This window comes from Chrysemys picta, chromosome 9 (assembly GCF_011386835.1).
Source record: "Chrysemys picta bellii isolate R12L10 chromosome 9, ASM1138683v2, whole genome shotgun sequence".
Classification (NCBI taxonomy): Eukaryota; Metazoa; Chordata; order Testudines; family Emydidae; genus Chrysemys; species Chrysemys picta.
The window spans coordinates 14,972,491-15,461,391 of NC_088799.1; the positions used below are offsets into that span (position 1 = coordinate 14,972,491).

Sequence of the window (488,901 nt, forward strand, 5' to 3'; positions counted from 1 at the left end):
TGAAATGTTAAGATTTCAAACTTTTTTCATTTTTCAAAAGCAAAAATTTAAGAATGAAACAAATTTTCATGTTGTTTCAAAACTCCCATAGAAGAATTTAACAAAATAGAACATTTTCCTGCAAAAGCATATTGTTTTTGACAAAACCCCAGTTTTCACTAGGAACATTTTGATGAGCTCTATGTTTACGCTCCCACCTTAGTGATCAGTTTGCACGGGTTAAATTTTCATAACTTTTCACAAGGAAAGGGGCTGGAACATACATTTGAAAAAAAAAAAAAAGAAGTGGCAATTCACCTTTGCATTTGTTAGCTCCCCAAAGTAGGGCTCGGGGGACATGAGTTTTGCTGGGCTGAGATGGCTGTCTACACCACATTATATTAGTGAACCATGGAAGATGACAAGTCATAGAAAGATCTCCTCAGAAACAATTAACTGAAGCTTCCTCACCATCCACATGGGTACCATAGGGATGTTATCTTGTGATAGCAACAGTAGCCCAGGCTGTATTGGCATAACCACGCTGTCTGTTTAGGTTTGATCACTGCAGCCAAATCTTGTGCCCCCCATTATGTCTTTATGTTGTGAGTGTATTGCATCAAAATCCCTATTTAGGGTCATGTCAAGCAAATCTGGGATCCCTGGCAAAGCCATTCAATTAGGGTCTGAACCAAAGCCAGCTGATGTCAATGGAGTCTTTCTATTCAGGTCAATGGGTTTTGGATTGGGGTCCTAGTGGCCACAAGACTTGTGGTGCAGAATGTAACCCTACTTGGAAGTGGATGAAACTTTTCAATGGATGGACTAGGAACCTGCAATGTGCCTCCGATCAGCCTTAAAAAAGAGAAGGAGATGACATTGAGTCCTGTAGGTGTGCAAGACCTAAGCCATGCTCTGGTGGAGGCGCCCCTTCTATTTACCCAGCCACACAAGAGGCTACAGCAGTCAGTGATTATTTTATCCTGTGACCAGACCATTTCAGCAGATAGGGTAATGTCCCAGTAGACTGCTCATTCAGGAAGGTGCAACTCTTCTGTTGGGAAGAGCAGTGTCTGGGATAGAAAAGGGGATGGAACTTTGGTTAAAAAAACAACCACCACCAAACACCAGGAGTTTGGCCAGTTTGCTCATCCCTAGTTTAGTGAGACTTAATTTTCAAGGCAGTATTTAGTGACCTTGTGGGACTACAGCATCCATTAGGAAAGCTATAGAAAATTAATGGACTTTGACAAGCACTTACAAAGCATTCTCTTTATAGTCTGAAAAGATGGTCCCAATATAATGACAAAGACAGATAATCACGCTGAACAGGAAAAGGAAACATAAACCCTTTAAAAAATCTTTAAGATTCCAACTTAGCAACATACTGGGCTTGATTCATAGCTATTTCTCCAGTTTTAGGCTGCTGTGACTCCACTGGCAGGATACAGACTAATACCTATAAGGATGTAAAGGACAAAGTACTCAGTTAAAAATAACCATGGTTAATATCAGAAAGAATTAAAACATTTATTGGGCATAAATATATTACATATACACTACAGATACAGTTAAGTCTTACATACATAGCGTAGTATCTGCAAAATCTATACATTAAAATAGATATGGCAGTTTTAATACAATGCATATGAAATAGTCTAAAATTTACAATACAAGAAAACATGATTATTTTTCTCTTAAAGTTGAAAAGCTTGGAATGTATGTTCCTGTAGTGAGGTAAAAACATTTTTATTTTTTTTTCAATTTAAAGAATTGTGCAAGGATAATGGTCATACACATTCAGTTAGGGCACTTTTCAATTGTGACATTGAATACTGAACTACTGTAGCCAACAAAACAGGATTAGAAAACTACAACATTTCAAGTTCATAAAGAAAAAGGCAGATAATATAAAAATGTTTCTTTCCATTTTTAATATATTTTAAATATTTATTTTTTCCTTTTTTTATTTTAATTTATTTTTACAATTTCTTGGAGCGCACAGGGTTTTTGGGTTTGGTTCACATGACTGATATTTATTGGGCCAGGGAAAGGATATAAAGACATACAGGGAACTACAAAGCATCAGTAAATTGTTGTAATCATTGATAACAGAAGTAGAAACGGGAATGGTTTAAAATCTGTAACACTTTATGGTTACATTAAAATGGATTATAATGGTATTACTAGGATTATAATGAATTATAATGGCAGTATATACAAAGTAAATACTGATGTCAAATTAACGTAATATGGGCCTGATCCAACTTGCATAGAAGACTTTTTCAATTAACTTCAATAGGAGTTGGATTGGGCTCTTTGATTAGTGTGATTATAATGGATACCAAATGAATTAGAAAGGCTTAAAGTGTTACAGATTTTTGTTCTCCACACCTTTGCTCACTGCTTTTAAAACTGCTCCATACTTTCAAACTTGCAGAAGAGAACAAATTATCTAAAGCAAGTTTTATTTATTACAGTATTTTTAAAAAAACACACCAGGCTTAGATTTTGTAGCAGCACTGCGAAAACAGTATTCCAAAAATTCAAAAAGGGAATCTATTCAAATCTGTGGGTTTTCAAACTACAGATGATTTTTCATCGTTTTAAAAAATATATCTTCCCCCCCATTGAAGACAGCTGTGTATGCTTTGCTCACAAAATAGATGCAAGATCACAAAGTTTCATATCACAAATAAATTTAAATAAAATGTAAATAAATTTGACAAGCCATGACTTTGGCAAAAACAAAAACTTATATTTAGCTCAATGCCATCCGTTTGCAAGGCTAAATTAAACTAATTATAGTCAATAACAAAATACAGAACATTTGTAATATTTGCTACATCTAGAGAGGCACATGGAATAATTCATTAATCTTAGCACTTTCTTTCAAGAGATGATTATGTTTTTTGGATACATGTAAACGTTTCAATCACTGATAACCTTTTTGTTTTTTGGCATTTTAATGCACTAGATGCTCCCATCTTTAAAAACACATGAAAATGTAAGAAGGTTAATAATAATACTAGGAATGCTGCCAGGTAAAAAGTTGACCTAAAGTACAACAGTATAAAACAGACAAAACATAACATGCTACAAGGGAGAAAAAAAAATTAGTACATAAGTACACTTCTTTATTTTTTTTATTTTTTTTTTACAATAAATAAAAGATTGCACTGTAATTGGCATTTAAAGTACTGGATGCAGTATATTGTATAAATAAACCTAAAACAAAAATAATGTTGGCTTCCCCATTACTTTGGTTAAGGGAATATTATGCTAATATAGGACACTGCATCTTAGACAACGTAGAGAGAGCACAAAACAGCTATGACAAAAGCAAAACCAAGTAGCAAAAATATACAAAAACAAGAGGAAGGGATATACATTGTGTATCTGTTGCACCCTTTTGGAATTGATTTGCACCTCCAGCTTGTTACTGTCCCTGAGGTACTCGCACGTTGTTGACTTCAATATAAATAATCCAATGATTCGGGAGTTAAAAAAATCTAGTATTTTGATGGATTAACACACGTATGTGTGGGCCACTGCTGTAAGAAGAGAAATGATACATTCAGATAACTACTCTGGCTTTTGCAACGTATCAAATATTTTGATTGACTCTGTGATAAGAATAATGTAGGCATCAATTGAAGGTACTTAAATTAACTGACCTCATTTTTGATACCCCCCAAGACAGGTCTATAAAATGGATCTTCCTCCAAATGTGACTGATTGACTGTAAAGTTGTTTACATTGAGTGTAAATCTTACATAATCAGTAGAGGCAGTAAGCTGTCACCAGCTCTAATCTTATAAATCAGGCTGAACAAAATAGAATATAATAAATCTATTGATTAAAAGTAGTTATATATACACACACACACAACAACAACAAACAAAGGTAAAGCAGCTTTCCAACAGCTGAACATGGGAATAACTAACTATTGCACAATGCCCTCTTACTTAAAGTTACTGCTACGAATCAAAATGCTTAAAAAAAATCTATAATGCTTCATAATTTATATGCAGTTTGATTATCTGATTTCTTATACAGGCAGTTCATAGTGTTGTAACCATAGAAATAACAGATAATTAAAAAAGTTTTAGATGGCAGTACATTGTTTTGATTTAAATGCACTAAGCAGTTAAAATAATTGAGTGTACATTTTATCTTGGAAAAAATATGGGACAAATGTATTGTAGTGAATAAATCATAGGTAACATTGGTAATACTGGTCGGTGAAAGACTGGTACTGTTGACTAACACTGCATTCTAGACTTATTACTATACACACTTGTGATTAATGTTTACAGATACAGAAGAGACAAAATAAGTGACTGAGGATTATAATTTACTAAATTGTAACATATATGAAAGACTATAAGGACTTCAGTGGGGGAAAAAAAAAAAATCAAAACCAAACCAACCAAACAAAAAACATAAAGGCAAATTGATTGCAATTCCGAAACTTTGAAGGAAAAAAATCTTGCTTTTGGTATCTGGGTTGCTTATTTCTCCAGTTTGACCTCTTCCTAGTTTTGAATTTCAAAAAGGTGCACCAAAACACGGATTTATCTTTTTCCTAGCTAGAACTGTAAAAATAAGAGAAGTATATAAAGTGTATGGTAGAACAAAAAGATTTCAAGGAATATCTGAATAAATGTGTGGATTATAATGCGTAGCATTAGTTAAATTTATACCTCAAACTTTCACTGGATTCTCTACTTCATAAAGAAGTATTGTAATATAAAGGCAAATAAAATTGACAAAGTTGCAAAGCCAATAACAATGAGGGCTGCAAACTGTTCATCAGTAGGCATCATGCTCTTTATCTTAGGATCATCTATGCGTCCCAATTCCCCTGTAAGCATGATCTCCCTTCGTTGGAGCATAAAGGCAACAGATGGGCTGAAAGGTCCACTAAGTTCCTGTGAGATATCCAAGCATCGGCGACATACGCAGACACGGAATCGGTAGTCTGTGTTGGTCTGAAGGCCTGAGATTTGGAATGTTGTCTCATCTCCCTTGTATACCTGCAAAACAAATTAAAATTCACAATCAAATTTAAAAATCAATGGACAGTCATGTGCCAAAGATTTTTTTTCTTATCAACACCATTCATAAATAGCATTATGCTATCCTTGACAGAACATCATTTGTGAGAGATTTAGATTTTAAATACTCAATTTACTACTTCATAATCTAAATAGTGGTATGGGCATTTTATGAAACCAACTGCCTGATCCTGCATTACATACATAGCTACAAGTTCCAATGAAGTGCTGGAGAGTTTTGGTTTGCAAGGATTTGGCATCAGACCTTTAAAGCAAACGATTAAATCTGAGTCCTTTCAGGAAACATCCAAACTAATTTTAGGGAAAGATCTTAGTATGTCACAAGCAGTCAAAGAATCCAGAATGTGGAGTCGAGAGGATTGTATAATAGATGGTCAAATATGGCAATTCTCCATATTCAGTACTAGTGAACATACAGTGAACACACAGAGAAAGACAAAAACAAAGGCAGGAAAGACTTCAAGCAATTAGTCCATCTCAGGAGGCAAAACTTTCTGGACATTTTGGTGGTTCAGTAAATAATATAAACAACATTAACGTTATGCTTTATCAGCAAAACAATATAATTACAGACTTGGGGCCAAATTCTGCCATATGATGCATTCCTCTCACAGGTCTGAGGGCAATATTTGGCCAACAAATGGAAAAAAACCTGCAAAATCATGTTACTGGAAGGCAATTTTAGAATAATCCAAAATCAGTTACATGTTTTGTTTTGATGCAACTTATTTTTCAATTGCTTTCTTCATATTTCCCTTAAGACCTATGGCCTATAATTTTACAATTTTACAGTAGTAGCTGTAGTCCATAAATGGCTCTAGCCTTTTATATACATATAAAAAGGATAAGATGTTTATTAGAACAGCATACACAAAGTGTTGGGAGTTTATGGATTGCTCAAAGCTAACAGTTACTTTTCGACAGAGAGATTCATTTCCTCTTTAATGATAGTCACCAAACACTAGCATATGTGAGCAAAATATATTGGTTTTTATAGATGACAGGTGAAATCACTCTTCCAAGATTACCTACAGTATGAGTCATGGTCAGAAATAAAATCTTACGATCTCCAAAAAAGAAACAAAGGGCCAGAAAGAAAACTGTTTCTTGAAATATGTATGACATCCTGAGAGTGGGAAAACAAAGTATACAAAGCATGTGTATTACTATAGTTGATATACTATACTTAGAAGTTCAGAAAGATCACACACGAAAGCAAAAGTAAGCAGTCATGGGATAAGATGGAAGGTCCTCTTATGGATGAGTAACAGGTTAAAAGATAGTAAACAAAGGGTAGGAATAAATGGTCAGTTTTCACAATGGAAAGAAATAACTAGCAGGTACCAGGACCTCGGCTGTTCAACATATTCATTAATGTTCTGGAAAAGGGGACAAACAATGAGGTAGATGATACTAAATTACTCAAAATAGTTAAATCCAAAGCTGACTGATAAAGACTTTCTCACAAAAACTGGTTTGCTCAGTAACAAAATGGCAGATGAAATTCAACGTTGATAAGTGCAAAGTAATGCACACTGGAAAATATAATCCCAACTATACATATAAAATGATGGTCTAAATTAGGTGTTACCACTCATGAAAGAGATCTTGGAGTCATTGTGGAGAGTTCTTTGCAAACATCTGCTCAGTGTGCAGTGGCAGTCAAAAAAGCTAACAGAATGTTAGGAACCAGTAGGAAAGGGATAGATAATAAGACAGAAAATATCATAATGCCACTAAATAAATCCATGGTGCCTTTATGACTGTGTGAAGTTCTGGTTGCCCCATCTCAAAAAAGATATATTAGAATTGGAAAGAGTACAGATAAGGGCAACAAAAAATGATTAAGGTATGGAACAGCTTCTATATGAGGAGAGATTAAAAAAGATTTGGACTGGTCATCTTAGAAAAGACACGACTAAGGGGAGATATGATAGAATGATATGAATGGTGTGGAGAAAAAGTGTTACTTATTCCTTCACATAATACAAGACCAGAGGTCACTCAATGAAATTAATAGGGGTTAAAACAAACATACGGAAGTATTTTTTCACACAACACACAGTCAACCTATGGAACTCATTGCCAGGGGATGTTGCAAATACCGAAAGTATAACTGGGTTAAAAAAAGAATTAAATATGTTCACAGAGGATAGGTCCATCAATAGCCATTAACCAAGATGCTCCAGGGACGCAACCCCATGCTCCAGGTGTCCCTAAACCTCCCACTGCCAGAAGCTGGGATTGGACAACATGGGGTGGCTGTTTTGTTCACTCCTTCTGAAGCATCTGGCACTAGGCACTATAGGAAGATAGATGCTGGGCTAGATGGACCATTGGTCTTACACAGTACGACGATTCTTATGTAAAGTTCCTCTTGGTTGCATTTTATCCAATGTTTAATGTATCCAAAACTTAACCTATTAATGGTAATAACATTTAGAGAATTTATGATTCAGTGAGTCTGAATCAGAGTAAATGGGAGAAAATATGAATCTGAATAAATAACTGGGAGTGCATGTTGAGATTTAAGTGGAAAAAGTGAAATGGAGTTAATGTTAATCCTGCAAACACATAACCATTGACAAAAATTTATGTAGCAAAGGATTCTTAAGGTTGGTATTTTATTGAACATTGAAATGCAAAACAATGTGTTGAATGCCACAAAAGCCTCCTGTGCAAAAACTAGACTGCCTCCATCTCTTCAGGGGTTGAAGATCTTCTCTTGCATTTTGGTGTTTAATCAGTTTTTAATTTTCCCACAGCAGGAATGGAAGACTGAAGAGAGGCTCCATTCACTTGAATGGGAGAGTTCTGGTTTATAAATGGGAAACAAAAAGAGAAATTAAAACTGAGCTGACAGAAAATTTCTTATATGTAGATCTAGAAAACGAAATACAACATCGCACATCCAAATATAAGGAATAGCTCAAATGAATAGCAATTGAACACACAGATAACTCTGTGCCTTCTTTTCTGTTAAGCTGGGTGCCTTTACAAAGCTTAAATTGAAATAGACATTCAAGCCCTCAATAATGGACCAATCATCATGTTCTCCCATGCATTTTACACCTCAGCCAGGAAATCAGTATTTCATTACTTGTGAAGGCCTGGGTCAAGACGTGCGATGGATTTTTAATGTCTCTAAGCCAGCTACAATCTCTCCATATACACTATTGATGAGGTTCATTTTGAAGAGCAATACTACTTGGCTCCAAAAGATAAATAAAAAATAAAACATGTCAACTAAGACTCATATTCTCCCCCTATTTCATGTGTTCAACATTCATGGAGAGTTTGGCATCAAAGCAATAGGTAGAATATAATCCTTAACACACGTAAAACTATCAAATTCCAGCACTATATAACATATTTTCTTACCATAAATCTCCATGATTCACCACATCTGTCTTCTCTTGTCATACTGGTGATCTTTCCTTGTCTTCCCACGCCCAAAGAAGAACTTAGCCATTAGGGTCAATGTGCTATGCAACAGAAGGTGCCAACACGTGCAAACGTAACTGTCTGTAGAAATAACCTGATGACTGAAATTCCTATATGCAAGTGCATGTCACTCTTTTTAGGTGTCTTCCCTTTTTATATTAACTAGTCATTGCTCCATATGGTCAAATAACCATCCTGTTACTAATGGCAGGTGGGCCGAAGTACCTGCCTGCTTACCTCTCCATGCCATATGATTTGGGTAGTTAGTGCTTCAACCTACACACAAATACAAGCTGTCAAACAATGAAAAAGAAATAGAAATCTGAAGAGGAAACGTAGCTTAAATGAGTAGTTAAAGGAGATTAACTTGCTTAGGAAATCCCACCCTTAGAATGTATCTATCCATGTATCGATCTTAGATACACCTCTACTCCGATATGACACGACCCGATATAACATGAATTCGGATATAATGTGGTAAAGCAGTGCTCCGGGGGGGGGGGGGGGCACCTGCGCACTCAGGCTGATCAAAGCAAGTTCGATATAGCGTGGTTTCACCTATAATGCGGTAAGATTTTTTGGCTCCCAAGGACAGCGTTATATCGGGGTAAAGGTGTACTTACATCCCTTGTCCCCCTTAACGTAGTATCTGAGAACCTCACAATTTTTAATATACTGATACTTACTAAACCTCTTTGAATAATGTATGCCATCAGGACTGCCATTTTATTTATTTATTTCCATTTTAAGAAACATAAACAATGCCCCTCCCAGGTCTCTAGCCGCCCTTGCCATAAATTAACTCTCTTGCTGTCACAACAAGCACTCCTAAAACAAAATGAAAACCTAGAAAAACCCAAATAAGAAATCTACTTAAACAGGAAGCTTACATTTAAATAATGTTAGGACGGGGATATATACAAACAATCCTCATAGTGTTCAAAAAGTTAGTTGGGTAAATTGATGATGTTACCTATTTTCCTGTAAGGATGTTACAATCTAAGATAACTGGGAAGTTAAATACAGTTAAATCACAGCTAGAGAAAGATTTAGATCTTCATTACGGGGTAATAAATATAGATGACCAAGAAAGTTCAATTAAGCTGTCTAAATGATGACACTTCTTAGAATCAGACCAGAGACTCAGAAGTGAGACAAGAGTGATTTTAAAGAAGGATTAAAAACAGTTTGAAACTCAGCGCTGACCAAGAGTGATGAAGACAAATAGCTACAACTCTCTTTCATTAGAGACAGCAGGTCAGTCCTCAGCTCATGTAAACTGGCATGGATCCAATGTTTTCAATGGTAGGTGAGTTCAATGAAGCTATGCTGATTGGCATCCGCTGAGGATCTGGCCCAGTAAGGACAATAACAGGGGGAAATGGCAACTTTGGTCATTGAACAAGAAAAGGAAATAGGCAGCTTGTTAAAGAAGTTTAGTTAAAATCTAACGGAACCAGCAATTATAAATTGTGGTGTATAATGCAAATGCTAATGAGCAAGTTTACCAGCTTAACAATCAACATCTTAGAGCATGTGGGAAAACGGAAAATAAAAACTGCACTAAAATAAATTTAAGAAATGTTTTGGTTAATATTTCTCTCTCATACTCTTCTAAGAGAGGAAGGAAGCCCCCTAACTGAGGTTCAGTTCCTTGCTCTGCCACACACTTCTTGTGCGACCTCACACACATCACTCTTTGTGCTTCCATTCCCTATCTGTAAAATGGGGCTACTAGCACTGCTCTACCTCACTGGGGGTGTTGTGAGGATAAATATATTAAACATTGTGAAGCACTACAGTTATGGGGGCCATGTAAGCACCTAAGACTTACTGTAGACCCTTCATATGTGGTTGTACAGCACCTAGCACAAGGAAGCCCCAATCTTCGGGATCCTAGGTACCACCACAATATACGTATTTAATAATAATAATAAATAATAATAATACAAATCTGAGTAGGTACTCATATGATCCTCATCACTGTAGCATCTTCTGGGTCCTGTGTTGATTCTAGCTATACATGAGCTGCCTATCAAAACATGCATGCTTTGTATCCTCTCTCAGCAATGGGTAGGCAATTATTATTGTGTACACCATTCATACCTGGCTGCAGCAGCTGCTTCATTCACACCTGGCTGCAGGGGCAACCCTTGAGTCATTACAGACAAATATCCCACTGATGTCAATGGAAGTTCATCTTCATTACAGCTCCAGGACCGGGCAAGGTCAATACAGGGTTTCACTGTTCTAAATCAGGGGTTCTCAAACTTCAGTGCACCATGACCCCCTTCTGACAACAAAAATTACCACACGACCCCAGGAGGAGGGACTGAAACCTGACCCCCGCTGCCCTGGGCTGGAGGGCCAAAGCTGAAGCCCAAAGGCTTCAGCCCCAGGCAGGGGGCCTATAACCTGAGCCGGCCACCAGGGCTGAAACCATCGGGCTTTGGCTTCAGCTCTAGGTGGTAGGGCTCAGGCTTCAGCTTTGGCCCTAGGCCCCAGCAAGTCTAACGCCAGCACTGGCGACCCCATTAAAACAGGGTCCCAACCCACAGTTTGAGACTTGCTGCTCTAAGCAGAGAAGAAATCATTTTGTTTGACAGTTCTCTGGGCTGGGGCATCTCTCTCTGGAACAGGCTAAAGGATCACTGAATTGACGTTTATTTTATATAGAAGCAGAGGTGGATTAAGGTTTCTTGGGGCCCTGGGCTGGAGCAAGTGGGGAGCCCCCCACCCTTTCTGACTGTGGTCCTATCCCTATTCTGCCCTTCCTGCCTGTGGCCCTGCCCCATTCTGCTCCTTCTCCTGCCCCGTTCCACACATGGTCAGCCCCATTCTCCCCCCCTCCCCCACTGTGGCCCCGCAATGTTCACTGGCTCTCTCCCCCGCCCACAGTGGTACCTGTGCTGCCGGTGGCGGTAGGGACAGGACTGCTCTGGTGTTGCTGCAATTGTCTCCCTGCTGGGGCTGCTGCTGCCCAGGGAACGCCACATGCTGGGCTCCTGTTTCCCCCTGCCCATTCCCGTATCCCTTTCTCCTCCCCGTCCTCTTCCTTTCTCCTCACTGACCCCTTGCCCTGCCCCCACCCCCACGGTTGTAGAGGAAAAAGGTGGGCACTAGGACCCAGGAAGCAGAAGGCGGGGGAAAAACTGCTCAGTCTGCTCCCCACTAGCTGAAACATGCCAGGGGAGGGGCCTTCGCAGAAATAGGGGGGAGTGGTAGGTGACACCCCTCCCCTCATCCCTCACCCCCAGCCTCACCTTTGTTTGGGAGGGAAATGCCCTCCCTGCAACCTCCCAAACTACACCTATATGCCTGGGGCTGCAGCTAGGGTCAGGCGCTGGAGCTTTTCCCGCCACCCGGCGCTCCTGCCGACGAGCAGGGTCGGGTGCAGGGGTGCCCATTTTTATGGGGCCACTGGGCATGGGCCCTGTCGGCCCAGTGGCAAATCCGCCACTGTATAGAAGCAGGAGTTGCTATTTGGGAGCTTGGGAACATAATACAAGTGTGCTGAGCTCTTCTGCTGGACCCCTCTCTGAAGCTAGCACCACAGCAAGTTGTTGTTATTATTTGTATTACAGTAGCACCTAGAAGCCCTAGTCATGGTGCAGGACCCCACTGTGCTAGGTGCTGTACAAACATGGAACAAAAAATCCCTGCCCCATGAGACTTATAATCTATGTACATCATACACATGCTGCTGGATCCTTCCGTGACATTTGATACTACTGATCAGCAGCAATCAGACTGAACTCAAAGGGTTTGCGGGCAACTGTTTCCCCACCTCGACAGCCCCTACCAGGAAAGTTCAATCCTGGTCATATAATAAAACGAGTCCCCCTGTTCTCCTATGAAGGAACAGGTTGTTAAGTACTGGGCACTAATGCTGCCAAATTGAAATGCGCCTGATATAAGTGTATGAGAAGCACAACGTGGCCTTAGTGAGAATGAGGCTTATTGTGAATACTAGGCGTGATTCTCATTATTACTAAAGCCACTTTACACTGACAGAGAGATGTGAATGATACCCAATATTTCCAATACTTTCATGTCTCCTTCCAAGCCAGTGCAATGCCCTTACTGTGGAATCTCCCACTGAAATGAACAGTTTTGAAGGATCCATCAAGTAATGTATTAAAATAAGAAAAAAATATTTTATGCTGCTCATCAAGTTATTTTCTTTTGTGTATATGTCTGTTTTTTTCTTTCTTGGTAATATTTAATTACTCTGATCCTCCGCGAAGAAAACAGAGATACAGAATGCTATCCTGGTGATTGGAAAGCAGGCTAAGGCATCACATTAGCTAGTTAGGTTCTCTCCTTAGCGTTCTTATTTCCACCAGCAGAGGGACTGAATCCCTCCAGATGGCATCTTCACATCCGTCTCCTGTTGGGAATGCTTCCAGATTTTTGAAGACGCTTGGAGGTTTTGGATTTTTTTCATACATAGATTTGCCCCAGGGAGTAATCTCTATGCATGAGGCAAACCTGCGAAGTAGTAGTGGGAGCCCTCCACTTTATCTTCCTGCACAGCTGAACTACTCCTGAGCCCAGTTTCCTGTGCATTGCATGTTTTATACTTGTAGTGAACATTTACCCATATCAATGCACTGGAAATGAAGGGGAACGTAATGAATATGTCGATCGCAAATGATTCTGATTAGAACAACAAAATTTGCCTGTAATTTACTAGCTATGCCACTTGTAACAATTTAAATATTTTACTTTTATTTACAGTATATTTAATTAACTTAGATGCCATTATATAAAAGACTTTCGACAGCACTGACAAGAGAGCTTTAGGCAGGGTAAATTTTATTTAGGTGGTAGTACGCAAAGGTGCATTTGAGAGAATATACTGTGTATTTTCTATTCTTATTAAAATAATACAGAGTGAGTGGTGGAGCGGCACAGAACTGTCAATCTTCCCAAACTCTCACCAACACTTTTTATGCTTAAACTTTTTCATCTCTCTTCTAAAGAAAAACAATTTAATACTCTTAAAACGTTTGTTTTTTAATCAAACACCAAATTCACTTCAAATAGTTCTATATAGGTTTTTATGTATCTATAAAAGATACACACACACACACACACACACACACACACACACACACACTCACTCTCTCTCTCTCTCTCTCTGCACTTAATATTTAGATCCTGATACGGGCTACTTTAAAGACAGTCTCTCAGATGCCATAATGATGGCATGGTATGAGAACACAGAAAAATAGGAAAGACTCCCATTGGGAACACTAAGCCAGTCAAGAGTATTTTAGTGTTAAAATACAATATAGGCAGATAACATATACGTATACACAACACATACACCATGCACAGGGAATCTTATTAACATTGCAAAATCAAGCATCCGGAAGTTAGGAAATACCACTATTAAGGGTGGCCATTTAACCTTAATTTGGCCCTTTTATTCATATGCATGATACATGCTATTTTTTCCCTACATGACCCCTGCCTGCCTCATTTAGCGCACAATGGATGGTGCTCACTGAATGGAGGAAGGTAGTATAGTGGATTAGGGAGTTATCTGTAGGATCTCAGAGCCTGTGAGAAATGCTAATGTGAGATACCAGAGCAGTGCACACACAACACTACAGAATGTTGAGGGGTTTTAGCATGCTGCCAAAAGCAAGCTGTAGCTTGCAAACTATTGATGAGAAATGGCAACGGTCAGATCTGAACAGAGTTTCATGAGGCCAGAAAATAGTACCTTTATCAGATAGTACCTTGGTTCTTGAAAACTGTAAGAATTTTTTATAATGGAAATTCTAAAGGTAACCTTAACATTGGGGTTGTTGCTACTCCCCCACAATTATGACAAGTATATTTAATTAGCAAAAAAATGCTCAGAAGAGGAGAATCTGACTTAGAATCCTTATATAGAAAACATTCCTGTAAGAAAGGCTTAATTTCTTCTAAAAGAACTGAAAGACTTCTCTTTATGAAACTAGGTTTAGGATTATTATTATTTTATTCAGTCTCTTAATCAGTCTCAGTGACTCCACTGCAGAGATAGTCTTAACAGTTTTGTAGAGAACCTTGTCTCCTAACAAACCATTTAACAGATAACTGAGAATAGTCAGGTGGCAAGTTGTACTGTAAAAATGTCTAATAAAAATAAATTATTTTTCTGTCTCATTACACAAAGCTATGGGGAAGGAAGAAAACACTCGGAGTGAGCTGTATTGATGGTAAGACTCTAGTGAATATTGTGCCGTTACATTTTCTGTTGACGTGCAAAGTAATCCAGGGTCAATTAAGTGTATTCACTTGCTATTTGAAATGAAGAAAGAAAAATGCATTTCTGTTAATTAGAATTTTATGTAAATTAAATGTATCCTGAATACAAAATTAGATATTCACATTTTTATCTAAATAAATATGAAACCTAGATGTAACAACAGAAATTAGAGATTGGTAAAATCAATTGGGTTCTCTCAACCATTCACCTACCAGTGCAGGACTGTTCCATCCAGTACGTCTTTAATGCAGTTTTAAAAAATCAAAGTGATAGGACTTCTTACTTCCTTTGAGAGACTATTACACAGTCTAATGAATCTATAACCATATATTTTCTCTCTCAAAATATATTGTAGGGTTACAAATATTATTAGGCACCTAAATTAGTGGTCTGATTTTCAGAAGTGCTGAACATCCAGCAGCTATTCAAAAGAGTCAGCTGCTCAATAATTTTGAGCAAACTAAATAAGGAGTAAGAGCCTAACTTTAGGCTACTAATTTTGAAAACCTTGGCCCAAGTTTTTATTACCGCTAGCACTACAGAGTCAATGCAGCTCTTCTGTTTTGCACACTATCAACACAATTGTCAGCTGAATTCTAACCGCAGAAGCTCTATCACAGGTGAAAACGCAAGATGCAGAAAGAACAAATTTTGACCGCTGACTCTCAGGTTGAGTTCGCAGCAGGTTCACTTGTTGACTCATAAACAAAGCAAATTTGATATGGAAAGTCACAGCGAGAGAATAAAGACAGAGCCCTGTGGTGTCATTTGCAGACAGTCACTTTTCAGAGTATGGCTATCCTTTAAATATAATGAAAAGGAACATTCCATTATCATCTTGAAATGGGAAAAGTAAATGTTTCTTTTTTATAGCATGGTTTTCAGGCACCAAGAGGAGACATAATAAATTAAATCTTTGGATAAAATTCTAACTGGAGAAGTATATAAATAAGTAGTGCCCATGGACCTGCCAGGGAGGGGAGGACAGATAAACCAGTTGGTCACATAGGTCCTTATCATATCCTCTACCTCTCTGGGCAAAGAGGACAAGAATATAGAATACCCAGGAGTGCTGGACTGAAGGAGGAAGTGCTATTTCCATGGTAGCTTTCTCCCTTCCTTTAGACCTACTCTGAGTAGAAACTCAATTTCCTGTTCCATATGAAGGAGAAGCACATGCAGGGGACGGGAGGGCTCAGAGCCATTAGAAACTGGGGCTCCCAGATTAGTAAACTGGTCATTTTTAGTAGTTTGAATGTAATTAACTAACACAACTCCAACAGGAATGTTTATTTTATCTGATTTTAATGCATTCTTTCAATCTGACAGAGAGGAACGACTACTTGACACACAAGGCGCCTCAGGAGTAAAGCGAACATTTCCCCTTCCTGGGCATACATCCTGAAATGCCTGTTCCTGGAGAGATCTTTTATTTAATATGCAGCAATAGATCACCATTAATGCTAATACTGTCTGTAAGTGGTAAAACTCACTTGGAGCTACAACTTGCCTAAGGGAATTACTCTCTCCTGCTAATATCTCCTACTGATATTTTGCTCCCCAGCCCATGTGTTAGATAGATTCTTGATGCAACACACACTGGGTAGGAGTTGTGATACCCTTATTCACTGAGTACCTTATTCCACAAATGGTCCCAATGAAGTCAGTGGGATTATTCACAGAATAAGGAAATGCTGAGCATGAGTAAGGGAGGCAGAATCTGGTCCATGTTATTTCTAATTTGTACTCTTTGTCCCTATTAATTTGTAGCAAAACAGAGAGTAAGTTGAAACAGATGGCTCTATGCTCAGTAGCCACACAAACTGTCCATGTTGTTTTGCTGTTTAATGAAAAATATCACCACTGAGGCAGTAGCTTGCATGTTGCATCCTCAACTGGCTTCCTGGTACTGAAGGGCCAAGATCTGTACCAAATGTATTTTCCAACTATGGCACTTGATTCTGTGACCCTTAAGTACTCTGAGGGCAGGTCTACACTTAAAATGCTGCATTGGGCAGCTGCACCGATGCAGCTGCGCCACTTTGGTGCTTAAGTGAAGATGCTCCTGCACTGATGGGAGAACTTGGCCCATTGGTTTAGTTAAACTCCTCCCTGAGAGGTGGTAGCTATGTCAACGGGAGAAGCTCTGCAATCGCCGTAGCACTGCCTACACAGGGGATTAGGTCGGTATAACTGCATTGCTCAGGGTAGGGTTACCATACGTCCGGTTTTTCCCAGACATGTCCGGCTTTTTGGTAATCAAACCCCCGTCCGGGGGGAATTTCCAAAAAGCCGAACATGTCTGGGAAAAACACTCCCAGCTTTGCCGGCATCCCTGGCTTACCTTAGAGCGGGCTCCAGCGGCGGCTGCTGCTCCCTGACTCCTCAGCTCTGTAAGAGCCGAGGTGCCCAAGTGCTACCAGCTTCGGGCAGCCCCCATACCTCTGGACCCTGCGCCCCCCGCCGGGCACTTCCCCTCCCGGGCTCTGGCGGCAGCTGCTACTCCCTGACTCCTCAGCTCTGTAAGAGCCGAGCTGCCCAAGTGCTACTGGCTTCGGGCAGCCCCCATGCCTCCGGACCCTGCGCCCCTGGAGCCCGGGAGGGGAAGTGCCCGGCTGGGGGTGCAGGGTCCGGAGTCATGGGGGCTGCCCGGCAAACTGTGAAGCTGGTAGCGCTCGGGCAGCTGTTTCGCTTGGTTGGGAGAGAGGAGGGGGAATGCGGAGCGCTCAGGGGAGGGGGCGGAGTTGGGGTGGGGCCGGGGAAGGGGCGGGGCCAGGGCCCCATGGAGTGTCCTCTTTTTTAAAATTTTTAAATATGGTAACCCTAACTCAGGGGTGTGGAATTTTCACACCCCTGAGCGACGTAGTGATCTACGCTGATCTAGCTCTGTAGTGTAGACCTAGTATAGGTCTACAATCTGAGCATTTCAACTGAGTTCAAGGAGACTCCATGTGGAATAAGGTACCACACAGTGTAAGCAAAGGTGCCAGAAAGAGGCCCAGAATAGTCACGCGGTGCGGAACAGGGAAACTTACTTAATATCAACAATTTTCTTTGAACATACCAGAAAAGGATATTACCTGACTTGGGTGCTGCCGACAGGAAGGCTTTTTTTAAAATAAACAACAACATCACCACCTTTTTTGAGTTTTAAATGATGCAAAACTAAGATGACAAAAAATACTCTTACTTGTAAAACCAATCAGGGCAGTTTAAAACTTCTAACTCAAAATGAACGCTGAATCCTGTATCATATAGAGCTTACCGCCGTCTTTATAACATGCATTTATATTAACAGTAATATTATTGTTAGAGAAGCATGTCAAATCTTAAACATTCCTCCCATTCATTATACAAGAAAAGTGATTCTCTTACAAATGCTATGAGCACAATGCTTTTACTGTGAGGACAGTCCCACTGAAGTTAATAGGTAGCAAGGTTGAAATCAAAGGGAGTTAGACACATAAATAACACTGAGGCTCTAAGTGTTTTGCAGATCAATCCTTTATGTTGGTTAGTTCTGTTCCAAAGAAAGGTGTTTCTGTGTAACTCACACGCATACTCTTTTTCTCTACTTTCGTCATCACAAGTAAGTGCTTTAGCTTAAAGTTAAATGAGCAAAGATGTTCCGGTTACCAGCTAGCTACACTCATCTGAAATAAATCAATTGGCAGCAATCAGAGAGATGCTGTCCCATGGACTTGTAACACGCTTTCCCAATTAAGATGTTCAGCCCTAGTCTTAAATAGCTGCCCACATATTGCTGCAAATTGAGTGATCTCCTGACAATTGACAGTTACTGACGGATATATCACAGGGGAACAGTTTTTGCTTTAGCTGGTTGAACTGACTTCAATCTGTTTATTACTGTTAAAAAATCTGTTTTTATAATGTGTATGTCTGTTTTGAAGGAAATCTTAAAAGTGGATTTCTACTATAACTTTATCTATTATATGAAACCTGAATATTACTGTAATTTATGACCTTCACCTGTAGGATTTTTCTTTAAAGGTGAACAAATAGGAGCCACAATCAAGGATCAGGACCCCACTGTGGGCTCTGCAGACTTGCTTGTCACTTTTCCCTGTGGAAGGGGAAAGGTGTAGTCAGGCTGCACCTGGAGCAGAGTTTTACTTCTCCGCTGCTCAAAGGGGAAAGTAAGCTACTCCAGGCCTTTCCCAGGCACAGATTAATTCCACTTCTGCACTAGTTTAGCTGCACTGGCCAGTATGTTGGGGGCGGGCGGGGAGGGAGGCAGGCTTTGGCCACTCCTTTCCTGCCTGTGCATGAGGGGAAGTAGCAGCCTGTCTAAACGGGTAACAACAAAAACATTCCCTTTGCCAGAGATATTAAAATAACTACACAGAGTCTGGGAGGGAAAATGAGAATCTTTGCTATCTGCCCCAGCCACACGTAATTCAGTTTTATGAACCATGCAGACTCACGGCCTTGACTACAATGAGGTTTCTAGGGATATCTACCACAGATGCAACTCCAACGCCACTATCAATGGTGAGAAACAGTGTGTGGACTGCCCGCTGGCATTTTTATGACTGTATCGTCTACTGAGGCCAAAATAGCTTAGTGCCTAAACAATTCTGAAATTTTAACCCAAGTGCTAAGAGAGCTGGAACCTTAATGATGTTCCTTTCCTTTGTGAGTCACCAACTGTATTTCAAGATCTGTTTCTCTAAACAAGTAGCATGGAATACATAAAATCCCCCAACAATTCACATAGACAATTCACAAAACAAACTCAAAATTTCTCTTTGAAATTTCTAAAGTGATATTTAACTGTGTACCCTGGAACACGGCTATGTATGGTAGCGGAGTATTTGATAGTCATCATTATGTCATTCATCAACAATTCTTCTCAGTAACAAGCACTTCCACGGGGAAAGACCTGTCGGCTTCTGTTGCATCTCCGCACTTGATCAGATCTCAGGTTTTTTCCCCCTTAAGTAACCAAATGCCATGGGCAGGGGCGGCTCTATGTTTTTTGCTGCCCCAAGCACGGCAGTCAGGCAGCCTTCGGCAGCACGCCTGCGGGCAGTCCGCTGGTCACGCGGATTCGGCGGTGTTTCTGCGGGTGATCTGCCAGTCCCGCTCCTTCGGCGTACCCGCCGCCGAATTGCCGCCAAAGCCGCAGGACCAGTGGACCTCCCACAGGCAAGCCGCCGAAGGCTGCCTGACTGCCACCCTCACGGCGACCGGCACGCCGCCCCCACAGCTTGCCACCCCAAGCATGCATTTGCTGCGCTGGTGCGTGGAGCCACCCCGTCCATGGGTCAGAATCAGGCAACACAAAGGGCCCAGAAAGCAGTCAGATCTCGCCATCTGGGGATTCCCCAGAATGGGATAGTCCCAGCAGGCCTACAGGTAGCTTAGCCAGTTCCTACACCAAACTCTTGCAGTCCCCAGCATAGGAGGCACGTGGAGAGTGTGCTCTATTCTGACAATCTCTGCCTGGAAGAATGTCCCTTATGGGCCATAACCTGTTGGCATAAATTAGAGCCCTGAAACTGGTCTCATCTATGCTGGAGCTGGTATAAAATAAGGCCCAGAATCAGAAAACTGCAACGAGCTCCATTGTGCTTTCACCCCCCACTCATCTGCATCCCATGGAATTTGGGCACAGTGAGAATCTGTGGCTATGTATTTGGAGCCCTGCAAAGTGTAGAGCTGGCTTCAATAACTATCTGTAACATAAAAAGAGTAAGATAAGCAGAAATAACTGTGGTTTGTTGCATTTATTACCCTATCAACGAGCTATACGTCCATTTAATAAAGGTTACTGATCTCCCTCCGGACTCCTACATTATTCAAAGTTCTTGGAAAATGCATTGGGGACTGTACACAAACACCTGATCATTCAGACATATATCCTTTTTGTGGATGTAATTTGCAGCCTGCACTTCTATCAAATCTTTCATCTGTGTTTCTTCAAAGCTTTTCTTTATAGTATTGCTCTGGAATCAGATGCATTCACACATATCGGTTTATTGCACTTATCAGAGTGTATAAAACAGATTACTAAGGTAAATGGCACACAGCATTTGTCATGAGAATAAACTGTTTTGAACAGTGAGGGGTTTTTTCTGAGTCATTAAGAGTGTGGATTCCACCCTCTTATTCACTGCTCTCAGCCACTTTCCATTACTGAATTCAAAGTCTGAAAATGTCAGTTTTGGAACAGTGCCAGGAGCTTTTTCTAGTGTGTCAGTTGTGAGCAAAACAGCTAAACATTTCAGAGCATCAAGAGCTTTTGATTTTATGTTTGTTATATTAATGAGAAATGAAAACCTTAAACATAAGATCCTACCTGTTTATATTCAGATTCTCTTCCAACCACTACCTGCACCACATAACTGATAGGGTCTCCTTTCATGGGTGGGACCATTTCCCATGTGATTTCACAGGCATTTCCATCCAACTGTGTCACTCGAGGAGCTGTAATAAAATTTGTGCATATTAGACACTAATGTAAACAATGACATTGCAATAAATGATATAGAGGCTTGGAATGATTAGAGTTTTATCACTAAATGTCGATTTCACTGTACACACACAAACTGATGAAAAAATATTTCCATCAATCATAATCAAAATTTACAGATAAGCAAAGTAAGAAAAATGCTGCTTGAGGACTCATTAATTAGAGTTTGATTTAGGGATATTTACTTTGTATATTTGACATATGAGGTTGACAATTTGTGTTTTAACAGTTATAAAGCTTTAGCTTTTTGAATCTCAAGGTCTACTGTCATTAAATAATTATTGTCTGACCCTGCCATAATCTACTGTATCTGTGAAAATTTAAATAAATAAAAATAAAAAATTCTTAAAAGTAAACACTTATATTATCCAAAAAATTATACAAAAATAAAAATCTAATTCTGCCAAGGCTAATTATATACCTTCTCTATACAAAAATCACAGAACACTTTAAAGAGAGAATTGCAGGACTTCACAAGTCTGTTAAGAGAAACTGGAATATGTTTATGTAACTAAAATATTAAAAATACCCCCATACACTAGCTCTTTTGTAAATTTTGGACTAGATCCAGTAACCAGGCAAAACTCCTATTTACTTCAAAAGTAGTTTTGCTGGAGTAAGGTGCAAGATGGGGCCTTTAGTCTGAATCAAAGTAAAATCAGAATTGGTTTCTGACTCTGAAGGTCAACACAAGATCTAAATGAGACAAAATATCTCATTCCGCCTCCCTCCCCCCAAAACATATGCACACACACAATAAACTACAGAAGTGTAGTATGTGAGTGTAGCAAAAGCCTTGGAATTTAATAATTCAACTGTAATGGTATCCAGTGCATTTTTCAAGTAGAAAGCAATGAGATGACTAGTGACTGCAAGATGACTTTCCATGAAATTCTGTAACACCAGTGAGCTACATCTGTACTACGGGAGCCATCTCTAAGAACATAAGAATGGCCATTCTGGGTCAGACCAATGGTCCATCTAGCCCAGTATCCTGTCTTCCAATAGAAGCCAATGCCAGCTGCTTCAAAAAGTATGAAAAGAACAGAGCAAATATCGAGTAAGCCATCCCTTATCGTCTAGTCCCAGCTTCTGCGATCTCTGTATCATCACTGTAGCATGGTCCACTTGTGAGGGCACTGGGATGTGGGCAGCAGATACTTGTTGTTGGAGCTTCGTTACTACTACCTCATCAATTATTTTGATTAGGAAGGCAAGGTTGGAGATAGACTGGGAGTAGGGGGAAGATAAATTTGAAAGATTTTCTGCAATAGAAAATTCTATAGTCAATCAGAGTTTTGCGATTGACTTCTGTAGAGCCAGGATCGCACCTCAGGAGTTGTTTTTTTTTGGGGTGGGGGTGGGGGGTTGGATTCAACCTAGAACCAAAATCATATGAATAGGTTCAAATACAGGGATTCATATATAAACCTTGCCCTGATCCTGGAAATTTCAGGGATTAGATTTGAAGTTTTGGTTCAGCGCATATGCTAGAATCTAGGAAAGCATGATTTATCAGCAGCTGAAACGCTGTCTTCCTCACAAAATGATCTCTTATCAACTAAAAGCCATCAGATATCACTCTGTGCCCACCAGCAACTGCAAGCTGGCGGGTCAACAGACCACAGAGCTTTGAATGATGGCAATATGTTCACATGTACACCTGAGCATCTGTCCTCTGCTGATTTCAAAACAACTGCAGCAGCATCCAGATTATAACAACCTTGCTGTTTGTCGGACAGAGGGAGCATACGGCTGAAAAGTGAAACCGTGAGGCTGGAGAGAATGACACGTGCTGCAATACACTTCAGGAAGCCATTAGCACATGCACATGCAAGAACATGTGCGCATTAAAAGCAATACATTTCCCAGCCCTGTGAAAATACAGTAATATGAGAAGCCATCAAAGAAACTGGTGCTGCTACTGCTGCTGTATAAATTACATCAACCCTAAACTAATCCATTATCACTCAAAAGGGCTTGTGCATTATATTCAGATCCAAATATAAATATAAATTTGCTTTTCATACCAACACCTGCCTACTTGGAGAGATGGAGAATGGAAACGTTCATCTGAGCTAGTACACCTCTCACCCTCACACACTCTTTTAGGTTTTTGTCTGCCAATTGCAGAACAAAACATGGCATCATATACATTTCTTTGTCAAAATCAAGAAAACAATGTATCCCCTTTCTTAAATGAGTCTGGACATTGGAGGGAATCAAAAATGGCCAGTTTTGTTGCCTGACTCGACAGGACTCATCTCTTTTCCATTCAGTATCACTTTCCAGTTGCAGTGTCTGCGGCTACAGTGTTTGCCGTATTGTGGGGTCTACCACTGACAGTATCCTGACATTTAATTATGTCCCTGACACTCCCATCCCACCCCAATATTTGTGGAATATCATAGCTACTTCACATTCAGTTCAGAATGTGAACCATGCCCAAACTAGGACTGAATACTTAGGCAGAAAGGTACTCTTCCATTTAGATGAAAAATGGAGTTCTGATCCAATTATATTTTGGATATGGGACAGCAGAATGGACAAGGAGTGCTCTCAAGTGAACAAATATAATTTACATCTTAACTTTCTGTCACACAAGTACAGCTTCAAAACAAAACACTAGTAGATTCCAAAAACAATGGGGAAATCCCTGTAAAAATATTACATACACCCAGGTTATCAGTAAAGATATAAGCTGTTTGGAGATGCAGTACTAAAGCATTACGTTGCTCCTGTTGGAATTCCCTGTAGGTGTATAGTAGTTTGTTTCCATGTTCACTAATTTAATATGGGTGGTTGCAGTATCTTCCCTCTAAATTCCCTTATGATGGTGCCAACATCATCACTAAAGAAATTTACTTCAAATATATTGGAGCAGATTGACTACACATGGTAAAGAGCAAAGCAGCATATTCACATGGTTATGATGTAGCCATGGTGGCACGCAGAATGGACTTCCCTCTTGAACAGTCCCTTGCAAGTCGTCTTCCTTTGGTAAGAATCAATATGGGAGGACTTAGGATTCTTAAATCCCTCACAATTGCATCTTCCAATCTCATTCGTGGCTGGCCTTGCACTCTCTTTCCGTTGACCTCACCCCTATAAAATTTCTGAAAAAGAATACCTTGTTCTGCATGTTGGATGTGTCCCAACCACTGCAGTCATCTTGTTCTCATATAATGCAAGATTGCAACTTGCCAGGAATGTGTGTCTCCTCATTTGTGAAAAAAATCAAACCAATGGATATTAAAAAAAACACCGTAACTTGAGACACGGGAAACTGATTAGTTTCCTCGCCTCAGCTGTTTTTAACGGCCAAGTTTCTGCTTCATATAACAGGGTTGTAATCACTACTGTGCTGCACATTCATATCATAGTTGTCACAGACATCCTGCCATCCAAATAGAGGCCTTTTAAGATGCTGAAATGCCACTGACACAAGACAGATCCGATATGTGACTTCTTTGGTTATAGAATCTCCTGCTGTCAACCAACTATCCAGATAGATAAAACTATTCACTCATTCAATGTCATTGCCATCTACATGCAGCATTTGGCATAACATTAGTTTTACAGGAGGCATGCATAGCTTTGGTTTTATCACCACTGAGCTTAAGTCCCATCAATTCTGAAGTTTTTCACAGCTTTTCCAGCATTAACTGTAGTTGGTCAGTAATCTTTCCAAGTAAGAAAACATCACCTGCATACTCAAGATCCTAGAAAGATGAATCTTCAAATTTCACACCTCTTAACTTTTGCCTCAGTCAGCTTCGTCAACGGTCTATTAGAATACTAAATAATGTACGTAAGAAAACACAGTCCTGGTGTAACTCTGATTCTACTAAAAATAGTCTGTAATACAACCACAGACCCTCACACAGCTAATGTACAGTGGTACAGTTCCTCCGCTAGGCACTCCATACTGGCATAGCAGTACCCATCGTGCTGACTGATGCACTGAGTCTAAAGCAGCTGCAAAGTCTATGAACACGATGTTAACTTTCTTCTGTCGCTCTAGTCATTCTTCAATAACATTTCCCAGAGTGTGGACACCACACTGGTTGCCTCTCATTTTTGGGTTGAAACAATATTTCAATTGGTTCAGAAGTATGATCATAAACACCTCCCCTGGGAGTGGCAGCAGCATTATTCTACTATAATTTGAGCAAGCTAATCGCTCTCTCTCTCTCTTTTTTTTTAATGGGTGATTCAGCCTCTTTTCCAATCTTCTGGAATATGAACAGTTTCCCAAACTTTTAAGACCGCTCTGTGTAGCCAGTGAACTAAATCCGGGTCTCCACTATTTAGCAGTTTTGATGAAATAAAGACCAAGTGCTTCATCATTTTGTAACTATTTGATGGCAAGCATCACTTTCTCTAATGTCACCAGCCTTTTTCTGATGGGTTCATTTTGGGATTAAGTTGTAGTAGGAATTGCATTATGGTGGGAATCTATTAATTAATTCACAAAAATACTCATGCCAATGCTTAAGCTGTGCGTCAATATCCTGGCAGTATTTTCCATTTTTGTCCTTCAATAGTGGAAGCCATGAGAATGGACATTCAATTAGGACCTTCAAGCTCTCAAATACAGTCTCTAGCTTCAACACGTGGAAAAAAAGGACATAAAGTGCTGGCAGTTTCATATATGTTTTATCTGTTTCAGCAGTTTCATCTGCCACTCACAACGGAACCAAGCTTCAGGATTCATCTAAATCTTCTACTAGAGGAAGAGTCATCAGACCATATGACGATGGCTCTTCCATAAACCAGAGATGGGGAAAGATCCCAATATAAAGATGGTATATCCACTTCTGCAGCAATGTCAGTATCTGAGGATGAGATTGTAGAATGTTCGATCATTCAGAGCCCCATCAGAAGAGTGACCTTTCCTGGCTGGAAGCAATTGGAAGAATTGGCTGACATATGTGAAGTGCAGTAGACGTGGCGGAGTTTGAACACCGAGAGCACAGCTATGACTCATAGATGTCAGACCTTTTGATTGTTGAATGCCTACGGTACATCTGATGGCACACTTGTGTTACTCTAGTTTTGTTCCTGAGGGTGTAATCTGCACTACTGGCTTCGCAGGTTTTTTCTCTATGCCTGATAATGGCCATTTTCAGTTTGAAGGTAGGACATCTAGTAGTTATTAATGCACATGCTCCACATGATGCCAGGTATGATGCTGAAAAAGATGTTTTTTATGCCATGTTAGATGACACTGTATCTAGTACATCACCCCACCTTCATATTGTCATCTTAGTAGATATGAATGTGAGAATTGGCTATGATGGAACTGGATCTGAACTGGCACTGGAACCACACGACCAACCAGAATACAGATCAGATAATGGTGTGGGTCTACTAGAATTTGCTTCTACACATGGACTATATTTAATGGATACTTGGTTTCAGCACAAGAATTGCCATAAGTATACATTTTGGAATCCACTGGGCAACAATGCAACCTTGTATTCCCATTCTAGTTTGGAAACGCCTGATTAAGTTCATGTAGGATGTACATGTATTTAGGAGTGCTGATCTTGCTCCGGAATTTGATTGACTCCTAATAGCAACAATGATGTTCCATTTAATAGAGTTCCAGAGACAGGTATCTACTGCATTGAAACACTTCAGTGTTGATAAGCATTATTATGAAGCAATTGCTAATAGTTACATGGTAGAATTTCCAATAAATATTCTATATTGGATGACCAGCTGTCTACCGCGGAGGAAGAGTGAACTTTATTTCGAGTTTCGATCACAGAGATTGCTGGAAAACAACTAATGAGAATGAAAGAGCAACACTGCAATACAGATGATACCAACAAATTATGGGAGAGGAAAAAAGGTGTACTGTAGAATGGATACACTGGACGGTCAAAGTCGAATCAGCAAAGAGGAGGAAATGGGCAACAGAGAAAAAGAAATGTCTTGAATAAGCCATCAAGACAGCCTGTAGGAATTATCATAAACAGGGTAAAACACACTAAAATGGTCAGTCTGTGGTCTGAATTCAACTCAGTTCATCTAATGTAAAATTATCTGTGGCTCCTGTATCTTCTTGGTAATGCAACTTCCTTGAAAGGTGCTGAAAAGTGTGATCATTTTATATAGCGTAAAAGGGCTTTAATTATCGAATTTAGTTTGAATACACTCTGCTTATTTCCTATGGAAAACAAACTTAAATGAGGCTATGCAGATGGGGATAATCTCCCTTCTTGTGCACATAAAATGTCAATGGGAGTTTTATACATTAAAGGAAAACTAAACTCTGGAGTGTTAAATGCATTTTCATAGTTGAACAACATGTAATGTCATTAGTTTTCAAGCCCCATACGCATACCTACATATACATCCTATCAGTTATGCCCCTCATTAAAATATTTCACGGTAATGGTCCCACATCCTGTAACTTTTGTTAGTAACAGTATTTTTGACCATCTCTGTAAAGTAATTAATCTAGTAAGGTTTATTTTTTGTAAATTTTTTCAAATTTTCTTTGGTGAGAATTGAGTTTCCTATCATAAGTTATTAGAAAGTTATTTAACTAGTCAACAACCATGCCTTCCCTCTCCCTCCCCTCCTCCCGCCCCTACAGAGCATGCATCAGATCCTATTGTTAATCCATACCTTTGATGGCAGGTGGGACAGATTTGGTTGTGCAGAAGGTACATATTTCTGAGAACGGCCCTTCCCCAGCATCATTTACTGCCTGTATTCTAAATGTGTAGCAAGTAGATTCTGTCAGCCTTTGTACCTTGTAGGTGTGACTTGGTCCCCTATAAATCGGAATAAACCTAGAAACCAGCAATTAGAGAACGAAATTAGTTGCACTTGGGGTGGCAATAGCTTTTCTGAATGTTATATGCATATAGGTTTTTTATACCCAAACATCCATACTCTGAAGAACTGTAGCTCATATCATGGAAATTACCAAATATAATTACAAAGATTAGTATATAAACAAGCATCTAATAATAGATTTATTATATATATTAGGAAAACCAACAGTTTAACGTATCTTCTGCAAATAATCCTCTATATTGCAAAATAATTATATCTGGAAAACATCTATCTATATGTTGCCTACTAGCGACTTAATCAAAATGGATTACGTTTACTTTACCATATACCTTCATTACAATATAGTAGAACCTCAGAGTTAAGAACACCAGAGTTACTAACTGACAACATTTGGAACCAGAGGTACACAATCAGGCACCAGCAGAGACCAAAAACAAAAAACAAAAAAAACCAAACCAACCCCCCCACAACAACAAAAGCAAATACAGTACAGTGCTGTGTTAAACATAAACTACTAAAAAAAATAAAAGGAAAGCAGCATTTTTCTTCTGCATAGTAAAGTTTCAAAGCTGTATTAAGGTAATGTTTAGTTATAAACTTTTGAAAGAACAACCATAACGTTTTGTTCAGAGTTATGAAAATTTCAGAGTTACGAACAACCTCCATTCTCGAGGTGTTTGTAACTCTGTACACTGATGTAGTGCTGGTAATTTACAGCATTTCACAAACACAGGGCCCATTCCTGCAAACCCTAGCTCATTTGACTAGTCCTTACTCACACAAGTAGCCCCCCCACCCTCCAAGGCTCGATCCTGCTCTCATTTACATCAGTTTAAACCCAGCGTAACTCCATTTAAATCAACATGTCAGGATTTTCAGAACTGATCATAGACCGGACACATTTCTCTGTCTTGAAGAGTTTACAAACTGAAATAAAACAAGACAAACATACAAGGCAACAGCTCAAAAGAGAGCATGTTGCAAGATGATCAATATCGGGGGTGAGGGGGGAAGCTTGAAGAGGTAGGTTTTAAAGAGTGATTTGTGGGAACGAGAGAGGCTGTCTAGTGAATGAGATCAGGAAGATTGTTTTAGATGTAGAGAGCAGCTTGGGGGAAGACAAGAACTCTAAAAGGAGACAGTGTTTAGGCACTAACTTCCAAAACACTGGTTCTGGCTGGGCCAAACACAAAGAAAGAAAACTCACCTGTATAATACAGTACCATACATAAAGTACAAGATGCTAACCAGAGAGAACCTGAATTCCAATTTACATTGCAGTCTCCACTAGAGAACATGTCAGTAATGTCAATAATAGTCATACATCAGACAGTGATTTCTAGTTCTTTATGCACTCTGTAAGGGGATGCAGAATGGGAACTGAAGGTACATAGCACATCACAGGACATGCTCAGTCTCTTGCAGCAAATGATCCTTAATTCTCAGTTGGAGAACACAGCTGGTTACTTTTTTGCATGGACCCTGAATTTATGGGACTATAAAATTCACCACTGTGAATCATGTGGTCTTCTGATGGTTAATACATGCATTCAAGTATCCTAACTATTTTAGATGATTTGGAACAACTGGGAAAAAGACAAAATGATTCCTTTTGACTTCCCCTCCCCCCAAATCTAGAGTTCTATTCTGAATAATAAATCCTGGCCCTTTAGGCTTTTTACAATCTTTAGAGAATAATCAATTCAGGGGTTTCACAACAAAAGGGCTTGTGCCATTAGCTCTTAGGGGACGGAAACCAATTCACGTTAAATTATGGTACAAATTCATAGAAGTACAAAGCACAAACAGAAGTCAAGAATCATCTGTAATAAAAAGAATTGTTCAGGGAGGTCAAAATTGCTGAATTGTACTTTGAGGACTAATTAGGTTTAATACTGCCATAAAGATTTAATGACCCCTCACTTTGATTGTAAATTCTAGATCCATCCTCAAAATTTATGAAGAGTTTAGGAGAGATCAGATTAAATACTTCTCTTTCAGCCACTTTCTGATTTAATATGAAATTTCTGAAGAGGAAGTAGTACTTCTATTCAACTTTAGACACTGACGTTTTCAGGTCGGATTGTCTTTGCTATCCCACACTTCTGATAGTAATATAAGCATCAATGGAAAGTTTCAAATGGCCAGGAAAGAGCCTGTTATCGCAGGATAAGTCTTTTTGAAAGTAGTTTTATATTAAATGCTCAAAATGGATATAGTGTAACAGGCTGGAAATTTAGGCCTAGTCTGTGTATGTGTGTACACACATAAGCAGCATTCCCCTCACCCTGCACATCCCAACCTAAAGACTAACTCAAAAGTAGTTTCAGCACTCAGGGAAGTGAGAGGATTCTTCCCTCCCACTAATCCAGGGCATGTGGATGGCAAGATGGAGGCCAGTTGCTGTCATTGCAGTGATGATTAGAACTGGTTGGGTGTACCAAGGGAAGCAGATTGAACCAACTAAAGGGATGATGTAGAATGTACTCTCCTCCAGGCTGGGGAGTTGTGGGTAGGTGTTGTGCTTGCTGGAGCACAATGCCTTCTGGAGATGCCCATGCCACAGGATGGCCTTGCATCACCCCCAAGGCAAGATAGATTATTTGAAAGATCAGATTGTGAATTACACAAACGCAAGGAATCCAAAAGTGAAGGTTTTGTAGAGGCATTAAGAAGTGATCCAGTAAAGCACTTATGTTTGTGCTTAAATTTAAGTCAGTGGGACAACTCTGTTTGACTGGGGAACTACTCTGCTTTACAGAGGACTAGCTTACCGATGCTACACTTTAATCCCTCCCTCCCCAGGAGGGCAGAGGCCCTCAGCATTTGCATGCACAATTTTTGTTTGTGAAAAGAGAAGATGTTGCAAATACCCATGCAAAGGTGTATTTGCCCTAGTTTTCATGGCACAAGTCAAGTCCTCCCGCAGTTTAAAAGTTTTTCAGTCAGCCATCCAGGGAGCAGAAAGAATACCATGTGACTTTGGTCACCTAACACTGATTGTGAATGGTGAATGCACAGAGCAATGACTATGGGAATGTCACTGGTTACGTTTTGAGTTGGAGTTTCCAGATTTTTGCTCCATAAATTTCTGTTTTTAATTTCCTAGACCGATTCTTATTCAGCCCTCTCTGACATTTGGAAATAGGCATAATTATTCCAATTACTCTCTCCCTCATCCCCTTTTCTTTATCTCAAGAAACATCCGTCAGTGAAAGCAAAATGCATTCCAGGAAGAACCTGTATCCTCACTGCAATACACAACACTGTAATGGTAGCCGATTAAAACCTTTAAAATGTTGCCATCCCTTCTAAGATGACTTAGAGGAAAACAGGATGCTTTATTAAGTCAATCAGATTCAATTAAAGTTAGAGTCTGCAATAACAATAATGGATCTTAATTATGTCAGAAGATGCATATTGTGATTTAAGAAATGAAAACATTTCATCTTGATTACAAACATTTAAACTTCAAAACACAGCTGACTTTTTGATAATCATGTAGAATTCTATTAAAGCCTGCAGTGGGCACTTTGTATTCCTTGAGAAGTGATCTTCATTACATTTAAAATCAGTGTATTTTCCATTTGGCACTGAAGCTTTCAATATCTGTGAGACATGTTTTGCAGTCCCTACTCAAGCAGAACTCCTAGGGGAACGCTTATGGGAATATTCCCTGGGTAAGGATTGCACATGTTTGGAATCATACTACATCATGCATTGTAAGCTATTCTATGCATCTACAAAGCACACACTGTTTTGTCAGACACCACAGATTGTATGTTCCTGTGGTGTACAGCCAGTTAATGATTATTAAAGATAAGATTAACTTGTTTTCATTCTGACCGTTGCTGGTGAATGCTTTTAAAATCTATAGCAAGTTTTAAATAATATTAAGCTTCTTGAGCTCTATGTAACTCTGCCCCTCCCAGCTTGTCCTCCTTGATGAACTTCACATTGCACTGTCCCCTTTACTCCTGACATTTCAACCCTTGTTGTATGCTCATTTCTCTGCTTCTTGCACAATCCCTTCCATGCCTTCTTCCACACAGCCCCCTATGCATGAGACAATAGTCCCGAGCCCATCTGCCAGGCCCCCATCTTGTCTGCATTTGAGACCCTCTTAAAGACTCCCTAGCAAGAATGGGTGTGATTTGGATATTAAAAAGGCTTCTCTGTTCTTCCCCTTCTTCTAACCTCTACCCATTTATCTGCCTGTCCTTGGACAGAGAGCAGCTTTGAGCAGTGAATCTCCCTTCGTGGATGACTCCAGGGTATATTATGAGCACCAACATAAACTGATCATCATCATCAACAGGTGCCGACAAATACCCTGGCTTTTCCTTTTGTATGAACATTTCTCATTTAAGCAAAAGCGATTAAAATGCAATTTGGCTTCTGAAAACATACTTAATAAAGAAAAGAGATATCTAAAAAAATTATGCTATCTGACGACTTCGTCATGAGAGATGGGAAACTCATACGAGCACTGAATGCACAATCCAGAGACTGATTTTAACCAGTTTCCCCTGCATGACTACATGTACTTGCCCAGGAGAATTACAAGTTTGTTTCCACTGGTTCCCCAAAACCCCACCAAACCTGCTTGCTGAGGCAGGGATAAAGGTAGAGAGAAGTCTCAGCCAAGGTGGGCTCATTATCTTATTGGACAAACTGGATTGCTTGATAGATCAACAAAATTAGCAGTTGAAGGGAATGCAAGGGAAGGGTAAGTTATTTTGGATGTTAGTGAAGCATGTTTCTCTGAAAGCCTTGGACATTAACTCAGATTGGCTTAATTATGAACATTGCCCCATGTGGGTTATAAATTGGCAGAAAGAATGTAAATGCTGTAACCCACCCTTGAATAATAGACGCGGGTTAAAATTAGAGAGGAAAAAATGGCTCAAACATTCAGTTGGATGGACCATCTATGTGAACCCAAAAATTAGTCTGTGGAGTTTGAGAAACCTCTGGTTCTATGAGGCTTATTCCCCCCTCAGCCTGAGACTTTGAAGGCTGCAAACTATGAAGCTTAAAGTCAGGCTTTGTTCTCTGATGTGGGGTGGGGGTCAACTTTGCTGGCATTTTGTTCAACAGTTCAGTAAACATTGTGTTTACTGTGGGAAGATCACACCATGCAAGAATGGACCATTAGTATTAAGACTACATTTTAACTTGAGGTAATATGCCCTCCCACTCAATAAGTACCAAAACTTGAAAACAAAAGTGACTTTGTCTAGTGAAGGAGACATTCCCCAGATATTTCCCCCATCTTCTTACCTTAGTAGCCTGAATGATTCTCCCTGACATTCTGTCAAACACAGAAATCATTTATTTATTTTCACAGATGAAAAGAGAGAACAGGGTGTCCTAGAAAAATTGTTTGGGAGAGGTCATGGCTCTGATTTTCTCATCAATACTCTTTTCTTCTCAATAAAGATCTTTCTGGGAAATGGTATGTATGTCACAGCTGTTTTATTACCCCCACTTCAAGCCCTTCCAATCAAACAGAGGATTATGAATGTGCCTCATTCTGTCTTCATTCACAAGGCCTCAACTCAGTTTAATCAGCTGGTTCCTCTTTGGGTTTTGCTTAGATTTTGGAAACACATTTTAACACCCCAACAACTTAATTTAAAAGAAAAATCCAGTGCACTGCACTGAATAAGAGAGCATTCTCGAGCAAAGTGCAATAGCATAAACAGAAGCCTGATGCTTTACTGTCTTGCTGCAAAATATGGTGATCTGCAATATCAATGGGCTGAAGAGAAATTTAACCTGGCAACCTGAGGCTTTTTTCTCCACAACACCGGCAACTGCCTAATTTAAAACCAAGGTTCATGCATTTCATGAATCAACAGCGGTTAATGGCTTAATAAAGCAGGATTATCACAACAGTAAAAATGTCCCTGTTTTCTGCACAATTACCACCCTCGCCTCCCACTTAGTTTTTTTTTTTTTTAAATAGATGGCGCCTCTACTCTGTTTACAGAGCACATCAAACCTCATCTGATTATGTGATTTGCTTTTCCCACCAGCAGTTCCACACACTGTGAGGTGGCACCTAGGAAAGTAGAAGCTGCAAAATAGGAACACAATTCACCGGAGGAGTAAGAGAACATCAAGTTCTTTGCAGGGCTTGAATTGGAAAAACAGAGGCCAGATTCTCAGCTGATCAAAATGGGTGCTGCTCCACTGAAGTCAAAGTGCTGATAGGCCCCCACCTCTAGACTTCCATCAGCATGAAGTCCTTCCTCACTCACACCCCTGCATCATGACGGACATCCAAATCCTGCCTATTTCCAGCCACAATTGGTCTGGAGATTTACCCCCTTCCAGTCTCCAACTGAACGTCTCTCCCAATGATGTGAGAAAGTGTCATTTTGTCTCTCCTGAAACAGTGGGGGGCTGATGCACCAGAGGTATGAGGGCAGGTATTATTTTAAACACCTTCCTAGCAAGGGTTTCAGAAAGATAGAGCAGATTTAAATTTGCAGCCTGGGCTCCATAGGAGCCCCATGAGCTGGGAATAGCTGGGAAATGTGTTGCATCATTATATCCCCTGGCACCCTAGTCATAGCCCTCTCCCCGGCCAGAACGACCCATAATCAATCAATACATAGACAGACAGAATTCATGTATACATGATGTGTATATGCACATGCACACATATCATCCTAAGCACTGAGTTGACCAACTATCTGGAAAATGCCAAAGATTTAAGAGCAGAAGTGAACAGAGTATATAAATATTGTTTTGTTTTGGCTGTTTTGTCAAAGTTTACTGTCTGAGTGGTACCATATTTTTTAAAACCTAGAGAAATCACTGAAGTCAACAGCAGATTAACTGTAAATACATTTTTTGAACTTAATTTGTGCTGGTTTCATCAGTGTTATATACTGTTATTGGAGAAAATAGTTCTTATCTGACCCCAATGAGTCTAGCACAACTCTTAATTCTGTTAGCACTGGCACAGCAATTCAGTAACCTAAACAAATGTTTTCTTCCATGCAACCTAAATGAAAGAGCAAGTGGACAGTATTACAGTTTTCAAGTGTGCTCAAAAACAAAACCCCTCACTGGTTTTTCTAAATAGCATTTTTTTAAACTGATCCATATAAACAAGTATGAGATATTTACAACCATACCATTCTGTCCAGCTAATATAATCAAGTGCTTCTTCCTTCAGAGTACAAAGACAAAGATAAATCAAAAGAGAAAGAAAGATAAAAAGAGAAATAGGAAAAAATATTTCCTTTCTTCTGCTTAGTCACTGACTGTACTTTACAAACCAAGTGATCTGCAGGAGATCCATGTCGATAGGCTCTGCAGAGTAAATCCATGTTGTCAAAAGATTTGGATCTAACTTGCATTCTGTGGGTCAGCCTTTCATATACAGTAGCACCTGACAACATTGTAACCCATACTTATGGCTACGTGCCACTCTTCTAATGACTTGGACTCATTGGGTGAAAGACGTATGTAAACTATAAGAGCTTGCACTAGAAGGCCTCTGCATCCCAGGGAAGAATTTCTCCTGTGGAGTGACAGCCAGCCGTACCAACATCCTTCCATGCAGTTTATACCGTTTGGGAGAGCTCTGGTTTATGTTTGGTGCTTTATAAGAGTCCTGTAGGCAGAGATGCACTGAGTCAAGGCATCATCCAACTGCCTCAGGTACACTGCTCTGCCAGATAGTGCTTTTATTGGCTGCCTGACAGAGGGAAGGTTGCAATTGTTTTCTTACACTGCCCCGGTGCTGAGGCCCTGCATAATCATTTATGCTCTTGGAAATCGCCATAGGGCGTGGGTGGGTTTGCATACAGAACACAGGCCAGTATTTAGGGACCATTTGCAGTGGGAGAGGTCTGGGCAGAAGTGATAGGACCTGTTATGAAAAATCTCTCTAGCTACTCACTCTCCAGACTCCCTGGGTAATATGGTTTATTCTTACAAAGACAAGGTGGGTGAAGTAATCTTTTATTAGAACAACTTCCGTTATTTCTCCTGTGTATAATCAGATTTAGAGCAAGTTAAAGGTTTATCATCTTATTACCTTCAGGGCTAGGTGAAGGCAAACAGAAGAAGCTTTTTTGAAGTAAGTTTCTTTATATTCCACTTCATCATACGTGGCTGCAGATAATGGGCTCCTGCCAAGTGTCACTGTGCTGTGAAGCTGCTGTTTTATCACTCATTATTTCAAGTGGGAATTTATATTCATTGAATGCCTCTTGTTGTTTATTTAGCACAGCATCAACTGTGCTGCCATAAAGAGAGTAGATCTGGAAGGTGAGTCTGAGAACCAGACACTCCAATGGGAAAACAGTGGGTCTGAACTCCCTAAAATAAGCAGTTGAATCAACTGGTTGTAGACAATGTTATTGTCTATAAATATGTCAAACAAGGTCTTTTATAAAAGCTTGTAATGTCCTGCACTTGATGGTTATTAGGAGCTATGTATACAGGTTATAGTTATGAACGTATGCATGGATATATATGTAAAACATTGTAATTTTAACTTTTACTCCTGACAAAATTCTGTGCCCGCATATTTCTGTGCCCCCCTGCGCAGAAAAATACAAAAGAAATTTGCAGGGGGACACACGCCTCTTCCCTGGCAGCGCAGGCAGTGCATCTGTTCCAGCGTGCCTGGAGCAGCCTCAGAGACGCAAATCACTGCGGGGGGGAGAGGGTCTGGGCATGCATGCCTGCGGGGGAGATGTTGATCACCATCAGGGAATGGGGCTGGGCGTGTGCCTGCCAACAAGCAAGAGAGACTCTGTCCCTCTTGCTTGCTACTGCGGCTGGCTGGGGGCTTGGAGGGGTAGGTCTTGTTATTATGCACGAGGAAGGCTCTTTCCCTGACGCAGAAATGTAGCAGCCTGCCTGCTTGTTAATTGATCTGATTCTCTGAGGCAGAAATGTAGCAGCCTGCCTGCGTAGTAACATTGTTAATGTTCCTGTTGTTAGTTAACTGTTCCCACTGTCAGTCAACTCCCCCAGGAGCATAAAACCTGTAAAAGTTTTAAGGCCCCTACATTGCCAGAGTGATATAAAGCCTTATAAATGACAGTAAGGGAATCAGCTAGGAAGATCTATGTGCTTTCTCAATTTTTTCCTGTGCCAAAGTGGCACAATGGGGTTAGATTACAGCTCAGGATTTATTTTACTTACTCGTTTAAAAAAAAAAAGACTTTATGGACAAATAAAACATTTACCAAGCAGTCAATAAAATTGTCAGGACAATCAGAAGCAAGCACTTCCCAAAGAATCCAGGTCCAGGACAATGAGACTTTTATAAGTGAAAGTCTGAGCTATTTAAAATCACATTTTTCCTTTTTTGTTTTTTTTTTTGGGCTGTTTGGTGTTCTGTAATATAATTTAAATGAAAATCCAGGATAATAAGTGGAATGCAAAGTATTAGTTACCAAGTGTTTGTAACTTAACTTTCATGCCTTTAGAACATGCTGAATAGTTATTGAAACTGGTGTTATTATACCGCATTATTCTGACAAATAAAATAAGCAGAATTTTGCAGAATTTTTAATTTTTTGGTGCAAAATCCCCCCCGGAAGTAATCTTTAGTGAAACTACAGCATCACTTCACAGCAATGTGATGAGGCAATCAGGCAGAGCAAGCATCTTCCAGACCAGGTGTTTACGTGACACTGGCGACAAGCACATAGCATTGTCCAGTCAGGAAGAGACAATGGTGGACCATTAAAGTTAATGGGAAAACACTGAAACAACTTAAAATGGAAAAGAAAACCCCAGTCTGGAATCCCCGCCCTGCTCTGCATAACCATGAATTACCATAGACTGAGAAAAAGGGGAAAAAATGCAAACACTTTTAAAAGGGAAGGGGTTTTTTAAGTAAAGGCTATCCAGAAACTGAGGGCCAGGCATCTAAGTGGGGTGCTGTCCATGAAGCACTGGATCCCTTCTAGGAGAGAGGGCCTGCTGGGAAACTCTACAGAGGCAATTGGTAACTTGTTTTAGAAAAGGGAATTTAGCTAATATAGAAGTGTAAAGCCTGAGATTGTGTCTTTATGTTTATTTTCTGTGTAAACTATGTTTGCTTTTCTATTGTATTTCATCATTGCATCTATGAATTTTCTATTAATACATTTTTGTTTATTTTTAGCTCAAGCAGGTATCTGTTGTGCAAACTGTGTGGAGTGTGTGTGTGTGTGTGTGTGTGTGCTAAAAGTGAACTAATAATTGAGGGCAGATTTCACGCCTTCAGGAGTGATGAACCAGAGGGGAAAAGTCTGGTAGTTAAGAACTCAGGGAGATGGATTTTGGGGGGGATTTGGGACCACAAGAGATTGCTGAGGTCACCCTGCAATAAGAAACTAAGCTGGTGGAAGCTAGGGTGAGACCTTATGCTTGTAGGCTGACCATTGGTGTCAGAGCGCTGAACCAGAACAGCGTAGCATTAAGACATCCAAAGTTGAAAGGCAGGCGGTACAGAACCCCTTATTGGTCTGGGTGAGCCCCAAAATGGCACAGAGGGTGGGCACTTTCATGGTGGTTTTATTACTTACAATTTGAGCTTCTGGACAAGTTCTTCAGTGGGCAAAAATCAACATAGCTCATTGAAGTTAATGGAGTGTGCCAATTTACATCAGCTAAGGATCAGGACCTCTGTGTGAAGCTGTACAAGGATTATCTTCTTGAGATGTCAGTTATTTTTCTGATTAAACTGGTTGAGGGCCAGATGTACCTAGCTGTGACCAATCTGCATGTTGTTATATTTATTCATTAAAGAGAGCCCACTATTATAGTACACTTGTGTGTTGTCTTTCCCCTCACCCTCTCTTATATCTTTCCACCACTGCAGCACCCACTTTACACGTTCCATTCGTCAGGAAAAGTTGCTTGTGAAGCACATACTGTATAAGGCCTGATTCTGCATTTCTTGCATATCCAAAGCTTCAAAGAGATTTTTGTAAGCAAAAAATACTGGATGAGGTCCGTGCATTCTTACTTTGCAAACAATGTGCAATTACCAACCCGATACATTTATATTATAGTATTTATATTATTTTTCTAGTGTCCTATCTTGTCATTCACATACTTGTAGTCCTTGTGACTTGTTTCTTAATTGCCATTTCAGTATAATGCAAATGCCACTTTTGGAGCAATATCACATTACTTTCTGCATTGTATGATATATCCCCAGAGAAGAGAACAAATTAGATATAATTGTGAAACACTTGGGCTGGTTTTCATAGGGAGAAAAAAAAATCAGAATATTTGCTAAATATGGACTGTAAAATACTTTTGCAGTTCAACTGTTTTATGACACCAGTGTAACAGGTGAGATCACAGATTTATATACAGGTTAAACTACATGTACAGAACTTAAATTATTGAATCCACATTAAAACAACAATTTTCACATGCCTGTAGGTATAAGATAATAAGAAAAACAGCAAAATTCCTTATTGTGATTCATTCACATAAATACCTTATGATGATTCATTCGTTTGTCATGAACATTTAAGAACAGAAACATGCACCTCTTACCTTTTGTTTTTGTCCTCTAGCTGCAAGATATAAACCATGTCATCGATAGCATGCAGTTTGGAGCTGCTGTCTCCCCATTTCAACTTTAGGCTCTGAGGGCCTGCTGCAGCACACTCTAACCGAGGAGGTAAGGGTGGTAAGGGCCTGGTTTTTGCTGTAATGAAGTGGCTAAATGGTCCAGCTCCAATTTCATTGACAGCCTGGATCCTGATCCTAAAATAAACAACAAAAATAAAGCAGGTTTAAGTAATGTGCTTTCAGAAGGCACTTTATCTAAAAAGCCCCAAAGGACAAAGCTGTTCTTGGCCTTTAGAGTGAAATCTGGTATAGCATCAATTCAATTGCTCATATGTCCACTCCCAATAGTCTATATCTTGTCTTGGCAAAGTGAAGGGCTCTTTAACCTACCCACTCTTTCCTGCTCTATCACGATCTTCTTTACATCACAGCAGCAGCAGACAATGAGCAATGAACAAAAAGGCTAGATGTGCTATACTCTCCAGCTTAATTTCAGGGCCTTAGGGCCACATTGCAATACCCTTACTCACACAGAACAGTACCTACGCAATGAGCTGTCCAACTATAGTCAATGGGACTGCATGAACAGTAAGGCACTTCTCACCGTGAATAAGAGCATCCCAATCTACTTAGATATTCATTTTTGTTACCAATTTAGGGTCATCCTTACTCATGGTGAGTAGTGTGTCACTACGCTAATAGTAACATTTCTTCAGTGGGCTCCTTGCAAAGAGAGAGACTATTCAGTGTGGCAGAATCTGGTACATGGTGATTCTGAAACATGCAACATTGAGACTGAGGTCCTCTTTTTAGTCACAAACACAAACAGCCTGGAGAATTGTTGGGAAGGTTACTGCAAATCTATCATCAGATGGTAACACCTTTTTGTCAATACAGGCCGTGGCCAGATTTGAACCACCAGCTAAGTGGTGAGTGGCTCGACACTCTGGTCCCAAGACACTGTATTATTCTAATGGATATAGCTCTTCCCACAAAGGGAGTTTTGAAAACTGGTATAATCATATCAGAGACCCCAGAATCTGTTTCTCATACTCTGAAAACTACTAAGATTAAGATTTTTCAAACTAAGTGCCAAGAAAAATGTTAGTAGTACGTAGACAGATTATGGGTGTAACTTCCAATATTACATCCCCCTTTGAATTTTATATGCTTAAATATTCATGGTTAAAGATTTATTTAAGAACCAGTCAAGAACCTGGCTCATGGTCTCATTTACCAACAGGGCCGCCCAGAGGATTCAGGGGCAAAGCAATTTTGGGGGCCCCTTCAATAAAAAAAAGTTGCAATACTATAGAATACTATATTCTCGTGGGGGCCCCTGCGGGGCCCAGGGCCTGGGGCAAATTGCCCCCCTGGCTTCCCCCTGTGGGCAGCCCTGTTTACCAATGGACAAAAGCTTACTGAGCCATCTGAATCAAAATAAGTGACACTTGGGAGTAAGAGGAAGACAAATCAGCTATATAGTCGTACGGTTTTCTTCTGGGAATGTTCTAGTGATTGGGTTAGGCTTCTGAACCCTATTGTTCCACCAGAGTAATGGCTCCTGGCTTCTATTACCATTTCAATCATTTGCTTCTCTGTGCCTTGGTTTAATAATTTGTGCAATGGGGATAAAACTTTCTCCTTCGATTGCAATATGTGAAAGTTCATGTTTGGAAATCCTTGAACTATATAAGCAGTAATACTGGCACAGACAAGCCAGATGTTTGCTTCAAAAATCTGTTAACGTCAAAGAGGAAAGGAGAAAAATCTATGGGGCAAACAAAATAATTATGATTTTACTAAGAATGTCCTAGTTTGGATGGCTGGACAGATGCCACCTGCTTTGGAAATGCTATGCACAGCAGTCTAATCTTCTCATGGGAAAAGATTCTTGACAGGAGATGTTGCTTCTTCTGAGAACTACAAGCCACCAAGAATCCAGTAACTACCAGCAGAAAAACAGTCATTCACAACATTGCCCGTGCCTACTATAAGGGAAGAAGCAGCTATATGGGATCTTTCCACTTGACACAGCCACATACTTAGATTAAGAGGACATGGAAAAAATGTAGTAGTCAAACTTCCAAGGATTTCTTTGCCTTAGAAGGTTTATTTTCTCTCGCATTATAAAATGCAAGAGGGAAATCATATTCAATAAATGTAGGGAAAAAATCATTAACAAATACATCAGTAAAGAGAAAGTCTTGTCTGCAGAGCATGCCGATGCAATACCTCCACACACGTAACATATTGCATTAATGCAGTGATTTATACAAGGGGCAGAGCATTGCTGTACAGCCCTTGAGAAGCCTGAGAGGGAGTGTATGATTTAGGGAGTCATGCTCTCTCTCCTACTCTGCCTACTATTCCAGGGAGGAAGTAAACTGTGAAAGAATACCCATCTCAGCGTATGTTCCCCAGCACACTAGTGTCCCAGGGCGCACTGGTGACTCCAGCCATCTCCTCTCCTGTTACTGCCCACCACTGTGAGACGCAGATGAAGTGGCTCTGCAGAGTTCACTTGCCCCTGTGCACAGGAAACAGTAGATTAAGGGGGCACCTTATGCCTCCTCTACTACCTATCATGCAGGAAGGGCCCTGCTCAAGTTCAAAATACTTTTGCTTTGGAAAAACCTCCCACACAAATCCTCACAATGCTCCCTTAGGCAAGTATTAACATCTCCATTTTACAGAGGGCAATTCAGACACAAAAGGGTAAATGACTTGACAAAGGTCATGAGGTCACAAAAGGAGCCAAAGCAGAGCTAGGATTAGAACTCAGTACTTCCTGGCTCTCTGAGCTGTGCTTTATCCACTGTCTCTTCCTTGACAGTCTTGTGCTTTTCCATAAACACTTTGGTTCCAATATTCTAATTCTGTACTTGGAAGAAAAGCCTACTGAGCAGCTAGCTTTGGCTGGAAGAATTTATTTCAAATATTTATTCCTACTAAAGAATTAATAGTCTGTCCCTCTTTCCATATACCCACATAACGTGCACTGACTTCAGTAGAAGTTATGCACATTCTTAAGGGTAGCATAGACTTTTTAAATGAATATTATAAAGCAGGGGTCGGCAACCTATGGCACGTGAGCCGATTTTTAATGGCACGCTGGAGCCTGCCGGGACTCCAGCATGCCATTAAAAATCCTGCCCAGCCCGGGCCGCTCTCCTCTACCCTCCGCTCCCCCCCGCGGGGGCAGGGAGCAGCAGCATAGCCGTGCGCACGAGGTGGGCAAATGACCCAACTATCCCAGCATGGCAAGCCGCGGGGTCTGCGCTCGTGGGCCGGAGCGCTGCAAGCTGCCGGCCCCTCCCCTGGAGCTCTGCCGTCGTGCGCGCAGCGCTCTGGGGGTAGGGGCTGTGCGCTCTCGCAGGGCAGTGTTTGGCTCCACAGGGAAGGAAAGACGCTCCCCGCTCACCCAGAGCCCTGCCGCCGCACGCAGAGCTCTGGGGGCTGAGGTTGCGCGCTCCCGCAGGGCAGCTTATCAGGCTCTGCGTGGAGCCTCATGGTAAGGAGTCCGGGGCCGGGGGGACTGGATAAGGGATGGGCGTGGGGGCAGTCAGGGGACAGGGTGGGTTGGATGGGGGGGGTCTCTGGAGGGGGCAGTCAGGGAGCAGGCGGGGTTGGATGGGGCATGGGAGTCCCGGGGTCTGTCAGGGGGTGGATAGGGGGCAGGACAGTCAGGGGGCAGGGAGCAAGGAGGGTCCTGGGGGGGGCAGTTAGGGTGGGGGGTCTCTGGCGGGGGGGTCAGGGGACAAGGAGCTGGGGGGTTGGGAGTTCTTAAAAGGGCAGTCACCCAGCCCTCTCCCCTGAGCCCTGACCCCCCCCACACACACCCTGCCCTCTGCCCTGAGCCCCACACACACCCCAGACCCCTGCCCTGAGCCCTGTACCTCCCTCATACACACCCAGCCCTCTGCTTGACTCCTTCATCCCACCCCCACAACTCTAGCCCTGACTCTGGCACCCCCATACATCCCCAGCCCCCCCTCTACCCTGACACCTGCACCGCCCCATATCCCCAGCCCCCCCACACCCCATGCACCCGCCACATCCCCACCCCCACCCGGAGCACCAAACGGGAGCTCTGCACACCCCCCCCCACATTCCCATCTGCACCCTTTGCATCAAATGGGAGCTGCCCAGGTAAGTGCCCCACACCCAAACCTCCTGCCCCAACCCTGAGCCCCCTTCCTCATTTTAGCTCCTGGCCCGACCCTTCACCCCCAGCCCTGTGCTCAGTGCACTGCCACCCTCAGCTCAGTGCAGAGAGAGGAAGAGAATGGCCAGAACCAGGGAGAAGGTAGGTACTCACTGTATGTGGGGAGGGCCGGGACCCCAGACTGGCAGCGGGCTGTGTGGATCCGGCAGTCAGGATCCTGGCTGGCAGGAGCCGGCGGATGGAACCCCTGAGCGGCAGTGAGCTGAGCCGCTTAGTCCACTGCCGGTCTGGGGTCCTGGCCGCTGGCCCCACACAGCCCGCTGCTGGTCTGGGGTTCTGGCTGCTGGACCCTTGCCAGCCGGGGCCCTGGCCGCAGGCCCCACTCAGCCCGCTGCCGGCCTAGGTGAACAGAACCCCAGACCAGCAGCGGGCTAAGCGGGCCGGTGGCGTAAGATCAACATTTTTAATTTCATTTTAAATGAAGCTTCTTAAACATTTTGAAAACCTTATTTATTTTACAATACAACACTAGTTTAGTTATATAATATATAGACTTGTAGAGAGAGACCTTCTAAAAAACATTAAAATGTATTACCGGCACGCGAAACCTTAAATTAGAGTGAATAAATGAAGACTCGGCACACCGCTTCTGAAAGGTTGCTGACCCCTGTTATAAAGTATACTGAAAATGTTGAAATGCACCATTCTCCCATGCGGCATTGAAAGTAGAATTACTCAGATAAAAATAACATCTTTGACTGTAAAAAGAAATCACTTTCTGCCCTCAGAACGCTGGAATGCTCATTGGCCTCATCCAGATTTGTGTGTGTTCTGTACAGGTCAGGCCTCAGAGCCTTTTCCTATACAGTACAATATTTCTTGGAGGTGGCAATGTGTTTAGAGATCAAGTATTTGGAATTCACTTTCATCTTTATTGCCTCTCACTTGATTGTTCTAAATTAGAACTAACTGTTGCATGCTCTTTATTTCACTGTCTTCCTTTCCTGTTTTTAACTCTGTCCTGTGCTGAAATAAATGTTCCATTTTGTAAACCTTTAAGGGGAGGTCAAGAGAGAAGCCAGGAAGATGTACCAGAAGAATGTTGGTTTCCAAATCACGTTTGTCATTCACTGCTTTAAAAATGCGTGGTTTCTGATTATGTTGCTTTTTAAGATGCATTTCTTTAAAAGTCGCTTTTTTGAATGCTCTAATTTCAACTTAAGACAATTTAGTATTAGGAAGTGAAAAAGTGTAGATGTCATTTTATTTCCATTTCTTTCCACCCTATTTTCTAGACTACAGTTTAAATTAAGAGGCCACATACTGTATACTAGGTCTTTACATTTAAAGTCCTATATCACAGAAACAGCATGATTTATTGAATGGACTGAACATTGAACTAAGAACCAGGAATTCATAATACTATTTCCAGTTCTGTCACTAATTTGCCTTTGAGTTATTTTACCTCTCAGCATTTAGTTGCTCTGCAAAATGGGTATGATACTACTTACCTACCATACAACAGTGTTTTGAGGATTAGTCAGATAACGTTAGTTTTCAATGTGCTAAGTAGTAGCATTATAGTGATCGTCAAGATTTCTTACAGACTAGGGTTACCATACGTCCTCTTTTTCCCGGACATGTCCGGCTTTTCGGCAGTCAAACCCCCGTCTGGGGGGAATTGCCAAAAAGCCGAACATGTCCGGGAAAATGGCGTCTCTGCTCCTCCCCGACTCTTCGGCTCTGTTTAAGAGCCGGGCTGCCCGAGCACTACCGGCTTTGGGCAGCCCTCGTGCCTCGGGACCCTGCCCCGCCGGAGCCCGGGCGGGGGGCGCAGGGTCCGGAGGCCTAGGGGCTGCCCAAAGCCCGAGCGCTACCGGTTTCACGGTTTGCCGGGCAGCCTCCAGACCCTGCGCCCCCGGCTGGGCGCTTTCCCTCCCGGGCTCCAGCTGCGCTGGGGAAGCGCCGGCTGGGGGCGCAGGGTCTGGGGGCTGCCCGGCAAACCCTGAAGCCGGTAGCACTGGGGCAGCCCTTTCCCCCTGGCTGGGAGTGGGAGGGGGCGGAGTTAGGGTGGGGAAGGGGCGGAGTTGGGGTGGGGCTATGGGTGGGGAAATGGGCGGGGCCATGGCCCATGGAGGGTCCTCTTTTTTTATTTATGAGATATGGGAACCCTATTACAGACCAAACCAGTGCAAGTAAGGAGTGTTTCTTTATTTCTTAAGATTCTGATCTCTGTTACACGAGTGTAAATCAGAAATAACTCTACTGAAGAGAATGGAATTACACTAATTTAAAACCTTTGAGATCAGAACCAGGCCTTAAAACTCAATTTCATTTTCGCAAGCTACTTTCATAGATTCACAAATAAGTGTTCTGCATTTGATGATGCAATGGAGGTAACTAACAAATACAAAAACTATGGTATGATTAAGACAAAGCAGGTCAAAAAAGCTAAAGAAAAAAGAAGCATAGACATTGAAACAGACTGACTACTTTACTGGTATTATGAGAGGCATAATTAATGCAGACTTTTTTCTTACTTCACATTGTACGCTCATTATTTCAGCTTCAAAAGTCATGTATTAACACGTAATGGCTCTCCAAGGTGAAAATAGGTGGAAATAATTTTCAATTTTCAATAGGAAACTGAGAATTCATCATCTAGTAATGACATATGGACAGTGATACGTGACTAAATTAAGAAATATCAGCTTTTTGCAGGGAGTTTAAAGCAATGAATTAATAAACAGAGGTTCCATTACTTTTACATTTTGCAGTAAATAAACCAAACCTCACCCAAAACAAACCACCTGTCCCCAAATCATTTAAGCTTCAACTATTTCTCCATGACAGTATCACATTTTGAAGAAAGAATTATGAGATTAGCAATTTCATTTAAATGTCATCTTGTATTTCTTAAACCTATTTTTAAAGGATGGAGGTGTGTGCATGTATGTACACAGATATATATACTCCTGAACCAGGAAAATTAGAAGGCTGGTGAAAACTGCAGTCAGCCTTAAATCAAAATAAAAGGCATCTTCCCAAACGTATGCCTCGGAAAAGCAACAACTGGTGGGTTGTTTGAGTCTACCAAATTACAACTTGCCAGGCAAGTCCTCACTGACGCTATCACTTGTAAGTCTTCGCCAAGTTGCTACTGTCAGTGTAATGCTGGGCATATGGGGCTGTGTGTATATCCATCTGTTAATACAGCTGTATATGATGGGCCAGACTGCACTGGCCTTCATGTGGGTGCATATGAGGAAGTGAGACTCAAGGAATATTTACACCAGGGTGACCAGATGTCCTGATTTTATAGGGACAGTCCTGATATTTGGGGAGTTTTCTTATATAGGTGCCTATTACCCCCCCCCTCCCCCCCCCACACACAGTCCCGATTTTTCATACTTGCTATCTGGTCACCCTAATTTACACTCCCTCTCTTTTTCTCTGTGGTACTGTTATTTATTATTTGTATTAAGGTAGCGCCTAGAGGCTAAGACCACATTGTGGAAGACACTGTACAAGCACTTAACTACCGTAAGCAAATAACTCATTTTTCAGTTTGGTGGCCGAACTGAAAAATCCCACACCAATTTGGTTAGTTTTGGTTTTTTCCTTGATAAAAAAACAAATAGAAAAACATTTACTCAGGTCAAACGAAAGGGCTAAAATGTCGACATTTTAAAAACATTTCATTTAGAAACAGTTCATTTAAAAAAAATGTAAAAACAATGTTTTAACATTTCTCCTTTTTTTTCCTGCTGAAACTATTTGCTAAATTAGAACCAAATTTGTGAATAGTTTCGGAGTCCTGAAAAATGCATTTTTTCTGTAAAATTTCTATTTACTGAAAAAAATTCGCCCAGCTCTACATATAACAAAGCTGGCCCAAACAGTTTTCACTCTAAGTATAAGACTACAGGCAACAGATACATAAGACAGATAGGGGAGAACAAGGAAACAGTGAAACAATCATTATAAACATCTATGTATGCACACAATTTATTTTTATTTAAGACTTTATATTGAAATACTTGTGTTAAAAAACATTCATAAAGTCACTCTGACCCAGCCTTCAATAGTGATTTGTAAGGTAAGCTTAAAAATGCTGAAACAATGGAGGGTTTTTAAGGGCTACTTTCAAATGAATCAAGCATAATTTTAAAACAAATACTTGGAAAATGGAAATAGTAAATTTGGGGGGACAGTACCTAATGCTTCTAGTCTTGGCATCAGACCTCTCTATCACTTGTATCCATTTTTGTATTTTTCCACTGGCTCTTTTAAACATTAGATTCAGAAAACATCATTTTTCAAACCAGGCAAATTTAGAAACTCTTATAGGACCTTCAATAACCGATCATATTTTAAAATGTTCTTGATCCCGGAAAATAAACACTCTGAAAAGGATGCTATTTTTGGTTTGGTAATGGAATAATTTGTACAGTATTCCATTTGCAAGCTGAAAAATCACTTCTGAAGCATTCTTAAGCAGCCTGACATGAGAAGAGTTTGATATACAAGTTCTCATAAAATTAATGCAATTTACTCATTCTTGTGAAAAGCAATGTCTAATAGCTAGGACAGCAAATATAAACTAGAAAGGAGAAAGATCAGCATGAAAAATAGGACTGATTAATACTATAGCCTAGATTAAGCTGAATTAAATATTTTGTGATAGAATCAGTAGCGTAGCTAGGGGGGTTCAGGGGAAGCAGCCGCTTCCCCTCAGTAAATTTTTCAAAAGTGGCGCCTGCCGGACCGTCACTGGGGTCCTGCAGGCAAGTGGAGGGGGGGGGGGGGCAGCACGGCCGGACTCCGGAGGAGCCATTGGGGGGGCGGGGGCGGGCACGGCCAGAGGAGCCAAGGGGCCGCCGCCTCAGCCATTGCGCCCCATGTGGCCCCAACATCGCAGCCGCCTCCTGCGGCGGCTCAGGGCTCAGCGGCCGAGCACTCTGCAGTTGGCGGGCAGCTTCCTTCTCCCCAGCAGCTTCCTGCTTCCGGGCCGAGGGAAGCAGGAAGCTGCCGGGGAGAGGGGATCTGCCCGCCAGCTGCCCCTCACTCGCCGCGAGCTCCTCCTCTGCAGCACTGCCCGCCGCGGGGCTGGGGCTCTCGCGGGGCTCTGCCCTGCACACGCCTAGCACCCCCGGGGCTGCTCCTGCCTCCCTGGGCTGGCCCCAGATCCCCTCTCCCGGAGGGCTGGGGTCCTGCTGCAGCTTGCGCCCCTCTGCCTCCTCCGCGGGGCAGGCAGCCCCAGAGGGTTGAGGCTGTGCCACCCCTTCCCCAGCTTCCCCCTCCAGGCTCCAGCAGCCCCCACACTGCCCTGCCGGGCCTGTTCAGCCCTCGGCCCCAGCAGGGGGCTAACCTGGGATGGGGTTCGCGCCTGGTGTGCTCTGTGCTTGGGGCAAGGCGGAGATGGAGGAGCGGGCATTCAGCAGCCCCGCTGGCCAGACTACCAGCTCCATGGAGCCGCTGCCGCCTCCTCGAGGCCAAGCGAGGCTGCGGAGACCCAGTGGGACCCCGCGCCCTCCCAGTCAGGGAAGAGACTGAGAGTCCCTCCCCTTCGGCCCGGACGGGAAGGTGAGTGACTGAGCGCGCGTTGGGCACTGGGCCCAAGGCCCAGTGCCCCATCCCCCTGCCCGATGCCCCCCGCAACACATCCCGCCAGGTGCCCCCCAGGACCCGCCAGGCGGATGGCACCAGGTCCTGCCCTCATGCAACCCGCCCCTACTGTGCAGGTGAAGGGGGCGGCCCGGCCCGGGGGGAGCCGCAGCAAAGCCCCGCCTGGAGCTGGTGCAGGAGACCAGCGGGGCTCTTATCCCAGGCTCTGGCATCAGCCTGCAGCGGGGAGTGGAGCCACCCCCCCACCGGCTCGGCTCAGCCCAGCCCCACTCTTAAAGAGACGCGGACTCCACCGCGGCTTGGCCCGGCCCGGGGAGGTGTCAGGCTGTGTGCAGGGGGCTCCCGGGTGCCTGTAGGGCCCTAACAATGGATGGGTCTGGAGGAGCCAGCCAAAGGGGGGGGGGGGGGGGCGTGCGCAGAGCGGCCGGAGGAGGAGCCAAGGGGGGAGACGCCTTTTTTATGTTTGCTCCCCCTGCTCTTAAAACCTGGCTACGCCACTGGATAGAATAAGACATTATTTCTAGTTTGACAGTGGTACCTGTCAGCTCTGTGATCTTGGGGAACCAGGGCACAGTACCCAGCCTGTTGACTCACAAAAGACTTCCCCCTCCACCCCCAGTCTCTGCTTGAACCAAAACTGATCAAAAGAAAGACTTACAAAAAGCAATGAAAAGGCAGTGGGAGACACACCTAAACCCCTGGGATAAGGATGATAGTATTTAGGAAACTCCCCTAGCCTCATTTGCATCGAAGATGGGACAAGGAGGCATCTCCATTAGCATACAGAACAGAGATTCCAAGGCAAGAACCACAGGGAACTCTAGGACCAGGAAAGCAGGGAAGCACTGCATGATGGGGGAATCTCTGTTCCAGATGTTAATGAATCCACACCTGCACACACCCACCTGAGTAGTTATCAGACCAATTCTAGTAATAAATCCTTTATTGTGAGCTCCCTCCAAGGAAAACTGCCCAAAGCCAGGAATGATCAGCTCCCATTGTCTAGTCTGAACAAAACAACTTTGGTACACATAAACAAATCTAATGTTCTCCCTTTAACCATTGTTGTTTCGCTACAAAAACCCCTACCCATGCTCAAGTAAGTGTTCTGATGCCTGGATCCAAAATCTGCATCAGTTCCATTGCGACTTCATTTTCTCCTGACTGATCGTGCTGGGAGCTTTGCCTTTCTCCAGCACTCTGGACCCTCAGCTACCACCACTGCCTGGAAACCCCAATCTATTCAAGCTTCATGGAGTGGTGAGAACCCAGCTCTCTCTCTCTCTAGATATAGCCTTCTGACCCTGACTTGTGTGATCAGTTATAGTTTTGTAAACCCGACTTTTATAATCAAATTTAAGTTAGATTTAATATTATAAGTGTTTTGTTTGTTTGGCTCCCCTATGGTTATTACTTGGCAATAAATAACTTTCATGATTAAACTAGTTGCTTCTCTCTCTCTCTCTCTCTCTCCCCTTCATGGATTTTTTTTTTTTTTGGTTTCCTCATTCGCTCTGCAGCAAGGCTCCTCTGACCTAAGCTAAAAGATCCCTGCAATGCCCCAAAATCCTGTGGGGTTTGCTCATCAAGTGGGTTACTACCAGAATAATTGTAACGTGAAAGTGGAGATAGAGACATGCTGAACCTGGGACATATGCGAGTGGCAGATTGAAAGTGCTGCTTGACCCAGCCTGCTCAGGCGTGCTCTATTCCGGTGCGGGGCCCATGGCATATGAGGGTGACAGCTTGGAGATGCTGCTCGACCCAGCCTACTTGAGTCCAGGGACATATAAGGGGTCAGCTTGGGAGCGCTGATTAACCCGGTTCTCTCAGAGGCGCTCTGTTAATGTGTGTTTGTTCGTCTGATTCTGGGGCTGGAAGAACCCAGCCCTGAGGAACTTAGGTCCTGCAGGTTAGCTCCATTGGGAGGGAACTTGCAGCAGGGAGAAGTACTGCTCCTTATGAGAACACAAGTGACACAAGCAGTACATTGATACAAGTACAGAAACCCTCCCGCCCCCCGGAAGAGTAACACTAATAAATGAGCATATCCCAAAGTAATGGGCAATGCTGGTAACAATAGTGACTAACCTGATCCTTCAGTCCTTAAGAAGGCAAAACTGCATTATTAGACTCAAAATTCTACTTTATCTAAGGTATTAATATGGCCCCCATTGCCTTAGTATCTAAGCACAACACCATATTTAATGCGTTTATCCTCACAACATTCCTGTAAGGCCCCTTATTCCCATTTTACAGCTGGGAAACTGAGGCCAGGATGATTAAGTGACTTTGACAAGGTGACAGAGGAAAGTCTGTAATGGAGGTGTACTTGAACCCAGATCTCCCAAGCTAACACCGGACCATCATTCCCCCCTACGAGCCTGCTTTGGAGCACTGAAATGAATGGGGAGGCTTTATAATTATTTTAGCTGGCGTAGCATGAGGTCTGCAGTCCTTCTTACTCAGGCAAAACTCCATCGTCTTAAAAAGGAAGAAAGAAGCATAATCTATTCAGGACTTTTAGTGGTTAAATACACACACAAAAATTTATAAACATTTGTGAGCTCTGGAATGGAACATTGAGCCCAATTTTACAGGTCCTTATTGGGTAAAACTTCTATTGGTAGTTCAAGGTCAGCTGGACTGAGCCCTTTGCTTCAAAACACACAAATCTCAATCCTCAGAGATATTTTCATATGCATTTCTGTTTTCATTCAGAAAGGTCTTTCCCGTGACATGGTTTACAAATCGCAACTGCTATGTTTTTTTTATATAGATGCTAATAAGTCAAATTTAAAATAAGTTATCCTATTAAAAGAAATACTCAGTAAACAAGTCTGCTAAATTGCTTGGGGGTGTGAAGGGGACAGGAGGGAGGGAGGAATCACAACAGTACAGCATGGTTAATGAGGAAAAATAGAAAGACAAAATATAGGAACAAAGTGTACCTAACAGAAAAATAAAAGATACTTTTAATTATTTTTGGGGAGAAAGTTTTTCACAATTTTCAACTGGAATACCATGGGCTATTTATTCACTTACAGTCTTATCAAATCACACAAAAAACAATTAAAGGAAGTTGACAGAAATTACATCTTTATTTGATAAAAATACTGTTGCAATATGTAATCTCAATTTCTGTAATTGTACTTCAAAAATATACAAGGAGCTGTACTGCAGTAAACGCTCAGAGAAAGTCTAGTAAAGAAACCAAACCATTGGACTTGATGCAGAAATTATGGGTGGAATTCTATGGCCTATGTTATACAAGAGGTCAGAACAGAAGAGTTTAACAACTTTCACTTAATAAAAAGTAAGAGTCCCCTTCTGCAAACCTTTACGTGCTCACGTACTTTGTATCTCCTCTGCAGTCAATGAGATTATTCGTGCATAGTATAAATTAACTGTGTGAGTAAAGATATGCAGGATCAGGCCCTAAATTTGAGGATGAAGATATTTACTTTTTTATTATTACTGTGAATATACATATACACACAAACACACACACACATATACACAGTGATATACACATACACACACAAAGTTGGGAGTATTGAATAGGAATAAGGAACGGATACATTCCCTGTACACAGCATTGGAGAAACCAACACTGGAATACTGTGTCCAGTTCTGATGTCCACACTTCAAAAAGGATGCTGAAAATTGGAAAGGGTTCAGAAGAGAGCTACAAGTATAATTCGAAGAGTGAGAAACCTTTTTGCTGAGAGACTTAAATAGTTCAGTCTCCGTAGCTTATCAAAGACAATATAAAGAGGTAACTTGATTGTGATCTATTCTGTAAGTATCTACGCTGGGAGATTTCAAAATAGGTTTCTTTAATAGCACACAGCCACATAAAATCTAATGACTGGAAGTTGAAGCTAGACAAATTCAAATGGGAAATAAGATGCAACTGAGGGTAATTAATCACTCATGTACCAAGGAATGTGTGTGGTGTATTTTCCATCATTTGAAATCGTTAAATCAAGATTGGATGTCTCTTTCTAAAAGATATGACCTAGCTCAACGAGAAGTTATGGGCTTGATGCAGAAATTACTGGGTGAATTTCTATAGCCTGTGTTATTCAGGAGGTCTGACTGTATAATCATAACAGTCCCTTCTGGAATGAATATATATAAGTCTAAGCAACAAAGGCAAGATCTCAATAACACATAATAGAGAATTAAAAAAAATGCCACTTCTTCTTTAGGTTCAGGGCCTAATTTTGAGAGATAAGGACTATTTCCTTTGAGGTATTGCATGTTCTCAACACTTTGCAGGATCAAACTTGATTGGAAGACAATGTGTTCAACTCTACAATCAATCCCATTTCCTTTTTTAAAATGAAAGCTTAGATACTGGAAAACAACAATATTGAGAGAAAAACTATTTTCAAAGAATCCACAATTTTTTTTGTGCCTACAGATTTAGGGTTTTCTTTGTTAAACCTTAACCAGGCTTTTATTTTTGCTTATGTCAGCAATTATTTCTATTTATCATTTATATCACTTTGAAGTCCAAGTTCCTGATTGCCCTCATTAAATGGCTTAAATATGAGTGCAAAAATGATCAAGGCAATTATTTGTGCCTGCAAAAATGAAGGTCAGCACATGAAATTTTGCTCTAACACTTTAGTACTAATTAACTGAAATGACTGTTTCCATTTTTGTTACAGAAAAGCAGATCCTGGGAGTTGCATTTTGATATTACATATTTTTCCTCTCTAAAGAGCACAAAAATAAGCACATAATATACAACAAGAGCATCTGAAGCATTCCATTGTATGCCCTTGTTTCAGTGACAATGTCAAATTGTGTCATGTTAATTTTAAACAGTCCATTAGTGTGCAGAGTAATCTTGAAATGCACATAGTTGACCATGGGCTTATATAATAAGCCAACAGCATGAACCCTTTCAACAAGTCCATAAACTGGTCCGGAGCCTTGTGACAAACAATTTCCCTTAGTTACAAAGAGCTGCACTGAAGAAGAACACTTCAGCATGTATGGATTTTGCTAGCTACAAGTGAACTCAGAAGCAGTTGAAGCAGACATTAGTATTAAAAAGATGGTGGGCAAATCATTTTGCTAGATCAGTACAATCTTTGTACCAGACAAAGCTGAACCTCCCAAAGTTCTCTGGGGCAGATAGGTAGAGTTAAAGTGCAGCTAGTCACCTGACCAATTTGACTACCAAACATATCCAAAGCATCTAAATTTTGGGACATATTTACAGATCTTTAAGTGGAAGAATCTGTCACACATCCTATCAGATGATCTTCATGCTGTTTACAGTGAAGTGATTTGCATATCTAAGGGTTTTATTTTATTTAAACTATTTTTATACCATCAGCTCAGTGTGCAGACTTACTTGGTAAACTACTGCTGTGCAAAATACGCATTTTTCCAATTTTGGTTCTCGTTAACTAGAGGTTTGCTTTGAGATTCTGGCTTCAAACAAATCCCTGGGTTTAGCAGGCCAATACTCAAACCACTGAGCTATCCCTTCCCCTTTATTCCTGCCACAAATTTCACACAGCTTTACTATAGCCCTATATATCATAAAATAATAATACTTCCAATTCAGAGCAGCTCAAAGGGATTTGTAAATAGCAATTAATTAAACCTAACAACCTTCTTATGTTATGCATAGGTAATATGATGATTGGTGACCTAAAAATATCATAGACAGACTGGATATACACAGATAGTGTGTGAGCGCGCGCGTCTGAGAACATAGATGACAAAAACAAAGAAGGAAAGGGTTAAAAAAAATCCACTAACAATTATTTTAAAATTTTCTTTCTTCAGAGCTATTTTTATTAGCACAATACTACAAACTATGGTCAATGCTGTATGAGCTGCTCCTGCAACTTCGCTTTGGCCCTTTGCTTTCCAAGACAGCTGAGGTATGGTATTTTCTGAAAAGTACAAGATGCCCTGCCATGTATTTCTGCTTCCTGACTCAACACTTACTTCTTGTTGTTCTCATCGTACCATTTTTAGAAGCTTGATCCCACAGCAATCATTGTGACCAGTTAAATAGTTAATGTTTATGGTTTCACTTTTTCATTCAGATCAGAGACAGACTCCTCGGCTAAAATCACATAATTTAATATGGCGCTTTATGAAAAGTAAAGAAGTTAGAATGTAAACTAAGATTCAGGGCATAAATCATAGCACGACCTCAATATAATAATCCTGCTCAGAGGGAGCCAGAACAAGACTTTCAGAGAAAGAACTCCTGTATGATTAGTGAAGACAAACCTAAAGTTTATCTCAACTTTTAGTTCTGATCTCTTTTTCCAGGCTTTGGAGATCAGGACACCTACCTAACAGCAGCTATAGAAGAACAAAACATGAGCTAAAAAAAAGAATCAGAATTTTTAGATGCCCCATTTTCTGTGACCCTGTTATTAAAATTAATGAAAAGTGCTGGCTGATTGTATCGAGTCACTTGGTGCTGATCAAAGCCTTTTATTTGGTTTTAGTTGCTCCTGCATCTGATCTCACATATAATAAGGAGAAAACAAGATGTTTCAGACCAACTAAGGGCAGCACTTAAAAAAATTGAGTAGCAGCTCACAAGACGAACAAAGGTTATATGTGATAATACTGCCTTGAGTGCAGGGGACTGGACTAAAAGAATTCTTGAGATCCCTTCCAGTCCTATGATTCTATGAAGAGGAGAAAGAGCTAAATTTGATTTTTTTTTCCTTTTGATGGCTCCTCTTTTAAAATTTCTAAAGTGAATGTAGTGCCCAGACAACAGAAGCCTCCTCACGCTGTCCTGCTTCTTCTAGGACCACTGGTAGGGGGGAAGAGTAGTTCTGTCTCATGCCTAGTCAATCCTTTAAGACTGCCAAGAAGGTCATAGTTCTGATGAAGAATTTTGTCGGGTTGACATTTGTCCAGCTGGATCTGGACTAAAACTTCCAGCTCATTTGATATAAGCCACTGACGGGTTTTTAAATACTAATAACATTTGGTCATTATCAGTGTTGGCTGGATTTGAACCTGAAAGCGAAAGGTTCCATATCCCAGTAGCAATCCTTGAGCCATCCAGTTGCAGTTTATATTCATGTTTTACATTTCCACAGCCTGGTAGAAATCTAGATGCCACTATACTATTCTCAGTGCTATTGTGTTAAAATTTGAAAAAAAGAGTGGTGCATTCTAGCTAGGCTACACAATGCTTGCATGATTATTCATGAAAAATGACAGTCTGTACTGTGTCTAATTTCTTCAACTGTACAATTACATATCTATTAGAATAACTGTTTTTTTTTAAAAAGAGCTTCCTTGACATGATCAATTCCACTGTGTATTACTATTCGTCTGCTCGTCACTATTTAAGATAATTTAAATTCTAGCAGCAATTAGAAAGACATCATGAAAAGCATGAAAACCAGATTAGTTCAAAGAATGAATACACACTTGGAGAAGCCATTTTAGAATAAAATTTAGAATTTGAGTTGAGCCAATCACTTTTAATCCCAAATTTCATCCTCTTTAGTTATTGTTTTCATATTAAAGAGATGGCAAATATATCTACTCAAAAGAACATACATTAAATCACCATTTTAAACAGTATGCAACTTATTCACCATATAAGAAAATTACTATAGTTAATACCTATAACCACTTAACAGAATATTATTGATTAGAATCTGAAAAATGATACATTGCAATGAACACAGCACTATGTTAGTTAGAAGCGTTGATCATTTCCGATTTCTGGAATGTACATTTGTCAACTGCTCTTGGGACAGTCTCTTTAGAGGACTGAGCTTTCCCCTAACTGGTCTCCCCTCTACTCATCTCAAATTAGCCCAGTCCATCAATTTAGACTCCTTTTAGATTATCAGCCCTTAAATTCCAGGGCTTGTAGTCTTCCTTTGTCTCCCTGTCAGTTTCTTAGAGGCAGGCTGCCACAGGGCACTTGCCCTTCCACTAGCCCAGACCTTTCTGCCTCCCCATCTCTCTGTTTTTCCTTTATTGCTACACGTTTTCCTTATTGGTCCCAGCTGAGGGTGGATGCCTCCATGACTGGACGTTCTGGCAGCTGTGCTAGGGGCTGGTGAGCCTGGTTGCCTGTAAGCCAGGAAGACCCTCCTCTCCCTTCTGCCTGTGTTCAGTATGGGGTTTGTAAACCTCATTAGATTATTATGAATTTTATCTGTCTTGGTCTTGCTATTTGCTTCATAGATTAACTAATATGGTTTCCAAACACATAAGACAAAAACAAGGACAAAGCACATAGAGAAAATAAAGAAGATAAATGGGGGCGGGAAATGGAGACAAAGGAAGATAAAAAAAGTGAACAAAGAGAACATGTCTTCAAACCTGAACTACTCCAATTCACTCCATAAAGACATCATTACACTTTCGCTAGATGTTTAAGGATAGTGACTTTTTTCTTCATGATATATTCTATAAAGATTCCCTATATCGAGTTAATCTGTGTGATATCAACATGAGTTTTCATTACTGTACTGAGAAATGGAAGGATGATGACACTCACCGGTATGAGGTTTCTGGAAGCAGATCATCAATAACATAACTTGTAACGTTACTAACTGGAATGCTAATGTCGCCAAGGTCAATGTTGTAAGAAGTAATCTCAGACCCATTATTGCACGGTTCTTCCCAGTTTAAAACAAGGCACACAGAGGGTGATATCTGATAGGCATCCATATGCTCATCCTCCAATACAGAGAGGGTACAGACTGCATCAGGTACTGATGCTGGAGTCCTGCAGGTTACTAGATCGCTGTAGGGTCCAGCTCCTGCCTGGTTTATAGCCTGTGGAACAAAATAATGTTTTTAGAGCAACACACATTTCATTTCACAAGGCAATCAAATAAACTTAGACCAATGTACCTTGCAGTCTGCATCACCTTAATAATGCATCACTTAATAATTTATGCCATTTATCTACATGAGAACAATTAGTATCTTTCTCTATTACTCAGGTGTCACTCATATAGTCTGAAGTATCTTTAAAGAATATATATAATTTCCCTGCATAACCATAATCATTTTAATCAAATTTAACAGTAACCAATTCATCAGTAGGAATCTTTTTGTGAGAGAAAATGTCACACATGTATCATGTTGTCAGTTATGACCATTCTTGTCTAACAAATAGGCTACTCTTGTCTTTTAGAACCACAGAATCATAGAAATGCAGGGCTGGAAGGGACCTCGAGAGGTCATCAAGTCAAGCCCTTTGCAATGATGGAGGACCAAGTAAACCTAGACCATCCCTGACAGGTGTCTGTCTACCCTATTCTTAAAAACTGCCAATAGGCTGGTGTTAGACTTGCTGTGGCTTAGGGCCAAAGCCCAAGCCCGAGGACTTCAGCCATTGGTGGCATGGGCTCAGGGTTACAGGCCCCCTGCCTAGGGTGACCAGATGTCCCGATTTTATAGGGACAGTCCCAATTTTTGGGTCTTTTTCTTATATAGGCTCCTATTACCCCCCCACCCCGTCCCAATTTTTCACACTTGCTGTCTGCTCACCCTACCCCAGCCTAGGGCTGAAACCCTTGGGCTATGGCTTTGGCCCCCCCTAACTGGGGTGGTAGGGCGTGAGCTTTGGCTCTGGCCCCCCTGACCATGGCAGTTTCAGGCTTCAGTCCCTGCTCCTGGGCTCATGTAGTCATTTTTGTTGTCAGAAAGGGGTAGTGGTGCAATGAAGTTTGAGAACCTTATTACCCTTTAGGTGCTTACAAACTGATTATTTAATATTTTGTTCCAGTATTTTTAAGATATCAAAGTTAAAGCGGACTGGTCTACAATTCCCCAGGTACTCTTTGTTTCCCTTTTTAAAGGCAGGTACTATATTTGTGCCATTATATTCACCTGTCCTCCATGATCTTTTGAAGATAATTGCTAATGGTTCCGAGATTGCTTCAGCTAGTTCCTGAAGTGCCCTAGAATGAATTTGAAACTGCCGACTTGAATACACCTAACTTATCTAAATATTCTTTAACCCGTTCTTTCCTTATTTCAGCTTGTGTTCCTTCCCCCTTTCTGTTAATATTAATTGTGTTGAATTGTAACCATTAACCTTTTTTAAGATCAGCCCTTCTAAACCTTTGCTATCAAAATCCCCATTACTCTATGGTTACATCTGCAGGGTCAGATGTTCTGTTTACTTAGGTAGATCTCTCTTCGACTTCAGTGTGCATTTGGCCTGCTTAAGAGCTGCTACAGTGGGTCCTAATTTAGAAAGTTAATTTGCAAATTTCATACTAAAATAATTCTCATGAAAATAAAACATTACCTTAGCATGGTCTATGCTTTTTTCTAAGATCACACATATAAACAACAACTAAAGCACACACACAGCTGTTAATTTTTTCCATGAGAAAATAGAGCAACCGCTATATCTAACTCCTTGGCCAAATTCAGTGACACCAGTGGAAATCTGGAACTTCAAAATATGGCCCAATGTTTCTATCTTTGAAGTACCATCCATTAATCATCTGCCTTTGTTATTTCAACATTTCCATTTGTATACTGTATCACTTATACCGTTACAAAATATTCTAGTAAAATTGATAAAAACAGATTAATAAAACTGTGGTACTTCATTACTATGGCAATGAATTAGCTAGGGTTCATATGTATTATTGCGCTCTACTGATTGAAATCAGAACTGTTACGTGTTACAGTGCAAAGAATCCAGACAGGAAATTTGTGATAGCACAGGTCATGAAGGAGTCTTTCTACCAAAAATCTGTGCAGAGGCATAGTCTTTGAACAGATGGCTTTGAGTCTCCATGACAACTCTCACCAAACACCTTGCTTTGTCTATGGTAGAGTGGGGCAAGCAAACCCCACCTTCTCCAACAGAAGAGTAAAGATCTGCAGATTTGGGCTTTGCAGTGTCTTAAGTGGGAGTAACATGGGCAAAGGACCAACAGAAATGTGTTTTCTCCCCTACATTTTGCTGTATCTGAATAATGTTGTTTACTATGCATGGGATAAATAGAAAACTTCATTCTGTTTTTCTATTAGATGTTTTGTTCAGCTGGTGTACTGAAGGAAGAGACGCATTTGTTAGCCTTTAAAAGCCCTTAAAAACAAATCCTGCTCCAGGGACATCTTTTATCTAGTGAAGCGCTCCTATAGCTGCTAAAGCGAGCCTCATTTTGTGGTCTGTCAATGATATTATGTGTCTCGCCTGTAAACCAATGTTTGGCAATCTGTATCTTGCTCCAAGCAATTTGTTTTAGTGGTGCTTATAACTGTTTTATTGGACAACCTCATCAAAGTAATTGATGGGTATTTAATTCTCGTTTGCTTACCAGATGTTTCCTCCTCCTTCCCCCGCCCCCGCTCCCCCAGTAAATGGCACAATGTATCCCTGGGTGGAGGGCATGAGTGTTTTGGGGAATTTTCACTAATGCTACTAATTTTTGTGTGTGTGTGTTTTTTTTTTTTTTTTTTTTAAATTTAACCAAAAGACAAACTGGCCTCCCTCCAGTCATTTATACCTGATTCTCTTCATTATTAGATTTGTATGGATTGAGATAATGATGTGTGTTTGTTAGAAGAAAGAGTAACACGGGTTAGACAAAATTCTTTATATATTAGAGTGAAAAATTAAGTTTTCCTGTTAATGTCTCTAATAGTCACACAGGAAAGAATGGTTTGTATTTTTGCCCTTTATACTTTTATTTATTATTTTAAAACACATATCCAAAGCAAATCTCCATTAATTATTTAACACTTCTCGTTTGCCCGTATCTCATAATTCTACTCTCAACCCTGTTACTGTTTAATGCTCTAATGCATTTTGAAATACACTTTGTAAGACAGATACTACACTCTACAGTACAGTACTACAGTAAGGGCCAGCTTGGCAGGCTGAGGCCCTCTAGAATTCTATTGCATGGATTCCTGGTAGGCTTTAATAATAAAATGTATCTGTGTTATTATATATTTTTCTTATCTTCTGACTATGGATTAAACTGTGCTTGAGGTGTTAAAATCTATGTTAGACATTAATGTGGTGGAACATCTGGTGGATAATTTAAAATAAATGTACACTTCCCATCCAAAAATACCATGCAGTTGGCGTTTTCCATTTTTTAACACTAAAAAAATGTTAGAGTTCCCCATTCACCATGAAACTGGTATCACAGTGTCCTCCAAGCTCAATGAAGTCTAAATGCCAATTTAGAAGACAGAAAACAAAAAGCTTTCCTTCTCGGGCATATGGGATGTGCTTTCTGGCTTCCAGTTCCACTCCTCTCACATAGGTTCTTTCAAATAGTTTCCCAAACTAATGACCATACAAGGTGTAGGTCCTGTGACAATGAAGTCAGAAGAATACAACAGACCATGAGTGAGGATGGGCTGTGGGGCTCTATTTGAGGCTCTTTGGCTTTGAATCAGCTGCTGAAGAATTAGAGAGAATCTTACGGGACACTTGACTTGAAAGAGTTCAAAAAGAAAAGAAAAGGAATGCTTGACTGAGGGCTTGTGGCCTTCGATCAAAGAGATGAACCCTGGGTGGTCCAACCTAAAAGATTTTCCAGGGAAACAGTTTTCCACCCTTTGCCAGCTGGGTTGGTATCTGAATTCTTGGTTGGATTTACTGCCGGTGTTCTGCCTTTGCACATAAATAAACCTTGTGGAGGAGTTCCGGAGCTGTGCAGGCTTGTGTACAGAATTTTGCCTCACTCTTTTTTGCTAAATCTCTTCTATTTTTTTTTCAGGGGACTTGAGAGGAGAAGAATCCAGTTTCATCATAGGATTTATATTTTAATTCGGTTGCTTTTTATTGAAAATAATGGGAGAAGTGTAAATATCAAAGAGAAGAAGATCAATACAGACAAGGTTCAATGATATAAATTCAAGAGATGAGGTGGTGAAGATGGCGAGTATATTATATTGCCAGCTGCAACCTCCCATGTGCATAGGAATCTTATCAGCTACTCAAACGGTTTGCTTAACTTAATAAATGAAACAGATGTTGGAGATTACTATATAAGATACGGGAATCTTTAACATCCATTTGGGAGGTAATGTCGTTTACATACCATTTGCAAGCTTGAGCCAACTCAAAATTTGGGATTTTTTTTTTTTTTAAAGTTTAAAACATGATATTTCTGTTTTAGTGCAAGAGCGTCATACCTGAGCCTGCTGTTTGTCAACAGTATTATTCATTGAAATTAAAGCATGTGATGAACAGGAGCAATTTTCCAAGTCTAAACGTTCTATTAACTCCCTCTGTTCATCAATTTGAGTTGTTTAGAATCTAAATCGTTTGATTATGCAGCTACACAATTGAGGAGAAAGGTATATTTCTTCTGATTGATGAAGTACCTCATTTTAAAGCAATTAATGATGACAATAAAAATCCAGTAGAAGTAAATTGTGCTTACATTTTAGATTATGATCTATACCAAATATAATAAGCTTCTGTACCTGTAATCTACAGCAATAATGTGCTGCTGCTGACAATTCACTAATTTCAAAACAGGTATCTGTGCCATTATACACGAGTTCCAGAGATTCCTCATCTTCTCCCCACTCTAATCTGTATTCAGAGATGTCAGCACCAGAGCATTCAGGACTCTGCAAAACAAATCTTTGTATTTAGTAGTTCAGTTTAAAGCTGGAGGCCTATCATATCACGTTTGACTGGTTAAGGAGAAGAATGCATAAAGAGGAGTTCATAATGAGAAACCACGATCACTGCAAATGGACACATTCTGAATTAATGCCCTAGAATAGGTTACCAAAATGCGGCCAGTTTAACAGAACTGTGCCAACTCTATCTGCTTGAAAGAAACTAAGATCTGGTAGACACTGGGAACTTACATCAGCATAGCTATGTCTCTCAGGCTTGGTCCACACTGGGGCGGGGGAATCGATCTAGGAAACGCAACTTCAGCTACGAGAATAGCGTAGCTGAAGTCGACGTTTCCTAGATCGAACTAAGTTTACTTACTGCGGATCCACGCGGCGCAGGCAAGCTCCCCCGTCAACAGCACTTCCTCCTCTCGGTGAGCAGGAGTTCTGCAGTCGACGGGGGAGCGCTTCTGGGATCGATTTATCGCGTCCAGATGAGACACAATAAATTGATCCCAGAAGATCGATCTCTACCCGCCGAATCAGGCGGGTAATGTGGACCTAGCCTCAGGGGCGTGAGATGTAACTAAGCCTTTCTCACACCAGTGTAGACAGCGGTAAGTTGATGGAAGAATTTTTCCAAGAGCCTAGCTACTGCCTCTTGGGGAGATGGATTACCTACACCGACGGGAGAACATCTCCTGTCAGCGTTGGTAGTGTCTAGACTACACTGAAGTGCTATAGTGGTGCAGCTGCAGCTGTGCCCTTGTAGCGTTTTAAGTGTAGACAAGTCCTAATTCACAGAAGTGAGGACATTTACACAGCAGGCACTGTAGGATTTAATTTCCATCAGGACTTTCACAATAAAAACTTCTCCCCACTCGGCTGACTAGGTAGCAGCACAGCCTTGAACCATACAGAAAAGTTTGCTTCTAGACCGGGATTAGTGGTCTCAATAAACCTGGGGGAGAATCATGCCTAAATGATGTACTCAAGTCATTAAGAAATGAACAATTATATTTCCCAGAAAAATCACACGAACCAGAAACTACTGTTTCCAGTATGGAAAGAGGCCTGCAGCACTAGGTGCCCAGTGAAAGCCAGCCATCAAGCTGATAGGCCAAGTACAGGACAGTAGAATCAGAGAAGCTAACACAGCTAAGGATGAAGGTGAAGTTTAAGTAGTGCAGCCCTTGATGTGACACACACTTCAGTATCACAATATTATAAAAGATGTTTTGCCTTTCATGAGTCCAAGTGAGCAGCAGGCTCTCTTCCTTGGGGACCCTCAGGACAACCTGATTACACACTAGAATCTATATATGTCGGAAAGAGTCCCCAGTTACTGGGGCGGAGGGGGAGGGGAGAAGAGGGGGAAAGATATGAAAAAAACCATGTAACTCACAGAGGAAGTTGATAGAGTTGGGAAATGAACTCACATCTCCTGAGTCCCAAACTAGTGCCTTATTCACAAGATCATCTTTCATCTCTTGTCCTAATGGTTTAATGTGGTTTTGATATGAAACCAGGTGACACCTGACTATTTTGGGAGAGTTGCTTTGACATAGCAAATCTCTCAGAGTTTGTTTGATATCAAGGGACTCTAGCCTCACATAAAATGTAGCTGAATAGTTGACTTCATGATTCCAATTCAGAAGCCAGTCAGTGTATTGGATTCAACATGCTAAAATCCTGGAGAGATCATTCTTTACCGACCTATGACCTATATTGAGATGAAGTGATAGGAGATTCCCCGTGTCTCCATTCTCAAGCCCCTAATAAACCTGGATGACTCAAGATCAGCTCTAAAAAAGAAAAGCAGGGAAGATTATTGTCTGTATGTACAAGAGTATTTTTGAGTGGGCTGAGATTGTGAACTACTCTTGAATTAGCTTTCAAGTACTGATGATCACATTAGTTTAGACAAGCAAGATAGAAATCACACATACAAAGAGTGTTTGTCTTACCTCCCAGCTTACAAGTACACACGTGTCAGACACAAAGGAAAGGAAAGGTGCTTGGCACTGGCCGGGTGGTCCTGCTGCCGTGGTGACTTCTGTAGCTTCAGAATATGGCCCATACTAGGAAGGGGTGGAAAAAAAATATTACACACATGCACGCGCAAAGCGGTTTCATAGGCTATACATAGAAATATCCTTAATGTAACAAATGTTCTTGAAGACAGATTAGGCCTCTAATGTACCCCTTGCCAATGTACAGCTTATCTTGACATGCTTCAGTTCACCTCACTGGTGTGTTTAGAAGTAGCCTTGCTTAATGAGAATATATGGTTTGCCTAAAACACCGTCAGTCCAAAGCTATTTCATGGGAAATGGCTCTCTCTTAGCTTTTATGTCAGTCAGAACAGTTAGCAAATCAGACTTTGATATATACACACAATTAATTAATACATAAGAAAGAAATTGATATCTTATCAATTTGCAGGTACTGTTTATTTTTCAAATACCTAAACTAATTTTGGTAGTTTTCCCCCCCATGATCTGCATTATTTAAAAGCTTTACGTTATTAAGAGCTGAGTAACTGTCAGCAGGGACCCTGCTGTTGAAGCATACAAATCTTTAGAAGCCTAATAGATTTCTTGGGAGCAATCTGATAGCAGATTAAGCAATGCATTAGACTGCTTGTTCCCACTGAGGATACATTTTCAAAATGCTGGGAACAATGCTCTGACAAAAGAAGACAGGGCCCAATCCAACATTGAAGTCAACTGGAATTCTTCTGTTGATTTCAGTGGACATAGGATCAGGCTTTTAATTCCTAATGGGATTAGGTAAGTAGGTTTTACGAGGAATCTGAAAAAAATATACGTACCCTATGTTAAATTAAAGCACATTAAAAACTATTAATGAACAAAACAAGTTTTCCCTACTTGTCCAAAGACCTACTTGAAATTACTCAATCATAGGGTTATCAGATAGCAACTGTGAAAAAATGGGACAAGGGGTGGGGGGGTAATAGGCGCCTATATAAGAAAAAGTCCCCAAAAATGGGACTGTCCCTTTAAAAACGGGACATCTGGTCACCCTACTCAAGTATCATTTGCCTCTATAAAGATAAATATCTTTTCTGCTGTTGTTAAAGATGTGTGGGCCAATATATCTCTTCAGTACGGTTCTAACACACTTTAAATGGTAGACCAGTTTAGCTGAACCTATGTTTAAACAGAAATGCCATTCTCAACTTTGGTTTAAAGGGCCACTCTGGATGGGGCCACTCTGGATGGGGCCCTCTGAGTCTCAATGCACTGCCTTCTCCCTGAGTTTCTCCAACTCTTTCATTTCATTCTCCACTTTTCTCCTTTCCCAGATACCTTCTTTTCTCTCAACTTTTTTCCTTTCCCACATTCCCCTTTCCCTTTCATCTTTCCGCTCACCAGCTATAGCTGAGCTAGTGTATGCACTGCCAGGAGAACTGCTCTCCCATATACATGTTAAGAAGCGTTTTGAGAAAAAAAACAAACAAAAACACCCTCTTCTGGCATCCTTCTTCAGACACTGCTGTTCATGCTGCACAGAACATTAAACCTTACCCCTCCATCATTCAAAGCTCTCACTCTGAACCGATATGTTGTTCCAGGAAGAAGGTTGCTGACCGTGCACTCTAGATCAGGGCCATGATACACCTCAGAAATAACCTCTTCTGCTTCTGTCATTTCCACACTGTACTCTGAGACTTGACAACCACTTTCTGACATAGGGACATCTAGAAAGAATCAGTATAATTTATTTATTGTTGATATAAAGTCACAGGTGTACATGATGATTATCATACATTGATTCACCTTGTACCACAAATACGTACCACCTCTAATGATATTGCCTCTTTGATAAGTGTTCCACACCCAGACATATGTAAGTGGGATCACTCACGTGCATCAAGCTATTCATGTCTTAAACTATTTTTAAATAAAAATGCACCTAATATTTTCAATGTGTTCTGGCTCCGTATAAATTATTGTGTGAAATTCTGAGTGAAACAGAACGTTGTGGCTAGGACCGCAGTGAAATAAAATGGATTTCAAGTGATGTGATATTTTTGTAATGAAAGGCCAATGGTCAGAAACTGTTACAGGCCCTGATCGTATAGTACTGACATAGGCATAACTCCCCATTGACTTCAGTGGGAGCAGACTGCAGTATCAGACCCAAAGGAAAAAATAAAGACAACTAATTTCCAAGAGCCTGATACAAAGCACACTGAAGTCAATGAAAAGTCTCTCACTGACTTAACTGGACTTTGAATCATGACCTAAAATGTATTGTTTCATCTACTGCAATTTGACACAAACCAAGTAATAAAAATCAGAATGCGAAATCTTAGATGTATTTTAATTTTATAGCAACTTAGTCTTTAGATCTTGAGAGTTAATTTATTCTTTAAATGGTGGCTGAAGTTTTGGTCCAGATAAATAGTTTCAAACCAGGTTTCTGCCTGAAAACTAGAATGGCTGCAAGGACTAATCACTTACCCCACTGTAGCTGAACTTCTTTGTGTTTTGGTTTTCCCAACATTCTTGGTGGCCGACAGTGACCCGGTGCAACACTAAGCGTACGGACGGGTAAACTTTCAGAACACTGGAAAAGAATATAACCTAAGATTAGTAATTCTGCTGAAAACACATCTACGAACCGGGAACAACGATGTGAGTCATGATCTTCACAACAAAGACATTTCTAAAAAAATACTATTTTGCCAGACAAAAAAGAAACAGTAAGAGAAAATGTAGGCTCAGAGACTATCAAGTGGTTAGTTAATATTTCACTAATATGAGCATTGACACATTTTTATTAGCATCATTCATATACTGTTTTCACTAGTATTCGTGAATATTTTAGTAAAGGATTTTTTACTTTTTTACTGTATTTCCCATGACTCAAGAATACTGTGTACAAATGAACTCTCAAGAATACCAGGTTCTAAAAGGCTCTTTAATAGAGCAGAGGAAGGCATAAGAAGAACCAATAATTGGAAGCTGAAGTTAGACAAATTCAAATGAGAAATCAGGCTTTTTTTTTTTTTCTTCAACTGATGGTGATTAACTGTTGCAACAAACTATCAAGTGAAGAGGTGCATTTTCCCTCTCTTGATGTCTTCAAATCAAGACTGGATGTCTTTCTGAAAGATATACTTTAGCCTAATACAACTTATGCTTTAGTCAAGCATAAAAGAGAGTAATTGTGGGAACAATTAATGGCCTGTGATATACAGAAGGACAGATTAGATGATCTAATAGACCCTTCTGGCCTTAAAATTAAAATATGATTTTTTCATGGTAGGACAATGTCAGTAACAGCCGCGAGAACTTCTTTTTGATAACATTCAGTTCAAAAATGTTATTTTCCTTTTCGCCCTACACTTCCCATGGTTGATCCCTGAAAAAGCACTTCTTCTTAGGTATACTATGCACCCCGATGGTGTCCTCAAACCTAAGGGCAATACTTTTAAAAGTGCCTTGGGAGCCTAAGTTCCAGTGGGAGCCTATGGCACAACAGCTACTAAGGTTTGGATCCTTCATATGCATCCTTGAGGAGAGTCAGTTGCATTCACTAGTTTGTGCAGCCCTCTACTGTAGTAACAATATTACCTCAAGCTTTCAAATACTTAACCAGATGCTTAACTTTATGCAAGTGAGTAAACCCATTGAAGTCAAAGGGAGTTTTCAGTAAGTAAAGTCTGCAGGATCAGGATCTTTGTTAGCGTTATGATGTAGAGAAATAAACACAGTGCAATAGTACACTACATTCCAGAGCATCTGAGTCCACGTGGATCCAGTCAGTCACAAACACACATGCAAGATCCAAACAGCAGCCAGTCAAACTGAGAAATCCAGAATGCTTTTCATTTATACTTTTGCTAAATATATTTAATAAAACAATAAACTGAAATAGGGAGATGCCTGAACACAATGGCAAACTATAAACAACTACACAGAAAGCATAAAAATATAATAGCTGTATGTACAAATTACTGGGTGAAATTATATGGCCCGTGTTATGCAGGAGGCCAGAGTAGATTATCATAAAGGCCCTTTCTGGCCTTAATAATATATGAATATTTAGGATTTTTTCAATATGAAGTAGAACTAGGGTTACCATATGTCTGGCTTTTGGGTCTTTAAATAGCCGTCTGGGGGGAAATCCCGGACATTTTTAGCTTTTTACAAATTCCCCCCAGACGGCTATTTAAAGACCCAGAAGTGGCTGACAGGGCAGCCACGCTGGGGGGAACCGCGGCAAGCCGGCGCCGCCACTCACTTTTCCTCCCTAGGCCCTGGGGCAGCGCGCAGCTGAGAGCTCCTGGCGCTGCGGTGTCAGCCCACGGGGCCTCCCGCCCAGCCGGCAGAAGCCTGCAGAGCGCAGCCCTGCCCCTGCCCCGGCACACAGAGAGGCAGTGAGGAGGTCTCGCTCCCCTGCGTGCTGCAGCAGGGCGGGGCTTGTAGACTCTGGCAGAGAGACCCCCGCCCCTGCCCCCCTCCCCTCGACCCGACCCTAGGAAGGAGCCAGAGGGACTGGGAGGGACCTGCCTGCTGGATGCTTCCTGGGAGCCGCTCCAGGTAAGCACTGCTGGGCTCACCTGGCCCCCTGGCAGGTCCCTCTGGGGGGGCTCCCCTCAGACCCACTGCCCTCAACCCCCACCCTGACCATGTTCCCTCAGCCTCCCCCGCAGTGTCCCCCCACCATCAATCCACTGCCCTCAGCCCCCACCCTGACCCTGTTCCCTCAGCCTCCCCCGCAGTCTCTCCCCTTCCCCCATCATCTCACCCGACCCACTGCCCTCAGCCCCCACCCTGACCCTGTTCCCTCAGCCTCTCCCCTGTGTCCCCTACCCTCAATCCACTGCCCTCAGCCCCCGACCCTGTTCCCTCTCCCCCCACCCCCCGATCATCTCACCCTGCATGGATGTGGAAATCTATCCCGGATTCCAGGCTGTCGTTAGCCCCTTGGGCAAAAGATTTGCAGCCTTTGCTCAGACCCAAACATTTTCACTTAAAATTTTTTTTTTATATATATATACCCAAACCCATCCTGACACCCATCTGCTCTGTCCAGATTTGCTGTTATCCCTGTTGAGGCCAAAGTGGTTTGAAAAATTAAAAATCCATGACACCATTATGTTGCTTCCCCCTGTGTTGCTCGTTAATCTGATGGACCTGCCGATAATGAATAATGATGAACCCTGGGAGCAATGTGTCAGGCAGACAGTTTGTCAAGTAGGAAAGTGAATGCTGAAGCCCTCAAAAAATGCAGAGGCTTTTCTTAACCTGAGAACTGAAAAAAAGCCAGATACCCTGCATGGGTTTGAAGTGACAAGAGCCTAGCAGCTGACCAGAGTAGCATCAGGTTTGAAGTGACGAGGAGGGTCTGTGTCATGAAGTCTGCATTTCCACTGAGGACTCTTCCATCACCAGGGTAGCGCTGGTGCAGGTCTGCCGCCCGGCACAGCAATGCTGAGAGGTGCCAGTGTAGACCCGACCCACTGCCCTAAGCTCCCACCCTGATCCTGTTCCCTCAGCCTCCCCCGCAGTCCCCCCTGTACCTCCCATCCCAAACCCACTGCCCTCAGTCCCTGCCCCCGTTCCAACTGCCTCCCCCACAGTCTCCCTGCTACCCCCAACCCACTGCCCTCAGCCTTGCCCTACCCCAAATCTCTTCTTCAGCCTCCCGTCGTCCCACCCCTATCGCTCCCACTGCTGTCCCACCCCCTCAACTTCCCCCCATTCCAGTCCTGCTCCCCTCTGTCTCATCCCCTCCAAACCCTGTCCCTCTCCCCAACCCCACGACCCTCCCCCGCCCCACTCTACACAGCTCTCTCTACCCTGTCCCATTCATGCTCCCCTCAGCCCTACCCTATTCTATCCCCCTCAGCCCCCCCCAGTCCCAGTCCTCTCCCCCTCAGTTCCTCCACCCTGCATCCCCTGGTCCATCCCCACACACCAACCGACTCCCTCGACCTCCCTCCCCCCAATCCCACTGCCTGGACCCACCCTCCTCCCACTCAGGACATGCATGAAAGAAGCAATGGGCTTAAATTGTAGCTAGGGAGAATTAGGTTAGACATTAGGAAAAAACTTCCTAACTATAAAGTAGTTAAGCACTGGACAAATTACCTAGAGAGGTTATGGAATAGCAGTCATTGGAGTTTTTTAAGAGGTTAGACAAACACCTGTCAAGGATGGTCTAGTTGTTATTACTCAGTCCTGCCTCAGTGCAGGGGTTTGACTAGATGACCTGTTGATGTCCCTTCCAGTCCTACATTTCTGTGATTCACACTGAATTGCCTTGTGCCACTGTCTAGTAGTAGTGGCATACAGTTCTCTGACATGCAGGTTTATAAAACTGTAGTTAATATACAGTTTAGAGCATAGCAATTTTAAAGCTCTGCATGTTCAGACCAACTGACTTGAAAATTGTGATCTTGTATTCAAAACTATTAAGATGTGGGCTGAAATAAAATCAGCATAAATTGCTCAACAATATCAATGGAACCAGCATTGCGCTGCTATATATTGTAAAACATTACAGTGAAATCTTGCAAGTATTACATAGCAAGCTGCCTTGCCCAAGTGGTAACTAAGCACAACATCTTCCTGTTTCAACATTCTTAACTTGTATCCCTCCTAGAAGTTGTTTTTTTTCCAAAGACTGAATGCTGCTAAGTTATGAGTTTTAGCAGGTTTTTTTTCTTTTAAACCACAGCACTGAATGTTATTCTAAAATTGTTTTCCAAATATTCTTAAACTCCCAGTTTATCCCCCGCTGATGTTCATTGTGAAAAGTATTGCAGGTCTAATAATAATATCTGGCACTTTTGTAATTCACTGTCCAACATGTGTTTTGTGCCCTCCTCTGGTGGATTTTTAGAGGATAACTATATAGCTACCAGCTAAGGGAGTTATATCTTGAAATCAAGTAGTAGAAGCTCATGCTTTTAAGTCTGGATGGCTCGAGTTCAATCTTTGGTGACTAGCTATGATGGAGGTTGCTACACTTATAATCCCTTTAACCAGAAGTTCTGAATATGCTTTGTTGTAAGCAGAGCTAGCCTATAGTTAAGCAACCGAAAATTTAGAATGGGAAGTGCTGAAATGTTGGGAAGCTGTAAACGACCGGACTCACCCCTGCGGTGCCTCCTGCTGGTCGTCCAGGGAATTAGCTCACCAGCCTCTGGAGCGCCCTCTGCAGGCTGGTGATCCGCCTTGTCCTCTGCACTGGCTCCCGTGTCCCTCCCAGGACCCCGGTGCCCCTATTACTGGGATGCTGCCCCCCGGCAGTACCCCACAGATCTGGGTCTCCCCTCCCTGGGGAACCTCCACCCACTATCCCCACCTTGCCTCAGCACTAGGCCACTGCCATTCACCAACTAGCCCCCGCTCCCTGGGGCAGACTGCAGTATAGGCCACGCATCATTGGCAAGGGGGGTTTGGACCTGCTGCCTTGGACTAGCCTTGGGCTGCCCTCTGCAACCCCCAGTACTCCTTGGCCTAGTACTAGGCCGCAACCTGGGGCTTTCCAGGCTGGAGCTCCCCAGCTCCGCTCCACTCAGGTACGTTATCTCTAGCTTGCTACAGCCAGGCCCTTCTTTTTCTGCACTCAGAGAGAGACTCTTAAGCTCCTGGCTCCCAGCCTCTTTATACAGGCCATCTGGGCTCTGATTAGGGTGTGGCCCAGCTGCAGCCACTTCCCCAATCAGCCAGGGTTTTACCTTGCCCCACCCCAGCCCTCTGCAGGGCTTTTCCAACCCCTCAGGGCAGGAGCGGGTGTCCACCTCGCTACACAAGCCTTATAATTTTGCCAATCTGGAATGAACATCCCATCTGAGGGATGGGGGCGGGGAGAGAGGAGAGTGAGACAGGACCAGGAAAGTGGGACAAGGAATCCAGAGCAGTAGTGGGGGGCAGTTGAAATCAGATGAGGAGCTGGGGCAGGTTAGACAGCAATAGGATAGACATAGACTGGAGGGGACGGGGAAGAAGGGTCTTTGACTACTAGAGAACACTCCGTTCTCCGAACATTTGATTCGCGGGAAGCAGGGGAGGGGGAGGAGCAGGGGGGTGGAGTGTTCAGGGGAGGGGGTGGAGTCAGGGTGGGGACTTTGGGGAAGGGGCGTAGTTGGAGCAGGGCCGGGGGCGGGGCCCGGGACCCCTTGGAGTGTCCTCTTTTTCCAGGACTGCAATATGGTAACCCTAGAAGAACCTCGTTAATTTGCAAAACTACAAGGCCCAGATTTTGCATGCCCAAAGATAGCAGCACCTTTCAAAATGAAGTAACTTACACAGGGGCATTAATGGAAATCAGTGACGTTTTTACTGTATCAATAATACTACAATTTTAGCCAAGTACATCTATTATTTAAAGCAGAAATACTAGCAAACTAAATGTAAAAACTAAGCAAAACTAAAATGTAGAGCTAGGTGAAGCTCTGGAAAATACAAAAATGATAGTTCTCCGTGTTAAACTATTCTTACCTGACTGTGTCCACCAGTGCTGATACAGCATGCCCGGAGTTTATACAAAGTGCCTGGTTTCAAGTGAGTACAGGTATATTCTGTAGCAGATCCACTATACGCCACTTCCCACTGATTTGCTGTAAAATTAAATGAATTCATTCAAGTTTGCTTTTGAAAACAACGCACACTCTCTCTCTTTCTCTGTACATGGCTACTATTCCTCAGGGGAGTTATAGACGAGAAAGGAAATCTTTAACAGGATTTTATACAAATACTTGAATCCTTTTTTTGTGAAAATAAAATGTTCAGACACTATTAATGACTATATTATTATTTCTTAAAGAAATCTTTTAAAAAGAAAACTAACTATAGTCCTGGAACCTTAAATTCCACTGTCCTACAGAAAGGGACAGGGACACGTAAAAACATGAACAACTCCAAAACAAACTAAAACAACCTAGGTACTCAGTGTCAGCATAATCCAACCTACAGTCCAGGACAAGTGGCACTTTAAGGCTGCAGATCAGCAACTGTGGCTGGCTCTTACATGGGATGCAAAGAGGAGCAAGGGCCACTTGCTTCTTCCTTCATATCTTCCCCTCAGCACTTATGTAAGGAGCAGCCACACTCTGGTCCTACTTAAAGATCACTTTATTTTCCATTAAAAAGGGGCCACAGTCAAAGTACTCCAGTCACTGGATTGTGGGGTAGCCTCCGATAAGTCACTTTACCTCTGTTGTCTAGTTTTCCTGTCAATAAAATTGGTATAATACCACCTACTTCACATAGATGTTTGCAGTGCTTAAAATGGTCTGAGAAAAGTGTGTGTGTGGGGGGGGAAGGGGGATCCTATCACAATCTGGGAGCAGCAGCTTTAGTAAGACAGTTGTTAATGTGCATCCTTCAGCAACCCGGCTTGATTTTTACCTTGTTTTCCAGGTCTGCAACCCCTTGCACCTGCCTGCACCCCACATCCCGCCCACTTTAAGTGGTGGGTGCTTAATTCATTAAGGTTTGAAGTCTTAGGAAAATACAATGTAATAATAATGATATTATATTAGTAGTAATAATATTCTACAAATTGATAACATTTTAACCAGACACAAATGGCACACGCATAACTTAGATAGCCTAGGAATCCATGATAATTAACGATAGCAAACGTTAAACAGTTTAATAACATTTTAACTCAGGCCGTGTCTACACTAGGAACACTTTACTGGTACAGGAATACCAGTATGCTATACCAGCAAAGTGCTCCCAGCATGGAAGTAGCTATACTGGCAAAGCTGTGTTTGTACTGGTATAGTGAAACCAGGCCCCACGAGTAAAACAAGCTTTACTGGTAAAAGCACAGCTCTTTGCCTGTATTATTGCGTCTACATTAGGGATGTCTGCTGCCACACCTGTGTCAGTCAGAGATCACACCTCTTTGCACCTCTGACTGACATAGCCAAGCAGGCAGAAGTCTATAGTGCAGATATAGCCTAGGCCAGAGATTTTTTTTTTCAATTTACGTTTTAATGTAAAAGTTGGTTTTATATTTAATGTTTGATAAAATTAATAAAGGGTACAGAACAGATGCCAGACTAAACTGTTTATCTAATAATACCATCTATGATATTTGATACAATTGTTTCTTGTATTATTATTACATTATTAATTTAAAAAATATTAATAGCTGAAAAAGCCAGGTTTTTTAACTGTAGAACACGTATAGCCACAATGTATTGGAATAGATAGATTCTTGTCAAATTTACCTTCAGAATTTCCTTCAGAAATCTCCAATAGGTATTTTAGGATTTCTGAACCACCATTATCTTGTGGAGGATCTGAAAAATGAGCAACACCTTTATTAATAAATTAGATTTGAAAAATGGAATCTACAAGAAAATAAAGAATACAGGGACAGATTTCGATCCTACAAAAATCACACATATATCTAATAAGGAAAGCACTTGTCAGATGTACTAATTACAGCATAAAGACCTAATGCTGTATAGTGCAAAGGGCTCTCTGGTCAGCACCTTGCAGATTTTATTCTAATGAACTATCCGTACTGTAACAGATTCATTAGGGCACAAATAACCCAAAACAGGGTTGATGGAGGATATTTACTGCAAATAGCTGCTCTCTGACTGAATCAACAAGACTAAAGCTGATGATAAAAATAATTAGATGCTGACAAATGGGGCATTCATAATTCTAAAGATGATGATTTTAGGATCCACTCTTAATCTACAGATCATTTCCAGACAACTTGAAATCTTAGAATACACTGTTGATTTGTTAACCATACCGCATACACCTCTACCCCGCTATAATGTGACGTGATATAACACGGGTTCGCATATAGCGCGGTAGCAGCAGGGCTCTGGCGGCGCTTTAAAGGGTCCGGGGCTCCGGCTGCTGCGGGGAGCCCTGGGCCCTTTAAATCACCGCTGGAGCCCTGCTGTTGCTACCCTGATATAACGGCGTTTCACCTATAACGCAGTAGGGATTTTTGGCTCCCCACGACCGCATTATATTGGGGTACAGGTGTACTTTGACTCAAACATTCTGCTCTTGCTACTTGAGTGGAATCAGGAACTTTAATAGGTTATTGGAATGTATTTTTAATGTTTACGCAAAGCTGTGATTCCAGAGTGTCTGGTTTTCAAAACTGATGTCTGGAATCCTTTATCATCATCATCATTGGCTGCTCATAAACATGTTACATAGTCACCTCACGGAAGACATGGTTCCTGTCTCAAAGAGCTTACATTCTATGTGCAACATGACATACCCACAAAGGATCATGAACAGACAAATTGAGGTGTGGGGGAAGTTGGGAGGGAGAACAATGGTGACATTAAGAAGACTGCTGAGGCGTGGATGTGCTTAGGCTGTTGCATTACATTATTTGTTTAACCTTTCTTGTCCATTTCACTTCTCATAGGCAAGACAGCAGAAGTAAGTTTTTAGGAGGGATCTGATGTAAGAAGCTTGGTAGGCAGGAAAGCACTAAGGGAGCACGGAAGAAGACAAAGAGATATTTGTGAGGGGTATCGAGACTAACATCATTGGTAGAGCAGATAGGTTGGGATGTGGGCAGGATATACATGATACAGGACCTTGAAAGCAAGGACAGGAAGCCTGAACTTGACATACAGTACAATGGAGAATCAGTGAATTGTCTCAAAGGATTGTGTGTGTGTGAGAGTTGGGGGGAGACAAGATAGCTGAACCACTGTACTTTCACTTTATAAATGCCTTTACAAATATTTTTGAGCTCTCTGATTATGAAAAAGTCATAGCTTTTCACCATAGGCTCAGGCATCTCTCAGAATGATCAAATGCTTATCTAACTTTCTGAACAGATTCTTCTCTGGGCTAAGAAGCAGCATGCGAAATCTGAGCCTAATGTGCCATTCGCATCGGTTTTGTTTACACTTAATTTATGTTATGCCATGAGAAAATTGTGTTACAGCAAACTGAATGGGTTAGCTTACCCCATTTAACGCCGAAGCCATGAGATGTTATTGACCCTTTAATAACAGGTCTGGTAGGAGGTCCCGGCCTGTCTGGGCTTGTTGTACAGACCAAAATTTCACTTGGACAACTCTTTCCTTCCACATTAGAAGCAATCAGCTGAAACAAAAACACAACTGATGTAACTATTCAGTTCTCTTTTCTGGCAGTTTTGCATGAATTAATCTAATATAGTCCATACAAATATTGATTATTAAAATAGACAGGACTATCAAGTCACAGCAAATTGTGTATGATTCTAACAATAGGTAATTGATCATAAAATTGTTTCATTAGTAAGTACCATCTGAGTTTTTCTCTGGCCCCACCAGTACTTTGTTGCAGTAAATTAAGATAAGAAAATTCTTAATGTCTTTTTTTAAAGCAAGTGTCACATGGCCATCCATTGTTATTTATCCACAGAGAAGGTAAATAATGGTCGTTTCAGAATGTATTACTGTTATTTGTACAGTATTACCATAGTGCTTAGGAGCCCAAGTTATGGACCAGGACCCCATGTTAGGGTGACCAGATGTCCCAATTTTATAGGGACAGTCCCGATATTTGGGGCTTTTTCTTATATAGGCTCCTATTACCCCCCAGCCCCGTCCCGATTTTTCACACTTGCTATCTGTGTGCTGTACAAACAAAGAACACAGAGCAACAAAACATGAGGAGAGTTACAGGCACACCTAACATATGCTAATCTGCACTTATTGAAGCACAAAAGATGCATCTGAAGTATATGCTCTATAGGCCAAATATTGAAGTCTTTACTCAGGAAAAACTCCGAGTGATGTCAGTGGGAATTTTGCTAGACTGAGTAAAGACTTCAGGATTCGGCTCTAAATATGTTGCACAGGAATTGAATATTGAATCAACTATTACAAATACTAATTATAAATACAAACTAGCAAGTTTTTCTACCTGGGAGCCTCAGCTAATCCCCTGGTAACTCCCCTTTCAATCATCTCTTCCATCAAAGGCCTCAAATTACAAAGATCCTGTCTGCTGAGGGTAAAAAGTTGGATGGGTCTCCCTCCATAGCCAGTTAATGTTACTCCCTGCAGTCAGATGGCAAAGAGGGAGCGTGTGTGTTACTAGAAACCAATATAAGTTCTTGGAACAACTAGACTTGAAACCCACAGGAGGAGAGGATATTTTTGATTTAGCTCTAAGTGGAGCACAGGATTTGGTCCAAGAGGTAGATATAGCTGAACTACTTGGTAATACAGTAACTCCTCACTTAAGTCATCCCGCTTAATGTTGTTTCATTGTTACGTTGCTGATCAATTAGAGAACATGCTCATTTAAAGTTGTGCAATGCTCCCTAATACCGTTGTTTGGCAGCTGCCTGCTTTGTTCACTGCTTGCAGAAAGAGCAGCCCGTGAGAACTAGCTGGTGGGGGCTTGGAACCAGGGTGGACCAGAAGCCCCCCATCAGTTCCCCTAAGTTCCCTGTGAGGCAGCCGCCCAGCAAGCTATCAATTGCCGGGCAGTTCAGCTGTCCCTCCCCCCACTGCCGTGCGCTGCTCCTGCCTCTGCCTTGGAGCTCCGAAGCCTCCTGCTTGCTGTGCAATGGGGGGAAAAGAGGGGTGCTAATGTCAGGGTGTCCCCCTCACTCCTGTACCTCATCTCCACAGAGCGGGGGAAGGGGGGGAACGACATGACAAGGCTCAGGATGGAGGGAGCTTGCTGGCAGCAGCTGCTATCTCAACTTGCTGATCTATTTAAAAAGGCAGTGTACTTAGAGTAGGATCAGCGTACTTAAAGAGGCAATGCGCATGTCTCTCTCTCACATGGTGTGTCTCTCTGTCTCTCTCTGCTATGCGGTCTCCCCTCCCTCCATTCGTGCTGCCTTGTAGAGTGTGAGGCTACATTAACAACGTGTTAACCCTTGAGGGCTCAGCCAAGTGCTAGTTCATCATTTAGCAGTAAGGCATTCCCTGGAAATATCCCACCCTCTGACTTCATCACCTCAACCAAGTTTCACAATCATCACTTCTGTGTACAGTATTAAATTGTTTGTTTAAAACTTAGACTGTGTGTGTATGTGTGTATATATAAAATATAGTCTTTTGTCTGGCGAAAAAAATTTCCCTGGAACCTAACTCCCCTATTTATATTAATTCTTATGGGGAAATTAGATTCACTTAACATTGTTTTGTTTAAAGTAGCATTTTTCAGGAACATAACTGCAACGTTAAGTGAAGAGTTACTGTAGTGACCATAATATAATACAATTTAACAGCCTTGTGGGGAGGAAAACACCAAAGAAGCCCATCACAACAGCATTTAACTTCAGAAAGGGGAACTACACAAAAATAAGGAAGCTAGTTACTGGAAATTAAAAGGTGCAGTTCCAAAAGTGAAATGCTGCAAGCTACATGGAAACTATTTAAAAACACTAGAGAGCCTCAAACTAAATGTATACCCCAAATTAAAAAACATAGTAAGAAGACCAAAAAGGGGCCATCACTGCTAAATAACCGAATAAAACAGACAGCTAGAGGCAAAAAGGCATCCTTTAAAAACTGGAAGTCAAATGCTACCAAGAAAAATAGAAAGGAGCATAAACTCTGGAAAGTCGAGTATAAAAGTACAATTAGGCAGACCAAAAAAGTATTTGAAGAGCAACTAGCCAAAGATGCAAAAACTAACAGCAACATTTTTTTTAAGTACATCAGAAGCAGGAAGACTGCTAAACAATCACTGGGGCTGCTGGATGACAGAGGTACTAAAGGAGCACTCAAGGACGATAAGGCCATAGCGGAGAAACTAAATGATTCTTTGCATTGGTCTTCATTGCAGAGGATGTGAGGGAGATTCCCAAACCTGAGCCATTCTTTTTAGGTGACAAATCTGAGGAAGTTGAGGTACCATGAGAGGACATTTTGAAACAAATTGATAAATTAAACAGTAATAAGTTCCCAGGACCAGATGGTATTTACCCAAGAGTTCTGATGGAACTCAGATGCGAAATTGCAGAACTACTAACTGTGATGTGTAACCTATCATTTAAATCAGCTTCTGTACCAGATGACTGGAGGATAGCTAATGTGACGCCAATTTTTTAAAAAAAGGGTCCAGAGGTGATCCTGGCAATTACAGGCCAGTAAGCCTAACTTAAGTACCAGGCAAATTGGTTGAAACAACAGTAAAGAACAGAATTATGAGACACACAGATGAACACAATTTGTTGGGGAAGAGTCAACATGGTTTTTGTAAAGGGAAATCATGCCTCACCAATCTATTAGAATTCTTTGAGGGGGTCAACAAATATGTGGACAAGGGTGATCCAGTGGATATAGTGTACTTAGACTTTCAGAAAGCCTTTGACTAGATCCTTCACCAAAGGTTCTTAGGCAAAATAGCTTCATCTTTGACCCACTGACATTGTAGTGCATGTTCTTGAGATGAAAGAAATTTTACCCTCTTGAGTTTACAATATTCATACAAAAATTAAACAAAGCTGTTTTCAGATATTTACTCTGTAAAATAATGGTTATGTGCTGGAAGCCCAGTGAATATGAACTTTAGAGGTAATAGCCTCTTTCCACACAATATGTAGTACTTGCAATAAAAAGTGCATGGAGTGATGCCACCTTGTGGAGAAATGATAAATTTACAGGCATGGGCTTTTCAAAGGCCTGACAGCCTGGACTGTTATGTTAGCAAGCAGATATTTAGCACTCCTCTTGCATAAAATCAGACATAGTAATCTTGGGCATTTTTATTAGTAAATAACACTCAGCACCTGTATTGTGCTTGACATCTTCAAAGTTCTGTATTAATGAGAAAGACTTCTGAATTTTGTTATAAGTTAAAAGATAGATTTTTATGAGTTATAAAAACGTATCTTAGCTAGCGCTATCACTAGAAGAAGAAAACATAGGACATTAAATATAAACTTGCTTGACAATCAGAAATTCACATGTAATAGATGGGAAAGTTTCATTTGCCATATGTTGGGTGAACCTGTCTCCCTGAGTGCTGGGAATGTCCCTGTTTTCAGGGCCTGTTTCAGTGTTTCATCTGTTTTCCAAGAACAGTGTTTCTCTGTCCCGGTTTCTGTAACCAGTGCAGACTGGCCACCTGAGGGAGTTACACCACAAGGACCACTGGAGCCCTAAGTCATGCTGTTACATGTTGGCACCTTGTCCTCCCAGGATGCCTTCCAGCAGCACCCCTGCTGCACAAGCCCTTAACCTAGCACCTCCTCCATGTGCAGAGAGTGAAATCTACAGGCCAAGCCCTTCACGATTACACTCTGTGGAACAAAGGACTGTATCCTCCTCAAAAAGTCTAAGAAATTAACATGTTCTGATGTAAAACATTTTAACTATAACATTATCATCATTGGAAAAGAGGCCTGTCAAAGGAGGAGAGATTTTTTCCACACCTATGAGGTTTTAATCAGAGGAAGGATTTGTGTTTGATAGCTCAGTTTTTCAGTGTTATGGGGTTCTCGTCGTGCAGATCTTTTCAAAATGTGCTGCAACAGAAAAAGGAAAGAAACAAACAAACTTACCCTAAATTTGTATTGTGTGCTTCTTCTGAGATTTTTCACAGTACAGGTTAGCTCTTCTCCAGTGTACTTTGGGTGAAACACGCTATCCTAAAATTTTAATCAAGAACAAACCAAGTTTCTATATATTATCATCAGCATGTATAGATGACATTTGTATCATACAACACAGCTACAATTCATCGTGTCAGTACTGATTCCAAAAGTTTCTCTTTTTCTGTAATCTACCATTGTCATGGTAATTATTTTCTAAAAAGGTGGAGTGACTAATTGAGCTGAATCATGTGCCATTTTTCTATAATGTAAGAAAGCAATTTAGTTAACAGTTTAATAGAAACGCAAGTGACGGTCTATTCCAGAAAGCAAGTATCGTACATAGACGTAGGCAGAATGTGGCAGACTGAATTGTTTTAAGGATGAATTACTCCAAATCCTATGACTTTTTCCTTGTGGATTTCTAAGTGGGATTCTGCACGACTCTGCATTACAGACTTGTACCTGACTTTGCTAAGTCTATGAGGTCTCCGTTCTGGTGCGAAGCAGAACGTTATCATCTTAGTGTGTGACTCAGGCGTAAACAGCCAGGTAAGTCATACAGCTCAATCTTGCAAAATGTTGAGCACTCCGCGAGATGTGGAGTGCCCCCTATCTCCACCTGACTACAATCAGAGTTGAAGGCATTTAGCACTTCACAGGAGGGCTCAGGTCTTTTCAGGATCACACCCTTACTCAATGATAAACTGTTTATAGTGAGTCACCAATGTAACAGAAAGCCGTTTTTTCAAACAGACTGGGAACACAGAATTTATTTGGATAAAGAAAGGTTGAAAGAAAAAGAGGAGCTTCTCGTTTTGGTGATGCACCCCAGGAAATATCCCCTAAATTCAGACACTGGCCCTTTTTTTTTTTTTTTTTTAATACAAAGCATTCTCCTAAACTCATCCTTCATTTGAGGAGACTTCAGTGAGATCTTGTACAGTAACTATGTAAATATCAGAACAGAAATGTTCTCAATAATACAGGGCATAGTCTCTTCGATAGGGTTGCACCTAAACAAGTGGGAAGAGAATTTGATCCATGCTATCCACTTTATAATACTACTAACACAGAACTTACATTATCTTCCTCCTGAATTTCCAGGGTGTAAGAAATCACTTCTTCTGGTGTACATCCTTCTGCCTTATTCCACTGCAATGTGATCCACGTGACACCTGCTCGAACCAATCTTGGTGCAGAAGGGGTCTGAGGAATATTACCTGATGTGTAGCACACCACTTCCTGGCTGTACCCGCTGTACAGGAACCGAGAGAAAGAAGATATCACAATTTTTTTTTCCAAACTGCATTGTTTGCATATATTGGTATAGAAATATATTGTTAGAATATATAGGCATATAAACGATCTATAAGCGCACACAAAAATATTACAGTAAAAAGACATTCAGATTGCAAATCAAGCACTCAAAAGTTAGGGAGTGCCAGAATTAAGAATGCCTGTGCAACCTTAATTCAGACCCCTTGTCCACATGCATTATAACACAATCTTTAAGGACATGTTTGCATGCATTTATTTCTACAGGACCTCTGTCTCATTCAGTGCACACAGGAAGGATGGTGCTCTCTGAGTGAGCAGTTAGTCAATATTTGTTTTCTCCTCATTGTCCAGTGTGTTGCCCCTATGCCTTACTTACTGCACTCCATCCAAACCCCATACCAACCAGTGAATTATTAACTTCCTCATGGATATTTTTATGGATCTCATCACCATCAGAGTGCTTCAAAAACATAAATTAATTTATCTCCCCTGTGAGGTAGGAAGATATTATTAACCCCATTTTAAAAATGGGAACTGAAGCACAAGAATGAATAAAGCTAAAAGTGTCCATTGATTTTGGGTTCAAAGCACAGCTCCTATGTACTTCAGTTGGAGTTGCTCAGCACTTCCACAAATCTGGCACCAGGTGACTCAATCTAGGGTCACAGAAAACCAGGAACACACAATTATTAGCCACCTATGAAATTCTGGTTTAAATGACTTACTTAGCATCACATAGAAACTCTCTGGCAAAAGGCAGAGAGAGAATCCAATTCTCCAGAACAACATTTAACTGCCTTAATCATGAGACCAGGGTTCTCTTCCCGCTTCCCCATGCTGAATTTGCTACACATCTTCGAACTTCTGCAACAAATGAGGCAGGGATCCTGCAGACAAAAGCCTCATTCACTACACAACCCTGATTCATCCCCAGGATATGGTCCATCCTGTGCATTGACTAAGGCAGGCAATGTATGGAAAATACAATGTGAGATCACGTAATTAAAGACAGTCTCATAAGGCACATGCTCAGGCAACCTTAACTCTAGCATTTCCTAACTTTTGTGTGCTTGATATTGCAATCTTAAGGTTTTCTATTTTTCTGTGTAATTTTCTCAGGTTTTTAAAAAAGCAAATAGGAAAAAAAAAATCAGAAATTTCTTTATGCGGTGCCATATTGACATGGTTCCTTAGCAGGGTTTGAACCTTTTGATTTAAAGCAGACTTCTGCCACTTGAGCTAACAGAGTAACTGTGAGTAGTAGAAGTCTGTTAACCTCTGTGTGGGCCAGCCATTAGAAGAGGATGAGAGACACACTGGGCGAGTAGGTTTCAGAGATATTTGCTGAGAACAGAGGAATGTTAGTACTTAGGAAATGAGGATTCCATTCCTGGTCTGGAGGGAAGTATGTTCTAGTAAATACAGACCCTTCTGCTCCTGTCCCCTCTCATATATCCTTGACAAATCTGTCCCCTTATGTTCCTGTCCCTCCGGCTTCTATTTTCCTCTGCTCTTGTCCCACTCCCCTTCTGCTCTTGTCCCCACCAGCTTCTGTTCCGTGGGTCTGTCCTCTGCTAGCCTGTTCCTCTCCAACCCCTTCCGTTCCTCACCGAGGTCTATGCTACAGACCTGTATCGGTATAACTACATTGCTCAGGGGTGTGAAAAATCTACACCTCCAGAGTGATGCAGTTATATTGACCTAACCCCCCATATACACAGTGCCACATCGACAGGAGAGCTTCTCCCATCAACATAGCTGCCACCTCTTGGGGAGGGGGATTAACGACACCGACGGGAGAAGCTCTCTTGTTGGCTTAGGAGTGTTGTCATTAAAGCACTACAGCTGTGCTGCTGTAGCCCTGTATGTAAAGATAATCCCTGAGTCAGGTTGCTTCCTTTTCCTCTATACTACCTGGGTTCCAGCAGGGGGATCAGTTAGAGCATGGGAGAGACCGTCTATCTGCTCTCAGTTCCACAGCAGGCTCATGCTAAAGAGCAACTGGAGGAACAGTCCTGCTTAGCCCCAGAATAGAGCATGCTCAGTAGGCTCTCAAGGGTGGAACAGAGTTCTGTGGGGGTAGAACATGCTCAATGGAGATGGAATGTTTGGAGTATTTTGCAATTAGCCTCTAACAAACCCCTATTGAGTAAGTGCAAATAGCTACTTTTAGACAACTACCAGTCAAATTTTGGTGGATTTTCACTGGGACAGCAAATGGCAATTCTCTGACCCTAGCACTCTCCCTGCTAATTTTCAAGTCCTTATTCCAGAGTATGAAGGCATTAGAGCTTCTCCACTAAGGCCTTGGCTACACTCGCGGATTCACAGCGCTGCTGAGGGGGAATAGCGTGCAGCGCTGCGAGCGAGCGTGCAGCGCTGCAGGCGCTGATTACACTGGCACTTTACAGCGCTGCACTCGCTGCGCTCGGGGTGTGTGTGTGTGTTTTTTCACACCCCTGAGCGCAGCAAGTGCAGCGCTGTGCATTGCCAGTGTAGCCAAGGCCTAAGAGAGTTATAATATGAAAGGACTGACCAAGAATATAACTACCCCAACCCTCAGCTCACTCCCACCTCAATAATGTGAGAAAAATTGGGGTTTGGAACATGTCCAGAAGATTAACAAAACTGGGATTTGGCAAACCAGGGATGGGGAGGACATGTTCCAAAACTAAGGACCCTTCACAGACAATGCTCTGTCAGCAGTCCCCTCTCATTTATATTACACCTCTGCTGTCAAGAGAGACGGTGTTTCACAGAGAAAGATGATCTCTCGGGGTATGTGGATAAGGGAATCCATGTGCAAACTCTTGAGAAATAAAGGCCAATGATATCTAGAGGAAGAAGACAGACATTAACAGAGTTGCTTTATTAAACCATATATGGCTAGGAACTGCCTTTTCAGGACTTTTAAAATGGCAGAATTTCCCCTCAGAAAAACACATATGTATCTCTCTGGGTATCTGTACTTTTTACTTCATTCTTTTATTTCCCTCCTCAGCTAAACATTCCAAGTCACGAAACAATGAAAAGGGACTAATAATTTTAAAAATACATATTTTTGTAAGTTTCAAAAATTATTTTAGCTTCTTCAGTGTATGTCCCCCTTCCTCCAATGAGTTTGTATGCGGGCAAACTCTGCGCCAGCTAAAATCCCCACACAGGGAAACTATTGTGTATACTCTGGCGCTCTAGCTGTTGTAACATCTTCTGTCCAGTGGTTTCTAGCAGCACCCTGATCTTGCAAAACCCATTAGCCAGAGCTCCCACCGATTCCCACCAATTTCCACTGGCCTGAACTGGCCAGGTGCGAGGGAATGGAGAATCAGGACCCACACCTTGCTAAAACCCCCTTAAGCAGTGTTAGTCCACTCTTGCCCCTATCTGCTATTTCATTTGTTTTACTCTCCTGCTGGCTGAGCCACCTAAGGCTTGCCAAAGGAGGAAGTGAGTACAAACTTTGCTGTAGTGCTGAAAGAAGATAAAGGAACATCACTTAAAAAAAAAAAGCAGGATTATTTTCAAAACCTGTAACAACTTCTACAGGCTTGTTGTTTTTTTTGGTTCCCAAAGATCCCTAGTGGGAACTTTACATAACAGATGTGTGTTCTTTTGGTATTAGAAACAGGCCAGAAAACATCATTTAACACCTCCAAAGGGGACCATCCTCTTAGATCCATTTCATCATTCTGAAAACTTCAAGTCAGTTCCCTGTGAGGTGAGTGAAAGTTCTCAGAGGATCTATTCTAAGAGCACTATTTGTAGAGCAATAAAACTTCAGCCATTTAATAGAGAGCCCAAAGGGAAAAAATCTAGCAGCCTCTCAGTACAGATATTGTCATTTAGAGTTAAGCCTTTTGAATGCCTTTGCCATGGCAGAGATAACATTGATAAGAAATAACTTACCTAGTGCCTATGTCATTCTGAGCTGCTAATCTGAAGGTGTAGCCCACAGCTGGACAAAGCTTAGTCAATTTGCAATGCTTTTGGCTTCCGAAGTAACATTCTCTGAAACCATTGTTTCTTTTTCCCTAGAAAGAAAATGAGCCATTATTGTTTCTTCTCTTGACATACCTAATGAAATAAATCCAGACATATTTTATTGATCATTTTATTGCTTACTTTCTTAGTTATTAAAATGACCAATTATTGACATTAGAGTTAAACACTTTTGCACAAATTAGCACAAGCAATATTAAAGAGGTCTAAAAAATTTAAGCCATGGCAGCTTCATTTTAAATAGGTTTCGGTGTGTGTCGTATTCAGTCTGTAATCAGATTGCCCATAGGGCTTCAATCTTATGCTCATGACACAGTTCTTCCAGTTCTGTAGCATCACTTATAGCGAATCCACCTACTTCAATAACTCTTCAATTTATCCTATTTATGAATCAAAATCTGTATGAGTACAAACCCAATTAAAGATGAGATTTTCCCACAAGTCAGTGCCACCTTTCAGCTTGGCCAAAAAACTACACAGAGCCTGCAGCTACTAGTCCTTGTAGATCAGGGGTAGTCAACCTATGGCACGCGTGCCAAAGGCGGCACGCAAGCTGATTTTCAGTGGCACTCACACGGCCCAGGTCCTGGCCACCGGTCCGGGGGGGCTCTGCATTTTAATTTAATTTTAAATGAAGCTTCTTAAACATTTTAAAAACCTTATTTACTTTACATACAACAATAGTTTAGTTATATATTATAGACTTATAGAAAGAGACCTTCTAAAAACATTAAAATGTATTATTGGCACGCGAAACCTTAAATTACACTGAATAAACGAAGACTCGGCACACCACTTCTGAAAGGTTGCCGACCCCTGTTGTAGATGCTATCTTCTGACCTGAACTACAATTTTAATCCCCATTCTAGCTCCTAATTTTTCCCCCACAAGAGGGCTCTCACTCCTCATGGTCTAGAAGGTGCAACATACCAGCAATGGTCTACAGAGAACAGCAGGGGTCCAACATTTGGCTCAGCAGCACAAAGCACTCTTTACTGCCGCCCTAAAGGGGCAGCTAAGGCTTCTTTCATCAGAGAGGAATATTTGGGTGGTGGAAAGCTGATATAGCCAGTTCCCTTTAGAATAAGCAGCATGCCATGGATAGGAAGGGTGTTTATTAGGGATGGGAGAGGTGACGCAGGGCAGACAGCATACTCAGCTGCTGGAGGCATAATTTAGAGCACCTTTGAAGCTGCTCTAAGTAATGCTGGGAGTCAGTTCAGGCCCCGACCTACCCAGGTTTGGAGGAACAGCAATGGGGCATAAGAGACACCTTTCCCCCCCGCATCTTCTCTCAGCTGCATCAAGAGTAAACTGAGTGCAACTAAGAACTGAGTCTATGGTTTCCAGAAGCCCTTCCCTCCCCCATCCCCTTTTTAATGAATAATTCCCAATCCAATCCCACTCTTAAATATTTCATTCAGTGAAAGAACTGAGCTCAGCTTTACACAAATATATTTCCTCCATATTCTGGACTTTCCTGTTGTAAGCAACTTTGTTTTCACATCTGGTAACAATCTTCTTGGAAATCATTTAGGTTCTGAATTTAAAGTGGACCTGAAAAAGAGACTGCTTAACCTCAAGTACTGTGATTGGTCTGTAGTGCAGTAGCTTTGAGAGGGCTTTTAGCTCTTCAGTCTACGAAATATTCATGTAAAATTCATTGAGAATAATGTTCTGAAGCAACAGGACATGAGAGCAGAGCACAGTCCCCTCTTCCAGGGAGGGAATAGTCATGCTATTGCCCTAAAATTGACCCACAAGCAAACGTAATCCTAGTCTCTGCAATCTCTGCAAATGTGGAAGTCCCACTATACAGCTAGTTATCTTTGTCACCCTTCTCTGGGCCTTTTTAACTTTGTCTTCTATCTGGGTAAAATTCACACTGTGCAGAGGGCCAATACAAGACCTGTGTGTTTCATGTACTGAATGCTGGGTAATAACATGAGAGGCCGCCACGTTTCGAAAACTAAACTGGCTTTTTATTAAATAGAACTATTTACAGTCATGCTGCAACTGCACCAAGCATGCAAGCCACCTGCAAACAGACTGACCTCCCGGTGCTTCCTCCAAACTCTTCCTTCCTGCAACCTGTGCTCCCCTCCCTCCAAGTGCCATACAGGTTGCACCACTTAATCCTAGTTTGAGGGTTTCAATGACACCTAAGTGGTGAATAAATCCTGTGCTGGCCCCTCTGCACAGGGGAGAATTTCACTTTTTTTCTTTAGACTGCAACATGGAGAAAAAAGCACAAGAGACGGAAAGGACCGGAAACGAAATTTCTTCCCCAGGTACCAAGCCTGAATAGACGAGTTTGGTGCAGGGGCTTCTTATGAAATCCTCCCACAGCAAGCCAAAGCAGTAGAAGGTGCGAATGGCTGCTGTCTCTAGCTGCAGGTTCATTAGCCCTTCCCCCATTCCTTCCCTGGCCCAAGATTCAATCACTGGAGTCAGGTTTCAGAGTAGCAGCTCTGTTAGTCTGTATCAGCAAAAAGAACGAGGAGTACTTGTGGCACCTTAGAGACTAAGGGTAGGTCTACACTTACCCGGTAGTTCGGCGGTGAGCGATCGAACTTCCGGGTTCGACTTATCGCGTCTTGTCTGGACGTGGTAAGTCGAACCCGGAAGTGCTCGCCGTCGACTGCGGTACTCCAGCTAGACAAGAGGAGTACCGCGGAGTCGACGGGGGAGCCTGCCTGCCGCGTGTGGACCAAGGTAAGTTCGAACTAAGGTACTTCGAACTTCAGCTACGTTATTCACGTAGCTGAAGTTGCGTACCTTAGTTCGAATTAGGGGGTTAGTGTAGACCTGGCCTAACAAATTTATTTGAGCATAAGCTTTTGTGGGCTACAGCCCACTTCATTAGATGCACACAGTGGAAAATACAGTAGGAAGATATATATAGATATAGATATATACACACACAGAGAACATGAAAAAATGGGTGTTGCCATACCAACTCTAATGAGACTAATTGATTAAGGTGGGCTATTTACGAAAGCTTATGCTCAAATAAATGTTAGTCTCTAAGGTGCCACAAGTACTCCTCGTTCTTTTTGTCAGTCATTGGAGTGTAGCCCATGCAGGGTGCTCACATCAGTGTATTGGTGGAGCTTAAGTCTCTGGTACACTGGTGAGTCATACATAGAGTTCCCCAAATTGTGCCTCCCTCCCCCACACAATGAAATTCCAACAGATTAATTATGGTCTTGTCTACACTGTCTGCGTAGTAAAGCAGCTTTTTGCACTCAAACTGCAGATGTGTACACACTGCCAAGCCACTTTGTGCGCAGAAACTGCTCAGTTGCAGCGCTGCAATAAAACTACCTCAACGAGAGTCGTAAGGCTCAGAGGCTACAGCGAAGACACTTGATTGCTTTCTGCACTGTAACTGGCCTCCGGAGCTGTCCCATAATGCCTCAAGGGACTGCTTGTTTTGAATTTGGCTGCCCTGGAGACATGCGCCCCTCCCCTTTCAAAGCACCTTTTCTGACAGCCTTTGCGCCCTGTGCTGAACTACTCTGGGACTCAAAACCATTGATGTGGAATGCTTGTGCTGTTGAACACAGAGGGGTGTGTGTGTGTGTGTGTGATTGCTGTGCAGAAAGCCCAAGAAGGGAGGCGGGGGCTGATGTCGGGGTTTGTCCGTCCCCCAGGACAGGTTGCTTCCTGTTGGTGTCCAAACTTACAAGACAGCATGCTGTAACACTCTCTTCCCCCCTCCATAAACACATACACACTCCCTGTGACACACTCTCCCCCTCCCCCTTCAAAAGCAGCTGGCAATGTAGTAGGATGCCCATGGAACAATGGGATTGGGAAACCTGTATCATGTGATGCTGTGCCTGCAACATGAGGCATTGCAAACCTTTCCCAAAGCACCCTGCAGCCAGTTGTACAGTGAGATAGCTACCACAATGCACTGCTGTCTTTGCTAATGTGGATGTGCTCCAGCGTCACAAGCAGCACAGTGCGGACACGCAACCGCGGTTTAATTCCAGCATTTTAATAAAAGTGGTATAACTTGTGGTGCAGAAACTTGCCAGTGTAGACATACCCTATGTCTAGAGGCCTCTGCAGTTGTGGAAGAAGGGCCAGGATCTTTCCCTGAAGGCAGTGGGGCCTGTAATTTTGTTAGCATCAAAGTGTCCTTTCCAAGGATTCTAACACTTCTGTAACTATTGAACCAAACTACCTCAGTGTAATTGGCACGGATCCTGCAAGGATCATTAACATACTGTAGTCACCTGAAAGAAATGAAATGGCTGCACATAGTAACCGTGCACAATACGTTAAATGCAACCAGTTTATTCCCAGAAAGATGTTAGCAGACCTCAAATTGGCATAATCACAGAAGGATGATTCCAGGAGAATCTTTCATATGTTTTAGTGTCAAATCTAGGTGACTGCATTTCCATAGCAAAAATAGTGGACCCAATTCTCCACTCCTTGCTCCTGCACAACGTGGCAGTCAAACGCTTCTATTTTGAACTGGTAGCACTTTGCACTCATCCGGCACATATGTGAATGAGTATACACAGTGCAGTGCACTGGAAAAATCAGGCTCTGTTTTGTCACAGCTACGGAAGCACATGAAAGGGCCTATGTCACAACTCTGAACTTCAAGTTCCTGAGAACGCCCCAAGGAGAGTGTAGCACATCTAGAAAGTGTGTGTACAAAAGCTCAGAACAATCATGCAGACCTCCTGTGATGCACAGAACTTGGAGTCACATGAGGGATATTCAACACATTGACAAATAGCCCTATCTTACTTTTATCTATATGGTACCATTTTCTCAAGAACTCAGTTTAGTGCACAATCTATTTAGATGTTCCCCAGCTGCCCTGGTTGTAATTCTGCTACACAGCTCAGCTAAATTATGGGGAAAACACTTTAGGATTCAGTGACTCTTATCTAAACTGATGCTTATTTAAAAGATACTGATAAGCTAGAATCACATTAAATCCTTTGACAAACACAGCTATTGGATAGAAAACATCCTGGAGAAAGCATGGTAGGTGACCCTTCGCAGTTCAGGGGAAGCATGTCTCAATATCTAGGATATACAAAATCTATGCACCACACCCACTATATTAAAAAAGGGCAAGTTAGAAAGTGCAGGGTTATTCAGAGAAGGTCTTTCTTCTTTTTAAGAAACACTCTTCTTCAGACTCAGATGATTTTAATGATGATTTTTTTCTACAACCCTTTAAAAACTGTCCTGATTCTATTACGTTTGATGCGTTTGCAGCAGTGGTTTTTGTTCCTCTTTTTTGTTTGAACCTCAAGTTTATTTGATCATTTTTCTTTGATTATTGACTATTTATCTGGCAGACAAATACGGACCTGAATGAAAATACTGCCTTTTGCTCCCCTCACCAAAAAACCCTCTTGTGGATTGGAGTGAGCAATTGATGAGTGGATTGATTAAGGCATACAATAAGGGGAGTCCTAGCTGAAAATGAAGCAGTCCTGGGAGGTTCTGACAAAGCAGTATAAATGCTAATTTCTGAATTAGGAGCCAAGGGCCATCTCCAAAGAATTCCAACATATTTTTAAATTAATGGAGATGTCCTATCTCCTAGAACTGGAAAGGACCTTGAAAGGTCATTGAGTCCAGCCCCCTGCCTTCACTAGCAGGTCCAAGTACTGATTTTGCTCCAGATTTTTAAGTGGCCCCCTCAAGGATTTAACTCACAACCCTGGGTTTAGCAGGCCAATGCTCAAACCACTGAGCTATCCCTCCCCCCTATATCATGCAACTATAACTTTCATAAAGTTTGGTCAAATCTTTGCAATTTTGCAATCTGTTCCCTAACTTCCCCACCCCAAAAAGCCCTCAGCATACAGTAGATGACAATGTTCAACTTTATAATAATATAAATCTGTTAATGTATACATTTGCTGGCAGAGCTGGTATTGCACATTATGCTGATCTAGTCCGCATTCATTGGTATTTCCAATTACTCAGACTGGCTGGTATTTCAGATTCTATTGGCACTAATTGGAGAGGCTGGCTGATATTTCTAATGATCCTGGCATTAATAGCCTGGAAATAGTCCTTTTTTGAGATTTATGAAAGCTTTAATGCTGGCATAATTTTGGAGAAGAACGGACAAGCTGGCACTGGCTGCTGCCCAGGAGTTGTACAATCTTCCCAGAACCCCCCTCTTTATCCTTCAAATATTCAGCTTCCAAGTTTCATAAATTGCTTTCAACACACCTCACCATTTCCTCAAACACATAGCACAGAGGGAGGAAAGACATGGACAGCAGCCTGTGACATGCTCACTACTGCTTCTTTCTCCAGTCCTAAATTCCAAAATGCTCAATTCCACTCCTGATCTTTCCAATGGCAAGTATCTGCTGCAGTGAGTCAGGGCCTGCTCCATGAAACTGGAACAATGCAGCTCCACCAGTCTGGTAGAAGTTGCAAATTAATTATAATAGAGAGTAACTGCAACCAGCTGAGTGGATTCCAGAAGGAAATTAAAAGTTTTTGTCCATCGATATTGGAAAGGACTTTTTATTAAAAAACAAACAAAACAAAACAAAACAAAACAAACAGGAATGCCTTTGTCTCCTATATTATTAATCTCAGCCCAATCATCGTTTAACATAGGTTTAGTCCAGGGGTGGGCAAACTTTTTGGCCCGAGGGCCACATCTGGGTATGGAAATTGTATGGCGGGCCATGAATGCTCATGAAATTGGGGTTGGGGTTTGGGAGAGGGTGAGGGCTCTGACTGGGGGTGCAGGCTCCAGGATGGGTCCAGAAATGAGGAGTTCAGGGTGCGGGAGGGGATTCCAGGCTGGGGCGGTGGGGTTCAGGGGGGTTGGGTGAGGGCTCCAGCTGGGGGTGCAGGCTCTGGGGATGAGGGGTTTCAGGTGTAAGAGGCTGCTCCGGACTTGGATCAAGGGGTTCGGAGGGCGGAAGGGAGATCAGAGTTGGGGCAGGGGGTTGGGGCATGGGGGAGGGTGAGGGTGAGGGCTCCAGCTGGGGGTGCAGGCTCTGGGGATGAGGGGTTTGGGGTGCAGGAAGGTACTTGTGACGATGTATCCCATAATGCTTTATGGGAATATGATATAACTGGAGTGTGTTTTATGCTACATGTGCCATGTAACATATCTCTGTCAAGGTTATGGTTTACTGAATCTATTCATTCTATTTGTACACATATATCATTTTTGTACTTGAAGTTATGAATATTGGCTGTATACTTGCTTGATTTCTATATAAGCTTTGTAAGGCATTTGGTCAGCTTCTTTAGAAAGGAATTCGCAAAGTTAAGTGGCCAATCAAGAAGCACTTGAGGAACAATGCATCTTGGAATGCTCCAATCCACATAAGAAGTCATCCTGGAGACACACAAAATACCATGTGGGCAATGGCTTCTGCCTGTAAAAATTGTGAGTCATGCATGGACATGTGACTTGCCCAGGTAACTCCAGAACTCCATCGACTTTGCATAGGAGAGAGAACGGGGTCTCCACCCACAAGAGAAAGTCTATTTAAGCCTTTGGGAGACCCCTCCATTGGTCTTCACCTGGCTAAAAAGAGAGCCTTCTCCACCCCAAGGATATCTGAAAGAAACTGGAACAAAGGGCAATAACCACAGGGGGGTGAGTGATTGCTGGACCCAGACTAGAAGGAGACTAGTCTGTAAAAAGAAGTTTACTGGTGAGATTTTTATCTGTACGCGGTTGTATTACTGTATTAGGCTTAGATTTGTGTGTTTTATTTCATTTTACTTGATAATTCACTTTGTTCTATCTGTTACTACTTGGAATCACTTAAATCCTACTTTCTGTATTTAATAAAATCACTTTTTACTTGCTAATTAACCCAGAGTATGTATTAATACCGGGGGGAGAGGGAGAGGGGCAAAACAGCTGTGCATATCTATCAGTGTTATAGAGGGCGAACAATTTATGAGTTTACCCTGTATAAGTGTTATACAGGATAAAATGGATTTATTTGGGTTTAGACCCCACTGGGAGATGGGCATCTGAGTGTTAAAGCTAAGAACACTTCTGTAAGCTGCTTTCAGTCAAGCCTACAGCTGTTGGGGGACGCGGGCAGAAGTAGTCTTGGTACATCAGTTGGCAGCTCCCAAGGGGGTTTCTGTGATCAAACCCATCACAGTACTCTGGGCTGGGACCAAGAGGTTTGGAGGGTGGGAGGGGGAATCAGGACTGGGGCAGGGGTGCAGGGGAGGGGTACAGGCTCTGGGCAGAGTTTATCTCAAGTGGCTCCTGGAAGCAGCGGCATGTCCCCACTCGGGCTCCTATGCGGAGGCGCGGCCAGGCGGCTCTGCTGCATGCTGCCCCATCTGAGGTGCCTCCCCTGCAGCTCCCATTGGCTGTGGTTCCCAGCCAATGGGAGCTGTGAGGCCAGTGCTTGGGGTGGGAGCAGTGTGTGGACTGGAGCCCCCTGGCTGTCCCTACATGTCAGAGTCAGAGGGGGGACATGCCGCTACTTCTGGGAGCTGCGCAGAGCAACCACCAACCCTGCTCCCTGGCTAGAGCGCCAGACCAGGGCAAGCCCCAGACCCCGATCCCCAGCAGGATTAAAACGGCTGGTGGGCCGTAGTTTGCCCACCCCTGGTTTAGTCAGTGTCTGTTCAAAACGGGGATAAAGGAAAATCTGAGCCATAAGGAGGAGTTTTCACGAATGGCTAGTTCACTGCCATGCTTATTATAGCTGACCCCATATCACAGGGAGCCCAGCTAGAGTTCAGAAGTTCTCTGGAATCCCATCTGAATTCCAAAAGAGTTGAAAAGAGGGCCCAGTTCTCTCCTTTGAGAGGATCTATTAAGCAGGCCTGGGTATATAGCAGTAAGCATTAAGTTGGAGCAGTACTTCGTAAGATGCACAGATTTTATTGTTACAGACCAGTCACTATTAAACCTTCAGCTATTTTAGGGAAACCATTTTTACTAGTCAAATTCTGAAACCTTTATGGGTCTAGGAGCTCAGTAGGAAAAAGAAAATAAAGGTGCCACTCTAATCTTTGTCATTCTTTACAATTTTCAAATTCTACTAAACAAACAAGCAAACCAACAAACATTAAAGCCAGCCTAATCCAAATAGGAAAAAAGAAAAAAAAATCCTAATATGGATTGCAGTGTTGTTGTGTTGTGTTGATGTTCTTAGTCTTCAGTTTCTTCTTGTCATATTGGTAGCAGACCCTGCAGCTGAGGAAATCCTTCAAATCCCTCATTTGGGGAAAAGAAGAAGAAAGCAGGATAAAACTGGCATATAGAAATATTGAGGAAAGTAATAACGCTCCTGCTATATGAATAGGATGGGCCATCCCTTGACTTCACTACCTGAGAGCACAACTCAGTGAGTCTCACCACCTTTCCAGCAAGAAAGCAATATCTGCAATTCCACTAAAGTAACAAATGCCAATTTATTTGTGCTGTGATCTAAAACTGGTGATCCCAAAGGGTTAGTGAGGATTTTGGAAATCCCCACAAGAAGATGCAGGAAACCAGATAATAAAAAACATACCCCTCTAGGTCAATTCAAGTCTCTTCATCTAATAAAACCTGTTTCCCTTGAGAAGAAACAGTTTTAGAAGAGAATATTGACCCTATCTCTCTTACGCAGGCTCTCAGGTACCACTGTCATGTGCCTGGTACAGATAAAAACTGTTCAGAATCCAAGCTGGATCCTAGTCCCAAATCGCCCACTTATGTGAAGCATTAGGCTGCACGACTGGGCCTTCTGGATAGTAACTGCCACATTTATTCTCTGTCCTACTGAGAAAATAAAATGATAATGCACAGTAGATGTAATGATCTGCTCTTTTTGGGAGACAAGAAAATCTGACTGAATGTTCTTTGGATAGCTACTTGAGTCACTTCAGAAAAGCCTTGGGAATGTGGTATGGACACCCCATACCAGGGCAGTTCTGTAGTCCAGCAGAATGCACTGTTTGTGTGCTATGTCCTGATGAAGTGCTAATGAGACCAGCTGAAATCTTTAAATAAACACAAGCCTGGAAGTTTCAGTGACTGTGCACATCAATGGATTTAAAGTGCAGTCCTCTTGCTGCATTTTAGGGTACTGCCTAGTCCCCTGACTGGCCAGTATTATATCCCTCCTGCAGCAACAGTTTATTTTTAAAGTTGAAAATGGTGCTATCTGCATTCCTGGAAGCATTTTAAATGCTCACAATCTAACCGAAGACAGCCTGTAAAACAATAAGGTTTTGCTTCAGCCAGAGTTTAACATTAGACACACCCCAAGGTTTGAAACATACCACAGAATGATAGCACCTGTTACTGGTTGCTGCTATGAAGTGATAATAGGCTGCTAAAAAAACCATCACTAGTGTGAATAGATTGCATGCTTTGTTCAGAGGTGGTTCTGTGGCAGTCCCATGCTTTTTCCAGGGGGAATGTGCCAGTTTGCATGACTTTTGGCCCTGTGCCTTCCCTTGATCAGTTTTATTGCTCTCTGGTTCTCACAATGCCAATTTTGTTTCTATAGCGTGAGGCTTTACTCTTCTAGGAGTAGGTCTGATAATCTGTATTGCAGTTCCCATGTTCAGAGGGCTTTTCACAGGGAACTCTCACGCCATCCCTCATTATGAAGGGGCGTAATTTTTTGAAGGCAGATTATCAAATAAATACAATTAGAAAGCCACCCTGAGAATGGTAGATTTCTCATTCTCCATTCATGCAAAGTTCCTTCTGCTTTACAGACACAATTTAATTTCCTTCTCATCACTGATTTTCCTGTGTTTATATTTTATTCTGTGCCCTGTAGCTAATGAATATTGCTCTAGCTGAGATCTGGCTAAGCCTTTGCTGTTTCCTGGCAAGTCTTCTCCTCTTCCTCTATTTATTTGTCTCTTGATTTCACTGAGATACAGTACAGCATTGTAACAGAAAGTCTGTGCTTTCCCCTACATGCATTTGGCGTAACTATGTGAGAGGGTATAGAATACTGAGTGTGCACTCTGCTATGTACCTGGATGCCATAACTTGTGTAGTGAAATATGAACGTAAGTATACAGAGACATCAGTGAAATATCAAACGAAGGAGTCAATGCCTTGCCTTCCGGAATATATTTCTTTCAGATGGAAAAACAAGATCCTGCAGAGACAACTGTCCTCTTGCACATCACCTCCTGTACTTTGGACCATAATCTACTTTCAGGTCACACATCAATTCAGCCGTCCATTTCTGTCTGCTAATATTGTTTTTTTCTACCAAAATACTTCCGTGTATACATTGCTATCTGACAACTACAGTACTGCAACAGCCATCTTGTTTGCTCCCCACTTCCAGCAGCTCTATATTTTAACCCACTCAGAGTCATGTCAAACTATTATGAGGCATGCCAACTTACTGTGTCCATTATTCTCTCTCATCTTCACTGGCTGAGGATCCACTCATGGATCCAACTTCAATGTTATTACTAGGGAAGAAATGTTATCTAGTAGCTAGACCAAAGCTCAGCTGAAACAGTGGTGCCCGGGGCAAGTTACTTGAGACTCTCTGTACCTTAACGTACACGTCTGCAGAAGAGTAGTAGTATTACACCTCTTTAAAAGATAAAAATGCTATTTAAATGCAAAGTATTATTATTATTCTTGGTTAAAACCCTTTCTATGTTGTTATTTAAGAGCTCTGTAACAGTGAGAATGTTTCCATTGTCTTCTGTGGGCTCTGGATCAGGCCTAAGGCAGATGATAGAAATTTACACCCTAACCAGGTATTCACATTCTATTATTGGTATGCTATCGGTTTCCGCTCTCTTTCATTCTCTTTTTGCATTTTAGAAATATCCCATATTTTCACACCTCACCCTGGTTTGGTGATATGCTCCCGTTGAAATGAAGAGGAGTTTTGCATGAGAAAGGACGGTAGTATTTGGATCTGGTTGCAGAAGGTATGATGTCTTGCAGGACTTATGTCTTTGATTATCCTGGCCTAGATCTTTTTGGTTCTCCTGACTCGTTTTCTGCTTTATTCTCAGTTTCGTTTTCTGCTTTGCCTTCCCTGGGTTATGGTGCATGAATTTGTGTATGATGCTGAACAAGTAATAGATGAGAATAATAAATGAAAGGATTTTTTCCCCCCACTGAACTCTTCTCCAGCTTGCCCTTTTTTTTTTTTTAAATGGTCGCTAACCTTTCCTTACATTGTGCACTGTGGGCAGCGAGCCATTCTGCAGCTATTGTTTAATTTCTTTAGTTCAGTGGGTTTCTCTTCATGCAAGGACACTTGCTGTGATACTGCATAGAATGAATGTTTGCACAGTGTGTGCTTCCAGATGTCAGACGTAGTATAATGATCTGGGAATATGTCAGTAGCACAGCAGTTGAAGACTGCTCACAAAATAATATCCTTATATAAGGCAGGTAGATGTGTTTCACACAGCATAACTAAACACCTCCTTCCAGATCGCCCATTCCTGATTTTGGCACCTTATTTCATGCTGGTCCCAAGCCTGGAAGCCCCTCTGTGACCCCCACTATGATTCTGTCTTCATGTCTGTAAAGTCTCCTTTCAATACACACTTCTTCCATGAAGATTATATTCCCTAGACCTCCCCTTGGAAAAGTGGTGCCAAAATAGTACTGGCATAATGGAAGAAACCAAGAGGCATGTTCAACAATTCTGCTCCATCACCTGCTTTTTTCACTTCCCGCCGCCCCAAGGATATATTGTCTACTTAGAATGTAAGCTCTTTGGGGCACAGACCTCATCTTTTTTTATAGTCTCTGTAAAGCAACCAATAGTGTGGCCACTATATAAATGACACTATTAATTTGAAGTAAATAGGAATTTTCTATGAGAAAGGACTGCAGGATCAGATCCTAAGCTCTTTGGGGCAGGGACCGTATTTTTTGTGTGTGTCTGAACATCGCCTAGCAGAGCGCGGTCCTGGTCCATGACGGGGGCTCCTAGATACTACTGTATTGTAAATAAATTAATTAATAAACGAATTGCACCAAACACCTGATCAGGAAATAAATGAATGTATAAGGTGCAAAATCAAAATGCTATACATAAGAACACGTACGGAAAACCAACTTCCCCATCTTTCCTCTCTATTGAATGCCATCAGGAGTTCATTTTCCTACGGTTTGGTTCTCCAGAGTTTGATTCTTTTTCTTTACCCAGCACATCCATCAAATCAGAAAGTCATTTCATTTTTTAATATTTCTGTAACTAGTTACCACTTACCTCATCCCACTCTAACAGGTAGCTGGTGATTTTTGAACCGTTGTCAATGGGTGCCTATAAACAAAACAAACCAACAAAAATGAGATCTTGGAAAGAAGTTTACAAACACATTTCCTTCCCCCAGCCAAATGGCTACATTTTAAAATGAAACCAGAGCTCTTGTTTTGCAAACAGCTTGGCAAACATTTTAGTGTGTAATAAGAAGAGGATGAAAGTAATTAAATACATTTTTAAAAGTCAGTCATTTTAGTGTTTGTGAAAGGTACTACATTGAGACACCGCAAATATGATGTCTTAAAAAAACCAAAAAACAAACTTGCAGCATGGGCAACACTAATGCAAGTGGTCATATTATCTGGCCATTATCTGGAGGGACCAGATCTCGGGGTTTGAGGGCTGTCCAGACGCCACATTCTATGTAATCATTGAGAATGCCAACAGAGCGCTCAATAGTGCCACCTGTCTACCAGGAAGTGAACTGACATTGGCAAAATTATGGGTAGGCTTTGAAGGATTAGATTTTTATTGCTAAAAGTTGGCAAACGCCGATTTCACTCTACACACACAAACTGACAAAAGTATTTCCATGGAAAATAATCAAAATATACAGATCAGCAAAGTAAGAAAAATGGCTGCTTGAGAACTTATTAGACTTTGATTTAAGGATATTTAAATTGTATATTTTGACGTGATGTTGACAATTTGTATTTTAACAATTATATAGTTTTCACTTTTTGAATCTCAATATGTACTGTCATTAAATAATTATTGTCTGGTCCTGCCCCCTTTCCCCTCCAATATCCTTCAACTGTGAACACTTAAAACAATAAAAATAAAAAATGTTTTAAAATAAACATTGATAATGTTCATCAAAATTATAAAAAAAAAGGAAAATTGAATTCTGCCAACCCTAATTATAGGTCATCAAACAGTCATGATATGGTAACAAAATTCCATCACTAGTCAACAAAGTTTGGATTTAAAACTGGTAAAAGGTTTCAAATCTTATTTCCAAGTCTTTAATACATGCAGTTCCCCAATATATATAATTTTTTAATATTATTTTACGATATCTCAAACAATGCAATGAAATATTTTAAAACACATCATAATTCCCCCAGTGGAAACTAACAGTATCACAGCACTAAATAATTTAAAATGGTTACGCTGATTATAGGTAACTGTATTTCACTTTTGTTTTTCTAGGTTTCAGACACTTTATGTTACTTACCTTCCATTGTAAGGTTAGTGAACTTTTGGTCCTGTGTGAGGATTTGGGTGGAAAAGGACATTCTGGAGCACAGCTGTGAGTGGTGAAGCTAATTGGCTCTGAACAGGATCCCTTTACTGAATTGTACACTGCATAGACCCTGAAAATGAACATGTATGAATTTATGAATTTGCAGACAATTAAAAAAGGAGCTTTTCCTTTTTATCAACCACAGCATTTTACTAGCAAAGCAGTCATACTGCCAAATGCTCATGATTTTTCACATCCCAGCTCTCCCTTGTATATTTTATTCGGTATGAATGTTCAAAATAATTCACATCAGAAGTTACGTATTATAGTGCTAGTTTAACTACTTCCACAAACTAATCATTTCCTTCCATTGGTGGAAGTTTCTGCCACTACTTTTCTTCACTACTGCAAATGTTTGGCCCACTATGCTAGAATCTTCTTGCGGAAATAGCAAGAGATGGGTCAGAAACATGGGGTGAACTTTATTAACCCATTCGCTGTGAACTAGCATTCAACTCTCATTCAGCAGTGTTAATTTAAGTGCAGCATCCATATGAAATGTGCAGTTTGCTTCATATAGCTGGTTGTCAGTCGAGTTTGTAGAACCTGGACTAATATGCATAGAGCCTGGGTTCAAGATTTGCTGTGTTTTGTGTACTTGGGAGGAGGAAGTTTATACAGTGGTCAAATAAATTTCCTTCAAACAAGCTACAGTTGAACATCAGCTTAACTTCAGTACTTGGAAAGATAATGGAGCAAATAATCAAGCAACCAATTTGCAAACACCTAGAAGATAATAAGGTGATAAGTAACACTCAACATGGATTTGTTAAGAACAAATTGTGTTAAATCAACCTAATAGCTTTCTTTGACAGAGTAATAAGCCTAGTGGATGGGGGGGGAGTGGTAGATGTGGTAAATCTTGACTTTAGTAAGGCTTTTGATACTGTCTCGTATGACCTTCTCATAAACAAACTAGGGAAATACAACCAAGATGCTGCTACTATAAGGTGGGTGCATAACTGGCTGGAAGACCATAGCAATTATCAGTGGTTCTCAGTCAAGCTGGAAGGGCATAACGAGTAGCGTCCTGCAGGGATCAGTTCTGGGTCCGGTTCCGGTCAATATCTTCATCAATGATTTATATAATGGCATAGAGAGCACACTTATAAAGTTTGTGGGCGATCCCAATCTCAGAGGGGTTGAAGTGATTTGGAGGATAGGATTAAAATTAAAAATGATCTGAACAAACTGGAGAAATGGCCTGAGGTAAATAGGATGAAATTGAATAAAAACAAATGGAAAGTACTCCACTTAGGAACAATCAATCAGTTGCACACATACAAAATGGTAAATGATTGCCCAGGAAGGAGTGTTGCACAAAGGGATCTGGGGGTTATAGTGAATCACAAACTAAATATGAGTCAACAGTGTAACACTGTTGCAAAAAAAGCAAACATCATTCTGGGATGTATTAGCAGGAGTGTTGTAAGCAAGACACGAGAAGTAATTTTTCCACTCTAGTTCATGATAAGGCCTGAGCTGGGGCACTGTGTCCAGTTGTGGACGCCACATTTTAGAAAGATACCAATTTTTCAAAGAGATTCCAGAGGAGAGTAACAAAAATGATCAAAGGTCTAGAAAACATGACCTATGAGGAAAGATTGAAGAAACTGTGTTTGTTTAGTCTGGAGAAGAGAAGACTGATGGGGGACATAACAGATTTCAAGTACATAAAAAGTTATTACAAGGAGGAGAGTGAAAAATTGTTCTTTTTAACCTCTGAGGATAGGATAAGAATCCTGGCCTTAAACTGCAGCAAGGGAGGGTTAGGTTGGACATTTGGAAAAACTTCCTGTCAGGATAGTTAAGCACTGGAACAATGCCTAGCGAGGTTATGAAGTCTCCATCATTGGAGGTTTTTAAGAACAGGTTAGACAAACCTGTCAGGAATAGTCTAGTAATTACTTAGTTTGGCCTTCAATGCAAGGGACTGGACTAAGTGACCTATTGAAGCCACTCCAGTCCTACACTTCTATGATCATTAGCCCAGACATTCCTCTAACCACAGTTGGCATCGCTTCCTTTTCAACACCAACCCAGAGGAATCCCCTCACTCCCAACTTGTCTTTCCCTTCTTCAGGTAGAAAAAAAGTGAACTGTGTGCTAGTAACTCTCTCATTTCTCCTGGACCTTCGAGGGTGTCACAGGTGCCTGCTCACTTCATCTTTTGCCTTTGTGGATCCACCAGGCAGGATCACTGCCCACCGCAATCCCAAGAGTCTTCTAGAAGTATCAGAGTGTAACCTGACCCCCCATAAAAGTGAGACTAGATAACCTTTTCTCTCTTACTGCAGGTGTCTAGGAGTCCTCTGAAGGTTCCCTAGCTATTTTGCTAGATTTAGTTGTGCATTACTTTCCTCACAGGTTTACTAGTGCCGAGCTTGAGGGGCTTCCTAGTTTCTGTAGACGGCGTGTATATGTGTGTGCCCACAAACAGATGGGATTGGGGCATACCTCAATAAAACTAGGATCCAAACTTAAAACTTACAACTCCAAAAAAAGAAGATGGGGCACTGCTAGCTTACACTTCCCAAAGTCCCCAGAGACTGTCACCAGGCCTCAGCTGAAGACAGTCACTAGAGGTTGCTGGATCGATACATAAGGTGGGATAGTCCTTTGGAAGCATGCAGTTATTGAAAACAAAAACCTCCCAGCCGACCTGAAGGGGCTGATTCTTAGACAATCCCTTGTGGACTGAAATGAAGGGCTATTTTGTGGAACCAAATGCTACAGGTTTGCATACCTGCCCCCGCACTCAACAGGTTGAAGATTTGTCAAAATTTTTATTTAAATTTAAGAGTTTTATTTTCCCATGTAGAACTTCTGTACAGCAGAGCAAATCAGTCAGTTGCACAGCTTTCTGCTCAGAAACCGTTCAAACTGAGTCCAGACAGTGACTTCTGGGTTGGCTTTAGCCACTGTGTATTTGAATGTGGAGTTTATACACGGGCAATTACCAAATTTGTTTTGGGTAGATAAGAGTAATTCAACCTCTGGGGGGCAACAAACAAGAGCTACTTGCACTCATGAGAAATGCTTTGTAGAATTGCCTCTGGTATCTTCCAATGAGCAGCTAGGAGTCAGAACAAATGTAATTGAGTCCCCACCAGGTGGCTTGATTCATTGCGTGTTTGTCTCCTGTGCATCACTGTCAAACTAACATCAACTGTAGGCAGCAATTCAAACTAGGTGAGTCCAAAGGGAGACTCTTTTTAGCCAAGACAGCAAGAGCTGCATTGTGGTTTCTCCCAGTTAGAAGTTGTTCTTTGCATATTGACACTCAGGGCACGTCTTCACTCACTCAAACTGCTATAATGGCACAGCTACAGCACTGTAGCACTTCAGTGTAGACGGGGGCGGGCAAACTTTTTAGCCTGAGGGTTTCCAAAATTGTATGGAGGGCTGGTTAGGGGAGGCTGTGTCTCCCCAAACAGCCAGGCATGGCCTGGTCCCCGCCTCCTATCCGACCCCCCCGCTTCTCGCTCCTTGACGGTTCCCCCGGGACTCCTGCTCCATCCAACCCTCCTGTCCCCTGTCGACCCCCCAGGACTCCTGCCCCATCCACCACCTCCTGCTCCCTGTCCCCTGACCACCCCCGGGACTCCTACCTTGTCACCGCCCCCGTTCCCTGTCGGCCCCCCGGTACTCCTGCCCCATCCACCACCCCCTGCTCCCTGTCCCCTGACCACCCCCGGATCCCCCAACCCTGACTGCCCCCTGCCACCCCATCCAACCCACCCTCACTCCTGACTGCCCTCCCCAGGGACCCATGCCCCATCCAACCCCCTGTTCCCCGCCCTCTGACCACCCCGACCCCTATCCACACCCCCCGCCCCCTGACCGCCCCCCGAACACCCCTGCTGTCCATCCAAGCCCCCCTGCTCCCTGCCCCCTTACTGCGCAGCACAGAGCACCGGTGGCTGGAGGCATTACAGCCGCGCCACCCAAAGCACTGGGTCAGGCCGCGGCTCTGCAACTGTGCTGCCCGGCTGCCCAGAGCATTGCGCCGGTGGCGCGGCATGCTGAGACTGCGGGGGTGGGGGAACATAAGGGGAGGGGCCCGCGGTACCCTTCCTACTCATGCCGACAAGAGGGCTTCTCTTATAGGCATAGATAATCCACCTCCCTGAGAGGCGGAAGCGAGATCAACGGAAGAATTCTTCCGTCGACCTAGAGCTGTCTATACCACAGATTAGGTAGTCATAGCTACATCTCTCAGGTATGTGGATTTTTCACGGTCCTGACAGATGTAGCTATGCTGATGTAAGTTCCCAGTGTAGACCAGACTTTACTCCTTGGTGATTTCATGCCTGAAAGGCTACTGCCTCCATAGTGTCTAATGTTAGATTTGCAAGATCAGAGAAAGTCATGAGGAAAATCTATCTGAACCTTCACATTAGTGTTAGGGAAGTGACTCTAAATTCCAAGTGACCTGTGTTTTTGGAGTTGTAAGGTAGAACGCACCTTAAAAAAGACGTAAGTGCCTTAAAAAGTCCAGACTTCCCTATCACCCATAAGTACTATATGATGTACACATGGAATCTCATCAAAAATGAGAGGGGTTGTATTTGAAATAGCTGCAATAAAATATATTTCTTGAAGAAAAGTAAGATGTAGGTTCATAGTGAAACTATGTAAGCCTGCAGTTTTTTTGTGCCTAATACATCAGAAAATTTTTTCAAGAACTGTGTGGGAAAACGTAAAGCCTTAGAAATCCGGTCAAGGTCACTGAGACCTAGGATGATCTCCATATTAAGTGCTGGTCATGCATGTTTATTTATGGACTTTACACATTTACTAGGGCTGGCCTGAAAACAAGAAATCTGTTTTGTAAAATTTTTTAAGGTTTTTACATTTGTTTTCATCAGAATGAAATGGAGACACTTCCAAATTTCTGATGAAAAAAGAGTGAGACCCCACATCAGAATAGCCAATATCCCTGGGGTGGGGTGGGGTGGGGTGGGGTGGGGTGGGGTGGAAAGAGTTAGAGCATTTACCTGGGATGTGGGAGACCCAGGTTCAAGTACCTGATTCAGAGCAGAATCTCCCACTTCTCCGGTGAGTACCCTCACCACTGGGCTATTGGCTATTCTGGTGTCAATCCATCTCCCTCTCCACACCTCCAACTCTGCCCCCACCCCTCAGATTGGATTTGAAAGAGTTTCCACACAAAAATTTGGTTTTAACAAATCAGCATTTTCCAGCTAAAAAAATATTCCTGACCAGCTGATATTTACTACTTGCAATGCATTAATACACAATCCCAACCTCACCAAAAAAAACACATAGAAGAAAACACATTAATTGGTTTTGTAATGCTAGTTTCCTTCTCCTACTACTTTCTGTGCTGCCACTTTGGGGCCTGCCTTTCATATCTCACAGTCCTGTATTCTTCCTCAAACACAATCACTGCAAACTGTTCACCTCTGATTTGTGATTTGACAAACTTGCAGGAGAAGCGCAGGGGAAATTTAGTTAGGCAGAACATAAATTACCTGCACTGAAACTACCTGAAAATTGGCCCGGACACTGGTGTAAACACTCCTAATGCTGTGAAAAATGGCACGGTATGTCAATACTACTCTATTATTCTTATTACTACTACACTAGGTGAAGCTTGCTTTAGAAATTATACTTAACAGCCTGCAGCAGGAAGCTTTGCAGTGTGCTATAACTTTCTTCTTGCTATTACTGCGACACGGGCTCCTTCGCAAAGGGTCCTCTCACCTCAGATCTGACAAACTCACTAGACTAAACACATGCCTTCCAGGATATTTATCAATAAAGAGCAGTGTCAGGTATCTACAGAAAGTGTGTAACTTGTCAAGATTCATAATCATTGAGAGATGTAAGTATGGGAAATATTTACGGAATGATGTAATTATATTGTAAGTATGCTTTATGGACTTGGAGTAAAAGTTAGTCACCGGGGGCCATTATGTCTTGGTGATGGCCCTTTCAAGCATGGCAAAACATCAAAGACAACTGCAAATAATCGAAATCACGTGGAGATAAAAAAAAAGGGACTTTACAATAAACACAGGTTTGCCCTGTCTGTGAATAAAGACAAGAAACTGCTATATGAGAGGGGGAAGAGAGACCCTCTGCATCCTTTCACTGAGGAGACATCTTGGGGAGCAGGGATGTTCTCATGAAAAACTGGATCCTAAGTTACTTTATTAGATAGGAAAAGTAACTATTAATAAAGTGTAGACATGGGTTCGCATTTTATGATTTTGTTTTTTATTGTAACCATTTGTTTCCACCTCTCTCTCTCTTGTTTCTAGTTAACACTCCATTCTATCTTGAATAAATCTCCTTTGATTTCATTACAAGTGCTCTGTGTATTACAGGGGCGAAGATTTAAAGTAAAACTGGTAAGCTGGAGTACTCTGCTCCTTTGAGAGCAAGGATCTGAGATTTCTGTGAGTAGCCAGTGTCGGAAATGGATATCACAGGGGAACACTTCAAAGGGACTTGAGAACTGGGGTGCACCTCTTGTTAACTTGCAAGGTGAAGGCAGGGCTGACACCCAGTCACCATGGGCAAAGACTCCCACTCGCTAGAGACACGGTAACAAATTGACTTACAGTCCTGGGTACCCTGAGAACTATCACAATTCTCTGCTAGTTACTATGGCTGGGACACTTGTTTGGGACCCAAAAGCATGCTTGTTCCATAGATCTGGAAGGATTTATTTACCCTCTTGCTCTTCCATTTGAAAAATAATTTATAAGATATTCCTGGAACTCAGCAGTCATGTATTTGTTTTTAAAAAGTTCTAACACCAGCAGATTGACATATGTTTGATATTTTAAATTCAGAAGCAATCTTCTGTTTATTAGGTTAAGCCATTACACAGAGTAGCAGCATTGAAAGGAAAAAGGGTGCCAGACTCTGCCTTTGTCTAGAAAACAGAAGGAAACAATAGACAGAAGGAGTGAAAGGAAATTTTGTTCAGGATATTGAACATAAATGAACAGGATGTGAATTTGAGGCCTGGGTTCATTAGTAAAGTCTTAAAGAAAGCCATAAAAACACGGATAATAAAACTTGGTGTCAAAATATCAGTGTGTGAAACTGAAACACGTGTTAACAATGAAACATAACTGTGCAACCAACATGTAGCTCTATAATCTAAGGAGAAACACCATCTAGAAATGAATGCCTTCTGTTGGGTGTTAATTTGTCAGTTTTAAAGAGGCATATAAACATGCAGTAAAGCTTTTAAAGAATCAAGTCAGCTTTATAAAATATACAGACTAATTCTGATATTATCCTTATAGTTTGAATACTGATAACTGTCATGTATGAAGAGTATATCCTTCGATCATTCTGCATATAGGATCTTCCATTACAGACGATTCTAGTTCTGCAAAAAAACTGATCTGGCAATATGAATAGACAGCTTCAACAGAGTTTGCATTTGTCATGGGGTCTCAGCTTAAATTCTTAAATGCAATTTCAGTGCAATTTTGTGCACCAATATTTTTGTGCTCATAATTTCCCCATACCCTCACAGACCTTTAGCACAAACTGCTCTTTTTCACAGACAAGTTTTGCATAGACAATATCTGCAATATTAGAATGTACTTTTCATATGATTCTCAGTGTAAAGTTAAAATCTAGGCAGCTCATAATCACAGAGCTGACCTAAAATATCCAGATGCTGGAAAAATGGTCAAATCAGTTTTTTTAGAGACCAGTAAAAGTCAAAATTAATAAAGGGTAGGATAGGTAATGGATGTAACCTACTGGGCAGCCAGTACTACTTATGCAAAAAAATTCGAACACTTTGGTTTTATTTTTCTAACAAACAAACATGATGACACGTTGGACAGATGTCAGTTGCTTTATTCAGTCACTTTGGCAAGCCTGAGATATACTTTCATACATAGACACTTTAAGGCCTGTTATATACTCTCTAGCCAGTTGATACAGCTATACATCTTTCTTTCACTTTAGTGATGACAACACTATGATAGACAATGCATTGTTTGAAAATCTCTCTCATAATTTACTACTTGAGAGATGGAAAGCTACTGCTGAATACTTAAGGGCTGTTGAGAAAGTACTGTGAAATTCTTGAGCTATATCATGCAGAAGTCAAAAGGCTCCATTTTCTTTTTTAGATATAATTGAACAGATTATATTTAAGAGATTTTCAGATTTATAACAACTCACCTGACATGATAATCTGTTGCTGGCCTAAGGTCTTTCAGGTTATATTCTAATTCTTCTCCACTGCAGAAAGAAATCATCCATATAGCATGAAAAACAGTACCTCAGTTAGTACAGCTATTGTATTTCTGACATCTAGGGGCTCTTACAAATGATGCATTGAAAAAATAAATAATTTTCAGGGTAGGAAAATAAAAGTAAATAATGTAGGACCAACTTGTCAACAGACTGGAAATCTTTACAAGTTTCCATATTAAAGGAAAGAGAAGTAGTTATGTTTTCCATTTATAAAGTAACCCTATCATATGGATTTATTTATACACTGTCTTTATCCATACACACCTATGTCAATTTAACTTACTAGGCCTTTCAACTCTCCCTGAGTTATGCTGAAAATGTGCCTCAATCATACCCCAGTTCCATGATGATTTACTTGTATTATTGTGAAGTACCTGTTTCAGAAATGCTGAATCATCAAACTGGGTTGGTGAATATAATATCAAAAGATTCTAACATGGCTTGAACTTCAGCATCTTGCATTAATGCTTCACTTGGGGCCCTCATTTTGAGGTCTTGTCCAATATTATATGCTATATTTGGGCTCAGCAGGGAAGTACATAATCTCCATTACTAACAACCACAGCCTGTGCCCATTCAAGTCAATGGCAAAACCAGTGGTACAGAATTGAACTTTAGATATTGAATGGTTAGTTAACTACAGGATTTTTTTTAAACTAACATCCAGGCTACCCATAAATCCTTCCAGTTTATGGGGCCTCAAATTGTAACAGCTATAGGAGAAGAATCTGGCCATGTATTGTCCTCTCTTCCAGGCCATCTGCTGGAGATGGAAAGTTAGAATGACTCACAAATTGCTGAATCTGTGGAGGTTTTGTCTATTATGGGACTCTAAGCAGCCTCTTGGATTATTAGGGTTAAAGGTTAACTCTAAGTATACCAGTAACTGTGGAGCATCCCTGTAACATCAGTACTTGGTTTTGTCCCACTTTTATTAAAACAAAGAAAAAATATAATCTCATTTATTTATATATACATACATATATAATATAAATACATTTATTACAGAGTCAAGTGAGATCTCATGGAGATGTGATACAAGACTAGAAAGTGTTTTGAAAACAAGGAAGTGTCCTTTCAGGTATGAGCATGTGCTTTCTGCATTGACAGAGGTTAGAGATGGGCAAGGCAGTCCAATTCCCTGAAAATTCAGGATGGTTCCCTATGACACACTGGCACACGAGTTAGTGCAGCCTGACCTCTTGGGCAGATAAGATGGTCGATACTTCGCAAGATTTTCTCTTGATTACAACAGTTACCCTAGCTGCTTATAATGGAGTGGATATATATAATCTATCCACATTATAACTGTGTGTTAAGTTACAGGACATCCTGAGAACGGAGATGAACTTGGCCACAAAAGGTAATTATTATGCTACCTGGATTCCCTTTAGTGAAATTCATAATAGCCAATCTGGCATCTCAGCACTTTTTCCATATTGGTGGTCACTGGGTGAAGAATATATGGAATTACACTACACATACTTGATCATAAAATGAACTCACAGGATCATAGAATTTAGAAACGGAAAAGTCTCAATAGAATTATAACTTATGTCACAGTTGGGTCTGGTGATAGTAAAGTGTACAGAGGATGATTTTGTTGGGGAGCCTATGTAATCCACTGATGAGTGTGTATTACAGGTCCCCCTGTGTGCTGATCTGCAGAGAGTATGAGCTGTTACAATCCCCAACTACAGAGACATGGCTGTTAAACTCACGCTGTAGCAGCTGGTGGTTTTAGCTCTGGCAGGTGTCTGTCACATCAGGAAAGTACATGTGAGAAAGTTTTGATAACTTGAGGGACAGGAAATGGTAGTTCTATTCTTTGGAGAGGGACAAGGCAGAAAGTGACAACATGTGCCAGCTCTGCTGGGGGGTGGCCCCTCCCACACACATGGTCTCAATCAATTTGCAGGAAGCTTTTTCAGGTGGGGCTAGAATTACAAAAAATGGGACAAAATACTTTTTTGTGAAATTGGTAGGATACAAGGAACCAGGATAGCTCATTTTAAACTAAAATATAAACATAGAACAACACATGAAAAAAGTACATAATTACCTGTAAATTATCTTGTACTTTCCATCCCTCCCTTTGTCTGATAAGGCAACCTCGTAAGTACAAGTGTAAGGCAAGCCATTATTGTGTCTATCCACACTTAAAAGGCCAGTTGGAGGACACCATGTAAGTAAAACTGTTCTTGCTTGAATATTTGAAACCTATAAAAGAAATGTTAGTCGGTGTGAATTCCAAGTACTGTGTTCTCTTATAAGTATATGAAATATATTTACTCTTTACCAAGTAATTGCTTATAAATACCTCCCCTAAGAGTTATTAAGGAAACTAAGTAGTCATTGGTGAGAGATGAAGAACTGTAATGAACTAGAAACTGGCTGAGAGACAGGAAACAAAGACCTAGGCTTCGCTGTGGACAGTTCAATGATAATCACGTCTCAGGATGCAACACTGATCCAAAAATATCCACAGTGCTATACATAGACAGGAAAAACAAAACAATTTAGGACCGCTTCGGGTCATAAGCCAATCTCTAACTGACAATTGCTAAGAAGAAATTTCCCCTGCTGCAGGCTAGTTATTCCATCCATAATTGTCCATTTAGGGATTCCTTGAACCTTCTTCTGAAGCATAAACTGCTGGCCACCATTGGAGACAGCATACTGGACTAAATGCAGTATGAGGTGCACTTGTTAGGAATTATGATGGTCCTCTCTGACCTTAAAGTCTATGAGTCTATATGTCCAAATAATCTTAGAGCAGTCAGAGCCTAAAACTAGTACAGCCTTTTTTTGCTCTGCTACATTCCTTAACAGGACAATCCTGTTACAAAAACAGGCATAATGCCAGAAGCATCATGTTCATCATAGGCCTGTACAGTACAGTAGCTTCCATTTGAACAGACTTCTGATACCATGCTGAGAGAGGAAAAAACGTTAATGCTTCTAAAAATCAATGTTTACAGTGGCTATCCTGGAAAGAAAGTACTGTACTTCTAAGTAACTCTTTTGAAGAAAACACTGAGAAATCATTTTGTAGCCCTGAGCACTCTGCCACATAATCACTTGAGTTTAGATAATGAAAATGACTAATCTCTTAAAATTGCAATGCCAAATGTAACAGTGAAAAAAAAAAAAGCCTACGTGAGGAGGAGCTGAAGTTACATTCCAGCGCACAAGGTTTTATGTTTCTTATTAATTTCTGCTACATGTCAACTTTTACAAGTTTTATCATTCTAGCAGATTCCTCCAAAAAACATATAGAGCAAAAATCTCTGTTATTTCAGAACGTGTAAGAAGCTGAATGATTTAGAGACTCAGTTATAAATTTTCTATACTTTTCCACATAAATCTGGCACTCCTCTCCCATTAATGATAACAGTACTTGCAAAACTAATGTGCTGTGCAACTGTACTTGGAATTTACTCTTTGAGGTCCAACATAGCTTTCTAAAATGTAGTTTCATTGGGAATGTGGTTGGAATATCCAAGTTTAAAGATGTACTTTCCTGCAAGAAAGAGCTCTGGAAATCTCTAATGTCCATAATGAAGATCATTTAACATCTCATCTGAAAAATACATTGCCTCTAGCTGAAAAGCACCCAAGCTATTGTTCCTGATCTTGATATATTAAGCAGATGCCATCTAAACCAAGTCCTAAATCTGAGATTTTTTAACATACTGAGAAGGGGGTGAAACCATAAAATGTTTCATCTTAAAATAAACACTGCTCTCAAAGTTACCAACAACATTTTAGTTTAATGTCAGTAAACTTAGTTAACCATGCCCAAAATAAAATATCTCTGCAACATAAGTTGAAGTTGTAGAATATGAATGTTAAGTAGTATCAAAACATTTTCTCAAGAACCATTTACAGATTAGTCTTACACCAATTTTCTTATTTCTTGTTCTCCTACTGTTGTCCTAGAGGTAATACAATAACTGTTTGATTCAAACAACTCAGCTGGTTAAAAATTGCACTGGATTAGCCAGACATCTATAAGAAAAGCTCAAAGTCTCAAGGCAGACAAAGCAATTGAAAACTCTTAGGTATCCTAAAAGAATGAAATCATAGCCAAAACTAAATATATTTACAGTTAAAAAACTACATTTGATATCAATTAAATATTTTACAGGCCAAAGAGAATTTAGCAGTAAAAAGATCCAAACGGTAATTTTTTTTGGACATACATTACTACCAGATGACCTACTGTGAGATTTCTTCTGTTATTATGGACATATGCTTGCATAATTGTTTTTCATACATTCAGACAGGGATTTGGAACTTGATACATAATATCCAGCCAATGTTCTATTGAAAAAATTTTTTATGACTACTAGCTAGGACACACGTATATATGCGCTCTATTTGGTAAAAAGCCTTGTCCTTTAATGAACTTCAGTAATTTGAAGAAAGTCAAGTTTCTCTTAATGTGAGAGAAATAGTAAATCTTACAGGCTACCCACAAGAAAATACTGGTACACATTTAATACTCTGAAGTCAACGTGGCTCTGCACAGGCTGGTTCACATAAGGATAAAAGCTTACTACGGCTACCAGCTAAGGGAGTTGTTCCATTAGCTGAAGTGCTACAGGTTTAAGCTCTTGGTGCTGAATATCCAGGTTTCAGTTCTTCTACTGACTTGTGACGGTGGTGATGGTGAACGCACAGCAATTGCTGATATCACAAACTGAGTTTTAAAATAAACAGGTAACCAACAATTAAATAATTCCTAAGTGAACCCTGAAAGTGCCAAACAGGTTTTCTGACACCCTCGCAAAGCCTGCATGGCATGCACTAAAGGTTATTTATACATAAATGGCATTAATTGTTAGATGAAGTGACAAACTGAAATTCGGAGTCCACATTTTTAGCATGGCAAACCACAATAGTACTATCCTCAGGAGATAGAATGCTTTTATTCTATTAAACACTGAACTTGCAGTACTGGTATAAAATATTTAAGTGTGGTATTAATTCTAAACAGGAAATGATTCTGCATAGGATTTGTTCATTTTTAATGCTGTCTTAATTCTACCCTACTAAAATATTAAAAACTGGAAGATTTCTTTATCATTTGGGGAGATGATTTCCCTTTGTGTACTGTCTTTACGCAGATAAGGTCCATGCTGTCAGAAGTACTTTTTCCAGTTGGGTAACATGAGCCATTTTGTCCTACAAGCTATTGTATTTGATTTTTACAGATTTTTTTAAGGTTGAGAAGTAGCTACACATTCTTTGTCATGGGAGTTTTCTGTGTCTAGTAAAAAGCACAGCTAATTAGTTCCCGCAAGCTTCTCAGCTTATATAGTAAACGTCTGCTTTATAAGCTACCGAAAAGGTGGTGGAGTAAATAAATAATCCCAACCCTTGCATTACTTTATTAAAGTTACGAGACTGATAAATATCAGTTCTTCCAGTCATTCAGGTCATGAGCAAGGGCCAACGTTTCCGTACAAGTTTACTTTGAGATTTTGGGCTACTGTTCACAGGCCTTTTGTGACTGTGGGGGGGGGGGGGGGAGGGGGAGGGGGAGGGGGGGGTTATTGTAAGTGTGCGAACTACACTGAATGAAGAATTCCTTTGCTCTCCAGAGGGCAATATTTGAAAGACTTGTGGGTCAAATGAGCTCATGGCTTTTACGAGGTCAAGTTTTCAAATCATGGTCTGACACTGCAGTCCTTAATCAGGCAAAAATCCCAATGACTTGAAAGGACAGCAGGAACAGGCTCTTTATTACAAAGCCAATCTTCATTTGAACTCAGACCCAGCATACCTGTATTGCTTCTTTACCTCCTTCCCCCGCCATCCCCCACACTGCAGTTGTCAGCATTTGCTGAAAGGATGCTATAACCTTTTAAGCATCTCTGTAGCCACTTAGATCTGTTTCATTGTAGTTGAACACAACAGCGGCACTCAGCCATTTTTGAAGCTTGGCCTCGGGTTTCTCCTCTCTTAGGAAGATGGCTGCTTCAGAGAATGAGTACCTTGTCTGTGACATTAGGAACTAGAAACTCACTAGGATTTCAGGTTAAACAAACAATCCTGGGGAAAATCTAATCCTTTAAAGAGCTGCCTTATAAAAGAGAAAATTTGGTATGATCTACGTGATATTTCCCGAAATAGGTGGCAACATTAGATATTGTACAATGTACTCATTGCTTGAATTTCAGTCCACTTCCAATTGATTCACTGATGCCTCATTACTTCATTTGTTTTACATACACGGTATTTCTTTTATTAAACAATTTTATTTTTCTCTTTTATAAATGTTATGCTTGGGCTACAAATATTTTACTACTATTGAAGCAATGGCACTACATACCATTTTTCTCACTAAAACTACATGTACACATTATATACACGTAGAGTGTATATGTTATATACATGTACATACACACAACAAATGATGGTAGCCTATGTTATTGTTACGAGCTGAGTGAAGACTTGTTATGGGTTGAGTTAAAACACCATAAAGATTGATAGGTGTGAACTCACCCTTCAATTAATATAACTATAAGCATATGTACCACTTAAGATAAAAGTAGTCTGCACCACTCAGGAGCTTTTGTCTGAGTATTGTTTCGGATAGGTGTGTGTAGGAAAAAAGATCACACAAACTCAGGACAGACAAGAACAGACAGAGAGAGACAAAGAGACAGCCTGAAGGGGCAGCTGAAAATATGGAAGAAACCTGAGAAAAGGTTTTTGGGCCTGGGTGCAGGATAAGAGTGTGCTTTAGTATTGTGAGCAAAAGAAGCTGTTTTCTGCTCTTGATTCTCAATAGATTCAAAGTCATAAGAACATAAGAATGGCCGTACTGGGTCAGACCAAAGGTCCATCTAGTCCAGTATCCTGTCTACCAACAGTGGCCAATGCCAGGTGCCCCAGAGGGAGTGAACCTAACAGGTAATGATCAAGTGATCTCTCTCCTGCCATCCATCTCCACCCTCTGACAAACAGAGGCTAGGGACACCATTCCTTACCCATCCTGGCTAACAGCCATTAATGGATTTAACCTCCATGAATTTATCCAGTTCTCTTTTAAACACTGTTATAGTCCTAGCCTTCACAACCTCCTCAGGTAAGGAGTTCCACAAGTTGACTGTGCGCTGTGTGAAGAAGAACTTCCTTGTATTTGTTTTAAACCTGCTGCCTATTAATTTCATTTGGTGACCCCTAGTTCTTGTATTAGGGGAATAAGTAAATAACTTTTCCTTATCTACTTTCTCCACATCATTCGTGATTTTATATACCCCACTTAGTCTCCTCTTTTCCAAGCTGAAAAGTCCTAGCCTCTTTAATCTCTCCTCATATGGGACCCTTCCAAACCCCTAATCGTTTTAGTTGCCCTTCTCTGAACCTTTTCTAGTGCCAGTATATCTTTTTTGAGATGAGGAGACCACATCTGCCACAGGATTTTATTCGCTCTTTGAAAATAAACAAAACTGCACCAAACAAATACCTGACTATCAGAAATTTCTACTCCTATCTGGAACGCCCACAGGGCCCCAAACTTTGATTAGCCACTCAGGTGAAAAAAGGGAAACAATATAAATTTATTATTAGCATGAGGTTGGGACAGCCTTGTTACTTATGAGTGTTAAAGTTATAGGGAAGTACGCGGGTCATCCCAAACATGTACCAATACAAGGGTTACACCACACCATCACGTAATCAGCACGTGCCACATATATCACACACACACACACAACCAACTATAAAAGCTATTTTAGGAATGTTCTAGAGAGTTTAAAATGTTAATGGTACTATTGTTTTATCCCTCTGCTTGTAAAGCTAAGTTTCTTAGCCTTTGTCTACACTGGATTTTCGTCAGCAAAACTTTTGTCATTCAGCTGAATGACAAAAGTTTTCTCAACGAAAAGCGCCAGTGTGAACAGCGCTGTGTCAGCGCGTGAGCTTGCTACGCTGCGTGCCTTTTAGTGGCATGGCTGTGGTGGCACAGCTGTGTCGCTAAAAGATACGTAGTGTAGACATAGCCGTAGTTGTCATGAGTCCAATTATACAGGATTCATAGGTAACCATAAAAACTTCTAAAATAGCTTCTCTCTATAAAAAATACTCAAACATTTAACATCAGAATTTTCAGGATCTTCCAAGGTTAGATATTTCTCCTGTTTAATGGTATCAGTCTCCTGTATCTAGCTCTGGAATATTCCTTTCCCAGGTCTGAAGAAGAGCTCTGTGTAGCTCAATAGCTTGTCTCTATTACCAATAGAAGTTGGTCCAATAAAAGATATTATCTCACCCACCTTGTCTCTCTAAGCAGACATTAAAACAGTCATTGATGACATTTTGAATATTGCCCACCCTTCCCTGGATCTGAGAAAGCCCCACTCCTTTAGAGTCCCTCTGGGGAGTCTCTCTCTGTGTTAGCTTTGCTCCCTGAATAGCTGCTGACAAGTGACACACACATACCTTCCTCTCCTGAGAAGAGCTTTTTAACTGTTTAGTGTTCTTTTGATCTCTGGGCTTGCTGCCTGGCAATACAAAGCTTGCATCTTCATTGGCGACAGGATATAGGATCCTCAAAGCTAACAGTTTCCTCCATTGTCTTGTCACTGCCCCCCAACCATTTGTTTGGAGATTCTTACCAGGATCCACTGGGTTGCTTCCCTGCTTGTTTTTCCCACAGCCCCCTATTAAGCTAGAACAATATATTCATACTGGAAAGTCTTACAACCCAACATACAATAACAGCACCTCACTAACCAGGTCACAGATAGTGTTTATAAATTATTACGTCTCAATATTCTTAGAGTATATTACATAGCAATTCCACGGCAGTCACAACAGTGAACTAGTTTTCCTCTGCAGAACTATCCACTACTTATGAATAGACACCAAGGGCATGTTAATTGCAATAGTACAGTACAGAGGAGTTAGCCAAAAACTATGAGGTCAATCACATTTTTCATGACACAGATTTTTGTAGGGAAAAAATTAAATTTTGGGGGGAGGCGGGGGAAGGCTGCATAAACCATTGCAACTTCAAGTCAGCAGGGATTTAGAGTCCTCATTTATTCCTTTATTGCGTAAGGCCCCGATCCTGCAAATAGATGCATTGGTGCAGACTTGAAAGTGTATGGAATCCAGACTATTTTTGTTCATATAATGTCTGCACTGGCACATCTGTCTGCAGGACTAGGATCTAATTTGCAACAGAAACATATTTTCCACACTTTTCAATGTTATTAAATAATACAATTTGATTTTTTCTTGTCAGAGTTTTGGTTTTTAATTCCTAATTTATTATTTCAAATTAAAGTTTTTTGGGACGAGGGGATAGGAGAATTGATATCAAATAACTAAGTATTTTTATTATTTATGTCCTTATATGTGCATTACCTTATACAACACATTAATTAAATTAGTAAAATTAATAAATTCATCCAAGGATTTCAAAGTGCTCTACAAATAGCCATTAATTAAGCTCCAGTATATGCTATAAGACACCTAGAAATTATGCCCACTGTATGGACTGGGAGTTTTGCCTCAGTGTGTACTTTGGACTGCAAAACTGTGATCCATAAAAATGTTCTTGGATGAAAACACATTTATACAACATTCTAGCATATAATAATTCAGATGCTACCCCGTATTTCACCAGCATTATACCATGGACAAAAAAAATACACTTGGCATATGTGTGAAGTCATCTTTTTTTGTAAATCTGGAACACATACCTGTGGTTTCTCTATTCCAGAAAGAATGTCTTGAACTCTTTTGGTTTCTGAGTCATATTCTGTAAAACAGACGGGAAAAGAGTAAATTACCACCATTAGATGGCAATAATGTCACCAAACTCTATATTCCTCCATTGTGAAGTTTTTACTAGGAAAGAGACAGAGAACAGTAGGACTGGTTCATCAGAAACAATTTCTTGTGGCGCAGTTTGCTCTTATGTAACAATGGCAGAAGAAATACAATGTATGGTTCCTTATACATGAATATGAAAAATATGGTATAAGAATGAATGGCCAACGACATTTTCAAGCCTTAATCACTGCAGCTACAGAGCTGACATCCGCAGACTTCCTAAACCTCTTAACGTTTGGTTTCATGTGGCCAACCCCCGGCTCCTCTCCCCCAAACACACACAAAAAACTTAGTTCCACAAATATACTGCAAAAAGACACAGGATATTCTATAACTCAATTAATGTTAAGATTAATCTGGCTTATTAACCAAAAATATCTTTATTCTGTCATCCATGGAGCTCCACTGCAAGGAGAGTCCTCACTTTCTTACTTAGAGCCCACTCTGCTGGAAAATGAATAGCCTTTTTATTTTAATGGAAGTGTGCTGGCCAAACATATTACCTTTCATAAAAAAATAAAGCAAAGTAATTTTACCACAAACAAACAAGTAAAAACAAAATGAGCAGGATCCTTGATATAGCAGAATAAAATTCTGCCACAGGGAACGTAGAAACTCATGAAGAAAAAAACGGCAGGTTTAAATTAAAACCTCCAGAAACGGCTACTCCCCAAAAGGCTGACCTATTTCTTGAAGCTCAAGAATTTGCCCATTTTTGTCAAAAACCCGCTTGGAAAAAAAATACCACCACCATTTTAAAAAGTTCCATGCACTAGCATGCCAAAAAATTAAAACTGGTTGAGTACTGACAGGCAAAACTCCAATGTAAATGCTCATCTCCTCCTGAAAGAATGTGCCTTAGCGTGTAGCGGGAATGACAGCCGGACTGCCTCCTATGATCTAGAGTGCTTTTCCGTCTCAGCCACTTGACAAAAATTAACCTACGCTAATTCTGAATAAGAGGAAGATAGCAAGGGCATTTTTTTCCACAGTCTTAACACACTTTACCAGTTGTCCGAAGCGTATAAATTAGCATGCTTCAGTACGGATAAGACAAATCTGACTTGACAACTATACAGATGGGCATTACCCCGCTGAGAGGAGACCCAGATGTTGATCCAAATACAAAGTTAGTCAATGATTAGGGACTTTGGGGATACAGTGTTCCCTTTAGTCCTATTGCAGAAGCAGCCCCGAGCTACGAAATTTGGATCCAGATCTGAAAATTCTGAAGGGGTTCAGAACCAGTGCTGTGGGCCCATCTCTAAAGAATGTCAGTATGAAACTGCTTCTACGCCTACAGTGGGTAAGAGAATGTTGTTACTATGCCACTGAAAGTTTATTTTATGGTCATTACATCACCCTCAATTATAGCCCCAGAAGCTAAGTTTGAATCTTTCTTGACCTTAAATCCTGAACATGTGGGCTGAATTTTCTCTCCTCAGTCTGCTTTCTAGCAAGGGTTCTATCTGTGGCACCCTAACTAAGAGATGAAAATCAACCCTAAAGCTCAATGAAATTTCACTTCCCTCTCCTTGTGAAAAATGATAGCTTTGTACAGTAACTAAGCCCTTCTTGATGCCTTGCAGACAAAGGGCTGCAGGCGTAAGCCATTCCAAGTCCTGGAGCTGAATAACGAGACCTAAGAGAGTAGGGTATCCCCAGCAATGACAAAAATGTAAAGGCATCAGCTTTCTAACCAAAGTTAACATATCCCTGATCCTAGGGAAGCTTTTGATTCCAGTTCACTAAGTACATAGTCTGCACACGTGCACACGTCTGCTACCTCAGCCACCCACACTCTTCCAGGCTCAGAACGGCTTGATGCCAGATGCACAATGCCTGTCATCATGATTGTCCACATGCGGTAGAGGTCAGTTTAGAGCTGGAAGCAAGTAAAAGAAACTTCTTCAGAGAACTCAGGCAAGTAAAAAGACCAATGTCGATGTAACTCAGGAGAGATGAGAAGTGGCAAGGTGACTCACCTATGAATGAATTTAATCCACATGACCAAACAGCTAGCTCTTTAAAGGACCACTGATGCTCAGCACTGGGTATGGAAGGTTCTGATGGCAAGATGTTTTTCCCACCCTGAGAGTACTCACACAACATTTAAAAATTAATTTATTTAATCACAAAAGTAGCGCTGACTGGCTATCGGCAGTTTCTCCTCCCTTGGTGTTCACACCTCAACTGCTAGCAGAGCACCTCACCCTGCCTGATTGAACTAACCTCGTTATCTCCACACTGATTTATACCTGCCTCTGGAGATTTCCATTACTTGCATCTGAAGAAGTGAGGTTCTTACCCACGAAAGCTTATGCTCCCAATACTTCTGTTAGTCTTAAAGGTGCCACAGGACCCTCTGCTGCTTTTTACAGATTCAGACTAACACGGCTACCCCTCTGATACTAGAGAGATCATGGATCCTTCCTGTGACATTGTGCAGTCTATAAGGTTTTATAAAAACATGATAAGTGAATATAATGTAACCGGGATAGTTGTAGAAAAATATGGTAAAAAGTGAATATAACGTAACTAGGATATGCTTCATGCAAAAGGTCTCTTGTAAGGTATCATTACAAAGCTTATAATCTACTGAGTGTGATCATCCGATTTGTATAAGTGTACCACTCTTGTATCTAAAACTAGAAATATAAAATATAACTCTGAGGGCCTATTGTAATTATGTAAAGTGTGGGCCATTAATGATGGTTTGGAATCTTGATGACTCCCATTGTCTACAGATGGCTGTGTTTACCTGTGAGTCTTCCTGTATATGTGTGTGCTGGCAAGTGAGTAATGAAGTCTTGCAGTGACGTGATCATGTCACCTGAACTGGAATCCATCTTTAACCTGGTGCTTTTCCAGTGAGGGGGGGTGAAACCCAGAGGGACAAAGGGTTCCCGCCTTATGCAAAAGATATATAAAGGGGTGGAAGAGAACAAAGGGGAGAGAGGAGCCATCATGAAGAATCCCCTAGCTATTACCTGAGCTGGAACAAGAGCTGTACCAGGGGAAAGAATTGTGCCCAGGCCTGGAAGGTGTCCAGTTGGAGAAAAAACTTACTGAAACATCTCTGAGGGTGAGATTATCTGTATTTAGTTTGATTAGACATAGATTTGCGCATTTAATTTTATTTTGCTTGGTGACTCACTTTGTTCTGTCTGTTACTGCTTGGAACCACTTAAATCCTATTTTCTGTATTTAATAAGATCACTTTTTATTTAGTAATTTACTCAGAGTATGTATTAATACCAGGGGGAGCAAACAACTGTGCATATCTCTCTATCAGTGTTATAGAGGGCGAACAATTTATGAGTTTGCCCTGCATAAGCTTTATGTAGGGTAAAACGGATTTATCTGGGTTTAGACCCTATTGGGAGTTGGACATCTGAGTGCTAAAGACAAGCACACTTCTGTGAGCTGTTTTCAGGTAAACTTGCAGCTTTGGGACAAGTGATTCAGACCCTGGGTCTGTGTTGGAGCAGACTGGAGTGTCTGACTCAGCAAGACAGGGTGCTGGAGTCCTGAGCTGGCAGGGAAAACAGGATCAGGGGTAGTCTTTGCACATCGGGTAGCAGCTCCCAAGGGGGTTTCTGTGATCCAACCAGTCACACTTCCCTCAGCAGGATGCTGGTCCTGTTTGTCACCAGATGGAGCTAGTCTCTTTGCTAACAACATACTCAAGTATCAAACTTGAGCTCTTTCTCCTGGGCCAACAAGGAACCTTGGGAGCCCTTTGGAGACAGCACATGATGGGGAGAAAAAGAGGATCTTGCATGATTCTAAGTGATTCCCTCTGGCTAGCTGCAGAACTGCATTGCCAGTCTCTGGAAGGGGCTGCATTCAGCCCCCATTAACAGAAGGCCTTAGGAAGAATAATGACACTGGATAGTACATAGGGTTACCATACGTCCTCTTTTTCCCAGACATGTCCGGCTTTTCGGCAGTCAAACCCCCGTCCGGGGGGAATTGCCAAAAAGCCGAACATGTCCGGGAAAATGGCGGCTCTGCTCCTCCCCGACTCTTCGGCTCTGTTTAAGAGCCAGGCTGCCTGAACGCTATCGGCTTCGGGCAGCCCCGTGCCTCCAGACCCTGCGCCGCCGGAGCCTGGGAGGGGAAGTGCCCGGCTGGGGGCGCAGGGTCTGGAGGCAGGGGGGCTGCCCGAAGCCGGTAGCGCTCGGGCAGCCCGGCTCTTAAACAGAGCCGAAGAGTCGGGGAGGAGCAGAGCCGCGGGGGCTGGAGCCTCCAGCCGCCGGGGCTCTGTGTAACTGACACAGTGTCAGTTACACACAGCCCCAGCCGCTGGAGGCTCTGTTTAAGAGCCGGGCTGCCCGAGAGCTACCGGCTTCGGGCAGCCCCGTGCCTCGAGACCCTGCGCCGCCGGAGCCCGGGAGGGGAAGTGCCGGGCTGGGGGCGCAGGGTCTGGAGGCACCAGGGCTGCCCGAAGCCGGTAGCGCTTGGGCAGCCCGGCTCTTAAACAGAGCCGCGGCGGCTGGAGCCTCCAGCCCCCGGGGCTCTGTGTAACTGACACAGTGTCAGTTACACAGAGCCCCAGCCGCTGGAGGCTCTGTTTAAGAACCGGGCTGCCCGAGAGCTACCGGCTTCGGGCAGCCCCCTTGCCTCCGGACCCTGCGCCCCCAGCCGGGCACTTCCCCTCCCGGGCTCCGGCGGCGCAGGGTCCGGAGGCACGGGGGCTGCCCGAAGCCGGTAGCGCTGGGGCAGCCCGGCTCTTAAACAGAGCCTAAGAGGAGCAGAGCCTCCAGCTGCGGGGGCTGTGCTCCTCTTCGGCTCTGTGTAACTTATACAGTGTAAGTTACGCAGAGCCGCCGGAGCCCCGGAGGGGAAGTGCCCGGCTGGGGGCACAGGGTCCGGAGGCATAGGGGCTGCCCAAAGCCCGAGCGCTACCAGCTTCACGGTTTGCTGGGCAGCCTCCAGACCCTGCGCCCCCGGCTGGGTGCTTCCCCTCCTGGGCTCCAGCTGCGCTGGGGAAGCGCCGGCTGGGGGCGCAGGGTCTGGGGGCTGCCCGGGAAATCGTGAAGCTGGTAGCACTGGGGCAGCCCTTTCCCCCTGGCTGGGAGTGGGAGGGAGGAGGGGGCGAAGTTAGGGTGGGGAAGGGGCGGAGTTGGGGTGGGGCTAGGGTGGGGAAATGGGCGGGGCCATGGCCCGTGGAGGGTCCTCTTTTTTTATTTATGAGCTATGGTAACCCTATAGTACAGAGCACATCAAAAATGAGTTCTCAACCCAGAGGCCACAATCTCCAGCTCATGCAGGTGTAAAACACCTAACCATGGCTGTGCTGTGCTGTGCTAGTAGAGTAGCTTCCGCCCTTTAGGCTGAGGAGTACAAGTATCATGCAATGACTGCAAGTATGGTAGGGAAGGGGGATCACAAACCCTGCTTCTAATGGCTAGCAAATTTTTAAGACAAAAATATTACCCGTGATTGCTTGAGAAATTGGGAGTATGCCCATTTGTTTAAGGGAATCCAATGGCCAGTTTTGTTTGTTTTTAATCTCTGACCTCTTTCTCACTCTTCCTGGCCTGTCTGAAGTCAGCAAATGAAAGCTGTACGTGTCAATCTCTCCACGTTAATGCTAGAAACTACAGGGCCAAGTAGCTGGCATATTCTGCTCTCCTTGTTTGACATCAGCAACAGAAGGTCAGGGAAGAGCTCACTCCAACACTTTGGATCATTGTCTTTTTAAAAGCTTTTCTACTTCTCATCTGTTTCCTACATCTGTCATGGCAAAACTGTCCATCATAGCAGGAAGTTGAAGGATTCCGTGAGTGCTCAGTGGAACCCTCCAGAGGACAATATAAAATCCTCAGTTATCATTTATGAAAAGGGGATAATTCTGAATGCCTATGAGATGCTATGGATAGTCCCAAACTACAAAATTTGATTCCGAATCCAGATCCTGAATTACTCCCAAGTTCTGGGTTGTTTGGATTTGGAGTTTTGGTTTGACCTTTTATAGTAAAGGGACCAGCTGTAAAATCTGAATCTAGGCTCACATTCTGTTCCCCCGGCCTCCAAAGTTTGGGGTTTTGATTCTGACCCACCCAAACTCACCAAGAGTGAATTTCCCCCAAGAATATAGGGAGGTGATTATTAATGCTGGAAGCTAGTTCTTGCTGAACTGAAGCCTACAGATTTCTGTTAGCACAAATCCCTGCTTCTTCCTGCATGTACAGTACAAATAATTCTTCTGCCATTCCAACAGTGCTTTATAAAGAAAGGCAAGTTTAAAAAAATACTGAAAAATATATATCACAGATTAAACTTTCCACAAATACTGGCTTTCACATTTGCTCAAATAGCAGCTGTTTATGCACAATGTTTGAAATAGCTACAAGCCCTAAACTAATTAAAATTTCTCACCATAAAGACAGTTTACTGATTTTAGGTTTGTTCTGCATTTTTTCGTTTACAGAAAAAGAAGAGGTCCAGTGGATACTTAGCTGCTGGCTATAGAAAGTATTTACTGTTTCAACAGCCCCTCCATGCCAATGCAATGACATCAGCATGAATGCCTTGCAAACCTTATGTCTCGTTTTCAAGCACAGCACCACGCTTGCAGATACGCCAGTCATAACACAATATGCTTTCTCAGAATTTGTTCCAGATTTACTGGGGCTGTGAGTGGCTCAAATACTAGTAACGATCTTTTATCAGTCACTTAAAGTGCAAGCTACAATTTGAAAGACACAAAACTCCCCAATATACCATATGCCTCCTTGAGAATTTTCTAACTACTATTAATTAAGCCCTTTTTGATATCAAAGCAAGAGACTCACAGGAAATTAACACACAGAGATGGCTGTTTTATAATCTTTGAGATGTTTAGAACCGAATGAGCAAACAATTATTCACACATGAGAACAGAACACAGAAAAAATAGTAACGATATTGCAATTATTAAATTACAGTTACATTCTGGCTGCCATAGGTGCACACATGAGCCAGAAACTTAGTAGGCAATTTTCCTCTCCAGTCTGGCTCCAATCTATAGAGAGAACACACACAACAGGAGTCACAAGAGTGCAATCTATGGCATGGCAGGACAGGGCCAAGGGATCATAGGGAACAGTCAGCATCTGTAGGTATACACCTCTTAACCTGGTGATAGGAATGATATCCCCAAACCATGAGAAGTATGCCGCAGCTAGCAGAAATAATCACTAAGAGTGGGGCCCGTTGTCATAACATGGCCAGGGTAATACTGCTTTTGTTGTGCTATTGTGCACTTTCATTGGAGCCATTTTCAAAACCAGCCAGAATTAGGGCCCATTATAATTATATGCTTATTAAGGAAACACTCAGAAACCTTTTCTTCAAAACAGCTGTGCCGGTCTAAATATAAGCAGAGTTAACCTCCAAATTGGACCCAAAATAACCCAAATATTTCCATATTGGGGTCTTGGAGACCCCTTTGCACATCAAAATTGGGGGGAAACTCCACTTAAAACTGACTTTATTAACCAGTGAACTATAAAACTATGAACAAGTTAAAACTTTCCTAGATTCAGAAGCACACTACACAGTACTTGTGCTGGGGTCTAACCGACCCCATGATCAAACACATTTTTAAAAAACTACACACTATTCAGAGTTAGTAAGACAACTCCCACCTGTTTATGCTCTCTGTATGTATGTATATATATCTCCTCAATATTTATTCCACTCTGTATGCATCCGAAGAAGTGGGCTGTAGTCCACGAAAGCTTATGCTCTAATAAATTTGTTAGTCTCTAAGGTGCCACAAGTACTCCTGTTCTTTTTGCGGATACAGACTAACACGGCTGCTACTCTGAAACCTATATAGGTGTTGGGATCTAACTGGCTTCATGTTTCGACTTTGAAAACAGATAGCAACAGCAACAATATAAAAGGCACACAGTAAAGTGGCAGTAAATGGCTTACTACTTTGAACAAATGGAGCAAACAGATAATATGTTCTGAACGCACAAAGTTCTTACACGTTTCATGTTTTTGATGTGTTTTTCTGTCTTGTTCTTTGGACAGCTGTAACATTTTTTCCTTTTCTTAGGCTCTGGATCAGTACCCAGCACACTAGTCTTTGCGCCTACAACTGCATCTGTCAAGTGTGGGCTTGCTAGAAAAATGTATCTGATGGGTATCTTTGCCAGAAACTCCCTAGCAAGTGTAGGCTTCCCAGAAAATCTGGGAATGACAATGTTATCTTCAAAGAAACTCAATTTGCTGCACAATTGTGATGATACACGAGGCAAATGTTATCTGCAGTCTCAGAGACAGACCCCCCTCTTCCCGCAGACCCTTTTGGTGCATTGCTTTTGAAAAACAAAAACCACTGAAATTATGATGATAAAAACTATGCTGAAAGATTAATGTAATCATATCCTAGCTGCTGCCTCAAAATAAAAACTGTCAGAGGTGACACATGGGGAGGACACGCAGGGTCACTTGCCCCTCCTCTCCCAGAATTCCGCCAGGGTTTGCCAGCCGAGCCGCTCCCTAGGTGGCAGCTCGTGAAACTGGTGAGCTGCAAGATGCAGCTGCAAGGAAAGGTAGCAGCAAACAGCTGGGAGCTGCAGGGAGGGCCCGCTAAGGGTAAGAGGAGGGGCGTGACTCAAGCTGTTGGGGTGGGGGGGAAACCTTTACATTGTCCGTCTCCCCCGCTATCAGCAGGTACCAGTCATCTCTGCTGATGCTGGAATACCTGAGTAATTAATTTGCAGTTTAACTAACCCCAATACCTTTTAAGTGACTTTTTTCGCTAAACTAAAATCACCACAGGTATGCAGACAAAACCAATGCTAATAGGTTGTCCTCATCATCGCTCGCGAATAATTAAAGAAAGAAGAGGCAGTGGTTTGTCTCATGTTTTATTTAAGTTTTTGTACGTGTTTGGGGTCCAAGAGAACACCAAAGACCTTAGCAGTGTAGTACTTCCATTCTCCCCATTGACTAACATTAAGGCATCTACCTGACCTTCTTACCCTTTCAGTGGTTTTTTTTTTTTTGCTACACAAAAAATACAATAGGTAGGATGATAAAACCAGTGTGGAAAGACTGACTTTGCCCTAGTTTGAGAATAATTAATGTATCAAGAGAGACTGGTTCAGCACAAACAGTTTTGTTTACACTTTTGTATGCATTGGGATCAGTTAGATCCCAAAACAGTACGGGGATTAAGCCATGGTCAGGGATTATTGCCAACTATTTCAATAGATGCTTGTGTTTGCGTTTTCAATTCTAAATATTAAACATTTCTGAGCTCTGCAATGATACAGAAGCTAATATACATCTTATGAAACACAATGACAATAGATATAATTTTCAAATTTGAGAGCTCAAAGTTAAGCATCTCAGTTTGGGCACTGAAATAAGTGGTCTGATTGACAAGGGTGATCAGCACCAACATCTTCCGCTGTCTTCAGTGGGAGCTGGGATTCCTCAGAACTTATGAAAATCAGGCGACTTCTACTTAGGTGCCTCAAAATGGCTCTAGGAGTCTAACTGTAGGCACTCTGGTTTGAAAACCATGACCTATGCCGATGATGTCCTAAATAAGGACATTCCTTAAATGCTTGAAGACAGCAAGAAACAAACGTTAAAAGTGCAAGCATACGTTTTCCAGAACTCAACACAGCCTTCCTATTCGGGACAGCACTTATACACATGCCTAGCTCCAATTGAACACAATGGGGCTTAAGCACCCGCTTAAGAGTTGGACACTTAAGTGCTGTCCTGAATGGGGATGGAATTACGGATGCGCTTCAGAGCTTTCCGGTTACTCAAGGTATGTCTGCACAACAAAAAAAGAAAAAGAAAAGACAACCACTGCAACAAGCCTCAGAGCCCAGGTCAACTGACTCAGGCTCACAGGGCTCACGCTATTGGGGCTGTGCAGACGTACCCTCAGTGCTCCTCCACTTACCACACTCAATATTTTGCCATTCAGTGGAAACAGGATCAGGCCCGAAAGGATAAAGCGATTCTTATTTTAATTCACTTTATGCAGCTCTGCCCAGTGCTTAATGAAACTAAAAGTATTCTACAATATGGGCAAGTACCAGGCTTGCGAGCAAGCTGATGTGCAGGGAATTCAAACAAGCACAATGAGAGATACGCCTGTTAGGGCTATTTTTGATCAAATTAAAGTGGATATAATTAAAAAAAAATATCTTCAGTTTTGATATTTTTCGTAAATTAGAAAAGTGCAAAGAAGGCTATTGGTTGCCTCTGCAAGTGGAATGAAATGCTGGATGCAAGGGTCAAATGGAGTGTGTAAGTGGTTTTGTTCTTTTCCACCTATTCGTTGCTACTGCCGGAACACAGCAATAACAACCTCCTACTTTACTGGCTAAAAAACGGAGTCAATTCCTGCTCTGAACATGCAGTTGGTCCATCAGAAGGCAAAACGGGGCTTTCTTTGTAAAATGCAAGTACAAAGTCTATATTGCATCAGTTTTACATCTCAAGGAAGTGCTTTGTGTCTTACAAAGACAGTAACAGATGCAGAGTATCACACATGGCTGCAGCTGGTTGTTTTTGAAGAAACACCAAATTAAACAGTGACATAACCCACAAAAATGGATAAAGTACAAGTTAGATCTGCTTGTATGGCAGACAACTTATGCCCCAGTCCTTTTCTCCCACTATAATGAATAGCTACATGTTTGACCCTTTTAGCTAGTTTTCTGTGTCAGAAATAGTCTTCTATTTTTGGACAGCTTCTACTACACTATTATACAACAGAAGTCTGCAAGATCTTTGGGCGTATAAAGTAAAGGTTGATACTTGCATTAAGGAAATAAGGGCTCGCTAAACATGGGTTCATGAACTGTGTGTGTAAAGATTTATGAATGTGGCCACTCATATCTTTTTCTTTTTGTAATGTGGATATATCTGTCACACTAAAGTAATCTACAAATAAACAGTGTTTAGAGGCCCGTGTCAGTCAACATATTTAAGTGTGTGTAGTTTCTCAGGGCTACATTTTCAAAGGACCCTTTTAAATTGTGTTGGCAACCTGTTTGAGTAGGCAGACTACATGCAGGGTATATAAAGGTATAGATCTCTCTTTGCACATTCCCATGTGTGGATATGTTACAGTGGCCATCAGGGTTTGAACTGGGGATCTTCAGAATCACAGAATATCAGGGTTGGAAGGGACCTCAGGAGGTCATATAGTCCAACTCGCTGCTCAAAGCAGGACCAATCCCCAGACAGATTTTTGCCCCAGATCCCTAAATGGCCCCCTCAAGGATTGAATTCACAACCCTGAGTTTAGCAGGCCAATGCTCAAACCACTGAGCTATCCCTTCCCCCTTCAGAACCAAAAAGAACCAACCTACAGCTGACGATATAACAGACTCATCCTTTGTGGATTGGTCAAAGAGGGAACATTCAGCACACGCTGACCAATGGGTTAAACATTCAGATTTTCCAAGAATAAAATAGGAAGAGATTTTAAAATGAAATTACTCTATTGTGTTGTTTCTAGTATATGAGCATTATATACAGTGCTATGCTGCATGTCATTACACTTTACAGAGTATAGCTTCAGCTTAGAATGCAGTATGTGACCATAAAAATCATGAACAAAAATCTTCCCTGATATAACTCCACTGCCTTCAATAAAAGGATGATTTTTGTCATTCCTTCTAATTGTGAAATACCAGGCTGCAAAAGCAAAAGCAATGGCTTTTCCTGCATGCTGCCTTGTTTAATTCCAAGAGTTGTCTCCCCAGTCACGCATTAAGGCTGGTGAGCACAGAACTAAAGAATAAATGTGAAAGTCTGTTGTTTTGACAAGCATTACCTCTGTTCTTACAATTCTTGCTCCTGGGACTTTTTCTTTTCTTTACCTCTTCTGATTGGGACATATTTTTAATATTTGTGTGTATATATATATGGTAGATCACTACAAACTCTCCCCTGCCTATCCTTTTCTGGATTTATAACTTCTCTGACTGGAGTTGCCTTCATGGTACTTAGTACTTATCAAACACCAAGGGACAGCACTTTCTGATTAGAGAAAGACAAACAGAGACTGGGAAGTCCTTTTAAATCTCTTACCTATGGGAACGCAGGTACAGATACAGCATTTGAAAATAACATTTGTGTGAGCTGTCAAGAAGAAGAATTGCAAGTTATTTTTAACTCCGTCCCCAAGCTCCAACAGTTACTGCTATAATGCAACGTCCTCAACACTCTGTGATGAATAATAATGACAGTACCACCACAACCTAATGGTATCATTTATTTATTTCTTTTAATTGCTATATTGCATAGTGCTTTTATAGTGGGTTACTATTATTCCCTTATTACAATCTGGACAATGGAAAGACAGAGCTTAAGTGAATCACCCAAGGTCACAGAGTGAGACAGTGGCACAGCCAAGAACTCTCAACTCCCACTTCTCTGTGGGATTCTCTTTTGTGCTGTTTCAGATACAAACTTGGACAAAATAAAGTAACCATTTCTAGGAGAAAAGAGGGTCTTAGATTCTTATTTTCTTTCTCTTGGTTCTCCTAATTTATTTTCTGTCACTTGAATCTGTACTTGTCTCTCTCTCTCCCCCCTTCATCAGTATTCAGGAGCGATGGCACACTCTGGCAAGGAGTCAGAAGCAACCCTGCCAGTCTGATGAACTGAGGAGTCATTCAGAGAAGGTACCTTCTGAAAAGATCACTAAGTTACTACTACTACTACTACTACCACCAGTTGCCACAAACACCACATGGGTTAGAAAATCCCAGGGGTTACCCCAGTCCTAGCCAAGATATGCAGAGCAGCTGGGTGGGAAGTTAGGATACTGAGCTTTCTTAAAAAATAACAGTGACCCATGAGAAATCCTCATTGGTGCCAGTTGTGAAGTAAAGTGATCTGGAATTTGCTGGTGCAAGTTTTCTCCTCTGAGATAAAAGGTTCCCTTAAATCATGGCAACTGGCTTCTCTGATGCTAGGAGGAGTAAGAGGCTAAAACCCAACACAGTTAACAAAAGGAAGTATGAATTTATTTTTCCCCCTTAAGTGAATTCAGTGTTAATGAAAAGTGACAGGCTGACAGCACTACAAATTGAAGCCCTCTCTTCAACCACAGACAGCTTCTCCTGCTACGTGCCTCAGTGCCGGCTCTAGAAAATCCAGAGAGGGAAAGAGCATTTGTGTCTTTCTATCCTTCAGACTCTGGTTTACCTGTGAGGCAGCTAACAGGAATGCCAATTGTTGGGGTGGTCTCTGTATCCTCTGGGAATTGAATAAAGACTAATAATTCACATAAGCTACAGACTGTTACAACTTTCAACTGTTACTGGCATAGTTGGGATTCAAACCTGTGATCTAGAGGTGAAAGGCTCTGTATCCCATTACTGATGCCCTATGCCAGCTAGGAAATATTTTCCTCTGAAATAGGGTTCCAAGGAAGGGAAAGGCACAAGGGTGTCTATACTGAACCTGAAAGACTTATTCTTTCTTAACCTTCAGAAACAAACATAAATGGCCAAAAAAGCCTTTGATAATCCACTCTATTATACACAATAACAGCTATTTTATGACCAAACAACAAAAAATAGCAAAATAATCTGCAAATCTGCATATTTGCACAGGAAAAAAAAAATCAGACTGCACAGTCAAAATGAACTTCATAGGAGCCCAAAACTTGGTCTGGATTAAAAAGAGCTCTGCAGCCAAAACTAACAATCTGCTTGGCAAGGAACCTTGTAAAGCCTTTGAGTTTGCTAAAACAACATGAAAGGCAGTAAAGCACTATACAAATGCAGAGGTAAGAGGCTGCCCATAATAGTCTGAAAACCTTTAAGATATTACCTGGGGCCAATTCTGCCCCTAGTTATAAGTACACAGCCTCACCTGAGGGCAGGTCTAAACTACAGCAGCGATCGACGGTCTGAGATCGATTCACCGGCGGTCAATTGAGCGGGTCTAGTAAAGACCCACCAAATTGACTGCAGATCGCTCTTCAGTCGACCTCTGTACTCTACCCCCGACAATAAGAGTAAGGTAAGTCGACTGGAGATTTTCTCCCATCAACCCCCCGCAGTGTAGACCCCGCGGTAACTCGACCTAAGGTATGTTGACTCCAGCTATGTTATTCACGTAGCTGGAGTTGCATAGTGTAGGTGGACTTACCGCAGTAGCTTAGAGATAGCATCAGAGAAGTAATTAAGGGAGGAATTTCCCTTTGGATTTTACTCTGAGGCAGCTAAAGGGGATGGTAGATGTCAATGTTTTAGCAGTACTTTCTCTCTCTCTCAACTATTTATGGATGGTTGATCATTTGATAGCAGAATCTAAGCACCCCACTCAGAAGAGGGATGCAGACTGATGCTGAGGTACACATTAGAAACGTAGATAGCTGGGTTTGTGATGACCGGGAGAACCGCATGGTGACTTGTCTGCCTGGTGCGAAGGTTGCGGATCTCTCGAGGCATCTTTACAGACTTAAGTGTAGTGCTGGGGAGGAGCCGGTGGTCGTGGTACATGTTGGTACCAATGACATAGGGAAGGGTAGGAGAGACGTCCTGGAGGCCAAATTTAGGCTGCTAGGGAAGAGACTGAAATCCAGGACCTCTATGGTGGCATTCTCAGAAATGCTCCCAGTTCCACGCGCAGGGCCAGGTAGGCAGGCAGAGCTTCAGAGTCTCAATGCGTGAATGAGACGATGGTGTAGAGAGGAGGGGTTTACATTCATTAGGAACTGGGGAAACTTTTGGGATGGGAGGAGCCTATACAGGAGAGATGGGCTCCACCTAAACCAAAGTGGAACCAGACTGCTGGCACTAAACATTAAAAAGGTTGTAGAGCAGTTTTTAAACTAGGAGATGGGGGAAAGCCGACTGCTGCAGAGGGGCATGTGGATCGGACAGAGACTTCTCTTAGGAGAGAGTTTAATGATAGAGAATCTCCAGGTTATAGTCAGGAGCAGAGGATGGAGGAGGATAATGTAAGGGCCAGATCAGGTGATAAACATTCACATAAAAAAGAATCTAACACATCAGAAAAGGGCACACAAACAAACAGTGACAAGTTTTTTAAGTGCTTGTACACAAATGCTAGAAGTCTAAATAATAAGATGGGTGAACTAGAGTGCCTCGTGATAAAGGAGGATATTGATATAATAAAAAGAACAGGAGTACTTGTGGCACCTTAGAGACTAACAAATTTATTAGAGCATAAGCTTTCGTGGACTACAGCCCACTTCTTTGGATGCATCCGAAGAAGTGGGCTGTAGTCCACGAAAGCTTATGCTCTAATAAATTTGTTAGTCCGAAAGCTTATGCTCTAATAAATTTGTTAGTCTCTAAGGTGCCACAAGTACTCCTGTTCTTTTTGCGGATACAGACTAACACGGCTGCTACTCTGAAACCTGTCATTGATATAATAGGCATCACAGAAATCTGGTGGACTGAGAGCAATCAATGGGACACAATCACTCCGGGGTACAAAATATATCGGAAGGACAGAACAGGTCGTGCAGGGGGAGGGGGGAGTGGCACTATATGTGAAAGAAAATGTACAATCAAATGAAGTAAAAATCTTAAGTGAATCCACATGTTCCATAGAATCTCTATGGCTAGAAATTTCATGCTCTAATAAGAATATAACATTAGGGATCTATTATAGACCACCTGACCAGGACAGTGATAGTGATGATGAAATGCTAAGGGAAATTAGAGCGGCCATCAAAATTAAGAACCCAATAATAGTGGGGGATTTCAATTATCCCCATATTGACTGGGAACATTTCACTTCAGGACGAAATGCAGAGATAAAATTTCTCGATACTTTAAATGACTGCTTCATGGAGCAGCTGGTACAGGAACCCATAAGGGGAGAGGCAACTCTAGATTTAGTCCTGAGTGGAGCACAGGAGCTGGTCCAAGAGGTAACTATAACAGGACCGCTTGGAAATAGTGACCATAATACAATAGCATTCAACATCCCTGTGGTGGGAAGAACATCTCAACAGCCCAACACTGTGGCATTTAATTTTAAAAGGGGGAACTATGCAAAAATGAGGGGGTTAGTTAAACAGAAGTTAAAAAGTACAGTGACTAAAGTGAAATCCCTGCAAGCTGCATGGGCGCTTTTTAAAGTCACCATAATGGAAGCCCAACTTCAATGTATACCCCAAATTAAGAAACACAGTAAAAGAACTGAAAAAGAGCCACCTTGGCTTAACAACCATGTAAAAGAAGCAGTGAGAGATAAAGAGACTTCCTTTAAAAAGTGGAAGTCATATCCTAGTGAGGCAAATAGAAAGGAGCATAAATGCTGCCAAATTAAGTGCAAGAATGTAATAAGAAAAGCCAAAGAGGAGTTTGAAGAACGGCTAGCCAAAAACTCCAAGGGTAATAACAAAATGTTTTTAAAGTATATCTGAAGCAGGAAGCCTGCCAAACAACCAGTGGGGCCCCTTGATGATCGAGATACAAAAGGAGTGCTTAAAGATGATAAAGTCATTGCGGAGAAACTAAATGGATTCTTTGCTTCAGTCTTCACGGCTGAGGATGTTAGGGAGATTCCCAAACCTGAGCAAGCTTTTGTAGGTGACAAATCTGAGGAACTGTCACAGATTGAAGTGTCACTAGAGGTGGTTTTGGAATTAATTGATAAACTTAACATTAACAAGTCACCAGGACCAGATGGCATTCACCCAAGAGTTCTGAAAGAACTCAAATGTGAAGTTGCGGAACTATTAACTAATATTTGTAACCTGTCCTTTAAATCGGCTTCTGTACCCAATGACTGGAAGTTAGCTAATGTAACGCCAATATTTTAAAAGGGCTCTAGAGGTGATCCCGGCAATTACAGACCGGTAAGTCTAACGTCAGTACCGGGCAAATTAGTCGAAACAATAGTTAAGAATAAAATTGTCAGACACATAGAAAAACAAACTGTTGAGCAATAGTCAACATGGTTTCTGTAAAGGGAAATCATGTCTTACTAATCTATTAGAGTTCTTTGAAGGGGTCAACAAACATGTGGACAAGGGGGATCCAGTGGACATAGTGTACTTAGATTTCCAGAAAGCCTTTGACAAGGTCCCTCACCAAAGGCTCTTAAGTAAAGTAAGTTGTCATGGGATAAAAGGGAAGGTCCTTTCATGGATTGAGAACTGGTTAAAAGACCGGGAACAAAGGGTAGGAATTAATGGTAAATTCTCAGAATGGAGAGGGGTAACTAGTGGTATTCCCCAAGGGTCAGTCCTCGGACCAATCCTATTCAACTTATTTATAAATGATCTGGAGAAAGGGGTAAACAGTGAGGTGGCAAAGTTTGCAGATGATACTAAACTGCTCAAAATAGTTAAGACCAAAGCAGACTGTGATGAACTTCAAAAAGATCTCACAAAACTAAGTGATTGGGCAACAAAATGGCAAATGAAATTTAATGTGGATAAATGTAAAGTAATGCACATTGGAAAAAATAACTCCAACTATACATACAATATGATGGGGGCTAATTTAGCTACAACAAGTCAGGAAAAAGATCTTGGAGTCATCGTGGATAGTTCTCTGAAGATGTCCGCGCAGTGTGCAGAGGCGGTCAAAAAAGCAAACACGATGTTAGGGATCATTAAAAAGGGGATAGAGAATAAGACTGAGAATATATTATTGCCCTTATGTAAATCGATGGTATGCCCACATCTTGAATACTGCGTACAGATGTGGTCTCCTCATCTAAAAAAAGATATACTGGCACTAGAAAAGGTTCAGAAAAGGGCAACTAAAATGATTAGGGGTTTGGAACGGGTCCCATATGAGGAGAGATTAAAGAGGCTAGGACTCTTCAGCTTGGAAAAGAGGAGACTAAGTGGGGATATGATAGAGGTATATAAAATCATGAGTGATGTGGAGAAAGTGAATAAGGAAAAGTTATTTACTTATTCCCATAATACAAGAACTAGGGGTCACCAAATGAAATTAATAGGCAGCAGGTTTAATACAAATACAAGGAAGTTATTCTTCATGCAGCGCACAGTCAACTTGTGGAACTCCTTACCAGAGGAGGTTGTGAAGGCTAGGACTATAACAGCGTTTAAAAGAGAACTGGATAAATTCATGGTGGTTAAGTGCATTAATGGCTATTAGCCAGGATGGGTAAGGAATGGTGTCCCTAGCCTCTGTTTGTCAGAGGATGGAGATGGATGGCAGGAGAGATCACTTGATCATTGCCTGTTGGTCCACTCCCTCTGGGGCACCTGGCATTGGCCACTGTTGGTAGACAGGATACTGGGCTAGATGGACCTTTGGTCTGACCCGGTACGGCCGTTCTTATGTTCTTATTCAAAGCCACCTTGGGTTCGAAGTTTGATATACTTGCAAACATCAGCCCATGCTTGCCAAAGTTCAACAAATAAGGGCTGTTCACACAGCTGGGGAGCCTATGAGCCTGCCTTCCTAGAGTTGGCCTCACTTGCTCCCTCCCAACCAACTAGGCCCCTGACAACAACTAGTGTTAGAAACTGGTGTCACTGAGAGGAGCCGCATTACCCATGCTAATTCAGTTGACTTCCAACCTTAGCATCAAAGAGCAGGGTTCACTTTGTGAATCCAACTCCTCTAATGAGACACAAAAAAGGGAGAGAAAGGCAGGGGGGGAATGCTTAAAATATTGTGGATTCCTTCATAAACAACATTCCTATAACCTCGTTTTCATTAGAGTTTTAAGTTTAGTTGAGATAACCTGTATGAATAAAATGGGGTAAAAAATGAGGAATTCTGAGAAGTAGGAAGAACCATTTCAATAACATTCCCACTTATAAGTTAGTGCTGATCATGTTGAGAACATGCACAAAACCTCATTTCTTAGTCATTTTGAGGGCTGGCTGGCTGGCAAGCTAAGCGAGCTCTATTGTTATTCTAAAGGCTACATAGATAGTCACATGACTCATTGCTGCTCCAGTAAAATGTTTTTATAGGAAAATGCTGTTTCTTCTTTTTATTCTTCTCATCTATGAATGTAACATTCAGGGTGCTTAAACACTGGAATAAAAATGGATTCTGCAGCAATTGTTTCTTTGCTGCAGAAACGCACGTTAAGTTATTTTTGCAGCTGACAATGTCATTGGTGTAGGGAAACAGTGTGGGTCCAGAAGGGGAGTGAATATATTGATGAGATTAATCATTACAGCTGTTTGCAGTATTCTTCCACTATAACAATTGGTCTGCCTGTATGGAGTCAGTTTCCAGAAGACTTGCTTATGCTGTTGCTACCCTCGACACTTTTGGCCCTATACCAGCAGTTCTCTTTCGAAGCGTGTGGCATCTTCTAGGGTCTGTCTCTGTGGTACACATTTATGTAGTGGTACAGAAGTGACTTCTTTGTGCACAGTAGCTGTAGTTAAATAACCAGTTCAGAGGACTACTAAAATGTAGCACCATCGCAAAAATAATGATCAATGATCCAGGGTTCAGATATAACAGTGATGGTCACAGACTGAATAAATGCAAAGATAGATAGGCTGACAGATCCATTTGCTTCAATAATAATATCAAGAAACGGGCAATAAGAATGGAGAAACATGGAAAGCCTAAAACTAACAATATTTTAAGGCAGCAAAGTTGTTATTTTTTTATTATTATTATGCAAGTGCTAGTCATGACTCTACAGTTAAGGATGAGTTCTGTTTTGCATTTATAGTAGGGATTCAACATCTGTTATATATGAAAACTACAACGTAAGCTCCCCAATTTTAGAGCATTCACTCTTTGAATAAAGAATGAATTTTCTGAGAATTTACAAGTAAATTGGTTAATTAATGAGTTAAAATTAATTAAAAGCTGCATTATTTAGAAAAGCACCCTTAACTATGGCCCGCTAGTGATGTCATGAGGGGGAAAATATTCAAAATGTGTCTTTAAAAAAAATCACTAACCTAATCTGGGACCACAAATACAACACCATCTTAAATGTAATTGTTACATGACACCAGTAAAGGGCAAAATAAAGGTTGTTTGGGTGCCTGCAGATGTTTGGATTTCTTTTGAGGGTGGTAACCTTAACTCAATATTTCCTGGGTTTATAACATTTGAGTTTGAGATGCATACAACATCCCCATAATTTCCTTAAAATTGATATATATTCTCAACTGTAACTCCATTTTAACATAGGTTTTTTCCTGGGATTTATATTATCATAGAGCACAGAAGCTACCGTCATGATCAGGATCCAACTGTGCTAAGAGCTGTAGAAACACACAGGAAAAAACAGTTCCTCCCACCTCAAGATCTTACAGTCCAATATGAAGAAAGAGGCAACCAAATGTAAGAAACAATGTGATGGATGCATAGTGAGTACAAGAGTAATTACAATAAGATCAAATGCTTGCACAGATTAGTTCTGCATGCAACTTGATGTCATTTGAGAGGTTTTTTTGTTTTTTTTCCAGTTAGCGCAAACTGTCGATCAACCTAGGTGTTATTATAGTTTGCTGATTTCTTATAGGCAGCACTACAGAAAAGTATTTGCTTTGTTTACAACTGCCCACAGCAATATCGGGCTCTAGTTAACACTACCCAAGCTTACTTCATTAGCTACCAGAGGGTCTGTAAGTGCTCCACTTAACCTGTATGAAATACTCACAATGAAACCATGCAAAGCTTCCTATGTTAGAGCTGGTTGAAAAACTTACAATAGAAACATTTTTCAGTGCAAAATGCACTTTTGTTGTAATGAAATTTTCACAGCACTATGTAAATGTTGTCAAAAATTTACAGCGGGGAAAAAGTCAAAACATTTTTGTTTCAACTTAATCTTGTTTTGACTTATTAAAATGTTAATTTTATTATGTGGAATATTCTGTGCATTCTATTAAAATTTTATTATAATATAAATGAAGTATTTCAGAATTTTTGTTTTATAGAAAATTTCAAAATTTTGGCTTTTTGTTCTGATTCAGACCAGGTTTTTTTTTGTCCAAAATGTTAGAATTTCCCACGGAATGGAAGTTTCAGTTCCCAACCAACTCTACTGGTTTCATTAACAACTCATCAAATGAGTTGCAAACTTTTTGAATGAACCTCGGTCCTGTTTCAAAGTCAGCCTGAGACACTCGATGCTTTTTTTATGAAAAACCATGAGGTCTTCAATTTCAGACTGCTTCAAAATAATACCAGATGAAAACGGGAGGTTTTGAAGAGGTTGCAACTGAACTTCACTTTCACTATTTGGGTTCACTGAAACCCATGTGGATTGAATTTGATTGACTCAAAATGCAAGAAAATATATCACAGTGGCATTGCAATGTTGGTCTTGCAAAGAGTCAGAAGTCAGGCAGTGAGGAGAATACCACAGCAATGGGTGCTGTATGAAAAGAGAGTGATTAGGTACATCGCACAGAGCTACCAGGTTCAGAGCTACTTTTCTGTTTCAGTAATCACTGTAAGAAGCCACTGGGCCACAGCAAGGAGTGTGGTGGGAAGCTGCTCCCTTTCATCCAGCCCCAACATCCATGGCTGGACAGGAAGCCTAAGCCAAAATACTATCCTGCTGATGGGAAGCACAATTCATTAACAACTACCCAAATTAATGATATTGCAAGTCTAAATTACACTACAGTCTCCCCGGGGGGGGGAGGCGGATAACTCAGTGGTTTGAGCATTGGCCTGCTAAACCCAGGGTTGTGAGTTCAATCCTTGAGGGGGCCATTTAGGGATCTGGGGAAAAATCAGTACTTGGTCCTGCTAGTGAAGGCAGGGGGCTGGACTCGATGACCTTTCAAGGTCCCTTCCAGTTCTAGGAGATGGGATATCTCCATTAATTTAATTAATTAAAAATAAATAAACTATGACTATCTGAATTAGAAATCTATTAAGTAGAACATATCTTCAGGGCCAAATTTGACTTGAGTTATGATCCTAGTTGGAGAAAAAGAAATGAGCTAGTAAAGAAGCAAACAGACTTTGTGCACATTTTGGATTATGGCTGAGTTTGGCTTTGAAATTACAAACATTCCATCTGCTCACCAACTGTGTTCCCTAATCCCCTTTAATAACTACAGCTTGCACCTCACCATGAGAATCCAGAACTCTTCAAAACGTTACTTCACACTCACTGCCAGGATTGATTTTTAGACATTTGTCTCAAGTGAATGCAGGATAAACAGATTTCACTGACAGGTGCTAGCTTTCTAGTGTACAAGAGAAAAAAGAACAATAGGAAGTTATCAGGAACACCGCATTGGTATGGCCTGGACACTACACTCGAGCACAGTGTGTACAAAGCAGGTCACTTTGAATTTTCTAATTTATAGAAATATAAATTAAGTGTAGCCCCCAAACCCTGCATCTGACACTGCAATTAGCATACTCTACATGAACAAAACAGCAGTTAACACTGAAGATTTACAGATTCATTTTCACCACTGAGAACGTTTTCAGATGTTTAAATGTCTCACTGAAATGGACTCCTGAGTACAGCTACCTGAAAAGAATTCAATAAAATTAGGGGAATTCCAACTTGATTTAGATGAAACTCAGACCACGTTTGCTAACATTTTGCTACAGATCACAGATGCTTACCCTAGCCTAGTTTTAAGCAAAGCAGAGCCAAGTTTTTGTTAAAACTAAAGGGAACTCAGTAGCTATCACTAGGGTTCAACTTTGAGTTTTGGTGTTCATTTTGCTCCAGTTTTGGAGTTTGCTCATTGAAAACCACCAAATTAAAATCTGATGGTGCAAATCCGGGTCCTGCCAAACCCATGAAAAAGTTCGTGTGTACCTCTGTGAACAATACCTTTAGCACAGCTTCACTTCTGATGTCTTTTTACATAGAGCAGGTCAAAGTCTTGCATAATATAACTGGGACGAAATGGAACTGTGCTGCTCATTTAATAGAAACCATTTGGTTCAACGCAATGCTAAGACTTTATCTACACTACAAGTGCTGCAGCAACTCAGTTGTAATGCTGAGGTAGTGTAGATGCTTCCTATATCCACGGAAGGGGTTTTTCCATTGATGTAGTTAATCCATCTCTCTGAGAAGCGGAAGCTAGGTCGGTGGAAGAGCTGAGTCTATAGTAGAGGTTAAGTCAATCTAGCTACGTCATTCTGGGCACAACATTTTTCACAGCCCTGAGTGACATAGCAAGGTCAATCTAATTTATAAGTCTAGACCAAGTCTAAGTGAGAGAAGAATCTCAGAAACCTTACAGAAGTACCACTCATTGCATAAAGACAGCAGATTACAAAACTTTTATTCATTCATACTGGCATCTCAGATAAGACACACGAGGTTACAGAAACCTTGGACATCAATATCCACTTTAAAGGGAAACTTTAAAGATGGTATTTTCAAAGGAGTCGAAGAGAGGTAGGGGCTCAAATTCCATTGATATTCATAGGATCTGAGCACCTAAAACCCTTGGGCACCTTTAAAAACCCCAGCCAAAAGTTTTGAAACATCTTTTAAAATTTTATTTCTGATTGTTAGACCCAGTGGTGGGGATTTTTTTGTTTGTTTTAGTTTTGCTTTGTTTTTTAAATACATAGTGAGGAAGGCAGAAAAGTTTCCTCCCTCTAAATACTCATTCCCCTGGCTCTCAATGTTTCAGATCCTCCCTGCCAGGGAAAGCATTTTTCCCCTCCTCTGTATATAATTTTCTGTAGTCTGCATTATCATGTGCTAAATATATTACAATACACTGTTTATCTTGGTCTGAAACTTTGAGACCTTTGCGTGGCTTTCTTCTCCCAGCATAGGGATTTCTGGTAAATCAGTATTAAAACAGGATGGAGAAGTATTTGACAATTTCTTTTGTTGGTCTAGTGTCTAGAAATGGTTTAAGTTCCAGGCACAGGGGAAGCAGAGTAGTAGTGCTTTCCACTGACCTGTTGGAGATCTGGATTCAATTGTCAGTCGCAGCAGTATCTAAATAGCAGTTGGGGGGGTGGGGGGTGTCCCTAACGTCCTTCAGCAGCAGCCTTTCTGATAAACTGTGGGGGAGTGGTAATAGACCTCAAAAGATATCCTATCCAGTCTTCCTCACCCAGAAAGATGGTGGTAGCAATACGAGCCAAGAGCAGGGATGAAAGTATATGAGGGAAAATAATAAAGGAGTCCATAGGGCTTTATCAGGAATGTGGAAAACAACCCTGTAAAAAAAAAAAAAATTCCAGTCACAGTAAAAAATTTGTTATGCAGTTAGAAATGGGGACAAATGAGAACACTGGATCTGAATCCACCAATCCAGATCTACACTTTGCTAGTCTAACCTCTCTCTCTCTAACTGGGAAATCAAATGTAAACCTCCACGGACTCGGACAAGGCTTGGGCTTGGGCTTAGATTTTGTGCTGGACGCAGTTTGTTATTCAGGAGTTTCTGTATCAGAAATATACTGCAGAGTTTATATCTCACAAACTCACAACGTGAACTTTCAGCAGTTACCCAGGGGGCCATATTCTGTTCTTATGTGTGCCCAAGGAACCCATAAAGTCAATGAGATGTGTGAATAGGAGATCAGAAATTTGGCCCACTGCTGTTAAACGGAGTTGTGAAGTTTCAGTTTCAATTAGTTTCATCAAAGCTTTGACAGTTTGCATAGATTCAGGCACAAAGAACATAGACTGTGTATGATGAAACTAAAATTCAAAATGAAACCAATTTGTTTTGTTTATTCTGCTCTGTTGCTTGAAGCTTTGTTCAGTTCAGCTTTTGTGGGATCCAGAAAGACCTTTCAATGTGAACAACTGTCACAAAAATGTTGTTACAAAACCAAACTGAAGCATGAAATTAAGTCTCCAAAATTTTGTTTCTATGAACAGATAATGAAGGGTTTTATTTAGATTTTCAACTACAATTTCAAAGAAAATATAAAAATACTGGACTCTGTATTCTTGTTTTTGTTCAGCCTGAAACTAGCTGAGTTTAGCATGATGGTTAGTTTTGAAACTAAATGTTCGCAATGCTTGGGTGTTAAAAACATTATAGCCTAGGTCTGGTCTATACTACCTGCCTGAATCGGCGGGTAGAAATCGACCTCTCGGGGATCGATTTATCGCGTCCCGTCAGGACGCGACAATCGATCCCCGAATCGGCGCTCTAACTCCACCAGCGGAGGTGGTAGTAAGCGCCGCCGACAAAAAGCGGCAAAAGTCGATTTTGCCGCCGTCCTCACAACGGGGTAAGTCGGCTGCAATACGTCGAATTCAGCTACGCTATTCACGTAGCTGAATTTGCGTATCTTAAATCGACTCCCCGCTGTAGTGTAGATGTACCCCTAGTTCAGTAGTAAAGTGCAGGATTTGGTACAGAAGGTTGCAAGTTCAAAAGCTTATGAGATTGTGATTTCATTTAAAATTCTAAATAACTATGTTTCTGTCCCTGAAATATGAGTACTGTATGAAATTTTTTCCATGGTCCCAATCCTGAACAAGCACACAAACCTTAAAAGGCCGATATTCCCTTGAAATTGTTTTGCACCACAGTGGGCCTGAGGAAAAGAATCCTCAGTGACAAGGTGCTTTGTGAGGCCAATGTAGGGTGGGTGCCATGTAGATAGCCAATGTCTGAAATTCCCGGGTCTGGAGTTGGGTGGAACAAGAGACAGACTACACAGATCAGCACTGTGAATGGACCCTCTGGCCAGTCCTCTGCTTGGTTTGTGATATGCCTCCTTTACCCCCTTTTCATTTTCTCTGCAGAAGCCTATTACAGAAATGGGCTTCCAGTAAGCAGAGAGGAAGGAGTGCCATGTGAGTTCTCCAAACATTTGTTCCCCAGCAAAGCATCTTTATCAGCTGTATCTGACAAACATCTTAACATGCTGAAGCAAAGCCATAAATTTAGTCTGGTTTTCATAAATTTTTGCATGCATGTAGACTTTGACATGAACTTGAGAGTGCACTTTGCTTGAAATGTCAATATGTTTCTAATACATTTATGGGGCTATATGAGCTCACTCGAGTGGCTAATATACATGAGTGTTATTGGCCTTGCTTTTACTAAAGTATCTGAGTGTCTAGTAGATACAGTTGACTTTGGTACACAAGTCTGCATGTTCATGGCATAGGAGGGGTACAACTAATCTTTTAACAAAAGTGTTAATATTTGTTTTGTTCTGTACAATATGGACACATACAGTCTCTGTACATATTTTAAAGAAAATATAAAAGCAGCAGTAGAAGATAAAAAACTTTTAACATGTAGAAAACAGCCAAGTTAGAAAATGAAAAATGCCAAGCTCCATAAAAATGTGAGAGCTATTTAAAAAAAAAAAAAAAAAAAAAGATGATGATAAGGGCCCAATTCTGAAATCCTCACTCACACTGAGCAAGCACTTACTCCCAGGAATAGCCTCACTGACTTTCCTATGATTATGGACTGCAGAATAAGACCTCAATCTTGCAACTGAACCCAAATGAGCCTTTAAACCTGCACAGAACCTAACTGGAGTCAATAGGGGGTCTATCAATGCATATGCAGGATCAGGATCTACATTAGATAAGGAACAGCATGTGGAATATATTAATACTTCAGATATAGTTAAAGACAGAAAGAAGAACAACTTCTCCCAGCTTACACCTAAATATGCCTGAAGTCAAGGTGACCCAAAAATCATAGCACAGGCAGTTTATTCAACGCAAGAGAAAATACAAAAACAAAGGAGGAGCAAGTCCCTGAGATGAATCTTTTCACATTCACAGATGAACACTTCCCACTATTCTCGATCAATTTATTTGTATTTGTCTATTTTAGGTGCTTCTTTTGTCCCCATCACTGTAGTATCTGAGCGCCTTACAATCTTAAATGTATTTATCCCTAGGCATAGACAGACTAAGGTTACATATGAACTACAAAGTATACACAAAAAGAACAGGAGTACTTGTGGCACCTTAGAGACTAACAAATTTATTAGAGCATAAGCTTTCGTGGACTACAGCCCACTTCGAAGACTACAGCCTACTTCTGTTCTTTTTGCGGATACAGACTAACACGGCTGCTACTCTGAAACAAAGTATACAGTGTAGACACAGCATATGCCCACAGAAGGTGTTTTTCTGCCACTGTAGCGATTTTCTCTCTCTAAACAACGTTAGCTAAGCCAAGGACAGAACTATGTTCCTAGCAGGTGTGGCTTTTTCCACATCCCCGACAGCCATAGGTATGTCAGTATAAATTTTAAGGGCAGACCAGGCCTAAGTGACTTGCACAAGTCTGTAGTGGAGCAGAGAACGGAATGGAGGTGTCCCACGTCCTAGGTTAGTGCCCTAAACATAAGGTTATCCTTCCACTCACTCCTACTAAACCTAATTACAAAAAAATGAATTTATATTTCCAATTTTTCTGAAATATCTTAAAAAATTGACTGGTTCATCCAGATACTGTTTGTAGCAGAGATCTGTGAAGGAGAGCGGATAGACTAAAAATATCGCTCCATATTTCATACTTAACACTAATCTATACACTCAAGCTTCAGCATGTTACTTGTATATTCGGGGAAAAGGTTGTGTTTCACTGCTCAGGGGAATACTGAAATTCGCATACAATGACAAACCTATTTAAATCTTCACAGGGTGTTTTTTTCAATATTAATAAAGTCTACTATCAGCTTTGACAGTTTGTTTTCAGGAGACAAATCTGCTCTGTCTCCCTATATTATAGAAGCAAATACACTGAATGAACTAAAGAGTTGCAAATTCACCAGAGGCATTGATGAGCTAACAGAAGAAACATCGTTTATGACGTGTTCTGAACACAGAGCATTTTTACATTGTCACTACAGAGGTACCATTCCTATAGTCCTCAGCCAAGTGAACATAATTATTAATATTTCAAGGTGCTTGCCTCAGTGATCAAATGGTAAACAATTAACTGGAGGAACTCATCTTCCTTTAAGCTCTGGAATATTTTTATAAGGGGAACTTGGCTTCCCTAACTTTCCTTAAATTTATTCTACTCAAAAAACATTGTTAGGGTTTCTTATGAACCACACTCATCATTAAGCTTAAAGTGGATACGAAGACTAGAACGTGACCATGTGTACAAGTCCATGAATTCATCTAATATTAAGACCATACCACTGCCCACATGCTGAGCAACAGTCTCTCATTGTTTACTTGTACAACACCTTCTGTCTCTAGCCATCTGTTGTCTCTTGTCTTATACTTAGATGACAAGCCCACTGGGGCAGAGCTGTGTTTTTGTTGTTTGTACAGCACCTAGCGCAGGGGGTCCTGGTCCATGACTAGGGCTCCTAGGTGCTACAGTAATACAAACAACAACAACAACATATTTGCCTCCTTCTGGACACGCCACAAAACCACCACAGATTCCTGCTCAATCCAACATAATTGTGAAGTTCAAGGTTCAGGACTGGAATAGCAACAGTTTGACAAGATCAGGAGTGAGAGGCATTGGAGGAAATCTGTATGGCATCTGCCTGCACTGTATTACCTCTACCTCAGGTCAGTACTTCATTTCCCTTATTTTCACAAGCTCTAGATACATTTGTGAGTGTAATAAACATTTATTTTTAAAAGACCAGATTTATTAGGCCTAACCATTTGTAAAGATGACAGCTCAGCATTTTAAAGTTGTAACCGAGACAAGTATGTCTGTATCAAATTGTGAACTCCATTTTGTATCGTAACCTCCATTTTGCAATGGGACCTCCATTTTGTATGGGGTGCTGAACACATCACCTTGCCAAAGGTAAGATTATTGGATTGCATTTCAGATAGCCGCCCTAACCAGGAAATATACTTGACACCTCACCAAAGGACAATCACAGGACAATCTGGAGCCATCAACTTTAATGGTCTCTCAACTGCTGGCTCAACCCCATGGCACAATGGATCTTCTACACAGAGGTGCCTGCATGGCTGCTAGACCTCAGCTTGGACACATGGGAAAAGAAAGGAGTCTGTGTTTAAGTGGGGGTGCTTCTCTGAGCAGGGGAGCAGATCATCACCATATGTAAGTCAGAATGCCTGGAGAGGCAGAAGGCATTCTGCCAAGACTGAAATGTTGACAAACAAACCTCAGACTCAGAGGAGAGGAGAAATCAGTCTAGGGGAGGGTGTGTGTGTGTGTCAGGACTTTACTTATTTTGCATAGATCTGTACCTTTCTAGGGATTTTTACAAGTAAAGTGACTGTGGTTAAGAAATTCCTTAGCCAAGCCTGTGTTCTTTGCTTCCCTGCTGTATCATCCCCAAAGAGGTTAAATTAGAAGCCAGAGTCCCCACAGCCATGTGGAACTTTGAGGGACCAGGTGTTAATGACTGGGGAGGTTGGGAGGGGGCTGGGGAAGTTGGTTTCAGGGTCTTGGTCAGCTAGATTGTGGAGTCACACATCCCAAAGAAGGGTTCAGATGAGAGGTTTGAGCCCCAGTGTACCCCAGGAACTCTAGAGACAGAAAGAGTGATTTGACTCTATCCAGACCTAGTGGGCTGAGAAGCATATGGGGCCCAGCTGTTGGGTCCATTCACAGGAGACTGGTGCGCAAACAGTGCGATAGCAAGCCAGGTTGTGACACAAATATTTTACATATAATCTTAGCTATCTTATAATACTCTTGATTTCACATTTTGTTTTTCTACATGTATTGGCTCTCCATGTTAATTATTCTTACCGGCTATTGTACCTAACTTGTTAATCAGACAATCATTTCACAGGTGCGCAGATGCATACCATTCTAGGTTATTGCATTAAAGAACATACTACAAGAAAATTCATTTTTCTTCTTCAAGCTATAGTGACTCAGCTAGTTCTGCATCCAACTTTATCACCTACTTCAACTGCCTGCTGTAATAGACAAAGATTATTTTTTAGCTACCATAAATGAAAGTGTAACTTCCAGAAATATTTTCTAAGGATATGTTAGGCAGCAGATAGATATTTATTTTAATGCTAAATAAAGTTTGCCCTAAAGTCATTAAACCAATTCTTTATATTTACGGAACAAACGCACTGGGCCACATTTTCAAATGCAAGCTTTAAATCTGGGAGCACAATTTCACAGAGAATAGTTTCTGTATGTGCATTTTTTTTCTTCAAATAATCATTGGGCAAAGTGTGAAAAAAACATGGCTGTATGCACATGCTATGCTATATTTGTATGTGCAAGTCAACATATGCCTAGGTTTTTACATGCATAAAGGCAGCTTACGTGCACAAACCCAAGTTTGCAACTATTGGTCAGGGGGGAAAAAATCATTCATCTAATTTCTGAGGTTTGAGTTGAAGCTTCCAACAATTTGGCCCATGCTGTTAAATAGTCTTTTTAGATTGTAGGGTAACATTTTCAAAAGTACTGATATGGCTTACGAGTCAAGTCCCATTTTCAAAAGTGACTTAGGGCCAGGTTTCTAAAGGTATTTAGGCACCTAAAGATGCAGATAGGCATCTACTGGGATTGTCAAAAGTACTTGGGCATCTAATGCCCTTTGAAATCCATGGAAGTTAGGTGCCCAGGTGCTTCTGAAAATCCCACTAGGTGCCTATCTGCATCTTTAGGTGCCTAAACACCTTTGAAAATCTGGCCTTTCAGCACTTTGGAGCCTATGTCCCATCGACTTCCAGCGAGACTTAGACTCTTAAGTGCCTACTTTGGAAAATAGAACTCAGAATTCTAAGTCACTAGACTGAAGGGCAACATTGTCAGAAGTGCCTGTTTTGCATAGATACTATACTGAAGTAACTAGCAGTTGCTGAGGTGGACAGAAAAATGTCAATACTACTCCCTACCATTTAACAAATGACTCAAATCGAGGGCTAGACATGAACGTATTTTATCAATGTTATGTGTGTGTATATGTATAATGATGGTACAGAAAGCTCTTTGATCTATCTACAGCTATTCTTTTAACTACTAAATCATCTTCTAATCTTCCCCTCTCTCTTTGTTCTCCACCCTTTGCATTAGAGCATGTCAGTGCCACTTACAAGAGACCATCTGCTTGCGGCAATGAGACAGAGACAGAGCTAGTAAAGCACACTCCCCAGTAATCCTGTGGCTGCATTCATCACTCCCACGGCAGCTGCTAGTGCCATGTCTGCTTGCCTGATATGTCTAAATAAGAAACTGCATGACAAGATGTTAGGACCAGAACTGTACACACAATAGCTTCTGCAAACCAGGTATATTTTAAACCATCTCAAACTTATGAAGTTACCTCCCGACCCCCACAATGGGTTTCTTTAATTTATTCTGCCATCCCATTTCCAGTTTCCTCCCTATTCTTGGATGAGGACATATGTAGGGATTCCATTTCTTGTTTCTAGTTTTATTTTTGGCTACTTCAGTATCTTAAAGTTGCAGGGAAAAATCTGGTTTTATGGGTTTACATGGATTATGATTACATCAGTTTGAGCAATGAAATAAACATTATAAAACTATTCAACGCCAACCTATCTTCCCACACTGTCTATAACCACACATGCAAAACCCCATAGCCTATTAGGCCGCTGACCTACATGACCAAGAAGGAAATCATGGGGTTTCTGAACAGGAAGTGACACAGTCTGTAATTTACAGAGGACAATGTGAACGGGATAGGAATTCCACTGACTGCTCCTCTGTAAGGGAACCTTGCCATTAAAAAAAAAAAAAAAGACAGTTCTTTAAAAAGTTATAATTATGGTTTAAAAAGCAGAACCCCTAGAGCATATGCCCAAGAGCCCCGGGTCCATGCAAGACAGTACTCAAGCTATCCCCAGTGCTCAGAAGGATTTGCTGCATTTTCAGCAATTTGTTCATATTAAATCAATCCATTTTCCTTCCTCCTCTCCCCATCCCTCACCCTCCCAGGGTCACTCCTACCTTTAAAGCACTTCTTACAACTTTCCAGCATACACACCATTCTCCTTTACTGACCATCAACTACTTCCACCTTAAGGACACAACTCTGCCCCCACTGGAACCTGCCAGTCATAAGAGGCTGGGAAGAAAATCTACGGTAGCAGTCAGTAACTCACTCATGCTCCTACACCGAAATTGTCATCTCTCTGCTAGCTGGGAGATACAGAGCCCATAGCATCATGAAGCTTGGCCACAGAGCCAGTCTTAAATAGGAGTTTGTAAAAGAAGACTGGCAGATTTTAAAAATGCCAGTAATTATGAATAGCAGTATATCCTGAGGTGTTTAACAAAGGTCATAAATAATTATTGTGATGGGTTTAAACAACAGATTTTCACATGATTATAAAAGCAAGAGATTCTGGCACCTATGCTGCATGACCATATTTCAACCATTTTAAGCTGTAACTTAGTGATAGCGTATATCTGACTATGAAGCCCAGCACTGTTCGTTCTTTAGGGTGCTACAGCTTTTCAACAAATCCAGAGAATCTGGCTCAAAAGAAGTAAGTATAAGCCATGCATTCTGAAATCTCCAGGCATGTACTATATATGTAATTCTCAACTCATATCAGTCATTTCTCACAAGATGCATAATCATCAAAATAACTTAATGCTGTATTTTAGTCAACATTTTAGTTCAAGCAACACCATCTCATTGGGTAAAAAAAGTAGAGAGAATTATTTGTTATATTCATTTAAAAACATTTTAACATAACACATAAGAAATATGCTTAAACAGTGTGAAATGATGCTCCCATTAGCAGAACCTCCTTTCTCATCCCATCTCGCTACTCATCTCCCACATGCTCTATTGCCATTTTTGTGGGCTGCACCACATTGATTTAAACCTTTTTGGGCAAGGATTGAGTCTTATTTTCCTTCAAAGCATCATGAAAAATAATGGCATTATAAAAATAATAGATAATTTGTTATAGGATAGAGGATACTGCTCAGGTTATAGTTACTAATATGAAAAATGGATATCTGAATAGGATATTAGTTTAGCAAACATCACTAACAATTACAATGTATTTTATAGTTCTGTACATTTTGGGTGCTACTGTAATAATTAATAAGATCCCTTACAGAAAAATTATATGGAATTCAATAGAGAACAATATGAAATCTCTAAAATCAACCCACAGAAACAATATCATTCTCTATTAAATACTATGGAGATTTTAGAGTAATTTCTACAGACCCTTATTTGGGCCCAGATTCAGGAAAGTATCCCCATTCTAGACAACATTTACTCATGCTTTCAAAGGTGCATAAAGCTAAGCACATGTTTAAGTGCTCTTCTGAATCAGGGTTTCAAATTCTGTAGAAACCTATTGATTTAATTCCTAGTCAAAGAATAGGGTTTTTCCACAAGGGCGCTGTCACACCATTCCTCTTATTTTTAAAACATATTATTATTACCACCACCAGGCCATCCCTTCCACCACCAACCCCTTCCCACCTCCCCATGAGCTGAATCAGCTCTTTGGAAAGCCCCATATTTCTCTTAGCATGGGAAGGAAGCAGTGAAATATTGACATGAGGCCGAGTTTTCCAAAGTGCTCATTCAGTGCTGTGGCAGAAAAGCAGAACACTTTTAAATACATTTTAAAGATTGAGTGCATCGGTAGTCTGGGAATTACAGACCCTGTGATTTGTATCACACTTTTCCCAATGAATATCATGTATGAATACAAAAATTGTTCTTGCATAGTATACAGCATTTGTTCCTCCATATTGTTATTATTTATATTATTTAGTAGTATTATGGTAACATCTTGAGGCCGCATCCAACTTTGGGGCCCTATTGTCTTAAGTAGTGTCCAGATGCATAATGATTAGGGTTACCAGATAGCAACTGTGAAAAATCGGGATGGGGGTGGGGAGTAATAGGAGCCTATATAAGAAAAAAAATCCCTTTAAAAATGGGACAGTCCCTTTAAAAACAGGACATCTGGTCACCCTAATGATACACAGTCCCTGTGTTCACAATTTAAAGACCAAGGGTATGAGGGGGAAATGACTTGGTTAAGAGCATACATTTTATTTTGCTTTTAACTCTCACCCGAAGTCAGAGCCAGGAATAGAACTCATATCTCCTAATTCCCAGTCCAGCACCCAATCCATTAGACCACATTGCTTCTCCAATAAAACACCCACTCCAATTACCCGTTAAAAAGTGTCAAGTTAGGAGACACTGCTACTGACAGCATGCATACAGCTCTGTAAAAGACAAGAGCTTTAAATGTGTCTGTCAATAAAAACACAGTGCATGCCACCCAGAATCTGAACAGAGAAAACCTGGGATTCCAAATTTATAACACAACAAATGTTCTTCAAAAGCCCATTCCCTTGAGGAAACTGATTTCTACACCATGTAGTCTAACATTGGTGTTAAATAGTGTTGTTTCTACTCTCAAATGAGACCACCAGAATCCAGTACCTGAGAGTTTCTGCACCAGTTATGTATAGGGATCCTAAAGCACCATCCCTTGGCAGCCAGTGTGGCAACAAGACTGTTGTTGTTTAAATGACAGCAACATGCCTGCCAAAATCACATCACAGAAGCTGGCTTACCAGATTGCTTTGAATATTCAGAATGAGCCTGCCAGCTACTATTTCATATACACATCAAGCAAACTGAGGATCTGACCTAAAACTTTAAGTACTAAAAACACATCACAAATCTAATTTTGTGAATTTATGCAAGGAAACCTATCACCTATGGTACTTCTGTTTAAAAGGTTTCCCTCGCCCAAGTTTGTACCTTCCTGTCTGTCTCCTGAAATCCCAAAGATTTTTACAAACATCTGCTAAATCACTAAAAAGACTGTGAAAATTATTCTTTTCATCCTTTCAGTACTAAAATTTCCCCCCAGGATTATGTGTAAATTTGGAAGAAGCAGTCAGCCAATCAAACTTCTGACTCTTAATAGGCTTTGATCCACAACGAAAAGCTTGCAATTTAAACACCTTTGCTACTTGTCACTTTCGGCCATTTTATTTTAGTGCTCTAGATACTGGGTTGGTTCCCACTAATAAAGTTATCAGATTCGATGTTTTAGTTTGCTTTTAACACTCATCCCAATTACTAAAAGAGATCATGTTGTTTAACCAGTTATTGATAAACCTGCAAACAATTCAAGCTGAAACAAAATACATGTAAATACAAAATAGCAGCTGTAATTAGAGGGATGCATTGTACAGATATCAAATATGGAACCCGAGGTGGGGCTCTGTTCATTGTGAATTATTCCAGGGCCCCTGAGATTACCTTTCTGCATATCTTGCCACTGCACCTGACAAGTCAATTAGACAGAAAAATGTTCAGTGCACAGGAGGCTTTTAAAATATATAAATTAGTATTGTGACATATTTGGCTCCAGGCCTTCCCCAAAAGCACTGCCATGGGCTGAAAAGCTCATACTAACGAGCAGCACATTCCCTGTGGAAAATTCCTCCTAATTCTGAGGAATTGCTTTTTATTCCCCTTTTGTTGCCCATAAGCAGTATTTGGGCCATGGACTTAATGCCAGATGATTCTTAGACTTATTTCAGTGCAGCCATAGTTGGGAATGAGCTTGTCAGTCAATTTCAAAATGCCAGCGAGTTGTTTGCTTTATTAGGTTGGGAGGAGATAGAGTGATGTTAATTATCTGGTCTCCTGCTAAGAAGGATTTTTCCCCCCAATTTGATGGAAGACACCATGTTATTTTCCATCATTTGGTCCCTTTCCACTTTTAAGACTCTTCTTGGCTGACAGAGTGGACGTTCCATGGCCCTGACTTCACTAATTTTCTTGGCATTTCAATTGTACTCATGTTCCACAGCTGTGGAGCAGTGCCGGCCTGCAGAACTCCCTGGCCTTAGCAACCACAGAGGCAAAACTGTAATGCAGAGAGGCCCCACGATAAAAGGGGAGATGAGAAATGTCCAACATCCATAGAAGTGTTTATTTCTCAACATTGTGAGCAAAAGGAGGCACAACGGCCACTGGCAAGAATCAGTATTGTAGGTCTAATTCCTTGTACAACAGCAGAACATCAAGTCCAACATAGTTTATAGTGAGAGGCCTATTCTCTTTGAGACACAACCCATTTTGCATTGTTCCTGACAAAGTGGTGAATAAATGAATATAGAGGCCCTTCCATTCATTTCTCAAGGATAGCTCCCCTGGCAAGATACTAAAAACCTGTTTTTGTTTTCTAATTTAAACTACAGACATTAAAAATTATCTGTTGCAGTCAATGGACATGGCAAAACGTTCCAAAGCAAAATGAAAGAAAAGCCTTTGTCTGCAGCCTTGACATGCCAGATCCTATTAACATTAGATACTGCCATAGAAACAAAGGGGACTACTGTGAGGACAGCACAGGTGTGCTGTTTCATAAGCTTCATCATGGCTACAAAATCATGTAGGAGGAAGAACTCTGTCATGCCAAGACAAACATTAGAAATCTTCCTTTTTTATTCCCTAGGTAAAACACACGTGTCTAACAAAACCTAACTAATTCCCACTAAGCATAGCATGATGTGACATTTATGCACACAAAAGGTACGGACAATTTATTTCACATACTTGCTGAGCCAGTTATATAGATAGCAGAATATGAAGAGGCAGGAAAGTGTTATATTTTACTGAGATACATGCACCTGATATGGAATTATATTATATCCCCATTATCTTCTCTACTCCTCTCTTTCTCCCTCTTTCTATTTTTCATCCAATTTGTCTTTTCTGGTATAGTTTTTACATGCCTGAGTCTGGCAACACTGGTTGCAGCAGGTAGCAACAGCCAATGCAAGCCTACACTCAGATTCCTCTCAGGCTAATAATTCAGCATCAGAACTATGTACTGTATTAGCAGCTCAAATGCTTTCTTTGGAAGGAAGGTTGGCAGCCGAAGTGGGGAAGGGCTGGAATTTTCCCATCCCTCTTGAAGATCTTCCTTGGAAACTTAGTACTTTGCGGTAATTATATTCTATCTGGTCAGCAACACTAGTAATCAATTTGAGATACTCAATATCAGTTGGGTTTATAGCACATGACATCAGTTTGCGAACATAGTAACACAAAGTTTGTATGGGATGTAAGGTTCTGCAATATTAGCAACAGAAAATTTCTTTTCCATTTCTATTGAAGACAGCTGTACAAAATTAAGGGGCCAGCCTGGCAGCCACTCCGCACATGGAGCCACTATTGGTTTCAATGGAAAATGTATGAACAGCACGGTGTGCAAATTAGGCCCCTCGATTGGAAGTCCCATAAGAAAAATCTTTCCACATTCTGCCAGTATAATGCACAAACAACAGCCATTTAAAGGATATAAGATTACAAAGTGCCTGGCCTAATGCAGGAGTGTCCCCCACTAAGGACTTATCTGCCCCTCCACACATTTTCTTCTGCAAGCTCTGACTCCCTTCTTTGGGTTTACTCCCCTATTCTGTTGCTTCCCTATCCTGGAAGCTGTTTCATTTGACTCCCATTTGTGGAGCACATGATGCTTTTACAGAACAGCAAATGGCTTCAACAGTGAAATTATCTTTCTTTGATAATTTCACTACTGTCAACACAGTATCACTGTTTTCCTCATCAGAGGTGAGTAATGACAATCCTATAAATTTAGAGTGAGAAAAAAGAAAGATGGGCAGAACCGTGGTGGTGGTGGTGGGGGGGTACAAATAAATAGGAAGGCATAATCCAAATCTCTAGCCTCAAGTAAATCTCCCTCGAGACTCGTTAGGTATGTCTACACTGCAAAGAAAAAGCCAAAGTGCCCAGTCTCAGAGCCTGGGTCAATTGACTCAGGTCACAGGGCTCAGGCTACAGAGCTAAAAAATAGCAGCGTAGATCTTCAGGCTTGGGCTGGAGCCCAGGGTTCGAGACCCTCCCTGGGTTTCAGAGCCTGGGCTCCAGCCCAAGCCTGAATGTCTTCATTGCTACTTTCATCCTCTGAGACGAGGTGCCGCAGGTTTTCTTCCATAAACAGCATCCTGAAAATTAGACAAATACAAGGGCCCTAAGACAGCCTTAACCCAATAATTAGGATAAAAGACACAGGTCAAAGAAAGGTAAGAGATTTCTAGTCCTTACATTGTGTGAATGTCTTAGCAGATATTATTTATTTATTTTGATTTATACCAAATTGTTTATTTGCACTAACATAATCCTACAAGATAAAAAGCCCACCTATAACAATCCCAATACAAATAACAAAATAATCGGGGAACTAGGTAATCAAATACAAAAAGACCATGCAATACTCTCCAGCTACCCATGCCACGTGCAGAAGAGAATCATATTATTGACAGTTATTGTAAAATTCAGGATCCAAACAGCATTTATTAACACTGTTACAGTCCAGGTGGAGTTGAAGGTGGCAAAATTCTATGTTCTATTACAGGGCCAATATTTAAATACTGACTTGTCTTTTCACAAATATGAGTTGTCCTCATCTGCTACAGCCTATCAGACACAAAACAATGCAGAATCTTACACAATATTTTACTAACAATCAGATGCCCCTATAAACTTATTAGCAGAAACGCAGTTGAAGTGGCCTGTTGGCTGCACTCAGATGTAACAAAGCCTGTAGTTAGTCAGGTCTGCCATAACCAACTGGTGCTGCTGAAAGCAAGCAACAAATTAGTGTGCCCGAAAGTCTTTCATAGAATCATAGAATATCAGGGTTGGAAGGGACCTCAGGAGGTCATCGAGTCCAACCGCCTGCTCAAAGCAGGACCAATCCCCAGACAGATTTTTGCCCCAGATCCCTAAATGGCCCCCTCAAGGATTGAACTCACAACCCTGGGTTTAGCAGGCCAATGCTCAAACCACTGAGCTAGATTACCTTAAACAGTAGGAAAATAATGCAACACTGCAGTGCTTAGTTAGCATTCTAGAATTACTTCATGTCTTCAGCCTAGCACCACAAATATACTAAAACAAATCCAGGCATCACTGGACACTCCCTTCCCAGCTCACACGTCAGATGACTATTTCCTTGTCTTTGCTCTGTTGCTGAACTTTAATGCTTTTACCATTTCCCCTCACACATACACTGCACTCTGTTATTCCAATGAGGACTTCTATTTTAAATTTCCTGGCTTAAAGTGTCTTAAAACACTATTGTCCCCAATTTTAAAAGTTGAAACACATGTGTGTGTGTCTCTCTCTCTCTTTCCTTTACTATAGTAGGCCAAATTCTGTTCAGTTACACCCATGCAATCTCAAGTGACTTTTACATCGGTGTAGCTCAGGCGAAAAGTTGGCCAACTGTGTACATATATATTATACAGACCGTGTACTATATGTATACCGAATATATAACTATAGATGCAAATATGAAGGAACTGGAACTACTCTGTAATAATTTAATATTGTATTTTCACCAGGCTACTGGGATGTTTACTGTATGAATATACTGGGCTTGTTTAAAAGCAGAGGAAAAACAAGTAGGAAGGGAAGTGAATGGCTTAAGATCAGCAACTTCTGTGCAAACACTTGAGGGCTGTTAAGGGACAATATCCTTACCGGGAAAGGCTGGCGGACACCAGAGATCAAAAAGACTACAGCAATTTGAAAAAAGGTCTCTCTCTCAAAAGACGGAGTGCTGTTCAGGAGTCCCAGACTAAGACACAGGCATCCGTTGGAGTGTCTGAAGAAGTTAAGCCTACCTAGCTCACCATCAGTGGATGGTCAGACTTAAGGGAAAACAGACATGTGTAGAGAATTATTTTAAAATCCTGTTTTTCTAAATGTTTTGTTCTTACCACAAAGCTAACAATTCCTTGGTTTAAGAAGAGTTTTTGGTCACTATATTCACCACTTGTCACAGATTCCTGAAGAGAACAGAGCACACCTGATACACAGGGTGTGGTAGGCTAGGGCCCAGTCTACGAGTGAGAGAATTGTGGAATTCCACCCCAAGCAAGATAGGTAAGGGTACGAGGCCTGAAACCTAAGGGGAAGCACTCAGAGACAGTGGACAGAGGTGCAACTAGCCTAGTACCTGTGATACACACAATACAGTATGGGCCAAATTCTCTGCTGGTGTATAAACTGGCATAGCTACATCAGCAGATAATTTACTCAATATATATATATATATCTCCGTAAATTAATATATGGAAAGAGCCATTTTAAGTCACAGGAGCAAATATACACAGTGTGTGCTTGCTCACATCTTTCTTTGCATTCTTATTTTATTACCTTACCTTATTTCTGTTTTACTCTATAAAATATTCATATGATCATTTCTATAAGGATGTTTTAGGGAAACATGGTTTTATTGCACATGAAATTAAAATACATGTAAATAAGGAACAATTCTCCTTCAAACAATAGTTTCACTGTACAGTGAGAGGCTGAAAACTCTCAGTCTGTTTAGCTTATCCAAAAGAAGATTAAGAGGTGGCTTGATTATAGTGTATAAGCGCCTTCACATGGAGAAAACACCAGATACTTAAGAGCTCTTTAATCTAGTGGAGACAGACATAAGAACCAATGGCTGGAAGCAGAAGCCAGGCAAAGCCAAACTAAAAATAAGGCACAAATGAGGGTGATTAACTACTGGAACAAACTACCCAGGAAATGGTGGATTCTCCATCTCAAGACTGGATGCCGTTCTTTAGACAAAAGTTACTAAGCTAGACACAGGAATAACTGGGAGAAATTTAACTACCTGTGGTATACAGGAAGTCAGACAAGATGATCTAATGGTCCCTTCTAGCTTTAAACTCTATGAATAGTAAGATTCCAGAAATGGTTCAAGAAACCATTCTTGATTGATGGTACTCCTGGATTGATTAGGCTTAGTTATTTGTGGATTTAAATTTGCCAAGATTAAGCATTTTTGTCCTAGAATCTCTTTCAAATCAACCATTTTGGCTTGCATCACACTCCCCATGAGGCATATTTCTTCAAGCAGAAACATTTTTAAACTGTCCAATAAGTCACTTAAATCTAATACATTTACATACTGAGATGCAATGTAGGGACACAAAGGGCAGCGTTGGTTTACAATTCAGAGGTGCTTTAAGGACTTACGTGATGTGCAAAGTCATTCAGAACCAGAGTTACCCCAATCACATGCTGCAAAAAGATGTTTTTAAGAATGGGGTTATTAGCAGGAGATACTCATGAAAGACGGGAGGGAGATGGTTTCCTCTTAAGTGCAGGTGTTTGCAAGCCTGAAAAGTGCAACAAAGAGGAATTTAAAGACATAAAAATAATAGATTACCATGTGGGTCTTGCTCGTTAGACTTTGGGCTGCTTCTTGCTCTGCGTTCTAGTTTTTTTATTCCTGGTGCTCCCCCCGCACCTCCTCCTCCACTGCTTGCTCCATTGTGACTCTTCGTATAACCATTGTACACAGTCGTGCAGTTGCCGAGGTGGCTTTTATAGATGGATGAAGGAGGGCTGTTGAGGCGGTTCTGCCGATCAATCTGTCTGTCTTTGAGTTTTTTGTGCTGCGGTTTGCTGTACTGATCTTCCCTGGTAATGTAGCTGGACATTCCATATAGTGGTATAATTTCTGAAATAACAAGAATTTATCCACATTACCTTAAAGCTAAAATCATCATTATTTAGAAACAGAGTCACATCCTGACCTAGATCTCATCAGCCCTCTACCCATCTCTAAATAAAGCTAGGAAAAACAGCAAACCTGAGATGCAGCCGGGTTACTGGCAAGGTTGTCAAACCTGTTGCATAAACCCAGCCCACATGTTATTTCAGGTTTCATGACATAATGTGATTAGCCTGGGAAATCAAATAAACGCAGACATTTTGGCCGAGTTTGCTCTGAGTCTTTGTGCTTCTTACCGGACCTCGCAGCAAAACCCAGGAAGAGCTAAAACCCAGGCAGACGGAAATTGAAGAAAAGGTTCCACACAAATTAGCAGCAACCAAACCTACAAGGTTTGCTCAGCCCTGGTGTCACCAAAATGTGTTACCGTGCAGAGGGTTCAAGGTCAGTTATTGGCTGTGTCCCTCCAGGTTTTCCAGGACAGCCAGACTTTGCAATACTCTCTACCACCACCCGCAATGGCTGATCCATGTAGCTGCACCAAGTGAAGGTACACCATTATGTGGGAGCTTGGATGAGCAAATGGGACCATAAGGGAGAAAATCTTAAAAAGAAAAGTATCATTTTCTTATGTTAAAATACATAAAGTTTCAAATAACTTTAATATGAACTTCCATGAATGGCTGTGTGAAACTTAGTAACTTGGGTTTGCAGGAAATTATGCAAACATTTTTTCATTTTTCCCTGACAAGGGTTCATTACCTTTGGATTGTGCTTTGAGCTTGGAGCGCAAACAAATTCAAGTTCAAAGCAAAATGAAAATACACTTTTGCTTTATTCCAATACAAAATATTGAAGAGACCCAAGTTTCGTTAAAGCTCAGTCTAGATTAATTCAATAATCATTCTAGTTTGCAAACTGAGCCAGCATTTTGGTTTCCAAAGCAAACATTCTACCCAGCTCTAGTGTTAATCCTTTGTTTTTGAAGCGGAGTTTGCCATACAGACTGTAATTAGAACTTGTTGAATTGCTCCAGTTGCTTGGTTCTTTTACTTCCTTTCTTTTAGAAGTGTCTTGTCATTTATTTTTCCTCATCTAGTAACATGATCACATTAAAGTGCTTGCATAAAGTAACTTTCTATATATCAGGGGTCGGCAACCTTTCAGTAGTGGTGTGCCGAGTCTTCATTTATTCACTCTGATTTAAGGTTTCGCGTGCCAGTAATATATTTTAGCATTTTTAGAAGGTATCTTTCTATAAGTCTATAATATATAACTAAACAATTGTTGTATGTAAAGTAACTAAGGTTTTTAAAATGTTTATTCAGCTACATTTAAAATAAAATTAAATTCAAATGCAGAGCCCCCCGGACCGGTGGCTAGGACCCAGGCAGTGTGAGTGCCACTGAAAATCAGCTCACGTGCCGCCTTTGGCACACGTGCCATAGATTGCCTACCCCTGCTATATATAGTATTCCAAGAATGTGGTACACTAAATGCAGTCTATGTTGGAGGGTTGGAGGACGGAGCTGATAAGGAAGAATTTACAAGTAGGGCTTTTCAGAAAATAAAATCAAATTTAATTGATGTTTTGATTAGTGTATAATCCATTTTGCATTGAAACATGTTGGGGACAGTGAATTAATATTCATTAATACAAGATGCCATTCATGTAATAATCAGAGTTTAGATTCTTTTAGTTTTGCAAACATACATGACACCACTCCAACAAAGAGGGCATCTACACTATTTTTGTCCACTGTGAATTTGTACAACTGATTGGTAACCCCAGGTTACAGAAATATTTACCACCTACAGTACTAGCAGCTGGTAGTCCGAATATCTACCTAATGTACTGGAGCTTTTGTATTAGCTTCCCTATTAAGCAAAACAGGTGTATTAGAGATAAGCAACTTGTGCCTTTGTAAAAGGGAACAGTAAAGTTCCTATCCTATCTGATTGGATACTATCCTACTGATATATCATGCCTAGAAACTGTGGCAGTATCATTTAGCCTTTAAAAAAAAAAAAAAAAAAAAAAAAACCACAATGTTCTGACTTTTCTAAAAAAACAACGTACATAAAACTAGAGTTGGTCAGTTCAACATTAATCTGCATCTACCTGAGCTACTGCAGTGCCTCATGGGAGTCGTAGTTCGGGTGTGTTGTACTACCATTTTCCCCTATGGGCCAGGGTCCCTGGCTGAACTACGCTTCCCATGATGCATGTTGGTCTCCCTTCTGGCTAAACAGCTGGGGGGCCTCATGTGAATGTTGAAATGAAACGTGTTTCTACTGAAAATGCCAAAGTGAAACAGTGACTTTTCAGGTGTAAAAATATTGTAATTTTTTGTAGGATGGAAATGCCACAATTTTTTATTAGCTCTCAGTGAAACATACACAAGTTAAGGTATGTGAGATTTTGAGCTACTTGGAAAATTTGTTCCTAATGTTTTTGGCTACGATATTGTTTCTGATGAGGCAGTGACATCTAAAAGACAGAGTGTAGAGTTTTTCTTTTGTCTAATCAAATTCAGGATTATAATACTCCATTCTTGGTAAGAAAATTAAATATATTAATCAATATAAAATTGAGAGGGGGGAAATAAGCCAGATAGATACCCTTGTCTATAGTTCTCAAAGGCAAAATTCACTCTGATGATTCAGCTGATTTACAGTTTCACGGTGTTGTTTAGAAAAATTCTATGAATTCTGTGAAATTCCATAATTTGGCAGTAAAATAAAAAATGTGAATCTATAAAGAGAAACTTGCCATGTTAAGAAATTCAAGTAGTTTTGCTGATGTAGGTACAGTAACTTCATTTCTTTTTGGTTAACACACAGTTTTAGACCACACAAAGACTATCTCAAGGGTGGAATAGACATAATAATGCATAGTGCAGACAGAAATAAATTGTGCTTTCACTTGAATTATTTACTTAATCTGTGATAATTAGGGCTGTCATGTTACCCTTGGGGACCAGATAATGCTTTTTAAATGACCTATTGCACATTCTGAAGAAGCAGATTAACCAGAAAATCCCTTTTTGTTATTTCTGAGAAGTCCACTGCAGCTCTAATATGACAAAGGGTCAGGAAGGTGCATCATCTTCATCCATTAGTGCCAAGAGGAAGCCTTCTATTAGCTTTTGACAATGATTGCCATAAGACTTGTCAAAACTAAACCCCCTTTCCTATGCCCCTCTGCCTCCATTACCAAACAAGGGTTGGCAAAATTTGAATACAGGACAAAAAATGCTATGTCACAGTGCTGCATGATGATACGACAGCTTGACTCTCAGAAGCACTTTGAGTCATAGGATGGTGTACTTTTTTGCCCTTATAACAAAACTGAGTTGGGAATTAGGTTTGCATCCTGCACCCTACGTTTTCAAGGTGTGATGTTCTTGAGTTCTTTCAGACTGGGTGCATCCACTCCCCAATACCTTGTCCATTCTGTAGATTAAAGGAAGGAGTCCATTTCATGTGGGGGAAAACCACTGAACCAACAGTTCATCTGCAAATCTCCACTTTCCCAGCACTGCAAATATGTTGGATACATGTCTAAAACATAAGGATTTCTTTCTGCTCACCTTGTTCTCCATATATTGTAGGGGGAAGATGATGCTGTGGGAAAAATTGGGGTGGCATGTCTCCAGGGCCGGTGACAGGAGGGTAGAAAGCCGTATGAGAATTGTGAATGAAATGGGGGTGGTGTGTCAGGTACGGAGGTAAATGGTGGGTTGGAGAGATGGCAGAAGGATAGCTGGGAGGATAACACTCTGGAGACTGGGGTGTAACCACCACCCTGCGAACGCCCGTGTTGTCTTCTATCACCTGAAAAGGGAAGCAAAACAGGTGTATTAGAGATAAGCATGTATCATTTGAAATACCATTTTGAAAAATAACATTGTTTATCTAAATGAGCTCTCCTTGACTAGGATCATAACACACGTTTCTACAGTTACGATCAGCACAAATAATTTTAGTGGTACTGTGGTTTCTAGTGGAGAATCAGCTAGTCCGCTAATTAATTAATTAATAAACTATTGCAGTTAGTTAGATCTGCAGGGGCAGTAGGAGAGAAAATATGTACAGTTGACACTTGTTTACAGCAATACCTTGTAAGAGTCACTACCGCTTAGGGGCAACATTTCCCCACTGTGAATCGTCCACTCAGTAACACCAACATAGCTGCCTCATAAGAGCAACATTTGTGATGCAGGAACCTCACATCTAGAGGCAGAGATGGGAGGAATGCAGGGGCATTGCCCTCCCCAAACTACACTTTTCGGCTCCGCTCCCAACCCTGACCCTTCAGCACAGCTCCAGCGCACACAGCTCTGTCCTCTTGCCCTGCCTGACCGAGCCTGCCCTGGAAAAGCAGACAGGGCCATGCTCAAAGGCTGGAGTCAGCAGGAGGCCCTGTCCAGCCAGGGGCCAGTACTCATGGGGTGCATTTTTCCACTCCCCTGCCGACCCTGGCCCTTCAGTGCAGCTCCAGGGCACACAGCCCCATCCACTCACACAGCCTGTGCAGAGAGATGTTTACTGGGGAGTTTGGGGGAGGGTCTGGAAGAAAGGGATTTTTTCGGGGGGGGGGGGGGGGCGGAGTGGGGGGAGCAGCAAAGGCACAGCTGGAAGGTTTCCTCCTTGCTTTTCTCAGCATCTGGCTTACAGGTGGCCGGGGGTGAGGGGTTTGCTATTTTGCAGTGGGGCATATCAGGGACCCACTGCCCACACACTGAGCTATCCCCTCCATCTCAGTTGCTGGCGGCAGAGTGTGGGTGTGCTGTTTTATGGCTGGGGGACTTCCCTCCCCAGAGCACTGACCTATCCTCTTTTCCCCTTCTGTCTCCATTAGGAGCCACCCCTGCCTCCATTGCAGGCTGCACATGGTGCCCTCCCCATCCCTCCATCCCTCGCCAGGGTGGAGCACGAAGCTGCCAGCAGGAGCATCCACAGCCTGTCCCCGGTAGCCAGGCTCACTCAGTCATTTTGCCAATTGGGGGCTCTCCTGCCACACCTATGATTCCCCTGCCCCATTCCCCAAACTTGGGTTTCCCCCACCCCACTCCCTCCAACTTCCCCCTGACACACAATGTGGCTGCCCCACCCCTTCCAAAACACTCAACTCTTCATATGCCTCTGGGCAGATGACACTCCCCTAACAGCAACAGCCACGGAGGAGCAACATAGCAAAAGAGCACCGCTATGTTGCTACTAACGAGCGTCTACTGTTTCTGTATTTAGAGCACAGAACAATTTAGACATTACCAGAAAGTAACAACATAAGAATGTTTTCATTAAGGGGCAAGTTTCACCTTACGTGAGTTATCCCACTGATGTCAACAGGAGAGAGAACAAGTATTCATCTACACAGGGGAATTGACCTGCATACCTATAGCAGAATACTGTATTCTGCTACAGTTTTTCTGGAATAGCTCCCAATATGGACACTAGTCCAGAATAAAAGTGACTTTACTCCAGAATAATTATTCCGCTCACAAAGTGGAGAAATTATTCCACAACAGACTGTCCACGCGATGGGATCTGCTGAAATAGCTATTGTGGAATAGCTTATTTCAGTACACAGCTATGCCTGCCAACTTTCCCTGGTAGACAAGCTCCTAGATGTGCATGATTTGGCCCCAAGTATCTTGGGCAAAACATGGGGCAATCTAAAGGGGCAAACAGTTTTAGCATAAATTTCAGTTGTTTATAATTTTTTCACTTGGTTTTACTTTTGGACTGAAATTTGGCATGTTTGTTCTCAGATTTGGAGACAATATTTTTTTTCTTATTTAAGCCAAAAGATTCTGCCATTTTTGGGAACAAAGACTGACAAAAATCCATCATCATTTGGGAAAAAAATGTTTTAACCTTTTATTTATTTTCTGAACAGCACTAGATCTTCAGGGGTATGTGAAAAACTTGAACAGGAAGATTGTCCCAGGTCATAGATCTGTTTGTTGGTGGTTTGGTGAAAATTGGTTGTGATTTGTCAGAGGTATAAGGATTATAAAATGTACTTTGCTCAAGTACAGAGTTTAATACAGTGATGTAACAGCAGCTAATTATTATTATTTACCATTTGCAGTATTATACTGCCTAGCAGCCCCAGTCATTGACAAGAACCCTGTTGTGTTAGGCACTGGACAAAGACAGACCTAACAGACAGCTTCTGCCCCAAACAGCTTACAATCTAAGTATAGATAGATCGTTGTCTCACAACTCGAGCTGCCTAACAGTTTTCAAGTTGTCAAATGATGGCAAAGAAAAGTTTTAAGGAGGATTTTGAAGGAGGAGTTAGTATTGCCGATGTTTACTAGGAGTTTCTACCAAGCATGTGCATGCATGTGAGTACTAGGAAAATTTGTAAGGAGTGCTTCCTACATCCCAGCATGTGAAGGTGCATATAGAGGGAGACACAGCAAGTTCTGAATTGAGCAATGGAGACAGGTGACAAAGAGAACCTTCTGTACAATAAATCAGTCTCAGGGTTCTGCCACCTACCACACAGTTAAAGGAAGGACATGGGGGAGAAGCCAGGGCTGCTGCCCTATTTACTATCCATACAGTACACAGTGTCCTGGAGGTACTACTATTTGTACCTAGGTGTTCTTATCACAGTTCATTCAGGATAGACTCATTCAGGTTCACACTGTTCACATGAGAGAGACTATTAATCACACAAATACCCACAGGAGACGCTCCACCTTTAAATGAAATTTTTACAGAGGAAAAATTAGAGTCAAAAGCATTGGTGTGAATTGGAGTTTCTTATGTAATACAAAGTCTCAGTATAATACCTGGTAGGTGCTACTCTGTATAAACCAGAATACAAAGCATTTACTTTGATATATCTGGTCATTAACCTTTAGCCCTACAGTGTAGGTCAGCAATTTGAAAACTGTCGTTCTTAGATTTCACAGATTTATAAAACTCCAGACAGACACTGAATGGGACTTCAGGGATTCATTTAGATCATAAGATTACTTTAATTCTTGTAATGTCAGACTGTCCATCTTTTATATTCTGCTCTCTTCAGCTTGCATGACATCCCTTATTCACCAGCCATGTATCAGTTCTGGACAAGACACTGAAGAGAAATTTAGGGTAGGAGGGGGGGGGGGGGAAAGTCCAAATGCTCAGATTTTAAAATAAATACTTATTTGTGTAGTGTAAGAGTTTGTAATAAAATGTCAACTCTACTTATCTCAAGCTTAGATCATGTTCTAACCCAGGGTTCTCAAACTTTTGTACTGGTGACCCCTTTCACATAGCAAGCCTCTGAGTGCGACCCCCCCTTATCAATTAAAAACACTTTTTAATATATTTAACACCATTATAAATGCTGGAGGCAAAGCGGGGCTTGGGGTGGTGGCTGACAGCTTGCGACCCCCCCCCATGTAATAGCCTCGCGACCCCCTGAGGGGTCCTGACCCCCAGTTTGAGAACCCCTGTTCTAACCTGACTGGCATTTAAAGACCCAAAATTTCTAGTATGAGACAGAGCACGTCTTTTCATCATTTGGCTTTAATTAGGCCAAGCCTGAAAGAAGGCTTGGAATGTACCAGGCAAGCACAAGCTCTTATCTGCAAAGTTAGATTAGATTTTATGTTTTCGATGAAGGAGATATATAAATAGGTCGACAAATAGACCAAACAGAAAGATTGTGGTGTGTGTATTTGGGTGTAATGACAACTGAAAATTAAACTGTGATCCGTCTCCTAGAAGATGAATCCTGAAAAAAAATGCTCAAGGCCCTTTTGAAGACCTTCAGATGAATTTCTGCCACTGGATGGAGCTAAGAGATATCAGCATATTTGAGAGGTCAGGAGATCAGCTAGTTTTATAACTGACTGCATCAAGGATTGAACAGAGCACATCTTTCATTTGTTTATTCCCAAATTCATAAATGTTGGCAACTCAATTGTGCCTGCAAGCGACACGACTGTTCCAAATCAAACCCATATACATCAATGCTCTGTTTACATGGGCAAAAGATCCTCTGCGTGGCCAAATGTGGGATTTGCAGGTGCAACATGCACCTGTCAATTTTGCAGATGCAGGTCAGATGGCTACTTATGACATTATGCCCTTAATAAATAAATGACAACCCTATATATTATATGTCAGAGAGTAGGTAACTAAGCAGAAGTTAACAACACTTCAGGTGGTTTTGATTTTGTAAAATTCATGTTGGACAGATTTTAGTTTTGCAAAACCATACTTGGAGATGAAATCCAGGTCCCATTTCATCCAAATTTAGTCCCATCTAGTTTTGATCCATTTCTATAAATAGCACAGAGACTGGGGAAAGTTAAATTTTGCTATTTAAAGAAAGTCAGCAAATGTTTTTGTTCACCTATACCTGTTTGCCTGTCTTGCCTTTTAGACTGTACATTCCTTGGGGCACAGACTGTTTTCTATTATGTGTGTGTTCAGTGGCTACTACAATGGGTCCCAACTCTGACTGTGGCCTTTAGGTTCTACTGGAATATAAACAACAACTAGCTGAAAGACAGTTACCTTTTCTGTAACTGGTGTTCTTCAAGATGTGTTGCTCATGTCTATTCCACAATAGGTGTGCGTGCTCGCCACGTGCACCGGTGCTGGAAGTTTTTCCCCTAGCAGTACTCGTAGGGGAGTGCCCCTAACAATCCCAGGAGTGGCACCTCCATGGCACGGTATAAGGGGTGCTGCACGCTCCCCCCACCCTCAGTTCCTTCTTGCCAGAGAACTCCGACAGAGGGGAAGGAGGGCGGGATGTGGAATAGACATGAGCAAGACATCTCGAAGAACACCAGTTACGGAAAAGGTAACTGTCTTTTCTTCTTCGAGTGATTGCTCATGTCTATTCCACAATAGGTGATTCCAAGCTATATCTGTTGGAGGTGGGTAGGAGTTCACAAATTCTTGGGACAGAGCACAGCCCTGTCGAACCCGGTGTCCTCCCTGGTCTGGGAGACGATCACATAATGCGAGGTGAACATGTGAACTGAAGACCATGTGTCAGCCCTGCAAATGTCCTGAATGGGGACATGGGCTAAAAAGGCAGCTGACGAGGCTTGCGCTCTAGTTGAATGTGCCCTTACAATCGACAGTGGATGGATTCCCGCCAGGTCATGACAGGTACAAGGTGATCCAGTTGGACAGCCGCTGAGTAGAGAGTGGCCAACCCCTCATGCGTTCGGCCGAGATGAACAGCTGTGAAGACTTCCTGAACAGCTTAGTCTGTTCCAGGTAAAAGGCCAGAGCCTGTTGTGACGTTGCACTCTATATGATTTTATGAAAATATGCTAATGATTTTGAATGTAATGTAACTGAAATATGCTTCATGCAAAAGGTCTCTTGTAAGGTATCATTACAAAGCTTATAATCTACGGAGTGTGGTCATCCTATTTGTATAAATGTATCACTCTCGTATCTGAAACTAGAAATATGAAATATAACTCTGAGGGCCTATTGTAATTAAACAAAGTGTGGATCATTAATGGTGGTTTGGAATCTTGATGGCTCCCATCAACCATGACAATTGTCTGCAGATGGCTCTGTTTCAGATGGCTCTGAAAACCTGTAAGTTTTCCTGTATACATGTGTGCTGGCAAGTGGGTAATGAAGTCTTACAGTGACATGTAATCATGTCACCTGAACTGAAATCCACCTTTAACCTGGTGCTTTTCCATTGAGAAGGAGGGAGTGGGAACCCAAAGACGGCCAAAGGATTCCCGCCTTATGCAAAAGATATATAAGTCGGTAGAACAGAACAAAGTGCGGCAGCCATCATGAGAAATCCCGTAGTTACCACCTGAGCTGGAACAAGGGCTGTACCAGGGGAAAGGACTGTGCCCAGACTAGGAAGGCGTCCAGTCTGTGAAAGAAACTTATTGAAATGTCTCTCAGGGTGAGATTTTATCTGTACTTAGTTGTATTACTGTATTAGGCTTAGATTTGCGTGTTTTATTTTATTTTACTTGGTAATTCACTTTGTTCTGTCTATTACTACTTGGAACCACTTAGATCCTACTTTCTGTATTTAATGAAATCACTTTTTACTTATTAATTAACCCAGAGTATGTATTAATACCTGGGGTGGGGGGGCAAACAGCTGTGCATATCTCTCTATCAGTGTTATAGAGGGCGAACAATTTATGAGTTTATCCAGTATAAGCCTTATACAGGGTAAAACGGATTTATTTGGGGTTTGGACCCCATTAGGAGTTGGGCATCTGAGTGTTAAAGACAGGAACACTTCTCTCAAGTTGCTTTCAGTTAAGTCTGCAGCTTTGGGGCACATGGTTCAGACCCTGGGTCTGTGCTGGAGCAGACTGGTGTGTCTGGCTCAGCAAGACAGGGTGCTGGATTCCCAGGCTGGCAGGGAAAGCAGGAGCAGAAGTAGTCTTGGCACATCAGTTGGCAGTTCCCAAGGGGGTTTCTGTGATCCAACCCATCACACCCGTCTCACATCCAGCATGTGGAGGTGGCGCTCCTCACTGGACACCTGGGGCTTAGGGCAGAGGATCGTCAGGAAAATGTCCTGACCCATGTGGTAGGCAGAGACCACCTTCGGGAGGAACGAAGGATGTGGGCGGAGCTGAACCTTATCTTTACGGAACACCGTGTACAGGGGCTCAGAGGTCTGGGCCCTGAATTCCGAGAACCGTCTAGCAGACGTGATCACCAACAGGAAGGCTACCTTCCACAAGAGGTGTGACCAGGAGCACGTAGCTAACGGCTCAAAGGGGGGACCCATTAACCGGGCCAGCACCAAGTTCAGGTCCCACTGTGGGACTGAGGGCCTAACGTACGGGAAGAGACGATCCAATCCCTTAAGAAATTGGCCAATCATAGTATGGGAGAATACCGTGTGCCCCTACACCGGCGGGTGGAAGGCCGATATGGCTGCCAAGTGCACCTTGACGTACAAGGTCACCAGGTCTTGGACTCTAAGGTGAAGGAGGTAGTCTAAAATAGGCTGGATCAGGGCAGCCATGGGGGAAACGCCCCACTCAGCCGCCCACTGGGAAAACCAAGACCACTTTGCCAAGTAGGCTCGACACATGGAGGGTAGTCTGCTTTCCAAGAGGACGTGCTGAACCCCTTCCGAGCACATCCTTTCCCCTCGGCCTAACCACTGAGCAGCCACGCCGTGAGGCGGAGTGCCGCTAGGTTGGGGTGGACGAGGCGGCCCTGGTCCTGGGAGAGGCCGCCTCCACGGCAGGCCAACCGCCAGGTTCGTGAGGGTCTTGTACCAATGTTGCCTGGGCCACACCGGGCGATCAGGAGGACCTGGGCCCTGTCCATCTTTATCTGTTCCAGGACCTTGCTGATCAGCGGGATTGGGGGGAGGGCATAGAGAAGCTGGCCTGACCAGGAGAGGAGGAAGGCATCGGAGATAACGCCCACTCCCAGCCCCCCCTGAGCAGAACCAGGGATACCGGCGGTTCTGCCGAGTCGCGAACAGATCCACCTGGGGAGTACCCCACTCCTGGAAAAGTCTATGCACCACCTCTGGATATAGAGACCACTTGTGCTGAGAGGAGAAGTCTCAGTTCAGGTGATCCTCCCGTGAGTTCCGGGCGCCCGGTAGGTGATAGGCCTGTAGGCAAATGCCGTGGCCTATACAAAAGTCCTCCAGTCTGAGGGCTTCCTGGCAAAGGAGCGAGCCCCACCTTGCCTGTTGATGTAAAACATCGAGGCCGTGTTGTTTGTGAGAACCATGACCACCCTGACCTCCAGTGCAAGCGGAAGGTCATGCACGCCAGCCGGACTGCCCTTCGCTCCTTGACATTTAAATGCACGGCAAGGTCCTGTGCGGACCACAGACCTTGGGTCTGAACGTCTCCCACATGGGCTCCCCACCCTAGGTCCAATGCAACGGACACCAGCTCCACCGACGGGGGCCTGCCCCTGAACAGGACCCCATGGAGCATGTTCTCTGGGGAGGGCCACCGTTGTAGGGAGGCGATCACCGGCTCGGGTACAGTGAGGACCTTGTCCATTCTGTCTCTGGCCTGGGAGAACACCGAGGCCAACCAGAGCTGGAGGGTCCTCATTCTGAGTGGGGCGTCGTGAACCACATATGTGCACGCTGACATGTGACCCAGGAGCTGGAGACATGCTCTGGCTGTCGTCATGGGAAACCTTGTGACCGTGTCGATGAGCCTCAGGGTCTCAAACCTGTCTGGTGGGAGGGAGGCTCTGGCCAATGTCGCGTCCAGGACTGCTCCGATAAATTTTATGCGCTGTACTGGGACTAACATGGAGTTGGTGTCATTCACCAACAGACCCAGGGTGGCGCACGTGGACAGGAGGAGCACCACGTGATCCTGCACCTGCAACCGAGAGCCGCCCTTGACCAGCCAGTTGTCCAGGTAGGGGAAGATCTGGACCCCACGAGTCTGAGGTAGGCTGCCACCACAGACATGCACTTTGTGAATACCCTGGGGCAGTGGACAGGCCAAACGGGAAGACGGTAAATTGGTAGTGCTCATGCCCAACTGTGAAACGGAGGAAGCGTCTGTGCCCCTTGAATATATGAATGTGGAAGTACGCGTCCTGCAGGTCGAGGGCAGCGTACCAGTCCCCGTGATCCAGGGAGGGGATGATAGAGGCCCAAGAGATCATGCAAAACTTGACCTTTACCATGTACTGGTTCAGGCCTCGCAGGTCCAGGATGGGCCTGAGCCCCCCTTTGGCCTTCGGGATAAGGAAATAGCAGGAATAGTACTACTTGTGTTTGAACTTCGCTGGCACCACTTCCACCACTCCTAAGTCAAGAAGCCACCCCACCTTCTGCTCTAGCAGGGCCTCATGAGAGGAGTCCCCAAGGAGGGATGGGGGCGGAGGGTGGTTGGGAAGGGTAGAGGTAAACTGGAGGGTGTAGCCCCGGGAGACGGTGTTGAGGACCCAACGGTCCGAAGTCAGCCGCGACCACTCCGGAAGGAAGGCACACAACCGGTTGGAGAAGAGAAGCTTTATTGCAGGTGGATCCCTGGTGTGAACTGGTAGGTTGCCCCTGAGCGTTCCATCAAAACTGACACTTCCCTGCCTGTTTGCCCTTGGAAGACCCAGGCTGGGGGACAGACCGGAACTGCCTCTGCGGACGTTTCTTATAGTCCCGTGACTTTTTATAAGGGGGCTCGTATTTAGAGTGGGTGGCCTGGGTGGGAGCCTGCTGAGGCTTAAACTTAGGTCTAGCTGGAGCCGGAACATAGAGGCCAAATGTCTTAAGCGTAGTGTGGGAATCTTTCCGGCTGTGCAGCTTCACATCCGTCTGTTCCACAAACAGGGCCTTGCTGTCAAACGGGAGGTCCTGCAAGGAGCTCTGCGCCTCACTGGACGGCCAAGACAGCCGGAGCCATGACGCCCTCCTCATGGACACCACGGAGGCCATGTATTTTTCAGCTGTATTCGCAGCATCCGACGCTGCCTGCAGGGTTGCCCTGGCAGCCGCTATACCCTCCTCCACCAGAGCTTTCAACTCCTTCCTGTCACACTCCTGGAGGGAGTCCTCAAATTTGGGTAGAGAGACCCACAAATTGAACTCATACCGGCTCAGGAGAGCCTGATGGTTCGCCACCCTTAACTGGAAACTCAAGGATGAATAAACCTTTCTCCCAAATAAGTCCAGCCTCCTTGAGTCTTTATTTTTCAGAGTAGGGGCTGGTTGGCCCTGCCTCTCCTGGTGGTTGACCGACTCCACCACCAGGGAGTTGGGAGCAAGGTGGGTGTACAGGTATTCATGCCCCTTGGTGGGCACAAAGTACTTCCGCTCTACCCTCTTAGAGATGGGGGGCAAGGAAGCCTGGGTTTGCCACAAGGCGTTTGAAATCTTTGCCACCCCTTTGTGGACTGGGAAGGCCACCCTGCCCGGTACTGAGGCCGATAGGACATTGAAGAGGGAGTCCAAGAGTTCCTCCACCTCCTTGGCCTGAAGGTTGAGGCTTGATGTCACTCTTTTTAATAGTCCCTGGTGGGCTTTAGAGTCCTCCTGTGGGACAGAGGGAGAGGGGGCTATAATCGCCTCATCAGGGGAGGATGAGGAGGCGGGCGCGGTACTCTGCGTACACACCGGTACTGGAGGTCCCACCAGTTGGTCGCCCTCCGGGCACGGTACCAAAGATGCACATCCCACTGACTCTTTCCTGGAAGGCTGGGAAAGGGAAGCCGACAGCCATTCCAAGGCTCCGGCCACTGAGTGAGGCCCCACCAGGGGCTGCGTCAGGGGCCACAGGGGCCCATTGGTACCATGGTGCCAACCACAGAGCCCAGTGCCACTGTACCTGCTATGGCACCGGTGGAGCAGGCTGTTCAGCCTGACTGGCCTGTCCCATCGATTGACAACTATGAAGGAAGGCCGGGCTGGCATACGACCTGCCACTGTCCCTGGACCGGGAGGAGCGGTGGCATCGGGAACAGTGCTGACCACAAGACCGTGATCCCGATGTGGAAGAACGGTACCGCCGGTAGCAGCTGCTCCTCGAGCGGCTCTGGAGGGTGGACCTGCGACGGTCAGGCACCAGCGATCGACGACCGAGATTGTGGGAGCGGTGCCGTGGCAGAGTCCTGGAGCAAGACAACGAACAGAAAACACATTGACACCCGTATCGCGACGGATTACAGTAGCCTCTCGGATACGAGGACCTCCGGTGCCATCTGTCTTGGTCTCGATGGGGCCCGCTCCTCAAGGCAGAGCAGAGCCTGGAACCCCTGTCAGTCGGAACCCAGCCAGACAACCCAATGGGGGTTGACGGTGACAGGTGTGGACTATGCATGGGACGGTCGCTGAGCGGCAAACGGCATCAGGAACATTCCCTCAACTGCGAACAGAACCAAGCAGGAGGTGACTGCAGAGATCCAAGCTTTGGCTTGCCTCTGGACCGGGGAGCCAACGGTGGCGGTGCCCCTGGTACCAGCAGGGATATAACATCCCGGGCCACTTGCAGGGCCTCCGGTGTGGAGGGCATCTGGACTTCTGGGGAAGCCTGCTCCGAATGGGCTGGGCTACTCTGCTCGACCTGAGTCAGAGGCCTGGAGGCCGACGGAGACCGAGGACTGCCCAACGTGGGTCTAGTCTCTCCCCCGGTCTTGCTCCAGTGCCGCCGCGGCAAAGACCTCTTCTTAGCCTTCTTGGCGTACCCCGCAGACGGAGAACAGTGCTGACTGGTAGAAGGCACTGAGGGGTTGCCGCGCACCGACACCGCAGTACCTGGTGCTGACTCGGAGTGGCGCACTGGAGTCGGGGTCAACGCTGACTCCATCAGAATGGCTCGGAGCCAAATGTCCATTTCTTTCTTGGTCCGAGGCTTGAAAGATCTGCAAATCTTGCAGCGATCGCTGAGACGGGCTTCTCTCAGACAGCGTAAACAGTCCGTGTGCGGGTCACTCACTGGCATCGGCCGCCTACAACTTTGCACGACTTAAAAGCCCGGGGCACGGGACATGCCCCGACCTGGGCGCCCTAGACTAAACTAACACTAATCTAACTACTTCAACTACAGGTACTACTACGACGAATGAACAAGAGTTCTAGAGGAAAGCTGCAGACAAGCTGGGCAGAGCAGTTCTGATGCACCTTCACTGGCGGCAAGAAAGAACTGAGCATGGGAGGAGCACGCAACGCCCCTTATACTGCGCCATGGAGGCGCCACTCCAGAGGTTGCTAGGGGCGCTCACCTACAGGTACTGCTAGGGGAAAAACTTCCGGCACACCGGTGTACGTGGCGAGCATGCACACCTATTGTGGAATACCCATTGATGTCATCATTAAGTCACTGTGACAATGCCAGTTCTATCAAATTGTGGTTGTTAATCTATTCTGAAAACATAACTGCTCTGTATGCTCATCACTGCTTTTGCCCCCACTAAACTAAATATCTTAACCAATTAACAAAATGCAAAGATGTTAATTCTAGACATAAACTTTCATGTTCTCCTACAGAAAAAATTGAAAAAGTTGCTGAAACCTACGTTAAGTACAGATATTGCACAAACTTTTTAAAAGGAATTTAATATAGCTCACATATATTGTATTATGTCCATGCAAAGGACTGAATCTTAGTTGTATAGAGCTTGTTTTATATCTTCATTCAAAGTACACTTTAACTTAAACGCCACAAAATAAATGATACTTCAGAAAGCACTAGTGGAACAATAATTGATACATCAACGTGGTTAATTTCTGATGCACAGCAAGAAGGTACTGATTGTGCGATACTTTATGATGGGGGTTAAACAGTCTGGTTTTTAATGGTTATTTTGGGCATTTCATAAACCCATTTGCAAATCAGTTCATATATCAATTTTTAGACAGGAAAAAGTACTGAGTAATGAGCTAGTCTCCAAGAAACTGGGTGCCTTAACATTTTTATTTATTCACTTTGATTTAGCAGAAGTATTTATCCAAGCTCACGCCAGTCCTGACAATTTCAATGCCAGATTCTTGGCATCCATCACTTAAAAACACTCACAATTAAACCTAGATGTCTAGTTTAGCTAGTAGACAGTAGGAATATGCACATTGGCTTCAATGACATGATAAATCATTACAGCGCTTAAGAAATAATTACTGTATATGGGGTTGATATTTATGAATTAAGGATTACTCTACAACATTTACTGTAAGGATATTTGCAACCTGGCAAATCTGCCTTACACAGAGAGTTAAGAAAATTAATCTGTTTAGCTTATCAAAGAGAAAGTTAAAAGGTGACTCAATCACAGTGTGTTCGCACATGAAGAGAAGAGTTGTTAGTAGAGGACTCTTCAATCTAGTAGGCAAAAACAATGGCTGGAAGCTGAAGCTAGACAATTTGACTGAAAATAAGGTGCACTTTTTTTTTTTTTTTAAAGTGAAGGTAACTAGCTGTTGGAACAACACACCTAGGGATGTGATATATTATCCATTACTTGAAATTTTTAAATCAAGATTGGATGTCTTTCTAGAAGATACACTTAGCTCCATCAAAAGTTATGGGTTTCATGCAGAAATTACTGGGTAAAAATGTAAGGCTTGTATTATTATTCAGAAAGTCACACAAGATGATTTCAAGTTTCAGGGGGTAGCCGTGTTAGTCTGTATCTACAAAAACAACAAGGAGTCTGGTGGCACCTTAAAGACTAACAGATTTATTTGGGCATAAGCTTTCGTGAGTAAAAACCTCACTTCTTCGGATGCATAGAGTGAAAGTACTTTGAGTGAAAGAAGTGAGGTTTTTACTCACGAAAGCTTATGCCCAAATAAATCTGTTAGTCTTTAAGGTGCCACAAGATGATTATAATGGTCCCCTTTGGGACTTAAAAAACATCTGTGAATGTATGCATACTGTGTGTCATATATATGAGTACAAAAGAATTGCACAGCACGGAGAGACAAAAATCAGAAAGGTTAAGGCACAAAATAAGTTACGACTCCCATGGGACATAAAATGCAATAAGAAGTTCTATAGATTAATTAGAAATAAGAAAAAGACCAAGGAAAATGTAGGTCTATTAGTTAAGAGAGAACAAGAGCAAATAATGGATGACACAGAGAAGGCTGAACTATTTAATACCGTTTTTGCTTTAGTAAGTTAATTGTGACCAGGTGCTTAACTCAATTAATATTAACAAGGAGGATCTTGGGCCAAAATAAGGAAGTTGTGGAATGCCTGTCATTGAAGATTTTTAAGAACAAGCTAGAGAAAAACCTGTCAAAGATGATCTAGTTATACGTAATCATGCCTCCACATGGAGGGGTGGGAGGGTGGAGTATTGGACTACCGGATCTGCTGTAGTCCCTTCCAGCCCTACATTTCTATGATTCTATTTCAATTAGGCATGTGATTTTTAAAAAAAATTGATATACACCTCTACCCCGATATAATGCGACCCGATAGAACACGAAGCAGTGCTCCGGGGGGGCGGGGCTGCGCACTCCGGTGGATCAAAGCAAGTTTGATATAACGCAGTTTCACCTATAAGATATTTTGGCTCCCAAGGACAGCGTTATATCGAGGTAGAGGTGTAGCTATAGCAGTGTGGACAGTTATACCAAACCTATTTTGCTTTCCGAATTGGAAGAAGTTATACCGGTACACAGTTACTGCGTTAACACTTGAGGGGAGAAGTTCCCACAGATGGACACCCAAAATTTTTTAATTTGGTTTGCGCACCGTTCCTATGCAATGTTTTGAGACATTACCAATGTCTTAATATGATGACACAAACCAATTATTTAATGAAGATCCTGCAAATAAAACTATGTACTGTATTGAACTAAATGTCAGAAATACACCCAGAAAGCTACAGAGAGGAGAACCGTAGTGTGCAATCTCCTCAAAATATATGACATTTACAATGCAACTCTTTATAGATGGAGCAGAAGAAAGGTACATTTCTTTGAGAGGATTGGAAAGAGCATGTTGGGGGAGACAATCTGTGTCTGTTAGCACATACTCCCCTGATTCCTTCATTCCCTCCTCTCATGAGAAACATTACAGAAAGGTCCTGACACAGATAATCTTGGGTTGTGCCTCTCCATCCCAGACTGGCCTGAAAACTGATTCATATTAATGATGCTTCTCTGTGTTTATACAAAACATGTGTATGGACTGAATTTGCCTACTTGTGTGTGTCAACAGTGTGCCCTTGTTGCCAAGAAGGCTGACGGCATATTGGGCTGTATTAGTAGGAGCATTGCCAGCAGATCGAGGGAAGATTATTCCCCTCTATTCAGCACGGGTGAGGCCACATCTGGAGTATTGTGTCCAGTTTTGGACAAAAAGGATGTGGAAAAATTGGAGAGAGTCCAGCAGAGGGCAACGAAAATGATTAGGGGTCAGGAGCACATGATTTATGAGGAGAGGCTGAAGGAACCGGGCTTATTTAGTCTGCAGAAGAGAAGAGTGAGGGGGGATTTGATAGCAACCTTCAATTACCTGAAGGGGGGTTCCAAAGAAGATGGAGCTAGGCTGTTCTCAGTGGTGGCAGATGACAGAACAAGGAGCAATGGTCTCAAGTTGCATTTGGGGAGTGTAGCGGGGTGAAAACCCACTCAAGCCCTGAAGGGGTTGGAAAAGCCCTGCAGAGGGCTGGGACTGTGAAAGGGAGCAGAACCCTGGCTGACTGGGGGAAATGGCGGCAGCTGGGGCCACGCCCCAAACCAGGCAACTGGGCCTTATAAGAAGGCCAGGGAAGCCGGAGGAAAAAGTCTCTCTCTGACTGGAGAGGGAGACTGGCCTGGCTGCCTGGGAACTCACCCAGGGGACCTAGAGTGAGGTAGGGCTGGGGAAAGGCCTTAGGAGCTGGGAAGCCCTAGGCCAGCAACTCCTCAGGCTGCAGGGCCTAGTTCTAGGCCCACCTAGGTATTGGGCTTGCAGAGGGGCAGCCTGAGGGTGGGTAAAGGCAGCCAGGCCAAACCCAACCTTGCCTATGATGAGTGGCTGATATTGCAGTCTGCCCCAGGACGTGGGGCTAGACGATGACTGGCAGTAGCCTTATACTGAGACCAGGTGGGAATAGTGGGTGGGGATTCCCCAGGGAGGGGAGACCCTAAGACTGAGGGGTACAGCCAGAGGGCAGCACCCCAGGTACAAGGGCACCGGGGTCCTGGGAGGGGCACGGGGCCACTGGTAAGGCAGATCACCAGCCTGCAGAGGGCGGTCCGGAGCTGGAACAAGCTAATTCCCGGAAGTAAGCAGCAGGAGGCACCGCATGGGCAAGTCTGCGCCTCTACAGGGTGGTCTAGGTTGGATATTAGGAAAAACTATTTTATTAGGAGGGTGGTGAAGCCCTGGAATGGGTTACCTAGGGAGATGGTGGAATCTCCATCTTTAGAAGTTTTAAAGGCCTGGCTTGACAAAGCCCTGGGTGGGATGATTTAGTTGGGGTTGGTCCTGCTTTGAGCTGGGGGTTGGACTAGATGACCCCCTGAGGTCTCTTCCAACCCTAATCTTCTATGATTGTGTGTGTTGTTTTCTTGAAGACTATGAAGACATAACAAAGCCATAAAAATATTCTAGAAGATTAACAGATTCCAGCAGCTACATTAACTGTGAGCAACTCTTTCCACTCAAATTAAAAGTGACAGAATTTATTACATCTTCTGCCAACTGGTTCAAGAAATATTAACAAAATTGTATTTAAACTAGCAAAGACAGGAAATTTCAGGCAACTGACCATGGCTCTGATTCAGGAAAGGATCCCTATTCTGGAAAGCACTTAAGCACATGCTATGCTATCGATCCCATTTGATTTGCTGCTTTAAGGGATTATTTAAGTTTAAGCTTGTGAAGTTAATTAAAACACTCATCATCAGTTGCTGCTGTCTAGGATAGGCTGTCAAAGGGAAGGATACACACACAACATTTAAAATATGCAATCCATAAAAAATTGCAACACATCAGCAAAGTAACTTGATTATAATTACCTCAACCCTTTAATACAGAGTCAAACATAATCTTATCCTACTCTACTGCTTCCTTTTCTATCCCTCTTGTTGCTTTACTGCCTCAATCAGAATTGCATATATTTCTTTGCGTCTTTTATTAATTAAATTTAACACAAACTACGGTACACTTAAGTCTGAATATCAGGTTCTATAGAGGCACCAGCTTGGCAGTCATTGTTGACCTCCTTAGGATATGTATGTGGAGAAAGCAGAAAGTTGTGAAGAAACTGGGTAAGGATTAATAAAGCAAGAGGCTGAAACAGAGACATGATAGGGATGAGCTATACACACACACACACACACACAACCATAAAAGGGGAAGAGAGCACTTACTGTGAGAAAAATAATATTGTGTGCACTTCGACAGTGTTTTTCATCTTTAGATCCTGAAGTGCTTTACAAAGGTGGATAAATGTCATTGTAATATTACAGAGGGGGGTAATGGAGGCTGTGAGTCACACACCAAGCATCAGTGGAAACCAGGAATAGAACCTACACCCCCTGACTTCCATTACCCAACAGCTTCCCCATCACAAAGAAGTTGGCTAGCTGAGAAGAAAAGGAACCTGGTTCATGTCCTATAGTACAAAGCGACTGGCTGTACTGTTCCTTGCTTAAAAAAAAAAACAATCACCAAACATGGGTGATGAGAGCTGTTGGTGCATGTTTCCTTCCATTATTTTCCCGGATTTCTTCCTCCCCAGGAACATTCTCTTGACTTTTATAACAGAGACAAACCCCTCTTCCTAATCAAGACTACTCACGTAGTCCTTGAAGTCTGTAAATAGACTCCAACTGTTTTACTGTTCATTGCCAATAGACTTGGTCTTGCAGGGCACAGAGAGACATCCTGCCAGCTCCCTTTTACCGAACGTTTTTGCAATGCTGCAGAGGTAATGAAGCATCATTTCAATCCTGGGTTGCAGTCACTGGATGGCAAATGTAATGTTCAAGGTTAATACACTCCGCTCCAAAAGCTTGGCATAACAAGATGGAAAAAAGTTTTCATGGCTCTCTCTTAATAGACACGGTTATTTCTCCGCAGGGTTATTTGCTTTCTGCCTGAGTCTGAGATGTACACTTTGAGGGCAGACAAAACCAAAATAAAATGTATTTTTTATTCACATCTTGGAGTCCCACTTATTTGCTTTACATCCTTGCCCAGGCTCTGCCAAAAGAGACAGAACACAATTCAAATTATCATGCAATAAACCCTATTAAATACCAACATAACAGAGCAAAGGCAACAGCGAACAACACACACAGAGCTAGTACATCATCATCATCAACCAACCAATTTGACTGCTATGTTCTTTCAACTATTATTTAGCATGAAGTCATCTGTCAGGCAAAATATTCATTTTCCACATGACAGAAAGGACATTCTGAGGCTTGGAAAAATTAGTATATAGTTTCCCCTAAAACTTTGCAATATGCATTTCCAGCTGCTTTTCTTAGAAAGAAAATATCTTTTAGAAGGTACTTAAAAGGCTTCTTTGGTGTAGATTATTATTGGTGGTCTGCAGAAATGCTTGTGAGTTGAAGAAGTGGCACTGGGTTCAGGAACAAGTACAATCTGTGGATTATTACTGCCAAAGGCAAATTTTGGGAGATACCTCGGTAATATACTGCCATTTATCTTGGTAGAGCCTGAACCAAGATGAGAGAAAAGGAGTTTAGTACTAAAAGATGTTTAAAAGAGGAGAAAACAAATTCAAAGAGAAAATAAGCAAATCTGTTTTCTTTTTAAATAAAACCATTTAAATTATGATAATCTTGTATGGTTTCCAGTACTGTCCACCAATGCTCAGAGCAGATTTTATATTTTATTCACTAAATAACAAGATTTTTAAAGGCACAAATGGCAGTTAGGTACCCAAGGTATTTTTATAACACTTAAAATGCACTAAGAAAGAAATTAAAAAAAAAAAATATATATATATTTATATGTTACTTCAAAAAAATAATATAAATACCCACATCTCCAAACAATGCCCTTAGAAAAATGATGAGTTCTGCAGTGTGCCCTAAATATTAACAACTTTGGGCTCTATTGGACCAAATGAAAAGGACAGGCAAGGTCCAGAGTCAAAACTCCCTCATGAAAAAAGCCCTGCCTCCAGCTTCCACCCACTGAAAACAAAGGACTGATTCCAACTACAACAGTATCACAATGGGAAAGAGGTGACCTCTCAGGTAGTCAGGTCTCAAATCAGTTACCCCTTTTCATTCCACTTGGAAGCCAATCAGAAGCCAGAGTGGACTATGGAGTATCAGTGTAACGTATTTTCTGTATGATGCTCGGTGGCCAACAATATTCAGCATCAGCTTCAGCTCATGAATGGCTTAAGGAGTATCATCACTTTTATGCATACTCTATGAGATAATCTCAAGCTGACTAGGGTTCGGTTGCATGAAGCAAGGTCATTTCTCAGGGTGCAGAAAACAAAACAAAATCAATGGCTCTTAGCCACAGCTGCTACCTGAACGTTCAAGAGCAGCCAGGATTTAATAAGATCCCCAAACGGAGAGCCTGCATAACAAAGAACAGATGCATTCTCAAAGGTTATGATCTTGCACATGGATTCATACGCAACAACACACTCTCGCCCACACGGAGGTCAGCACTTATTTAAGCCTTTACAGCAGGGGTGGCCAACCTCTGGCTCCGGAGCCACATGCGGCTCTTCAGAGGTTAATATGAGGCTCCTTACACAGGCGCCAACTCTGGGGCTGGAGCTACAGGTGCCAACTTTCCAATGTGCTACAGGGTGCTCACTGCTCAACCCCTGGCTTTGCCCCAGCCCCACTCCACTCCTTCCCTAAAGCCCCCGCCCCTTCCCCTGAGTCTGCTGTGCCCTTGCTCCTCCTCCTCCCTTCCCCCAGCCTCCTGCACACCACAAAACAGCTGATCGCAGAGGGCAGGAGGTGCAGGGATAGAGGGTTAGGTGCTGCTGGCGGGTGGGAGACACGGGGGCGGGGGGAGCTGAAGGGGGGCTGCTGATGTGTTACTGTGGCTCTTTGGCAATGCACATTGGTAAATTCTGGCTCCTTCTCAGGCTCAGGTTGGCCTCCCCTGCTTTACAGCATTGGTGCTTGCATCAGAACCCCCAACAAACCTGGTGGCCCCATAGAGAATGATTCACACGGTTCCCTAAAACCCATCTCCAGCACCGCTGGCCCCAGAAGGCCCAAGGAATTGGGAGGAAGCTAGAACTCTGCCACAGAAAAGCATATTGGACTATCTGCTAGGCCATTAGACCAGCCTACAATCAAGTCTTTCATGAAGTCTTTCAAATACATATGGCTATTATGTAGCTCAACCCACACATTGTTTACTGGAGGGAAAAAGAGACAGAATCCAGTCTATTCCTATTAAAAATACAAAAAAGATTTGATATTAAAAGAATTAAAGATTTTCTTTGGTTATTTAAAATGTCAGATAGTTTAAAATATTTAAAAATTAAATGTATGTGTACACGTCAGTGGGATTTTTACCTGACAAAGTCCTAGGAGTCATTGAAATGGCCATAGGATCAGGTTTGTTGTATCACAACCAGAATCAGGCCACCTTGTCCAACCTCTTTACTTGAAAACTCAGACAAGTTTGCAGAAGACGCAAAGAAAACAGATTTTTAATAATCTTATGTGGATGTCTTCTATGGAATAACAATTACTGTTTTTAAGAGACCAGGCAGATATACCCTAAAAGAGGACATTTTCCTTAACACATTTGCCTTTTTTTTTTGTTTTGCCTTTTTCATAAATTAAAAAATTGGAGACAATTCACAGCCTTTTAAAAAACAATATGTGTTGGTTATGCTACATTATTTCCTGCTGTGATGACAATGATGAGCAATAGTGCCTTTTGCAGGCAGTATAAATGCACTGGGTTCTTCTCCCCACTTCTCTCTTGGCTCGTACACTACCTAACTGATTAACTGAAACTTGTTGGATAGGAGATATTTTGAGGAGTTTATTCTCTACTCAGTGTGTATGTGTAGCTTTTATTACTAGAATATAGGTAAAGATGGTATTTTACTATTTTGTATATATACACAATTGTAAAGGGGGAAGAAGAGCATTGCTTTACCTACTGCGGTAATGGTGAAATGGGGTGAAAATGCATTATACATTTGCCAGCATAACTACACTTTCCAACAGGAAGCAAAGAACATCCTAGCCAGACTTTTGAGAATCAGGGGTATTGCCCTCATATGCAAATATACACCTTAAAAATCAAAATTAGATTTATGTTGCTGAAGAAACATACCTGTGAGATATAACCTGGAGGCACATGTATAGGGGGAATGGATCCATTGGGTGACATCATGGGAACCTCTGCCGGTCCTAGTTGTAAAAAAGAATAAAAGATTTTTTTATTTTTATTTTTTTTAAAACACAATTAAGCTCACATAAATTGTGCTGACAATCATCCCCAGTTAGAAACTTGTAACAACTGAAATTGAACAGTTTAAATAACTTCCAGTGTCTGGCTAATTTCTCTTGGGCCAATACACTTGGGCCATTGCCATATAGCTTTTAAAAAATACTTTTTTTATTATTATTAAATGAATGTTTTCAGTTATAAAAGAACTAAAAATGCAGCCCTTATGTTGTTATCCACACAGCAAAGAAGATATAGGTAAGCAATAATGTGAACTCCCCTTCCATAGGCCACAATTCCTATACATCCCTAACCTGAATGAATTTTCCTCTTTTAGAGATCTAAGGAAATTGGGACTGCACGTTCCAGACAGCTCCCGAGTAAAGCCTCCAATTATACCAAAGTTCACACACGTGAAAGAGTCTTTTCAAGAGCACACTAGGACCAAACTCTTTATCTCAGCAATTCAGACTAACCTTGGAATGTGACTTATGTAAGCAAGAGGCTTATAGCTTCCACTAAGAAACCCATCCCCAGATGTACTAGTTCCATTTTGAGGTATCAAATACAACTATAACAAAGTAAGTGCCATAAGTATTAGGTTATTACAAACTGAGCCATACTACTAAAAAGTAGCTAGGTAAAATGGAAAATAGAAATTGTTCACTCAACAATTTAAAGCAACATTTAAATAGCAGCAGTTAAGATTAGGAAAGGCAATTAATAGAGATGCAGAGCTGTCAACAACAGCAGACGTTGTCCCGATAGCAAAGTGCCAACCAAATCCCAAGGGATTTTTTACTGGATTGTTTTGAAAAAATATGACGCTATCTAAGTAAATTCTTATTACATATCAGTTACAAGTGATATTGTAAATAAATATTGTAGTGGTGCCTGCCAGTGATGCTAGATTAATAACGTGTACACAGCGAAGCAATCTATAATATCCAAATACACTTGAGAAAAGAATGGGAGAATTCTGCTCCCAGTTACAGCACAGTAAATGAAAGTGTAGTTTGGTCTTATATTTCTATACATGAATTTACAGCCTTCACTGAGGTCCAACACAGCAGTCATTTAACAGCATACGTCAACACCAGGGCCAAATCAATGCAGAGGCTTTAGGGGCTGCAGCCCAGGGCCTCAGGCTAAAGGGGGATCCACAGGCGGCCCACTGCTTCTTTTTGTCCGGCAAGCCTAATCGCCACGGGCCAGATACCAGTACCCTCGCCCCCCCCTTTGTCCCCCCAGGGCTGGAGCTGTGAGCGCCGGTTCACCGATGTGCCCCTGCAATCCCTAGGTGAGGGGTGTCCAGGGAATCTCTGCGTGCTGCCCCCGCCCCCAGTGCTGGCTCCAGTACACGGCCAATGGGAGCTGCGGGGGCGGTGCCTGCCGGCACAGGCAGCTTGCACCGCGCAGAGCGGCCTGGCCCTTCTGCCTAGGGGCCAGACATGCCGGCCACCTTGGGGAGCAGAGCAGCGCAGAGCCAGGGCAGGCAGGGATCCTGCCTTAGCCCTGCTGCGCTGCTAAGAGCTACCCGAGGTAAGCGCCTCCTGGTCAGAGCCTGCACCCCGCAGCCCCTCCTGCACCCCAACCCCCTACCCCAGCCCGGAGCCCCTTCCTGCACCCAAACTCCCTCCCAGGCCCTGCACCTCCACCTGCACCCCAACCCCCTGTCCCAGCCCTGAGCCCTCTCCTGCACCCAAATTCCCACCCAGAGCCTGCCTCCAAACCTCCTGCTGCACCCCAACCCCTCAGCCCATCCCTGGCCCCACCCCAGAGCCCACCACTCAGCTGGACCCCCTCCCACACACCAATCCCCTGCCCCAGCCCTGAGCCCACTCCCCCACTCCAAACCCCCAGGAGCCTCACAAAATCTAATAGCCACGGGCCCACAGGAGAGTTAATCTGACCCTGCTCAACACTACCCAGCATTTTAGAAGAGGAGTCTAAGGGCTGGTCTACACTGGGGGGTGGGGTGGGTGTCGATGTAAGATACGCAACTTCAGCTACGGGAATAGCGTAGCTGAAGTCGACGTATCTTATTTTGACTTACCTTGGGTCCTCACGGCGCGGGATCGACAGCTGCGGCTCCCCTGTCGACTCCACTACCGCTGCTCGCCCTGGTGGAGTTCCGGAATCGACGGGAGCGCGTTCAGGGATCGATATATCGCATCTAGACGAGATGCGATTCATCGATCCCCGATAGATCGATTACTACCCGCCGATTTGGCGGGCAGTCTGGACGTACCCTAAGAATACTGCATCCAATAGCAAATGAAGGAGGGAATTTACATAGGCAGAATGTAATTACCTAAGTTGGAATTGGCCAGGACACTGGCACTGTGTCTTCCTAAAGTTAAGAAAGGTTCAGTGAGATCTTTGATAAGCAAAAATGGTCTGGATCTTGTTTTCACGTTTCATTCGGAAGATGGCACCAACAGCAGCAGTGTGATCTAATCACCAGCCCCACTTTCTACAGCAAGCTGGATATCTCTTCTGAGATTTCCTGTCTAAGTAGTAACCAGATCTGACCTGCTGAGATATTCTTGCTAAACACCTGAGAGACACCCATCACAACTGTCAATGGACCAGCTGCAATAGAAAGTGATACGAATGGTGATGCAAGTTACACATTGATAAATGCATCCAAGCGCCTGCCAACCCCCAAAAAGGTACAGGGATGAGGTTATAGCATGAACAACAACCAACAAAGTCTTAACTAACCCAGTCTCTACACACCTTATACCATCTTGCTATCTGATTTTCCTTTTGCCCTCTCTGCATGTAAATTACACCAACTGACTGGCATGTACCATTTACATCCCATGTACATCCCATCCCATTTACATCCTAAGGACAAATCCTGATGCAGAATAAAGGAAAAGAGATAATCCATCTTTCCCCTTTATTTAGTTTGAGCCTAATAAATCCTGGCATTTCTTTTCCTTAAAGATCACATATTGAACTCTTTATCTTGCATATATTTAAGTGGAAATGGAACAAAAGCAACATGGTCAGCATTAAGTAGCAATAAATTTGAGGGAATTATTGCCATCTGCAATGGCTTTATTTTAGTTCATCAAAAATATGAAGTGGTGACCAGTTCAGAGAGACATGTATCAGAATTCCCATTTGGATAATTAGATGGGAAAAATGTAAATTGTCTATGTGGTTTCATTTGTATAACATATTTTTCAATTTCTATCCTAAGCCACTGTAGGCTGTACACAACTGCCAAGTTTCACCCCAGAAGTGGTTGTATTTCAGCAAGGAAAAATGAACAGTTTATATAGACATATATAATAGTGAATACATTTAATACACACAGTCAATTTTGCTTATGGAACTTGACCCACATCACAATAATGAGGGTAAATCATTAAAATTGTCCCATGTACATATGGCGACATGAGTCATTCATTGGGTTTTTCATTTGAACAACTGTTAGAAAAAAATTACTGGATAAACTGAAAAGACCATAACTTGTAATTTAAGTGACCAGTAATTCAGTTGCTATGTAGAATTCAGTGAATGTTGCCTAATGCAATAAACCCTGTAAAACATTTCATCCATTTGAAGGCCTCCCCAAATTGGGATCCGCTTGTAGCTGGCGGGATCTAACAAGCAATGGCTGCCGTGTGATTGGAAATAATCACATAAAAATACATGTTCCAGCTCTGAACTACATTTAAAAAGAAACATTTTTAGTACTTCCAAATACACTCTAACTACTCTTCAACTAACCGAAACACACTTAACTCCACTTCCTTTAGAACCTTTTACATTAAAACATCTGCCAGTTGCTCATATGGAGCAGCAATCTTCTTGCAGGAAGAAATCAAACTCCTGTACAACAGATGCTGTTGACTGTAACGCTGCCAGTTCAATAAAAATATCGTGTTTTATCATCAAAATGTGCACCATGCAAACAGTCTCTTAACCTCAGGCATGACCCTTAAACTGTTAAAGTCATTTGGATAACAATTTTTAAAGAATGTTAGACAGGTGAATGATTTACTGTTAGAAAATGTTTTCTTCACTGCCTTGATTTCAAGCCTCACCAAATTACTTTAGCATACATTATTTCTTCTCTCTCATCATTGTTATCAAAACAACTTCAAGCGGTATTGCATAACAGACAGAAATCAGCTCCAAAGGGGGACATGTCCTGGGAGCTGTTAAAGTCTGTTCTCTGTAATAAAACCACCTCTATTGAGTATTGAACAAATACAAAAAAATGAATGTCATTTTTAGGGAAATTAAACAGAGATTGGTAGAACGCCAGATGTTAGTCTAATTTTTCTTAAAAATCAATAAATATTTAGAGTCAGAGGTGCATGCCCATATTTCCTTAAAGAGTTTGAATGCAATGAGTTTTATTTCAAGTTTCTGAGCAAAACCCCAAAATTCAAAGTAAAATTTAACTAAAAAAGCCAAATTTCACTTTGTTTTAATGTGCAGCCATATATTGGTGCCAGGTTTGCTTGAATGGTTTACTAAACCAGGGCTGTGTCTTGAGTTTGTAACAAAACACAAAGCCAGAGTAGTGTAGGACACCCCTACTTCCAGCATAATAGGCCAAATTCTGCTCTAGTTACACAGGTGTAAATCCAAAGTAACTCCATTGACTTTCAAAGGCATGCCCCCAAATGCTATGGCCAGATCTGTTCAAAATGGAGGAGTACTTTATAATGTAAGGCTAGGAGGTGTGGTTAAGTAGCAGAGCCACTCCAAAACACACACACACTCTCTCTCTCAGCAGGCAGCCAGAAGACTGGGGGAGGTGTGGTGAAAGAGCCACCACCCAACAAAACAGAAGAGTCTGGGATGCGTGAAGGAGGGTATGAGTGTGCACTCTTTCTCTTCTTCCCATAATCACAATGGGAGGGAGGCTTCAAATTTATCAGACACATATTAGCCAGAGGCCATTACAAGAATGCAACCCTGTGGGAAGTACTTGGGAAGATTCCCAGCATCCTCCCAAACTCTCAGCAGATGACAGGTGCAGGACTGATCTTCTCACCAACTACTGACCATGGACCTTCCTTGTTGGTGGCTCCTCTCCCCCAAGTCTTCTGCATTGCCCATTGACTTGTAGGTTCAGTCCAGTGGCTAGCAGCTGCCTGATGAAGTTTTAAAACATTGTGCTGTCTGTAAAGTGCATCTATCTATTGTAATGATATTTGTAGCCCTAATTGTGTCATTGCTTTTTTGATATTATAATGTAATAATACTGCCCTGATGCATGAATTGTAGATTAAAAGTGTGGCTTAACAACACATTCTTCACTTCTGTTTCTCTCCAAAAACGTGTCCAATTCTGTCATGAGCAGGTTGACAATTCTATTTCTCCCTCTGCCCCCAAGTATAAAGTGATGTCTTGTTTCAGGAAATTCTGCCTCAACTGCTTATAGGTTCACACTCAGGCCATGACTCCTTTTTTAATTAATTACTGCACAGTGACATTTTTTGGCAGAAATCCGGTCTTTTCCTGTTCCTGCAGGACCTTTTATTTACACATTAATTAAATCTCTCTAGTTTACTCTCTTTTTTTCTTCTAAGGTATAGAGGCCAACTCTAGTCAATTTTTCCTGCCTTGAATAATTTCAGTTGCTTTACCACAAGCCTTTGCGCTTTGCCAACTTCTTTCTTCTCGTGTGGAATCACACAGCATCTTTCAAATGAGGCCTCATGAGCACGCTCTACAATGGCACTGTGTTATTCTTCCTTCCTCCACTCTTCCACCTAAATGTATTACTTGCCTTGTTTTTATTGCTAAACAACATTCAGTGTACAATATTATTCACAGTGTGTTCCAGGATCTGGGCATAGGCTCTGTTGTGTGATACCGTTAACCATTTTACCGTGACTTATTATTAGGACTCGGAACCCATATGGCTTCAGAATAAACTTCACATTCAGACCACATTCACTGAAAGCTTCACTAAGTTTCATGAATTTCGCAAGAGAATTTGGGCCATCGTACAATTTTACATTGAAATTAGTGAAGTTAATGGAGAAGTTACCTGAAAATTGCTGATTTCAGCTGAATTTCACTTTGAAATTGAGAGTTGCTGGGGACTCAAAATTTAGGAGGAGTGTGAACTTACATGGATTGGCTCAGTAAACACTGACACAAATCCCTGCAAAGTAAATCCCCTGAGTTTTGTTTAGCTTTAGGATTATAATTTGAACAGAAAAAGTGCCATGCATCATTCCCATTCACACTAAAATGTATATGATCTCTTCTTGGAATACAGGGCATGTCTCGGGAAATGCATCTGTTAAGCAAGAGGTGTGACCAAAATGGGGGTGCAGGGGGGGGGGGGGAGATAATTAAAGGGCATGTTGGCCGGTGACATACACCTGCTTCTCTAAAACAAATGACCAGAACTTATTCAGAGAACAGAGCAACCCAGGTCTCACTGACCTTGGCAGCAATCCAAGAGTTTGCTGTTTCCACATGGATGAGCAGCTGTTCCAGAACAATTTTCTCAATGAAGCAGGCAGAAACAGGATCTCCTTCACTATCATGAATACAAGTCTTCTCTTTACACTCCATTATCATCAAACAAACCTATCATCTACTATAAGGTGGACACTGCAAAGGAGAATCAGACTTGTCTGTTCACCTCTTACGCCAATGTGCTTGCTTCCATTAGCGGCTCAAGTTCCAATACTGTTTTTTTTCTTTGCCTAGACAGTGAAGTTGTGTTAGTTTGCACATGCTTGCTGTGGCGTGATAAAAAGTTTAAGTCATTCAGACCATTTTATAAAATCCTAACTCTTCATAAGAACATAAGAATGGCCATACTGGGTCACACCAAAGGTCCATCCAGCCCAGTATCTACCGACAGTGGCCAATGCCAGGTGCCCCAGAGGGAGTGAACCTAACAGGTAATGATCAAGTGATCTCTCTCCTGCCATCCATCTCCATCCTCTGACAAACAGAGGCTAGAGGCACCATTCCTTACCCATCCTGGCTAATAGCCATTAATGGACTTAACCTCCATGAATTTATCTAGTTCTCTTTTAAACGCTGTTATAGTCCTAGCCTTCACAACCTCCTCAGGCAAGGAGTTCCACAGGTTGACTGTGCGCTGTGTGAAGAACTACTTCCTTTTATTTGTTTTAAACCTGCTGCCCATTAATTTCATTTGGTGGCCCCTAGTTCTTATATAATGGGAACAAGTAAATAACTTTTCCTTATTCACCTTCTCCAAGCCATTCATGATTTTATATACCTCTATCATATCCCCCCTTAGTCTCCTCTTTTCCAAGCTGAAAAGTCCTAGCCTCTTTAATCTCTCCTCATATGGGACCCATTCCAAACCCTTAATCATTTTAGTTGCCCTTCTCTGCACCTTTTCTAATGCCAGTATATCTTTTCTGAGATGAGAAGACCACATCTGTACACAGTATTCAAGATGTGGGCGTACCATGGATTTATACAAGGGCAATAAGATATTCGTCTTATGCTCTATCCCTTTTTAAATGATTCCTAACATCCTGTTTGCTTTTTTTGGACTGCCACTGCACACTGTGTGGATGTCTTCAGAGAGCTATCCACGATGACTCCAAGATCTCTTTCCTGATTAGTTGTAGCTAAATTAGCCCCCATCATATTGTATGTATAGTTGGGGTTATTTTTTCCATCGCATTTATCTCAAATACACTTTTAAGGTGAGATATTTCACAAACCATCAGGGCTATATCAGATGCTGTACATGTTATTGGAAAGCCATGAATCATAGCTGTCTAATGAGCTGGAGCTTTTGAACCTGATTCTCCACTGCCTTGCCCCTTGTAGAGTCATTTACACCTGTGCATAGTAGGTGTAAAATGTTAGTAAATCAGAATGGCAGTGATTTCTATACACTGGGCTCTCTCTCTGCACAGGTGTAAATGACATCACAAGGCGTAGGGCAGTGTCTCTGTCTCTAATCTTGCTTAGCGCGATACTGGATCTTAATGTCAGTTGTCCAGGACTAAACATTTCCAGTCCCAGATTTTGGATTAGATTCCACGTTCAGGAGAAAAAAGGATAAACTTTTTTTGGTGGCAGGTGCTTGAAGGGAAAAAGAGAGCAGCTATTTGTAAGCTTCTTAGGGGGGTTGGTATATTAGAAACAATCCTCTATGGTAAATCAGTGTTAGCGCAGGTGAGGCACTCAGAGGTGCAAAATAAATACAGTAATACAATCTTCCAAAATACAGAAGTAGTAAAGGAATTGATCACATGGCTTATTGCCTTATATACACATACATTATACATAAGAAGCATTTTTTTAAAAAAGGTTTACCTTCAGTATTCCAGTGCCATTTCTCTATGAATATCTAGAGATATTATTATCTGAATATCTAAACATGCAGATCTGGTTTACCTGTTCAGCACATAGATACTACACTGATGGGTGTTATAGTAAAACCCAAGCTAGAGTCTGGATTTGATTGATGTCAAACATGTGTAGAGAAACTGTCTCAACCAAAAATCAGACCAAAATCACTTAGAATTGGTGCCAAGAATATCAAAGAGACAGTGCTTAGTGCATTCTTTTGGTCTGTGTGCATGAGATCTCTTTGGCTCTGTGCTACAGGTCCTTCAGAATAGATTACGTTACCTGCTTTTTCTACATGACCTACAGGTACACAATGGGAAGCTCAAACAGCTTATACAAAGGTGGATCTGATTTATAGTTAAGGAGCAGCATAAGACTACAGGAGTAAATATTCTTAACAGCAGTGACCAATCCTTAGAAATATTTTAATAATTAACATAACAAATCAAGAACTTTCCTAATCAACAGCATGATATAGCCCATAAGTATGTATGGGTGTCCCAGATATAATTTTCTAGTTTTAGGCACAGTGTATGTAAATAAAAAATTAAGGTACACAGTAACAGGAAATTAATTATATTAGTTCCGTCTCATTGAACGTTCTTTGTCCAAAAGTAACACAATAGGTTTATTATGAAGAGACTGTATTGCATCCATAACTGAAGTTGAAGCTAGTTTAAATGCTCAATGTGGGCCTAAATATAACCACAACAAATGGATCCCACCTGAAATTTTGCATACCAGATGTTAATCCAGAATAGAATCTTAAAGTCTGGGAGAAATCAGACCAGATGTTTTGGAAAGTTCCACAAATGAAGAGGTTTTACCTTTTACATCCTTACTGTTGGGGTTTTTTTTTTTCTTTTTTTTTTTCAGTTGTCACATTCTTCCCCTAGTAATGGACCTTTTCCGCAGCACTGGTGAGATTTTAATTCTCAAATATTTGGGGACAAATGTGGGCCTCCTTAATAGTGCCCACAATGGTTGTGGGAACAAGTGCCAGCACATGTAAATAAATAAATAAATAAATAAAAATAAAATAAAATAAAATAAAAAAACCCTCACTAATTTATCCTCATATAGGCCCATTACTTCAAACCCATATATTTAGTTTTAGGAATGTGAACAGTCCCTTGAAGTCAGTGGGACTACTCACGCACTGCAGAGATAACCTGAAAATCTGGATGGACCCAGAGCATTCAAACAGACACACTTGCACACATCATAAGCATATTTATACTGGTCCCTTTAAAGCCAGGTGCAACCAATGCACCCTCAATGGTGTGCACACCCCACTGAAAACATGTAGTTAGGTTTGTAGTTAAAACATCCCTTTGCATGGACAAATGCAGACCCTTGCAAGCATAGCAGGTGAACATGCATTTATGTAGATCAGGGGTCTCAAACATGCGGCCCGGGAGCCGCATGCGGCCCGCGGGGTTGTTTTCTGCGGCCCGCGAGCTCCTCGCAGTCCCCCCAGAGTGTTTACCTAAAGCAGCTCCAGCCCGACGCGCACCGGGGAAAGGGCAGGCTCCCTGCCTGCCCTGCCCCCTGCCACTCCGGGAAGCGGCCGGAATGTGGGGAAGGGTGGGGCACAGGGCTGTGTGTGTTGCTCTTGCTTCAGGAAGCGCCCCCAGCAGCTCCCATTGGCCGCAGTTCCCCGTTCCCGGCCAATGGCAGCTGCTAGGGGTGGTGCCTGAAGCAACAGCAACACATAGACCCCTGTGCCCCTCCTCCCCCAGGTTCCGGCCACTTCCCGGTGCGTGTCGGGCCGGAGCCTGGCCCCCGAGCTCCTCCTGCAGCCCAACCCCCTGCTGTACCCCGCACCCCTCCTGCAGCCCAACCCCCTCCTGTACCCCACACCCCAACTCCCTGCCCTGAGCCCCCACCACACCCCACACCTCTCCTGCCCTCCCTGGGGGCAGGAAGGGGGCAGAGTTGGGGTGGGGATTTCAGGGAAGGGGTTGGAATGGGGGCAGGGTCTCATGGAAGGGGTGGAGTGCAGGTGGGGCCAAGGGTGGCGGCGGGAGGTGTCAGTAATGCAGCCCTCGGCCAACGTACTAGTCCTCATGTGGCCCTCGTGGTCATTTGAGTTTGAGACCCCTGATGTAGATGCATTAATTGCATGAGCATTTTGCTAATCTGTCCTTCCAATGTTGCAAGCATTCACTCTTCACAAGTATCTTCTGCTCAAAGCATCAATTTAAGGAGATACCACTAGACCATCAGGATGTTCAATTGTAATAAGCACTAATAAGATAATTAGTGTGTTTTACAGGTACTACCAATCGCAAATTTATTAAGAAATGCTATGAAGATTAATTGTTTTGCTGCCCTAACCTGCATGATTACTTAACATGAATAAAGATTTCTGTTCAGCTGCTACAGTAAAACTCTTCTGATGGTTGGCTCATTGGTTGCCACTACATCAACACTTGCAGAGTATGTTGCAAAAGTTTAAGCACTGAAAATAGGCATAATCCCATGGCAATTCTCCAGCTGGATTACAGTCTGTAAATCTCAATTGTCTAGACCATAAAACAAGAAACAAACATCTGTCTAAAATTAGTTAACTAGAACAGCAAATGCTGTTAAAGAAATTAGGATTACTATTGAAAGAAATGGGGGGAAAATATATTGAAAATCAACCCTCTAAACTTAATCCATTATCACACAAAAACATTGTGCACATAATCAAATTCTTCTCAGTAACCTGAAACTAGCAGGCTGTTGACTACATGATGAATAGAAAGACAAGGTGGGTGAGGTAATATCTTTTACAGTATTGGACCATCTTCTGTTGGTGAGAGAGAGAAGCTTTCAAACTTGCACAGAGCTCCTCTTCAGGTCAGAAGAAGCAGCTCTCTGTAAACTTGAAAGCTTGTCTCTCACACCAATAGAAATTGGTCCAATGAAGATATTGCCTCATCCAATTTGTCTCTCTAATAACCTGGGACCGACACAGCTACAACAACACAGATTACATGATGAATTTCAGCGTAGACTTTCCAAGACATTTATATAGAAAGCAAATGTATCAACTCCTGCCTCATCATTCAATGCACAGGATGGACCTGTTCTGGCAATGAATCAGGGTTGTGTAGTAAAGGAGGTTGTTGTCTGTAGGATCCCTGCCTCATTTGTTGCAGAATTTGGAAGATGTGTAATGAACAAGTCACAAAGTTGCAGAAAAAGAAAGGAAGGTCTCATGGTTAAGGCCAGAGATGAAAGTAAGCTGGTACAGTCCGGTACACATGCCATGCCGGACCAGCTTCCCCAGGCTGGCGATTTAAAGGGCCCAGGGCTCCCGGCATCAGCCAGAGCCCCGCTGCCAGAGCCCCTGGGTGGCGGAGGCGGTTCAGGCGGTGATTTAAAGGGCCCTATAAATCACTGCCGAAGCCCCCGGCTGCTGCCACTACCCCTGGGGCTCCGGCGGCGATTTAAATGGCCTCATTTTGCATGTGCATGATTTGCAGCCCTGGGGTCTGATTTGCAGAAGCATTGAGCATTCCCAGCTGCAACTTAACTCAATAAGAGCTTTGCTTGACCATATTAAATCAGGTTCTAGGTGCCTCAAATTGGGCACCCAAACTTAACAGATACCTTTGACCTTAAAATCTCTGTGCCTCAGTTCCCTATCTATAAAATCGGGATGGTACCCCTCATTTCACAGTTGTAAAAATAACTTCTTCAATATTTGTGAAGCACTCAGATACTAGAGTGATGAGCGCCATAGAAATACTCATAAGGAAATGACCAATTCTGTCTTCATAGCAGGTTTTGAATAATGTGCAGTAAATAAGGCAAGGAGCCCCATGTTTAACCATGAGAAAACAAAATATTGAATAGCTATTCATTACGTGAACAAGGACCACCCTTAGCACTGAATGAGACAAAGAATATGTGATCATGTAATTAAAGACTCTATCATAGTGCATATACTCAACGGGCAGAATTAAGACTGCCTGTACAACCTTAATTCTGGCATTTCCTAACTTTTTAGTGCTTGATTTTGCCTACAATGTTCTTTTAACATTTTATATATATTAATATTACACACAAAAAACTATCACAGCAGCAGGTACATTTTCAAATAGCATTAGCCCTGAAACAGAGGTATTTCTATCTGCAGCACAGATATAGTTGGAAGGCATGGTTTTGTGCCATCATAATCCTCATTAGAACAAACACATCGACTGGCACAAAAAATCCCAAAAACTTCAGGTCAAGATTTTTTTTGCTAAATCCCACAAGCCTGTTTTTATGCAAAATTGTTTCTAAATGGATTATCTTTTCATACTTTAGCAGTCTTCCTCTTACTATGCACTTTCATGTTAAAACTATAAAATGATCAATGCACCATACCTTTATAAAAGTACTTTGTGGCCTACTGATTTGTCCAAATTAGCAGCGGAATGAAACATTCAAGGGCCTAATCCTGCATCTAGGGACCAAATTCCCAATGGGAGTTTATACTCTAGAACCAAACTTTTCAAGCAGGTCCATACACTCAATCTCAGACATGGTGCAAGATATATCTGTTTAATCAGGATTTTTAGTTTGGGAGGAATTTAATGCTCTCTAACAGAGAGTGAGGTGGGGGGCAGCTTAATTTTTATGGCCAATATTGATTATGTGTTAAGTAATGTCCATTTTAATGCTTCTATTCCACATAGCTATGTACGATATGTATTACTGTATTAAGTGCCTAATGCTAATATAGATCATTTGTTGGTAGAGGGACCCGAAGCCACTAAACGCTGGATATGCTGTAACCACCACAAGGGATGGAAATTAACTTATGGACACATGCTTTTGCCATTGCAACCTCAAGACAACAAAACAACACGTGTCAAAGATGCAATGCTTTTTGTTGTATGTGTTAATTTTGTGGCATGTCACACAGAATGCTTTCATTTACAGAAGTTTTGCTTTGATCACATCCTCTGTGAAAGATGACTATAATCACACTAATACCAGTTTTTTGTGATATTAACAAAACAAGACACATCCTCCAATTATTATTTATAATATAATTATTACATTACCATGGCAACATCAACATGATTGTACAGTCAGATATTGTGTAGGACAGCAGCAGACACACTACCAAGAAGATACTTCAAAACAAAAACTTATAATTTCGACACGTATTTTCATTAGATGATAATTAGGTGACAATGGTTATTTGGTACTCACCCACCCACAGCAAGAAGCATTGAATAGCTAAACAATGCAACTAAAACTAAAGCCAACTGGCAAGACAACACCTTTCTGGCCCTGAAAGGGAATGACTAATAATTGGAGCAAAGAACTGAGGTGCCAGGACTAATGGGTTCTATTCCTGGCTTTACCACCAACTCAGTGGGGCCTTAAGTGAATCATGTGATCTCTCTGGGTCACAGTTTACCCATCAGTAAAATGGGTAATAATATCTACCTACCTCACGGGAATATTACACTGTGAGGCTCACATCATCATTGGTACAACATGTTGAGACCCTTAGGTGACAAGCACTATGTGAGCACAAATAAATCAAGAAGTGATCACAGAAAATAGAGTGCCACTGCCCATACACGAGAGAGCGCAGCCCTGATTCCAGGAAGCAGTGCACTATAATCTGCATTCTGGGAAAACTGAGTTATGATCTAAACCAGAAAATACAAGATAGTCATCACACCTCTACCTTCTCTTCATCTTGCTAGTCCATCCATTATTATGCCAGCAGCAACCTTTCCCTCAATGTGCATATGTACAAATGCTAATTTCAGACTTGAGTAGTGACAGTCAAGAACTGGGGGTCAGGTTTTTATATACAGAGGGCATCACTAAAATACATAATTACCATTGGCCAGGAGGTAGACAATGAGGATCTATCATAGCTAAAGTGGTAAATGGTCATTTCCCTGTGGTGAAAGCACATATTTAATGCCTGCCAATGTCTGTTCCCTACAATAGGACAAAATTTTAAAATAGCACTGCACATTTTGCAAGTCAGGGCTGGAAGTTTGTTTCTTAAGACCTTGAATTTACACCAGAATAATTTGGAAAAAATATAAAGCCAAGACAAAAAGGTAAAACAAGCAATCTAATGTTCTGAAATCACAGCTGCCATGATTTCAAAGATATTGCTCGCTACCTTTACTACTTATGAATTTAATAATTGTGTCTTTGTAAGAATCTTCTCCCCCATTTCCTATAATTTTTCAATAATATAGAAATGTAGACACTGAAACAGCACATTTAAAAATCACACCTTAAACACAGAGCCCAAATCTGCTACTCCACTCATGTATTGATCTCTGTCCTGAATGGAGGGTTGGGAGCAGAGGCGACGTGGGGTAGGGGTGGGGGGGAAGAGGGGGAATGCAGGGTCATGTATCCCCCGCCCCCCCATTTGCTGCTTGGCTTGTACTGAGCATGCTCAGTAACACCGCTGAAGCCAGCTGCCTCCTTCTCCCCCCCTCCCCCACCCCCATCAGCAGGGTCATCTCTGGTCGGGAGGATTATATATACACAAACACTGGAGGTGAACAGACCTTTACTGCAATAAGATAAGAACAGTCACTTGCAATAACTTTTAATGGTTCCTCTTTACCTTCCACTGTGTCAGGCTCTCCTTTTTATATACCTTGGTTTGCCCTGAACCCTCTTTGGATTGGCTTCTCACTGTCTACCTGCTTATGCAACAAAGAGAAAAGTCCCCTTGTTACGTGGAATAGCTCAGTTCCACGTAACAAGGGGACTTTTCTCTTTGTGGGCCTCCTCACTCACCCCACAACCTTGTTGGCCTCTGAATCTCACTCCCTTTCATATTTCCAAATTGGACCACTTGGGGAACGGTGTTCATTGTGGCTCCCATTTGGTACTCACAGGAACCTCAATGAACAGCTTTCTCTATGGTCTAGTTTGGAACTACACTTCCCATTTTAATACCTTTAAAGACAAACAGTGTTTAAAAACTTGCTTCTACACTATGATATCACTAGATTCTACAAAATAAACATAAGTACCAAACATACAGACTCATTTTTCTATGGCCCTGGACATGCAAACCCCGCTGATCTAATGGAGTAGCATGATGCAACAACAGAATTTGACTAAATGCCTAAAGAGAACATTAAAGAATTAACTGTTTACAAAATGTAAATATAATAGATTAAGTTTTTCTAGTTATCATTGTTATTTTTTAGTTAAAAACTGTGGCTCCTGAATATCACTCTCAAATAGTGCTTTTAAAATATTGTAAACACTCACTTGGAGTATGGGGAGTCGCTTGTCTGCTGGTATAGGAATTAAATAATGACTGTAAAATTCATTTGTTATTCTGAAACATTTATCATCTAGCAGTTCTACAGATCTGACAACCTTTATCCTCCAGAGAAACGGGATTTCTATAACAGCTTGTAATCGGGAAATCATTCTTCAGATGTTTATTGCTGAAGGATTTTTAGGAGCACAACATACAGTTTAGATATATTTCATGAAGGGGAAGTATGTGAGTTATTGACAATGTTTTTAAAATGTATGAGAATAGCAGTGTCGATTCACGGGTTTATATTTCTTTGGCTTGCTCATTTTCAGCCAAGAGGAAACAAACACTTTCCTTTCAAGAGAACTTGTTTGTATCGTTCACGCAGCTTGGCAAGGTTTTCACGGGTGCAGTTATCATAGAATAATCACATTGATATGGGCCTCCCCACCAATGACGTTCCCAGAGGGGTTACCATTCTAAACAACAGAAAGTCAGCTATGATTAGAAGTCTGGAATCTGTAGAAAGCAAACAGGAGGACGGGAATGCATCATCTCTTTGTGAATACTTAAGGAATGCTCTTGACTTCATCGTAACAACTGTAAATTGAAAACCTAACTAAATATTTGCATTTCTTGGTACTTGACCTTCAGTGTTAAGATTTAAGGACTTAGTTACCTGGCTTAACAGTACAGCCTTGAGTGGATTGAGGAGTTTTTGTTTTAAACAGTCGGTACTGCAATATTATGCATATGAAATTTCTCCACACCAAAAAAAAAATTATTAAAAGGCTGTGAAATGCAGTGTTATTCTACTTATTGAATAAATGTTTTTAAAAATGTTGAGTCACAATTTAGGTTTTTAACTGAATAAAGGTCAAAATGGTAATAGGTGAAACCCACAGGCCGAATTCATCTCTGCGCTGGCAAGAGCAAAGAGTTTGCACAGCCATTAGTGAGGGACTGCTGGGAGCTGTTTGCATCATTGGACAAGGCTAGGTTACTATTCATTCTCATTGTAATGGCCCCTATAAACCACTCCAGATACACAGAATTGCTGGGTCAGAAGAATACCCAGGGCCAACCTCCTCGTACTCCAACCTAACTCCCTTGTTCCTCTGGCCTGCCCCTATTCCAGAAATCTTTCTGTGCCAGAAGCTGGTAGGGAGTGCACTAATTCCGGGGGTTTGGAGTGGAGAGAAAAGAGGAGTAAGTCAGTGCTATGGCCCGGATGTGCCAACTTGGCTGGTTAAAAAACACTGATTTCATTCAGGGCTATTTTCTGGTCCAAGAATGTCACTCTTTGCAACATTTTTGCATCTAAACATATGACATTTCAAACATGTTTGTGTTTCAATGAGAAAAATGATTCCCCTCCCTGTCCCCCCGCAAGAAACAGATATTATGAAGAAAAGGTTTCTCATTCACTAATAGGACCATATTAAAGAAGGTCCGTTTCCATTCAAAAATGTTTCTCGGAAGAAAGAAGAGAAGTAGTACAGAATTTAACAGGAGATTACCATCCTTTCTTCCTCCTAAGGCTAGTAAATTAGTCCAATTTAGTGAAAGGGAATGAAATATGAAAAACCCAAAAGAAAGTTTTTAGATATCATTGTGAATATTAGCTACAGTGCTGCCTCCCTCTGTTTCACACACGAAGGTGGAGATTGTAAATTTATCTGGGAGCATGTGAAATTCCATGGACAAATTAATGATAGAAAGGTGAGGGAGGTGTCACTTGATTTGTAAAAATCTCCAGAATCATAATTTCAATGGTGTCATCTTCTGCGGAGTGTCGGGGGGGACTCACTGCCTCACCAGTTGGTGGAAATTTTATTAATATGTCATCAAAAATGGGTTGAGTTGGGTATCATTCAAAAGCCCTTTCTCCCACAAACACAGTGGTACCAAATAATGGCAAACCCGGAACAGTTATACAGCTCTATAGTCAAGAAATGTTTTTTTTTTAAATCAACTGTTTTAAATTATACTTTAATGTGAGTATTCAAACATGCTGCCCTCACAAACTTAAATTGTGTTACCAGTTAGTGCTCAGAATCTCATACCTGATAAATTATTTTAACGCTACAGAATACTATAAATGGAAGGAGTACTTCAAGTTGATTAAAGAAGCAGTTCGGTGGTCCTGAATATCAGCTTTATTATTAAAGAGTTGTAATGAGGCACTGGTTAAGATGTTGGTATCCAGCCAGAAATTAGTGGAATCCATCCACAAACTGTATGCACACCGTTACATAATGTGCATTACATAGTTAACTATAATCCCAACGTAATTAATTACAAAATTCTAGTTTTTACTTTGCTCTTGATCATTTTTAGGCATGAAAGGGGAGAGGAAGAGTACCAACTAGCAGCTGAATCTTTGGAAAATACCATTGCAGAGGATCTGTTTAAAAACAACGCTCTGTGGCATCTTATATGCTACAAGTAGGGTGACCAGATAGCAAGTGTGAAAAATCAGGACGGGGGGTGGGGGGGAAGAGGTGCCTATATAAGAAAAAGCCCCCAAAATCGGGACTGTCCCTATAAAATTGGGACATCTGGTCACTCTAGCTATAAGCAGCACACACACAAACTGAATTTGACAAGGCTGAACAGGAAATACATTGAGCATCGGGAAAAAGTTGAAGATGCTGGGACAAGTTTCAGCTAAGGGTGAGACTCGCCTTATACTAGGTCCTCTGGCATGCATTTTGAGAACACCTGCTTCTTCTGTAGTAAGCTGGAAGCCCAAAGGCATGCATTAAGCACAATTTCAACATGTGAGACAGGAGAGAAACTGTATCAAGCAATCATTCTGAACAAGAATGTCGTATGGAAAGTAAAGTTAAATGGGTGCATGGACCCAAACAAGGCCCATGCATACCACATTGTGTACCACAGAGTGCTACACCAAGAAGATATGTAACGTGTTGCATCAAAAGGTAAAAGCAACCGAAACAAATACTGATTTTACTACTATAAACCATGAGGCTCAGCTGGAGTTCATTAATTGCCTAGCAGAGGCTCTAATGGATGGGAAAGTGGTGACAATGGCCAATGCAGAGGCTAAGTACAGAGAAATGTGCGTTTTGAATGGGACTGAAGAGGACCAAATGCTTAGCAGAAAGGCTAAATTGAAGATGAAATGTGGGATATGGCTGTAGTTTTCAGCAATCCTATCTGCAGAAATGAATCACAGCACATATCCTTAAAAACTAAAAGACATGGTGCTATCAAAAGTGGAAAAAGCATCAATCTCAACAGTAATGTGAAGAGACTGATTGAAGCTGCCAAATTTTTATGGAAAAACATTTTGTTTTGCAGTATGTGGGAGTTTCAGGGACTATAGCTGATGCCAAACCTGAAAAAACAATATTGCATGCCCTGTAATTCTTCTTTAAGTGGTACATCAGCAGTTACAGAGACTTCAGAATCAGCAAGTATGACAATAAGCATGTGGAGCACAAAGCCTCACGTATGAGTGCTTGAGAGAAAGGCAGGTTTCCAGCACACACACAACAACTGTGCAGCATGTGTGTAATCTACCACTGCAAGTACCTATTGGAAAGACCAAATTATGTTACTGGAAGGCATATGATTCAGCCTCCAAAGACACTCTCTCGCTCAAAAGGTGCTTGAAACGGCTGAGACAGTCACTGATGAGGTCATAAATATACTGGAGATATTCATATGCTGAGTTTAACATTTGAAGACCAACATTACAACACTTGCAGAGCTATGCAGGCGGATGTTTTCCAAGAAGCAGACAAATGGAGAAAGACTGCCACGAACAAGGGATGCATTTATACCTGCTATCAAGAGGGAAAATTATCAAGCAATGGAATGGCTCTGGAAAGATCAAGTGCATCCAAAACTATCCTCCCCGTCAAGTAAGGATGGATTTTGGAGGATAGACTGATCACACCAGTTGTGTGTGAAATACCATGCACTCCTGAATCAATCCTTCGGCTAATCAAATGCTCAAGGGCAAAGACCAGAGATGCTCACCATCCTGCAAATGTTTGGCTAGCAGCCTACATTGTATGGAGATGTGCGAATGCAGCGTGAACGAGGATCAGTGTGACAACATGTCTATCCCTAGACGGAGATGACACTGACAATGACTTTGATGAATAAATGTTTCCAGTTCTTCATGCCAAGGCTAATTTTCCTAGGATTACTAAAGGTCGATGTGGTTTTTTTTTAATGTAGGCAATGAATCCCGGTGTTAAAGTGTCATTAAAAAAAAACTGTTAATTTTTATTTTCTTGAATATATAACTACATAATTGTTCTTGGTTTGTTGTGTTTGCTACCACTGTGTTTGTGGGAGAAAGGGCTTTTAAATAATACCCAATTCAGCCCATTCCGATGACACTGTATTATCAAAATTTCCACCAGCCAGAGAACCTGGAGCTGGGTGCCACAGAGTAGGAGCAGCAAGTATTCCCTGCCAGGGCATCGAGGGTGACAACTTTGAAATTATGATTCTGTAGATTTTTACAAATCAAATGACACCTCCCTCACATTTACATCACTAACTTGCCCATAAAATGAGATTTCACCACTTTATGCTCCCAGACGATATAATTTAGTTATGCTGCAAAAGTCAGGCTTTAAGAATGAGGTCTCTAGAACAAACCACAATTCCAAGGTTCTCACAGTTTGCTGCACATTTTATTAATAGTATCTTACACAACAGTGACTAAAACAATACATTGGGTCATACAACTCAGCACATCAGTCCTTCCAGTCACAACTAAAACAAATGAAAACAATCAAGACTGGGTGACTCAGAAATTCCATCACTAGTTCTGAAGAAAGCCCTGCTCATGTAATAGCTCTTACTGCTTGAGTAATGATGAAGTTCTGTCCCCATGAAGAATTCCAGGGCTTGTGACTCAGCTACTTCCACTGTACATGGTTGTGTAAATTACAAATCCAACGGTAATTTTTTGTGGTGTGTGAACATCAGTATATTATCTATTAAACAAAGAAAATATAGCACTACACTAGACAGTGATGCCAATTGCAACTAAGGACAGGCATTTTATTGAATTAGAAAGACTAAAAAAAAAAAAAAAAAACAGCTTTGACCATATGTTAATTCTACTTGAAGTTTACAAGAATGGCAACTCATTAGCTCTTTTCTGCTTTAAGTCTTCACTCTTAGCATAATCTTTCAACTAGAAATTTAAGATTGCATAGATGCTCAGTAACTTATTTATTAAGTGTTTGAGATGCATATTAAGAAAGCTTACTGAAAGCGCACACAAATATGTTAGCTTCTTGCCTTTGTTTGCATTATGTCTGCACTCCTAGTATCACTGAATACTTAATTCAGCGGCTTCAAAAGCAGAGATCTCAAGTTTCATAGAATCATAGAATATCAGGGTTGAAAGGGACCTCAGGAGGTCATCTAGTCCAACCCTGTGCTCAAAGCAGGACCAATCCCCAAACAGATTTTTGCCCCAGATCCCTAAATGGCCCCCTCAAGGATTGAATTCACAACCCGGTGTTTAGCAGGCCAATGCTCAAACCACTGAGCGATCCCTCCCCCCATCAGGAAACACACTTTTTCCTCACAAGGACTCTACTGAAAGATCAGGAAGCCACAGAAGTGATGTCTGTGTCCCTTTTGATCCCACTCTTTGAGCCGACCCTTGGCTCTTCCTCCCTGGTAACAACGTTACGCACTCCAGACTTGCGAGGCAGGTTACTCACACAGAGACTGTAAGGAGCACAATGGTGAGTGTGAATGTGTGTGGCAACAGCATTCACACTTTTTTTTTTTAAATGACTCAAGGTATTTAAGAAAGGCTATAAATTGTGAGGTTATAAACGTATAAGGTTATAAGTTGTGCCATACTACTTAATTTCTTTAATTCTCCTCCACTGATGAACCACTATGGTGAGAGGAGAAAATCAGCCAATCTTTAGAAGGTAACTTCATCCAGTGATGATAGAAAAATGTGTACTGCAGTCACAAGCTCTCATACTTCAGTTATGGAGGTGGGGGGTCTCAGGAGAGGACTAAGCATTTCCACACGCCCTTTCATTCTACCCTACCCTTCAATCCCCACTAGAATTTCCACCTCCATGAGCCTCCCATCTTTCAGCCCTACTGATGTTCTCTATGAGCAATGCACACTTCTCCAGCAGCTGGCAGGTTTGTCCTTTTAAATAATTCAGAACATTTCAAGGCTTCTTCATATCAGTTGTTATAAAGTGCAGAGGAGAAATGAGGGCTGACACTTTTCTGCTGAGACTGGAAGCCCCAATGACATTTTATTCTAGCCTCTGAGAACCAGAAGTGCATGAATCTTTAAGTCCAGTACTGAACCCAGGATGTCAAGGAGCTACCAGAAAACAATAACATTTGTTTATATCAAAGTTATTTTCTAGGGGAAAAGATTAATAATGAACAACACTTTGAACTTCCATAGCATCCAAAAATCCCAATAAAACCTCTCCTGAGTTAGGTCAGTAGCATTATTCCTCTTTTACAGAAGACGAAATTGAAGAAGATTTGCCCTCTGTCATACGAGTGGAAGAGCCAAGATTAGAACCAAAGTATTATGATTTTCAATTCTGTGCTCTAACCAGCATATCACACTTTCTTATTTCTTGGAGGGCCTCAATAAGTCCTATAACCTTCCATACCCACTCAAAGCAAACAGTTATAAAGACTTCTCAGAAAACACGGCTTGTCATTGTGCATTATGCAGCACATCCGAATTATATTAACTCAGTACAGATCCTATTAGCAAAATTATATTTTCCAAAACATAGTATTTCAGTATAAAGGAAAGCTTATTTTGTACCATATGTTTTAAAGAACTTTTTTTGCCATATACACAATTATGAGTTACTAATGGCAAAACTTGAATCTACAAACCTGACATAATTAGCAATTTAAGGTCAAGTATCAATACATTCTCTGTACTACTGTATGATACTGACTCGGCTGTTTGCTGCAGTTCTTTGTGTCTGCAATCAAAAGACATGGTCACTATCTTGCAAGATATTATTTAAGTGAAAACATCTCAGTTCTGGGAATTCCTTCGTTTCATAGTGTAAGCAAGAACAAATGACCTACACTTTTTTTTTTTTTTTTTTTTTAAAGTTAGGGCAAACATGTGATTAGCCTACTTAAAGAGATAAATTCAAAACACCCTACGGAAATGTATACAACAATATAGGTGATTGTCTTGAACTGTGTTATTTGATAGGGAGTTGAGATCAGCATACATGAATATATGGTCAGTCCAGTTTTAAAACTTGGGATTCTAAGATGGATGATGAAACTCCCCATTTGAAAATTCAAATCAGCACGTAGGTATATATTTATATTGTCTATGTATGTTAAAGGTATATTTGGAGGCCTAAATTTGGAGCACAAACTGGATTTTTCATTTAATTTAGGCTTCTAAAGTTCACAGTCTTTACTTTCAGTTCAATTCCACATTTGCAGAGTTATATATAACCAAGGTATAAGATGCTAAGAAGTTCACAGGACAAGTGAAAAAAATCAACAGTGCAATTCTCTATGATGGTGAAAGTTTCGAGGCCTGCATGGCGCCATTACTCTGTATTGTCATGCAGGGTAAATATCAAGGTTCCATCTTCCATCCCACTCTCTTGCTTTCACGTGGGGCAAGGAGAATTGCAGAGGCAGTATACCAGGCTCCTGGCTGGGAGAAACTGCACTGGGTTGCTAAAGTGACCCCCTCTGGCAGATGAAGGAGCATGACTGATGCATTTAAAATGGAGGATGTCTTTTGCTAGAAGACTATTGGCTGCAGTACAGTGTTTATGGATTATGGGTCTGATCTTTTCAGGTGCTGGGAACCTGCAATCATTAAATTAATAGAAGTGGCAGGTGCTTGGCAGTTCTCAGGTTTAGGCTCTAAGTGGAAATTTGGCTGTCATACAATGCACAATCAGACATACGTCCAGAGATTGTTGTGTTTTAGGGACGGCACTATGAGCCTAGATGATTGTGAGGAAAATACAACACATTCTCAGAAGAATGGAAGCTACAAGTGCAGGTTAAATGCATGCACATAATTAAGATTAGAATTATCTGTACATACTGGTCTTCACAGAAAAGCAAGAATTTCATTTCATTTTCCTGCAAATAAAAGGATGCTGTAGTTTCAAACCAAATGAAATTTTTCAGAAAATACCAATAGGTTGAAATTGAAACATTCTGCAAGAACATGATGGCAGGCTGTCAACAAACCTGGGCTTTCAGGCTCCCAGGTCATTAGCAATCAAGAGCCTGGATGCCCTAGTTCCTGGTTTCACAGCTCCTTGATAGCCCAGTCCTTGGCAAATTGTTCCAATAGTTAATTAGTCTCACTTAAAAATGTACGCCTTATTTCCAGTGTGAATTGTCTAGCTTCAACTTCCAGCCATGGGATTGTGTTATACCTTTCTCTGAACGGCTGAAGAGCCCATTATTAAATCTTTGTTCCCCATATAGGTACTTATAGACTGTGATCAAGTCACCCCTTAACATTCTCTTCATTAAACTAAATAGATTGCGCTCCGTGAGCCGACCACTATAAGCAGGTTTTCTAATCTTTTAATCATTCTCGTGACTCTTCTCTGAACCCTTTCCAATTTATCAATGTCCTTCTTGAATTGTGCACACCAGAACGGGACACAGTATTTCAGCAGAGGGCACACCAATGTGAAATACAGAGGTATAATTACCTCTCTACTCCTACTCGAGATTCCCTTGTTTATGCATCCAAGAATCACATGAGCTCTTTTGGCCACAGTTTCACACAGGAAGCTCATGTTCAATTGCTTATCTCCCACAGCCCCCAAATCTTTTTCAGTCACAGCTTCACAGTGTCCCCCACCTCATAAATAAGGCCTAAATTCTTTTTTAGATAGATACAAACACGATATTGTTGGCCAGTTTATCAAGTGATGCAGATCACTCTGTATTAAAGACCTGTCCTCTTCATTATTTATCACTCCTCTCTTCATTATTTAGCACTGTAAACTTTATCAGTGATGATTTTATGTTTTATGTTTCCTTCCAGGTCATTGATAAAAACGTTAAATAGCACAGAGCCAAGAACAGTCCTCTGAGGGACCCCCTGGAAACATAGCTGCTCAGTGACCATTCCCTATTTGCAATTACATTTTGAGACTGGTCAGTTGGTCAGCTTTTAATCCATTTAATGTTGCCATGTTAATTGTATACTGTTGTAGTTTTTTAATAAAAATGTTTTGCAGTACCAAGTCAAACACAGAAATCTAAATATATTACATCAACACTATTATCTTTATCACCCAAACTTGAAATCTCATTAAAAAGCCAAGTTAGTTTGACAGGATCTATTTTCCATAAACCCATGTTGACTGACATTTATTATATTACCCTCCTTTAGCTCTTGATTATCTGTATTCCATTTTCTTGCCTGGGATCAATGTCAGCCTGACAGGCCTACAATTACCTAGGTCATCCCATTTACCGTTTTAAAACATTGGCATAACATTAGCTTTCTTCCATTCTTCTGGAACTTCTCCACTGTTTCAAGACTTACTGAAAATCAGTGACAATCTAGCAAGCTTCTCAGCCAGCTCTTTTATACTTCTTGGATTAAAGTTATCTGAACCTGCTGATTTTAAAATGTCTAACTTTAGTAGCTGCTGTTTAACATCCTCCTGAGATACGAGTGGAATGGAAAGAGTGTTCACCTTAGTCTCTAAGGCTAGAACAAGAAACAATGGGCTGAAACTGCAGCAAGGGAGCTTTAGGTTGGACATTAGGAAAAAGTTCCTAACTGTCAGGGTGGTTAAACACTGGAATAAATTGCCTAGGGAGGTTGTGGAATCTCCATCTCTGGAGATATTTAAGAGTAGGTTAGATAAATGTCTATCAGGGATGGTCTAGACAGTATTTGGTCCTGCCATGCGGGCAGGGGACTGGACTCGATGACCTCTCGAGGTCCCTTCCAGTCCTAGAATCTATGAAAATCATTCTTGTTGCTCTTCTCTGGACCCTCTCCAATTTCTCCACATCTTTCTTGAAATGCGGTGCCCAGAACTGAACACAATACTCCAGTTGAGGCCTAACCTGCGCAGAGTACAGCGGAAGAATGACTTCTCGTGTCTTGCTCACAACACACCTGTTAATGCATCCCAGAATCACGTTTGCTTTTTTTGCAACAGCATCACACTGTTGACTCATATTTAGCTTGAGGTCCACTATAACCCCTAGATCCCTTTCTGCCGTACTCCTTCCCAGACAGTCTCTTCCCATTCTGTATGTGTGAAACTGATTTTTCCTTCCTAAGTGGAGCACTTTGCATTTGTCTTTATTAAACTTCATCCTGTTTACCTCAGACCATTTCTCCAATTTGTCCAGATCATTTTGAATTATGACCCTGTCCTCCAAAGCAGTTGCAATCCCTCCCAGTTTGGTATCATCTGCAAACTTAATAAGCGTACTTTCTATGCCAATATCTAAGTCGTTGATGAAGATATTGAACAGAGCCTGTCCCAAAACAGATCCCTGCGGAACCCCACTTATTATGCTTTTCAAGCAGGATTGGGAACCATTAATATCAACTCTCTGAGTACGGTTATCCAGCCAGTTATGCCCCCACCTTATAGTAGCTTAATCTAAAATGTATTTGCCTAGTTTATCGATAAGAATATCATGCAAGACTGTATCAAATGCCTTACTAAAGTCTAGGTATACCACATCCACAGCTTCTCCCTTATCCACAAGGCTCGTTATCCTATCAAAGAAAGCTATCAGATTGGTTTGACATGATTTGTTCTTTACAAATCCATGCTGGCTATTCCCTATCACCTTACCACCTTCCAAGTGTTTGCAGATGATTTCCTTAATGACTTGCTCCATTATCTTCCCTGGCACAGTAAAGTAAGATTCTTTTAGTAAGAATCAGTTATGTTAATTACATTTAGATTTTCCTGGTTGTTTACAAAAAATCAGATTCAGGAGTCACGACGAGAGGCTGGATTTTCATAAATACATTTTGTTATTATATAAAGCATTGCTTTTCCATCGCTCATCTACTTCTAGAGAGTAAAAATAACTTGAGTTACAGCTTGTCAATTTAATGGTGAAGGGAAAAAATATTTTAAAAAACTCCTTCAACTGGTCCCATAAATTCTACTTTCTGTCCCAATTTTAAATGATGCAAGGGTCAAAGTCCAACAAAGAACCCCTTTACCATGTCAAGAACTAATATCTGCAGCTTCCCCGTGGTTTTCTCATTCCTGATCCCACTTGTAGAACTTCAAGAAAATTGAACCATAGTTCTCAAAACCAGCAGAATGAACACTAGTTTCAAGCTGTCTATCATATTGAGCCAAAGAAACAAGTTATAACCAGACGTGTTCCAATAACTTCAGTCTTTGGAATGTGTGTAGTTTCACCATATCATGAAGAATCTATGCTGTTATGCAAATCATCTCTTCCTCCACTAGAAAAAAAAGTATCATGTTCAGAAACTTAACTATTTTATGGGTATTTTGTAGTCAAGTAATACCACAGTGAATGCAGAAACCAAGCTCATTTACAGGTATTTTATAGTACTGTGTGCTATACTCAAGTAATTTGCCAGTATTTAATCGTGCAGTATACCACAAGGACCTCAGAAAATGAATTAACTTCCAGCTACAATTTATAATGTACTGTAAAGTGCCTATAAATTTGTGTATTCAGAAGGCACAGTAGGTTATATAATTAATGTAGGGTCTTGCAAGGAAAGTGAAAGGCATGTGCAAATTTAATGTTTTTACTGTCTCGCCACTTAGTTGTGGTTCTGTTTTTCCTCTTTAAATCTTCTTGCCATAAACAACTGACTACACTTTATGACAATAATCTCTTCAGAATCAGCTGTAACTATAGAAACAATAGAGTTGTTAAAGCAGTGACTTTTTCAACAAACGTTTAATAACAAGTGCTTCCTTGTTTATCTCCTTTTACATGGGGAGAGTTGTGGACCAGTGGTACAGAACACAAATCTGAGACCAATTTTGATCCCAGTTTTAAAAGATTTCCTCTTTGGCCTTCTGTAACTCTGTGCTTTAGTTTCACCATCTGTAAAACAGGATACCTCATTCAGTTGGGAGAATTAATTAATAATTGTTTGCAAAGTGCTTTGAAAATGGAAATTGATGAGCCATACTCTGAAAGGAACCACAGTGCTTATTACGATTACATTTTTTTAATTACAGTGCAGGAACATTTCTTTTTTCAGTGTAGAAGGAAATTTTAGTATTGTTGAAAGTGAGCGATTAACACGATCAGGTGATGCAGACTTTATGAAAGCTTCCTTATCCAGCTCTTCAAACACGTTCCTGGCATGCACTAAGTGATCTGTACTATTCCAAAGATATTGCACTGATTTATGGAAAGGGTAAGTTAGGCTCACATAGAGGCCACTGAAGTCACTGGGATTGATATGGGTTTCAAAGACCTGGCCACAGAAATCCTATTGTAGAAGCAGGGCACTACTGTAGTAGTTTTGCATATGGATCAGTGTTGACAAGGAGTAATATCATAACAATATCGTATTTAGAACCTAAGTCTCAGAAGACAAAAGGACTACATATATAAACCCATCATACCTCAGCGTCTATTAACTGAATTTGTAAAAGAAAATTAATTCTGTTAGAATGAATGTCTGATCCCATCTGTTAGGGACACAGAAGGAATAAATTTTGCAAATAAAATGAATTGTGTACTAATTCTTACATCTACAGTTTTTGCTCAGGGAGAAATTGCAATATGTCCCATTATCTTTGCAAGAACCAAGTTTAATTTATCAAAAACTGGCAACAAACGATAAAATCAAGACATTGCAATAGTTCCTTCTTTTTACTTCCTCCCCTTTCTAGCCCCTCCTTTGAGAATGTCATCTTTGGTTCTTATTTGGTCACTAACAGTTTGGTGAGATTATGGATGGATCAGTGAAGGCTGAAAGAAATATTTCTCAAGTCAGAAAGTCTGAACACAAGAGGACCTATTCAAGCCATGATGGAGTGCCTTACAGAGACTGCAATATGTTCAGAGTTGGCAAACACAGATCTGTTTGGACAGTAAGTACAGCCATCCACTCAGCAAATATCAGCATTCCGATTAGTCCACAGCAAGGAGAACCAGACACTGCAAGCCCTTCTCTAGGTTTCTAGCAACCCATGGGGATAGGTCTCTAGAACAAAAAGGTCTTTGTCTGAAACTTACAATTCAGTAAGCCCAACAGCTTTTGAAAAAGCGCCGTCTCTCTGCTCAGCACTATGTTTAGATCTAAAAATTATTAAAAAGTTGAAAAACTGATTGGAAATACTTTAGAATTACATTTAAGTGCATGCTCAATAACTTAATCCTCGGACAGAACTACAAAACTGTCTGTCTAGGTACTTATCTGTCCCACCAATGCAGTATTTAAATGCCTTCCGATAGAAAGGCCAGTGAATGACAAATGCATTGCACAAGGCTATGACCCATTAAGAATTATTTTGGGAAGATTTTGTTTTTAATCACCAGCAACCAGAGCAACAGCAAGTTTCAGCTTTCACAGGGAGTCCGCAGCTCTCAAAAAAAGTTGACAATGTTTGTAAGAGCTGCAAATGTACATAAACTCCGGTTCCTCCCCATCATGCCTAGGGTAGCATTCCTTTATCCCAAAGACTGCAACACAATTGTCAGACTCCCCTAATTACGCTCCTGTCACCAATTGTTATTAGCTAGCTCACAGCCAAGGCAATGAAATAGGAATGGTTCATATACAGTAATGGTCTTTCACTTCTGGGCTCTTTTCTTTTCATGTTACAGTAGAAAACTCTACCATGTTAATCAATTCTCTTCCCCTCCTCCCCCCATTATATTTGGAAAGACATTGCTTCTGCCTTTACAGAATTTCAAACTGATTTGGGAATATGAAATCAGCTCTTGCTACAAGAAGTTGAAATGTCTTGTTAGCACACAAAGAATGTGATATGATGGGCCATTTAAGCTTCCAGGCTACCAGATGAACCATTTCCCTTTACTTACCCTCATGTACACTTTCAACTATTACTAAGTTTTATATTTATAACTATTAACCTGGATAGGGAGGCCTAGTTCACATTAGACGTACTTGCCAATTGTCCCACTTCCATCAGAACTGTCTCAGGATTTTAAATGCAGTTCGGATGCTCACAGTCCCTGGCAACAGATACTCATACCTTATTAAAAAAAAAACACTACATTAAAGAATGTATCAGTTGCAAAGTTGTGCACCCAGGCTCCTTTCTCAATCCACTCCCTCCAACCTCTAGAGTCTGACTCTTATCCCCTCTGCATTCCAGTCATGCTGTTTCCTCCTCCATGCTGCCTGAGCACCAACAGGAGAGACAAGGAAGGCACAGTCTAGGCAGTGTGCCCGCTCTCAGTTCCAGTGCCCAGGCCTAGTTCCAGTGCACAACAACTTAGAAGCAGGAATTGCAGGGAAAGTCTTGCTCAGCCCCTGCATCCCTGGGCTGAAGCATGCTCAATGCAAACGGAATCTTCGGAAAATTTAGCTGCTAAATCCTAACTAGTCCCTGAGTATGTACAAATTGAGAATTTTCAAAGGCTTTATAACTTGGCCAAATTTGAGGTATTTTTCACATCCATAGCAAAACACTTCCTTCACAGAAGGGCAATCCTCCTGCCAAATTTCAAGTCTCTAGCGCCACCAGTCTTTGGAGCAGAGCATCTCAATGAAGTGATGGAAAGTTTTTTTTTTTTTTTTTTTTTTTTTTAACATGAGCAAAACAACATTTTCCCCTAATCTCTCTCAGAAACAACTGAACCATTTTTTGCTGAAACGCCACAAAAAATAAATAAATAAAAAAGTCAGCCAGAGACAGACATCCGGCATAGGAAATTTCAACTTGAACAGTTGAAGTTTGGCAAAGTTATATGCAAGTGAAAATGATTTCATAATGGAAAGTGTCAGGCTGTCTTAACTAGAGGTGGTGCTACCATCTCTGCCTATAACTTATTTAACTGGTCTCATCGCTATAGATGCTATGCTAAACAGGCAAGGGGCTTGTGTCCACAGTCTGACTTTTTTGTCCCTCTCTCTGCCTTAGGCACACTCTAAACTTGGGCTGGGAGAAGCCGATGCAGGAAGCAGGGGGGAGCCTCCCGTCAGCCACCCTCAGCCTCGTGGTTGGCCTGCACAGCAACCAGGGCTGCCAACTCTCCCAATACTGCCTTGAATACTAAGATTTTTGCAACATTGCTATTGACCTCTCACAATCTCGTGAAAAGGTCCTGGCAGTTTGAGATTCCTGCCTGCATAATGGCTGTAGCTGCCACAAGCTGCTGCTGGGGGACTGAGCAGAGAGCTTTGAGCTAGAGGGAGCAGAAGGTGCGGCTCTGCTTGCTGCATCTTGCCCCTGCTTTTCCTGCTGGGAAGAGCAGGGCTGCCCAGAGGATTCAGGGGGCCTGGGGCAAAGCAATTTCGGGGGCCCCTTCCATAAAAAAAAAGTTGCAATACTATAGAATACTATATTCTCATGGGGGTCCCTGTGGGGCCCGGGGCCTGGGGGAAATTGCCCCACTTGCCCCGCCCCTCTGGGCGGCTGTGGGGGAGAGACAGAGCCACCCATGAGGCAAGTTGAAAGCAGGGAACCAGCTCATACCCATCAGCTCCCTCTATCCACCACTAAGTGGGGCGGGGAGAAGGGGATCCCAGGAGAATGCCCTCTCCCCACTTTTAGGGTTACCATACGTCCGGATTTTCCCGGACATGTCCGGCTTTTGGGGGCTCAAATCCCCGTCCGGGGGGAAATCCCCAAAAGCCGGGCATGTCCGGGAAAATCGGGAGGCTCGGCCGGGGCCTCTTTGTCTGGGGCCGGGGCCGGTGCGGGGCCGGGGTCGCGGGGCCGGGGGCATAGTGCCGGGCCGGGGGCCAGGCGTGCGGTGCCGGGCCGGGGTCCGGGGTCCGGGCCAGGGGCGCGGGGCCGGGGTCCGGGCCCGCGGGGCCGGGAGCCGGGCCGGGCCCGCGGGGCCGGGGGTCGGGGAGCCGGGCCGGGGTCGGGGAGCCGGGCCCGCGGGGCTGGGAGCCGGGGTCGGGGAGCTGGGAGCCGGGCCGGGCCCGTGGGGCCGGGGTCGGGGAGCTGGGAGCCGGGCCCGCGGGGCTGGGAGCCAGGGGGTGCGCCGGGCCGCCGGGGGTGGTCGGCCGGGGCCAGCACTCCAGGGCCCGAGCCGACCCAGGCTGGAGCCGCCGGGGGGCCAGCCTGGGCCGCGCCCCCTCCCCCCCCCCTTACCTGCTTCAGGCTTCCCGCGAATTAAATGCTCGCGGGAAGCAGGGGAGGGGGCGGAGACTCTGGGAGGGGGCGGAGTTGGGGCGTGGGCGGGGCTGGGGCCGGGGCCGGGGCCCCGGGGAGTGTCCTCCATTGGGAGGCACAAAATATGGTAACCCTACCCACTTTCCTATCAAACCTACAGGGAGTTGGCTGCAGCCTGCTTGCACTCTCCCAGAAATGGGTAGGAGCTGGGGCTGGATGGGGGAAGAAGTGATTTGGAGTTGGAAACTGGGGAGGGGTAGTATTTAGGCGTGGGGGTGGAGACCTGGACAGGAGTCAGGGGCAGTGTCCTGGGGACAGGAGGAGCTGAGCCAGGGTGGGGTGGGGATCTGAGCAGGCCATAATCCCAGGAGGGAGGGAGAAAGGAGCTGAGCCGGGGGCTGTAAAAGGGGTGGGAAATGGGTAAGGGCTGTACCCAGTGGTAATAGAAAGAACAAGGTAGGGGGCTGTTGGAGGGAAGTGATGCAGAGGGCAGGGCTTGTATGGGGAGTGTATGGAGATCAGTGCATGGAGATCAGTGCCTGGAGAAGGGACGGTGTGGGGTTTTTTAGGGGAGGGAGGCAGTCGTAGGGGGGAGAGATGTCCCACCTTTCAAACACAACTAAAAGGGAGGAGGTCCCCCAACACATGTGTGCTCATGCGCATATTATTTGTGCATTGAAAGAGGAATTTCCTGAAACACTCACTCACAGAAGGGGGTGATTCCACCTCAGAAGTTCAGAAATCACCAAACCGACCGAAAACAGCATGAGGGGTTTAAAAAAAAAAAAAAAAAAAAAAGAGCCCATCATGATTTTAAGCCAATCTCACTCCTCCGTCCCTCCTGTCCTGTGATTTTTGGACTTGCGGGTTGGCAGGCAGTATTGTTCCTCTTCTCTCCACGATACACAGTGGAAGCATCAATATAACTTCACAGGAATTAGGAGAGCTCTTTTTTTTTTAATTATTTTTTAAAAGCTTATAGAAAAATTCTAAATTTTCACTGTCATAAAACACCACCCAGTCTAAATCTAAATATATACACTTCTGTTTAAAAGGACAGAATATAAAATTCTGTCTAAAAGGCTTTCCTCCAAAAGTGGGTTTTAGGGTATTTTTTTAAACATACAGTATAACAAAATTATTTCCACAGAACTTTGGAACTTTATTCAAACCATCCACTTGAATAAAACAGCCCCATTTTAGCCAAATTTTGTTCAAGCTGACTTCAGCTTTCTGTTTAAACAAACCTTAGGCTACACTGACATCATTTGCACAAGTAGACATTTTTTTTTTTAAATTAAAATCTATGGGTCTCAGCTAGATTATTGCATAAAGAGCTGATTTTTAAATCTGCAGGATCCTTTATGACTTTGCTTCAAAGGGGGGGATTTAGACCTACTAAGCCAATGGAAAACAAACAAATTTAATCTCTCACCAACACTGAACTAAGAATGGAAAATAACTCTGAGAAAAGCTTTTCACCCTCATGCTACTACTTAAAAAAGGGGGAAGGTGAAAAAAAAAACCCACCTATTTTAAGAAAACAACCTGCCCCCATTGGCAAAGTTGACTTCTCTGACCCTCTTGCTGACTTAGTACCGTTCCCCCTCACTCCCCACATTTTTTATTACTGTTTAAAATTAAATATACACAAGTTAAGAGGGAAGGTACTGTACATCTGGGGTCAGGCTCGAGTTAATGTTAGTATAATGCTAGCCATATGGCCTAGATTGACAACTCTGAAGACTACGACTCCTCTTTGGGCCAAAATCTCACGTCCAGATTTAGGTACCTAAATACCTGGGGAGGTTTTAGGCATGCCTGTGCCTGATTTAGGCACCTTACTGAAGAGAACTGTATATCCCACTGGATAAATAGGAACTCTTATAGGATTAAGTGCCATTTCTGGCCCTAAAAGGTGACTAGGCATTAGACCTTAAACCTGGCACTGGTCCAGGACATAATTCTGTATATCCTACACCCTAGAACAGTGTATGGGGACACTGTCAAATAAATATTTGGTGAAAAGAAACATTTTTGTTGACATTTTTATTTTATTTTATTTTCAAAATAGCGGTTCTCTGCAGCTTCTCAGAAGCTTGGAATGTTAGAATAAATCCCAAGAGAGATGGATTAGCGGGCAGAGAGCAGGTGAGGCAGTCAGATGTAATTTATCCTATGGATACTGCCACCACAAATTGTATGTGATTTAGACGGACAGATCACTATCACAATTCTTCCATCTATCACTGAAATGAAGCTCTCCCTTTGGTGAAATGCAGCAGCTGTTTAACAACACACAGTAAGAACATGACATTCTAGGGCAGAAAGAGAAGAAAGGTACCATAAATTAATTGAAACTACAGGAGAAAATGTATGTAGGCTGAATATATATTGGAATTCAGCCAGAACACCAGATCTAACAACCCCATCCTTTATCAAGCGTTAAAGGGGAAGGAAAAAACGGTCTAAAGAAAGACAGCAAATTATAAGATTCATACACTAAGGAAAAAAAATCACAATATGCTAGCACTTGACTTCTTTCATGTTTTTCTGCTGTGTATATTAAACTGTATCATTGCCCTTCTCCTACAAAGGAATATCCAATTTCCTAGTGGACAACCTGATTAGCCAAGTAATTTTTGGCACACTAGCCATCATACTAATTGAGCCTGTGGATCTAGAATAAAAGAATCGTAGCTATGTAGGGTGGGAAGGGAACTTGAGAGATCATCTAGTCCAGCCCTCTTCGCTGAGGCAGGAACAAGTAAATCTAGACCATTCCTAACAGGTGTTTGTCTAACCTGTTCTTAACCTCCAATAACGGGGATTCCACAACCTTCATTGGAAGTCTATTCCAGTGCTTCATTATCCTTATATTTTTAGAAAGTTTTTCCTAATATCTAAACCTCGCTTGCTGCAGATTAAACCAATTACATCTTGTCCCACCTATATTATAAATAAATATTTACAAATTGGCCTCATTCTGCAAGGTGCTGAGCACTCTCAATTGCCATTTGAGAGAGCTGAGAGTCCCCAGCAGGTCACAGGGGGCACTCAGCATCTTGCAAGTATGGAATCATATGTTCAGGCTCTGACTTGAATCAAAAGCAAAGAAATGTATACCCGGCAATTTGAGTTGTCGCGTTGTGCCTAATTACGGCAGCTCAGGCAAAGGTCAATTCAGCCATTCCTGTATGAGGGATTTACATAATAGCAGTCACACGAATTCTCCATGTATTGATGTGGAGAACTGTTCCAACTACCAAGAGCTGAGCAATGCTCAGCAACTGCCTTGGGTAGAGATTTCTGCCAACAGTTTCAACCAATAGGAGGGTTTGTGTCCCCAGTTTTCATGTTTGAACCAACCTCAAAATGAAGGTATGTGAAACAAGCCAAGTTTAACATAGGTAGGGTGAAATGCACTCCTCTGCAGAGGACCCCCTGCAGCTCTACAGGGACTTAAGCACTGCACTGGCCTTATGCTGGTCCTAAGCACAGGGGTGAATTTCACCCTTCGCGTTTTACACGTTTGAGATGTGAGACTATAAATCAGTTCAGGTTTGATTAAAAGCAACCTGGGTTCTCTTGAAAGGGGTGTGTGAAGCTCAATGAAGCTTTCAATGAACCCTTCATGACACCTCCTCCACAGCAATGAGTAATAGAGTCTGCACAGTGTGCAAGAGCACAGAGAAGCCATTACTTCACCAAGGTAACTCAGTAACTTAATGAAAAGGGTTCCTTAGCAACGCAGCAGCAAGCTTTTGACAAAGCATTAGAATTAATTTACCTTGCAGGCTTGTGGGCACAGTTTTGGGTAGAGGTCTGAATCTGGCTTGTCAAACTAGGAGTCAGAGAACACCCAAAAATGCATTAAAAAACCTCTAGGAAAGAAAACTTTAAAAACAATTATTGACCTAAACATTCCCAAATGATTAAACCATTAGATATTTATGGACAACAATTTACATGCTATGCATTAGAATGAATTCCAAAGCTCTAACTCCATATTTTAAACCACTAAACTTGGAAGTCAAGATCTATAGCATAAGCAATCTCTTCATTGAGCTAAAACCCTGTATTTAACCAGAAACCATGCCTTTGTCCATATGTACAAAGTAGCTTTTGTACTAAAAGGAAAACCGGATAAAAAGCATGGAGAAATTGTAATAATCTCTATATTAGAGATTATTTAATTTATACTGAAAAAAAAAATCAAGGCCTTAAGAGTTTTCTCTGTAGAGCTTTCTAAGCTCCATGAAGAAAAATGCACAAAGTAATCCTAGTAATTTGATGTTTACAAGAGTATCATACTAAACCACTTACAGAACAGGCTTATATAATACATTGTTTCTTCAGTCTTTTCTGTTAAGCGAGTTGCCTTCTGTTCATTATTTTATCTCAGAGTAGCAATTCTATTATAAACATGCCAAGCATGAAAAGAATTCTAATCACACCAGGTAGAGAGACCTGGAAGTTACTAGCCCGTCAGGTCCCAGTTTGCTTCAGCACATGCTAATACTGTGTAAATCATTTTTACAAAAAAGCAGAAATTCAGTGTCCCAATAGATGACAAAGAAAATTCTTTTATTTGCAGGAGTCACTTCATTTTTTGGAAGCTTAACCTGGTTATCTATTTGTCTTCATGGAAGAAAGGACACTAACAGTAAAACAGCTTTCCTTTGAAACAGATGGTTTTAATACTTGGTGTTATGAGCAGAAGCTCCTAAAATAACAAAGTTCTTGAGATGGTGAAGTACAGTACAACTTTTAATGAAGTATCACTGACAAATCACTCTGCCTACATTCATTTCTAACCACTGATGTTTTTACTTTTTAAAAATTTTAAATATGGAATTAAGACAACCTGCTTGAAATTAGCCTTGTACGCTCTCAGCAGCCTGACTGGATTCCTTATACCACCACTACTCATGACCAGCATTAGAGTCATTGTAAGTAGAAGATTTCTGGGCTTTAATGAACCATGCTTTGCCATCTGGAGACTGAGCAAATCAGAAGCAACTTCACTACAGTCACGGGAATTAATTACACTGGTATAAAATCATTTAAAATTATCACAAAAACTGGGCTTTACTATTTTAAAATCTTGAAAATAGAACAGGTAATCATTTTGTTTATGTCATCATAGATTAAATGAGAATTATTGAATTAGTCAATCTATGATGGTTTTTGAGCAAGAAGTAGTTGATTCCAAGAAGCAGCCAACAAGTACCAAAACCAGAATAGAAATTGGATTAAGGGACTGCATAAATACAGCGTTTTAAGTGTAGACTTGCACTTAGGAATTGTTCTTTATTGATGCCGTGAATCTTACAAAATGTGAAAAAAAAATCAGTTCACAACCGCCAGCTCCAAATTTTATTTCTTTTTTTCCTCCAAATCCCAGGTCCTCCAAATTTGGGGGTTAGAATTGAATCCCTGGATCCAAACTCAATTCTAGGTCTTGCTTCTGAATCCCAATCAAACCTGGAAGTTTTCTAGTTCTGGTTCAGAAGTGGCTGAAATTTTCTGTGATTAATTCGTTATGCAAGATTTCCACACTTTGTGCTAAAAGGTCCCAGGCTTCAAACCTAAATTCCAAACCAACCGACTTTCTATTGGAATTCAGATGCAGATTCCAAACATTTTCTATTCAGAAACTAAATATTAAGGTCCCAGTCTTTAAAATGTAGTATGTGTAAACAGATCAAGCAGCAAAGAATGCGAGTAATCATATGCCCCCTATCAGTAATTTGAATCTTTGAAGATGATGTCAGTGGTTCCAGCCACACAGACTTCCAATCAATGTTGACAGCCAGCCAGGTCCTCCTTAAGTATCAAGAAAGCAGCGCAGTCCAAGAACAATTTGGAAATCAGGTTTCACATCTTTGCTCCACATCTTGGGCCTAACAAAGAGGATTAGCTTTTGGGGTGATGTTTATTTATTGCTAATATAAGTGTCATGGGATTTACCACTCACCGCCAGTCTGGCACCTCCTCCTGGTCACTTTGGGATTAGCCCTTGAGGTCAATGCCCCTTCTGTGGCTTGCACTGCGTCGTTCTGTCTCTCTGACAAGTAGGGTTGCCAGGTATCCGGTTTTCAACCAGAATGCCCAGTCAAAAAGGTACCTTGGTGGCTCTGGTAAGTGGCGCAGCAGGGCTCTGGCAAGCTCCCTGCCTGCCCTGGCTGTGTGCGGCTCCCGGAAGTGGCCATGTCCAGCTCCTAGGTGCAGGGGTAGCCACAGGTTTTGGCTGCCCCCGCCCCAAGTACGCTGCCCCCACCCCAAGTGCTGGCCCCAGCTCCGCAGCTCCCATTGGCCAGGAACCATGGCCAATGGGAGCTGCAGGGGCAGCACCTGTGGGCATAGGCAGAGCACCCTGGCCTAGGGGCCAGACGTGCTGGCCGCTTCTGGGAGCCTCCTGAGGTAAGCTCCACCTGGCCGGAGCGCACACGCCACACCCCCTCCTGCACCCCAACCCCCTGCTCCAGGTCAGAACTTTCTCCCACACCCAAACTCCCTTCCAGAACCCCACCCCAACCCCCACTGCCCCAGCCCTGAGCTCCTTCGTGCACCCCAACCCCATCTCCCAGCCCGTTGAAAGTGAGTGAGGGAGGGGGACAGCGAGCGACGGAAGGAGAGAGGATGGAATGAGTGGGGGCCGGGGACTCGGAGAAGGGTCGTGGCCGCACTGCGGCCTTGGGGAAGGGGTGGGGCAGAGGTCGGGACGAGGATATTCGGTTTTGTCTGATTAGAAAGTTGGCAACCCTACTCACAGGTCTGCAGCTCGTCTCTTGTCCCAGGAACTGCAGCGTCCTCTTTGTGACTCAGCTCTGCGGCCAGGTCACTCAATATTGCCCCCTTCCAGGGTAGCAAAGTCCCTTCTCCCTAGCAATCCCAGGAAGTGTTCCATCCCACTGCCCCCTAGTACCACTCCCTCAGTGACTGGCAGGGGAACCCTCAGATGAGCAGTTCTGGGCCTTCCTCTTTCAGCCCTCACTGCTCCTCCCCTGGACTGCTTCCTACCACACCTGGTTCCCCTTCTCTCTTTAGGTGTACCAGTTCCAAAACCCTCTTCCCAAGGAGTGATGGCTGGCTGGCTGCCTTCATGCAGTCTTTCCCAGCAGCACCTGTGAATTTACCTGGATTTATATAGACTGCACCTGGTCCTGCATAGATGAACCTGCTTCCAATTAGTTCCCTGATCCCTGGCTCTTCCTCCAGGAGCAGCCTGTGGTGTTAATTGACCTGCCTGGCCACCTTAATGCCTTTCAGTCCTGTGTGGGGTGGTCACCCCATCACAATAAGGAACAGATAAATGCGAAGAAGTTAGGGCCCTCCCTATTATTTCTTTGCATCTCTAACTATCAAAACTGATTTTCAACCAGGATTGTTATCTTATTTCATGAACCATCAGAGAATGTGTTCACAACTACCCACAACTCTGGTTGCACGTGAAGTCGTCTATTACTGCAATCCATTTCTTGAAAGGTATCATTGAAAGGCCACATGCATCAATAGCATAACTACTTACTCCCCCAAGATAGCAGTGCAAAGAGTTGTTGCAGTCTGAATAGGCATGTTTTTTGCACATGAAAAGTACTAAGCTATTCTAAGTTATTTTTGTTTGTTTGTTTGTTTGGGTTTGGGGTTGTTTTTGTTGTTGTTTCACATTAATGCCACATACCACTTTTTAATTGGTTTAAATACTTTGGAATTTACAAATGATGAGTTTCTATCATTTCTAATTCCAAATTCTCATCTTTTCCCATATCCTCCTGAAACTACAGTATTAGTTATACACAAATAATTTCTACCATACCTGGAGGGTTTCTAAATAAAGGTCCTAATTTCAGAATTATTCTTATCTCTAAAGAGAGCTTAAAGCTAACTAAAGAACATTCATTTGGTAGGTTTTTCATAGCATTCTCTCTCTCTCACACTCACACTCACTTTCCAATCAATCATGCTCTAATATTCGTAATGCCTGGAATTATTGTATTTCTCCTGTACTAGAATAAATTCTAGAACTGCTTAAATTCTTAATATTATCATCCAGATTTTTATGATCAGCATTAATATCTCTTTTTACTAACAGATGCTTCTTTTGTTTGATACACAATAAACAATACTCAGATTTCAGAGTGGTAGCCGTCTGTATCAGATTATTTTCCTTGTCTCACCAGAATATACACTACTAGAAACCACATAAAGACATTTTTGATACTCTTGTGCATAAAACATTTGAAAATTTTCAAATGGTAACAATGAAAATAAGCAATAACATTTGCCAGATTTGTAAAAGCTATGAAATGAAACACTGAAGTCTGATTTAGAGCAGACTTCCTGATTATTAATATAGCAGAGATGCTGCAGGCCTGAGTTAGTGGGACAGATTCTTTCAGCTCACTGGCTGAGTACTCCATATCCGAATTTAGAGAAACAATATAATACCATCAACTATATGTTTCTGTAATTAAAAGGACGGTATCAACTTCAAACCTAGTCAGGCAATTAAAAAAATAGTTTTAGGTATGACAATCTGTCCCTGAGATTTCCTGCCACTTTCTGTGGATTTACAATTTCTTATTTTTATTTTCTCTCCCCTATTGTTGTGTGAAAGATCTACATAAAAATAGGAAAAACAAATCTCCTTTTTGACCATACAGAGAAAACAATGAAGGCAAATATTCACAAAGTATTACCAAATCATAAAGTAAACATACAGAAGAACTTTTTCCTAATCATTTTCAGTTGTTATAATACTGTGAGGGGTTATTTGCAGCTATGGCAAATAAACTGAATGATCAGAGAAAAATGTGATTTTTAAAAAAATTGATCAAGTCCCTTTGTTTTCATTTAAATTTACCTAGGTCACTTTGTAAAAACAAAAAACACAATAGGGATAGAAAGAAAGAGTTTAAATGCAGGTATAACACAGAAAAGCATGCTGTACCTACTGAATGCTCAGATACGTAAATATTTCTGCAAGACAGTCATAAATACTGCAGTCAAACACAACACTTGGACCACAGCTCAAAGAGCCATTAGGCCCTGATCCTACAAATGTCTGTTTGGTCAGATACCTGTGCCCACATAGAATCCCACTGACTTCAAAAAGGTGGGCTGGGTCTGCCTTCACCATGCCAGTTGCAGGATCTGGGCTTTAGAGTTTATGTATTAAGATATAAATTATGAAGCACTGATCACAAACATACAATACAGATAATCCATAAATTTATAGTTAAACAAAACTGTCATCTATGATAATCCAGGTATCATATCGCTCTGTATGTTGCAATGGTTTTCTTTAAAACATGAAGCACATTATGCATTGAGAGGTACTGTAGTAACTCCAGCTAATGGCCTATCATTTAAACCTTATTAATCAATGGTGAATTAACAACACTTTCATTAGTGGGACCTTTTGTTTTCTCTTAAGCACTCGCTTGGTTAGTGAATGAACAAATACTTACATTGGAAATACTTTATGTAGGGGTTTTGTGAGGATGTTTGCAAACTGTTTTAAACACAAGAGTATTTGTATATATTATATATACACACACAAACACACATGAAAATTGTGTGTGGAAGAAAAATTTCTTAGATTACTTACAAGTGAGGTTTTTACTCTCAAAGGGTTTGTTCTTATGTTTTCAATTAATTTTGATTATACAAGTCTTGATTATATAAAATCAGCTTTCTCGTTACCATTTACTCTAACGTACACTTAGAGGATCATCTAAATGAGGAGCATAGCTTTAGTTGTGCAAGACCCAATAACAAATAATGACAGTTGAGCATTAAGCCAATGCAATAAAATATTCCCAGTTTTCCAAAGCAGTTTTCTCTTATAGTACAGAACATAAGAATGGCCATACTGGGTCAGAACAAAGGTCCATCCATCCCAGTATCCTGTCTACCGACAGTGGCCAATACCAGATGCCCCAGAGGGAGTGAACCTAACAGGTAATGATCTCAAGTGATCTCTCTCCTGCCCTCCATCTCCACCCTCTGACAAACAGAGGCTAGGGACACTGTTCCTTACCCATCCTGGCTAATAGCCATTAATGTACTTAACCTCCTGAATTTATCTAGTTGTCTTTTAAACCCTGTTATATTCCTAGCCTTCACAACCTCCTCAGGCAAGAAGTTCCACAGGTTGACTGTGCGTTGTGTGAAGAAGAACTTCCTTTTATTTCTTTCAAACATGCTATCCATTAATTTTATTTGGTGACCCCTAGTTCTTATATTATGGGAACAAGTGTGATGGGTTGGATCACAGAAACCCCCTTGGGGCTGCCAACCGATGTGCCAAGACTACTTCTGGCCCTGCATTCCCCTGCCAATTTGGGACTCCAGAACCCTGCCTGGTTGTGCTATACAGGCTTGCCAGCTACAAACACAGACCCAGGTCTGAACCACGCCCCACAAATTGCAGGCTTAATTGAAAGCAGCTTAAGAAGTGTTCTTGTCTCTAACAACCAGATGCCCAACTCCCAATGGGGTCCAAACCCCAAATAAATCTGTTTTACCCTGTATAAAGCTTATGCAGGGTAAACTCAAATTGTTCGCCCTCTAGAACACTGATAGAGAGAGATGCACAGTTGTTTGCTCCCCCAGGTATTAATACATACTCTGGATTAAATAATAAGTAAAAAGTGATTTTATTAAATACAGAAAGTAGGAATTAAGTGGTTCCAAGTAGTAACAGACAGAATAAAGTGAATTACCAAGCAAAATTAAATAAAACATGGAAGTCTATGCCTAATACAGTAAGAAAACTGAATACAGATAAAACCTCACTCTCAGAGGTGTTCCAGTAAGTTTCCTTTTACAGACTAGTCTCCTTCTAGTCTGGGTCCAGCAATCACTCACACCCCCTGTAGATACTGTCCTTTGTACCAGTTTCTTTAAGGTATCCTTTGGGGTGGAGAAGCTATCACTTGAGCCAGCTGAAGACAAAATGGAGGGGTCTCCCAGGGGCTTAAACAGACTTTCTCTTGTGGGTGGAGACCCCCCCCCCCCCCCCATGCAAAGTCCAGCTCCAAGATGGAGTTTTGGAGTCACATGTCCAAGTCACATGTCCATGCATGACTGAGTTCCTTACCAGCCAAGCCACATTCTTGGGAAAGCTCAGATGTGGATTGGTGTCTCCAAGTTCATTGTTGGCTTAAGGGCTTCTTGATTGGGCACTTACTGAGAATAGTCTTTTCTCAGGAAGCTGACCAACTGCTTCCCTGAGGCTATTTAAAATTAAACAAGTATACAGCCAATATTCATAACTTCAAGTACAAAAATGACACATGCATACAAATAGGATAAATATATTCAGTAGATCATAACCTTTGCAGAGATCTGTTACATGGCATATGTAGCATAAAACATATTCCAATTATGTCATATTCCCATAAAGCATTATAGGGTGCAACGTCACAAGAAGTAAATAACTTTTCCTTATTCACTTTCTCCACATCATTCATGATTTTATATACCTCTATCATATCCCCCCTTAATCTCCTCTTTTCCAAGCTGAAAAGTCTTGGCCTCTTTAATCTCTCCTCATATGGGACCAGTTCCAAACCCCTAATCATTTTAGTTGCCCTTCTCTGAACCTTTCTAATGCCAGTATATCTTTTTTGAGATGAGGAGACCACATTTGTACGCAGTATTCAAGATGGGGCGTACCATGGATTTATATAAGGACAATAAGATATTCTCCGTCTTATTCTCTATCCCTTTTTGAATGATTCCTAACATTCTGTTTGTTTTTTTGACTGCCACTGCACACTGAGTGGACGTCTTCAGAGAACCATCCATAATGACTCCAAGTTCTCTTTCCTGATTAGTTGTAGCTAAATTAGCCCCCAGTATATTGTATGTATAGTTGGGGTTATTTTTTCCCAATGTGCGTTACTTTACATTAAATTTATGTTAAATTTCATTTGCCATTTTGTGGCCCAATCACTTAGTTTTGTTAGATCTTTTTGAAGTTTTTCACAGTCTGCTTTGGTCTTAACTATCTTAAGCAGTTTAGTATTGTCTGCAAACTTTCCCACTTCACTGTTTACCCCTTTCTCCAGATCATTTATGAATAAGTTGAATAGGATTGGTCCTAGGACTAACTATTGGGGAACACCACTAGTTACCCCTCTCCAGCCTGAGAATTTACCATTTATTCCTACCCTTTGTTTCCTGTCTTTTAACCAGTTCTCAATCCATGAAAGGATTTCCCACTTATTCCATGACAACTTAATTTACGTAAGAGCCTTTGGTGAGGGACCTTATCAAAGGCTTTCTGGAAATCTAAGTACACTATGTCCACTGGATCCCCCTTGTCCACATGTTTGTTGACCCCTTCAAAGAAATCTAATAGATTAGTAAGACACGATTTCCCTTTACAGAAACCATGTTGACTTTTGCCCAACGATTTATGTTCTTCTATGTGTCTGACAATTTTATTCTTTACTATTGTTTCAACTAATTTGCCCGATACGGACGTTAGACTTACCGGTCTGTAACTGCCGGGATCACCTCTAGAGCCCTTTTTAAATATTGGTGTTACATTAGCTATCTTCCAGTCATTGGGTACAGAAGCTGATTTAAAGGACAGGTTACAAACCCTAGTTAATAGTTCTGCAATTTCACATTTGAGTTCTTTCAGAACTCTTGGGTGAATGTCATCTGGTCCCGGTGACTTGTTACTGTTAAGTTTATCAATTAATTCCAAAACCTCCTCTAATGACACTTCAATCTGTGACAGTTCCTCAGATTTGTCACCTACAAAGGACGGCTCAGGTTTGGGAATCTCCCTAACATCCTTAGCCGTGAAGACTGAAGCAAAGAATTCATTTAGTTTCTCCACAATGACTTTATCGTCTTTAAAGTGCTCCTTTTTTACCTCTATCATCGAGGGGCCCCACTGGTTGTTTAGTGGGCTTCCCGCTTCTGATGTAGTTAAACATTTTGTTATTACCTTTTGAGTTTTTGGCTAGCTGTTCTTCAAACTCCTTTTTGGCTTTTCTTATTACATTTTTACAGTTAATTTGGCATTATTTATGCTCCTTTCTATTTACCTCACCAGGATTTGACTTCCACTTTTTAAAAGATGCCTTTTTATCTCTCACTGCTTCTTTTACATGGCTGTTAAGCCATAGTGGCTCTTTTTTAGTTCTTTTACCGTGTTTTTTTAATTTGGGATATACATTTAAGTTGGGCCTCTATTATGGTATCTTTGAAAAGTGTCCATGCAGCTTGCAGGGATTTCACTCTAGTCACTGTACCTTTTAATTTCTGTTTAACTAACCCCCTCATTTTTGCATAGTTCCCCTTTCTGAAATTAAATGCCACAGTGTTGAGCTGCTGAGGTGTTCTTCGCACCACAGGAATGTTAAATATGATTATATTATGGTCACTATTTCCAAGCGGTCCTGTTATAGTTACTTCTTGGACCAGATCCTGCACTCCACTCAGGACTAAATCAAGAATTGCCTCTCCCCTTGTGGATTCCTGTACCAGCTGCTCCAAGAAGCAGTCATTTAAAGTATCGAGAAATTTTGTCTCTGCATTTAGTTCCTGAGGTGACATGTACCCAGTCAATATGGGGATAATTGAAATTCCACACTATTATTGAGTTTTTTATTTTGATAGCCTCTCTAATCTCCCTTAGCATTTCATAGTCACTATCACTGTCCAGGTCAGGTGGTCGATAATAGATCCCTACTGTTATATTCTTATTGGAGCATGGAATTACTATCCATAGAGATTCTATGGAATATGTGGATTCATTTAAGATTTTTACTTCATTTGATTCTACATTTTCTTTCACATATAGTGCCACTCCACCCCTCTCCCTCCGCACAACCTGTGCTGTCCTTCCGATATATTTTGTACCCCAGAATGATTGTGTCCCATTGATTGTCCTCACTCCACCAGGTTTCTGTGATGCCTATTATATCAATATCCTCCTTTAACATGAGGCACTCTAGTTCACCCATCTTATTATTTAGACTTCTAGCATTCGTGTACAAGCATTTTAAAAACCTGTCACTGTTTATTTGTCTGCCCTTTTCTTATGTGTCATATTCTTTTTTACGTGAATGTTTCTCATCTGATGTGGCCCATACTTTATCCTCTTCCATCATCTCCTCCTGACTAAAACCTAGAGAATCTCTATCAATAGACTCTCCTCTCAGGCCTGGTCCACACTAAACCCCCACTTCGAACTAACATATGCAACTTCAGCTACGTGAATAACGTAGCTGAAGTTGAAGTACCTTAGTTCGAACTTACCGCGGGTCCAGACGCGGCAGGAAGGCCCCCCCGTTGACTCCGTGTACTCCTCTCGCGGAGCAGGAGTACCGGCGTCGACGGCGAGGCACTTCCGGGATCGATTTATCGCGTCTAGACAAAACGTGATAAATCGATCCCAGGAGATCGATTGCTTACCGCCAGACCTGGAGGTAAGTATAGACCTACCCTAAGAGAAGTCTCTGTCCAATCCCTGTGCTCCCCTGCAGCAATCGGCCTTCCCCCATCTCTTAGTTTAAAAACTGCTCTGCAACCTTTTTAATGTTAAGTGCCAGCAGTCTGGATCCACTTTGTAGAGAACAGTTACTACTGCCAGACTAGTTTTATCAAAGGAAAATACTGGTACTGGTAGCTCTTTAAAAGACCTGTCTAGTTAGTTAATTTCAGGGGAAGTGTTTATGAAAGCTGCATTAGTACTAAATGAGCTCACCATGATTAATGTAATTACAGTAAATATTAAGGAATTAAATTAATAAGCAGCAGGTTTAAAACCAAGATAAGGAAGAACTTTTTCATACAATGCACAAACTATGGAACTCATTGCAAGGGGATACTGTGAAGACCAAAAGCATAACTTGGTTTAAAAAAGAATTAGATAAGTTCATAGAAGATAGCCATTGATAGGTCTATCAGCCAAGATGGTCAGGGACGCAACCCCATGCTGTGGGTATCCCTAAACCTCTGACTGCCAGAAGCTGGGACTGGATTACATGGGATGGAACACTTGATAAATTACCCTGTTCTGTTCGTTCCCTCTGAAGCGTCTGGCACTGGCCACTGTCGAAGACAGGATACTGGGCTGGATGGACCATCCGACTCAGTACAGCCATTCTTACCATTACATCATCCTATCACATTACAGAACTATTGAATTCCTAGGAATGACAACCACACTATATCTAGAATTCCTAGAATTCTTTGGCACCATCAAGCCAGTATCATAACAACAGCAACTAAATTCTCGAGTGAGTTTGTCAGAAATCTGTTGCTAGCATAATTGTATATGGCAGTTTGGCAGACAGTAAATGGCAAGAAATAAGCATTGTCTATAAGGCTTCCAAATCAACAGATTCCATTTCTCAACACAATAATAGATACTCTACAGTGAAAAACTATACTCATTATAAAACAGCTCAAAAGCATATTAATGCTTACACGTTTGCTGTTAATCCTGTGGAAGGATTGCATGTGTCCTGTTTTCCCATATGCCGAGAGACAGCATCCAGCTGGAGGAAACAGGAGTGGCATGCTGAATTCAAGTCCTGCATTTTCCCCTGCCATTCACATTACTGGGCATGTGACACTTATCATATGAGAGTACTGGGCTTATGAAATACAAAGTAACCTTGGTGTGGCCTTCTGCTCACTGGAGACAAAAGCATAACCATGCAGAGTTTTGCTGCCACCAACTCAAATTTCAGACCAGAATTGCTGGAAGATTTGCTAAAATGTATGATCCTTTCAAAACGAACCTGTGTATATTTATGAATTTGCATCCATATCCCGCTAAAATCACTCTTTCACGTGGTTCAGTGTGAATTTTGCCCATTTCAGTGGTGTCACAATGTGAATTTTTGTATTTTATTGAAACCTCAGAGTGAAACTTGGTGGTGACTCGAATCCATGTAGATAAAAACCAAAGGAAATGCTTATATGAACTCCTGCAAAGGATGTGTGATACTTCACACAGCACTAATGGTTACAGTTCCAGTGCAACAAAACAAGAGAACTCCACATAACCTTATGTGGGTTCAACATGATATACTGTTTGTCAATGTTATAGCAGGAGCACTAGCTGTTCAATTAAGTATTATATTCAAGGGTTAAAATAAGGCAAAAATTAGGCGCAATTTTGCAGCTGTCATTCACATGGGTAATTCATATCCAGAGAAGCATCCCGCTGTAGTCAGTTGACTAAGTAACAAGTTCTGTGAGTCCGTTTTTCAAGTTTAAGCCTATTATGTGTTATGCATTATCAATTATATGGGGAAGCGTAGCCTAGTGGATAGGACACTGGGCTTGGACTGAAGAGAGCTGAGGTTTATTCCCGGTGTGACGTTGCGCAGTCTATATGGTTTTATAAAAACATGATAATAAGTGAATATAATGTAACTGGGATAGTTTTATAAAGATTTGATAATAAGTGAATATAATGCAACTGGGATATGCTTCATGCAAAAGGTCTCTTGTAAGGCATCATTACAAAGCTTATAATCTACTGAGTGTGATCATCCTATTTGTAGAAATGTACCACTCTTATATTTTAGATACAACTCTGAGGGCCTATTGTAATTATGCAAAGTGTGGGCTATTAATGATGGTTTGGAATCTTGATGACTCCCATTAACAAGGACCATTGTCTGCAGATGGCTGTGTTTACCTGCTAGTCTTCCTGTATGTGTATGTGCTGGCAAGTGGGCAATGAAGTCTTGCAGTGACATGTGATCATGTCACCTGAACTGGAATCCATCTTTAACCTGGAGCTTTTCCAGTGGAGGGGGTGGTGGGTGGAAACCCAGAGGGACAAAGGGTTCCCGCCTTATGCAAAAGATATATAAAGGGGTGGAACAGAACAAAGGGGGAGAGGAGCCATCATGAAGAATCCCCTAGCTATCACCTGAGCTGCAACCAGGGGAAAGAATTGTGCCCAGGCCTGGAAGGTGTCCAGTCTGAGAAAAAGCTTTCTGAAGCATCTCTGAGGGTGAGATTATCTGTATTCAGTTTGATTAGACATAGATTTGCGTATTTTATTTTATTTTGTTTGATGACTTATTTTGTTCTGTCTGTTACTACTTGGAACCACTTAAATCCTATTTTCTGTATTTAATAAAATCACTTTTTATTTAGTAGTTTACTCAGAGTATGTATTAATACCTGGGGGAGCAAACAACTGTGCATCTCTCTTTATCAGTGTTATAGAGGGCGAACAATTAATGAGTTTGCCCTGCATAAGCTTTATGCAGGGTATAACGGATTTATCTGGGTTTAGACCCCATTGGGAATTGGGCATCTGAGTGCTAAAGACAAGCACACTACTGTGAGCTGTTTTCAGGTAAACTTCCAGCTTTGGGGCAAGTGTTTCAGATCCCGGGATCTGTGTTGGAGCAGACGGGAGTGTCTGGCTCAGCAAGACAGGGTGCTGGAGTCCTGAGCTGGCAGGGAAAACAGAAGCAGGAGTAGTCTTTGCACAACGGGTGGCAGCTCCCAAGGGGGTTTCTGTGATCCAACCCGTCACACCCGGTACTGCCACTGGCCTACTTGGTAACCTGGGAGAAGTTACAGTTCACATCTGTATCTCAGTTTCCCAAACTGCAAATTGGGAATAATGACAGTGACTTCCTTTGTAAAAAGCTTTGAAATCTACTGATGAAAAGCACTACATTATTATTTAAACAATACTGTGACATTTGCAAAATAATAATGTAGCAGTATAAAACCAAAAGGGACACATTCAGAACTAATATTTTTTAAAAATTTAATTCACTGTTAATCATTCACGGTTGAGTTAGCCAGTGCAGCATGCCAACTTCATCAAGTAATTACACATCACAATGTGTACTGATTATGCAATATGTAACATAACCCGTGCATGCTTAAGTATGCACAACTGGGAAATAGCAATTTTTTTTTCTATTTTTAGGGGAAACGTAACTATATGAAAAAAGTTAAAGAAAGAAACAACAGGTCACTTTAGTATGGTTTTGGGCATCAGAAAGTGAGAACACGTGACCTCACACAGTGTTACAAAGTGACACACGTTTTAGCAGTCAGCAGGTAAAATTACACTTTAATCTGAGAAGTCTCATAATAATTCATTTAAATTTATAGGGTGTGTATGCCCAAAGGCCTCATAAAATACTTTAGTAATATAGTAAATCTTTCAAAACAATACAGCCACTTAAACATGTAGCATTAGACATACTTTTTCATTTGACGGCTTCATCTAGTCACAAATGTGCACACTTGAGCCCAATTTCTAAAAACAGCCTGCAAAAATGCACACTGATTCTGCATTTACAGAGGCAAATGAACACTTTAGGCTGCAGAACAGCATCTGCAATTTTGGCAGGCGCTTTTCTTTGAAAATTGAGCACCCAATAGAACAAAAAGTACATGCAAATGAGCTTCTCAGAATATAATGCAGAGCTTATAAGATGAGACCAGTGTGACACAACAGAAAAGATGACAGCTGGCATATATCATTCTCATTAGCATCTGCAGACTTATTTGTGAATAAATTATAGGACTGCCATGCAGAGCAATCACAGGATTCACATATTAGCCAGATGTTTATATCTTACTTGGGCAAAAAGAGAATTTTAAAGATTAACCAGATATATGTAGAAAACAACTGGCGCAGAAATGCTATTAAAATTTTCGGGTCATGAGAAGTTTTGTGGTTTTTTGTTTGTTGTCCTGTTAATATACCTCTACCCTGATATAACACGACCTGATATAACACGAATTTGGATATAACGCGGTAAAGCAGCGCTCCGGGGGGGCGGGGCTGCGCGCGCCGACGGATTAAAGCAAGTTCAATATAATGCGGTTTCACCTATAACGCGGTAAGATTTTCTGGCTCCCGAGGACAGCGTTATATCGGGGTAGAGGTGTAAATAAAAGGGCTTTATTAAGTATTTACATAGTACTGTAATTTTGCTTGGCCCTTTGGTAGAGATTTTTTTTTAGAAGACAGTCTCTGCCTCCAAGAGCTTACAATTAACAGAGCGAAGCCAGCAATCCCTTAATCATGCTAGCTGTGTTACTGAAGTAGGTAGGGCTATTTACCTGGATAAAGATTACTTACATTAGTAAGGGACTTGCAAACAGGGCACAGGTTCTGTACTAGTGTTCCCACTTAAGAAATTTCGGGTCAGAGAACCCGCACTGGCTTCAAAGGCACCGTTTGCAATGCTACTGGAGAAACCTGTGCACAATTAATATGGCCTATGAATTTAGAACCATAGTTAGCATAATAGCCAGCTACCCAAAGAAAACAGAACATCATTTTTAGGAATTAGGGATAAACTTAAGAAATTGTGACATCTTATACAATGCTCCTCTCTTGTTCAGGTGGTTTGGTGGAAACACTGAATGCTGAACCCAGGATTTGCTGTTTTTAAGTCAATTCTGTTAATAACTGAGGGTGTTAAAAAAAAATGGTTAACAAAGCATTTTCAGTTGACCTTTCAGTGGGTTTGCCCTCCTACTGTGCTGTGTGCAATCGGTACAGATATTGCTGCACATCTTCCTTTTGGTTTAGTTATGAAGTACTTATATATGAAATCTTTAAAATCCCATTTGTGGACAACCAAGTAAGGGATAACGGGTGGAACTCTGCCAAGGAGCTGCTGCTCATTTGCCAGTCTATTGCTCTAACAGTTTTGGTCAGTCTCTACCAGAAAGTATTTGTTGGCACACAGCTGTGAAATTTTTAGATTATAACAAGCTTCCGGCAGGAAAAGAAATATCAAAGGTGTAAATAAAACCACAAATGTTAACTGAATGTCTGGTATTCTAAAGCCGGACAGGCTGGAATGCATTTTCTTCTGAGTTGTAAGTCATGACCTTCTCAACATTTATACTTTCATTGATCAGCACGTACACCAAGGGTGAGCAAACTTTTTGGCACGAGGGCCACATCTGGGAATAGAAATTGTATGGCAGGCCATGAATGCTCACAAAATTGGGGTTGGGGTGCAGGCTCTGGTTGGGGGTGCAGGCTCTGGGGTAGGGCCAGAAATGAGGCATTCAGGGTGCAGAAGGGGGCTCCAGGCTGGGGCAGGAGAGTGGGGTGCAGGGGGAGTAAGAGGGCTCCGGCTGGGGGTGTGGGATCTGGGGTGGGGCTAGGGATGAGGAGTTTGGAGTGTAGGAGGGTGCTCCTGGCTGGGCTTGAGGGGTTCAGAAGATGAGAGGGAGATCAGGGCTTGGACAGGGGGTTGGGGTGCGGGAAAGGGTGCAGGCTCCAGTTGGGGGTGCGGGCTCTGGGGTGGGGCTGGGGATGAGCGGTTTGGGGTGCAGGAGGGGGCTCCAGGCTGAGATCAAGGGGTTTGGAGGGTGAAGGGGGGATCAGGGCTGGGGCAGGGGGGTTGGGGAGAAGGGAGAAGCTCAGGGCTGCAGGCTCCGGGCAGCACTTACCTCAAGCGGCTCCTGGAAGCAGAGACCATGTCCCCCCTCCAGCTCCTACGCAGAGCCGCAGCCAGGCAGCTCTGCGCACTGCCCCGTCCGCAGGCACCGCCCCGCAGTTCCCAGCCAATTGGAGATGCGGGAGTGGCGCTTGGGGCAGGGGCAACATGCAGAGCGGAGGCCCCTGGGTCTCCCTACACGTAGGAGCCAGAGTGGAGCCATGCCGTTGATTCCGGGAGCCACGTGAAGTGTCCCCCGACCCTACTCCCCAGCTGGAGTGCCCGGAGTGGGGCAAGCCTCAGATCCCGCTCCCCAGCGAGACCTCGAGGGCTGGATTAAAATAGCTAGTGAGCCAGATCTGGCCCGTGCAGGGCCAGCTCCAGGCACCAGCAAAACAAGCAGGTGCTTGGGGCAGCACATTTCTAGGGGCAGCACTCTAGCGCCGGCCATCATAGGCGCCGACTCCGGGGCATGGGGGAAAAGTGCCCCCACTGCCCCAGCTCGCCGCCCCAGTTCGCCTCCGCCGCTCCCCCGAGCGCACCGTCGCTGCTCCGCTTCTCCCCCCTCCCTCCCAGGCTTGCCGTGCGGGAAACAGCTGCTTCGCAGCAAGGCCAGGAGGGAGGAGAAGCCGAGCAGCGGGCGCTCGGGGGGAGGGGGGGGGGCGCGGTGGTGGAGCGAAGGTGAGCCGGAGCGGGGAGTGGTTCCTCTACCCCCCGTTACTTCCTGCGCCCACTACCCTGCGCCCCCATTCCGCTCCCCCCCCCCCCGGCTTGCTGCGCACAAAACAGCTGTTTCACACACCAAGGCTGGGAAGGAGGGAGGGAGGAGAAGCCGAGCGGCGGGCGCTCTGGGGAGGTGGCAATGCGGAGGTGAGTGGTTCCTCTACCCCCCCCTTACCTCCTGCGCCCTCACCTGAGAGGGAGGGGGGAGAAGCGGAGTGGCGGCGCGCCCAGGGGAGCAGGCGAAGCGGAGGTGAGCTAGGGTGGGAGGTCCCGGGGGGCCTGCAGGAAGCGGGGGGGGGGGAAATGCGGCACGCCTGGGGGAGAAGGCGGAGCTGGGGATTTGGGGAAGGGGTTCGGAAGGGGTGGGGTTGGGGCGGGGGTAGGGGGCACAAAAAAAGGGGGGGGGGGCCAAATTTTTTTGCTCGGGGCAGCAAAAATCCTAGAGCCGACCCTGGGCCCATGGGCCATAGTTTGCCCACCCCAATGTATACTGTAAGCGTATAATTAAGGCTTACACTTTTCATTTTGAACTGATATTTACCTGGTGAGTCTTTTAAAGGGTTTAGTGATTTTTTTTTTTTTAATGTGAGTGACTTTTCAGTTGCGATCCTGATGTTAATCAGTCTCACAAAACATCACAACTCTTCTGCTCAGAGCTAATGGATCCTCTTAGCACGAATCTGACTTAACCATGAGATGGATGACCAACAGCAGAGCAAGACACAAACTAAAGGCCAAAGGACATTAGGCGCCTCTACAAGTAAACAAACACTAGTTTAAACCATCACACTGTACATCCCCCTTTTATTTACGCAGTGAGTCAAATTTCTAGAACCCAGAACAAGGGCACCCATAAAAATGGCACCACACCAGTTTTGCTGGAAAAAAATCTACACACAAAACCCTGCATTTGAGCAAGAAAATCAGGCAATTGTGTATGCAAAACAGATTTACGTGCTATCCCCTGATAGGTACATGCAAATATGGGCTCTTGAATGTAAAGTGCTACGTGCACATTTTTGCAGGTGCACCACTGCATCCTGCTTTGAAAATTATGGTTAATTACGCTCTTTATATTATCAATTCTGGAAACGGTGCAAAAATAAATGTGTAGTTACACATGAATGTGCTATGACATTTTAAAAATATATATTAGCTATTTAAGGAGTGCTGGAAAAGGTCTAAAATATAAAGATTATAAAAGAAAAAAATGGAAATCTAGGAATTCACATGTAGGTCTCAGATTTCCTACTGCCTATAACTACAACTAACATTTTCTTATGTGACAGTCAGTGGAGAGGTCATTGCTGATGTAATCCTAACAGATGGGTATGGCTGCTGAAGGGGGAGCAGACATGATCCAATTCTGTCTACACCTGACACTGTTCTGCCACATTTGGATCATCATATTCTCTCTGAATGTGCATGGTATTGCACTGCTTTTCAGGACTGGCACGTCATTCTGTGCACACTGATTATGACGACCTTTGCATCTCAGCAAAAATGGAATTAGCCTTGGAACGAAAACGGTTTCATAGTGCCTGTTCACTCAGATAAGCACAGTAAATAGCACGCACAGTGTATATATAAATAGCAGTTGAGATGAACACAGAGATGGGGAAAAGATAAAGACAGAGATAAAGATAGATATTAGGATACAAATTTCCCAGGAAAACACCACAGAGCAAAAACAATAAGCAGCTTCCTTGCATTTCATATATAAATCTAAGACAAAGGAATTACAGAGGTATTTAAATAAGGAATTCCACATTCTTTGACATGCCCTGTTTTCTCAAGCCTGGTCTACACTAGTAAATGAGGTTGGTATAACTATGTCACTCAGGGGTATGAAAAATCCTTTCCCGTGAGCAACACAGTTAAACCAATGTAACCCCCCTGGTGTGGACAGCACCGGCTAGATCGCTGGGAGAATTCTCCGGTTAACCTGGCTACCCTCTCTTGGGGAGGTGGATTACCTACGCCAATGAGAGACCCCTTCTCCTCAGCATAAGTAGCATCTTCACTGAAGCACTACAGCTGTGCGGCCTCAGCAGCACAACTGCATTGCTGCGGTGTTTTAAGTGTAGGCAAGCCCTTAGATCTGTCCACACAAAGTAAGTGCTTGAATGATTTTATATTATAGTTAAAACCTAAAAGATTTTAGCAAAGAAAATGAATGTAATTTAAAATTGTTATCTTTGACTGGCTATATCTTGCTTTACTCTCTTCATCTAAGTGGAGCCCTAATTAATTTTTTACGTGCCAAACACATTACGTGCAATTCAAGCGTTCCAAAACTGAAATCAGTTGTGCAACATGACTCAGTACGACTTTCCTTCTATTATTATATATATTATTATATTCCTTCTAGTATTATATTGTCATATCTGAGGTATAAGAATTGTATGGAATAGCAATGGACTTGAAACAAAACCCTGGATCCAAACACCTCTGTAATTTGGGAAAGGACAGGTCGTGATCCAACCCTGCAGCTGTCATCTCTCTCTGTCATGGGCCAAATCAAACCCCCAAATTGAACACCCCAAACTCTGAGGAAACTTGGATCTGGATCTGACTTTTGTAGCTTGGGCCCATCTGTAACAAGAACAGTTGCCAACTCTCATGATTTTGTCATGAATCTCATGATAATTATTGTTTTCCTTGAAGCCCCAGCTCCTGAAGTCAAGTGGATATGTGATGATTTCAGCCTTCATTCTTAAAGAAAAAGCAAGTTTCTAGCCCTCATGGCTGTGGAGAAGGATTCAAAGGATTCAAAATGTGACCCCCCCATGCACCCCTAAAGGCCCCAAAATCAAAAGGCAAATAACAAGAACACCAAATCTAATATTTTTACATAGTCTCATGATTTTTGGTGAGCCTGACTCATGATTTTTGAACATTTGGGGATGACAATACTGACCCCCCTCTATTATAAAAGGACACAGTTATAACAGTGGCAAGAAAATAAAAGTCACAGCTTAGTAAGCTTATTGGCACGGCTAAAATAGCTATTGGCATAGGGAAACATACCATATGAAATACTCTATAAAATGCTGACAAATTTTAAACATGTATGGGTGACCAATATAAGCTTTTAGAAGTCAGTAACTTTGCTAGGGAAATAAAATGCCCAAGCTCCTATGGACTCCCATGTTTCTGTGTTGATTTAACAACCCGAGCCTGAAGTCCATGAAATTTTAACTGTAATCAATGTTTTAAATTATTTAATGACATGGTGATGACAGTTGGTCTCAGAACCATGGGAGACCAACGAATAATAAAGAATTCTCCACTGGCATCTGTTGAAGGCGGGATATGGAATTGTAATGATTTCCAACTTTTGCAACAGAAGAGTCTAGGACAAAATTCTGTCCAACAGATTTATGACATTGAGATGGAAAAGTCAGTGGAATTATTCTGGATTTACACCACTGAAATAGAACAGATTTTGGCAATAAATGTCCATACGATCCTTTAGGCCCATCCTTTAGGATGTTAAGGAAACACAAAAACCACAAGTACTGCAAAGTGATGCTTTTTTAATATTATGGTTATAAATGATCAGTCTGATAATCTTGTAAAAAGACTGGTTTGTGCTATAATAAACTAGAATGATCTCACTGTTAAATCCTGTATTTAAGCAAGTATGGGACAATTCCATTTAGGGTGGGATGGATGGAGATTAATTACAGAAAGCAGGAGTATATGTTTACATAATGCAGGTGCATGGTGCAACGATCGGTTTTTCTCTTTTTGTCATTGTAATAGGTAAAACTCCAAACATTTGGAATCTGCAAAACTGGTCAAAGTCTCATCAAAATACCACTACCTCCTGTTTTCAGTCATGCCCAAAATCCAGAGGTGGGGGTGGGGGAGGGAGGAGGGAAGGGAGCCTGTCTCCCAGTACTTTGGCACTTCTGGACCCAACCAGGACAGAGAAGTCAGAAGTGCATGACAATGAAAAGTAACAGGAGTTTAATTTAGTTCAGTTTGGATTTTTGTTGAAGATTGGTGTGATGAACTGGGGCTATATCTGTATAACTTATTAATTCTGAGGGAAGTTGTGTTATGAAAATCTGCTCTGTTATGAGTGCCTAGATAGATAGATAGATAGATAAAAAAGACGATCCACTATTGCTGACAAGCCCTGTGGCACATATGCACCAGACAGATACAACGGAAAGTGCTTAAGGCTCAATGACCCTATTCAGGTGCAAATATCTGCAACAATGGTCTGAAGGGATGGGGGGAAGACAGGAGCAGCAGAAGTTACTCGGAGGAGAACAAGAGAGACCAAGTGAGGGGGATAGGGTGAGCTGGATAAAATAAAGGAACACACAGGAACAGGGGCTAGACAGGAAGAGGAAGCATATGGCATGAGTCAGCAAGGTCACAGAAGCTGAGAAGAGGTTCTATGAGGGAGAGAGACCAGGTAGCACGCCACAACCTGCATGAAGAGGGTCCTGCCTGTCTGCCATCCTGGACCTAGATGGTTCTCCAAGGCTTCCAAGGAGGGGTGAGATGGAAAGTGAGGGACATTGCAGTTTCAGATGTTTATTGTTTTGTATGATCCGTACTCTCCTGTGCTTTACATGATTAGATGTAAAAGAGCATAAAGATGTCAAACTGGGCGAAGTGTGTGTACATTGACTGCTACATAACTAGTGCATGCCCCTGAGTTATCTGAAGCGTCACACCTTCTGGAGAAGTTCTGGAAGAGGAGTGTGTTTAAGGGCCAGGGAGTCTGATGGGTCAGTGACACACCCAGAGGGGCTAGGCGGCAGGACAGCAGGTTCCAACACTCAGAGGGGGATGCCAGATACAAGCTCTGCATCCTGAGAGTGTGACTACAGACTCTGAGATTGGGGCAGTGGCGGGACTCCATTCAAGCTCCAGGGGCTTGAAACACCCTGGGGATCCAGGGCAGCAGAGGCTTGAATTCTCTGCACAGCAGACCTAGTGGGTAGCTGGAAGGGGTATTCGCTAGGATCTGGGACAAAAGGGTTTCTTTTTCCTGAACTGCATCACCCACTGCTATTGCAATGCAGTGTTAATACAACAACAGAACATCCACATCCAGAAAAGTACTGCTGACAACCATCATCTTGCAAATATTTGCACTAGTCAGACATCAAGAAAAATGTAATGTGAGGGAGGCATGATGCTTTGCAGCTGTACATATTGTTCAGCTAAAACTTTGGGTGTTTTTTAAATGTTGATACTATTAAAAAGAGTGAGGCTTGAAATGGGATACATCTAATTCAGATGTTCTTACAACTATGTTAAATCCATGAATGCAGGAAAACAGTGTATTTTGCAGGATATCAGCAGTAATAGAGTTTGGGGAGTGTGACACTTATAATCACTTAAAATCTATCTTTCTGTAGTTAATAAATCTGATTTATACTTTACCTAAAACAGTGTATTTTGCTTGAAGTGCTTGGGAAATCCCAGCTCAGGTTACAAAGACCTCTCCACACTGAGGGAGAGGGGGACCAGATAATAAACTTAAACTGGTCAAGCTTCTGACCAGGGCAAGACGATACAACTCTGGCGTGTAAGGCTGGGGAGCTGGGAGGAACTGGCTGGTGCCTTTCTCTGTGTGATTCATGAGTAGCTCTGGGAGCATTCATGCAATCTAGCTGAGTGTGGGACTCCACATGCTGTTGTGCTGAGTGATAACACCTGGAAGGGTTTGCTGCTGGTCACTAGCAAAGCACTGTGAGAGACAGCTGAGGCTGGAGAGTTGAGGGAGCACAGTGATAGCCCAGTTCCAGGTAGTACCCCGGGGATCCCATCACAGGGAGCAGCTGTGGTAATGAATACGTTGTTTATACTCTCTTGAAGGTTTGACTATCTAGAAAAGTATCTAAACAAGATGGAATGCCAACAGATTATCCCTTATTGTCATTTGCTAGCTTTAAAATGAACGGTTTGAGAGAGAAATGTATTTTCATTCTTCTGACAACAGAATTGTGTGTCCTCAACTGTATTTATAGAGCCCGGGTCCAATTAATGAGTTTGAGCTCTAAAATTTTCACTGTCAATGAAAGTGGAGTAGCAAGCCCTGCATATTTCAATTATTTTTTTAAAAAGCTTCTGGTTTAGAATGATTGTTAATAGGAATAATCAGAAAAATATTTTGATCTATTGCTGATCAGAGGCCTCAAGTGAACAAATAGGTCTTTTTGCCTGATCCTTTGACAGATAATCCCCTAAAAGCATTTCATTTGACCTGCTGAGAGTTTTGCCTAAGTATTGTCCTTTTGCTCCTCTTCTAGACATCAGAGTAGTTTCACTAGTATCTCCCCAGTGCAGACCAGCCCTGAGCCCCTCATCCCCAGCCCCACCCCAGAGCCTACAGCCAGACCCCTCCCCCCCACCCCAACCCTCTGCCCCAGCTCTGAGCCCCCTCCCGCACTCCAAACCCCTCGTCTCCACCCCCACCATATGAATTTTGTTATGTTCACCGATATGAAGGTTGTGTGTCACACATCACCTCCATACTGGTGTACATAACAAAATTCATTCTGCACGTGGGTGGGAAATATTAGAGGGACACTGCCTGCAACCCCTCACGATTGTTCGTATTGTTCAAGCTTTTCCTCTGGATACATTTTTCCTTTATTCTTATCATTCATTTCCTACAGCTATCTCCTCAAGCAAAGCTTTTTTAGTGTCAACCAGCAGTCCTAAGTTTCTTGCATTTCTCTGACAGCTCGAAGGATAAACATCTGAGTAACGTCTCCAAAATCTAGGATATGAAAATTCACCAACTATTAGCTGGTAAGGCAGCTGTGAAACAGATGACCCCTTTGATACCGGAAATCAAACCACAGTCTCTACTCATTGATGTTCAAGCATTGTACCAACTTCTAAAAAGCTATTTTGATCACAGTAAACTATTCAATATGTGATCTTTCAAAAAGGAAGGTTTGGGTTTTTTGTTGTTTTTTTTAAAGATGAGTTCTTCAGACAATCACAAGTAATAAAGAACTTCTTGTGCCCTCTTAGGTTTCTACACAGTACCAGATTTTTTTCCTTCCCTCCCTCCCTCCCTGCCTACACAAAACTTACTTTGATGGTCAAGCACAGTGTTCCTTCAGGCCATTTTGTTAGATACTCTAGCTGACTGCTGACCTTTAATAGACTAAATTTGTTGAAAATATTCCATTGTGATGTCAGCTGTATATTATACTGCTGCTTGCCAATCAAGCATGGAATTATTATTGTTTTGGTGGGGAGCGGGGAAATGAATTCTTACTACCAGTTTCCTTATGTGCATTCTGCTGCACAATACATATTTTCCCATCTGTACTCAACAGAAAACAGTTCCACTTCCAGGGAAAACTTGGGAGGTGTGGCAAATTGTAAATCCTTTAAATCATCTGTTTACCAACTAACAGTAACAAAATCCTAGGAAATTATTTCGATGCACTTGGTATACATGTTGGGAACAGAGTGTGTGTTTGCATCCACAAAATATTTTAGTACTAAAAAAAAATAAGGCAGAAACATTTTCTTACAAGATGTTAAAATTTTCCAGCTGATAGATCACCCTGAGTCACAACACAACTATTCCATCATACGCTTATAACAAACACATCTATTCTTGAAAGCTATATGGCAAACACCACACCTACAAGTCCATAGGAGCATTACACGGTTTGCAGATGTAGCCAACGTGGGGAAAGGGGGTGGCAATCTCTTGTACACATCTGTTACTTGTGGGAAAAATCCATGCTGGTGTTTTGTCAAATTGCCTCTATTAGTAATGAATACAGCTGTTTTGTGTTGGGTAATAATCAGTGTTGCAACACTTTAAGTAAATTAACTCCAGACAAAACTATGCCATGCTGTTCATGCTCAGCTGTAATTCTGATTATCCAGGGAAATGCCACTGTGCTTTTTAAAAAAATGTTTAATGCAGCTGTATTTGCTTCAAGGAATGTCAAAAGAATTTGTTTTTCTCCCATGTATATTCTTCACTCTACTGCAGAGTGTGTTTTGAGACTAACACATTTGCCCATTCATGTAGCACAAACATTTATTTTACATAAAGCAGTATTTCTTTGCGCTTTGAGCCTGAGATTAAACTACTCGTCACCTGAGTCTTAGTCTCAACTCTGCCACAGATTCATCGCATGACCTGAGATGAGTTCCTGCTGCCCCGTGCCTCAATTTCTCCACCAGTAAAAGGGAAATTATGACACTTACCATTTGTTAAGTATATCAAAATCTCTGGATGGAAAAGAATTATCATTAACATTACACATTCATTTGATGACTCACATTAGAATAAAACTATATACCATTCTTGTAGCATATGTTCATGTCTCAGTTCTCACTGAGGTTATATCAAACATGCTTTCCCAGATGCATTTCAGAGAAACATTAACAAATATTAAGCCTATCTCTAAGTTAATTATGTGATGAATTTTTAAAACCAGTTGCTGAAGGCACACCACTGCTCCCCTTTGAAATGCTTGCATTACAACCCGAGCATACCGTTTTTGTATACTTTCCCCACAAAGCTCAGTTTACAACCTTTGTAAAGGTACACAAAACAAAGCAAGCACAGAAGCCCTTTGTATGCCTGTTCCAGATGGATATCTTTGTGTTGTTATTGGCCAAGACCTCCATGGACCCTCTTTCTTCAGTGTCTGAATGCATCAAGAGTTTTATTTTACAGCAGATACAGTAAAATATTTAACATTATGGAAAACACCATTTTCACCATTAAAATAAAGCTTGTGGTAGTATTTTCATTATAAACACCATCAAATCAGGAGATTTACAGGGAAGTGAAAAGACTGCAAAGTGTTACCACAGACTGTTTTGTTTTGTTTTGTTTTTTGGCACAATTTTGGCAGACAGGTGGAGGGGGGGGGGGAGAACAGTAGCTGTAGGAATGCAAAATTTCTACCTGGAAATTTCCATACACATTTGGTTCACTCACCCAGTTCAAAGCAGAGCGGAACCATCTGATGGTACTGCCTTTAGAAATGCACAAACAGCTAAATTCTAGGGCAAAATCTGGCCTACAATAAATTCATTTGTATTTCAAAGACCACTTTGATGGGTACAGTTCTTGTTGTCTCAAGCAGAGCCCAACAAAAAGGGGATGAAGTAGACAGAATCCTCCTCCGACTCATAGCTAAAGGATGGGACACACACAGCTGATCTGTGGCCCTTACTATAGTCCCTTGCCCTTGCAGAGCTAGGTGTGCACCAACCACTTTCCCATACACAAACACATGCATGTGCCACGGTCCGTCTGCTCCCACCTAGTGAGCTGACAAGGAGTTCAGTTCCTCAGTACACACAGGGCTATGTAGCCATCTTACATGGCCTCTGAAGCTTGGGCCCTCCCCATGCAGTGGAGTCACAGCAGCCCTCCTGCTTTCGGGTGCCTACCATAGCCTCTCCACAGCAAAAAGGACTTTTCCTTCTAAGTAGAGCATCAGTGGAAGCAGATTTTCAGTTTACACACTGTAATGCACTGAACAATCTGGGACTTTCCTGCCACTTCATTAGAGACAGTTCCTCTGTTTCTAAATTCACTCTAAGCAGGTTTCATTGTACAGCTCTTCCTTCTCCCTCTAACTGAAATATTGATGGGCAGTTAGTACAGGTTAGTGCACAATGCAGGTCAGTAAAGCTCTTCCTACTTCCCTTAAGGAAATATAGGGCAAAAATGCATGCATGGTCTTCTTTTTAAAAAAAAAAATACAAAAGCTGGATAGGGAACTTCAATATAGGGACTTTGGGTGCATGAATATAGCAGAAACATTTACATGACAGACAGAGCCAGTGTGCTCTATGATATGTACAGTTTACTAACCAAACTGACACCAAATCAGCTTTCACAATGGACTACAGTGTGTCTCATGTTATGAGCCCATATGGAAAAGCCACGTATAAAGCACAGAATGATGAAGAAGATTCCCTCGTGTGTTTTAACCCTAAGGAAATTTAATTTGCTTTAAAAAGTTCACAGTCATATATAAACACACACAGTTAGTTCATGTATTCAAAAAAAAAGGGCCCCATCCACTTAAAATACAATTTTTCTAAATGAAAGTGCCATCACCTATATTACTAACAAAACTTAAGGTTATTAAAATTGAAAGGATTTTAGAAATGCATTTTATTTTTATTTTTTGCATTTTTCTCAGCAAGGGCAGCAAAAGTTAATACAGTAAGTTTCACTTTGACACTGAAAAATGCAATGTTTGGGTTGTCAACCATGCATGGGGTATATTTATTTAAAATAGGTAACTGAAAAATAGTACATGAAAAGATGGGAGTTGCCTCACCAAGTCGGGGGTCAGTCTAATGAAACAATTCAATTAACAGTAGAATACCCAGGGAGGAAAAATCACCTTTGTAGTGGTAATGAGGGGGGTCCATTTCAAACAGTTGATAAGAAGGTGTGAATAACAATAAGGGGAAATTAGTATGGTAAAATTAGGTTTTGTAATGACCCATCCACTCCCAGTCTTTATTCAGGCCTAATTTGATGGTGTCCCGTTTGCAAATTAATTCCAGTTCTGCAGTTTCATGTTAGAGTCTGTTTTTGAAGTTTTTTGTTGTTGAAGAATTGCCACTTAAGTCTGTTATTGAGTTACCAGGGAATTTAAAGTGTTCTCCTACTGGTTTTTGAATGTTGTAATTCCTGTCGTCAGATTTGTGTCCATTCATTCTTTTGCATAGAAGCTGTCCAGTTTGGCCAATGTACATGGCAGAGGGGCATTGCTGGCATATGATGGCATATATCACATTGGTAGATGTGCAGATGATCGAGCCCCTGATGGGTGTAGCATGCAGTTTTGTTGTAGCCACATTGGTCCCAAGATATGAGAGAGACAATGTCAGTGAGACAATAACTTTTATTGGACCAACTTCTATTGGTGAGAGAGACAAACTTTCAACCTTACACGGAGCTCTTCTTCAGGTCTAGGAAACTAACTGCAAGTGTCAGTGCTAAATACAAGATTTGAACAGATTGTTTAGCATACGTAGTGGACACATATTTCAAGGGACCATTCAAGGTGAAGTGGCCAATTAACACTCCTCCAATGATTGGCAGGAAAGGAATGGGGGAAAGCAACTGGGGGTTGTAATAAGCCATAAATCCGGTGTCTCTGTTCAGTCCATGACTTTTAGTATCTAACACAGTTATGAATTTAAGCTCCCAGGCTCATCTTTTGAAAGCTGTGTGCAGGTTTCCTTGAGAATGCGGACTCACAGGTCAGATATAGAGTGATCACTTTGTGACAGGTGTTTACCTACAGATGATGAGGTGGTTTTCCCTTTTATCCTTTTCCTGTGCAATTTCATTCACCCACAAGTTACTATAGGACAGGAGTAGGAAACCTATGGCACATGTGCCGAAGGCGGCACGCGAGCTGATTTTCAGTGGCACTCACACCGCCTGGGTCCTCGCCACCGGTCCGGGGGGCTCTGCATTTTAATTTAATTTAAATGAAGCTTCTTAAATATTTTAAAAACCTTATTTACTTTACATACAACAATAGTTTAGTTATATATTATAGACTTATAGAAGAGACCTTCTAAAAATGTTAAAATATATTACTGCACGTGAAACTTAAATTAGGGTGAATAAATGAAGACTCGGCACACCACCTCTGAAAGGTTGCCGACCCCTGCTATAGGAGAATGAGGTATACCACACGTTGTGGTAGGCATGTGTAGAAGATCCATGAATCTTGAAAGGTGTAGGGCAGCAGAGATCAGTTCTAAAGAGGAATTCAAAAGCTTCAATACTATTACAAGAAGACTACAAATGCATTAGAAAGGACGTCCTCATGTCTTTTGGAAATCTCTGCTACAAGGCTGCTGGAAACACTAACATGAATATGAAAACCAAGATCTGAGAACTAACCCTCCTTATCTGCAACATTATGCTGATCTGAATGTTAAACAGTCAACCACAGTAAACGAGTGTGATTACAATAAAAAATCAAGGTTATTGTGAGGGTTACTTTTTCTTGGTTTTCCCCATGCATGGTGTGCTATTACACTACATGAACACACAAGACAACAGGCAATGAAGGCCTATTTGAGCAAAGAGACAATTTTTCATTATCCAACTATTGCACCTGTCTCATTGTCACATAAGATTTTTGCTTACCCATTGTAATATCTATTCCCAGACATCACAGCTGGTTAGGCTGAAAGGGGTAATTTTTTTGCTCTCATTAATTGTATTTGCACCTATGAAAATATTTATACATCAAGTAAACCAGTTACTGCTTATTTTAAATTAACATTTTATACCTTTGTTTTAAATAGTGAAAATATTTTATTTTATTTAAAAAAAACTGGTGGAGAAAGTTTCTAAAGATAAAATGCAGTTTCTGCAAATGTAACAACCTGTTACATATGAATTAACAAGATCAACCATACCCTTTCCTTGACACACCCATCCTTAAATAAAGGACAGGGATAGCTCAGTGGTTTGAGCATTAGCCTGCTAAACCCAGAGTTGTGAGTTCAATCCTTGAGGAGGCCACTTAGGGGTCTGGGGCAAAAATCAGTACTTGGTCCTGCTAGTGAAGGCAGGGGGCTGGACTCGATGACCTTTCAAGGTCCCTTCCAGTTCTAGGAGATAGGATATCTCCACTAATTTTAAATAAAAGGACACCATGGAAAATAAACTAATACAAAACATTGTGCACTTGCTCTTTGCTGTATTAGAGATGGCACAAATGGAGATGGGACACTGGACTGGGTGAGTCAGTAATCTGAGGTGACACTGAGTATTCTCTCTCGCACATGATTGGCTGGCTGGCTCTTATTCACATGCTGAGGGTCTAATTGATCAGCACATGGAGGGTACAAAAGCAATCCCCCTCCCCCCCAGGTCAGACTGGAACTAATATTGGGGTTTTTTGCCTGCCTGTGCCGCATGGAGTGAGGGTCACTTGCCACGATTATCTGGGTATATAGCACTTAATCAATTCCCGGCCATTGCATGGGACTCATGAATTGGTGTACCTTGGTCACTCCTATTCTCTATCTGTGGCACATAACCGTCTAGTCTCTTGTGGGCTGTAATACTTTGGTCTAATTTTGTTTGCTAGGTTTAGTGTGAAGGTGCAGGGTGGTGTTGATGGCCAGGAGGTAAGACCAGATAATCTAGTGGTCCTTCCTGGTATTAAATTCTATGGCTCAAAAGGAAATTCAAATTAATGTTTGAACTCAGTTGTAAGTCTATCCTGTTGCATCTGAGTAAAGTAGTTCACATTATGCAGCATAAACACTAGTAAAGACAAGGATTAAGTGTGAAATAATAGATACCCAAGACCTACAATGTGCTATTCATCCATAGATCTCAAAGTGCTCTGCCAAAGGTGGGAAAGCATCATTATTCCCATTATACATATGGTGAAATTAGGCACAAAAGGGTTAAGTGAACTGTCCTGTCATGTGTGAACCAGCAGAAATGCCAAGAACAGAACCTAGGTCTTCTAACTCCAGGTCCTATGATCCTGCCATTGTACTATGCTGTCTCCACTATCAATCTAACTTTATATATACTTGGTTTATCATTTTGTCTCAATTTGAACATGACAGTTATAGAATATAATTAACACTACGGTGTAGTTAGTTGAACATGTGAAGTTCCTCCTCCCCACTACCTTATATGTTGGTGTCGTTTTGGGAACAATTTAATAAATCCTACTCTTGTTGAAAAAAGCAAAAAGTATTTCCCTGGAGAAGATGATTTTCTGGCTGAATTGGCCAACCCATGAAATTGTTTTTAATTATTTTGTCTTGGCTAAGCAGCCAGGAAATTTGTGACTCATCCTTATGGCCTTTCCAAGTTGGAGTACAAACTGTCACATAAGTTGCTGCTGTAAACAAAACTGGCCTGCTTTCAAGAACATTCCTTCATGAAAATGTTTAGCCCGCAGTTTTACATTTTATAACTTCTCTAAAAGATCTCAAGCAAGATTTCTCCTTTGATACTTTAAGGCTGCCTTTCACTGTGCTCAAAATGATGCAACACAAGCCAAAGTAATTCTCAGGCATCCCATAAAAACTCTTTACAAGATCTGTTATGCACCTCTGACTAGGCTTCAACACTGACTTTATTGTTTTAAAGAGTCTTGAAGAGGCATGTGAATGAAGAGGTAGGGGAGTACAGTGTTGGGCTCAGTGATGGAGAACCTGAAATATTAACAATTTACTCTCAAGTTTACCTTGAGGAAAACACAGTTGGCCGAGCATGGCACAAGCAGGGATATGTTTCTTAAAGGCCTCAGTCACCAGTCTTCTACAGCATTGCATGTCATCATGTTAGTAAAACTACAAAACTTGTATGTAATGATAGCAGGCCATGCTTCAAGTCTGAGAGAACTTTAAAGTATCAGTCAAGCAAGCCACACAGTTATAGAGCAGGGGAGTAGGTTTCGCCAGGAGTGTCCTGGAATCGGCCTTATCTCCCAGAGGCTACTGAAGCCAAACCAGGACATTTTAGGCTGCTAAAAGTCCAGCGGCGCAGTGGGGCTAAGGCAGGCTCCTTGCCTGTCTTGGCCCCGTGCAGCTCCCGGAAGTAGCTGGCACATCCCTGCAGCCGGGGGGGGGGGGGGAGAGATGGGCGCACAAGGGGTCTCCGCGCTGCCCCCCACCCCAAGCTGGGGGAGAGGTGCCCGGGGTTGTGGGCAGTAGAGCCCCTTGACGCTCCCCCACACACACCCCCAGCAGGGGCCGCAGGGATGTGCCGGCCACTTGGAGCAGCGCGGGGCCCGGCAGGCAGGAAGCCTGCCTTAGCCTCACTGCGCTGTCGATGTGGAGCCAACCAAGGAAAGCACCTCCCAACCAGAGCCTGCACCCCACACCCTCTCCCGCAACCTAACCCCCTGCTCCAGGCTCAGTGCGAAGCCCCCTCCCACACTCCAAACCCCTTAGCCCCAGCCCAGAGCCCGGCACCCCAACTCCCCGCCCCAGCTTGGTAAAAGTGAGTGAGGGTGGGGGAGAGCAAGCGATGGAGGAAGGGGGGATGGAGTGAGCAGGGCAGGGGCCTCAGGAAAGGGGCAGAAAAGGGGGCGGGCGATGGTGTTTGGTTTGTGTAATTAGACAGTTAGCAACCCTACTGGGGAGATCTAGCCAGAGGTGCTGAGGGACTGTGGAAAGTGCTGTGAGAGGAGAATCAGGCCTAGCATATGCAAAAGGGCCTAGCAGACTTGGTTTCTGAAATCACTTGGCATACACTGTTGCCACCCATACCACACTCAAGAGACCTCTGAATGCTGTGCATGACCGGGATATTACTATGCGATTGATGTTACTGTAACAATTATTATTGCTACAAAAGATGATAGTATCTAAAAACCCTGCCATCAGTTATTCCTTGCCTGTCCAATATCTTGTCATGTTTTGTGATAAGACCGTATGTTTCCATACAGAATTTTGAAAAGGTCAGAGTTTAATTCAAATTCTGCCACCTGTTATACCACTCCTTGAAAAATCTGCTATCACCCTGGTGCACCTACGAAGCAGCAGATTTTGAGCAACACTTATCTGTAAACTTGAATGGTTCTCAATATACATTTTATGTGTTTTGAATAGTAAGGGCTCCAATGAGGAGACCTTATGCACGTCGCTGAGAACCTACTCACACAAGTCATCTCTTGGATGCCAACAGAACTACTGGCGTAAGTCAATTATCACCAGCACACTTGGGTCCAAAGCATCACTCAGAACAACACTTAGCCTGCCTAGTGTCTTTTTGATGTACTGTATTGGGCAATAAAACTTCTTATTTATGGAAAACTTCCTACAATAAAAAGTCAATTACAGAATTAGGAGAAACTCCCTCCAAATCTGCCTTTAATATAACAAGACATATGCAGCAGATTAAAGGACAAGGATACCATATTATATCCTCATGCTATCATCTGTGGGAAGAGGAAAAGATGGTTCAGGAATCTCTGTGATGTTCACTTCATGGCATTTAATGTTCTAACTTTTTGGGGGGACAGTGGATGAGGCCAAACCCCCCAGATCCCAGAGAAGGGGAAACACTCTGAAATAGTGCAGTTCTATTCCCTTTTGCTATTTGAGGGTGTCCTATGTTGCTCTTCTTTGTTCCACTCTGCACCTCACAGCTACGGAAAGCACATAAATATGGCATGAGTTCTCAGACTAAGCATCATGACCCCCAGGGAGTAGTGAACTGGTATCAGGAGGTTGCACTCACCTTGACCTTCCCCTTAATGCTAAATAGGAGGGGGATGCTAACTGGATCCTAGATGGATGGAAGTGGCATCTGATTGGGTTCTTGGCATGTACTTTTGGGGGAATTCTGCACCACTGCATGTGCACAGAATTCGTGTCGCCCACAGGTTTCTTTGCTTCCCTGCAGAAAAACGCACCACACCCTAGCTGTGCAGATACATCGTTTCAGGCACCAGGAGCAGCCTGTGGAGAGGTAAATCACAGCAAGGCTGGGGACGCCCCAGTCAGTGGCTCCTATCCTGAGCTGGGTTCACAGTTGCTAGTCCCAGCTGGGCTGTAGGCAGGAGCGGACAGGACTTCCTCTTCCCCTGCAAGGAGTGGCTGGGGCTGTGTCAGGCCCGTCCCCAGAAACTTTTCCCAGCTGCAGGAAGCTCAACATCATCCCCGGCTTCCTGCCCTCATCGCTCCTCAGCCGTGGGAGGAGGGGTCACTGTATGGGGAGCTGCTCCCCCATCCACCCAACCCCTGTGCATCTGGACCTCCCATAGCCAGACACTCCTGCCAAGCCTCCCCCTTACACCCGGAACCCCCTAGCCCTCCATATGTGAACCCCACCCCACTGAACCACAACCCTGCATCTGGAGCCCCCCTGCACCCAGACGTCCGCCTCCAGACCCCTACCCACTGAACTCCCTGCACTCAACCCCTCTTGACAAGCCCCACCCCTTGCACCCCAAGTCCCCACATCCAGACCCCCACTCCACCAAGCCCCAATTCCCAGCACCCAGACCCCCTACTGATACCCTTACACGCAGACCCCTCTGCTGAGCTCCAACCACTTTCACTTGGAAGCCCCTGCAGAGTCCCATTGTCCCTGCATCTGGAACTTCTTCAACGAGCCCCTGTGCATCCGGATCCCCCACACCTTGACCCCCCACTGAGTTGCCTGTACCCAGATTGTTCCACACAGAATCCTCTCGTCCCACACCTGGATTCCCCCCACACTGAGCCCCTCCACACCTGGATCCTGCCTAGTTGAGCCTGCCTGCCCCACACCTGGTGCGCAGGGTGGCAGGCCCAGGCCTTGTGCTGTGTCAGGGTCGGATGCAGCCTCATGACTAAGTCTGTGTACTGGGGGTGTGTGGAGGGGAAGCTGCAAGTGATCCCCACTTTTGTACAGCCAGGGGTCTGTGCTCCCCACTGCCATGCTGAAGCCTCTGCATTTATTTATTGACAAATAAAACCTGCAGAATTTTAAAATATTGTGTGCAGAATTTTTAATTTTTTGGTGCAGAATGCCCTCAGGAGTATGGTATGGAAAGGGTTTGGAAAGCACTGAAATAGAACAGAATCTAGCCATCTTTATATTTCTGATCAAAACACTAGACAGTGTTTATTTTACTAGTGGTAACTTTATTGACTGGAGTATTGTTAAGTTAGGCCAAATCTAGAAACAGTAATTAGAACTTACTTCACTAAACAGATGCAGTTTTAACTAAAAAGAGATTGTTAAGACAATTGTACTTCAATAAGGCCTCAGTTACTAGAATTGTAAGTAATTCTGTACTGGAAGCATTTTGCAAGAAAGCCATCAGAATGTTCTACATGTTAGGGGAAAAACCCTTCCAGTATAGAGTAATAACCACACCCTCTCCAAAAAAGCACTTTGCAGGCCAAGATTCCTTGGCTGGGAAAGTATAGGAAAGCTTAGAATTGTTATAAAGTTATAAAAAAACTCCCTCATAAGCAGAGGATACCAATCACTGAGGAGAAGAATCCTGTCCTTTAGGTAAATATTTCTCTTCTCTTCTCAAAAAATATGACCAGGTAAAAGACACATTTTAAAATTTAAACAAATTCTGGGGCCCTGGAACAACATGACCTGGGGGTTATAGTGTATCACAAATTGAATATGAGCCAACAAAATGATGCAGTTTTGAAAAAGGCAAATATCATTCCTGGGTATATTAACAGGAGTGTTGTAGGTAGGACACAGGAGGTAATTGTTCTGCTGTACTCCGCAGTGGTGAGGCCTCAGCTGGAGTGCAATGTCCAGTTTTGGGCAAAGATGTGGACAAATTACAGAGAGTTCAGAGGCGAGCTAGAAACCCAATAAAAGGTTTAGAAAACCTGACCTATGAGAAATAATTAAAAACCTGGGCATGTTTAATCTTGCGAAAAGACGACCCGGGAAGAGGAGAGGGACACACCTGGTAAAAGCCTTCCAATACGTTAAGGCCTGTTACAAAAGGGACGGTGATCAATTGTTTTCCATGTCCACAGAAGGTAAAACAAGAAGTAGTTGGCTTAATCTGCAGCAAGGGAGATTTAGGTTAGACACTAGGAAAACCGTTTTAACTAGAAGGATAGCTAAGTATTGGAACAGGCTTCTAAGGGAGGTTGTGGAATCCCCATCACCGGAGGCTTTTAAGAAAAGGTTGGACAAACAACGGTCAGGGATGGTCTAGGTGTACTTGGGCCAGTGCAGAGGGCTGGACTTGATGACCTCTCAAGGTCCATTCCATTCCTACATTTCTATGATTGATAGAAAAGGGCACTGGCACCCATAAAAATAAGCAGAGAGAAGAAGGAGATTCAAAAAAGAAAAAACCCAATGAATTAAAATGAGTTATGAATATAGCAAAGAGGAATGACACAGGTACATGCCTGAGAGACATCATCCAGCCAACGCCAAATATACCAGCATATAGGAAAGATTTAGGGTGAGCCACAGAACAGCTCACTGGGTCTGTGATTACATGGATCCAGTGGTTGGGAACCTCTGTAGAAACTGAAGCAGCAACTGTAAAAAAGTTGCACTGCAACCTGTCTACAGCCTTCCCATGAATGGAGTAGTTTTCTCTCCCTCACACCTGACATCCACAAAGCATACTTGGAGGGAACAGCAGCGATGGCATTTATTATTGGGGGAAAATGTATCACATAAGAATCTGAACACAGTGATCAAGTATGTTAGTTTTCAAAATATATATTGCAATATATAAACACCACATTACAAACACAAAAACAAGTGCCATGAGGGAACAGCTAAATAAGTCCATCCTAAGAGGTGATGAGCATTTCATGCCTCAGTTGAAGTTAGCTGGAGATTTGCCATTGTTTTCCATTAGGCTTAGGCCCTGGATGCACTAGAAGTATCAGCTATCTATAAACCGTTGCATCAAAATACATAAATATTCATAATGGCATTATAATGTATAAAATAAAGAATAGGTATCCAGATTATGAAAGCAATCAACAGCATGTTCTTAAAGTACAATATTTTCTTCACCTGACATTTACAGTTTGTTTGGTTGTTCCTGACATTTTGGCCAACATACAGCTCTTACGAGGAAAGAGCACAGATAATAAAATCTTTAAATCCAAAAGAAAGCTTCAGGAACAGCTTGATAAAACAATTATGTGTCCCTGACACACAAAACTTCCTTTCTGAGACTTTCCCAAGTGGAAATTTGGAAACCAAGCACAAAGTATTTGTTTAAGTCGCAATTAAATTGTTAAACAGAGATCAAAGTAAGACATTATATGAATTACTCCCTAATTGACCGCATTTGTAGTAGAGCCATGCAAATTGCTCCAATAATATCGACTGTATGCTTTATACAAATATTTGTACTCATCTGACATACAGCTCAATGCACAATAAACACCAGTGTCTCATAAGTAATATAATGTAGCCCAATAAAACACATCCTTGCAACCTCTGCACGATACCTGCATTTAATTTTCTGGAAGTTAGTTTTACATTTCAGACATACGTCATCTGTGATTGCTACTCCAGAGACAAAGAGATCACTTTTCTTGAGAACCTTCTCAAGTTAACTCGGAGTCTTATTTCCAGGGAAGTGAAAATACCTTCATTGGCTAAAAGCTTTTAGGTCTACAGTTTATGGCCCAAACAAAGGCAATAAAATGTGATAGGAATCTAATTATATCAATAATTTACTTTTCATGAAAAATTCATGCAAATAGGCATCAGAGAGAAAAATAAAAATGAATAATAGGATAAAAATGTGTTTATTACAATCATGGGGGAGATTTTTCTTTCTTTTTTTTAAGCCTCAGGTTATTTATCACTGGATATCTGAATGCATCTTGTCTTCATTGTGTCTAGTCTCCAGGCCCCAATCCTGCAATCTGAGCTATGTGGGTGGTCCCTGAAGTCTGCAAGGAGCCTCGTTATAGTCAGTGTAGTTCCACATGCACACAGGAGTAGGCATGCATGGATCATATCGTTGGATATGGGCCTTGGATTGTAAGCTCTCTGGGGCAGGCTCTTTGTATAAAACTAACAGCATGCTTGGTGCTGTGTTGTAAATCAAAATAAATAATTAAATAACAAGGTCAATAAGAAACCACATAATTATAGTTTGCAGCTTTAAAAAAAAAAAAGGAGGAAACAGCAAGACATCCACAATCTGTACAAAAGCTTCCATAATTCAACTTTGCATGTCACTTAGGGTGACCAGATGTCCCGATTTTATAGGGACAGTCCTGATTTTTGGGTCTTTTTCTTATATAGGCTCCTATTACCCCCCACCCCCATCCCGATTTTTCACATTTGCTGTCTGTCACCCTAATGTCACTAAGCATGTTTAATTTTAAAAGAGCCACTCCCATAGAACTTGTTCTTTTTGTGTCTTAAATTTTTCTTTACATGGACTTTGCAACTGACACTAACTCACCCTAAGGCTATACAAATACAAAACACAAATCTTTATCTGACAGCTGAGTATAATTGATCATTAAAGCTGTAGCTATAAAGCTAACTTTGTGCTGCAATTCTATCACAAGCTAAACAGGGTCAGGCCAGGTCAGTAATAGGAGTGGAGAGCTCCAAGGAAAATGCAGGTTGCTGCAGGAACTGGTATTGACAATTCAGTAGACCACAGTTTCCTGAGTCAGTATCAAGATCATACCCCAGCACAGTACTAGGGGCCCAATGCTATGTTTAAAGGAGATTTAAAACAAAGATCCCGACTACTTGTGGTTATGAAAGATACTATGACGCTTCATGTAACTAAATAGTTTAGGAGTTCTGGCCAAATTACAACTCAGGTAATTACATTCTTCTTGCCAATCTGTACACTGTATATGGTCCCTCAGGGACACATAGGATCAGTCTTCACTTTCTGTCCTGAACTGTTGTGTAGAATTCTGCATTATTATGGCTCAATCCTGCTCCCAGTGAAGTTATGGCCAAACTCCTATTGATTTTAATGGGGAAAGGCTCAGACACTAAAACGGCTGACTTGTTCATCCTGCAAAACACTATAATCAAAACAGGCAATGGTAGCTGAGAACTACCACCATTCAGAGAGCTCTTCAAGTGAAACATCATTTCACTACCTGTAAATTAAAGAAACACCACTGAAAGAATCCAAGGCCCTTTTCACTCACTTTCCCTTGGCCTGATAATCTAGAAGAGGTCCAATGGCAAGATGCAAACAAGAGTCTCAGTTCCACCCAGATACCCAGCTCCCAGTTTGTCTTGTAAAGTAAGATGTCTCATAGTAAGGTGTGCAATAGCTACAGCAACTGCAATCACAATGACACAGTTTTTGTAAAGTGGGAGTTAGAGCAATTTTTCTAGTCAACATCCTTTGGGCCTCCTACGTACACACCAGAAGTAAAAACAGCAATATGATAATTTTTTAGCACTAAATGCAGAAGGCACCACCTGACAGGATGGCACAGTCTGCTCCAGCTATTTTAAAATAGAAAAAGCAGCAGCAACCAAAGCATCCGGTCGCCAAGAAAATTACGATACTACTAATTATACTAATCAAGTTTCTTGATATGCCTGCAAGATTAAAGTGGGACTTGTGCTAGTTGGATTTCATACATTAATACAATTGGTTTCAACTTCACAGTTCTTCAAAATTGTATTTCACAGTTCTTTGACCAAGTAGCCACAAATCAGGCTCATTCCATTTTGCAGCTGACTGATAAATGTTCAAAATATGAGAATTGTCCCCCAAGAAAAACCAATTACCTCTTACTTGTTAAATACTCTTAACATGCCCTTAGTGAAAATCCTGTAGGCAAACTACCCAACGGAAGGAAGCTCTAGCCTATGTCACAGAAACAGCCATGCTTGATTAACATGATTTGAAGTACCTGATAGTTTTAGAATTACAATTACTTAGCTAATTAGGATTACCAGTCAGTGCATATAAATAAAAATGGTCTTTAAAATATCCATTTGATTTAGTATATACCTTTCTCAAGCATTTAGGTAACAGGGCCCAAAGTAATAGGTGCAGGAATATTCACCTATGAAGACATCAGTAGCGGTATAAGTGGTGTGGGGAGCACACATCCTTCTAAACCTTTGATTCATTGTTTTTATAAGGATTGTATGGCCTAGGACTGGCCTCATTTCACAGTACCACTTCCGTGTTCCAGTGGTTTTGAGATTACAGTACAAATGCAAATCAGCTCACAAAGTAATAAACAGATCTTACAATTTACACCACAGCTGGCATAACTGGTTATGTTTTGTTGAAGAACACAGGTAGAACACTGGTGACCTGCACCACATTCTGTATTACCACATATCACAGCCGCATACAGAACCTGTTACCAAACACACGTTTAAACTGTTAAGATTACTATCAGAAGCTTCCAACCCACATGCTCATTTACTTTGTATTTGCAAGTTTCCAGATTTTCTGTTAAGTCATGAGAAGTCTATCAAACTTTATCACTCACTTTTATGTAACACCTCAAGGCTCAAAAAGATACTAGGTATTAGAATACACGTCTGGCCATTTAAGCCATTTTTAAGGCTGGAAAATATCCTGGAACACAACAGGAAAAAAAGCTTGTCAAAATACAAGCTGGAGGAGGAGAAGTGGTAATCTATTTCCTTTATGCTTGCGCAATTTCTGAAACAGCATAAATACATAGGCAAGGCAGATGTAGTGACTTCATCTCAATGCCAACCAATGAGCACTTTTGTTATTTTTCCTCAGACTATTCTGAATAGCTATTAGAAGAATGAGTGCCAGTGATGATTCTCTAAAGGCCCACTCTTCACTGCTAAAAAGGTGTGTTTTTTTACCTGAGGGTAACTAACTAACTAACAGCTGTCTCCAGGTAAAAAAAAGTTTTACCATTTGGCAGTTTACAAGATAAAATACAAGTGCCTTCTCTCCACTGTGTTTTTACCTTGAGACAGCTCACATACATTAGTTACCCAGAGGTAAAAAAGGCACCTTTTTTGGCAGTGAAGACAAAGCCTAAGGGCTTGTCTGCGTGGTCCATTAGTGCACACCAGTGGGATGCGAATTCTAGTCTGCACCAGCGTGATGTGTACTAACTGGTCTACATGGACCCTGCTGGCATACACTAAAAGTTCCCTAGTGTACATTTACTGTACATTGAACTGTACCAAATTCTAGGTGGGATCACTTTCGCTCTCATAATGTTTGTTTAACCTCCAGGTGATACTATATCGTCATGAGGAACAAATAAAACTTCTCAGAACATAACTATACAGCATCACCTGGAGGTTACACAAACATTCTGAGAGTGAAAGTAACAGGATTCAAACACTCAGAGTGAAAGTGATACAATTCACTTCATCATCAGGATCAAGTACTACATCAGAGACTTTTAACATGTGGTATGTATTTCTTTTTGATGGGGTGTATAAGTTTAAGTAAATTTAAAATACAGCAAAACATAATTTTTCCATCAAGACGATTTCAAGGCAATTCAATTCATGTAAAAATATGACACTGTCCAGAGGTATCACTGATACAAGTCCCGACTTATCTCGGGCCTTTAGGAACATTAATGCAAAAAGCCTGTATAATGTTGAGTGGCATTGTGCTTCCCTGTGTTCCCAATCCACAGGTCCTACCTGGGGTCCATGATGAGCTGACAGAAGTTCTTGCATTGCTCCATGATGTCCCTGCCACCATTGAACATAGTAATCTCAGCCTTGTCTAAAGTTTGAGGGCAGCCTTAGTTCCCTTAGAATTTTCAATGCAAACCCTAGAGTGTCACCAGCATGTTCCTAACAGAGGCTTTGGGATAAGCCTTGACTGTCATTTGGAAGATCTGGTAAATTATTCCAAGTGGGTGACTTGTGTTAAAAGCACAGAATCTTTCAGTTTGTACTTAGCTGGGGTAAGATTTTGCCTACAGGAGGAGGAAATGGCTGCCTGAGCCATTTTATATAAAGTAATAAAATAATATTCAATATAATTGTTCCAAAGATAGTCACAATGGAACATATGAAGTTAATAATAATTTTGAAACTGGCTGAACTTGTTAATATTGCTTTGTGGAGAATATAAAGTTCCACTTCTACAAGAAAGCAGTTCTTAGCATTCTAAAATACAGAAATCATGTCATTACTCCACACAAAAGAATGATCCTCCTGACTGTAATGGTTTCCCACTCTCTGACAGTTGTGTACGGAGGACACATTTGCCAAATGCACTTTGAGAACTAATCCTTAGAAGGCAGCAAAATCTGGAAAAAACAAATGATCACACAGACATAATGACTTCTCCTCTGGAATGTCTAAACTAAAGATTGGGCTAAATGCAACAAATAGGCTACTGCCCCTAGCTATTTATTCCATCCTAACTTGAGGTCTTTGCTTTTGTTAATTTGATGGTTTAGCTAAAATATTAGTGGACAGCAGACCTCTTTACAAATAAGCTAGCAACATATGGCACAGACTGCACAGAGGGGGACCCAAAACAGAGCTGAGCATGGACACCAAATTGCTCCTTGCATCTGGATGCAATACCCTTGCTTCAGATCAAGCTTCATGTCAATTTGAACCAGACTTGCTTGCACTGGTTTTAGGCCTGAGGATCAGACAGCACTTCAGATAGCAGCACTACAAATCCATTAGATTAGGGTTACCATACGTCCGGATTTTCCCGGACATGTCCGGCTTTTGGGGGCTCAAATCCCCGTCCGGGGGGAAATCCCCAAAAGCCGGGCATGTCCGGGAAAATCGGGAGGTCAGCCGGGCCCGCGGGGAGCCGGTCGGCCGGGCCGGTGGGGAGCCGGGTCGGCCGGGCCCGCGGGGAGCCGGGACGGTGGGGAGCCGGGTCGGCCGGGCCGGCGGAGCCGGGAGCCGGGTCGGCCGGGCCGGCGGGGAGCCGGGTCGGCCGAGCCGGGAGCCGGGGGGTGCGCCAGGCCGCCGGCAGTGCTGGGCGGGCCGGGGGTGGTCGGCCGGGGCCGGCACCCCAGGGCCCGAGCCGACCCAGGCTGGAAACGCCGGGGGGCCAGCCTGGGCCGCGCCTCCTCCCCCCACACCCCTCTTACCTGCTTCAGGCTTCCCGCGAATCAAATATTCGCGGGAAGCAGGGGAGGGGGCGGAGACTTTGGGGAGGGGGCGGGGTTGGGCGGGGTGTAGGCGGGGCTGGGGGCGGGGCCGGGGGCCGTGGAGTGTCCTCCATTTGGAGGCACAAAATATGGTAACCCTACATTAGATGTTTGCAATCCATTAATTCAATTATCAATCTGAATAATTCAGGTGGATTTACAAAACCTGGTGCCTGTAACAGATATCAATCTGGTTGTAATCAAGTCAACATACTTAAAGAAAAAACAACTGTATTGTGTCTAATTTTTTTCCCCCAGATATAAAATTTCTCCAGAAACTGGATAAAGCTTTTCCTGTAAATGCTAAGATTTCTGAATTACAGCAGCTCATACTAGTTACATTAAATATTATAGAAAGCTATTATTTTGCAACTCACTGTAGGATTTTTGTTGCAACACAGAGAATTTGCATTGCCTGTGCAAAGCAAACATTACTGAAATGGTGAAAGGGACAAAGAAGAATCAGTGATAAGGAAACAAGCCATTTATCAGTGAGACGGAAGTTAGGTGGTACTGGAGCTTAATGAAGCTGATCAAATCAATTCCAGATCTGGTAAAACTGTTAAAAAATACAATTGGAGTAAGTCTTGCTTTACTGATTTAGGATATTGGTTGTATTTGTGAATTGTATTAAAAGAATACAAGGACTGTTGGATGTGCTTCAGTTGTTTGCTAAAATGCAGTAGTACTGGCAGAGCCGTCCCTTGGGTACAGCGAATCAGGGCAACCGCTCTGGGCCCCACAGTTTGGGGGGCCCCGCCGGCTGGTGCAATCGGCCGATTCGGTCAGTCCCGGAAGTGACAGGTCAGTCTCAAAAGTGACAGATTCGTCACTTCTGCCTCAGGCCCCGCACTGCCTTAGGGACAGCCCTGAGTACTGGGCAAAGAATGTGGAGTTTGGATTTTAAAATATTGACACCATTTATTGGAATGTAATGGAACTACATTTGGAGAATTCTTTACACTTGTACAGATTGCTATACAACAGTTCTAGTATTCCTGCAGAGCTGGATGTGATGTTCCCATAGGGTCACACTGAAAATTGTTTATGAAGAATGTCTACACTGCAAAGAAAAACCCATGGCACCAAGTCAATTGACTTGGGTTCACAGGTCTTGAGCTATGAGGCTAAAATATAGTAGTGTAGCCGTTCCTGCCAGGGCTGGAACCCAGGCTCTGAAACCTGGTGAACTGGGAGGGTCTCAGAGCCCAGGCTCCAGCCCGAATCTGAATGTTTACTATTTTAGCACTGCAGCCCAAGCCCCACAAGCCTTAGTAAATTGACCTGGGCTCTGAGACTCAGTGCCATGGGCTTTTTATTGCCGTGTAGATATACCCTATGTTGTCGAAACATATAGCTGCCATTTTCAAAGAGTTCTGCATTGTGTCTGCACACAGCAATTCCACACTTGCTGATCCAATCAGAAATATGTGCTAGCAAGTGAGATAAGTAGGCACACAGGCCCAGACCCTCAAGGGTATTTGAAATCAATGGGAATTAGGTACCTTTGAAGACCTGGGCCACAAACTCCAACTGCAAATTCTGCACATTGACAAACTCAAGGATCTTTGAAAATACAGCCTACACTGTATATTCTAATACTGGTCTTGAAAAGTAAATATTCGTCTATGGGCTCGAGATAAATCAATTTCCTCAGTGGTGGATTCTTAGAGATTAAAAAAAATTCTTCAGTTCCCCAAAGGAATTATGTTTGAACTGTTAAATTTAATGAAGTCCTTCTCTGCCTGATTGTGTGTTATTCTGCTATGAAGCAAAATGTCTTGTTTTTATATACTTGTAAACTCGAATCGTCGGAGTTTGAGTCTTAATTTATTTCTCATCCTGTTGATGATTCATCCTTTGCCCCTCTCCTCCACATTATACTGAAGCTGCTCTGTTCTGCTCCTGTTGTGGGAGGCCACGTCAGCAGGAAACAGAGCTGGTTGCCAGGTCACATTCATGACTGTCTGGAGCAGTCAGTGTGCAGCATAGAGTCCATTTCTTTGGTTTTCACCAGTGAAGAGGGCTCCGAGCCTGGAAAAAGACTAGCCTCTGAATATACATATTACTATATAAGCCCAGCGTTTCACAGCTACTGTATGTTTAAAGTTTCCATATTTCAAAGTATTCCAAAAATATTTCCAGTTACACAGAGATTTTTCTCTCTCCCTGGAGTATGTACTGTACATCATCCAAATTTAGGTATTTGGAAAGGACTAATATAAGCCAAATCAAACTTCATCATTTTGTTTGTCTGATTTTTTTTTAAAGGCCTGTCTCAAGAGGATTGCATCAAATAAAGAGTTACTCATTTACCATCCTTATATCAAAAGCAATTTTTTTAAAAAAAGGAGCCAATATACAATATTCAGTAAATTAAACTGATATATTGCAGGTGAGAGGTACAAAATATTAATTACACACACACACAAATCCATGGGTATTATTTCTCATTGGAGTTGCAGATTTAAAATGGAAAGGAAGAGCAAACAGTTTATTCTCACAGCACATGAAGCATCCTCTTGTTTACTTCTGATTTCTTGTACAGCAACCTATACTTCGGTTTCATTCCAGCACACTGGCATGTCTGATTAATGCTGCACTTTTTCATAAACTTTTCTTCATAAAACGACAGTTTTACTGGCAACACCATGCACACACACTCCGAAGATGTCAGTTCCTTTGTTAAATGATACTTCAAACTAAAAGGCAAAAGTATAAAAACTCAGTACTATCCTCAAATATCTGGAATACAATTAGATTAGCAACTATGGAGAGAAGGATTTAGAGGAAGAAAGTTTCCAAATAAATGTACCTTCTGGGAAAATACCATGGGCAAAAAGGGGGAAGTCAAGCAAGACAGGGCCACGTTAAATACTTTGCAGGTAAGCATTAAAGGCAGGAAGATTGCTGTCTTGGGGCTACACCTTTTTGAAGGGTACATACGCTAAGAATAATATCACAATGAGAGGGACATGACTGAAAAAGGAAAACATTTGGGGATTTAAAAATGCCAGAATGCTGAATTTACTAAGAGAATAAAGCAAATAAATCAGAAAGATGGGTGGCAAGATCTCTGAGGGATGATATTGAGTCTGCAGAGAGAAGAGACATAAATATTTTGGCTAACATAGGGGACAGAAGTTAAGAACAATAAAGAGTCATGTGATTATCAGGAGTGACTACTGACCTCCACTTGTAGTTTTTTTCTGGAGAACATTTTTGCAGGGCAAAAGATTGGTTAATAGGAGGGATTTTAATTAGCTGAACATTTGCTAATTGGATTAACAAGTATGTAACCCATAATACTCTAAGGAGGGTGACATAGTGCAAGCATGCTTTCACCAGGCTAACTAAGCAACCTATACAGAGTATTCTGGGGCTAAAGCTAGGAAATGAGCTGATGCATCCCCACATTTAGATTTGGAAGGATTCAGTTTTGAGGTCATTTGGGGGCAGTTGAGGGGCTATAATGTCAAAGTAAACTAAAAAAGTCTGAGAGTCACAAACCAAAATAAAGAGCATACAAGTAGCAGCTATACAGTGCATTAACCAGAAATGTATTATCACAAACTGGAGACAGGACACCAGCACACCCTCAACACTGAGAGTATAATACAAACAAAGAGTAACACTTTCTATTAACAAAAAGAACGAGGAGTACTTGTGGCACCTTAGAGACTAACCAATTTATTTGAGCATAAGCTTTCGTGGGCTAAAACCACTTAATCGGTTGCATGCCAAAAGCTTATGCTCAAATAAATTGGTTAGTCTCTAAGGTGCCACAAGTACTCCTCGTTCTTTTACTTTCTATTAAACAGCACATTTCAGCCACAATGTTGCCAGTGCAACTTACTGACTCTCCATATCAGCAAACAGTTCGGAATAGTGACAAGGCAAACATCAGAAACAAAAAGCATAGGCGGACCATAGATTTTCAGGATGGAGAGCCCCATACATGAGGCTTTACCCATCACTACCTATCCATGACACACATGCCTCTGGACACCTCCTGCTGCAATCTCTCCTGACAACTCTTTCACACCTTGTTTCCCCTCCTCACTGGAGCCTCAACCAGTGTATCACTCCATCCCCATATATCAGGAAACAAAGGAGTGAGTTGATGGCAACTTGCCTAGTAGGGTTGGTAAGCTAGGGAACTTGACCCTAACCAGCTGTTAGCATTGGATTTAGTTAGGAATTAAGCATGTCATTCTGGCTGGTGAGTTGTAAGGTGTATATATTGGTGCCTTTTTCTGTCTCAAGAGAGTGCTGGATCCTCTGAAGCCCCTCAAGAGGTAAGAGTACCCCATGGTGGAGGAATAAACAGTCCAGAAATGTATGATTAAAGATCCATTTAAAGAGAACAAATGTTGGGTGCATTGGTTGTTTCTGCTTCATCCGTTTCCTACGTATCTCCAATATGCTCCGATCAATACATTACTTCATAACAAAAAAAATATATGATTTTACACAGACATACACGCGCAAACTAGATTTTCAGAAGTGCTTGGCACCTGATTTTCATAACACCTCAACTCCCATTTAGGCACCTATATTAAGAACACAGATTTTCAGAAATACTCAGCACTTTGCAGATCCTATTGAGAACAATAGATGCTGCATGGCGCAGAGCACTTGAAAATCTGACAACTTAGGAGCCTACATGGGAGCACTTTTGAAAATTTGGCCTAGAATATCCCTTTCTTCAAACTCTTTGTATACTGTTAACTAATTGACTGCTGCTGAGTATTCCAGATACAGTATGTCCAGGTGCCATGAGCTCCTGTGCTACTGAACATTCAGGTACATTGCAGCAATCCACTGCCTTCAGTGGAATGTTAATAGACAATGGCCGCACAGCAAGTACAGTGAAGTGCTTACAGGAGTTGCACGCCCATTAATTTGATGGAATGCAGGTTACTCACAGTTATAGTTCTGGTTTTCTAGAAATCTTTTAAAGCAGTATGATTTCAGCATTGATATTTCATCTCACACAAAGTAAATTATACAGGTGCCCAAGTGATCAATCTAGTAATCATGTGTGTACCTGCACAGCAATGGAAACACTTTCAGGAAACAGTACAGCTGTACATTCATTCCCAGAGTTCGCTCAGAGAACTAGCTGTGCCTTAAAACATGCAACAGCTAGTTGGATTAGTATTCTTTTTATTCTGTTTTCCAAAACTCTCCACACATTTGCTCCACCCTACATTTCTGACCCTATATCCAGCAATTCCCCTGGCTGCTCCCTCCACTTCTTCAATCTTGATTTCCTCTCAGTCTCCACCCAGCAACACTCCACAGTTATCAGCCAGTCACTCATTTGCTTGCATGATGTCCTATCTATTTTCAACTATTTCCTTTCCTCAGAGAAACTGAGTCACTTCCTCTCTTCCAATCTCACTCATTACAACATTCTGTTCACTTTGGACTACAATGGACACTAATGTCCAGGTCCCGGCTAGGAACACACACTTCTTCCCACATTACTACTGTAACTAGCCTGTAGGAAGAACAAGCCGACAAACATACTACTTGCTCTTTCACTGTTTTCCCAGTCAGTTTTCTGTTTACTCTGCTCCAGCTCCACATGTCAAAAATCACATCAAACTGAGAATAAGCCTCTTAGCAACTTTTCCTCTTAATTTACAACATTATACAAATATATTCAAGAAACATTTTAGAAGAAAATTTGCATGAAACTAAGGATGACTTCTTTAAAAAAAGTCATTAATTTGAACCATGATTGGAAGTTTCAGCATGTAACTTACTTTCCTTTTAGAATACTTGCGTTTAGGACCACAAGAAGCTAAATAATGCAGTTTAAATTCACACTCACTCTTTGTTTTACATGACAAGAAAAAACGAAGAGCCCTTTAGCACTTTGAAACTCTTTATTAACTGGAAAAAAATACCATTTCAGAGAAACAAGCAAACAGCAGCTTATGAGCATGTGCCCTTTTTCAGTTGTATTTTCATTCAAATCCCATGTAAAGCCAGTATTCAGAGTCAATGACAAACTATTGGCAAATACTAGTTATTGTGGTTTCACAACTGATAAGAAATCCTAGATGTTTATAATTTAGTCTTTATGGTTCAAAATGGGAAACCAAAAGAGAGGCAACTGAGGCCTGATCTACTACAAAAATAATCAATCTCACACATGGTTGTGGCCTTACCATATCATAACATGAATTCGTCTTGCCTGTGAGAACAGAATAAAACATGTTATAAAGCAGATGTATTTTAACCTAAGATTCCACCAGGTTTAAAGCACCGTCTCCCTCACCTGGGTAGTACATTTTCTGATTAGGCAGAAAGTGGCAGTTAGGTCACAAACATGTTTCACACACCAATTAGTATCTTGAACAACACTGCCTAAATAAAATACACTCCGCAATTTGAATTCCTATCGCAAAAGTTGCTCTTATTCTTGCTATTACATTTCTCCCTCCATTTCCCTCCTGCTCTATACTTTTTGTTAAATGCTTTTCACTTACCTAACTTTTATATGTGAACATTTACAATAGCAAACTTTCAGTTTGGCTTATTTGTGGCAGAAAATAAGCTTGGGTTTCATTTAGATTGATGGCAATATAAAAATAGGTTTAGCAATAACTGTGCTATTTTGTGGTGTGATCACTGGTTAGAAAGTGTTACACCGTCTGTATCAGGGGGTTTGTACATATGTAATCTCAGCATGGAGATGACATGCAAAATTCAAGCTGTGCCAAAATAATCATTTCGTCCATATTATTCATACCATAGTGCAGTATGCATGACAACTTGGCATTACTGGCTTCCAGAATGAAAAAGCACTGAACAGATGTTTAACTAGACGGCTCTAACCCCCCAAACTAATCCCCAGCCTTGGACTTTTTTAATAGGTTAACATATGAGATTTTCTAATGCAATATCTAAGATTCAGCATGAGATATTAAACATACTTGACTACAAAACATCAACCCGAGATCAGCCACTTGGGATGGGAACTTTTTTTTTTGATAAAGTCAGAAAACACTCAGAGGTTCATTCAAAGCTCTAACCTTATCTAACCTTTCAGAAAACCTTATCCAAATGCATTTAAGGGTTTTAAAGTAGATAAATAAAACAACCATTTTGTTCGTAAAGAAAAAAAAAAGCCGGCAGGGGGTAGGAGATGAATAAGATTACAAAACCTATTCTGCAAAACAATGATTCCATGAAAAAAATTAAATGAAAGCAAAATTTGTTTTGTTTTTATTATTATTGCCTTACAGTGTTAAAACCCAAACAAAAGCATTGAGTTAGTGCACAAAAACAGAAAGTGAAACTGACCAGTCTACTTTAATTTTACATACTGAGATCTATCACTGCTTTTAGTCACATCAGAAACCCACTGGCCCAGCAGGAGTTTCATGAGGTTTTGTGCTCCTTAGGAAGAAGCCCTTTATGAACAGCAACATATGCTCTCTTACACAGACAACCAGATCCTTTAGTTGGTGCAGAGTGTAACGGGATCATAACCCTAACTCTGCATTTCCATACTTTAACGTGTTTGTATTTCTTTAAAGTTTAGTCTCAATTCTGGAATTTCCTGCAGTTAGAACATCTGAGTTTGGAATAATTACACCACCTCTGTAATGTACTTTACCCTAAATTACTAATATGTATGCTCAACTTTAACTCCAGTTTAAAATAGTTTTGTCTGGGAACATCCTTGCTTGTCTTTTATTAAAATTTTTGTACATGAACACTGAACAAGAAACTCAAAGAGAATATTCCTATGGGATATTTTTAAATGATCTGTAGTTATAATGTGTCAAACTTAAAGTCATCCAGTTGGCATACGTAGGCCCAGGAAAGGCTAGCAGGGAGTAGTCTCTGAACTCAGGAGAGTGCACTACAGATGTGGCTGGGCACCGAATGCAAAGGGTATTCAAGGGCGTGATGGAGAATTTCTTGTGTTCTTCCCTCTCCCTTGCAGAGCTGGCAACAAACAGGTCCCAAGTGAATGTGTGAAAAGGAAACAAACCAACAAAAACTTCCTAGGAAAGTCACATAGGGCCATAGGCCAACACTAAGAGATATGGATGTCTAAAGTCAGGCACCTAAATCTATATTTGAACAAGTGGCCTGATTTTCAGAGATGCTGAGCAAGTGCAGATCTCAATGATTTCAGGGGGTAGGGGTATGGAAAGGAGTTGCTGCATCAGTCAATTAGCTTTTCCTTTACGTGTGGAGTTAATAAGGTATTCTGCAGGAAGTATAGTTTGTTACCACTCTACAGGGCGTTAAAAGGCATACTCAAAGATTGGTCATCAAATGGTTTATAACATACAAATAAAGGATGCCAATTATATTTCCATTGTATAACGCTTAATTCAGTCCAGATGATCCACTTCATCTTCCAACAGGCACTCAAACTTCTACCAGTACGCAAAAGAGTCAAGAGAATAAAGTCTCAGATTTGGTTAGAATCGGACAGTGACAATATCTTATAGCCACGTCGTTTTTAATGACTCCTTTCTTTTAATTATTTTGTTTCCTTTTACTGTGTTCATCCAGATCATCTTAAAAATCTCCCTTTTTTGCCTGTTTCTTTTTCTTTCGTTGTCCCCTTTCACTTTGTAAAAATGGTTTATAATTTATAATCTTCATTTTCACTTCCAGAGTCTAGTACTTTAAAACCACCTTTTCTCCACTTCCATTCCATTTGTTTTATGCTTTGTGTACCATACAGTTGTTATTTTGATAAGTGTTAATCATCATCTGGTGATGTCACTTTTTCCTATCATGATTCTTCATTTTATTTGGATGTGTAACAGAGTGGCAGAATTCTCCTGTGTCTCTGTCCTGTTAGCAGGCATTTGAATCCAGGTTAATCAGTGCTAACTTCTGGGGGCAGGTGTCGGTCATCAGACTTCACCCTGAATAGAAGGGAAGCAGGAACAGAACACCGGCACGAAGAAACGTGAGAGCACACACTAGGGTTTGGGACAAACAGAGGACAGAGACAGGTCGGGAAAGAAGGAACTCTAAAGGCATTCAAGTCTACGGAGCAGGCATAGATTGGAGTTCATGTGAGATTACTTTGAATTTGTCATTTTGTTTATAACGGCAGATCTTAGAAAGGGTTACAGAATGGTTTCAGCCATTTGACAACTCCAGAAGGTATTAAGTCAAGGTAGAACATGCCTGATCTGCACATGAATGCACCAGCTAAACTTCCAGTTGTAACATCCCTCTTAATGCAAAGTTAATGGACAACATCAGCACAGCAGAACAATCAGCAGTGAAAGTATGAAATTGACATTTTGTGTAACTTCACCCATAGTTCACCATCAGTTCTAAGAGAGACTGAAAATTTTTGCTTTTGCTATGATAGGGCAACACAGAGTTGGTGCACAGCCACTGAATCCCGTATCTTGTTACATGTAATATATACCATGTTTATTCAGATATTCTGAATTCTAAGACAGTACTGGTATTTAAAATGTGGTTTCATTTAAAATATATCTGGGCCTTACATATTAAAATAGTCTAAATTTTTAGGGAAAAACATAAAAGCCCAAACTCTTCCTGGACAAATTTAAAAGTTTCAATTACACAGCCGTCTCCATGTCTTTAACCAGTGATTTACCTCATGTACACACACACAAATAGGATAAGATTTGAAACTGAACAACTTCTATCGGAGCTATATATCTTTAACAATCAGGTGATGAGTTCCCATTAAGGAAGGGAAACCTCTCTGAGAAGCAAAAAGTGTCCAAACTTCTCCAAAAATGGCACAAAAGTAAGTTACTTTAAAGTCTGAGACTTTCAAAGGAATATTTATGCTATTCAAACTGCTATAGCAAATGCTCAGAGTGTGCTATAAGCAATTTATCAAACACCAGAGACATAAATGTACGTCTCCTCTTTTGTCCTTTTAAAAATATTAACAGGTCTATTGAACAATTACACTTTGGAATGTTTTAAGGCAGATATTTGAGGTATTTAAATTCCACAAATATTTTTAACATGTCTTTAAATGCATTAATGTTTTTCTGCACTTGCCAGTTTTTATTCGTTTTTCTTCATTCATTATCATCATGTTGTGCAGTCGGGACAAATGAGATGATAGACCCATGTATGATTAAAGATAGGAATCAACAGGTCACAGGTTATCTTCAAAGTATTGCATAAGGAAAGCTATCCCAGAATAGGATATCTGAGCTTAAATAGAGGATTCTAAAATCCTTAGAAAGCAATACAAAAATGTTTTTCATTTAAATAAGTCATTCTCTATAACCAAAATTAGATACAGCTGCTGAATGGACATGTGACTCAATGTAAATAAAAGCACTCAGATTTCCTGAATGGGAAATGTGGAAGTGGACTTGTCATAGATTAGTTACATTAAATCAAAGTGTTATTGAAACAGCTCACCCAGTTTAATCTGATAAGAATGATACAGCATATAATTGGCAGTGCTTCCTAATTTGCACATTGGTTAAATATGAATGCATTCCATTTACAAACATATCTTAATGCATTCCGTTTACGAACAGATCTTCATAGAGCATGTGGCAGCTCAGAAACCAGAAATAAACAAACAGTTTCAATTCTACGTAGAATTATACAGTCATGAATTGACTGATACCTCTTTATTCCATGCAAAACGTAGGGCCATTCATCTTGGCAGTCTCTTGTTGCGGTCTTAGGCCTTGGCTACACTTACCCGCTAGTTCGACGGCTGGAAATCGAACTTCTGGGTTCGACTTATCGCGTCTAGTCTGGACGCGATAAGTCGAACCCGGAAGTGCTCGCCGTCGACTGCGGTACTCCAGCTCGGCGAGAGGAGTACCGCGGAGTCGACGGGGGAGCCTGCCTGCCGAGTGTGGACCAAGGTAAGTTCGAACTAAGGTACTTCGACTTCAGCTACGTTATTCACGTAGCTGAAGTTGCGTACCTTAGTTCGAATTAGGGGGGTAGTGTAGACCAAGCCTTAGATTCTTCCCGTGTCATTTTAATGATTTTCAGTTTTGCTTCTGTTATGCATTTCCAAGTTGTCCTTGGTCTACCTCGTCGCCCCTTGTCCTAGAGATTCCAGGCCCATGCCTATCTTGTTATATTGTTCTGTTCTTTCCTCCATGTATGTCCTAGCCATCTCCATTTTCATTCCCTAATTTCCTGTCCTATCAGTTTCTGTTTCATCCTCCTTCAAAGATGTTCATATTTTTTTTTTCCGGCTATCTGATGTTGATGATTTGTCTCTAGCAGCTGTTTATTAAAAAAAAATTGAGTTTATACAGTAATGTCTTGATAAGTCTCCAAGATGCATCACCATGTAGTAAGGCAGATTTTACAATGGTGTTAAGTATTCAAAGTTTAGTTCCAGGGGCAAGATTTCGGTTTCTTCAGCTCAGCTTTAGGGTTGCAAAAGTATGTCTGGTTTTCGCTATTTTAGCTTTAATGTCTTCATCTGTTCCTCCTGTTTTGCTTATGATGCTGCCAAGATATGAGAAGTGTCGGACCTCTTCTATGTCAATCCCAGAAAGTGTTATTGATATTTCTTGTTGCCTGTTGATTCTCATAGTTTTTCTTTCCTCAGTGTTGATTTTCAGCTGTATTAACCGTGCATAGGTCAGAAGATCATTTGTTTTTGCTGCATATCTTTGTGGGAATGAGAGAGCAAGTTGATGTTGTCTGCAAAGTAGCTACTGTGTAAAAGTCCATTGTATACTCCTTGGTTGTTCTGTGGTCTCATTACCCAAGCTATTACCAGTAGGAAGGATATGGGTGACATAAGACATCCTTGCCTGACACTGGTAGTTAACCTGAACAGCTTAGTCAGTTCTCTAATGACTTGGCATGTTATATTTTCATAGAGGCTCTGAATGATATTCACAAATTTCTGGGGGATTCCACAGTGGTGTAGCAACTTCCATAAGACTATTCTGTCCACTGTGTCAAAGGCTTTTTGGAAATCTAGGACAATGATGTATAGTGGTGACTGCCATTCGATTGACCAGCCTATGATGATATATAGGGTTACTATGTAGTCTACACACGATTTCTCCTGCCTGAGCTCTTATGGTCTTCTTGTAGCTTAAATCTACTGCTTTCTTTAGTATGTCTAGGATAAAGTGTGTAAGTATTTAACTATCGAAGGACAGCAACTAAATGCCAGTCTAGTTTTTACACCGACTGAGTTTTCCTTTCTTCACTATAATGCATGGAAAAATGGTCATAAAGTGGGTCCAAGAAAGTCACACCAATGTAATGGGTAATAGTTGCTGCCCTCACGATTGGGACCATATTCATCTTCAGAACCACAACCTACTTTGTGTTTTCCTGTCATTCGTAATTTAAAACAAACCAAAAAAAGCACATCAAACAATATACAACAAAAGTGTCTTGGTGCTCTCTCAGCTGAGTAGGCTAATATTTTGTGAATCTGGCGCAAAAGGATAATAAACAAGTTTTAGAATATCTCATTTCAGAAAAATTCAGATATTTAATGACAATGCTCTCAGATTTGCCATTTCTCAAAATTTAAATTATAGTTATATAATTATTTTAATGACAAATTCTACCATGAAATAGGCTCCCTCTGGCCCCCCCCCCCCAATATTCTTTGAGGATGGAAAAACAAACAGAAGTTGTGATCGATAATTTTAGAATGCATCTGGTCAGCACTTTAACAAGAGGATCAGGCAGTTTAAATACCATAAACCATTATTCCGTTTTAAGCCTCAGTTTTTACGCTTTAATCAATAAAACAATACTGCTAAGTGACAAACATTCTTCCTGCAATTTAAGATTTGATCATAGTAATGACATGGTCAAAGCTGAAATCAGGGACATTTCACATGGTCTCATATCAAGGCATTGGATTTTACTCTCTAGTACTACACTTTTAAGTGTTGAGATCTTCCAAAGGAGGGATCAATGTATGTCAATCACACAGTTGAAGCTGCAGCGGTACCATAAATTGACCTTTTAATTCATGAAGAGAGTGACAGTGTGGAATTGGCAGGGCATGAAATCTTTTAGTACTGATTAACAATTGTTTTCAATTTCAAGTTAGCCCACAGCACAGTCAGGGAGCCAAGTGAGGTCAAAAGAAGACAGGTCCGACACTGCCACCAAGTTTCAAAACTGAGGACTAGAAAAGCAAAAGGTAAAGAACGAGGTTCTCAACAAAAATATAATGAATGTTCCAAACCAGTAAAAACTTTCTAATGGGATTATTTATGTGAGTTAGGATTAGTCACAGAAGGAAGGTTTTCCAAGATTACGCTCAGAGAAAAAAAAGAAAGGCAGAGACAGTTGCCCCAGCTTTAAATATGCCTATGGGGTCTCCCACACTGAACACAAATCCAATCATGTTTAAAAAAACAAAAGCCTTAAGCAGACAGTTGCCTGGATTTGTAAGTACTAAGATTGTCAAACTCTTTGGGGCAGGGATCATCCTCCCTCCCTCCCGCCCCCGTTTGTACAGTGCCTTGCCCAGTGGTAATACCATTATGGTAATACCGAGACTACTTCTATGAATACTGATAGTTTAGATTCAGGAGCAGCATATAAGGTTTTGTCATAAAAGTTCTATGTAACAGTATCTATACATAAATGTGTGTGTTTCTTTAGCATTTGCAGGGCAAAACGACCAATTACAATTTCCAAAACCATACCATATAACTATAGTAGTGATTTTCTAAACTTATTTTAACACAAAATGCTGATAAGTGGTAAGTGGCAACCAAGCTCTATTAGCACAAATACAATAGCAACAAATTACTGAAAACACTAAGAGGCTCCAAATGACATTGATTTTTAATGAGATGTCTGAATAACATTTTGGACAAGAAAATGTTAAGTATTATAATGATAAAAAATGGGGAAAATGCAGAGTACCAACCAGTATAAAGTACTGTGTCCCAAATAAAAGGATTACTCAGCTTTATTAGCCTGTTAATTCTCATGTAGGTCCTTCCCTTATCACACAGCATGTTGACCATTAATCTTAACAAGTGGTTTTAGATTACTCACATCAAACAAGCTGTAGATACAGTACTTTCTCTTGTATTATTAAACTAATTAATCTAAAGTGTGCTTCCATATAAGAGAGATAAATAAGCACATCTGGAAACAAATCAATAGAAACTGCAGCACAGTGTTCAGCTCGACTTTCAAGATCAGCAAACAACAGTTTTTGATGATAATTTTTAAAACATCAGAGTCACAATTGGAACTGCCACAATTTGTCCTAATTTTATTTCTTATGATATATTTTCAGTTATGGAAAAAGTGATGCAATCAATTGATTCTGACCTGCTCAAATTAGAAAAGCAAAACATTTAGGACTAAATCCTCCATTGGTGTAGCTCCGCTGACTAAAGCATCTATTCTAATTTACATGAGCTGAGATCTAGACCTACTTTTTAAGTTCAATTGTGCAAATTCAGTTAGCTCCCAGACCCTTTGCCTCTAGAGAGCTGGAGGATCAATACCCTAGTTTAAGGCACAAGCAAAAGTAGGTTTGGTGGTCCTACTCCAGTCTATTCATTCATATAATAAAATATCCCTACAAGTTGGCACAATTAATTGGATTGGAATCCATACTGCAAATCAGGGTTGAATAGTGCTAGTACAGCTGTTTAGGGAAACTTTCATAATGCCTAGTTCAAATCATTAGTTCCTTACTTCCATGAGCATTAACTTTAAGCAAACAAAAATACCCAGCCTCCACATGATTTAATTAACATGGCTCACATATGTATGATTGATAACACTACATTTCCCAGACCACGGAAGCATCACAGGCAGTAATGTCTTTACAGGAGTGAACTCTGCCTGAATAATTTCTCTCGTGAACACTATTAAACACAAATGTGCTCTTCTTCAACATCAAGCATGAATATTTTCTTGACAAAACACTTTTATAGTGGCCATTGCAAGGAAAATCCCACTGGACATTTACCTTTAAATTTACATATGAATCTCAAAGAAACCTATGGTGTAGAAAAGCTGGAGTGTAGGACAGGAACTTGTTCAGAATCTATAATTTCTTTATAGGATCATTCTTCTAAATGCTAAAGCCATAGAGTTGGTTACATGATTTTGTAACAATTCACTTTAACTGATTTAGACACTGAAACGGGTAGTCTTAGTTTGGCACTTGGAGACAGAGACTGACCCCATTACCTGTACATATGTAGTGACATCAGCAACAGAAGATAGGGAGCCACTGGCTTAGAGATGCCAGCATTCTCCACAAAAAAAGAAGAACATGTTGAGGAAAATCTTGATCTGAATATTGTCCTGTTTCTTATATAGTCTTTCCTACCCATTATGACCTCACCTGGTCTTTTATGCAGTCAAAAGCATTCTGTGCAGATTCATCACTCTAGTTAGTATGGGATTAACGCACGCCTCCACAACAGCCAATATACTGCCCTGTTATTTTGGAGATTCTACTGGATGATCAGTAATACTGAGAATGCTAATAAACATCATGAGGAAATCAAAACATTTTAAAATGCATAAATGTATGCAACAAATATTGGTGAAAATGGCTATGAAGTATAATTGTTATTCTAGGTCCCTTACATTATCTAAACTATTTCCCTTTAAACTTGGAGGTAAAAATCAATATGCTTTTGCTAGACAATTCCTATGCCCTAGAGAAAACGTATGTTGTTCTTAGTCGTATTAGATAGAGTGTCAAGCTGGCTAGAAACCTCAACTTGTTTAGTACTTCACATAAGCTGTTTATAAAAGCATGGCTTTCAGAATAATTAGAGACCTCCCAAAATGACAATAAATATTACCAGACGAGGGAAATATATCAACTCTGTTGTAAGCTGGGCTTTATTGTATAATTTTGTAAAAATGACAATCTTCATAAGAAAGTTTTGGTCTATTAATTTCAGTGTCTGCATAAATTACTTCATGTACCTCTAAATGAGCCGATGACAAATTGTTTAGAAACAATTTGGCTTCTATAGTATACTGTATAATTTCTGTGTTTCTCCTCCATTCTTTATCACTGTAGGCCTGGCTAGAAATGAGCAATTGGACATGGGTGAGGCCTCATTTTTTGGGAGACAGGATTAGCATGGTAAATGGATCAGCAGGCTGGAAACAGAAAGGGGGAACACCCAGGGAACCAATTACAATAAACAAAATAACAATGGAGAAGATAAGCCTGGAAAGAAAGATGAGATAAAGAGTAAGTCATACATGGCCAATGAGAGATTGGTTCCTACAAAGTGACCAAGCCAATCCCCAGAAGTGTAATGCAATGTAACGTGTAAACATATATAAAGGAAAACGTTTGCTGTGTCACTTTGGATGTTTGGTATATATACCACTTATACTCACTCCCTATGCTTGAGTCTGATCAACTCAGCGTAGCATTGCTGTATGCCTAATAAAGAAAACTGTGACACAAGTCAGGAGTTGAACTGAGTTCTTGGGGAACTGAGTGGAAGAGGTCTCAGGGAAACCGCAACAATCACTAGAAACACTTTCATGTAAACAAAATCTTTGTTTCTTAGACATCCATCCAGTCCTGTTGCTTATTCCCCATCTGATTCATCCTCCCATTTCTGACATCAGAACTGGCGGCTATGGAAATTAAGATGTCACTGACTGAGAATTATGGCCTCAAGTGAGAAATAAGAGACAAAAGCAAATTCACTCTTATTAAGCAAAGATCTTGCTTTCCTGTAAATAGAATAGGAATAGTAACATAGAATAGGAAAGTACCATAAAAAAGAGGAAACTGATAAATATTTGGCCAACATGTAGATATTTGATTTTATCCGGAAGCAATACAAAGTAGAAAGCCTTTTGCATTCAAATATTTCTCCCTCGTGGGGAAGTCAAGCAAAAATGAATCATTCCAAATGTTTAATCGACACATCCAGGTTAAAAAAAATTTCAGAAAACACAGAATTTCCTTACCTAGGTTAGATTTATTAATTTATTATCTTAGACGATAAAATATTTCAGTTTTAGTAATCTTACTTTCCTCAATATGGACCACATAACAGACTAATACATTTCTCTTTATTTTGATAGTTAATTTCTACATACTTTCACTTTCTGCTTCTTACGCACTACTATAAAACAGCAATGTCTAGGTTGCAAATACTCCAGAGGATTATGCATTAGTTAAAAATGTTTCCACCTGAATTTTTATTATTACATTAATTAACGTAGATATGTCTAGTGATCTTAGGTTTTGCAAAAGCTTACTTTAAAAAGTTAAATGCTGGGGAGTCACTTTTTACCTAGTAGCATCCATTAGAATTTGTAAAACTCCATGATTCATATTGAGGCACTGAATTAAAACCAGTGTTTTAATAATTCCTACAACATACACAGCTATCCTATACACCGCCTCCCATTCATACAGGACACAGCTTTGTGGCACAGCATTTCACACTCATGTATGAGTTATAAATCCCTAACTTTTCACAAAATAAAGCCAAGTAAATCTGTAGACGCGTGTGTACTATACTTTTTTAAAAATTAAACAAAGGTAGATATAAAGAAAAACCCATGACTAACCCACTGAACACATAAATTTAGGGATGCTCCATTATCAGAAGGCTACTATTTAGGGGAAAAAAAATCTCTTACCTTGAATGCACTGAAGTGTTCCATCCTCAGCCCTTATTGTAAAGGTTTCACCTGGATTAACTTGAACCAAAATGACCTGCCAAAATAAACACATTCATTTCAATCTAATGCTCAAATCTCATCGGGTATATTCATTCCAAAAGTTTTTTTACCTAAAGATGCACTTGACAAGATGTAAAGAGTTAAGCAGGCTGGATTAGTCCCAGTTTTGGGTACTAGCAGAGTCCTGGAATTAGTACAAGATTTGAAGTTTGTCTAAATCACTAAATTTATTCTGAAAACAACAATATTACTCAAAAGGGCTGGAATGTAAAGATGAAAGTTGGAATTTTAGGCCCCAGGCCTGCAAATACTTAGGCAAATGATTGTTTTATTGCACACAAGTAGTCCTATTGAAGCCATTGGGCTGCTAACTTGCTTAGAATTCAGCAAGGATTGCTTTTCAGGATTGGCAACTGAGAGTGGATATTGCAGGACAGACTGAGTGACATATTTTGGGCCATATGCTTTTTCCACAGGAGTAAGAACTGCCTCACTGGATCCGACCTGGGACCCATCCAACATGATAAGAGATTCTGGCCCTTTGTATTTGTTTTCACTGAAAAGCATCCAGGCATAATGGGAATGGGTGCAGTAAAATACATGAGCAAACAATTTACACTATTAAGAATAAATAATAAGCATTTTAGAATGAAAGGCTTGGTCCCACTCCTGGTTTCCCACTGCTCAAGCCACCAGATAATAGGATACTTTTCTAGACCCTGTAGCATTCCCAAGGCGTAATACTCACTGCCCCTCTCTACTAACTGTATAGAAAAATTGTTTCAGAATGTGCTGCATTTGCCTGTTTTACTCATTTCCAGACACAAATGTGGAAAAAAAGCTATTTTTACAGTGAGACTGTAAAAGAATGTTTACACTACATGACTTAGTAAGCAGCAATATCCTGATCACAATGTGAGGCTGTCTGTGTTTATTTTAGTCAGCCTCAAATAAGGGCTGTCCCTGATAGCACTCTGTGTGCAGAACACTCATGGACTTCAATGGAAGTTCCCTGCAGATCAGATCCTAAATCAATATAATCATTCATAGTGCCAGCATGGTTTTAAACTAATATACAATTTGGAATCTGTTTACCAACCATTGTGTGGAGTTTTGGTGTGCACAACCTCCACTGATATCAGTAAGACTCACATGGCTAAAACACCAGGTCATGTTTTGACAACTTACCCTTCAGGGTCATTTTCTTTAAAGACATGTTTTATTTGGAATAAGTTGATGTTTTACCATATACTATCTATTAAATGTGTTACATACACAATACTTGATTTCAAACATAATGTCCAATAGCCTCAGGGTTTGCTGTTATTGTAATCACGTAAAGAGAGATTCTCATTATCACTGAGCTAGAGATATTATCGGATATGAAAAATTCACTTCTGGATCCAGATTTTGATCACTCAAAATTCAGGATTACTTGGATCCAGAGTTTGGTTCAGCCTAGTATGGAAATAGATTCTGAACCAGCCCTTAGGTTCTGGGATGTTTGATCCCAGCATTTCAGTCTAGGCCCATCTGCAATATGGATGCTAATTAAAGGATGCCATGTCATGCTTTTTGAAATCCAACTTAAAGGTTTACAATAAAATAAATTACTGAATATATGAGACTTCAAATTACAGTAATCCTACAGAAGCCCACTGTCATGGTTAAATTTTTAACACACAAATTATAAGTCAATTAGAGAAATGACAATATGTGAGCAAGGCCAGCCCACAATATTTTGGCACCTGAGGCGGGGAGCTCAAATGACGCCCCCATGCCTCCTCGCTTGGGCCAAAACTTTGAAAGGTCTCAATTCTGCCTTCTTCCTGTTCTACTCCTCTCATGGTACTGCTCTGCTACTTACCCCAATAAAGGAGAACTAACAACTTAAAATGCCTTGTTCAAAAAATTTAAACAACACTTAACTTTCAAATGCCTGAAGAGCAAATGTAACTTTTCTTGTCTGCATAGTAAACACTGGCATTTTTATCTGTTTGAATAATCAAAGTGGTGCTTTCTATGCCTTCTTGGTTGCAAAGATTTGAACTGCTTCCTGAAGGTCCACAGTCTGAGCCAGCTCAGGCTCTATTGAGATGGTTGCAAGGCCGACCAGCCTCTCTTGTGTCATTGTGGAGCATAGATGTGTTTTTATTAACTTCTGCTTGGAGAAGCTGCGTTCTCCACTGGCAACTGTTATAGGAAGTGTTAGAAGTATGCGCAGAGCAACAAAAGCATTTGGAAAGAGGCTGGTCATCTTATTTGTGCACATATATTCTAGAACAGCCTTTGGAGTTGATCCTGCTGAAATATATCTTGAAAGGGCTTTCAGTTCATCACCTAAATCACTTGCATCAACATGTGTCAACACGGTCTCTAGTACCCTGCATTGCTGATGTAGGTCTTCTTCAAGTATAGTGAGGAGTTTTGGAATATCATACAACATCCCAAATATACTGCTGTGTTCCTTCAGCTGCATGAAACATTCTTCAACTGACTGTATTGCACAATCTAGCACCTGGTTAAATAATTCAACTTTGAATTGTTGTTTGGGGTCTCTTATGGGTTTATCCCGTGACTTGTAATCAAAAGTTCTTCTTCTTCGCTGACTCTTGTATTCTTGAATGGGTGGGAAAATAGCTTCCGTGTGAAGTTCCTCTGCCAACTTCTGTGCACTCTTCAGAACGTTTTGAAATCCCTCATCTGACCAGTAAGACTGTAGGTATGACTTTGTTTTGTCCAGTTGTCCCATTGCTCCAGATATATCAAGGTCAACACCTTGGAGTCTCTTGCTTACAACATTTATTTCAAGTAGTATGTCATACCACAACACTAAGCCACACAGAAATTTGAAGTTATGTATGTTTCTGGTGATTCCATTTCCCTCTGCCACAGTTCTCCCACGAACAGTTCCTGTCATAGCATTATCCTCCATAATGGCAACTATGGCATCATCTATCTTCCCAATTTGGTGTTTGATAGGCTTTATCGCCTTCACTCGACTTTCCCATCGTGTGGCACTCAGTGGTTTCAGTGTCAGAGAGGATGTTCCCAGATGTTGCTTTAAAATTTGCCATCCATGAGTTGATGCAGAGAAAAATGCATAGATGCTTTGAATTACATTAAAAAATTCAGCAGCCTCACTAGAAGCTGATGCTGCATCACTGACCACTAAGTTCAATGAATGAGAACTGCACGGGACAAAAAAAAGCTTGAGGGTTTAACTCTCGGATCAGTGTCTGCACTACTCTGTTCTTTCCTCTCATGTTGGCACCATTATCGTAGCCCTAACCTTTCATGTCAGCTATCGCAATTCTCATATCTTCCAGCTTTTTAAGAAGCACAGAAGGGGGGAGGGATAGCTCAGTGGTTTGAGCATTGGCCTGCTAAACCCAGGGTTGTGAGTTCAATCCTTGAGGGAGCCATTTAGGGATCTGGGGCAAGATCCTGCTTTGAGCAGGGGGTTGGACTAGATGACCTCCTGATGTCCCTTCCAACCCTGATATTCTAGGATATGCTATGATTTGGTCATACCAACTCCTGTAGTATCATCAATGTCAATAAATTCTAGAAAATGCTCTCTGACAGTCACCATTGCAGGGACATTTTCACTAGGTTCTCTTGTTGTTACAAAATGCACCATTAAAGTCATTTGTTCCGTATGGCTGATGTCAAGTGTGCAGTCCAGAATAATAGAGTAATATCTTGCGGATTTCAGATCTGCCACAATCTTCTATTTGACTTTTGTTGCCAGTAACTGTAGGATCTCATTTTGAATTGTTTTTCCAAGGTAGTGGTGTATGTACATTTCTTGGGTGGTGACTCTTCTTAGATGCTCCTGCAGTACAGCATCAAACTCAGCCATCAGCTCCACAATTTTAAGGAAGCTTCCACTGTTTGGCACATACAGCTGATCTGAAGTGCCATGCAGTGCTAGGTTTTGGGTAGCAAGCATTCTCACAATGGCAATGAGCCTTTTCAGAACATAGTGCCAATAAAGAGACTCAGATACAATCTTCTCTTGATGCTGATCATCTATGGTGGCCTTTAACCTTAGCCTCATCTCAAGCTCTTTTCACCTATGGAATGCTTTCTTGGTGATTTGCTGCCTTCTCACGGCATGCCAGATGTCTAGCCAGATTTTTCCAGTCCTTTGTTCCTGTAGAACCCAATGTTTGCAACAAAAACAGTATGCAGCATTCTGGGGTTTTGAAAACATAAGCCGTGGCCTCTCCACTTTGTCACCATTGGGGATTTCACACCAGTAATGTGTTGGATAGAAACTTTAATTTTCATTGTCTTTGGGGAATATGAAGCTTTTCACTTGCTGTGGCCCATGCAGTACTAGGAAGTCCCTCAGGCTATTGCTCAAGTGGGTCCACAGTCCTGAATCATCTAGACTTAAGGAACTAAACTCAGCAGCAGCTGTTTCTTGTGCCTCCACCACACTCTTCTCTGATCTACACTTTGCTTCAGGAATGTGCATGGCAACATCCATTTGAAATGGAGATATGGATGCTGCAGTAGCTGCCAGGTCACCTGCACTCTGACTAACTGGAAGATCAGGCATCTTCTCACCACTCACATCCTCACTGGGGCCGGAAGGCTCACCGTGAACATTTGCGTCTATATATCTCAGGAGAGCTCCTTCCTGCTTAGATAGAAAAGCTTCCTTTACTTTCTTTCTTTTTCTGAATGCTGCCCCACAGGGGCGTTTTCTTCTTTCACTCATTACTGCTGTTTTGTGCCAGCTATACTGGCTCTGAACACTCAGTTGAAGAGGACAAATAAGCAGGCTGGTAGCATGGCCTGAGTGAGGGACGATATCAAGTTGACTGCCTGTTCTCCTCAAGTGGGTTCAGGGAAGCAACAGGAAACAGGAAGCTCCCTGAGAAGCTGGTGTTAATCAATCCAGGCTCTTGGGGGTGCTAGAAAGATACATAAGAGGCTCCTCCTCCTCTCTCTCTCCCTGCAGCTCCTGTTGCTTTCTGTTATTCCCTCTCACCTTTTCTCCTGCCTGCCTGTTATGTCTCTTGTGCCCTCCTTCCTCCAGCACTCCACTCCACCATCTCTGTGCATTTAGAGCAGAGAGAATACATATGCACTAGCAGCAGGCACAATTTTCTACTCTCTGGGTCCTAGTGGCACCTCAGTTTGCCTCATGGTAATGCCAGCCCTGTATTTGAGCCATTATTTTAGGTTGCAGCAATAGCTGACTCACAGAACTTTAATTAAAGTGGAGTTAAGCCAGTAGACACAGATAGGGTTGACAATGTTGTGATTTAAAAAGCCTGACACTCCAGCAGGAGTGCCGGAACCTCCCCTGCCCTGCCTCTTCCTCAGAGAGACCCCGTCCCTTCCCCCAAGGTCCCACCCCTTCCCTGAAGCCTGGCCCCCGTTTGCCCCTCTCCTCGCTTCTCCTCCATCGCTCGTTGCTTTTCAGCTCTCCCCCATTCTTCCCCTCTGCCCGGGTCAGGAGGGACTCGCCTGCGGAGCTGGGGCTAGGAGCTGCAGCCAACCAGCACCTCCCCTACCAAAAGCAACTGGACTTTGGGTATCCGGTCAGTAGATCTGACTGAACACTATCAGGTCCCCTTTTCAACAGGACTTTCTGGTCAAAAACCGGGCACCTGGCCACCCTAGACACAAGCCACAATAAATGATTTGGAGGAGATAAAAATAAAGAGACAAAAGCCATTCCACCCATAACCTGTGCACAAGCAACACTTAAAGACAGTTGCTTTTCTGCCTCTGAATAGAGGTGAATAATTCACAAGAGGGGGTGCTTACTTTATTGCCAAAGAAATCATGCAGAGCAAACAGATGGGGTTGGATCGAGAAAATAGGAGCCTACACACAGGAGTGAGGCAAAGCAGCTGGCAAATGGTCCATCATCAAGACCTTGTTACTCCTTTTATGTATAGGGTTTTTAAACAGTTGTTTCCGGACAAGCTATTTATCTGGCAATATAACATGGTGATGGGTAGATTAAGGTTAATCAGGACCTGGATCTGCTGAATTTTTGGGGCGCCTTAGACAGACCCCCATCTCCTCAAACACACACCCTGAATGAATTAGTCTCCCTCTTACCTCCACGTCCTTATTCTTCTCCCCAAGTGAGGCAGCCTATACAGACCATGCCCACTCCAGCCAGTGGCCACCTGACCACAATCAGCTGTGCACTGCACTTTGCTTACCTCTCTGCCTCCAATTCCTGTGTCTCGGCCTCTTTGGACTGCAAATCCCGACATTCCATAGGAACCGACATTAATCCATCTCTGACCATGTTGACTTACATTCTGCCATTAATCTTTTAACTCAGCAGAGTTATGTTGGTCCATAGACTTACTAATAACTATTATTTAAGATGCAGGAGCCTTTGAGACAGTCACTTTTAAAATGCCAATCATCTATCACTCAAAATGTCCACATTCTAATAATGTGGGGTTTGGTTTTTTGGCCACTAATGCATTTGGAAAATTACTGCTTTTGAATTTAAATTTAAAAATACCAAACATTTAACATTAAAGCTGTATTCCCAACAGCATCTCTAATCGATGACACAGTTAAATAAAGCAGCAATACCCTTTTCTTAGTATGTAGATCCTCAGTCATCCAATAAACTGTGCTACTGGAGTAAAGGAAAGAAAATACCACACCTTCACATTTCCCTTTACTGTTAATGACAGCTGCTTATGGTCATATTATAGGAAAACATTCAGAATATGCTTCTTTAGCAGCCACATACTTACAAATTCACAATTGTACAGAAGCCTTAGGCAGTTCAGAATGTGCAGGTGCCTAGTGATGGCCACCATGCTTCAGTGAGATTAATGACTGGATGACAAGCTTTTCTGCATTCTGTTAAAATACTACATTTCAAGCTTTTACTTCCTGCAATATTCATTGTTTCTGAGTTGCTGTGGTAACCTGATTGTAATCTAGAAGTCGCTCACGGTATTAGCCAAGCTTCAACATCCTAATAATCAATCTCACTTAAATTCAAAATTCAACATCATCCGAGTTTTGTTACTTCATTTGACACCAAGAAGGTGTCATCAACAGAAGACAGCTTATTGTCTGAACATGGGAGGGAGGCTGTTGCAGACTCATTGCCTTGGATGAGGGGAAAAGCTGATGACTCTTCCCTGACAACCGACACCAATGAGACAGCAACAGGCCCTGCATCATTCAGTGGTAGTAGAGTGAATCAGATACACTTTTGTATCATGCAAACAAACGCTTCATTCTGCTGTAAAGCAGACATCAATGTTAAAAGTCTTCTTATAAATACAGAATATGAAACACAGAATCTCTTTCCAGACCAAGTTGTTTTTTTCTAGGACTCATTCACTCACTAAAATATTACTTTCCCTAACCTCCAAAGTGCGGACGGTTACTTTCAACACACACAGGGATAATCTGAGAGGTCTTTTTTTTTTCTTGTAGATTTTAAGAGATGTTTAAAAGAGAAGGCCATTAAGATCAATACCAGGGGATTAAAATCATTATAATGGAGTCAAAGATGTACTGCTGAGGTGGCTATTTGTATGATGACCTATATGAACAAAATAAATATACACTTTATAACAGTTTGAAAGACATCTGACGAAAAATAAATTAACATTACCAAAGATCTACGCCAAAAGAAAACAAGAGCCAGAAGTACAAGAAAAGTCATTCAACATTATAAGTTTTTTGAAACTTACAGTAATTTCTAGTAAAGTTTAACATGACTGGAAAGAATTTCCTAGGACTGAATCATCCACAAAAGGTGTGAATCCAACATCTTTAATCATAGGCCTTGTCTACACTGGCAAGTTTCTGAGCAGTAAAGCATATTTCTGCATTGCAGCTCCCTAGGTGTACACACTGCCAAGCCACTTAGCGCGTAGAAACTGCGCACTTGCAGCGCTGTAAAAAAACCACTCCGTGAGAGGCGTACAGCTTTCTGCGCCGGAGCTACAGCGCCATGGTGCCAGTGTAGACACCCTGGTTGATTACAGCGCTGCAACTGGCCTCCAGGAGGTATTCCACAATGCCAGATCTCACCTCTCTGGTCATTGGTTTGAACTCTACTGCTCTGCCCTCAGGTGACCAGCTGGCAGCCCCACCCCTTAAATTCCTTGGGAATTTTGCAAGTCCCTTTCTTATTTGCTCGGTGACGCCTGCAGTGGTCTCAGCACATCTTTCCAGGTGACCATGCCTGTTCCACACATCAGGTGAGCCCCCACTTGGAGCAATGCCGAGCTACTGGACCTCGTCAGCATTTGGAGAGAGGAGGCTGTCCAGTCCCAGCTGCGTTCCAGCCATAGGAATTATGATACCTACAGACAGATTTAACGATGCATGACAGAAAGGGGCCATGACCAGGACACATTGCAGTGCAGGGTCAAAGTGAAGGAGCTGCGGAACGCCTACCACAAGGCACGGGAGGCAAATCGCCACTCCAGTACTGCGCCCACAAGCTGCCGGTTCTACAAAGAGCTAGACACGATACTTGGCAGCGACCCCACCTCCACTGCGAAGACCACTGTGGATTTTTCAGTGGCTCATGCGCAGCTCGAGAGTGGACCAAGCCAGGAGGAGGAAATCTTGGACGAGGATGTGAAGCGGGAGGGGGACCCAGAGGCAGAGGACGACTCAGAGGTCCTTCTCTACCCTGGAGGAGGCTAGCCAATCACAGCTGTTGGAGCTTGGCGAAGCGCAAACAGGAGAGGAGCCCCTGGTAAGTGGCTTTGATTTGGGGAATCACTGAAGCGAGTTGTTGGGGGCAAGAGGGTTGCAAAAAGCATGCTTGTGTCTGTATAATGCGTGTACCACTGCATGCCTAGTCTGAGCGGCAGAACAGCGTGTTGATTGACCCCCTCACTTCATGGGAATCTGCCTCAAAACTCTCATGGAGATACCAGGCAATCCGCTGCCGCAGGTTCTTCGGCAGAGCTGCTTTGTTTCTTGCCCCATTAACGGTAACTTTCCCGCGCCACTCTGCCGTCACCGGGGGGGGAAGGAGAGGGGGAGGGGCATTGCTGCACATAGGTGAGCCACATAAGAGCTAGGGCGGAAGCTGCAATCTTGGAGAAGACTCTCCCTTGATTCCCTGCTCACCCTCAGCAGCGAGATATCTTCCATAATAAACACAGCCTGTGGAAAATGTGGGGACAGTAATAATTATAAGGCCCCCACTACAGTGCTGGCTCTCCCCAAGAGCCACCTGCCCAGTGTACAGTACGGTCCTGGAACACTGATTTCCCCTACCCCTGAGGTTACTCACCATTTTGGGGGTCTTGTGGCTCATCTGTGTTTGCCTGGGGTCAGCCAGTTAGTGATAGGTATGTGAATAGTGGCTCTGTTTTAAATCACTGAATCAGTGGTCTGTGTGTTGCAAACAATACTGCTTCTATAAAATGTTGCATTTTGACTTCATGCATCTTTCTGCATTAATGTCCATGAAACACCCAGGTGATCCACAAGCGCCTGGAGAACCACTGAGAAATACCCCTTATGATTAATGTACTCATTGGCTAGGTGGTCTGGTGCCAGAATTGGAATGTGCGAGCCATCTATTGCCCCTCCACAGTTAGGGAAGCCCACTTGTGCAAAGCCATCCACAAGGTCATGCACATTACCCAGAGCCACAGTCGTTCAGAGCAGGACGTGATTAATGGCCATGCACACTTCCATCAACACAAGTCCAACGGTCGACTTTCCCACTCCAAACTGGTTAGCGACCGATTGGTAGCTGTCTGTAATAGTGCAATTTCCACATGCTTCTCCAATGGCAGGGCAGCTCTCATTCTCGTTTCCTTGCACTGCAGGGCTGGGGTGAGCTCATAACACAGTCCCATGAATGTGGCTTTCCTCATCCGAAAGTTCTGCAGTCATGGCTCATCATCCCAGACGTGCATGACGATGTAATCCCACTACTCAGTGCTTATTTCCCGAGCCCAGAAGCGGTGTTCCACTGTGGTCAGCACCTCCATGAATGCCACAAGCAATCTCATGTCGTAGCTACTACACATGGTGAGATCAATATCAAACTGCTCTTGCATTTGTAGTTTAAGGAATAACTCCACTGCTACTTGTGATGTGCTCGTTAGAGCGAGCAGCATATTGGTCAACAGTGCGGGACCCATTCCTGCAGACTGAAGCGGCAGAGCAGAGCGCGTAGTACACAAACCATAGAAAGATGGCACCAAATGCAGACGGAAGCACAGGGATTGCTGAGATGTGAAGCAATGAATCACGGGTCATTGGGACAGGACCCAGGATGCCACCTAGCCCACCGCGCCCCGCAACCCCCTCTGCCTTCCCACAACTCTGAGCGGCCGAAGAGGAAGAGGATAGCTACCCAGAGTGCATCACTCCGAATACTGCTGCAAGTGCCACAAGTGTGAACACATTATTGCATGGGCAGCTGACAGTGTGAACACACAACAGAAGTTTCCCTTCAGGACTCTCTGAGCAGTGCTGTAACTGCCAGAGCTGTAACTCTGCCAGTGTAGACATACCCTAAGAGAGCTTTGCTTCTCCACTGTTTGAGGAGGAGGAAAAAGGCTGTTACTTGTCTTTGGTTTACCTCTCCACAATTCATGACTGCAGCTATTTTATTACCTATATATATTTACTCAGGATTAAGTGTTTCTATTTACTTTGAAAATACAAAAGCACACTGAGAAAGGGGCATAATCACCATTTAAAGCTCTGCTTCCAAACCCCTCAGTCCTTACACATGAAAAACTCCCATGGATATGTTCATGGAATAATTGCCTAAGTAAGAACTGTGGGATTTGGCCATCATTATGCAAGTGTTTATTAACCAAAAGACAGCTCCCAGAGCACAACAGATAAAGCATTTCACATCTATTTTAAAAACTCAGAAATAAAACTATTGCCATGAAGTATATGTCATTCAGAACGCCAAAAAGTTTAAGCATCCCACCATTTACTGCAGAGAAACAATAATAATCTCTTACAATAGGCCACTCTTGAGTGGAGGCTAGCATGGATTGCTGAGATTTGCACTACGGCAAGCAGAGACCACAAAATGCTTTTCACTTAGGACCTTGGTTTGGGATTAACTATCTATCAGGCACCCATTAACACACACTGTGCCCCTTTGACAGGAACTGAGAATTTTAGAACTATCAGAAAAGCAAATGATCTTTTCAAATTCTCAACTATCAAGAAAAACAGTTGGGAGGAGGGGGGTGTGTGGAATGTAAAGAGTACTTTAAGCAATTCCTCTAGTCAGCTTCCTTTTACTCCTAGCCCATAGTAGCAGGATCACAGAAATGCACCAACAGGTTCTCCTTTTTATCCTCCCCACATGTAGGGTGACCAGATGTTCCAATTTTATAGGGACAGTCCCGATTTTGGGGTCTTTTTCTTATATAGGCTCCGATTACCCCCACCCTGATTTTTCACATTTGCTGTATGGTCACCCTACCCACATGCCCATTTATTGTACCTTGTAAATTAAACAAGGTCAAGCTCCAAGGCATTGCTAAAATGGCTGACATTTGAAGCGTTTAAAAACGCATTATGAAATGGAAGAGCAGCCTTTGGGAGTGGCTTTGAAGCTGAAACTTTTAGGACAGTCAAAGCACTCATTAACGGTTTTGAATATTCTTCCATCATCGCCTTGGAGTTTTCTTTTTCTATTTCTGCAATGTGGGGCTTTAGGGGTGGGGATGGGGTGGCTATTTGTTCTCTTTTAAAGGTGGGCTCAGTCATCTTTTCAAAACACTAATGATCTATAAACTGCCTTATCATCTGGCATGGAACTTCGGCAGACACATGAGGGCAGCTTCCACCTCTTTTCTCCTGCATTTTCTGTCTCACATTTGACAACTCTTTTCTTCTCTGCCTGCATGAAGCCACTCTTGTCGGAGAAGAAAGTCATAATTTCCCTGTAGATAGGGGGTACTCCTTTTGTCTTTTCCAGTTTCCAAAATCCATTCATATCTAAAAATCAGTCTTGGTTTACAAAAAAAACAGTTATCACCATCTCCACCATAACCAACAGCAGCAGGTTTACTGATCAATTATAAAGGTAGCAGGAGCTCTTCAAAAGCACAAATGGAAATTAGGCACCTGCCATGGCTGCTTTCAAAAATCTCCCCCTTAATGTCTAAATTCAATATCACAAGTAATTCTTTGGGGGTTGGGGGGTAGAATTGCTTTTTCCATTTCATCTCCCAAGTACCAAATCATTCCGTTATTTCTTTCTGGGTTTCTTATCCAGTTGCTATAGGTGATTAGGGTATTAACATAGTTTTTTTTATTATTTATTATTATTATTATAACAACAACATTACCTGGGAGGAATACTTTATGATGCAGTCAGCAATCCTAAAATGGTCACAATGGAACTACAATGGTGTCTAAATAAGATCTAATAGATCTAATTCTTTCCCATCTTGATGTAAGTTTCTCGCCTTTAGAGTTAATGAAATTCTATGTTGCATTCTTAGGACACCTTTCATCCCAGGATCTCACAGCACTTTGCAAGTAATACCTAACTAGGCTGCACTTCATAGCATTCCTGTCAGGTACTTAGGACAAGCTTTTTAAAGGTATGTAGGCACCTAAAGATGCAGACAGGCACATCTGAAAGTCCATCTCGTTGCCTAAATACCCTTAAAAAAATCTAGCCCGTAGTTACTATTATTCCTGTGCATACAAATACACAGGTATAGTTTGACTTCTCCAGCCAGGCCAACAAGGCTGTGCATGGGGGACAAATTCTGCGCCTGCCTGAGGCTTGAAGTTTGGGGGGTACTCAGCTCATGGCAGAGTTGGGCTCTTTGATAGCTATGCACAGGAAGAGTGTGTGTGTGTGTGGGGGGGTGTTGATTATGTCAGGAACATGGCACAAACACCGGTGGGTTGTGGCCCCTTTGAAAGTCCAGGCAGTGGCGTAACAGCCACCATGAGCTGCTGGGCTGCTCTACACCCTGTCTAGTGCTAGAGGCTGGATTCAGTCCCTCCCCACTGTCCTCATGTACTAATCACTGCACAGACCCTGTTTAGTCTGATCTGTGTTGGGGATAGGAAAATTTCACTTACGTGATTTACAGTACCACTCACCAAAACAGATTGATTTTCTGAGTCCCCCTCCCGCAGTGAACAAGTACCCAACAGCTTGTGGTCTCACAGTACAGCATGACATTAGCAATGCTATAGTTACGGTCAAGACGTTACAGACAGCACTTTTTAAAAATGTATTTCAATTTTCAAAGGCTGAGCCCCTAGTCAGGAAGTGACAGATTTAAGATGGATGCACATACTCTACAAATCCAACTCCTCCTCCCCACATGCACAGGTGGACAGAAGACTGTTCCAGTTGGCACTACTTCCAAATTCTTTATTGACACTGTTCTCTGCAGACAGTAGGAGCATCCCCACTCCCACCTCCCGCTGCCACTACCACCACTCCAATCACACAGGAATCAAATGGAATCTATGCAAGCCTCTAATTCAGGGCTTACTTATGCACCATGACATCAGTTCTGTATAATGAGCCAAGTTCAGAAATCCATCTGGGACAAATAGCGGCCAGGCACATTGTGACTTCTTTTGTTTATATACACTGACTAATTATGTTTGGTGGTAAGTGAACTTACTTGAAGATTTATTTCCCAAGTCCTCCAAAACAACAAAACAATATTTTGCATCCTGGAGCAGCTTTGTGACTTCAGTTCTCTTCCCAAGGTTATGCATAAGTGATTTTTAAGAGAGCTCATTGTTTCTGAAACCTAAAATCTAAGCAAAGACATAGAAGTCGAAGCATAGTGCCTTAAAATGTAAAAAGGAAACTGAAAACAGCATAAGGAAATAAAGGCGTATTGTATACCACAGCTCATCATCCTGCAAACATACCCTTAACTTATGAGACCATGCCGCCTATTTTTCACCCAGAGAGGAGGCAGCGATCGAAAAATCAATTTGGAACCAGCTGCTCCTTTACTCTGGGCCTGGCTGCATCAATAAGTTAATCACTTATACAACAGTCTGCTTTCCAAAAAAGTGCACTCCTTAAACTAAAGAGGTGATTAACAGAACTGAAGGAGAACATGCACAGTATCTGGATTAAACACTAGACTGGAAGGATATGAAGACTGACTTGGACCACACCTTACACCACCTTGTTAATGGAAAAATATTTATTAACTGAACTTTTGCACAATAGAATGCTCCCCACTGTTATCCTAACTGCTCCTTATGCTGTATTGTTTTTAGAGATTTTAGCTGGAACTGTTAATTTCCATCTTTCCACTGGCTTGAGTCACTACCATAACATTTTCAATGCAGCATTTTATGTACTTTTTCTTTTCTTTTAGGGATGTAATAAGGATTACAGTTGTAACGGACTGTCCCTTTTCAAAGAAACCTGTTCTATTCCTCTCACTTCCAAGAAGGTTCACTAAATGCTGTTAGAGTCTGATACTGGCTACTGGGCAGAACCAGCCTGTCTGAACTCCTTAATACAGTGTAACAGTGTGCATCACATACTTTGGATTCCAGACCAGCTCCAGCTCCCTTTACTCTTGTGAGTATTTCGAATTATTCTGAGGGGACTTGGGAGAGCAGGGACAGCAAATTTGGCCATGTTAAATAATTAGTGTACAGAAATAAATATTTAAAACTAAGACAGTTAAACCAAGCTCTCCAAAATGTTATTAATCCATTCTCATTTTGTGCCATGTTCAGTCTCACGGTTTTCCCACCCCTATGGAGTTCAGGCTTTAAAATTTGAAATTTATGATGACCGAGTTGTAATAATCTTGACTATAATGTCATCATCATAACACTAACTTTTTTTTTTTTAAAAGCACCATTTACTTTTTGGTAACTATCTGTTTAATGTGAGAAATTAATATAGCCACACAGTATTTAAGTTTAAAATTCCCTGGCATTCTGTTGTAGGACACTTGCTTTCTTAGCAAAATTCGCTTTGGCAATACATTTATTTTTACATTTAGGAGAGTGGTTTTAGTTTTCACAAAGATGACTATGCTCTTTTAAAACAATGATTAATGTTACTAACTTACATACAGTTTGCTAATTCTTGCCAAGTTTTGCATATATAATCACACACAGTGAAATTTCATAACTGGCCAAATTCATTTTGCCTATGTCCCCATTCCTGCAATCTGATCCACAAAAACAGATTCTTATGCCCATATGAGACTTGCAAACACACTACATCAGCATGAAAATATCCCACACGGATCAGATGGCAGGATCAAGGCCTAAATTTGGGCATAAGAAACCCTAATTTACACAAGTGAACAATCAGATATTTGTACAAAACAGGTAACCACACACCTAAGTGATCAACAGCAAATGCTGTTGCTTATTTTGTATATGCAATTATCTGTTTAAATGCACAACTATGGATTTTAGCACGTGCACACACACACATGCACACCCTCGGAGTGCATAAAAATCCACAGTTTGACACGGAAACCAATCCTCTCTGTGCAAAATACATATCTGTACACGCAATTATCACACGTGTACGCAGTTACTTGTTTTGTACATACAAACAAATGCCTAGGTGCAGGTATTGAAGATAGATATTTGCATGCATACATTTTGCAAGGACCATTTAGGCCTCGATCCTCAAAAGGTGACCCTATCAACAATACATACCACTTCACACTTCATGTGCCCATCATTATATGATGATGAATAATGAATAACTTACAATAGAGATAAATTCTTACACACAGAGTTAGTTCTTGAGCCTCAGTTTGCAGTCCCATTCCACTCCTGTGGGACAGCTAAACAATTCAGGCTATTCTCTCTCTGTGGTTTACTCTGATAAGGAATGTTACTGCCCTACTCTTTCTTCAGTTTACAAAAAGCGAGGGGAACAAAAAGGAAAAATCATTTCAAGGAGGGAAAAAGTCAGATAATACATGATAACAATAAAGCTCCTTCATTTGAGGCTCTCAAATACTTGAAGCCTCAGAATAATTCTCTGTAATATTATCCACCTTTCTATACAAGAGAGGACACTAAGGGTAAGTGAGGTCACACAGGAAGCCTGTGGCAGAGTCCAGAAGAAAATTGAGATCTCCAGAATCTGTTATTTACCACAATACCCTTATCTGAAAGAAGACAACTCACAATGACCAGTTCAGAAGAAAGGGAAAATCCAGTATCACTGTGTAACACAAGTACTCCACTAGGCAGGCAATTCTAAGCCTCATGATATTTGAAAGCAATATACTGCCATTGTTGAAAACAAAAAGAAAAAGATAATTGTGCAAGAGGACAGCTGGGCAGAGTTCAGTCATCAGCATCCTTTGCTTAAAGGCATCATTCACTAAGATGATAAAATTAAACTTGCGATGTTTAGAAAAAAAGTATGTTCTGAGCTCCAAAGACGGCTTTCCAAATAACAAACTTCATCCATGGGTTACTTCTGTAACTCTGCCTGCCATTGTCAGCAATCCTGGATCTCATTTCTTTTTTAAAGTGCATTGGAACAGTTTGAATTCCACGGTGTTTAAACCTATGGATTTTAAATCTTGCTTTAGATCTTCCTTGGACTGATTAAATCCTAAAATGCCACTCAACAAAGGCAACTTAGACAGGTCATGATTTCAAAGCTATGTGGCTCCCCTCTTGAAAAAAATGTGTATCATCCTTTTCCCATAGAAGAGATTGTACTGGAAGACAATGTATTTTCTTTGGGTATGTCTACACTACAGCTGGGAAAATGCTTCATAGCATGGGTAGACAGACATGTGGTAAAGACAGCTGCGGCAGCACAGTCGGCAGCTCAGGCTAGCCACCTACGTACAATCCCATCCGATCCCCTAGGTACCTATTCGGGCAGCTAGCCCAAGGTGCCACCTGTGCCAGGCCACACTGCTACCTTTAGTGTGCTAGCTCAAGCCAAGCTAGCATGTGTCTGTCTACTCATGCTGGGAAACACCCTTCCAGCTGCAGTGTAGACATACCCATAGAAAACTCATTTTCTTCTTCCATAGATATCATTGTTATTTCTGCTGCGAGTAACTCCTTTTTGATGTCACTGATTACTTCTGAGTTTTCCTGTATTCTTCAGCTAAGGAGACATCAGCAAACTGAGCTGCTTTGTAAAATGTCATCTACTGGTATAGAGAAGGAAAAGGCCTCCAAGGAATATATACCATTGGTGATATGAGAAGCTGCTAAAAGGCTGAGAAATATGGAAGAGAAGTAGTGTCAGAATAGAGACGATAACTTTAAAATGACCAGAGATGATCTTCTGGATCTACATTAACAAAGAATACCCCAGAAATCTTAGTTCCTATTATAACATGCATATATACAAACACAGAGAAACTGGTTTATCCTAGTGGAGGCTCTTTTACATATAGCAGGGGTGGCCAAACTTACTGACTCTCCGAGCTGAATATGACAATCTTCAGACGTTCAAGAGCTGGGGTGTGCGTGCTGGTGCTCAGGGCTTCAGCCCCACAGTGGGGTTGTGGGGGTAGGGGGTTCTGCCCTGCAAGGCGGCGGGGGGGCCTGCGGACTTCGGCCCCGCAAGAGGTGCCTTTCTGAGCTTGGGGCTTTAGCTCTGCTTCTGCTGAAGCACCGAGCCCCGGCAGGCGCACCCCAAGGGGTTGAAGCCCCAAGACTCCCCTCCCTGCTAGGAAGAAGAAGCCTCTAGCCCCACCACCTCACCGTGGGGCTGAAGTCCTATGGGGCCCCTCCTCCCCCATCTGACAGGCAGAAAATGGAGGGTACATGGGGGAGGGAGGGAGGGCTCTCTGAGACACATTTTAACTGTAAAAGAGCCTCATGTGGCTGGCGAGCCACAGTTTGGCCACCCCTGACATATAGTTGGGCAGAATCTGGATGCTAGAAAGTAGATTTGATCTTGTTTTAATACCTTTCCAGAGAAAAAAGGTTAGTCTATCTTCCTGATTTATCAAATAAAGCTGCACTTGACTCAAAAGCGGATCCTGTATTCTCAAAGTCTGGTTGACCTTTATCTGTTTTTGTGAACAAAATGCAGAAGCAATTCAAAACAGTAAGCTGATCTGAAGTACTGTATCACAAATATTTGTAGTTCCTTAATTCGTTCAACTTCTAAAGAAGTCCTGTTAATAAGTCCAGATGCAGCTGTTTAACTACTGTACAGGACTGAAGCTGTTAGAAGCCTGCAAGTTCTTGCAAGGTTCCCAGCAGAGTACGCAGATTGGTTGCACTTCACTATGAGTAGAAGCTAAGGGCCACATACTGAGGTACGACCAGAAAAAGGGGAAGTTAAAAATCTCACCCTAAATATGAGGGCAAGTACAGTTAATTAAGTATCATGCAGAGTCTTCTATACGCCATAGTGAAATGATGCATCTCATGCACACTGTATATCAACTCCCTTCCTTACTTGCAAAGTGCACAGAGTAAAAAGTGATGGGCAAATAACTGGTGTGTCTGAAGAAACATGGGTGTAAGTGTGCTCTTCATCATGATAATTAGGCACCTCTCTTGGGGACCTACTAGTAATATTAGGCAGCAGCACTTGGTGGCTGAGCACTTATTAACACAAGATCAGATTTCCCTGTGCCCCAGTCTGTCTCAATCCTTTTAAATTGATGACTAAACAAGTATGTACAACGTTCTGTACATACACTGTTCAGAATTAGCCTCTGTGGAAAAAAGATGTATCAGTTCTGTAAACATCATCTGGAATATTATAAATCATTTCCATAACTTTTCCATCATTAGAAGTACATTGGAGAGTTGTAAATACAGGTCTTAAAACCACAACCGTATATTAGCAAATATTGCAACATTCAAATTCCAAAACAGAAATTTCATTCAAGAAATCTATTGTACATGCGTTTAACTAATTTCATGGAGCTCAATATCTATTTCACCTCAAAATTCATGTCTCGGGCTCTTTTTTATAACCTTTCCTGAGGAGAAAAAAATCATCATTATTGGAGACTAATCTAGATTCAAGATGATGATTCAGTATCTTTTCAAAAAGGATTCAGGTCTGGATTTTGAATACCTCAAAGTGAAGTGATATCTGGATCCAAAGTTTTGATTCAACCTATTATAAAGACAGCAGGCCATTTAATGGAACGTAAGGCTAGCAGGGACCATTAGATCATCAAGTCTGACCATATCACTGGCCACAACCATCACCTGCATACTAATCCCAACAACTGGATTTAGACCAAGGTATAACAACCCTCAGGAAGCTGAACTATCATGTGCCACAGGCAGAAAATAGGAGGGACGGTAATGCACTATTTGCATAATCCAGATACAGATCTGGGTTGAATTTCAAACACACTCCCAAATTTTACAGGTGTTTATACACAGGTTTCAGTTCAGGTCCATCTCTATTAAGTTCTTATGGCCAGTAAATGCCCCCAAATTAGGCCTCTAAATCCACATTTTACTCATCCAATGAAGAGTTGTCTGATTTTCAGATATGCCCAGCATCCTCAGTTTTCTCTGAGCACTGCATAGCACCTCTGAATCAGGCTAGTTCTATTAGAAGGCCTGTATTCTCCATGTCTGCAGTGCAGGCTGTATCTCCCCAGGGTGGAGAGAGTAATATCCTCCTCCCATCCCTGTTGAGGAGCAGTATCAGGTGGGATTCAGGGTATTAGGACAGCAGTTCAGGCTGACAGGGCATTCCTATCCCTTCCAGGTAGAAAAGCTCTCCGTGCTCTGTAGCCATACTACCTCTGGCTGTGAGAATAGCCCCCATCAAAATCCATAAAGGCATCCTCTCATCCTCCATCAAGTCCCTCCTCTCCCATAATGCCTACAGTGAATTACAACATGATAATGGCTAGGCTGTGATCACTACCATTACTTGGCTAAGAATTGTGAACATACTATTATATCTGTTACCCTTCTGACCCATCCCAACCTGCCTATTTGTCTCATCCACCAGTTAAGTCTTGTCTTGTAGAGTTTTAAGCTCTTTGCAGCAGTGACTGCCATTTATTTTATGTTTGTACAACAACTAACACAACAGGGCCCAGTGGTTGTGACTCTAAGGTACTACTGCAATACAAGGTTTTTTTTTTTAATTATTAATGACCCATATTAATATTATTATGGAACTAGATGCCTAATTTCAGGCACCAAAGTTTGACAATTTTGTCCCATTATTTTGAATTCCAGTGAATATATTTAAACACCAGATGGATCTGATCATTGCAAAAGCAGTGATGCAATACAATATCCAGGCCTCAGTGTAGGCATTCCAGTATTTGAGTCAAATTCTGCCCTCAAATACATGGCACAGTTCTCCGTGAAGTTAATGGGAGCCAAACACAAGCGCCAAGGTCACTATTTGGCCCTTAGATAGGTCACATTCAGACCATTCAATGGCTCTTAAATTCCCACTCATCCCACAAAGTTTACTGACCTGCTGTGATCCGTCTCCATTCACTATGTGAGGCATCATGGCTACCTCCCCATTCAGCAACGGTGGCAGCTCCAGCGGGATTTGGTCGGTCATCATCATTGTGACGTACATTCATGGAGAATTTTCCTCCACGGGCTTCCTGCAAGACAGACATGTTTTAAATTAAATTTTCTTTTAAATGTAGACTTAGAAAAATCTATTCATACTTCAATAGGGTGGTACCCTTCCCATTAAGGCTATTTGCTTAAAAAGGTTTCCCTGGGCCGAGGGAAACTGGATGAGAGGACTGTTAATGGCTTTCAGATCATGTCATGGATAAATCCATTGCTTTCTAAGAAACAGTCTAGAATTAGTATTCAGCAAAATAAACATGGTGACTTTTTACTCTTTTTCTTCAGGGCTTTTCAAGCATTAATATCTTCAGCCAGAGCCTTCATCCCAGATCTTAAATTTCTGAATGATAATATGAGTAGCTTATGGTTCAGTTTGTTGATTTGTAATAACACAACGCTCACACTGTAAGGTAGTTCTTGGAACCTGCTTCCTTTGCATATTTAACATTCATAAGAGATTCTATTACTCTTGACATTAAGATACGGCAAGAGCCAAGTGCTTTTAATCCCTTGATAGCACTTCTACAGACAACATGAATTGTAAAAAGAGCAAACTTTCAATTTTCAGTGGTCCCCACTTAATTGTGACATAAGTGAAGAGAAAGCTCTTGCCTAGAATCTTATCCAACATGTAGAAAGTGGACCACTGTGTAGGAGAGTACGTAAGAAGAATTTGTAATGAAACACACTATCTTCACTATAATACCATCCCTTGCAGATAATTATTTGAAGTGTTACATAAGAAAAGTTGCTACAACTCAAATGAAAGCTTTGTAATAAGAAGTTTTATAATTCAGTGTTAATAGCATCATGCTGTTTTACAAGGCAATAATCCAGTTCCTTAATGAATAAATGACAGGACCTAAAGTCAATAGTTTATCCTGACAAAGGAAGCAGACTTTTGCACAAATCCCCATGGTCCTAATGCTAACTGAATTTATTTAATGCTTTTCATGACAAAGAATCCTGAAATGCTTACAAATGATCAATATATAACATCAATAAAATTTAGGTAGGAAAACCTATCAATTGTGGTGAAGTGTAGTAACCAGGTAGATAATTGGCACACACAATGCTGAACAGCTCTGCACAGAAGGGAAATTGGGGGGGGGGGAAGGAGACAACAAAGGGGAAACCCTATTTATATGGAGAGTGTTGTAGGATCTCCGTGGAATAGACAGGACTTTGCTCTTTAAAGTTACAGCTACAAGAGCCATACAATATAAATAGCTTGGAATTCAATTTATCTGCTATAGGAAGGGTAAGAAGCTGAGTCAACCCTGCCAGGATTAGAACCTGTGGTTCCATGGAGTCTAGATAGTTATAACCTGATACACAGACCATTAAGCCACTCCCTCTCCTGCTGCTAGTATTTAAATTTAGATTTTTAAAAGCCATGTTTAAATGTAAATGGATGGGAAACTAAACTACGCTCTCTCTTCACCATTATATACTTATTTACTTAGATTTGTTGAAAATGAGCCCATCCAGAGCTCAACATTAAAATCCAGTCAGCTACAGAGCAATCTAACTACCAGAGAATAAATCAAACCATGAGTGAATATTCTGATCAACTGTGACAGCCCACTTGTGTAACGAGAATGATCAAAAAGACTATTTAAAACTCTGCACCCCTTAAGCTGAATAGTGTTGAACCTTTCACTCTTATCATCATGTAAAACATCTTTACACACAGAAAGTAATGGTGAACCAACCTACATCTCTTCTAAAACAAGCGTCCTGCTCACCACCATTACCATTCCTCTGGTATATATCTGTAAAGGCTATTTTGATGTAGCTGGTGCCAAATTTGCATGATTCACATAGTTCTTTCTGATGTTCTCACTACCCTAAAAATACAGCTTTTCTAATTGTCACTCCAACTTGATATAAACAGATGGCATTTATTTCAAAATGAAAGACTCTCCTCCTTTTATCTGAGACCCAATTATAGGACTCAAATTCTCACCAAGTTTTGAGGAGTAACATAAGGTAACAAACAAAAGGCAGATATATATCTACTAGTGATCAGCTAAACAATAAGTCCATGTCTTTGTGCTTTAAGTCTCATTCTAGGCCTGAGTCAAGCATTAGTGTGGGCCTATATCACAACCCTATACCATTTGCCCCACATATTGACCCACAGTGACTACACACACAAAAAAGGAATCTGAAAACCAAATCCCCCCCTCGCTCACAACATCAAGCACCATGATCCAACCATCCATCATCTGACAAAATCTCCTTGGCTCTGAAACGTAAAGCTGGCAGCTGATAAAGTCTTCTCTACTTGTCACATGAGCGACACACGTCTGCCTGAGGCCCTCCACACCTTTCCTCACCAAGGCAGTTTTGCCAACTCTCACAATTTTTACTGCGAGTTTTGTAGTATCTCAGGGGCTTCTTAAAGCCCCAGGATCCTGGAGCCAGGTGATTACATGAAAATCTCAGCTTTTTTTTATTATTATTATTTAGCCCTCATGATTGTTGAGAAAAGTTTGAAAAGATGAACCCTACAAGTTCAAAACCCAGAATATAACTCAAACTCCAAAATTATTTTAAATCTCACAATTTTGGAGGTCCCACAATTCATCATTATTAAATCGCTGGGAATTGGCAATACAACCAAGGCCCTGCAAAACCTAGCTGTAACCATTTTGTGTCCTGGTTGTACAGATCACTTAGGAAAAAACATGACTCTAGTTGTTTTCCAATTAAATTAGATTAATTCATGCAACAGCTATTTGTATCGCTGGTCCATGAAGGCTTTCAATGTGAGTTCATCAATCATACATAGAGGATAGCTTCACAATACTGATCTTTTTCTGGCATTTATTGGCAAGCCAATCTACAGCACATATGTCCTCAATTCATTCCTGTTTTTTTAAGGTATATATATAACTTCATGAAGGAGTTCTGAAAGGACTGCAAGGCTGACAGGAGCCATTATAAACACATTAAAATGCACATACAAATCCATGACAAATCCATCCAGTCTGAATCTGGAAGTTTGAGTTTTAAAAGAGACATTTTTAATCTCAAAATAATGCAATGCCATTTTTATTTATTTAAACATAGACTGTAGTTTGAAACTATATTTTTCCATAGTAAATTTCCCCACTCCAGGCACAACAAACCAATGTGCTGACGTGTATTTGCTGAATGTCATTATTTAATGGTTAGTAGTTGCATTCTCACTACGGCCATGTCTACACTAGCCTTTTTTTCAGAAAAGTTTCCTCCTATTGCCAATACTGGTGCAACTCCACCAATAATGGCAACACTAGTTGTTGACAATGCACTGTTGGCCATTGGCATTTTCCAACACAGTCGTTTAGACCTGTTCTCTGCAAGGTTAGCTAGCATGCTGTTGAAATCACTGGCAACCATAGGAACCATCTCTACACTAGGTGGAAGTGAACCAGGTTTTTAACAATGGTGAGAAATTTTCACCAGAAAGCCCTAGTGCAGATACAATTGAAGTCCCTATTGAAATTATACCACAGACTTTAACATATCAAGCCCTAAACTTTTAGAACCAGTTTCAGATACTGACCCATTAGGTTTCTCTTTCTTATTGATTCTTGATTAAAAAGAGAAAACAATGTATCTTTCAAATTTGCCAACATCCCCCTCACAATGCAACAGTTGCTCTCACACAACCAATGTCATTAATTTGATTGACATACACGATCAACTTTGTCTCTAAAAAGTAAAGCACATTACTTGCAAGAAAACTCAGGCCAAGGGGCTGGGAAAACAAATTCAGAGTTCAGGACATGAGAACTTCTCTGCTTTGCTTAAAATATGAAATACCATATGCTAATCCAAAGCCTGAATCAAACAAAACCCCAACGTTTTTTCTGGTTCTAAAAAGTTGAATAAATTTAAACTTTTAGAAAATATTTCCTGTGTGTCTGCATTCCCTGGGTTTGGCTGGAACAGGATATGGAAATACCACTATTCAGTGACAGAGGCTGTGTTTCCAAGCTAGTTATGTCCAGGAAATACTAGAAATTTCATAAGGTTTCCAGCTCAGTTTCTTGACCAAGGAAGTAAGGATAAGCATCCAAGCTTTTGGATGTTTTTCCACCTAAACTGAGCTTCCAAACCTTTTGATGTTTACTAGTCAATACTGTGAACCTGATCTTCTACTTTGTAATGCAATGTCCTACCTCTCACAAAATAAGTTGATGATCCTTAAGTTTCCTTATTGATTCAATATGTGAATTAGTAATACATATAGTAGTTGCATATGACAAAAGATGGAAACTTAAAAACACAGAGAAGAACAAAATAGAACTATCCAAAACAAATTTCCATGTATGATGAATTAAGATGACCCAATGTGTTAAGATACAGTCATCCTTAAATTCCAAGAGGAGTTTAAACACATTGAGATAGCCTAACGGTCTATTTTTTCTTAGAAGGTTTTGACTTCACTTTAATTATGGTACAAGCCAAGATAATTCATGATATTTCCACCTCTTTCTTTTACAAAACTAAAAAACCTCTTCCAGCTAAGGCAGACAGAATTTCAAAATGAGAACCTAGCAAAGTAATAGTTCTTCTAAATATTGAGCTTTATGAACTGGTTTCTATAAAAAAAATGTTTACCTACCTTTCGTAACTGTTGTTCTTCAAGATGTGTTGCTGGTGGCCATTTCATTCTAGGTGTGCGTGCGCCCACACATGTGGCCACCAGAGATTTTTACCTTAGTGGTACCCGTAGGGCCAGTTGTAGCGCCCTCTAGAGTGCCGCGATTATGCCGCGATATATCAGGCGCCACCAGCCCACACCCTCTCAGTTCCTTCTTGCCGACAATTCCAACAGAAGGGTAAGAAGGCGGGTAATAGAATGGACATGAGCAACACATCTCAAAGAACAACAATTTGAAAGGTAGGTAACTGTTTTTTCTTCTTCGAGTGCTTGCTCATGTCGATTCCATTCTAGGCGACTCACAATAAGTATCAATGAAGATGGGCTCAGAGTTCACCATCGTGCAGCTAATAGCAGTGCTTTGCCAAAGCCAGCATCATCTTGAGCCTACTGGGTCAGCGCACAGTGCAACGCGAACGTATGAACAGACGACCAGGTGGCAAGACAAATTTCTTGGATCGGCGCCTGCACCAGGTCAGGCCGCTGAAGGTGCCTGCACTCTAGTGGAATAAGCCATCACAATTGTCGGCGGGGGCACCTTCGCCAGCTCGTAGCAGTAACGGATACAGGCTGATACCAGGCAACCCTTCATCCTGTCTGTGACAGCAACAAACAATTGTGTTGACTTACAGAACGACTGTGTTCTATCAATGTAGAAGGCCAGCATCAGTCTGACATCCAGTGTATGCAACCTGTGCTCCTCATCTGATGCATGAGGCTTCAGACAGAGGACCGGTAAGTAAATGTCTTGGCCAGTGTGGAACTGAACTGGGAAACAACCTTGGCCAGAAAAGCCAGGTGCGGAGGCAGCTAGACTTTGTCCTTGTAGAAGACTGTATAAGGTGGCTCCGACATGAGCACACTGATCTCGGACACCCGCCAGGCCAAAGTTATAGCAACCAAGAAGGAGACCTTCCAGGAGAGAAGCAGAAGGGAGCAGGAAGCTCAGGGTTCGAGCAGCAGGGGAGTGGGGGCACGAGCTTTGAAAACACAAGATTCAGGTACCATGGGGAGACAAGGTCCTGGATGTGCAGGTAAAGGCGCTCCAGACCCTTTAGCAAGCGTGCCATCATGGGATGGGTGAAGATCGGCCTATCCTGAAGTGGAGGGCGGAACAACAAAATGGCGTCCAGATGTACCTTGACCGAAGACAAAGACAAGCCCTGGAGCTTAAGATGCAGCAAATAGTCCAGAACGTCCTGCAGTGGGGTCTCCTCTGGACGAAAGTGCTTGTCTGAGGCCCAATATGCGAAGTGCTTCCACTTTGCCACATAGGTAGCCCTGGTGTAAGGCTTCCTTCTGCCCAGGAGGACCTGTTGGACTGCAGCGGAGCACTCTCGCCCATCCGTACTTAGCCACGCAGCAGCTACACCATCAGGTGCAGCGATGCCAGATTCAAGTGCAACAGATTGCCATGGTTCTGGGACAGCAGATCTGGTTGGAGAGGTAACTGCAGTGGGTCGGTCACCAAAAGACTCAGTGCATGACGAACCAATGCTGGCGAGGCCACTCCGAAGCTATGAGGATGATAGATGCTTTGTCTTGCTTTACCTTTAGCAGGACCCTGTGGATAAGCAGCACTGGCGGAAAGGCATATATCAGCATTCCCAACCACGGAATCAAGAAGGTGTCTGATAGTGATCCATTGTCTCTGCCATGCAGAGAACACAATACGTGGCACTTTCTGTTCCATCTAGATGCAAACAGGTCCACCTGGGGAGTCCCCCACCTTCGGGGATCAGGCTGACCATTTCCAGATGAAGGGACCATTCTTGGTGAGACAAGAAGGTCCTGCTGAGGTGACCTGCCAGGACACTGTTGCTTCCAGGTAGGTGGGTGCCCGTGCCCACCAGATGGATGGCATGCCGCATGCAAAAGTTCCAGAGGCTGAGCACCTCCCGACACAGGGCCGAAGACCTGGCGCTGCCCTGCCTGTTGATGTAATACGTTGCAGCCGTATTGTCCATGAAGACCTGCGCCACCTTGCCTCTCAGGTGGGGCAAGAACATTTCACAGGCCAGGTGCATCATCTTGAGCTCCCTGACATTGATATGAAGGGCTAGAATGCTGCAGCCAGTGGCCCTGGTGTTGAGCTCACTTGGGTGGGACCCCCAGCCCAGGTCCGAAGCGTCTGAGATCAGGGTGAGCACGGTGCTGGGGACACAGAGGGAACGCCATGCAGCACTGACTTGGGACCTAGCCACCAGTCCATGGACAAGAGGACATGGTTCGGTACCGTGACCACTCAGTCCAGGAGGTGCCTGCTGGGAACATAAACCGTTGCCAGCCACATCTGCAGGGGTCTCAAATGAAGCCGGGCATGACTGACCACGTACGTGCTTGTTGCCACGTGGCCCATCAACTGCAGACATGTGTAGGCCGTGGTGATCAGATGCCTCCTTATATGGGCTATGAGATCCGACATGGCCTGGAAGTGTGCTTCCGGAAGTAAGGCCCTGGCTGACATGGAGTCAATAACCACTCCGATAAACTCTATGCACTGGACCGGCATTACCGTCGACTTTCCTTTGTTTATTAACAGGTCCAGGTCGCTGCAGGTGGAGCCCAACAGATCAAGGCTTCTTTACACCTGCTCTGGAGACCTGTCCTTGACGAGCCAGTCGTTGACATATGGAAAGATCTGGACCCTCCCCAACGTCTGAGGTAAGCTGCTTCCGGCACTATGCATTTAGTGAACACCTCTGGGGGCTGACAGGCTAAAGGGTAGCACCGTGAACTGGAAGTGGTGCCCATTCACTATGAAACGCAGAAAACATGTGTGTCCAGCGAATATGGAGACATGGAAGTAAGCGTCGCTGAAATCGAGAGCAGCGTACCCGTGCCCCGGATCCAGGGAAGGGATAATGGAGGCCAGGGAGACCAATGCGGAACTTCATCTTCTTGAGAGACTTGTTGAGGCCACGCACGTATGGGTCTGAGGCCCCCATTGGCCTTCAGAATTAGGAAGTAATCAGGAATAGAATCCTCTTCCTTCCATTTCCTCAGGAACGACCTCCAAAGCCCCCAATTGCAGGAGCTTGTTGACCTCCTGAACCAGGAGTTGCTCATGAGAGGGGTCCCTGAAGAGGGATGGGGAAATGAGGGGGAAGTAGGGGTATCCAAAAACTGCAGGGTATAGCCTCGAGCTACTATGTCCAGGACCCAGTGGTCCGACGTAACCCATGACCATGCCAACCAGTAAGGAGAAAGACGGTTGAGGAAAGGATAGGCAGGATCCAGACGGATGACTGGGGTGTCGCTCTCGAGCGCACCCTCAAAACGATTGCTTTTGGCCCCCCAGGTGTTTAGCAGGTCCGGACTGGGCTGGCATGCGGGAGGAAGGAGGGTGGCAACGGCTAAACCCAACGTCCCTTCTTCTTGCAGATCCTTGATGGGCTTGCCAAGGTCTTGATGAGAGCAGAGGCCAGAATGGCTTTCTAGCAGAATGTGGGGGTATGCATGCCCAACGAGCGAAGGGTAGCCTTAGTGTCCTTCAACCCATGTAGCCTGGTGTCCATCTAATCAGAGAACAGCCCAACTCCATCAAAGGAGAGGTCTTGAACTGAGGCCTGCATCTCCTGGGAAAGGCCCACCATCTGGAGCCAGGAACTGCGGCACATGACCATAGCCGATGCAACCACCCTCAGGCCAAGTCCCATGCCATTTGCAGGGAACATCTGGCTGCCACGGTACCTTCCTCTACCAGGGTGCCAAACTCTTGAGCCTGACCCTGAGGAAGGGAATCCTGGAACTTTTTAAGACTGTCCCAAAGATTACAATGATATCGGCCCAGTAGGGCCTGATGGTTTGCCACCCGGAATTGTAGGCTGGATGTTGAATAAATTTTTCTGCCAAATAAATGGAGTTTTTTGGCTTCTTTAGGGAGCATCAAGCCCTTCTCCCAAAAATAAAGTCATCCGGGGGGCTAGCTCTGGAAAGTTCCGCACCCGCCTTGTATGGGGAAGATGAGGAAGACTTGGTCTCCTGTGGAGATGCTGAGGGCTTGGCCGCTGCAGGAGAGGGAGGTTTAGGGGTGGGTACGGGATCCTGACCTCTGAACGAGCTTCCAGTACCGGGCCCAATGCCAGTAGGACCACCGTCTGTTGCTCCTACGCGGCCACCAAGGAGCAATGCAAAGGGGGCATCATCATCACCGGAACACCCCATGTTCCCCAATACAGCCATTGCATTGGCCACTGGCCTTGCTGCCACTGCAGTGCCGTGGACGACAGAGTAGGTTCCGGTGCCCAATCCCATCGCTAAGACCGGGGCAATGGGCTGAACAGGGCTTCCGTGCCAGAGGAACCATCTTCCGGCAACCATGGAGGAGCTGTCGATGCCCGAGTCTGTTTACTGGTCATGGCTTCCCGTGATTGCTGGCCAGGCGTAACTGACTGGTGACTGTACCTGTGAGAGTGGTCCCAGTGCCTGGGAGACCTGCGTCAGGGGGAACGGTGCCGGGGGGACCAGCAATAAGATGGGGAGCGTTTCCATGATGCCGGCGATGGGGACTGACGTCTAGAGGTAGGTCGGCGAGAGGGTGAATGATGCCGGTCATAGTATGCAGAGCATCGACCCCGTGCCAGTCCAGGACAAGGAGTTTCCGGTCATCACTGTCCTGTTCCCAGCACCACTTGCTGATCACCAGAGATGTCAGACCTGAATATGGAAGATGCCTGTATGTGATTTCTTGTAACATGGGACACCATTGCACACAGTACTTGCCAGGATGAGGATCATATTCCAAAGGCAAGGAAACCAAGATGACTGGAGCCCTTCATCCTGTTGCAGCCTTCATCTGCCTTCACAGCTATTGAGAAAAACTGTCTCTTCATCCACCTGCTCTGCCACTGAGGACTTGCCTAGTGGGGAGAAAAGGAGGGAGGGAATTGTATCGCTGGTCATCTGGAACCTCACCTTCCACCTTGCTACCTTGGATGACTCTGCCAGGAATGACAGAGACTCCTGATGGCACTGCTCTAAGGACCATGGGAACACACAAGCCATTCCACAACATCAAGGTCACAATCCACTGGGGCATATTTCAAGGATTCCAGTATTTAGGGATCCAACAAAGACCACAGGAAATAGAGAAATGGGAGAGGAAAGAATGCACCACAGCCTGACTCAACAATCCAGATCCAACTCTTCCACCGGGAAATGTCTGCCCCAACTGTGACAAGATATGTGGATTCCGGTTTGGTCTCATTAGCCACCTGTGCATTCACCAGCAATAACTGGCTATCATTTTATGAAAGACAATCACCCTCGAACTCTGAGGGATTGCTGCCAATGCAGTCCTCTCTCTCTTCAAAGTGCTTTACAAACATTATCTAATTAATCCTCACAACCTCCCTGCAAGACAGGTAAGGAGGTACTATACTAATGTTACAGATGGAGAAACAGGCAAAGAAAATCTCAGTGACTTGCCCAAGATAACCCAATGAGCAGAGAGCTGAAGAGCTCTAGCAGAGAGCTAGAATTCAAGAACTCCTAGCTTTCCGTCATGTTCTCAAACCACTAGAGTATTCCATTTCTTAGATCACCACATATGAGTTTAAGATTGTACATTATTGCCACCATAGAAACCCTGAGATTGCCGCACAAGAAGAGAAAAATAGAAGAGGATTGTTGCAGAACCCTTCCTCCTCAATTACCTTTAATATGCATGGCTTTTAAACAATTTGTTTTTAAATTTTGAAAATTACTTCTCAAGATGAAGTGAACATGATACTATATTGCCATAAGAAAGAAATCCAAACAAGCAAATCTGGGTCCACCACACATACTATTCCAAAATATCTGTTTTATCCAAAGAATTCTGCAACAAAAGTTGCCCTACTTTTTTATCCCAAGATATCTATTGCCTTTAAAAAGTAATCATCCTGACTCACACTTCAGGATCCTGACTCTGCAAATGCAGTTGCACTTCCTGATCCACCCAGAGATGCTAGAAATAGCTTTTAGATAAGTACTGACAGTGGCTAAAAAAGTAACATAATAGAATCTCAAATGAAAACAATTGAATCACTCTCATGGTGACAGCTGAAGAAGATAATCTAGTTGGATGTAATTCTCACATAGATGCACACGACGGGAGGGGATTTTCTCCATTTTGAATGTGCACCTGAACATTTTAAGATACATATAATCTAAAAGACTCTCCTCCCCACCATTTACATTCCAGCAACACTAACCATCTTCTGCAGGAAGTTAATTCACATCCTTCCGATCTGCTCATTGCCAACACCTACCCAAAAGCAAAGTAGCCAAGGACAGCATGGACATTGTAACTTCACAAGAAATCATCAGAGGCTATGCATATCATGCTGGCAAAACAGAGAAGTTAAGAGATAATATAAAAATAAGGCCAGGTCTACACTACAAACTTACAATGGTATAACCGCATCGCAAGGGCTGTGAAAATTCCACACCCACGAGCGACATAGTTATACCGACCTAACCCCCAGTGTAGACAGCACTCTGTCGACGGGAGGGCTGCAGCATTTTTAGTGTAGACCTGCCCTAAGTGTCTGATCCTGGGAGATGATGAGCACCCTTACTTGCAAAGAGGCCAAACCTTGAGAGGTTCAGACCTCTGCTAAAGATCTCTGGAAGGTTCTCAGCGCTTGTCAAGATTTGTCCCCTTGAAGTTACTGGACTTAATATCTGAGACGTATTATCTGGCACTTTATAAGAACTAATACTCAAATGTTTCCAGAAGTACTTGCAGTAAGAAAAAAAGTAAATAAATAAAAAGGGGGATTGGTAAGGGAAAATTTCATTTTATTTCACTTTCCTGCATTGAACAGGCAACAACCGCAGTGCAAAGTATTCTTCCATAAAAAGGAATGTTTCCTTGGTACAGTTTAGTACATTTCTAGAAAGCATGTTAGTTCTTTTAAATGTATGAGCGTTGGTAGCACAGTAGTTCTGGCTCTCTAATTAGAGAAGTCAGATTCCCAACATGATAAGATTAGGGTTTTTCAACTGGGATGATTTTGAACTGCCTCTGCTGGAGAAAGAGAACTGAAAAGCGCACGTTAGGCACCCAGCCACTTCAAGTTTTCCCATTAGTAAGGCTTCTGACCTTCCTAAAGTGCTTCTTTTATGTGTTATTATTAATAATACTCAGCACCAGCATACTAGCTTCAAAGTGCTTTTACAAACCCCAGTTAATGAATCCAGCCAGCTTTTCAGATATTATTTAAAAACATGTTTGACAAAATGTATCTAAATCAACACGTACAATGTGATTCTATTTTTATTCCAGGTGAACAGTATATTCCGGCTCTGCAGCAAGTGCAGCTGTATGCAAGAAAAACTCTTGCCGTGGCTTGCCACTTGAATACAAGCAGGAGTGGTGATAATTGTTCATGTAGGAAAAGCCTCTTGAGACATGAGCAGTACCTGGAGGTATGCACACAGCTGGCTGGTCAGGGAACAAATAGTCTGGAATTTGTCTTCTTGTCTGATGTGTGTTCATTAGCCTAGTTAAATCACATCTGTCTGAAAGACGACTTAAACCTAAAAGCATTCTTTCTATGTCTAATTGCAAACATGGTAGGTTAATCTGAAAGCAACCCAAGAGACCGGCCTATTTGTAACAATTTATATGTTTTAATTGGATTGGTTAGGATAAGACAGATCTTTGTGCCAAACTGGTCTTCATCCTTTATTTCTTTTCAAAAAGAATGTGAGACGCAGGAATGTCTGACTGAAAAACTAACTGGCATTTTAGAAAATGGATGGCCATTGTTTCTCTACAACAGTGACACAAATATCGGAGTACCCTATCAGAACTGCCCTGTGGAAAACACCCAGATAAATGAAAACAAGTTTAAAAATATATATACAAAATGCAGTTGGTTAAATGGTGTATTACAACTTTAAAAGGGTTTCAGAGTAGCAGCCGTGTTAGTCTGTATCTGCAAAAAGAACAGGAGTACTTGTGGCACCTTAGAGACTAACAAATTTATTAGAGCATAAGCTTTCGTGGACTACAGCCCACTTCTTCGGATGCATAACTTTAAAACGGGGGATAATGGTTGAGATTGTCAAAAGCACCTACGTAGAGCTGGATGGAGGACAACAATTCCTTTCACAAAATAATTTTTGAAGTTTGGTTTTTCCCCCTCACACACTGGAACAAAAATTAAACCTTTTGAACATTTTCACGAAATGTAATTTTGTCAAAACCTCCAATTTTTTTTTTATTTAAAAAGTCAGTTTTCAGTTCGGGCCTGTCTTTTTCATTGGAAAGTCCAACCTGAACGTCAGAAACTTTCCTCTCAAAGACTTCATCAAAATCAATACATTATTAAATAGCATATTTCAACAAAAACAACAAAAGTTTAATCAAAATATTCCAACCAGTTCTACACCTGACTTTGGACCACAAGTCCCTCTGACTCCCACTGAAAGTCAATGGGAGTTGTGCTCCCAAATCAGTTAGGTGCTTTTGAAAATCCCACCCTAGAAGTCCAATCTGAACAGTGACTTCAATGTGGCTGCACTCACACGAGTTCAGAATTAGAGCCAGAGTAGTCATTATTTGTGAATTAAGCCTCCTGTATTTGGGAAAGAATCATTTTCCAGTCCAATCTCATGTACTGTAGGAATAGGTTACTACATGCATTAGAAATGGGACTAAACCTGCAACTTGGCTCCTAACTTTGAATTTAGGGAAAGAACTGAAGAAGCAAAATCTGTATTTAAATTTGCAGCTTTGACCCAACTCTGATCTAGATAGGTTGCACCATTCTATCTCATGGAAGTGCAATTTAATTTACTCAGTGAAACTTTACAATAACCCCAGGTGCTAAACACTATTCTAATGTCGAGCCCAGCAAAAAAGTCAATTTTGTGCACAATATCATTTTTGAGAATCAATTTTTCCAGTCGAATGTTTGCACCGTTTTCATTTATTGAAGCCAAAGTAATTAGAAAAGAACCTGGCATTCAATAAATCAATTATACAGGAAGGAGGCACAGAGAACATCCAACGTGTGGTTAACTAGCTGCAAATATCATGACTACAACAGCACATCAGGAAAGGAGAAGTTTAAGAATGAGGACATTAATTTAAATGGCATTATACTGTGAGGCAACTAAAACTAATCAGTGTTTGATACCTCTTACGAAATACCAGAACAAAGTCAGCAGGCTGGTACGCAGAGGAATCCTTAATCATTAAAAATATAATGCAACTCTACTAGCCTTTTTCCATGTTGTTTTCTATTGTCCCAAGATACCTTGTGCAGTGTTGAAAATTTACAAATGTGTGTGTGTGTGTGTGTCCTACAACATTTACATATCCCTTTTTGGCATGAACTCAGATAAGACACAATGACACCAAATTCCTTCACATCCATAAGCTACACCAGGAGCAAATCTGGCCTAATAAAATAATTTAAGATCTGTAATGAGAACACCTGAACAGAACTCCACTAACTGTGGGGAACAACCCATGGATTCACAGCATTCTCATTTCCATGTATTTGTATGATAGCTAAATTAATCTGCTGTTCTGAAAAATCAGTTACTTTATAGATACATCATTGCTCTGTGAAATGATAACAGTGCTTAATGGACACTGTCATTCAAACTGTCATAGGCTTATATCACTGAAATTACAGACAGCCAAACTACAAATAAAATAAAGTGCAACTTTAAGATACACCTGTCAACTACCATTTTATGAGAATTTTTTTCTTTACCTTTTTATAAATGTCTCATAACTATTTTTAGCTCCTAATCTTTCCTTGCCTGTTGTATTCTTCCCCTTCTCCCAAAAAAGAGCATATTTCTTCCTCCTTTTCTAATGATCACAGGATGCACCATACTGCCTCTTAAAAAAGACACCAGGCAGACCTAACCCTTCTTACACAGCAATGGCTATTGGTGGTTGTTGAATTTTTAAATATTTTGTGGAGCTTAACAAATTATAACAGTTTTAAGATTGACTCAGGATCAATTTGACCTTTTTGGCATGTTTGACCTTTAAATTTCTGCCAAATGATTATTTTATAAAGGTAACAACATTTATACATTTCATAGTCTTGCATGTGACTTCCCTCAAATATGGATATTCATCAGCTTCCTCTCTCCCTGCTCCCTGAATAAAAACCATTTGAAGAACAAGAACAATGTCTATTGGCAAGCTTGTGGCCAGCTTCCATACAAGTTCACAAGATGAAAGGGGTAAGAGCACACTGAACCATATTCACACTACCCCCCTGCTCTTCTGAACTACTACAAACCACCCCAAAGAGGGCAGAAAGGAATTTCCGCAGGACCATCCTACTCTGCAGCTTATTGTTACAGAGCTGGCAAACCACAGAAGGAAGAGTGTGCTATGCCACTGTGGGCCTCCCACTGAAGTCAATAAGGCATAAAGTTGAGTAGGGACTTAGGCCAGCAGTTCTCAACCAGGGGGCCGCAAGCTGGTTTCAGGGGGCCACAGGGCCCCACGGCTGAAGCATGGGGCCCTAAGGCCCCACCGGGCTGAAACCAGGAGCAGAGCCATGGGAAGCACCAGCACCACCCACAGGACTGAAGTCGGAAACAGAACTGTAGTGCCAAAGCTGCATGCCTCAAGCCCCAGTGCCCTGCGGAGCTGAAGCCAGGAATGGAGTCATGGGGCTGAAGCCCTGAACCCTGGCACTCCCCCCCCCAGATCTAAAGCACACGATGGCTGAAGGCAGGAGCCCTGAGGTTCCCCCGCAGGGCTCTGGAGTTTTACTATACTATGAGTATAGTATGTTGTCGGTGAGTTCAGAAAGGAAAGGTTGAGAACCCCAGCCTTAGGGTATCTGTATCACAGACAAGCATGTTTCTCACATGTAATATTCATATAAAGACCTGAAGATGTATCATGCCACAGATATGGTACATGCTAAAAAATTTTAAGCCCACAGCTAGTGTCTGAAAAGTAATTAGGGTCATGCTTAGATTAATGTCATAATTCAGCGATGCAGAGTCCTCCACTCCAACCTTACCCTCCTCCCCAGTAAAACTGGTTTGTTAAGATCATGAAAACATTTCTTGTCTCATTTAAATTATTAATATTTTGTATTATCACACAAAAATTTCAAAGGTAAGCCAGTCATAATTCACCTACAGTAATTGATTTAAGTTTATTGACATGGATCAATTTAACTATAAAGCTACTTTTCCCCCACAAGATTGAAATGTTTATGTACATCTCTAGCAAACAAGCAATAGAAAATAAATACAGCAGATTCCATTAACTACTTGCTTTCAGCACACCTTTTTACAAGGCAGTCTTCTTTACTTTAGCCATTTACTGTTAACCTGGCCCCCTGGTTGAAGTGGTATTGACTGTGAGTCGTACATTGTATTATTGTGGGAAACCACTTCACACAAATCTCCCATTCAACCCAGGGATTGAACAATAGGCATTCACATAGAGAACGTAGAATAGCCACTGGAATGGAGCACCTCTGTATGCTAGCCGGAGAAATTTCTAACACTGGAAATGTTGAACCACTGTAAATGTCACATTCTCAGGCTCTAATTGCCTGGATTTCAGAATAAAACAAAACAAATACCTTCCAATATCAGGAGGAAAAAACAGAAGAGATAAAACATCCTCTTGTGCTGCCTCAGTTTGGTACAACGGAGAGCAAAATGCTCCAATAACTTCTTTGATTTTCTGAGTTGCTCTGTGGAGCAAAATGTACAAAATGGTACAACACAAAATGATGCAATACCTTTTGGTGGTTTTATGTATGTTTGAGGGTGGACTAACATAACAGGAAAAAATTATGTATTCAACTGAAAATAATAATGACAAAAAAAAATCTATCTCCTTATGGCAAAAAGAGCAATTCATTGGATCTTAAGAGGAAAGGTAAAACACTCAGCTTTTTCATATTAGTTACAACTGTAAAATGTCAGACTATTAAAAATAATGATGCTTGAAAACCAATAACAAAAAGGTACTTACTGAACACTTTTTATTAATAAAATGTGAAGTTGAAGAAATAGGGCTGAATTTGATCTCACTCTAGTTTTACATGACTGCAATGCCAATGATGACAATGGAGTTACTCCTGATTTATAACAGTGTGCAAAGTTCCGGGAATGAGTGCTCACAGCTACAATCCAGACTAGAGATAGATCAGCAATTTTTCAAAAGGCAACAATCTAAAATTCTACTAATGAATCTTGAGAGTTGAATAATGGAGTCATAACTCGGTCAGATGATGCTCATCTGGATGATACTTTCAAAGTGACAGTGCACTTGCAGATATCTGAAGTAGTTTCTAAAACAAAATAATTTTGGACTTCAAATTGCCCCATAACAGAGCTAGAAGAGACCCATTATATTAAGTCTATGATTTTGCAAAAGCAAGACTCAAAACCGTCAAACCCTGCTGTGTACTGAACCCTCAACCCCTGATGTGTAATGTATCAGATAGTAAACTGACACAATTGTAAACCGGACCTGAGCCAAAATATGGTCATCATCATACAAGACCTCCGATTTTTTTTTTTTTTACTTACAAATAACTGCAATCATCCTATGTGTAATAAAACACTTCATGAAGAAAATCTAGTAATAAACTAGAAAGGAAAGGTTGAGAACCCCAGCCTTAAACTGAGGAACATCTAAGTCTCACTGAAGTTAGCAGGAGTCAAATTGGTGATCAATATCAAATGATATTACAAATCCTAAATTGTAATATCATCAGGACAAGGACCAAGTCTTACTTGTCTGTACAGCACCAAGCACAACGACGAATAAATGAGAACAGTCTTATCATCATCTAGGCAATCTTAAAGGTTAGTAATGCAGCCCACGGGCCTGATTCTTTAAGGCCTCTTATATTGCCAGAACAATTTAAAGCAGCCTCAGTGTAAATGAGAATCAGGCCCTAGGTATTCGATGTATAACTAGAATGTTTTGCTAGAAAGAGCAACTATATAGCTCCCGTTCTCTTCCCACCTATCTCCATTCCCCTTTTAACTGGCATTATTTTACCTCTGAATCTACCCTTCTCTTGCAAAGCTAATTCAGCACATCTGGCTGCAGGGTCTCCTGTCAGTCACCTCTAGAGGTGCTGATTCATCAGTGCAGTGGGAGTCAGAGGTAGCTGTTGTCAGCAAAACAAAATTAGTACTGTTCCTGGTGATAAGAAGTATGGCCAATTACTAGACAAGTTTTGATATTAAACTAGAAAATAATTCCACTTTACAAAAAAAAAAAAAAAAAATACACAAAACCCAGCACTGTTGGTTGAAATGTAGCCGGGTGGCACTGAGCCAGGGGAAACAGATGCCCTTCCCTCAGTATGCCCAGTATGCATTCAGAAGCAACATTCCTAATAAGTGGGAGTTATTGGTTAATAAGTTATGAATAACTCTTTGTAAATGAAGATTTCTTAATATTACAACTTTGGAATTTACTGCAACTTTCAAGGTAAAGAGGACATGAAGAGGAACCAAAGTCTTTTAAATAAAAGCAAGTTTCAGAGTAGCAGCCGTGTTAGTCTGTATCCGCAAAAAGAAGAACAGGAGTACTTGTGGCACCTTAGAGACTAACAAATTTATTAGAGCATAAGCTTTCATGGACTACAGCCCACTTCTTCGGATGCATATAGACAACTTACCAACAGGTGGGAGTTGGTAAGACAACTCCCACCTATTTATGCTCTCTGTATGTGTGTATATATATCTCCTCAATATATGTTCCATTCTATATGCATCCGAAGAAGTGGGCTGTAGTCCACGAAAGCTTATGCTCTAATAAATTTGTTAGTCTCTAAGGTGCCACAAGTACTCCTGTTCTTCTTTTTTTAAATAAAAGCAGGAGCAAAAGGAAGGATATCAGCAGAACTTATGCAAACTGTTTTTCAAGTATTGAAAAATGGCTGAAAAGTTCCAGAAAAGTCACTTGAGCTCTACTACACAAACTAAAATTATCAGTTTATAGCACATTATTTTCAGAGAGTCTGGATAACAATCTTATTGAGCAAATTTTTCAAAAAAGGTATGAAAGGAAATTAAAAAAATAAAAAATCAGTTTCTATTACAGAAATGCCCAGAGGCCCCAAGTGAAACCAGGGCCCTATTGTGCAAGGCTCTGTAAAAACAGAGTAAAAGTCATTGCCACAAAGAGCTTATAGTCTAATTTAAGACAGCAGCTGTAACAAACATTCAGAAGGAAAAAGGAAGAGAGGCTGCAAGAAATCTTAACAACATGCTTTTAGAGAGGCTGCCTATATACACAGCTGGATGGTTTCAAAGACAGTTAATTTATAAAAACAAACAAAAATAAATCATCAAATATAAACACACAAGATAAATAACTGAAGTCCGTACTTGCCGTCTACCTAACATTATCACTTGGCAGTATCCTGTAGGCATCACAGTCAAAATGGGTTCTGAAGAAAGATTTGATGTAGGGTGGGTAAGTTACTTTATGGATCAGTTGGGGTAGGGCATTCCAGACCTGAAGAGAGGCATGGACGAAAGTGCAAAGCTAAGGAAAATAAACCTGTTTTAATGTAATGGAGTCAACTAAGGGAAGAATTCTGAAAAATACAGGGCAATAATGAGAGGTTAAAAGCGAACTATGCTTTGGACCAACTTCATCCCTAAACTTTACTGACTTCACCACAGTTACACCAGGGATGACTGTGACTCCTAATTTTTAATAAAAACTACAAACAAGTAATTGTGAAGGATGTGTGAGATGGTTATGCACATCTTGGTTGACTGTTTTCAGTCTATATTTCCCCAATGATACCCAGCTTTAATGCACTCAAATTAAATGCTTTAACATAAAATTATTCATATCCATATTTATCTGAAGTCTACACCTCTGGGTCAGAGTTATGCCATTTGTGTTTTCATAGTATGTATTCAAGTGAATGGATTCTATTAAAAAAAAGAAGATGGCTATAACTGTCTAGCTTCATGCAACAGGCATATCCCCAATTTCACTTTTATTTAGGATACTTAGGGGTATATTTTCCACAGGTGTGTATAGGAGAACAGGGTGTAGGAATGCGTGATTTGCATTAAAATCCCTGGGAATCTTCCAGTTAAAGCTCTGCTGTATTCTTTGAGAGCTGTCAAGTAAGTATTGCTTCAGATGAAAGCTCGCTTTGGCATGAGGGAGGCAGCTCTATGGATCAGACTGTAAATGGCAATGTTGACTTGGTCAGGGGAATGAGAGCTTCATTGCAATTGCTGCGGAATATTTTTCCTCACCCCCATTCTGTTTTCTCCCTCCTAGAGCATAATATTATATATGCTTCAGAGGGCAAGTTCTCCCTGAAAAGAGAGAAATGCTTTCAAGTCTGCAGAAAACTATACATGCCTGCATGCAAGTGTTTAGAGTATATGTCAGCACCTCTTTGTAATTCTACTCAGCGAATAAACTGCATTGAAAACCATTTAAAAAAAAAACAAAGGCTACTCTTCATATAAATTGCTTCCATAATTAATTTTAAAAATGCCAAAATGAAATCATCTTTTAATTGTGTGTTTTATATAAGTGAGACAATTATATTAACAGGCATCCTAGGCCAATAACAGGGCACTCAATTTATGTTCAATCCTTTTTCTTCCAGCTCAAATATCATCCTAATATCTTTAATATTGTCATAGCAACCTAATATTCTAATGAAACAGCAGGGAACTGTAAACTTCCCTGACTTCCTATTGCAGGGAGGATATTTCTTTCAGCCCTCCTGCTGAAAAGCCTTTCATACCACAACTATACAAGAATTCTCTTCTTACCACACTCCCATCCATCATCACAGATTACTAGTAAAGAAATTTACTATCTTCCCAGGTTAACTTAACATTTACAAACAACCAGAAAGCCTGCCACAGCATAAAACAAAGGCTCATGTATTATACAGTCCTAGGGATGTGCTAGCTGGAAAGACGTGGAAATTAATCATGGATAATTTTCAAATGGATGGGAAGTACAGTCCATTTCAGACAAGGGTCCAAAAGTCATGACATTGATTGAGACTTCTCAAGAAATTTCTCACCTTAGGCTTGCGGACTTGAGACCAGACTCTCTCACCAGATTTCTGTCTCAGACAAAAATACCATAGCACATGCTTTCCTGCTGCATTTTAGTGATTCTGGTTCTAGTCCAACTAGAACTCACAAGTGCAAATTATGAGAAAATAGGGGAAAATAATTCTGAACTTTTAAGAGTCTCTAAAACTGTAGCTAGAAATCAGCTCAAGAAATAGGCAAAGACGTGGCTGGGGTGGGAAGGTGGGAAAAATGATGTGGTAAAAAATAAAAAGCAAGCTGTTTTTGAGGCCGGTGCATAGGTAGGAATGATGCACAATCCCACCATAAGTCCAGCAATCAGAGAGAGCAAGATGTTGAAGCTCTTCAAAAAAGAGTTCAGAACTTAGAGCTGTCCTCAGCGATAAGGCTGGGTCTACACTACCCGCCTGAATCGGCGGGTAGAAATCGACCTCTCGGGATCGATTTATCGCGTCCCGTCGGGACGCGACAATCGATCCCCGAATCGACGCTCTTACTCCACCAGCGGAGGTGGGAGTAAGCGCCGTCGACGGGAAGCTGCAGAGGTCGATTTTGCCGCCGTCCCTACAGCGGGGTAAGTCGGCTGCGATACGTCGAATTCAGCTACGCTATTCGCGTAGCTGAATTTGCGTATCTTAAATCGACCCCCCCCCTGTAGTGTAGATGTAGCCTAAGACACAAGGTACTTAAAGCTGTTGTTTTACCTGTGCCACAATATTGAGAAAATCTATTAGGAAGCTTTTGTTTTCTGCAATGCCTTACATAACGTACGAATAACTTCCCTCAATTGTCCCCACTTCACCATGTTTAGTCTCTCTCTCTCTCTCTCTCTCTCTCTCATCTCATCTTCAACATTGTCTGCACATGGAATAAACTGCCTAGGGAGGTTGGGGAATCTCCATCTCTGGAGATATTTAAGAGTAAGTTAGATAAATGTCTATCAGGGATGGTCTAGACAGTATTTGGTCCTGCCATGAGAGCAGGGGACTGGACTCGATGACCTCTCGAGGTCCCTTCCAGTCCTAGAATCTATGGGCAGGTCTTCACTACAGGGGGAGGGGGAGTCGATTTAAGATACGCAAATTCAGCTACGCGAATAGCTGACGTATCACAGCCGACTTACCCCGTTGTAGGGACGGCGGCAAAATCGACCTCTGCGGCTTCCCGTCGACGGCACTTATTCCCACCTCCGCTGGTGGAGCAAGAGCATCGATTCGGGGATTGATTGTCGCGTCCCGACAGGATGCGATAAATCGATCCCCGAGAGGTCGATTTCTACCCGCCGATTCAGGCGAGTAGTGTAGACCTAGCCTATGAATATACACCACTTTGCACAGCACAGAAGAAACCTGAGCAGATCCCGAGGGAGGGAAAGACCTTATTCTAAATCCAGGTCTTTTTTGAAGGAGTCCTTCCACTTCAGCACTCCACACCTTTAAAGCAAACAGTAGTGATTAGTGACTTTCAGTACCACCACAGTTTGATCTCTTTTGGACCAAAACTATACAGTTTCTCTTGACATGTGAGGTTCTGGAGAGTGTCACTTGTAACAGCAAATGAGGACATCTTGGCAGCAGCTTCTCTTTAGACAATTGGAGTAGAAGCTGAAAGAACACTGGCAGAAACAGTTTGTCATGGGGGCTGGTCTACACTGGCAACACTAAAGCGCTGCCACTTTAAAAACAAAAACAAACAAACAAACAAAAAACCCACCTCAACAAGGGGCGTAGCTCCCAACACTGGGGCACTGTTTTCACTGGCGCTTTACAGAGCTGCAACTTGCTGCACTCAGAGGGGTGTTTTTTCACACCCCGAGCAAGAAAGTTGCAGAGCTGTTAATTGTCAGTGTAGACAAGCCCGGAATTTACTTGGAGTCATGGAGCCAACCTGAAGCCATTTACTTCAATAAAATCACACTAACTTAATCATGGAGCAAATTTTCTAAGTGGTCTGTTGAAATTTAGTTGTGTTTTGAAAATCTACATCACAAGAGGCCATTTTTAGCTTGATGAAGAATGGAAAAGGCATATATTCACACAAGGATATATTCTGCTGCCTTCTAAAATCCAGAAAGGACATTGCCCATGCACATAGCTATAAGTCTGTGTTCGCAAGCAGGAGACTGTCACATTTGTACCACAATTAGAAGTGCACACCTTCACTTTTCCAGAACTCACACTTGTTTGACAGCACAGAGCAGAAAAACATGCAGACTTTTTACTAACAATGTGAAGAATATATCAACAAACAGAACCTTAGTCCATTAAACCATGCATCTCCAGGCTCTACTCTCTCTCAAATCTGGAGAATAAGCTGAGTCCTACCCTTCTTGGCAAACTTCTGGTTTGGGGGGAGGGTGGATGTTGTTCTTTTGTTATTAACAACTCTTTTCCTACAACGTGTCTGAGATGTTTTCATTTCCAGTATAAAAATCAAACAATATTATCTGATCGCTCAACTATAACACATCCCTCAGTTATTTTTCTCAAGCATATCAAGTCTATTCAAGAAATCTAACATAAAGACTCTTAATACCAGTTATCCAAGCAAATGGAAAAACACAACTCTTAAGTTTTGTGTGTGTGTGTGTGTGTGTGTGTGTGTGTGTGTGTGTGTGTGTGTGTGTGTGTTTTGGGTTTTTTCCCCAAATCTGCTGACGACTATGTAAGCACTGCATGGTGTTCCAGGGAAACCCTCCAAACCTCGGTAGACAGCTGAACAACATCTCATCCCCCACTCTTAACGTTCACTAAGGAAATTTCCTCATCCTTAATGAATTCTGACCAATTTTTTCCACTGCCTGAGAAAAGCTCTGTGGTCAAAACTTCACATCTAATCTTGCTTTGTGTTCCTAGTTACTGACTTTATCAAAAACCCATTATGTATATTCTAAATCATGGACTTTGGGGTATACTTCTTTTTTTGAAGATCATAAAATTATTGTCAACACTTAAACAGGGTGGCCAGAGCAAAAGATTCTACTTACTACAGAAAACGGTTTACATCAACTCATGCATAATTATGAATCCTGCAGCCTTTCAAGAAGTATTCCTTGTTCACTCTAGTTTTAAAGAGAAAATAGTACAGTGAAAATCCTATTTATTCAAAAGCTAACTCTCTGAAATTCAACACCATGACAAGTCACTTCACTCTCAATGCTCTCTCTGTCCAGGGAAGAAGAAAACAGATTTCATGATCATTTAAAACAGAAGCCTGAATATTGTATAGCTTTTGTCTTTGAATCTGAATTCCTGTTGCTGAGAAGGCAGCTGAAAGCTTTCTATGTTTTTATGTTGCTGTTAGTTTTAAGTAACTCCCATCTCAAAGAATACTTTGTCAAAAAATAATGAATGAGATAATGGTGTACCTAAAATGGTATCCCTACCGTATTTTTAATAAGAATGCTTTGATATATAAATCAAGAATATCGCCTTTGTACATTTGTCACATGGGTTAAAAAAGAAAAATTACCCACCAAGTGGCTTTTCTTGTTTGTGACAAACACTTGTGTGTTGATCTTCTGCTATTTGACAGTTGTCCCTAGAAAGCAACTGTCTCAGTCTTATCAAACCAAAAGGAAGTTACAGTATGTATGCCCAACTGCATTCGAGTTGCACCATAAGTGGTGAAGTATTTCTTGGTGGTAAGTGCCTTACAGAATTCTTGGAGATTAATGGAGAAGACAGAGCACAATTGCAGGGCCCTGGTGATCCTCACTAAGAGCAATCGCACTGCGGGTGCTAAGACAGCAGAATTTTTAGACTAGCCCATGGAATGAAAACTTGTCGTCGTAATTGCTCTTCTCCACAAATAGGATACCGACACTGTAAAGTTAGAGAGGACCATCACTGGGGAAAAAAAAGGTGAAATACTGGAAATGTAGTTCAGTGCAGGACACTGGATGTCAGGCCTTCTATATGCCAGTCCTACATTTGCCACCAACTTATTATTTGTATTCCAGCAGCATCTTGCTGCTGAACATACTGGGCACCATAAAAAACAGTAAGAGACAGTCCCTGTCACAAAGAGCATATAATCTAAATAGACATCACTGATGTGTGGGGAGGAGAAGGGTTATAACATACATGATCCTTGCAAACCACTGTTTGTGCTGATTGTTAGTTCCACAAGTTGTCCTGTTTTGATTTTTTCCAACTTGTCTGTGGGGTGTTCTTTATTTTATTATACAGAAATTATATTTATTACACAGCATGGGAGGAGAGAATTGTCAATAACAGGAGGGAGAGAAAAGAGATGCATGGAGGGCAGGTAGAGTGAGATTGTACTGGGCTGGAGCAAGCAGCCTATTAGAGAAGGAGAATGTCTAGAGTGAAAACTATAGATAGCAGAGTCTGACGACACTATCAGATACAAAAATCCCTGAGGAAACTGCTGGTGCACCTGCCCTTGCTGAGTCTCTGGCTGGCTTCACCCTGAAGTTGCTTTCTCAAGCCAATATGGGATCAAGGAGACGGGTATATGGACCCTACGGATCAGGAAGGTGGTCTCACTGCACAGGTCTGGGTATGGTTTGCTGCTTGCCTTTAGACAAGTCAATTTAAGGTCTCCATTCCTCAGTTTACTCATCAGTAAAATGGATATAATTATACTTGCTGTCATCACGGGATTAATTAGGAGACTTAATTAATGTTTGAAAAATAGGTTTGAGATTAGAAAGTGACGTGTTAGAGACATTCAAAGAATTATTAAACAAAATCTCTTATTTTCCTCTCCCATTTTCCATAATTTAGCCTGACAAAACTCTGTAGCCTGTTAAAAGTCCCCTTCATATTTTAACCAAAGCATATCTGTACATCAGAAATCATTACATAGCATTCACATCAGAAAACCAAGTGTGCTGTAGGATTCCGCTCCTGAACAGGAGCCCCTGGCACATACCAAAGATTCCAAATCATATTTTGACATCCGTATTAACGCTCTCAAAGTTGGGCCTCTGTTTTAACATGTTACAATGTATACCAATCTAAAAATGCAACCTCAGCACTCTGAGTTTCAAAACGGAGTTTCAGGAAGGGTTTTAAGAAAAGATTTCAAAAACACGGTCCTCCTGTTTCTAAAAAGCACAGCTCAGCTATAAGCACTCCAAAAAACACTTCACAAATTCCTCTATTCCTTATCACGAGGAAGATAGCAAGAGGAACAAAACACTTTGTTAATGTCTCACCTCCTGATTCCACTGGCTTCTGTCTGCAGAGTTTGACAACAAGCTGCTATATCTATGCTGTTAACTATAACTCTCAGAGAGGTCTATGGGTTGAGGAATCCCTTTTTAAAATGCTGTTGCTGAAAACAAATGCAAAGGGAAAGTTATGGTATGTAAATTAGAAGTCCACAATAGAATGAGAACTTACTGATGGGATTAAGCCCTTGTTAGAAATGTCCTTTCAGAAAAAGCGCAGGCACATTCATAAGGTAAGAGGAATTCTGTCTTAAATTCACAAGAGAAAGCACTCACAAAATTAGGCTTGCAAAGGCATTTCCTCTGCAGGAAGTTGCAAGCACCTCTCTGCCACACCTGGGGCTGACTCCAAAGGTATGCCACTGTAATATGAGTGAACCATGAAATGAAAGAGAGGGAAAGAGCAGTAGCGATAAACACACTGGAGTTTTATGTTGCATCTTGTCCTTTAGGCTCAAATGGATCACAGTCAATTAGAACTTACTCATGAGAAAGAAGTCTATAATGAACAAAACGAATCTTTTTACCATCACATACAGAAGTAAAATATGCACAGTTGTGTGTGGAAACAGGGAATGTTTTGCATTGGCATGACACTCCCAACTAAAGGGCTGGGTTCCATGGAAAATAAACTATTTCTTTTATTGGCACCACACAAACTTTTCTTCCTCATCAAAAATAATTTTAAAAAAATCCAGCAACTAAATACTGACACAATAAGTTTAGGCTTGAAATTAGACAAAGGTTTCTAAGCATCAGAGGAGTGAAATTCTGCAATAGTCTTCCAAGTAGAGCAGGAGTAGGAGGGGGAGGGAGGGCAAAAAACCTAACTGGCTTCAAGACTGAGCTTGATAAGTTTATGGAGGGGATGGTATGATGAAAATGACTACTATGGCATGTAGCCGATCTGCAACTGTTAGCTGCACATATCTCCAATGGCTGGTGATGGGACACTAGATGCCTTACTACAGAGAATTCTTTCCCAGTGATTGGCAATTGAGTCTTGCCGAAATGCTCAGGGTCCAACTGACCATCATATTGGGGTTGGGAAAGAATTTTCTCCTGGGTCAGATTGACAGAGACCCTGGGGAGGTTTTGCCTTCCTCTGCAGCATAGGGCACAGGTCGCTTGCCAATTTAAACTAATGTAAATGGTGGATTCTCTGTAATTTAAAGTCTTTAAATCATGATTTGAAAACCTTGTAACACAGCCAGAGGTTGTGGGTCGATTACAGGAGTGGGTGGGCGAGGTTCAGCGGTCTGCTATGTGCAAGAGGTCACACTAGATGATCATGATGGTCCCTTCTAGCCTTAAAGTCTATGAGCTCTTATTTTCCAGCTTTCCAAGCCTAATCTTTCCCATTTCTCCCCTGGAGCAGTTAAGTAAAGGGTGGGGGAAAACACCTAATTCAAGTGCTAGTTTTTCCTCAAGTTCATTGGCTTTTCCTGCCAAAATTATTTCTGGAAAATGAAACTTCTGGGGACATGAAATATGCTGAGCAAATGATACTGAATGTTAGGACACTTCAGATACTGTAAATACTCTCTCATCTACATCATTATGCAGCACAGAAGTTCATTTTCAGCGTATGAGTGAGTGCATTACTCACCAACAGACATATTGAAAAGGCTACTCTCTCTACTCGTGCATTCCAATCCACCACAGTGGTAGCCATGTTGCAACGTGTTTCAGTAAATCAGCTCTTCAAGATTTCCCTTTCAACACACTCCACACCAGTCATTATATACAGTCCAAACAAAGAGAGCAGCCCATCTCCTAAGCAGCTGTGGCCACCAAGAACGCAGCTCTCAGGCACTCTGCTCACCTCACTGTCTGCCCAAAAGAACACACAACTGCCTATAGTAGGGCATATTCACCTTTGGAGCACTCTCCTGCATCCGGATGTAATCTTGTCAGGCTCCTCAGCTTCAGCACCTCCACTGGCTGGCTGCCTTTGCCTCCAGATCTTCTGTGACTCTGCCCTCCAGGCAATGGATGAAGTTCAACCCCCTTCCGAGGTATTACAAACAAGTGCAAACAAATCTGAATAATTCTTTTGCCCCACTGAACTGCTGAAGTCTTCTTCTACATGCAACATCCTATCTCAGGGCTTCCCCTTGTAGGAACCTTGTACCGTGCTGCTCCCCCCACCTCCCGATTATATCTTGTCTGCTACCCTGGGAGATTCTCTGGTAGAGAGAGACCTGTCTCCTCTGCACTCTCCCCACAATTAAACTCATTCAGTCCACTTAGTCCTGCCATGAGTGAGTGCAGGGGACTGAAATAGATGACCTCTTGAGGTCCCTTCCAGTCCTACGATTCTATGATTCTACTTAGTAGGGCTTAGCTCCACCCGCTCTGAACAGGAGACAATTAGCTACTTTACCTGCCCAGGGGCAGAGCATGACTAATTGGGTGCATACCCTAGCTTTGCAGGTGATGGAGATAAGCCCCATCACACCACAGCAGTCCAACAGTTATATTCAACAATCCTCATGGCCTGGTCCTCAAAGATGAAAGGCCGAGACACCTAAAAGAGCACTTTCCTCAGGCATCACGAGCTTAGGACAACCATGGTCCACAAGAACAATGACACTGTCGATCTCAAGGGCAAAACTCAGAGAAGCAATGGACAGACCTCTCAGCAATAAGGATAGAAAAAGGAAGAGGAGATGACACATTCAGAAAACCAAAACAGTTCCAGTAACCTCCTGATCAGGAAGGAGAGAGAGTTCAACAAGTGGACTCTTTCCTGCTTTAGTTTGTTTCTGAGAAGTGTTCAGATACTACAGTGATGGAGATAGTGATAGAGAGTGACTGTATGATAACCAAGCCCTCTTACATAGCAGGCCTTTAAGTTACAACTCACCAGTATCATTTAGGCCAGGGTACATCTACGGTATCATAGGCGCCGACTCCGTGGGTGCTCCCCACCCCGCCCCAGCTCGCCTCCTTCTGTGAGCACGCCGCATGCCCGCTTTTTCCCCCTAGCTCCCAGCGAAACACCTGTTTTCCGCGGCACGTGCTAGGAGGGAGGGGGGAACTCGACGCGCTTAGGGGAGGAGGCTGGGCCAGTGCAGGAATTTGGGGAAGGGGTCCAGTAGGGGCAGGGAGGGGGCGGAGACTTTGGGGAAGGGGTTGGAATGGGGGCGGGGCAGGGGCGCGGAAAGGGTGGAGTCGGGGCAGGGCCTGGGGTGGGGGGGCGCGAGCTCCCGCCGGTGCCAGGAAAAGTTGGCGCCTATGTACAGTAACAATTAAAAAAAAAATTAAAAACCACAGCACCGAGTCTCAGAGCCCAGGTCAATCGACTCAGGCTCGCAGGGCTTGGGCTGCAAGGTTAAAAATAGCAGTATAGATATTTGGACTCTGAGACTTGCCTGCCTTACACGGTCTCAGATCCCAGGCTCAAGCCCGAGTCCAATCATCTATACTGCTATGTTTAGACCCACAGGCCAAACCCTGTGACCCTGAGTCAGCTGACCCACGCCAGCCTGTAACTCTTATCGCAGTGTAGACATAACCCAACGTCCTGCAGCTTTCCCTACTTGACCAAGTCAAGCCTTAAAGATTTGGTATTTAAGCTGATTAACTCACATCTCTAACATTTCCTGCAGAATAACTGCTAGTTCATGTTTCTTAACAGGCAACAAAGTAATCTTAATAAGACGGTCTGTATTAAATCCTTGTATTAAGGCAGTCTTACTCTCAAGCAGCTTTCTCTCCCCTCTTATGATGAGAATCTCAAATTCCACGAAGAAGGCAGCAGAAAAGTAGTTAAGGTAATGCCAAAGAAGCTTAATTTGGAAAAAAGGCCAATGAAGTGAGCGTGGCTGAACGAAAAACTCAATGTTTTGTTTAACTCAAAGGACACAGGCGATTTTTGACAGTGCAGAGTCAACTATGGAACTCTGTCCTTTATCAAATGTTGGTACTATTATTATGATGAAGTGTTATTTTATGGGAAAAGAACACTTAACCCACACTACCCCTCTTACACATGCTTAAGAGAGCGTGTATATCTTACTACTCTCTCTCTTTCTTTGAAATCTGTTTGAGCTTCCATATATCTTCTTTTAATTTATTGTTTGTGAATTTTTTTTTCCCCATCTGATCCTTCATTTGTAATCATGAGTTTAAAAGCATCAAAGATTATGGAGCATTAAATGAACATGTTGGCAAACCTACTTCTCTGATAACATCCAATATATTTAATTAAAAACATTAACTCAATTTCCAGTGAACTTTATTCACAGCACCTGACAAGCTTGTGGCTGAACTGAATATATTAAAAAGTTAATTGTTTCCAAAAAAAACATGCCATGCCATATGCAAGGTTTCTTGTGCACGGATCCTTCATGCATGTTACTGCATATAAATCTAATCGCCCACACAAAGCCCAGATTTCTGTGGGGGTTGTAATGCAGCGCCAGCCACAATACAACATCTACTGTAGGCTATGAAGTAGAATGGTAGCCCTAGCTAAGGAAGATTTTGGGTATATCTCTAGCCCCTTTCTCTAGCACGCCTTTGTTCCACTTTGCCATGATTTATTTAGGGCCAGGATAGAGACCCCTCCATAGTGTCCATGCCTCACAAGGAGTAGGCAGATATGCGATTTTCATGGATACTCCACCCTCACTCACCCTTTACCTCAGAGGAGGCATTTGAGTGGTGTGGAAGGCTTTGCATTCCCCCTTCAAATATAAGAACATAAGAATGGCCATCATGGGTCAGACCAATGGTCCATCTAGCCCAGCATCCTGAATTCTGACAGTGGCCAATGTTAGGTGCTTCAGAGGGAACGAACAGAATAGGTAATCATCAAGTGATCCACCCCGTCACCCATTCCCAGCTTCTGGCAAACAAAGGCTAGGTACAATTCAGAGCATGATTTTCCATCCCGGCAAATAGCCATTGATGGACCTACCCTCTGTGAACTTATCTAATTCTTTTTTGAACCCTGTTATAGTCCTGGCCTTCACAACATCCTCTGGCAAAGAGTTCCACAGATTGACTGTGCATTGTGTGAAGTAATACTTCCTTTAGTTTGTTTTAAACCTACTGCCTATTAATTTGGTGACCCCCTAGTTCTTGTGTTATGAGGAGTAAACAACACTTCCTTATTTACTTTCTCCACCCAGTCATGATTTTATAGACTTCTATCATATTCCCCCTTAGGGTACGTCTATACTTACCCGCTGGTTCAGCGGCAAGCAATCTTCTGGGATCGATTTATCGCGTCTTGTCTAGACACAATAAATCGATCCCGGAAGTGCTCGCCGTCGACGCCGGTAATCCTGCTCCACAAGAGGAGTAGGCGGAGTCGACGGGGGAGCCTGCCTGCCACGTGTGGACCCGCGGTAAGTACCTTTAGGTTCGAACTAAGATATTTCGACTTCAGCTACGTTATTCACGTACCTGAAGTTGCGTATCTTAGTTCGAACTGAGGGCTTAGTGTGGACCAGCCCTTAGTTGTCTTTTTTCTAAGCTGAAAAGTCCCAGTCTTATTAATCTCTCCTCATATGGAAGCTGTTCCATACCCTAATCATTTTTGTTGCCCTTTTCTGTATCTTGTCCAACTCCAATATATCTTTTGGAGATGGGGTGACCACATCTGCATGCAGTATTCAAAATGTGGGCGTACCATGGATTTATATAGAGGCAATATGATATTTTCTTTCTTATTATCTATCACTTGCCTAATGGTGCCTAATATTCTGTTAGCTTTTTTGACTGCCACTGCACATTGAGTGGATGTTTTCAGAGAACTAGTCACAATGACTCCAAGATCTCTTTCTTGAGTGGTAACAGCTAATTTAGACCCCGTTATTTTATATGCATAGTTGAGATTATGTTTTCTAATGTACATTACTTTGCATTTATCAACACTGAATTTTATCTGCCATTTTGTTGCCCAGTCACTCAGTTTTGTGAGATCCTTTTTTAACTCCTCACAGTCTGCTTTGGACATAACTATCTTGAGTAGTTTTGTATCATCTGCAAATTTTGCCAACTCACTGTTTATCCCTTTTTCCAGATCATTTATGAATATGTTGAACAGTACTGATCCCAGTACAGACCTCTGGGGGGATACCACTATTTACCTCTCTCTATTCTGAAAACTGACCATTTATTCCTATCCTTTGTTTCCTATGTTTTAACCAGTTACTGATCCAAACAGAATGTTTTCTCCTCAGTATTTTGGAATATTAAACGTATGGCCACTTAACACTCATCTTATAAAGAGCGGAGTAAAGCTGTATGTTGGTGACCATGGGCGTCCTATCTTTTCTTTGCCATGTAGACAAACAATTAGTTGCTAAAACATTTAAAAATACACCAAAACAAAAAAAAAACAGCAGCCCTTAAAATTACCATAAAAAACAACTAATAAGCTGATCAAGAAAACACATCACCCTTCAATGGCATTTTCCATCCCAAAAGCTCCCTCAAAGGGTGAACTTTGCAACTTGGCCTGAAAGTTAACAGATCTGGGCTACTTCAGGCCAAGAAGAACAATGTATTTCTAAGGAAAGAGGCTGTGGTATTGATTGCATTTGGCAATAGCTCGCACCTGAAGCTTCAGAGGAAAGCAAAAAAGAAACCCAGCAATATGTCCAGCCAATCTCCTCAGAGAGGCAAGAGGATGTCTTTATGATCCCTAAGGCAATAAATTTTGTCCTGAAGCATGAGATTTGGTCACACCTGTTTAAACATGTGTAAGTACAAATGTAAGCATTAGTTATATTTAAATGCCCTCATTGGTTTCCCCTTTCTTTATGCAATAAACAAAGCTTTTACCAGGGCATTTAAGACTATAGCTTGCAGAAAGCCAGTCAAACTTGACAGTCTGCATTCTGAAAATATACCCATTCAAAGCATGATTCTTCTCTCAGAAAGGTCAGTAATGAAACTCTCATCACCTTCAATGGGGAAATGACGGCGTTCTCAATTTCTGGTCTATTTCTAGAATCTACATTCTTACTTCTCAATAGTCCTAAATATCACTGAGTTTTGTTATCCTCCTGTGGAGAAATTCTCTAACACCCAAGACTTGCTATTGCAATTTAAGAGTTAAGTGTAGGCCTTATTTTGCTAGTTATCAGTAATATTCTCTTTGAAATGCAACTCCACACAGAAAAGTGACTGTAAAAATTGCTTTTTAGCTCTGTGTAAGCTCAAAAGCTTGTTTCTTTCAACAGAAGTTGGTCCATTGAAATATATTATCTCACCGTCCATGCCTCTCATATCCTGGTACCAACACGGCTTCAACAACAATGTAAAAACTGCATCTTTCTACTCCACAGATCAGATCTCTGCACCTATTCAGAGTCACACTGAACTACTTTAGTCACAAAAATAAGATTTTAGGGCCAGATTTTTAGAAATATTTAGGTGTCTGACTTCCATTGATTTGAATGGGAGTTAGGGGCTTGAATACTTTTAAAAATTTGGGCCTTTCTACTATTACTCCTGGTAGGAATGAAGAACCAACATAACTCAGGCCTGGTCAACACTACCCAGTTAGGTCGATGCAAGACAGCTTATGTCAACCAACCTGTGGATATGTCTTCACTTAAATTTGGCTACCGCCGACGTAAGTGCCCTGCTATGCCGATTTAATAACATCCCCTCCCTGAGCAACGTAGAGTCATTGTCGAAGTAGTTAGGTCGACTCAGTGAGCATGTAAACACTGCATTACTTACCTTGAGTGCCTCCAGCAGCTGTCCCACAATACCGCAAACTAACTGCTCTGGTCACCATTGTGAACCCCACAGCCCAGGGATCAGGTGGTCAGGAAGCCTCTCCTCCCTTTTAAAGCCCCAAGAATCTTTGAATTTCCTTTTCCTAGTTGCCCAGCTTGACGAGCACACCTAGCAGCTCTCCATTGTGGAGTGTAACTGCCCTGTTGACCATGCCAACTACATGCTCCAGACACACCCCTGCCTGGGGCAGACAGGAGATACTGGGCCCATGAAGGCAGAGCCCTGAACCAGCCGCAGAAACATGGACAGCTATGAGCAGATTGCTGAGGGGATGCAGGAGAAGGGCTACAACAGGGACCAGCAGCAGTGCGGTATGAAAGCCAAGGAGCTGCAACAGGCAAACCAGAAGGGCAGAGAGACCAATAATCGATCCAGTGCCAAGCCACACACCTGCTGCTTTTACAAAGAGCTGCATGCCATACTTTGCAGAGACTACCTCCAAGGGCACCACAGAAACTTCCAAAGAGCCCAAGTCACAGGCCCCTGCCGTGAACAGCGAGGAGGAGTATGGGGAAACAAGCGACCAGGGGAATCCAGCTGCGCAGTGAGTCAGGACCTGTTTTAGACTCCATCGCAGTCCAGCCTGTCCCGACAGCTGAGCATGGGCAAGCCTGATGCAAGGGAAGGAACCTCTGGAAAGTATGCAGTTTACTTTGAATTTACAGGGATTGAATCCCCAAAATAGCAGGACATATCTTTTGATTTACTCATTTTTATTTGTGCTAGAAGAGGTAGTGGCAGGGCCGGCTCTGGCTTTTTTGCCGCCCCAGGCAAAAAAGCCTCCCGCCGCCCTCCCCCCACCCCCCGGCGGGGAGCGTGGCAGGGGAGGGCGGCGAGCCAGCCGCGGCTCCGCTGGCAGCCGGAGCGCTGGGAGGAGGGTGGAGAGCCCGGCCTGGGCTCCGCTCTCCCCGGCGGCCAGAGCGCCGGGGGAGGGCAGCGAGCCCGCTGCGGCTCCGCTCTCCCCGGCGGCTGGAGTGCCGCGGGGAGAGCAGCGAGCCCAGTCGCGGCCTCGCTCTCGGGCCGGAGTGCCGCGCCACCCCCCTCCAGGTGCCACCCCAAGCACATGCTTGGTGGGTTGGTGCCTGGAGCCGGCCCTGGGTAGTGGAACAACCAAGAGAAGTAGAGTTGCTATCTGCTTGTCGTTCCCCTCTAGCATTAGGCAATGGGGGTCATGCGGAGCAGTTTGTTTAAGTGAACCAGGATGTCCTGTGAATCCTCCATACAGCTCTCAATGAAACTTTCATGGAAGTACTCTGCAATCTCTGCTGAAGGTTTCTGGGGAGGGCTGCCTTATTTCGTCCACTGCAGTGGGACACTTTCCCATACTACTCAGCCATTACTTCACCAGGCACCATTTAGGCTAGCAACATACGGGCCCGGGTAGCACCGGGATGCCAGCAGCAGCTGCATTCTCCCTGCCTCTGTTACCCTAAGGAGTGAGATATCAGGTAAAACCAACAACCCCTGTGAAAAACGGTTCCAGGATTCAGTTTCATTGCCCTATACTAGTAGTATCATGCAACCAAGCCATTCCCTCCTCATTTCTTCAACCTCCGAAGGGCCATACTCACCATGGCTGGTGCTGCGACTGGCACCGTGCTCAATCAATCCCTATCAGAAGTGAGAACGTAGTGCTTACAGCACCGGGAGTGAGTTCAGCACCTTAAGTTTTGATTTCCATCATGAATACACTGACAATGATACCTGTTGTATCTGCAGCTGCTGCCATTGCAGCCTTCAGGGTCTCCTTCTCCACACCCGTGGAATACTTGAGCCAGATGAGGAGGAAAAAGAAGAGGTCTCTGGGTGACATATTTCATGTGTGTCATGCACTGTCCCTGACTACCCCACACTGATTTTGATAAAACATCCCCAGTGATCCATCAGTGTTTGCATAACCATAGAAAATAAGCCATTTCTGTTGAGGTTCTCTGTGGCAAGGTGGTCTCGTGCTAAAATAAGGATATGCATGCCATTTATTGCCCCACCGCAATTTAGGAACTATCCACTATGTTCTGCACATTGCCCAGAGTCACAGTCCTGCATAGCAGGAGGCAATTACTGGTCCTGCACAATTGCACGACAATGGCCCCTGCGCTGGATTTCCCAACTCCAAATTGATTCCCGACTGACCAATAGCAAGCTGGCATTGCAAGTTTCCACAATACAATCACCACTTGCTTCTCAACTGTTGGTGCGGCTCTCATTTTGATGGTCCCTGCACTGGGGGGCTGGGGTGAATTTGACACACAGATCCAGGAATAAGGCCTTGTGCATCTGAAAGTTCTGCAGCCATTGCTCATCATCCCAAACTTGTATGACAGTGTGACCCCACCAGTCAGTGCTTGTTTCTCGGGATGATCTCCAGCTGCTCTGTGAATGCCAACAACAATCTTGAATTGTTTCTTTCTATGTCCCACAGCAATCTAGCCTCCAAGGAATCGTCATGTTCCCCGTGGCTTCTCTTGGGGCTCTGCAAACAGGGCAGGATCACGCGCTCTGTGCTTGCAATGCTCAATGACAATAGTGCAGAGCTGTGCAGGCTCCATGCTTCTGTCAGAGATTGCGGACAGCAAGGAGGGACATGTGGGTTTGTGGGATTTTGAAAAGAAGGCATGAAAGATATGGGATGTAGATGAAATGATGAGATGGAGAACATTGCATTATGCAAAGTTGACCCTATGCTCAGTCACCCCTGTGTGACTCGTTTCAGCCCCATCAGGCATTGCAAGAATTTCCCAAAAGACCCTGCACTTGATGGTGGCAAATTGCACAGTGCGATACCTACCCACGGTGCACTGCACTCCGCATTGATACAAGGACTCCTAGTGAGGATGCACACAGCCAAGTGTGTGCACACACAAGCGATGTAAAACTATGGTGGCTGTACGCAGACATAACTTATGTCGCCATAATTGTGTAGTGTAGACATGTCCTAAGAGTGAGCTAGAGTCTACTCTGGCTCCCACCTCAGCAACCTACTTCCCAACTAAGTCCTCCATTTGCTGTCAGATTCTGCCTTTACCTGTGTAACCCCAGAGAAACCAATGGGGTTTCAGAGTATGGGCAGACAATGGCAATAATGGATTTGCATAAGTGTAAATGAGAGCAGAATATTTATTACTGGAGATAATACACAAACCAGGAAAAGAGCCCAGCCAGCCTTGACTTTCAGATACTAGGCTTAATTTTTAAAACCGGCAGTTGGGGCGGGGAGAAAGGGGGGACGACATGTTTTTACTAGTAAACTGAATAAAAAATTATCTGGACGCCATTGGTGACACACAAATGGAATCCAACCAGGTTATATTTAGAGTCACTTTACAGAGCAGGGCTGTTAGGTTAGGCCCATTTCAGACAAAAATTCCCATAACCAATATTAAAGACCTGCATCATCAGTAATATTAAGGACTTGTCCACATGGGGAAATTTCTAGGCATAGCTATATCGAAAAACTATTCCAATACAGCTGTTCCAGAAAAACTCCCTGTGTGGACACTTTTCCAGAGTAAAACTGACTTTAATTGGAATAGAGTATCCAGCCAGGGAGTTATTCTGGAATAGCTTATTCCGATATAGCTATGATGGTCAATTTCCCATGTAGACAAGCCCTAACACAGCAATTTTTCATCAAATTGATGCAGTGGTCTCTATTTGTTGCCTTATATGTATTTACACAGTCTTTTGCTTTGGTTAATGGCAAGTGGAAAGAAATGGTAATGGAAGAGGTGGAGTTTATTATGCCCTTAACTGACATTAAATCAATACATATGCTAAACTCATTATGCAATTAACGTGTTCCCAGTTTTATATGCTTAAGGAAGCTGTATAACTACATTTTATAAACTGAAATAATAAATTGCCATATATACTCGTTCATTAGCCCATTCGTTTATAAGCTGACCCCCAAGACCGGTTAGGTAAAAATAGCAAAAACTGTATGACCCTTTCATAAGCCGACCCTATATTTCAGGGGTTGGCAAACTTTGGCTCCCAGCCGTCAGGGTAATCCACTTTTTTTTTTTACTTGGAGTGTCTGCAGGCATGGAGACCCTCAGCTCCCTGTGGCCAAGAGCCTGCAGACGCTCCAGGTAAACAAAACGACAATGTATTAGATATTAAATTCAATGATTCCATAGAGTTTAAAATCATCAAATTTTGGTGTAGACCCATTTATAAGCAACCCCCCACTCTTTGATGTGTCACATTTTTACCAAAAATATTCAGCTTATGAACGAGTATATACGGTAATCTTTTTCAGAGCAATCAGAGTGACAGAGAAGTTGTTAGTATTCTTTGGAAGTGTAGCAGTCTTTAATTTACATCTAAACATAGGTCTAATGAAGGCATGAACCTGAATAAATACATTTAATTAAACTGTATCAAAAAGTGTCAAATATATTACAGGAGAATACACCCCCATAGAAAAGAACCACTTTCCAAGATAATCAAAGAGACATTTTAATCAAACACTATTGCTGGATAAGGTCTAATGTAAACAAAATAAAATTACTTTCCTAACAGACACAAAATCTCTCTTATCAATTAGATTTAGCCAACTTCTACTCTCCCAGACCAACTTTAAACATAAGAGTGCAAAACGCTATTCTAAACTCCTAGAAAGGGAAAGGATCTATGTCCAATAACTGAATATTGCATCTTTGAGTAAAAGCCTTGTTCCACTGAAGTCATTTGCAAAACTCCCATTAGCGTCAATGGGGCAAAGATACCAAAAGGGACTTATTGTTCAACACTAGTCATTATTACTATAACTGACATTAAAACTTTTTTTTAATTTAATGTCAAATTTTCTTCAGTTATACCACTGTGTTAACTGTAGTACATACTCACATTTAAGAATCTGTCAGTAAGAAAAGCAAATGTTTAGATCAATACAATTCAACCCGACTCACTCCAATGAGTGTACATTTAAGAAAAAAAAAAGTTTAACAAAATTTAAGATTAACTGCATATATACCTATGGTAAAATTTTGAAATTGTCTGTAGCACTTAAATTTCCAAGTTTATTTCCATCCATTGTTACTTCCGTAACAATTCTGAGAAATATGAATAGTGAACAGATTTTTAAAATCAAGCTTTTTCATGCACAGAAATAGAATGTACAACATTTGTGCACACTGCAAGTGCAATTACTTTGGATTTAAGAGGACAGAAGGAACACTAATAATTTTATTCTTGTCTGACCAAAGGCCCCATGTTGAAATCCTTAGTCAGTCTGAAATTGCCTACGAGTTCAACAGCAGTTTTGCTCAAACAAGTACTAGAGAGCCCATTGTTTTTAAGCTGAAACATGCAGGAAACAATGTAAATCTGAAATAGTTCATTAGTTCTTAGTTGTTTTCAAGTATAGACTCTATCCTCTCCTATACCGATTCTCTGAATGGGTACTTCTCTCTTGGTGCCTTAGAGAACACCCAGACACAGCAATTATTAAAATAGTTTTAACTATTACACCTCTACCTCGATATAACGTTGTCCTCGGGAGCCAGAAAAATCTTACCGCGTTATAGGTGAAACCGCATTATATCGAACTTGCTTTGATCTGCCGGAGTGTGCAGCCCCGCCCCCCCGGAGCACTGCTTTACTGCGTTGTATCCAAACTCGTATTATATCGGGTCGCGGTATATCGGGGTAGAGGTGCATCTGATAGTCTATTTCTGGCAACTGCAGTCTCACTTCAAGAATCATTCTCCTGAGAATTTAAGTGTCCATTATTCCCAGTCTTATAGGGCTGTGTCCTTTCAATGCTTCTATCATGTTACTTGGTTTTGGAAAACTGATTCTAGTTTATCCTCTTTACTTTACTTCTGCCAACACTAGAACAACAAGAAAATGATTGACTTGGGAGTTAAACATTATGGGCCGGATAAGTCAGTCTCCCAGATTCACTTTGCCCTGATTATGTAGAGCAAAGTGAACTCACAGCAGAGAGAATTACTCCTTAAAGAATTCTCATAGGGGGAAATCACTGCCTGCATAAAGTTATCACCCAACACACACTGCCATTTCCTACACCACCTTTGTCCTCCACCTCCTGCACCAGAACTCCTCTGTCTGGCATGGGGGAGGCAGCAGAGTGTACTGGGGGCAGAGAAGCAGCTCAAGCTCAAGTGGAGAATCAAGCTCTTTGTATCATTTTAAAGCAGCACACTTCTTTAAAAGAATTAAGTAGTGGGTATTTTCTTTTATTGTACAATAGAAAATAAAAAGGGACAATTCTCTAAAACACAAGTAAACCTCTGCTACTTTTATTGGTGAGTTCACAAATTTTTATGTCTCCTAAATAAAGATAAATGTAAAGAAAGGTTGCAACGTTTGGAAAGAGTTCTGAAATGTCTGTATCCCTCACAATTATATAAGCAATGCAGTTTTCTGTATGGGAAATCCAAGTGAGAGATGGAGTCAATATAAATTTCAGGCTTCTGAGAGACAGTATCCTTATAAGTCAGATGCAGGAGAGTTGAAGCAAGGAACTCCTGAATTTGAATCCGAGCTCTGCCAATGAGTTGCTTTGGACAGGGTCACTTAAGCCAAAATATTTAAAATTTTAGTACTTAACTTTAGGCACCAAACTCCATATTCAGGTGCCTAAATAGGCCCAATTTTCAGACGTTCTGGACATCTGCAAGTGCACAGTCTTATAGAATCTGCAATTGTACAGCACCTCAGAAAAATCAGGCCACTCATTCAGGCACTAAAGTGTGGAATTGGGTGCCTAAAGTTTGAAAATGTTGGTCTAAGCTTCTCCATATCTTGGGTTGCACCATCTGTAAATAATTAAACCATGTCTGCCTACCCACACCCTCACAGAGATGTGAGTTAATATTGGTACAGTACATTAAAAAGTTATAAAGTAAAGCACTAAGTAACAGCTATATTTAATCATAGAATCATAGAATATCAGGGTTGGAAGGGACCTCAGGAGAACATCTAGTCCAACCCCCTGCTCAAAGCAGGATCAATCCCCAGACAGATTTTTACCCCAGTTCCCTAAATGGCCCCCTCAAGGATTGAACTCACAACCCTGGGTTTAGCAGGCCAATGCTCAAACCACTGAGCTATCCCTCCAGAAGACTCCATTTTTAAAATAAGTGATGTGATCTGCCCGATTCTTGCAGCAAAGTTTGACTATCCCAATGAGTCCCAGTCCAGCATACAGTAAGATTCCAAAGATTATCTAACCAAACATTTTTTCTCACACATCTCTCAACTTGTAAGAAGTCTCTGTGTGAAAAATGAGTTGACAGTTATTAATCAGGATTTTTGAGAATACAGACCTATTATAGAAAGTTAAATAGGTTTTTTAAAAGATTATAGGACTAAGAAATGTTCTTTCTTCATTCAAAAAGATTCCCAATCTAACAACAAGAGGACCATGAAAATACTTGGATAGTTTTTGGAAACATCTTGAACAGCTAGATTACTCCAGATCCACTGTGATATTTGATTTTTTTTTAAATGAATATTTATAAACCTGTCTGGGTAAGGCAGTTGATTATCAAAATCCCAAATCCATGTTCTCTGTCATCACTTATTAATTACAATTTTTCAAGACATGTGACTACTGTTTTATTGAAACAGCTAAGTGATCTTGTTTTACAAACAAAACTACTCAAAATCTTCCATTAATGAACAACAATATTACCTACCAGTCTTGCTACACCAGTTTGAAAAAGAAAATAGTCTAAAACACTAACGGGGTAGGATGTTCTACTAATTTTCTAACTAAAAAAGCATGAGAAGTTTTCTATTTTTGATAGAATATGGGAACTAACATAGCTGGACATAATAGATTGTTAGTAAATCATCCATTTTACCCATGTTAGATATTTCTAGAACACCTATCATGGATATCTAAGCATCACACTAAGAATCTAATGAACATATAAAGCTAATCTAAAATGAATGTCACCAGTTTGGTCACCTTCTATGTCATTGCAACCATTTAAAATGTAACAATTCTAAGGACAGATCCTCAGCTGGAGTAAATTGGTGTAGCTCAACTGAAATCAATGGAGCTATGCCAGTTTGCACCAGCCAAGATACTGGCCCTATGTCCCTAATTAAAACAGGTGTTATGTGTGCCATTGTAGAAGAAAAAAAATAGAGAAATGTGAGATTAAACTAGAAAAAAGAGAAAGGAGGTTAAAAACCAACAGAGCATTTAGGAATATGGAAATATGAAGTCCTTTCAGACACCATGCTAACTTTAATTATATGTACTGCACTTAGGTATCACCATGCCTTTGATTTCCCTTTACAAGAATTCTAGCAAAACAGGTTATTGTGGAGTGGAAATTTCAACATGCAAAAATTCAGATACTAAATGCCTCCTTTGTGTCCCAGGAAATAGCAGTACTATCTTCTGTATGGGTAATAAAGTTGCAAAGTTTGTGAGTGTTGTCCAAATAAGTCTTTCCTTAACAAACCAACCTGATCATGTAGAACAATGTTTTCTATTGTGGGTCCAAGACACTGAGCCTCTGTGTCAACAAGGACAATTCCCACTGAATTCAATGGGATAGGTGCCCACTTCCACCAGGGCTGAACTAGGTCCTAGTTGTCAGAATTTTTGCATAGATATTAAACTTATGGTTAGATGAGTAGTATTGGAAACAAATTTGGGCACTAACAGAGATTTATTTTGTTGTTGTTGTAAGTAAAAATAATTAGTGAGTTAGACAGAAAGAATTGTAGGTTAGAATTCAGAACAGTTGATATGTAAAACCCCATCAGAGTGTTTTTCCCAGATACAAAATATATTGATTGCTTTGTGGTAATTGAAATGGAAAGGTCTACAGATGGACTGGAGTACCCAAAGTTCAACTCTGAATTTTGAATTCCCCCCAAAGTTTGGAGGTGTTAAGATCCCAGGATTTTGTTCACGCCTACCTTTAGAAGAGACCTAATAGATTACAGTTCACACTGCCGCAAGGCAGGGTATAGAGGACACATAAGAACATAAGAACGGCCGTACTGGGTCAGAACCAAAGGTCCATCTAGCCTAGTATCCTGTCTAGCGACAGTGACCAATGCCAGGTGCCCCAAAGGGAGTGAACCTAACAGATAATGATCAAGTGATCTCTCTCCTGCCATCCATCTCCACCCTCTGACAAACAGACTCTAGGGACACCATTCCTTATCCATCCTGGCTAATAGCCATTAATGGATTTAACCACCAAGAATTTATCCAGTTCTCTCTTAATCTCTGTTATAGTCCTACCCTTCACAACCTCCTCAGGTAAGAGTTCCACAAGTTGACTGTGCGCTGCGTAAAGAAGAACTTCCTTTTATTTGTTTTAAACCTGCTTCCTATTAATTTCATTTGGTGACCCCTAGTTCTTGTATATGTATCTGGGAAGTAACTACAAGTACTTCAATAAATTCAGCCAAAATCAACAGAGTTAAGCCCATTAACACAATGCACACAATATAGTAGATATTGACTACATATGTAGGAACACACAACAGTACATACCAACCCAAAAAGCATAAGTTCTAGGCAGGCTTTGCCAAATGCCGAGAAGCAGAGCAACACATTTCTTTTTGTATGGGTTCTAATATTTGTGACTTTTCTTTTCCCAGCAAAAAGATCTAAGCTTCTAGTAGTTTTCAAAGTTTTAACATCCCTTCCAGAAATTGGTAAGTATATAAACACAGATGTCTGTCTTTGATAATTTGTTCATAATTTTGCTTTGTTTTTACACTATAATTGCTGTATGTGCTTCAAAAAGTACTACACTCCCTTTCATGAAGATCCCAGTCATAAAAATCCCAGTGTAGCCATCTCATTTGTTTCAACAATATACCCTACAATAGTTCATGCAAAGGATTTTAATGTGACTTCTAGTAGATTAGAGCTGAGCTGTATTCCATCTGAACTTCTGTTTATCTTTCTGGTACTACAGTAATTACCTTTGACAAACAGCAGACACATATTAATTAACAAAAAAGACAAGGCTTTATCTATTAAATTCATTCTTCACATTTATCTGAAGTTCAGCTTCTGTTTAAAGAGTGATTAAATGCCAAATTCTAGCAGTGAATGATCAGCAAAGATCCATAGGCCACAAGAAAACCAGAATGTAGCTTTAAAGCCATATCCACATACTGGGGTGGGGGAGGGCAGTGGGGGGGGGGGGGGAAGAGTACACCAGCAGCCTCAACTCTTTCCTGTGCCCCAACTTCTGCTACCCCCCAACCACGTTATCTCTGGAACATACCGTGCAAAGGATATTTAAATACTGCAGACTACCAGACATGTGAAGTTCTGCCCTTGAAATGGAACTATATGAAGGGAAGGTACAAACCCCTACATGAAGGAAGACAACATTGGAGATCATTATTATTTGTACACATAAATGCCCCAATCAAAACTAGTCCCCCATGCACTTGGCACTGTACAAACACAGAAAAAGGCATGGCCCTAGCCTCAAATTGCTCAGAGAGGAAGGATGGCCTCGGTATTCTCTCTGTGGGAGGAGATTCAAGAGATCACTTCAAACATAAAAGATACAAGAGCCCGGGGGCAATTCCAAGGAAAGAGGAAGTAGAGACCTAAGAAAGCAGGTGATTATAAAGAAACACCATAGGGAGAACATCAAAAATTCTGAATATATATCCAAACTTCCCTCAGACAACCACAAAGTTTTCTGAGGTCCACCCATCTCTAACCACCCAAGGAAAGTTACTACTTCTCTACACAGCAGCACAATTAGCCAGGGTGGACAACTTCCTGGGAAAAACTAGCCTAGGACAGCGTTCTGGTAAATAACAGTTTAAACCTGGTTTAAATCAGAAAACTGGGAAAAATTATTGCATCAGTGTCCAGCAAGTTAAGCGACCATAGAATTAATCTTTTCAAACTTTGGATACATCCATTCAAAACTAAGAAATAGGCTTGGTCTTTCCTCTACATCAGTGGGTTTCAACCTGTGGCCTGCAGACTACACCCAAGATTTCCAAAGCAGTCCACCCCTCCACTTGAAATGTGTTAGGAGTCCACAAGTGGAAAAAAAATATTGAAAACCACTACACTACATCCAAGTTGGTCTTCTGCTACAGAATGTTGCACAGCCAGATGGACCTGGACTGGTTATCTGCAACTCTGCATGCTTCTGATTGCTTAATGCTTCAAGCCTGCAAATCTGCATTACTGTCATTCTCACATAATCAAATGTTTTCGACTTTTGTGTATATAATATTGAAAAACTGAAATGCGAGTCATGATATGAACCAACATGTATACATACAGTATTATAGTTACATATATGAGTATTACTGCCACCACAATTTTACTTATTTGTACAAGTGCAAATTAATCTACAGATCTACTGCTTTATGTAACCACAATTTGAATATGTAACTAAAGCTAAGTGTAATGTGGTGTGCATTAACAAAACAGTTTTTAAAACAGAAAATGCCTTAAACCGAGACTAACTAGTTTTTCCCTGGGTGGTAAAAACCATGATTTTACCTGGTAAAAACCACCTCTGGTAAATACCATGCCAGCCCTGCATTTAGTAGCCCTTGCCGGAAAGGCAGGGAAGATTGATTAGATGAAGTATTTGTTAACGATGTTTCAGGTCCTATAACATTTTTGTGTTTACTGGGGGGAGGGTTAGAGAGGGAGGTCCGGCACAGAGAGCATTCACTGACATTCCTTAGCATTTGCATTGCTCTTCCTAAGTGCTGGTTGCACTACAAATGTCTAAGATAGATAGCTCATTCAGTGCCAAATTCTCCAACTTCCACGATTATATCTCCAAAAATATTCCTCTCTCGTGCTGGAAAAGTATATCAGTGACTGCTTCTGCTTTGGAATCAGGAAGTTGTTTTGTTTCCAAAGACAAGTAGATGTGACAGGGTCATTATTTAGCATTCAATGATTTGAAAGAAAAAAAAAGGAACAGACTCTGAGACTCTTTGTATTTAAAAGGAGGGGACCAGTCAAAAACTACAGCTGACTCCGCTTAGTTTAACATAAAATAACGGCATCAATTGTATAAGATGCATGTCTGCAAGACCTTAGTTGTTGCTATCCATTTGGTTTTTTAAAACAATCATATGACTGTGGCCACTAAAGCCAGAGTCATTGGCCAAGCTTTGCATGCATAGCAGCTATGAGGGTTTTTTTCCCTCAGCTACCTTAAAGAAATTCATTGATTTACTTCACAAGAAAAATCGGACTCAAAGAATTCTAACATGGCTTTAAAATCATATGAACACACAAAGAAAAACAATTTTGGACATTTAAAGGGATATTGTTCATATCCTGCAATTTTTGCATGCACAAAATTCTTATCAACTAGGAGTTTTACTTTCAGACATTCGGTCAAAATAGCCCCACACATTCAGTCACGTCAGCCAATGAGACTCTTGAATTATGCCCATAACTATCAAAAGAGTTACTATAGGAAAAGTAATTTCAGCCTAATTTACCTACCTTGGGTCTGATCTGGTACAGCAATTCCTGTTATCTATTTCAGTTAGAACAAATAAAACTCACTGTTTAAAATATTAAAAGTGAGAGGAAAAACTACTAGGACTATTCACTGTCGACAGGAAAAAATATTACAAAAAATATTGTTCCAACCTCTGTATTACTCATTACATCTGTGTTAGAATTATTGGTATCATTATCAGATGAGATACCAACCTGACAAGAAAAAAACAGAAATTATGTTACTTAAAAAACACCATAAAAACAGTAAGTTAATTTGGCCTGAGCTTCAGAAAACCAGTTCACCTGAAATCAAGTTCCACCAATTTTATGCATTTCTAATGATGGTACCAAAATGCCAGTGCAGTTGACAGAACATGAAAACTCCAGTTTGCTCTCATCTCTAACAGATTTTCCATAATAAAAAGTTTCTCATTCAGAAAAAAAGGGAGATCAGTGGTAATCTGTCAAGTGACACTCTCGGTGAAATAAGCGCATTCAGTTGCCTCCAGACCCAGATATTAGTCTGGGGTTGTGCATCAAAGAATTAGCATTTATTAGGATTAAACATAGTTTTTCTTACCATTTATAAACTTAATCATCACACTGGGTCACCGTGATTTGCTTTTTGTCTTTCATAACATTTCCTATACACAAACTGTAATTCTTTATCGCAGGAAAGTGGAATAATTACATCCTTTTATGCCTTATTAACATTTTGGCACGATCTTCAGTTAGTAGACATTTTCAGAGGTGTAGTCAAAGAACATTTATAGATCCCTGAGGGTGGTGCCTTGTCATTTTCATTTTGGAGAGGAGAAAAAAAAAATGAGAGAGATTTATCACACACACTCCCCAAATTAAAATTACAGCACGGCTTTAACTAGGACACCAAGCCTGAAACACCCCCACCCCCAAGCATCAAACTGTAGAGAAGTTCAGATTCTAATTCCAATATTGTAATTCTAAACTTTCCCGCAATACTAAACTGAATAATACCACTCCACAGCCTTAGGGAAGTTTAGATTTGAATTAAGATATGATTTAAATCTTACAGTTTCAGTCTCTAATTAAAAATATTTATTACCATAATTAAAAAATATTTTACTCCACTTTTGCAAACAAAATAGGCAGTCTGACCTGGACTGGGAGTTTTATTCACTGTTCTGCCACAGACTTTGGACAAGTCATTTCACTTCTCTGTGCTTCAGTTTCCCTAACAGTATAATGCAGATAATATTTACTCCTTTGTAAAGTTCTTTGAGAGCTGCTGATGAGGTGCTATATAACAGCCAAGTATTATCACTATTAAAATTTGGCTAATGAATAGGTAATGGGATAAACAGCCTACCCAAGACAGTAGGAGTGACTAAAGGTGTTATTCCATGATGCATGCGTTGTGGCCTGTGTGATATCAGTTTCAAGTCTGCAGACTGCGAGATCTCCAGACTTTCTTAAATGTTTAGAAAATGCCTCGCAAATCTTGGATGCTACTGCAAATAGGTCAGTCCAGCTCCTCAGGGATCTGTGTCCACATTAAAAAAAAAATTCTATCGACACTCTGGACGCAAATTAGCACCCTTGTTAAGGGAGAGTGACCACAATGCAAAATACCATGACTTGCCCCATGCCAATGCTTCCCAGCAAATGCTGTTTACGCTTTAATTGCAATAAATTACTGCAGCCTCAATATGATACTAGGGTTCCAGACAGCAAACAAAAAGAGGTTTGTTGGCACAAAAAAAGATGCATATGAAACCACCAATGGTTTGCAAGTCCAAGTCAAACTCAAGCCAAGGTTAATTCTGCGCTAAATGTTCATACAACTCTAAAAGGGGAGCATCTGGTCATTCTATAAGCCTGGAGTACTTGCAAGCTAATTCTCACTTTGTTTGCAAGGAATCTTAGCCAGAGTTCTAACAGTGATCCCACAGGTTCTGTTTCAGCAACACTGTACTTCTTCATGCTCTTCAATTAAGTAAACACTAATAATGACAAGAGTCCAAACTCAAACAAGGAAAGATGGCTGTTTTGTAAATGGCTAAGTGGTACAGAGGCAGACACAATTATTTCTGTTAAGTGGCTCATACCCAGACTCTGTAACCATCTGGAAGTTTGCTTGGCTTTTGTTTATATCTCTAGCACTGATGGATGAACACAAGCTCCCAATTTATATTAATACAAAGACACAATTAAAACAATTGCTGTCTTCACCTGAACAAGAGCTCTGTGTAAGCACAAAAGTTTGTCTCTCTCCCCAATAGAAGCTGGTCCAATAAAAGGTATTACCTCGCGCACCTTGTCTCTCTAATGTCCTGGGATCGACATGGCTGCAACAACACTGCATAATCCATGTTGTCTCATTTAAAGTGAAACCTGGCTTCATCTGCACTGATTTATTTTCCTGTTCCTTTCAGACAAAACAGATTTGCCAACAAGATCCTGTGTTCCCATGTTGTAAGAGAATAAATCAGATGAAAAAGTGCATGACTATTTAATCCATATTCTTCTGCCCAAGAAACATTAACCACTCACTGTCACAAGCATTTCTGCAGAGAAAGAGAACCCTGCGAGTCAATATCAAACAAAGCAAGTTCAGCTTGATTCGCAAGCGATTAGTTAGATAATACTTCTACTGCTTACTTGTACGTGCTGATTTTCCAATTCAAAGTATTGGGGCTAGCATAAACAGTGATTCACTATTATGCATTCCAACTCTAAAGTTGTAAAGACCCAATTTTATTTTTTTCAATCAACATCTTTCCTATTTTGGAGGTGCACATGTGAGTCTGCATCCACAACGAACTCTTAACTAGTGTAAAATGTATTTCACATCAATCATACCCCTTCCAATTTTTTTGAATATATCATTTTGAATATATCATTTCCCCGCAAATCCCTTCACTTCTTCAGCAAGATGAAATTAGATGTTTTGATTATCATAAATATTCTTTGAGCGCAAAAAATTGGCCTGGTTACCTTTTCTTTAACTAAAATGGAAATATGTTGATTGGCTTCATGTAAACAGAGTATACAGTGTAATCTGATTTACATCCGAAGTTCACATATTTAATGGGAGCGAATAGGCAATGTACTCATTGTTAATGACTTTGGATCCAGTCCTCTAGTCTTTACTCAGGCCTGTCATGCACTGCCTTCAAAACTGCAGGATCATATTTATGGAGAAAATATTCACTGTTCTACTGTTCAAGCTCTTTGAAAATAATCTAAGGCCTGGTCTACACTTAACATTTAGTTTGACATAACTAAAGCACTCAGGAGTGTGAAAAATCTACACCCTCTGAGTACAGTATTGTAGCTATATTGACCTAACCACAAGTGTAAGTGTAGACTTAGCTAGGTGGACAGAAGAATGTTTCCACTGACCTATCATTGCTTTGGGAGGAGTTGTACGCTCTATCTACACTATGTGTTATGCCAGCATAGCTTCAGTACTGTAGCAACGCCACAATAATCCCATATACACCACTACCTCAATATAACGCTGTCCTCGGGAGCCAAAAAAATCTTACTGCGTTATAGGTGAAACCACATTATAGCGAACTTGCTTTGATCCGCCGGAGTGCGCAGCCCCGCCCCCCCGGAGCACTGCTTTACCGCGTTACGTCAGAATTCGTGTTATATCGGGGTAGAGGTGTACTCTACTATCTAAGGACACATTTTCACTAGCAACATTAAAGCGCTGCCACGGCAGCACTTTAATGTGGCTTGCGTAGTCGAGTAGCTCTCCCAGCGCTATAAAAAAAACCACCTGTGTGGCTCCCAGCGCTGGTGCACTGTCTACACTGGCACTTTGCAGCGTTGAAACTTGCAGCACTCAGGGGTGTGTTTTTTCACACCCCTAAGCAAGAAAGTTGCAGCGCTGTAAAGTGCTAATAGTAGACAAGCCCCAAGTATATGAGTCTTTGGCATTAGGCAAAAAGCTGAAGGCCTTTTCTAACATGCCTGTAAACCTAGATGTTACTATTTATCAGTTGATATGCAGAAAACCAAAAAATATTAATTGTATAATCCTCTTTACCACATTTTGAGTAAGTTCCAAATAAAAATAGATTAGTTTATTAAACTACCATTTGTACTAAACAACAGCAACAACAACAAAAAAGAAATCAAATGTTCTTCAGATAGGGTTAATATATTTTTGGATCATTAAACAGCAATGGAAATGCACAATTCTTAAAGATGACTAATTAATATAAAGCAAATTTTACATGCCCAGAAGGCAGCCATTCTAATTGCATGGTTCCCTTTTTCATGATTTATTGCTGACAGTTCTGCAACTTCTCTATGACATATACACGCACTATAGCGATGTTAGCATTTTCACATGACACGGTTCTTCTGCACTTGACTAATTCTGCACAAAGCAACAGTAGGATGGCTTAGCTCAGCACAAAAGAAAGAGAATCAAAGGTCATATTTGTTATCCTAACTACTGAGGGCCCAAGAAATATTTTCAAAGATACTGAACTCTGTTGATGTATCCAGCTCTAAGGGAAAAGCTGGCTTGTCCAGTAGGAAGAATGCTAGAAGGAGGACGAAACAGAGCTATAACAGCTGACCAGACCTCACTGGAGTCATTTTATACCATCAGGCATCCTAGCTTCCCTCTGTGCACACACCAGGTATAACATTCTGCAGGTGTGCAAGGACCTGAAGAAGGGGAAATAAATCTCATTAATCTCCCTTTCTCTTTGATGGTCATCGTACACCTAAATCTCTTAGTCAGCTTTGAAAAATCTCAACCTTCAATATTTAGTAATGCTCCAGCAACACCCAATCATGGCTAGAACAGACTATAGCAACCATATTAGAATGTTCACCTATTATGGTTACAAGTAGCTCCTAAACTGAAAGATTAGAGAAAACAATATTTTTTTATTTCTCTCTTCTCCCCCTACCCTGGTTGCCTACTTTGTGCATGACATCACTTTTGAATAACGTCAGCTTCACTGTTTCCCCTTCACGCTCAAGTCAACCTGTTTTTTTTTTTTAAATAGGAAAATGAAAAAATCCTAATACAAAAATAGAATATATGTTCAGATTATCTTGGGCATGGTAGGTATAATAGAAAAGCAAATTCTGTTCTACTTAAAATTAAAGACTTAGGAACTGAAACTCAGTGATCTATACTTGTGTTTACATGTTCATAATCTAGAACAACTATACTAAACGGTACCAAATTTGAAAATAGATACAGTAGTCTGTCCTTTTAGTTTCTTTAGAGAAGAAGCATGTGATCCATCACTTTAATATATCCAATCTACTGCGAGGTCAATGCTGCATCCCATCTGCAGTAAGGCGTTGATTTTACTGTATGAGATGTGGCAGCAGACCTGGGGGACTGCATTTCTATTTAATATATTTTAAATGGTCAATTAAATTATCAGTTGGTTTTGATTTGTCCAGGGAATGGACTGCTAAAGAAGTTGATACAAGCTTTAGGGTCTGAAGAATCATACAGAAGATATTAATTAAATGTTCACTAAATTGTTTGTGTCTGTCAACCAGCGCAATCTACACAAACCAAGGGCACATGAAGATCCTGTCTGTGTGTTCATATTAACACCATGTGTAACCATGGGTACAGAAGTGTAAATGAAATAACACTTTCTTAATAATCTTCAAATTTCCTACATTAATAAACGGTCAGAATAGCATTGCAATGGAACATAGTGTGTGAGCATCCAGTATTTAAATGCAGAGCATAATCTGAATTTTGAGACCAAATTAAGACAAAAACAAAAAGCACCATACCCTCACATACACCCTAAACACATTTTAAAGTTTCCTGGTGAAAAATGCCTTTCCGCCCCCTCTCCCCCCCAAGGAAAAATTTTTTGACTGTGGGTGTAAAAAAAAAAAAAAAAGTATTTCTCAACACTTACATCCTGAAATCTTTAAACATAATTATTCTCAATAGTATCTTGTATGCAGTTTCATCTCTCTCTGATCCAGTGTTCAGAGAAACACCTTTAATCTCATGTCATGCAACTAAATCCCACATCTTCAGGGGATTTAGGTGCTTAAATACTTTTGACAATCTGGGTCTTATACACTTCGTTGAAGAACCAGAAACATTCCATCCAACATGGCCCTATTAGAGGAGGCACCAGCAAAAAAAAAAAAAAAAAAAAAAAAATTTGAAAATTTGAAAAGAGGTAGGCCTCACGCACTAGCCTTCTACTTCCTTGAGCCTGGGCACAGCTGAGCAGTCAAGGCAATGAATTGAGGCAACCATTTTTCACATAATTAATAGAAAAATAACTCTGCAGAGGATATAAGAGGAGAAAAGTGGACCGATCCAGCCTGCAGTTCCAATATACTTTCTGACTTGAATACAAAATCTTTCCTGACCATCTGGAGCTAGACCAGGCATTGGGCCAAAATGTATGTAATTCCTTCTCAAAGTAAACTGACAGATCAGTAACTGCCACATTGCTAATGCATAGCCAGAAGGGAGCAACTCATATCCTATCCAGCACTCACCGGAGTTTTACAGATGCAGTAAAAACAAAGTGTTTCCAAATAAATCTGCCCTATCCTCAGTGCTAAAACTGAACAGTGATAATGTCACCTTTGAGCAAAGCCAATTGTAGTCACATATGAGACAGGATGTTAATAGGTTTGTCCATATTTCATTTACAGGATACTGTAGGTTCTTAAATGATGACAGGTTCACCAAGCCAACAGTCTCAAAATTGTGTCTGGTGCCCCAAAGGAAGCACTTTTCACTGCCATACAGACACAACACCTGAGAATAGGAACAGCATTTCTAACTCTCCAACGGTATATAATATCTGATTCCAAGTCTGACAGGGAGGAAGATATGAAACCTTAAAATTACCACTGGTCCATCAGTTTAGGAGAGGGGTTCTTTGGCACTTGTCCAAGAAACTATCTACAGCTTATCATGGATCTTGTACTATTGTAATTATCAATCCCTAACACAACAGATCAAAAGTGCTCCAAAAAAGCCAGCCTCCCCATTTATCAGAAATGGTGCTATGCTCTCTATTCTCAGACTGCTCCCTCCCTTCATCTTGCTTCTGCTTACCCTTTCTCGCTCTTACCCCTCCATGTTCTACCTCTCCTATCTTTTCTATTTCCGTTTGCAGAGTAGACTAGTACCAGTAACCCCATTTGCTTTGTCTCCTCAGAGCCAATATGACACTTTAAGGTATGTCACATTTAATAAGCTGTGTCCCAAACAACTTACTGGCTAGCTGGATAAAGGACACAAAGTTGGCGCAGAGAAGATATTTAAAACAATAGCATTGCCAACAGAAAGACTGTGCAACAGTTGGCAAACTGGAGAAACAAACTGTCATACAGCAGCTTGCTCAAGGTCTAGGATATTTCTTTTACTGAATGAGCAAGAAATATGAAGAGGAAATAAAACTGTTGATGTTTATATATAAACATTGTCCTTGAAGACCAATCCAACAACTCCCAGCGACATCTTGATGCAGGCTATTCAGACAACACTGAAAATCAAAATGTAGTCATCTCTAAATGCTAAACAGATTGTGGTTACAGAAGTTTCTCAATGACCTGGCTCACTCTTGCATCTTGTGTTATTATCCAGAACTAGACAATCACTGCTGTGAAAAAGATCAGAGATCCCTTTGGTTATATTGCCCACACAGGTCCTTGCAGTAGGGCTGCATAACTTGCACAAATATAACCATTTCCTAGCCATTGCACAAAGCAGTTTAACAGATCTGGATGCTCCTGCTAAGATCACCTAGGGGGGAAGGAAATATAGCTGATAAAATGTTGCCCATATAAAATCTTATAAAAACAGTAAGAAAATCATGTAGCTACATGATTTCTCTCCATTTCAACACTGCCAGCAAGCACAGCCATTGTCACGGCTCTGCATAGCAACCATTGCCACCTGTAACATATCTCCATGTGATTAATGGATTTTAAATGAGTTACAGTGCATTGTCTATGTCTAAATAAGTCTCAGACAGACAGCCAGAACCAAGACATGTATCTTCTGTTTGGTTATTATGATAAGCACCAATGAACTGGCCAAGTCAGCAAAAATATAAACCTCTTAGAACAGTTTATGTATGGAATAGCAAAAATATCCCCAGCCATAAACTCAATAGAACCTAATCAAACAAGTAAATTACCCCAAAGGCATGAGAAACTAACATCAAATCTGTTTTATTTAAGTGCAGGCAGAGTATTTATTTAACAGTTTGGGTCATTTCCCCCCCCTTATTTTGGACCAAGTTCTGTGGGAGTTTTGCTCCATTAAGTACTACAGAATTTGACCCTTTATTTCTTTTTACTTAACACTTCAAATATCATGCAATTTATGGTACACCAGCAGCAATTCCAGGTGTTCCATGTGAAATCACATTAGAAGAATCAAATTGTTAGACTTTCATGAATCAAAGCTGGAACATAATGTACAGTGACAAAATCTGAATCAACCATGAGCTCCTTGCCTATTAACAGGATTTATTATCCTAATGTAATAATAATGGCATGGTGTAGCACTGATGGTGTCTTATTGAATTCTTTTTATAGGGGTGCTGTTTCTGAGGCTCTAGGTTTTTTTGAGGTTTGTTATAACTCCAGCCATAAAAATTTGCAAAAGCCTAAAAGATGGCATTAACAATGTCAGTTTGGGAGAGAATGGTTTTATACTAAAACCAGAGTGGGATTTATAAATTTAGCAATTTTAAAAGTTTAAAGGCTCATTATTTTAGAACTCCTAAACTCTAGAGACGGCTCACTTTCTTTTAACCCATTGGAGACTTTGGATGCAGATACAGAGCCAAATTTTCTGCTGTCATAAATGGAAACAAATGAAACTGTGTCCACTTACTACAGAAGAAAATCTGGCCCATAATAGTCAAATTATTTGATTTAGAAAAATATCTTTAAAACAGTACCCATGCAAACAATATCCAAACCATTTTTACTATAGTGGACTTAGTGAAAGTGAAATAATGAAGTTGTTAGACTCTATAATATCAATAATCTGTCACTGAGCTGAACAGTTCCATCCTGTTCACTCCATGGCTAAGTGACAACAAGGATCAGGCCAAAACTTTTTTGAATGTGTGACTTAGAACCACATTTTTAATTATGGGTATAAGTCATGCATTTGCAAGAATGAACACAGACCCTGGAAAAACCCATTTGTGTGCACAAATGCAGGGTGGGCCCACATTGTGCGGCCAAAAATTTGGCCCTAAATTCAGGTTGATAAAAAAACAAGAACAAGACTTTGCTCTTATATATTGTTTAACAGACCAGTTTTCTGTGGCTCTATCAAGTTTAAAAAAAATAAATTGAGACTCCAGTAAATATGCATCAGGCAACCATACTGTCTCTAAAATAACAATTACAGTAAGATATTATACTTTTTAAAAGCATAAAAGCATATTCCATTCCTTTGAAGACATATCTGCATTTTTATCATTCAAAAGATGAAGAAAATAATATGCATTTTGAACATTTCTTCTCTAACTTCCACCAGGATTACTTTTTGAGTAGCAATTAAAAAGCAAAAGCAAACACATTTAAACACACAAATCACAGTTAAAAAAGTTTGGGATTAACCTTAAACTGGAAATTAAAATTGGAAATTCATAGCTGAGGCTCACACTCTTTTTTTAGCTCCACATTTGCACCTTAAGAACACTGCACACAACAATCCTACATCAGGGAGGGCCTCAGCACAAACCAATTTGATAGTCTGTGTAAACTGCTGTAGCTCAGGTACCTGCATACAGCAAAGTGAGTTATGGATTTAATACTAGCCCAAATTATGAGTTTACTGGATTTTGATGGGGTGTTGATTTTAACCTAGCTATACTAAGTCTGCCTATCTATAACAGCTCTCCAGGATGGATGAGGTAATATCTGTTATTGGACTAACTTCTGTTGGTGAGAAAGACAAGCTTTCGAGTTTATAGCTCACCCACCTTGCTCTCTAATATCCTGGGACCAACACAGCTATAACAACACTGCATTCAGCTCTCAGGAGTCAGAGACCACTATTTCCCCATGAGCTTTTATAAATGTCCATGACTTTTGACATTTTGTGGACTTGTGCGTGCCAGTGAGTGGGTGGATAGGAAGGTGAATGAACAGGTAAATAGTTGAACAACATTTATGGAGCATTTGCACAAAAAAGCTGATAGAGATCAGCGAACATGCTGCAGGGTGACATACCCAACCAGGCCAATGGATACAATCAACTGAGGATCCACAAGCGTGAAGGACACAATCCTATTTCCTTTGAGGTTACAAAACAAAGCAAAAATACTACCTCCTATTGGAGTCACTAGGATCAGGATCAAGTCCTAGAGACAAAAGCAGTATTAAACTAAACCAGGTATAGCACAAGAGTGGTTAGTAATAAGGCAGTGTAAGACAGCTACCAGCCCTGACATTCATGGGAGGTACAGTGCCGATTTCTGTACTGAAAGAATCCAGAATTTGGGGTGAAGATGCAATGGTGGAATGCTAGGAAATAGTCTTGATAACTTCTATGACTTCAGACATCATTACAGATCCACCGTGATGTTTCCTGAATGTTAACACAACACTTCTAGAGTCCACATAAATATGAAAACAACAGTCACTTTATTTTTGACATATAAGTTGCTCTCTACTGAGATTCAGCTGATATGAAGCACCTTTTTTATTTGCTCTTTTACTTTATTGACAAACATAGCCTAAGGATGTTAAATCAAGCATTGTGCAAGGAAGTGACACAGGTAACAGCTGTTCCAGCATAAGAGCAGGAAGACTCATAAGCACATGGACAATTCTCAGAAAATTCTGTTGTGCTCTGATCCTCAGAGTAGATAAAAATGAATTACTGAGACTACCGGAGCACCTATAATAATCTAGATCAAGAATTTCCACTGTTTTGGCACAATGAGATATACTGTAATGAATCTAAATGGCAATATATTCAATTTTTAAACTGACAAAATTAATCCTTGTCTTTATGTCCAGGACATCTACTGTATTTCTTGTCTTCCAATAGAAAACAGGCTTGTATTTTTCCAAAGACAGCTGAAAACATGCAGAAGTAGAGCATAAAAAGTTGATTCTCCTTAGTGGAGCACTCACTTAAACTAACAAATCATTTTGCACTGCACAAGATTTAAGATCCCATTTTTTCTTTAAACTGTTCTTGTAAAAGTACCCTCTTTGTGGCTCTGATGCCTCTTCTTTCTTCTAAATAAATGTCAGTTATTTAAAGGGGGGGAAAAAACAAAGATGTTCAGCTCTACAAACTCAGTGTAAAGCATTTCAGAGTCCCTTTCTGACAACACCTCCTGAAATTTGTACTTTGAAGTTTAATTTCAGACTTAAGTTTAACTCCTCATCTCCCCACTCTCCCTCGCTGTTGGCAACACTATGCACCTCCCTGCCACCCAGAGCAAAACCTGGGTGTCCTGTCTCCAACCTCTGTCTTGACCCACACATCTAGGCCATATCCAAATTTTGCTGTTTTTTCCCCCTCTATAAGATCTCCAAAATACATCATTTTCCATTTGTCCAAACAGCTAACACTGCTATTCAGAAACCCATCATCTGCTGTCTCCTACTACTAAAACCCAACTACTGAAACCTTCTCCACTTAACTCTCCCTAACACCCAACTCACTCCCTTCAGGTCCATTCAAAACACTGTGAAGAGTATCTTGTCTAGTCATTCTGACCACATTGTTCTCCCCTGCTCTCCCCCTCGTCCCCAAAATCCCCACAGGATCACGTGCAAGTTACTGGTCTTTACAATTTAGCTCCTTTCTATTTATCCACTTGTGAAGCATCCCTGCCCCCCACTCTACCAAGGATGCCAGCTTCCATATCAATTTGTTCACTAGTCCCACAAGCAATATCACTTTCTTCTATGCTGCTCCTTATGCAAGGAATACCCTCGGCAAATTAATCAGAAAAACCACTGCCCCACTTGCAAATCTCTCTTCAAGCCCTACTTCTAACTGATGCCTATTGGAAACTTATCAATTGATTATGTATAGGTAAATGGCCAGCAGACACTTTTGACATTTGTATTTTTTTCTTTTTATAAATAAGATATAAATCTAAAACAGCTATATCTGCATAGAGCTAGCCTATTTAAATGCATGTTTGTTTGTTTTTTAAATCTCAGTTAGTACAGTCATTAGATCATTAGCTCTTCAGGAGAGGGACCCTTTTTTCTTGAATCCTTAGAAGACTGGGACTCTGAGGCTGCCTAGGGTCTCTAGGTGCTACCATAAAACAAATAATAAATAATAGTATCACTGCATAGTAAAGATGACTGAACAGCTGCTCTTTCGGTTGACTGTACATGGAAAAAGAACAACTCTATCAGATGTGTGCTTGATTAATGAATAAGCTAGATGGAGCAATCCACTGAAACACATGATGGTCCCACAGATGGAAACATCTCATTAGCAGAAGGAAGAATGTTTTGTTTTTTAATATAGAATAAGATAAACAGTTACTTCCTTTACTGCATTTTGTTTTGAGATACAGTATTTTCAGACAAACACTTTCCACCATTACAAAATAACGCTTGCAACAATCCTCTTCAAAGTAGCCCTTACAACAAGTTCCCTAGTCAATCTGCCAATGCAGAATACTTGACAACAGCTAGCAGTGCCCCATTACTGAACTCAAGAGATGACTCAGTGGAAACTGGCATTTGAAAAACTTGTTGTCATCCTACACAAGGTGCAATTGAATAGGAACAAATTTCTCACCTTTGTTAAAGCAACAGCCTTCCAGCCCAACCACCCATAACTATGGTATGGTGAATTAAAGTAGCATTTTCAGGCCCAACAGGTTTTGCTTAAAAATTAATTTACAAAATCTATTTTGAATAGAAAGACTTTCATTAATTTTATGTGACTGGAAAGAGGGGGTTTAAAATAAACTATAGAAATAAGTATTCCCTTGAAGTGTTGGAAACCCAGACACATCAACATTGTGTTAGCACCTGCTAAGTTAAATTGAATAGCAACTGACTGAAATGGACCAATATAGTTTCACTATCCACGCTGAGGAATGTTCAGTAAGCAAACACAGTAAAAAGTAAATCAGGTTCCATCTGGCAATGCAACTGTTCCTATAGAATTGCTACAAAAGAATGAGCGCGTTATACTATCATATACTTTCATACAAATTTATTTTTAGCTGAAACAACAAACTTGGTTCAAAGTGCATTCCAGGCTTCTGTTTTTATGATACAAGATAACATTAGTCAGTAATTTCAGCCCTTGCTATAGCTTAACCCGTCCACAGTGTCAGAAAGTTCCAATTTATTTTGAACTATCATGCCACATTAGTTACCCAACTCTTCACACTGCAATCACTCTACTTATTGCAATGTATTCACTTGGAAAGGTTTCAGTATTTCCACCCCAATTATAAAAAATAATTAGATGTCAGAGACCCACAATTGGTAATGCCGTGCCCCCTATAAAGCAAAAAAACATTATGGGGGTGGGGGAAGGCAATTCAGCCAAGAGGCAACGACTATGAAAGGAAACAATTCCTCCACTGGCGTAGTGGGACCACACTGGAAAGTGTCTCTTTCTAAATCTGGTAGGGAAGTACTCCCCCCCCCGCCCCATCTTCTCTGCCCCAGCACAGTTTCGCTGGCAGTCAGGGACCATGCCATGACTATCATTGTTATGCAGGTCATAGCCCTGGCCAGATATACCACCTCAAAAGCCACTAACACTGTAGGCAGTTGGTAAATAGCCCCACCCCTCTGTACTGACAGTTCATTCATCCCTACACCTGTGGGAGGGAGGAGGAAGAGCTTTAGGTCAGTCAATTAAGACATCTCTGGCAAATTCATAAGCTCCAGAAGGAAGTGTGTCTAGCACGTCTGTGCTAAAAAACACCACCACAATTTGAACATAACACAGGGTGTTTTTATTTATTATTATTATTATTTGTATGGCAATCAAATCTATAACTCCTGTTGTACAAGTTACTGTCCAATCAAAGAGAAGACACAGTTTCTGCCTTAAGTAGGTAACAAACTAAATGTGGGAGAACTAAATGGAAAAAGTGAATGGAGGGAAAATTCTCTGGGTGGCAGCAAGGACTTATAGAAACCTCCTCATCCCCTCCACACATCCAGAAGGGGTTTTGGAGGACAAAGGAGGAATGTATAAAAAACATCAACCTGTTCAATGAGCAGACATACCATATAGTAACACAAATCATCAACTATAATTCCTTTCTTAAAAGTTGTCTTCTAGCTACCTGCTTACTTAAGGTTTTCTATAGCACCCACCACCATAGTATCTCCATTCATGGAACTGAATTTAGAACCTAAACTTAGTTTGCTAGATGCAAACTATTAATTGTGCATCCAGACATACATTATATGATGTGTATGGAACACAATCAACCATGGGTGTTTTGGCTACCCAACCACACTGTCAAACAGGAAGCTAGTTCTCCCCCAGACCCATATCAAAAGTGGCACAAGCAGCTGACATACTCAGGACCACTCTTTACTCCTGGGGGAACTCTGTACCACTGTGCATGTGCAGAATTTGTAGTCCCTGCAAATTTCTTTGCTTCCCCACAGAAAAATTACCTTCTGACAGGGAAGCAAAGGGAAGCCACAACAGCAGTATGTTTTGAGTGCCCAGGGCAGCTAGCAGAGAGGTAAATCACTTTGAGGCAGAGGGTGGGACTGGGGAAGACCCGGCTAGTGGCTCCTACCCTGCGCCAGGCTCAGCTGTTAGTCCCAGCTGGGCTAGGGAGGACAGCACTTCCTCTTCCCCTGCACAGCATCCAGGACAGAGTCAGACCCACCCCCAGATTTCTCCCCTAGTTGTAGGAAGCTCTGCAAACTCCCCAGCTGCCCCCACACACACACTTCCTGCACCCATCACTCCTCAACTGCAGGGGGAGGTATCCCTGTACAGGGAGCTGCTCCCTCATCCACCCAACCCCCATGCATCCAGACCCCCTCATACCCAGATCCTCCCACGAGCCTCACTCCCCCACACTCAGAACTCCCTCCTCCCATGAGCCCCTCTCCCCCTGCACCTGGACCACCCCTGCTTAGTTCCAACCACCTTCACCTAGACCCCACTGCAGAGTCCAATTATCATTGCACCCAGAACCCCCTATCAAGCCCGTGTGCATCCAGATCCCTCGCGTATCCAGATTCCCCCACTGAGCTGCCCGCACCCAGATTGCCGACACAGAACCCTCTCAACTCACACCTAGATCCCCCCACACTAAGCCTCTCCACACTTGGATCCTGCCTTGTTGAGCCTGCCTGCCCACACCTGGTGCACTTGGCACAGAGGGGCAGGGCCCTGGGATGTTTCTGGGGCAGGCCCGGTCCTTGCACTATGTCAGGGCTGTGTGCAGCCACACTGCTGAGTCTGTGTCCTGGGTGGGAAGGGGTAAGGGGTGCACAGTGATCTCCTAGTGATCTCTCCAGTGGTCTGTGCTCTCCAATGCCATGCTACAGCCTCCACATTTATTTGACAAATAAAATTTGCAGAATTTTGCAGAATTTTAGAATATTGTCACAGAAGTTTTAATTTTTTGGCACAGAATGCCCTCAGGAATAACTCTTACAATGTGAGAACACCAGGAAGGGCTCAGTGGCTCACACACAACATGACTGTAGCCGACTGCCCACGCAGGAAATTACACAGGTTTTTTGTGAACATATGTCAAGACCTGAGTTCCCTCTAAGCTGAGCGACTGCACAGCTGCCTATTAAGTGCCACGCAAGTGCTCAGGGCTGCGGCAGGAAGAGATGCTTTTCCCCCAGCTCCGGACCGCAGTGCCCCTCCCCGAGCCCGGACAGTACCAGGTTTATTCCCCCACCATCACCCTTCTGAGCTAGTCGGCTGCCTGCCAGTGATGGGGGCAGGGGGCAGATGGAAAGGAGCCCACAGCCGCTGAAGCGGCCCGGACGCAGACAGACCTGCGACAGCAGAGGGAGAGTGCAGTTGGTGCAGTTTACAAAAATTCTCCCAGCCCTATGGCACATAAATTATACCAACCTGGACCCCGTTAGACCTACTTATCACTGTGTAACTTACTGGGTTAAATTCAGAGGTGATGCGTAAGTTCACAGAACCACTATGTACTTTGTATCTTTTTCACTACATAAACTAGTACCAAGCAGAGAATAATGGGTCTAATCAAGGATAATCCCCTACTGCTGGGTTTTTTCAGTATTGCCAAGTCCAAACATTCAAAAGTCACAAGTCATGCCATACAAAATCATGAGTTTGGCTTAAAAAAATCATGAGATTTAAAAAATAAACAAACACTGGGTTCTTTTTATCTGCCTTCTGATTTGGGAGTCTTTGGGGTTCATATTTTCAAACTTTTTTTTTTTTCATTGAAATGAAAGCTGAGATTCTCAAATAACAACAAGATTTCGGGAACTCAAGATTTAAGAAAAGACACCCAAAATCATGAGACTTAGCAGCAATCCTCACTTCCAAGTGCAAATGCACAATTCGGGCTTGATTTTCAAACTTACATTGTTAGATACGTATCTAAGACAGTTATTTGGGCGTCTAACTTTACGCACACAAGTCTGAAATCCAAAACCTTTGTGTTTTGGGCTCTGTCATCTTTGCTCTATTGATCTGACCCTGTATGTAGGTGCTATTACATGCTATAGCTGTGCTCTAAACTAGAATTCCTGAAAGCATTTTTCTTTGCTCACGTCTGTTTAGACACCTCACATTATTTGATTTCCTGGATACTGCCTAACAGGAAATCTATTTACAGCTTTCATGGATACTTTAAGGCATTATCTTCCTTTCCTTTCTTGTTTTATTACTCTACACTGATAAATAACACTCAAGAGGCACGTGACACTAATGAGGCACCCAGGCCAGAGACCAAACTTCCTACAAGTGAAGTTACTTACCACGTTATCCAGGCTGCCCTCTGACACTCATCTTTTGTCATAAAACAGGCATGTACTTTCCCGACAATGGCATCATAATACATGAGCATGGGTGCAAGTAGCTAAGCAATCAAGCACTAAATATGGATCAATGAGATGGAATCCCAAAACAAAACCTATCCATTCTAATTCAGCTTCTGCTTCCAGGGTCAGGAGCTCTACCATCACACCTTAAAGCAGGTCTCAGCTTAACTAACCAATACTACAAAACCATGGAGATCAACAGATGTGGAATTTGCTTTGTTCTATAATGTAACTGAATATTAGTGCTTCATTACAGGAAGCAGGAGGGGAGGACTAAAAAAAGTTACTATAGTAAAGTTACCACTCCTATGCCAGGCCCTGACAAAACTGGCTAAAAACTCATTAAGTGGGATGTGTCTGAAGTTTTGCCGACTAGATTACAGGGATGAGGGAGACTGTTCCATGACATTCCAAGAGCTTCTTGACATACAGAGCCATTTCTCTCACTTATCTTTTCAAAATATGCTTCATGAAGCATACTTCCGAAAGCATAAAGCACATTTTTAGAGACAAAACATACTCCTTGTTTATAATTCATTCTTCCCTGAGAGTCTAATACACGTGTTCAAACTAAGTGTTAGATAGACCATTCCATATACTCCTATATAAAGCAGCTTTATGTCATATAACCATAAGGAGAGGAAAGTTATACACTCTTTAGCAAGGGAACAACTACATCCTAGAACTTAAATCACAGAGTAGAGAAAGCAAGGAGTCATATAGCCTATAGATTCCAGAGAATTCCCATGTTCATCTTTTATGATGAGTAAAAATGCAAAGTGAAACGTTTAAATTAATTGTTGGCATTACTTCACTGAAGTCAACAAAATTACACCATTGATGAATCCGGCTCAAATGCAATAGGAGGTGCCTGGATAGTGGATGTCAATATTAGCTGCATTGTTTGCCTTCTCCAAAGAAAAAAAGCAACACAGTTATTATTCATAATGTTAGATTTATGTTTGGTAAGTCACTCTGATAAGATGGCATTGTAATGATTTCAGTTTAGTAAATGGAAGATTATCCCAAATGGTAACCATCATTCACCAATAACTGCATGCCGCTATAATTATAAGTCAGTATTACTCAGAAAGGCAAATAGGGAATACTTTCTATACAGTAACTATAACATGTATTTTTATGCAGCTAACAGCTGACAAATACAAGGGTACATTATTTGTCAACGGCTTGTGAGTTTCATAACAGATTGTAGGATATAACTTAACAGAAAAATTAGTGATCATAGAAAATCTATAATCTTCTCCAATCCTGTTTCTAGCTTATTTGATTATAATTCAGTAGACAAGGGGAAAAGTGTGTTTAAGTTTCAATAGCTCATATGTACTTTTAACACAAATAAGATATGCAGCATACCAAATTTCACATACATCAGAAAGCTGCAAGAGTCAATTTTTGTCCTCAAATGCTTCACTGGGAACAACACATACATATAAGGGCAAAATTTAGCCAACTGTATTTAGCATCCCCCATTTAATTGCCATGATTTGCACAAAGAATATTTTACATGCAAGTAAATACTAACAATAATATACTAATAGGTAATTTTAAGAAGTTGCAAAGTATTTTAATTTGCTCTAATTCTTTTATAAACTTACCACAGTTATTAAATATATGTAGTTAAATATGATATAGTTAAAATATCAGCATCTTAAATTAAGGATCCTTTTAACTTTCATTTTAAGTCCTTCATAAAGATAATTCTAGCTATATTTTACCGAAATCTATCACAAAAACATTTACAATATACACTTCTGGGACCAAATCCTATTGCCCTTACTCAGTCATTATCTTGGGCAAATTCCCATTGACTTCAATTTATAAATAGATCTGAACAGAGTTGAGTCAGTACCAAATTCAAAGTTTGGCTTTTTGTCATTAAATTACAACAATAGTCTACTTAAGTGTTATATTATTAAAGTGCTATACTTATTCCAAAATGTACATCTATGTATGCAGTTTCTGTGACTTTTACATCTCTGACAAAAGTATATTGACAGAAAATGCTGTTATTTTTGAGAATATCGTATTGAATGTATTATAATACATTTTTGTTGGAAAAGGACTCATATTATACTTTGTTAAAATTGACATTTTGCTGTTTTTATGTTACAGATGCAGATCTTGTTTTCAACTTTTGTTTACTTAGAAGATACCGAAGGGGTGAATTACCTTCTATCTACAGTACAGTTTATTTGTAACAAGATTATTAATTAGTTTAAACACAGAAAGTGTGTCACTCAAAAAGTGGTATATTTTAACCTTTAAACGTTTTAGTACTGTGTGTGATGGCAATTTGTCCTTTCACAAGGAAAGGAAACTTAAATTGTCCTTCAATGCCATATCATTAAGAAACTCTACAAGCTTTTTTGTGCAAAACTGAAGTTTAGAGTGATTGCACTTATCTTCTAGTGAACACACTGATAATGCTATGGTCTTGCATCCAGATTATGGGCACAGATTTAGCATATGTAACAGCATGCTCTCAAAGGAGACTAATCTCTCCAGTGTGCTGTTACAAATTCCAGATAAATTTAAATTATCTTTTTTCCTGGATATTTGTAATCCAATAAAGAGTACGTTATGCTGAGGGAGGATATGTTTAGAACTGATTATTAAAATGCTAACACACACATCTCAACTGGAAAACTGTTTAAGGAGTTATCTATTTTCAAATTCACAAACATTCCTGCCTGTAGATGGCCTGTTACCGTTGTGTATCTATTAGCTCCTATTTCCACTTTGTTGTTTGAAGAACTTCCCACTTCCCACATACCTTCTGTCTCCAGGGGCAGATCACACGGTGACACTAAACCATAGTCATAAACAACCCTACTTCTGATATTCTTGTTTAAAAGGATTCCCTGTTGCTCAAGAGCTGTATCTTGGTAGTGCAGGGAAGATCAACTAAGCAAGTTAACTGCTGATTTGAGAAATCCTTCAGCTCCACGTCAGCTTATACAGCAGCAATGAAAATTTCAGTCTTGCTGACTTGCAGTATGTTTCACCACACTGTTATGAGCTACAGAGGCACACAAGTCCCCAGATTTAATGGCCTGATACCAAACCATTCTTTGTGGAGGGTCCTTGACTCTGGAATTAATTTGCCTGGTAGTCTGACAGATTCTGAGTTTGCCGGCCCTTGTACTGATCTCAAAGGTCAATCTCTTTTCTCAGGCTTTTGCTTGGGTGGGAGAGGTGGTTAAATGGATTGAGAGACAAAGATAATTTTGGCTGAACAAAGTCATTTGCTGTATTCAGTTGTGTGCTACTTTTTGTAATAATATACATTTTAGAAGTTAAAAGTAAGGTTCCAATACTGAAACCATTTACTCATACTGAAAACTTGACTCACGTGTAAGTTTTTGCAGAATTGGGCCCTAAATTTTTGGGCAAAAAAACCCCAAACAGTTCACAAATGAACTGTCCCTCACTCTCACACACGCACACACACTCTTCATATATTTACTTGTGTAAATTTAACCCCCTAAATTTACACAAGTCCAGACTCCCCATCCCTTTCCTTAGGGGTGCTGATGGAAGACATAAAGTGAGCAGATTAATGTAATTTACATCTGATGAAAAATTTATGTGCACAAACTTTCTGATATAATCTGAGTTCTAGGTGGTTACTACTACCATATCCTGAAGAGCTTTCATGAAACTGGGAGCCGGAGTACAATCACTTCCAATTAAAAATTTAATTAACAGACAGCATTATTGAAAAGATAGTTTCAAACTGCAAGCTTCCCACAGACAAAACCTCAAGCTTCCCATCCAAAATATATTTGTCATTATTGAGTATATGTAAACTACATATTCAGTTATAACAGTCTGTTTTGGAAGTTGACATTCTTCATTTATCTGGCCAGGTAGTGGATAGGATAACAGTATGAAAAATCTCACCAATGTCCCAGCAATGACCTCAAATGAACCCACATGAGCAGAGCCACTTCAAAAATGGGAACTGATTCAGCTTCCACGCCTTGGGCTACATTAAGAGCATAAGCTACTTAAACCATACCAAACTAGAATGAATGACACAGTGCACTTTGGGGCCAGTAGAACCCTGTGTCATATTAGGCTCTGAGATGTAACCACCAAAACACGGAGCCCTTGAGACTGATGACTGGCAGAGCAGATATTGGAAGAAACTGGGAGAAGGGCAGTGACAGGTTGCTTCTGTGTAAGACTCCACTGAGAAGAGGGTATAAGGAAAGAGCACTTCATAGCCTGAATGACCCTGGGCATGCTGCCAAGAAATATCTTCCTCTTATGGTGGCAACAACAGCATACTTCCCTAACTAGGTCCTCTATTATTGCCCAGAGACACGCAGGTGGTAAGAAAGGAGTGGGTGAGGGACGCAGAATGCTACCACTAATAGGAGAAGGAGTCATCCATCTTACCGACCCAGCTGACTGCTGTGGGATATGGGGGATGAGGATAGGGATAGCATGTCTCTTACCAGGGAGGCTGTCCAGCCAGTACTCTGCCCATGTCTAGACTAGGAAAATAGGTCACGTTCAAAAGCATAATAGCTAACATGTTGTTAAACTCTAGTGTAGACAGTGTTTAACACCTTTTAAACAACATTATCTAACTGTTGTCTACACTAGGCTTCTCAGCAAGGTAAACAGTTAGAGGGTAGAACAAATATGATGAAGGCACGGGAACCAGGAAACCTGAAATCTGTTCCCAACTATGGCACTGATTCTCTGTGGGACCTTAAGTTACGTAATCACTCTGTGCCTCCATTTCCCCATCTGTGAAATAGAGATAGGGCAGCACTATCTCCTTAAAGTGATTACAGATCCTCAGAGGGAAGGTGCTATTAAAAATGCAAGTTATATTTATTATTATTATTATTATTAAGCCTATGTGTAACAATTTTTTTAAAAATTCTAAAGAATATGGGTGGGATGAATTGCTCCTTACTTCAAACTCCAGACCACACAACCTTAGCCAAAACCTTAGTATATAAATGAAATATTTGACAGGAGTGAGGGGAAAAGAGCTAAGCTGAGTTTGAAAGAGGATAAACTTTAAAGAAATGATATTTTTCAAGCTCTTTCTCCTGGTAACGTGCCATTTTTAAAGGTGTCTGGCAGAAGAAATAAAGTTTCCAGGATTTTTTCTTTACAAAGTGGTGTCAGCAAAGGAGGGGTTCTGGGAGGGAGGCTCGGGAGGGGGAGGATGTTGCCTGGGTCGGTCTGTCTGTCTCTCGCTCTCTTTTTCTCCAACGTGCCCCCTGGATCCAGACATTTTGGAAAGAGTTTGTAGATAGCTGGAGACTCTGCTGGTGCAACGAGGAGGAGCCTTGGCTTCTTCACCCGGGTGACATTCCCCAAGCCGGGCAGAGGGGCCAGACAGTACGTGCTGGCCGCAGAGCGGAGGTTCTCTCTCCCCCCGCACCCATCGCCTCCTGCTCCCAAACCCAGCCTCAGGGCACAGACTTCCAACCTCCCTTCTAATCTCACACACACAGCTCCTCCTGCAGGGAGCCAGAGGCTGGGGAGGAGGGAGGGAGACTCCCCCCCACACACACACACAAAAACCTCTTCCAAGTTTAAAGCCGATTTTCCATTCCGGCTCAGATTGCCATTGCAGGATGACTATCAAAGAAAGGAGCGAGGAGGAGGCGGTGGGGGAGCCGAGGAGAGGAGACGGGGCAGGGAGTGCGGGCTGGCGCGGTGATGCGGAGGGGGCAGGGAAAGGCCAGGCTGAGTCCGGCAGCGCTCCGCGGAGCCTCTCTGGATTACTAGGCTCTGATGGAGTGTCTCCCGGCCCCCAAACAAACTGCTGCTTCCCCTCCCCAGGCCGAGCCCTGACACCAGCCTGCTCGAAAGGAGGCGTCAGCATTTCGGCCACCACCCCCAGGGCTGTAAAATTCCCACTTTCCACCCCGGAGCCCCGTTCCCTCCCCCTCAAAAAAAAAAATCACACACACCCCCGCCGCTCTGCACTGCAACGTGTGGTTACAGGGGGGCCGCCCCAAGAGCAGACAGATGGTCCCGGCTGTGTCTATTCCCCCCGGGATGCTGTGGGGGATGGGGGCGTTACACGAGCCCTATGATGGGGGGGTCAGAGGAATAAGGGGGTGCATAAATCCGGGGGGGGAGCACGAGAACCAAGCTGGCTTGACTCTCCTCCCGACACCGGCAAATGGGGGAAACTTTCTGCAAAGTGCTGCCGCTTCCCGTGCTCCGTGCAAGCCGCCGGCTCCAAGAAGCGGGGTGCGCGGCGCGCCCACCCCCGCCCTGCCTCGGCCCTTCTCCGCCGAAACAAAACGGGTGGGTGGGGGGAGCCACAGACTAACCCCGGGGGGCTCCGCTTGTGCTGCCCCAACTCCCGGCTGCTGCAGCCGCGGGGACTCGGCGTGAGCCCCGCCAGGGGCTGCCCCGCTCCGCGGCCGGGCCAGGGACGCCGCCTTACCTTCGCAGGGGCTGAAACGGGGGCGGGGTGAGCGGCCCGGGCGCGGCGAGCCCGTCCTCGGCAGGCAGTCCGGTGAGAGCCCGGCGGGCGGCGGGGGCTACCAGGAGAGCTCGCAGGGGGATTCCGCCATGTCAATGATGTCGGGACCACATGGGGACTTGCGACCAGCCCACACTACCATACAGTCTGGAGTAGCAGCTACTGTGGAAAAAAATCAGCGGCGAGAGAAGAGAGGCGGGCGGTGAACGGGGGGCGGGCGAAGGGAGGGACCCGCTGCGACGGCCCGACGCGCTCGGCAGCCCGCTGTCCGTCCGGCAGCTGCCCCGCCTGGGGCCGTCCTCAGCGCCCAGCAAGTCCCCGCCTGGCCCGTCGCGGCCCCCTGCCCTCGCCCCCGCCGTGGAGTCGCCCGGGCCAGGCGCCCATGCTCCCCTCACGCAGAACCCAGCTGGGCGCGGGGGAGGCGGCCGGGAGGGGGTGTTTGTGGAGTGACCCTTGCGGGGAGTGGGAGCCTGGAGAAGCCCCTGCTCCATTGTCTGTTCACACAGACTGTCTCCTTCTGCCCGCCCTGCTCCTCCACTCCCCTCTCACCCTGCCTGCCTAACAGCCCCCGCCCCATCACCCCTTCTCTCCACCCCCATCTGCCCCCAACCCCATCACCTCTTCATCCCTTCTCTCCACCCCCATCCCCTTCTTCCCCCAGCCCCATCACCCCTTCATCCCCTTCTTCCCCCAGCCCCATCACCCCTTCATCCCCTTCTGCGACCAGTCTCTACCCCACTCATCCCCTTCTGCCCCCAGCCCCGTCACCCCTTCTCTCCACCCATCCCCTTCTTCCCCCAGCCCCATCACCCCTTCATCCCCTTCTGCGACCAGTCTCTACCCCACCCATTCCCTTCTGCCCCATCTCTCCTCTCCTCCCTCCTGACCCCTAGTTTGTACCCCCATCCCCTTCTACATCACCCCTCCCCTTCCTCCTGACCCCCAATCTCTACCCCATCCCCTTCTGCTCCAAGCCCCATCCCCATCCCCTCCCTCCTGACTCCAGCCCCGTCACCCCTTCTCTCCACCCCAGCCCCTTCTTCCCCCAGCCCCATCACCCCTTCATCCCCTTCTGCGACCAGTCTCTACCCCACCCATTCCCTTCTGCCCCATCTCCCCTCTCCTTCCTCCTGACCCCCAGTTTCTACCCCCATCCTCTTCTGGCCCCTACCCCATCACCCCTCCCCTCCCTCCTGACCCCCAGTCTCTACCCCCCATCCCCTCCCTTCTGACCCATTTCTACCCACCCACCCCTTTCTGCCCCCCAGCCCCTGCCCCATCACCCCTACTTCCCCTTCTGCCTCAGCCCCATCACCTCTGCATCCCCTTCTGCCCCCAGTCTCTACCCCACCCATTCCCTTCTGCCCCATCACCCCCTCCTCCCTCCTGACCCCCAGTTTGTACTCCCATCCCCTTCTGCATCACCCCTCCCCTTCCTCCTGACCCCCAATCTCTACCCCATCCCCTTCTGCTCCAAGCCCCATCCCCTCCCTCCTGACCCCAGTCTCTACTCCACCCATCCCCTTCTGCCCCCAGCCCCGTCACCCCTTCTCTCCACCCCATCCCCTTCTGCCCTTTCCCCATCATTCCTCCCCTCTCTCCTGACCCTCAGTCTCTACCCCACCCATCCCCTTCTGCATCACCCCTCCCATCCCTCCTGACCCCCAATCTCTACCCCATCCCCTTCTGCTCCCTGCCCCATCCCCATCCCCTCCCTCCTGACTCCAGTCTCTACCACAGCCATCCCCTTCTTCCCTCATCCCCTGCTGCATCACCCCTCTTCTCCCTCTTGACCCCCAGTCTCTACCCCACCCATCCTCTTTTGCTCCCCACTGAATACATGCATACAGTTCTGCTACCAAGCACTCTCTCTTCTTCCTGATCGTGCAGAGGCCTCTGCAATAATGAGAGGGAAAAAACACCTCTACCTTGTCGGGTCCTTGGTATGGGATTGGAGAGAAGAAACATCTTGGTATCCACCTTCCATAGTCCTTGGAGTGAGGAAACCACCTCAGTGCAACCCACCAGGGACCTGTACCTCTGCCTCTTCTGGTACAGAAAGGGCAAGAAGTAACCCATCCCAGCACCTGTGCAGTGGGAAGGAAGAGATGTTTTCCTTTCTGCCCTAACATCTAGAGTAGAGTGCGGGGAACCACGCTCAGTAAGTTGCCTCTAAACACAGCACCTAGGTGGGTGTGAGACAGAATATGGGAATCTCATCTAAAACTTCAGTCTGGCTGCAGGATAGGCCTGGCTTCCTGCCTCAACTCTGGGGTGGATCCCCCTGGTCCTACTACTCTGAGACTGGGTCTCTGTGCTGCAGTCCCAAAGTTTGCAACTGTGTTCACAACACAGGCTCAACTCCCTTTCACTCCAGGGATTTGTGACCAGTGAGCTGTTCACCTTGCACTCCCCATCAATACCCGGCCTGAACCAGGGAAGCTAATGATCCAGCCAGCAGACCAAATTTAGTGATGAATCCTGGTCACGTGCCACCTGAGGCATGTTGCGCATACGCTAAGAAAGAGGACTCAAAAACAGCCTCTTCAGAACAAAGCATTATTTATTCATTCCTCATGAGTACAAACCACACAGAGCAAAGGGTACAGCAATATGGCCTATATATCTGGGACTTACACCTTAAACATTCCTTGCCAGCTTTTGTAAGTTCCCTTCTGCCTGGCTAACTCCATCACTAGCAGGGTGAAGCAGCCTGTCCTGCTGCAGCAGGATCCCTGTCTCTGTGTATCTCAGAGAGACAAGGTGGGCCTCAGTCGGTCTGTCAGCTTTCACTGACCGCCTAGGACAGCTTCTAGCAACTCACTCAATCCTTCTTCCTTTGCTGGCATCTTTGAGGCTTTGAATCCATTTTGATCCTCAGCTTAGCCTTGGGAAAAGTAGACCACACAGGCCTGGATCAGGCAACGCTTGGGAAGGGCAGGAGGGGTCAGACGCCCCTCCCCAGATGTCTGGGTGGGGGCATATTTCTGCCGGGTTCCGCGTAGCGGCTGCCTGAGAGAATGCCTGGCTACGGCAGTAGCAGGCTGCCCCCTGCCCAGGCTCAGATTCTGGGGACAGTGGCCGAGCAAGCCGGAGCCCCCTAAGGCCCTCTGGCATGCTCAGAGTCGGCTCCTGTCCCCAGAAGCTGAGCCCAGGCTGGGGGCAGCCTGCTTTTGCTGCAGCCTGGCGCTCTCCCAGGCAGCTGCTATACAGCACCAGGCAGCATCCGGGAGTGGCCCCAGGGCCTGACTGCCAGGAAGAGCAGCCCAACATGCCAGGGGAGCCGGTGCAGCGGGAGGATAGAGCCCCTCCCCAGGTAACGTGGGATGGGGAGAGTATGGGGGCTGGGAGCGGAAAAGAGTCATGTGGGGAGGTCACATGCCCCCTCTTTAGCTGGGGCCCCCCTGTGTCCCTCCCATGAGTCATCCATCATGGGGTATTCCCCAATCGATAGCTCCCCCGCATTGTTTCTTCAAGGTGCCATTGTTTGGTTTCCTGTAGGTTTCCTCCTTTACAGCCTCCTATGATTTAACTCCTGACATTCAGACAGGTTAATATCAAATAGATAACCAGAGGGGCATATTATATTTATAAATAATACTACACATAACTCCCACATTCGCCACACATGGCTTGGGCCATCCATGCTACAAATTGCCAAAAACCAAACCAAAACCCCAGCAAATAAAATGAAAAAGAATTTAAAAATGGACATTTCCATTTACACAAAATAGACATTTTCCATAAAAAACAAAATTTCAATAGAAAATTTTCGACCAGCAGTAACTGTAGTTAATTGCTAGAGTTGTGCAAAATGTTTGTAACAAATAAAACCCCAAACCAGGAAGATTGGTTCTTCCAAAACATGGACTTTTTGGTGATCCTGGCTTGAATTTAGAGAATGAGGTTGAGCCAAATTATAGAATCATAGAATCGTAGGACTGGAAGGGACCTTGAAAGGCCATCTAGTCCTGTCCCCTGCACTCATGGCATCATACATTTGGGAGGGAATGCTGTGGTCTTGTGAGCTAATTCAGGGGAGCAAGAACAAGTGGTTCATTGTGGAAGGGACAAATCAGTGACCTAAATTAAAAAAAAAATGTAAAAAGATAAAATTGAAGAGTAATCACAGTCAAAGTTGTGTAAGAGAAGATAAAGCTAGATGCAAAGATGGTTACCAAATATCACTGAGATAAATCTGCCTATATAGTTTCCCAAACTCATTTGTAGTTTGTCTCTCAAATGGGCTTGAACCAAAACGCTGGATCCAAACACACTCTAATTTTAGGGTATATGAAATCTAAAAATGTATGCACTATGTCTCCAGCTACCCTGCCTCAGCCCGTTACATTGGCATAGGGCTGTAAAAGCTTTTTCAGTTCCCACTGGTTTCACTTTGATTTTCGGGTTTGAGTACAACTCCAAGAGAAACTCAGTTGCAATGACCACACTTTGCCAGGTTTGGGAACAAAATGTACATAGTCACTGACTTACATATGGTTTCCAGTCTCACCTGAAACCATAAAATTGGCCAGTCCATGTGAAACACATCAAGTTTGGGATCTGAAACCATTATAAACATATTCCCTATATACTGCCTTCTACTCAGTCATTCCGTACCAATAATACACAGCACAGAGTAACTCAAAGACCAAGTGTAGCCAGCCAGTAGTAAAATGGCTCAACAGAAATTGTACATGCTATAATTGGGGGGGGAGAGAAAGTGGGAAGGAAAAAGGGAGGGGACTGTTGTTGTTTTTAAAAGAACACACAGGGAGAGAGAAAATGATTTCCTCAGTGACTGAGCATACAAAAAGATCATCAACTTTCCCTGGGCCAGTTGACTCAGGAGCAGCAATAACAGGTTCTGGAGGGAACCATATCTCACTTCTACAGCTGAAAGGGATGAGAATTATCCAAATAACTTCACATCAGGACTGGGCAAACTAGTCTGGAGAAAATAAAAACTGACCTGGACCTCCATCCAAATAAACAAACAGCACTCGAACCCCAAAGTGTGAAAAGGTGCCTTTAACTTGTCCATGTTCATTGTTTTCATTGTTGCGTCTCTCTCCGTTGCCTGATTCAGACTCGAAGGGAAGCAGGGAGCATTGGAAATCTCATAAGAAAGTCTGTTTTTGCTAAATTTCCAGCCTAATTTGGGAGACGCAAGAAGTTAAGATAAACTTCCAAATCCGAGGGGCTTTTCTAAACCTCCCATCACTGCTACACATTCTACTGCCTTAGGGGCCAACCTTTTTCTTTTTAAACACTTTGCCAGCTTCTGTCCAGCTTTACCCTATCATTAATATACACTATTTTCTTTGTCAAAAATAACATTCTTCTGTTTATTCCCAGAAGGGGTAGAGCCTGAACAGCAGCAGTGCAAGTCTTTCCCACATCACGCTGCCAAGGAGCAACAATGCCTAAGCCCTGATGCAGAAGAGGAGACTGAAAGGGGCATTCAGTTTCCAACATGCCCATACCTTCCTTGGATCTCCATTCTGAGCCTATACACCAGTTATGGTGGTATCTGTGATGCGGATAGTTAACCACAAGGAACTGGATTGAAAATACCGACTCCTCTCTAACAGGCTTTGAACAGCCATCGGAGGGTAACAACTTGAAGTCACTGTTGACTGGGGCTGGATTCAAACTGGTCAAAAGTTCTGTATTCCTTTTTCAGTCCCTTCAGCCATCTGTCCCACTAGCTGAGAAATTCCAGAGAAGCGGCTGTGGAAGGAGAAGAGCTCTCTTAGTACAATCATAATAACTCCGTGTGACGTCTTAGGTAAGACATCATTTCAAAGGCAGCATGGACTCTACAAGAGATTCTTTATTCTCCCAAGACGTCCTCCCTCAGGTTTCTGGTAGGATTATGCTTTAACTTAGACTGCTTTTATAAACTGTACATACTGTATTTGGGAAGGCAAGTAGGCTGGGATCTTGGCATCAGTTCTGTTTAACACTGTACAGAGAAAGCTTTGATTAGTTTGTTTGCTAAATATTGTTGTTTTACCTGAGGCATGCTGCCTTCAGTCATTTTTTTTAAATACCACATAGCACTGGTGTATACAGATGATGGCTCTACCCAAACACTGGATAGACTGTACCAAAGGACTTTTTTCTCTACACATTATTATGCCTTTGGAATAGCTGTTCATAGAATCATAGAATATCAGGGTTGGAAGGGACTCAGGAGGTCATCTAGTCCAACCCCCTGCTCAAAGCAGGACCAATTACCAAATAAATCATCCCAACCAGGGCTTTGTCAAGCCAGACCATAAAAACCTCTAAGGAAGGAGATTCCACCACCTCCCTAGGTAACCCATTCCAATGCTTCACCACCCTACTAGTGAAAAAGATTTTCCTAATATCCAACCTAAACCTCCCCCACTGCAACTTGAGACCATTACTCCTTGTTCTGTCATCTGGTACCACTGAGAACAGTCTAGATCCATCCTCTTTGAAACCCCCTTTCAGGTAGTTGAAAGCAGCTATCAAATCCCACCTCATTCTTCTCTTCTGCAGACTAAACAATCCCAGTTCCCTCAGCCTCTCCTCATAAATCATGTGCTCCAGCCCCCTAATCATTTTTGTTGCCCTCCGCTGGACTCTTTCCAATTTTTCCACATCCTTCTTGTAGTGTGGGGCCCAAAACTGGACACAGTACTCCAGATGAGGCCTCACCAATGTCGAATAGAGGGGAATGATCACGTCCCTCGATCTGCTGGCAATGCCCCTACTTATACAGCCCAAAATGCCGTTAGCCTTCTTGGCAACAAGGGCACACTGTTGACTCATATCCAGCTTCTCATCCACTGTAACCCCTAGGTCCTTTTCTGCAGAACTGCTGCCTAGCCATTCGGTCCCTAGTCTGTAGCAGTGCATGGGATTCTTCCATCCTAAGTGCAGGACTTTGCACTTGTCCTTGTTGAATCTCATCAGGTTTCTTTTGGCCCAATCCTCTAATTTGTCAAGGTCCCTCTGTATCCTATCCCTACCCTCCAGCGTATCTACCACTCCTCCCAGTTTAGTGTCATCTGCAAACTTGCTGAGAGTACAGTCCACGCCATCCTCCAGATCATTAATGAAGATATTGAACAAAACCGGCCCCAGGACCGACCCTTGGGGCACTCTGCTTGATACCAGCTGCCAACTAGACATGGAGCCATTGATCACTATCCGTTAGCCTGACAATCTAGCCAGTTTTCTATCCATCTTATAGTCCATTCATCCAGCCCATACTTCTTTAACTTGCTGGCAAGAATACTGTGGGAGACCGTATCAAAAGCTTTGCTAAAGTCAAGGAATAACACATCCACTGCTTTCCCCTCATCTACAGACCCAGTTATCTCCTCATAGAAGACAATTAGGTTAGTCAGGCATGACTTGCCTTTGGTGAATCCATGCTGACTGTTCCTGATCACTTTCCTCTCCAAGTGCTTCAGAATTGATTCCTTGAGGACCTGCTCCATGATTTTTCCAGGGACTGAGGTGAGGCTGACTGGCCTGTAGTTCCCCGGATCCTCCTTCTTCCCTTTTTTAAAGATGGGCACTACATTAGCTTTTTTCCAGTCATCCAGGACCTCCCCCAGTCACCATGAGTTTTCAAAGATAATGGCCAATGGCTCTGCAGTCACATCCACCAACTCCTCTAGCTCCCTTGGATGCAGCGCATCCGGCCCCATGGATTTGTGCTCATCTAGCTTTTCTAAATAGTCCTGAACCACTTCTTTCTCCACATAGAGCTGGTCACCTCCTCCCCATACTGTGCTGCCCAGTGCAGCAGTCTGGGAGCTGACCTTGTTCGTGAAGACAGAGGCAAAAAAAGCATTGAGTACATTAGCTTTTTCCACATCCTCTGTCACTAGGTTACCTCCTAAGGGGCCCACACTTTCCTTGACTTTCTTCTTGTTGCTAACATACCCTTCTTGTTACTCTTAATATCTCTTGCTAACTTGAACTCCAGGTGTGATTTGGCCTTCCTGATTTCACTCCTGCATGCCTGAGCAATATTTTTATACTCCTCCCTGGTCATTTGTCCAATCTTCCACTTCTTGTAAGTGTCTTTTTTGTGTTTAAGATCAGCAAGGATTTCACTGTTAAGCCAAGCTGGTCGCCTGCCATATTTACTTTCTTTCTACACATCGGGATGGTTTGTTCCTGCAACCTCAATAAGGATTCTTTAAAATACAGCCAGCTCTCCTGGACAACTTTCCCCCTCATGTTATTCTCCCTCATGTTGGGTGGTCTGGCTGAGTATTCCAGTGGCTAATGCTCTTCACTTACATTGTAAGAGACCTGAGTTCAGGCTTTCATGCTCAGAGCCGTCAGAGGCTGAGAGTGGGAAGAGGGACACATTTGGCTTCACCTGACTATGTAGCAAACCCACTGACTAGCCTAGGGGACTGATGGATTCCAAAGCAGTCTCCAATCAGGTCTTCCTCTGCCAGAAAGGTTTTTGTGATGTGCAATCTTGGAATGGGCAACGTATGCAAATGAAATAACTGAATGATTCTCTTCAGCGAAACTCCAGATCAAAATTACCCAGGAGGCATTTTTCCCGCTTTAAGAAAATGTAACTTACTTTTCATGTTGTATATAGGAGTGGCTGCAAAGGGTACAGTAACCTGCTTTACTTTTTAATAAATCCTTTTTCAGGTCACTATGCTAGACCTTTTGATGTACCATAAATAATAAAAGCATTCTACAAATTAAATAGTTAATTATGCAAAGAAAATCATACCTTTGCTGCTGGCTGCAGTGGCTCTTCTCTGGGTCTGTTATCTGATTACATGGAAATTGAAATGTAAGTACAGTGTTAAATGCTGTATATTGGAATAACTGAATTCCTTCCATTTTCACTCTTCTGCTTTAATTGCATCATGGCTCTAGGGGGGACAATCACAAGCCAGAACAAATGGGTAGGTGGAGTGTAGAGGTCTTTATAACAGATCTTATTGTGGGATCCAAAATTCTGCAGGTGACTAAGGGTATGTCTACACTACGAGAGTACTTCGATGTCACTTAAATCGAATATGTGGAATCGATATTACAAAGTCGAACGTGTGTTTCCACACTAAGGACAGTAATTCGACTTTGTGAGTCCACACTAACGGGGCAAGCGTCGACATTGGAAGCGGTGCACTGTGGGCAGCTATCCCACAGTTCCCGCAGTCCCCGCTGCCCATTGGAATTCTGGGTCGAGCCCCTAATGCCTGCTGGGGGAAAAAATGTGTCGAGGGTGGTTTTGGGTAACTGTCGTCATCCAACCGTCACTCCCGCCCTCCCTCCCTGAAAGCGCCGGCGGGCAATCAGTTCGCGCACTTTTCTGCTGAGTGACAGCGCGGGCGCCACAGCACTGTGAGCATGGAGCCCGCTGCAACCATCGCTGCAGTTATGGCCGTTGTCAACACCTTGCGCCTTATCATCCACCTTTTCCAGAGGCAGATGGTGAGAAATCGGGCGAGGAGGCTACGGCAGCGCGATGAGGACATGAAGTCTGAGAGTGGCACAGACCTGTCACAAAGCACGGACCCCGCGCCGTGGACATCATGGTGGTAATGGGTCATGTTGATGCCGTGGAACGGCGATTCTGGGCACGTGAAACAAGCACTGACTGGTGGGACCGCATAGTGCTGCAGGTCTGGGATGAATCCCAGTGGCTGAAAAACTTTCGCATGCGGAAGGGAACTTTCCTTGAACTTTGTGAGTTGCTGTCCCCCTGCCCTGAAGCGCAAGGACACCCGGATGCGAGCAGCCCTGACTGTCCAGAAGCGAGTGGCCATAGCCCTCTGGAAACTTGCCACGCCAGACAGCTACCGGTCAGTCGCGAATCACTTTGGCGTGGGCAAACCTACCGTGGGGGTTGTTGTGATGCAAGTAGCCAAGGCAATCGTTGATGTACTGCTGTCAAAGGTAGTGACCCTGGGAAACGTGGAGGTGATCATAGATGGCTTCGCAGCGATGGGATTCCCAAACTGCAGTGGGGCCATAGATGGAACTCACATCCCTATCTTGGGACCGGACCACCAGGCCAGCCAGTACATTAATCGAAAGGGCTACTTTTCCATGGTGCTGCAAGCACTGGTGGACCACAGGGGACGTTTTACCAACATCTACGTTGGATGGCCGGGCAAGGTTCATGACGCTCGTGTTTTCAGGAACTCTGGTCTGTTTAGACGGCTGCAGGAAGGTACTTACTTCCCGGACCACAAAATAACTGTTGGGGATGTGGAGATGCCTATAGTGATCCTCGGGGACCCAGCCTACCCGCTAATGCCATGGCTCATGAAGCCCTATACAGGCACCCTGGACAGTGAAAAGGAACTCTTCAACTACCATCTGAGCAAGTGCAGAATGGTGGTGGAGTGTGCTTTTGGACGTCTCAAGGGGAGATGGAGAAGCTTATTGACTCGCTCCGATCTCAGCGAAACCAATATCCCCATTGTTATTGCAGCTTGCTGTGTGCTCCACAATCTCTGTGAGAGCAAGGGGGAGACCTTTATGGCGGGGTGGGAGGTTGAGGCAAATTGCCTGGCTGCTGATTACGCCCAGCCAGACAGCCGTGCGATTAGAAGAGCCCAGCGGGACGCGCTGTGCATCCGGGAGGCTTTGAAAGCTAGGTTCCTGAGTGAGCAGGGTAACCTGTAACAATTTTGTTGGTTTACAGAGAAGCTGAACCTGCCCCCGTTTCTTTACCCAGTGACTGTTCACAATCCTCTCCAGTTTCATACCCCGTTCAGCCCCTTCCCCCCCTTCCAACACACGTTTAAAAATAAAATCACTGAAAATTTGTTAATGAACAACGTTTTATTTATTACTGTTTCCGCGGTAAAGTGTTGAAAGTGGGACGCAGACTGTGGTGGGGAGCGGGTGTACAGTACTCATGCAAAGGACGCTTCTAAACTGGAGGAATGCCAGGCTCCTTCTTCTACAGTGGTCCGCACTGGTGGACTGATTGTTTGAACGGAGCCTGCCACCCCTCCTGTTCGGGACTCTGTGTGTGGGGGCTATGTGACTTTGTGGCAGGGGGAGGACGGTTACAGATTCCCTGCTGCGTGACTCTGTGATCCAGGATAAGGACCGCTGCATAAGATCTGTAACCGCCCTCCCCCGCCACAAAGTCTCATAGCCCCCCCCCTCGCCCCCCCACAGACAATGAAAACCACCTCCCAGACTGACCAGGGTGCCTAGTGACTGCACTGTGTGTGTGACCTGCTGCTGAACCTGCCCCCGTGTCTGTACCAACCACCTTTCCCCCCCTTAAAACAGACTGTCCTCTAAAAAAACATGATGGAAACAGCAATTAACAGAAATGTATTTTTTATTAGCAAATGAACAATGAAACGGGGATGGGGGCTTGGGTGATGCGGGAAGGAAAGGACTTATCAAATTTTGGGGAATGACAGCCTTCTGCCACTTGAGCAGTCTGCAGGGGTAGAGTGACAGTTTTCACGGGCTCTGCAGCCCCTCCTTCTTGGTACTTTCGGTGAGGGGGGTATGGGACTTTGTGGCGGGGGACGGTGGTTACAGAGAGACTGCAGCGGGGCTCTGTCCTCCTGCCTCCGGTCCTGCAGAACATCCACAAGGCGCCGGAGCGTGTCCATTTGTTCCCTCATTAGTCCAAGCAGTGTTTGAGTCGCCTGCTGGTCTTCCTGCCACCACCTCTCCTCCCGTTCCATGTGTGATCGGTGCATTTGGGACAAGTTCTCCCTCCACTGACTCTGCAGTGTTGACTCGGCACGGGAGCAGCCCATAAGTTCAGAGAACATGTCGTCCCGTGTCCTTTTCCGTCTACGCCTAATCTGCGACAGCCTCTGGGAGTCTGATGACAGGGTAGGTCGGGAGACAGCCACAGCTGTGGGATGGGAAAAAGGGAGTGAATTCCTCAGAAAGATAAATTTTTGAGTGAACAATGAAAATAGTCTTTCTCTGTGAAAAAGACCATTCACAGCACCTATCACATGTGCACTCAGGACAAGGTCGAATTTTCGGCCTTCGCATTCAGTCCCTGGGGTCCTGCAGTGCAGATCACAGAATCGGAACAGCACAGCAGAATTTGGGTAGCGGGCTGACATGGTAAGCCGTAGACTTGTGGCAGCTTAAAACTTTCATAATAGCACTGCCCTACTTTCACGTTCAAAGCAATGCTCCTAGCGTTGGCCAGTTCCTGCTGCCAGCAATCCGGCAAGCATGAACTCTGCCCCTGTCCCACCCCCTCGCGGCTGTCCCCGGGAAAGATCCCTCTATGCTGCCCCTCTCCCACCTCCACCGCATGGCTGTAAACCGGCGGTTACAGTTCTGTAAAGGAACAGGGAAGCAGTCCCAATACTAACATTGCCCTAATTCAAAGCAGGTGACCACGAGCGACATCACTCTGATGCGTATTTCTGACAGCGAGAAAGAACGCATGCTTCGGTAAAGCCTCCAAAGACCAGGGCCGTATGCCGCCATGCTGTGCAAGGCAATGATCCCGGAGTACTTGATGGTAGCCTGGCGCGGAAACGTTTCCTACTACGGAGGACACAACGGGGCCGCTCTCCCAAGGAACCTCATGCAAAGGCTTTCCAATTACCTCCAGGAGAGCTTCCTGGAGATGTCCCATGAGGATTTCTGCTCTATCCCCGCATATATTGACCGGATTTTACTGTAGCTGCACTGTCAAGGGCTAAACAGTACAGCGCCTAGGGCAAACCAATCAAGATTTACCAGACATTGTTAGATTTTTTTGCAGCAGTTGCACTGCCAAAGACTAGAACTTTAAGTGCCTAGGACAGTCTAATCATGAAAAAGCCACAGTTAATATTTATATTCTTTTATAAATAAATGTTTACATGTTTAAACCACTTACCGGCTGATCCTTCCCCTGATTCTGGGTCTGGGTTAACGGCTGGGGACGGTTGGTAGGGGATCTCTGTGAGGGTGATGAAGAGATCCTGGCTGTCTGGGAAATCAGCGTTGTAAGCACTGTCGACTGCCTCGTCCTCCTCATCTCCTTCCTCTTCTTCCCCATCCACTACCATCTCAGAGGAAGCGGGCTTGGACAATATCCCGTCCTCAGAGTCCACAGGCAGTGGTGGGGTAGTGGTGGCGGCCGCACCTAGGATGGAATGCAGTGCCTCGTAGAAACGGGATGTCTGGGAATGGGATCCGGAGCGTCCGTTTGCCTCTTTGGTCTTCTGGTAGCCTTGTCTCAGCTCCTTGATTTTCACGCGGCACTGCGTTGCATCCCGGCTGTATCCTCTCTCTGCCATGGCTTTAGAGATCTTTTCGTAGATCTTTGCATTCCGTCTTTTGGAGCGCAGCTCGGAAAGCACGGACTCATCACCCCACACAGCGATCAGATCCAAGACTTCCCGATCAGTCCATGCTGGGGCCCTCTTTCTATTCTGAGATTGCATGGCCATCTCTGCTGGAGAGCTCTGCATTGTTGCCAGTGCTGCTGAGCTCGCCACGATGTCCAGACAGGAAATGAGATTCAAACTGCCCAGACAGGAAAAGGAATTCAAATTTTCCCGGGGCTTTTCCTGTGTGGCTGGTCAGAGCATCCGAGCTCGGACTGCTGTCCAGAGCGTCAACAGAGTGGTGCACTGTGGGATAGCTCCCGGAGCTATTAGCGTCGATTTCCATCCACACCTAGCCTAATTCGACATGGCCATGTCGAATTTAGCGCTACTCCCCTCGTTGGGGAGGAGTACAGAAGTCGAATTTAGGAGACCGCTATGTCGAACTAAATAGCTTTGTTGTGTGGACGGGTGCAGAGTTAATTCGATTTAGCGCTGCTAAATTCGACATAACCTGCTAGTGTAGACCAGGCCTAAGTCTTGCAGAGCTAGGACATTTAAACATTAGCATGAATCAGGGTTTCTATGTGTACATCTGTATTTCGAGCAAGTGAAACCCAGTCATTGAGTGATTAAATACTCAAAACATACTTAAATAATTATTACCTCCATAAAATAAAGTAAGTTCCAAAAGGCAGATGACTTCCAAATGACTTCATGTTATTATTTACACAAGTCTTTCCCCTTTTTAGAACACCTGTGACAACACATGCTGAAATCAGAATCCAGAATTTTATTGTCAGGGTGAAATATGAAGACTAATTATTACAAGATTCTAAAATAAAATTGTCCTGGTCTCTTTTTTTAGCGGACTACATAGTAATTTGGCTTCACACATTCATCTAGGGCACAATCCTTTGTCCACTGAAGTTATTGGGTGTGCTTCCATGGCTTAAACAGGCTTTGGAGCAAAGCCTTAATTTGGTGTTTGAATCTTTCAGGCTACTGCTCTAGGCAACATCGAATCGACTTGGTTCAGCTCCCTTAGAAGTCAGTAGAAAGACTCCCATTGACTTCAACAGGAGGTAGTCTGAGCCTTCTGTATGCAAGTCAGCATAGTTTCATTATGCTAACAGTTTAATTTGTGAGGTATCAACAAAGGTAGCAGGTGTTCAGGGACATTATTCTACTAGTTGTGCCCTAAGCTTTGCAAGGGCATCATAGGAAGAATTCTTTTAAAAAGCTCTCTCTAATTGTCCCCGCAATCAGAAGCATCTTTGTTCTTGTAATATGTCTACATGCAAGCTGAGGATGCGCACACTACATTTTTTGCATTGTTTTGCCTACACTGTGTTTACTAAATAAATGGTTCCCACCTGCCAAGTGTTTCCAAAGAGCATTGACATTTACCCAGGTCAAGAAGCATGCTACATAGATTACACATAAGAGGTGCTCAGGCAAGACAATAATTTCTGACAGAATGAAATACAATTTCACAGCTGTCACAAAATCATTCGTCTTCTCAATTTTAGTTTCACTTCTGCCAAAGACAAGGAGGCTCTTTTGATTTTCCTACACATATTCAAGTCAAACTCCCTTAGCACTATGCAATTCTTTTGGTCCCTTGGTTTTGTTTGTTTGTTTGTTATAAGCTCTTCCTTCAGCTCAGGCAATCTGTCATCAGTAAAGAAAGCAACAGAATGTTGCTTTCATTGTCAAAATGAAAAGCAGGGCCACAGAAAAATTTTTGCTGGAAGTTTTTGCAGATTGATATTAATGAAACAACTGAAAATGAAACCTATGATACTAATCTTGTCCAGTTGCTCCTGGTCATGTTGTAAATTCAGGAAATTCATAATTAGATGCTTATATCCCCAGTGTTTCCCCTGCAGCACTTTTTACAACTCTCACAGTTTCTCCTTTCTTGTCATTAAAAGAAAAAAACCTACATAGGGGCTGATGGTTGAAAATACAAAACACGGATGATTTGAAATAAGCTTAATAGACTTTAATCCATGTAAAAATTCAGATGTTGTCATTTCTGGAAATACCACTGCACTTAAATTGATCCTTTTCCCTTTTCTAATACAGTAGTTTTTTATCAGATGGTATCCCCTGCCTATTTGCTACCTTCCCTTTGTTTGTCAGGTTGTTTGTTTGTTTTTCAGCTGATTGTGCAGATTATATAGACCCTTTCATATAAAGGGCAGTCAAACCTGACAAATCCGAAATGCTTTATTGGCATGTTTATTTTTCCTTGAAATTTTTGCTAAAGAGGAAGCATTACACATGGGTTCTTAATCAGAGAATCAGAGAAATGTAGGACTGGAAGGGACCTTAAGAGGTCTTTTAGTCCAGCCTCCTACACTGAAGCAGGCCAAGTATACTTAGACCATCTCTGACAGACGATTGTCTAACCTGTTCTTAGAAAGCTTCTGGTAATGGGGATTCCACAATATCCCTTGGAAGCCTATTCTGGTGTTTAACTGTTATTAGAAAAAACTTTCTAACTATAACATCTATCCTAAGCCTCTTCTGTTATTGATTAAGCTGGTTACTTCTTGTCCTACCTTCAGTGGACACAAAAAACAATTTTAGCAGGTTCCCCCATTACTCTTCTTGTCACAAGGTTAAACATGCTCAGTTTTTTTAACCTTTTCTCATAGGTCAGGTTTTCTAAACCTTTTATCAGGTTTATAGATCTCCTCTGGACTCTCTCTAATTTGTCCACACTTTGCCAAATACTGGACACATTATTCCAGATGAGACTTCATGACTGCCAAACAGAGCAGAACAATTATGTCCTATGTCTTACCTACAATACCCCTCTTAATACATCCTGGCATGGATACTACCCTTTTTCATGATTTTGGCTCATATTCAATTTGTGATCCATTAAAAACCCCCAGATCCTTTTCTGAAGTACTGCTGCCTAGCCTGTTATTCCCCATTTTGTATTTGTGCATTTGATTTTTCCTTCTTAAGTGTAGTACTTTGCACTTGTCTTTATTAAATTTCATTTTATTGATTTAAGACCAATTCTCCAATTTGTCAAGGTTGTTACGAATTGTAATGTTGTCATCCAAAAGTGCTAGCAACCCTCCCATATTGATGTCATCCACAAAGTTTATAACTATGTTTTCTGAAGTAGACCTCACTGGAAATGCTAAGCTCAGGGCAGGCTGCAAACAGGAGAGCAGATACTCCCAAGACTGGTGGGTAACACTGAAGTTAAACTCCCCAACCAGACCCAAACTGCTTCTGATCCCCACACTGGTTATCAAGAAGCAATAAAAGAAATCACACAGTCCCCTTATTGCATTCCAGTTCTCTGGCTCCCAATCAGCACCTAGGTCTAGTACAGTGAGAAGTTATTTTAAAACTCTGCTCAAATATACAAAACATTTTTCTGACCCCAAAGGGTCAGCCACGTTACCAGGTCAATATGAGTTTGGATCTTACTCAAAATACCACGCTGCCAGCCAATCCTTTCGCATCTAAAACTAAAGATTTATTTTAAAGAAAAAAGAAAGAACAAGAAAAGAGTTTGTTAAATGGTAAAGCAGTCACATACATACAAAGACCTCAAAGTCCATATATCAGGTTCTAAGCAGTATTAGTGAATTTACTGGCTTGAAAGTCCCTCTGGAACACATCCACAGCTTGGATGGGTCATTCAGTCCTTTGTTCAGAGCTTCAGTTTGTAGCAAAGTTCCTCCAGAAGTAAGAAGCAGGAATGAAGACAAGAAGCAGGACTCAAGACAAAATGGAGATGATGCAGCTGCCCTTTATAGACCTTTTGCCATGTGTCTGGTACTTCCTTTGTTCCAAACACAAACTCATAGAACATGGCATTGAAAGACCATAGAGTTTTCTCCATAGGCATGTCCCTGCATGCCTTGCTGAGTCATAAAGTGTAGTCCCTGGACATTTCAATGGGTTCATTGTAAAGTTGATGTCCCTTGATGGGTCATCAAGCAGGCCTACTGCTGATGCCAATATATCTGGGGGTGTCACCCAGAAACACAGCACAAGTTTGAAAATACAGATATACTATACATATCTATAGCTCATAATACAAAGGTGATACAAACATAGAAACAAGATTATCCGACTTGGCAAATTATAACATTTTCACAGATACCTTACATGGCATATCTGGTCAGATTCCTTGCAATTTTATAATATTGGTATTAACAATATCATAATGCGTCTCACAGATTCCATATAGTGTCACACTCTCCACTCATTTACTTCATGTTAGATATCATCATATCAATGAGACTTTTCCTAGAACTTCCAAAAGAGTACATGAAAGTGGCTAAAAAGTTGCTTTAAAAATGACTTGAGCTATGAAATGATTACGTAGTTTATAACTTTTCCAGAATTAAAAAGTAATGCCTGGAATAATTTGTCTATCGGCATCTTGAATCTGGATAGTCAATTTCCTGTGTGGACTTGGGAAAGCCACTTAACCTAACTGTGCCTCAGACATCCTCATCTGTAGTTATATACTATTTTATTTGGATGGATACTCTCAACATTCCAATCTATGTATCTAGGCACCCTTGATAATATTAAAAAATAAAAGGCTTACAAATTGCAACTCTGTCATTTTCACCTAACCAATTATAGCTGGGCAAACCACAATCAGCTTATTTATTGATCTTATTTGTGTCTATGTTGTTGAAAATTATTGTAATGAAATACAGTCCAGAAAAATGTATACTTTATGGACATAACACTTATGGTATAAAAAGTGGATAAAACCAGCAAATGGCACACCCTGGGGGAAGTTCAGCCCAGAGAAAAGGCTCATGCAAGTGCCTGTGCATCATGTAATCCCCATATTAAGGTCTTAAGAGATATAGAGGGCTCCTCTGCACTGGGATGACTTCCACCCATTATTGGCCATTCTACAGTTCTTGCAAAATCAGAAATTAGGGTCCGATTCAACTCCTATTGAAGTCAATGTAAAGCATCCCATTGATTTTAATGGCATTGAATTGAACCCTTAGTCAATGTAATTAATAAGTATAACAAGACACTTTATAGTAAATACTCACTGCTGTTAAAAGAATAACTTTTAAACAAAAAATATCACAAAACTTTTGGGAAGAGGAAATCAAAGGAAGCTTGAATTTCTGTCCCAATTTAAATCATGGTCTCTGATCCATGATAAGAACAAGGCTATACCCTTAGTTTGCACCATTATTTAGGAAAAGAACGTATAGCAACCAGCAGCACATTGCTCTTTTACTACCCCCAGCAGGGCCAGATTATGGATTAACCTTCTGTGGGCCCAGCGCCAAACATATTTGTGAGCCACAATATAGTCATTATGGACCCTTCCAAATGTGGGCCCACCATTGTAAACCCGGTACTGACCCCCAGTATGAAAAAATAAAATAAACCTTCACAACATTCATTTCTTACCTTTTCATTTATAATTGTTAAATACAGATGACGTACGGGGCCAGACTCTTCCCTCAGATTCATCTATGAGACATATATAAACAAATGGGTTGACATGATACAATAAGAGAAGGTCAGGGTAGGGCAAAGTATAGAGCATATTAGCCCAGGCATGCATGTGTATCAAAGAACTAAACAGAAATTGTAAGTCCTCCCTTCCTCTTAGTCATTTATAGTTTGTACTCCAAATATTGGACTAATTCTGATCAACCTCCAAAAATCAAGGAGGGGGAAAAATAATAGTTCCAGAGAAATCTTTATTCTGGCACTCACTGACTTTGGCTACAAACATTTGATAGCGACCAGCTTTAACTAAAGCATTTACTGAATTTGGAAGGTTAGGATTAGGCAGGACATTTCAAACAATCCAATTAAGCAATACTTTCTACCCCAGGGAAGTCTCTCTTCCAAACATTTTCATCATTCCACATGGGCTTTCCTTCACAGAAAGTCTTGGTGGTTCTCACTGACTTTTCTTCATTTCTGCTCTTTTTGAAGATTTTTGTGATGTTTAAGGAAGCTGCTGTCAGGGCCGGCTCCAGGCACCAGCTGAGCAAGCTGGTGCTTGGGGCGGCAGATTGTTGGAGGCGGCATTCTGCCCAATCCTAGGGCGGCACGGCCACTTTTTCTTTTTTCTTTTTGTTCTTGTTCCGCTCCGGTCGCCCTGTAGGGGGCGGCGGCGCGGAGAACCAGAGCGCCCTGCAGGGCAGTCCTCTTCCTTCTCTCCCCGCCGACCGGAGCCCTCGCAGCAGGCAGCAGGAGGCGGCGCAGCGGGAGGGGCCGCGTGGCAGCGCCCCTGCTGTAGCCCTGGCCGCCCCCTTCTCTCTCTCTCCCGCCCACTTCCTCCCCCTTCCGCCCCTCTCCCCCCACCCAGCCGGTCCCTCTGCACCCGCGCTCCAGCCGCACCACAGGTTTTTTTGTTTTGTTTTGTTTTGTAGCTTTGCCATTCTGGCCGCCCCTTTTTTTTGTTTTTTGTTTTTTTTGCTTGGGGCAGCCAAAAAGCCAGAACCGGCCCTGGCTGCTGTACTCCTTCTCCCAGATGTTTCCACTTCTGAGAAGCATCCACCTGCAAAGGGTCTTGTCCCCAAGGAAAACTCATTCCAGCCTCGTTTACTGTACAAACAGAAGTATGTTTGGACTATCTAGATTGTTCTCCAGACTCTGACACTCCTATGACTTAGTTGTGAGCTGGAAGAGCTATATCAATGAGCATGCCAAGCACAAGAGTGTAATTTACTTACATCTTACTTACTAAAACTTTTATAGAAATCAAGTTAGTTCTTCAGTTGCACAACCTATCTACGTATCCTGATGAGTACTTTCCACACAGAACATAGTAGTAGTAAAGAGCCAAATAAAATATTGGACTATGATAGCAGAAGGTGTGGGGAATTGGTTGGCTCATGGATATGGAGCCTTTCATTCCTAGGTCATAAATTTTAATCCAGCACAGTTTGGCCATGACCCAAAATTGTCACCATTTGATGGTTCTTCAGTGGACCCACAAAATATATTATGACAATTAGCAGTAACTGGCTACGTTGTTGGCAGTCTCAGAAGAGGTTTATGATTAAATTGGCCATTGAGTCTGAACTAATCTCTCAGCCACAAAAGAGGTTCCTCCAGGTCAGGGTTCAGACATCAGTAGGGCAGCATGGAGGATGCTTGCATAGCCAGTACCTGTATTTTTAACTGTGCTGAGGATAAATAGAGGACTCCAATGTCTGGGATTGGCATCTTTCACATGCACTACATTCATATCTAAAGAAGAAGAAAAGAAATTAGGGCATTTCCTGAGTTATTAACATAGGCCTCTCAGCTTCCCTGTAGAATTATTTTCATCGCAACCAGGGTTAACTATTTCTAACTGTCTTGTTATAGTTAGACAATATCCATGTGCACAATGAACTGTGATGTGCATTGTTGCGGAAACAGTCAGTACTGGAGAAAATGGAATGAAGCAACATTCAATTGCAGAATGCAGTGGTTACTATGGAATGCCCCAGTGAGTCAAGTATGGGCCCCAGTGCTTTAAAGCTGGGAGCTGTAGTCTTAGCAGGCACATGACTAGAAGTAAGCATGTGACCTATAGGAAACCAGATATAAGGCATCCTGCCACTCACGTAGGGGCAGCAGACAGGAGTTTTTAACTACTGAAGAAGGTGTTTGTTTGTAAACACAGTGAGATAACTAACATACATTAGCTATAGTACTATAAAATCCTAGTGGAAGCCAGCCCTCTACCCCCTACCTGTGGTTGACCTCGCTGTGACATTTCACTCCAGATTCTTTATGAAAATATGCTTATAATAGGGATCTGACATAAGTGAGATATACTTTATGCAAGATGGCTCATGTGAGATATCATTGGAAAGATTATGATTTACTGAATGTGATTATCCAATTTGTTTGCCTGTATCATTTCTGTATCTGAAGTTAGGAATATTAACTATGTATCTGTATTTCAAACATGTTACTTTGGGTGTCACCCCCAACCAGCCCTTCAGGTACAACAATGGAAAAGCCAGACAGGGCTAATGGCCCATTAGCAAAGACAATTGACTGTAAAAGAGCGTAGTCTTCCTGTGGACACTCAGACAACCTATGCAGGGCCGGCTCCAGGGTTTTTGCCGCCCCAAGCAGGAAAGAAAAAAAAGCCATGATCGCGATCTGCTCTCCGCCGCGGCTTCAGTCTTCGGCGGCAATTCGGCAGCAGGTCCTTCGCTCTGAGAGGGACTAAGGGACCCGCCGCCAAATTGCTGCCAAAGAGCTGGATGTGCCGCCCCTTTCCATTGGCTACCCCAAGCACCTGCTTGCTGGGCTGGTGCCTGAAGCCGGTCCTGAGCCTATGAGCAATGGCTTGGACAGCCATCCAGAGACATGGGTCCAAGTCACCTGGCACCCCTTCTCCCCTTTTGGAATGGCAGGGTTTTTCCACTGGAAAACAAATGATTCCTGACTTATGTAAATCTTATTTAAGGGTGGGGAGGAAGACAAACTGGACTGTCCTCTTTTGCCTACCCAAGAAAGAATGTTGAAAGTACCTGAAGGGACAAAGAAACCAACCTGAGGGGAAAGGCAGGGGTGAGTCCAGACTGAGACAGGGGTCCAGTCTGTAAGAAAAATAACTGGAACTCAGAGCTACGGAAATTCTGCATCCTGCCTAAATTCAAGATTTAGGGTGAGAAATTACTATTTGTAATCAATTTCTTTAGTGAAACAAGCTTAGTTTGTGTGTTTGGCTTTATTTGCTTAGTAATCTGCTTTGTTCTGTCTGTTATCTCTTATATTCACTTAAAATCCACCTTTTGTAGTTAAAGTTATTTAGTGTTTATAATATAATCCAGGTTGTGCAATTAATAACTGGCGTGGGGAGGGGGGGAAGGGACTGTGCATACCTTCCTCCACATTGAGGGAGGAGGCAGATTTCATAATGTATCTTTGGGTCTGCACTCCAAGGGAGGTAGACAGCTGCATGCTGGGGCAAGTCCCTTAAGCTGAGCCTTCCCAGAACTGATCTCAGTGTCTGTTTCATTCTGCAGTTGGGTGTGGCCCTGCCTCTTTGTGCGCTGGAGGAGGCTTAATAGCTTGGCTCAGCACCACAGGTAAAAAGGGTACCCAGGCTGGCATAACAGGCAGGCTCAGTGGTATCTCAGCACATCAGGTGGCATCCTAAGGGGGGCAACCCATCCCCCTCACCTAGTTACATCGTGGTAAAAACTATAGAGCAATGTCTCCACTAATCTCAGGGTCAGAGAAGGGACTTGGCTCGGCATGCACCTCCACATGCTCCATCCAACAGGAACTAGGGAGATAGGTGAAAAGGAGAGACCATGGATTGAATAAGTCCTAGGGTAGAGCTCTCCATAGATGGGACTACACTGAAGACCCTTGGAGGAAGGCTGCAGAGAATGCTGCAGCAGGGGATGAGATGGTATTTGAGCCAAGTAGAGGGCTAACAGAATACACAGCCTAGAGCGAACTGGGAGACCCTGCTTCATAAAGAGAGAAAAAAGAATTAAGGCAGAAGGGGCATGAGTGACAGGCAAATTTGTGAAGTCCCTCCTACCCCAGGGGAGCAACTGCTTATACCTGTGCATCTAATAAGCCAGATCTCAAGTGGGGATGTTGCTTGAACTGTGTGTGTGTTATTCATTGGGGAGCCAAGAAGTGGAAACTGAGTCAACAGGCACATGACCCAAGAAGTTGGGGGTAAAATAACCTTAGTACCACTGGATTTTCTGCAAATATATATCTTCATCTTCTGCAGCTAGAGTCTACATCCCAGAAGGAGAGTGCTGCAGGCAACACCAAATCATTGTGTATAATAGTCATCTATCATTAGAAACACAGTAAAGATTTCATGGCTGCCAGAATGCTGCACACCCTGGTCACTGAGAAGTTTACAGCAAGGAAAAGAATTCAGCTCTTCCTGCTCCAAAAACAAAAGCTCCTTGCTCTTGAACTAAAGGATTATCTTCTTTATTTGTTAACAGGGCAGGATACATCATTCAGAGGTGAGCAAATCTGTGTCTGCAAATTCCACCAAAATGAAACTTGCTTAATTCTGTCATTAAAGGAATTAACTCTCTTTTTTTAAAAGGTATACAAAAGATTTTGGGGCTTCTTTATGATGGCCCGAAAGGTTTAAAAGTCTGGTCAAATCTGTTCTTTCTTGGTTTTGCTGGAGAACCTCCTGGATATCTGAGTTTCTGGGTAGTGCAAGATCTTGTATTTTAGTTAAAGGGGTCAGTGGTGCAGAATCTTTAAAGAAATCCTTCTCTAAAACGGTCCATTAGTCACTGCAGTTAACTAAGTTTAACAAACAAGCAAACAAACAAATTTTAAACAGTCTGACTAAAAATACCTTCCCCTCTCAAGTGCTTAGCTTTCACTCTCTTGATGAGTGTAGTGTTGTAATTTCCCTACATCTCCAGGCATCACAGAGCTTTTTAATTTGGAGGCATGGGAGCAGGGCAGAGAGAGAAAGGTTGGTTACAATAATGTTGGTTTCTCTACTGTGATGGGGCTTTACCCCCATCCCTTGCAAGGCAAGAGAAAGACACCAACTAGTCATGCTCTGCACCTGTGGGGTGAGTCTCCTGGCCAGAGGAGGCATAGCTAAACCTTATAAGTAGATTGAGGTCAGTTATTTGTGGGAGGGAAGACTGGGCTGTCTGGCACAGAAAAGCCCTGGGATAGGATTTAACAGGATACAAAAGAAGAAGAATGCTACAAGAGCAAGTTAGGCTCCTGTAGGAGAAGCCCTGAAGTAGAGGCAGTAAGGGTACTACAGTGAAGCCTGAGAGGGAGTGGAAGGAGGGTTTGTACTTTCATTTGGGATTTTTTTGTGTGCACCCCAGAAGGGGTTTAGACTTTGATGCGATTTGTGTGGAGGCCAAGCCACAGGGACAGCCAGGAGAACATGCAGGCTGAGAAGCCATTGCAGACCAAGGAACTGTCTACCTGGGAAGTGAAAGAGGTAAAGTTTGCTGCACTCCTGTGTTCAGGTGTGAGAGGGTGTCCTAAAGCTGTGAATGCATGTTTATGTCTGCCTTTGGCCCTAAGGTTGCTGGAAGGAACACTGCTATGGAGAGGAGACATTCCCTTAGCTCTGCCCTTGGTCCACTGCCTCCCCAACTATGCAGCCACTGCTTAGGGGTTTCCACAGGATCCAGGGAAGAGGGAAATAAAGAGGGGCTGTAGCATGGAGTCAGCCCTCTTTCTGCTGCTTTTTTTTCTCGCCTCTATTTGTGGAGTCGAGAGCATTTGGCCTGTGATTTTATTGGGATATTACCTTTTTACCTGGAGTACCAATGTACATGATAGAATGAGGATTCCTAGAATAGGTACTGTGATTGTACCCTACCTAGCAAGAGGGGTAATTAGCCAAACCACTGGCGTTGTTTAGATGCCCAGTAACTTGTTTGAGTGTCTCAGTTCAAGGAAAACCTGCAGGAGTAAGGAAAGCATTTAGCAAAGTTTGTCTTGACTTTCCATTATCTTCAGATGAAAAGACATGGGGTTTGTAAGCTCATTGTTTAGTTAAAATCCTTACTACTGGTATCATTAGGAATAAGGAGGAAAACGAAGCAGAGATCAAAATATCTGCCCTCTGTGGACTTTATTTTCTTAACGCCTCTGAACTTTGGTTATAAGAACTGAAGTATAATTTAAAATATTCCCCCTCATTCCTTATGCCAAGGAGTAAGTTAAGAAATATTTTTAGAAAGAACATTTGCATACAGAGTGAACTATTTGACTGTTCCTCTTTTTAAGACATTCTATCTGCCTTTGAAACTGTATAGCTAGTGGCCTTAATATTTCTGACTTCTGGGGAAAAAAGATTCATAGACTGTTCTTCATTAATTCTGTCCTCAAACTGATTGTACAAAGAATCTATTGGTCAAGTATGTATTTATGTGATCATGCACACACAGACCTAAGCCAACACATACATTTCCAGGGTCCTGCTATGGAGATAATGGAGCTACAGTATTGCCTCAGTAGTTACTGGCATGGATTGAAAAGTAAACAGCAAAACAGGAAAAGGAAGGTTAAAACTAGATTAAACAAATTGCAGCCTTCAAGACTGTGCAGTCATCTGGGAACTTAACCTTAGTGAAAAAGAGGTGAGAGGGAGACCTAAAACAAATAAAATACAGGCCTCTCTTGTATTTTTAAAAATCTGCCAACAGCTGTGTGGTGAAATTCCTTTAACACATCAGCATGTAGTATAAAAGCTATAGGCTGTGTAGAATTACCTCTTCATTCACTAAAGAAAACAGAACATAAGCAAGATATCAAGATGTCCTTGGTCACTGGGACTCAAACTATATCTGTGTTCTCCCACAAGAGATGGGATGAGGATGTGAAGTAAACAGCAAATGAACTGAATTATCTCAGTTTCAGTGCAGAAATAGGGTTTCTCAGGATGCCTGTTTGTTGCCACTAGGGATTTATGATACTCCTGTAGCACATCTGCACAGACTACAAATATCTGTGAAAAGGGGTGTGAGGATCAAGGTGATTAAAATATAAAGAGTGGGACTTTACCGATGTCACATGACTTCTGCCATCTGGAGCCAAAATTGTGAGGTAAAATTCATGAGATGTTGGCACTCTCAAATCTAAATCCTAATCCTGATTTGGTTTTAAAAATGAATCCTAGGCTAAATCTGATGCAGATCATATCTTTAATAACCACTAACAAAGCCAAGTGTGAAAAGACAAAATGACTATAACGGCATTGTAGCAGGGTGGACGCCTGCTCCTGCCTGGAAGGGCCTGAGATAGCCCAGGGAGTAGGCAGTGTGAAGGCTGAGCTGATTAGGGGAAGTGGCTGCAGCTCAGGCCATGCCCCAAACAGCCTCAGCAGGCCCTATAAAGGCTGGGAGCCAGGAGCTCAGGCCAGAGTCTCTCTCTGCCTTGAGAGAGAGAGAAGGGCTTGGCTGCAGGGAGCTAGACAGGATCCCTGTAGTAGAGCAGGTCTGGGGAAAGGCTCAGGAGCTGGGGAACTCCAGCCTGGATAGCCCCAGGCTGCGGTAGGCTAAGCGGTACTGGGGGTTGCAGTGGGCAGCCCAGGGCTAGGCCAAGGCAGCAGGTCCAAATACCCCTTGCCAGTGATGAGTGGCCTATACTGCAGTCTGCCCCAGGGAGCGGGGGCTAGTTGGTGACTGGCAGTGGCCTATTGCTGAGGCAAGGTGGGGCTAGTGGATGGGGGTTCCCTGGGGGGGGGGGGGGAGACCCAGACCTGTGGGTTACTGCCAGGGGGCAGCACCCAGAGCAGGGGGCACTAGGGTCCTGGGAGGGACACAGGGGCCAGAAGTAGGGACAAGGCGGATCACTGGCCTGAAGAGGGTGCTCCAGATGCTGAACGAGCTGATTCCTTGGAGTAACCAGTAGGGGGCGCCGCAGGGGTGAGTCCGTACACTTACAGGCATTTAAAAGAGAACTGGATAAATTCATGGAGGTTAAGTCCATTAATGGCTATTAGCCAGGATGGGTAAGGAATGGTGTCCCTAGACTCTGTTTGTCAGAGGGTGGAGATGGATGGCAGGGGAGAGATCACTTGATCATTACCTGTTAGGTTCACTCCCTCTGGGGCACCTGGCATTGGCCACTGTCAGTGGACAGGATATGGGGCTAGATGGACCTTTGGTTTGACCCAGTACAGCTGTTCTTATGTGGAATCTGGCACTACTTCTATTTCCTTCCATTAACTATGACTAATTAGCCAGGAACCTTGCTATTTTTCCCCAACCAAATGCAGAGTGAGATTTTTCTGGTTAGTTGATTTGACCAAAAAAGGATTCTTAAGTCTCTTGAACCACTGATTCAGGTGCTACAATTTGAAAATAGAGGGAAATGAATTGCATGTCTTGCAGAAAAAATTGTTTGTATTGCCTGCCCCTTCAACTAATGAGTACTTCCCCCATCTGTCTGCTTCCATTCCAGGCCGCAAAGACCTCTCTCTTTAAACTGGCTTCTCCTTGATATTCAGGAGGGTGAGGGTCATACAGTATTTTTCAAGTCTGCCACTGCCCCATCAATCCAAATGGCTTTTTGTGGGGCAGGGAGACAGGTATTCCCTGCCTCTCATTGGCAGAATGAGCAGGTAGATGCACCATTCCTGCTGTGAGTTCAGGAATATAAATGTTCCTGGAAGCAGCTCTGGTGCTAGCCTCTGAACACACCAGTTGGTGAATATCACACAAACTGGACCCTACAGTGCCTTATGAGCACCTAGAACTAAAGAGTGTCCCAGTATGCTACTAGCAGTGGGCTGATGGAGATGCCATCCTTTCAGATGAATTGTAAAACTGAGGACATGAATTCTAATGGTCCTGAAAGACCTCATAGATTTTTATGGCAAGAAGGGACCACCATGATCATCCATTCTGACCTGTACATCACAGGCCAAAAAACCTTACCCACAGTTCTCTCAGAACTTTCCAAGAGGGGTGAATATGGGTGGCATAGCTAAACTCAAACGCAGATAACTGCAATCTCCCCTACTTAAGCTTCCCTTGCTGTTTTAAGTAGATATTACTTTCCATTTCCTACCCTTAACCATCACAATGCTGCTGGCACTGGTTAGCATGTCCCACTAGTGCCTGCATTTCAACTTTCAGTGTTAACACAGCAGTACAAATTAGTTGAGTTTGGTTTTTCAGGATGACTAGTGGTGTAAATGTAAAGTACTACAGTAGTACACACAATGTTTTAAAATATTCAATTTAAGACTTTTCTTTTAAAGCTACTTGTATAATTCTCCTCCACCATTCTTAAAAAGCAATAATGAAGGAATCCAATCTTACTCTTCCTGTATGGGAAGATCTTTCTCCTATAAAAAGGGGTTCCAAAATAGTTGTCTAGCTGAACAGTTTCACCACTTTATCATGTAGTTATGTAAAGGAGTTGCTAGTAGAGATGAAACTGGAGTTTTAAAAAATTCTAGTGGAGTGCTTTTGTTGCTGTGAAAATGGAACAGCTCCTCTAACATGACAACAACCTTGTTTACTTAACCTAGATTTCCTTACAAAGGATCACAGCGGAGGTCAGTGCTGGGGCAGTTTGTGCTCTAGCTATCTAATTTGTACCTGACCTGTGAACAAACGGGATTTCAAGTTCCAGTACAGTCAGTATCTGATCTTTCACCTGCACAAATATTTATTCTGAAAAGCGGGAAAAGCATTTTGAAAAAATACACACATTATAAATGGACATGTTGTAACTTCCACCTTTATGATCCAAGGAGACCAAAGGTCACTATTTAGATTACATCTTCAAATGCCCTCTCTAAACTTGAAGCAATGCCAATACAATAGGACTTGTTCTTCAGATTGTACTAGCCAGTGGGGTTCTGGCAGCATATTGGCACACTGGTTGATAGATGCAGGGCAATGGCTCCCTGGCTGTTATCTGTACCTGGAATATATACAAAAATACAAGGACAATAATGAGGAACATAAAACATGCAGCTGGAAGGGACCTCCTGGGTCACTGGGTTGCCTGTGATAGCAGAGGACCAGACACAAACAAACTATCCATGAGCTCTTATCCCACAACCCCCAATGGCTGTCCAGGGGAACTGGCACATACGTCTATTTTAATATTTATGGAATAGGATGGGCTTACAGCAATACTCCAAGCTCTGCCCATAAGCCAAATGTTGCCTACTGCAGATGCCAAAATGAGGCATCATTCATAGTAGATAGTGCAGATGTGTGATCCATCCTCTATTTGGTAACAGTGACATAGTCAACTATGTTCATATTTAAATTATCCTCTGCGTTATTACCCCTTAGAGATGACTGGGCCAGCTTATCTCTCATAATGTGTCCTTTCTGCAGCTGCAGACAGGCATCAGTGCAGGCCTCTCAGTATACTCTCAATTCATGTTTTCAACATTTTCTTTATAACCATAAAAAAATTGTCCTGGCCCAATTCATACCCTACTGCTGGACCATTCTAACCTGTTCTAGGGTTGTTTCAATAAACGCAGATTTGAGGAAAGAAAAGAGGCAGCCCCAGAGACAAAGGAAGTCCTGAGGCGCCAGACAGAACCAGTGCTAGACATAAGCAGCAATTGCTTAGGGTCCTAGCAGCTCAAGGGATGTCCCCATTTGCTTTTTATTGTAAGAACGTCCCTGTTTTAATATTATGGGGGAAAGGGGGGGAAATATTCCTGCTTAGAGCCCTCAGTGGGCTAGCCCTGGCTGTGGTGCCAGTTTGACCTGAAGAGATGCCAGACTGCTAACTCAGTCTAGGGATCTATTGTGAAGTATGCATGGGACAGGCTTCCCTCTGGCTAGATGTAGTCAGGGCCAGCTCTAGGCACCAGCAAAACAAGCAGGTGCTTGGGGTGGAACATTTCTGGGGGCGGCATTCTGGCACCAGCCATCATAGGCACCGACTCCATGGCATGGAGAAAGTGCCCCTGCCACCCCAGCTCACCTCCACCTGCTCCCCTGAGCATGCCACCACAGCTCCGCTTCTCCCCCCTCCCTCCCAGGCTTGCCAGGCAGGAGGAGAAGCTGAGCGGTGGTGCGCTTGGGGGAGGCAGCAGAGGTGAGCTGGAGCGGGGAGCAGTTCCTCTACCCCCTGGTTACTTCCTGCACCCCCCCCCCACCCTAGCTCACCTCCGCTCCGCCTGCTCCCCTGAACGTGCCGCTGCTCCACTTCTCCGTTGTCCCTCACCTGAGAGGAAGGGGGAGAAGCAGAGCAGTGGCGCACCTGGGGGAGCAGGCAGAGCGGAGGTGAGCTAGGGTGGGAGGGGGGAGCAGGAAGCAATGGGGGGGGTGTGATCGGTGTCGGTCCACCTGCCCACTAGGGGGCGGTGGGGAGCTACAACGTCACTGGCCGGCCTGGGTCATACCTCTGCCACTGGGGAATTAGCGGCGGGAAGGACGCCAGCCAATGACTGTAGCGCGCCCCTCAGGCAGGGGAGCGCCGGCAAAGGTCCGTGGCACACCCCTCAGGCAGGGGAGCGCCGGCAAAGGTCCATGGCATGGGTCGGCCGGGTAGGGGAACGCTGGCCCACCCTACACCACTGCTTTCCAGCCCAGGCCCTGACCGCAGCCGAACGAAGGTCCTGCCACTGGGTCAGCAGGGTCCTTCCGCTATATAGACTCACCACTGTGCAGCTCTGTCCCTGGGCTACTTTCTACCCAATTGCTCGTCCGAATCCCTCTGGTCCCGCCAGTGCGTCAGGGTAGTCCGCTGTCAGCAGCTCCAGCTCCCCCTCAGGCTCAGGCTCCACCAGCTCCTCCCAGTCCTCAGCTGCTGGCTGCCCCAGCTCCCCCTCCGGCTCCTCCAGTCCCTCTGGGTACTCAGCAGCGGGCAGTTCTGGCAGCCCCAGTCCTTCCTCCAGGTGGCGTGGCAGCAGGGTCTGAAGGGAGCAGCCCGCGGTCTGCATCTGCCTCCCTCCCTGGTACTGCCCTGACTGAGATAAGGGCCCCGCCCTTTATACTTCCTGTTCCACCCCTCCCCTTCTGGGGGGTGGAGCGAGCTTGGCCTGGCCCCGCCCACTCAGGCTGAGCAAGCTGCCCTTTACCCTCAGGCTCAGAGGGCAGCCCCCCTACCCCCCTACAGGGGGGAAATGCGGCACCCTTGGGGGAGGAGGCGGGGCCGGGGATTTGGGCAAGGGGTTCAGAAGGGGTGGAGTTGGGGCAGGGCTGGAAGCTGGGGGGCACAAAAAAAAGGGGAGGGCGGCCAAACATTTTTTTGCTTGGGGCGGCAAAAATCCTAGAGCTGGCCCTGGATGTAGTCCTAGGATTCCTGGGCCTTCCCAGAAGAGCATGGTGGGAAAGGGAACATTATATAAATGACCTCCTTTTGGTCAGAAGAGGAGAGAATGTGGCTGGAGTGGACACTAGTTCTCCCAGAATATAGGAGAGACTCTTTGGTGTTGAATGCTAGCTCTTTAGAGAGAGTCTGGGACCCAAGCAGGAATGCCTGGGAGGAAAAAGCCATGAGGAGGGACTGTTTGGTTTTGAAATCTTTTACAAGATCTTCACTTTTTGTTTGGGCTTTGCTAGCAGAATGACAAGAAGAGATCTAGCTTCTCCAGGGAAAGAAACTCTAAAGCAGTGGTTCCCAAACTTTAACAACCTGCGACTCCCTTTCACTAAAATGTCAAGTCTTGTGAACCCTTTCCTAAAAGTGAATATTTCCAGGGATTTTCTCCCTTACCTCAACATAAATTATAAAAGCGGTGATCTTGGAAATATAAAATTTGTTTTTATGACATGCTTATTACACACTATTTATTATTATTTATCATTACAGTATTTTTATTACATTATGAAAACCGCAACACTCTTCCAAGCAGTACCGGGTTTACCACAGCACCGGGCCCAGAGTTGGAAGGGGCTCCGGCCAGCCCAACCCTCTGGCCGGCTCAGCGGGCCAGGAAAGCTACCTCCGCCCCCACCTCGCCTCTTCCCCAAAGCCTCCGCCCCTGCCCCGCCTCCACTCCAGCCCTTCCCTTGAGGACCACAGCAAGGGTCGGGCGGCAGTAAGTGGAGGAGTGACCTGGCCCCAGCCCCTTCCACACTGCTGGCTCCCAGCCGTACCCTGAGTGAATGCTGGGGGGGGGGGGCGGTTCCCGCCCCCCCCCCCAGTCACAAGGCTGGGAGCCAGGGGAGCAAAGTGGAGCGGGCTGCGGTCAGGTCACTCCACTTCCCACCACCCTGTGAGTGCGGGGTCGGGCCCGCCCTGCAATCACCGGTGGCGGGAAGTGGAGCAACCCAGCCCCAGCCCACTCCACTGGCTCGTGCTGGGGGGCAGTTTCCCTCTGCCCCCCAAGCCTGGGGAGGAGATGGAGGGGTGGGGATGGGGCATGGGAGGGGGAAGAGAAGGGATTAGGTAGGGTTACCATTCGTCCGGATTTACCCGGACATGTCCTCCTTTTTGTTCTAAAAATAGTGTCCGGGGGGAATTTGTAAAGCACTCAAAATGTCTGGGATTTCCCCCCTCCCCCGGCAGAGCAGAGCGAGCAGCTGGGAGGGCTGCAGGAAAGTCCTGGGCTGGACTCTGGAGCAGCTGTAGAGGAGCCGGATCCGCCCTGCATTCTGAGCCGGCAGCTCTCCCCTGCAGCCCGGTCCAGCAGCACTGTGCAGGGCCAGGGACCGGGTTTTGTTGTGCTGGGGAGCGCAGCCACGTGTCCGGCTCCACAGAGCCCAACACCCTGTTCTGAGCAGCAGGGTAAGGGGGCCAGGGGGCAGGAGAAGGGGCAGGGAGGTTCTGGAGGGGGCAGTCAAGAAACGGGGGGGGGGGGCTTTTTGGGGGGAGTGGAGAAAGTTTTGGGCAGTCAGGGTACAGGTAGGGGGTAGGGTCCTGGGGGGCAGTTGGGGGTCTTAGGAGGGGGCAGTTAGGGGACAAGGAACAGGGAGTCTTAGGTAGGGGGTGGGGTTCTGGAGGGCAGTTAGGAGCAGGCGTCCCAGGAGGGGGCAGTCAGGGGACAAGGAGCGGGGGGGTGGGGGGCTGGGAGTTCTGGGGGGGAGCTGTCAGGGGGCAGGAGTGGGGAGAGGGATCGGAGCAGTCAGGGGACAGGGAGCAGAGGGGTTTAGATGGGTTGGGAGTTCTGGGGGGGGCTGTCAGGGGGCAGGAGTGCGGAGAGGGATCGGAGCAGTCAGGGGACAGGGAGCAGAGGGGTTTAGATGGGTCGGGAGTTCTGGGGGGGGCTGTCAGGGAGTGGGGAGTGGTTGGATGGGGCATGGGAGTCCCAGGGGTCTGTCTGGGGGTGGGGGTGTGGATAAGGGTTGGGGCAGTCAGGGGACAAGAGGCAGGGAGGCTTAGATAGGGAGTGGAGTCCTGGGGGGCAGTTAGGGGCAGGGGTCCCAGGAGGGGGTAGTCAGGGGACAAGGAGCGGGGGGAGGGTTGGGGGTTCTGGGGGGCGGGAAGTGGGAGGGGCAGGGGCGGGGCTAGGGCGGGGCTCCTCCCGTCCTCTTTTTTGCTTGCTGAAATATGGTAACCCTAGATTAGGGGAAGGGGGGCCCAGCATGCGAATCCCCTTGGCAGCAGCTGGGGCTCCCCTGTTAAGCAGGTCCATCAAACCCTCACCCTGACAAGCCCCACCTCCCCTGCATCTGTACCACCCCAATGAGCCCCCCCAGACACCCTCCCCACTGAGCCCCAACCACCTACACCTGGACCCCCACTCAAATGAATCCCACCTCCCCTGCACCCAGACATCCCCCCTTCCCCACTGAGCTCCAACCACTTTCACTTGGTCCCCCCTGCAGACTCCCACTGCCCCTGCACCTGGAACCTCCCTGTGCATCCAGATCCCCCACTGAGCTGCCTGAACCCAGACTGCCCCACACAGAACCCTCTTACCCCCATATGGATCCCCCCACACTAAATCCCTCTGCACTTGGATCCTGCTGCCAGGCTGAGCCTCCCTGCCCACATCTGGTGAGCCTGGCACAAAAGGGACAGGGCCCTAGGGTGTTTCTGTGGCAGGCATGGCCCTTGTGCTGTGTCAGGGTCAGGTTCAGGTTCTGCCAAGTCCCTGTCCTGGGGGGCGGGGGAGGCTGCAGGGTATTCTCCCACCTCAGTGTGTGCGCCCCACTGCCATGGTCTGGTGGAGCTTCCACATTTATTTATAATTTTAAAAAAATTGCAGAATTTAAAAATATTATGCACAGAATTTGATGCAGAATTCCCTCAGGAATATGGGGCACTGTACAGCTGTGATGGTGGGACTGTGAAGGGGGTGCTGGACAGTAGGGGATCTGTGGGTGGGGGAGCTGGGCAGGAGGTATGGTGTGCAGGGTGCTGTGCAGTTGTGGTGGGAGGGGTCTCTGGGCAGGGGGTGCTGGGCATAAGGGCAAGGCACTGGGCAGGGGGACAGTGTGTAAGGGGCACACGGCCAGTGCAGGGCTGGATGGGCCAGTGTGCATCTAGCAGTTGTGGGTTTGTAAACAGTGCCCTTGTGCTGGGCTGAGTGGGGCCACTCCTGCTGCGCTGTGCCTCATTGCCCCCAAATGGTCCCTTGCTCTGAAGACCGCCCCCCATCACATGCCCTATTTTCCCAATGGGGGGGGCCACAAATATGTTTGGGGCTGGGCCCACAAAAAGTTAATCCGGCCCTGCTTCCAAGATCCCACTTTTGTAGCTTGTATCACTTTTGATTAAGCCTGTTATAAGACAAGGCTCCTATCAGAGATGGCAGTAGAAAAAAGGTATGTGGGGGAGAGACCCCCCCACATGGCCTGGGAGGGCACTGCTGGAAAAGTGGGGGGGCTCTGGGGGTGGACCTGTGGGGGGTGCCAAACCAGGGGTGGCATGTGACCCTTGTCAGCCCCCCTCCTTCTGCATACTGGCACCTCTGCCTTTTATGTTTCTTCATCATCATCATCAATAGAGCTATCCCATCTCCTAGAACTGGAAGGTCATTGAATTCAGCCCCCTGCCTTCACTAGCAGGACTAAGTACAGATTTTGCCCCAGATCCTTAAGTGGCCCCCTCAAGGATTGAACTCACAACCCTGGGTTTAGCAGGCCAATGCTCAAATCACTGAGCTATCCCTGCCCCCCCAAGGAGTATCAGATGTGAAACAGTATGATGGTATTTAGAAAGCCAACTCAGAGTTTCTCCTACACAAGCATTCAGGTCTTGAGCAGTCCAGGCAAACAATGAATGTTATAACAAAGCTTAAACTTGTTCTTCATAATAATTTAAAAACAACACTAGCAGCCTATTTAACTTTAAAAACAGCAAAAAAAATATCCACCTCCCTTTCTATTTCGTATAAGGAATCTTGAAGTTTAAATCTCCTCAGTGTGATAGATATGCTTGCTTTGATCTGCTTAGCTTTTGGAAGTCTCCAAGGCTCTGGGCTGCTGGCCTCATGCTGCCCAGGGTCCCTATGGACAGCTCTGTCTGCCGTTAGGGTTTTTTTCCTGAGAACCCCCTGTAACATTTCATGAACCCCAGTTTGGGACCCACTGCTCTAAAGAGAAGCCATACTGACTGGAGTTCTAAAGAGCTCCATAGGTGTAGCTTTTAATTGATGCTCTGCTTGCTACACATGCAATGATGGCATAAAGAAGTAAGCTTTCCTGTTACTTGTATTTTCTCACACTGGTGTTTCTTATTTCAGATGCAATCTTTATGGCATATATTAAGAAAAAGCCTAATTATATTAAATTGGGGGAGGAGAGGGAAAGGGTTGTTGTGATGGGTTCCCCCCAGAGTGCCACCTGGAACTGGGGTACCACTGAGTCTCCTGACCCACAAGCCTGGGCTCTCTTTTACACTGCACTGCTGTGACAAGCTACAAAGCCTTCCAGCCTACACTTTCACCGCCATACATATAGCCACTGCATGGGGAAGCTGACTCCCAGCTCCTTAGGCATGTACCCCCTCTGGAGTATGAACTCAAAATTATATAGTCTTGTGCTGCACAGGGAACTGTACAGCATAATCTCATAAAATTTGCCCCTTCCCTCAATGTGGAGAGGAATATGCAACAGCCTTTTGCCCATGAGTTATAATTCCCACACACTGGTTTAGATAAAGCAAAAATAAGTTTATTAACTATAAAAGATTTTAAGTGATTACCTAGCAAATAAACAAAAAACGCAAACTAAACTTTATATACTAAATAGTTTTTATATGAATAGCAGATTCACACCCTAAGAGATGATACAAGCAGGCTGCAGATTCTTAAGGGGCAAGCTGCACTTGCTTTACAGCTAGGAACCCCCAGATGTTTCATTCACAGGTTAAATCTCTTTAGCTTGGGTCCAGCACCTCCCCCAGTTCAGTCTTGACATATAGAGATACATAGTCAATATTCCTAACTTCAGATACAAAAATGATACATATTTAGCAAATCATAAGTGAGATGTCATTGAAAAGGTTATCTTGCATAAAATGCATTGTAATGTCATAATATCACTGTGAAGAATATGGGGTGCAGTGTCACAGTTGTAAAGATTTTTTTTTAAATCCGCCATCTTTTAAAATAACACTGTGGCTTTTAATATTAACACTAAAGCTTCCACTCAAAAAAAAAAAAAAAAAAAAAAAAAAAAAAAAGGTAAAATCCCTTGTGCCCTTACTTTTAAGAGATTCACTGCGGTCCCTGTACTGCAACTGGATTGTGTGGGCATACCCTGAGTCTAGGTGGATTCAGATGCAAGGTTGCCATCTCTAATTGCTTCAAGGACCGCAAATAGAGATGAGTGGTACTCAAGAGTTGAAATCCTAATCCCACGGAAGTCAGTGGGAGTCTTGCCATTGACTTCACTAGGACCAGGATTTCACTCACGATAATGGAAGCCTGGTGCTTCCATAAACTTCTTTTCCTCCGGTAATAAATAGAGTAAAAGGAAGAGAAGTCAGTACCAAAAACTGACTTTGCCACAAGGAATGTTTCTGCTATCTTGCACAAAGTGGTAAGTATGAAAACTCTCTCAAACACTGCATAATCCTCTCAAAATGCTGACCTGATATCATGGAAGAAATCAACCTCGTCTTTATTATGGAAAGTAATCCTCTCCAGATTGGAGAATTCTCTTAAACCAGTGCTACAGTGGTTTATATGCATTGTTGTGAAGGATTTTGAGGTTTACCTATTCTTAAGGATGAAATTTGACTATGAATAAGATTTGTTTTGAATATGAACTTTGACATGTGGTATAGGATCTGATTGTTATTTACCATGTTCAATTATTTTACAAACCTGATATGATTGTAAGTGTGACCGAATTATGTTCTTGCAATGGACAAAAAAGAGGCTCTCACCATGAGGTACCCCATCACACATATTTAGTGCTACTGTAGCAATAGTTTGCCATTGTGTTGCTCTAATTTAGATGCATCTTTCTCATTGCACTCCTATGTTGCCAAGGCACTCAAACATTTTTATTCCTTTTTTTTAGGGGGCGTGGGGAAATCCTCACAAAACCTTTCCCCAGTTACTCCCAAAATTATGTAACTTGAAACTAACCTTAATTTTTGTTTCAGTTTTGTCTTCTGATTTGCCAACTCCAAATATCCCTATTCTGTTGAAGTTAATGGGTGTGGTCTAGTGGACTGACTACAGGCCTGAGAGTTAGGAGATTTTGACTTTGTTCCCTCTCTCTTCCACTGACTGACCTTGGGGAAATCACTGAGCAAAAGTGAGACTGGCAGCGACTTTGGGTTTTCTTTGCTTTCCTCTGCAGCATGTGGGTCATTTGCAAGGATTATCTGGGTATATTTCACTTAATTATTTCTTTGCCATTGCAGAGGCCTCGGGCACTTGTGCACCTCAGTCCTTCCTATTATGTACTACAGGCAGAGACTAGTTTAGTCTCCTGTGGGCTGTAATACTGAGGTCTAATTTTGGTTGTTGGGTTAGTGTGCAGGTGTTGGGTAGTGTTGGTGGCCTGTGATATACAGGAGTCAGACTATATAATCTGGTGGTCCCTTCTGGCCTTAAATTCTATGATTTTTTTTTTTTTGATTCTATGGAACTCAGAATCAAAGCTCCCAGAATAAGTGAAGAGTTTAGAGAATTTGGCCTGAATATCTGACTCAGGTTCCCCCCCACCCATTGGTATCATGGGGATTAATAATACTTTCCCATTCATGTAAAATGGTTTGAGATCTACCCATGAAAAGCACTAAGTGCCGGTATTATTGTTAACTTCTGCTTACTTCAGTAGGTGAAGGATCAGGCACCTCATTAGGAGGAAGCCATGCCCTGGAAGCAGGATCGTTTCTTGGTTGTTGCTCTATTCTCAATAATCTGCACTTGCCTTTCCTTCCCCAAAAAATAAAATAAAAGTTATGGCTACAAAGACAGCCACCACTGTGTCAATTCAGGTTTCAGAGTAGCAGCCGCGTTAGTCTGTATCCGCAAAAAGAACAGGAGTACTTATGGCATCCGAAGAAGTGGGCTGTAGTCCACGAAAGCTTATGCTCTAATAAATTTGTTAGTCTCTAAGGTGCCACAAGTACTCCTGTTCTTTTTGTGTAAATTCAGGCACTTCTGTCTTGCTGAGTCTGGAAGATAAACCCTTACAGCTCCAACAGAGGTGTGAACTTCCTCCATTAATCTTAATGAAGTGTTAACTTCAATGCTGAGCTGCAACCATTTATACTGTAACAGAACCCTAGGAAACAAATGCCCAACGTCAGCCACACCCTCAGGGGCTCATTCACCTGCACATCTACAGTGTGATATGTGCCAGCAATGCCCCTCTACCACGTACATTGGCTAAACTGGACAGTCTCTACACAAAAAAATAAATGGATACAAATCTGACATCACGCATTATAACATTCAAAAACCAGTAGGAGAGCACTTCAATCACCCTGGTCACTCAGTGGCAATTCTTCAAAAACAGACTCCAATGTGAAACGGCAGAACTGGAATTAATTTGCAAATTTGACACCAACAAATTAGGCCTGAATAAAGACTGGTAGTGGATACGTCATTACAAAAACTAATTTTACCATACTAATTTCCCCTACTGTTACTCACACTTTCTTGTCAACCGTTTGAAATGGGCCACCCTCATTACCACTACAAAAGTGATTCCCCCCCCCCCTTGGTATTCTACTGTTAATTGAATTGTCTCATTAGACTGACCCCCCCCCCCCCCCACTTGGTAAGGCAACTCCCATCTTTTCATCTAGTGTGTGTGTGTATGCGTGCACACATACCTGCTACTGTATTTTCCACTCCATGCATCTGATGAAGTGGGTTCTAGCCCACGAAAGCTTATGCCCAAAATAAATTTGTTAGTCTCTAAGGTACCACAAGTACTCCTTGTTGTTTTTGCTGATACAGACTAACATGGCTACCACTCTGAAACCTGTCAACTTGAGATGTTACCCAATAGCTATTAGGAGTCAGGGGCCAAATTTTGGCTTAAATTCTGGGAATTGGAAAGAGCCCCACTTCATATGCCAGCCTTGCCTCCCATTTAAACTGTACTGTCAAATGATGGAAGGGATGGGGGGGGGAGGGGAAGAGGGGAGGAAGCTTGTACCCAGTGAAGAATTCATGTGAATAATATAGTTGGGATGGAGTCGTGTTGTAGCCATCGATCCCAGGACATTAGATAGATAAGGTGGATGAGCTTTATTGGACCAACTTCCTTTGGTGTGAGAGCTATCACTCTCTGTATCTGACCTATCATTCTCCAAGGAAACCCACACAACACTTTCAAAAGATGAGCCTGGAAGCTTAAATTCATAACTTTGCTAGACACTAAAAATCATGATCTTAATAAAAAAGACACTGGATTTATGGTTCATTACAATAATCTGTAACTCCCCAACCTTCCTTTTTTGTCCTATGACTACAGGGGTAGTAACGGGCCACCGTAACATTGAGTGGTCACTTAGTTTAGCATAAGTAGTTAGCTAAAATTCTATCTGTTTGATCTGTTTATTTAACTGTGACGCTCTGAGTACCTTTCCCAGACCTCCGAAAGAGCTCCGTGTGGCTTGAAAGCTTGTCTCTCACCAACAGAAGTTGGTACAACCTGTTTTGCATGAAATAGGCTCATCTGCATCAGCAGCCTCATCTGTCCTCCTCTTGTCTTGTGACAGTCTCTTTTCAGGGTTTGGGTAGGGATGCTGTGCAGAATGGTGGTGGATCCAATGCAATGTATCTCATCTGTCCTAGCAAGAGGAACAGAAAGATATCGCAGGCCAGGCGCCATTATATATTACACACAGCCCATCGGGGTGGGGACACCACTGCCAAAGGGCCCCTGCTGAGCAACTCCAGTGCTGCTGCGGAGGAATATACTGGGGGCCAGAAATGGTGCCTTTCACTGGAAATCCACCAGGTTTATGGCGTGGTCTCCTGTCTGCTTCTGTGTATATTTATTGGAGAGAGGGGCATACTGTCCACCACCACACCCATCCCTTCTGGGAAAACTAGTCTACCTAAGAATAAATAAGGGAGGAAGGACAGTTGTGTGGCTAGTTCACTAGTCTGGAGCTGGAATGGTGTGGCTTCACTTCCTATCTCTGCTGTAGAGGGATCGTTGTGCACACCTTCATCTGTTTAAAAAAAAAAAAAAAAAAAAAAAAAAGTACTGTGAGGATAATGTAACTAAGGCCTGGCCTACACTACAAACTTAGATCGACATAAGCCATGTTAAGTTGATCTAATAATGTATGTGTCTACATTAGAGGTCCTTCTGCTAGGGTTACCATATTGAACAAATAAAAAAAGAGGACCCTCCACGGGGCCCTAGCCCCGCCCCTTCCCGGCCCAACTCCACCCTAACTCCGCCCCCTCCTCCCTCCCACTCCCAACCACGAGAAAAGGGCTGCCCGAGCGCTACCGGCTTCACGGTTTGCCGGGCAGCCCCCAGACCCTGCGCCCCTGGCCGGCGCTTCCCCAGCGCAGCTGGAGTCCGGGAGGGGAAGCGCCCGGCCAGGGGCGCAGGGTCTGGAGGCTGCCCGGCAAACCGTGAAGCCGGTAGTGCTTGGGCTTCGGGCAGCCCCTATGCCTCCGGACCCTGCGCCCCCGGCTGGGCACTTCCCCTCCCGGGCTCCGCCGGCGCATGGTCCGAAGGCATGGGGGCTGCCCAAAGCCTGTAGCGCTCGGCTCTTAAACAGAGCCGAAGAGTCGGGGAGGAGCAGAGCCACCGCGGCCGGAGGCTCTGCTCCTCCCCTGACTCTTCGGCTGTTTAAGAGCCAAGCTGCCTGAGCGCTACCAGCTTCGGGCAGCCCCCATGCCTCCAGACCCTGCGCCGCTGGAGCCCGGGTGGGAAGTGCCTGGCCGGCGGCTGGGGTCCGGAGGCAAGGGGGCTGCCTGAAGCCCATAGTGCTCGGGCAGCTCGGCTCTTAAACAGAGCCCAAGAGTCAGGGGAGGAGCAGAGCAGCCACGGGAGGGGAAGTGCCTGGCTGGCATTTTCCCGGACATGTTTGGCTTTTTGGCAATTCCCCCCGGACGGGGGTTTGATTGCCGAAAAGCTGGACATGTCCGGGAAAAACCGGACGTATGGTAACCCTACTTCTGCCAACCTAAGTGGCCTGTAAAGTTGACTTCTGTACTCCGCCTCTGCGAGAGGCATAGTGCTTGATTCGACATCCACGGGTTGACATGGGGATAGTGTAGCCACTGCTTTGTGTAATTAGAATGAATTGGCCTCCAGGAGGGGTCCTACAGTGCTCCGCTGTGACCGCTCTGGAGAGCACTTTCAACACCACTGCATATCAGCCAGGTACACAGGAAACAGCAGCTCCTCTGTTAAAGCCCCAGGAACTTTTGAATTTTCATTTCCTGCTTGATCAGCATGGAGAGCTTGTCAGCACAGCTGATCACGGAGACTCAAGGCCGCAAATGCGCTCCAGCCTGCAGTACAGAGGCGGTGGTGGATCTTATTGTTATGTGGGCAGAAGTGTATGCAGACAGAGCTCCGATCAAGCAGAAGAAATGCTGACATCTGTGCCAAGAGTGTGCAGGGCATAAGGGAGAAAGGCTAAATCAGGGACACGCAGCAGTGCCACATGAAAACAAAGGAGCTTCGGCAAGCGTACTAGAAGACAAGGAAGGCGAACAGTCATTCTGGCTCTGTCCCACAGATATGCCGCTTTTATGAGGTGCTGCATGCGATTCTCGGCAGCGACCCCTCCATTACTCCAAAACGCTCCATGGATACCTCCCAGGCGACCTCTAGCAACAATGAGGAGGACATTGTTGAGGAGGAGGAGGAGAATGTGAGACAGGCAAGTGGAGGATCCATTCTTTCCCGCAGCCAAGAACTGTTTTTAACCCTGTAGCCCATCCCTTTGCAAGATCAGTTGGTGGTAGAGTGTGATGCCTTTGGTGAGTGCAAATTTCCAATCAAACTGTAGGGGTTACATGTTATTACTTTTTATGTTTAATCTGAACAAAAAAGTAGGTGTGGTGGGTATCAGTGGCCACTCCAGCTGTGCAGAGGGTGCTCTCTGAAAAAAGACTGTTTTTGTGCACGAGGATGGCCCAGGAATCCTCCATGGAGATCTCTAGGAAGCTTTCATGGAGATACTCTGCAATCCTTTGCAGATGGCTTCTGGGAAGGGCTGCCTTATTTTGTCCACCACGGTAGGACACTTTTTATTAATTTTGCTGGCATCATTGCAGCACACAGCATTGCAACTTAAGGACCATGTCTATACCCAGACACTTGCAGCATCTGCCTCAATCCCCGACCCCACTGGAAACTTTTTCTCCCTTTGTTTCACAGATATTATGGAGCACACAGCAGGCAGCAATAACAATGGGAATATTGCTTTCACTGAGGTTGAACCTAGTAAGCAAACACCACCAGTGACCTTTTAAATGTCCAAAGGCACATTCCGCCACCACTCTGCAGTTGCTCAGCCGATGGTTGAACCAGTCCTTACTGCTATCCAGGGTGCCTGTGTACAGCTTCATGAACCATGGGAGCAAGGGGTAGGCTGTGTCTCCCCGGATCACGATTGGCATTTCAACATCACCAATGGTTATTTTTCAGTCTGGAAAGAAAGTCCCTGCTTGCAGCTTTTTGAACAGACCTGTGTTCCTAAAGATGCATCTGTCATGCACCTTTCCCGACCATCCCACGTTTATGTCAGTGGAACAGCCCCTGTGATCCACCAGTGCTTGCAACACCACTGAGAAGTACTCCTATGGTTTGCGTACTCTTTGGCAAGGTGGTCTGGTGCCAAGATAGACTGAATGCATATCCCTATTGCCCCACCACAGTTAGGGAACCCCATTGTAGCAAAATTATCCAAAATGTCTTGCACTTTGCCCAGAGTCACTACCCTTCTTAGCAGAAGTCTGTTGATGGTTTTGCAAACTGGGATCACAACAGATGCCATGATAGATTTACCCACTCCAAATTGATGCCTCACTGACTGGTAGCAGTCTGGCATTGCAAGTTTCCACAGAGCTATCGCCACTCGCTTCTCCACTGTCAGAGCAGCTCTTATTTTATTATTTCTGTGCTTCAAGGCTGAGGAAAGCTGGTCACACAGTTCATGGAAAGTGCCTTACACATTCAAAAGTTCTGCAGCCACTGCTCGTCATCCCATAGCTACATAACTATGCGATCCCACCAGTTAGTGCTTGTTTTCCCGGGCCCAGAAACAGCACTCAGCTGTATCAAGGTGATGCGTGACTATCACCAGGAACTGTGAATTGCTCTGCTCTGTCTTCCAGCAGGACTGCTTATGTGTCATCACATGGATGTGTAAATACTGCAGGATAAGGTGCAAGGTGTTTGTAATGCTCACAACAGTGTACAGCTGAGCAGGGTCCATGCTTTTTCTGCTATGGCATCCACATGGGTAACCCAGGCTTGCAAAAAAGGCTTGGTTTGTTTGCCGTTAATTTCAGGGAGGGAGATAAGTGCATCATGGGAGGCTAATGCCATATTCCCAGAACCACTCGTGCCAATGTTTTGGTCCCCTAAGGCATTGCAAGCCCAACCCAAAATTCCACTCTGCTACATGCACTGTGGGATAGCTACCTGCCTGCCATGCAGTGCTCTGTGCATAGATGCAAGCCCTGATAGTGAGGATGCACTCTGCAGACGTAATGAGTGTAGTGTGGACATACAAGACTGACATGCTTAAATTGGAGGCTTGATGTTGACTTAGGCCATGTCTACACTACAAAGTTAACTCTTGTGAACTATTAGGGTATTACAGTGGTAGGGGCCATATAAACAGAGTGATAGATCCCTCCCCTATTCAGTTGCAGGGAAGATCTGCTGCTCAGGTGTCAGTCATGTATGACATCATCATTCAGGTACTCCAACAAAAAAAAGGGAAGTGAAGACTTGAGATTCTGCCTATTTCAAATGTCAAAGCAGGCCAAAAAAGGGTCTCGTCTTCATACATCCAAAAAGAGCAAAAGCCAAAGCTGATATTGCTGAGCAATTCACTTAAAAAAAAAAAAAAAAAAAAAAAAAAAAAGCAGTACATAAAAGGGAAGACACTTCCTGGCATTGAATAACTAGATTCAATGAAGGCCTCTAACTCAGCTGGTCACTAATGGCCAGAACCTGCCAAGCCTCCATGGAGGTCCCTTAGCAGATGTAAACTTTGAAAATATATATATAAAAAAAATCTAAAGAGCAGAAGTCCTAACTCTGAACAGTTAAATGGCCATATTGCTATGGATGCAGAGTTCGGTTTCCAACACTTGACTCTTTCCTGCAGTTATCAGTACAGAAACTAACAAGAAACAGGACTTCCTTCCCAAACTAAATGCCTAACTCTCACCTTCTGTGCTGCTCATAGCATAAGCAATCTTGGGAAGCTGGCTGATTCTGTGTGCTGGATTAGGTATGTTGTAAATCCTCCCCAATCTGTTTTAACAGGAAAATTCCATTAACTGATCCCTTGTCCCCATAATTTGGGAACCCATTTCTTAATGCTTCCCTCCCTCCAATCATGAAGCATAGCGGTTTGGACTGAGTAGGTTACAGAGTAATTCTTGTTCCTTCAAGGAAAGACTTAATATGCTGAGCATCCAGGAGCCCTCGTAATATTATTTAGGGCCAAATTTGTCAGAAGGGCTCAGCACCCAATTTGAAAATCTCTCCTCAGTTGGGGGTACTGGACTGTTCTGAAACTTCTGGCCCTCATGAGGGGCAGGGGGTGGAAGCACAATAAAATAGCTGTGCTTGAACTGGCGTTGGCCAATAAGATATATACATTAATTGTATCTTCCATCTGTTCTTTATTAAATTGGCTTTACGCAGACCAGAAACTCATTAGTAAGAGAATGAATGGCTCTACATTTTGCAGATAAACAGGTACATTCCAATAGCTTTCTCCACTTCTTCACTAAACTGGAAGAACTACCTATTTTTGGTACAGTAAAATATACTTATGTATGCAGAACAGGAGGAAAAAACATTGGGGGGGGGGAGGAGGATAGCTCAATGGTTTGAGCATTGGCCTACTAAACCCAGGGTTGGGAGTTCACTTCTTGAGGGGGCCACTTAGGGATCTGGGGCAAAATCAGTACTTGGTCCTGCTAGTGAAGGCAGGGGGCTGGACTCAATGACCTTTCAAGGTCCCTTCCAGTTCTAGGAGATAGGATATCTCCATTAATTAGAACATACTAAAGAAGAATATCCAGAGTGACAAGGAGAACAGGTGAGTATAGCCCAAACATAAATAAGTTGTTGCTTTGATTTGTGTAATGTAACTGTAGAGCTTGCATTAGTTCAAACTTCAGTCTGAGAAACACACTGTATCCCTCAGCTACTGAAGCTCTAAGTGTACCAGAAGCCACAAAGGAACAAATTTGAATGGGTTCTCTTCCTCTGCCCTCCTAATTAAACTCCGCCCTAATAAGTTACTATATGCAGAGACACAGAGGGTATTTTAATATATCAGAGCATATACATTAATGACTTAGTGGGGAGATGCTGTGGAGACAAGATGAAAGGAGCAGACATTTTGTTCAATGATCTCAGAATGAAAAGCTTCTAAGATCCACAAGCCTGAATCTCTCTCTTCTCTATCATTCACTCTTATTTCTTGTTTGCTGGCTCTTTTCCTCAAATGTAAAGAAACCTGTGTTGATGCAAAATTAAAGCTGCATGGTTAAAAAATCATAAGGCACCAATGTAAGGGTGTTGGTAGAAGAAAGTGGACCTGATAAGGCCATCCTTACCCAGGCAAATCTAGCAGGATCTGGCTGAAAGTCAATCCCAGACCTTGAGGTAGGGACTCCATATGTGGAGATACACAGACTACAGTAGGACTTTGCATAGGTTCATGTGTTTGTGCTCATAGGGATCACTACAGAGTCAGAGCCTAAGATGTACCTTGCTGAAATTATCCTTATCTGCTCCCAAAATACCAGCTATACAAATAGTGGAGGGTAAGTTCCTATATAGCCCCAACTTAACCTCTACACCTGGGTCCTATTGGAATCCTATATGGGACATTAGAAAAGGCAGGAAAATATTAAACTATTTTTAATATGTAGACCCATAGAAGTTAGCTGAAAGGACCCATTAGGCTGGCTGGTATGACTACAGTATATGTAATACACTAAGGAACTTCCATAGTGCAGCCCACATCTTAACAGATTGTGAAATGGAGGGGAAGTGTCCACAAGACAGTTGTGTGAGCCACCTCCCCTCCCACTTGCAAACACATGACATCCCCATGATAACCACAATTTCCATGGAAAAGTATTAGGTAAGTATTAAGCAGTCTTCCAAGGCAAGTTAGCAGCTGAAAATAAGGAGGCCAGCTCCATGTGATCAGTCATCTCTCTGTGGACCACCAGTGAGCTACAAACCACTGTTTTGGAACCATTGTAGTTAGGGTTGGCAGCATTCTATTTCAAAAATAAGGGAGTGTTTTATTAGAACCCCCACCCCACCTCCTCCCAATATTAATAATAATAAGCAGTACTCACATTCCAAGTGGTACTTTTTGCTGATATTTTGCAGCACTCAGCAACTTCCAATCTTGTTGTACAAAGATGAAAAAATGAGGGACATTCCTTGTAAGATGGATTGTTGGCAACCCCAGCTATGATATACAATACTGTAAATAATAATCAGTCATTCCAATGAAAACTTCCCTTTTACACAATGCTCAAAAAATGAGATTCACATGACTCCATTCAAAAGCATCTATTCTGGTACTTTTTTTGGTTAGTATCAGCATTTTAATCTAATACCTGTTCCTTCCAGATAGGCTTCTTTTATGCAGGACTCGTAAGAGACATGCATGTGTATGATACAATACGAGTCTCAGTGGGACAGGGCATGCTCCCTTACTGCTCTCCTAGTAGACTATCTGGGGGATTAACTCACCACATGGTCTGATGCCCCTTCCTACAGTTGCTTAGTCCAGCATCACGCTCACTAACACCATAGCCTCTCTCATACTCCTAGAGCAGTAGCTCTTCACAGCTTTCTCAGCCCTCCAGCCCTTTTCTCAGGTATTATCAAAGTCTCCTTCCAAACAGACCTCAAATAGGCTACCCCTAGCATGCCACTCCTGAAGTGGCTTGTAGGGGAACATGGGCCCACCCACCACACCAGGTACTAATCCAGGGATCCTTTACCCAACAGTTCAGGTCTTTATTTTCCCAGCCCTTACTGCTCTTTCCCTGGACTGCTGCCTATACTGTCTATTACAGGCTCCTCTCCTATAACTAGGGTCAAGGAGTATGGCAGGAAGATATTCCCCTCTTCTTCATTGCCAGCATCCTGGCTTTATAGAAGCCCTGCTTGTTTCTGCCCAGGTGAGCTTCATACCCAGTTAAGCCTCACTGCAGCCTAGCTCCCCTCCAGGTGCAGCCTATGGCTAATCCACCTCTCTTGTCCGTATTAACCCCTCCAGAGCTAGTGTGGGGTGAACACCCTGTCATACCCACTTCCACTAGTAATGATAAAGGGATGTAATTTACTAAGCCAATGTGGAATTGAAGTAAAATAAGTAAGTTCTACAGACCATGAGCTACTAATGCTCTGCTCTTAGTTACAAGTGTAACACCCATGTTGTCACATAGGGTGGCAGGAGACTTTTATTCTATTCTCATTGTGTTCTCCCCTGGGAAGAGTTGGGTGGGTAAAGTTAAGATCACACAAGTGATTGCAGGGATGGATACTTGGATTGTAATGCTTTAAATCAGGGATCATGTCTACCTCTAGGTTTCTCCATAACTTAGCACAAATGGGCCATGATCTTGATAACCAGTATGCTACCATGACAAGTGTTATAAAGAAAGCAGAGTTTGACCCATCTAATTGAACAGCTCATCTACCAGTAAAGGAGTGTTTTCATTTCAGAGTTGGAACAAAAAGTAGAGGTAGGTACATCAAGTGGCAGAAGACCATGATGAGGCAGGAATGACAGCAAGGGTAAAAGTTGCCCTGTTGTTGCAGGGAGGGATAGCTCAGTGGTTTAAGCATAGGCCTATTAAACCCAGGGTTGTGAGTTCAATCCTTGAGGGGGCCATTTAGGGATCTGGGGCAAAAAAACTATCTGGGGATTGGTTCTGCTTTGAGCAGGTGGTTGGACTAGATGACCTCCTAATGTCCCTTCCAACCCTGATTTTCTATGAAGACATCCCTGTACCATCTTCTCTTCTTCTTCACCTGAGCTAGGCTAGCAGCTAGTTAGAGATGGAAAACTAGTTTGGATAAAATAATAAGTGACTTGAATTCTTACCCACAACTTGAACTGAATCCAAAGCAAAGGTTTAATGCCTATCCTTAAACATTCAGCCCTGTTATTTCAGTATATTTTGCACAGCTCTGCACTTTCAGTTCCAGCCTGCCATTGTATTTTTATAGGGAAAGCTCTGTAGCCAGATAAAACGCATGAGAGTCTGGTAATATATGGTTTCAGAGTAGCAGCCGTGTTAGTCTGTATCCGCAAAAAGAACAGGAGTACTTGTGGCACCTTAGGCCTTGGCTACACTTACCCGCTAGTTCGACGGCTGGAAATCGAACTTCTGGGTTCGACTTATCGCGTCTAGTCTGGACGCGATAAGTCGAACCCGGAAGTGCTCGCCGTCGACTGCGGTACTCCAGCTCGGCGAGAGGAGTACCGCGGAGTCGACGGGGGAGCCTGCCTGCTGAGTGTGGACCAAGGTAAGTTCGAACTAATTCGAACTAAGGTACTTCGAACTTCAGCTACGTTATTCACGTAGCTGAAGTTGCGTACCTTAGTTTGAATTAGGGGGGTAGTGTAGACCAAGCCTTAGAGACTAACAGATTTATTAGAGCATAAGCTTTCGTGGACTACAGCCCACTTCTTCGGATGCATATCTGTAATATGATGGTAATATATGAACATGGATGTGGAACAGTACTCACTGAATAGCAGCCTCATTCTGGCTCTTCCCATCACCCTTCTTGATTATTTCAGCCTCTTCTCCAACTTGCCTGGTACCCTAAAAGCATGTGATACAAGTAAAAATGCAGCTAAGATTCTTATCCTCACTAGTTTTCCGGCAATAACATATTCTTCCACTCACTCACTGTGTCAAATTTAAATATCTTGTCTTCACCTTCAAGGCCCTGTGTATCTCAGCATGGACACATCTACATTAGATTTTACCTTGTGCCCAGTCTTATCCCCCTCTTTTTTTTCTGCCAGTAAGCCAGCTTGTATACCTTACTGATATCCGATCCCACTTCCATCGCCATGTTTCCCCACCCGTGGAATGAGCTCACAATCCCATTCCATCAAATCAAAGATCTCCTAAAGACTCCACAAGAGCTACAAACCCATAATTATTAGCCTATGCTGAATGCTCTCCCTACCCCAACATTGCACTAAAAAACCAGAAATCTCAGCTGTCTCTCTTCTCTGGTTTGCCCAAGGCATTTTGTCTCATTTGTGTACGTCATTGTGTATGTGGGATCTTCAGAGAAGATCTCTAATTGCTGTGTCCTGGGTAGTGCTTAGCACAATTATAAGCAATAGATTTTTCTCTAACTTGCTTCTCCCCTCAATTATTTGCTCATTTTTCTTTTTAATAAATTGAATGCCATGACAAATGCACAGAATTTCTGATGGTGGGTTTGATCTTGTAGTCACTAGAGAGAAGCACCCAGAGGGGCGGTAAGATTGTAAAATATTTCTGATTAAAGGAGGACAATTTTTCCAGTCATGGACATAGCAACATAGAGCAAATGACTGTTTCCAAGAAATTAGTCATGAGAGCAACTAATTGACTTATTGAAATGCTACCCATTTAAACCCGAAATAAAAAACACAACTTCAGATCCTTACAAGGCCATTGAAATATCCAATCTAAAAAGCTATTTAAACTGGGGCAAATATTAGCACTTACAATTTAGTGTAGGATAAAAACAGACCGTGACTCAGCCATAAAGTGCCCAATCCTGAAAGGTGATGCTGAGCTGACCTACACAGAAGTTGAGGATGTTCAGCTCTTAGTGGAATGGAGTCTGCTATATTTGAAATCATGGTGAACTTACCCTTAGGCTGAACTATACGTGCTAATAATTTCTGCATTTAATTAAGCTTTTTAAAATGTTAAAAGCAGTATAATAAGGATCAGAAAAAAATCTGTGGCTTTACAACAGATTAAGGCGGGGCTGCAGTGTTTACATGTATTTGCACTAAAATGCAGTCTGTAACATATCCCCAGAAAATAAGCACAGTGCACATGGGTTTCATGTTCAGCTGCAAGAATAAATCTGTTGGTGTGTACAAAAGGCAATCTGTAACTGACCTGCCTGTTTTTTTTTGACAACAGCCTCCCATCCATTTGAATTCTCTGGAACTCACACCCTAGATAGCAGTCGGGATAAACTTTCTTAAAGTGACTATGTAAAAATGATATTTTTGGCCCCAATTCAGCAAAGCTTTTAGGTGACTGCTGGAAGTTGCACACAAAGTTACGCAAGTGCTTTGCTGAACTGCAGCCTTTGTTCTCTCCATCTGCTGCCTGGGTGTTTCTAAATGAAAAAGGTTTCTCCTACTGTCCAAACAGTAATAAATTTGCTTTTCATCCAAGGATCTCAAAATGCTCTACAAATACTAATAAATTAAGCCTCAAACGTCTCCATGTTAAGTATTGTGATCTCACACAACAATTCAAGTTCAGGAATGACTCAGAGTCCGGTGCTCTCCAAATTGAAAGCCCATTTTTAATGTTCATACTGCAGGGACAATATACAGCAGTCAGTCTGCACAGCAAAATGACTCAAGGAGAGCACATCATCTCCATGCTCTGTTCTCTTCACTAACATCCCCTGAATAGCAGATCATATGCAAAGTCTCATTTCTCACCTTCAAAGTCCTCCATGAATATAGCCCATATTACCTATATATACTCTTAACCTATCACAGCCTCTGCATTCCACCAGAACAATGGAGCAGTCAATTCAATGAAATTTATGTCTATAGAGGACTTATCTTGGCAAGTAGCCCTTGAATCTGGAACTCACTCCCTTAAGAGATCAGGTTAAGCATGAAACTCGACACTTTCAAAGCACAATGCAAACCCAATGTATTCTGCCCTGCATATCCTCATTATCATACAAACTGCCACTTATGTATCAAATTCAGCATCTTTGTTACTGGTGATGCGGTAAGCGACAGAACAGAGATTCCAACCCCTCTCTCCCTCAAAAAATCATAGGTTGTGTTTGCACTTTTGCCAGTCAAAAGAGTAATCTCTCAACTTGTAAAGCAGAAAAGGCTTGATGTGAAATTGAGAGTAAATGCAGAACTCCATTATGATATTTCAGCTGTCATCTTTCTTATGTTAAATAACCCAGGTAAACATCTGCTAGGGGACTTGGTATTAGTCACTTCCTAATGATGGCCATGATTTTAAAGATGTGATGGACCTGAACCAAAACCCCATATCCAAACTCCCCTGGGAAAGGTCTAAACCTTTCACTTTGGGCTCATCCCAACCTGGGGCTCTTAGTTCCAGGCAGCAGAGCTGTCATACATTTGAGTGGGTTTGTACCAGGATGATGATGAACTAATTAGCACAGCTGGCACATGACATGAAAGCAACAACCACACACACTATCAGGAAGTTTATCCACAGAAAATCTTTGTAGCTCACTTACTGTTCCTGTCAAGCCAGGCAATATGCCAGTAAATGTCACCCAGCGGAAATACATCACCACATTAGTAGCTCCAGAAAACAGAAACAGCCAAAGTGGGGATGAGAAAAAGACTGCCAAATACTTTTTAAAGCAGTCAGGGACTGTACCACGGGGAAGAGAAATTATGCAAGAATAATAAAACCTCGTCTGCCAAAGAAAACCAAGACTTATTGAGGAAGTAGCCTGTGCCAGTACACACCCCAAAGGAAAAAGCCCTACTGCTCTAGGAGAAGGCAATAGAGTTGGATTCAATATTTGCCTTATTGTATATGCCACCCCTTACCCTGGACAACTAGATCATTCCATGTCAGGCCCACCCAGGCCTGGTGCTAATCAGCCCCAAAATACTCACTGTGTAATGATCTCTGGTTACTTACAGACTGTATACAGATACCAACATTGTTAACTGTACCATGTACATGTGGCATGGGAAAATAAGGGTCATATTCCAAAAATGCTTCACTCTCCTCTTTGGCTTGAGCTAAAAGGAGGAACTCTATTTGTTGTCATTAGTAATATGACTTAGTGTATCCTTATTATAGATTAGTAATTAGAGGAGGCAAATCACAAGCCCTTGAAGATCTGATGCCATTCACTGGGGTACATTAGTACATCTATGTAGTATATTAAAATGGGAGGATTAAGATCAGGAATCCAAGCCAAAGGGTGCATTTACCCTGGATTATATAATGTAACAAGAGTCACATGGAATTTATGGCTGTCCTACTTCAGATAGGAAAGTCTTTCTCCAGGGATCCATCTCGGGGGAAAGTCTCCTGAGTGCAAGTCACTGTTGAACTACTGGACTGGACATACTATGGTAGAAAATAATAGAAAACAGCCCAAAAGATAATGAAGGCATCACACTGCAAACCTAAGGGGTCAAATGCAAGTGTTATGCTAGTGGACTAACTCCAATGGAGCTGCCCTACCTTCCATCTGGTCTGGAAACTGTTACAAACCTACAGAGTGAAGCAAGCTCTATCAGAAATACTTTGCCTGTATTCCTCTTATCTCTCCCTTTGGTTTCAAACGGTGAAACAGGACTGTGTTAGCATGAACTAGGTGCCTTGTAGTTCATGCTAGCAGGGTCTACACAGGGCAGTTACAGCACAATGCTTTAGTGCATGCTGCAAATCACACCCCCTTAGTCTGCACCGCGGGGCCATGTAGACAAGCCCTACAATGTGCTCTGTAGGTTGTCTGCCATTTTAATTAGTCCTGTCAAATATACTCTTTCAAATAATAGAATAATAGAATATCAGGGTTGGAAGGGACCTCAGGAGGTCATCTAGTCCAACCCCCTGCTCAAAGCAGGATCAATTCCCAACTAAATCATCCCAGCCAGGGCTTTGTCAAGCCGGGCCTTAAAAACCCCTAAGGGAAGGAGATTCCACCACCTCCGTAGGTAACGCATTCCAGTGTTTCACCACCCTCCTAGTGAAATAGTGTTTCCTAATATCCAACCTAGACCTCCCCCACTGCAACTTGAGACCATTGCTCCTTGTTCTGTCATCTGCCACCACTGAGAACAGCCGAGCTCCATCCTCTTTGGAATGCCCCTCAGGTAGTTGAAAGCAGCTATCAAATCCCCCCTCATTCTTCTCTTCTGGAGACTAAACAATCCCAGTTCCCTCAGCCTCTCCTCATAAGTCATGTGCTCCAGACCCCTAATCATTTTTGCTGCCCTCCGCTGGACTCTTTCCAATTTTTCCACATCCTTCTTGTAGTGTGGGGCCCAAAACTGGACACAGGACTCCAGATGAGGCCTCACCAATGTTGAATAAAGGGGAACGATCACGTTCCTCGATCTGCTGGCAATGCCCCTACTTATACAGCCCAAAATGCCGTTAGCCTTCTTGGCAACAAGAGCACACTGTTGACTCATATCCAGCTTCTCGTCCACTGTGACCCCTAAGTCCTTTTCTTCAGAACTGCTGCCTAGCCATTTGGTCCCTAGTCTGTAACAGTGCATGGGATTCTTCCGTCCTAAGTGCAGGACTCTGCACTTGTCCTTGTTGAACCTCATCAGGTTTTTTTTGGCCCAATCCTCTAATTTGTCTAGGTCCCTCTGTATCCAATCCCTACCCTCTAGTGTATCTACCACGCCTCTGAGTTTAGTGTCATCTGCAAACTTGCTGAGAGTGCAGTCCACACCATCCTCCAGATCATTAATAACGACATTAAAAAAAAACGGCCCCAGGACCGACCCCTGAGGCACTCCGCTCGAAACCGGCTGCCAACTAGACATGGAGCCATTTTTCCACATCACTAGGTTGCCTCCCTCATTCAGTAAGGGGCCCACACTTTCCTTGACTTTCTTCTTGTTGCTAACATACCTGAAGAAACCCTTCTTGTTACTCTTAACATCTCTTGCTAGCTGCAACTCCAAGTGTGATTTGGCCTTCCTGATTTCACTCCTGCATGCCTGAGCAATATTTTTATACTCCTCCCTGGTCATTTGTCCAATCTTCCACTTCTTGTAAGCTTCTTTTTTGCGTTTAAGATCAGCAAGGATTTCACTGTTTAACCAAGCTGGTCGCCTGCCATATTTACTATTCTTTCTACACGTCGGGATGGTTTGTTCCTGCAACCGCAATAAAGATTCTTTAAAATACAGCCAGCTCTCCTGGACCCCTTTGCCCTTCATGTTATTTTCTCAGGGGATCCTGCCCATCTTTTCCCTGAGGGAGTCAAAGTCTGCTTTTCTGAAGTCCATGGTCTGTATTCTGCTGCTCTCCTTTCTTCCTTGTGTCAGGATCCTGAACTCAACCATCTCATGTAGTGCTTTTAAAACAAAGTATGAGATTGAAAACCTGAGACCGAGGTCCTCTGTTTAACCACAGCCCAAATACAGACCAAGCAGCTGTAGAACAACTTTCCCCACCACTGTGACTCTCCCATGGCCTAGAGGGACTGCCAAAATGGCTGAAAGTGTACTTCAATCTCTATGGCCCATTCAGTCCCAGACCTCTCTGCTGACACTGCTAGCTAGGTTTCCACTAGGAAATGAAATCAGAACAGTAACTGAAACAATTTTATAAAAACCATCTATGGGATAGTAGTAACTGAGTCATTATTGATCTTGGTTGGATTTGAACCAGTGACCTAGAGGTGGAAGGCTTTGTATCCGATTACTAATTCCCCACTTCCAAAATCAATATGGGCTATGGTACCATATGCTTCTCTAGGTGTAACGAAGAAGGACTTGGCTAAGTAGAGCATTCATGAAGTTTTAACAGGTTAATACTGACCAGTTTATTTAATATACTTAGCTCAGTTCCTGTTGGCTGATGTTGATGTTGGCACTGTTAAGCTGATGAAAACATTGTGCAGATGTCTTCTGGTGATCCACTACCTCCCTAGCACTTGTAACTATCAAATAATAAACGCTCTACAGTTGTTCTGGTTGGGTGAGTCACTAGAGATCTCTTACTCTTGCTTCTCTATTTCCTCTTTAATGTGGCTCAGCTTCTTAATGAACTTCAGGCCTTTTCTCTTTGCTGTTCTAGTTGCTGGGAGGACCTAACCAAAATGTGTAACTTCTCAGCGATTACTTGCTGATAGATGCTAGCAGAAATGCATACTCTGCTTGCAGACATTAGTGGTATCACCAAATCAAGACTGGGGCTCCTCTGTGCTAGGAAGTGAATAATGATTCAAGCCTTAGCCTTTTTAGATTGGGCCAAGGACCAGAACTGATGAAGGCAGAGGGAGCAGGATACATCACAGAAATAAATGTCAGAATGATAACTGATAGGCAACTCATTATTGCCTTTATTTATTTAATTATTTATTTATTAAAATGGTTATTTATATTTAACCCTAATGTTTCGATTATTTTATTTTTTTCCTATTTAACCCTAGCTATATATATTTAACTCTGCCTTATTTTATGTTTATAAATTTAAACCCCTGCCTTTTGTTAACCTCTGTCTCTAGTTATCAGATCTAACCACAACCTTTCCTATTTGTGAGTTTATTAGCTATATCTAACCCTGGCCTTTTGAATCTATTTTTAACCTTCAATCCTTGCTCAAATTATGTTAAGCCTTGCCTATGTCCTTGAATGATGTAAAGCAGATGAATGGCAGGTTGATGATGGAAAGCTAAGTGGTGCTAAAGATGTGTGCAGTTCTGATGGCACAGGATGCAGGTGGGTATGTCAGAAGAGCAGATTGTCAGAAAGCACACAGTGTGTGAAAGGGCAGCCTCTGGGGGAGAGCTGGGGGGCTTTGGAGTCCATTACCCAAAAGCTGTTGAAGACCGCCATTGGTGGTGACATCATGTGATGGGAGCACGTCTAGCTGTCAGTTATGTCGATGGCTACCTCTGGAGGTGGGAATGATAGCAAGTAGGTCCTACTTGCAACTCCTTGCTTCTCTCATGGCTGGGGAGGAGGCTCTGGGTTTCTAGAGGAATTAGGGGCTTTGGCATTCCATTCCCAAAAGGCCTGTGAAGGCAGGCCTGGGTGTGTGTGTGTGGGGGGGTGAGCATCATCATTCTGCTGAGAGCTGACTGGTCACGTGGGGCTGGCTCCCCACATTTCTTGCTGCTAAATCACATGACATAAACACTTTCCCAAAATTACTTTTTCATGTAAGCCCTTGCTATAGTTGCCACCGGGATGTTATATGATCATGACTGGGACTGGAGAGATCTCAGGATGGAGGTGTGATACACCCTATACAAGTGTAAGAACCCTTGTCCCTGTGTATTTCACCCCAGCTTCAGGGACGGTTACTGCCAGGAACAAAGCAAATGAAGCTTGTGGGAGGAGGGAGAGGATCCTAGGGCTGGAGATGGAATATGGGGGAGTGACTATCATGATGCACTTACTCCTCAAAGCTAGGGGAGGGAGGGTGAATATATATATATATATATATAGCTCCACTTTGAAGCTGCAACCTTTTTACTTCTCTGTGGTGCTTTTACCATGTTGGACTGAAATTCCAAATAGGATTGATCCAGGACTGACAATGGAGGATCATTAAATTTGGATGGTCCTCTATTAAAAGACAAACCTCCTAGACAATAGACTGGCTCCCACGCAGGAGAACTGGTTTGTCAGGGGAGAGGCAGCAAAGTCACCTGGTAGGGGTCTGGGATCACCTGACAGAGGGACTGGAAGTTTATAAATAGGCAGAAGCTGCTTGACTTGTGGTTTTTGGCCATTTCCTCCAGTTCAAGTAGAGGGAAACGGGGGCAACTCTGCCTATCAGAACTTAAATGACCCTGTGATAAAGTAAAGAGCAGTGGTGTTAGAATCCTGTGCAAAGTGTCTGTTATGCATTACACCTACCACATCATAGAATAGCAGGGTGGGAAGGGACCTCAGGAGATCATCTACTCCAACCCCCTGACAAATTTTTGCCCCAGTTCCCTAATGGCCCCCTCAAGGATTAAACTCACAACGCTGGGGTTAGCAGGCCAATGCTTAAACCACCAAGCTATCCCTCCCTCACTTGGCCCTTCAAGAATTAAACTGTGGTCCTAAAACACCCACATCACTGGACTTGTAGGAGAGGGTGTGTTTAAGTTACAGGGGGCGTTTGAGGTGTCAGCACTGGTCCCAGGAACTGGTCGGTGGGCCTTGTGGTTGTAGCTCTCAGGAGGGGTGCCAGATAGAGGATGTGCACCCCGAAGGTGTGTCTAGAGGCCCCAAAATAGCATCAGGGCCTAGACTTTGTTCCGAGGCCAGACGCTTAAAACACTCAGTGGTTCTGCAGCTGGATCCCCTCACAGCAGTCTAGTGGGTGGTCAAGAGCGGGAGCTTGACTAGACCTGTGACAGCTTACTCCCTGAGTGGTCTAATTGAAATCATTAGGTGTACTCACAGAGTAAGGTACTACTCAGTGCGATTAAGGATAACAGAATATGTCCCTTATTTCAGTGGTTTTAAAGTGTGTATTTAATACAGTACAGCTGTAGCATGGTATTGGCTTTGCTAACACAGGCAACCCACACTAACTAGTTTTCTCAGCTCCTTTTTGCCCATCAGAAGAAAGGTAAAAGTTGCTACAATGTAATATGGCAGCCATAGCAGAATGGACAAGATGCTACAATAAGATCATGTTTGACTCCCATGTTTATTGTTAACAGGAGCAGCATTATCATAAAATAGGTTCCCTTTACTGGTTTTTTAAAGAGAAACAATTGTCAGGACTAACACATTAAAACATAACAGTCACATCTATGGAAAATAACATAACTTCATACAGCACTTAAAGCTTAATGATACTTGCATGTTCTGCCTTTGGTAACATTCATGCATGTTATTTCCTTGAAAACTGTAAGGCCCTTGTTAAGAAGGAGACATGCAGCAGAATAAACATTTGTATAATGTCTGTGTGACTCACACAGAGACAAAACTGTTCTTGCAATTAAAGTCCACAAAAACATCTTAGAGCTCCCTTTAGCTTAAGTGTCTTAGGATATCCAGTGTACTCTCACTATATGACACATGGCTGCTAACCACAGAGTCAAAGCAGCTTTCTGAACTCAACTTACATGCTATCAATAGAAAGCCTTCTAAATGCAATGCAGCATTCCACCGACTCCAACTCTTACCTAAAAATGGATTTACATTTTCAGCCCCTAGTTTGTTTCAATATATTCGATCTGGTACCATTTCTTCATTTACAGACCAATCAGGGAAGCTCTGTCCCTAATAATGCCTTCTGATTGCACATGGATGGTTGGTGCCTAGAGTGGACGTTTACCAGCAGCTGGTAGCTTGAAGATACAGGATCTAGTCTTTGCTGTCACATTTCCTGTAAATGTCAAAGCCTTATAAGTGCCCCTCAAACAAAACAAGTTAGTAAGGCAGCAAATGTGGCCCAGCACTTACTAATGATGTGTATGTTAAGATACTGCATTTCATTTTTTTACCCGAAGGCTTGGTGAGAAAGGAGAGCTTGCTGAGGCACCAAGATGCTTCAGTCATTTTTTTTTTCATGTACTGTGTTTTACAAGGCTGCATCAGATGTACTTTGCATTCAACTCTAACAGATAAAGTGGATGAAAAGGGTGTTTCCCCTTCACTGATGAAATAGAAGACAACCCATTTATGGGACCAGAAATTAGTTGTTCACTCTCCAAAAGTATGGCGTTTTTCTGGATTTACGCCAGGGTACCCAAGATTTGAATTTGGCCCAATAAGAGTTTGACTTGAGGTAGGAATGAAAAAAATATATAAGGATTTCAAGATTTGGGCCACAGTGAAGTAGCTCTGTGAGAAGAGTGGAATAAGGAATAGGAAGAGAGTTGATTAGATTACAGTTATTATTAATTAGCTCACTACTCAAAAATCCCTTAATTATACAGGGGTTTGGAGCAGGATCATTCTCTCTCCCTTCACTGCATAGTTCTTCCCTATTTTATCTGCTGTTTTCTCCTCATTGTTATCCCAGTGTACCTATGCCCACAATAATCACCCCCAGGCAGTGACTGTCTGGATGGCTCCTTTAGCTTCCGCCTCTCTAGAGCAGTCTACTACAAATTCTCCAGGAAGCTGCCAATTTTGTCACCATCCTGTAATCTATTCCCTTGAAAACTATAAGGGGCCTTGTAAAGTAGAGAGACAGAGTAAGACAAACATTTATATTGTGTCTGTGTGACTCCCACTGAGATAAAACTGTTTTTTCAACTCAAATACTTTGAAAGATTCACCAACTCCCTTTATGTTCCAGTCTTCTAAAATAACCAGTGTATTTAGTGAAAAGGATTTGTATGACTCCACACCCCATCTGGAGTATGTAATAATTTCTCACTGAAAGATAAAGAAGATGACCCAGCCCTGGAGAAGGAAGATATAAAGAGAAGGAAGGGCAGCACCCAATATAAAAATGGGATTTTCATTTAGTTCAGATTTTGGCAACTGAGCTGGGATTTTCAAAGGACCCTAAGTGAGTTAGGTACCCAAATCCCAACAAAAGGGTCTAAAATCCATACTTAGGCACCTAAAGATTTTGAGAGGTGCCAAGTAACCACATGATGTTTACAAGAGCTGTGGAAGCTCATCAACTCTGCAAATCAGGCCATGTGTAATTAGGATCCTATTGTTAAGCATCTAAGTTTGAAAAATATTGGTCCAAGGGTCAATATTTGTAATATATGCTACCCTTTTAAAGGTTGATATGTCACATGGGCTTAATTTTCAAAAATGACTACAGGTTGAACCTCTGTAGTCTGGCACTCTCTGGTCCAGCAACATCCGTGGTCTGGCATGATTTTATTTTTTATACTTTATCTACTGATTTCCTTGTGCCAATACAGTAAAATTGTATAACAACACTAACACTTTGTTATGAAGAGAGCCGGTAAGCCTTGGCTAGGCAGTGTTGCAAGCATTGTTCTGTTTATTCAACTCAGCGAGATAAAAATAAAAAGAGACCCACTCGCTACAATATTGACCTCCCTCGTTTCAGCAAATTCTCTGGTTCGGCACCCTGTCAGGTTCCAGACTAGAGAGGTTCAACCTGTAGTTATTTTGGATGCCCAAAGTGAGACACTTAAAAGGAGCCTGGTTTTCAGTGAGTACTGAGCACAACTCTAAAAATCAGGCCCCTTTAAGGTGTCTCAAGTTGGGCAGCCAAAGCTGAGATGTCTCAAATAACACTAGTCACTTCTGAAAACTTTGATCTTGACGCACTGTATCAGAATTCCATCCTGGGAGGCGTAGATGGTTTCCAGTGTTGTGGTATTAGATATTTAGTTACCCATCAGAATCATAGGAACTATCATTCTTGTGAATTGTACTCAGGTTCGTTAATCCAAATGTAAACAATTCTGGCTGGAATATGAGAAATCTCTAATATTAATTCTTAAGTAGCTTTCCTTCCAAAAGCTCCAAATTGTTGGAGCACTCCTTAAGCAGAGAGGGGATCCTCCACATTTCCAATACGTATCTGCAGCTTTAATACAGTTGGACATACAGGTGGAAAATTCTACAAAGAACTTTGGGTTCTGTGATTCAGTGGAGTTAATAGGCTGGTTCAGCAGCAACTAAAAAGTTAGTACCTTCAGATTTCATTCTGGAGATCAGTATACCCACTGTGACCCAGGGAACCCCTCAATGCCAACTAGCAGAGATCACACCCTACCATAACTCTCATCACGCCTGACATACTCATTGCCCCAACTCACTGTTGTCAGAATCTGTGTCTACAAGGTGTTGTGTAAGGTGTCACATACAAACTGGCCAATAATTTTATTTATGATATATGTACAGATGATGTATAAAGAATTGTAGGAATGTGCTGGAAATATGTTCCTAAAAATGTGTTTGGCAGGCAGTGCCTAAGCCCAGCTTGCCCTAGACAAAGGAACGTTGTTTCGCCAGCTTGACTATGTCTCCATCGTAAATTAAGCAAGGTGAGACCAAAGACAACAAAAAGTATATTTACATGTAAGGTAAACAAAGCCATCAGGCGAACAAGAGGGGGAATATGACCACTGAACAATCACGATGGGGGATGGAGAATGCACACCCAGATAACCTTCTGGCCTCTTGAAACAGGGTCAATGAACGTTGGGAAGATATAAGCAGAGGCAGAAAGCCATTGTGTCATCCATCACTGGAGTGGACACTGGGGAGACCTGAGACTGGGAGGTCTATTGGTGTCACCCTGAAAAGAGTAACCAGGCTAGTGGAAGCTTTAGGCAGTCTACTGGTGTCAGGGCTCTGAGCCAAAGCTGCACAGCACAGAAGAACTCAGTGCCCTTTAACTAACAGACTCCCTAACTTACATAATAACTGGTGAACAAGCAGCAGTTCTTATTAACTTTGCGGTATTCTTTCCATAACAAGGTGAGCTGGCCCTTTAAGAGGACTGAGGCTCAGCTGCACCTGTGCCACACTTAACTCACCTCCTCAGGCAGAGGGAATGAGTGCTGAAGTCATGTGATGGGGCACATCTGAATAAGATCAGTGCTGGGGAATAAGAAGAGGTTGTGGCCAGAGGGAGAGCAGATCTGGGAAGGTGACACTTCAGGGACCAAAGATGAGACCTGGGAGTTGGTGCTCATCAACCTTGGGAGGGCAGGGAGTATAGGAAGAGGCCTTAGGAAGAAGTAGGGCTGGTTGAGGTTATGGAAGCTAGATAACTTGGCTGTTTAGGGTTCCTAGAGCTGGGATCCCATAGTAGAGTGTGGATTTGGGAATCCCCTATACTGTCATCCTCTAAGGGGGGGTTCAGTGACCCCTGCTATTAAGAGGAGGATGGGGAGATTGTGCATGCTGCTGCCTAGTGAGGTGATGTGGTGACCCCTCTGAGCAGGCGGTGGACAAAAGGGCTGACTAAAGCCCAAGAGAGCGAGAGCTAGAGCTGAACCTAGGAGAAGGGCAGCCTTGGATAAGTGTGTTGTAAAAGAGAAGAGCCCCTTTGGCAGGAAGAGCTGTGCCCAGCAAGACTGGGGTGAAAGACTTGCAGTGGTTAAATTGCAAGCAAGGAGATCATACATGCCTTCTTCCTGAAAAAGCCACTACTTTCTTCCTTTCCATTAAGGGCTGGGTGGCGAAGTCCTTACGTTGGTGAGGAATCGCTCAACTTAATTATCCCAGTGATGCCAATAGAACTATCCTTGGGTGAGTACTCCTCACCCATGTGAGTATGGGGTACAAAATTTGACCCTTATTGTATGTTTTGTGCTCAGCCCAGGTTATGAGAATTAGGAAGAATTAAAGGGGGGAAGCTAGATTCTGATTCACATGCCATCTGTTTCCTGGTCTGAGATTAGTAGCTCATCAAGTAGACAGACATTGCCCTTCAGAAATTGCTGAATACTTTTTTGTTGTTGTAATTGCCCCATTATCACTAACAAGAGTGATAAATCTGTCACATCTGAGCTGAGGTAACTGGTTTCCTACTTACCAAGAGTAGTTAGCTTTACTGTAGCCTTAATGTAATTTATGCTTACAAAACAAAATATAAGTTATCAAAAGATTTAGATAAGAGCTACTTTAACTTCATGATATAGGCAGAAAAATATCAGCCACACAGACTAACACCTCTGAGAATAGATCCTAATCAACTGCTAAAATTACTTATTGCACTAAGATATTGCCTCTTTTTGACTCAAACAGCTAATCAGACTTTGGGGCGCTGGGGATATTGCAGTTGGAAATAGAAATTTATGGAGTCTTATTTTCTTTGATGCCATCTTGTTTATTTACAAGAAATGTACAAAGTCCTGCTTCTCTGAATGCAGGAGGAACCAAAAACCCAAAAGAATCAGTTTTCTTAGTTTATAGCCCCAAGTCTGATTAGACAGCAGCCCCAAAAGTGCTCTCTCTAGCTTTTTCCAGGCTCCAGTTTAGCTTTCTTGCTTCTATGCATTTGTTTTTCCTCTGTTCTTGTCTGTCCCCAGTTTGTGTGTCTTCTCTCCCACCCCTGCTCCCACCTGGGCACAATACCCAGTGAAAGCCCCAACCCACATGGTGCTAGTTTCTGTGCACTTTCTATTAGGCCTTGTTTTAGGTGTGGCCCCTTAACTGTTTCTTACAACTATCTTAAGTGAACGGTGTGTTCACACATCAGCTTGACCGAGGTTTAACTCAGTTTACAACAATCTATTAAGCAGGAATTCTAACTGATAAAATCAGAGATGGAACATGTTGATTGCTGTCTGATAGCCAAAAATTACAGCATTGCAATAGCACCCCTAAGATTAAGGTCTGGTCTACACTACAGAGTTAGGTCAACATAAGGCAGCTCATGTGTAAACGTCTATACTAAAATGTTCCTCTTGCCCATGTAACTAGCCTGCTATGCTGAGCTAATAACTCCACCTCTGTGAGAGGCCTAGCGATTAGTTCGATGTAGTTAGGTCAACACAGTGTCCGTGTGGACACTGTGTTGCTTACATTGGCTGCCTTTGACAGCTGGAGCCCCGCTGCCCCGGGGCTGACAGAAGCCATTACAGTGGACACGAAGAGGCAATTTAATTACTGCAGTGGCTGTAGGTCGACCTAACTTAAGTCAATTTAATTTTGTAGGGGAGACATGCCCTAACCCTGAGATTCTACCATTCTTGGGAATCTCTTTATGGTCAGTTACTTATGACTGGTGTAACAACATTTATTTTGATCTATGTATGTGGCTTAGGGCTGTGAAAAAAGTTGCATGCTAAATGAAATGGCTAGGTCGACTTAACTCCTGGTGTAGACACAGCTAGGTTTAGAAGAATTCTTCCATCGACCTAGCTACTCCTCTCAGAGAGGTGGATTAATATATTGATGGAAAGACCCCTTCCATTGATGTAGGAAGCATGTATGCTGCCGCGGCATAGTTACTGCTGTGTTACTGTACCACTTGTAGTGTGAACAGCTTTATAAGTATTGTGGTGTAAAAAAAACCAAAGCTTTCCTAACTGCAGCTTGGCTAGCAGAGTTTCAACCTAGAGCAAGGTTAGTGTTTTAATACAAGATTCAAAAAAAGTATTGGTTCTGCTATTTTAATTACAAAGCAGCAAAGAACAAACAAACTTTAAAAAAAGTTTGTGCATGAAATTAGGTCTCGTAAAACGGTACAGATTAACAGAGCTTGGCGATGAAGTCTCCATTTATACACAGAGGAGGTTTACCATTGCCACAGACTGTGCAAAGCTTCTCCATACCTGTCAATATAACTCAACACAGACTGAGGGACAGCAGTCCATTAGGGTTTGTATCTACTGCAAACCTACTGTTTGTCTTTTTACATCCAAGATAGCTAATTTGAGTATTTCAGTATAAACCCTAATGGAGACAAAGCACAGGTAGTTTTTAGCCACGATGTAGCTAGTAGGTATCAACATCAGGTGGTGGTATAGGTTGGACCTTGATTAGCTACATCACAGTAAAAAGTACAGTGCCTGGTCTCCACTAGGGCTTAGCTAATGCAAGTTAGGGATAGCTATCTCAATAGAAAAGCACTTTTTTTTTCTCCAGTGAAGATAGCGTGAGGCTGACAAACTCACTACATAGGAGGCTGAACAGACATCGGTGGGTAAAGATTTTCGATCAACAATCGCCCAACTTCAACCTGAACAAATGGACTATGGGTAAAGTTCCTTTGCCCTTTATTGCCCTGGAACAATCTAATCTCCATAACTTTAACAAAAGTTTTCAAGTGATTTACTCATGTAACTCACCACTACCATAGCTTTTCAAAACTACCTTTGGCAAGTAATTTGGCCTCACTGAAATTCAGTTATTTGCCACATAAAAAGCCCCCACAGGAAACAGCTCCATGATCATGCACAGAGCAGAATAGTGCAGAATATTTTTATTGAGAGTCTTTGACAGAGTTTTTTGAACAGGCAAAATGCATGGTATTCCATTTAATATGAATCTTAGGCTTGGTTTACACTAAACCCCCAAATCGAACTAAGGTACGCAACTTCAGCTACGTGAATAACGTAGCTGAAGTCGACGTACCTTAGTTCGAACTTACCGCCGTCCAGACCCGGCAGGCAGGCTCCGCCGTCGACTCCGCGTACTCCTCGCGGCGAGCAGGATTACCGGAGTCGACGGGGAGCACTTCTGAGTTCGATTTATCGCATCCAGACTAGACGCGATAAATCGAACCCAGAAGTTAGATTGCCTGCCACCGAACCAGCGCGGTAAGTATAGACAAGCCCTTATTGAGTATAACAAAGGGAAAGATCTGTCTATCATCTTCAAGAGGGACAAGGAACCTTCAGGCTCATATGTAATGTACAGCACATCTGTGTAATCTCTATAAAGTTTGCAGCTTTTCATGGTGATGGCCATATTTCAATTAGCCATTTCAGCAATAAATGTCTCCTTTACTCTTCATCTTTTTGGCTATACATACTACTGTAAAACAAACATACACCAAAATAAGTCCATCCCTGCCTTCTCCGCCAGAATATCTGAGTGCAGGCACAGCCAGCCATCCCCTGTTCAGCCTGTACTCTTGTTCTAGAAAGGGGGAAATTAATCAAAGCTTAGGGGGTACAGCTGGGTGAATAAAGGACTTTTCTGTTTGCTGGCGATTCTGAAAAATAAAATAAAATAAAAAGTATCCCCAAAATCACTTTTGTTTGAACCAAACACAATTGTAATTTTTTTTTAAATCAAAACATTGAAAAAAGATTTCATTTTGGAACAAACAAAATGTTTAGTTTTGAGTGTCTTGATTTCTGAACATTTTTAAATGTCTTTGATTCCTTTTTAAATAAAACTCAAGGAAACTTTGGGGGAAAAAAGTCATTATGAAATGAAACCAAAACATTTCATGTTGAAAATGTCAAAACAAAATGTTTTGACTGCTTTTAGATTTTTTTTTAAAGGAAACAGTTTGGCGAAATTAACATGAAATTGCAAAACATTTCCATGATGCTGAATCTGCATTTTTGCCAAAAAAAAGTTTTGGTCAAAAATTTTTACCCAGTTCTATTAGGAAGTGTATCTTGACTCTATTTAAATGTTCCCTTTGGCAGGGCCGTCCCTGGGGGGCATGCGGCCCAGGGCAGAAGTGACGGATTCATCTCTTCTGGGACTGACCGCGCTGGCCAATTGCACCGACCCGTGGGGCCCCCCAAAGTGCAGGGCCTGGAGCGGTCACTCTGATTCACCCTATCCAAGGGATGGCTCTGCATCGAACCTCCCGGCTATCTAAAAGCACATTAGGCTGCATGGAAGAGCAATCTCTGAGGGTTGAGTTGAGGTCTTCACAGAATGGACAAGTTCTGCTCTGCACTGGACTTAGTATTCCAGACCCATTGTATTGGATGTTCAGTCCCTTGATCTTATTCACAATGCTGCTTGCTGCTCAAAATTAAGTCCATCCCAAGTAGGTACTTGGACACCCAGCCATACACCAACAAGGTTCTCTTGATCCGGATATCCAAATTCAACTGGGCTGGATAATCACCAGTGCCCACGGGATGGCCTCATGTCAGCTGGCAGCATATTCATAGGTGGAATTTTGAGTCTTCACCCCTTTGTACTCTTTATAGCAGGCAACAATGGAATGGCAACATGGAAAGGATTCTGTGACACGACTGAGCTCTTGACCTTGAGAAACCCATCCCTGCTGGATAAAGCAGAGTTGTAGCTAGTGTAAAATCTTTCTTAATCAATACTAAATATCGTCATCTTTCCATTCACTCCCCAGTTGTGATAGTGAAGAGGCTGATATAGGCTGGCCTGTATTCACACAGTCACCAGACTTCCTATTTACCAGTGAAACTCTCCTGTGCTTCAGGTTGCTGTCTGTCATTAATTCATCCTTCATAATTGTGCCCTAGAGAGGGGGGAAATTCTAATGTATCTTAAACAACATGTCTCCTCATTTTCTAGGTGTTCCTGTTGTCTGCTCAGATGATACTGAGGTGTCATTTTGGATTGTCACTGAATTATGTAAATCCCTGGGGATTCAACCATGACTTAAAACGTCTTCCCTTTTTAGCAGTCTTTCTTTGGAGGCCACTTGCTCCTCCGATTACTTAATTTTTGTGTTCTTATGACAAGCGCTAGACAGAAAGGCTACCAGCTTGAACAGAGACCCCAAACAAGTAACAACCAACAGAGTATAAGGACTTTCAGTCATTAGTGGGGCTGGATTCGGCCTGGTGACTGAAAAAAATCTTCAGTCCTGCACCAATTGCCTGAGTCATCCAAACTCATTCAATCATTTGGGAAAGACTTGATAGCTAGTTTGTGTGGAGTGCATATGGATAACTGGCTATAATCTTTGGTGTCGTGGGAGTGGGAATGAGGTAGGTCCAAAGGGAAATCCCTATCTCTGAAATTTATATTCTACTTGTTTTTGGATGGAAATAGATACTTACCTGGATCAAAGCGCTGGATCTGAACACCCTTAATTTTGAGGTGGATGGGGGTGGGGGTGGAGGGATGGGAAGAATGGACTCAATCCAAATCTGGGATTCAGCTTTTTGGGACTGGCCCTTACCTCTATAAGACAGAGAACCCAAAAAACAGTTCTAAAAACCTCTGAGATAATGGGGAGTGTTTGAAATCTGAATTTTGTACCCTAAGACCACAACTGGTAGAAAAATATGTCAGTAGAAGTGTTCTACGGTCCTTTGTTAATAATATGTCAATTAGAGCCTAAATGACAGGGCAGAATTAATGGTGACATTTTTGATGAGCTATAATTATGTCTTTCCCAGGACACTCCTGCAGGCTTGTTAAAATTGGAAAGACCTGTCCCATTTTGGATCAAATGAAAGTATAATTTTAGAAGTAACCTCATAGCGACATCGTTGTAATGATCTGAGCGGAGTGTATTCACTCAGGCCATTTCACTTACATTTTACTGCTGGTATTTTTACAAGCTGCTTATTTAACTATCTATGGAAATCTGTCAACACTCAAAGATATTTCTGCGTGTCTGCTTTTACCCAGCTAGGTGAAACCTGAATATTCATTTGGTGCTTTCTTGGTAGGTATGGGCTAATAAAATCTGTATATTAATTCCTTCTAGTCAGTTTTTCCAAGTCCCTCTTACCAAGGGCCCTCCTCCAGTACAGATATTTGATAGATTTAGAATGCCTATCTTAAGAGTTTTCTGCAGCTGCCCATCACCATAGTATCTGGGAACAATTATACTCCAGCATTTATTTTTGAACATCGGCATTGCAATACTTCCTGATTCAAAACTCCATAATTGTAATGGAAAGGGAGTGCCACACAATAACAACATGAGCTTTTAGAATATTCCCAGCAAAACAAGGTGCCTTCCTTGGGAAGTAAACATTCAGTTCTGCTGTGGGGCACTCCATACAATACCAGTAAACTCAGCACAGTTTTCAAATACAAACCACTTCCTGAGCTATAAACTCTCCTGTGAGATTCAACCCATCTCCAAAATGAAAGGAACAATTTTCAAAGGCAGAGCACATCCAAATTGAAGGTAGAAGAAACAGAATGCCAATGGCTAATAACTTTACGGTCAGAAGGGACCATTGTTACCATCGACATGACCTCCTGTATGTTGCAGGCCACAGAACCTCACCCACTCCTGAAATAGACCCCTAACCTCTGGCTGAGTTACTGAAGTCCTCAAATCATTGTTCACCTCAGTCCCTGGAAAAATCATGGAGCAGGTCATCAAGCAATCCATTTTGAAGCACTTGGCGGAGAGGAAGGTGATCAGGAACAGTCAACATGGATTCACCAAGGGCAAGTCATACCTGACCAACCTGATTGCCTTCTATGAGATAACTGGCTCTGTGGATATGGGGAAAGCGGTGGACGTGATATGCCTTGACTTTAGCAAAGCTTTTGATACGGTCTCCCATAGTATTCTTGTCAGCAAGTTAAAGAAGTATGAATTGGATGAATGGACTATAAGGTGGATAGAAAGCTGGCTAGACTGTTGGGCTCAACGGGGAGTGATCAACGGGTTGATGTCTAGTTGGCAGTCGGTATCAAGCGGAGTGCCCCAGGCGTTGGTTCTGGGGCTGGTTTTGTTCAACATCTTCATTAATGATCTTTATGATGGGATGGATTGCACCCGCAGCAAGTTTGCGGATGACACTAAGCTGGGGGGAGAGGTAGATACTGTGGACCCTATCACTGCCTTCCAGCATGACCTAGAAAATTGGAGGATTAGGCCAAAAGAAACCTGATGAGGTTCAACAAGGACAAGTGCAGAGTCCTGCACTTAGGATGGAAGAATCCCATGCACTGCTACAGGCTGAGGACCAACGGCTAAGCAGCAGTTCTGCAGAAAAGAACCTGGGGATTACAGTGGACGAGAAGCTGGATATGAGTCAGCAGTGTGCCCTTGTTGCCAAGAAGGCTAACGGCATATTAGGCTGCATTAGTAGGAGCATTGCCAGCAGATCGAGGGAAGTGATTATTCCCCTCTATTTGGCACTGGTGAGGCCACATCTGGAGTACTGCATCCAGTTTTGCATCTCCCCTCCCCCCCCCCCCCCACTACAGAAAGAATGTGGACAAATTGGAGAGAGTCCCCAGCGGAGGGCAACGAAAATGATTAGGAGTCCAGAGTACATGAATTATGAGGAGAGGCTGAGGGAACTGGGTTTATTTAATCTGTAGAAAAGAAGAGTGAGGGGGGATTTGATAGCAGCCTTCAATTACCTGAAAGGGGGTTCCAAAGAGGATGGAGCTCGGCTGTTCTCAGTGGTGGCAGATGACAGAACAAGGAGCAATGGTCTCAAGTTGCAGTGGGGGAGGTCTAGGTTGGATATTAGGAAAAACTATTTCACTAGGAGGTTGGTGAAGCAGTGGAATGGGCTACCTAGGGAAGTGGTGGAATCCCCATCCTTAGAGGTTTTTAAGGCCCGGCCTGACAAAGCCCTGGCTGGGATGATTTAGTTGGGGTTGGTCCTGCTTTGAGCTGGGGGTTGGACTAGATGACCTCCTGAGGTCCCTTCCAACCCTAATCTTCTATGATTCTATGATAAAGACTTCAAGTTACAGAGAATTCACTGTTTACACTAGTTTAAACCTGCAGATGACCCGTGCTCCATACTGCAGAGAAAGGTGACCCCCCCCCCCCCCACACACACACACACAGGGTCTCAGCCAATCTGACCTAGGGGAAAATTCCTTCCCAACCCCAAATATAGTGATCAGTTAAACCTCTGGTTCTCAAACTGGGGTTGGGACCCCCCGGGGGTCGCAAGGTTATTACATGGGGGGGTCGTGAGCTGTCAGCCTCCACCTCAAACCCCGCTTTGCCTCCAGCATTTATAATGGTGTTAAATATATTTAAAAGTGTTTTTAATTTATAAGGGGGGGGTCACACTCAGAGGCTTGCTGTGTGAAAGGTGTCACCAGTAAAAAAAGTTTGAGAGCCACTGAGTTAAACCCTGAGTCTATGGGCAAGACACACCAAGCAGACACTTAGGAAAGAATTCTCTATGGTAATTCAGAGCCCTCCCCATCTAGTGTCCCATTTTCAGCAGTTGGGGATTTTTGCTACTGGCTTATTAAGTCTTGCTTGTTAGAGTGGAAAACATGGGCGGCGGGTGGGGGCCCCCCTTCTGGGAGGCTAGGCCCCCAGCCCCACCCCTTCTGCCTGAGGCCCCCCTCCCGGCAGCTGGAGCCCTGAGCTGCCACTCCACCACGATCAAAGGAGCCCCAGGCCGGTCGGCGGCCCCCCCTCCACCGCAGACACGCCAGGCCTCCCCTCCTGAGACCCCAAGCTAGGATTGCCAACTTTCTAATAGCACAAAACTGAACACCCTTGCCCTGCCCTGCCCCTTCTGAGGCCCTGCTCCCGCTCACTCCATCCCTCCTCCCTCTATCCCTTGCTCTCCCTCACCCTCACTCACTCACTCACTCATTTTCACCAGGCTGGGGCAGGGGTTGGAGGTTCAGAAGGTGGGAGGGCTCTGGCTGGGGGTGTGAGCTCCAGGGTGGGACCAGAAATGAGGAGTTCAGGGTGCAGGAGGGGGTTGTAGGGGGGTGCGGGCTTGAGGAGGGAGTTTGGATATGGGAGGGGGGTCAGGGCTGGGGCAGAGAGTTGGGGTATGGGAGGGGGTGCAGGCTCTAGGAGGGAGTTTGGGTGTGGGAGGAGGTGTGGGGTCTGAGCTGCACTTACCTGGGGAACTTCCCAAAAGATGCAACATGTTCCTCAGCGTAGGCATAGCCAGGAGGCTCTGCGTGCTGCCTCTGCCCACTGAGGCCACCCCCTCAGCTCTCATTGCCCATGGTTCCTAATCAATTGGAGCTGCGGAGCCGGCGCTTGGGGCAGGGGCAATGCGCGGAGCCCCCTGCATAGCGCCTTCACCTAGGAGCCAAGGAACATGTTGCTGCTTCTGGGGAGCTGCACGGAGCCAGGTAGGGAGCCTGTCCACCCTGCCAACCGGACTTTTAACGGCCCAGTCAGCAGTGTTGACCAGAGCCGCTAGGGTCCCTTTTCAACTGGGCATGCTGGTTGAAAATCAGATACCTGGCAACCCTACCCCAAGCTGCCGTGCGGGAAAACCTTCTCTCTTCCTGAAGAACCTGAGCTTTTTATGTGTGCCATGCAGATTCCAGGGCAGCTGAAGAGGCGGTATGTGTTACTTAGCTGCCCCGGGAGATTATAGATGAACCCAGGAAGCTGAGTAACACATAGCACCTCCTCAGCCAGCCTGGAATATGCACGGGGCATAATAATAAGTAGGGCTGTCAAGCGTTTAAAAAAATTAATAACGATTAATAGTTCCAACACAGAATACAAAGTGTAGAGTGCTCACTTTATATTTATTACAAATATTTGCACTGTAAAAAAACAAATAGTATTTTTCAATTCACCTCATACAAGTACTGTAGTGCAACCTCTTTGTCGTGAACGTGCAACTTACAAATGTAGAATTATAAACAAAAAAAAATAACTGCATTCAAAAATAAAACAATGTGAAGCTTTAGAACCTACAAGTCCACTCAGCCAATCACTCAGACAAACAAGTTTGATTACAATTTGCAGGAGATAATGGTGCCCACGTCTTGTTTACAATGTCACCTGAAAGTGAGAACAGGCATTTGCATGGCACTGTTGTAGCTGGCATCCCAAGATTTTACGTGCCAGATGTGCTAAAGATTCATATGCCCTTCATGCTTCAACCCCTGTTCCAAAATATATGCGTCCATGCTGATGATGGGTTCTGCTCAATAATGATCCAAAGAAGAACGGACTAACGCATGATCATTTTCATCATTTGAGTCAGATGCCACCAGCAGAAGATCGAGTTTCTTTTTTGGTGGTTTGGATTCTGTAGTTTCCACATCGGAGTATTGCTCTTTGAAGACTTCTGAAAGCATGCTCCACACCTCGTCCCTCTCAGATTTTGGATGGCACTTCAGATTCTTAAACCTTGGGTCGAGTGCTGTAGCTATTTTTAGAAATCCCACTTTGGTACCTTCTTTGTATTTTGTCAAATCTGCTGTGAAAGTGTTCTTAAAACGAACACTTTCTTGGTCATCATCTGAGACTGCTAGAACATGAAATATATGGCAGAATGTGCGTAAAACAGAACAGGAGACATACAATTCTCCCCCAAGAGTTCAGTCACAAATTTAATTAACGCATTTTTTTTTAAAATGAGCATCATCAGCATGGAAGCATGCTCTCTGGAATGGTGGCCAAAGTATGAAGGGACATATGAATGTTTAGCATCTCTGGCACATAAATACCTTGCAATGCCAGCTACCAAAGTGCCATGCGAACACCTGTTCTCACTTTCAGGTGACACTGTAAATACGAAGCAGGCAGCAGTATCTCCTGTAAATGTAAACAAACTTGTTTGTCTTAACGATTGGCTGAACAAAAACTAGGACTGAGTGGACTTGTAGGCTCTAAAGTTTTACATTATTTTGTTTTTGAGTGAAGTTAAGTAACAAAAAAAATCTACATTTGTAAGTTACACTTTCATGATAAAGATATTGCACTTCAGTACTTGTATGAGGTGAATTGAAAAATACTGTTTCTTTTGTTGATCATTTTTACATTGCAAATATTTGTAATAAAAATATAAAGTGAGCACTGCTCACTTTATATTCTGTGTTGTAATAGAAATCAATATGTTTGAAAATGTAGAAAAACATCCAAAAATATTTAATACATTTCAATTGGTATTCTGTTGTTTAACAGTGCGATTCTTTTTTTTTTTTAGTTAATCGCATGAGTTAACTGTAATTAATCGACAGCCCTAATAATAAGCAAAAACTTTCCATTCAAACCCTGCAACCGGCGGACGCAGCTGCACCAGGGGAGGCTTAGCCTGCCCTGGCCTATTATACCCGCTGCCTATCAGTGCCAGCTACAAAAATTGCCTTTTTGTTATATCAGATGGCGATTTTTGTCCAGTTGTAAATGCAGACAAACACTGGCTCGTTTCATGTGGTTTGACTTTAAACTAAATTGCCTTGCAGGCAAAAGATGAGAGGAGGTGAGGTGACTTACTACCGACTAGCATTTGTAGTAAAGTCTCATGTTAAAATAAAGCAGGAAGTAGTTTGTCAATAATAAATCATTAGCAGGTGTCCTGAAGAGGGAAAGGTTGAGAGGGGACTTTAATGATGTTGTTTTCTTCAGTGTTATTAGTACCTGCCTGGTAGGATTAATGTCCAGCATTTGCTAATGTAGGTCAAACATAAATGACTGCACTTGAATGGTAACTTGAGAAGAGGTTGCTGTGAAACCAGAAATTTCAGCGGGGAGATCAGTAAAGTGGAAATGTCTAGGCAAGAAGATCAAGAGGATGATGGATGTTTTTAAAAATGTTTGGGGAATGTGAACTTGAATAACCTTTCTTTGCACAAAGAAGCGTAATTATATTTGTATGTACGAGAAAATATGCCCCTTACTTAATTGGTAGTTTGTAGACTCCACGTTTTCAAGTCTTCCATAAAATTTGTAAGCCCTGTATACTTTGGAAACCACGGCTTCCTTCACATTTTTTCAGTTTAAAGATGACTTGGCTACATTTGTTTATGGGATGTATTATCAGAATTAAAGCCCTCCATCTGTGAGAGAGGAATTGGTGGGCTTAGCTCAGGTCCTCATTTATAACTCCTCACATTACAATCATAACCGCCCCATTGCAATTGATTCTAATTGTCACCCTTGTTGCCACTCTCAGCAGAGAGGCAAATAAATAAATGATCATGGGAACAGAATACGGCTCTTGTGCCTAGAGGACAGGCTTGAGGTACATAGGCTATGCCTACACTAGACTTCTTTCAAAACATTTCCCATTGTTGCTATTATTGGTGCAGCTCTATCGATGGTAGCAATGACAGTCCTGGGGTAGACAAACTGCCAGGGTTTAAACTATCCTAGTCAGAATAGGTCTAGATGGCATGGTTTCCACTAATGCTTTCACCATTGCTACCCCTGAGGGAGCAGAACTGGTGACAGCAATGGTGCATTGATTGCAGAGGGAGTTTTGTCTGAGTGAAGACTGCAGTATCAGGCCTCCATCCAGCAAACTGCCCTCTGCAGATGGACACCTGAACCTACATGGAGCCAGGGTTTTCAGGATAGAGGCCTGTGTTTGTATATTGGTTTTATTTTTTGGAATGCCTCACAAATAGTTGCTAAAACTGGATGAAAAACCTCTCAAAGTATCTTCAAATTTTAGCAGGTGAATCTGATTATTTCAAGAATGCAATTAGCAAAAAACACACTGAAAATAACATTAGTGCTTTCACAAAAAGGAGATGCACGTCATAAAGGGTACTTAAAAATAATTAAAGAAGAAAAGGAAATAAAACTTTGAAACTATAGATTTGTAAATGAAGGTGTTTTGCTGGGCATGAGAATAATTTTGCAAAGTAGACTGTGGTTCTCAGTGTTATCAAAGTACAATTTTACTCTCAGTGGATACTAACATGAATGGGAGAGGTGAGTGGGTATGGGCAGGCAGCAGACACGGTCTGTCACTTCAAAACACTGGAAGCTTTGATCTTCATCCTTAACCATCTATGATCTTTAAAAGGGCTGACCCGCATATTTAACTTAAACTGTACTTCTAACATGTGGTTGACAGCTGGAGGAGGAGGGGAAACAGCCCAGTGATGAAAAATACAAGTTTATTGCAAAGCTGTAGTTCAGATCCACTCAGGTCCTAATGAATCCTTATTGTTTCATGCAAGAACACCAAGCCACATTCAGTCCTTGTGTAAAGCTGCATTAGGTTCAGTGGGATACATGTCTGCTTAAAGTTAGGCACATGTTTAAGTACCTTGCCGAATCAGGGCTTTTATTTTCTCTCTAGATCAAAACTGTTTTAGGTAGGTCTCTTGCCCCTGCCTTTCCACGCCCTCCCCCCACCCCCTTATTCCCTCACCTTGGCTGGCATACAAAATATTCCCAATCTCAATAAATCAGCTGTCGCCTGTAGCCAAATCTCTTGCACTAGATCAATATATGCTTAGATTGCTTAAGAGAGATACCCCAACTGCCTTTTTCTTGAGGATTGCTGAGAAGGCTTTCGATGGGATGAAACTGGGGGTGGGGAGCAGGATGGAAGCTTTTACATCTAAATGGTGTGCAAGAATTAATCCACTCAGCTCCCCTCCAAAGAAACCGGAAGCACATGGCAAATCTCTGTTCACTCAGGTGTTGTGGGTTAGCGCCTAGCATTCTAGGTGCCTTGACAACTGATGGAATATAGTTTTTATAGCTGAAGCCAAAAGGCTGTTACTACCAATGATTTGATTTCAGAATTGCTTTTTCCCTTGGCAGGGACTCTGAAGAGGATACTTGATATTCATTATTTGCGCTGTAATGCAGAGCTCTCCCTGAAGTGAATATCTCCATAAGCGGGTGCTAATGTGGCATTGTGTTTGGAGGTTTCAATTAGAGTGACCATACATCCCGTTTTGGCTGGGACAATCCCTTTTTTCAGCCCTGTCTGGGTCGTCCTGACTTTTTTGGCAAAAGTGGGGTGTGCAGGAATGTGCAGGGGTGGGAGGGAGGTGAGCAGTGATGCCAGCCCTGCACAGGGGGAGAGGCAGGGCTTGAGCGAGCAGCAACACCAGCCCCAGACTTGTGCGAGGGGCAGACTGGGCTTGGGTGAGCAATGACACTAGACCCACCCGAGTAGGTGGGGGCAGGGCTCAGGCAAGTGTCTCAGGCCAGCCCTGTGCAGGGAGGGGGGCTTGGGTGAGCAGTTCAGGCATAGGTGTTGGAACTGCGGACACTGGGTGCTGCCGCACCCCCTGGCTTGAAGTGGTTTCCATTATATACAGCATTTACTGTTTGGTTCAGTGGCTCTCAGCACCCCTGGACTTGGGACAGCCCCACACCAAGTGTGTGGGGGGAAGGGTTTGGGCTAGCTCCATGTGATGTCCCATTTTCCCTTTGGGAACTATGGTCACCCTAGTTTCAATGGATGCTTAACAATACATGTGGCAACCATCCCATTAATGGCTTTCTCTATATGTACAGGAGGCCACTGCACAGCAGGATGCAATATACAAAATATATATTGATAACTTAACGCTAACATAAGGCTTTGTTGTCCCTAGCTGGTCACCTATGCCCAGGATTAAAGCAGCTTCTGTTCACATGGGACCTGATCCACAGACCAATTACAAAGACTCCTATTGATATCATTAGCCTTTGGATCAGCACCATGGATCCCACTGTGCTTTAGCTGTGTTGGAGCATAGAAACTGATGATCCTCATGAAGTAATCTAGAATTTATACTTACCGTGATCTGTGTGTAGGTTATGCTGGCTGCTGGGATTTATGTATCCCGAGCTGGCTAATCCTGGTAACAGCTGGGGTTCATCCGGTAAGGAGCTGAGTACCGTAGCCCCATCCAGCAAAACACTTAAGTGCTGAAAGTTAAGCATGTGAACAGTCTCATTAATGTAAATGGGACTACTCATGGGCTTAACTTTAAGCAGATTAAGTGTTTCTCTGGAATTGTGGAACTTTATAACTATTTAAAGAATGATTTTGATATCTTTTCCCCCTTTATTGAAAACCAGTTTTCAGTAGGAAAACACAGATTGAAATGCTGAGAAATGGAAACAACTTCAAAATATTCCCCCCCCCCCATTTTCCCATTATTCAGCCAGCTCTAAAATGCATTCAGGCTCCCCAAACTACCCTGACATCCCAGCTTTGCACCTACATGGATAGGGTGCAGTCACACTGATATGTTCCTTCATCTCTACAGAATGCCTATGTGATAGCACTACAGTCTCAGAAGCGTCTGCCTGCCTTCTCTCCCAAATTACAGACCAATGCCATTGCTGTGGCTTGTGAAAGTGTTTGAGTGGAAGCCATAAGAGACCTTTTCTCTTTGAACTGACCAACTTTACACTGTCGGCATCGCTTAGCAGAAGTGAGGGCTCCTGTGGTTTATGCCGAAGCGAAAGTAGACTAAGCAGGATAAAACTCGTGCAAGGGTAAGTAATTGCTACTTACTAGACAATATTACTCCAGATGTAGCTGTCAGTTATTGTACAAACACTTGATAATCTTGGTTAATGCTTAAAACTTTCTAATCTAGAACTGTACAACCAATTATTTACCGGATTAAAAAGAACATTTTGAAGGAGAACAAGTTAACTGTGTACCCCCATGTTCATCAAAACATGCTTTACCAATGACTAATAAGTGTACAGAAATGTTTCAAGATTAGCAAAGATTCTGGTTTACCATATATGCTTTTGTCCTTGGAAGGCAGATAAATACAATGAAATTTACTATTTCAAACACTTTTAGCATTTTATCAAATGAAATATAAAGTGTTGTGGCTACGTTTATGTATGTCAGATTAACAGATCTATGCAATCACACTCCATCACCCAATGCACAGCACAAAGACAAGGCATCTGATACTTTCTACACATACCCATTATAGTACAGTAAATCAAAGTTGATTAACAATATTACCAAAGAGCCTTTTGCACAAAATCCCTTTGTATCCCCACAACACAATGGCAGGCTGTTGGATTCTCCCCTGATTTTATAAAACTGCAGCAGTCTTGCCAACTCTTTTGATTTTACAGCTAGGCTCATGACGTGATATTTTACTTAAAGCCTCAGCTCCCTGAGTCAGGTTATTACAGGAGACTCAACTTCTATTGAAAAAATAAAATATCTTGCCCTCATGTTTGGTAATTAAAGCATGAAAATGTGACCCCCAAGTGTAACCTAAAAGGCTCCAAAACTAGAAGGCACATTTAAAAAAAACAACAACTTTGTGACAGGGCCACTCACCTCACATGAGTGCACCTGTTGGCCAGGTGTGTCTGCACCTGCACCCTCTCTGCATTGTGCTGCTTGCAGTGACCCCTGCTGGCAGTTAAACTTAGGAGAATTTCAGTGACTCAGCCCTCCAGCTGAGTCACACACAGTCCATGTTCACAAACAAAACAAACCCCTTCCGGGGTGCAAGTCCAACAGGAGCCTCTCACAGTACCCTCAGTTGGTCTCTTCCTGCAGCCCTCCCTGGGCTCAGTCCTTTAGCAGTCCAACAGAGCCTCTCACAGTATCCTGGCTTAAACGGTCTCTCAAATTGTCCCTGCTATGATATGGAGCAGTGCCCCCAGGGCTTCCTCCCTGGGAGCTTTTCACCTGTTGCCCCAGCTCTCCAGCTGGGCACTCTTTATAGTTGATACCACTTCCAGAGTGGTATGAAAAGTCCCACAAATGTTGACCCTGTCTCTGGGACTTCAGCCCTGTGGCTATGGGCCATTTCCCTAGTTGCGGGGGGGGAGGGGGGGGGGAGGGGAGGTGACCCAGACCCAGAGAACCTATAAGTAGCAGCCACCTGCTGCATCCCATTAGTACTTCCTGCATTTCCCTGGACCACTTTCCTGTGGCCCTAGTGCCTTCACCCTTATCTCAGGGCTGAAGTTTTTCTTGCTCACCTTCCTTGCTCCAGCCAGCAACTGCACCCTCCAGGAGCTCCTTTTATATGTGGCTGCTGGGCTCTGATTGGCTGCTCCCTGCATCCTCTCTCTGATTGGCTGCTTCTACCTCAGCCTCTCTAGGCATCCTGGAGGACTCACTGTGGCATTATCCAGGGTACAATCTGGATTGCTGAACAGCAGTGTCCCCTCAATTCTCCAACCTGGGGGGCCTTTTACACTGCTTTGCTATGACAGCAACCACTTCTGGTCTGCTCACACACAGCCTCCAGCATGTAAATCACTCCCAGCTATATGGTATGAGTGTTATGGTCAATCATTCTTGAATTACATTGCAGGGCAAAACCAGCAAGCTCCCAGTTCCAGACTTTCTCTCAGAAATGTGCATCTTGTACTGCCCAGTCCTCTCCTGGACAATAAAAGCTCATTTAAGTCCATCATTATATTAATAAAAAATAATATGCACAAATCCTGTTATCTCAAATGGAGTTTCCCAAACACTTCAGTCCAAGCACACTGTTTAGATAAAACAATAAAACAAGTTTATTAAATGCAGAAAGATAGATTTTAAGTGACTACAAGTATTGAAGCATAAAAGTCATAATTTTTGGTTACAAGTAAATAAAAAGTAAAACACTAACTTAACAAGCTAAGTGAATTCAAAGCAAACATCTCTCTCATCACATATTCTAGTAGTCCTATGGGCTGAATCTTTCAGTCACAATCCCTCCCCTAGTCCAACGCTGTTTCCTTTGTTCTTCTACTGTTGTCAATGTTGTGAGTAAAGGTGGAGGGAGAGAGAACTTGGGAGGTCTGTCCCCTATTCTGATATTTTTTCTTCATCTCCAGTTGGGGTTCAGGAGACAGAAAGCTTGTGGGGATGGGAACCTCCAGCTGTTTCTTCATCAAGATGTAAATTTCTCGCTCACACCTTTCTTCCTGCCAAAGAATGGCCAGGTGATGGTCCATTTGATTTTGTTGGTTGATATAACCATTAAAACATATTGATTTATAACTAAGTAGAATCTTTACACTACATTTGGTACATATTTTTGCTACCTAGGAAAGTGTGCTATAACTACATACATTTATACAAGTAATTATATAGCTTAATATTTTTAGATTCTTATTAATTAATTGTACATTTTTAGAATATTAGAAAACATTGAATGATATATTGCTTATTTTCTAGATAATTAACTTTTTGCTTATGATTTGTGTCAAGCTGCATTAGGATAGTCACTGGAATTTAATTAAACACACACAAACAGCATATAAAATTCATTTTCATTAAACAAAACAAACCCTCAATAAAGTACATGACTTATTGTGCCATATTTATTATGCTTGACCTCAAAAGTTAAATGTTTTTCCCCTGGTTCTTTCTTTATATAGAAAAGCGGCCTTTAACTCAAAGCTTTAGATTGAAGCTCATGGATTCAGCTTATTTATTTTTTATTTAACTGTTTTAAGAGATTATAATAAATTTAGGCCTTAACATATTTCGTATGTATTGTATTAAATTCAGATTTAATTCTAAACCGATTTATTTTTAAAGGGAAAAGCTTATTATAATTTAAATGACAAAATAAAAACATCCCATTTAAATAAAAAAACCTTGATTTTTTTTTTTAAATTGTCCACCTGTTTTAAGGTGATATGCAGTTGCTTTGGGACTCCAATTTCTTCCATTGTCCTCTCCCATCACCAGGTGTCTCCACTGATGAAAACCAGTCCCTTCATACAGGAGCAGGCCTTAGATGAATTCATTAAATGTCTGATTTACATTGCTAGCCAGTTGTTTCCTGACTAGCAGGTGCCAAAACATAATGATAGTAAAGAGGGGCTGTTCTCCCACATGCAAATGGGAATTCATAGAAGAGAATTGAAAAGTTTGGCAAAAAAGAGGGTAAAATGTACAAATACCTGGAGGCAGCTGCAGCTGATTCTGTGGATGTTGTAGATGGCTATTTAATTGTATGTTGCTCAATGCAAAAGGAGTACAAGTTACATGAATAGCCACAGGTTCATTTAAAAAAATACCAAAGAGTTTTAAAGAATGTTTTTCCTTCCCCCCCCCCCCTCCTGGCAGGTTGCAAAAATAGCCTCCAATAATGAAATGAAAACAAGCTGAGTGGTTACATTTCATGGAGGAGGGAAGATAAAGTTGCAGCCACCTGGAGCATGTCTGGGCCAGTGTCTCAGTTCTTTTCTTTCTGCTAGTTTAGTGCTGCTCCAAGAATGCAGACAATGCTGGCTGTCACTGTTTCAGATTTGATTTCCACACTCGCATCTTTACTTATTAAATGAAACCCCATCATCAGGCTGGCACATTGCCCCACTGCTCTTTTAGGTGTTACTTTTGAATTGCTCCTATGTACCTGGATGCCACGCTCGCATGCTAGAAATGATCTAGTGCAGTACTGAATAAGGTACAAATATGAACGGAGAGTATTGGATTGTCTTAATCAAACTTGTTGTTTCTTTTGCAGTGTCATCCAAGCTGTTTCTTTTGCAGTTTCATCCACGGCTCAGGCTCTCATAAATCTTTGTTGAGGGTGGACTCAGCAATGCGGCAGGGAAGGATGGGTTTTAGAAGAGTCTCAAGACTGGTGGATCAATTAGGTAGTCACTTGGAGGCTGGTCTACAGACAGGGTACTGACTGTACTGCTTGTAGGAGAAAACTCTTAGATAATCAGGGTTTGATTGTGCAAAGTGCTGCGCACCCAAGCCCTGGCCCAGCAAAGCACCTAAATCTGTGAGTAGTCCTATTGTCTTCAATGGAACCATTCATGTGCTTAACTCAAAGCATGTGCTTACCTGAGTGCTGGATCAGGGCCAGAATGTTCAGGACTGAGCTCTCAATGAAGAATAGGAAGTGGTTAACAGTGGTCAACAGAATAGGAAGTGGTCAACAGAATGCAGGAAAATCCGTCTGGGGAAATATATATTGGAGAAGAAGTAGTAACCATAAAAATAACAAAAGGTCAGTTCATGTCCTCTGAAAAATACCATGGAAGGCAGGGAAATTATGAACAATGTCAATAAAGCTCATGGGAAATACAAATACAAGAGATGTCCAGTGCTGTGGATTGCAAGCTCTTTGGTCTTTCGAACCTCACTTTAAACTAGGCTCATGGCTTGCAACCTTTTCATTAGGCTTGTAGCCCTTTAATGGCCACTGATGTGACATGATTCATTATTCAATAAGTGCCAACAGTACCAAATAAGAAGGCGAGGTCCCTGCTGTGACAGGTTCCTCCCAGCCTGGGCTCCCTTTCACACTGTACTGCTGTGACAAGCTGCAAAGCCCTACAGCCTACACTTTCACCTGCATTCACACAGGTAGGGACACACCCAGCTGCAGTTACACGCAGGCTCTCTAACCATCAGCTTCCCAGCCTAGGACCCCAGAGCAGTACCATACTGCCCTAGTAAAATCTGGCCAGTATATGGGTTTAATACTCAGTCCACCTCTCCCTCAATGTGAAGAGGACAATGCACACTTGCGATAACCAATCAGAGATTTTCCCCAAGCACTCCAGTCAAAGCTCACTGGTTTAGATTGAAACAAAAAAAGTTTATTAACTACCAAAGATAGATTTTAAGTGATAGCAAACAGATCAAAGTAGATTACCTAGCAAATAAACAAAAAACACAAACTAAGCTTAATATACTAGATAGATTGGATATGAATAGCAGATTCTCACCCTAACTGATGGTACAGGTGGACTTGTAGATTCTTAAGGCACAAGCTACACTTGTTTTACAGCTTGGGATCCCCAGGTCTTTCGTGCACAGACTAGAAATCCCTTTACCCTGGGTCCAGCACTTCCCCCAGTTCAGTCTTTGTTCCTCAGGTGTTTCCAGGAGTCTTCTTGTGTGGGGAATGAAGAACCCCAAATGATGTCACTCCCCTGCCTTATATAGCTTTAGCATATGGTGGGAACCCTTTGTTTCAAAGCTTGGTTCCCAGACCAGTTTGTGGAAAAATACTGACATCCTAAGATGGAGTCCAGAATCATGTGGTCACATGTCCTCGTAGAGTCATAGCAGCCATTACTTACAGGAGGTTCTGAGGAAGGCTTACCACTGGGATAAGCTTCTCCTAAGGCCTATTGTTTTTCCTAATGCCCTTTATCGTGAATAAGCCCTTTCCCACCCCTATTTAGACTGAAGGCATTTTGTCTAGTGAGCATTACCTAGATGTAACTACATTTGAAATACAGATACATAGTAAGTATTTATAACTTCAGATACAAAAATGAAACATGCATACAAATAGGATAATCATATTCAGCAAATCATAACCTTTTCAATGATACCTCATATGATTTATCTTGCATAAAATACACCATAATTATGCTATAATCATATAATAATAATATCACTATGAAGAATATGGGGTGCAGTGTCACACCTGCCTCAAGTAGTTTACAATGTACTTTAGACAAAGATGAGAGAGGTATGTTGCCAATGAATCATGGTGTGCTGGAGTCATATTGGAAGTGGTGTAAGCAGTGATCATTTTTGATTACCCCGGATTTTCAAATGTCCAAAAGGGACCCAATCCTGCACCCACTGAAATCAACAGGAATTTTGCCATTATGTCATTGGATGCGGGATTGGCGCCAAGTGACAGTTACAGGAAAAAACAACAATCGAGGAGGCTTGAAACAATGTGGGCTTCTTTTCATTACCATAAAGTTTGCTATACTTTCTAATGTCAATCATGTAACTGAACCAATGGTGAGATAATTCCAGATCTGAGTGGAACAGAGGTAAATCTGGGTTTCAAATAAGTGGTGTGCCTCATGGGGGAGACAGTTGACAGGTGTGGGTAGGATTTTGGTATGAATCATAGAATCATAGAATATCAGAGTTGGAAGGGACCTCAAGAGGTCATCTAGTCCAACCCCCTGCTCAAAGCAGGACCAATTCCCAGCTAAATCATCCCAGCCAGGGCTTTGTCAAGCCAGGCCTTAAAAACCTCCAAGGAAGGAGACTCCACCACCTCCCTAGGTAACGCATTCCAGTGTTTCACCACCCTCCTAGTGAAATAGTTTTTCCTGATATCCAACCTGGACCTCCCCCACCGCAACTTGAGACCATTGCTCCTTGTTCTGTCCTCTGCCACCACTGAGAACAGCCGAGCTCCATCCTCTTTGGAACTCCCCTTCAGGTAGTTGAAGGCTGCTATCAAATCCCCCCTCATTCTTCTCTTCTGGAGACTAAACAATCCCAGTTCTCTCAGCCTCTCCTCATAAGTCATGTGCTCCAGACCCCTAATCATTTTTGTTGCCCTCCGCTGGACTCTTTCCAATTTTTCCACATCCTTCTTGTAGTGTGGGGCCCAAAACTGGACACAGTATTCCAGATGAGGCCTCACCAATGTCGAATAAAGGGGAACGATCACGTTCCTCGATCTGCTGGCAATGCCCCTACTTATACAGCCCAAAATGCCGTTAGCCTTCTTGGCAACAAGAGCACACTGTTGACTCATATCCAGCTTCTCGTCCACTGTGACCCCTAGATCCTTTTCAGCAGAACTGCTACCTAGCCATTCGGTCCCTAGTCTGTAGCAGTGCATGGGATTCTTCCGTCCTAAGTGCAGGACTCTGCACTTGTCCTTGTTGAACCTCATCAGGTTTTTTTCTGCCCAATCCTCTAATTTGTCTAGGTCCCTCTGTATCCGATCCCTACCCTCTAGTGTATCTACCACGCCTCCTAGTTTAGTGTCATCTGCAAACTTGCTGAGAGTGCAGTCCACACCATCCTCCAGATCATTAATAAAGATATTAAACAAAACCGGCCCCAGGACCGACCCTTGGGGCACTCCACTTGAGACCGGCTGCCAACTAGACATGGAGCCATTGATCACTACCCGTTGAGCCCGACGATCTAGCCAGCTTTCTATCCACCTTACAGTCCATTCATCCAGCCCATACTTCTTTAACTTGGTGGCAAGAATACTGTGGGAGACAGTATCAAAAGCTTTGCTAAAGTCAAGAAATAACACATCCACTGCTTTCCCCTCATCCACAGAGCCAGTTATCTCATCATAGAAGGCAATTAGGTTAGTCAGGCACGACTTCCCCTTCGTGAATCCATGCTGACTGTTCCTGATCACTTTCCTTTCCTCTAAATGTTTCATAATTGATTCCTTGAGGACCTGCTCCATAATTTTTCCAGGGACTGAGGTGAGGCTGACTGGCCTGTAGTTCCCCGGATCCTCCTTCTTCCCTTTTTTAAAGATGGGCACTACATTAGCCTTTTTCCAGTCATCTGGGACCTCCCCCGATCGCCATGAGTTTTCAAAAATAATGGCTAATGGCTCTGCAATCTCACCCGCCAACTCCTTTAGCACCCTCGGATGCAGCGCATCCGGCCCCATGGACTTGTGCACGTCCAGTTTTTCTAAATAGTCCCGAACCACTTCTCTCTCCACAGAGGGCTGGTCACCTTCTCCCCATGCTGTACTGCCCAGTGCAGCAATCTGGGAGCTGACCTTGTGCGTGAAGACAGAGGCAAAAAAATCATTGAGTACATTAGCTTTTTCCACATCCTCGGTCACTAGGTTGCCTCCCTCATTCAGTAAGGGGCCCACACTCTCCTTGATTTTTTTCTTGTTGCTAAAATACCTGAAGAAACCCTTCTTGTAACTCTTAACATCTCTTGCTAACTGCAATTCCAAGTGTGATTTGGCCTCCTGCACGCCTGAGCAATATTTTTATACTCCTCCCTGGTCATTTGTCCAATCTTCCACTTCTTATAAGCCTCTTTTTTGCGTTTAAGATCAGCAAGGATTTCACTGTTTAGCCAAGCTGGTCGCCTGCCATATTTACTATTCTTTCTACACATCGGGATGGTTTGTTCCTGCAATCTCAATAAGGATTCTTTAAAATACAGCCAGCTCTCCTGGACCCTGTGATAAATGAAGGGGGGAGTAGCCCCTGTTTATGAACACCCAGCTAGCTGTAAAATCCCTCTTGGTGTCTGTTCTCTGCTTGCTTTACCTGGAAAGGGTTAACAAGCCCACAGGTAAAAGAAAAGGAGTGGGCACCCTGACCAAAAGAGCCAATGGGAAGGGTAGAACTTTTTAAAATTGGGAAAGAAACTTTCCCTTTGTCTGTTGTTCTCCAGAGAATTATACATGGAGCAGGAATGCTGTGTAAGGCATGAACCAGATATGAAAATTCATCTTCCATACCTAGAAGAAATTATTTGGTTAGGGAATTTTTAGTTAGACACAATCAGGTTTATTTTTTATTTTGGCTTATGGATCTCCTCTGTGCTAACCCCAGATGCTTTTGTTTGCTTGTAACCTTTAAGCTGAACCCCCAAGAAAGCTATTTTGGGTGCATGATTTTTGGAATTGCTCTTTTAAAATCTAGCAAAAGCCTAAGTTCCAGATGTATTTTCTTTCTTTTTGTTTTTAATAAAATTTAGTTTTTTTAAAAACAGGATTGGATTTTTGGTGTCCTAAGAGGTTTGTGCATATGCTGTTTGATTAGCTGGGGGCAACAGTTAATTTTCTTTGTTTTTTTTTCTCAGCTCTTCCCTGGAGGGGTGGGGGGGTGAAAGGTCTCGAGGGTACCCCACTGCATGGATTCCCAAGTGCTCCTTCCTGGGTCCAAGGGTTGGGGTTTTTTTGCATTTGGGTGGTGGCAGCGTTTACCAAGCCAAGGTCAGAGAAAAGTGTAATCTTGGGAGTTTAATATAAGCCTGGAGTGGCAAGTATTAATTTTTAGAATCTTTGTGGGCCCCCACTTTCTGCACTCAGACTGACAGAGTGGGGATTGAGCCTTGACAGCTCCTAACTGCCAAGAAGTTTGGCCCTTGACTCCTAGTGCTGCCTGTACGTTAGCCTTGAGTCTTCCCATGCTTTTTCAGAGACAGTACCTGATAAATCTGCGCACAGAGTAGGGATCACACACCTTTAATGATGATGATTTTTGACACCTTGCCTTGCTGTTCAGGTAACATGTCTGTGCCTGCATAGCTTTTAACCATACCCCACACTGTAGCCAGTCAGAATTTCACAGTCATAAAGGAGGAGCGAATTCAAGAGCTTCTGCTCCAAGGGTTTGACTCCCATTGAAGTCAAAGAAAAAGCTCCACTTGATTTCAGGGGGTGTTGGATCAGGTCCTAATATCACAGGCCCTTGTTGCATATGCTAAAGGAATATCCTGTTTAGCTGAAATAGTATGAGGGCACAAAGGATACACAGGGCCACATATTTATCTCATTTGAATGGGTATAAATCTGGAATAGTTCTGTTTTCTTCAGTTGAGTTATTGAAGTGTAAATCTGGTGTGAGTGAGTTCAGGATCTGGCCTACCCTTGAGCAGGTTTGACATTCCACTAAGTAAAGGGAAGTTGGTAGTCACAGCTACTGTGTTACCGGCAGTAATCCACCTTCCCCATAATGATTAATACTCACATTTAAATGTCCAAATTGGAGCAGTCTTGCAGTGAGCTTGATCACAATAGCCAAAGAAGCACAAAACATGACAAAACTTGAGCAAAGGTCTAGAATCTGTAGAATCAGATGGTACCACTCGTAGTGCAGTGGGTCCTTGCAAAGAGACATAAATTCCTCGTAGGGAAAAGGGAACAAAACTGCATAACCGAGATAGTTAGTCCCTGCAATCCCAGCAAATGAATAGTAGCAGTATGGACCAAGCAGGATGGAGACAATTGCAACAGCAAATTGAATTGGGGAGCCCATGATGCTCAATATGCCAAAGGTGAAGCTAGCTTCCCACTGAAATGGAGACAGAAACATACTATTACTCTTCTGACTAATGAGAGAGAAAAAAAATCTATTAAAAACCTTTAACTAAAGAGGGTGGGCGATTTCCTATTACTTCACTTCTTTTATATTCTAAACCCTAATGTAACCAGAATAAGAAACATATTGGAGGGGAAAATAAGCATAATAAATATCATATATGCCACTTGCTATAAAAAATTATGTGGAGTCTCTACAGGGAAGATGAATGCAGTGAAACCAAGTTTTGCTAAAAACACTAGAATAAATTAGAGCAGATGTATTTTATTTCTGCATTTGTCATGTATCACAGAAAGAAGTAAATTGCAGTGGGCGGCCTTAACTTCCAAACTTGAATACTAACAAAAATCCCCATTTTAAAGACAGGAAGTAAATCTGGAACTAGTAGAATCACCAAGCTGGTAGAACGTTTAAAGCTTATTCGCTTTAAGCCCTGTATAGTGTATTTGATCCACAGCTTTAGTAGCAAAATATGCGTTTTCTTCTTGAATATATCATCTGGATTAACTCTGCAGTTCCCCTGACTTCTCTGCTGTATTTGACATCATATCAAATAATGACATAAGCTTACAAGTGATCTTTGTGTTTGTCCTCTGTCAGCCAAAAGGATAAGTACACCAGCAATAACAGCCTGTGGATGGGAGAAACAGACAGTTACACCCATAATACTTCATAATGCTAGTAGTAATTTAAATTCTGAAATGCTTTGCAAACGTTTAAATTGTTATCACAACCTGATGGGCCAATTTCTGCCTTCATTAATATGCATTAAACCTGCATCACACCCAGTAGGGTGGCAAAGGTGTAACTGAAGGTAGCAATAGACTGAGGTTGACTGTATGTGGTGGTGATGATTTGGAAACTCTGTCTGTACAACCGATGAATTCTGGTTGATATTATGAAGTTGTTACTGTGAAAATTACTGTATCATTGAATACCTCTATGTACATGTGGAATCCACCATAGACTGATGGATTTTAGCACATACCCATAAGATTGCGGACAATAGAGAGTTGTTAAACTTAATGACTATAGTCTGACTGCACAAAGGGTATGCTAACGAGGTTGACTGAAGCTAGGAGAACCAGTATACTCTAATTCATCAATAGGAAGTTGATGAGGAAGATGTGTGGTTACTATGCTGAATTCCCAACAGGTATAAGATAAGGAGGCATGACTCCTTTTATGCTAAATATATCAGAAATGAATTTGTCTCACTGTGCTTAACTTTTTGCCAGCCCATGAATCTTGGATCTGCCTATATCTTTGCTCCTAATAATATATTGTTGGTGAATGGAACCACCAAAGGAAAATGTGTCTGAAAGAAGAATCTGAAGGCCAGAAGATCAGAAAACAGCATAATTTGGGCTCTCATTGCTCACATAGAGGCAAATGTATTAACAAGTTTGAAAACCCCGAACCTTGAGCAATATGGTCTTGTGGTTTGTTTCCCATTTCTAGCATGATAAATGTTTTAAGACCTAGATTTTCATTTTCCGTGGCACTTTGTATTTAAAATTTTTGATTCAGGGAATCTGAAAATACTTCTCCTGAGGCCGAGCCTGAAATTATAATCTTGGCATAACCATAACATAAAGTTCTCATGGATGAAAGCAGAAACATCTGGAGTCATGAGTGGTTGTTGGCTAAATTAATCAGAAGAAAAGCCACAGGCAGGGGATCCTACAGGGTTCTAGCCAGAATAAATTAGGCTACAAAATAAGGGTACTATTAAGAGTAATTGTAATACTGAGGCTGCACTATAAGATGAAGGCCAAACTCTTTCACAATCTTCTTTGCCAACTGAGAGGGGTTCAATTTACACTTAACGCACATGTGGTTGGTGGAACAAAGTAAAAATTGAAGATGGATAAAAGCAGGGGAGGGATTATACATCATGCTGGTTTAGCTCCAGGCAGATAATTTAAATTAGTAGATGATCAGTTTCCAGTTTGTTTTAAATACTCTGGCAAGAAATGTTACTTTCTATCCCAACGTTTAAAATGCCATAACATTGCAGTTTTGTAAGCACTGCCATTTGTTTTTTTCTTAATTCTTAATCTGATCCAATGTAGCCAATGGGATTCTTTCCATTGACTCAGGGTTTGTTTTTAAAGGCATTGCTCAGCACTGTACAGCCAAACTCCCTAAACAGGCTGCCGCCTAGCAGAATTTTTAGAACTAAAGTAGTTGGCACTTAGCCACCTATCTCCCCATTCACTGCCTGGGGTCATGTACATACCTAAATATGGAGGCTGCAGAATCCTGGGATCTGAGTACTGCCCTGCCTAGCAGGACTTTTAACACAAGCAAGGCAACCAGGAGTGAGGGATAGCTCAGTGGTTTGAACATTGGCCTGCTAAACCCAGGGTTGTGAGTTCAATCCTTGAGGGGGCCATTTAGGGATCTGGGGCAAAAATCTGTCTGGGGGTTGGTCCTGCTTTAAGCAGGGGGTTGGACTAGATGACCTCCTGAGGTCCCTTCCAACCCTGATATTCTATGAACCTTTAAGTGATAGAAGACTGGTCAGCTTCATGTGCATCAATGTCTGCCTGAAACAATTGCACTACAGTCTTACACCATGTTCACCTGTTGCAGCTCCTACATCTACAAGGCTATTTCCATTATCTAGTTCAGTGCTGGAGAAGGAAAAAGAGTCATATTCCTCTCTCTCTCTGGAATCCCCCCTCAGCACTGTCAGTGCCTGAGGCCAATGAACATGATGCACTCTGCCTCCTGCTCCTGGACTCCAGACAGTCAATGGATAAAGAGAAGGGTGAGTCAGATTTCCTACCGATCTGTGTTTGTGCTCATTCTGCGGTTCTTCCCACATACACGTGCACTGAGCACCAAATGCATGAGCCTGCTTTGACCCATCATCCAGACAATTTTCTATGGGCTGTCCATCAGTGAAACATCCTTTTACCACCATCAGCTCAAATTCCCTTCCCCATCCCCTGTTCCACATGCACCCAGTCTGGCCTGATCCTCCCCTACCAAGTGTCCGTAACCCACCAAAATGGTACATTTCCATGACTTTTCCCAGCCCCCATGTACCTCTTTTGTCAGACCCTCCCACAGCACCCAATCTCTTTCATGTTACCATCCCTTACCTATCATTCAGGCACCTCTGTGTGTCTACTGCATTCCCCTTACGCAATCATCTTTGTGCATCAAACCACCTCCCAGCAGCCCCGGTCTCTCACCTTCATCCCCTGCAAGCAGCCTTTCCTAGTCCATTTAACCAATCTGCCTATTACAGTTCTGTTTCCACTCGGTCATGACTTGGCCATAAGTGCAAGGCTAAAGTAGAGATGGGTGACCCCAGTCTCAGCACATCCTACCAAATTGGCCCCTCACCATGGTGGAGCGCCTGGGATGTCCTGTAACAACTGCCACCAGGCTTAGAACCGCTGCCTGGAAAATCTAAAAATGGTGGTTTGCACAGAAATACCCCCTAATACACCATATCCCAGTCGTTGTGGGGCTCAGGATGGGGCTCTCAAGCCTTCTAGGCTCTCTCTACAGCACAGCTGGGAGAATGGAAGTCCTGGAACGGGCTTCTCGTGTCTGTGGCTCAGAGGCTGCCCCACCACGTGGGCTTCTCTGGGCCAGGGGCCCTAGGGCATCCAACCCCCTGGGCCAGCTGATTGCCTGACTCCCGCAGCCTGGTGAGTGAACTGCCCCAAGAGTCAGGCAGACTGGGGAGCTAGCTGGCCCAGGAGTTTGGAAGCCCTAGGGCAGACCCTGTGGTGGGGCTGACCAGAAGCCACAGACTTTGGAAGTTCTGGCAGCAGCTTGCGAAGTTGACGTGATTCTTGTCAGTTTCACTGCTGCTCTTTTAGCAAGTATAAGGGCCCATGGAGTGTATTTCATTGCCTGTGCTGGTGTTTCCAAACCAAACCTTTGTTGGAATTTCTGGTTCACATGAAATAAATAAATAAATACATGAGTTTCATTCACACTTGGAACAAAACCAAATTTCAAAAAGTTGAAAATTTCTGCAAACCAGAAATTCTGAGTTTTAGCCAGCTCTACTTAGCACCCACTGGCTGTCTGTCTTTGTACTTTAGGATGAATGGTGCTGGATCAATGGGCAGGGCCAAACATAAGCAATATGAAGAATTCTTTCTATTACCATGATATGCACCAAGACATGAACGGAGAACTCTCGCGAAGGATTCGGGCAGGAAGGTGTGCGTTTAATTCCATCAAGGACATCCTCAAAGGAAAAATCGACAAGACCACACGTACAAATATCTTCAATTCAACAGTGCTGCCAGCCATGCTATATGGCAGTGAAACGTGGGCACTGACGAAGAGAGAAGAACAGCGGCTGTTGGTAGCTGAAAGGCAGTGGAACGAGCTATGTTCGGAATTTCCCTTTTGGATCGTATCCCAAATGAAACGATTAGAGAACTCAGTGGTGTGAAAGATATTGTTGTGGAAAGCAGATATAATAAGATACAATGGGCGGGCCCAGTTCACGGACAATAGGTGGACCGCAATCATTACCCGCGCGAACAGAAAAGACCACCTGGTCGGCCTCCAAGAAGGTGGGAAGATGACATTGTAAAACGTTTCGGACGAACGTGGAGAAGAAAGGCGAGAATGCGAGAGGAATGGCGGACATGGTGTGATCGGCGCAGTCTTAACGACAGCTGAAGACCGATCGATCCAGGTGATCCAGGTGACCATGATATGGTATCTTGGCCATCACAGTGCAAACAAATCTGCTCATACATGTAACAACTTATTTGTTCACTAAATTACCAATGGCTTTACCAGGTTCAGGACTTGGAGCCAGAGTCTTCCATCCAGTTTTAAGCTGACCTCCCTCTTGAAGGCAATGAAAAGTTCTGCTTAAAAACTGATGAAACAGCATAGCTTTTCCTTAGTTCAAGGGGCTGTGGAATCAGAGCTGAGGCAAAGCTGGAAGTTTAAATTTAGTGGCGTGGATAAAATGGGATTTATGGCTGTACCAGCCTTATTTTCATTTTGCTAAATCAAACCCACTCCATGTTTGTCCACATCTCTCTGTGGAATGTATCAAGTGAAGGAAGACTTTAGCAGTAGAGGAAGTGGACACAACATCATCCCTAAACAAACGATGATGTTAGAAACACCCTAATCCTATCAACAGCAGTATTTTAAGTAAAGCGATATCCAAAACAGCAATTAAACACTGGTGGAAGAGATAGGATGAGGATCATAGAACATAATTCAATCAGTTCTGGCATATTATTTTAATGCCATTTATTATTTGGATCCTAACATCTGCAGGACATCAGTAATTCTCAAAAACATCAGCAATCCAAGGGGCTCAAAGTAAAGGATTTTTAATTGAGCATCTGTTGATGCCTCTTTTCTAATAAATGAAGGTAGAAACTGGTGGGTGGTTTCACGAGCCAGGGAACTGAAGGAAAACTCCAAGCCCCCATCCTTTTAAAGCCCTTTCCTCAGGGCTGGATTATCATCCAAACAATCACAAAACCGAAAGCAGATCAACTGAAAATCACTGGGCAATAATTCCCCAGAGGCTCCCCACACTGGCGGCACCAGCTAGTAGGAAAGAAGGAAGGACACCCTTTAATTCTCCTTTTGACCCAGCTTCCCCTTCCTTTTACACTCCACCCAAGCAGCAATGGGGCCAGCCTGGAACTTGTAACCCTTTACAAGCTGCAGTCTTTGTTACAAAATTCTGTCCTGTAACATACACCCCCCTGCAATGAGCTGACATCAGTGAGGATGCACTAGGTGTAAGTCAGAGAAGAATTTGAGTCTTAAACTATTATAGAGATTTCATGGGGCTGCATAATTTTTAACTCAAAAACTTGCTGCACTTGTATTCATCTTCAGGCATAGTTCGAAACCTAAAACATAAACAGGCTTCTGCTGAAACTAAAGGACATGAACCTAAGAGCAGCTAATCAGTGTGAGAGAGGAGCCAAATTCTACTATCACTTGCACGAGTATATCTCCAGTCATGTTATTTTACATTGACACTGGTGAAATCCTGATTTGGCCTAGAGTTGTAGAGTTTCGTTTTTGCTAGCAAAGAAAAATTGTGAGAGGCAAATATCCTGAAATAATCAATATGTTAATATTTACTGCAAAGTTAAATCTTATCAAGGAGTTGCAGGGAGCTCCTGTATTTAATTTAATGTTGAATACTCCAAGTACTTCTTTTTAAAGAGTTTATATTAATAGGAAACAAATTCAGATATGGTTGACTTTTCTTCGAATTTAAGTAACTTCTCTAATACCTTTTCCCTGCTAACATTTTTGTTGTGGCCTACCAAAGTTCCATTCCAGATGGGACAGGCGATTCGAATGCTCCAGCCAGCAAACCAAGGCTTATAAGAAAAAACAGGAAAGAAAGCAAAAATTCCAGAGAAAATGCTTATAATCCCAAAGGTAATAAGTGTCCCTCCGGTACCCTCATACAGGCTCTTTGTTTTCATTGTGAGTCTCTCTCTCTCTCGCCCTCTGCTTGATTCACATCAAGGATTAGTAACTAAAGCCTAGTCAAAGACGTTTCATTATAAACAGAAGTTTCTTAGAGACTGTAGTCATGACGCATGCAGATTGTGTACCTACCATGACAAAACATTATTCTAGTTAACTTAAATTGATCCTACAAACCATCAAAAAGGCTCCTAATGTGCCCAATAACATAAAATGGCTTTCTTTAAAAGAATAAATCAACGTCCACTTTCAGCTGCAGAAAAACCCATCTAGTGATTCTGAATTACTTCTTCATCTGTCTTCCCATGAGGAGCAACCACTTCCTAGTCTGTGGAGAGCCAGAAATTTGCTGACGGCACTATAGTCATTGTTTCCAATTCTGACTAGTCTATTAGAGCCAAGACTGAACCCGATATCCTTTGTGTCCTATAGGTCAGCATATGCAGAACACAGATGCATATGTCTCTGCATGTGACCATGCTCACCCCTAGCAATAGTTATTTATAAAATAAAATTTGTGTCAGGAGATTGTCACTGGGAGTTTTGCTTGTTTCTGTTTTAAAATCAAGTGCACTGTGCAATTCATGTTGTTAACTTTCGATCATCCCTCCAAAAACAGATAAGTTCAGCTCCAAGCATGGGACAGAAGAGGGGCCTGGGAAGATTCTGGGGCCTGTTCCTTCTGCCACTGAACTCAGGGACAAAACGGCCATTGACTGCAGTCAGAGCAGGACTAGTGATTACCGCAAAAACAACACTGTTTACTGAACAGGTTCCCCAGTTGCTCCTGTACCTGCAACGGCAAATATTTTGATTGAAAGAACTTAAGTCATTATATTTGATGCACATTATCACACATAACTTCTGAGTCACAACTGCACAATACTGAAAACAGCAGAACTCATTTCAAACATGCTGCCCCTGGAGAGTTGCCATGGTTATATGATGCTTCAGTTAGGATGGCATCTGAGATGGCAATGCTATTACATAGAGTCGGAAGGGAACTATTTTCCAGCCCTCCTGAGTGAGTGGACACATCTCTACCTGTAGTTTATTTGTGACAAGAACTGACAGCAAGTTCAGGTTCACTACTGTGTCCAATGGGCCCAGCAGAGGTCAGAAGGGCTGCAAAACATCCAGATATGGCTCCCTGATTCTCAGGCTGGCATTATGTTGCTCCTGGCTGCTCTAATATACACCAGCTGGTAACAAACAGAGATCCAGCTCTCTTCTTGCCACTTATGTCCCCTCGGACTAGGAAGAGGAGGGGGTGCTATGCTAGTTTTATGCCAGCTGAAGACTTCCCCAGGTTGGGAGAATTCTGAGCTAGCAGGATGTGACAAGATTCTAGTTGTCATGACTGAAGTTGTGCAAACAGGCTAGAGAATCTAGTCCTGGAAAGTCAAGGTCAGGGCCGGCTCCGGGGTTTTGGCCGCCCCAAGCAGCCAAAACCAAAAAAAAAAAAAAAGCCGCGATCTAAAAAAAGCCGCGATCGCGATCTGCGGCGGCAATTCGGCGGGAGGTCCTTCACTCCCAGGCGGAGTGAGGGACTGTCCGCCGAATTGCCGCCGAATACCTGGAACTGCCGCCCCTGTCCAGAACGGCCACCCCAAGCACCTGCTTGAGAAGCTGGTGCCTGGAGCCGGCCCTGGTCAAGGTGGCATGGGACGCAATCTTTAATGCAATGGGTTGTAGACATTTAATCCCAGAAACCAGATGACCTTAGAAGTAAACAATGAGGTGGCAAAATTTGATGATGATACAACTACTCAAGATAGTTAAGTCCCACGCAGACTACAAAGAGCTACAAAAGGATCTCTCAAAACTGGGTGACTGAGCAACAAAATGGCAGATGAAATTCAATGTTGATAAATGCAAAGTACTGCACATTGGAAAACATAATCAAACTATGCATATAAAATGATGGGGTCTAAATTAGCTGTTACCACTCAAGAAAGAGATCTTGGAGTCATTGTGAATAGTTCTCTGAAAACATCCACTCAATGTGCAGGGGCTGTCAAAAAAGTGAACAGAATGTTGGGAATCATTAAGAAAGGGCTAGATAATAAGACAGAAAATATTATATTGCCTCTATACAAATCCATGGTATGCTCACATCTTGAATACTGCGTGCAGATGTGGTCGCCCCATCTCAAAAAAGATATATTGGAATTGGAAAAGATTTAGAAAAGGGCAACAGAAATTATTAGGGGTATGGATCATCTGCCATATGAGGAGAGATTAATAAGACTGGGACTTTTCAGCTTGGAAAATAGATGATTAAGGGGGGATATGATAGAAGTCTATAAAATCATGACTGGTGTAAAGAAAGTAAATAAGGAAGTGTTATTTACTCCTTCTCATAACAAAGAACTAGGGTTCACCAAATGAAATTAATAGACAGCAGATTTAAAAGAAATAAAAGGAAGTATTTTTTCACACAATGCATAGTCAACCTGTAGAACTCCTTGCCAGAGGATGTAGTGAAGGTCAAGACTATAACAGTATTCAAAAAAGAACTAGATAAATTGGTGGAGGATAGGTCCATCAATGGCTATTAGGCAGGATGGGCAGGAATGGTGTCCCTAGCCTCTGTTTGCCAGAAGCTGGGAATGGGTGATGGGATGGATCACTTGATGATTACCTGTTCTGTTCATTCCCTCTGGGGCACCTGGCATTGGCCACTGTCAGAAGACAGGGTACTGGGCTAGATGGACCTATGGTCTGATCCAGTATGGCTGTTCTTATGTTCAGGATTAATAGGAGCTGCAATAACTCAGTAAAGGGGGACATGAAGGTAGAACCTCAACCTTAACTTTGAATGTTGTCTTTGATGGATTTCACAATGTTAATTTCACTGGATAAGTCTGGGGTTCTTTCTTAATTGATCTATGGGTTGTCACCATAAGATTTAAAAAGTATATTTATTCTTACAACATTGACTTTCTTTATAAAATATTATCCAAACTCCAATTTAATTAAATTAAAATTAGCAGGCCTTGTAATTTTGTTAAATATGCACAGTCTATCTTCTCTTAGATTACCTTTAATCTCTGTTCTATTAGCAAGTCAATAAAGTGACACATGAAAAATTATACATTATTGGCTCTATTAGGAATGCAAGTTGCAAGATGACTTCATGGTCTTGAATGACAACATAAGCATGCCAGATGCTCAGAGTGCGTGACCCCTTTAAAGACTTAGAAAGATCATACACTACTTTAAATTGTAATTTCCTGCATGTAGAGTGAAGAAAGAGAGCCTAACAGCTTAATGTTACTTAGTGCTTCCCATCTAGTGTGAATGTCTTAATAACAAATCACAGCTCTGATCTCCTTTTTGGCTGCATGTTTCCAATACGCTCTGTAATGCCTTTCTCATGACCGGAATGGTTAACATTCCATATTTTCTTGCTGTTATGTGGTAATCAGAGTTGTATTTCATTCCCTGATGAAGAGGGACCTTTGCACAGTAGCGTACAAAGAATTTAGTCCTTGGTCTGAGTCATGCTTTGACTTTTACTGAATCTTTTATCTGGAGGTTAAAGCAACAACCTGGCATGTCAGTAAAAGAGCAGATAACAGCACAGTGTGAAAACCAAGCAGTATAACTCCTGCAATGTCCTTTCTGCAGCTTCTATTCTGCAGTTATGAGCGAGTCAGCACCTCTAGGAGCTCTGCTATCAGCGGCAGGGAGCCAGGGGCAACATGGAGGCCTCTGCCTCCACTCATCACTTTCATGCAGGTCCCTGGGGGTGGTGGATTTCAATAGCTAGGCCCCCTGTGCACACTGTGGCTTCTCCTTATAGACCTGAAACTCAGATTTTCCTGGCCCTTTTGTCCCCGCCCCCCACCTCACCCCTTGGGAGAGTCCGTGAGGAATAAACAGTGATCCAGGCCTTTGTCTTTAATAAGAGTGTGCCCACAACAAAATACATGTAACAGCATTTTGTACACTCAGTTCTACTCCCTACCCAGATGCCTACATATTAATGCATGTAACATGATACAAATCTGTTCACTCTCATACTGTGTGAGGGATGGAGTTAGATTAGGAAGGGAACCATTCATGGATTTGTTTTGAGAAACCCAGAGGATGTTATTGTACTGGAGATGTACTAGTAATTATGGAGCAGAATCTATGCAATAGTGGCCATAACCTAATGGAGCAGCGATTTCTCTTTTTAATTTAGTACTTCTTCTGGGTACCAAAATGACAGCACTGGTGATACGAAGGCTTGTCTACATGAGAAAGTTGCACCAGTTTAACTTAAATTCATTTAAAAAACAATTTAGTTCAATGGGTGCAAAATCCTGCACAGACACACATTAAGGTTTGAGAGGCTGATGACAATTTAGCTCGGGACAAGGAAGTGACTTAAGCTAAATCACTATAAAGTACTTTTAAAACGGCGATACGTGTCTTTGCAGGGGTTTCGCCAGTTTGACTAAAATTATTTAAAACCACTTCTTTAGCAAAAACAGATGCAAGTTTGTGTAGAGACCAGGCCTAAGTCATCTGTTTATTCACAGAATAGTACAGGAGAAACAGTGACATAGCAAGCTTCTCCCATATGCCCCATCAGCATGTCTCTGCCCTGCTTTCAAGAGGCTACTTCTATGGTGGCCTTCCTATCCTTTACTTTTCTAGCTGAGATTGTCACCAAGGGCATAACTTGTGTTAATTTCTATGGTGTTTTCAGTAATGTGGTTAGCTGTCCATTAGCCATCAGCCTCTTAATTATAATGCAGGTGGTAACAAGTTTTGGTCACTATAGAGCTCGGTTGGGTTTGAACATTTAGGTCTGTACACCTGGCAATGTAAATGGAGCAGCAATAGCTCTCACAATGAGCTAGATAGACGGAATATGTGCCGGTAAGTGCAGTTCTGTAAAGATTCATAGGCTAACAAAGGCACTGAGCTTGAAAAGATGGTACACTATGAAACTCTAGTAGGAGGAGGTTCTAAGGCCCCGATACAGCAATTTTACACTGGTCTGACTGATTTTCAGTGGTGTAAGTGAGAGAAGAACCAGGCCCCAGTGTGTATGGCTAATCAGACTTTTCATATGGTGTTTTGATAACGTTATCAGCTATATCCATGATCAACACTAGGTGCTGCTAGGCTGCTACTCATATGAAATATACATTAGCAAAGGTTTTAAACAGTATTTTCAGCAGCTTCCACACTCCTGTCTCATGTTATTATCTACATTCTGCCTGTTAATAATCATGCTACGTTAATGCACATTAGCATAATAAATATTTAGTTTTAGTTTTTGAAAGTGTTGATTTGCATCCCTGTGCATTGCCACTACCTTGACTACCCACGCAGGAAGCTAAGCAGCATACACCCCCCATGAGTAAGAAAATTAAGCTACTCTAAATGTTTCAAATTGTCTTCATTCAAATATTTACTTAAACTCTGCTTCTAGATGTTTTGCAACCCAAGGGGAATGACATTATTAATGGGATGATTCTTGGAACGGACCGACTGTTCTATCAGGCCATAGAAGTTTGTTTATAGGGGAAAAAATAGAAAGAAAAAAAAATTGGTTCGCTCTGTTGAGTTTTGGGCTTTCTACTCCTACGTGTTTGAGTGGGAGAAAGGACAAATCTCTGGGACATTGACTTTCCCATGGCAACAGAAACGGAAATGACTTTAACCCCATCTAGTGACAGATGACTCATTGTTCAGCCTACTGCTGTTTTCTAAGCATTCGAGCAGTACAGTGGGAGGAAAAGCCAGGCTTTGCAATATCATATTCTTAGCACTTGGGCTTGTGGGAGAGGACAACTTGCTGGCTTCTGTTTTTGAAGGTCCACAACATTTCACTATGGAGACTCTTGACTATTCTTTTCTTTACAGAGAAGCCAAACACATGTGAGTGCTTTCTTTTTCTTAGCCACTAGAGGGCGAGTACTAGGACATTCCAAGTAGGCTCTCACCTCACTAGGGCCTGGCCCACACTAACCCCCCACTTCGAACTAAGGTACGCAAATGCAGTTACGTCAAAGTACCTTAGTTCGAACTTACCGTGGGTCCAGACGCGGCAGGCAGGCTCCCCCGTCGATGCTGCGTACTCCTCTCCCCGAGCTGGAGTACCGGCGTTGACGGCGAGCACTTCCGGGATTGATCCTAGAAGATGGATTGCTTACCGCCGGACCCGGAGGTAAGTGTAGACCTACCCTATGAGATGACTGAGATGATGCTGGTGACTGGATTTCAAACACCTGTTCAGGCCCTCTTTACCCCCATCCTTTCCAAGCTTTTTCTCTCTCGCCAGTGATAAAGTTCTACTTGCTACTTTTCATTTTGGAATCTTCAAAAAAGTTCAGAACTAACTGCTTTTCATTTTCCCTCCCACTCGCTATACACATATGGCTTGAGTCTCTTCTGCCTTACATCAGGCTTCAGTAACAGATGGCGTATTTCTACTGAACACAGATTTCAGAGTCCACTGACTGAAGTTTCCCCGCTCACAGGCTCCTTCCTAAGTGGCCGCCACACCAAACTGCTAGGTGACATAGTGGAGACTTATTGGTTCACCATCTCTGTGGTCTAGATTCCCTATTATGTCCAATATTTGCTCAACACAGCAGAGGGTGGGAAGGTTTGCAGAGGAGCTAGCTGAAATTCCCTGGTTCTGGGGCTGGAGAGCGCTCCAAACTAAGTACACAGGCTGGTAACTACTTCAAGGGACCGTTGGCCAGCCAAGGACACAGCATGTCCTCACTTGACATGCTCCCTATGCTGGGGGCTGCAGGGAAATAGCGTAAGAGCCATGTAGAGATATCCAGCAGCTTTCTGGCCCTTTTCCACCGCCAGAGTGCTGCAAAGGGCCCAAACTGAAGAAGAGACTCTAATTCTGAACATTGTTGTTATTGAAACAATTGATAGTGCCCAGAAGCATTTAGCAAATAGTAAAATGGCATCACTACTTTAGCACTACTTCTCTTGAACAGAGAGGTTAGCATTGGAGATATGCTGAAACAGCAGGTTAGTCAATATGATCTAGTTCAGTCAAACTGAGGGATTTGTGAAGAACATCCCAATTTAGAGAATTGTGTGGACCTGACAAAGCTAGGTGATCGGACGACGTGACAAGAGATGAAATTCAGTATAGGCAAGAGTCAAGTAATGCATGTTGGAAGGGACAACTTGAGCTACAGTACTTGTGCAAGGTTTGAAAACACAACAAGCCTAGGGCATTATTCTTCGCTCAGGTTTAAGCTGGTATAACTCTTCTGAGTTCAGTGCAATTCATACAAGCAGTAAAACCATTGCAAGTCAGGTTCCTAAATTTATTTGTGGAAAGCGCAATTAACAAAAATAACTCAATGGCCAGGGTTGGTCAGGAAAGCAAACAAAATGTTTGGTTGTAATAAGAAAGATAGAGAGGCTAATACTAGAAATATTTGTCAGCATAAACTGATGGCACACCCTGACTTTAAATATTGTGTTCAGTCTTGGACAGTGCTTTTACTAAACCTATGCTATCTATTTGTCAGTTCTGCATTCGTTCCCTATCTACTATCCCCTATACCGGGGACTGGATATAGCAAAATCAATGGCTAAGGTTTTAACAGCAGCAATAACATAAACTCATGTTTAGCGCTACTTACAATTGTTCCTTTGCCTTGACTCACTTTCTCATAGTTGCTGTTTCTTCTCATCATCCTCAAGGCACATTCCAAAGATGTGTAGCCTCCTTGCAGACTGAGTGCCACCTCGCTGGCTAGGTCTTTATGACTTTCTGGCTGGATGTTCAGTCTATGTCTGTCATTGTCAATCCTATTGTACCATTGAGGCTGTCTGTGATCATGTGATCGCCCATCGTGTAGTGGCATTCCTTGGCATACATGCTTCATAATTAATTGATCTTCCATCATAATGATATGTCTGTACCAAGAAAGCTGCCAATGACAAACCAGTGCTGATGAAGGTGGTTACTGGGTTCATTGCTGATCTTGTCTTGCCACTTAATATGGAGCAGCTGATGAAGGTGACAAGAATCAAAAATGGCAATTTACCACGCATCAGCCTTCTTCAGCGTTCATCAGTACAACTAATCTCGCAGACTTTAGCTGATGCTGCCTTTCCCTGTTCTTTCCTGGATAAAGCGGGTGCCACCTTCCCCTGCTGACAGAGCTGGATAGTGGGTGTGGAAATCATGCCTGTTTTAAATGGGCTGCCTGAGTCAACCACCAGGATACTGTTTCTTTCTTATACACACATGCTACAAGTCAAGAATAAATTCAGGAGTCTGCTGGTTGAAGCTAGAAAGGACCTAAGGTCACAATCTACTTTGCTTAACAGAGCCAGCTACCAATATTATCATGTAGACTTATTACGTTAACTTGATAGGTCCACAGAAGTCAAAGGGCCTTCAGATTAAGCTCGCTAATCTTTTATGAGCACATCAGTCAGCATCCTAGTTTAGAAGCAAAGAAATTGTTTTATAAAATATTATTCTTTTTAGAGCACATTAAATGGCCAAAATGTCTTTATAATACTAATACCTAGCTCTTGTGTAGGACTTTTCATCAGTAGATCTCAAAGCACTTTACAAAGGAGGTCAGTATCATTATAGAAAATGGGAGTAAAAACAGTTAATTGTGCATTGGCACTGGAATCCCCATACACCTCTTTAAGTGAAAGGAGATGTATTACCTGGAGGGATTTCTTCATGTGGTGTGATATTGACAATAGCTAGTTAACAACATAGAATCAGAGAAATAAGAGCTAAGTGATTTTTGTGTGTGTGCTGTGAGGTTATGAGGCTACCTACTGGTACAGGCTTTTACTACTAACATGCTGGGATAATAAATGTTCAACTATAATCAATCATTCTTTATTGCTGGGCCTAGAGACCTGCAAGACCAGGTTGAGAGCTTCCTAACAAGGCCCTAGCCTGTTGTCCTTTGATCCCTAATCCCTTTAGGATCCCTGGGCAAGGGGACTGGACTAACTCAAGGAGAACAGAGGTTTAAGGGACCAGAGAAGCTAGTGGATAGAAGCAGGAAATGGGGGAGTTTTGTGAGGGAGTTTAGAGAGGGAGTGTGACAGCTAGATACTCCTAACAAACATTCACTAAATGTAGGTCAATAGACATCCCACCACCCTCAAAAAACAAAACAACTACAAACAAAAGCAACCAATCAAACAACAACAACAGAACTGCAAGAATAAAAATAATGCAGGCAGAAGTCCAGCAGCAAAGTGGGGGCTACCCAGTTTATTGCACTGAATGCAGCAGATATGATTACCTGCCTTGTGGGCAGGTGGTGTATGCATGCATTCAGTGCAAGCAACTCCTGAGTATGGGCTCTTGATACTAGAGTGGCTGAACTGGAGGAGCTAAGGCAGACAGAGTGGTACATAGAGAAGACTTTCCAGGACACAATAGAGTAGTCCTAACCCCAGTCTGACAGCCTCTGTGGTGTGGAGGAGGGAGAAGATCAAGAGGAAACAAAGGGAACCAGTCCCACAGTTGGGTTCCTCCCTCCAGATGATGTCCTGGTACCCTCTCACACTGAGGATACCAGTCATGACCCATGGGTCTTGAATGTGGGTGAACAGCATTCACAGGAGCAGCCACACTCTAACTCTCCACCTGGCAGCCTGCTGGCAACTGCTTATCTAGGACCCATGAAACCCAGCCCCACTGCTCCCCTGGCTTGATTTTGTGGTATTATGAGGAAGCAAAATTAATTCTGTGCATTTGTTTTCATGCAGAGGATGTGAGGGAGATTCCCACACTTGAACCATTCTTTTCAGGTGACATATCTGAGGAACTGTCCCAAATTGAGGTGTCAATACAGGAGGCTTTGGAACAAATTAATATATTAAACAGTAATAAGTCACCACAGCCAGATGATATTCAGCCCGACATTCTGAAGGAACTCAACTATGAAATTGCAGAACTACTAACTGTGGTATGTAAACTATCTTTAAATCAGCTTCTGTACCAGATGACTGGCAGATAGCTAATATGATGCCATTTTTTATAAAAAAGCTCCAGAAGTGATCCTGGCTGGTAAGCCTAACTTCAGTACCAGGCAAATTGGTCAAAACTGTAGTAGATAGTAGATAGACAAAATTATCAGACAGATAGATGAACACAGCTTTTGTAAAGGGAAATAATGCCTCACCAATCTATTAGAATTCTTTGAGGGAATCAACATGCAGGTGGACCAGGTTGATACGGTGGATATGCTGTACTTGGCCTTTCAGAAAGCTTTGACAGGGTCTCTCACCAAAGGCTCTTAAGCAAAGTAAGGAGTCATTGGATAAGAGGGAAGTTTCTCTCATGGATCAGTGTGACGGTTTACTCCCCTTGTCACAGGGCAGTGGGACCTTACTGCTGGCTCAGCGGGGTGTTCCTACCGAAACACGCTGAGGCTTACCGGGGGCAAGGTACCAGTCCGTCACCTTCCCCCCCCCCCGGGTCGGTTCCTACTGGCTTGGGAGTTGGGGTTGCCCACGAATCCCAGGGTCCTCCGCGGGTCTCTGGGTCCATCACCTCCCCTGGTTCCTCCCCCGGTAGGGGTTCATGTCCAGGGCCCACTCTGGCTTTTTGGCTGCCCCAAGCAAAAAAAAAAAAAAAAACGGGGCGGCCAGAATGGCAAAGCGAAAATAAAAAACAAACCTGTGGCGCGGCCGCTTGCTCGGGTGGTGCCTGGAGCCAACCCAATTAGGACCGGCCTGAAGAAGCCTCCTTTCCGAGTGGCTCCAAGAGCGTGGGCTGGTCCCCTGCAGGAGCTGCCTGGTTAGGTCCTTCCCTTTCGGCTGCCTGCCCAGCCTGAGCTGAGTTCTCTCCTTTTATACTCACTGAGCATTTGGAGCATGCCCAGTACGAGCGGGGTGGGACTTCCGCTGACAGAGCTACTTGTCTGGCGCTGCTGGGGCTAGTGCGGGGTGGGGCTGCCCTGTCACATACCCCCCCGCTTAAGAAGGATCCCCCGGGTTGGTCCACGCCCTCCCCCCTCTCCCCTTGCCTGGAGAAGAAATCCGCATTAGCGTGGGCCTTACCAGGGCGATGGAACACCCGGAAGTCGTAGGGTTGGAGGGAGAGGTACCACCGCATAATCCTGGGGTTCGCGTCCTTCATACTGTGTATCCACCGTAGGGAGGTGTGATCCATGATCAACTTAAAGTTATTCCCCGGCAGGTAATAATGCAGGGCGTCGATGGCCCATTGTACCTCCAGAGCCTCTTTCTCTATTGTCGAATAATGTTGTTCCCGAGGGAACAGTTTACGACTCAGATATAGCAGTGGGTGTTCCTCCCCGTCTCCTTCTTGGGATAGCACTGCCCCCAAGCCCTCTTCTGATGCGTCAGTTTGCAGTATAAATTCCTTCTGGAAGTCTGGGTGTCGTAGGACAGGTTCCCGTGTGAGCCATTCCTTTCGTGTTTCAAAGGCTTTCTTGAATTGTTCGGACCACTGAACCTGTCGAGGCTGAGAGTTTTTCATCAGGTCTGACAGCAGGGCTGCTATGGATGCGAAATCTGGAACGAAACAGCAATAATAGCCGTCTAGTCCCAAAAACTGGCGTACTTGTTTTTTTGTCTTGGGGACGGGTACCTCTTTGAGTGCTTGCACCTTGCTAATTAGGGGTGTTAACTTCCCTCCTCCCACCGTGTATCCCAGGTAGGTTACCTTTTCTTGTCCAAGGTGGCACTTTGCCGGGTTAGCCGTGAGGCCAGCCTCTCTGAGGGCTTGTAACACCCCGCCAGATGGTATAGGTGGTCCTCCCAGTTGTGGCTGTAGACCACGATGTCATCTATATATGCCGCCGCATACCGGTCGTGGGGGAGTAGGACCTTATTCATCAAGCGCTGAAAGGTAGCGGCAGCTCTGTGTAGGCCAAACAGCATCGTTACAAATTGGAAGAGGCCAAAGGGTGTAGGGAAGGCCGTCTTCTCTCGGGAGTTTGGTGTGAGGGTGATCTGCCAGTATCCCTTAGTTAGATCTATGGTTGACAAATACCTTGCTCCCCAGAGCCGTTCCAGCAATTCGTCTATCCTCGGCATTGGGTATGCATCGAAGTGGGAGATGGCGTTGACCTTTCTGAAGTCGATGCAAAACCGGGTAGTCCCATCGGGTTTCGGGACTAAGATGATGGGGCTGCGCCACTCACTCGTCGATTCCTCCATGACCCCCATCTCCAGCATTGTCTCTAGTTCTTGCTGGACCGTGTCCCACATTTTCCTGGGTAATGGCCGGTGGTTGTCTCACCTTTTGACTGAAGTTGGTGGTAATATGATGACTCATCAGCGTCATTCATCCGGGGTGGGCTGATAAAACCTCCGGGAATTTCCTCACTAGTCATTGTAGTTGTTCTCGCTGTCTAGGGGTGACGCTTGACTCAAGCGTCTCCGGCCTTGGATTGGGTGTATCTCCCACCAGGGGTCCGAATTCCAATTCCGGGGTCGACGGGCCAATAAACAGGGCTTCCCTGGTCTTCCAGGCCTTCAGGAGATTCACATGGTATGTACGTGTCTCCTCCCGTCGCCCCGGTAGTTTGACCTCGTAGTCGACCAGCCCCACTCGTCAGATTACCTCGTAGGGGCCCTGGCACTTGGCCAGAAGTTTTGACTCTGTCGAGGGCAACAAGAGCAGCACCCGGTCGCCTGGGCCAAAACTCCTTCCTCTAGTCCCGTGGTTGTAGAGACATTCTTGGCCCACTTGGGCCTGTATCAGGTTCTCCCGGACAAAGGCCCCTAGCATTTGGAGCCGTTTGCGGAGGTGTAACACATATTGGGTGGTCCCAAGAACTCATGTCTCCTGGGCTTCCCACTCCTCCTTCAGAAGGTCTAAGATCCCCCTGGGCTGCCTCCGGTACAAGAGTTCAAAGGGTGAGAACCCCGTCGAGGCCTGGGGCACCTCTCATATGGCGAACAGCCAGGCTGGCAACAGGGCATCCCAATGCGAGGGGTCCTCCTCCACGAACTTCTGTAGTGTAGATTTTAGAGTGCCATTGAAGCGTTCCACCAGGCCATCAGTCTGAGGATGGTAAACAAACGTCTGGAGTGTCCGTATGTGGAGGAGGCGACACAGTTCGGCTATTAGTTTGGAGGACACATTCGTGCCCTGGTCGGTCAGTATCTCTGCAGGTATCCCGACCCTAGCAAAAATCTTCACTAGTTCATTGGCAATTGTCGGTGCTGTCGCTGTTTTTAGGGGAACTGCTTCCGGGTAGCATGTCGCGTAATCTACAATCACTAGAATAAACCGGTTCCCCATCTTGCTCCTTTCGAGGAGGCCAACGAGGTCCATCCCAATCCGTTCAAAGGGTATGCTGATGACTGGCATGGGTACCAGGGGTGCTCGGGCTACCCCTTTCAGTCCCGCTCGCTGGCATTCCGGGCACGATGCACAATAGTCCCTAACCTCTCAGTGTATGCCCGGCCAGAAGAACTGGTGAGCCACCCTCTGGAGGGTCTTCTCCCGCCCCAGGTGTCCTGCCCAAGGGTTTGCATGGGCTAGTTGTAAGAGACCTTGCCGCAGCCTCCGGGGCCCCTACAACTGACGGAACGTCTCCTGTGTCTGGGGTTCCTACGCTATACGATACAGGCGGTCCCGCCATATCTCAAAGCGGGGGCCCTGTGGAGGCCGCGTAGTCGGATCTCCCTCGGGGCCTGGTTCAGTGGCCTGTTCCCAGGCTCTACTTAGGGTCGGGTCCCCTCTCTGCTCCTGTATGAAGTCCACATCTCACTCCAGTTCTGCTTGGGCATCTTCCACCGAGCAGGGCCTGTCGGAGGGGTGATCCTCGGGGGTCTCCTCTGACACTGCGGTCCCCTCACCTGGGTCAATCCTCGGTAGGCATCTGAGAAGTCCTGCACTTGGAGGCCTAGTCCTGTCTGGTCGGGGTTTGGACGGCTGGTACTTCAGGAGAACGTCCCCGAAGCCGGGCCAATCCTGTCCCAATACCATGGGGTAAGCCAGCCTGGGTACCACGCCCACCCGGAGGCCCTCCTCCCGGCCACTTACTGGTATTTTCACCCAGGCCATGGGGTAAGGGCGGATGTCCCCATGTACGCATTGTAGGTGGATCGGGGGGGCCTAAGAGGTTGAGGTCTGGGACTAGCCGCTCCCGTATGAGCAACCCCAACTTCCTGCACCCGGAATCCACGAGGGAGTTCGCGGGGATTCCCTCAACCCGGACGGGGACTACTAGCTTTCCTGTTCCCCTCCCCCGAGCCCTCTGTCCAGCCACCCAGACTTGTCCGTAGCTGCAGTCCATGAAGGGGCACTCCCAGTGAAAGTGTCCTTCTTGTCCACACTCCCAGCACCTCTCTCAGGCTTCGGCAGGCTCTGGGCCTCCCCTCAGGGGGCTCCCTCGCTTTCGGGGTTGTTGCTCCCTGCAGGTCGTTACCTGGGGCACCTTGGGTCTGGGCTCAGGGTTAGGGAGCTTTGGAAACGCAGGTCGGGCTCCCGCCGGCGGCTCCTGGGGTCCCACCCCATGGAGCTTCCCTCTTCCTGCCCCGCCCTTACGACCAGGGTTCCCGGCTATTCGGGGTGGCGCCTCGGCCCCCTCGGTGGATAAGTAGTCCTCCATCAAGGCCACCACCACGGCCAAGGTCACCGGTCGATGCCTTCGTACCCAGGCCCTTCCTCCCGGGGGCAGGATCTGAGTGAACTGTTCCAGTGCCACTATCTCTGCCACCTGGGGCCCCGTTAAGCCCTCCGGGTTCAACCACTTCCAACAGTGGTCTTGGATGCGTTGGGCCACCGCCCGGGGTCAGGCCCGGGGGGGGTACTGGTCCTGGCAGAGGCGTTGGCGATAGGTCTTGGGGCTGATGCCTGTATGGTTTAAGATGGTCACCTTCACTCGGGCGTACTCCAGAGCTTCCCAGGGATTGAGACTACGGTAGGCAGCTTGAGCTTGTCCCGTCAAATAGGGAGCTAGTAGGGTGGCCCAATAGTCTGGGGGCCACCTGGCGGCGGTCGCTACCCGCTCGAACGTCACCAAGAACGCCTCCGGGTCGTCTTCAGGCCCCATCTTGGTGAGGCGTACCGGCAGTTCCCCCAAGGCCTCCCTAGGTCCGGCCCCAGTGGGTGTGGCGGGTGCGGCTCCCGCCGGATGTAGTAGCGTAGCCACCTGCTGCACCAGGCGTTCCTGTTGCGTCTGCTGCTGGGCCGCTCATTCTTGGAGGAATTGCTGCTGGTGCTCCTGGTGCTGGGTTATCAGCCGCTGTTGCTGGCTCATCATCTGCTGCATCATCTGCACCTGCTGCTGCTGCTGTTGGGCTGCCTGCTCCTGCTGCTTTTCCAGCATCCACTTCAGGAGCTTCTCTGCCTCCATCGTGAGGATAAATGGGGGGGTCCCTGGCTAAACCTCCTGTTACTGGACCTTTTTAACAGGTCCGAATTGTTGCCCACATTCCCCACCACGTGTGACGGTTTATGCCCCTCGTCACAGGGCAGTGGGACCTGACTGCTGGCTCAGCGGGGGGTGGTCCTACCGAAACACGCTGAGGCTTACCAGGGGCAAGGTACCAGTCCGTCACCCCCCTCGCCCCCGGGGTCGGTTCCTACCAGCTTGGAAGTTGGGGTCGCCCACGAATCCCAGGGTCCTCCGCGGGTCTCCGGGTCCGTCACCTCCCCTGGTTCCTCCCCCGGTAGGGGTTCGTGCCAGCCTGAAGAAGCCTCTGTTCCGAGCGGCTCGGAGAGGTTGGCTGGTCCTCTGCAGGAGGTGCCTGGTTAGGTCCTTCCCCTTCGGCCGCCTGCCCAGACTGAGCTGAGTTCCCTCCTTTTATACTCACTGAGCGTTTGGAGCATGCCCAGTACGAGCGGGGCAGGACTTCCGCTGACAGAGCTACTTGTCTGGCGCTGCCGGGGCTAGTGCGGGGCGGGGTTGCCCTCTCACAATCAGTAACTGGTTAAAAGATAGGAAACAAAGGCTAGGAATAAATGGTCAGTTTTCAGAATGGAAAGAGGTAAGTTGTGGGGTCCCCCAAGGATCTCTACTCAGCGCTATTCATCATATTCATAAATGATCTGGGAAAAGGGGTAAACAGTGAGGTGACACAGTTTGCACATGATACAAAAGTATTCAAGATAGTTAAGTCCAAAGCTGACTCAAAGAGTTACAAAGGGATCTCTCAAAACTGAGTGACTAGGCAACACACTGGCAGGTGCAATTTGATGCTCATAAATGCAAAGTATTGCACATTGGAAAACGTAACCCTAACTATACATATGAAGCGATGGGGTCTAAATTGGCTGTTATCACTCAAGAAAGAAATCTTGCCATCATCAGGGATAGTCCTCTGAAGACATCTGCTCAATGTGTAGTGGCAGTCAAAAAAACTAACAGAATGTTAGGAACCATCAAGAAAGGGATAGATAATAAGACTGAAAATATCATCATGCCACTATATAAATCCATAGTACCCCTACAACCTGAATACTGTGCACAGTTCTGGTCACCCCATCTCAAAATATATATATTAGAATTGGAAAAGGTACAGAGAAGGGGAACAAAATTGATTAGAGACATGGAACAGCTTCCATATGAGGAGAGATTAAAAAACTGGGACTTTTCAGCTTGGAAAAGAGACAACTAAGAGAGGGATATGATAGTGGGCTGTAAAATCATGAATAGTGTGGAGAAAGTGAATAAGGAAGTGTTAGTTACCCCATCACATAACACAAGAACCAGGGGTCATCCAATGAAATTAAGAGGCAACAGGTTGAGAACTAACATAAGGAAGTACTTCTTCACACAATGCATGGTCAACCTGTGGAACTCGTTGACAGGGGATGTTGTGAAGGCCAAAAATATAAGTGAGTTCAAAAAAGAATTAGATAAGTTTGTTGTACTTAAAGTACTGCACAGGATCTTTTCAGGGGGAATAAGACAAAACGCCACATTTATTAGTAATACATGTATTCATTAACACTGTATTATATGCATATAATATATTACACTTACACTCACACACACACACAAACACACTCTGTCTTGTTGTTACCAATTAGTTGCTCCCCTTAACTTCACTGGCCAGGTGAGTTAGATGGGGGAGGGGGTGGAGCCGGGCTTCTGCCGATCCGGATCGATGCTCCCATGTTGACAAGACGAGACCCGGGGTCCTCTGCAAGACACCTCACTTTTATAGCAGCTTTCCTCTTATGCAAATCTATACCAGATTCAAACTCTGTGTCTGTGTCCATTGGTCCTTTGTGCTGCTTTCTTTTGAGTGTTGTCCCAATGCTGCAAAGAGGGTGTTTCCAAAAGAAGGTGCTTGCTTCTAACCCCCGAGACCGTCGGTATGTCTGCTTGTCTTTAATGAGCCCACTTGACACGTTTTATTGTCCTTGGGTCTGGCTCCCAGCCCCTCTCCAACAGTTGAGGCTGTCTGGAGGTGCTGCCTTCCATGCCTTGCTCATCCACACCTCATTCATTCAACAGGGCAATTGATTAAGAGTGGGGGAGAGAGCTCTTGTTCTACTGCTAGCAAAAAGAAATTTTTCTTCTATCTTATTCTATCCTTAGGGGCTATAATATTATACCAAGGGCAATGCAAAGTTTCTAAATGAGGCTTTGATACAAAGTCCCATGAAAACAGAGGTCACACGTGGGTAGACCCACCACAAGGTTATATGAAGAGGCACAATGTAAAGTCATATGAAAATTATCAGAGATTTATCTACAAGTTCCTGGAGGACAGGTCCATCGATGGCTATAAGCCAAGATGGTCAGGGATGCAACCCCATGCTCTGGGTGTCCCTAAACCTCTGACTGCTAGAAGCTGGGACTGTACGACAGGGGATGGACACTAGATAATTGCCCTGTTCTGTTCATTACCTCTGAAGCATCTGTCACTGGCCACAGTGGGAAGACAGGATCCTGGACTAGTTGAACCATTCGTCTGACCCCGTGTGGCCATTTTTATGTTCTAGCTACTGTTTAGTTCATAAATGGCTTTGCCCATATTATTTCCAGTTATTTAGTGTTCACCCCAATACTAAAGTTAGATAGTGTACATCTACTAACTGTGTACCCCAAATTAGTGAAATAGGAGGCTCCAGTCTTGGAAATTGCACTGTGTTTGTGGACTCTAATGCCCAAGCCAATCTATCCACACAAAGTACCTTGTGTGACAACCATGCCTTGGTCAACACCAATGATTGAATCAAGGGACCTTCAGAGTTGAAAGCATGAGTGTATAGCTTGAGCTAAAGAGACAGCCTCTGTAGCAGGGGTCTGTTATAGGCTCTCTTCATCTTTGGGCTGGGCACAGAGTGACACCCACACAACACAGGGATAGCTCAGTGGGTTGAGCATTGGCCTGCTAAACCCAGGGTTGCAAGTTCAATCCTTGAGGGGGCCATTTGGGGATATGGGGCAAAAATCTGTTGGATGATTTAATAGGGGGTTGGACTAGATGATGTCCTGAGGTCCCTTCTACCCCTGATATTCTATGATTAATGACTGTGTTCAAGTGGGGCAAGAGGCAATTACCGTCCTACAGATAGATGAGTAGGAGCTTTTGGGGAACAAGGATCCACTTACACACATGGTCATAACAGCATTTCCTCAGAATAACAACATAAAAACAATAGTATTGAAAGTGTTGGGTAACCACTGTCTCCAGTCTTTCCTCCAATTTATCAAGCTAAGTCTGTATGTTGTTTCAGTTGCTTCATATTCTCTTCTTTCTTAGAAGCACTTCCCCATAGTTTCTCAAGAAAATGAAGCATGTGATATCTGTTGAAACTTCTTACAAAAACCACATGCTATCAGTTTATTCTCAGGCAGCAATCGTCTATACAGTTTGTGATAATCAGTTCTTGTTTCAGGGGTAGCCATCATTTCTCTTTCACAAGTGGAGTTCGTAGTGATTGGGTATGGTGAAAAGCCTGCCTTCTCACTATGAGAATTCAGTATTCAGAGGGGCTGTTTTCCCCACTTGTAAGTTAGTTTAATACTCTAACCAAATCACAGAAGTCCCGAATAAACAATAGTCCAAATGAAAACAATCCGCCCCTCCCCCCGTTTCACTGTTCATGGAACACAGTATCCTCTGGTGGGGGTATAATAGCAATATCTCCTGGGTGCTCCATCTTCTAAGAGCTCCAGCCTTGTGTCCTAGATAGCAATAGGTCCATCTCCAAACTGTCTCTGCCTTTCTTTCCCCAAGGCCACTTTCTTCAGCTTTGCCACAATCTCTCAGCTTCCCCCTCAGGACTTAGCTAGGGCTTGTTCCTGACCAAAAAACACTCCCTCTTCTCACAGTACTTTACTAACTGGCTTATTTCACAGACCCTCCTCCCCAAGGTTCTTTCCCTTTGACAAGAAAGACCCAGAGCTCCTTTCCTAGTGTCCTCACCAGAAAGACCTTCTATAGATATCCTTTCTTCCCTGGCTTCTTCTAGTCTTTCTATCACAGCCTGTTCCTTTCCAGGCTCTCTTTGCAAAGATGCCTACCAACAGCTCCCTCCAGGTCTCATTCTTAATAGAGAGACTCCCCTAGAAACTCTGAGCTCCATCCCAGTTTCCTCTACACTAACGAAAGGGAGATGGTTGTATACAGCCTCCTCTCCTAGCGAACCTCCCTGTGAAGCCTATAGGTCTCATATGTTCTGAGAACTACAACTCCCAGAATGCCTGTCTTTTGGGCTGAAACCAGAAAAAGGGCAGAGCTGGTCCTGGAGCCTCCCTTAAAGGGTCAGCACACTCTATTACAAAATAAGTAGTACTAGGGGAGATGATTTAGTCTGTCAGAGTACTACAGCATATGATTAGGCTGGTTTATTTATTTTCTGTATCAAAGGCTAAAGGGAACTTCTGTAGAAAAAAGAGCAGGCTCTAAAACTCTGCATTCTGAGGGTGTGTGAATTGCACAGTAGAGATTGTCAGCCTTATTTCATTTGCTGTTTCAGAGCCACATACAAAGGCAAACTGAAAAGGACTTCTTTAGATCCAGGTTACTGTTTGGCGTCAGTAAGAACAAAGATAAAGATTACAGCATTTAAAGTTAATTGAACTGGATATTTTAGGAGCTGCCTGTTTCTCTAATCATGAAAATATAAACAATTACATTTTCAGGAAGTCCTGGATTTTGACATCCTCTTCTTTAGAAGTAGACCTGCTAAACCTGTTTAACTGGAAAGAACTGTCTTTAGTTGCTGAGCTTTTAGTACTAGCTGCTGCATTCCTAGAAACTGAAACATCTCAGAAAATGAGGGAAAAGAAAAGGAAATTAACATCCTTGCCAAGCTCTGTCTGCATGTTTAACATTGTGTGGCTTAAATATCCTCCTTGGTCACTTAATATGAACAACCATAATAGAGAGTAATCCTTTGCCGTCATCAAGGACCTCAGTATCACTATGAGAAAACACATTTTCACTATTGACAAAATATTCACAAGTGGTCACTGATTTTGGCCATCCCAATTTTTGAGTGGCCAGTTTGAGACATGTTGGACCTGATTTTCAGACTGGCCGAGCACTCAGAACTCCAGCTGAAGTCAGGAGAAGCCCTCTGAAAATCAGATTAGTGGAATAACTCATTCACATTTTAAAAGATCTGAATCTGGCTGTTGCAATGCTAGAAAGTATGGCACAGGTCACAAGAGACGCAAAGGAATTCCATAATTAACAGTGTCATATCTTCAATGCTATAAAACTGCAATGGGAATTCAATTAAAAAGTGAGTAATCAGTGTGTTATTTCAAGAAAATAAAACACCATTCTATTCCCCATTTGAAGTTATTCAGAACAACACTACCACTGTATTAAGCTATAAAGCCTACATTAGGTCTTTTTCAGATACAAAGAATAAATATTCATTTAAACAATGAATTGACAACCTCCCTTGATCTTTTATTTTTTCACAAGTCTCTTGTTGCATTTTTTGATGGATTTGACTCTGCTCTTTCCTTTGGGGGAGGGTCTTTTCTTGACACAGACACATCCCATTTCATTTTCAAAGTTGTCTTGTAAAAGGCTGCCTCATGATTTTGGATCCTTCCTGTTAGCTGGGTAGAATGTGAGAGGAAGAAGACAGCCCTCCAACAAAATAAAACAAAAGGGGCTAGGGTCTCTCCTCCATTACGCTGGATTTATGCAGTTGTAATTCCATTGACTTTAATGGAGTAACACTGGTATAAAACCAACATGATGGCAACAACCTGGCCCATCATCTTATGCCTGTAGAGGTGCACTTATAATACTAAACTCAGACTAGAAACATACAGCGATCCAAATTCTGTCCCTTGATTTTCATGGGGTTGGACAGGGTCTAAGTCAGGATGGAATTTGGCCCAAAGTGTTTATCTACAAAGTGTGGAGGGGAGTAAAATGTTGCTGACAACAGCTACTTGTTAATGAAGACAAATCTCCATGCCTTACTATTTAAATGGGACATCAATAGGACACAGCAGTGCAGATGCTGCAGTAGAAGAGTGGCCATGAAGCAGCTAAATGGATAAGCCACCCAGGCAAAAGCTGACATGCCTGACATTGAGTGGAGCTGGAATATGGAAAAGAAGAATTACTCACAGGGAAGATAAGAAAAATTCTCAGCAAAATTCCAATCACTTAGAGCGCATAGAAGTTTATTAAATCTACCTGCAGCCATCTAGATTAAAGCTGTGAAAGACATCAGCCTCATCACCATACCTATGACACCTCCTTGTTTTTCATGGGAACAGAAAAGCAAAGTTAAATTACTGTGAGGAATAATGACAGGTTTCAGAGTAGCAGCCGTGTTAGTCTGTATCCGCAAAAAAAACAGGAGTACTTGTGGCACCTTAGAGACTAACAAATTTAGTCTCTAAGGTGCCACAAGTACTCCTGTTCTTTGTGAGGAATAATTAGATCATTTTCATTGCTAATTGCTGCTGGCAATGCAGACCTATTGTGGCTAGAAGTTGTGCAAAACAAGTTTAGTTGCTGATACTCAGACAATATTTCATGATCTTGTGCTCTGATACTCTTGGCAACATATATTTTTATGGGCATCCCCTGCAGTGATGGATATTTATGCGCAGTGTAATTAGCAAGTCAGCTGTAACATGTGTGCCGTGGCTGCCCACTTGGCAATTGCTCATGCCACTCTAATCCAATAGAGTTGGTGGCTCCTCTGGGTCCACATGGAACATTACTACAGTTGGGAGCAATGCAAGATGCCCAGCAGGTTACAGCACAGAGATTTTAAAGGAAGCAGGTAACCCCAGAGCAGCACTCATTGACTTCAGTGGGCTTTGAATTGGGTCCTATGGTAGGAGAGTGATGTGGTGAGTTACTTGAGGCAGGTGGGATGGAGGGCCAGCCAGTTAGCCAAGTACCAGTAGGCAAAGCTGGAAATACCT

General features: G+C 42.6%; 2 protein-coding genes across 7 annotated transcripts; both read right to left on the bottom strand.

Moving 5' to 3' along the window:
• Positions 1-3,095: 3,095 nt before the first annotated feature.
• FNDC3B (fibronectin type III domain containing 3B) lies at positions 3,096-372,299 on the bottom strand. Of its 5 annotated transcripts, none has more exons than XM_005299260.5 (26): positions 372,095-372,299; positions 302,381-302,519; positions 281,932-282,007; positions 185,537-185,613; positions 164,420-164,663; positions 160,539-160,832; positions 119,342-119,400; positions 111,682-111,839; positions 109,545-109,604; positions 101,289-101,427; positions 100,058-100,111; positions 86,754-86,878; positions 82,650-82,824; positions 81,537-81,623; positions 76,987-77,125; positions 75,256-75,327; positions 73,514-73,632; positions 67,517-67,622; positions 66,578-66,750; positions 64,994-65,107; positions 62,880-63,029; positions 57,958-58,238; positions 39,617-39,829; positions 27,908-28,074; positions 21,092-21,219; positions 3,096-5,018 (listed from the first exon to the last, which is right to left on the bottom strand). In XM_005299260.5, exons 2-26 carry the CDS (start codon positions 302,489-302,491, stop codon positions 4,707-4,709), a joined length of 3,633 nt encoding a protein of 1,210 aa, XP_005299317.2. In that variant the 5' UTR covers positions 302,492-302,519; positions 372,095-372,299; the 3' UTR covers positions 3,096-4,706. The 5 variants fall into 5 exon arrangements, with proteins under 5 accessions (XP_005299317.2, XP_065413824.1, XP_065413823.1 ...); XM_065557752.1 differs by having other exon boundaries at positions 371,979-372,112; XM_065557751.1 differs by lacking the exon at positions 372,095-372,299 and adding an exon at positions 341,689-341,708.
• Positions 372,300-458,224: 85,925 nt separating this feature from the next.
• Positions 458,225-466,602, bottom strand: TMEM212 (transmembrane protein 212). Of its 2 annotated transcripts, none has more exons than XM_008165072.4 (3): positions 466,405-466,602; positions 460,677-460,736; positions 458,225-460,078 (listed from the first exon to the last, which is right to left on the bottom strand). In XM_008165072.4, the coding sequence occupies exons 1-3, from the start codon at positions 466,567-466,569 to the stop codon at positions 459,704-459,706; spliced, it is 600 nt and encodes a 199-aa protein (XP_008163294.1). In that variant the 5' UTR covers positions 466,570-466,602; the 3' UTR covers positions 458,225-459,703. The 2 variants fall into 2 exon arrangements, with proteins under 2 accessions (XP_008163294.1, XP_023958351.1); XM_024102583.3 differs by having other exon boundaries at positions 466,372-466,602.
• Positions 466,603-488,901: the final 22,299 nt, after the last annotated feature.

Coding starts and splice junctions, on each gene's coding strand:
- FNDC3B (XM_005299260.5), bottom strand. CDS start 302,491: ATGTACGTCACAATGATGATGACCGACCAAATCCCGCTGGAGCTGCCA. Junction 185,614..281,931: donor AACACTTCAGTGCATTCAAG/GTAAGAGATTTT, acceptor TTTTACAACTAG/GACCGGCAGAGGTTCCCATG. Junction 82,825..86,753: donor CAGAATGACATAGGCACTAG/GTAAGTTATTTC, acceptor GTTCCTGTACAG/CGGGTACAGCCAGGAAGTGG.
- TMEM212 (XM_024102583.3), bottom strand. CDS start 466,569: ATGAAAACAAAGAGCCTGTATGAGGGTACCGGAGGGACACTTATTACC. Junction 460,737..466,371: donor AAAATGTTAGCAGGGAAAAG/GTATTAGAGAAG, acceptor TCCCATCCACAG/GCTGTTATTGCTGGTGTACT. Junction 460,079..460,676: donor GACAAACACAAAGATCACTT/GTAAGCTTATGT, acceptor TCTCCATTTCAG/TGGGAAGCTAGCTTCACCTT.